General features: G+C 41.7%; 6 protein-coding genes and 2 long non-coding RNA genes across 9 annotated transcripts; 3 read left to right on the top strand and 5 right to left on the bottom strand.

Moving 5' to 3' along the window:
* Positions 1-2,828: 2,828 nt before the first annotated feature.
* Positions 2,829-22,846, bottom strand: LOC117507715 (protein SSUH2 homolog). The gene is given in 13 exon segments (XM_034167530.1): positions 2,829-3,473; positions 3,660-3,767; positions 4,113-4,169; positions 4,171-4,260; positions 4,365-4,450; positions 6,418-6,496; positions 6,571-6,633; positions 7,639-7,763; positions 9,895-9,955; positions 11,339-11,468; positions 11,597-11,681; positions 13,619-13,714; positions 22,762-22,846. Coding segments are annotated over 13 exon segments (1,185 nt in total). The 5' UTR covers positions 22,832-22,846; the 3' UTR covers positions 2,829-3,338.
* Positions 22,847-36,420: 13,574 nt separating this feature from the next.
* dynlrb1 (dynein, light chain, roadblock-type 1) lies at positions 36,421-45,535 on the top strand. Its single transcript, XM_034165915.1, has 4 exons — positions 36,421-36,533; positions 36,746-36,821; positions 41,055-41,222; positions 44,220-45,535. The coding sequence occupies exons 1-4, from the start codon at positions 36,531-36,533 to the stop codon at positions 44,261-44,263; spliced, it is 291 nt and encodes a 96-aa protein (XP_034021806.1). The 5' UTR covers positions 36,421-36,530; the 3' UTR covers positions 44,264-45,535.
* Positions 44,445-46,396, bottom strand: LOC117506413. The gene is made up of 3 exons (XR_004559460.1): positions 45,372-46,396; positions 45,320-45,324; positions 44,445-45,266 (listed from the first exon to the last, which is right to left on the bottom strand). It is a non-coding gene; the product is annotated as an uncharacterized LOC117506413 (long non-coding RNA).
* A 655-nt stretch (positions 46,397-47,051) lies between these two features.
* Positions 47,052-58,130, top strand: LOC117506411 (microtubule-associated proteins 1A/1B light chain 3A). Its single transcript, XM_034165914.1, has 4 exons — positions 47,052-47,223; positions 50,687-50,742; positions 54,489-54,595; positions 55,913-58,130. Exons 1-4 carry the CDS (start codon positions 47,184-47,186, stop codon positions 56,073-56,075), a joined length of 366 nt encoding a protein of 121 aa, XP_034021805.1. The 5' UTR covers positions 47,052-47,183; the 3' UTR covers positions 56,076-58,130.
* A 2,575-nt stretch (positions 58,131-60,705) lies between these two features.
* On the bottom strand, positions 60,706-72,639 carry eif6 (eukaryotic translation initiation factor 6). 2 transcript variants are annotated; one of them, XM_034165911.1, is made up of 7 exons: positions 72,558-72,639; positions 72,194-72,332; positions 66,252-66,337; positions 65,954-66,129; positions 65,694-65,870; positions 62,380-62,564; positions 60,706-61,671 (listed from the first exon to the last, which is right to left on the bottom strand). In XM_034165911.1, exons 2-7 carry the CDS (start codon positions 72,298-72,300, stop codon positions 61,662-61,664), a joined length of 741 nt encoding a protein of 246 aa, XP_034021802.1. In that variant the 5' UTR covers positions 72,301-72,332; positions 72,558-72,639; the 3' UTR covers positions 60,706-61,661. The 2 variants fall into 2 exon arrangements, with proteins under 2 accessions (XP_034021802.1, XP_034021801.1); XM_034165910.1 differs by lacking the exon at positions 72,558-72,639 and having other exon boundaries at positions 72,194-72,351.
* Positions 72,640-98,067: 25,428 nt separating this feature from the next.
* LOC117506409 lies at positions 98,068-108,229 on the top strand. The gene is made up of 3 exons (XR_004559459.1): positions 98,068-98,224; positions 102,869-102,988; positions 104,011-108,229. It is a non-coding gene; the product is annotated as an uncharacterized LOC117506409 (long non-coding RNA).
* Positions 108,230-133,472: 25,243 nt separating this feature from the next.
* On the bottom strand, positions 133,473-373,283 carry mmp24 (matrix metallopeptidase 24). Its single transcript, XM_034165909.1, has 10 exons — positions 373,097-373,283; positions 284,466-284,614; positions 265,858-265,974; positions 232,057-232,156; positions 231,048-231,252; positions 212,981-213,142; positions 205,571-205,788; positions 157,118-157,256; positions 144,130-144,396; positions 133,473-133,848 (listed from the first exon to the last, which is right to left on the bottom strand). The coding sequence occupies exons 1-10, from the start codon at positions 373,244-373,246 to the stop codon at positions 133,484-133,486; spliced, it is 1,872 nt and encodes a 623-aa protein (XP_034021800.1). The 5' UTR covers positions 373,247-373,283; the 3' UTR covers positions 133,473-133,483.
* A 57,220-nt stretch (positions 373,284-430,503) lies between these two features.
* Positions 430,504-475,902, bottom strand: fam83c (family with sequence similarity 83 member C). The gene is made up of 6 exons (XM_034165908.1): positions 475,898-475,902; positions 473,993-474,540; positions 449,703-449,870; positions 444,488-444,612; positions 434,381-434,611; positions 430,504-431,490 (listed from the first exon to the last, which is right to left on the bottom strand). The coding sequence occupies exons 2-6, from the start codon at positions 474,494-474,496 to the stop codon at positions 430,695-430,697; spliced, it is 1,824 nt and encodes a 607-aa protein (XP_034021799.1). The 5' UTR covers positions 474,497-474,540; positions 475,898-475,902; the 3' UTR covers positions 430,504-430,694.
* Positions 475,903-499,005: the final 23,103 nt, after the last annotated feature.

The following is a 499,005-nucleotide window of genomic DNA, read 5'->3' as shown; positions in this document are numbered from 1 at the left end:
ACAAAGTATTCGCAATACCTGATGGTCATATTTTGGCCTCAGGTAAAAAGCTATAGCTCTCTCCACACACACACACACATATATATATATATATGTGTGTGTGTGTATATACCACCACAAAAGGTTTCAGTGCAAATAATCAAACAGCAGAGTGTGACTGTAATCAAACTTTATTAATTTCTTTTATATTAATTTATTGACTAAATTACAAGTTATTTATTGAAATACTGCCAATAACAGTGTTTGTATTGAAGTTAATGAAGAAATACTTACAAACAGTAAATATAGAAAAGTTTACAAAATGATTTTGGAGCCCATGCAGAAGTGGTCAAAATGCAAAAGCCCCCCCCCACACACACACACACACACACACACACACACACACACGCGAGACATTAATTCACTCCTTGAATACAGGATTGGTCAATAAAATGTTACCACTTCTTTATTTCGTACAATTAGAGAGTGTACTACAACAACCCACAGACCATTGAGGCCCTGAAGTCCAACATCTGTCAGGAAATTTGGAGAATCCCTCTTGAGATGTGTGGCAATGTCATCACAAATTTCAATGTGCGTGTTGCAGCTGTAATCCAAAGAAGAGGAGCATGGATTGAAGGTCATCAATTATTGAACTGTGAGGAAAACAAGAGACAAAGTGGGAAACCTTTGGTATCAAATGTTAATTTGATGCTTCTGTTACAAGTCTGTAAATAAAATTTTCAAATAAGTTCTCATTTCAAAAACTTGTGTACGATCAAAAAGTGGTAACATTTTATTGGCCCACCCTGTATTTCAGGAACATTAGATATACATAAACATTAAAATAGTCCTGTCAAGTGCTTTGGGGCACTTCTTGTTTCAATAAATTGAAATGAATATGTTATTATTACAAAAGCTGACAGTGGATTTCTAATTACATCGTAACCTGAGCTGATTATAAAGGATATGCCTGTATACATGTATGCACCAACATATACTTCCAGTATACTTCACTGTCTCCTTGTGCAAGACAGAATTAACATGAAAATTCCTCACTGTGTCACTGACGTCAGTCCAGTTGGACCTTCAGGTTAGAGCAGGGAACCTACACTGACATCCCCAAATACCCAGTGTCAGGTTTCAAAGTTAGAAAGGACATTGAATAAAACCATATTTCATCAAAAGTGGTGAAACATTTGGTCCATCTTGGAATAGAATAATTTCTGAGTAGATCCAGATGAGAATGGAGCCAGAAAATTTAAAAATTGTGTTTCACATTGCAAGATGGATGGTTTTAATAAAGAACACATTTTTACTAACATCTATGAAAATATTAGCCCCATCTACAACAGATACATTAACAGTTTGCATTTTTATATTAATAGCAAAATAGTGCAATTTACAGAAACCCATTTTTGACAAAATTCTCTGGAACATTTGGTGTGTAACTGCAAACAGAAAAACATATGTTGAGGTGATCCACAAACAGGGGTGGAGCCAGGAAACTACAAACATTTAAAAGTACTTATGTCTTTTTAAATGTCATTTAATTGCCTTGAGTATCTTCTCCTTAAATATACACCATTCTGAGTTTATATATAGTCAAAAGTACAATATACCTTATTTATTATTACTGTGATTATTTTAATCACTTTTATGGCATGTTTGCACTTAGCACTCATAGCTGTCCAACAAACACTGTGAATATCTTACACTTAAAAAAAAAAAAAAAAAAATCACGCTTTGTAAGTGTTTCACAAGAAATTCTCACCAAAAAAAAAAAAGAAATCTTCATGTAAGCACTCTAACGACATGCAAGTTAGGTGAACTGGGAATCTTATAATTATCCAGGTCTCCCTTGTAAAAGAGATCTTGATCTCAGTGGGACTAACCTGATTATATAAAGGTTAAATGATCCTGTAAATATTACAATAAAATATGACTGTAACACTTTATATTAAAGACTTTGGAACAACAGTTGTTAAATTAGTAATAAGGCCCTAATAAGATGTTTATTAAATGTTAAAACTGTATACAAGTGTTCATAACAGCATAATAAACATGTTTATTAGACATTCATAAGCTGCTATACGAAACCTGTTAACAGCTCACAGACTGAATGAATGAAGCTTATAGACTTGAGAATGTTATTAAAAACCTTGAGTTCCTTATATCTTTGTGTGCAACTGATCCTGTCAGATCTCAGAAGTGAACTAGTTTCTGATTAGTACTTGACTGAGAGACCACTTTGGAAGACCAGTGGTTGTGTGTGTTTCCCAAAAGAGAAAAAGATTTACATCTAGAAGAGCATCTGGCATAAAAGTTGTGCCAAATCCAAATTCAGAGCTGTGCAGGATCCGCTGTGGTTACCCTGAACATTTTGGGCTGCCGAGAGACAAAACTAACCAACAAAGGCCTTCTTAGCAGTTTAATTATGCACATATTAACATTCAATTCATTTTATTAGTAAACAGAGTGGGTCGTGGCCTTAACTTTATCTAAACTGTGTGTCTTTTAGTGAAGCTTAGGGCAAGTGGCCAGCGATCAACTTAGTATTTCTTCTGTTTTTCTTGTTGCTTAATGCTGACAAATTACACTGTATTTGTTGTCTTTCTGCCGCCTGATTGTTTTTTTTCTCTCTCTGTTTGAGGTGTGGCTCCATGGGAGTGGGTGTCTTTTTCTGCAGGCCTCCCGCCCTGTACACCAGCATGGACTCCCAAAATGTCCTGTATATTTGCATTGTCAAATGTGTTGGTAGCATGGCCCAAGCAGAGGGTCGCCCCTTTGAGTCTGGTCTGCTTGAAGTTTCTTCCTCAAATTATCAGAGGGAGTTTTTCCTTACCACTGTCACCTGTGTGCTTGCTCTAGGGGTTGGTAAGGTTAGACCTTACTTGTGTGATGCGCCTTGATGCAACATTGTTGTGATTTGGCGCTATATAAATTAAATAAATTGAATTAAATTCAACTGCACCTTTTTCAGCTACCAGACGTAGAGTAAGTGCAATGCTATATCATCTGACAGTAAACATGTTTATGATGCTATTACTAACATATCATCTTTAAACAGATAATGTTAACAAGCCATATATAAGGACTTAGAAAGGTGTTATTACCAGTTAATTACCAGTATGGACATCCAAACACCCTTTATTCCCAATAATAAGAAAACTGCTAAAATAACACAACACATTTGTGGTATATTCCAAAGGAGTTGTTCAGGACATCAAGGCTCATAATTTCACTTTGATAGTATATAATATATATATTTGTAGCCACCTGTTAAAGAAATTATGTAAGTTGTAGTCATACTGTACATGAACACTCTGCGGTGTTGCCACGAAATCCAAACGCGCTACTTATAAAATAGAACATGCAGTTGGATAATGGGCTGCGTAGACTTCATTCTCCATTCCATACACGTAGAAGTTATAATCTCGTCCACTGTACGAGTAATGAGCGTCAGTCATGGGCACCAGCTCGATCACCTGACGCTGTGGACACAAATAAGACAATAAAACAGTGTGTGCTCAGTAATAAATCACGACTGGATGGACTTTCTTCAGCAGACTATGGGATGGGAACACTGACATCTAGTGTCAACAGTGGCGCAAATACCTCTCTAAGTCAACCGGTATGATGTGTTTTTTTGTTGTTTTGTTGCAGTGTGTGTTTTATACCTGGGATACGATGCGACTGGTGGAGCTGTAGTTGTTAATGTGTTCGTTAATCAGCTTTGCAGAAATGTCACAGATCTCCTGATCGGGAAATCCCTTGATCGGGTAGACCTAGGTTGAGGTGGACAAAGAAAAGATCATTCCACTAACACGCAGGGTCTGTGTGCCGCATACTGTACAAGATGAAGACCAAATGTTTTTAATGTAAGAATGAACCCTCAAATAAAAATGAAACAGCACTGATTCCAGAAATGTATAAACAGGGCAGATAGGGGAATTGCTGGATTCCTGAATGTGGCGTGTTCTGTTTGGTCGACTGCTGAGCCACATTAAAAACTAAATATTAACCACACTAAGTTAGCATGTGTGCAGTCACTAACCCACTGATCGGAATGAACCACTATTAGCGTGACTACATATGCCAGCTGCGTCTGCCAGATCCGTTTTGGTGTTTACCAGCTGGCCCTCATTGATGAAGAAAGGGTCTCCTTTCACCGTCTTAAATTTCTCATTCCGGGAAATCATGCTGGCGGTCCGGAATGTAGTCAGACATATGGGTTCCTCCTGCAAAAAACAGACCCCGCTGTAGATATTTAAAAGGCTCCTTGATGTATAACAGCGTTATAACCTAATTAAAATTTGACAACAGCCTGAAGGAACTGATGATAAATAGTTTAAGACAGGGCGGCTTTGGCACGTACCACGTCACAGTGAGCTGGATGAAATGCAGCAGATTCTGGCTGCCTTGACAACCGCTGCATATCCTGATGCCTGTGCCTTGACAAGAAGAACATCTGGACAAAACAGAGAGAACAGGCAATGTTTGGAATGCCTCTTTGTGTTTTCTCAGACTAAAGCAGCTCTCACACCAAGTTCTCCCTAACAGGAACGCAATTCGGCAAAAGTATGGTCTGAATGAACCACTACTTGCGTGACTACATATACTAGCTGCAATTCATGCAAATCATATGTTTCCCCCCTCGCTGGAGGGTAATGCTTTCTTACTCTGGCAACATAAGGGAACAGGACTTTTCAGTATTTATTTGTGAATGGACAGTTTGTATCATTTCAGCAACTCTGCACTGATGTTGGCATTGCACGTACAAACCTTTTTCGGTATTTACAGGTCTGTGAATTTGTTAGGAAGCAATTTACTCAATTTCTAACTCTGCCTCTGCAACCAGACTCTGACACATTATTAACATTGTTTTAAATCTTTTAAGGGAATGATGTCAGTTCTTTATAATGCATTGTTATCATTCAGTGATACGTCTCGACATAATGGGAACAGGACCTAGGAGATCTATCAGAGGAGAAATGGGCAAAAATTCTCAATAGGGTCCATACTTTGTCAGTTTGTGCCAGACACGGCCTTTTGCAATGTAAAATAGTGCATTGGGTTCATTGGTCCAAGGACAGACTATCGAAAAGATTTCCTCACACATACCCTAACTGTGATGGTTGTAAAATAACATGTGGTACCTATTTTCATTTATTTGGAGCTGTTTAAAATTAATGTCCTTCTGGACATGTGTGTTTAAGACACTTTTGTACACTTTTAGGCTACCTTTGGACCCATGCCCAGTAGTGGCTCTTTTTGGTGTAATCCCAGACTCATATAATTTAAATAAATACCAGCAGGACTTTCTGGCCTACTGTACACTTCTTGCTCGTGGTTAGATTCTACTAAACTGGAAAAAAGCAACACCCCAACACACTCGCAGTGGATTAAAAACATTTTATATTTCATGAGAATTGAAAAGATCAGACATACCCTCGGGCAAAAAAACATTTTTGGATATCTGGCAACCCTTTCTGAAATATGCGGAAGAAAAGCTTGATTTGACTTTATAAACTGTGTATGAAACACTGTCTATTTGTACTTTTGCTTTGTTATTTTCTGTATTGTGTTATCTTAGTTTTAGGGTGAATCTGATTTGTTTTGCACTGTTTACTTTGTATTGTAAAATCATAAAACGTTCATAAATAAAGTTTTCAAAAAAAAAAAGTATGGAAATGTTTGTTTTACGAAGCTCAGCTGAACTCCCAACCACCTCGGTTGACATGCACTCGGCTCAGGGCTGGTGCTCCTTGGTTTTACTCTAGGTGAGCTCTGGCTGCAACTCCGTACTCATGTCAGAATTCTTTGGGGGAAACTCTTTCCATGCTTGGCAACGAAATTTGAAGCCAACTTGTGCCACATCCCACTCTTCCTGGTGGATCCTGAGGCATTCCCAAGCCATCTTGGAAATATAATCCCTCCAGCGTGTCCAGGCTCTTCCACAGGGCCTCCTCCTCCTCCTAGTTGGATGCCCGAACCACCTCAGCTGGCTGCTTTAAAAACGGAGACGCAGCCGCTTAATTCCGAGTGCCTCCAGGATAGTCGAGCTTCTCATCCTGTCCCGGAGTGTAAGCCCAGATACCCGATGGAGGAATTCCATTTCCACTGCTTATATCCATGTCATCATTCCTTTGGTCATTACCCAAAGTTCATGACCATAACATAATTATTTAAAGTTTTTTCATTACAGAGTGACTGCAGCTCAGTTGGTAAAGCTGGTTTGGTAACGAAAGGGTCAAACCTCGAGTGCAGCTGAGTCGAGCACGACAACAAACATCTAACTTTTCAACCTTTAGGAATATTTATGCCTTTGACCCAACACAAATGTGGGGCAGAAACGAACAGAAAGAACATGATCATATTCAGCACAGAAGAAAAAAGATGACAGAAAGCAGAAAAGAAACCAGCGTGTGCACTCACAGCCTGGAACCCGGCCTTGGCACGTGAAGCAGCGGCCATGGTCTCTCCGGCCACGACCGTGGCAGAGACCGCAAATTCTCTGCAAAAAATGGTATGAGTTAAATAGTTATTAGAAAACTTCATGATCAGTCCCGTGAAAGTTTTTAAACTCACTCTGCCGTGACCACCACAGTTTTGACAGCGCGTTCGCCCTCTGCCGTCACACTGGTGACACCTCTGAAACATGAAGATGTGTATGTCAGTTTGATAAGGAAATACAGTAGAGGAGGAAATTAGAGCAGTATCACAAATGTTGCAACAGGTGTGCTGAGAAATTCCATGGTTGATGTTTAGAAAAACCATCTCAATCAATCAATCAATCAATTTTATTTATATAGCGCCAAATCACAACAAACAGTTGCCCCAAGGCGCTTTATATTGTAAGGCAAGGCCATACAACAATTATGTAAAAACCCCAACGGTCAAAACTACCCCCTGTGAGCAAGCACTTGGCGACAGTGGGAAGGAAAAACTCCCTTTTAACAGGAAGAAACCTCCAGCAGAACCAGGTTCAGGGAGGGGCAGTCCTCTGCTGGGACTGGTTGGGGCTGAGGGAGGAGAACCAGGAAAAAGACAAACCTTATAAGTAAGAAGAATAATTTTAAATTCTATTCTAGAATTAACAGGAAGCCAATGAAGAGAGGCCAATATGGGTGAGATATGCTCTCTCCTTCTTGTCCCCGTCAGTACTCTAGCTGCAGCATTTTGAATTAACTGAAGGCTTTTCAGGGAACTTTTAGGACAACCTGATAATAATGAATTACAATAGTCCAGCCTAGAGGAAATAAATGCATGAATTAGTTTTTCAGCATCACTCAGACAAGACCTTTCTAATTTTAGAGATATTGCGTAAATGCAAAAAAGCAGTCTTACATATTTGTTTAATATGCACTTTGAATGACATATCCTGATCAAAAATGACTCCAAGATTTCTCACAGTATTACTAGAGGTCAGGGTAATGCCATCCAGAGTAAGGATCTGGTTAGACACCATGTTTCTAAGATTTGTGGGGCCAAGCACAATAACCTCAGTTTTATTTGAGTTTAAAAGCAGGAAATTAGAGGTCATCCATGTCCTTATGTCTGTAAGACAATCCTGCAGTTTAGCTAATTGGTGTGTGTCCTCTGGCTTCATGGAGTATTTCAAACACGTTATGGACTTTATTAAGTGATGAGCAGTACCTTTACGACAGAAGAATGCGGCACGCGGGCCTTCGCTGCCACATCAGCGAATTGCTGTGGTATCATCACCGGGATGTCCCATGGTGGTGGGCTCGGACCATACTGAGGACCATCAACCTGCTGTCCTATTTAAAGACAGAACCTTTAAAGGGCTCACATTAGGACAAATCAGGTTAATCTAAATTTTACATTTAAATATGGCTGAGGTTTCATGTTAAACATCATTAAAGTCCCATAAAGCTGTGACTGAACATGTAGTAACTCTGACGCTATTAGTAAACGTTAGGCCTGAAACAGACTGTTTTGCATTTCTGTCACGCATGTGACAGAAGTCTATATGTGGACTACTGATTTTTCAGGAATAAATGCTCACTTAGCCTGTCTGTTCTCTGGGTGACACACCCAGATGGACTGTTTGAAACAGACAGGATAATGCTTCCACTCTGAAAGTAAAGTGGGTGTGGCAAATGGCACCTCCTTTCTATTTAAAGCAACAGGAACAGGTCATTTCATAGAAATATGAAAAATGGATGTTGAAGGGGAAGAACCATTTTTGGCCAAAAACATTAATATAGTTTTAAAACACTTGACTCCAGATTAATTAGGATCCCATATACTGAGTACTAAATTGTCTGGCGATGTATAATTGTGCGTGTTGGGTTGGTGAATGTTTTGCAGGTGATTTACCAAGAATAAATGTGCAAACAACAGTGGGTGGTAACATGATGTAGACAGCAGTATGTACGAAATGAGGATTTTGCATGTTAATGACCACACACGCAAACTCAAATTCAATCAGCCACTTGCACCTATGTGCAAAATAAGAGAAATAGACACACTGTAACTGAAACGGTCATTTTTCAAATAAAAAATATGCTCTTGTTTGCCTGCTCTTTCATGGGGAGGGTGAGGTGTGTGGCACAAGCCCATTTTCAGCATCACTGCTATGGAAGCCCCCTCAACAAATAAAGATTATTTTGATTTTATCCATTTAATTTAACCTGCTGAAAATAGACCCTGTGTCCATTCTTTGTGTCTGTAGTAGGAATTTGCAGATCAATCTGTCTAAGCTACAGGTCAGATGGACCAAGAATTAAAAAAATAACATTCTGATTAATTGCAGGTTGGTCACAGATAGAAGAAAGAAGCATACTACAGTGGGCCACAGTGGGGTTATATGTATGCTGGCAACTGGTGCGATTGTGTGCTGTAGCTAGACGAAATGCAGACAGCTCCAGAAGTATGTCTCGCTGCAGAGAGTGACTTCTCATCAGCACAGTATTTATGTATGTGTGACTCGGGCTTCAACAGCCCACTGAAAATTAGAATAATTGTAATGATGACACAGTGGGTGTGGGGTGGGTAATTCATTTTTAGCAAAAGGTTAGGATGATATTCTGATCCGTGCATCACTAATGTGAATGTGTAGCTCCCTTTTGTTATAAATAAAATAAAATTAATAAATAAAATAAAATTCTTAATTTATAAATAAAATTCATTTTTAATCATGGTGTTTTCTGCATAAAATAAGATTATTGAATGAAAATAAAGAAATGCATACCCCAAACAGCTCACAGGAAATTATTCTGAATCAGACTTATGTGTACCTGCAATCCTGCAACAGCGACCAATTTCATTTCAAATGTGCAACATACAGAATTATTAGCCCTTAAGTTTCCTTTGGGCTTGATAAATCATATTGTGTTTGCTAAATTAACCTATTTGCATGTTCTCCTCCCAGTATTTTTAGCACTCCAGCAGACATACCAGAAATTGCATATTCATTAAGGCAAACATATTAATTGAACACATGCTATTTTACTCATTGAAAAGGCACAGTCCTTAGTGTGCAGGGTTAGTAGGTCAGGTTGCACATTTGTTTATGGGTGATATGAAATTTGCACATGGAGTTTATACACAGAAACCTTTAATTATTCAGGCCCCTGGTGACTTATATTAGCTTAGTATTGAGTGGTCTATTCTGAATGCAGACATGCATACAGGAAAGAAACTGAAACTAAAGTATCGATCTCATTACACCGGTATCGATCAATACCAACATTGGTATCAACATTAGGACTGATCTGCCCACCACCACTGGTGATACTGAAGTGGAAATGCCGAGTCAAAATGCATTACTTTAACATCGCTGCATAAACATCAGTGACCAGTGTGATTGAGGATTATAATTTCATTCCAGGATACAGTATATGATTTCAGCATTCGAAATCTTCACCTAGCAAAGTTATAATTTACCATTGTAGGGTTCGAAATGCCAGGCACTGGTTCTGGTCTCAGTGAAGGTCTCCAATCGGTACTAAAGAAGACAGAAAATTATAAATCACATCTGAGGCCAAACAATTATCTTGTTTCTTTTTATTATAATTATTCCAAAAATATATCAGTGACACAGAAAGAATAGTACGTTACCATCAGTCCCTGACATGAGCAGACAAATTTGACCTTTGATATTTAAAACTTGCAAAGTGCAATAAGTTGGATAAATATGTTGTTGTTGTTCATTCGGCTGCTCCCGCGTTTTTTTGTTCGGGGTCACCACAGTGGATACAGCCAGAGCCGCATTGGTAATTGGCACAAGTTTTACGCTGGATGCCCTTCCTGACGCAACTCCAGTTTTACCTGGAGAAACACACACAGCCGCTGGTGTTCCAAAGAGGTCTCCCATCCAAGTACTAACCAGATCCTGCTCTGCTTAGCTTCTGAAATCTGATGGGATCAGGCTGACACAGAGCAGACCGGCTGCTATAAGTTGGATAAAGATATATTTGACAAAAAAAAACCCCGCCTTGAAAATAAATTTTCACCCATTATCTACTCATTCATTCACATAAAGTGTCCAAAAACAGTTCCAAACTGGATGTTAGACATTCAGCCTGGTTATGAAGTGGTGGGTTGTGAACTAGTTGTTTTTGATCCGCTTCCCTTCTGGGACACTTTACTTATAACCCAGTTCTTGTTTGTTTGTTTGTCAATCCATCAAAACCACAAAATATGTCACTGCAAAATCAAACTTTTATATGTAACAGATTGGTGCACTGGTGCCCCCCAAGCAACAAAAACCTTCAGTATTATAATAATTCCCCTAACACATAACTGTATAGTTGCCAACTACTTCCTCTGAGGTAAAATTCAAATTAGAGAAAAAAAAATAATCCCAAAAAGCAGTAATTCTGTCTTGACATAGATCGTAAATGTGTTAAAGGCACACAGACAATGCAGTGACTATTATCTCCATTAACTGTCAGACGAAGCCTCTCAGAATACTTCCCCCTCATTGAAAACCATCAACCACATTTTCAGTTACTTGAATTCAGCAGAAACAAAACAGGAAAGGCAAAACCACTGCCCATCCGGTCCCTAGTGAGGTGACACACTCTTGACACACTCTGGAACAGCAGCGAACATGAAGAGCCAAGATGGTGCAGGTTTAACTTGCACCCGATTGCCCCAGTCGCTGGTTTTACTGAAATCACCTGTCAAGGGGATCAGCAGCCAGAAAACCCTACACCGCCTTGGAGCTTGATGCCCATCGCTGGTCTAGAATGAGGCCGCAGAGTCTCAACTCTTAAAGCCGTTTACCTGTTTGTTCTCTGTTCTTTATGCTTAAACTAGTGCACAACCACACCACACAGTCCAGGTCCACTAACCCGACTGAACGGATCCGTCTGTGTGTTCGTACCCGGTACACAGTGATGGGTTTGAGGTCAGTGAAGGTCAGCTCCCTGGCAGGTTTGGAACTGTACTTCCATTTGGATTCTGCAAACTTGATCAGAGCCTCTCTGGCCACAGCCTCTGACACTGTGTGAACTCTGGAGTGGGTGACAGCAAACACAGAAATGTAAACCTGTTTCTAGGCATTTATCTTAAATCACAAGACATTTTTAGATGCAGCTAAGAAAGAGGTATAGAAATACGTTGAATTACTGATGTTTATTACCTGACATTGGGCACTGAGGTATTCTTGTCATGCTCACGCTGAGGCTGATGGGTGGATGGAGGTGGGTATAACGGGCTTTCATGCTCTAAAGCAACATATCAAAACAAGCAGGTTGTTTTTGTCATTTTACAGTAAAAAATCTCAAGCAGACCAGACTCAGCGGAGTGACGATCTGCTGCAGCCTTCACTGTGCAATTACTCCACACTACATCACAGCAGATCCAAGATATCAGGAATAGCACTTCATCTCTCACAAGAGTTCAGAGGGTGCCCATCTTGACCATTTCTAGGGCAAACCAGGGAGGATTCAAATGCCCAAACGCCTGTTCCTCTGTTCTACAGGACCAATTACTATGTGGGAGCTACTGGGGCCCACTTTTAAAATAAAATTGGAGATGGTAAATTATTTCCTTTGTACCAGTAGCAGCACTCGGGATGTCGCTTCACAGCAGCACAACGGATTCTGGGGGAAACTTAATGATAAATATCTGATGATTTGTTGTGTTACTTGAGAACATTTCATGCTGGTTCTTGTGGTGAGCTTGTTAAAGTTATGTCGCTATGACTATGATGTCAAAATGAGGGCGCAACATTCAGCATCATGAGCAGAAACTGTAACTCACAGCTTGACTTTGACTTCTTGTTTGGCTGACAGGAATGGTGGTGTTGGGAAGGTGTAGTGACACGGACCCACAACAGGGGGCGTTAATGAACGGACAATGGATAAGCCAAAAAGTAACAATTTAATGTTGTGAATTGCACAACGGAATACAGACAATAACAATAGAGGAGTACAGTCAATCATATACAAGGTGACGTGTGGGCAGGCTCGAGGATAGAAGACGTCTGTCCAGAGAAGAGCCGGATCACACACGGCTTCCACCGCCAGCGGACCTGAAGAACACCGGAGCCGCCAAGTCCCGAGTCCCAGGTGGCCACCGTCTCCAGCTGTCAGACCAGGTACTGCTGGCAGAAACAGAAACAGTTAATGGTGGGTGTGTGAAGACACACCCAGTAATCTTCCCTTGATCAGTTCCTCCAGGAGGGAGAACCTCCACCTCCAGAAACAGAGTCACCCGTGCAGCTCCTGTCAGTCACTTCCCTGGAAGGAGTGAGAGGCGAAGACGTCGCGCTCACACTTTCTGCCAGTCCAGCTTCAGACTGTAGCCACAGGAAAACGGCTGCACACAGAACAACGTTTAGTCACAGACAAGTACTGCAGAGAAAGTTACCTTGAGTGGTAGCTGATTTCTCGGCGAGGAGGTGGAGTTGCAGTCCGGCCTTTATGGTGATGAGTTGGATGAGTGACAGCTGGTGCTGATAAGTGACAGCTGTCACTCCCAGCGGCTCCGACGCCCTCTCATGCTTGAAGCCCGCACTCCAAGCAGGGCGCCATCTGGTGGTGGTGGGCCAGCAGTACCTCCTCTTCAGCGGCCCACACAACAGGTGGTGAACAAAAAGCACTTATGAGCTTTTTGTCACTGTGAAGGACTGTAACACATTTTAAGAACATGTGTTTTTTTTAAATATGTTTTTAGTATAGAACTATAGTAACTACAACTAGAACTAGAGCTATATGTATACTTGTTGAGTTATTTTGTAATATTTATGATTAAATGTGCCAATAAGTCCATCAAAATAGTGTTAGTAAAAAAAAAAAATTCTACCTCTATTTGGGGCACCCCCGGATGTGACAGACTGAGTCTGTTCTTCTATAATGGGATTGTGAAGCCTGAACATTGGCGGTCCAGGTAAACTGATGTTAAGTGCATTCATTGTGGATATTGGTGGTTTCTTGGTGGAGATTGTCAAGGTTTCTGAGGAAACGTCCCTTAAAAGCAGACGGCACAACACCGAAGTTGAAGTGAAGTCAGTTTACTCTTCATGGTCGGTTTTAATTCAAAGTATAAACGGCCAAAGTCAGGGTCTAAAATTACTGAGACATCGTTTTGGGCTGATTTGGTAACCTCCATCCTCGGACAGCTGGTAACAGGACTGAGAGAACACTAATACTATACTCACCTCCTTCTTTGTGGTCTTGGTAGCCATGTATAGTATCTAACCATCCAGGAGGTGGCGCTGTTGGTCCCTGCTCTGGTATGTTTGGATCAGGAGCACCTAAAAAGCAGAGACAGAGAATAAAACTCTACAATCTTTTATTTACTCCCTTTTCTTTTTGTGTCTCCCTGAAATAAAAAAAAAACTAAAGTAACACCACCTGAAGATGACAGACATTTTACTGACATACATTTTCTTTTCCATTCTTTTATGTCCTTTCCCTCATTGTTTAAAGATACACAACTTGTTTCAAATTGATCTGTGAGAATTTATTTTCAAGAAGAAGGCTCTGAGGATCACTGCGCCTGTGATTCCACAGCGTGAAGCAGATGAGACTCTATGACCTCCCCTGGACGGGACGCCGGTCCATCACAGGTCAGTTCCCCGTGACCGATACCCATTTCCAGCTGGATGGAGGTGTGCTGTCCAAGGACACAGACAGGAAGCCTGAAATCGATCCTCGTTCTTTATATTGGAAGTCCAACTCCTGCTCTGTCGATTCCGACTACTCAAACTCAGACTGACCTCATACGTGTGTAGCTTCTAATCAAATACCTTCCTTTCCTTCTCACCCTCATCGCGGTCCAGTATTGACAGGAGGGCACTGAGGACGTTTGGTGCAAGTCCCTTCAGCTTCTCCCTTACTTCACTTGCAGTCGCCAAACCATGTTGATTTTGGCACAGGTTTTACACCAGATGCCCTTCCTCCATAATACATGGAGAACAGCAAGGGGTGGCCTTGAACCGAGAATCTTCACACTAGAAACAAGCCCACTAGCCGTTTGTCCACCACTCCTGCTGAAAAGTAGGTTGTTACTATAAAAAAGTCAAGTTACACTGATGACAATTATGACTTTGGAAGAACATGGGCCAAGCAGGTTTTCGGTACCACTTAAGGTGACAACACTTAGAATCCAGCCTCATTGTACCATGGCCTACACATAAATGTATCATAACCATCCCAGGGTGGTAGTAGTAGCCAGCTAGGGGTCAATGAAGAATTACACAGAGGTCAAAATGTAAAAATGCTCCAATCATCTTAAAAACTATACCACAAAAATTACCACATTGTAACAATACCAAAAAGATATAGTTTGGACTATCTGTGTCTGAATGTTATGGGGTAACAACAGTAAAAATGATGACAAACGTCAATTTCAGTTTGTACAGGGGTCAAAAGTTAAAGTTGCTCCAATTTCAGTAAAAAAAAAAATAGGCAAATTATTATTTATTGTTTGGGTTAATAGGGTTTTAAAAATAAATAGTTTACACCATCTGTCATGCTTAGTTATCATGTTGCAGGGTAACATATGTCACATGTCACAGAATCCAATGGAGGTCGACCTTGTTTGACCTTTACTTTGTAGACCAAACATTCAACACAGTCAAAACTATTTCATGTATTAATCCTTTTATTTCAACCAATAATTTGCATATTTTTTTACTTTTAATTTTTTGGAGCAACTTTAACTTTTGACCCCTGTACAAACAAACTGTCCTTTTGTTGGGATGGTGTAGTGACACGGACCCATACCAGGGGGCGTTAATGAACGGACAATGGATAAGCCAAAAAGTAACAATTTAATGTTGTGAAACGCACAACGAAATACACACAATGACAGAGAATGTGGATCGTCAATCATACACAAGGTGACGTGTGGGCAGGCTCGAAGATAGAAGACATCTGGCAAGAGAAGAGCCGGATCCCACACAGCTTCCACCGCCAATGGATCTGAAGAACACCGGAGCTGCCAAGCCCTGCGCCCCAGGTGGCCACTGTCTTCAGCAGTCAGACCCGGTACTGCTGGCAGAAACAGAAACAGTTAATGGTGGGTGTGTGAATACACACCCAGCTATCTTTCAGTGCTTAATTCCTCCAGGAGGGAAAAACTTCCACCTCCAGTAACACACTCGTACAGCTCCTGGAAAACCACTTATCTGGTTGGGGTGTGAGGCGAAGCCGTCGCAGTCCACACCAAACGGCAATGCAGCAGATAAGGACACGTCGCAGGAAAACGGCTGTAAATGAGATCAGACTTTTGTTTGTTAAGGATGCAGCAGAGAGCTGAGTGGTAGCTGATTTCTCGGCGGGGAGGTGGAGTTGCAGTCCGGCTTTTATGGAGGATGTGGTTGATGAGTGACAGCTGGTGTTGATGATGAGTGACAGCTGTCACTCCCAGTAGTTCCGACGCCCTCTCGTGCTTGAAGCCCGCACTCCAAGCAGGGCGCCATCTGGTGGTGATGGGCCAGCAGTACCTCCTCTTCAGCAGCCCACACAACAGGACCCCCCCTCAATGGGCGCCTCCTGGCGCCCGACCAGGCTTGTCCGGGTGACGGTTGTAGAAATCGACCAGGAGGGCCGGGTCCAAGATGAAGCTCCTCTTCACCCAGGAGCGTTCTTCGGGTCCATACCCCTCCCAGTCCACCAGATACTGGAACCCCCGACCCTTTTGACGGACGTCCAGGAGCCGACGCACGGTCCATGCCGGCTCCCCGTCGATGATCTGGGCAGGAGGCGGTGCAGGTCCGAGGGTGCAGAGTGGTGAGGTGTGATGAGGTTTGAGACGTGACACATGAAAAACCGGGTGGATCCGCAGTGAAGCTGGCAGCTTTAGCTTCACTGCGGCCGGACTGAGGACCTTGAGGATGGGAAATGGTCCAATAAACCGGTCCTTGAGTTTTTGTGACTCCACTTGAAGCGGGATGTCCTTGGTCGACAACCACACCTCCTGCCCGGGCTGGTATGCAGGGGCCGGGGAACGCCTGCAATCTGCATGGGCCTTGGCCCTCGTCCGGGTCTTCAACAGGGCAGAACGGGCGGTCCGCCACACCCGGCGGCACCTCCTGAGGTGGGCCTGGACCGAGGGCACACCGACCTCTCCCTCCACGAGCGGGAACAATGGGGGCTGGTACCCCAAACACACCTCAAACGGGGAGAGGCTGGTGGCAGACAAAACTTGGCTGTTGTGGGCGTACTCGATCCAGGCCAGATGGTTGCTCCAGGCCGTCGGGTGCGCGGAGGTCACGCAGCGGAGGGCCTGCTCCAGCTCCTGGTTAGCCCGCTCTGCCTGTCCGTTTGTCTGAGGGTGGTACCCGGATGAGAGACTCACGGTGGCCCCCAGTTCCCTGCAGAAACTCCTCCAGACTTGGGAAGAGAACTGAGGACCACGATCCGAGACGATGTCCGATGGCATCCCTTACAGACGCACGACGTGGTGGACCAGGAGGTCTGCCGTCTCCTGGGCCGTCGGGAGCTTCGGGAGGGCCACGAAGTGGGCCGCCTTGGAGAACCCATCCACTATCCTGAGGATGGTGGTGTTGCCCTGGGACGGCGGGAGGCCCGTGATGAAGTCCAGGCCGATGTGGGACCAGGGGCGATGAGGCAACGGTAGAGGCTGGAGGAGGCCCGAAGTCCTTTTGTGGTCAGCCTTGCCCCTGGCACAGGTGGTACAGGCCTGGACGTAATCCCGGACGTCGGCTTCCATAGACGCCCACCAGAAACGCTGCTGGACCACTGCCACGGTTCTGCGCACCCCTGGATGACAGGAGAGCTTGGAACCGTGACAGAAGTCCAAAACCGCAGCTCTGGCCTCTGGTGGGACGTACAGTTTGTTCCTCGGGCCGGTCCCCGGGTCCGGGTTCCGTGCCAGGGCCTCCCGGACGGTCTTCTCCACGTCCCAGGTGATGGTGGCCACGACAGTGGACTCGGGGATGATGGTCTCTGTTGGGTCCGACAACTCGGCTTTGGCTTCCTCTTCGTGCACACGGGACAGGGCATCCGATCGTTGGTTCTTGGTCCCGGGGCGGTATGCGATCTGGAAGTCAAAGCGCCCGAAGAACAGTGACCAGCGGGCTTGCCTGGGGTTCAGCCGCTTGGCGGTCCGGATGTACTCCAGGTTCCGATGGTCCGTGAAAACCGTGAAGGGCACCGTCGCTCCCTCCAACAGGTGTCTCCACTCCTCAAGAGCCTCCTTCACCGCCAGGAGTTCTCGATTGCCGACGTCATAATTCCTTTCAGCCGGGGTCAACCTGTGGGAAAAATAGGCACAAGGGTGGAGAACCTTATCGGACTCCCTGCTCTGGGACAGCACGGCTCCTATCCCTGAGTCAGAGGCATACACTTCAACTATGAACTGGCGATTAGGATCAGGCTGCACCAGAACTGGCGGAGTCGAGAACCGGCGTTTCAACTCCCTAAACGCGGCTTCGCACAGATCCGACCAGGTGAAGGGGACTTTAGTGGAGGTCAGGGCAGTCAGGGGGCTAACTACCTGACTGTAACCCTTAATGAACCTCCGGTAGAAATTTGCAAAGCCGAGGAACTGTTGCAGTTTTCTACGGCTTGTTGGTTGGGGCCAATCTCTCACCGCCGCAACCTTGGCCGGGTCAGGGGCAACGGAGTTGGAGGAGATGATGAACCCCAGGAAGGACAAAGAAGTACGGTGGAACTCACACTTCTCGCCCTTCACAAACAGCCGGTTCTCCAACAACCGCTGCAGGACCTGACGTACATGCTGGACATGAGTCTCAGGGTCCGGAGAAAAGATGAGTATATCGTCTAGATATACGAAGACAAACCGATGCAGGAAGTCCCGCAAGACGTCATTAACCAATGCTTGGAACATCGCGGGGGCGTTTGTGAGGCCGAACGGCGTAACCAGGTACTCAAAGTGACCTAAGGGGGTGTTAAATGCCGTCTTCCACTCGTCTCCCTTCCGGATCCGAACCAGGTGGTATGCATTCCTAAGATCGAGTTTGGTGAATATATGGGCTCCATGCAGGGGCGTGAACACCGAATCCAAAAGAGGTAATGGGTATCGATTGCGAACCGTAATCTCGTTCAGCCCTCTGTAATCGATGCATGGACGGAGTCCGCCGTCCTTCTTACCCACAAAAAAGAAACCCGCACCCATCGGGAAGGTGGAGTTCCGGATCAACCCGGCAGCTAAGGAGTCCCGGATGTAGGTCTCCGTTGATTCTCGTTCCGGACGTGAGAGGTTGTACAGCCTGCTGGACGGGTACTCAGCGCCCGGGATCAAATCAATGGCGCAATCGTACGGTCGGTGCGGGGGAAGAGTGAGTGCCAGATGTTTGCTGAAGACGTCAGCAAGATCGTGGTACTCCTCTGGCACCGCCGTCAGATTGGGGGGGACTTTGACCTCCTCATTAGCTGTCACACCGGGTGGAACTGAGGATCCTAAACATTCCCGGTGGCAGGTTTCGCTCCACTGCGTCACAACCCCAGACGGCCAATCAATCCGGGGATTGTGCTTCACCATCCATGGAAACCCTAAAATCACTCGGGAGGTAGAAGGTGTTACATAAAACACAATCTCCTCCCTGTGATTCCCAGACACAACCAATGGCACGGGCTGTGTCTGATGTGTGATTAATGGAAGAAGGGTGTCATCTAGTGCCCGTACCTTCAAAGGTGAAGGCAGAGCCACCAGAGGGAGCCCTACTTCCTTTGCCCATCTGCTGTCCAGCAGATTCCCTTCCGACCCCGTGTCTACTAGTGCTGGGGCATGAAGGGTTAAATCCTCACTTAGGATCGTGACTGGGATTCGTGCGGATCTACGGGGCTTCCCCGCGTGCGTGTTATGGCCCACCCTTAGCCCAGTATCTAAGGATGGGCGTTGTAGTTTTGACCGTTTGGGGCAGTTCCTCTGTATATGATCACTAGAGCCACAGAAAAAACACTCCCGCGGGCCAGCCTCCTTTGTCTGTCATTTGATTTCACTTTGGCCCCGCTCGTGTCCATAGCTTCGTCAGCAGGGGGAGCTGTTGCCACACGGAGACCTCTGGCTGTGGAGCGTGGGGACGACGGCACCCTTTCGGAACCGGAAGGAAGAGGGACGGCTCGTGCCCGGCCACGCCCCCGCCCTGCTCCCGACGGTGTTCCTCTAAGCGGTTGTCTAAGCGTATAACCAGGTCGACAAGCCCGTCAAAATCCTGCGGTTCCTCCTTAGCCAGCAGATGCTCCTTCAGGACCAGAGACAGTCCGTTTATGAAGGCGGCGCGGAGTGCAACGTTATTCCAGCCAGCCCTCGCTGCCGCGATGCGGAAGACGACTGCATACTCTGCTGCACTCCGGCGCCCCTGTCTCATTGACAGTAGCACGCTCGAAGCGGTCTCGCCTCTGTTGGGATGATCAAAAACCTGTTTGAACTCCCTTACAAACCCAGCGTATGACATTAGGAGCCGTGAGTTCTGCTCCCAGAGCGCCGTAGCCCAGGCGCGTGCCTCTCCTCGAAGCAAACTGATGACATAAGCCACCCGGCTAGCGTCTAATGCGTACATGACGGGACGCTGTGCAAAGACGAGCGAACACTGCATTAGGAAGTCCGCGCACGTCTCGACACAACCTCCGTACGGCTCCGGAGTGCTTATGTATGCTTCAGGGGACGGTGGGGGGGTCATTGAACGACCAGTGGAACGTCTGTGTCGGGCATGGGACCAGCAGGAGGAGGTGCTGCAGCAGCGCTCTGATCGCGCACCTCCACCCTGGCGGTAAGAGCCTCCATCCTCCGATTGAGAATAACGTTCTGCTCGGTTACCAAATCCAACCGAGCAGAGAAAGCGGTTAGAATATGCTGCAGCTCACCCAACACGCCTCCTGCTGGCGCCTGTGCACCTTGCTCTTCCATTGGCTGTTCAAGCTCTGGTTGATGCCCCTTGGGATCCATGACGCTGGCTGAGAAATCCTGTTGGGATGGTGTAGTGACACGGACCCACAACAGGGGGCGTTAATGAACGGACAATGGATAAGCCAAAAAGTAACAATTTAATGTTGTGAATCGCACAACGAAATACACACAATGACAGAGAATGTGGATCGTCAATCATACACAAGGTGACGTGTGGGCAGGCTCGAAGATAGAAGACGTCTGGCAAGAGAAGAGCCGGATCCCACACAGCTTCCACCGCCAACGGATCTGAAGAACACCGGAGCCGCCAAGCCCTGCGCCCCAGGTGGCCACTGTCTTCAGCAGTCAGACCCGGTACTGCTGGCAGAAACAGAAACAGTTAATGGTGGGTGTGTGAATACACACCCAGCAATCTTTCAGTGCTTAATTCCTCCAGGAGGGAAAAACCTCCACCTCCAGTAACACACTCGTACAGCTCCTGGAAAACCACTTATCTGGTTGGGGTGTGAGGCGAAGCCGTCGCAGTCCACACCAAACGCCAATACAGCAGATAAGTACACGTCGCAGGAAAACGGCTGTAAATGAGATCAGACTTTTGTTTGTTAAGGATGCAGCAGAGAAGTTACCTGAGTGGTAGCTGATTTCTCGGCGGGGAGATGGAGTTGCAGTCCGGCTTTTATGGAGGATGTGGTTGATGAGTGACAGCTGGTGTTGATGATGAGTGACAGCTGTCACTCCCAGTAGTTCCGACACCCTCTCGTGCTTGAAGCCCGCACTCCAAGCAGGGCGCCATCTGGTGGTGGTGGGCCAGCAGTACCTCCTCTTCAGCGGCCCATACAATCTTTGCAGTTTTTCCCCATAACTCCAGAACATTCAGTCATAGACTGTCCAAACTATACCTTTTTGGAATAATTATGATTGGACACATACTGTGGTATAATTTTTAACATAATTGGAGCATTTTTACATTTTGACCTCTGTGTAATTCATCAATGACCATGATGAATTCATGGTACACTGAGGCTGGATTCTAAGTGCCGTTCTGCCAACTTAGGTGGTACCGATTAGGTCAAAATTGATGACTGGCTCAGACTAGAATTATGCACTTTCTCAGGGTGTGCTCTAGTTTCCTAATGCAAAAGCACATGATCAGTCACGTTTGTGTGCTATCAGTGGGGAGAGAAAGGCCTCCGTTGCACCCTGTGGTCTGTTTACTTTAATACCTGACTCAATGGGTGTGTATTTACTGAAGTCCACAGGATAAGTTTGAAAACAGGCTTTGCTAAAACTGCTGCAATGTATTACACAGCTGTTCGGTGCTGTATAAGAAAGTGAACCACATCAGAGGTTTTAGCCTTCATAACACTGGCCGCCCCTTCCAGAAGGCCATTGTGCTCTTCTGGAATTGGAATGATGTCTCGGCTGCCTTGCAACCGTGCAAATTATTTTCTCTGAAATGGTTTGGGGTTTAGATAAGACTTCAGGTGTAAGAGTTGGAAAACTACTTCTGGAACTGTACAATGGTTTTGCACGCTTGTAGAATTCTTGCATAGAAGCAGAATTCTGATAGATTACATCTTTGTAGAACACAGACACATTCTTGCAGATGTGGGGATGAAGATAGTGGCCTGACTCGCATGCAACACGCCGATCTGAACGTGCACTCATCACGTTTAGGATGTGTGTATCATGCCCGTCTCTTTGGTGTCACCGACCGAACGGTCCCCTCTAAAAATTGGTCCGCCCTGCCTTCACTGTGCCTTCACTGCGCATGTGTCTGAGACTGACTGAGTCTGACGCTCTACACCCAAAGCAATCAAAGGGAATAACGTGATTATTAACCATCAGATGACAAAGTAAAACCTCTTAAATTATTCTAAAGTCAGTTTTAAGCAGAAGCGAGGCCGTTGTAAGCAGAAACAAGGCGATAATCTGTGAATCGCTTCTGATGCTCCGAAATGATGTAGGCACAGCAGCAGCAGCACGGCAGTCTCAGACGTGCTGCTGTGGCGCTCTGATCGCTTCCTGTCTTTTATGATGCAATAATGCTGAATTTATGTGGAAATGATTGTTGTACAAAAGCTTCAGATATCTGTCGCTGAGACAGATGATGACTGGAGTCCAGTTTGAAGCAGAAACGAGGTGATAATCGGTGAATCGCTGCCGACGCTCAGAAATGACACGTGCGCAGTGAAGGCAGGGCGGACAGATTTTTAGAGGGGACCATTTGGTTGACGATACTGGCATGAAAAGTGCACAAGTCATAGAAAACTCCAGAACTCTCACTCTTTTGATAACTTAACTGTAGACTTAACTCCTGAAATGTCCTAAGAATAACCCAAAAACTCCAAAAGTGAAATTAAAAGTGAAACAACACAAACATAAACAATGACCAAAGAAGAGAAAAATCAAGGGAATTGATCAAGTCTCAGACCTGCTGGAAAAAAATCATCATCTTACCTGAAAGAAACCAAATGATGAACAAAACCGGGCAGAAGAAAAGCGCACAAAAAAACAGGGGAACAAACATGAACGGAACAGTCGACAAATCCGCAAGGAGCATAACAGCAGAGAGAGTTCACCACTCAGACACACGTGTAAATGCTGACAGAGGTGACAGAGAGCACAAGGTGACAGAGAAGAAGCTGAGGAGGCGTGGCATTTCTGGCATGATGCAATAAAAGATCAAAGAAAAAAGGGAGCCAAGAAGAATTAACAAATCAATAAATGAGCAGAAGAACATACATGCAAGACAGAAAAGCACTAAAACTCACAGAACACGGGCGGTTCCAAACTGTTTGAGTTCAACAGTTATGACCATGCATTTGACCTTGCAAGGTCATAGGTCATGACACCAACAGAAAGGTAACACAACTTTCTCTTAGCTGCAGGTTTTTTAAATAGTCTAAATATCCCAATATAGAAGCACTGGACCTCAAAAAAGCATAAAGAACTAGAAGCACTCAGAGAGTGCAAACCTCTGCCAAGGCCATGGGGTCACTGACGCCATAACATCTACACGCCGTGGAATCATTGAACCTAAAAAAGTCTAACAATGATGTTTGCTCAGTAGTAAAAAAAAGTTTCATCTGCTGTGACTGGATAGCATGTATCCTTAGCGCTTGGCATCACAGTTTATTGCAACTTGCACCTTTCCTAGAAGCTACTGTCATCTGAGCACTGATATTGATATTGAATGTGCTTATAGACAAAAACAAATAAGAGACAAAATTCAATTTATTATTCAACTAAACTGCAAATATATGAATTTTTTAACATTTATGAAACACTTCTCCAAACAAGACCATAAGGTCACTGACCCTAAAGAGATTCCCTCCTTGGCACAGTGATCTATTTCTTTTTGTCTCTTTCTCTAAAATTGTATAAAATAATCATTAGATTATTAATATATAAACAAAAATAAATTTAAGAAATATTACAATTTGAAAACAAATGCACCCGAACGTGATGACTGCTGCAACTGCTTAATGCTTACTTTTAACACTGAAAATGCCATAGACATGCTAACGCGTTAGCATCGAGCTCCTGTTCGTGATCCGGATCACCACTAAAATTTAATCACTTGTTCCTCTTGTCATTTCCAACCACTCCACAAAATTTCATCAAAATCCGTTCAAAACTTTTTGAGTTATCCCGCTGACAAACAGACAGACAAACAAACAAATGCAACCGAAACCATAACCTCCTTGGCGAAGGTAACAAATCATACTGATCTGTGGCCCATATTTATGGAAAGAGAACAATAAACAAAAGCAAGAGCCAAAAAACAAACAATGAATGACCTTCAAACAGTGAAGGAGCAGGAGGTCACAATGAGCTTTTTTTTTTAAACAAACACCCCCAAGAGTATTTTAAAAACATGAACGGCAAACTTAAGTTGAACTTTTAAAAATAAATTTTCCTCACTTTCTTGGAGAAATTCATTCATTCATTCATTTTCTGCACCTTATATGGATCCAGGGTGCAGTGGCACAGCAGAGCAAGCAGCTCATCCCACACTTCCCTATCCTCAGCCAAGCCCTGTAACTCTTCCCAGGGGATCCCAAGGCTTTCCCAAGCAAGATTGGAAATATAATCTCTCCAGTGTGTCCTGGGTCTTCCCTGGGGTCTCCTCCCAGCATGTCTGGAAGACCTCCCTAGGGAGGCAACCAGGGAGCATCCTCACCAGATGCCCAAAACACCTCAGCTGTGTCCTTTTGACGTGAAGCAACTCTACTCTGAGTCTTTCACAGATATTCAAACTTCTCACCTGTCCCAGAGTATAAACCCAGATACCTAACAGAGGAACTTGATTTCTACCACTTGTATCCACGACCTTTTTCTTTCAGTCATTACAAAGACGTTCTTGACCATAGGTGAGGAAAATTCCATTTACCAGAATTGTCTGGTAAATGGAAAGCCTTGCCTTCTGGCTCAGCTCTTTCTTCACCACGATGGTCTAGTAAACCATCCGCAGGACCTCAGATGCAGCTCAGATCCGTCCATTGATATTTCACTCCATCTTACCCCCACTTGTGAACAAGTGGGGGTAAGATGTAAAGTATCTCAGGGTAACACCCTGAGATACTTTAACTCCTTCAAATAGGGCAGTAACTCTCCCTGACCTAAAGGGGCATTCCACCCTTTTCAAATAGAGGACCATGGTCTCTGATTTGGAGGTGTGGATTCTCCTCCCAGCTGCTTCACACTCTGCCTCAGACCCTCCCAGTGCGGTACAGAGGCTACAGCTACAGTATGCATGTATGTTGCATGGCAACACCCTGACATCTGTGTGTGAGTGTGTTTGTGTGAATGGGTGAATGTGAGGCATAACTCTAGAACGCTTTGAGCATCTGATGCAGATGGAAAAGCGCTATATAAAATGTAGTCCAATCCATTATATGTGAGTTTTACTATGTATATATTTTTTTCTTAATAAATGTAAGATATTTTTCTTAAATAGACAGAACAGCTCCATTACAACAAAAAGTGACTCCTCCATGTATGTTTAATTATTACCACCGTTTTCCTTCTGCCAGCAGATAAAAATGCTATGGCGTCAAGAGCTTTGCTGTACACAATACCTTTGGCTGAGAGCTAAAAATATCAGCGAGGTGTTTCCCTAAAAAGAGCTGGCCTGAGATGGACGGAGTGTGAGAACAGCATGAACAAAGAAAGGGCGGACATAAAAAAAAGAAAAGTGGAAACAATGGGGGAAAAGAGTTAACTTGATTACTGAAGTGTGTGTGTGAGGGGGGGTCAAGCCACTTAGGACATGTTCACCTCTGTGAGGGAAACACACATAGCCCCACCTCTTTAACCTTATAAAGAATGACATGTTGTTGTTAACAGTGTAATTTCAGATATTTGTTTTTCGTCTTGATGGATCATTAATGGGATTTATTTATGTTGTGCGAAGAGTGCTGAAGACACGACGGATGGCTATAGTGAGCACTGATCATGAATAAAGGGAGTACTGTGATGCTAATAAAATAATTGCAGAAAGGACTTTCAGCTTTTAAAATAACTTATTTTTTCTAATTGCTGGTGGTGGGACAAAGCACTGGCATCCTCTGGCTCAGGCTGAGGGAATGCACTCGGAGCAGACAAGCACCAAGGGACTTCTTTAAAAAGCTGCATTTATTCAAAAATAATTTCCACGATAAGGAATTAAAGTATTTCCAGACCTCATCGTTATCCAAAACAAGGGCATCTTACTGGACAACAGTTGTGGTCAGGCTGTGATGTTTAATCCCACTAGAAGACTCAGTGTGCTGCTTTAATGTTCTACCTTCTGCTGCTAAATTGATTAGCTCCTTACACCACTTATGTGCATGTTCCACATCTTCTCCATTTTTATTTATTTATTTATATTTATTTTTTTGCAGAAACATTACAGCACCACAGACAGGGCTGGCATATGTCCTACAGCGATTTTTGCATTTGGTAGATGTGTGTACAATCTGTACTCCTCCCAGTAAGTGTATATATTTACTTATGTATATCCCAGGTCACCAAACTGTGCAATACTTTTAACTTGTTCTTCTCGTTTTGGATTCTGGTTACAAAGTATACTGTGCTTCTCTATATTTCATTCTTTTGATTTGCCATGTCTCAGTATTTACAATGGCTTCTGTTTGCACATTTTACTTTGCGCTACTGTTGTACAGTTAATTAATACTGTTACCATTGCTGCTACTATACGAGGTCTGTGATGAAAAAAGCGGTCCTTTTTATTTTTTTCAAAAAATAAATGGATTTGATTCATATGTTTTTACGTCAGACATGCTTGAACCCTCGTGCGCATGCGTGAGTTCTATCACGCGTGTTGGTGACGTCATTCGCCTGTGGGCAGGCCTTGAGTGAGTGCTCCACCCCGCCCGTCGGAATCTCTTTGTCTGAATAGCCGCTGCGGACGGCGCGCGTTGCTTTATCAACATTTTTTCTGGACCTGTGAGGGATATCCGAGTGGACACTATTCGAGAAATTAAGATGGTTTTCGGTGAAAGGTTTAACGGCTGATGAGAGATTATGGGGTGTTTCTGTCGCTGTAAGGACTTCCCACAGAGCAGGACGTCGTGCAGCGCTTCCATGCGCCGTCATCGGCCTGTTTCGACCTGAAAACATCCTAATTTAAGGCTTAATTCACCCAGGACGTCGTGAGAGAACAGAGAAGATTCAGAAGAGGACTGAGGACTTTATGCGGACATTCCACTGTTTAAGGACATTTTTTAATGAAAGACGTGCGCGCAAGTTCGCCGAGTCGTCACCTGTGTGTGCCGCAACAGGAAAAACACCTCCGTGTTGAAAACCATTTGTAAAATTCAGGCGGGTTTTGATGGCTTTCAACAAGTGAGTAACTGAGAAATTGTTTAACAGCTTGGGCATGTTCCAACTTGCCCGTTAAGGTTTCCAACGGAGGTGTTTTTCCTGTCGCGACCCCCCGTGGTCGGGTCCGGCCCAACATGCGACTCTGCCCGCACGTTCTTTCGTTACAAAATGTCCGTTAACAATGGAATGTCCGAATAAACTCCTCATGCCGACTTCTTCTGAAAGTTCTCTGTTCTCTGACGACTTACTGGGTCAACAGAGCCTGAAATGTGGAAGTTTTCAACTTGAAACGGTGAGACGCTGCCGCCTCGAAGCACAGATCGCCGTCAGGCACCGTGGGCCGTCCTTAAAGCGACACTACAAGACCAAAATCTCTCATCAGCCGAAAACCAGCTGAATTTATCGAATGGTGTCCACTCAGTTGTGCCTTACAGTTTTTTAAAAAAATTTTATCAAACAAAGCAGCAGTCTCTGAGCCATTCCTAAACAATGAAAAAACGACGAGAGGGTGGGCGACTCCTCACTCAAAGACTGCCCACAGGCGAATGACGTAACCGACAGGCGTGAAAAAACTCTCGCATGCCCACGAGGGTTCAAGCATGTCTGATGTAATCACACGTGATTCAAATCCATATGGTTTTTTTTAAAAAATAATAAGGTCCGTTACTTTTATCACAGACCTGTATCTTACACAATGTTAACTTGCCTTGCCTTAATATGTGAACATTATTAGGGGTTATGTATTAACAATACAAAATATATATACACAAATGAGTATTAATTCATTGTGCACATGAAGAACACCCAAAATGTATTCATTTTAATAACTTTACATATCAATAAGAATTTCATAACTTTTTTCAAGGCACCAATTGATCTCCATACATATCCGTAAATTTTCCCACATATATGTCTCCATAGAATTTCAAGATTATTATTATTATTATTAATATTACAGCGATATTATCCAGAGAAACACTTTAGTGACTTCAAAGATTTTTTTTCTCATTAAAAAAGGCCGTACAGATTCGGTTCCACCCTTCTCGTTTGATCCGGATCATACGTCATGCACAAGTTTTGCTCACGCGCGCACAAACTAAAGCGGCGCATAAAGTTTAACCTTTAGATAATATGTTTCAAAAAGTGCTGTTATTAAACTTACCGAGGCCGTCGTCTTTCCAATCCATCTCCTCACAAACATCCGAAATAACCACAACCAGTACATCCACTTACTACCAACTTCAACATCCGTTTCGGATTTTCAAAATAAGAGCGGTGCAACTTTGGCCCTCCTAGAGTTCATGACAAAAGTCACATGAATTCAAACGTTTTCCCCAGATATCCGTGTAATTAAATATCTAATAACATAATAATGCCTATATTAAAATTACAGTTATATAAACAGGCACATTCTACAAATATTTGTAAAAAATATTCACCCATGGAATGATTTTTAAAGAAAATAAGAAAAATATATATTTTTTGTTATTACTACTCTTATTTTGCCCCTATCGTAGGTATAAATAAAGAAAATTGAGTTATTTGTTCTTATTCGTGCTCAGTTTCTTCCCTCTTAAAACCTAATTAATTAACCAGGACACCTGTTCTTGATTGGATAAACAAACAATATTAGCCAGTATTTTTCATTTAAATGATGTTTTAAGTCAATAAAGTACTTATAGAAATATGTATCTTCTACAAGTAGCAATCTATAGGCCAAGACCACATCTTAAAAGCTTCTTCTTTCTGTCTAATACAACCCCTGGCAAAAATTATGGAATCACCAGCCTCAGAGGATGTTCATTCAGTTGTTTAATTTTGTAGAAAAAAGGCAGATCACATACATGACAAAAAATTAAAGTCATTTCAAATGGCAACTTTCTGGCTTTAAGAAACACTATAAGAAATCAGGAAAAAAAATTGTGGCAGTCAGTAACAGTTACTTTTTTAGACCAAGCAGAGGGAAAAAAATATGGAATCACTCAATTCTGAGGAAAAAATTATGGAATCATGAAAAACAAAAGAACGCTCCAACACATCACTAGTATTTTGTTGCACCACCTCTGGCTTTTATAACAGCTTGCAGTCTCTGAGGCATGGACTTAATGAGTGACAAACAGTACTCTTCATCAATCTGGCTCCAACTTTCTCTGATTGCTGTTGCCAGATCAGCTTTGCAGGTTGGAGCCTTGTCATGGACCATTTTCTTCAACTTCTACCAAAGATTTTCAATTGGATTAAGATCCGGACTATTTGCAGGCCATGACATTGACCCTATCTGTCCTTTTGCAAGGAATGTTTTCACAGTTTTTGTTCTATGGCAAGATGCATTATCATCTTGAAAAATGATTTCATCATCCCCAAACATCCTTTCAATTGATGGGATAAGAAAAGTGTCCAAAATATCAACATAAACTTGTGCATTTATTGATGATGTAATGACAGCCATCTCCCCAGTGCCTTTACCTGACATGCAGCCCCATATCATCAGTGACTGTGGAAATTTACATGTTCTCTTCAGGCAGTCATCTTTATAAATCTCATTGGAACGGCACCAAACAAAAGTTCCAGCATCATCACCTTGCCCAATGCAGATTCGAGATTCATCACTGAATATGACTTTCATCCAATCATCCACAGTCCACGATTGCTTTTCCTTAGCCCATTGTAACCTTGTTTTTTTCTGTTTAGGTGTCACAGACGTTGACTCCAGTTTCCTCCCATTCGTTCCTCATTTGTTTTGTTGTGCATTTTCGATTTTTGAGACATATTGCTTTTTCTGTCTTGACGCTTTGATGTCTTCCTTGGTCTACCAGTATGTTTGCCTTTAACAACCTTCCCATGTTGTTTGTATTTGGTCCAGAGTTTAGACACAGCTGACTGTGAACAACCAACATCTTTTGCAACATTGCGTGATGATTTACCCTCTTTTAAGAGTTTGATAATCCTCTCCTTTGTTTCAACTGACATCTCTCGTGTTGGAGCCATGATTCATGTTAGTCCACTTGGTGCAACAGCTCTCTAAGGTTTGATCACTCCTTTTTAGATGCAGACTAACGAGCAGATCTGATTTGATGCAGGTGTTAGTTTTGGGGATGAAAATGTACATGGTGATTCCATAATTTATTCCTCAGAATTGAGTGAGTCCATATTTTTTTTCCCTCTGCTTGGTCTAAAAAAGTAACCGTTACTGACTGCCACATTGTTTTTTCTTGATTTCTTATAGTGTTTCTTAAAGCCAGAAACTTGCCATTTGAAATGACTTTAGTTTTGTGTCATGTCTGTGATCTGCTTTTTTTCTACAAAATTAAACAACTGAATGAACATCCTCCGAGGCCGGTGATTCCATAATTTTTGCCAGGGGTTGTACAAACCCAAGTATGTCGATATTGTATGTCGAAAGCAAACGGCAGTTAAAATGGTTTAAATGTTGTCTCCTCGTTCTTGTTTTTATTTGAAATCGATATTCTCGGGCCTCTTCTCCTTTCTGCCTGTTTGTTGCTGACTTGACACTATTGGACACGCCCGCGTCACTGTTTCGGTTGTCGATCATTTGGAAAGAAAATAGACTTCCATCATGTCAAGGAAAGGCAAAGTAAAAGTAAACCAACAGGTTGCTTTTATTAACACGTTTAGTTTTTGTTTAAATTTTATTTCAATACATACGTACAACAAAGAGTTTGATGTGGGCGGGGCAGAGTGGCCGTCATAACTTGGTAAAATAAAAAAAAATAAATCACCTTTTTACTGGCCATATAATTAATAATTAAGTCAAGTTAATTTATGTATCTTGGTGATTCTCGACTTTGCATACATACATAAATAATTATTTGTTTTACCGGAATGTCGTGATGAAGAAAGAGCTGAGCCAGAAGGCAAAACTTTCAATTTACCAGTTCAGTTTACGTTCCTATCCTAACCCATGGTAATGAGGTTTGACCAAAAGAACAAGGTTGTGGATACAAGCAGTGGAAACAAGATTCCTCCGTCCACTCTGGGACAGGGTGAGAAGCTCAAATATCCAGGTGGGATTCTGAGTAGAGTCGCGGCTTCTTTGCGTCAAAAGGAACCAACTGTGGCGGGTCGGGCATCTGGTGAAGACGGTCTTTGGTTGTCTGCCTCGGGAGGTCTTCCAGTCACGTCCAACTGGGAGGAGACCCGTGGAAGGCCCAGGACACACTGTAGGGATTATTTCCCATCTGGTTTGGGAAGACCTTGGGATCCCCGGGAACAGTTAGAGGACTTGATTGAGGATAGTAAAGTGTGGAATGAGCTGCTATATAACATATATATATATATATATATATATATATATATATATATATATATATATATATATATATATATATATATATATATATATATATATATATATATATATATATATATATATATTATTAGCGGAAATTAACTGTCTTTTAAAGATATTTTTTCATAATATGAGACATGCAAGATAACAACAAAAGTCCCACCTTGTCTATCATAGCAATGATTCTTTAATCACAGTATTTTTTAATGTCATAATAAGATTCATAATTAATAAGATTAATCTCTAACTTTCAGATGTCTCAGGTTAAAAGAGGCTGTTTAAAATGGTTCCTTAACTGTTTTGGGTGTGCTTGCTCAAATAACTAAAAAATGTGTTTATGCGTGCTGATTTGATAAATTTAGCCAGGGTCACATGCTTCCAGGATCTGCTTGATACAGATGATAGAACTGATCCAGACAGAAAACAGCACCAACAACAAACGACCCTCAAACTGCCCTCACGCTAAAAACTGGCAAATTACATTTTTCCTGTATGTGCTCTCACAGAAATGGCAGGACTTGGGATGGGTATTGATAAGATTTTATCAATATCGATGCCATTATCGATTCTGCTTATCAATCCGATTCCTTATTGATTCCCTTATCGATACCTCGTGAATTTTGTACTAAAAGTAGGCTTTACAGGTTTTCTATGTATTTCATTGAGTCTTAAAGTAAATAAATATGAAATTGGTCACTGTATCCTTGATCTCTGGACATAAATAAAAATAAACAAAACAGTGTTTCCCTTTGAAGTTATTAATTCCGACTGGACTCTATCGTTCTAACTTGACTCGTCAGAGAGTCGCGCAACGTTTGGAGCTGTGTGAACAGAACGGAGGACGATTCTCGTTTCTTTCTCGCAACAAGACAGGAGTCCCAGTTTGTAACTTTAATCCGCACAAAAGTGACTCACGATTGACATATTCAGGGATGAAAGTGGTGAAAAACAAAAAAAAGCTGAAACCCAAAATTACCCCCCAACACCACCCGCTCAAAAATGTTTGAATTCTAGAAGCTCTGAAATGCAATCTGGGACTATTCCAGACGATAAACTGGAGTGAGTGCAGCATCCATTTAGTGAGAAAAAAAATCAGACTTTCCTTATTCAAATTCATTCCATTAGTATTCTGCTCTTACTAGGATGCAGCAGTTTTCTAGCTGGCAGATAGTTCTGGAGGAAATCACTGAAGAAATTAACAAATTGAAAACAAGGTTTGACCAAAACAAACTGTCATTAAACTTAAATAAGACAGGGATGAAGTGGAGGTGTAAGAGTCACTAGGTGTTCACAGGAAACATTTATTTATTTCTGTATGTATGTATGTATTTATTTATGTATGTTCATTGTTAGTTGCTTTTATATTTTCTGTTGTGTTTCTATTCAGGTTCTTTTTGTCTCTTTCTCTAAAATTATATACAATAAGTATATATTGTATATAATAATCATTAGATTATTAATATATAAACAAAAATAAATTTAAGAAATATTACAATTTGAAAACAAATGCACCCGAACGTGATGACAGCTGCAAGAGCTTAATGCTAACTTTTAACATTGAAAATGCCATAGACATGCTAACGCGTTAGCATCGCTCCCGTTTTTAAGTTATAAAATACATCTATCAACTGTTTCAGAAGACCATAACAGGTCGGTTTAAGATAGAAATGGTAAATAATACACACAGACGTATGCTCTTTAGGGTTTTAGCGGGGGAGAATTAAGCGAAAGAAAGAAAGAATAAACGAAGCAATAGATCGATGCATTGCTTCAATTTGCGAACCACTGCTTCGATTGGTTCAAGGTTCAAAGCAATGCCGCGCTGCAGAAAAGTTTATTACAGACCCGCTGCAGTGTCTGTAATCAATGTAGAGAAATGATCATTTTCCTGACAAACACCCCCCAAAACAACGGCCACTCTGAAGGACCGATAACAGAATCGTTAAGCACAAAGATGTCGGTGGATCGAATCATTTCTTAATGATACCCGAAAGGAACCGGTTCTTGATACCCATCCCTAGGCAGGACTGTTACACTTAGTGATCTGGTGGTACATCCACCAGATCTGTTTATTCAGATTCAAAAAATGTGCACAAGTGAATGGGTTAGTTCATCACTGGCAGATTGTGTCAACAATAACTCAAAAACAATAAATGGTTTCATGTTGTAATTCACCATCTTAAAAGAATGCATAATAAGGGTGAAGTGATAAGATGGTAGTTCATTTTGATGCACCAGATCAATCAAAAAAATTCACTTTGTTTTGTTTATGTATAATACCGTAAACCTGTCTGCCGTCTAAGAAAACACTTCCACCTTCTAGAAGGTTCACTGATGTGCTTCCATATCCAAATTATGAAATTCAGATTTAAAGGCCACAGCCATAACAGAGTCTGCATGTAGATGTTGTTAACGTACATATACGAGTACTCAAGTGTGAATTGTGTTTTGTATATTTGCATGCACTGTTTGAGGATGTCAGTGTAATTTGTAACTGTAAGACTGTAAAGTGTAATTATCTCTGTTTAATCCAGTAGATGGCAGGTGCAGCCCCTGAACTGCTTAGCATTATTATGATTCAAGAATTCAAGGAACTTTATTTGTTGTGCCAACTCACATTTAAATGTTAATGGTACGAAATTAGTACTCAGGTCGCGGTTATTTTTAAAAAACCTTCTAAAATCTATTGATATAAATATAAACTATTAAAATAAAATAAAAGCCGAAATTAGCTATGTTTAATACCAAATATAAGTGTGAACAGCAAGTAGACTATAATATTGCCCTGGGAATTAAGTGAAAACCAACATTGCATGTATATTGCACACGGGAGATTATTGCACATGGGCAATTAAAGTGTTTTTAGTGCAGTCTGTATGTGATAGTATAAGTTCTATGGAGCACGGCTCGAGTTCACCAGTCTGACAGCCTCAGGGAAGAAGCTGTTTCTGAGCCTGGTAGTTCTACTCTGAATGCTCCTGAGCTGCCTGCCTGAGGGGAGGGGCTGAAACAGATTGTGTGCAGTATGGGAGGAGTCCCTCAGAATGCAGAGAACCCTTCCCCTGTGCCGCGATGAGTAGAGATCTGTGGTGGTGGGAAGGCTGCTCCCTACAGTCCTCTGTGCAGCCTTTACCAGCCTCTGCAGAGCTCCCCTCTCAGCAGCCATGCAGCTGCCGTGCCACACAGTGATGCAGGTGCAGAGGATGCTCTCCACTGCACAATGATAGAAGCCCCTCAGAACGGAGCTCCCAAGTCCATCTCTCCAGCATTTTCAGATTTATTTCAACTTGGTCCAGAAATTATTGAATAATCTTACTCTCACCCTGGCTGGTGTGGCTGTTTCAGTTTATTTATTTTATTTGATATTTTCATGGCGAAGCGCTGCGTAAAAGCAGGTGGGTTCAGATCAGTCTTTAATACGTATCTTTAATGTGATGTGAGCGCCTGAAGCTCTTACTTTCACTCCTGATTATTTCCCATCTTTAACTTCATAATGGAATGAATTAAGGATCAGACTAGTATCTCGTGTTGTGGTAGACATAATGTGTTGGACAAACTGATGGTATTCAAGGGTGCAATTTAAAACTAGAAATTGGGGGGGACAAAGTGCGAGGCCCGCAGGGCTGAAGCCCATAGGTGGGGGTCTGGGGGCCACTTTAGTTGGCTTCTGGGGGCCTAATGCGGCCCCCAGAAGCCAACGGTTTCTAGATAAGTTCAGGTGCATTCTGAGCATCCAGAACAGTAATTTTAATGTTTTGAGAATACCATAAAGTGGACACCATTTGACTTATGCAATTTGAAACTGTGGATATAAGTACTTTATTGTGAGAATAGCCAGCATTGATTTTATTAACATCCTGGTGTAAATAAGGTATCACCACATGTGTAGAACTCAAAAAGAATGATAGGTTGAGTTTTCATTAAAAAAAAACAACTGCAGTGTGGTAAAATGTATTCATAAATATGAAAGAACACACTCGTAATAATTATTAACTATTGCATACTGTATTTTTTCTCAAGATTTGTTTTTGCATAAGTTTAAAAAACAACAGATCATAAGTTTAGGATAAATTACTGATCATGAATTTAATTTTAGAAGTGGCACTAATGACAACACTCATACTGAACATAATTTCGCTTGCATAGACTGATTTTGGAGATCAAGCAATAATTGCAGATGGGCTTTCTGAGGTCCCAGATAGCTTTTCTGATTTCCTTTTCTAACGTTCAGAATTTAGTAAATTAGCATATGGTCCATTGATACTTATGTGTAGACACTAGTCCCTAGAGGCAACTATTTTTGGTTTCAAATCTGGGCAAATGCAGTCCCAGAAAATTCCAAATGTGACAAACAAGAAACAGGTGTAAACAAGTCAATGCTGCTAAAAATGCAAACTTGCAGAAACAGAGATACTATTCTGACATGGTTTTGCACATAAGACTGACATGGTTTGCACATAAGACTGGCATAGCATGTTTCAAGTACACACATATATGTCAGAAGGTGGAGGGGACATACCATATTCTGTCCCCCCTGGTTGAAAAGGTGGGGGGGGGGACATGTCCCCCCTATCCCCCACCAAATTGCACCCATGATGGTATTATTTTCTGTCTTGCTTCATAACATCTGGACTGGGACTAAAAAATTAATTCAGGTCTATTATATAAATAGTCTGATCCTCTTCTGTATTTGTTTTAACAAATATTGCCTGTACAAATGTGGGACTGAGATTGAATAAATGTAACAGCACAGTAATAGCACAGAAAATGCAGATTTATCATGAAACTCTCTTGAAAACATATGTATGTATTTTCCTTTATTAAAAAAAAAGTTTTAATAGATTAGATTAGAGTATTTCCTCACTTGAACAAAATTGTAAATGTTTAAAGTATATATGTGGTTACACATTTATATACATACATCCATATGTGGAACCAACTTATAGAGACCCCAGCCTCGAAGAAGAAAATGCTTCTTACGTCATTGATCACGTGGTTTCCCGGGTTCGGACCACGGTTCATGATCAGCTGGAAGTGATACAAGCTTTGTATTGTCACCGTCGAAGTAACGTTACTGTATATAGGTAAAATGGTAAGTTGTGTTGCATTTCGTGTTTTTAATACGTATGTGTACATTACCCGCGTGAACGTGTTGTCATATTAAAGGCGTATGTTTTGTGGCTTTTTTAACCACAAAATGCTAACCGGCTAGCTGGGCGTTGTCATGTTAGCTGGACATCGTTAGCCGTTTGTTGACGTTCTGTTGCCAAGCTGTTTTATGTTTTTTATGTTGCTGTTTTGCAGACTGAAGTAGAGGAAACTCTGAAGAGAATTCAGAGCCAGAAGGGAGTGCAAGGAATCATCATTATCAACTCAGAAGGTAAAAACATAAAGGCACTGACGAGTGCCGTTTGATTGGTTCTGGTTTACCCAAAGGGACTTGAAATAATTCACTCGTGTACGCAAATCTTTGTTGTAGTTCTGTTGCTCTCTTACCATACCTGCAGAATTGTAAACTAAATAATAATAAACAAAAACTGACTGGGAGGGGCCAAAAGATTCAATTTATCTCCACCACACCTGGAGGAATAAGCTCCTATTGTGTTTAGGCTTTGATCCGGACATGAGTCAAGAAGGACAGCCAGGAACTTGCTGAACATCCGCTGTCGCAGACTGAATGGTCCCCCATACAGAGCATTACCCCCTGCCTTCACTGTGCATGCGTCATTTCGGAGCGTCTGCAGCAATTCACAGATTATCGCCTCATTTCTGCTTAAAACTACACTCCAGTCATCATCTATCTCAGCGACAGATCTCTGAAGCTTTTATACAACAACCATTTTCATCACATAAATTCACAACAATAATTCACAATAAAAGACGGGGTACCGATCAGAGCGCAACACTAGTGCATCTGAGACTGACTCTTGATTCTGACTCGCATCAGATAACAAAGTAAAACCTTTTAAATCATTCTAAAGTCTTTTTTAAGCAGAAACAAGGTGATAATCTGTTAATCATCATCATCATGTTGATCATGCGCAGTGAAGGCAGGAGAACCGATCAGACTGAGACACCAGATTCGCACATGTGCAAACTAGTGTAGAGTATCGCTCAGACTGGGCCAAGAAGGACATCCAGGAAGTTGCTGAACATCCGGGTCACCAGGACAAAGGCACAAACGCTAGGAGCAGTTGTGATAATTTCTTGACTTTGATCTTTTTTTTTCATATCTTTGTTGATCATCAGGTTCCAGGCATAATGCTTGTTTCAAGCAAATATGAATAAATGTCAAAACGTGCTGCTGCTGATTGACACCAATAACTGACAAAATGTTCCAATGTCCTGCTACTAAAGAGATTTTTCTTACCAGGCAGTGCACGCCAGAAAAACTGAATATAAACAATAACCATGATGCCCATCACAACTGTACTTATGTAAATTACAATGAAACTGCTAATTTATCCAGCTACGGTAGTCAAAACTATATTCCTCAAAGCCCCCCTCAAAAATGCATGAGGCATTGTTTGAACATGAACATGAAGCTGGAGGCATTTTGAGATTTTTCTGTACCATACATAGGTACTTGCGTACAACAAGAGGTGGTGCACTATTTGTTTTTTCCGTGAATTTCCGTAGGTTCGTAGACCAACGTATTTCTGGGTCTGGCTCTTTTGTAACCCATGATGTGTTCAGAAGAAAAAAAACATCAAATACATCTAAATAAGTTTGGGTAATCACAAATATAGTAGTAATAAATACATACTGTGAAACACAACAGTACCTGCTGAGTTTTACTTTAGAATATTGTTATATTCAAACTCGCAGCTTAAAGCAGATAACCCGTAAGTTGGAGAGGAAATGGCGTCTCACTAATTTAGAAGCTCTTCACTTAGCCTGGAAAAAGTCTGTTGCTCTATAAAAAAGCCCTCCGTAAAGCTAGGACATCTTACTACTCATCACTAATTGAAGAAAATAAGAACAACCCCAGGTTTCTTTTCAGCACTGTAGCCAGGCTGACAAAGAGTCAGAGCTCTATTGAGCCGAGTATTCCTTTAACTTTAACTAGTAATGACTTCATGACTTTCTTTGCTAATAAAATTCTAACTATTACAGAAAAAATTACTCATAACCATCCCAAAGACATATCGTTCTCTTTGGCTGCTTTCAGTGATGCCGGTATTTGGTTAGACTCTTTCTCTTCGATTGTTCTGTCTGAGTTATTTTCATTAGTTACTTCCTCCAAACCATCAACATGTCTATTAGACTCCATTCCTACCAGGCTGCTCAAGGAAGCCCTACCATTAATTAATGCTTCGATCTTAAATATGATCAATCTATCTTTATTAGTTGGCTATGTACCACAGGCTTTTAAGGTGGCAGTAATTAAACCATTACTTAAAAAGCCATCACTTGACCCAGCTATCTTAGCTAATTATAGGCCAATCTCCAACCTTCCTTTTCTCTCAAAAATTCTTGAAAGGGTAGTTGTAAAACAGCTAACTGATCATCTGCAGAGGAATGGTCTATTTGAAGAGTTTCAGTCAGGTTTTAGAATCCATCATAGTACAGAAACAGCATTAGTGAAGGTTACAAATGATCTTCTTATGGCCTCAGACAGTGGACTCATCTCTGTGCTTGTTCTGTTAGACCTCAGTGCTGCTTTTGATACTGTTGACCATAAAATTTTATTACAGAGATTAGAGCATGCCATAGGTATTAAAGGCACTGCGCTGCGGTGGTTTGAATCATATTTATCTAATAGATTACAATTGTTCATGTAAATGGGGAATCTTCTTCACAGACTAAGGTTAATTATGGAGTTCCACAAGGTTCTGTGCTAGGACCAATTTTATTCACTTTATACATGTTTCCCTTAGGCAGTATTATTAGACAGCATTGCTTAAATTTTCATTGTTACGCAGATGATACCCAGCTTTATCTATCCATGAAGCCAGAGGACACACACCAATTAGCTAAACTGCAGGATTGTCTTACAGACATAAAGACATGGACGACCTCTAATTTCCTGCTTTTAAACTCAGATAAAACTGAAGTTATTGTACTTGGCCCCACAAATCTTAAAAACATGGTGTCTAACCAGATCCTTACTCTGGATGGCATTACCCTGACCTCTAGTAATACTGTGAGAAATCTTGGAGTCATTTTTGATCAGGATATGTCATTCAGTGCGCATATTAAACAAATATGTAGGACTGCTTTTTTGCATTTGCGCAATATCTCTAAAATTAGAAAGGTCTTGTCTCAGAGTGATGCTGAAAAACTAATTCGTGCATTTATTTCCTCTAGGCTGGACTATTGTAATTCATTATCAGGTTGTCCTAAAAGTTCCCTGAAAAGCCTTCAGTTAATTCAAAATGCTGCAGCTAGAGTACTGACAGGGACTAGAAGGAGAGAGCATATTTCCCTCATATTGGCCTCTCTTCATTGGCTTCCTGTTAATTCTTGAATAGAATTTAAAATTCTTCTTCTTACTTATAAGGTTTTGAATAATCAGGTCCCATCTTATCTTAGGGACCTAATAGTACCATATCACCCCAATAGAGCACTTCGCTCTCAGACTGCAGGCTTACTTGTAGTTCCTAGGGTTTGTAAGACTAGAATGGGAGGCAGATCCTTTAGCTTTCAGGCTTCTCTCCTGTGGAACCAGCTCCCAATTCAGATCAGGGAGACAGACCCCCTCTCTACTTTTAAGATTAGGCTTAAAACTTTCCTTTTTGCTAAAGCTTATAGTTAGGGCTGGATCAGGTGACCCTGAACCATCCCTTAGTTATGCTGCTATAGACTTAGACTGCTGGGGGGTTCCCATGATGCACTGAGTGTTTCTTTGTCTTTTTGGTCTGTATGCACCACTCTGCATTTAATCATTAGTGATTGATCTCTGCTCCCCTCCACAGCATGTCTTTTTCCTGGTTCTCTCCCTCAGCCCCAACCAGTCCCAGCAGAAGACTGCCTCTCCCTGAGCCTGGTTCTGCTGGAGGTTTCTTCCTGTTAAAAGGGAGTTTTTCCTTCCCACTGTCGCCAAGTGCTTGCTCACAGGGGGTTGTTTTGACAGTTGGGGTTTTTCCGTAATTATTGTATGGCCTTGCCTTACAATATAAAGCGCCTTGGGGCAGCTGTTTGTTGTGATTTGGCGCTATATAAATAAAATTGATTTGATTTGATTTATGCTGTCTGATGCTGCAACAGTTTCACACAGGTTCATGTGTGAACGAAGTCATTATTTCCTTTTGATTCTTCCAAATTCTACAAGTTCCACATGATGGTCAGTAAACATCTGATAACACATATGAGATTTCTGCTGTGGGACTATCACATTCCTGAAATTTGCACTGTTCCATGATAACAGACTTGGTGGTGGCACATGTGGAATTAACGGTAACCAAACAATACAGTATCTGTGCATCTATAATTATCACATTTCTCACTTTGAGTCATGATGATTCAAGTTTGCATTTCAAAAATTTAACAGTAAAGTTTTAGTTGTCATGACTGCAGTATTTGGTGCACACTGCATGGAGATAAAACTGCAGTATTTGGTCCACACTGTGTGGAGATAAATATATCTGATTGTCTGTCATTGTCTTTTCAGGAATCCCCATCAAGTCAAGTCTGGACACCTCGACCACGGTGCAGTACGCCTCATTGCTTCAGCAGCTGGTGATGAAAGCAAGAAGTACTTTAAGAGACATCGACCCCCAGAACGACCTCACCTTCCTCCGTATCCGCTCAAAGAAGAACGAGATCATGATTGCACCAGGTGAGAGGACAGAAACCTGAGTACTGCTGAAACATGATGCTGAGAACTTACTGTAGCTCCAAAGAGGAGGTGGACAAGAATTTCTCAACAGCCACCATATTTTAATATTTTTTTAAAGGCTTGTTCATGTGCAGCAGCACCGACCACTTCAGAGAACATTTCCACATGAACCTCAACTCCTTTCTAATCACAAACCCTAACCCTTTTTTCTCTTCACAGTTTAAAAAAAACACTGCAAATTTAATTCACTGTAAACAGACAGGTTGAGGACTATGCAAGACCTGAGTTATAGATAATCCACATCTCTTAAGTGTTGCACTGTGAGTAATGACTAATCTGTTCATTGTCCAGCAAAATGTTGAATTGTGACTAAATGTAAAAATGAACTAATTATCCAGCCCTTCAAGCTGTCATCAGTGACGTTCCTGGAGGTGCAGATGGCAGCTTTTCTACATTGATTTCCTCAAAAGATGAATTGATAAATCCACTGTGCATCCTGTTGAGACATGGATCAGAACTCCAGTAAAATTGGCTCGATAAAGGTGTTTTTGATTGATCAGTGTGATCAATTAAACTTGATTCACTTAAAAAAAAAAAGTGTGTCCCCTCTCAGTTTGTGGGGTGAAGCAAGCAGACAGTATTTACTGCTGGTGTGATGAGCACAGAGTGCTGGGTATTTTTTAAGAAAATACACAAACGCACTGCTTCACCTTAAGGGAGCTATTCCACAGAGCACTGTTCCATCCTCTTTAATTCCAAATAGCAAATCGGGGCGCGTTTTGAATCTTCATAGTAATTTCTTGATCTATCTTTGTCACTCTTGTAGTAGTTATGGCCGTCATTGGCACTGGAATGGAAATTGGGATACAATTTTTGAACTGTTCAAAAATGTCATCCCAATTCTCAAAATACTTTATAGTACATGGTAACTTCGGGGTATTTGTAGTCTTAACGTCTTCAGTCATGTTCAGACTTCTTTAAACGGGGTATTCTGAGTGACTACAACTTGAAACTTGTTTGATTGTGCTCCATCAGGGTAGAAATTACAAGCTGAAGCTCTGTTTATTATGGGTTTGGTTCAGAGTTTATCAGCTCCAGCTTCTTTCTGTACTTTTCAGTTGGGTTGCCAGGTCTGCACTCTTTAGGAGGCAAGCCAGATTTAACAGTTTCATCTTGTTTTTGTACTTTTTGGGATTCTGGGTGATTGTAGTAGCACTCTGTATAGCATGTAAATACATAATAAGTCTCTTTGATTATTAATAGTCAGAGTCAATCTTGCTGTTTCACAGTGCGGAGCCAGTAATAGAGATTTATAAACAGCCAGTGCCTCTTCAGGTCTGTTCTGCTGCTCTCACAGACTGTGTGCAGGGGTGGAGCCAGAAGGGTGAGGAGCAGGAATATGACAGACATCTTAAAGGCCCATTTTAGATTTTTTTTTTCTTTTTTTTTCACATAACTAGCATTCTTCAATTTGGGGGAAAAAATTTAATAATTTATTTATTGATTTACTATTTGTAATATTTATGAATGAAGTAACGCAGTTTGAACCATGTTGATATTTGGTAATTATAAGATTAAATCTAATTTACAAATAAGCATAGATGGTGTCCAAATTGAAAATTTAGCTGAAAACAAATTTTTAGGAGTAATAATAGACAGTAAATTAACATGGAAAGCCCACATCAGACACATAAAAACGAAAATTTCAAAAAGCCTCTCTATTATGAATAAGGTAAAGCAATTTCTTGATCATAACGCACTCTGTACATTATATTGCTCCTTAGTTCTCCCATACTTAACATATTGTGTTGAAGTGTGGGGTAACAATTATCAATGTTCAATACAACCACTATTTATATTACAAAAACGAGCAATAAGGATCATACATAAAGCTGGATTTTTAGAACATAGCAGTAATCTTTTTATGCAATCAAAATGACTTAAATTTCATGATCTTGTAAGTATTATACATTACAGATTCTATTCAAGGTATTTAATAAGTCACTGCCAAGTAACATTCAAAAGTTCTTCTCAGTCAAAGAGTGTGCTCATAATCTTAGAGGTTTTGCTAAATTGACATTATTAAAAGTTAGAACCACCCGAAAACTTTTTTGTGTGTCTATGTGGAGCAAAGTTATGGAATGGTTTGGACGTCAAACTCAAGCAATGCCAAAATATTCATGAATTCAAGTCACATTATAAACAGAGGGTCTGGAATCGGTATAGAATGATTGAGACTCAACAATAAAAGCCATTTTACATTCATGGCTCATGGCTCTGTATCACAATTGTTGGTTTGTGCATTATATGTTTGTTTCCTTCATATGTTTGGTTCTTTATCGTAATTGGTATTGTTGCTCTCTTATCATTGTTGGTATGTCTTTTATATGTTTGTTTCCTTACCGTAACTGGTATTGTTGTTTTCTTAGCATTGTTGGTATGTGCATCATATGTTTTTCTTTGCCGTAACTGGTATCGTTGATCTCTTACCATTGTTGGTATGTGCTTCATTGCTTGTTTATCATATTGGTATTGTTTTCTTGCCGCTGTTGGTATCTATTGTGGGAAGTTACAAGTATTTAAACGTATTATTTTCTTAATTTTCTATTTAATTGACGGGAAGCAGCTATGTACTTTATGTTAAATTTGAATAAAGGGGTGGGATTAAATATGTTTTCTTCCTCCCACTTCTTTTTGAGCGGATATAATGACCTGAGTTAATAGTAAATTTAATTTGTTTAATTTATTGTTAAATTGTTTTTCTGTTTTTCTGCATTTCTTATCCTCTGCTCAAATAAAATAGATGATGATGATGTTGACCAGAAATTTAAAAATGAAGATATTGTGATGTATGTATGTTTTTTAATTTCTTCTTATTCAGCTGGTAACTACAGAACACGCATGGGCCTGAACACAGAAAATTATTATAACCAAATCAGTAAAAGTGTATTAACTTATTTAATCTATGTGGGATTCTTTTCCTGTTTTCCTCCACAGACAAGGACTTTTTCATGATTGTCATCCAGAACCCATCAGAATGAAGCTGAAGCACCAGCGTCTGGCTCATGACCGTTGGTCTTGTGTTTAAACAGCCACACAAACATTCTCATATAGCTTGAGCAGTTCTAAGGTCACGCCTCATGACTGTGAGATCTCTGAACCAAACTGTACTTCAACAATATGTGGGCAAAGAATTTTTATTTTTGTTTTTTAACACATTCCTTTTTGGTTGTCATTTTGTGCATATTTGTTGAATGTGTGGCTTGGATTAGGCGTAAGACTTGCTCACCTGCTGGAGCAGCCAACGGAGCTGGACCAGAGAGTGACAGCAACACATTGGGGGAGGTGTAGCTCTGTCACTCGGTTGTATGAAGACAGCTTTAAAGAATTTTCATCACGTACAGTAATAAACAACTGCAAAAATCACAAGATGTGAAAGCTGACACCAGTTTCATTGATGACCGTTTACACTTAAATATACATAAATTCAATCAATCAACATTTATTCATCATCAGTTAACCCTGTTAATCCATTAAGGCTGCTTAAAGGAGGACTCCAGGATTTTACAACGTAGGCTCTAGTTTTCAATGTTTTGGGGCTCAAAATTTCATTCAGTAATTGACATGGGGGGCTTGTTATGCAACTCGCAAACCCTCATTGGCAGTTGACTTGTAATGGCTTGGTAGAGAACAGCACCAGGGGAGGACAGCTAGGCTAAGGTAAGCATCTAACTCTGCAATTGGCCTTTCTAAAACATCTCTTATTTACATTTGGTCTGCAGGGATCCTTCTGTGCTTCCAGACTTGAAATAACATTTTCACAAGAAGCAGAAACTGGTTTAACCTGGTTTGGCTGCAACAGTTTGCATTTAAAATCAAAATTGCACCGATTATTTGTTTAATCCCAAATTAAAACATGACCCCAAAAAATCTAAACAACAACAAAAAAGAGCCTAGGTCGTAAGATTCCCAGAGATGATCTTGCAGAGTTGATGACAAAGTAAAGCTACATTAAAGTAGACTTTATTCAGTTCAACTTTATGACTCTTTTGACACACTCGCTTTGACTTTAATGCACAGCCACAGTGTAACTGAACCCATTCTATGATCAGCTAAGTGACAGAGCAACAGCCTCAGGATTTTGCTTACTTTATTTTTTCAGTATCACTTTAATCTCAATTTGTCAATTATTAAATTATTTGTTTTGTTATGATATTGAAATACAGTATTTTGTTGGTGAGCACAGAACTACACTATCAAACATTTCTCTGTTGCCATGTTGGTTTATCTGTAACAGTTAAAAGTAAAATTGGCAGTTAGTGTTGTAATATCATTTCTGTCATTAAAAAATAGTACTCCATTCATGGGACACTGATTGTTGTTCTTGGAATCTTGATCTGATACCCAAATAGTAAATTAATTAAATGAAATTGAAAAGTGTTGTGTTGGAGACTTCTGCTGGTTCAAGGTTACAAAACAGACTGGAAGATGAGGATGTGCCACTTACTACTCAAAAATATACAAGAAACTACATAATTTGAAGTTTGTTCGCATGACTGGGTCTTTTTGTGCAGTTATGTGTCACACAGACTCCCCCAAAATTTGCTTAGTATCTAAAAGAGGTTGGATTTGGGCTGCAGAATTTCTTCATTTTCTCCAAATAAAAGTGACAAATGTCAAGAGAAGTACTCTGTTTACATTTTTCCTGCAAATTAATGTGCTGTTGTGTTTTTGTGCCAGAAAGTGGACATGTTTTCTGTCTTCTAGCAACAAGAGCAGCCATATTTGTTTTTTGTTATTGGGGATTCCCACACAACATTCCCTTCCTGTCTGCACAGGGAACAGTTGCTCTGTTTGAATATATCACTGACAAAACCAGGAGTAGACTCGAACCCAATACTGGGTTCTTTAGTTCTCATAACATACATTTAGTTAAATGAAGCTGGCATGTTCACTGAAGTAATGGTGTGTCTGTGTTTTGATTCTTCACATTAAATGAATTCAATGTTTTAAAGGTCGACATAGGAACAGCATCTGTGTGCTTCTGTGTTGGTGGCCTCAGGGGTTTCCATGACAACAGGTTGCTCTGCATTTCTTGACTAGGATGGGACATGAAGCCATCACCAACTCAGGGTTTTTTTGTTTTGTTTTGTTTTGTTTTTTTGGTATCCCAATTTTATGCGATTCTGCTTTGGTATAGGAAGTGCTTATAACAGATTTCCATTATGACAGATGGTAGATCAACAAGTATGTTTAAAGGCATCTTTTAAAACAGGAACTTTCCAAGATAAAAGAAAAAGCAGATCTGGATCAGTCAACTCCCCTGATCAAAGAGGACATTTCTCCATAAAACATTTATTCCACTTTTAAATATCCTAAATTCAGTGTGTGTAAATGTGCGGAATAAGAACATGGTGCTTGAAAGGGGTGTTAATTTTGTTCAAATTAATGTCATGAAGTTTTGATTAAACAGGGGGCGGGATATTAAAATCATTAAAAGTAGCCCATAATGATGACGTGACACGTGCCTAAAAACATTTTCAGGTAAAACCACCTGTCAGGGGTTCAGACATCCGTCTGCAGCCCTGGTCAATATGATTAGCACCCCTGAATTTCAAGTATATACCTCAGAACATCTTCAAAAATAAAAGAAACGATACATTTTATATAGTCCAGATATGTATTGAACGTGTCAAAGGTCAGTGCAGAGAAACAAAACGATAACGGAGGTGTGTATGCGCGCGCGCACGCACGGCTCCTTTAAATCCAGGCGGATGACGTCAGCGCTTCGGTTTATTTGCTTTGTTTGTCCGGAGAGGTTTTGGCTTGAGACTGACCGGAGGAGAGACGACGACAAGCGGACAACTGCAGTCTTTTCATCGTCTGTCCACATCCACGTTTCGTTGAGACCGCCGCACTGTTATTTAACTCGGCCGTTACTGTGTGATAAGGCCGCCAGAGATGCCGTCCGACAGACCCTTCAAACAAAGGAGGCCATTCGGTAAGAAAATCGGCTGTCTGGAAACCGCTTTGCTAGCTGGTGTCACAGCCAATTCCGTGACCGGCTGAACGATTTCGCGCATGTAATATTGTTATTACGTACTGATATCAATAGAATATTTTAATCCGTTAGATAAAGCAGCCTGTATCTGTCAAGTCACTGAATTTGTGAGGTCACGGAATTTGATCTAACATGCTAGGCCTGTTAGCCACCTAGCTTACCGTTGACAGTTGTAAAAGCGTTTTTAAACTTATTTTACTGAATTCGTGGCTAACGTTAGGGGAGAGCGCTCAGGTTAATAAAACGCCCTTGTACATAAATGATGAAAATTTGGTTTATTTATAGCCAATACAGTACGTATACAAACACATTAAAAAAACTTCCGAAACAAGTTTTTGTTTACACTGTTGGTTCAGAATTTAAATATCGTAGAATGTAAAACCATCTGGGCTGTAAGACAAACATCCGTGGCTGCAGTTGTTATAAAACCATCTGGGTCGTTTTTTTACTAACCAGGCCTGTGATTAGCAGCGTTTACCTAACAGGATACGTTAGCCACACTGCTAACATTGTGCGCTCACATAAGAAAACAACATGTGCTGACACATTATCCCAGTACACGTGCTCAGTTAAGGATGTTATTTGATGCCAGAAGAAAGGAGCAGCCCTCAGTCTGTTCGTTGCGTCATCGGACCAAACGCACAAATCACAGAACAGGAAAACGTATGAAACTTCATCTGTGTGGTTTATTTGGTTATAAAATCCCCAGTAATTGGTGCACTCTGGAGATCATGTTGCTTTGGGAGGAGCTGGCTTTGTGCCTGTTTATGCAGCTGGTCACGTGTTTGACTCCTGTTTGTGTCACACTGACACAGATTAACGTTTTTAAACGGACTTAAAACAAGTGATCATTTAGTTAATTACAAAGGTATTACCTCTGGAATAACTTGAGTATCTTTGTTTTCACACATTTATTATGCATTTTGGAAATAAAATACGGCTGTGAAGTCAGCAGATTAGTAAATGATTTTTACAATATATGTAAATAAATGCAATGCAGAAGCAGCGTTTATGGTGGGTATGGGTACATCTGACCATTTTTGTCTTTGAAAGTCCAAAATCCAGAGACAGTTTTTGTAATCAGTCAAAAATGCTCTGTTAAAGAGTTTAAAGTGAGTTTTCTGTTGAATAGCGCTGCTTAAAAGCAGCTTACTGCCACTCCCTAATACAACCCCAATTCCAATGAAGTTGGGATGTTGTGTGAAATGTAAATAAAAACAGAATACAATGATTTGCAAATCCTCTTCAACCTATGTTCAACTGAATACACCACAAAGACAAGATATTTAACGTTCAAACTGATAAACTTTGTTTTTGTGCAAATATTTGCTCATTTTGAAATGAATGCCTGCAACACATTTCAGAAAAGCTGGGACAGTGGTATGTTTACCAGTGTTACATCACCTTTCCTTCTAACAACACTCAGTAAGCATTTGGGAACTGAGGATACAATTGTTGAAGCTTTGTAGGTAGAATTCTTTCCCATTCTTGCTTGATGTACGACTTCAGTTGTTCAACAGTCTGGGGTCTCCGTTGTCGTATTTTGCGCTTCATAATGCTCCACACATTTGGGAACTGAGGACACGAATTGTGAGTGTCATGATTGCATATAAAAGGAGCATCCCCAAAAGGCTCAACCGTTCACAGGCAAAGATGGGGCAAGGATCACCATTTTGTGAACAAATGCATGAAAAAATAGTCCAAAACTTTAAGAACAATGTTTATCAATGTTCAATTTTAAGGAATTTAGGGATTCCATCATCCACAGTCCATAATATAATCAGAAGATTCAGCGAATCTAGAGAACTTTCTACACATAAGCGGCAAGGCCAAAAACCAACATTGAATGCCCGTGACCTTCGATCTCTCAGGCGGCACTGCTTTAAAAACCAACATCATTGTGTAAAGGATCTTACTGCGTGGGCTCAGGAACACTTCAGAAAACCATTGTCAGTTAACACAGTTCATCGCTACATCTACAAGTGCAAGTTAAAACTCCACCATGCAAAGCGAAAGCCATACATCAACAAGATCCAGAAACACTGCCGCCTTCTCTGGGCCCGAGCTCATTTGAAATGAACAGACACAAAGTGGAAAAGTGTGCTGTGGTGTGATGAGTCCATATTTCAAATTGGTTTTGGAAATCATGGACGTTGTGTCCTCCAGACAAAAGAGGAAAAAGACCATCCAGATTGTTACCAGCACAAAGTTCAAAAGCCAGCATCTGTTATGGTATGGGGGTGTGTTAGTGCCCATGACATGGGCAACTTACACATCTGTGATGGCACCATCAATGCTGAAAGGTACATCCAGGTTTTGGAGCAACACATGCTGCCATCCAAGCAACGTCTTTTTCAGGGACGTCCCTGCTTATTTCAGCAAGACAATGCCAAGCCACATTCTGCACATGTTACAACAGTGTGGCTTCGTAGTAAAAGAGTGCTGGTACCAGACTAGCCTGCCTGCAGTCCAGACCTGTCACCCATTGAAAATGTGTGGTGCATTATGAAGTGCAAAATACGACAACGGAGACCCCGGACTGTTTAACAACTGAAGTTGTACATCAAGCAAGAATGGGAAAGAATTCACACCCACAAAGCTTAAACAATTAGTTTCCTCAGTTCCCAAACGCTTATTGAGTGTTGTTAGAAGGAAAGGTGATGTAACAGTGGTAAACATACCACTGTCCCAGCTTTTTTTGAAACGTGTTGCAGGCATCCATTTCAAGATGAGCAAATATTTGCACAAAAACAATAAAGTTTATCAGTTTGAACATTAAATATCTTGTCTCTGTGGTGTATTCAAATGAATATAGGTTGAAGAGGATTTGCAAATCACTGTATTCTGTTTTTATTTACATTTTACACAACGTCTGGCCTGTTGAGTCATCACAGGTAAAAGGGCCACAGGTGCACGTGCACACCACCGTGGTAGGAGTTGACAATGACAGGTCTGGAATCTATGCTTAAGAGGTAACCATTGAAATAGGTATAGTATTCACAACCTGTTATCATATGGAAAAACCAGATTAGAATCCTGGATTATGCAATGTCTTTCAGATTTGGTCAATTGTAAATGACACATGTCCTTCAGCCATTAGATATGAGCTTTCTACATAGTCAGGGGGTGAAAAGATCACAATAAAACTAAAATTTCAACACTGGCAGTTTAGAATAAAAAGGTTTCAAAAACACTACAGGAAGCAGTGCAATGTTCCATCAGCAAATTATATGCAAAGTTATGGAAGAGTTGAGCCAGTGAAACATTAAAATGTTTGTCATGTATTTACAGTTAAAACAAAAAAGACATTTTTAAATGAGGACTTGGAAATAAGTAAATGCAGATAGGAAATGTATTTGAATAAGTTCTTTCATTTATGGATTGTGCATTTTGTTTCCCACAGCTGACCGGTGCAAAGAGGTCCAGCAGATCCGTGAGCAGCACCCCAACAAGATCCCTGTAAGCAGTCTGACTTTGTTCAAATGTCTTAAGTACATGTCACCACATTCATACGTCATACTGACAACATGGTCATCTTCCAAAAAAAAAAAATGCATTTCATACAAATTGCATTCACAACTTTTTTGATTAAATTTAGTTTAGTCCACAATTTTATTAGAAAAAGGGATTGGGCCATTCCGATCCAATATTGACATTGGGTTCCAATACTAATGTAATTGATGGATTGGTTATTTCAGACACAGCCTCTGATCCAGGAGCCGTCTGTGTGTGTGGTGAAACGTCTTGCTGGCTGCTCTGCTCGGCTGGCTACAGAGTGCAGGGGAGGTTTCCTGGACGGAGGTGTGTCTACTCTCAATGAGATGTGGAGTAATGCGACACACCTCTGTTCAGGAAATCCATTCTGCAGTTTGTAGCCAGCCAGCAGGCGAGCATTGAGGAGCACAGACAGTTGCTGACCAACTTTTCATTACAACCGAGAGGAAGGATATGATGATTTACCCAGACTGACTCCAAATATGAGTAAATTAAGTACTTTCATTTATTTATTGGTGGATTTGGTGGCATTTTGGAATTGCACTGTCTTTAAAAACGGTACATATACTCGAGGTGGGTGTGCCACCCGGTGTTCAAGAGATGAAACTTCAGCCACTGACCCAACAATTGTTCCATTTACATGTGTACATAAACATGAAAATTTAGTAAGGTATCTCTTACTATCTCTTACTCTCTACTATACATTCCAAATTCCAAAGGTAGAACTCTACTAGTGTATACTAAGGTACATCTAAATATCTTAAAAAAAAATAAAATAAAAAAAAAAAGTAGAACTACTTAAGTGCCTGGTCTTGAGAACCAGGGATGGTAGGTATGTATACCATTAATGTGTATCATTAATCAGATGTATTTCATTCTTTTGCATCTGCAAAAGAATGAAATATAGAGATAAATATAAATATATTTATAGATGTCTTTTCTCTATAAAGTCTATGCTTTTTTTTTTTTAAGACCTGCCATTTCTCATCAATATCAATAGGGGTGGGCGGTATAAACGATATACTCAGTTCACGGTATAAATTTGGCTGACTGTAAAGATTTAGACTCCACCGACCAATCGTGGTAATGCTTGATGATGTCGTATCTTCCTCAGTGACTCTGAACGACTGGAAAAGGCTGCAGTCAGAAGCTGTATATTAATAGGCCTACTATAACCGGAATTCTGATTAATAATTTCCGCAATGTTTTTTGGGTTTTTTTTGTGAATTTTATGGTCATATTTGCTGCATGTATTTGCAGAAAGCTGCAGTAAACAGTCTCACATTTCTTCATTCAACTGAGCTGAGAGCTCCGTCTCAAGGCAGGAGAGTGGAGAGGGAAAAAAAAAAACACCTTCCGTTTTATCAGTGGGTGGAACCCCATGACATGAGCCAATCAGCATCATCAGCCCATGTGGCGGCGTCTCTGGGGTCTTTATGGAAAAAACGCCACCAAAACCAGACAAACTATCACTGCCTACTGCTGGACAGAAGCAGGAATGGCAAAATGAGATTATTCCAATGCAAAAAAAAAATGTATGTCTAACAAGTCAGAGAATCAGGCTCTCAAAATTAATTAAATCCATTTATGTTTTTGTTGTTTTTTATTTATTTTAATCAATTTAGCTTTGCAAAGGGACTATATGACCCATTCAGAAACACTTCCATTATAACTTAGACTTACCAGTCCCAGCAGGAGACTGCCCCTCCCTGAGCCTGGTTCTGCTGGATGTTTCTTCCTGTTAAAAGGGAGTTTTTCCTTCCCACTGTCGCCAAGTGCTTGCTCACAGGGGGTCGTTTTGACCGTTGGGGTTTTTCCGTAAATATTGTATGGCTTTGCCTTACAATATAAAGCGCCTTGGGGCAACTGTTTGTTGTGATTTGGCGCTATATAAATAAAATTGATTTCATTTGATTTTTGACTTACGTTTATATTGTGATATATACCGTTACCATGAAGGGATTCTGTTTATATCGTGGTATGAATTTTAAGTCATATCGCCCAGTCCTAATACAAGTACATGTACCATTTTGAGGAAGGAACACATTTCAAAACATTCAAGTTGATTTTTAGACTAACCCCTATGTTTTGATTTTGTTTCTGGCTGTCATCAGCATCTGTTCCTCTGCATGAGAGGAGGGCGGGGGGTCAGCGTGCTGTGTGTTTGAGCGTGGATCTGTAAAGGCCACACAGAGTGGACACCAGCCTGCAGAAACTAGCAACCTAAAAGCCAAAATGTATTGAACCACGTTTGTGTTTAATGACTGCACATTTAAGAAGACAACAGCACTTGAACAAAAAAACTATTGCAAAAGGTTTCTTTTATTTAGCCTTATAGATTTTAATTGGTATTGAATTATTTTAAAGCTCTGGAAAAGCCGTCCCCTTAAAATGTTTGTATCCTTAAGTGTTTAAATAATGTTAAAGCCTTTATAATATGATGCTGCATTCGTAAAGAGTAGCAACAGTAAGTGAGTGAAATCTAATCTTGCTAAGTAGGAGAACAATTTGCTATTTTCTTAGCCAGCTTCACCTTGTTTTACCTTTAAATCCTAGGACGCAGTTGCAAAAGTTTCTATAAAAAGGTGGATAGTGAACAACTTATGATTTGGCTGTACACACAAAAAAAGAACTGAAACAGCAAATGAGGTAGTTTAGTTATACTAAAATTTGAATGGCAGTAGCTTTTTGAAGTTAATTGAATGCTGGACTGTGGAGAAAAATGGTTTGTTCACTATTGTTTTGGGGAATTTTAATAGAATAAATGATATAATGTTGGTGTGTTTATGAAGCCTACTTCCCATTTTCATTGCTTCATCCTAGTTGTAACTTGCCAAAACAATGCAATTTACTGCTTTTCATAGAGATAAAATTAATATGGAACAGAGTTGAGTTCAGTATATTGGTCCGACCTGCCACAATATTTTCCGTTACTCATGTGGCCCCTTGGCAAAACTAATTGCCCACCCCTGGCACAGAGGCTGGCAGGTGACATCACAAAGACTCGTCAGTGATGTAAAATAGTTAAGAACTTACTGGTGGTAAAACACAAATCCGCTCGCTAATAAATTGTGGAGACCACCTAAAAATATACGCAATTTTACACAAAATTATTTTTGTCGCTATCAGATGTGGTCACATTTCTACTTTAATAAGCTTAGAAATATGAAATGTTGACTAGCTAAAAAAAAACAAAACTGTTATACACATTTAATGCATGTGAAACATTTGTACAGCACTGTTCATTTTCCTTTTCAGCTGATTGACATCTGAATGTTTCTGTGGTTAATGTGAAAGTGCACATCAAAGCCCTGACAGTTACACTTAGCCAATGAAAACCAAGAATCAGGAAGTTCACTTGCTGCCATCAATTTAATATTACTTTTGAACATTCTGTCCACCACTTGCACAACATTTTGTTTTTGCTATAGAAATAAATTTACAACAACCGGGTGTCTTTGGTATGAGTTGTCTTTGGAGGGTCCTTGGGTACCACTAGAATCGGTTACTCCAGGAAACTCAAAAGCACCACTACGACCCAGTTGTAGCAGATGACTTTACTTGTTCGACCTGGGTGGTTGCTATCCAGGACTGAAGGTGGTTCCATGTTGTTATGGATGCAGCGCACCACCAGTGCATGCTCCCAGACTTTACTTTTCCAAAGCAAATCCATGTTGATTTTGCAGCATGTTGTTTTGTGGCTGCTGCAGGTGATCATTGAGAGATATAAGGGGGAGAAGCAGCTGCCCGTCTTGGACAAGACCAAGTTCCTAGTACCAGACCACGTGAACATGAGTGAGCTGGTCAAGATCATCAGGTAAACATGCCAAAGCTGCCCTTTGCAAGAACACGCACAGTGTAGTATTTTTCAATTGTTTAGATAAAAATTGTGTTTGCATAAAAGCACAGACATGCATACTAAAGAAAGTCAGACTGCAGGAACGCCCGCAGTCAGCCATATATGGATGTAGGTATAACATTGAAAAGCCTGGTGAGGGTTGATGATGCAATAGACCAATGTTACAAACTGAATGTGCATGCTCAGCATGAAATCTCGCGCGACTAAGTGCAAGTCTGCCTTCCTCTATCGGCTTGGAGGGGGCAAGGCCTTATTCCAACATTGCAACAGTATAGTGTGAAGCATGTGTTATAGGAAAAATGGGCAAAACAACCATTTTTGTGTCATTTAAGGGACTTTATCCAACCTTCTTTGGGCAAGTTATGGACAGTTTCCATAGTGTTACCCGTAGATTCAGCCATGGCCATGTAGCCTACACAGAGTACGCAGGTCCGAGAACTGCTCACGGCTTAGCTCCCCTGGGTGTTCCATGCAAGTGACTTCCGGAGTTCTTATCACACAAGTGCCAAACAATGCAACGACGATCTATTTTTCAGTGTAGAATGGGAGTGTCCATTCTTGTGTTAACCGGCCTAGTGCGCAGCTCTACCAGCAGGGCAGATGTTTTTTAGTCCTTGAACACAATACCTTGTTCTTATTTCAAGCACTGGCTTGAAATGAATACAACAGGTGGCCGCACCTTAAAAATATTGGTATCCATATTTTGGAGCGTGAAAAGCAAGTTGTGTTGAGCAGTGCCGTCATGTGGTAGGATGTGGGTCAGTAAGTGTATAGACCGGCCAACCTTGTTTAAAATGTGCTTGTTTGGGGGAAATTATGACTTATTTGTCCAGGTTCAGCATAGCTAACATTCTTTATTCCACTTGTAACTACTTACCCACTTTGTCATTTCAGTGGAGATACCAGTCTGATAAGTATCACTCATCTGTAACCGTGATTACACGAAACACAAAATTTAGGTGGATATAAATAATAAAGTTGAAGAATGAGGTCATTAAAATCACGGGACAGAGTAACACTGCAGTTATTCAGATGTCTGTGCAACCAAAATATCTCAAAGTGAAAGTAGGTCAATTATAATGCAACATTATTTAAAATAAAAGTAATTCAGTTTTAGTCTTTTTGTAGCTAAATGTGATTTATATTCACATGACAGCGTCTTGGCCACCAACAGACTGTTTTCTGATTCGGGTGGATGGTCCATATGAAAATTTGTCATCTTAACCAACAACAGGTCATTTAATACACCTCCGGTTCTCTCTTCCCTTCCTCCAGGCGCCGCCTGCAGCTGAACCCCACGCAGGCCTTCTTCCTGCTGGTCAACCAGCACAGCATGGTGTCAGTGTCCACACCCATCTCTGAGATCTACGAGCAGGAGAGGGATGAGGACGGCTTCCTTTACATGGTCTACGCCTCACAGGAGACCTTTGGGTGCTAGAAAGGGGGGAGGAGAGGGAGGGAGGGCAGAACATCTCCGGGTGCTGGAGGGGGAGGAGCCTAAAGGAAAGAACCAACTAGGAACCACCAAACGCCACCACCATCCTCTCCACTTTACTTTCGTAGGCCTACAGAGCAGCACCCACAGTTAGTCGGTTGGTCAGTCAGTGTAACACTAACTACAACCACCAGAGGGCACCCTTGTTGTCTTTCTTGCTCAGAATCATAACTAAGATGATTCTGAGCGTCCATTGTTCTCTTGTGTCCTTTAGTTCTCAGCGAGTTCTTATGTTTAGAAAACAAACTAACGAGTTTGGGTTTCTTTACCCCCCCAGTGTATAAATAAGTGTTGGCTGAGCCAATACGGAACCTGGGCAGTCACATTCAGGCCCGTCAGATTTGATGAGGTATTTTGCAGTCAATGTGTGTTGCGCTCATAATTCACTATCAGTCTGTATCATCATCGCCATTATTACAATAGTAAAGGCACTGCTGCTCATAGTTTGGCTAGTAAGCAACAGGGTGCAATATTTATCAGCGGTTTATTTAAACCAAACTGCATTTAGTTATTTCCACATCTAAGATCTGAACCACAATTTGGCTACAAAAATTCTCTGTAGCTTCTAAAACAGAATTTAAATTAGCATTAGCTACCAACTTTCAGGCAGGTTCACATCAACATTCACCTTTCACACTGAAGTCTGGCTTTCTGCCTCGCAAACACAAGCCACCTGTATCACCTGAAAGCAAGAGGGTTTTTTTTTTTTTTTTGCATATATTCCCACAATGCTTTACTGCTATTCCAATGATGTTTGATTGCAAATGAAAGCTGCCAAACGCAGTGGGTTCTGCACATCACATCAGCTTAAAACTTTCCACCGATTCATCCTCAACTAGAAACTGAGCAAATTTTTAAAAGTTTCAAATGCAACAACTAATGTTGAATTAATGAATCTGGTTGAAAACTATGTTGGACAGTTTAAGGACAACATGAAGACATACTTAGCACTGTGAATCATATGGAACACCATCTGCACTGCATTTACACTGACCCACAGCAGCCTGGGATTAGCATTAGCCATGCAAGTTTAGCATCTTTAACAGTTTTGTTACACAGCACTCTGCCTGTGTCAGTGGAGCGTCGTGGGAATAAACGTATTTGCTTTTTTAAGGTTTTGTTTGGTGTTCCATCTCATTCTGCAGTCTTCCTAAACAAACTCCAGCCACATCACCCACCCACCCATTCACGGTTCAAACAACCAATCAGGTGCAGTAGATTAAAGGGCCTATCTGGTAGGTTTCAGACAGCCATACGCAGAAATGCGGCATTAACAGCCACGGATATAGATCTAGATTTGCTTCACGTTCTTTGATTTGTCAGGAAGTTGTTGTGATTAATGCGGCTTTGCTCTGGAAATTTAAAGTTAAACCAGTTGTCAGTACAGCGGGTTAAGAACAGCCGCAGGAGGGCGTCCTCTCCACATAATGATCAGATGACATTTCATTTGGTCAGCAGGTTTTACGGAGCAGTAAATTGCTGTTTAAAAATCAGCCCGCTTTCTGATAGTATGTCATTTATTCCAGCTGACGTCTTAACGTCGTAAGAGCAAAGTCTCTTGATCCCAGCGTGATAGAGCTTGTAAAGATTGCAGCGTGTCACAGTAGCATAGATATAAAATTTGTCAAAAGAGTGAGCTTTGTTTGCACATAAATTAATATAAGGAGTTGGCATTGATTTTATTTTATTTTTTTTGTAACCTGCTCTGCAGAAGTATGATCAGCCATCTCCGACTTTACAGACAGAAAAGCTTGTGATGTACTACAAACTCTGCATGTTTTTTTAATGTGTTGATTTTACATATTGTTTTACTTAGATGTTTTCCAAACCAAAAACTGAAAATGAGTATGTGTCTCTTTGATCATGTAATCACTGTATTATAGCCTTTGTTTTCCTTTAGGCTTTGTCGTTATTTGGAGGGGTGTATATAGAAGCGTTGCTATGACATTATTCAAAGCATTTGCCAATAAAAGTTAAAAGTTGCCTTTAAAAAAAAAAGTTTTCATTCAGACAAAAAACTTCCACCACTGAACGTTAGTGGAGGTGTCACCAACCGAATGGTCCCCCCTAAAAATCGGTCCGCCCTGCTTGCCTTCACTGTGCATGCATCATTAGCCGCGGTTCACGGGTTATCGCCTCGTTTCTGCTTCAAATTGCATACCAGTCATGTGTCTGTGACAAGATATGAAGCTTTTCTACAACAATCAATTCCACATACACTCAACAAAAATATAAATGCAACACTTTTGGTTTTGCTCCCATTTTGTATGAGATGAACTCAAAGATCTAAAACTTTTTCCACACACAATATCACCATTTCCCTCAAATATTGTTCACAAACCAGTCTAAATCTGTGATAGTGAGCACTACTTCTTTGCTGAGATAATCCATCCCACCTCACAGGTGTGCCATACCAAGATGCTGATTAGACACCATGATTAGTGCACAGGTGTGCCTTAGACTGTCCACAATAAAAGGCCACTCTGAAAGGTGCAGTTTTATCACAGCACAATGCCACAGATGTCGCAAGATTTGAGGGAGCGTGCAATTGGCATGCTGACAGCAGGAATGTCAACCAGAGCTGTTGCTCGTATATTGAATGTTCATTTCTCTACCATAAGCCGTCTACAAAGGTGTTTCAGAGAATTTGGCAGTACATCCAACCAGCCTCACAACCGCAGACCACGTGTAACCACACCAGCCCAGGACCTTAACATTCAGCATGTTCACCTCCAAGATCGTCTGAGACCAGCCACTCGGACAGCTGCTGAAACAATCGGTTTGCATAACCAAAGAATTTCTGCAAACTGTCAGAATCCGTCTCAGGGAAGCTCATCTGCATGCTCGTCGTCCTCATCGGGGTCTCGACCTGACTCCAGTTCATCGTCGTAACCAACTTGAGTGGGCAAATGCTCACATTCGCTGGCGTTTGGCACGTTGGAGAGGTGTTCTCTTCACGGATGAATCCCGGTTCACACTGTTCAGGGCAGATGGCAGACAGCGTGTGTGGCGTCGTGTGGGTGTGAGCGGTTTTCTGATGTCAATGTTGTGGGTCGAGTGGCCCATGGTGGCGGTGGGGTTATGGTATGGGCAGGCGTCTGTTATGGACGAAGAACACAGGTGCATTTTATTGACGGCATTTTGAATGCACAGAGATACCGTGACGAGATCCTGAGGCCCATTGTTGTGCCATACATCCAAGAACATCACCTCATGTTGCAGCAGGATAATGCACAGCCCCATGTTGCAAGGATCTGTACACAATTCTTGGAAGCTGAAAATGTCCCAGTTCTTGCATGGCCGGCATACTCACTGGACATGTCACCCATTGAGCATGTTTGGGATGCTCTGGACCGGCGTATACGACAACGTGTACCAGTTCCTGCCAATATCCAGCAACTTCGCACTGCCATTGAAGAGGAGTGGACCAACATTCCACAGGCCACAATTGACAACCTGATCAACTCTATGTGAAGATGTGTTGCACTGCATGAGGCAAATGGTGGTCACACCAGATACTGACTGGTATCCCCCCCAATAAAACAAAACTGCACCTTTCAGAGTGGCCTTGTATTGTGGACAGTCTAAGGCACACCTGTGCACTAATCATGGTGTCTAATCAGCATCTTGATATGGCACACCTGTGAGGTGGGATGTATTATCTCAGCAAAGGAGAAGTGCTCACTATCAGATTTAGACTGGTTTGTGAACAATATTTGAGGGAAATGGTGATATTGTGTATGTGTTAAAAGTTTTAGATCTTTGAGTTCATCTCATACAAAATGGGAGCAAAACCAAAAGTGTCGCGTTTATATTTTTGTTGATTGTAAATTCAGCATTATTTCATCATAAAAGACTGAGGACGCAGTCAGAGCACAGCAGCCAAACAAGCTGCTGCTGCATTCACTGCACCTCCATCATTTCAAAGCATCACAGTATCGCCTTGTTTCTGCTTAAAACTTACTTTAGAATGATTTTTAAGAGGTTTTACCTTGTCATCTGATTGGTAATAACCCCATTAATCCATTTGATCGCTTTGGGTGAAGAGACAGTCTCAAGATGAGCTGCTGAGCTCCGAAATGACGCATGTGCAGTGGAAGCAGGGCGGACCAATTTTTAGGGCAGGACCATTCGGTCTGCGACATCGGGTACCTGATGTTGCACAAATTTATTTGAGCATTGTATGCAACTTTTTGTGAGCCAACTGTGTACTTTTTGTGTACATTTATCATACAGCTTCTTTGAGCAGGGGTGGTGGTCAAGTGGTTAGTGCGCTTGGTTGCAGTGCCAAAGTGTCCCAGTTCAAACCCCACCCGTCACATTTCTCCATGTAAGGTGGGGCTGTGTCAGGAAGGGCATCTGGCGTAAAACTTGTGCCAATTCAACATGCAGAGCCACCTCGGATCTGCTGTGGCGAGCCTGACTGAAAACACAAGGGAGCAGCCGAACAAATTCTCTGGAACAAAACCCCAGCTGACAGCGTGTGGAGCTCAATCAGAACCACGTTAAGAGGAGGATTCATTTTATTTTACAGGAACTGTCCACAAAGAAATATCTGCCACATTCACTACTATCAGTGACAAGTTAAACCTTTTTTTTTTTTTTTTTTTTGCACACCACGTCAGCACATTCACATAATCGCAGTTTATTCAGAAACATTCTGACATGGTCTGAGGCAGTGTCACGCCCACTCATTAACCCCTCGTTACAGAGTCTGACATTTAACAGACGTTTTCACACCAGAACCCCGTTTCAAGGCTAGAAGAAGAGCAGAATCATTCTCTGACAAAACACACACACACACACAAAACCTTTCTGGAAGTAAATCTCAGCACAAACGGGATATCACTTTTTTCTGTGCACCTTATTTTCTACAAGTTATGATCGGAGCAAAAGTTTTCCTTCACAGTGGAAAAAAAAAAAGATGTGAATTTTGACAAACCGTTGGTGCTGAGAGAAGCTGACATCATGTCTGTAAACTTTAGGTTTTTTTTTTTGTTGTACAGATCATTTATTTTGAGCCTTTACTGTAACTAGTCTGTTGAAGGCCAACGTGTAAAACTGCAGACTTAAAACTGGTTCCAGTGACGCTGCAGGTGATTCCACTGATGAACACAAAGGGGGAGGGGCAATCAGCTGATGGTGTTTTGGAGAAGTGAGAACTCCAGATCTCTGGAACTAGCCTGAGGCCAGTGCTCTTCAAAGTTGAGCATTTCATCCTGAATTTTGACACTAATTTTGCAGCCAAACTTTCACAGTACTGCTCTTTTTTATTATTATTCCCTAATGACTAAAAAATGCCTTCTTAATTTTGTGCATCAGTTCATGAAGGTCTGCAGCAAACCTCTGTGTATGTCAGTTCTGGATCATCTCCAGCCGACCCGCTCAGACCCACTCACTGCCACAGACGGCGGTCTGTGGGTTGAGGGTGGCACCTGTGACTCCTCAGTGGAAGTGTGGAAGGAGGCGTGGGGAGGTTATGGGTGAGACAAGGAGAACCGCTGCAGAACCCCTCAGCACAGAGAAGACTTACGCCAAACTGAGAAGAGGAGAGCAGACGGTCAGAGTTGGACAACCTGATGGATATCTGAGCAAAGAAAACATGAATACATTTCTACTCATAGGAGGAAAAAGTGGGAGGAGCTATTATTATTCCCAATATGCATACCACCCCCCATCCCCCCCAAATTGAGTCTGCATAAATGCACCCACACCAATACAATACAGCAATATCTCCACCTGGTGGACATTTACCATGAATGCAGGTTTAGTAGAATTTCACCAAAAGCTCCAGTTCAATAAGAATAAAAGTTCCAGCTTTAATTTGAGGGTATGAATATTTAAAGTGGTGACTCCAGAAACAACTGTGGACTCACAAGACCTCTACATGTGGGGAAATCTCACGTGGACACGTTTCATGCAGATTCTTCAGCAAATGCACATTTATAGTGAGAAGACAAACCACCAGGTTTGTTCACCAATTCTGACTGAAACGTCCCAGTGGATCCAGTGGAAAATAAGCCAGACTAATGAAATAAACCTGGATGTTTGGAAATCCTGTTTTATGGAATGGACCCCAGTTGACATTCGCACAACAGCATTAAAAGCGTTCATAAGGTTTCGTAATAAATATCACTGATGTCAAAAGCTGTCAAAGCATCACAAGCATGTATTTGTCTCTTAAAGTGCAGATCCACTGTAACAAGGTCAACCGAGCACCATCATGGTTTTGTAGCGCGTGTGTCACCTGTCAATCAGCGAGTCCCTCATGCTGGTGGCAATGGCGGAAGGCTGCGCCATGTCGCTCAGCCTGAAGACGCTCTCAATGACGGACAGCTCCGTGCTGGTGGTGTCCAGGCCGCAGAACGCACACCAGTCATTCACCACCATCCCCGCCGCGATGACCTCGCTGCCCCGGTTCACAGTCCCAGCCTGAACACAAAGTAAGCTTTAGCACCACAAAATAACATGCATTAATTATATCAAACACACTCTGACTTTGGACGCATCTGTTTGATGATTTCTTTGGATTATCAAAAAATGAATTTTTCATAAAATTGTGCAAAATAAATAAATAAATAAAAAATAAAAAAAAAAAAAAAACAGTTGATAAACAGGTCTCGTCAAATGTATGGATGTGAACATACAAGTCACACTGGACTATAAAGGACAGATGAGAGGTGAACAGTGGCTTTACACAAGAAGCCTTCAGCTTGTGGTGTGTGCCACAAGGATGCTAAAATTCCATAAGCAACATGCATTGAACAACATTTTTTCTGTTATTTGATGCAGATGTACACAGACTGCTGAAACACAGTGAGTCTACAATAAAAGTGGGTCCATTCAAATTTTTTCCCCTCATCAGCTCTCTAATTTTGTTTTTTTCTGCATTATTGTAGTGTAATTTTACAACAGTTTCTTTTGTTTAGTGCACTGATTCCCATAAAACCACTATATAGTTTTTTTTTTTTTAATTATTATTGTTATTAGTGTAATTACAAATGTAGTATTTTTTGGTATACTTTAAGTCACACTGGAGTATAACTCGCAGAACTTCACAAACTAGTAAAGAAGAGCGGTCTGAGAGCACAATGTTCCCCGCTGGGGAGTGCTGATTCAGTACTAGGGCTGCATATATCGATTATTTTAATAAATCGAGCATTCTATCGTTTATTCTGGCAATTAATCGGATAAAAAGTACTTTTGTGTTTTTAAACATCAACAGTCCAGGGCTCTCCCTAAGCAATGGCACAATGTCTCTGCGCCATCACACAGATTGTCAAATTTAGTGTATCCCTTTCTGTTTTCCTGGGTAATTATTTAATTTGTAATAACTTAAGTTTTTTTTTTTTTTTTTTAAATAAAAGTTGGTGGACTGGGTCGCTGCATGAAATTTTTTTTTTTAATCCCTTTTTGTCTGCGAATCAGCAGATGCATTTCAGCTGGAGGTTTGGGTGGTAAAAGATGGTTTGTGAAGCGTTGTGTGTTGCCCAAAAAAGTGAAAATTAAAAAGTGAAGCACTCAGTGCAAGTCTGAGGAAAACACAGAAGAAAGAGAGGATCTTCTTTCAGAGTCTGTTTGTCAGTGTGGCCGGGGACGGAGCTGTGACTCGTCTGGTGTGAGGGGTGTGCCGAGAGCCCCTCACACCAGGCAGAGAGAGACAGCAGCTTGCCGCGGGCGAAGAGCCACTCCCCACGTAGAGCAGAGAGCAGCCAGCGGACAAAACTGTTTCTTTTAAAAGAGAAACACACTGCTTTGCTTTAAATATGCAGTAAGCTTTTGAGATGATCAGCATGGACCCTCTTTCTCCTAAAAGGCTTTATTTCACCTCGTGTGTCGGGCTGGAAAGATGTAGCTTTTGTGCTAAAAGGATCAGCGCTTACATGGCCTACATGCATGCTCAAGTCTTCTTGTTTTTTTCTGTGGACATTATAGCGCCACACACAGGCCTGACTTATGTACTACAACGTTAAATTAAGTTTTGAGGCCTCAAACATTATTTGTAATCGAATTATTCGAGTTACTTGACTAATCGTTTCAGCCCTATTCAGTCCAAGTGCTTTCTACATTCTGATAATATTTCCAGGTATCTGATAGTTGATTTCAGAATGCAGACACCAACTAGTGAAACTGGCAGTGTCTATGCTAATCTTGTGCAATATTACAATATGCGTGTAACCTATAACAAGGAATTGTACCTCTCCCAAAATTCCTACAAAATGTGAGAGGGCTTGATCTCAGAATGCAGGCACCCTTTGAGGGAGACAAACAGCGCCATGACATAATCCCCCTTTTGGGCCTTGGGCCAGCAGGAGATAACAACTGACATATGTGGAAAATTACGGAAATACCTTCAGTGAGCTGAAAAATAGCTAGCCGGTCAATGTTTCCTACGTCGTCTATACATCACTGACATAAATATGAGTTCTGGGTGTTACTCATGAATCTCAACATCTAGCTGGTTTCACTGGACATTGTCCAGACTGGTGCCACCAGGTTTGGGGCAAATCTGCAATATGTCAGCACTAGTAAAACCACTTGGAGGTCCTGAGGAACTAGTCCCAGACAGCTGTCGAGCCAGGAGGAGTGAGGATAGAATGTGAAAACGGTAGTATTTTATGTTACTGTGTGTCTTCTATTCTTTTTACTTATGTTTTAATTCATTTTGTTCTGCTTTTGAAAATGATAGTAGAGAAGCTTGAATCTTCGACTGGACTGGGTTGCTTGACGCGAGGACGTTTCGCTTAAAATCGCAGAAGCTTCCTCAGCTAAAATTCTTGCTCTGGTGGTCTGACTTCTGTCTTGAATCTTGTAGAGAAGAATAATCAAGAAGTCACAAAAGCTGGAGTTTTAATCCTATCCAGACCTCTCCTACCGAGAGGCAGACTGCTATAGGCTAGTGACTAAACAATAACTCTAATTAGCACCTATTGTGCTCTAGTTAGCACCCTCCTAATGACAGGGCAGCCGTCCCTCCTAATGATGGGACGGACCCTCTATGATGGCTCCCTTGACGACTCTGCTGATGACGTGAATGACTCATTACCATGAACAAAAGACTGAAACTGCTTTGACCTGAGTACCCCATTGTAAACAGGGGATAAAGAGGGTCCGTCCCATCATTAGGAGGGACAGCTGCCCTGTCATTAGGAGGGTGCTAACTAGAGCACAATAGGTGCTAATTAGAGCTATTGTTTAGTCAGTAGCCTATAGCAGTCTGCCTCTCGGTAGGAGGGGTCTGGTCAGGTTTAAAACTCCAGCTTTTGTGACTTCTTGATTATTCTTCTCTACAAGAGTCAAGACAGAAGTCAGACCACCAGAGCAAGAATTTTAGCTGAGGAAGCTTCTGCGATTTGAAGCGAAACGTCCTCGCATCAAGCAACCCAGTCCAGTCGAAGATTCAAGCTTCTCTACTATGGAAACCACCTGGACAACTGAGAGTCTACACAAAAACATTTTTTAAATGATGTTTGTGAAGCACATTGAGGCGACCTCCTCACGATTATAAGTTCATAAATTTGAATTCTGAATTTTCGATAAACACTAAACTCCATCACTCACCACAAGAGGAACTTGCAGCAGAGCCGACAGTTCGTCCTGGTCTTCTATTGAGGTTTTGGGGTGGACCAGACCTCCCTGGTTGCTGAAAGCACAGTAGGAGCCGACCAGAACCTGACCTGCTACCGTCTGACGGAAAACCTCCACCTTCAGAGTGTCTGCGAGGATTTCTTCTGTTTCCTGAGAGGGGGAGACAGCGAGCACATCAACAAAACGTAAGCCAATGTTTCCCAATCTTAATCCCAATAACACGAGTGGCTCACCCTGTCCAGGTCAGGGTGGACCAGTGCGACATAGTCGTTGCAGGCGATGACGTTTCCAAGAGCAGAGAGCCTCTCCTCAACTCTCTGGATCCTCACGGCATCTGGCAGGCAGTTTCTGATATGCTGCAGCTCCTGGTCTGTCGTGCTGCTTGGCAGCAGGAGGCCGTGACGGTTACCTGGCGACAGAGTGACAAAGGACAGGATCAAGAGGACAAAAGTCTGCAAACTCCCTGCCCAGAGATTCCCAATAAACGTTTTTTTTAATGTTGTTGGTAATAAAATATTGCGTGTAACTCACCCACACACATTCTTCCGATGATGCGACAGCTCGCTATAGAAGCGTGAACCACGGGGATGGTTTCTGACAGTTCACCCTCAAACACACTGCGACCAAAACACAAGCAACACGACTAGGTTTTGGTCAACCAAGATATTTAATGAGGTCACTCAGTCATGTGAAAAACTGCAAATTTGTGTGTGGTGATGGGATTAACACTATATATATGAATAAACCAAATAAATAAATTAGTAGATGCCTCATACGACAGTCATGATTGAAATTCTGTGTTAATTAATTACACCACTGCTTCCCAAAGTGTGACTAATTTGTTTCATTATTTCTAATAACATTGTAAACACAATCAAAGCTTTCAGTAGGTTTATTACAAAACTGAAAATTCGAAGCCCTTTTTAAATGTTTTTTTTGTTGTTTGTTTTAATGACTTCTCACTGGCCACCTGCAGTACCGTCATGGCCCACCAGAGGTCTGCAATTAACCATAATTTTCATATTCAATAAATGTGTTGATTATTTTCTTGCTTAATCAATTAGTTGTTTGAATCATAAAAAGTCAATAAAGTGATATTCAGGTTAGTTATTACCAGAGAGGAGAAGAGAAACCACAAAAATACTTGTTCCAAAAATCAACAAACAAAAACTCAAAAGGACTAAACACATTTGAAAATACTTTTAATTTAGTATCTGATTAATCATTGCAGCTCAACAGGCGAGTCATTAAAAGGAAACTTTTAGTTTCAGACCTGTCAGATATTTGCACATATATATTTATTTCAAGACTGAAAAAAACAAGTACAACCTTTCCAGAGAGGATTTTTTTTGTACCAAGATAACTGTAAATTATACAGACTAAGATTAGTGCAATCTACCCATATATGATATCTACTAAAAACAACTGATGGTAAGTGTGCACACAGAGTATACAACTGCTATTGTGTTTTTGCATTCTCAAATAGTGATGGACCATAAGTATTTCCGTAGAGGACAGTTTTTGACAGACGGAGAGTTACACCCCAATATTAACAACTTCTTCTTTGTCTTTCGGCTGTTCCTGTTAGGGGTCGCCACAGCAGATTAATCATTTCCATCTCACCCTCTCCACTGTATCTTCATCTGTCACACCAACTACCTGCATGTCCTCTCTTAGCACATCCATGAACCTCCTCTTTGGCCTCCATCTTCTCCTCCTGCCTGGTGGCTCCATCCCCAGGATCCTTCTCCCTATATACCCTGGATCCCTCCTCTGCACAAGTCCAAACCATCTCAATCTCGCCTCTCTGACTTCCGTCCCACCTGAGCTATCCCTCTGATATGTTCATTCATAATCTTGTCCATTCTTGTCACTCCCAAAGAGAATCTTAACATCTTCTCTGCCACCTCCAGCTCTGCCTCCTGTCTTTTTGTTAGTGCCACCGTCTCTAAGCCGTACAACTTAGCTGGTCTCACTACTGTCTTGTAAACTTTCCCCTTCACTCTTGCTGATGATCTTCGGTCACAAATCACTCCTGCCACCTTTCTCGACCCACTCCACCCTGCCTGCACTCTCTTCTTCACCTCTCTACCACACTCTCCATTACTTTGAACAGCTGACCCCAAATACTTAAACTCATCTACTTTCACCACTTCTACTCCTTGTAACTGCACTATTCCACTGGGCTCCCTCCCATTCACACACAAGTACTCAGTCTTGTTTCTACTGACTTTCATTCCCCTTCTCTCCAAAGCATATCTCCACCTCTCCAGACTAGACTCAACTTGCTCTCTACTCTCACTACAGATCACATCATCTGCAAACATCATAGTCCATGGGGACTCCTGTCTGATCTCGTCTGTCAACCTGTCCATCACCCCTGCAAACAAGAAAGGACTCAGAGCTGATCCTTGGTGTAATCCCACCTCCACCTTGAATGAGTCTGTCATTCCGATTGCGCATCTCATCGCTGTCACACGATTCTTGTACATGTCCTGCACTACCTTAACATACTTCTCTGCCACTCCAAACTTCCTCATACAATACCACAGCTCTTCTCTTGGCACCCTATCATAAGCTTTTTCTAAGTCCACAAACACACAATGTAACTCTTTCTGGCCTTCTCTGTACTTCAACAGAATTCTCAGAGCAAACATTGCATCTGTAGTGCTCTTTCTCAGCATGAAACCATATTGCTGCTCACAGATCTTCACCTGTTTTCTAAGCCTAGCTTCTACTACTCTTTCCCATAACGTCATGCTGTGGCTGATCAACTTTATGCCTCTGTAGTTACTGCAGCTCTGCACATCACCCTTGTTCTTGAAAATAGGAACCAGCACACTTCGTCTCCACTCCTCAGGCATCCTCTCACTTTCCAAGATTTTATTAAACAATCTGGTTAGAAACTCTACTACCATCTCTCCTAGACATTTCCATGCCTCCACTGGAATGTCATCTGGACCAACTGCCTTTCCACTCTTCATCCTCTTTATAGCAGCCCTCACTTCTTCCTTACTAATCTCTTGTACTTCCTGATTTACTCTCACCACATCATCAAGCCTTTTCTCTCGCTCATTTTCTTTATTCATCAGCTCTTCAAAATATTCCCTCCACCTTCTCAGCACACACTCACTTGTCAGCACATTACCATGTGCATCTTTTACCACCCTAACCTGCTGCCCTTTGTCTGGCCAAGCGGTACAAGTCCTTTTCTCCTTCCTTACTATTCAACTTCTTGTACAGCTTGCAATATGCCTTTTCCTTCGCTTTTGCCACTTCTCTTTTCGCCTTACACCGCATCTCCTTGTACTCCTGTCTACTTTCTTCATCTCTCAGACTATCCCAAAACTTTTTCACCAACCTCTTTCTCCTTATGCTTTCCTGGACCTCTTCATTCTACCACCAAGTCTCCTTGTCTTCCTTCCACTGTCCAGATGTCACACCCAGTACTGTCCTAGCTGTCTCCCTCACCACATCTGCAGTACTTTTCCAGTTGTCCAAAACTGTTTCCCCTCCAACCAGTGCTTCTCTCACCTGCTCGCTAAATTTCACACAACATTCTTCCTCCTTCAGCTTCCACCATCTGATCCTTTTTTGAGCTCTCACTCTCTTCTTCTTCTTTACCTCTAAAGTCATCCTACAAACAACCATCCTATGCTGTCTAACGACACTCTCTCCTGCCACCACCTTGCAGTCTGATTTCTTTTAGCTTGCATCTCCTATAAAGAATGTAGTCCACCTGTGTGCACCTTCCTCCACTCATATGTTACCCTGTACTCCTCCCTTTTCTTAAAGTAGGTATTCACAACAGCCATTTCCATCCTTTTTGCAAAATCAACTACCATCTGAGGTACACATACTTTTGTGGCATCACCGGCAGTGCTTACCTCTTTCAAACAAACAATTATTCACCTAACACTGATGCCTGACTCTGAAATGCACTATTTCCAGAGAGGGCATTTTTGACCGACAAAGTCATTTTATTTTTGAATGCCTGTTTCAAGTCATTTCCCCACTGGGCAATGATCCTGGGAGTTAGATTGTTATACAGTAGGCTTTGATAGGGAAATTAGTCCATTTAGTGTTTACCTACAAAATACATAGTAGTTCTGGCTAGGGCAGTCACAATTATTACAATATTCACCAATCGCGATTATTTTTCATATTTGCGAATATTTTTAATAATCGCGATTACTGTGAATTACTTATTTTATCCACAAAGTTGCATAAAATGACTCAGAATCTAACATCATCGTGCAGCAGCAGCCACATGCAGCCTCTCTGCCTCATTCACTCTGTTTCTCTCTTGTCTTGGTCGGATGGTTAGCGAGGCTCAGATAATAACATGGAGCGTGAGGAGGTTTTGGTTCCAAAGCCACGTACCACGGCACCGCTGTGGATGCATTTCAGTTTTAAGTAGGGCTGCCACGACTAGTCGACTAGTCACGACAGCGTTGACGATTGAAATCATTAACAACTAATTTACGTAGTAGTTGGCGAGTCAGTTATTTTATTTAAGTCTTTGTTTTTCCTCTCAATTCATAGTTTTACGCAGCTGTTCTGCCGTCATTTGGACATTTAAATTTTGAATAAGACGGCGGATTGAAACAGTGGTTGTCTTATTCAAAGCTGTTTAAAATGGGTAGCTTACCGAAGGAGCTGTGTGTATGTGCGTGCGCGCGCGGAGTCAACTCGCTACGGACTGCGAGGGAGGGAGCGAGATTCCTGAACGGAGGCACGAGACATTCCGTTCTGCTGTGAACCAGTGCACTTAAAAGACAGCGAGCGCGGAGTAGAGAGAGGATTTTAACCCGAGTGAGCATGTTAAAAAAAAAAAAAAAAACACACACCTTGGGGCTGCCTTTACTCTCTGTACTTCCTCTACACGTGTGGTTCTGATGGCACCGACCTGTTCACACCATGTGCGCGTCATATACTGAATTTATGAGATCACGAGATGAAATAAATAGTCAAATATCCTTAAAACATCCTTAAAAAAATGAGAATATATAAATGAACTGAGCAAAAATTACACATACACGGGTTAAAAAAAACCTGCTGTGGAGAAGCTGTGCAGTGATGTTCAGAGGCACAGATCACAAAAAGCTGAACTTTAACAGCGGTTTATTTTCCAGGTATTTGTTCAATCTTGAACTTAAAGTAGTGTTCAAGCACAAAACGTGACCGATGAGGGAAAAAAGGATGACTTCATCACACTAAAATGAACTGGAGTCAGAATAAAAATACAAGCTGCTGATTTCTGTTATTTTTCAAAGTTATTAAGCTGTAGCTATATGTTTTAATTATTTCAAAGTGAGTTGCCTCTTATTGTATTCTGATTTATTTATACAAAAAAAAAAAAAAAACATGGGGAGTGTAATCAGCCTGCATTGTTCTGTTAAGTTTATATCAGTTTTCCTGAACATATCCAGGTGTTTTTCCTTCTTTATAAGAGTTTGGTGTTTGCGTTTGCTCCACAAAGTTTTAAAACACAATAAAATGTTCACACTGTTCTTTATAGCAGTTCTGTAATTTCAGAAATTCAACAGAAACAACCATAAATCATAAGAAGTTGGGACTGTATGTAAAATGAAGATAAAAATAAAAATGTTGCACTATTCCCAGTTTCTCCACTCACAAAAGCCAAACTTTCTTCCAGAGTTGTGCAATTATACTATGATAGTAGAATACAAAGAAGGGGAAAAAAGAAAAAATAGACAATATAATCGTCAATTGCAATTATTTGCCTGACAATTAATCGTCTCCAGAAATTCCTAATCGTGACAGCCCTAGTTCTGGCAGCCCAACAAAATTAGACATGATGGAAATGACAGCTCTTTTGGTAAAAACCGGTATAATCAGAATTCTGCTTATAATTAAATGAGGATATCAAAACAAATTAATGTATGGCAAACTAAACTTTGTTGGACATTTCCACCTTGTTATTAAACCAAACTTTATCTTTAAAATGGACTAAATGAAAGACTTATTGTAAATACAAAATCACCACTTTTACTCCCAGTTGTCTTGAGACAAATCAGGGGATGGACACGTTAACATTTCCGAATCTGTCAATGTATCACGGACTTCATACAAAGAGTAGGGTGCTCTGTGCTGTAAATCCATCCGGAGGAGGCAGTTCTCAAAACACCAAGGGTGCAACAAAGAGACCAGAGAGGTAATCTATGACTTGAAATTTGATTTGGAAAAATATATGGGGGGAGAGATCAATTCCTTTATTTTTGTTGTTCCATAAATTATTAAAAAACGACAGTCGGTGTGTGACTCGTGTCAAACGTGTCATACATCACGTGATCAAACATAAAAGGTAGCAATCGGGTGACGTCAGACAGAGAAACTTCAGGGCTAATTTTTAGCCTTGATGGTACAAACTAACAGACATTAATTAAGATCCGGTCTCCTGACTGGAGCCGGTGACGGTGAAGTGCGAGTTTGTCTCCTGGTCTTCTGACCTGTAGAAGTTCTCGGATCCGCCGACGGCCACCAGGCAGTAAGTGTTGGACAGTTTGGCGAAACAGCCGATCTCGTTGTTTTTCTCAAACGCCGCTCTCACAGCCATGGCTAAGAATATTACCAAGGTCACCGCTTGTTCTGCAACACCACAGAGCCATTAAAAAGTTAAGGATAATAAAAACAACGAACTTTACAGCAAAAACCGAGGTTAGCCGCTGAGCTAGCGATGCTTTACGTGTGTAGAAGTAACGAATAAAAGACTTCAGACGAGTTACCACCGGATATGTTAAAGTTCAGGCCTCGTTAAAATAACATAGAATATACAACTCTCAGATTAAGTGGGTAAAATGATTAAAAACTTACCTTGGTGTTATTCCTGGCCTCCAAACTTACTGACCCACGTGTTAACTTCCGCAACGATGTTGACGTCATGACGTAGCCTACGTCAATACGTAAAAGACGGGGGGCGATGACAACTCTTCCCCCATAAAAAAAATAAATAAATAAATAAATAAATAATAGTAAAATAAAATAAAATTATCCCCTCCCTTATCTTTTCCGTTTACTAAATTAGTTTGTCTAAATTTTCCTTTTGTATGTTTTGGCAATATCTGTTTTCCGGTTTGTCAAAAGCTTTTTTTCTTTCATGACTGTTTTGTACATATTTTTATATATTCTTCTTTGTCTTCTAAACTTTTTCTGAGAAGTACGGTCGCATTATGTTTTTATTAAGTTGTGACTTTTGTATCTCTAAATTACCCATTAAGCTGCACAAATTTCATCAGGAGGTTCTACTATAGTGCAATTTGGTCTACAAAGTGTTTTTTAAGACAGCTCCACAAGGAATGTTTAATATGATAAAAGAAATGCTGCCCTATAACACAGTAGTTCCACAGTTATCTCTTATTGGGATTGATGGACTAAAAATCATACAATGTGATTTTATGATTTATTTATTTTTTTAGAGTCTGTCTCTCACAGTTGAAGTGTACCTACAATATAAATTACAGACCTCTCCATTCTTTGCAGGGAAAAACTTGCAAAATTGACAGTGGCTCAAATACTTGTTGTATCTTCCAGTAATTTCACATAAATTTGTTGTACTTACTGAAAAAAAATGGATTGATTTCTGTTTAATACTAACAATTTCTGTAATTGTGTGTTTAACTTATTTACTGTTTCTGTACTCTGGCAAAATAATTCCCTTCTGGATAAATAAAGTTGATCTTTATTTTTATGATTTTTCTATTGGGTATCAAAGATACTCTCTTTAGAGCCGCTGCTTCTTCACATCAAAAGGAGCCAGTGGAGGTGAGTCGGGCATCTGGTGAGGATGCCCCCTAGTCATCTCCATAGGGAGGTCTTCTAGGCTCAACCAACTGGCAGGAGGCCTCGGGAAAGACACAGTACATGCTGGAGGAGCTCAGTAGATCTATTGTGCCTTAATTGAGCGAGTGGCGACATGACGAGTTGAAAAAAATCAGTCACGTGACTCGTGGTGCCATCTTGGGTTGAAAATAGCGTTTGCTGTTAATCTGTCTGCAAGTAAATCCAGCTATTTTATTTATTTATTCGCTGAAAATGCTGGGTTGTTGTGCATTTGGAGGCACAAATAGACACAGCAAGGGCTTCAAGATGTACAGATTCCCTTCAGATCTGAATAGAAGAAAAATTTGGGGAAAATAAAGTCAGCTGTGTGGGATGGAAGCGACTTCATCATCAAAGCTCTGAGAGGTAAATTTATTGTTCAGTCCCATGTACAGTAAAACTCACCTAAACCATCATCGTATAAACCAGATATTCACAGTCACTGTACAAAAAAAGTCACAAAGTTTTTGTACTGTTTTCCATGTAATAAACATTGTATATAATGGATTTTGTACAACAAATTTTTGGTCACATCAGATAAAATGCCCCGTCTGATCGCAATGTATTTCCATTAAACCTGTCACGATTTGAGGAAAGTGGGACCGGAGTCATTTCCCTGATTAAAAGCTCGACCGTTTATTTTTTTCAAACTGTGTTTTGACTGGGACCTGAAGCCTGATGTGCACCTGTTAAATCAGACACAAACATCTGTGATTTAACACTTTTCTGCTTTCAGTCCTTCGTCTCCCATCATATTATAACAGTTTTTACAGTGTGCGCTGATTAAAATGGTTCAGAAAAGTCTGCAACGTTGCAGCACAAAGTCGATAAAAGAGGAAAATGTACAACTTACCTTTGATTTGGAGGTGATGATTGTAGAAAGAAAAGCATGTTGAGGGTCAAATTAGTCCAGAATAAAGCATAATCCAGAGACGGAGAACTTTAAAACTGTCACGCACGTCATTGTATGACACAGAGTTACAGCTGTGCAGCTGCATATATCAGGCTTTAAATTAATTAAATAAATCGTCATGAATTGTAAATTTATGTAAATTTGCTATCTTAACTATTTTTATATTTATTTTGATAGCACCTGTACCTGGATGTGTTGCTGTATGTGGTTAAATGATTAAAAAAAAAAATCTTGAAAACATTAAAGGTTCATTCAGTAGTTCAGCGCAGTTGGAACCAAAATGGTACCATGTTCTGAGTTGATGCCACTCTCTCAATTAAGGTGCACTAAGTAGACCTAGGTTCAAATCCTGCTCATGCTACCTAGTCCATGAGCCAGTCATCAATTTTGACCTAATCGGTACCACTGAAGGTGACTAAACGACACTTAGAATCCAGTCTCAGTGTACCATGGCCTACACAAAAATGTATGATAGCCATCCCGGGGTAGTAGCTGTAGCCAGGTAGGGATCAATGAAGAATTACACAGAGGTCAAAATTTTAAAATGCTCCAATCATGTTGAAAACTATATCATATTATTTGTCTGATCATAACAATTCCAAAAAAGTGTAGTTTGTACTATCTATGATGGAATGTTCTGGGGTTATGGGGAAAAACAGCAAAAATGGTGACAAAGGTCAATTTCAGTTTGTACAGGGGTCAAAAGTTAAAGTCGCTCCAATTTCAGTAAAAAAAAAGATGCCAATTATTGGTTGAAATAAAAGGATTAATAAATGGAATAGTTTTGACTGTGTTGACTGTTTGGTCTCCAAAGTAAAGGTCAAAAAGGTCGATGTTCACTGGATTCTATGACAGGTGACATATGTTACTCCGTAACATGTACCCTGTTACCCTGTAACAGCTCTAGTTATATATATATATATATATATAATGTCTTAGCTTTCTTATGTCTTATTATTTATTATTATACGAGGTCTATTAGAAAAGTATTCAACCTTATTATTTTTTTCAAAAACCATATGGCTTTGATTCATATGTTTTTACGTCAGCCAAACTTGAACCTTAGTGCGCATGCGTGGGTTTTTCCACGCATGTCGGTTGCGTCATTCGCCTGTGAGCACGCCTTGTGGGAGGAGTGGTCCACCCCTCTCGTCGTTGTTTCATTGCAAGGAAATGGCGGAATGATTTGGGCTTTTTTTCCATCAGAATTTTTTCAGAAACTGTTAGAGACTGGAAACCATTCAAAAAATTTATCTGGCTTTCGGTGAAAATTTTACGGGCTTCACAGAGAATAAGGACTGTTACTACAGCCCCACAATGGCGCACGGCACGCCGTGCTCCGAGCCGCCATCGAGAGGCAGAAAACACCACATCATTTCTAAACGGATGGCTGTGTGGAGCCGGGACCGTCGTGAGCAATTTCTCTGGTTATCACAAGAGCTGGACATCAGCCATTTTCCGGCAGATTTCACTTTTAACAAGAGATTGTTGTGTGGGCCGCTGAAGAGGAGGTACTGCTGGCCCACCACCACCAGATGGCGCCCTGCTTGGAGTGCGGGCTTCAAGCACGAGAGGGCGTCGGAACTACTGGGAGTGACAGCTGTCACACATCATCAACACCAGCTGTCACTCATCAGCCACATCCTCCATAAAAGCCGGACTGCAACTCCACCTCCCCGCCGAGAAATCAGCTACCACTCAGGTAACCTTCTCTGCTATGATTGTCTGTGACTAAACGTTGTTCTGTGTGCAGCTGTTTTCCTGTGGCTACAGTCTGAAGCTGGATTGGCGGATAGTGTGAGCGCGACGTCTTCACCTCTCACTCCTTCCAGGGAAGTGACTGACAGGAGCTGCACGGGTGATTCTGTGTCTGGAGGTGGAGGTTTTCCCTCCTGGAGGAATTAAGCACTGAAAGATTGTTGGGTGTGTATTCACACACCCACCATTAACTGTTTCTGTTTCTGCCAACAGTACCGGGTCTGACTGCTGAAGACAGTGGTCACCTGGGGCGCAGGACTTGGCGGCTCCGGTGTTCTTCAGATCCGTTGGCGGTGGAAACTGTGTGGGATCCGGCTCTTCTCTGGTCAGATGTCTTCTATCTTCGAGCCTGCCCACACATCACCTTGTGTATGATTGACCATCCTCAGCCTTTGTTATTGTCTGTATTTCGTTGTGCTATTCACAACATTAAATTGTTACTTTTTGTCTTATCCATTGTCCGTTCATTAACGCCCCCTGTTGTGGGTCCGTGTCACTACACTTTCACAACAGGGTTTCTCGGCCAGCGTCATGGATCCCGAGGGGCGTCAACCATCACTTGAACAGCCAATGGAAGAGCGAGGTGCACAGGCGTCAGCAGGAGGCGTGTTAGGTGAGCTGCAGCAAATCTTAACCGCTTTCACTGCTCGGTTGGACTTAGTCACCTAGCGGAATGTGATTCTCAATTGGAGGATGGAGGCTGTCACCGCCCAGGTGGAAGCGCAGGCTCAGGGTGCTGCTGCAGCACCTCCTCCTGCTGACCGGAGGCCTGAAACAGACATTCCGCTGGTCGTTCAACGAACCCCCCCACCGTCCCCTGAAGCATACATAAGCCCCCCGAAGCCATACGGAGGCTGTGTCGAGACGTGCGCAGACTTCTTAATGCAGTGCTTGCTTGTCTTTTCACAGCGTCCCGTCATGTACGCGTCAGACGCTAGCCGGGTGGCTTACGTTATAAATTTGCTTCGAGGAGAGGCACGCGCCTGGGCTACGGCACTCTGGGAGCAGAATTCACGGCTCCTAACATCATACGCTGGGTTTGTGAGGGAGTTCAGACAAGTGTTCGACCACCCTCATAGAGGCGAGACCGCTTCAAGCGTGCTGCTGTCGATAAGACAGGGTGCCGGAGCGCAGCTAAGTATGCAGTCGACTTCTGCATCGTAGCAGCGCGAGCCGGCTGGAATGCTGTTGCGCTCCGCGCCGCCTTTGTAAACAGACTGTCTCTGGTCCTTAAGGAGCACCTGGTGGCGAAGGACGAGCCGCGGGATTTAGACGGGCTTATCGACCTGGTTATACGGTTGGACAACCGATTAACAGAACGCCGATGGGAGCGAGACGAAGGGCGTGGTCAGGCACAAGCCATCCCTCTTCCTCCCGGGTCTGAAAGGGAGCCGTCTTCCCCCCCGCTCCACAGCCAGGGCACTCCACGTGACGACAGCGCCCCCTGCTGCCGTTGCTATGGAAACGAGCAGGGCCAAAAGGCGATCAGATCAGAGACAAAGGAGGCTGGTTCGTGGGGAGTGTTTTCTCTGCAGCTCAACTGAGCACACGCAGAAAAACTGCCACAAACGGTCAAAACAGCAGCACTCGTCCTTAGAAACTGGGCTAAGGGTGGGTCATAATACCCACACGGGGAAACCCCGTAAATCTGCACGAATCCCAGTCACAATCCTAAATGAGGATTTAACCCTTCACTCCACAGCACTAGTAGACACGGGGTCGGAAGGGAATCTGCTGGACAGCAGATGGGCAAAGGAAGTAGGGCTCCCTCTGGTGGCTCTGCCTTCACCTTTGAAGGTACGGGCACTAGATTGCACCTTTCTTCCATTAATCACACACCAGACACAGCCCGTGACATTGGTTGTGTCTGGGAATCACAGGGAGGAGATTGTGTTTTATGTAACACCTTCTACCTCCCGAGTGATTTTAGGGTTTCCATGGATGGTGAAGCACAATCCCCGGATTGATTGGCCGTCTGGGGTTGTGACGCAGTGGAGCGAAACCTGCCACCGGGAATGTTTAGGATCCTCGGTTCCACCCGGTGTGACAGCTAATGAGGAGGTCAAAGTCCCCCCCAATCTGACGGCGGTGCCAGAGGAGTACCACGATCTTGCTGACGTCTTCAGCAAAGATCTGGCACTCACTCTTCCCCCGCACCGACCGTACGATTGCGCCATCGATTTGATCCCGGGTGCTGAGTACCCGTCCAGCAGGCTGTACAACCTCTCACGTCCGGAACGAGAATCAATGGAGACCTATATCCGGGACTCCTTAGCTGCCGGGTTGATCCGGAACTCCACCTCCCCGATGGGCGCGGGTTTCTTTTTTGTGGGTAAGAAGGATGGCGGACTCCGTCCATGCATCGATTACAGAGGGCTGAACGAGATTACGGTTCGCAATTGATACCCATTACCTCTGTTGGATTTGGTGTTCACGCCCCTGCATGGAGCCCAAATATTCACCAAACTCGATCTTAGGAATGCGTACCACCTGTTCGGATCCGGAAGGGAGACGAGTGGAAGACGGCATTTAACACCCCCTTAGGTCACTTTGAGTACCTGGTCATCCCGTTCGGCCTCACAAACGCCCCTGCGACGTTCCAAGCATTGGTTAATGACGTCTTGCGGGACTTCCTGCATCAGTTTGTCTTCGTATATCTAGACGATATACTCATCTTCTCTCCGGACCCTGAGACTCATGTCCAGCATGTACGTCAGGTCCTGCAGCGGTTGTTGGAGAACCGGCTGTTTGTGAAGGGCGAGAAGTGCGAGTTCCACCGTACTTCTTTGTCCTTCCTGGGGTTCATCATCTCCGCCAACTCCGTTGCCCCTGACCCTCCAAGGTTGCGGCGGTGAGAGATTGGCCCCAACCAACAAGCCGTAGGAAACTGCAACAGTTCCTTGGCTTTGCAAATTTCTACCAGAGGTTCATTAAGGGTTACAGTCAGGTAGTTAGCCCCCTGACTGCCCTGACCTCCACTAAAGTCCCCTTCACCTGGTCAAATCGGTGCGAAGCCGCGTTTAGGGAGTTGAAACGCCGGTTCTCGACTGCACCAGTTCTGGTGCAGCCTGATCCTAATCGCCAGTTCATAGTTAAAGTGGATGCCTCTGACTCAGGGATAGGAGCCACGCTGTCCCAGAGCAGGGAGTCCGATAAGGTTCTCCACCCTTGTGCCTATTTTTCCCTCAGGTTGACCCCGGCTGAAAGGAATTATGACGTCGGCAATCGGGAACTCCTGGCGGTGAAGGAGGCTCTTGAGGAGTGGAGACACCTGTTGGAGGGAGCGACGGTGCCCTTCACGGTTTTCACGGACCATCGGAACCTGGAGTACATCCGGACCGCCAAGCGGCTGAACCCCAGGCAAGCCCGCTGGTCACTGTTCTTCGGGCACTTTGACTTCCAGATCACATACCGCCCCGGGATCAAGAACCAATGATCGGATGCCCTGTCCCTGGTGCACGAAGAGGAAGCCAAGGCCGAGTTGTCGGACCCAACAGAGACCATCATCCCCGAGTCCACTGTCGTGGCCACCCTCACCTGGGACGTGGAGAAGACCGTCCGGGAGGCCCTGACACGGAACCCGGACCTGGGGACCGGCCCGAGGAACAAACTGTACGTCCCACCAGAGGCCAGAGCTGCGGTTTTGGACTTCTGTCACGGTTCCAAGCTCTCCTGTCATCCAGGGGTGCGCAGAACCGTGGCAGTGGTCCAGCAGCGCTTCTGGTGGGCGTCTATGGAAGCCGACGTCTGGGATTACGTCCAGGCCCCACCTGCGCCAGGGGCAAGGCTGACCATTAAAGGACTTCGGGCCTCCTCCAGCCTCTACCGGTGCCTCATCGCCCCTGGTCCCACATCGGCCTGGACTTCATCACGGGCCTCCCACCGTCCCAGGGTAACACCACCATCCTCACGATAGTGGACCGGTTCTCCAAGGCGGCCCACTTCGTGGCCCTCCCGAAGCTCCCGATGGCCCAGCAGACGGCAGACCTCCTGGTCCACCACGTCGTGCGTCTGCATGGGATACCATCGGACATCGTCTCGGATTGTGGCCCTCAGTTCTCTTCCCAAGTCTGGAGCAGTTTCTGCAGGGAACTGGGGGCCTCTGTGAGCCTCTCGTCCGGGTACCACCCTCAGACAAACGGACAGGCAGAGCGGGCTAACCAGGAGCTGGAGCAGGCCCTCCGCTGCGTGAACTCCGCGCACCCGACGGCCTGGAGCAACCATCTGGCCTGGATGGAGTACGCCCACAACAGCCAAGTTTCGTCTGCCACCGGCCTCTCCCCGTTTGAGGTGTGTTTGGGGTACCAGCCCCCATTGTTCCCGCTCATGGAAGGAGAGGTCGGTGTGCCCTTGGTCCAGGCCCACCTCAGGAGGTGCCGCCGGGTGTGGCGGACCGCCGGTTCTGCCCTGTTGAAGGCCCGGACGAGGGCCAAGGCCCATGCAGATCGCCGGCATTCCCCGGCCCCTGCATACCAGCCCGGGCAGGAGGTGTGGTTGTCGACCAAGGACATCCCACTTCAAGTGGAGTCACAAAAACTCAAGGACCGGTTTATTGGACCATTTCCCATTCTCAAGGTCCTCAGTCCGGCCGCAGTGAAGCTAAAGCTGCCAGCTTCACTGCGGATCCACCCGGTTTTTCATGTGTCACATCTCAAACCTCATCACACCTCACCACTCTGCACACCTGGACCTGCACCGCCTCCTGCCCGGATCATCAACGGGGAGCCGGCATGGACCATGCGTCGGCTCCTGGACGTCCGTCGAAAGGGTCGGGGGTTCCAGTATCTGGTGGACTGGGAGGGGTATGGACCCGAAGAACGCTCCTGGGTGAAGAGGAGCTTCATCCTGGACCCGGCCCTCCTGGCCGATTTCTACAACCGTCACCCGGACAAGCCTGGTTGGGCACCAGGAGGCGCCCGTTGAGGGGGGGGGGGGGGTCCTGTTGTGTGGGCCGCTGAAGAGGAGGTAGTGCTGGCCCAACACCACCAGATGGCGCCCTGCTTGGAGTGCGGGCTTCAAGCACGAGAGGGCGTCGGAACTACTGGGAGTGACAGCTGTCACACATCATCAACACCAGCTGTCACTCATCAACCACATCCTCCATAAAAGCCGGACTGCAACTCCACCTCCCCGCCGAGAAATCAGCTACCACTCAGGTAACCTTCTCTGCGGTGATTTTCTGTGACTAAACATTGTTCTGTGTGCAGCCGTTTTCCTGTGGCTACAGTCTGAAGCTGGACTGGCGGATAGTGTGAGCGCGACGTCTTCGCCTCTCACTCCTTCCAGGGAAGTGACTGACAGGAGCTGCACGGGTGATTCTGTGTCTGGAGGTGGAGGTTTTCCCTCCTGGAGGAATTAAGCACTGAAAGATTGCTGGGTGTGTATTCACACACCCACCATTAACTGTTTCTGTTTCTGCCAGCAGTACTGGGTCTGACTGCTGAAGACAGTGGCCACCTGGGGCGCAGGACTTGGCGGCTCCAGTGTTCTTCAGATCCGTTGGCGGTGGAAACTGTGTGGGATCCGGCTCTTCTCTGGTCAGACGTCTTCTATCTTCGAGCCTGCCCACACATCACCTTGTGTATGATTGACCATCCTCAGCCTCTGTTATTGTCTGTATTTCGTTGTGCGATTCACAACATTAAATTGTTACTTTTTGGCTTATCCATTGGCCATTCATTAACGCCCCCTGTTGTGGGTCCATGTCACTACACTTTCACAACAGAGATTTTGTCATGGAAAGCCGCGCGGAGGCTTCGCGTGTCAGGACCGATTCGCTGATCGAGCGAGACAAAGGAACACCTCCGTTTCGGAGTGCCAGAGGACAAGTTGGGACATGCCTATCTCGGCTTTCATTGCTTACCAGCCCAGTGAGTATAAGAGAAATTGTGGAGAGCTGGGCATGTCCCAACTTGTCCCCTGGCACTCCGAAACGGAGGTGTTCCTTTGTCTCGCTCGATCAGCAAATCGGTCCTGACGCGCGAAGCCTCTGCGCGGCTTTCCATGACAAAATCTCTTGTTAAAAGTGAAATCTGCCGGAAAATGGCTGAAGTCCAGCTCTTGTGATAACCAGAGAAATTGCTCACGACGGTCCCAGCTCCACACAGCCATCCGTTTAGAAATGATGTGGTGTTTTCTGCCTCTTGATGGCGGCTCAGAGCGCGGAGCGCCGTGCGCCATTGTGGGGCGTCCTTAAAGCTGTAGTAACAGTCCTTATTCTCTGTGAAGCCCGTAAAATTTTCACCGAAAGCCAGATACATTTTTTGAATGGTTTCCTGCTGCTTGTCTCTAACAGTTTCTGAAAAAATTCTGATGGAAAAAAAGCCCAAATCATTCCACCATTTCCTCGCAATGAAACAACGACGAGAGGGGTGGACCACTCCTCCCACAAGGCTTGCTCACAGGCAAATGACACAACTGACAGGCGTGGAAAAAGTCACGCATGCGCACGAAGGTTCAAGCTTGGTTGACGTAAAAACATATGAATCAAATCCATATGGTTTTTGAAAAAAAATAATAAGGTTGGATACTTTTCGAATAGACCTCGTATATACCTTTTTTCTTGAGCCGCTTGGGTGGGTAGGGAGAGTTCCCATGGGATAAAAAAGCTTTTCAACCTACCATCCCTGGTTCTCAAGACCAGGCACCTAAGTGGCTCTACTCTACTCTTTTCTACTCTTCTAGTTTACTCTTCCTTTTTAGATATTTAAGTATACCATAGTATACTAGCATAGTTCCACCTTAAAACTGGCATATAATATGTAAGATATACCTTACTGAATTTTCATGACAACTAATCATGACAGATGGTGCAAACTATTCCTTATTAGAACCCTATTAACCCAAACAATAATTTGCATTTTTTTTTTCTTTTACTGAAATTGGAGCAACTTGTACAAACTGAAATCGATCTTTTGTCACCATCTTTGCTGTTTTTACCCCACAACTCCAGAACATTCCATCATAGATAGTCCAAACTATACTTTTTGGGGGGGAATTGTTATGATCAGACAAATAATGTGATATAGTTTTCAATGTGATTGTAGCATTTTTAAATTTTGACCTCTGTGTAATTCTTCATTGACCCCTACCTGGCTACAGCTACCACCCTGGGATGGCTATCATACATTTTTGTGTACGCCATGGTACACTGAGGCTGGATTCTAAGTGTTGTTTCATCACCTTAAGTGGTACCGAAAACCTACTTGGCCCATGGACTAACCTGTTAACCTGCATTGTCTGAATCCACCAGCTCTAAATAGATGCCAGCTTCAGCTGGGGAAGTAACCTGTGCTGGACTGGTGCCCCATCCAGGGAGAGTCGTGGACTCTCGTCCGCTTCACGTTGTGGAATCTGGAGATAAACACGGGTCTTCTCACACTATAAATCAAATCAAATCATTTTTATTTATATAGCGCCAAATCACAACAAACAGTTGCCCCAAGGCGCTTTATATTGTAAGGCAAAGCCATACAATAATTACGGAAAAACCCCAACGGTCAAAACGACCCCCTGTGAGCAAGCACTTGGCGACAGTGGGAAGGAAAAACTCCCTTTTAACAGGAAGAAACCTCCAGCAGAACCAGGCTCGGGGAGGGGCAGTCTTCTGCTGGGACTGGTTGGGGCTGAGGGTGAGAACCAGGAAAAAGAGCAGAGATCAATCACTAATGATTAAATGCAGAGTGGTGCATACAGAGCAAAAAGAGAAAGAAACAGTGCATCATGGAAACCCCCCAGCAGTATAAGTCTATAGCAGCATAACTAAGGGATGGTTCAGGGTCACCTGATCCAGCCCTAACTATAAGCTTTAGCAAAAAGGAAGGTTTTAAGCCTAATCTTAAAAGTAGAGAGGGTGTCTGTCTCCCTGATCTGAATTGGGAGCTGGTTCCACAGGAGAGGAGCCTGAAAGCTGAAGGCTCTGCCTCCCATTCTACTCTTACAAACCCTAGGAACTACAAGTAAGCCTGCAGTCTGAGAGTGAAGCACTCTATTGGGGTGATATGGTACTATGAGGTCCCTAAGATAAGATGGGACCTGATTATTCAAAACCTTATAAGTAAGAAGAAGAATTTTAAATTCTATTCTAGAATTAACAGGAAGCCAATGAAGAGAGGCCAATATGGGTGAAATATGCTCTCTCCTTCTAGTCCCCGTCAGTACTCTAGCTGCAGCATTTTGAATTAACTGAAGGCTTTTCAGGGAACTTTTAGGACAACCTGATAATAATGAATTACAATAGTCCAGCGTAGAGGAAATAAATGCATGAATTAGTTTTTCAGCATCACTCTGAGACAAGACCTTTCTTATTTTAGAGATATTGCACAAATGCAAAAAAGCAGTCCTACATATTTGCTTAAGATGCGCATTGAAGGACATATCCTGATCAAAAATGACTCCAATGACTAAACCCCTCAAACAGAAGAAAAGGTCCCTGCAAGTGCGGACCACAAACTTTAACCCATGCATAGTATTTTTCCTTTAAATCACATGCTTCATTAATGTCTTGCATAGAACTAAGCAAAGAGACAACAAAAAGTGTAATTATTTTATTTCTTTTCCTTGCATGTTTTCAGGTATTTTCATGTTTATTCAACTAGACAAAATGAGCTCATCGCGACTGTGTCCCCTGAAGTCCATAAAACAAAGAGCTTGTGTGTGTGTGTGTGTGTGTGTGTGTGCGTGCGCGCGTGCGCCGTAGTAACTGCGTAGCAACCGACAGCTCCTCCCCTGTCCTCGTGCACGTCGTGCAGCGCAGAGTTCAGGCTCTGAGTCAATCAGATCCTCAGCTGCCTGTGACGCCCTGTTTGTTGACATTTTCAGTTGGCTCCCTGACTGATGTCACACAGAGGGGAGGGACATAGTAGAGAAGCTTGAATCTTCGACTGGACTGGGTTGCTTGACACGAGGACGTTTCGCTTCAAATCGCAGAAGCTTCCTCAGCTAAAATTCTTGCTCTGGTAGTCTGACTTCTGTTTTGACTCTTGCAGAGATTCTACAAGAGTCTACAAGCTTCTCTACTATGGAAACCACCTGGACAACTGAGAGCCTACACAGAAACAGAGGGGGAGGGACAAAGATCATTCAAGGTGAAGGACGAGGAGTCACTCGTGCGTGTTTATAGAGAATAAAAAAGAGATTAAAAACAGTTTGGATAATGTATTATCTTGTAGAATATTAGAAAATTTAAAGGACAAACAAAAGGCAAGAACTTGAAAGTTTGATTTATTTTAAAACAGCAACAAATATGGCACTGATGACAATAATAATAATCGTAATCATAATAAATGATGATTAACACTTAAAGGGATCATGTGCAAAATTGGATTTGGTTTCCATGTTACAGTTAAATGTTATAAGCTGAACATCCACAACTTTATCCCAATATGCAACATATGTTTGGTATAGTTCCAGTCTATGGCGTGCTGTTCACAAAGCCGTTTCATCATAAGCTATGAATTTATATAGATAGAATAGCGTGTTACCCGTGGGGAAACATGGGCTATAGATTGGGTTGTGTTTTTTAAACACGTAAAGTGACATTTTTCCAGGGTGGTAATAAATTATGCAAAGTTTCTGTAATGAGTTGGAATGGTGTGTGAATCCAGAATGTTTTTAGAACCTCAGAACTTTTAGAACCTCAGACCTCAACAGTTTTTAAAGGCGGAACTCAACTCTTATTTTTATTTAGGCAGCTAGTGGTTAGCACTGTTGTCTCATAGCAAGAAGGTCATGGGATCGATTCCCACCTGTGGCCTTTCTGTGTTGGGTTTGCATGTTCTCCCCATCTTTGTGTGGATTTCCTCCAGGTGCGCCACAATAAGGACATGCATGTTAGGTGAATTAGAAACTTTCCAACTGTCCAGGTCTCCCTTGCAAAAGAGATCTTGATCTTAATGGGACTAACCTGGATAAATAAAGGTAAATTTCCTGTTAATTGTGCAATTTTAATCTTAATTTACTGTCTTAATGAATTTATAAATTGTCTAGGTTGTTGTTATCATATACACGCTATTATCATTATTATTATATTATTACTTCTATTTTGTCATTTGATTTTTAAATGGACCACCATGGAAATAGTGTTTTCACTTTCTTGTGTCATCCATGTATTTACAATTACATTATGTACTTATGTTAAACAATAAATAAAATCATGCACGCACGCTTGCACTCAGTCACACTGTTAATATAAAGATGATTTACTGCTCCCTGCTGGAATGGCGTGGGAGTCCAGAATGTAGTTAGCAACGGCCATTGTTCAGTGTTGTTAACAAATGTCCATAGCTTCTCCAAAAATATTAGTCCTATCAATGTTCCATTTTGGCGGCGTTCATCCTTGACCCAAAATACATAAGCATACCAAATGGAAAATGTCAGCTCTCCACATGTTCTCCATGATCAAAGTTGAATGCACGCATGCACAGAGAGGTTTTTGTCTTTTCTGCATTTTGCTGCAAGCAGGTGCTTCGAATTTTAGACATACAGAAATAGAGACGGTGGCAGAAGACATCAAATGTGTCATGTCATGACTGACACTTTTCAGTCATGGCAACAGCAACATAACACTTAACTAAACTGACTAAACCAATTCAACTACAAAAACACAATAAATCAGTAATACTAACAACACTGTTAAAGGACATGTCGCACTGAAATCATAACAATTTAGATTTAGGCTGTTAGTGACCATCCAATGATCCACTGGGATTATTTTGTGCACTTCCGTGACCGGTTTCAAGGTATACGGCATTCGCAGCAAACAGCTACAGAGACTTCCGAAAACAAAGTACTCGTGAGTACTCGAATGTTTCCAGCAGGTGGCATCATTACTAGAAGAGTCCCAGCATGTGCTTCAATGGAATGTAGCTGCTAACATTAAGAGCTGAGGCACAGATGAATTCCAAAGTTGACACAAGTGTGATGTTGTGTTATGACGACTTGTTTTTAAGTGATAACTGTTTATTTTGATGCAGTCACGGTAAAAGGAGCAGCTGTGAGAAGGTTTTGTGCACCTGCGTCAATTAGTCATAAGCACAGCCTGTTAAAAATGCTAATAAGTGTTGTATAGAACTGTGAAAAATCTAAGAAATATGAATATTTGTGTCATCACAGAGACATTTCATGTCAACAGCTATTTTAACCCGCATGTCGGCTGTTTTTTAAGGGATTATTCAACATTAATTCTCTTTTAAAAAGTTCCTTACAGAGATTGACAGTTTTAGGACATTTGAGAGTCTACATGCTTAATATTGATTATATATTGTTCAAATTCAGCCAGATGTCCATCTAAATTGGGAGTTAAAACAGCTGCTGCACGCGCGCGCACACACACACACACACACACACACACACCACATCCACAGACTCTTTCAAAGAAAAAAAAATACTTTCATTGAAAGCTTCATTGTAAAGAACACAAAGAAAAGATGAAAAAAATTAACATTCCACTCACCCAGTGTAAAGATTTCCAAATTAGTCCACAGCAAAAAGAAACCCTCACACACATGTTAAAATCTCTGTTGATTAATGATCTAATTATGGATCATTATTTGGATATGATTGGGTTATGTGAAACCTGGCTCAAACCCACAGCTGTCCTTTCTTTGAATGAGGCCTTCCAATAGATGCCATTAATACAGGTAACAGGTGGAGGACAGAAGAGCTTCTTAAGAAGTTACAGGTCTGTGAGAGCCAGAAATCTTGCTTTGTTTGTGGGTGACCATATACTTATTTTCCACCATAATTTACAAATAAATTCTTTTAAAATCCTACAATGTGATTTCCTGGATTTTTTTCTCCTTTTGTCTCTCATAGTTGAAGTGTACCTATGATGAAAATTACAGACCTCTCTCATCTTTCTAAGTAGATGAACTTGCACAATCAGGGACTGACTAAATACTTTTTTACCCCACTGTATAAATCTAGGTTTACCTTATTAGCTGTTACGGGTCATAAATATAATTCATTTGAGCATCTGATCCTCCGCTCTGCCTATGATGCTACGTATTGTCAGGGTCAGAAGTATGGAAATCAGTCATGTTACTTTGTCACTGTAGATAGGCCTCCCGGTCGCCCCCCCCCCCCCCAAAAAAAGTGCACACCGGAGGGTACCTTCCTCTGAGCGTGCGTAATGAATTGGGTGCGCTCCTAGAAAGCTCGTGTATTTAGGCTACACCGTTGTAAGAGACTGACTAAGAGTAAAGAGTGATGACAGTATTTTTTAATTATTATTTGAACGTATAGACCCTCAATCAAGTGATCTCCTGCATACCACAAAACCAAACCAACAACTGGTCTGAGAAACGACACGAGACAGTAGATTAACCCCACATACAGCCCTCCATCACAAGCGCAAACACAGCGCAATTGGGCATGACAGTCACACAATGGGTCAAAGATAAACCTTTCATGTAGATATACAGTGGTCCCTCATTTATCGCGGGAGTTACGTTCTAAAAATAGTCCGCAATAGGCGAAATCTGCAAAGTACTCAGCGTTATTATTTACAATTATTATAGATGTTTTAAGGCTGTAAAACCCCTCACTACACACTTTATACACTTTTCTCAATCAGGCATTAACATTTTCTCACTTTTCTCTTGTGTGTAAGCTCTCAAAGTTCAAACCTTAGTAGAAAAATAAGACCAACCTGTTTTCAGGCCCAAACATTTGTTTGAGAAATAAAAATAGAACGTTTTCCTATAAATAATTATGATGGCTTTTAGAACTAACAAATTTAATTTTAACGATCAACCTACGAGGTTGGACACATAAGAAAATATTAATAGTGACTGACCAGTATTTCACAGTTCCTCTGATCGCGCCGCTCCGCTGTCGCGCCTTTTTCCACTCACACCTCGCTGCAGGTGTCTTTTTCCGAGTGAAGAACACAGTTATGGGTACTTGTTGGCGCTCTTTTTTCTTCTGGCAAAGAAGATTCTTATAAATAGACACGCAGAACACAATGCGCGTACTCTCCCTTCACGTTGCCGCAACAGGTGTCCCATCATCCCAACACCGGCCTGCTTGATGAGGACGCAGAGCACAATGCGCTGTAAAAAAAAAAAAAAAAAGCATGCAAAATTGGACTAAAAAAATCGGCGAAACTGCGAGGCGCTATATTTTCCAGTATTTCTTTTTCTTTCGTTTTTATTTTTATTTTTGATAACTCTCACATCCAAGGGGGCGAGGTAGATGACGTGAGGGGGCGTCGCCCCCAAACGCCCCCTCGTGGCGCCGGGTCCGACATTCATATAAATAAGCCCACTGATCCCCTCTACAAATCATTTATGGAACTTGTGGATGCATTGGGATTCCAGCAATGCATTTAGGGTTCAACGCACATTAGTGGAAATACCCTTGATTTGGTTCTCGTGCGTGGCCTTGCTGTCACGAATATCGAAATTTTGCCTCTTGCCTCTGTGGTCTCTGATCACTCACTTGTTAGGTTTATATTTACATTGCCATGTTTTGTGGAGCAACAACCTTCCTATTACTGCAGCGATGCATTAAACCCTCATCTATGACTGAACTCGAAACTAGACTGCCTGAAATTTTAACTTCAAGTTTAGAGAATGCTCAATCAGTAGACAGCCTTGCAGATAGCTTAAATTCAATGCTCAAAACTACACTTGATAAGATTGCGCCTCCTCTTTTAAGGCCACGCCCTCCCAAGGCACAGTCACCTTGGTTCAGTGGTTACTTGCGTGACCTTAGGCAGAAGGCTAGAGGTTTGGAACGGAAATGGTATAGTTCCAAAATAAAGGTGTTCCACCTTGCATGGCTGGATTCTATTTTAGATTATAAGCATGTACTACTGGCTACAAAGTGGACCTAATATTCTGATTTGATCAATAAAAACAAGCATAACTCAAAGTTTTTCTTTGGCACGGTAGCATTTTTCATTCATGGACAGCCACCTGTTAGTCGTTCTCCCTTTTCAGCACAGGACTTATTGGATTTTTTTTTTTTTTTGAGAAGAAAATAGAAGACAGTTATGTTGAGCATATCTCAACATGCCTTGGTCCAGCCACTGCACCCTGCTATGGAAGTGGGTCCTTCCATTGAGGTGTTACCTAGATTTACAGAATTTAATAGTATTTCATTAGGTGCACTGACAAAACTTGTGACGTCTACAAAAAAGCACAACCTGTTTATTTGATCCCATACAAACAAAACTGTTTAAGGACCTGTGGCCCATTCTTTGGCTGACTGTGCTGCAAATTGTTAATCTCTCACTAACTTCTGGATCTGTTTCTAAATGCTTTAAATCTGCAGTGATTAAACCATTACTTAAGAAATTTAATCTTGACCCTAGTGTATTCAAAAATTATAGGCCAGTATCAAATTTATCATTTTGTTCTAAAATTCTGGAAAAAGTGGTTTCACGGCAGATTGTGGACCAGCTTGCTGAGAATAATCTTTTTGAGCCACTGCAGTCTGCTTTTAGTAAATGTCACTCCACAGAGACGGCTCTCAATAAAGTAGTGAATGAACTTTTGCGATCAATGGACCCAGACACCACTACGGTTTTAGTGCTGTTAGATCTTAGTGCTGCGTTTGATACCGTGGATCATCATATTTTACTCGATAGGATGGAGAATTATTTGCATGGTTGACATCATGCCTGTCCAATCGTTCTCATTGTGTTTTGTACAATAACACTACTTCTAATCATAATGATATGAGGTTTGGGGTTCCACAGGGATCTGTTCTGGGCCCCCTGCTTTTTTCCCTGTATGTAACACGTCTTGGGTATATACTGTGGCGTTTTGGGATTGCCTTTCATTGATATGCTGATGATACTCAACTCTACATGCCGATAACTGCCGGTAATCTTATTCATATAAAATCCCTAGAGGATTGCCTTACTTCAGTGAGAAGCTGGATGTCTAGTAATTTCCTGCTTTTGAACTCTGATAAGACTGAAATGATGGTTCTTGGTCCAGCAAGACATCGGCATTGGTTTGACCAGCTAGTGCTTAGTTTAGGTTTGTGTGTTATACATCATACGGACAAAGTGAAGAACCTTGGGGTAATTTTTGATCCTACGTTGTCCTTTGACCTCCACATTAAAGACATCATGAGGAGTGCTTTCTTCCATCTGCGAAATATAGTGAAGACCCATCCTATCCTGTCTATGGCTGACGCTGAGACCCTGATACATGCATTTGTTTCCTCTAGATTGGATTATTGCAATGTTATAATTTTCTGGGTTGCTGCAGTCCAGAATCAGGGGTCTGTAATTGGTTCAAAACACTGCTGCCAGACTCTTGACTTGAAGCAGAAGGTTTGATCACATTACTCCCATTTTGGCATCTCTTCACTGGCTGCTTATCTCTGAGAGATCAGATTTTAAGGTCATAAAGTTGTTCACAGACTAGTGCAGCAGATAAGAGAATATTTAGAGGGGAGTTGAGTTAACACGGTTCTAAAAAGGAATAGTTTGGACCATGTATCATCCTTATCACGTTACGGAGTAACATATGTCACATGTCATAGAATCCAATAGACGTAGACCTTGTTTGACCTTTACTTTGGAGACCAAGCATTCAAAACTGTCAACAATATTACATTTATTAATCCTATTAGCTAAACCAATAATTTGCATCACTTTTTTACCAAAATTGGAGCAACTTTAACTTTTGACCCCTGTACAAAATGACACTGACCTTTGTCACCTTTCTTGCTGTTTTTATCCCATAACTCCATAGAATTCAGTCACAGATAGTCCAAACTATACCTTTTTGGAATCTTTATGATCAGACAAATAATGTGGAATATTTTTTTCAATATGATTGGAGCATCTTTTAATTTTGACCTCTGTGTAATTCTTCAATTGACCCCTACCTGACCACCGATTGAAAAGTCAAGTGTTCAGTTGTTTTTTTCAAAAGAGGGGTGTCTAAGGTTTATTTCTGCCGAATTTGATGCTTTTATCACCATGTGCATGATTATTTCACTTATCTGCTGCACTAGACTGGCACCACCCTACTTGGCAGATCTACTTAAGCCCTACGTACTGGCTCAGGCTCTGCACTCACAGGACGCAGCATTGCTCTGTGTCCCTAGGGTAAAGAAAAAGTCTGTGGGACATAGAGCTTTTTCTTATTGTGTCCTGGTCCTGTGGAATGATCTACCTATTTTCGTGAGGCAGTCAGACTCGTGGAGACTATTAAGTCGCGTCTGAAGACGCATTTGGTTGCTATTTTGTATGATTAATACATTGTTTACTATGCTTTTATTATTTTATTCATTTATTTTATCTTTTAACTTTTTGAATCATGTTTTTAACCTTTTCATCATGCTCTTTGATTTTTTGATTTAATTTGTTTTGGTTTTTATTGTTGAGTTGTTTTATGTGAAGGGCCTTGAGATGACACAGTTGTGATTAGGCACTCTATAAGTTTAATACATTGAAACTGAATTGAAATTGTCACGCACGCACGTTATCGCAAATGCGATCACCAGCCATGGAAGGGTCCACTCGTCCTCATGGAGCCACAGCCAGAGATCATTTTCAAGTTCTACTGGGCCAGAGAATAATGTCCAGGTCCACTCGCGCCCGGGTTCTGATTGCACACGCACAATGTCCGATTGCAGCTCTGCCTTCAACTCAACTTCTGATCGTGTGGCACATTAGATAGTCTGTTAGCGCCTGAATATAGCGTCGTCTGAGTTTTTCCAATACGAGACATACATATGCGTGTCCAGACATGTCTATGATCACAGCAGCATGCAGGTGCCACACAAACAGCAGCTTCGTGACACTTTAAGTTCCAAAAACCGACAGACTGAAAAAGTTAAGAGTTTCAGGGTGAAGTGTGTCATCTCCTCTGTAAATACGAACAAGTCCTTTTTCAAGAAAAGCTCAGAAGCTTCATTATCAGAAATAACCGCATTCGTTTCCCTCTATCTGTCTCTGTCTGGGATGTTTCTGTTATGCTCTGATCTATGTCACATGCAGAGAAATGCAGAGAATTGCCGAGTGAAACGTATTCCGGAAATGCACCTGTGACCTTGCTTTTGGGGGGAAAGGAATAAAAACATCAGAAACCACTAATTATGAGCACATGTTCGCATGGAGACTCATGAGTACTTTGATGTTGTGTTGCTAACTGGGACGTTTAAACACTTGCGCATGTCCATTATACTAACTAACTTTATTGATCCCTTGGTAAACTCCCTCAGGGAAACTGAGGTTCCAGCAGCATTGTATAGCAGCAGACAGGGTAAGAATCACTGCAATAACAACATTTAAAACCTCAAAACCCTGACCTCCCATAGTGCATTGCAGCACAACATCCATTGTTTACTGGCGAGCTGAAATTGGTAATTTTTCCAAAAATACTTGTCTTATCAACTTTTCGCTTTTTCAGTGTTCATCCTTGACCCAAAATACAAAAGCATACCAAACGGCAAATGTTTCTGCATGATCAAAGCCACACACACACACTCAGAGTCCACTTCGCTAGCTGAAACCGTGAGACTGGAACTATCACACACACACACACACACAAGGATTTATGAGTCTTTGAAATGTCAGCCTCAAACTACTACTGGCTACAAAGTGGACCTAATATTCTGATTTGATCAATAAAAACAAGCATAACTCAAAGTTTTTCTTTGGCACGGTAGCATTTTTCATTCATGGACAGCCACCTGTTAGTCGTTCTCCCTTTTCAGCACAGGACTTATTGGATTTTTTTTTTTTTTGAGAAGAAAATAGAAGACAGTTATGTTGAGCATATCTCAACATGCCTTGGTCCAGCCACTGCACCCTGCTATGGAAGTGGGTCCTTCCATTGAGGTGTTACCTAGATTTACAGAATTTAATAGTATTTCATTAGGTGCACTGACAAAACTTGTGACGTCTACAAAAAAGCACAACCTGTTTATTTGATCCCATACAAACAAAACTGTTTAAGGACCTGTGGCCCATTCTTTGGCTGACTGTGCTGCAAATTGTTAATCTCTCACTAACTTCTGGATCTGTTTCTAAATGCTTTAAATCTGCAGTGATTAAACCATTACTTAAGAAATTTAATCTTGACCCTAGTGTATTCAAAAATTATAGGCCAGTATCAAATTTATCATTTTGTTCTAAAATTCTGGAAAAAGTGGTTTCACGGCAGATTGTGGACCAGCTTGCTGAGAATAATCTTTTTGAGCCACTGCAGTCTGCTTTTAGTAAATGTCACTCCACAGAGACGGCTCTCAATAAAGTAGTGAATGAACTTTTGCGATCAATGGACCCAGACACCACTACGGTTTTAGTGCTGTTAGATCTTAGTGCTGCGTTTGATACCGTGGATCATCATATTTTACTCGATAGGATGGAGAATTATTTGCATGGTTGACATCATGCCTGTCCAATCGTTCTCATTGTGTTTTGTACAATAACACTACTTCTAATCATAATGATATGAGGTTTGGGGTTCCACAGGGATCTGTTCTGGGCCCCCTGCTTTTTTCCCTGTATGTAACACGTCTTGGGTATATACTGTGGCGTTTTGGGATTGCCTTTCATTGATATGCTGATGATACTCAACTCTACATGCCGATAACTGCCGGTAATCTTATTCATATAAAATCCCTAGAGGATTGCCTTACTTCAGTGAGAAGCTGGATGTCTAGTAATTTCCTGCTTTTGAACTCTGATAAGACTGAAATGATGGTTCTTGGTCCAGCAAGACATCGGCATTGGTTTGACCAGCTAGTGCTTAGTTTAGGTTTGTGTGTTATACATCATACGGACAAAGTGAAGAACCTTGGGGTAATTTTTGATCCTACGTTGTCCTTTGACCTCCACATTAAAGACATCATGAGGAGTGCTTTCTTCCATCTGCGAAATATAGTGAAGACCCATCCTATCCTGTCTATGGCTGACGCTGAGACCCTGATACATGCATTTGTTTCCTCTAGATTGGATTATTGCAATGTTATAATTTTCTGGGTTGCTGCAGTCCAGAATCAGGGGTCTGTAATTGGTTCAAAACACTGCTGCCAGACTCTTGACTTGAAGCAGAAGGTTTGATCACATTACTCCCATTTTGGCATCTCTTCACTGGCTGCTTATCTCTGAGAGATCAGATTTTAAGGTCATAAAGTTGTTCACAGACTAGTGCAGCAGATAAGAGAATATTTAGAGGGGAGTTGAGTTAACACGGTTCTAAAAAGGAATAGTTTGGACCATGTATCATCCTTATCACGTTACGGAGTAACATATGTCACATGTCATAGAATCCAATAGACGTAGACCTTGTTTGACCTTTACTTTGGAGACCAAGCATTCAAAACTGTCAACAATATTACATTTATTAATCCTATTAGCTAAACCAATAATTTGCATCACTTTTTTACCAAAATTGGAGCAACTTTAACTTTTGACCCCTGTACAAAATGACACTGACCTTTGTCACCTTTCTTGCTGTTTTTATCCCATAACTCCATAGAATTCAGTCACAGATAGTCCAAACTATACCTTTTTGGAATCTTTATGATCAGACAAATAATGTGGAATATTTTTTTCAATATGATTGGAGCATCTTTTAATTTTGACCTCTGTGTAATTCTTCAATTGACCCCTACCTGACCACCGATTGAAAAGTCAAGTGTTCAGTTGTTTTTTTCAAAAGAGGGGTGTCTAAGGTTTATTTCTGCCGAATTTGATGCTTTTATCACCATGTGCATGATTATTTCACTTATCTGCTGCACTAGACTGGCACCACCCTACTTGGCAGATCTACTTAAGCCCTACGTACTGGCTCAGGCTCTGCACTCACAGGACGCAGCATTGCTCTGTGTCCCTAGGGTAAAGAAAAAGTCTGTGGGACATAGAGCTTTTTCTTATTGTGTCCTGGTCCTGTGGAATGATCTACCTATTTTCGTGAGGCAGTCAGACTCGTGGAGACTATTAAGTCGCGTCTGAAGACGCATTTGGTTGCTATTTTGTATGATTAATACATTGTTTACTATGCTTTTATTATTTTATTCATTTATTTTATCTTTTAACTTTTTGAATCATGTTTTTAACCTTTTCATCATGCTCTTTGATTTTTTGATTTAATTTGTTTTGGTTTTTATTGTTGAGTTGTTTTATGTGAAGGGCCTTGAGATGACACAGTTGTGATTAGGCACTCTATAAGTTTAATACATTGAAACTGAATTGAAATTGTCACGCACGCACGTTATCGCAAATGCGATCACCAGCCATGGAAGGGTCCACTCGTCCTCATGGAGCCACAGCCAGAGATCATTTTCAAGTTCTACTGGGCCAGAGAATAATGTCCAGGTCCACTCGCGCCCGGGTTCTGATTGCACACGCACAATGTCCGATTGCAGCTCTGCCTTCAACTCAACTTCTGATCGTGTGGCACATTAGATAGTCTGTTAGCGCCTGAATATAGCGTCGTCTGAGTTTTTCCAATACGAGACATACATATGCGTGTCCAGACATGTCTATGATCACAGCAGCATGCAGGTGCCACACAAACAGCAGCTTCGTGACACTTTAAGTTCCAAAAACCGACAGACTGAAAAAGTTAAGAGTTTCAGGGTGAAGTGTGTCATCTCCTCTGTAAATACGAACAAGTCCTTTTTCAAGAAAAGCTCAGAAGCTTCATTATCAGAAATAACCGCATTCGTTTCCCTCTATCTGTCTCTGTCTGGGATGTTTCTGTTATGCTCTGATCTATGTCACATGCAGAGAAATGCAGAGAATTGCCGAGTGAAACGTATTCCGGAAATGCACCTGTGACCTTGCTTTTGGGGGGAAAGGAATAAAAACATCAGAAACCACTAATTATGAGCACATGTTCGCATGGAGACTCATGAGTACTTTGATGTTGTGTTGCTAACTGGGACGTTTAAACACTTGCGCATGTCCATTATACTAACTAACTTTATTGATCCCTTGGTAAACTCCCTCAGGGAAACTGAGGTTCCAGCAGCATTGTATAGCAGCAGACAGGGTAAGAATCACTGCAATAACAACATTTAAAACCTCAAAACCCTGACCTCCCATAGTGCATTGCAGCACAACATCCATTGTTTACTGGCGAGCTGAAATTGGTAATTTTTCCAAAAATACTTGTCTTATCAACTTTTCGCTTTTTCAGTGTTCATCCTTGACCCAAAATACAAAAGCATACCAAACGGCAAATGTTTCTGCATGATCAAAGCCACACACACACACTCAGAGTCCACTTCGCTAGCTGAAACCGTGAGACTGGAACTATCACACACACACACACACACAAGGATTTATGAGTCTTTGAAATGTCAGCCTCAAACTTCTTGTGTTTAGACTAAAGACTTTTCAGAATCAAATGAGTAGTTGCATTTAAAGCAGACATTTCCCCATTAGTGTGTTTTGTGTTAGTAATATTGATCTTGGCACTTATCTCTAAATTACAACATGCTTTTCATTGGCTGCACAAGTGAAGGTCAGCAGTGTGTTTGCACGATCAAAGTTCAATAAAATAGAATCTTCAATGTTGGGCTCCTCTGCAAAGTGCGACGCAAACCTCTGTAACATGCACATCAGCAGAGGAGATGCATGACGCATATGTCGAAATGTTTTGAATATCTGTGACATGTGGAGCAAATCTCCGTATCTCAGTATCAACTTCAAAAGTTGGTTTGTATGTTGTTGTATACTGTATGTTGTTGTATGTTGTATTTTTAGCTACAAACTTTAATATATGTTCTAAAATCACCTGGGAATTTATATTAGTTTGTTGCGCGGGTGTATAATACGACCCCTTTAATCTACGTATTAAGCCCCGCCTCTTCCCAATAAATAGAGGACCGATGTTGTACGTCCGTCACAGAGTGCTTCATCACACTCGAAAACGATCTTTGGCGTGAATGGCCGCTTGAACACGTCCGCGTGGATTCTCTGCCTGGTAACACTGAAGTCTAATCGGAATCGGCGTCCGGGAGAGAGTGTTACGGCGCCATCGCGTTCCTTTGGGATCGACTGCAGTGGGTAAAATAAATTTTTGTTCCTGAACTCAGCACGTGTGTGTGTGTGTGTGTGTGCGTGCGTGTGTGCGCGCGCGGGCGGAGTCTATCGGTGCTGTAAACAACAGTATGTAAACGAAGTTTCAGTGTCGTCACGTGGCCAAAATGTTCCACAAACAATCCGACAAAGACGTTTAAAAACTTTTTTTTAATCACACATTTGCTTTTTAAATTATGTACGTAAGTTTAAAGGAGCATTTCTTCGACATAGGCCTAAATACAAAAAAAGTCAAAGTAAAGTCTTATTATTATTATTATTATTATAACAATTTGTAAAGTGAATGTAACATAAAGTAGAAGGGCACTCAGAGTTTTTTATTTTGATGGCATATTATTATTAACTTCTGCCAGCTGTTTCTGGAGGATTGTCTGAAAATGTGGACTTAAATGTCGATTTGCTGGAACTATCATAAAGACGTTTTTGTTTTTTTTTACTCTTGAGTTGATGAACTTCGTTGTTGGTTTTGAGTGACAGAACAGAATTCTGGGGAATCAAACCATGCAGATGGTTTGTGGTTGAAGTTGGTCTAACTGCAGCTTTGCAATCTCCACGACGCACCCACTTCAAGAGAAACTAACGGTAGAACTAAAACACTGGGGAGAGGTGATGGTCTAGTGGCTAAAGGCCCGGTCCCACTGGGGTTTAGGAAGATTTGCGTATGAATTGCGCACAAAATTGGCTCATATTCGCCAAACATCCGCAATATCCGTGAAACATACTTGTATGAGTCGGCCGACACCCACACACGTCCGCAATTATTGGCAGAGGCACGTTTTTCCGTTGCCAGGGTCTTTGAGCTGCACAAAATTTTGGTTGCGGATGACATCCACCTTACATACTCGGTACATACTCAATACATACTGACGCTATGCGCTGTATATACGCCGTTAGCTGATATCCGCAAATGACGGGGATTTGAGGCTTGGCAGCGGACTAGGACAGAGTGTAAAATGGATATATAGCGTGCCTATCATGTCCACATCACAAACTAAAATAAGTTGTAGTGAATGCATACAGATTGGCCACGAATAAAGCATTTGGATTTGCGGACAATCTGCGAATGCATTATAAACACGTCACGTAAACCCAAAGTACTATATGAGGCAGAAAGGGACATACCTGCCAGTCAGTGCCGGTCCAACTGTGGAGATCCCCAAAGATGTAATAGCTGCTACAATCCAACAACATACTGTAAATCCCCAGCTGCAGAGAAGTCAGCTGTGGACCTCGGTTCTCTGTCAGGAGTTTTAACACCAACAAAAGGAAGAGTTGCTGTTTAGCCTCTCTTGTTTTGAAAAAAAAAAAGAAAAAAACACCTTCCCGAGCAGCCCCCCCTAAACTCATGAACAGTTAACCCTTGCATGACAACATGAACATCAACTCTGTGATCAACTTGTCCGAGTCCAATTATTGCTCCAGAGGCTGTGGAGTTGGTGTGAATAGTGATGCTGAAAGGTGCTTCTTTTATGACTGCAATGCAGATGCCACGCACGCACAACACGTGTACGATGCATTAACAATACATTCGTAATAATGCCGTGATAATCCCAATGCGTCTGATCCGTTTCCTCAATACATGCGTTATACAACCGTGATTGTTCGTCATATATTCGCTATACATGTAATTCATCCTGGGACATTTGTCATTTTTGGCCAATTTTGTTGCGGATGACAAGAACGCCCGTAATTTCTATACTCAATTCATGCGCAATTAATCCTGTCCTCAGTGGGACCAGGCCTTAAGGTGTTTGGCTTGAGACCAGAAGATCCTTGGTTCAAATCCCAGCCTGACTGGAAAATCACTAAGGGCCCTTGGGCAAGGTCTTTCATCCCCTATTGCTCCTGGTGTGTAGTGAGTGCCTTGTATGGTAGCTCGGGGTGAATGTGAGGCATTATTTGTAAAGCGCTTTGAGCGTCTGATGCAGATGGAAAAGCTCTATATAAATGCAGTCGATTTACTGCTCTTCCAGGGTGTGAAGTTGTCCGAGGGGCTAACCCTGACCTGGACCGGGTTCGTAACCCGGGCCGAGTTCTCCTGGGGGCTGAGTTCTCTTGTTACACAGAATAGGGGTGGTTGGGGTTACAGGGTTAGTGTTTTAAAACCTTTATTAAACCAGGAAAGTCCCACTGAGATTAAAAACCTCTTTTGCAAGGGAGTCCTTGCCAAGAGGCATCAAAAGTCACACAACAATTACAGTTAAATTCACACAATTAAAATGACATACTAATTAAGAAAAAAAGATAGAATTTTAGGAAGTCATCTTAAGTGCTCTCAGTCTGATTGAGGGAAGATTGAGGGTTAGAGTTCTAAATAGGGCTTGGTGTGACAAAGTTAGTGTTAGGGGGTTAGGGCTGTGAGTAGGGGATCGGGTTTAGGATTGAAGGTTAGGGCTTAGAATGGAGTTTAGGGTTACACAATTAATGTTGGGGAGTGAGGGATATGATTAGGGGTTCGGGTTTAGGATTGAAGGTTAGGTGTCAGAATAGGGCTTGGGAAAGCAAATCGGATGCCAAAAATTAAACATGTTTAATTTTTGTTTGCGTCCTGTGTTCGACGCAGAAATTAAGTGGTTTCAGCGCAAGTCAGAGCAACAGGACAGTACTCGACGTGACTGGAAGCCACACCATCACAAGACAACGTTACCCGACGCCAATGTATGATTCCTGCTGTGTTCCGTTGTTCCTGCAGTATAAATCACGCAGGATTATTTTTATACCGTGTACACAATGCAGTAAAACTACACGCTCAAAAAAGACCACAGAAAAACAAATGCTGATTGCAGCTGCTGCTCCTCGCTCTTCTTCTCTCACAAAAGTGTTTAAATAAAATCCATAAAAGTCCTGCTCACAGACTGATTGCCAGAGACAGGACATGTCCACATACAGTAAAAAGTCCGGACATCTCCAGTCCATTCACAGACAATTCGTTCACGTGCGCACATGTGAACAATTAAAAGAAAGGAGAAAAAAAAACTGTCTGGCTGCAGGCAGTTAGTTCCTTGTTCTCCCCTCAAACTGTCTCATCACTGTTTTAAAAAAAAAAAAAAAAAAAAAAAAAAAAAGGACAAGTCCTGCTCACAGACTGATTGCCAGAGACAGGACATGTCCACATCAACTGTAACTCCAGACATTTCCACATTTACTGACGGTTCATTCACGCGCACGCACACATCTCGCAGTCAAAGGAGGAAAGATAAACTACTATAACAGAACTCAGAGCGCAGACCTGCAGCTCAGCAGCTCAGCACAAGAACAAATATAAACTAGAAGAGAAATCAGAGTGCACAGTCTGTCTGCAGCCAAACTGTGCAGTCTGACTTCTCTGTGCAGAGAACCCGCAGGCTGCGTCCTCACCTCCTCTCTGCCCCCTGCGTCATCATGACGTCACAGGAAGCAACTCGAAGCAGGTCTGGTGTGGTTATGACAGAGTTTGAGGGAAGAGCAGCAGCAGTGGGAGCAACGGCAGTTTTTTTTTTTTGTGTGTGTGTGTGTGTTCACGTGCGTGCAAACGAATTGTCACAGCAACTTGCTCCGTGTGTGAGAGTCATAAAACGCAGGGAAGACGAAGACAACACACTGGAAATTGTTTTTTCCTTATTTATTCCTTTATTGGTTCATTCTACTGGTGCTTATAGTTGATAAAACTTGGATAAAGTTACTTGCACCAGTGCTAGTGCAATATAAAATTACGTGCACCACTCGAATAATATGTGCACAAAACTAGCACATGCACATACTATTTTGAGCACTGTCATGTTTCTTTTTATTCTTTTCTAACCTCAGAATTAGTGCATTATTCAACATTAAAAGATATGTTATATTTTACCTTTGTACAAATGACAGAATTGACATTAATGGAGTTATTCTATTGGTATTAATGTTATTTATAAATTAAAACCACAAGTCAGCATGACTTTATTTTTCAAGACCTCCGCCTGACCGGAGCATTATGATTGGCAGAGCGCTGGGCTTTGTGGCTGCTCTCAGAGTGCCTCTGTGCTGGAAGCTGTGTAGTAAACAAGAGCTTCCAGCAGGGGGCAGGATGTTCAAAGACAAAAGTGTGGTCTCATTGTTTGGGTCTGTTGTCACTTTTAATTCTAGTAGAAGCCATTGCGGCGTTAAAACTCAATTTCAGTTTATTAGTAGTTGCAAATGTACCAGAGACAATATTGGAATTTATCGGTTATCTGTAACTTTCGATACATTTTTGGGTGGCTTATCGTTTTATCTTTATCAAAGGTAACTTTTCAGTTATCCGATTATCTGTTAATCGAAGTTAATTTTTTGGTTATCTGTGCCCACCACTGGATATAACTAACACATTTTAACATAAATAATATTAATTAAACTTTTATACATATTTAGTCTCTCATCTAGTCTCACCTCTTGTTTAGTGCGAGCAATGAGTCTGGGTCTTTGACGTGCACAGGCAGCTGAGGCAGGGATGCACTGTGGAGAGGAGCAAACGAAATGTTTTCTTTTTCACCTTCTTCTTTTGTTGGTTAATACTGTTATTTTTTTGTGCCCCCCCCCCCCCCCCCCCCCCTAGAACTCGGGTGCCCCCCATTTGAAAACCAAGTTGTTCTAAGACATTATTTTTTTCCTCAGTTGTAACGATGGGAGGTGAGCAAAGCAGTGAGAGGAAAACTGAGGAGAAACATGAGGCGACTGTGGAGATCCATCAGGACTGTAGCGACGGTCAGAGCTCGGTGCCGGCGGCTGCTGAGGGTACACGCTGAACCTCCACACTATATATTTAGTGTACCTGTAATGCTTCATATAATAAATACACTCACACTAACGGTTCTCATTTCATCACAGTAAAGCTACAGTCGCAAAATGTTCATGTTGGTCAGCTGAAATTAGCCGCTCTGACACCTGCCGAGTTTGGCACCATTTGGCACGCTAACTGGCTGAGCCAAAATTCAACACACCTTGGCTGATTTCCCAGAGCAGCACGTGTGTATGTGTGTGTGATTTTATTTTGTAAGTTGAATGTAAATGCATAATATAATTGTAAATAAATTAAAAATACATGGATGAGACAAGAAAGTGAAAACACTTATTTCCACTGTGGTCCATTTAAATAGAAATGTTAATAAAATAAATAATAATAATGATAATAGTGCCTGTATATGATAACAAGAACCTAAACAATTAATAACTACAATAAGACAGTAAATTAACATTAAAAATTGTGTAATTACCAGGAAATAAAAGAGTTGAGTTCTTCTTCAAACTGTTGAGGTCTAAGGTTCCAAAAACTATTCTGGACTCGCACCATTCCAGCTCATTACAGACACTTTGCATAATTTATTGCCACCCTTGACAAATGTCAACTACCTGTTTTATAAACACGACCCAATCTAGACCCCGTGGATCCCCACGGAGAACACACTAGCTACATTTATTTGTGAACTTTCACATCTGTTTGGGGTTGTGATATACACCATCAAATAATATAAAGTGGCGAGGACCAGTGGACCCTTCCCATTTCTGGTTCTACAGCGCTAACATTAGCATTCTACGTATCTGTTCAGAATGTTTGGTACAAATTCAGCAATACGTTTATTGTGTTTGAGTGTTTCTCTTTTCTTCTTAAAAAAAACCCTTTATGATGACACAAAGTGAAATCTTACTTCAGAGTGGAGCTCGAATTCCAATGTTACGGCACAAAACCTAAAATGTCAAAACTCACTTTCTATCATCTATAACTTGCTTTAAGAAAACATTTGTATCTTCTCACATAGAAAACCCTGGAGAGTTGCCCCAGCGTGTGATCGGAAACAGGAAGGTGGACGACATGCGTTTCATGATCGTGTGCACCAACTGGTACTGAAGCTGCCGACGGTGAACGTGAAGTGAACAAGATGCAGGTCCAACACTGCTCCAATCCGGCACACAGTCGATGAGCGGTGCTGTCTTTGATGCTGCTGGACCATTGCATGTTTTCCACCTCGACAAGTGGAAACACAAATCTTCTGCGTTGAATGAAGCAGTGAAACGTTGTCGCTGCGGTATGATTTATGCGCTTGACATTTTTGAGCTGTGAAATTCAGGTGTTGTTGAAATTGCTGCAAAGGATGAAAACATGTAAATGTTTTTTTTAAACAAGTGAGCTTTTGTATGAAATTCCTAATAATCTTACCATAATGATTGTAGCATAATGTGTGTTCTTGAGCTCATGGCAAAACTCTATTGTACTTGTATTAATGGTAATTGTCCACCAGGTGGAGCTATTGATCCATTACAAGAATCTTGTTTGGAACCTGTTGCTTATAGTAGCAAGATGTGGCAATCAACCAGATCTAGGCTTTGGTGCTCACCAGGTCTAGGCGTTCATAGTCACCACAGCTAGGCTTTAGTGGGCACAAGAATTAGACTGTGGTGACCACCAACCCTCAGCTTTGATGACTACTAGACCTAGGCTTTTGGGGGCCACCAGACCTAGGCCGTGGTGGCTAGCAGACCAAGACTTGGTAAACCTAGGGTTGAAGACGAAAAAACTGATTATCTTTTTTTCGTGCTACATAATGTCAACCACACCCGCTCATATTTTCCATCATCAGGTGATAAGATTATTTCCTGCAACAAGCTCAGACATGTCCAGTAGGTAGCAGATAGGCCAATGGTATGTTATATAAGTACAACAAAGTTAGGTTTTGCATTGATCTGGTGCATTAAATTTGTACAACATTGAATAAATTTATCCTCATTATATGCCCTTTTAATTTGGTGACTTGTGGGGATGACAGCATGTGTTTTTGAGTTATTACGTTAACAACCTGATGATGGTGAATTGTTACCGATCACTCACCATATTTTACAGGGTATATGCCTAAGATTAGCCAAAGCATAGCAGCAATAATAATAACTTTCTCATTGTGTGTGTAAAATACAGTTGTGCCTCTTCATAAACTGATGTTACTGAACAGGGGGTTGAACATATTGACGAGGTGCTTAAATCCCTGAAGAAGCATTTCGTTTATCTGCACGCATCTGCTGGCTTTATGAGTCATGTTATCACACAGACGCTCCGTCACTTTATGACCCTGCAAAATTTCTTTTAATAACAGAGATATTTAAGATACGCTTCGTCCACATTCCGTAATCCTCAGCGAAACAAGCGTAAGAAAGTGGTGTTAGAAAATATACACCTGGAGTTACACACTTTGAACAGTAAAAGTGAAAAGTTAAAAACATGTTCAAAGAGAGCGATGCCCTCTGGTGGTTCAGTTATGGCGAATGCTGAGAATAAATTCAGTTTAAAAAAGGAAGACTGTTGGGGAAAATGTCAGTATAATAAATGCATTAAAACTTATTTACATTTAACAATAGCAGACTTTAAAGCTACAGTGTAAAGCTAAGATGTAGTATCATCTAGTGGTGAGGTTGCAGGTTGCATTATGTCATCATCACAATTTTGTTTCTTCTTCATGTTTTCACTTTTTTGCAGTTGGGATTAATGCTACTTTACCTTCTCTTCAGATAAGCAATATGTATAATCCTCTATCTCACAAAAACGAGGGTACGCAAACTTGTTGGCTTTTTGCTAGCAAGGGGTAGCGTGTATAGGTGGCATCACTGATTTCTTTCTTCTTTACTTCAGTATTCTAGGCTACTGTATCAACATGGCAGCCCCCAAAGAAGGGGCCCAACCCCATGGAGATTATATGAAGGGTTCTTTCTGCAGTAAGCTTTTAAAAACACATCAATTCATTGTTGCAGGTCGTTACACCAATGAACAAATGATTATGAATGCTATATCCCATTTATGCTAATAAGTGCCCCTAAAATCCTACACGCTGTAGCTTTAACTCACAGTGAGGCTCAACTGTGTTCAGAATCTGTACAAATTAAATATATGAATTTATACATAATATGGAAATTTATATATATATGTGTGTGTGTGTGTGGGTGTGCATTTCATTTTTATATGTAACATTTCATTTTCACATTATGTTAAATACATTCAATAATTTGTACAGTCTACAAATTACTGAATGCATTAATTTATAATAAAAATTAAATGTAATGAGTATATACATAAATTTCTACATTGAATGATTTGTAAAAATCCAGAGATCCATGAATAAACACAGTTAACTTTTGTTAGTTAATTGGCATTAATGTATTAACCTTGATACCTGGCATCCACAGACTGGGGCGTCTTTTTTTTTTATATATAACTTAATTCCCACTGTAGCTGTCTGTGCACGTTAAATGATGTCCTTTAATGTGTCCTTGTTGTCAAGTGTTAGTAAGATTTTTATTGTCATTTTATTTTAAACACGTGAAGGTTGTTGTGACAGAATTCATCCAATCAACGAGCAGGAACATGTTAAACAATGAAGTTTTTACTTTTATTGACATCTCATTTTTAACAAGACATTGTGTTTCTATAGAACGTGTGTGGGACAGTAAAAACAAACATTCCAGTTGTCATTTTAAACAAATCTTTGTGTCATTACACTTAAAACTGGAATTAGTGAAAACCTTTAAGTTACCAACATAAACATGCCTATTAAATAAGCATTTTTAATTATTGAAAAAAAGAAAACCGTACAAGTGTGGGGGGAAAAAAACAACTTGCATTTGAATTAAAGGCAAAAACAAAAATTCAAAAAGGTTTGTTGTCTTATTTACATAAACTGATATTTGACTCGTGGGAATCAACAACAAAATGGCACGCAGAAAGACGTGAGCCAAGGTCAAATTTTTTTCTTTTGTAGTCAACCCATTTATTCAAAAAACCCAAAACCAAACAAAAACGTAATCCGTATTTACAGAAAATCTTTTTTTTAATAAGAAAAACAAACCAAATCTCTCTTAAAGCTATAGCTGATTAAAATCTCTCTACAAGTAGCTGTGAGATTATCCAAACAGCAAATCTTATTTCAAAAAGTCTGCCCAGACTTCATTTGATATGTTTTATTCACTGACATACAGTATGTATACATTTATTTATTTTTAAGAAAAGAGAATGTTATAAATTAAAGGCAACAACAGGCAACTTAAAGGAAGACTTAGCCTCATGAAGCCACACGCCAAACTCGATAGCGTCTGCCGGGGGGGGCATCCTCAATATGGAAAATCTGAAAAATGTGTATTTATGAAAACACGAGTTTCATGTGTCAGGTGGGAATTCCAAAGGTGGCGTTTGGTTGGAATACAAACCAGTAGACGTTACATTGAATAAAAAATGGTTTAACATCTGTAAATTTGGAAAGTTTCTTAAATAAATGTTGATCATGAACTTGGCTGAGTTTAGTGAAATAACTGCAGGTAAATATACTTTATTTTGGGCCCTATCTTGACAATCTATGGCACACGGTCTAAAGTGCATAGCAACAAGTGCAGCCAGGGCGTGTCCAGCAACACTTTACTATTTACACGGGTTGCAATCTGAGCACAAAGTACGACGCAACACAAAAAGGGGCCATATTTTGTGTGATAGATGAAATAAACCAATCAGCCTGCCATCTGTTACACTGCTTTTATGATGATTGCTCCACCAGGCATGTTGCTATTTACACAGAGGACTCAGAATTGAGAGGTTTTCTGGCTATGAAATGAATCTTTGCAGAAGGGGACCATTTACTGGAGCAAAAATTGTCCACCACGGCTCCCTGAGGTGATGCATTTGAACACCTCATCAACACAACACTTCCTCCTCACTCTCTGATCAGCACAGATGGCTAAGTCCTGATTCACGGGGATCATTCAAACTCCGTGATAAATTTAAACCAGATTTTTGCACTGATGGCGCAATGGCTTTTGCCACATGATAGCAATGACCGGGCCCTGAACTTGTTAATGCAATTATACTCTGTCATTAGTTGGAAACTACCAATGACACTTGTAACCAGTGTCAGGTAGGGCCAGTTAGCCTTCATATAGCCATGGTAGTTTGCGTTTTTATAGTGGATTTTAATAATGCAACTTCACAAAGTATGTGTGACACTGGTTTAAAAAATGGAGATTATTTCTATATGCAATAAAGATAGACTTGAAGATCTTTGTGCACAACTACAACCCCTGGCAAAAATTATGGAATCACCGGCCTCGGAGGATGTTCATTCAGTTTAATTTTGTAGAAAAAAAGCAGATCACAGACATGACACAAAACTAAAGTCATTTCAAATGGCAACTTTCTGGCTTTAAGAAACACTATAAGAAATCAAGAAAAAAAGATTGTGGCAGTCAGTAACGGTTACTTTTTTAGACCAAGCAGAGGAAAAAAATATGGAATCACTCAATTCTGAGGAAAAAATTATGGAATCACCCTGTAAATTTTCATCCCCAAAACTAACACCTGCATCATATGAGATCTGCTCGTTAGTCTGCATCTAAAAAGGAGTGATCACACCTTGGAGAGCTGTTGCACCAAGTGGACTGACATGAATCATGGCTCCAACACGAGAGATGTCAATTGAAACAAAGGAGAGGATTATCAAACTCTTAAAAGAGGGTAAATCATCACGCAATGTTGCAAAAGATGTTGGTTGTTCACAGTCAGCTGTGTCTAAACTCTGGACCAAATACAAACAACATGGGAAGGTTGTTAAAGGCAAACATACTAGTAGACCAAGGAAGACATCAAAGCGTCAAGACAGAAAACTTAAAGCAATATGTCTCAAAAATCGAAAAATGCACAACAAAGCAAATGAACGAATGGGAGGAAACTGGAGTCAACGTCTGTGACCGAACTGTAAGAAACCGCCTAAAGGAAATGGGATTTACATACAGAAAAGCTAAACAAAAGCCATCATTAACACCTAGACAGAAAAAAAACAAGGTTACAATGGACTAAGGAAAAGCAATCGTGGACTGTGGATGACTGGATGAAAGTCATATTCAGTGATGAATCTCGAATCTGCATTGGGCAAGGTGATGATGCTGGAACTTTTGTTTGGTGCCGTTCCAATGAGATTTATAAAGATGACTGCCTGAAGAGAACATGTAAATTTCCACAGTCATTGATGATATGGGGCTGCATGTCAGGTAAAGGCACTGGGGAGATGGCTGTCATTACATCATCAATAAATGCACAAGTTTATGTTGATATTTTGGACAATTGAAAGGATGTTTCGGGATGATTAAGTCATTTTTCAAGATGATAATGCATCTTGCCATAGAGCAAAAACTGTGAAAACATTCCTTGCAAAAAGACACATAGGATCAATGTCATGGCATAGGGTCAATGTCAATGAGCAGATCTGATTTGATGCAGGTGTTAGTTTGGGGGATGAAAATTTACAGGGTGATTCCATAATTTATTCCTCAGAATTGAGTGATTCCACATTTTTTTCCTCTGCTTGGTCTGAAAAAGTAACCGTTACTGTCACAATCTTTTTTTCTTGATTTCTTATAGTGTTTCTTAAAGCCAGAAAGTTGCCATTTGAAATGACTTTAGTTTTGTGTCATGTCTGTGATCTGCTTTTTTTCTACAAAATTAAACAACTGAATGAACATCCTCTGAGGCCAGTGATTCCATAATTTTTGCCAGGGGTTGTAAAAGGAAAATGGTCTCAGGCTGGCGTTCCCCCCGTGTCTTGTTTTGGAGTGGCTGTATCTGATCACTAAGTCTACCTTTAAAGGCAACTCACTGTTGTCCAAAGCCACCAGGATGTCACCAGACCTGGGATCAAATGGCTCAGGAATCTTCAAGGTAAAGCTCCCAAAAAGATTTTTAAAGAGATCAGCTTTGAATCTTCAAAGCGCAAAAGCTGAACTATCAAACAGCCAAATGTCTCATTGTTTCCTTGTGATTCTTTGAAATCACTTGCTGCGCACACGCAGCAGAAGGTGATATACACAGAAAGCAAACATCGGGGCACTGTTGCCGCCAAATGGGTGAGGCAGAAGAATTCAACAGAACCCATGTCACCATTCTGACGCCGGTTCATCCCAGGCCTGAAAGTAACAGCCAGAAACGAGGTAGAACCTCAGAGGACCCTTCACCCTCAGTGGCCGCAATAAACCCACATGATGACCAAGTTCCAAACAGAAAAGTAAAAAAAAAAAATTCACGTACATATTTTGTGTTTACATGTATTCAGTAAGTAATATGAATAAGCGACAATGCAATTACTACAGTATCTTTTCTTCAAGTACCCTTCTACTTACTTCCACAAACAGACATCTGCTGAAATACATGGAACCAATCAGGAAATACTCGTATACATATATACACAAACTTTATGACAGATCTTCCAGAGGGATAAAAGGAAGGCATGTAATTTAAAAAGAGGAAACTCTTTTTGAGCCGTCCAGGCCTGTACAATTTTTAAATTAATTATTTAGTACAACATATATTTGAAATACTCTCAAACATTATTTTCAAGTATTCTTGAAAGAACGTCTCAGGCGAAGTTGGGTTTTAGTTAGTTTGAGAACAGGACTTGGCGTATAGTTGGTAATCGGTTGATGGAGTTAAAAAGTGGAAGGATAAAACAGTTTCCTTTAAAGTCCATTAAATGTCTGATTCGAAAATTTTCAACTAATTTCTGTAATTTTTGAGCTTCCTTCCAATTCAGAACAGTTGTTTACGTGTATAGATGTTTTTATTTATTTTTAAAATTTTTAGAAGCAGTCTATTAAGCAATCAAGTACAGTCACTTGCCCAGTTCCGGATCACTGCTGTAGTTTTTGTGCCGCCGTTTCTCGTAATCAGCACGAATAAACTAATACTTGGTACCAATGGAAAGATTGATGTTTTGTCTACAAACGACCACAAGCTCGACCGGATCCAGCCGTCCTTGTGATCAGCAGAGGAATCAAAACATCCTGGTGTCTGCGGTGTGCGCGCTTTTTCTCACTCACTCATTCCTGCAAGTTTTAAAGTAACAATCTCTAAAACGTAGCAAAGGTGAGTTAGCCATTCTGTGTTTTTGGTTCTAGAGTGGGAAAATACTTACTTACTTGGGTAGAAAATGTCAGTGTGTTATGTCTTGCTGTTTAATTGCTGCGCGCATTTATCTCCGACGCGAAAATTTGCCAGTTGCGGATCACTGAAGCAGCAGCCTCGTGTCTGTAGTTGTGAGTCTTGTGGACTTTGGGGGTCATCTCAACATCACTAATGGACATGAATGTGGGGGCTTTTATTTTTTAATTCGGGAGAAATCTCACCTCCACACTTCATTTTTTGCTCGTAAAAATGTATAGCTGCGCTTTTTGAAACAAAGTAAATTCTCATTTAATAAGTATTATTTCTATCATTTTGTGTTCAAAACACATTCTCGGGTACAGTGTGTATCATTCTGCATTAGAAGGGCTCCAGCCAGATGCCAGGAATGCCCCCAAAGTGACACAGAGTGTCGTGATCCGTAACTGGCAAACGTGATCCGTTTCTGGCAAATGTTTGCGCCACACATAATGTGGCTTCACACTTTAAGTAGAAGCGCTACTCCACCCAGACTTTTTCAGCTAAATAACATCCAAATACCCAATACAACAATACACAATTAAAGGACATTCAGTTGCATTATGGCTCCGTATAGCGGGACTTTAAAAAAGGTGATTCGGAACTGAGCAACCGTCTGTATCAGAATCATTGGGACACTGATAACAGCTTTTCCTGCTGAAACTAATTACTACATTTGATTAATTGCAGTCTTGTAGCAAATATTCTACAACCCACCGACACACCTTCTTCGGAATTGTACAACAAAAACAATACAAAAAGAGAAATCCATTATCACGTGCAGTACTATCAGAATATAGTATTTGGCTGCAAACACGTAGTATTTGAGCTAGCTACATGCTAGCTAGCTAGTCTACAGTGGTGGGCACAGTTAGGGTTGCCAACTCTCTGAAAAATAAATAAGGGACACCTCACTGGCAGGGCTGACCGGCCCATGGAAATATAGATTGGAATGGACATGCCTCTATTAGCGTCACTCAGGACAGGAAGGTGCCATTACTAAGGGTGGAAATGTGCAGCTCATCAATAATAAACTGACCGCTTTTTTTGCACTAGCGTCACTATTTCTTAATGGATTTTAATAAATGTAGGCTTGTTTCAAAGCCCTTCGAAAGCTCTTTCCAATGCACCTATGCATGTGTGGGTAAAAAAAAAAAAAAACTTTTATGTAAAATGCAGAAATTTGGGGAAATTACAACAAACTGTGCTGCTTTTCTCGCTCTATTGTCGCTATTTGTTAACAGATTTTAATAAAAGTAGGCTTGTTTTAAAGCCCTTTCATTGCTCTTTCTAATGAACCCATACATGTCTAGGTAGAAAAAAAACGTTTTATGTAAAGTGTGGAAATTTGTGGAAAATATTCCATTCTGTTCATTTACTGTGATTTTTTTTTCCTGTCATCATAATTCTCGATGGATTTTTATAAATGAAGCCTTGTAAGTTGTATTCATGCTAATTAAAAGGTCTAACGAACCCATACATGCCTGGATAAAAAAAATCCTTATGTATTAAAATATTAATCTGAAGTATGCCTTGCCATTGTGCTCATTTACCTTGCTGCTTTTTCCACTGTAATATTACTGCTAGTCTTTTAATGACAACAACATATATATGATTTTTACTAACATTTTATTACAAGTAGATATAAAGCCATTCAGAATTTATGACTTTTGATCCTCAGTCAGGGTAAAAAGTACCTCCTCCATCCCCTCCAACCACACTGTTCAAATTTAAATGCCTCCTGTGACCACCATGTACATATCATATTAAACAACAGCTGCAAGTATATATATAGACATAAATATATTTAAACATTTTTGTTTCCGCATGTGAACGCAGCTTAATGAAAAGAACTTATAGCGTTGAGTTATAGTCTCAGTATATTGACATTAAATTGCGGCATAACAACTTTAAAATAGACATTTGTTTTACATAATTACATTAAGGCTATTGTACAGTTAATTTTAGTATTGGAGAATGTGTTTTTGTGGTTCGTGCAGTTGATAATGAAGCACTGGCTGCCTTTTTTCTCCTCATATCGCTTCTGTTTAACAGGATCAAGGTCTCTCTCCACCCTCAGTAATGGCCGCCGTGCAGCACGCCGCTAGTCACGTGACGTCCATTCCAGGTCTCTATTTCCATGGACCGGCCAACTGACCATTGCCTTCACCCTTCCCAGTGTGTGTGTGAAACGATTTTTAACCATTTGACTATTGACTTGACCCTGAATTTAAGTAGATGCACACATGCATTTGTTATGATATGAACATGCGGAAAACAAATTATTATTTAGCAATTTATTTTTAGTGCAAAATAAATTTTCATTTACAATTTCAATATGAGCATCCTGTCCTGCTTCAAAGTATAAAAAAATATGTCTTTAAAAATAAATCTTTCTCTGTCGTGTTATTGTTATAAAAGTGTATAAATTAACAAAAAAATATAATCCAAAACAATGTAACAGTGAAAGTCTGAAAAAGTAAACAATACTTACAATACTTATAGCTGTTGTCGCGCACCTTTTCCCATTTGCCCATGTATTTTTGCTTTCTTTTTTGTTTTGTTTTTTTCGAGGAGGAGTAACGACGTTACAGACATTGCTGTTCGTAGGCGTATCTGCAATACCAGTGTCGGTGTCTGTGTCGGTATCAGACATGCTGCTATGGTCGTCCGACGACCATCGTCGGCTCATGATTCTCGTCCGGGATCTTTTTGCGAGCAGATGTCCCTCGACCAATGAGATAAGAGTGATTCTGTATCGTCAACTCGTGTCTGTCAGCTCATTGGTGAAGAGCAGGAGAGAGGCTGGGATCAAATTTACCATAAGTTTTCCATAATCTGTAAAATGTCAATTCCATTGACATTTTACAGACTTTTTGATTCTCACAGAAATACGGGACAAACTGCGTCCCGTTTCAGGTCAATACGGAACGCACACTTTTATTTCCAAATAAGGGACGATTCCATTTTTCAAGGGACGGTTGGCAACCCTAGGCACAGTTCTGCTAACTGCTAATTAGCAAAGCTAATGTTTTCATTATCGGATTAGCTTTTCAGATAACTTTGAAAACCATCAGCTGACCAGTTAGCTTCTGATAAATTTAGGTCCGATAATTTTTAGACCACTAACATATTTTTGCAGGCACAGCGAATAAAGCTTAAGAGGTATAAAACATATGTGAAGTCTGAAGTCAAAGATTTTAGTACTTACCTGTTAAATGTTTCCTACCAGATGGATAGCTCTAGCCTCTGTAGGCAGAGGAGCTGGTTACAGGAGAGAAAGGGAGAGAGTGTAAAAATTCATTTCTCTTCACACCATAATGACTAATGGCTAATCACACGTCATCAACAGGCATACAGTTTTAACTTATGATTAAAATTTAACCAAACTAAGTCCAGACAAGTTATTTAAATTAGCGTCACGCCTGTGTTTTATAAAGTGGAAATATCAGCTACAACCCCAATTCCAATGAAATTTGGATGTTGTTTAAAATGTAAATAAAAACAATACAATGATATGAAAATCCTCTTCAACCTATATTCAGTTGAATACACCACAAAGACAAGATATTTAATATTCAAACTGATAGACTTTCTTGTTTTTGTGCAAATATTTGGTCATTTTGAAATGGATGCCTGCAACACGCTTCAAAAAAGTTGGGACGGGGCAACAAAAGACTGGGAAAGTTGAATGCTCAAAGAACACCTAATTGGAAAAAGGACAGTGTCATGATTGGGTATAAAAGGAGCATCCCCAAAAGGCTCAACCATTCACCATTCACAGTTTACGAACAATACTTCTCAACATTCAATTGCAAAGAATTTAGGGATTCCATCATCTACAGTCCGTAATATAATCAGAACATTCAGAGAATCTGGAGAACTTTCTGCATGTAAGCAGCAAGGCCAAAAACCAACATTGAATGCTCGTGACATTCCATTACTCAGGTGGCACTGCATTAAAAACCAACATCATTGTGTAAAGGATCTTACCGCGTGGGCTGAGGAACACTTCAGAAAACCATTGTCAGTTAACACAGTTCGTCACTACATCTACATCTAAAAGTGCAAGTCGAAACTCTAACATGCAAAGCGAAAGTAATACATCAACAACATCCAGAAACACCGCCGCCTTCTCTGAGCCCGAGCTCATTTGAAATGGACAGACGCAAAGTGGAAAAGTGTGCTGTGGTCTGATGAGTCCACGTTTCAAATTGTTTTTGGAAATCATGGACATTGTGTCCTCTGGACGAAAGAGGAAAAAGACCATCAGATTGTTACCAGTGCAAAGTTCAAAAAGCCAGCATCTGTGATGGTATGGGGGTGTGTTAGTGCCCATGGCATGGGCAACTTACACATCTGTGATGGTGCCATCAATGCTGAAAGGTACATCCAGGTTTTGGAGCAACACATGCTGCCATCCAAGCAGCGTCTTTTTCAGGGACGTCCCTGCTTATTTCAGCAAGACAATACCAAGACACATTCTGCACATGTTAAACAGCGTGGCTTCATAGTAAAAAAGTACGGGTACTAGACTGGCATGCCTGCAGTCCAGACCTGACGCCCATTGAAAATGTGTGGCGCATTATGAAGCGCAAAATACATAACAATGGAGACCCCGGACTGTTGAACAACTGAAGTCGTACATCAAGCAAGAATGGGAAAGAATCCACCTACAAAGCTTCAACAATTAGTGTCCTCAGTTCCCAAATGCTTACTGAGTGTTGCTAGAAGGAAAGGTGATGTAACACAGTGGTAAACGTCCCAGCTTTTTTGAAATGTGTTGCAGGCATCATTTCAACATGAGCAAATATTTGCACAAAAACAATAAAGTCTATCAGTTTGAACAATAAATATCTTGTCTTTGTGGTATTCAATTGAATATAGGTTGAAGAGGGTTTGCAAATTATTGTATTCTGTTTTTATTTACATTTTACACAACGTCCCAACTTCATTGGAATTGGGGTTGTGTATGTTTTAGTTTTAAAGTAATGCACTAATTTTGAAGGTGTTTGGACCACACATGCTGCAGTGCATTATGGGTAAAGTTTCACGACAGGAGAAATGCATTGAGACGCTCTCATCAGGGTGCACTTTAACTGCTGCAGATGGACAACCAGCCCAGTCTCACATTTTTTTTTGTGCTCGTGTCACGAAATGAGTGAAATTTTCGTGGCAGGGTTTTTTTTAACTCACTATTACTAACCCTACTCCCACCCCCAACCCCAACCTTAACCATAACCTAACCCTACTCCTTCCACCCACCCTAACCATAACTACCCCGACTGCCCTGCTTCACTTTTAATTTCGTGCAGCCATCACGAAATGAATTAGAATTAATTTGTGCTGCCATGACGAAAATGAGGCGCTTTTTGTCACAATATCACAAACCAATAGATTAATGTATATTTCTTGCTCCTGAATCACAACTTGCCGTAAGATCAGGTTGGGACAACAACATTAAACTCTTTGTATATTGTGCCTGAAACTCTCATGACTATATTCTCTGGGTTTATACATGTTATTGTGTTTGTTTTATGTAAACATGCCAGAAGCTCAGGTTTATTTAACACTCGGAGGTCCAAGCTTTTCTGTTCTACCTGTAAAGCCCATGGAGAGTCAAATGACCCTGGCTAGCTGACTTGGCTAGCCACATTCTTGTGTTTGCATATTTGCTGTCTGTGTGTTCTGAGACTTCCTTGTTTACATAACAGAAGTAGCTCTCCACAGGGGATCTTGGAGTCACTTGCCTGCTTAGCTGAAAGGGCTGCGTATGAAGCAGGAGTTGTGTGCAAAACGTGTAAAATTACACTGCCTAGTACACCTATTGCTACAACTATTTGTGCACCACAGCGGCTGAAAGATCTGTTGTTCTGGATGTCCCAGCTGGACAACATGTACTGTGTTTGGATAGACATGGACTAACAACTGCCCACTGTGACGCATGTGTGTCTGCTTGCTGTCATCATGTGGACATAATGACATAATAACAGTGAGGGGACTATTAGTCATTGCGAGTGACTGTAACCTGTACCTATTGTATATATTTTGGTTTTCTGGTGTGTTTTTTGGTACATTTTGGTACATTTCAATAAAATCCAGAAAACAAAGTTTTCTTTTGGTGTGTTTTTTGGTACATTTCAATACAATTCAGAAAACAAAGTTTTCTTTTGGTGTGTTTTTTGGTACATTTCAATACAATTCAGAAAACAAAATTTCATCTCTCCCCCAGGGTAAAGTTATTTATCCACCTAAGCACAAATCAGCAGCCCTTTCAGACAGCAAATATGCAAACACAAGAATGTGGCTAGCCACGTCAGCCCCTCCCCTGAGGTGTTCTGAGACTTCCTTGTTTACATAACAGAAGTAGCTCTCCACAGGGGATCTTGGAGTCATTTGACTATCTGTGGACTTTAGAGGTAGATTGGTCATTTGACCAGACCTCGGCCTTCTGAGTGTTAAAGTTTTCAGTGTCTCTACTGCCATCTACTGGCCAGTAGATGGTAGTACTGGTCAGTTGCTGCGGTCTAAACAGCACAAAGAATCCACATGACGACAGTTGTAAATGAACGTTATACAACCAAAATACATTTTTATGCTTTTCATCACATTAATAAGAGGCTGCAGCAACTCTCTGGTGTGCAAAGGATTATGGGATATGGCCAATACTGCCATGAACACTGCCACCTACTGGCCAGTAGATGGCAGTAGAGACCCTGATAACTTTTAATAGACCTGAACTTCTGGCATGTTTACATAAAACAAATACAATAACAACATCTATACGTCTATAAACCCAGAGAATATGTTCACGAGAGTTTTAGGCACAATATACAAAGAGTTTCATACTGTTGTGCGTGTGCAGCGGTTAAACTGTGCAAACGATGGAATTGGATTAGAATGGAAATAACCCTGTTGTGTCTGATGATTTGCGGACGTTCATGCTGGATTACGGTCACAAATATCCATTTTACAGGCTGGGGGTATCAGATTGTCTCAATGCATTTCTCCTGTTGTGAAATGTTACACATAATGCACTGCAGCACGTGTGGTCCAAACACTAAAACCTTCAAAATTAGTGCATTACTTTAAAACTAAAACATATAGCTGACATTTCTGCTTTATAAAATGCCAGACGTGACGTTAATTTAAAGAACTTGTCTGGAATTAGTTTGGTTACAATTTTAACCATAAGTTAAAATTGTATGCCTGTTGATGACTTGCGTGTTATGCTGGTGAGTCATTATGGTGTAAAGAGAAATTGTCTTTATTTTTTTCTCCTTCTCTTCTGTCACTAGGTCTCTTTTGCTGAGAGAAAGATAATATGACACACAAGTGCTGGCTTATTGTTGTGTCAGTAACTGCTAGTGTACTGAAATCAATACTGAATGTTATCGGTTTAGCTTTTATCTGTAACTTCCGCTAATTTTTGTTTAGGGGCTTATCAGTTTAGCTTTATAAAAGATAACTTTTCAGGTAGCGGATTAACTGTTATCAAAGCTAACTTTTTGGTTAGGTGTGCCCACCACTGCTAGTCTAGCTGGCTTTGCAAACCATTGTACCAACTAAGCTAGTATAGTAAGATTGCTAGCTGCCGGGAACTTTCCACTAGTCCTAGGTTCCACTACTCCTGGTTAGGCTTAGGAGTTAGGGTTAAGGGTTAGGGTGAACTTTAAGTTCAGTCTGGGGTTGTAATATACACCATCAAATAATATAAAGAGGTTAGGACCAGTGGACCCTAGGGCTAGTCGACTCTAGGACTAGTCGACCCTCACCCTAGCTAACTTGTATTTGTACTATTCATACTTTCTTACAACTGTTTGTAAACTCCACCAATATCTTTTTGGCAGAGCTTATACTCAACGGGAGGCAAATTGTGTAACAGTGGATTGTGTAAAATGGGGAACCCGCTATGATAAACGCCTCTGCTTTGAAAGCCGTGTAATTTACCTCAAAAGACAGGCGGCTGTGACTGACTGATGGTTTGAAATCACAGATGAAGGATCTGTAATTATGAATTCTACAAAATAAAAGCACTTCCCAGATATATCATTTATGTCCACTGTGAATACAGAAGGCAAAGCAGAAAAACAAAAACACAACAAATGGTTGCCAGCTTGAATATTCAAACTATTTGCTTTACCACTGCAGTGCCCTGAAGCAAGGCACTTATTCTCCACTTGCATCAGTGCAGCAAAAAGGATGTTAATAATTTTATATTGCAGCGTCTCTTGCAAATTTAAACCTACAATAAATAGCTCATAGTAAAACTGAGATTAGCGAAAATGATGACATTGCTATCATTTACGTTATGAACATAAAAAATTAAATGAAATAAAAAAAATAATAGATGATCACCAGTGTGCATGAAATGAATATGGACATTAACTTTTCTTCTGTCTGCAAGATTTTTAGCAGAATGACTGACAAACAAATGCACGGATTCTATCAAAGAACAAATATCATTGTAAGAGTCACAAAAGCTGAAAATAATTTCATCACCTTGCAGTAGGATGTTTCCTGCCTTGTTACAGCTATACATGCTAAGCACATCTTTCATTATTGGTTAGTGTTAATTTTTAAGCTAACTAATTCATTTGTTCTTTGTGTTAAAACATTACAAAAAAATTCCCAGCGCACATTCTCAAAAGTCCATCTTTTGGTGGTTTGTTCAACCAACAGTTAATCTGTTGCTTTATCCTAAACTATACAAATATAAAAGTTTTATATTTAAGGTCCGAGCTAAAGTTTTAGGGACATTAGTTTTTGGGTGATAATTCCAACAAACTAACATTAACAAACAACATGGATGAAGATGTAACTTCCATAAAAATTGCATAAATAAATAAAATTCACAGACTGACAAATTTTAGAAGGTGAAGTGAGAGAACGCTTGAAAATTTTGAGATCAACTACGAAAAATGTTCACGCTCAAGTTTTTGCCTGTTGATAATTAACAATTTGTACATGACAATTCCTTTTTTTCCTGGAGTACAGAGATAACACGTTGAGGCCCCGCCCATCATCACCTAAATTTAAGTTACAGCATCATAAAACACCTGCAACACGTCGCCACAAGCCTGGAACTCTACTATTTACAAAGTGACAGAGAGTCAAGCAGACGCCACATGGTTATCTGCTCTAAGGAGTACACTACGGCAGAAGGCTCAAGTGGTACCCGTCAAGTAAAAATGCAACTTATAAACGAACATTAAGTGTTGACCAGTTTTCTTCTGCAAAACTGAGAAACAAAGTCAATAAATTAACTTATAATACCTGTCCTGACCCAAGAAAAGTATGTATCAAAAATGATACATACAGCGTTACAGGCTTAATATTTAATATAGCAGTATTGAGTGTAGAAATCCTAATAACATCACAAAATATTAGATGTGATACAAGTAATCAGTCCTGCCAATTTCTTTCACCAGTAATGCGATGGCATAAGTCAGGAATTCACAACTGTGCAACTCTAAATAAATATTAAGCAGATTTACAAGTTAAGACATTGAGTCATGTCTAATTAACCATCTAGTGACCAAGTTATTTTCACGACTAATATGACTGAGTTGGGTTATTTATGACCCCATTGATTTGATCCTATATATAGAGTTAGCAAATTACAATACCATCTGAAGCTATTATGTCAAAAATCTCACAGATCTTTCTGGGTCATACGTGACCCCGCAAAATTTTGGATTATACTTTCCACACGGATTGGCCGATCCTTGAAAAACTCTGAACAAATGCAGGAGAAATAGATTGAGAAATTCATGGTAGGAAAGTTTTTCCAATTAAAATTAGAGAGAATGTGCACAAAAACATATGCCCAGGGTCATAAATCACCCCACTTGGTCGCTTGAGGGTTAATTTCTCTCACTGGGTGCTGACATTTCTGCCTTCTAGCCCTCTCTCATGTGAGTCAAAAAGCCTTCGGTGAGTTGAGGTATACAAACTCTAAATGAGCAGGTAATCGTCTGCATGACAACAAGGTTGCTGCAGTCACAGGAATATCACAGAGTTTTAAAAATGTTCAAAAAATGTTGCTAAACCACCAACTATTCACACGTTCCCTGGAAGGCTGTTCAAACTGTTGATGATTGTTGGTAGAAAAAGTAGGAGATAATTTTTTGTCTTAAAAAAACAGCAAAACTATGACATCGTGCTTGTAATTGCAAGTAATCATAAACTGTTGCACGGTCAGTGATTACTTCTTTCCACAACATTGTGATATCTTGAATTAACCATAAGTAATTATTGCATTTTTTTATTTAAATATTTTTGTACGTGAGAAAGTTGTTAGAAGCTGATGTTTCAGATGTAGTACAGCCGATTGCACACAATAACCACTCAATGAGTTATAGGCCACAGGAATTAAACGTGAGAATGGGTGAAATTAATGTTTCATGATTGTTATTGCACATGCACAAAACGCTACTTGTGCATTTGTCACACACTTTTCCAAAAAGCTAAAATGCGTCTGCTAACATCTCAAAATTGTCTTCTTCTGAAGAGTGCACCATGCTTTTCATGATCCATTTCATAGTAGGTATGTCTGGATTACTGCACATTCTACCCACTCTTTTATGTAAGAGTACTCTTGGTCTTCACCAGTTAAATGCAACTAGTCATGTTTTGTGGATTTAGGGAATAACCCTGTTGTGTCTGATGATTTGCGGACGTTCATGCTGGATTTACAGTCGCAAATTTTAAAAAGGAGTTTTACCAGCAACACGTTAGCCGAGCCTGTAAAACGGGTATTTGCGACCATAATTCAGCATGAACGTCTGCAAATCATCAGACACACAGGGTTATTTCTATTCTATTCCAATTCCATCGTTTGCACGGTTTATTTTTCTTTAAGGATTTTGGTCGGCGAATCATAAAAGGGTGTGGTCGGCTCCTCAAGGTTTACTGTAGCAACAGCGTCTTCATGCCAAACTGGAAATTCTGTGAGCAGACCCACAGATTTCTCCATCTCGTCAGCTGCACTGAGTTAAATCCACGGTAAATCCATCAATCAATCCAGTTAAATCCATTAAATCCATGCATTTTAGCATCATCGTCACTGCATTATTTTCTGTCACTCTCAGCTGAGAGCACCATTATTGACACCAACGTAGCAAAGCCGTCAGGGTGTGGAGTTATACATCAAATGTGAAACGGTCGAATATTTTGCCACCGTCTACTCGATATTTTTTGGTCTGAAATCTCACACGATTAACCAATCAGATTTGCGGAACAAATGTAATTGGATTTAATACAATTTAACCCGATGTTACAAATTTTAAATGATGTTTAAAACTTTCCTGATTGCTCACAGTGTTTTAAAATGCTATTTTGACCACAGATGACCCATTTTCAGGTTCCGATCGGGTATCCTATTTTTTTTTTTTTATGTTTTTGCATCCAATTAGGTATCAAAAGTCAGCAATGGGAGACTACCCTTAGCCAAGACCTCATCATTCATTTTGCTAAATCTGGGCATCATAACCATCTTAAAATTAGGAGTACTATCAATTTATGACTATAAACCAATGGCTTTTTGGTTGTATGAAAATGATGCACTTTAACAGCCCTTGCTCGTTGTCTGATCAACTGGTCCAACTTTTAATTTAAATTTACTAAAGCTATAATTAGTTAGTAAACATAACCAATCACTTGTTTTTGGCCTTTTAAGGCTCCTCAGACTCCCTGGAGTCACATCAGTGTGATATCAAGGCACAGGAGTCAAATATAGCCAGTATTTCCACCGCAGACACAAAGAAGCTTGTCCCAGAGAGGCAAATTTCTTCAGCAAGACATTCATGTTTCCACAAACCTTCTGGCCCTCACTCGCTACACTGTATAAAAGGCTTCATGGTGTAAAGGGGCAGAATGTGTTCTTCTGGGTTCATTGTACACTCTTGAGGGACAAAGATGTATTTTCCACACAGTCAAAATAGTGCCGTAGGATACTGAACGGCATCGATTTTTGCAGAATGCTGCGTGTGCCGAAATGTTCTTGACAACAACGAGCAATTGCATGGATGTGCACTGAGAACACATTCAATTACAGCAGGACAGCGAACTGTGTGAATAAGCTATGTTTTTAAACAGAAACTACAGAGTCAGGAGCCTTGAACATGATGTGGGAAGACACACTGCACCAAACTGTTATTAATGTGTGTGTTTGTGTGTGGACCCCAACATAGCTAAAACCCTTGACAGCCTTTAAAGTACAATAATAATTAAAAAACAGCCAAAGTGTTCCATTAATGAGTCTTAAATGTGTCTAAATGCTTCCCTTTTTTAAAATTAGCGAAACAGAATTGCAACTACCAGCTCTCATAAGCAGATACTCTGGATAATCAGTGGCTCAATTAGTATGCCACGGCGGGGGTTCCCAGTCCAGGCTAAGTGGTCATAAAGGGGAGAATTAAAACCCCTTTGAGAACCTCAGTGACCTCTGACTGAGCCATCATGTGGTTTTACAGAAGCTGCTGTTGTTTGAGCGTTCTGACACAAACCTAAAATACCAGCTGTTCTAAATATCAGAACATCTTGGACCATTGTGTCAGTAAAGACTTTCTTAAAATTGTTGCCAAAAGATGAATCACTGGTAAGAGTCCAAGTCTCATAACCATACAGTGAGACAGGAAGCACCAGGACACCAAACTCCTCATGACTCCACAAGCTCTTATCAGGGGTCTCTTGATCTCAAAGGCTGAGGACCCAAGAACATGAATATCACTGCTGAAATAAGTAAAATCTCTTGACAAGACACAGAAAGCCTTGATGTTAGTCTTGATCGAGGAAAATCACTAAACTAAGACGCTCCACCTCACAAGTGGTTGCAATTGGGGCCTTCATTGGTTCCGCAAAGACCACAGCATTGTCCACGAAATCAAGGTCAGTCAAACTTTCTTTGCCAACAAAGGGACCCAAGTCACTGGATTCCATGACTCCACTCAACACACAGTCCAGACCAGCACTGAACAAAGTAGTACTCAGAGCACATCCCTGATGAACACCACAATTCAAAAGGAATACCTCACAGACTTCAAGTGCCTCGGTCAACTATGATGTTCAACAACTTATTAGTGATCTCATGAATTGTCAGGATGTCCCACAGAGCATCTCAATCAATGAAAATCAACACAGACGGCAAAGAAGCACTGCTGATATTCGTGTTTTGTGTTCAGTGAGTACTTGCAGAGCTAGGATGTGGTCAGTGGTTGACTTCTGGGGTGTGGAAATCGACTGCTCTCTTTTGCTGAGCAGCATCTAGCTGTCTCTGAATCCTGTTGAGAATGACCACTGCAAGAACCTTTCCCAGCACAGGAGGCAGTGTAATATCCTAGTAGTTGTTGCAGTCGAGAAGATCACCCTGTCCTTTCCAAATAGGTAAACATGTCCTGTATTCCAGTCTGTTGAGATGATACCTGTATTCCAAATGGAAACAACTGGGTGAAACACCAAGAGAGCAGAATTTCAAGCCCAATTCCACAGATCCCTGCAGCTTTTCACACCCTCAGCTGTTTCATCACTGCTGCAATCTCACTAAGCTTCTGTGGATTCCAGCTAACCCACAGATGAGCCACTAGAAACCTGGTACCAAAGAATTCCAACATCCTGGCGGAAGGATGAGTTTTTTTTACAACTTCTCAAAGTAGCAGGTGCACGTTCCCATTCAATTGAATGGGAAACTGTGTCCAAATCTTTTAACTGGTAGGCGGATTGTTAATCGATGGTATACTTCCCCAAACACGCCACTTCACATTATAATATTACAGGTGAACCCCGTTAATTCGCACATGCGTAAGTCTCAATTTGGTTTTATTCACGGCCGATTTGGGGACCCCGAAAATTTTGACTATTGCATCATATAGTGTGCATTTTCAGCTAATTTTGTGGACCCCAACTTGCGCGAGTTGATGGGGCTCACCTGTGAATTGGCCACAGTCTCTCCCTTTGTTCAGATCTGGTACAAAATGTAATTTTTATTCAAGATTACTAATCAAGATCCACCCAAATTCAAAATGTTTAGTTTTTAACAGTGGTGGGCACAGTTATGCTAATCCGCTAACCACTAATTATTGAAAATAATGTTTTCATTATCAGATTAGCTTTTCAGATAACTTTGAAAACCATCATCGGACCAATTATCTTCCGATAAGTTTTGGTCCGATGCAGATGTAATTTTTTGAAGTAAATGCGCAGTTCTATCCTTTACAAACAGAGAAGAGCTGGTTCCAGAATAAACTGCTCTATCCTCTGCAGGCAAAGGAGAACTGGTCTTGGAAAAGAAAAAACTAATTTCTTTTGACCTCATACTAATATGCTGGCAATAGCACCCAAGTCATCCAGAGGCATAGAGTTTTAACTTATGGTTAGAATTTTAACAAAACTAATTTCAGATAAGTTATTTAAATTAACGTCACATCTGAAGTTTTATAAAGTGAAAATATCAGATATATGTTTAGTTTTAAAGTAATGCACTAATTTTGAAGGTTTTAGTGTGGACATGGTGTGTACGCAGTGCATTATGAGTAAAAGTTCAAGACACGAGAAATGCATTTGAGATGCTCTGATCAGGCTCCACACGGACAACAGCATTAAACTCTTTGTATATTGTGCCTAAAACTCTCGTGAATATATTCTCTGGGTTTATAGATGTTGTTATTGTGTTTGTTTTATGTAAAAACGCCACAAGAAGCCCAGGTTGCTTCTCCAAAAGCCGGAATTGTGATTCATGCCGTGTGATATGTCAAAATGCATAGAACACTGCCATCTACTGGTGACCAGTTATACCACAGTGTTGTCAACCGCAGGATTTTAAAATTATCTGTAGGTTTCCAAAACCTGAGAGTGCCCACACGTGGAGATAAAAACAAATCATAGATCTGACAGGTTTAGTTGTACAGTGTGTGGTGTCCGCCACACGGTAAAAACAACACACACAAACAGATTTCACACACGAACATTTCCAGATGAGACACCTCACTTTCTGATTGGCTGCATGTCACATTTAGCTCCTCATGTCCTTCTGAGCAGATCAAAGCACTCTTACAAACCACACACCGCAGGAATATCTGATAAGATTATATATATACGAGGTCTGTCAATAAAGTATAGGTCCTTTTATTTTTTTCAAAAACTATATGGATTTCATTCATATGTTTTTACGTCAGACATGCTTGAACCCTCATGCGCATGCGTGGGTTTTTCCACGCCTGTCGGTGACGTCATTCGCCTGTGAGCACTCCTTGTGGGAGGAGTCGTCCAGCCCCTCGTCGGAATTCCTTTGTCTGAGAAGTTGCTGAGAGACTGGCGCTTTGTTTGATCAAAATTTTTTCTAAACCTGTGAGTCACATCGAAGTGGACACAGTTCGAAAAAGTAAGCTGGTTTTCAGTGAAAATTTTAACAGCTGATGAGAGATTTTGAGGTGATACTGTCGCTTTCCCACAGTGCGAGATGTCGCGCAGTGCTCTCCGGCGCCGTCGTCAGCCTGTATCAAGCTGAAAACCTCCACATTTCAGGCTCTGTTGATCCAGGACGTCATGAGAGAACAGAGAAGTTTCAGAAGAAGTCGGTTTCAGCATTTTATCCAGATATTCCACTGTTAAAGGAGATTTTTTTTAATGCAAGACGTGCGGACGGATTGCAGCGTCGGCTCGCAGCCGCCGCGACGCTCCGCCACAGGAAAAACACCTTTGTTGGAAGCCTTAAGGACAAGCTGGAACATGTCCAGCTGTTAAACAATTTCTCATATACTCACTCCACTGAAAGCCATCAAAAGCCGCCTGGATTTTACAAATGGTTATCAACACGGAGGTGTTTTTCGTGTGCCGCCGCACCACGTCGGCTGCGTCCCGACGCGCGAACCCGTCCACACATCTTTCATTAAAAAAATCTCCTTTAACAGTGGAATATCCGGATAAAATGCCGAAACCGACTTCTTCTGAAACTTCTCTGTTCTCTCACGACGTCCTGGATCAACAGAGCCTGAAATGTGGAGGTTTTCAGCTTGAAACAGGCTGATGACGGCGCCTGAGAGCGCTGCGCGACGTCTCGCACCGTGGGAAGTCCTTAAAGCGACAGTATCACCTCAAAATCTCTCATCAGCCATTAAAATTTTCACTGAAAACCAGCTTAATTTTTCGAACCGTGTCCACTTCGATGTGTCTCACAGGTTTAGAAAAAATTTTGATCAAACAAAGCGGCAGTCTCTCAGCAACTTCTCAGACAAAGGAATTCCGACGAGGGGCTGGACGACTCCTCCCACAAGGAGTGTTCACAGGCGGATGACGTCACCAACAGGCGTGGAAAAACTCACGCATGCGCACGAGGGTTCAAGCATGTCTGACGTAAAAACATATGAATGAAATCCATATAGTTTTTGAAAAAAATAAAAAGGACCTATACTTTATTGACAGCCCTCGTGTATATATATATATATATATATATATATATATATATATATATATATATTTATTTAGCATCATCCCGATTGTTGGAGCATTCTTAAGATTGTCGGAAGGGGAAGATCGGGTCCGATATCGGCCTAATTATCTTGCCATGTGAACCAGGTTTGATGATATGACACCTCACGGAGCAACCGACTGATCTGTTATAACACCACACCGAACCTGTTTTCACTATTATTTGATTTCTTTGTGCGACTGACATCGTTATTCAAGCATTCAAAAAGCGATTCCTATCGCCACACAATTCCAACACACGAGAACGTTTTTTGACAGTTCTTGTTATTGAAAGAAACTTTGTCTCCCTAACCAGATAGAGTTGTGATGTCATCACTCGTGCACTTAGGCACTGTCTAGCGGGATCTTGAGAATTTCTTTCTTCCTTTTATACAAATGAAAAAAATGACATATTTTACAAAAGCACATTTATTTGTAAACACTAACACATTACATTGATTCACCTATGTTGGTTTTTACATAGAATGAATGAATCAACTAATCAGTATGAGCGGAGGCTTAGGTTACCCATAATCCCCTTTGGGGATCTGTGTGTTAATGTTCAAATCTTATTTTAAAATGAACAGATATGTGTTATATATCACTTTGTACATTTTAAGAGGTTACATTAATGTAGTTATTCTATCTGGAATAATTTTCTTTTAAAGCAAATCCATAATTCAAACCTGCTTTCAATTTCAAGACCTCTGCCTCATCGCGGCACCACGAATTCTTGTCAGGGTAAATGACGGGCTTGTCTTTTTGTGCGCTGCCCCATGGTTCATTGGCTGTTTGGGTTTGTGATCGCCATTGGTTCTATCAGAAGCTTTGGCGGTGTTTAAACTCAAAATCAGCTTCTTAGTAGTTGAGAGCGTATGGGAGGCAAAATTTTAAGTTATCGGTTATCTGTAGCTTCCGACAGGTTTTTAGGCAGTTTATCGGTTCAGTGTTAAAAAATATAACTTTTCAGTTAGCTGATTACCAGTTATCAAGCCAACGTTTTGGTTAGCTGTGCCCACCAATGGTTTTTAAATTTCCTTGCATTTCTCCTTTATCTGGATCGTACCCAAAATCTAGCCCACGTTCAGTATTATCTTTCGTTAAAAGGGTTTGTACCGCTGACTGCTGATGTTTTATGTGGAGTTGTACCAATATTCAGTTCATAAATAAACAGGATTATCTTCCAGTCTATATATTTATTTATTATTTAAAATGTTTGGGCTCTACCTCTTTATTTGGCAGCAACCAATAGAATTGGTTGCTGCCAAATAAAGATAGATTCAAATAGAATCTATTCCACGCTCTGTGCAGACTTTTCAAAATCAACTGTATGAGCATGCACTGTGTTCAAAATTAAAAACAAAAAAGCCTGGCTGTTTCTGTGGATCTGCCAAAAAATATTTTACTTTGTTTTCCAGATCAGCAGTGAACAGAAGCAGCCACAAACAAAATGTCCTTAAGTCGCAGCAAGTAATTAACACTGCTCCTTCTCCTTATAATTAACAAAACAAAATGTGTTCAAATGTAACGAGGTGTGTTTTTGTGTTGATAATCCCACTTTAGGTTTAATGCCAAAAACTAAAGTGACACTTTGGCACATTTGAGGAAGAACTAAAGCTTGTTAAATGTTTCGGTCACAATAAAAGCACTTGAAACCTGCCACAGTCTCACATGTGCGACACCGACTGAACACGGACGCCCAACCTGGTGTATAACGCAAGATGAATACAAAGTGCAACAATAACCAAGAATGAGATGTTGCAGAGCTACAGACAGACACTGGAAGAGATAAACGCACACACAATAAATAAATAAATAAATAAATACATGGATGAGGAGACTTACAGGAGGACAATAAGAGCAGGATTAAAGCAGGGATGTCGAGGGCAAGTCACCCGTGTTACAGCGCTGTGAACAGAAGTACTTCATTAAGCTCAGTCGATGTTGTTGCGCAGCCAGAATACTAACACAACCACCCCCCGACCCCTCTCTCTTTTTCCTCACATCTCTTCACCTTGTCACTTTCCTCCTTTTCTGCAGTTGCTGCTTTTTCATATTTCTGTCATTCCAAATCTCCCTTTTTGAAAAAAAAGAGAGTGAAAAGTACAGAAGCTTGTTCTATGCATTCCAGACAAGTTTAGAATTGAAGTAGTTGAGCTGTGGCTGTGCAGTTTGTTAAACGCACTCTGTCTGCTGAGACAGCGATAAGGCCGATGAAACAACATTCTCTCTTTATATGCTGACAACGTGCTGTTGTACCTCCACAACATTCATTAGTCCCACATGCGTAAGTCAAAATATTATCCAAAATGTTTTGCCCATCAACCACAAAGAGTGGACGGCAAGAAAGAGCCTCAAAAGAAAAGCCACAATGGCTCCTACTGGCTGGTTAAAGTACAGGTTTTTAACTCCACCTCCACCTTGCAAATTAAGTGCCACAGAGGACATATATAAAACTTTAAGGGCCCCTCCACACATAACACGAAAGACACAGAAACCGGAAGAATATCCGTAAACCAAACACAAAGCCACGAACCATCATGCGCGTGCATGAACACAGTGCGAGCAGCTGGGACGTGTTGCACCACATCGCGCCGCTGATGTGGAGAAAAATAAAAATGGGTTGATATAAATAATAAATAAAAGGGGACGCAATACAGAACCCTGTGGATAAATAACCCTGTGGTTAAATAAAAAATAAATGCCACTCACGGGATTCGAACCTGCAATTTACAAAAACTCTGATTACCAGACAGAAACATTATCACTGCTTTATAACAGGAGTGAAAAATCAACAAGTAGATGAATATATTTTCGTTAAAAAGAGAAAAAGGCGCCATGATAACTGAACAAATGGAATTTGTTATGGCGTATTTCTGCTGATACGTGACTGAAAGTGGCACATTTGTCACACTGTTGGCTTGTCACCTGCGGCGCATCGCCCACAGGACACGCATGTCCTGTCACACAGACATGACATTCAGATCACTTGCTGTGTGTCCACATGAACTGACGGTCCATTTCAGCTGGGACAGCCTGTCAATGTGCGCGCTCTCCAGCCTGTCGCAAAAGCGATATATGTTTTTATGTATTTCCACATGAGGACAGCAAGCACACAAACGCTTGGACAGTTATGGTTGTGAGGTCATGTCTGTCAAAACACGGTACGTGTTCTGCAGCTGTGACATCCAGAACCAGAGGCACGAAACACGCACACGTGTTGTGGGGAGAGCTGACACTCTGACGCGCCATGTGTACTTGGCAATGCCACAGTTGTGGGGGCACTTAGACAAATTTCACATGCAGCTCGAAAGTGATCGCCTGCTCACTATTTTCGTGCTGACAGTGCAAATGGCCACACATTTCCTAAGTGATCCGTGAGCAGTATTAGATGTTTGTGTGTGTCACCTGCTGCGAGATGGATCAAATGGGCTCTCAAAGGGCACACTCTGTCTTCCTGCTGCTTGTGTGCGTGAATGGTTGTAGTGACAGGTGTACGAGGCGTTAGAGGCAGCTCCGATTTTTTACGACTGGCATGCAATTCCTCCTTTGTGCACTAGTCGGCTTCAATCGTGTTATATGTGAAGGGGGCCTAAAGTACACGCCCACTGAAATCATTCTTTAAAATTTCTTATTTTATGAAGCTGAAACTGGTGCACGCTTCCCAAAACCAATGTTTCTGAACATTTCCTTTTGTAAACATAAAAGGGGCAGTGACTGCCCTATTTACCTTGTAGCCGCAGGAAAACATTAGCTGTGACTGTGACTAATACCTGTGTTATTAATTTGCACGTGTGTCAACTCAACTGAGCAAATATTTCACATTTGGATTTTTCCTTTTAGTTTTGTAATCTATTAAACATTAAAGCTACAGTGTGTAGGATTTAAGGGTGTTTACTAACAGACACGGGATATAGTATATTCATAAACATCTGTTCATTAGAGTAGAGAAGCTTGAATCTTCGACTGGACTGGGTTGCTTGACACGAGGACGTTTCGCTTCAAATCGCAGAAGCTTCCTCAGCTAAAATTCTTGCTCTGGTAGTCTGACTTCTGTCTTGACTCTTGTAGAGAAGAGTCAAGACAGAAGTCAGACTACCAGACTACAAGGGTCAAGACAGAAGTCAGACTACCAGAGCAAGAATTTTAGCTGAGGAAGCTTCTGCGATTTGAAGCGAAACGTCCTCGCTTCAAGCAACCCAGTCCAGTCGAAGATTCAAGCTTCTCTACTATGGAAACCATCTGGACAACTGAGAGCCTACACAGAAACATTGTTCATCAGAGTATAATTTACCTGCAAGAACAAATCAGTATTTTTTGATGAGCTTAGAACGAGTCCTTCATATATACATGGGAGCGAGCCCCCTCATAGAGGCAGCTGTGTTATACCACCATCTTGATACAGTAACCCAAAAAGGACATAATTACTGCCTCTCGCATTTTGCAGAAGTAAAAGAAGACGTTGCTCCTCTGTACACTGTCTACCGGTTGCTAGTGCAGGCTAACAAGTTTGAGAACCCTCATTTTTTTTTGAAAAGGCGGATCATACGTATCTACTTATCACAAGAGAAAGTAAGGAAGCATGAAAAAAAGAGCAAAAAATGTGAATGGAATCAATATTGTGCCCAGAGACAGCATAATGCCATCTTTAACCTCACCACTAGGTGGCACTAAATCCTACAACCTGTAGCTTTAAACTGCGCTGCAGGTATAATTTCTATGTTAATAATCAATGTTATTTCATTTCATGAAATAAAGCATCATATTTTAAGTAAAACACCCAAATTCACTCACATGTATTGACTGTGCAGAAACAAAAACTGTACTGGTTGTACTTTGGCTTCATTTTTGCACAGTGTGACAGAAAGTAACTGCACCAGCTGTCTCCAATTACAGTCGATGGTTTGGCCACACAGAAAAAACAAAACAACAACAACAAACCAATTTCCTGGTGTATTTAATATAAAGGTGAAATAATCTTGCTCGTCCAAAGGTCTGTCTATCTGATGCGAATTTTAAGTCTATAAATGTTAATGGTGATGTGTGTGTGGAGTGTTTGGTGAAAAAATTAAAAAAGAGAGAGAAAAAGGTCCTTTTTGACAAGTTTATGCTTCTATCAAACCGGAGACAAAATAAATAAATAAATAAATAATAATAACAAAAATTCCAAAGACAGATCCTTGGTTTTTCATTTGTTATGGCCTTACTACCTACATTTTAACTTCAAGTTTTATACTTTTGAACCACATTTTTTTTTAAAGTTACGTTTTCTCTGACTTAGCTGAAGGCCGTCACTGACACAAGCTGTTGGTCAAACACACTTAAAGGTGGTGTCTGGCTTATTATTCGAGCATTGCCTGCTCCAAACCTTTTCTTTTTTTGTCACTGAGAAGAAGAGTCGTGTAATACAGGTCCTAGAAAAGGTTCAAAGTTCACAGTCGCTCTTTTGACCCCCATTTGCTTCCCTACGTCATCCACAGAAGCTGTGCTTCGGCTGGATCCGTTCTGTTCTCGCGGTTGTTAGCCGTGTTTGCTTGTCCACATCTGCCGAGGAACAGCTTCCAAGACGCAATTCGTCCTCATTTACGATGACACACAAGTCTCTTGTACGCACACAGAGACACACTTTTAGCTAAAGTCTACATCTACTTCAGCGGAGCATTTTCGATATGCGCCCTCCTCATAATGTTTTTACTAGCTAGCACAGTTAGCATCCTTTGACATTATCTTTACATTGTTCTGGGACAGCACAGCTAGCCTTCACATCCATTAGCCAACAAAAGCATTTACTTTTTTTTTGTTGTTTTTTAGCTCTTCAAAATAAGTGTTCCGTGTCATACCCACTCCTGGACGGGGTATTTGTAGTAGGGCTGCGTTATGGCGTTCTGCTGCACGCCTTTGTTTTTGAACTGAAAGATGGTATAAACTAGGACCAGGATGCAAAGCGACAGGATGCAGGGGATCACCACAGCGATGGCGTTGACCGTGGTCGGCACGTCGTTGATAGTCACCATGATGTCCACGTCATCGAGGGGCAGCTGGCGGTCACCTCGGTTGCCGTTAACGCCCCCGTGTTCCATGTCAGACTGGTCACAGCCCATCCAGTCGCGCAAGATGGACTTTGGATAGCCAGGTTCCACAGTCAGCTTCTGGTTGTCGAATTTCCAGTACTCCTTGCCTTTGTAGAAGTAGGTGTAGTCTGAGGATTTGGGGGGGGTGGGGGGTGAGAGAAGGACGAGGAAGTAAAAGAACAGAGGAAGGTCAAGTCTAGATCAACAGTTGTATGTCGTATTTTCCAGAGTATAAGTTGCACCTTTTTCTGTATTATCATTCTGCATTCTTGTATTGTACTTCTTACTATTTATTATTTGGGTTTATTTTGCTTCATCCTTTGATTCTTGTGAAAGTCCTATATAAATAGTTACTATAATTATTATTATGAATAACAAATGCATGATTTTTCGCTATATACACTCACCGGCCACTTTATTAGGTACACCTTGCTAGTATAGAACTGCCTTAATTCTTCATGGCACAGATTCAACAAGGTGTTGGAAACATTCCTCAGAGATGTTGGTCCATACTGACATGATGGCATCACACAGTCACCCATTCAACCAATCTGTCCATCATCCTCTGTCCTTTGACAGCAACAAGGCATTTTTTTCCACACAGCTGCCGCTTACTGGATATCTTCTCTTTTTTGGACCATTCTCTGTAAAGCCTAGAGATGGTTGTGAGTGAAAATTCCAGTAGATCAGCAGTTTCTGAAATACTGAGACCAGCCCGTCTGACACCAACAACCACGCCACGTTCTAAGTCACTTAAATCCCATTTCTTCCTCATTCTGATGCTCTGTTTGAACTTTAGCAAGTCATCTTCACCACATCTAGATTCCTAAATGCATTGAGCTGCTGCCATGTGATTGGCTGATTAGCTATTTGTGCTAACAAGCAATAGACCGTTGTTACATTTTCAGTGTGCATGCACAGCGGTTGCGGGACAAAGGGTGAACTCCCAAATCCGTTGCCTGGCGTGGGGGGCCATGCATTAAATGTATATTCATGCAAAACATCTCCAAGGAGCGACTCTCCGTGCCGGCTAAGGAGGACCTGATGTCCTCTTCAGCATGGATACATGACGGGTCGGGCTGGACCTGTCACATTAGCATTTATTCCTGTTTGCAGGGATTTGTTTCGGATGGAAATAACAGGTTTTGACAGAAACATTAAGATGTATGTCGGATTCGAGTCATGTCTGGACAGGAATATGAGGCTCGATGTGAAATTTAATGCTCCCCAGACCCCTTATATGGACACTTTGGTTTACGATAAATTCAGAGGTTGTCTGAGAGCTGCTGGGGACAGACGAGGACAAGCCAAGTGACCCAGAGACCTCAGAGCGCAGGAGTCTACATGTACACATTAAAAGGCACTGCCCCCCGTGCCCCATGGCGTTTTACATGAGTGACCTGCGGAGTACTCAGTGCGCATGCGCGAAACAATGTAGCAACGGTCTATTGAACAAGTGTACCCAGTGGTGGGCACAGCTAACCAAAACGTTAGCTTCGATAACCATTAATCCGATAACTGAAAAGTTATCTTTTATGACGCTAAACTGATAAACTTCTAAAAAATTATCTTTATTACAGATATCTGATAACTTTTAGTATTGATTCAGATGCAGCCACAGCAGATTACACTGTTGGCTTCTGATAAACCAGTTTCACTTTCACTTTTTGCTGTTGGGTAAATTCAAGGATCACAAACACATAAGAATGCACAAAAATGAATGAATAAAAAAAATAAAACCCCAAACACTGTCCCCATCTTTCAAAAGCAGTAAAACACAGTATTAAAAGTTACAGTTTATCTCGGTATTATATACACCATCATTTACGAACTGAAAAGCTGCTGCTTTTTTCACACACTTTGAACCTTGCGGCTTAAACAACCAAAATACGTCCATTAATGCATTGATGGGCAGAGTAAAATACACGTAGTAAATATAAATTCTTACCTGTTAGTTTCAGTGGGATTCATCTGAATAAATAATCCACATAAAGCGTCCATTTATTAAAAAAAAATCCAAAACAGTGTCTAAATGGTGATAAAAAGTCCCTCTGTACACGCAGCTGCGCCGTGAGTGCTCCTCTCCTCCACCGAGTCTCGGTGATTAAATTACAGCCACAAAGAAATTAAATAAAATAATATTAAAATTAGTCTGTTTTGTTCTTGTGTCGAGCGGACTCACTCACTGTAACGTCCAAAGTGAACCTGAACCACACTACCCACAATGCTCCCTGCATCAACTGGCCAATCACATTTTGCGCTTAATGATGACATCATCAGCAAGCGACAAGCAGCCAGCCTGCTACAAACACAAAATGTTTGATTTTAGGGTTTACAAAAATTTCTGACCGTTAAACTTTGCTCACTTTACCAGCAAAAAAATGTTATCGAACTGAAAGTTATCGGAACTAAATTTATCAGAAGATAATTGGTCTGATGATGGTTTTAAAACTTATCAGAAAAGCTAATCCGCTAGCAAAAACATTAACTTCGATAATTATCTGTTATCGGATTAGCTGAACTGTGCCCACCACTGGGTGTACCTAATAAAGTGGCTGGTGATCATAAGCCGAATGTTGCACCATCAAACTTTGGTGTTCTAGCTAATTATTTAAAACCAGCTGTCAAGAATTTGGAAGTGATATTCAATAGCTGCTTGAGGTTCGAACAACAGATAAACTCTGGCTAAAGTAAAGTTCTTCCTCAGTAGATGTGACCTTGAGAGGCCCATTCATGCTTTCATCAGCTCCAGACTTGATTACTGTCATGTGCTTTACACTGGTGTTAACCAGTCGTCTCTTTCACGCCTCCAACTGGTGCAAATGCTGCTGCTCGTCTTTAAACGAACACGTCCCTAAGTGAGCATATTACGCCTGTACTTTACTCACTCCACTGGCTTCCAGTTTATTTTAGAATTGCTTTGAAGATTTTAATATTTGTTTTTAAGGCTATTAATGGCCTTGCATCCTCTTACCTGTCTGAAATTTTAACTCCGCACAATTACAGGAGGACATTAGGGGCATCTGGGCAGCTTTACTTAGATGTTCTGAGGACAAAATAGTTCGTGTGATCGTGTTTGTGCGGCAGCAGACTGTGGAACAAGTTACCTCCTGATTTACACACTATTCCTGACTGAGCACTTTATAAATCAAAGGTCAAGACTTATCTATTTAAACTGGCTTTTAATAAATAGTGGTGCTGTGATGTGTTTTGTTTATATGTGTCATTTTAACTCTATTGTATGTTTGTTTCATTTTTGTGAATTCTTGATCTTTGATTTTACTGTAGAACACCTTGGACACTGTCTGGCTGCTGTAAAGGGCTACAGAAACAAATGTTGATTGATGATTAAATTTGCAAATCCTCTCAAATCAGAAAAATTCCATGACTTGTACGCTGGAAAATACTGTAGTTATTAACATTGTTACATACACAGTTACAACCTGCTACACAAAATAACAATAATAAACTGTGCAGAGTTGGACACGCACTGATGATGTGCACTTGAGGTCAAAAAGCTAGGAACCAAAACATCTAAAAACTCCTCAGTGTTCTCTAAATTCTCCAAATGTTGCATTCAGGAGAACAGTTATACGTACAACACCAACGACTACTTTTCTTCAAACTTTTTCCTTCATTTTAAATCTTCCCATGCTCAGTGTCCTCACTTCTCCCTCTCTTCCAGATATCCCTGTGGAGAAGAATCTCATTAGAGGCAATAACGCTTCGACTGTGACACAGCGGTTATAGGCTGCTACAGTCTTTGTCCCGGCGGTGCTTGTTTTAAAAATTTTTTTCATTGAAGGGTAATATTAGGTGATGCCTGTGAGACAGCTACTGTAGCTGGCAGATTAATGGAGTCGCACAACAGCGCGCACACACCTGCACGCCCGTACGCATGCACAGTTAAACCCACAGTGTGCTGGAAAATCCTAAGTGGTTTGCTCTCTGAGGCGGTCACCTGTAAAGCACATTTTGAACCCACCAACACCTCGACAAAGAGCTTTGAACTTCATAATCTACACAAAGAGATCAAGTTAGAACTTCACTACTTTTTGCTTGTCTGTTTTTCGCAAAGGTTTCCAATTTAACTCCATCATCACAACCAGACCACAAACATTTGTTCAGTATTTGATGCTGCATTTTATGTTTTGCTTCTCTTCATCTTTCTCCCGCTAGGGGTCGCCACGGCAGATTGACCGTTTCCATCTCACCCTGTCCTCTGTATCTTCCTCCCTCAGCACATCCATAAACCTCCTCTTTGGTCTCCCTCTTCTCCTCCTGCCTGGTGGCTCCATCCTCAGCATCCTTCTCCCTATATACCCTGGGTCCCTCCTCTGCACATGTCCAAACCATCTCAATCTCACCTCTGTCTCCAAGCTGTCCTACCTGAGCTGTCCCTCTGATATGTTCATTCCTAATCTTGTCCATTCTCATCACTCCAAAAGAGAATCTCAACATCTTCAGCTCTGCCACCTCCAGCTCTGCCTCCTGTCTTCTTGTTAGAGCCACCGTCATCTGCAAACATCATCGTCCATATACTCCTGCCTGATCTCATCAGTCAACCTGTCCATCACCACTGCATACAAGAAAGGACTCAGAGCTGATCTTTGATGTAATCCCACCTTGAATGAGTCTTTCATTTCTACTGTGCATCGCACTGCTGTCACATTATCCTGTACAAGTCCTGCACTACCATCACATACTTCTCTGCCACTCCGGATTGCCTCATACAATACCACAGCTCTTCTCTTGGCACCCTGTCATAAGCTTTCTCTAAACCCACAAACACACAATGTAACTCCTTCTGCCTTCTCTATACTCTTCCATTAGTATTCTCAGAGCAAACATTACATCAGTAGTGCTTTTTCCTGGCCTGAAACCATATTGCTGCTCACAGATCTTCACCTGTTTTCTAAGCCTAGCTTCTACTACTCTTTCCCATAACTTCATGCTGTGGCTGATCAACTTTATGCCTCTGTAGTTACTGCAGCTCTGCACATCACACTTGTTATTAAAAACAGGAACAAGCAGCCTTTTCCACTTCTCAGGCATCCTCTCACTTTCCAAGATTTTATTAAACAATCTGGTTAGAAACTCTACTGCCATCTCTCCAAGACATTTCCATGCCTCCACAGGACTGTCATCTGGACTCACTGCCTTTTCACTCTTCATCCTTTTCATACCTGCCTTCACTTTATCCTTACTTATCCCTTGTACTTCCGGACTTAGTCTCACCACATCATCCAGCCTTTTCTCTCTCTTATTTTCTTCATTCATCAGATCCTCAAAATATTCCCTCCACCTTCTCAACACACTCCCCCTGCTTGTCAGCACATTACCATCTGCATATTTACCACCCTAACCTGCTGCACATCCTTTCCAGCTCTGTCCCTTTGAACAATTGGAACTGAATTGGCTCCACCCCACAGGATGTTGAATTGGAATTTGAACTGGAATTACAGGAAGTGGAATTAAATTCATTGCAATTCAGAGAAATTCCTTATAGCCAAGTAATGGGAAGAATTTGTCACATTTAACAAAGGTATTGGCTTAAAATACTTTGCAAACACTAAAAAAAAAATTTCCTCCATTTTGAATAATGTGTAATATGCTTTTTATTCAAAAATGAACAAATGACAGAAAACTGTGATAAATGCACACACACTGACACTCATCTTCAACTGCTTATCCAAGATAAAGGTCGCAGGGTGCTGGAGCCTATCCCAGCAATCACAGGGCGTGAGGGAGGGTACACCCTGGATAGGACACCAGTCCATTGCAGTGTCACATATTAACAGACAAACACATTCACACCTGCACACACACCTACGGACAATTTAATGTTTCCAATCCACCTAACCTGCATGTCTCTGGATTTGGGAGGACGCCGGAGCACCCGGAGGGAACTCACACAAACATGTGGAGAACATGCAAACTCCACACAGAAAGGCCACAGGTGGGAATCGATCTCATGACCTTCTCGCTGTGAGGTAACAGTGCTAACCACTAATCCACTGCACTGCCTGTGGTAAATGCAATAATCATTTATTACACTTCTTAATTTATAAGGTAACATTGCTGCTGCATCTAATTGTCATAAGTTCCTCAAAGGTTTCATCATTGAGATGACATTTTTCTGGTTGGAATATCTTCTCTGTAACACTAAAGTTCCTCTCAAGAGATGCAGAGGATATAGGTATGGCCATATATTTGCAGGCAAGTGCAGCTAGGTTTGAAAAACCTGGTTTTCTTTCCAAAACACCAAAGGATCAGCAAGGCAGTGTCAACTGGCAGAGCAGCTGATTGGCTTTCCATGTAGGAAGAGAGTCTGGGGTGTTTCCTTGTCTGGGTACTGATGTCAAACGTGGCACTGACTTTTGGGGAAGTGGATTTGATTTTTTGCAGAGAGGAGATTTTTAAGTTCCCCTCTTTTAAACTCAAACTCCTGTCTACAAGAGCGCTTTGCTTTCAAGAGATATTCCAAAGTGGAGTAATAAGGTTTGGACTTAGGAAAGTGAGAAACTCATGTAGGTTTAAGTAGTTTGGCGATTATCTGGAGAGAGAGAGACAGAGAGAGAAGGTCCTCATGCACAAGGAAACAAGTTACAGTATGTTTCAAGAAGTGAATAATTTTTAATACATTAGTTTTTTTATTATGATCACAACAGTGATACCAATGCCATAGCCATGACTATCAAAATAAAAGTCAAATAACAAATCTCTTAACTTACTTGTAGACACTGTTTGAAATTTGAAGCTGCCTTGATGGAGCCACAGACTGGAATACTGCAGTACTTGCAGATGGCTCCCGGTGTCCTTGTGGGAATTAGCTCACCAAATGATCTAGTACAGGTGGCCTTTTAGGTCAATTATCCTTATCCATGTTGCCGTTATCACAAACTTTGGAATTTTTTTTCTGGTAACTAGCTCTGACCATCAAGAGGCTTTCAAACAAATGTCCTGAAATGGCTTGGCAACCATTTTGAATACTTGGATAAAGTAAAGCATCTGGGAAATTAAGTATATTTACACCATTTTCCATACTTTGAAAGTTATAATATATCAAATTAAATTATCTATTTTATAGATGATGCTTTTATTCTTAACTGTCAACGAGAAACATAATTAAAATATAATGTGTACATGAATTTCATGTACACATTATACCCCTCTAAATCTGAGGCCATGGTTCTCAGCAGGAAACCGATGCCTACTCTGGGTAGGGAATGCGGTCTTGCCCCAAGTGAAGGAGTTCAAGTACCTCGGGGTCTTGTTCACGAGTGAGGGGACAATGGAGCGTGAGATTGGCCGGAGAATCAGTGGAGCAGGGGCGGTATTACATTCGTACTGTTGTGGCAAAAAGGGAGCTGAGCCAAAAGCTGAAGCTCTCGATCTACTAGTCAATCTTCATTCCTCCTCTCACCTATGGTCATGAGGTTCAAGACCGAAAGAACGAGGTTGCGGACACAAGCGGATGAAATGGGCTTCTTTAGGAGGGTGGCTGGTGTCACCCTTAGAGATAGGGTGAGAAGCTCGGTCATCCGTGGGGAGCTCGAAGTAGAGTTGCTGCACCTTCACGTTGAAAGGACCCAGCTGAGGTGGTTTGGGCATCTGGTAAGGATGCCTCCTGGGCACCTCCCTAGGGAGGTGTTCTAAGTATGTGCATCTGGGAGGAGAACCTGGGGAAGACCCAGGGCTAGGTGGAGAGATTATATCTCCACACTGGCCTGGGAATGCCTCCGGATCCACCAGTCGGAGGGGGTCAGTGTGGCCCAGGAAAGAAAGTCTGAGCTCCCCTGCTGGAGCTGTTGCCCCTGCGACCCGATCCCAGATAAGTTGTTGAAGATGAGTGAGTGTGAAGGTCATAGCAATAATATTTGTATGAAAAATGCAAAACAGTCATGAAAGGAATATATACTGTAATGCATGATTCTGGAATATACCAAAATCATCAACTGGAATTTCATGGACTTTAAATTCTACTTCCTTCAATTAGAATTTGAATGGCCATTCTACTTCCTTACTTCAAAGTCAAAAACGGAGGAACAAAGGAGACAATATTTCCTTCCATAAATAAGTGGTTTTGGTTATTCTTGTCACTTTGTTTGTGATATTTGGATGATAAACAGCTGTATGTTTCCTGCCGTACCTGTGTCGCCCGATGACACGGACCATTAACTCTTTACTTATGTCTAGTTGATATTTTCCACTGCAAGACCAATGTCTAGTTAAAATACTTGTCTTTAGTGATTAAAATTGTTCGACAAGACTGGGGATTTTTTAAAATTTGCACCTTAAAATAATGAGATTAGAATGACCCGCGCTGTGCCGCTCACCGTCACACCCACACATAGAGATGTATACACACACCACTGACTTCATGAATGAAACTCGGTCAATAAAGGATAATTGTGTAAAAATATAATATGTATATAAATGTACTGCAATGGTTTTAGGAGCTGCGCTGCACTGAACAGCAGCTGCAGCAGGATGCCTCAGCTCAGTAGCTGGAACAGCGCAGATCCGTGTAACTTTCAACACTAATATTTGGGAATGTGTGTGTGTGTCAGAGTAAGTTTAATACTTTCCTGACATAATTTAATGTAATTTAATTTTACTGGCTCAATATCCAGGTCAAAATGGCATTTTTTAACACGTATTTTGCGAGCATTTTTCTGAGTGTGTCCAGTCGCGGCTCTCCATTGAAAATGCATTAACATCCGGGTACTTCATCAATATTTTGACTGGTTAGGAGACGTCGTTTCGCTGTTCATGAAGGGACCTTTTCGTTTCAAAGAAAAAAATATATATATACAGATAACAGGGTTCTAGCAAGGATAAAATTTTAGCGTAGTGGTAATGTCGAGGGAGCGAAGCGACCGGGGTGGGGGGATGCGGAAGGGGGGAAGCTTTTGAAAATTCAAGTTAAAAATTGGCCATTCTAGGGGTACCCAAAGGGGAAAAGCCAGGTACGACAGCCCAAGTCCCTTCATCATGTCCAGAAGGCTGGGGAAGTTTGTTGAGTGGGCAATCTCATTCTGGGTTACCAGTACATGGCCCTCAGTGAGGCAGTCGGAGTCCGTGGACATTTTTAAGTCAAGACTTAAAACCTATTTTTATTCTCTTTCTTATGAGTAGTTTTTATTTTGTTATGTTTTATTCTTTTACTTCTGTTTTTAATTAGGTATTTGAATTTTTTATTTTTATTTATTTATTTTAATTTATACTTATATTTATACCTGTAATCTGAATACGTCTTTTTTCTGTAACTGTAGCGGAATACAGTTACCTTTTTTTGTATCCTAATTACGTAACGCCGTTACATGTATTCCGCTACTCCTCAAGCCTGTTGGTATGAGGTCACAGACTTTTCTTGAACTTGAACTTTTCTTGACTTTTCTTGAAAAGGAACGGAGGGCAGAGTTTACATAGAAATAAACTGACAGGTGTTATGATGTAAGCCGACAACGAGCTTCCCCTCATTGAAAGACCAGCAGCTGCCACTGGTCCAAACTATACCTTTTTAAAATCTTTATGATCAGACAAATAGCATGGTATAGTTTTTAATATGGCTGGAACATTTTCAAATTTTGGCCCCTGTATAATCCTGCACTGACCCCTATCTGGTTATTGCTGCCACCCTGGGACAGTCACTGAGGCTGGATTCTAAGTGTTGTTTAGTTCCCTGAAATGGAACTGAAAACCTGCTTGCCCCATCGACTCCTGAATGCACCCAGACACACAGGGACAAGACCTGATAAGATCTTAATGATACCAACACCAATCAATTCTTATCGGTCTGATTCTTTACTGATACCTTTATTGATTCATGATCAATTTTCTGTGTGTGTTGGGGGGGCTGCTGGCAGTTGACCTATCAGCACAGCTGTTTTATTATCACACGGTCTGGACAAAGAACATCTATAACACATCAACGTGTTAAATAAATCCCAGTGTTCCTCAAGGATCACAAGTTGCTGCTGAGTCAGGGTGCAAAGCTTTCATGACAAACGTTACTGCACGGTGACGCGTTCTACCTCCAGATGATTTAACAGACAGAAAAAAATGCACAGCTTGACAAAAGAAGGGGAAAAAAAGGCGAAAGGGGACTGTTTGGAAGTTCAGCGTTTATTCCGTCACCTCCAAACTTCCAACAGGATGTTTGCCCGTCAAACACGAGGGCGACACCCAAGCGCCTGTGTCACAGCTCCTCATCTCACTCACACACACACACACACACACACACACACACACACACACACACACACACACACACACACACACACACACACACACACACACACACACACACACACACACATCAGCAATATTCAAAGAGATCGTCCCCTTAGAACAATTACTTCCATACACTGTCACGCGACACAATAAATTCATGGCACACTTACATCCCTCCCTGCTGATGAAGGCCCCCTGAGGTCCCTCTGGGATTCCCTTCCACACAGTGATGGGTTTGGGGTATCCTGGATCCGCCGTGCGCTTTTCCTCATTGTAGCGCCAGTACTGGTCCCCTTTGAAGAAGTACGTCTTGCCGACTGGTTCCCAGCGGAGCGCCGTGTTGATGCCGTCTTTGGGGAGGCAGCTGCCCAGCTCCATCAGGCTGTGAGGGTAACCCGGCTCGGCCGTGACCTCCTTAAACACCCAGTACTTATCACCTGCAGGAAGAGGCAAACGGCTTCAATGGACACATGGGCAATTCTCAACTTCTGTTTTAAAGTGTTGCAGGGTTTACACTGTGAAACTTTTCAACAACCTATACTGTATTTTCCGGAGTATAAGCTGAGGTTTTATTTTTATTTTTTACTAGTTTGAGAGGTCCTGTGACATATACAGAAACACACACTCACACACATTTAATAATAATGATGATCACTACTAATATACGGCTTTCCTAGCAATCAAAGCACTAAGCAAAATAAATTCAAATAATAAAAGAATTAAAAAAGAAAACAGTAAAAATGTTAGACTTATATGCCAGAAAATACTGTATGAAATTTGCAGCTGCATCAATTCCCTTAATTAAATTTTTTTTGATGAATGGTACCATGTCCATCCATCCATCTATCCATTTTCTTCCGCTTTATCCAGAGTCGGGTCGCGGGGGCAGCAGCTCAAGCAAAGCCGCCCAGACCTCCCGATCCACACACACCTCCACCAGCTCCTCCGGGGGAACCCCGAGGTGTTCCCAGGCCAGCCGAGAGACGTAGTCCCTCCAGCGTGTCCTGGGTCTTTTCCCGGGGCCTCCTCCCGATGGGACGTGCCCGGACAACCTCTCCAGCGAGGCGTCCAGGGGGCATCCAGAAAAGATGCCCGACGTGGAGGAGCAGCAGCTCGACTCCAAGCTCCTCCCAAGTGACCGAGCTCCTCACCCTATCAAAATGGTAAATGGTAAATGGACTGCATTTATATAGCACTTTTCCATCTGCATCAGACACTCAAAGCGCTTTACAATTATGCCTCACATTCACCCCGATGTCAGGGTGCTGCCATACAAGGTGCTCACTACACACCGGGAGCAATAGGGGATTAAAGGCCTTGCCCAAGGGCCCTTAGTGATTTTCCAGTCAGGTGGGGATTTGAACCCATGATCTTATGGACTCAAGCCCAACACCTTAACCACTAGACCATCACCTCCCCTATCTATATCTCTAAAGGAGTGCCCAGAGGAGTTTTTGCCTCTGCGACCACACGGGCTGCAGCACGCGTGGCCTGCCAGTAACTGTCAGCTGCCTCCGGGGTCCCACTTACCAACAAAGACAAGTAGGACTCCTTCTTCACCTTGACAGCATCCCTTACTTCCAGCGTCCACCACTGGGTTCGGGGATTGCCGCCGCGACAGGCACCAGAGACCATGTGATCACAGCTATGATCGGCCGCATTGGCAATGGAGGTGAAGAACATGGTCCACTCGGACCCCATGTCTCCAACCTCCCCCAGGATCTGGGAGAAGCTCTCCTGGAAGTGGGAGTTGATGACCTCGCTGACACAGGGTTCTGCCAGTCATTCCCAGCAGACCCTTATGATATGTTTGGGCCTGCTAGGTCTGACCGGCTTCCTCCCCTCCCAGCAGATCCAACTCACCACCAGGTGGTGATTGGTCGACAGCTCAGCACCTCTCTTCACCCGAGTGTCCGAGACACGTGGCCGAAGGTCAGATGATACGACTACAAAGTCGATCACTGACCTCCGGCTCAGGGTGTCCTGGTGCCACGTGCACTTATGGACACCCATGTGCTCGAACATGGTGTTCGTGATGGACAGTTTGTCCATCACGGAAATGCAAATGTTCTCAGATCGGGGAAGCCTCCCTGATCTGAACCCGAGTGGTGTTCAGTTGTTGGACGTCTGTTCCTCATGTCAGGATTCAGAATATATATAGTTTTTAGGGCTACATATTATAGTTTGGGAGTTTATCACACGTGGTACAACACTGTATGGTTTTACATAAATGGCTATTTTGGGGGTAATTTTCAGTTCAACTTTTAAAAAAATGGCACCAGTTTGTTCCCCATTCAAAAGGAGTTTATTGTCATATGCACATAGGAACATGTTCCCTGCACAATGAAATGTGTTTACTGCATATTACCCATTCTAATTGCCAGTTAGGAGCAGAGGTTGCCTTTTTGGCGCCCGGGGACCAGCTCCAGATGTACATCCCTGCCCTAGGTCACGAGCAGGGCTGAGCAAACCTTGACCGGCCTCATGACAAACAAACACCAACACACACATAACACACACAACACACATAAGCCGGCCTGGTACATGAACACATATAAAAGCACACACAAGGGAAGAATTGGGAAAAGAAAAACCTCCATTGCTGCTCCATTGTGTGTTGAACTCACACAGCAGCACTGGAGAAAAAAACCCATAGCACAGGAAAACAGTAAACAAATCACAGCAGACAACAGATGACAGCTGAGACTTGAATGTGTCCAGTGTTCAGACAGACAGCCCTTGGCGCCATCGATAGGCCTTATCTGTCCATCCTGGGGGGGGATCCCAGTCCTGAATCAGTCCACCAGAGTCTCAAGGTCCCACAGTCAACATCTCACGATTGGGAGGAGGGAGAAGACAAAGAGGCGGGGGAGACGAGGAGCGAGGCATCAGGAGTGTTCCTCGGGGGGAGGATTTTATCCCAGTGGCCTTGAAGTGCAGCTGGTGTTTGGAAACCAAATAGATATCCAGATTAACAGATGCCTGAAAGATTCCACCATGTGAAACTTCAGTGTGGCTCCCAAATACATCTGAATAGAGGAGAGGAGATGTGGTCATTACTGACGATCAAAGCGGTTTTCCAGTGCAGCCATTCTCCCCGAGATGGATTCCAACGTGCCGACTGAGCTGACACTACCCTTCCAATCAAATCAATCATGTGGGGCAGCCTGGACGGGCCAATTAATGCCTCCTCCACCTTCTTAATTTTCCGGTAAACCAGTGCTATGGCCGCTCCACACAGCAGAAACCCGGTCACCACAGTTCCAAATAAGTAAACATCTTCAACGTCCTCCACAGACAATGTGTACAGGCACATGACTTGTCACCTCCGCCAGCTGTCCATCACGTAACCCGCCACATGTGTCCCGGCAGGACAGGTCAGGTCCTCCGCTCCCGAGTGTCTTTTAGAAAAAATAGTGTCAATTGCGTTCAGAGACCACTTGATCAGATCCATTTTGCCGTTTTCCAGAGGAGCAGGGCTGGCAGCCTCACAGACAAACACGCTACAGTAGCAGGAAAGTTGGGGAGGGAGGAGGAAAGAAAAATGCAACCGTCCCGACCGAGAGCAAGAAGGCAAAAAATAAATAAATAAATAAATAAATAAATAAATAAATATATATATATATATATATATATATATATATATTTATATATATATACACACACACACACACACACACACACACACACACACACACACACACACACACACACACACACACACACACACACACACACACACACACTCTGATTACAAGCAAACAGATCACAGGTGAGGATGGTTATCTCAGACAGCTCTTTGGTCTTGGATAGGTTGGAGTGTGATTGATTGAGTGTGTTAACAGGTGTCTTTTATACAGGTAACAAGTTCAAACAGGTGCAATTAATACAGGTAAAGAGTGCAGAATAGGAGGGCTTCTTAAAAAAAACTAACAGGTCTGTGAATGATAGAATTCTTGCTGGTTGGTAGGTGATCAAATAGTTATTTCATGCAATAAAATGCATAGTATCCATCCATCCATTTTCTTCAGCTTATCCTACATTGGGTCGCGGGGGCAGCAGCTCAAGCAAAGCCGCCCAGACCTCCCGATCCACACACACCTCCCCCAGCTCCTCCGAGGGAACCCCGAGGCGTTCCCAAGCCAGCTGAGAGACGTAGTCCCTCCAGCATGATCTGGGTCTTCCCCGGGCCTCCTCCCGATGGGACGTGCCCGGAACACCTCTCCGAGGCGTCAAGGTGGCATCTGGAAAAGATGCCCGAGCCACCTCAGCTGGCTCCTTTCGACAGAGGAGCAGCGGCTCGACTCCAAGCTCCTCCCGAGTGACAGAGCTCCTCACCCTATCTCTAAGGGAGTGCTCAGTCACCCTGCGGAGGAAACTCATCTCGGCCGGTTGTACTCGCGATCAGTGGTGGGCACACTTCCGATAATCCGATAACAGATAATTATCGAAGATAATGTTTTCATTATCGGATTATCTTTTTAGATAAATTTAAAAACCATCATCGGAGTAATTATCTTCCGATGAATTACCGTCCAATAACTTTTACACCGATAACGTACTAAACTAAGCTGAAGAGTGAAAAACATTTTTAAAACTGTTAAAGCTGTTGAGACCTACCTGTTAAAAGTTTCCTAATAGGCATGTTGTTCTATCCTCTGTAAGCAAAGAACTGGTGACCAAAAAAAAAGTCATTTCCTTTAACACCATACTAATATAATCGCAATGTCACCAAGGCATACATGTTTAACTTATGGTTCAAATTTTAACCACTCATTTTAGACAAGTTATTTAAAATTACTGTCATGTCTGAAGTTTATAAAGTGAAAATATCAGACATATGTTTTTGTTTTAAAGTAATGTGCTAATTTTTAAGGTTTTGTGAGCACATGCTGTGCCAGGCAGCAATGCATTATGGGTAGCATAAGGTAATCTCAGATGTTCACGACAGGACAAATGCATTTCAGACACTCTGTTCAGGGTCCACAGATAACAGCATTAACCTCTAGTGCCTAAAACTCTCGTGAGTATATTCTCTGGGTTTATAGACGTTAGTGTATTTGCGTTTGTTAAATTCCACGCATCTTAAATGTAGCAGACACGGATTATCTGGAATTTTGTTTGACATTTTTTCAAGGCCGCTACTGCCATCTACTGGCCAGGAGTGTTCATGGCAGTATTAAACATCTGGGTTATTAAACGTCAAAGATATATGTTATATTTTAACTTTGTACAAATGACAGAATTGATATTAATGGAGTTATTCTATCAGTATTTTCAAAAAAACATAAGTTAGTATGACTTTATTTTTCAAGACCTCTGCCTGACTGTGTTGAAATTGATAGGGAGCTGGCCTTATGGCTGCTCTAAGTGTGCCTCTGTTGTGTGAGCGCTGTTGTAAACAAGAGCTTCCAGCAGGGGCAGAATGTTGAAAGAAAAATGATTATGATTAGTAAAGAGTTGATTTCGTGGGTGCTCTCAGGATTTGACTGTGCTGCTTCCTACAGGAGGCAGCATGGTCAAACATTCTTGCTTATTCTTTAGGTCTTTTACCGCTTTTGATGCTTTCAAAAGCAATCGTGTTAAAAATCAATTTCAGCTCTTTAGTAACTGCAAATGTCCCATAGACAACACCGGAATTTATCGGTTATCGGTTATCTGTAACTTCCGATACATTTTTGGGTGGTTTATCTTTATCAAAGATAACTTTTCAGTTATCTTATTATCTGTTATCAAAGTTAATTTTTTGGTTATCTGTGCCCACCACTGCTCGCGATCTTGTTCTTTCGGTCATGAGCCAAATCCCATGACCATAGGTGTGGGTCGGAACGTAGATCGATCGGTAAATCGAGAGCTTTGCCCCCCTGCTCAGCTCTCTCTTCACCACGACAGTCCGATACAGCGACTGCATCACTGCAGATGCTGCACTGATCCGTCTATCGATCTCACGCTCCATCCGTCCCTCACTTGTGAACAAGACCCCAAGATACTTAAACTCCTCCACCTGAGGCAAGGACACCCCACCGACCTGAAGAGGGCAAGGCACCTTTTTCCAGTCGAGAACCATGGCCTCAGATTTGTAGGTGCTGATCTTCATCCCGGACGATTCACACTCGGCTGCAAACCGCCCCAGTGCACACTGAAGGTCCTGGTTTGACAAAGCCAACAGGACCACATCATCCGCAAACAGCAGGGATGAGATTCTGTGGTTCCCAAACCAGACCCCCTCTACACCCTGGCTGCACCTAGAAATTCTGTCCATAAAGGTAATGAACAGAACCAGTGACTATGGGCAGCCCTGGCGGAGGCCAACGTGCACTGGAAACAGGTTTGACTTACTACCGGCAATGTGAACCAAGCTCCTGCTACAGTCGTACAGGGACTGGATAGCCCTTAGCAAAGGACCCTGGACCCCGTACTCCCGGAGCACCCCCCACAGGGCGCCTCGAGGGACACGGTCAAACGCCTTCTCCAGATCCACAAAGCACATGTGGACTGGTTGGCCGAACTCCCATGAACCCTCGAGCACCCGATGCAGAGTGTAGAGCTGGTCCAGTGTGCCACGACCAGGACGAAAATCACACTGCTCCTCCTGAATCCGAGGTTCGACTGTAGGATTCTCCTCTCCAGCACCCTGGAATAGACCTTACCGGGGAGGCTGAGGAGTGTGATCCCCCTGTAGTTGGAACACACCCTCCGGCCCAGAGGGACCACCACCCCGGTCTGCCAATCCAGGGGTACTGTCCCCGACCGCCACGCGATGTTGTAGAGACGTGTCAACCGGTACAGTCCCACAACATCCAGAGATTTAAGGTACTCAGGACAGATTTCGTCCACCCCAGGAGCCTTGCCAACAAGGAGCTTTCTAACTACCTCGGTGACTTCGGCCTGGGTGATGGACGAGTCCGCCTCTGAGTCCCCCGTCTCTGCTTCCTCTTTGGAGGACGTGACGATGGGATTGAAGAGATCCTCGAAGTATTCCTTCCACCGCCCAACAACGTCCCCAGTCAGGGTCAACAGCTCCCCGCCCACACTATAGACAGTGTTGGCGGAGAGCTGCTTCCGCCTCCTGAGGCGTCGAACGGTTTGCCAGAATTTCTTTGAGGCCGACCGATAATCCTCCTCCATGGCCTCTCCGAACTCCTCCCAGACCCTAGTTTTTGCCTCTGCGACCACACAGGCTGCAGCACGCTTGGCCTGCCGGTATCAATCAAAAAGTTGATTGATTGATTGATTGACCTGTCAGCTGCCTCCGGGGTCCCACCTGCCAACAACGACAAGTAGGACTCCTTCTCCTAATTATTTAAAAATTATACAATGTGATTTTCTGAACTTTATTTATTTTTTTAGATTCTGTCTCTCACAGTTGATGTGTACCTACGATAAAAATTACGGACCTCAACATTCTTTGTAGGTGGGAAAACTTGCCAAACTGACAGTGGATCAAATACTTATTTGCCTCACTGAATATGTATATTGTACACACACACACACACACACATATGGGCTATATACACGTGATTCAAATCCATCAGGTTTTTGAAAAAAATAAAAAGGTCGGATACTTTTCTAACAGAACTCGTATATATGTATATATATATATATATATATATATATATATATTTGGAGCGCCTTGGGGCAACTGTTTGTTGTGATTTGGCGCTATATAAGAAAAAAGTTGATTGATTGATTGATATATATATATATATGTGTGAGTGTGTGTGTATTGTGTAGGTCTTAGATAAAGGTTAAGGGATCTCTGCGGCCTTTAATTGGACTAAGCTTTTGAAGATGAGTGAGTGATTGTGAGGTTAGAGGATATGTGTGGAAAAAATGTGAGCAAATCCTTTAAACCACCCAATTTGTTAATCGAACTCAAAAAACTATAAAGCAAGAACAGAATTACCATCATAAACCTAAATCATTATACAATCACATTAGCTTTTATTGCAAGAGTGGGAAAAAATGTTATGTTGCATAACTGTGAGTTCAGTAATGACTGCTTCATAGCGTCGCTAAACATCTGATACTTATCACTGGAAAGACACATGCAAGCAAACATTGAATACAGTTGGTTAATTCACACAGTTACTCTATAAACGCTCTTGCAGCCGATTACATTAGAAATAATGGGTGCAAACAAAGATTTACAGAAGAGTCTAAATCTTGATGTGGCTTTCTTCAGAGACTTTTATAGGTTTCGAGCAGGCACATAAAATAGTTTGATGCAATAAACAATAAGCACATATCAGTGGGAAGATCATTAAAGAAAATTGTGGCCTTTAGCCGACAGTTTTATTCTTAAAATGGATTCAAAAAAACAGAAATACACATATCACTACTGTTTCCAGCTTGAGGCAAAATTGAAGTTATCCTACAACCTCAACACAGTGAACTACACACAATGCCCCTGGTACTGTTCATATATGATAAAGTTCATTTCTTTTATATTTTGTATAATACAAGGATATTATGATCATTTGCATTCTTCTATAGTTTTAAATTAAATAGCTACACTGATTTTTGACTGATTTGTAGTACTGCTCAATTTTTCACAAAAGTGACAAAATTTCCTTTATTACGAATTACCTTTAATAATATGGTATATTGCAACATTAGCGCTAATTTATCTCGGGGGGGGGGGGGGGGGGGTGTGTGTGTTATGTATAGTAAGTTCACTCCATGAGACCTTCCAGATGACTTAGGAGGAAGAGCATGTCATTATACATCCACACTAGTAGGTGGCACCAAGTACCTGTGAGTGTGCCCCTCAAGACTACTATATGGCTATTTTGACATGTGCATAAATAAATTGCTGTTGTGCCCCTATTCAACTGTTAAGCTCTGATGTAATGCATCACATGATAAATCTGTTTCTGGGTCCAAACAATAAAATGTCGACAATTGTAGTGGAACCTCAACATACAAGTTTTTTGAAGCTGTCGCTCGGTCCATATTTTTGTTTGGAATACGAGTGGAAATCTGAGTTACAGGTCGCGCTTCAGATAGAAGAAGGGGAGAAGCTTCTAGTGCAGACCTTAAGGCAGCGGATTTTGCTGCACTTGTTGCAAAAGAAGGTTATGTCCTGCAACAAGTGTTATGTCCTGTAACAAGTGTAAAGTGTGTATGATCCTTTTAAGGATCTACAGTTTAAGTTTAGTTTGTGTTTACAGTGTGCGCAAACCTCCGTCCCTCCCTTCTCCACCTCCACCTCCGTTAACCACATTCGCCTGTTTCTAAGGTAAGAACACTTCATAAAACTTTTTTCTTTTACTTTATATATTTTATTATGCACAGGTAAAATATACGTCTGTTAATAAATTTTTTTTTTTTTTCCATAATTTAGAGTGATGTGGGGATGTTTTACAAGGCTGGAACGAATTAAAATTATTTTAGTTATTTTCAATGGGGGAAATTCGTTTGAAATATGAGCAGACTGGCAGATTCACGGAACAAATTAAACTCGTAAATCAAGGTTCCACTGTACTACTAAAATGTAATTTTTTTATGCTTTTCATCACGTTAATAAGAGACTGCATCCATGAGACCCTGAAAACTTGCTAAAACAAATATTCCAAATGATCCATGTCGGCTACGTTTACTCTGCGTGGAATTTAATAAACGCAAACCAAATTTCAGACATCTTATATATATATTACTCTGGAACAAAGAGGACAAACAGTGTTGTAAAGGACAATAAACAGGATGTTAAGAGCAAACTTCACTTTCCCCCAAACGACATGAACAGGAAGCGATCGCAGCTCACAGCAACTCCCATTGAAAGTAACGCAGAAATAACCTGAGCTTCTGGCATTTTTACATAAAACAAATGCAATAACAACTTCTAAAAACCAGTTAATATATCAAGGAGCGTTTTAGGCACAATATACAAAGACTTTTATGTTGCGATGTTAATGCTGTTGTCCGTGTGCAATGGTTTAAGTGCAGCCTGATCAGAGCGTCTCAGTGCAGTTCTCAATGTTAATGACTGCGCGCCTTTTTTTGTTTGGACCCGGAAGTTGAAAATCACGATGCGTTACATCACACTTAACAAACGGATAATTTTATTTCAACATTGGACCCACATTGTTCTATCTTCGCTGCTCAAACTCCAACAAGAGATAATTTATCTTAGGCAAAGGCTATTCACCCAACCGTTGGGCAGATAAGTCATACATTGAACATTACACGCCCAACCCTTGGGCAGATTAATATAATGTCTTACCTTATTCGCCCAACTGTTGGGCAGATAAGTCATACATTGAATATTACACGCACAACCATTGGGCAGATAAATATGATGTCTTACCTTATTCGCCCAACCGTGATCGTGTATTCGACACGTTTTGTGCTTCTATACTATGTGTTTTACACCACTTTTAAGGCTCTATTGCAGCATATGTTTGACACATTTAACGGCTTGTCTTATATTCAGACCAATACAGCAGCTTGCTTGTCATATATGTTTTAAATAAAAGTATGTCCTGCAAAAAAAAAAGGTGTTCCAAAAACACATGAGTTTTAGTTAGTTAGTTTTGCAGTTAAGTTCAAATAAGACCACGTACTGTAGTACAATACATTTCTTTAAAGTGATTTTGCTATTATTCAAGAAGGAACTAAGCTAGCCAGGCCAACCAGCCTAGCACAACTGATGCATGGCTCACCAAATGGGCTGTTAGCTAACTAACCAGCACATAACTTGGTTGTAGCTACAACAAAAAACAACTTCAAACAGCTACTGGTATCCTCTGAAATAGTGTTCACTTGTTAATGCAAAGCTGAAATATTGTTGGGCATATTTGAAATTAGTTTTTTTTTCCACTATATTATTTTTTTGCTCCACGCTAACAACATGATAGCAACAGAAACTCATTACACCACCAAGTTCGCAGTGCTGCTCATTTGTGCAAATCACATTGCTGTTTCCCAGCGTGACTGCTAACCATTTCTGCAGACGGTCTGTGACCGCGTGTCTGAATGTGTCATTGTGCATCTGTGTGTGTCGACGGGTGCACCGTGTCCCCGAGTGTCGCTGTGTTTGTGTTTTGCTGAGAACTCAGAGATAGAGAGAAAAAAGTTATTAATATCTGTTCCTGGCCAGCTGAGATAGCAGGACGCGGCGTCAGACAAATGTGTGTGTCACTGTGTGTGTGTGTGTGTGTGTGTGTGTGTGAGTGTCTGACTTTACAGTCAGCAGACTGGGGATGACGGAGGTTTCACAAATTCTATTACTGTAGACTGGGGGCTCCCTGCTGCCTTGCCATTCTCTATTTCACACTTTATTAAATATATTTTTAGGAGCAGGAGGGAATGCGGAGAGCAGGACAGATTGTAATAAGGCTGGAGCCAGATGGCAGAACCTGATTTCAGCACCTCTCCATGAATCTGTAGAGTTTTTTGTCCTATGAGGGGGGGAAAAATGGCTGAATTTGCAGCAGCTTTACAATAATTGATGTGCTTGTAAATTTTTTTTTAAAATTGCAAATGTTGACATAAAGTGATAATTATAAGCCAAATATGTGACAGCTTGTTCATGAGATAGTTTCACTCCTATAGGCGGTGCCACCAGTTACAACATTATCGACTCAAACATTAACTGTTGCTCGTGATGGGAGACCAACTTTGGATTTCCAGAAAAAAAAAAAAAAAAAATTCACATTACATCCCGTGGCGGCTCCAGATTTTTTTCTTGGTGGTTTCTTTCCCCTTATACATATTGCATGCCACATACATGCACGTACAGACCCTACATGTATTGTGTATTTATTTTGCAAACTCACTCTCACTCACTCATCTTCAACCACTTACTCCAATTAAGGGTCGCGGGGTGCTGGAGCCTGTCCCAGCAGTCATAGAGTGTAAGGCAGGGTACACACTGGACAGGATGCCAGTGTGTCGCAGGGCCACATATAAACAGACAAACACATTCATACCTGCACACACACCTGTGGACAATTTAAAGTTTCCAATCCACCTAACCTGCATGTCTTTGGATGTAGGAGGAAGCCGGAGCACCCGGAGAGACCCACATAAACACGGGGACAACACGCAAGCTCCACAAAGGCCACAAGTGGGAATCAAACCCATGACCTTCTGGCTGTGAGGCAACAGTGCCAACCACTAAGCCACTGTGCTGCCTTTATTGCAAACTGTTTTTCTTTTTAATTTCACTTTTGATACTCTGTGTGCTTCTTACCCTGTGTGCTGCTATACAATACTGCAGGAACCTCAATTTCTCTGAGGGAGTCTTCCCAATGGATCAGTAAAGTTCTATCTAATCTAATCTAATCTACGATGACTGCAGCCCTGAAGTTTAAAGTTCAAAAACAGCACAATGGTTGTTCGTTAACTTGTTTGATTTTGTTTCAACACCAGAGAGCGCAAATGCAATATTTGTTAACATCTGTTTGAAAATACTTATTGCCGTTATGATAGACTCCGAGACCTCCACAGGAGTCGGGTGGAACAGACACACATGCCTTTTCAATTGTGACCACTAGATGGTACCGTATTGTCAACAACTTTCTCCTCAAACATCTCCCTACTTGTGCAAGAACAATCGACAAACACATTTGAATCCAGACACTCTTTTTTGTGGGTGAAGTTAAAAAGAGGAGCTGGTCAATTCAGACTGCCATAATCTGGCACAGTTTGTGATCTCTACCTTCTGATATGAACTCCGAAAACATGTTTTGAAACATTTCAAAGCAGTGTTTGGAGCTCGTCTCAACTAATGTGCAGTGCTGACGAGTTTTGACACCATTTCCAGTCCTGCGTTCTATCTACTCCTTAATTCTGGTTTTACCTTTTCAGTTCTGTTGTATATTTCATCCCATATTGTCACAAAACAGTGGGCATCACGTTTCTCCCTGCAGTTGCTTGTTTGCTGGGAAGCAATGCAGACTACCTGTGAATTCATCCACTGCATACACAAACACATCCACGGTATACTACACAGGCAAAACAAAGATGCTCTTTCAACAGATTTGACACATAAAACTTCACCAGCTGCAACAGTGTCCTTATCATATATTCCTCTAATGTGGTAAGTTTCAAGATCATTTTGTGTTACTGTCTACACAAGCTGACTGGGATGCAGACATGTTTTTGAATACTACAAAAAAGGTGTGGACCACATCCCAGGATGTCCCTTCATACCTTTGAAGAAGACAAATTTTCCGTCAGATCTCTCATATGCAGCGTCAATCCGAGGCGGCAGGCCCTTCCAGAACTGATCGATCTGCATTGGGTAGCCCTCCTGCACCTTGTTGTTCCGCAGACGCCAAAACCATCGGTCCTGGATGATGAGTCATGAGACAGAAAAGCTTCAGAAGTGGGGAACAGCTTTAATAAATACTGTCACCGTATTTTAAATCATGCTTCTCACTCATGAAGAATGGACATCTAATGTCCAGCATGACAGGAGGTCTTCCTCTGTTCAAAAGCTGGGGACAAAGTCAAAATGGTCTTGCACCACTCATATCTGAACCCCGTTGAAGTTAGTCTGACACAGGCTCCGAGAATCCAGTAAAATTTGCTGTTGATTGATGAGGATTGTAGATCATTTTTTATAAACTTTCAGTGACATTTCTGGAAAGTGTGTTTAATTTCTCAAAACCTAACCCGTAAACCATAACAAGGATTAGATAAGGATCCCGATCTGTTGCAGTGAAATGAATATTAAAAAATAAAGATTATTCCAGGTGCTGCGAATACCAGCACAAAATTCCACAATTCTTTGGCCTTGGTTTCAGAAGCTAAGAGCAGCCATCAATGAATACATTGTTTTCTCAAAATAATTACATATTTTTCTCTCATTATCTCAATCAAATAAAACTTTGTTTTTCTGAGATAACAGAAGATATTTTCCTGATATTTTGAGAGATTAAACTGCATTTCCAGAGATAATGGATAATCTTCTCGTAATCTCAACAAAACTGGGATTTCCTGGGATAACATCTCAGGAAAATAAAAGTTTGGTTCACCAAAATAATGGAATGTTTTTCTTGTTCTTTTGGCTGCTCCCGTTAGGGGTCAGTCGTTTCCATTTCCCCCTGTCCTCTGTATCTTCCTCTGTCCCACCAGTCACCTGCATGTCCTCCCTCACCACATCCAAAAACCTCGTCTCTGGCCTCCCTCTCCTCCTCCTGCCTGGTGGTTCCATCCTCAGCATCTTTCTCTGTATATACCCTGGGTCCCCCCTCTGCACATGTCCAAACCATCTCAATCTTACCTCTCTGACTTTGGCTCCAAACCGTCTCACCTGTGCTGTCCTTCTGATATGTTTATTCCTAATCCTGTCCATTCTCGTCACTCCCAAAGAGAATCATAACATCTTCAGCTCTGCCTCTTGTCTTTTTGTAAGTCCCACTGTGTCTAAGCCGTACAACATAGCTGGTCTCACTACTGTCTTGTAAACTTTCCCCTTCACTCTTCACTCTCTTCATTCTTCTTCACAAATCACTCCTGCCACCTTTCTCCACCCACTCCACCCTGTCTGCACTCTCTTCTTCACCTCTCTACCACACTCTCCCTAACTTTGGACAGTTGACCCCAAGTATTTAAACTCATCTACTTCATGGGTTAAAGCAATAAATTTTCATGTGACTGAAATTTTTCCTGGCAAAAATCAATGCCAGCAATTCCCTAAAATGTGGCATAGTGGGCGCATACACTTTTTTCTCAATAAATACAATAAACCCATTATACAGTATACAAATCTATTCTAAATAGCCTCTAAGGAGAGAGAGACAAAGCATAAAAAGAATGCAAAACCTACACATAAAGGTACATAAAAGGGTGGTGGAGGCAGGGTGTAGTTTTGATTCTGGGGGGTCTGGGGGTGCTCCCCCAGAACATTTTTAAAAGAGCAAGTCAAATTTTGTGTATTCTCGTGAATTTTAATGGGTATGAAGCCCTCTGAAACAAAGAAAACTCACTTCAAACTGTGAAGTAAAAACACAGTATTGATTATGGGGGGTCTGGGGGATCTCCCCCAGAAATTTTTTTAAAAGAGCAAGTCAAATTTTGTATATTCTGGTGAATTTTAATGGGTATGAAGACCTCTGAAACAAAGAGAACTCAAATCAAACTGTCAAGTAAAAACACATTATTCTAAATAGGTAGGAACACAATTAACAAAGAACACCAAAAGTGCATATAATGCATATGTTTCTGTAACACTTTTAAAGTCAGTGAAAAGGAAGGGTAATTCTTTGTCCTCTGTAGTATTTTGATCTGTTCTAATCCGGTAAATGCGCCAAAAGGGTGCTGTGTCGCTGGCTGTACAGTCAATAAAACACAAAATTAGGGCCTAAAGCAATTGACTCTGTTGTTCTGCTGTGACCAAAGTAACACTGTGACCCGTTTTGAAAATGCATGCGCACTGAGAAACTCGAAACTGGCTTATTCACATTTAATAGGTAAAATGCTCTCACTGATAAAACAAACGTAGCGTACCACAAGTTAAACTTCATCAAAGCCATTTAAAGCTATCAATCATGACTAGGGATGGGTATTGATAAGCTTTTTTTTCGATATCGATACCACTATCGATTCCGCTTATCGATCCAATTCCTTACCGATACCTCTTGTGAATTTTCTGTCTACTAAAAGTAGGCTTTACAGGTTTTATACAACCCCAATTCTAATGAAGTTGGGATGTTGTGTAAAATGTAAATAAAAACAGAATAATAACAGAAAAACAGAACAATACTCAATAAATGTATGGGAACTGAGGACACTCATGATTGGGTATAAAAGGAGCATGATCCTAAAAGGCTCAGTGTTCATAAGCAAAGATGGGATGAGGATCACCACTTTGTGAACAACTGCATGAAAAAGTAGTCCAACAGTTTAAGAACATTGTTTCTCAGCGTTCAATTGCAAGGAATTTAGGGATTCCATCATCTACAGTCCATAATATAATCAGAAAATTCAGAGAATCTGGAGAACTTTCTACAAGTAAGTGGCAAGGCCGAAAACCAACACTGAATGCCCGTGACCTTCAATCCCTGAGGCGGCACTGCTTTAAAAACCAACATCATTATGTAAAGGATCTTACTGCGTGGGCTCAGAACACTTCAAAAAACCATTGTCAGTCTCTACATCAACAAGTGCAAGTTAAAACTCTACTATGCAAAGTGAAAGCCATACATCAACAACATCCAGAAAACGCCGCCGCCTTCTCTGTGCCCGAGCTCATTTGAAATGGACAGACACAAAGTGGAAAAGTGTGCTGTGGTCTGATGAATCCACATTTCAGGTTGTTTTTGGAAATCATGGATGTTGTGTCCTCTGGACAAAAGAGGAAAAAGACCATCCGGATTGTTACCAGTGCAAATTTCAATAGCCAGCATCTGTGATGGTATTGGGGTGTGTCAGTGCCCATGGCATGGGGAACTTACACATCTGTGATGGCACCATCAATGCTGAAAGGTACATCCAGGTTTTGGAGAAACACATGCTGCCATCCAAGCAACATCTTTTTCAGGGACGTCCCTGCTTATTTCAGCAAGACAATACCAACCCACATTCTGCACGTGTTACAACAGCGTGGCTTCATAGTAAAAGAGTGCGGGTACCAGACTGGCCTGTCTACAGTCCAGACCTGTCGCCTATTGAAAATGTGTGGCACATAATGAAGCGCAAAATACAACAACAGAAACCCCGGACTGTTGAACAACTGAAGTCGTACATCAAGCAAAAATGGGAAAGAATTCCACCTATAAAGATTCAACAATTACTATGCTCAGTTTCCAAATGCTTATTGAGTGTTGTTAGAAGGAAAGGTGATGTAACACCTGTAAACATACCACTGTCCCAGCTTTTTTGAAACGTGTTGCAGGCATCCATTTCAAAATGAGCAAATATTTGCACAAAAACAATGAAGTTTATTAGTTTGAACATTAAATAGCTTGTCTTTGTGGTGTATTCAATTGAATATAGGTTGAAGAGGATTTGCAAATCGTATTCTGTTTTTGTTTACATTTTACACAACGTCCCAACTTCACTGGAATTGGGGTTGTATGTCAACAACATTTTATTGAGTCTTAAAGCAAATAAATGTGAAATTCGTCACTGGATTCTTAAACTCTGGACATAATAAACTCTACATGGTAGATCCTTGATCTCTGGACATAAATAGAAATAAACAAAATCTGTAGTTTTTGTCAAAAGCATTTCCTTTCAGACATTATTAACATGATGTTTTCCCATACATCTGAGCTGAGCTCTTGCAGCTGGCTGTGCTGCACATCAGGATGTAATTCATAAAGATGCAGGACGTCTCATTTTGGGAGGAAAAAAACATTTTAGTTGATTGTGCCTGTATTACAGCGTTTGGAAAGAGGTGTCATTTTATTTTAAGTGGCAATTCGTTTTGAAGTTATTAATTCCAACCAGACTCTGTCTCGGCACACAGCCGCGCAGCATTTAGAGCTGTACCAACGGAACCGAGGACGATTCTCGTTTCTTGACTGCAACAAGACAAGAGTCCTAGTTAATGACTTTAATCCATACAAAAGTCACTCATGATTGACATTTTAATGGCTTTGAGAGGGGTTAAGAAACGGACTTGCTGCTTCTGAAGAGCAGCGAATCAAAGAACCACAGAGCCAGCGGATCGAAGCACTGCTTCACTGGTTCACGCTTCAGAGTCGTGCTGCAGAAGCGGTTGATTACAGACCCACTGCAGGGTCTGTAATCAATGTAGAGACATCATCATTTTCCCGACAATCACCCTCAAAAACAACGGCTGCTTTGAAGGACTGATAAGGGAATTGTTAAGCAAAAAGGCTATTGATGTTGGTGGATCGAATGAATTCTTAACGATATTCGAAAAGAACCGATTCTCGATATGCAACCCTAATCGTGACTCACCTTTTTGTGGATTAAAGTCGCTAATCGTTATCGTTAATCGACGTATCGTTATCTTTGGCTGCTTTCAGTGATGCCTGTATTTGGTTAGACTCTTTCTCTCCGATTGTTCTGTCTGAGTTATTTTCATTAGTTACTTCATCCAAACCATCAACATGTTTATTAGACCCCATTCCTACCAGGCTGCTCAAGGAAGCCCTACCATTATTTAATGCTTCGATCTTAAATATGATCAATCTATCTTTGTTAGTTGGCTATGTACCACAGGCTTTTAAGGTGGCAGTAATTAAACCATTACTTAAAAAGCCATCACTTGACCCAGCTATCTTAGCTAATTATAGGCCAATCTCCAACCTTCCTTTTCTCTCAAAAATTCTTGAAAGGGTAGTTGTAAAACAGCTAACTGATCATCTGCAGAGGAATGGTCTATTTGAAGAGTTTCAGTCAGGTTTTAGAATTCATCATAGTACAGAAACAGCATTAGTGAAGGTTACAAATGATCTTCTTATGGCCTCGGACAGTGGACTCATCTCTGTGCTTGTTCTGTTGGACCTCAGTGCTGCTTTTGATACTGTTGACCATAAAATTTTATTACAGAGATTAGAGCATGCCATAGGTATTAAAGGCACTGCGCTGCGGTGGTTTGAATCATATTTGTCTAATAGATTACAATTTGTTCATGTAAATGGGGCTATCTTCTTCACAGACTAAAGTTAATTATGGAGTTCCACAAGGTTCTGTGCTAGGACCAATTTTATTCACTTTATACATGCTTCCCTTAGGCAGTATTATTAGACGGTATTGCTTAAATTTTCATTGTTACGCAGATGATACCCAGCTTTATCTATCCATGAAGCCAGAGGACACACACCAATTAGCTAAACTGCAGGATTGTCTTACAGACATAAAGACATGGATGACCTCTAATTTCCTGCTTTTAAACTCAGATAAAACTGAAGTTATTGTACTTGGCCCCACAAATCTTAGAAACATGGTGTCTAACCAGATCCTTACTGTGGATGGCATTACCCTGACCTCTAGTAATACTGTGAGAAATCTTGGAGTCATTTTTGATCAGGATATGTCGTTCAAAGCGCATATTAAACAAATATGTAGGACTGCTTTTTTGCATTTACGCAATATCTCTAAAATCAGAAAGGTCTTGTCTCAGAGTGATGCTGAAAAACTAAATCATGCATTTATTTCCTCTAGGCTGGACTATTGTAATTCATTATTATCAGGTTGTCCTAAAAGTTCCCTAAAAAGCCTTCAGTTAATTCAAAATGCTGCAGCTAGAGTACTGACGGGGACTAGAAGGAGAGAGCATATCTCACCCATATTGGCCTCTCTTCATTGGCTTCCTGTTAATTCTAGAATAGAATTTAAAATTCTTCTTCTTACTTATAAGGTTTTGAATAATCAGGTCCCATCTTATCTTAGGGACCTCGTAGTACCATATCACCCCAATAGAGCGCTTCGCTCTCAGACTGCAGGCTTACTTGTAGTTCCTAGGGTTTGTAAGAGTAGAATGGGAGGCAGAGCCTTCAGCTTTCAGGCTCCTCTCCTGTGGAACCAGCTCCCAATTCAGATCAGGGAGACAGACACCCTCTCTACTTTTAAGATTAGGCTTAAAACTTTCCTTTTTGCTAAAGCTTATAGTTAGGGCTGGATCAGGTGACCCTGAACCATCCCTTAGTTATGCTGCTATAGACGTAGACTGCTGGGGGGTTCCCATGATGCACTGTTTCTTTCTCTTTTTGCTCTGTATGCACCACTCTGCATTTAATCATTAGTGATCGATCTCTGCTCCCCTCCACAGCATGTCTTTTTCCTGGTTCTCTCCCTCAGCCCCAACCAGTCCCAGCAGAAGACTGCCCCTCCCTGAGCCTGGTTCTGCTGGAGGTTTCTTCCTGTTAAAAGGGAGTTTTTCCTTCCCACTGTAGCCAAGTGCTTGCTCACAGGGGGTCGTTTTGACCGTTGGGGTTTTACATAATTATTGTATGGCCTTGCCTTACAATATAAAGCGCCTTGGGGCAACTGTTTGTTGTGATTTGGCGCTATATAAAAAAATTGATTGATTGATTGATAATCAGGACTCTTGGTGTGATCAAGAAACAAGGCTCGCCCGCCGTGTCCCACCAAAGTTTTTATTCGTTCCTCATTCACGTGGCTTTTCCGAGGTGCAGCCAAATCTCAGACACAAACTGTATTCTTAATATCTGCCACTTTGTCAGTTCATCAACTTAAGTTAAAAATAATGTCTGCTGAGGGAGACTCTGCAGCAGGTGTTGAGTCGACTGCAGGCGGTGAGGAGGCAGAGCGTGCCTGTAACAACACGGCTGGTGTGACTGAGGCCGCAGTGTCGCATGACATCACCCGTGACGTGGCCGTGATGCACACAGAAGCAGAGTCTGAGCAGGCTGAGCGTGGTTCAGTGGGTGGATGAGACGAGGCGGCCGTGGAGTGTGCAGCGGCAGAAACAGCCAATTCCACTGAGAGAGCTGAGCCAGGAAACATTTATGAAGCAGACCTGTGAGGTGCCGTCAGTGTGACAATCTCTGCGTGCACTGAGGCAGAGTGGGCGGACGCTGATGAAGGAGCTGATCCAGGTGACTCTGCAGGAGTGATTGCAGCCGAGCGTGCTGACATAGAACTGGCCGGGGCAGCAGAGGAGATGGAAGAATCCTCAAAAGGGTAGGTGGGTGTGGCTGCCAGCGAGTAGTCGGGCAAAACAGGTGCATTGGAGTTCATCAGCGAAGCAACCACTAAAGCAGGAGCCTGTGATTTCAGCAGAAGCGCACTGAGTTTCCGAGGCGAAGGGACCAGAGTTTCGTGGAGCGGACGTGCAGCGGTGCTTGCGACCGGGATGAGCTGCTCTGCTGGATCAGGAAGCATGACTTTGGACACCACTTGGATCCTCCGCGGAGCCGGCTTTGGAGGCACCTGGGACGAAATCGGCCTCAGAGGCGGCACTTCTGGAACGGGAGGCAGGAGGTAAGCGGCCGGCTTCTGTGCCACTGTGTGTTGGGCAGGAGTGATGTCGGCGTCAGAAAGCATGATTGTGTGTGGTTCATCACAGCAGTTGGCGGTAATATCAGACTCGAATAACACGTCTATGGGATCCTCAATGCAGGGAAGAACCCAGCCCTGCTTAAACTGCATTTTTATGTTCATTGTTCAGGAAAACCAGTTAGCAGCTCAGGCTTGGCTCAGAAAATCCAGTCAAGTGCCGAGAAGATTCGCTTTTTGCTCCACTGACTGGAACAGTCCTGATATTCAAAGAACAAGTCTTGAATTTTAAAAAGAGATGTAGCGTGTCCTGAAGTGCTGTCTGCTCTGACTCAGAAAAATCATCTTCTTCCAAATCAACTCAATCTGATTCATCATCATCAGAAGGCAGATACGCCTCAGGATGCCTCATCCAATCTGGCAGTGACTTTCCACAAAAAACATCATACAGGCTCAGAAGCTCTGGGAAAAAGTCAAACAGCCATGGCTGGGAATTTACAAGATCCCAGGCTTGCTCCAAGTAATCAAACTTCTCTCTAGGAGCATAGCAGTCACGAAAACAAATGAAAAAAAAGAGAGGTCATCAAAAATCTCTTTTACCACTTTAATATCTGGGAGCTCAGCAACAGTGTCCGTGGCAGTGGTGAAGTCTGCGGAGTCCATGTTGTGGCCAGTTTGCACTGTCATGACGGGTGGGTGCCAGGCACCCGAAGCAGCTGGACCCGCAATGCAGACTCCCAGATCAGGTTTATGTGTAAAAGAAGTAGTCATCTTTATTACAGGTTCGGTACAATGGTGATCAATCAGCGGAGCGGAGGTAAAGACAAGGTCAGGCAAAAACGCAGTCATGTTCAGGCAGGGTTCGGAGGCACAAGGAAACACTGACATCAGGGATGAGGCAAAAGGCGTAGTCAAAAACAGAGCAGAATTAAAAAAAAACACGGCAAGGCAAAACAGGACTGAAAACAAGAGCTAGGATGTGTACATACGACGACAAACTGGCTGTGAGACTGTGATGGTTTAAATAAGCAGCAAACAAATTAGGGTGATGTGAAGCAGGTGTGTGAAAGTCTCTGGAAGGGGGCGTGACCAGGGGAGCCAAAGGCTGTGCAGAGTACAAGATAGTGAAGGAAGGAAAGCACAGAGTGGAGTGAAATAACAGACAAAGACACGTGAGTTGGAGCAAGAGTGGGAGTGAATGAAAACACAAAGCAGACATAAACAAGGTGGGAAACAAAGACATGGGGCAGGTGCCGTGATGTGAACTGGGTGGGTGTGAGGCTGGGTGTGAGGAATAAACTAACACCGAATGTGGAACTACAAAACAAGAACCGAAATCAAACATGAGCATGAGAACAAAAGCAACTAGAACTGATCAGGAAATCAGTACAAAAGCAAAATTAAACAGGAACAGACTAATAAACAGAAATCAAAACCCGATATAAAAGTACAACAGAAAACAACAGCCAACATATATAGAAGAAAGCTAAATGATAAACAATGAAAACACAAACCTGCTGAACAGAACTAGAACAGAACTGGACAATGGCTAAAGTATGAAAAGTAACAAAGTGATGAGAAAAACATAACAGAATAACTCATGATGAAGATAATTACTGATAAATCAAAGCTGAAGCAGACGGAAAACAACAAAAAGGGGAAAAAAAGGGCTCAGCGCCCTGATCTGGCCAAATCCCTGACACCTCCCAAAATGAGATGTCTTGGCTGACGTGGAGTAGCCCAAGACTGTATGGCAGCAGACCTGCAGACTCCAGCAGCAAGCTGAGTTCAGCTCAGACGTGTGGAGTGACATCCATGCCGTTAATGTCTGAAAGGAAATGCTTTTGACAAAAACGACAGTTTTTTCTATGTCTAGAGAGCAAGGATCCACCATGTAGAGTTTATTTATGTCCAGAGATCAAGGATCCAGTGACCATATTTATTTACTTTAAGACTCAATAAAATGTTGTTGACACAGAAAACCTGTAAAGCCAACTTTTAGAACACAGAAAATTCACAGGAGGTATAGATAAAGGAATCGATAAGGAATCAGATTGATAAGCGGAATCGATAGTAGTATCAATATCGATAAAATGCAATAAGCTGCTATTTATGATCCGACTCGTCAACGAATTGCAAAAATAACTGACTGGAAAATCACTAAGGGTCCTTGGGCAAGGCCTTTAATCCTTTGAGCATCTGATTCAGATAGAAAAGCGCTATATAAATGCAGTCCATTTACCATTTACCATTAACCAATCTGGTTAGAAACTCCACTGCCATCTAGACATTTTCATGCCTCCACTGGAATGTCATCTGGACCAACTGCCTTTCCGCTTTTCATCCTCTTCATAGCAGCCCTCACTTCATCCTTACTAATCTCTTGTACTTCCTGATTTACTCTCACCACATCATCCAGCCTTTTCTCTTTCTTATTTTCTTCTTTCAGCTACTCAAAATATTCCCCCCACCTTTTAAACACACTCTCCCTGCTTGTCAATACATTACCATGTGCATCTTTCACCACCCTAACCCCTGCAAATCATTACCTGCTATGTCCTTTTGTCTGACCAGTGGGTACAAGTCCTTTTCTCCTTCTTTACTATTCAACATCTTGTGCAGATGCCTAAATGCCTTTTCCTTATCTTTGGCCACTTCTCTTTTCATCTTACGCCACATCTCCTTGTACTCCTGTCTACTTTCTTCATCTCTCCAACCATCACAATTATTTTTTTGCCAAACTCTTTCTCCTTATGCTTTCCTGGACATCTTCATTCCACCACCAAGGCTCCTCATCTTCCTTCCACTGTCCAGATGTCACCGCCAGTACCTTCCTAGCTGTGTCCCTCACCACATCTGCAGTCCATTTTCAGTTGTCCAAAATTTCTTCCCCTCCATCCAGTGCCTCTCTCACCTGCTCACATTTGATCCTTTGTTGAGCTCTCACTCTCCTCTTATGCTGTCTCGCTACACTCTTTCCTGCCACCACCTTACAATCTCCAATTTCTTTTAGCTTGCATCTCCTATGAAGAATGTAGTCCCCTGTGTGCATCTTCCTCCACTCTTATATGTTACCCTGTGCTCCTCCCTTTTCCTAAAACAGGTGTTCACCACAGCCATTTCCTTCCTTTTTGCAAAACCAACTACCATCTGTCCTTCCACATTCCTGTCCTTGATTCCATATCTACCCATTACTTCCTCATCACCTCTGTTCCCTTCACCAACATGTCCATTGAAGTCTGCTCCTATCGCCACTCTTTCATGCTTGGGCACACTCTCCACCACCTCATCTAACACACTCCAGAAATCTTCTTTCTCCATGTCACAACCTACCTGTGGGGCATATGCACAGATGTTATTCATCATCACCTCTTCAATTTTCAACTTCACACTCATCACCCTGTCAGACACTCTCTTAACCTCCAACACACTCTTAACATACTCTTCCTTTAAAATGACCCCAACACCATTTCTCTTCCTATCCTCCCCATGATACAACTTGAACCCACCACCTGCTCCTGCTCTTACTTCCCTTCCACTTGGTCTCGTTCTACACCGGATGCCCTTCCTGATGCAGCCCTCACTTATCCGGGCTTGGGACCGGCACTCAGAATGTACTGGCTGCACAACCCATGTGGCTGAGTTGGAATATTTCTTTCGTTATATCAAGAAAAAAAAAAAAACTATTCCAGATATAGCAGAATGTTTTCCACATTATCTCAAGAAAATAAAATGGACCAACTGCCTAAAAAGTTTTTTACTTTTGCAATGATGTTTGAAATGATCAGAATTATTTATGATTTAAAAACATAGTCAGAAGTAACAAAACCAATCTACTGGATACAAATTACATGAATGATGTATGTATCTGTGTGGATAATTCATGTCACGTTTCACGTGTTGTGATCAAAGGGTTGGGTGGGCTGCACAAGATTTTTGGAATTCTAAGTGGGACATGGTGTTCTTACGGGCTTGGGAATGGCTGCACATCTTCACTTCTGTTTTCTCAAGATCATGAAAAATTTATTCCATTATCTAAATTTATTCCATTATCTAAAAATTTTTTTTCAAGATGGCACTGCCGATGCAGCTGCTTGTTATGTCAGCTCTGCCCTTCTTTTCCTACTTTCTGTTGTGTGTTGGGGGGGGCGTGGCTGGCTGTTTTGGTGTTCTTTTCTTTTCTTTGCTCTCCAGGTGGCATGAGGGCTGATTTGTCTGTGGAGAAAGTGCTGGCTGAAGAGTCCTCACCCTTATTAGCGTCATGTGGAACACCTGTGGCAGGGGCTCACGTGCGGCCTTGAAGACTTGCAGCTGAAGCGGATAATTGGATGGCGTTCTGCATATAAGTCATGTGTGATTTGAGCAGAGCTGCCGGGAACTCAACCTTGTGACGTTTGTTTGTGAGACGCTGAGGACCGCGCCTGGGTTTGACATATCGAGCCCGTGAAGCAGGGAAGGGTGAGGACACATGCTGTCAGCACACGCTAAAGGTAATTAAGTGATTAAGTAATTGTTGATAGTATCTTGGTGCTTGGTTACACAGTAAATTGAGATTGTGAGGAGAATTGTGCAGCTTGCTTCTCACTGCGGTGGCGTGCAGGATAAGTGATCCTCCACTTGTTGTGAGGGGCTGCTCATTTGCATAAAGTTAAAAAAGAAACATTGACCTGAGTGTGTTGCTGATAGCGTGTGTTATGTGAAAGATAGAGTTGTACCTGCTGACTCACCTCACCTTTTCTTTGCTCCACAGAGAATCGGTTCGTCGTGTCCACCTGGGGGGTGTTTGTCGGTGGTAGTGGGTCCAGGAGCGCCGGGCTTTAATCCTTGCGGGCGCTGGAGAACGTGCCACTTATTACTCCACCAGAGGGATGCTTTTTATGTTTTACATTTGTAAGCACAGGTGAAAAAATAAATTGTTTCTGTTGGGAACCGCCTTCTGGTTATTTTTACCGCTGGGTTCTGTCAGACGCAGGTCCGCTCCTCAACCCGCGTCGACACATAACAGTAGTTCCCGGCCATTCCATAATGGACCCAGCGGCAGAGGCGGTTCCTTTTGCTGAAAAGGTGCAAGAACACTTGGAGAAGATATGGGAGCAATTACAGCATCTCGCAAGTCGAATTGAACAGACAGACGCCCGTGTTGCGGAGCTTGCAGCGCGGGCCGTTCCGCTTCCTGCAGCTCCAGCTGTGGCATCATCGATACCGGGGCAGATAACTCCGTCACCCAGGGATTCGGTGTTCGAACCGGTTATTTGTCATCCGGAGCCTTATGCGGGAGACGCTGAAGCTTGTGCTTCGTTTCTGATGCAATGTTCTCTGGTCTTTACTCAGCGACCGGCTTCCTTCTCTTCCGATGGATGTCGTGTTTCCTATGTAACAAATCTGCTCCGAGGCGACGCCTTAGCTTGGGTCACTGCGTTGTGGAGTAACAACTCGCCATTGTTAGGGTCCTTTAAGGATTTCTCCCGGGAGTTTCGATTGGTTTTTGATCATCCGGTGAAAACGAATACCGGTGCTCAACGGTTGCTGAATCTCAGGCAGGGGAGGCGGAGTGCGGCGGACTTTCGGATTTTTTCTGCTCAATCCGGTTGGAATGCCGTAGCTTTACGGGGCGTGTTTGTAGACGGGTTAAATGAGGCACTAAAAGACGAGCTGTCCGTGATGATCCAAACGATTTAGATGAGCTAATATCGTTGGTGATTTGTTTGGATGATCGGATGAGGGAGTGTGGACGCGAGAGAGGACGCCCATCAGAGCGGGTTTTTTTGTCTCGGGGCTTTCCCCGACACAGGTCTGGGCCGCCTCTTCTTCGCCCCACTGAGGCTCCTCCGACGGGACCTCCAGCTCCTCCTGTTGACGAGCCCATGCAGCTCGGACGAGTAGAGATGTCTGTATCACCCCGACACGTAAGCGTCAAGAGAAATAACGGCGACGTAACTCCAAGTGTTCTGGGACGGGAAAAATAACACACACAAAAAAAAAAAAAATGTTTCGGCACAGGTAAATGTTTTGTTTTCTTTGATTAGGGGCTATGTGTGTTTGGGGCGTTAGGGGTGTATCTGGTGGAGTGATTGATGGGCTCACTTAATTGTCACTTTTGTACGTGGTTTTAGGTATTTTCTGTTTGGGTTGTTGGGTCGTTTTATTTTGTTGTTTTTTATTTCTCTACATCCCTAACCCCAACCTCACTTGCCCCAAGACCGTTCGTCTTGTGGGTTGTGGGGTGGTGCAGGTTGGTCACGCTGAGCGTTCTCAGAAGACCTCTGCACCTAGGGGGGGGGGGTGTTAGAGGCGTTTCTTTGGTTTGGTTAGGGCCCGGTTCCACTCCAGCCTCGGTGAGCCTTTGTACCGTTCGTCATTGGTGTTGCCGGGGTGTGGTGCAGCGGAGACTTACCTCAGTCGGAGGGGTGGGCCGATCTGTTGCCGTTTGCCATTTCGGTAGTTCCACCCCTCCCGAGAGGCTGGGGTATGGTCGAGTTGTGGCACTGGACGCATTTCCGGTTCTCTGCTGCGCCTTGGGGTTGGAGCTGGGTTAGTTTTTTCTTGTTCTCTTCTCCGGCTTACTAGTTTGAGCTGTTTGCCAAAATTGAGCCGCCGGGGGGCTCTGGGAAGGACCTGGGGTCTTTCGGGGTGCTGGGGAGGGTAACGGGATTTATGGTCGTTTATATCCCCCCGGGGTTGTTTTGAGTTGTCCTCCGGGGGTTGATTTTTGATTTCGCTTTGTTTTCCTTCCGGGTTCCACCTCCAGGGTTGATGGGACGGTCCTCTGGGGGGGAGTTGGCTTGGGACCAACCAGCCATGTGTGACCGAGTCTGGGGTTCCGGGGTTGTGGGGTGGGTACCTCCTGGGGTTGATGGTACGGTCCCCTGGGGGGGGCGCCGTGTTACTCCATGTGCACCTGGGGACCTTTGTTGGGCTTATGGTTTTGGCTGTTCCTCCTGGAACTGGCAATGAAGGCCTTCTGGGGGGGGGGGGGGGTTGGGCTCTGCAGGTCATTCTGGGGGGGGTTGTTTATTCTTTTCCTTTCATGCATTTATGTTTGTATTGTGTTTGTGGGACTGTGTTGGGGTTTTGCGTTTGGGAGTTTTTCTTTTCTTCCCGGGGTTCGATGGGACGGTCCCCTGGGGAGGTTGTTGGGTGGGTTTTTAGGTTTTGTCTTTTTTTTTTTTCTTTTTTTTTTCTCTGTGTGTGTTGGGGAATGTTTTGGGGCTTTTGTTGATGCCAGCCGGCGTTCCTGCTGCGGTGCCTGTCCTGCTTTCTGACGTGGACCCTGGAGGGAGGTGCTGTTCTCGGGCCTGGTTGGTTCGGTCGCCGGGAGGCTTCCCGTTGATGGGGGGGGTACTGTTGTGTGTTGGGGGGGCGTGGCTGGCTGTTTTGGTGTTCTTTTCTTTTCTTTGCTCTCCAGGTGGCATGAGGGCTGATTTGTCTGTGGAGAAAGTGCTGGCTGAAGAGTCCTCACCCTTATTAGCGTCATGTGGAACACCTGTGGCAGGGGCTCACGTGCGGCCTTGAAGACTTGCAGCTGAAGCGGATAATTGGATGGCGTTCTGCATATAAGTCATGTGTGATTTGAGCAGAGCTGCCGGGAACTCAACCTTGTGACGTTTGTTTGTGAGACGCTGAGGACCGCGCCTGGGTTTGACATATCGAGCCCGTGAAGCAGGGAAGGGTGAGGACACATGCTGTCAGCACACGCTAAAGGTAATTAAGTGATTAAGTAATTGTTGATAGTATCTTGGTGCTTGGTTACACAGTAAATTGAGATTGTGAGGAGAATTGTGCAGCTTGCTTCTCACTGCGGTGGCGTGCAGGATAAGTGATCCTCCACTTGTTGTGAGGGGCTGCTCATTTGCATAAAGTTAAAAAAGAAACATTGACCTGAGTGTGTTGCTGATAGCGTGTGTTATGTGAAAGATAGAGTTGTACCTGCTGACTCACCTCACCTTTTCTTTGCTCCACAGAGAATCGGTTCGTCGTGTCCACCTGGGGGGTGTTTGTCGGTGGTAGTGGGTCCAGGAGCGCCGGGCTTTAATCCTTGCGGGCGCTGGAGAACGTGCCACTTATTACTCCACCAGAGGGACGCTTTTTATGTTTTACATTTGTAAGCACAGGTGAAAAAATAAATTGTTTCTGTTGGGAACCGCCTTCTGGTTATTTTTACCGCTGGGTTCTGTCAGACGCAGGTCCGCTCCTCAACCCGCGTCGACACATAACACTTTCGCTATTTTTAATACTTTGTAATAGTGCTTTATCATTTTTATTTGCAGTAGGAGGTACCCTGTGCAAGTGTGCACATGGGAAACCCACTTTTGTAACTTGTGAATAGTTTTCTGCTTCTTTCAGCATTATTTGAGGCAGCACGGGGAAATCCCTTTGTCTGCGGCTCCGGACGTCCCATTACTTATAGCCGGGATCAGGTGCTTGGACTAAGAGACTCTATGTACAGTGGGCCTGGTCCCCACTATGCTGAGCACCTGGACATACCTGCAGACATACGGAGGAGACGGAGAGGCTGCAGGGGTGGACGGATGAAGCGGAAAAGGACTTATATTCCGTCTGTGGTCATGGGGAATGTAAGGTCTCTCCGCAACAAGACCGAGGAGCTAGCAGTGCTAACCCGTTTCCAGAGGCTGTATAAGGGCTGCAGTCTCATGTGCTTCACGGAGACGTGGTTGGATGAACATGTACCGGACTCTGCTATCAACATGAAAGGATTCACACTCACCCGCGCGGACAGGACGTTGGCGGAGAGCGGGAAGAAAAGAGGAGGGGGGGCTCGCTGTTTATGTGAGTGAGAGATGGTGCAGCTCATGTTCACATGAAGGATCAGATCTGCCCCTCGGACGTGGAGCTACTGAGGCCGTACTATCTCCCACGGGAATTTGGAAGTGTGATTACACTCTGCGGGTATATTCCTCCCTCTGCAGACACCACCACTGCCTGTGAGCGGATCCACAGTACAGTCACGTGGCTGCAGACACAACACCCCCGTGCCCTCCTCCTCATCACAGGGGACTTTAACCACGCTTCCCTCTCCGCCACCCTCGCCACGTTCACCCAGTATGTCATGTGTAAAACCAGGGACAATAGAATACTGGACCATTTTTAACGCTAATGTGGAGGACGCTTACACCTCCACCCCTTCCCCCACTCGGACCACAACCTTGTCTACTTGCTCCCCCAATTTCCCCCCCATAGGGTGAGAAGAGAGCCAGTGCAGAAAAGGTTAGTGAAAGTTTGGACTGAAGAGGCCACTGAGAGGCTGAGGGACTGTTTCAGAACCACAGAGTGGGGCATGTTTCAAAACTCTTATGGTGAAGACATCAACGGCCTGACCCAGTGTGTCACTGACTACATGAACTTCTCTGTGGAGAGCACCGTGTCCACCCGGAGGGTATGGTGCTTTCCCAACAACCACCCCTGGGTGACCCCCGAGCTGAAGGTTCTGATGAACCAGAACAAGAGGGCTTTCAACTCGGGAGACAGAGAGGAGCAGTGCAGAGTCCAACAGGAACTCCAGTGGAAGATCCGGGCAGCCAAGAAGGAGTATGGAAGGAAGATTGAGGAGCAACTGGCCCAGATCAATGTCAGGGATGTTTGGAGAGGCCTCAAGATTGCCTCCGGATTTGGGCAGGGTGCCAGCAGGACTGCAGGTGGAGATTCTTGGTTTGCAGAGGAGTTAAACAGTTACTTTAACCGTTTTGGCTCCTCCACACCTGCCCCCCTGCCTGCTCCTGGCTCCTGTTGCAGCGAGTGCTCACCCACCTGGAGACTGGCGGGAGCGCTGTGAGAGTCATGTTCTTTGATTTCTCCAGTGCTTTCAACACCATCAGACCGGTGCTGCTGCGGGGGAACCCGGAGGATGCAGGTGTGGATGGACATCTCGTTGCCTGGACCATCGACTACCTCACTGACCGCCTGCAGTACGTGCGGCTGCGCGGCTGTCAGTCTGAGGTGGTAAGATGCAGCACCGGGGCCCCCCAGGGCACCGTCCTCTCGCCTTTCCTCTTCACCTTTCCTCTTCACCTTTTACACCTCGGACTTCACCTACAACATGGACAGCTGCCATCTCCAGAAGTTCTCTGATGACTCATTTTCTTATTATTATTGCTTATCCTTTCACATGCTGTTTGATGCACATTTTCCTCTACTCACACCCATCTTGTGTGTTTTTTAAGAGCTGACTTTACATGTGAATTTCTCCACTGTGAGATCAATAAAGTCTTATCTTATCTTATCTTAAAGAAAACAATCACCAGAACAAACATGTTAACTGATGGTTGCTCTCAGGTGTTGTACTTGGTTCAGGTCATTCAATTTATGACATTTGAAAGTTCTCTTTGGATCCAAGCAGAGAATCAATGAGGATGGTTTGTGCTCAAAAATAATAACAAAAAAATACAAATAGGATGTGTTTCACTGTATCATGAAAAGAAAACATGCAGTATTCATTTGGATATGTAGTATACCGTGATTTAAATGCACTAATCATCACACATTCTAATTCGTCCAGTAGAGTCTCAGAGGAATCCGTGTGATTTTCCAGTGTGTAAAAAATGTCAGCTTTCTCTGTTCATCATTTATTTATATGTAACTGAATACATAAGCAGTTTGAGCATCATTGATCTTTGGAATCTGCTGCCAGAAGGGATGCCTTTGGTCAGCGGTTTTTATTCATCTGTATTTTCAAAATAAGCAAACTGAGATCTTGAAATACATATCAGATTGATCTCTGCATTAAAAATTCTGCTTGCAGAGAAGCCCAACATATTGTAGCGGTTGGAACTTTAATCAAAATCAAAGTTTTGCACAATCTGTCCCGAGTGGTGTGAGAATCAAAGGTGCTGGAATTATTTTTTAATGATATTTGGCCAACTTTGATCTGCGGTGACGCTTAAGCTGTAGAACAAACACAAACAGACAAGAGAGGAGGGGAAAAATGACGAAATAAGAGAAGAGACAGTCTGGTCACAGGGAAGAATCAGAAGAGGGGAAAAAACAAGAAAACACAATGAAGAATAGAAAACTCAAGAGATGTTGCACTCACTCACTCATCTTCAACCGCTTACTGCAATCAAGGGTCACGGGGGGACTGGAGCCTATTCTGGCGGACATAGGGCGTGAGGCAGGGTACACCCTGGAGAGGACGCCAGTCTACCACAGGGCCACATAGAGACAAACAAACACATTCACACCCGCATGCACACCTACAGACAATTTAAAACTATCAATCCACCTAACCAGCATGTGTTTGGATGTGGGAGGAAGCTGGAGCAGCCGGACAGAACCCACAAAAAGATGAGGACAACATGCAAACTCCCCCCCGCAACCCCTTTGTGAATTAAGATGTGGATCCATATCGGACCTGCTGTGCTGACTCTGAGTATAGTGGGAGAATTAATTCATTTACTGTACAGGTGAATATAATAGTGCAGGGGTGGTGGCCAAGTGGTTAGTGTGCTTGGTCTAAGTGTGGAGGGTTGCCGGTTCACACCCCACCCCTGCAACATTTCTCCATGTAAGGTGGAGTTGTGTCAGGAAGGAATCTAAGGCCAATGAAGTTGGGACGTTGTGTAAAATGTAAATAAAAACAGAATACAATGATTTGAAAATCGTCTTCAACCTATATTCAACTGAATACACCACAAAGACAAGATATTTTGTTATATGGCTGGGGGGGCCTGGCTGCCTTTTGTTTCTGTTTTCTGTCCTGTCTTTTGTTTTTCCTTCCAGGTGGCTTGCGTTTAGGACTGTGTGGCTGAGTTATCAGGACCTCACCCTGATCACCTGAGGCTCGTCAGGACTCACAGCTGTGGTGCATCTACACGGATTGGAACATGGTGGCATTTAAGTCTGGAGTACACAGTGTGTATTTGCCAGAGACTCGACCTTGTGACCAAACGGGTGAGATCGTCGTCTCGAGAGCCATCTCATCATCAGTGGATGCAGAGAACGTCCAGGTTTGATGCATGGTCTGTGAAAGAGGAGGGGGTGAGGTCTCACGCTCGTCAGCACACTTCCTGAGGTACGTTAGATTTTGTGACTAACATTTATACAGTCAGTAAATGTGGTGTCCCTCACACCTTATTATATTGAGCTGTATGTAGTCGTTTAATCAGCTTCCACTGCAGTGGAGTTTTGTGAACAGGGTGTTCTATGCCTGCAGGGTGGGAAGCTGATTAGTAATTAAGCCAGGAAGTGTTTGCTGTTTGTACACCTTTGAGTGGTCTCTCTGTGTGTAGAGTGTGGACTCACATGATGATTTCTTCTTTCACAGACTCGGTTTGTCGCGGCCACCTGGGGGGTGTCGGAGGGGGCCTGGGGTCTGAACTGGTTCTGGCTCTGGACCGTTTTGTGCTGCTGGGAGCACACCGCAAATCCGCCACGCCAGACCGCGCACTTATTTGTTTGTATTTTTTCACATCACTGTTATGTTTATTAAACCCTGTTATCCTGGGTGCTCTATCGTGCTCTGCTTATTTTATACTGGGTCCTTCAAACGCTGGTCGGTTCTCCGGGCTGCGTCCAACACATAACAATATTTAATGTTCAAACTGATAAACTTTATTGTTTTTGTCCAAATATTTCTCATTTTGAAATGGATGTCTGCAACACATTTCAAAAAAGCATTTTGTGCTTCATTATCAATCAATCAATCAATCAATTTTATTTATATAGCGCCAAATCACAACAAACAGTTGCCCCAAGGCGCTTTATATTGTAAGGCAAGGCCATACAATAATTATGTAAAAACCCCAACGGTCAAAACGACCCCCTGTGAGCAAGCACTTGGCGACAGTGGGAAGGAAAAACTCCCTTTTAACAGGAAGAAACCTCCAGCAGAACCAGGCTCAGGGAGGGGCAGTCTTCTGCTGGGACTGGTTGGGGCTGAGTGAGAGAACCAGGAAAAAGACATGCTGTGGAGGGGAGCAGAGATCAATCACTAATGATTAAATGCAGAGTGGTGCATACAGAGCAAAAAGAGAAAGAAAGAAAGAAACACTCATTGCATCATGTGAACCCCCCAGCAGTCTACGTCTATAGCAGCATAACTAAGGGATGGTTCAGGGTCACCTGATCCAGCCCTAACTATAAGCTTTAGCAAAAAGGAAAGTTTTAAGCCTAATCTTAAAAGTAGAGAGGGTGTCTGTCTCCCTGATCCGAATTGGGAGCTGCTTCCACAGGAGAGGAGCCTGAAAGCTGAAGGCTCTGCCTCCCATTCTACTCTTACAAACCCTAGGAACTACAAGTAAGCCTGCAGTCTGAGAGCGAAGCGCTCTATTGGGGTGATATGGTACTATGAGGTCCCTAAGATAAGATGGGACCTGATTATTCAAAACCTTATAAGTAAGAAGAAGAATTTTAAATTCTATTGTAGAATTAACAGGAAGCCAATGAAGAGAGGCCAATATGGGTGAGATATGCTCTCTCCTTCTAGTCCCCGTTAGTACTCTAGCTGCAGCATTTTGAATTAACTGAAGGCTTTTCAGGGAACTTTTAGGACAACCTGATAATAATGAATTACAATAGTCCAGCCTAGAGGAAATAAATGCATGAATTAGTTTTTCAGCATCACTCTGAGACAAGACCTTTCTAATTTTAGAGATATTGCGTAAATGCAAAAAAGCAGTCCTACATATTTGTTTAATATGCGCTTTGAATGACATGTCCTGATCAAAAATGACTCCAAGATTTCTCACAGTATTACTAGAGGTCAGGGTAATGCCATCCAGAGTAAGGATCTGGTTAGACACCATGTTTCTAAGATTTGTGGGACCAAGTACAATAACTTCAGTTTTATCTGAGTTTAAAAGCAGGAAATTAGAGGTCATCCATGTCTTTATGTCTGTAAGACAATCCTGCAGTTTAGCTAATTGGTGTGTGTCCTCTGGCTTCATGGATAGATAAAGCTGGGTATCATCTGCGTAACAATGAAAATTTAAGCAATGCCGTCTAATAATACTGCCTAAGGGAAGCATGTATAAAGTGAATAAAATTGGTCCTAGCACAGAACCTTGTGGAACTCCATAATTAACCTTAGTCTGTGAAGAAGATTCCCCATTTACATGAACAAATTGTAATCTATTAGATAAATATGATTCAAACCACCGCAGCGCAGTGCCTTTAATACCTATGGCATGCTCTAATCTCTGTAATAAAATTTTATGGTCAACAGTATCAAAAGCAGCACTGAGGTCTAACAGAACAAGCACAGAGATGAGTCCACTGTCTGAGGCCATAAGAAGATAATTTGTAACCTTCACTAATGCTGTTTCTGTACTATGATGAATTCTAAAACCTGACTGAAACTCTTCAAATAGACCATTCCTCTGCAGATGATCAGTTAGCTGTTTTACAACTACCCTTTCAAGAATTTTTGAGAGAAAAGGAAGGTTGGAGATTGGCCTATAATTAGCTAAGATAGCTGGGTCAAGTGATGGCTTTTTAAGTAATGGTTTAATTACTGCCACCTTAAAAGCCTGTGGTACATAGCCAACTAATAAAGATAGATTGATCATATTTAAGATCGAAGCATTAAATAATGGTAGGGCTTCCTTGAGCAGCCTGGTAGGAATGGGGTCTAATAGACATGTTGATGGTTTGGATGAAGTAATTAATGAAAATAACTCAGACAGAACAATCTGAGAGAAAGAGTCTAACCAAATACCGGCATCACTGAAAGCAGCCAAAGATAACGATACATCTTTGGGATGGTTATGAGTAATTTTTTCTCTAATAGTTAAAATTTTATTAGCAAAGAAAGTCATGAAGTCATTACTAGTTAAAGTTAAAGGAATACTCGGCTCAATAGAGCTCTGACTCTTTGTCAGCCTGGCTACAGTGCTGAAAAGAAACCTGGGGTTGTTCTTATTTTCTTCAATTAGTGATGAGTAGTAAGATGTCCTAGCTTTACGGAGGGCTTTTTTATAGAGCAACAGACTCTTTTTCCAGGCTAAGTGAAGATTTTCTAAATTAGTGAGACGCCACTGCCTCTCCAACTTACGGGTTATCTGCTTTAAGCTGCGAGTTTGTGAGTTATACCACGGAGTCAGGCACTTCTGATTTAAAGCTCTCTTTTTCAGAGGAGCTACAGCATCCAAAGTTGTCTTCAATGAGGATGTAAAACTATTGACGAGATACTCTATCACACTTACAGAGTTTAGGTAGCTACTCTGCACTGTGTTGGTATATGGCATTAGAGAACATAAAGAGGGAATCATATCCTTAAACCTAGTTACAGCGCTTTCTGAAAGACTTCTAGTGTAATGAAACTTATTCCCCACTGCTGGGTAGTCCATCAGAGTAAATGTAAATGTTATTAAGAAATGATCAGACAGAAGGGAGTTTTCAGGGAATACTGTTAAGTCTTCAATTTCCATACCATAAGTCAGAACAATATCTAAGATATGATTAAAGTGGTGGGTGGACTCATTTACATTTTGAGCAAAGCCAATTGAGTCTAATAATAGATTAAATGCAGTGTTGAGGCTGTCATTCTCAGCATCTGTGTGTTGTGTGGGCCGCTGAAGAGGAGGTACTGCTGGCCCACCACCACCAGAGGGCACCCTGCCTGGAGTGCGGGCTCCAGGCACCAGAGGGCGCTGCCGCCTCACAGGAGCAGCCGGGGTGACAGCTGACACTCATCACCTATGACAGCTGTCACCACTCATCTGATCAGCATCGGTATATCAGCAAGACGTCATCTCCACCTCTTTGCCGAGATATCGTTCTACCTGGAAGGTAACGTACCTCAGCTGACTGTTTGACAGTATTCTTTTGTGACCTTGTGCGTTGTATTGTGGACTACTTTTCCAACGAGAGGTGGAGGTAGCTTTCCTGTCGTACGGATTCCTGGGTGCAAACGCGCCCTCATTTAATTGCTTTTTGTTCCTCGCCAGCAGTACCAGGTCCGACACGCGGAGGCAGTGGCCACCTGGGAGTTCGGGACTTGGCGGCTCCAGTATCCCCGGGGTCTGGTGGCGGAGGAAATCGTGTGGTTCCGGTTCTGCTTTGGACAGGCGTCTCCTATCTTCGATCCTGCCCACACAACACCTTTGTGAATTGACTCTTGTCTATTGTTGTAATCTGTTGTATTTGTTGTGCACATTCACAACAGTAAAGTGTTGTTATTTGACCTACTCCATTGTCCGTTCATTTGCGCCCCCTGTTGTGGGTCCGTGTACCTACACTTTCCCAACACTGTGTGGATGTTAAAATCGCCCACTATAATTATCTTATCTGAGCTAAGCACTAAGAAAATTCACAGAGAAACTCACAGTAACGACCAGGTGGACAATAGATAATAATAAATAAAACTGGTTTTTGGGACTTCCAATTTGGATGGACAAGACTAAGAGTCAAGCTTTCAAATGAATTAAAGCTCTGGGTTTTTGATTAATTAATAAGCTGGAATGGAAGATTGCTGCTAATCCTCCGCCTCGGCCCGTGCTACGAGCGTTCTGGCAGTTAGTGTGACTCGGGGGTGTTGACTCATTTAAACTAACATATTCATCCTGCTGTAACCAGGTTTCTGTAAGGCAGAATAAATCAATATGTTGATCAATTATTATATCATTTACTAACAGGGACTTAGAAGAGAGAGACCTAATGTTTAATAGACCACATTTAACTGTTTTAGTCTGTGGTGCAGTTGAAGGTGCTATATTATTTTTTCTTTTTGAATTTTTATGCTTAAAAAGATTTTTACTGGTTACTGGTGGTCTGGGAGCAGGCACCGTCTCTACGGGGATGGGGTAATGAGGGGATGGCAGGGGGAGAAAAGCTGCAGAGAGGTGTGTAAGACTACAACTCTGCTTCCTGGTCCCAACCCTGGATAGTCACGGTTTGGAGGATTTAAGAAAATTGGCCAGATTTCTAGAAATGAGAGCTGCTCCATCCAAAGTGGGATGGATGCCGTCTCTCCTAACAAGACCAGGTTTTCCCCAGAAGCTTTGCCAATTATCTATGAAGCCCACCTCATTTTTTGGACACCACTCAGACAGCCAGCAATTCAAGGAGAACATGCGGCTAAACATGTCACTCCCGGTCCGATTGGGAAGGGGCCCAGAGAAAACTACAGAGTCCGACATTGTTTTTGCAAAGTTACACACCGATTCAATGTTAATTTTAGTGACCTCCGATTGGCGTAACCGGGTGTCATTACTGCCGACGTGAATTACAATCTTACCAAATTTACGCTTAGCCTTAGCCAGCAGTTTCAAATTTCCTTCAATGTCACCTGCTCTGGCCCCCGGAAGACAACTGACTATGGTTGCTGGTGTCGCTAACTTCACATTTCTCAAAACAGAGTCGCCAATAACCAGAGTTTGATCCTCAGTGGGTGTGTCGCCAAGTGGGAAAAACGGTTAGAAATGTGAACGGGTTGGCGGTGTATACAGGGCTTCTGTTTAGGGCTACGCTTCCTCCTCACAGTCACCCAGTCGGCCTGCTTTCCCGGCTGCTCAGGATCTGCTGGAAGGGAACTAACGGCAGCTAAGCTACCTTGGTCCGCACCGACTACAGGGGCCTGGCTAGCTGTAGAATTTTCCACGGTGCGGAGCCGAGTCTCCAATTCGCCCAGCCTGGCCTCCAAAGCTACGAATAAGCTACACTTATTACAAGTACCATTACTGCTAAAGGAGGCCGAGGAATAACTAAACATTTCACACCCAGAGCAGAAAAGTGCGGGCGAGACAGGAGAAGCCACCATGCTAAAGTGGCTAAGAGCTAGTAGCTGCGCTAAGCTAGCGGATTCCTAAAAACACACAAAGTGAATAATGTGTAAATAATTTAGAGGTGATTCAGCAGAGGGAGTGCTTTAGTTAAGGCACGTGAAGATTACACTGTGAAATAAATCGTTATCTAGTTAACTAGATCAATCTAACTGCGCAGATTAAACAGCTAACAGATACAGCAAAACACCGCTGTGCTCCGGAACAGGAAGTGATACAATACCGCAGTGAGAGCCAACCACCAGTAGAGGCAAGTTCAAGGTTCAAAGCAAAGCCACGCTGCAGAATCGGTTGATTACATGGAAGAAACGAAATATTTGCGGTAAAACAAAGTTATTTAGCAACTAATCCATGGCTAAATTAGTTGACAACTATTTTAATAATCAACTTTAATCAAGACCTTAGACCTTAGTTGTTTCAGCTCTAGTCTTATTTCAGCCTAATCACCTCTCCTCTTTCTGTCAGATCCCGTTTGGGATGTGTGTGTGTATGTGTGTGTGTGTGTGTGTGTGTGTGGCAGCGTGCCACCTGTGCGCCTGGACTAAACCATTGTACAATTGTGCAGGGGTGGGAAGGGCCCTCAGAGATCTTTCAATATTATTATTAGAGCAGAATTATGTTTCACGACATTTATACATTCATTGTAATTATATTCTTTTACAACATGAATGTATGGACATTAATAACATGCAACACAAAAATGTATTTAACTTCAATTATCAAAAATACTGCCACCAATTTAGCAGTTTCAGTTTGACTCAGTCCGGACTATGGGGCCATTATTGTAGTAAAAGTATTTGCAAATGTGTATTTTGATCTGTGTTTGTGTAAACAGATCCACATCCGCGTATCCGCGTATACCAATCTGTGTGTGCGTATTTTGATCTGTGTTTGTGTGTTTAAACATCCACAAATGCAAAAAAATATATTTGCGTGACTTGTCTGTGTGCCTCCACTAGAGGGCGGAAGCACCAATGACATCACTCATCGCTGTCCTTTTAAGCCTGGCTGGTCCCTTGAAGAGATCAAAATACACATTTACAAATACTTTTCCTACAATAATGGCCCCATAAATGTCCAAAAGACAAATGTTGGGCTGGAAAAGACAAGACAATTTTCCACATCAACGATGCAACAGTGTGTCTTTTTTGCTGGACACACAGCATAAACGACGCACTGCTTTGTTTCTGCCCCTGAGACCATCCACCAATCACAGACAGGGACTCACACAGTGTAATTTACATGCAGTATCTATAAATGAGTGGTTACACTGGTATACAAATATTTAGAAGTCTGCTTCAGCAATAAAATGTGCTATTTATTATGGATTTTGGCATGTTGAATTCAAATATGACAATAACAATGGCTAAATGGCTACTGTTTCTAAGATATCCAAGGCTTTACATTTTGTATCTACATAATTATATAGTGTTAACAGTAGAGTTTTCATGAAAAATCATAATGTAACACCAGGCTTAAAACGAGGGCGATGATTGATGTCATTAGTGCTTGCACCCTCTGGTGGAGACACACAGACAAGTCTCCACACACACACACACACACACACACACACACACACACACACACACACACACACACACACACACACACACACACACACACACACACTCACAAATTGCTGCACGCATTTACAGATCTGTAGCAAAAGTCACGTGTAAGAACACATCCAATCGAGTGGCCCACTTTACACAGACACACGGATACAAACTCACAAATCAAAATACGCACACACAGATTGCTATATGCATTTGTGCATCTGTTTACACACACACACAGATCAAAATACGCATTTGCAAATACTTTTGCTACAATAATGGCCCCATACTTTAGCGGGGAAAATTAAGATAAAGCGAAATAAAACAAAGAACCAACGAAGCAGTAGATCGAAGCATTGCTTCACTGGTTCAAGGTTCAAAGCAAAGCCACGCTGCAGAATCGGTTGATTACATGGAAGAAATGAAACATTTGCGGTAAAACAAAGTTATTTAGCAACTAATCCATGGCTAAATTAGTTGACAACTATTTTAATAATCAACTTTAATCAAGACCTTAGACCTTAGTTGTTTCAGCTCTAGTCTTATTTCAGCCTAATCACCTCTCCTCTTTCTGTCAGATCTCATTTGGGATGTGTGTGTGTATGTGTGTGTGTGTGTGTGTGTGTGTGTGGGTGGGTGGCAGCGTGCCACCTGTGCGCCTGGACTAAACCATTGTACAACTGTGCAGGGGTGGGAAGGGCCCTCAGAGATCTTTCAATATTATTATTAGAGCAGAATTATGTTTCACGACATTTATACATTCATTGTAATTATATTCTTTTACAACATGAATGTATGGACATTAATAACATGCAACACAAAAATGTATTTAATGCCAGTTTTTTGTGGGCCCCCCATGCTCTGGGCCCTGGATACATAGTACCCTTTACCCCTCAGTCCGACCCCCCTGTGCAGTGCTGACTGAGGGATCGAAGGTCACGAGCATTCAATGTTGTTTTTCAGCCTTGCCGCTTACGTGTAGAAAGTTCTCCAGATTCTCTGAATCTTCTGATTATTTTATGGACTGTAGATGATGGAATCCCTAAATTCCTTGCAACTGAATGTTGAGAAACATTGTTCTTAAGCCGCGTTCACACTGGGCGCGATGCAAGCGATATCGGTGACAGGTTGCCATGTAATCCCTATGGAAGGACGCATTGTGGCGCCAGGCCACGCAACGCAATGGACGCGAATGAAGTGATGCGAATGAAGCGATTTTGAGCAATTGGCGTGTTTGTGGTGCGATATTGTGTCGCATCGCGTTGCCCTCCTCCCCAAGTTGAAAAATCTGAACTTTTTCGTGTTGTCACGCCACGATGACCAATCAGGGACTGGATATGTAGTGACGTGGAGATGTCTGGAGTTTGAATGAGTTGGATGTGAACATGTCCTGTCTCTGGTAGCCAGCCTGTGAGCAGGACTTATGTCCCTTTTGTCCTTTGTTTCACAATTATGACAGAGTTTTTGGGGGAAGAGCGAGCAGCACCCCCGCAGCAGCAGCAGCAGACAGTTTTTTTCTTCATGTGCGAGTGCAAGCGAATTGTCCGTGAAGATTATTTTATTTATTAACTACACAGATGTATAATAAAAAAAATGGTGACTGGTTTATAAACACAATTATGACAGAGAGCGAGCAGCAGCACCGCAGCAGCGGCAGCGGACAGTTTTTTTTTAATTTACATGTGCGCGCGTGAATGGGACAGGAGGTCCTCAAACTGGGTCCTGCAGAGGCGGAAGGGCCGCTGAAAGCGGCCGTCATCCAGACGCAGTTCCTGCAGCAAATAATGATGCTCCCCAAATTTGGAACGTCTCACGAGGATGTTGTGAACCCAGGGACGGCACCGCTGACGACGTTTGTCAGCTTTCCACAACAATTAAGAGCACAGCAACTCGCTCTGTGTGATCAACGTCCACCATGTTAACCTGACTGACAACCGGAGCTGGCGAGCGGAATGGAAGCTCCTCCTATTTGATGATGCACTGGGGCGAATTTTCGCAGCAAAAGCAGAGCAACACACCGGGCAATGTTGTTGCGATGGTGTTGTGCCTGGTGTGAACGCAGCTTTAAACTGTTGGACTATTTTTTTCACGCAGTTGTTTACAAAGTGATGATCCTCGCCCCATCTTTGCTTGTGAATGGCTGAGACTTTTGGAGATGCTCTTTTTATACCAAATCATGACACTCACAATTAGTGTCCTCAGTTCCCAAACACGTATTGATTGTTATTATAAGGAAAGGTGATGTAACACAGTGGTAAACATACCACTGTCCCAGCTTTTTTGAAACGTGTTGCAGGCATCCATTTCAAAATGAGCAAATATTTCCACAAAAACAAAAAGCATAGAACAACAGAGGCTGAGAGTAAATACAAGACATATAAAAACAAGTTGACCAATATTATGCAATCTTGCAAAAGGCAGTATTACAGATTGTGATTTGCTGGGAAAAAAAAAACATCAAAGGTACATGGAAGTTTTAAATTAAATCATCAAAAATAAAAAAGTTGTCAAAGACTATCCATCATACTTTTACTCAAATACTGATACAGTGGTTAAAGAAAATAAAGCTACAGTAGATCATTTTAATAATTATTTTGCCAGTGTGGGGAAAAATGTAGCAAATGCAATTGTATCTTATAATATGAGGTCTTGGGATAACAGGACAATGAGGACTAACCTTTCAGATTCCATATTTATCAGAGAAACTGATGAATATGAAATAACTGACATAGTACACATAAACTAAAAGGCAAAAAAATTCAACTGATCACAATAATTTTGATATGCTTTGATAAATATATAATCAATAGTGTATTAAACCTTTTAACTTACATCTGCAACTTGTCATTAATGACTGGCAGACAAACTACAGGCCAATCTCACTGCTACTTCAATGTTCAAAAATTCTGGAAAACATATTCACTAAGAGGCTGGACGATTTTATATCCAAACATCACTTACTAAATGAGCAGAAATATGGATTGAGGAAAAATTGTACTACTTCACTGGCAGCAGTTGATTTTGTGGAGCATATCACAAATGCAACTGAAAACAAATACAGGTAGGGTTTTTTTTTTTTTTTTGACTTACAGAGAGCATTTGATACTATAGATCATACCGTATTACTGGATAAATTATGGAAGTATGGCATCAGAGGATTATACATGATTGGATAGCCAACGACTTGTGCAATAGGTATCAGTGTGTTCACTTGGGTGGAATGAATTCAGACCTTTTGTGGTGCACTTGTGGGGTGCCCCAGGACTCAGTCCTTGGGCCTTTGCTGTTTCTTTTATATATTAATATCATATGCTTAGTTTCCAAGTCTGTGAGTTGTATTTTATTTGCTGATGAAATGACTGTGTTTTGTAGTGGGGATCATTTGGGACAGGTTCTGGACACGATGGAAAGGGAACTACAGACGTTTAAGGAATGGTTTGATTCTAACAACTGTCATGAGCTGGGTAGCGTGGCACAGAAGGAGGCTGAACACAAATGCAGACTCAAAATACTGAGGTTTACGTTAAAGGCTTTATGTCAAAAATCAGGCTGGGGTTCGGTACACAAAAAGGCAGTCCGAGAAACAGCGGCACAGGCAGGGCTCAGGCAGAGGCGTAGTCAACAACAAGCATGGTTCAAAAATACCAGGAGACACAATACATGGGCAGAGGCAGGAGCAAGATCAAAAAACAAAGCACAGTCAAAAAAGGCAAGGCATATACAGAGCAAAAACAAAGGCTGGAACGTGGACAAAAAATCACAACGAACTAGCAGGGAGTGGAGAAAGTGAGGAGCTTAAATAACAGGTGCAAGTAATTAGGGAAACAAGACACAGGTGTCAGGGAAGGTTCTGGAAGGGGTGTGGTCAGATGAGACAGAGGTGGGACAGGAGTCAAGAGAGTGCAAGAAGACAGAGCAGACAGAATTACAATGAAGGGAGAGAAGCAGATGCAAGATAGTGCAGGAAGACAAATGCAAAGTGAACAGGACCTGACAAGATGGTAAAACTAACCACAGTGATCAAAATAAAACACCAAGACAAAAGATGAACAAAACCCAAGTCCCAATACACAAGAAATAAAGAAAACCTGACATGAAGGAACAAAGAATTAAACCATGAAACAAATGTAAGACTAAAAGACTAAGACCAAACCAGAATGGAACTATGTGGAACCATAAACAGATAATTCAACATAAGACAAAAGAAAAGCAAACAGGAAATAAAACTAATGAATATACAAAGGTAGGGATGAAACTACACACGACTAAAGATAAACAGGAAATAATTGAAACAGAACATAAAACCACTGTCAAAAGTATTACACACAGGAACAAGATAATCAGAACCAAAGTATGATGAGACTAGATTAATAACTAAAATAAAATGACCAAATAAAAACAATAAGGGACAAAACATGACTGGGCCAGACTGGGGCCGAAACCTGACAACAACTTGTCGCTTCACTTTGGTAAAACAAAGTATATCATATTTGGTAATAAGCCCAGGAATTTAGGTAGAAATTTACGTATACGCAATGTTGAAAATGAACTCGTTAATTAAACTAAATTTCTTGGGGTCTTTATTGACGATAACTTAAGTTGTAAAACACATATAAGATATATTAAATCTAAAATGTCAAAGATCATTGGCATTTTGTATAAAGCACAAGACGCCCTCTCCCAGCACTCATTTAGTTTCTTTATATCATTCATTACTTGTTCCGTACATGACCTACTGTATCGAAGTTTGGGGAACCACCTACAAAACAAATACAAATCCCATATTTTTACTTCAAAAGCAAGCTATAAGAATTATTAGTAAGAAACCTTATCGTGAGCCAACAAATCCTTTGTTTGTTCATTTGCACATTTTGGCATTTTGGGACTTGATTGATTACATCATAATACAAATTATGTTCAAAGTGAAAAATAGACTTTTGCCACAATACGACCAGGACCTGTTTAAAATGAGGGACTCCAGTTACAATTTACGAGGAAGGTGTTAAAGGTGTTAATAATTGGAATAATTGCCCAGATAATATAAAATCACTCAGTAGTTTGACTGGTTTTAAAAGGTTCTATAAAAATTATTTGATTACTTGCTATGGCATGTTAAAATAGCATGTTGATTCTGTCGTGATTGTGTTCTGATTCTGTTGTGCACTGCTGCTTGCATGTTTATGTATTTTTTTAATTCAAATTCATGGATCAACGAATACTCTGTAGTAGTTATCATGGGTATATGTATAATTTTATATACATATGTATAATTTTTGATTTTGGTTAAAGGGGTAGGCATTTACAAGCTTTTTCTTCTGCCTACACCCTTTTGGGCACATGGGTGCATTGTTGGACTATTTCTCTCTTTCGTTGTAAGTTTTTATTGTTCTGGACCTGTGTGTGCCGAATAAATTAATTCATTCATTCATTCACATACGGTGTAAAACATGTACCAATTCAAAATGCAGATCCACCTTAAATCAACTGTGGCGACCCCGAGTGAAAAAAAAGGGAGCAGCTGAAGTGACATCGTTGGCGGAGGTAAAAAAAAAAAAAAAAAGTAAAACTGCATTAAAACTGGACTGAATCACCAACAAATAACAGCTCTATTCAGTGGCAGTGTTGCTGACTAAACGGTCCCCCCTAAAAATCGGTCCGCCCTGCCTTCACTGCGCATGCGTCATCAGCCGCGGTTCATGGATTATCACCTCATTTCTGCTTCAAACTGCACTCCAGTCATCATCTATCTCAGTGGCAGATATCTGAAGCTTTTGTACAACAATCATTTACTCATAAATTCAGCATTATTTCATGATAAAAGACGGAGGAAGAGATCAGAGCGCCGCTGCTTGCTGATGCGTTCACTGCATGTCGGTCATTTCAAAGCGTCATAGATGATCAGCTCGTTTCTGCTTAAAACGGCTAGTTTCTGCTTACAACTAACTTTAGAATGATATAAGAGGTTTTAACTTGTCATCTGATAGTTAATAATCCCATTAATCCATTTGATCACTTTGGGTGAAGAGACTCTGTCTCAGACGAGCGGCTGAGCTCCGAAATATCGCATGTGCAGTGGAGGCAGGGCGGACCAATTTTTAGGGCAGGACTGTTCAGGCTGTGACAGTGGATATAGAGAGAGGGTTTCAATCCCCCCAAGTGTTATAAAATATGGGAAACGTCTTACAATAACAAACGCTGACTGATGAAGGCTGCTGCGTGCAGAGCTAGTTCTTGCAGTGCTCAGCTCATTTGACTGTCAGTGTCCTCAGAGGGACACTGTTTGAAATAAAATAAACAAATAAAAACTGTGCATTGAAAACAACAACTATTAATATTTTTTGCAATTTCTGAAATCTTATAAATTAATCAAAACTATTGATGGATTAAACAAAAATGAAAATAGGTGTGAAGTCCAGCTCCAGGAGAATGAAAAGGAAAGATGAAGAAGGAGGAAGAAATCAATCTCAGCTCATTATCGTTTGGCTTTGTGAATCTAGGACACAGCCGAGTATCGTCTCCACGGAATGCCCAGAACACTGTATACACACACAAAACACGCAGGTGCAGATTCACACACACGCGCACACACACACACACAAAACATAAACTTTCTCTCCAGCTGAAATCGTCAGACATCATCGTCTGGCTATGAACTCTTTTCTGTCTGAACCCAAAGCAGGAAAAAAACAGAGAGAAAGAAAATCAATGCTTCACATCTCAAAGAAGCGAGACTTCCTCATAGAGGAAACATCTCATAACAAGCGTCCCACCAGCCCTCGCTGCTCCATATGTCCCCACGTCACCCTGTACTCCAGTTCTGCCTCATTTTTTCTGATCAAAAATTATTAAAGATACAAAGAGATTAAATTTTTTGTGACCTTCTCTCCATTTTCAGTGCCCATAAGCAACTGAACAAACTAAATATAAGGATTTAGATTTTTTTCATACAAATAGCCACTTTCACAGTCAGTTTTCTTGAGACAAGTTGGGGGGTTACGTGAACATTTTCCAGTCGCTGAATATATTCTTGGATGTCATGTACAGTGGGGGAAATAAGTATTTGATACACTGTCAATTTTGCAGATGTTTCCACCTACAAAGAATGGAGAGGTCTGTAATTTTTATCATAGGTACACTTCAACTGTAAGAGACAGAATGTAAAAAAAAAAAAAAATCCAGAAAATCACATTGTATGATTTTTAAATAATTAATTTGCATTTTATTGCATGAAATAAGTATTTGATCCCCTAGAAAAACAGACCTAAACAGTTGGTACAGAAACATTTGTTTGCCATTACAGAGGTCAGACGTTTCCTGTAGTTTTCACACACTGCAACAGGGATTTTGGTCCACTCCTCCATACAGATCTTCTCCAGATCTTTCAGGTTTGGAGTTTCAGCTCCCTCCAAAGATTTTCTATTGAGTTCAGGTCTGCAGACTGGCTAGGCCACTCCAGGACCTTGAAATGCTTCCTACGGAGCCCCTCCTTAGTTGCCCTGGCTGTGTGTTTGGGGTCATTGTCATGCTGGAGGACCCAGCCACGATCCATCTTCAATGCTCTGACTGAGGGAAGGAGGTTGTTTGCCAAAATCTCGCAATACATGACCCCATCCATCCTCCCTTCAATACGGTGCAGTCGTCCTGTCCCCTTTGCAGAAGAGCACCCCCAGAGTATGATGTTTCCACCCCCATGCTTCACTGTTGGGATGGTTTTCTTGGGGTTGTTCTCATCCTCAGAACATGGTAAGTGATGTTGATTCCAAAAAGCTCTATTCTGGTCTCAGCTGACCACATGACTTTCTCCCATGCCTCCTCTGGATCATCCAGATGATCACTGGTGAACTTCAAACGGGCCTGGACATGTGCTGGCTTGAGCAGGTGGACCTTGCTGCCCTGTAGGATTTTAAACCATGACAGCATCATGTGTTACTAATGTAATCTTTGTGACTGTGGTCACAGCTCTCTTCAGGTCACTGACCAGGTCTTCCTGTGTAGTTCTAAGCTTTCTCAGTATCATCCTTACCCCACAAGGCGAGATCTTGCATGGAATCCCAGACCGAGAGAAATTGACAGTCATCTTGTGTTTCTTCCACTTTCTAATAAACGATCATAACAGTTGTTGTCTTCTCACCAAGCTGCTTGCCTGTTGTCCTGTAGCCCATCCCAGCCTTGTGCAGGTCTACAGGTTTGTCCTTGATGTCCTTAGACAGCTTTGCCATGGTGGACAACTTGTGGACAGACAAGTTCAAACAGTGCAATTAATACAGGTAAAGAGTGCAGAATAGAATAGGGCTTCTTAAAAAAACTAACAGGCCTGTGAGAGCCAGAATTCTTGTTGGTTGGTAGGGGATCAAATACTTAATGATGTACCATTTGCGAGGAACACTGATATTTGAGAGAAGAAAGATTCAAAATACTGTTAAAAGTCATTGTATTTCTGTAAAAGGTGTTTTAATCTGGAATAATTGTTCTGATAGTATTAACTCATCTGGTACATTGTAGGTGTTAAAAGACTTTATAAAAACAATGTAATTTCTTACTATAGTATGCTATATTTTGTTTTTATGGTTATTTTTTTATTTACTTTTTCATATTACTGATTGTTCTGTTCTGTTCAGTTACATTATTTTTCTGATTGTTACCTTATTTTGAATGCATTTAAATCATGGGTTAAAGCAATAAATTTTCATCTGACTGAAATTTTTTCCTGGCAAAAATCAATGCCAGCAATTCCCTAAAATGTGGCGTAGTGGGGGCACACACTCTTTTTTCTCAATAAATACAATAAACACATTATACAGTATACAAATATATTCTAAAAAGAGGGAGAGAGACAAAGCATAAAAAGAATGCAAAACCTGAACATAAAGGTACATAAAAGGGTGGTGGGGGGCAGGGTATAGTCTTGATTCTGGGGGTCTGTGGGTGCTCCCCCAGAACATTTTTTAAAAAGCAAGTCAAATTTGGTGTATTATGGTGAATTTTAATAGGTATGAAGCCCTCTCAAACAAAGAAAACTCACTTCAAACTGTGAAGTAAAAACACAGTATTGATTATGGGGGTCTGGGGGATCTCCCCCAGAAATCTTTTAAAAGAACAAGTCAAATTTTGTATATTCTGGTGAATTTTAATAGGCATGAAGTCCTCTGAAACAGAAAACTCACTTCAAACTGTCAAGTAAAAATTCTTTGTCTTCTGTAGTATTTTGATCTGTTCTAATTCAGTGAATGCACCAAATGGGTGCTGTGTCACTGGCTGTACAGTCAATAAGATACAAAATTAGGGCCTAAAGCAACTGACAACGTTGTTCTGCTGTGCACAAAGTAACACTGTCACCAGTTTTGAAAACGCATGCGCACTGAGAAACTCAAAACTGGCGTATTCAAATTTAATCAGTAAAATGCTCTCACTCGTAAAACAAACTAGGGCTGCAACTAATGATTATTTTAGTAATCGAGTAATCATTTTTTTGTTGGTTTTTTACTTACATGTGAGTTTTGCCATTATTTCTTGAAGTGAGTTATTATTAAAAGGCCTTTGTCACGCAACATCAACGTTTGAGTTTGTAATTAACTTATGTTATATTCTCGTCAAAAACATACCTGGAGTAGTGTTTTGTTTTATTTTGCACATACATACATCACCGACACACCACAGAGATTTCCATCAGGTTTCACCTGATTATGAGCATTTTTAGATGCCTACAGCAACTATCTCAACCACTGACATCATATTACAGCAAGAGTTCACGAAAGTATTTTAAAGGCCTGACTAAAGTGTAATATGTGATCTTTAATAAGTTATTTTCATGAAAAAAGACACAAATGTGCAGTTTACTGCATTTTATTTTTTTTCTTGTGTAAAAACACAGCTTAGATGTGGTTTGACCGAAACAAATTGCCATTAAACTTAAATAAAACAGAGATGAAATGGAGTCACAAGGTGTTCACAGGAAACAGTTATTAATTTCTATATTTATTTATTTATGTTCATTGTTAGTTGGTTTTACCTTTTCTGTTTTGTTTTGTTTTATCAGGTTCTTTTTGTCTGTTTCTCAAAAATTGTACTGTACAAATATTAGTTATTATTACTTTTGTTGTTATTATTATTTTTAATATATAAATAAAAAGAAATAAAAAATATTACAATTCGTAATACATTTGACTCTTTTACGACAACAAACTCTAAGCCACTAATTATTTATTATACAGAAAACAAATGCACACAGACTGTGCTGAGATGCGAACAGCTTAATGCTAACTTTAACATTGAAAACACCATTGACATGCTAACACGTTAGCATCAGTCTGGTTTTTAAGTTATAAAATACATCTATCAACTGTTTCAGAAGACCATAACAGGTCAGATGAACATAAAAAGATAAATATTACTCACAGACATGTGCTCTTTAGGGTTTTAGAGGGGAAAATTAAGATAAAGCGAAACCATCGAAACAGTGAGTCGGATCAATGCTTCATTGGTTCAAAGCAAAGCCACACCCCGCTCTACTTGGGGAGTGTCTGCCAATGTTCCCACGAAGACAGGGAGGAGAAAGAACATGGCTCATGGCAAGCAGTAAACAGAGCGGAGAAGAGTGAAAATTCACACAGTCCCTTCCTCCGCAGTCCACGTTGACACTGTTGCTGCTTTGATTAGCGCAGAATGGGATGTTGCTTTGACAGTGAGAGTATTATATTTCAGCCCCAAAACATGCATGACACCACGTGCCCGCACGTATATGTGGTTAAATTTTCCAAATGATGGAAATCCGTCGTGGTGACGGAGAACTTTAACCCATGCCTCTACTGTGACCTGGACAAGCAGCAGAATAGAATGAATGAATGAATGACCCCTACATGGTAGTAGCTGCTGCCACTCTCAGATGACTATTATAGAAAACCTGAGGTTAATTTGAGGGTGAATCATAGAAATTTGTGGTTTTTCTGAGAGGCACTGGCAAATGACATACTGCATTTGCATTGATAAATGACACAAGCTGTGTTTTCCAGAAGTAGACGTGCAGTGAAACAAAAAGATAAGAGCTACACCATGAAGGCTGAAGAAAGGTTTCTGGGTGTCTGCAACCAAAATTTGAACAAATCAATCTTCCTTCTCAGGCTCTCCCATTTTACTTCTGTCATTTTTAAAAATGGATTTTTGCAATTTGGGCATTGGTTCTGCACCAGCAGCCCTCTGATGGGTTTTTTGTAGCAGGGACATTTGTGAGTATGTGGCTGATGGAGAAGGACAATCAAAGAGAATCGAGCCAACAGACAGAGAGGCAGACAGGTGTGAAGGCAGACAGAGATGGAGACGTCAGACAGCTATCTGTCAAAGTGGAGACAGATAAGGACATGTGATCAGACAGACCAACGACGGACGCACAGACACAAGTAAAAAGGATGATGGATGATCAGACATCAAAACAAATTTTTTCTCTTTTAATCTCTTCCAACATTGTGTATCTCTGTCCCTCACACACTCAAATAGACATGTTTAATATTTCAAAGACAGAGCTACTGTTTGATAAACACAGACAGCTAGGTGTGTTTACTGCATCTACTGCTTGCTACTTTGAAAACCCTGAGTTTTGTGAAATAGAGGATTGCTTATCAGAAGAGAATTCAAGCGAGCACAAAATCCTCATCACCAAAGAAACAAAAATGTGAAGGGAAACAAAATCGTGACCAGAATCGCATAATGCAATCTGCACCTTCACCACTAGATGACACTACATCCTACGAATGCAGCTTTAACGAAACCTTTGAAACATTTTTGAAACCTTCTCCATACTTTAAGAAATCTCAAAAGAGTCCAGGAGGGTGTCCATGATCAGGTTAGGTAATATCTGGGATCATGCATGCATTGGTGCAGTGCCTCGCCTTGGGTCCTGGGTGGCAACCTACCAGGCAGGTGTCCAGGATAAGCCAGGATATTCTGTCATTTTGCTGTGGTGTTGTTTTAACCACTGTTGGATTTTCAAGATGTTTGACAAGTGCGTTTTCCATGATGAACTTTGACATGTTTGGTCATCCCCTGCAGTTCCATGGAGCTCATAGTGCTGTCATACATAACATCACAGAGAGGGTTTTGAGAAGCATCAAGGTTGTGTTAAAGTTAAACTAGAGTTTGGCTACAGTTGTTGAAAAAGTCACATGATAAAAGTCAGGTCAGCCTTAGTCATCCAAGTGTCTGCTTGTTCACATTTGTGGGCAACTGTGATCTTCCCACACTGGTTTGTCATGGTTAGAGATCGTGTCCTATCAAGATATGTATCCATGAAATGAATTTGTCAGTTTAAAGTCAGCTGGGAACCTACTGTACACCACTACAGAGTGGGAATGTTTTTTTTTTTACATTCCTAACTTTTAAACCATTTATTATCCAAAATAAGGAAAGTCTTCCCTCAGCTGATGTTGGGTTTCAGATATTTTTCTGACACGTCTTTCTTCCCTTCTCAGGAAGGTCAAGAAAATTTCATATGTCCACCAGCAGAACTGCAGGCAGTGATGACTTGCCAAGACAACAATAGTATGGTTTTCTTTTGTTCACGTGAATAAGCCTGCTTGGTTATCAATAAAGACACACATACTCTGTAGGAGTATAACTCTATTTTTCAAAACAGTGTACTTTACAGCTGTGATCGATCTGACTGGAACCTCTGACTGAAACCACAAAGCAGTGAAGACACTGGTAGAAAGAAGCTGATTTATTATACAAAAACACTGGGCAGAGAAGTACATAAGTACCAATAACCCATCCAAAAAGGACTTCCTTTGACGACAGGTTGACTCAAGGTGAAGGTCTTTCTGGAGGGGAAGAGCAAGGTGGTCATCCAAGAAACAGGCACAGAGGTCGGTATACAAAAAGGCAGTGCTGTCATGCAATGAAATCTAAAGTCCGGTAAGCAACATGGTCATACAAAGAGACCTAAAACACGAGTGCAAAACAAAACGCAAGAAAGCAAGGACCTATAACAATCCGGCATCAGAAATGATGGGACTTGTAAAGACGCCAGTCAATTAGAGAGACAGGTGAAAACACGAGTGCATGAGGAACGAACCACAACAGAGACTCATGTGGAATTACAAAAAAGTCCAGATGATTGCAATAAGAGAATGTGACAGAGGCAGAGGGAAAAAACAACAAATAAAACAACAGCGGCAGTGCACCAATGTGAAGGTAAGACTGCAGAGAAACCTTCCCACTGCCCTCTGCGTTGAGAAGAAACATAGCAGAGAGTGTGCCACATACAATACTGTGGGGAGAAGAACAGAAGTGCAAACTAGGAAGCAAAACAAAGATGAGTACACGAGGAGAACTAACCAAAAGCAGGAAGTAAGAACTATGATTAGAAGGAAGGTTGCACACCAGCACAACCCATGACAAGAGTGAAGATGTCTCTTTGATGATTGGTGAAACATCTTGAAGACCAAGAAGCTCAGTAGTTTTTTACTCAAATTCTAGACATTTATATTTGGAAGATTTTTAGCAGAATTAGCCTATGCCTATTGGTCTCTTAGCTCCCCCTTGAAATGGAAGATGGCTATCCTGTGTTGGTGAGTTCGTACATGAGTGATGAGCCCAATCTCAGCTGCACAAATCTTTCCAAAATGAGGAAGCTCAATGTGATAGTGAGAGGAGACCTAGGCAGAGAAGGGTTTGTTCTTTTCTCCTCACGCTCTTTTATTCTACTTACTTCTTCCTCAACAGTTCAAACTAATCCAGTCATTGATGAATGAAGGATCTATCTGGATGAGTGTTTTCCATCTGTTAACGTCTATGTTGCCGCTCTTAAGGACATCCTCAGAATGCTTCTTCTGTCCTCTTGAATGTTTTTTCTTCCTTGAGCTGACCAGAAAATTCCTGTTTCTGAAGTCAGCTGCCAACAATTTGGAGACTGTGTCCCATCCACTGAAGATAACTCCTGTTGGTGATTGCATTGTTGCTGGTAGACTTGGCTTCATCAGGAACACAGAGTTTGGTCAACACAAAGATATTATGATGACCGTATTGCCAAAAACCACCCAGTCATTAAGGTGTCTCCTCAGGTCTTCGGGACAGCAGCAAGACAACTGCATTGTACAAAAGTACGTTATTTTCAGCTTTCAGGTCACAGTTGTGAAATATTTATCCACATAGTGGATGCCAGCAGAAGTAGAGAGTAAACTCCCAGGATAGCCAAAGTCATTAAAAGGTGGAACAAGTGATTTTTGTGCCACTAGTTGTCAAATTAGTTCCAACCTTTCAGGAAAAAAACAAGATTTCCCTCCTCGGCCACCCTTCCTCAGCCCTTTTTTCTTCCCCTACCCGTCCCCTCAACTGAACAGAAGAACAGCATTTGGAAAAATTTTTAACAAAACGAATGGAAGTTCATGGGGGGAAAAGCCATAGCGCATTCCTGCTCAGAGGCATTTTTAACTTCTGAATGCAGTTTTTAGAGGAATTTCTGGTAAGACGCTACTATCTGCTGTCTTGAAAACAAAAACTAGCAAGGAAAGTACTGCTGTCTCTGTATAAACTCGAGGAGCGGCAACGGTTTCACAGGGCGAGACTCATGCACAAAACACGCACTCACAGGAACCTGATGCAATGAACTGCCATCCTCCCTTACATAATCAATGTCAGAAATGCCAAGTTAACAACAACACATACACACACACACACACACACACACACACACACACACACACACACACACACACACACACACACACACACACACACACACACACACACACACACATTCTTTGCACACAATGCTATTATGCTACAAAATATTTACACATAAAATAGTTGTTGGTTGCTGTTTAAATGAGTGTTTACTCTGCTTTGCAAATCAACAGAAGGTTATTGTACATTATTCAGGCTGGAGCTGGATTTGTTCAGGTTGATGGAGAGAGGAACCTTTTCTCGTTTGCAAAGTGTAATGAACAGAGCATCAATTGAAGATCTTCTTCATTGATGGACATAATGCTGTATCATCACCATGTTCAAAGTTACGGTATGTTTGAAGGTTGGCCTTAAGATGACTGAGCCAAAAGAGCAGAAAATCTGTTCTCAATGGTATTAATGTCACCACCAGATGAAAATTTGCATTTGAAAGTGTGCATGATGGCTAAAAAAAGTAGGTAGTGAAGAGTGTTGGAGCAACATTCTTGTTTGACTCCACAGTTGTAAGATAAGGTCACCGATGGCGGCGACAATCATGGGACAGATGGCGCCATATGCTATTTGGCGGATGCTTTGATGGACATATCGGACACATGCTTTTAGCATTGGACACCAAACCCTTAATGTTGTCAGTGTCCTAATGACTGAACATACACACACAGAGCCACCATATCTCACCCAAATCCACCCCTTTTAAAGTTCAATTAAACTTAATCTAACTCCCCAGTGTCATTCTAATTCATACAGCAACCCAGTGCTGGATGAGTCACCGTTTGTCAGGGCTACAACCCATTAATTATAGATGCGGTCACCCTGTTCTCCAGAGGAGCTCTCATACAGCCTAAGTGTCGATAATGCAATTATTGTTGTTCATTTCCAGCAGAATATTGTCAGCTTCAATTTGCATATTTGTTTTTAAATTTTTGTTTTAGTTACAAAACTCTTTTCTGCATTTTACTTGAAATGGCATGAGTCTGCACGACTATCTGCTGACATCTTTGCAGTCACGGCTGCTGCTGTTTACTCCTCACATAATCTGATCTATAAGATTCAATTGTTTCCACAGTGGGAAAGAAACCGTATTATCATCCCCTGATCCCATTCTGTGCAATCCTAAAAGTGTGCTGTGGGGAGTCACAAAGTTCAACACTTGATGGCAGCGATAAACCATGATTTCAAGCTATACCAGCATAAAAAGAGAGAGACCCATTGGAGCGAATACCTCTGCCAAAGTCCAAAGTACCCCATCTTAACGATGCATTCACACACTTCATCAACACCAAGCAACGACAAGGTCCTCCAGACTCTGCTAGCTAAGCCAACATCAGTTGGGCAACATTGATGTTCGTCATGGTCCCAGAAAAAATTTAAAAGACATGTCACACCAAAATCATAACAATTAAGATTTAGGTTGTTAGTGACCATATGGTGATCCACCGGGATTACTTTGTGCACTTCCGTGACCGGTTTCAAATTATACGACATTCGCAACAAACAGCTATGGAGACGTCCGAAAACAAAGTACTCGTGAGTACTCGGGTGTATCTGACCAGTGACGGGCCACAAGTGCCCCAGTGTGCGCTTCAATGGAATGCAACTGCTAATGTTAAGAACAGAGGCACAGATTAATTTCAAAGTTTCTGTTTCTTTCTCTTTTTGCTCTGTATGCACCACTCTGCATTTAATCATTAGTGATCGATCTCTGCTCCCCTCCACAGCATATCTTTTTCCTGGTTCTCTCCCTCAGCCCCAACCAGTCCCAGCAGAAGACTGCCCCTCCCTGAGCCTGGTTCTGCTGGAGGTTTCTTCCTGTTAAAAGGGAGTTTTTCCTTCCCACTGTAGCCAAGTGCTTGCTCACAGGGGGTCGTTTTGACCGTTGGGGTTTTACATCATTATTGTATGGCCTTGCCTTACAATATAAAGCGCCTTGGGGCAACTGTTTGTTGTGATTTGGCGCTATATAAAAAAAAAATTGATTGATTGATTGAAAGTTGATATAAGTGTGATGTCGTGTTATGATGACTCAATTTTAAGTGATAACTGTTCATTCTGATGCAGTCATGGTAAAAGCTGTGGCTCCAAGAAGGTTGATGTGCACCTGCAGTCATGAGTCATAAACGCAGCTTATCAATAACCATCTCTGCTCCAGGTTCAGCTTTGTGCACGATTAATTGTGACTGTTATCAATAAGATCTAAAAAATACATCTGCTGCCGGGGGAGAACGAGCGTCTTGTCAGCTGCACAGCATGTACGCGCACACACACACACACACACACACACACACACACACACACACACACACACACACACACACACACACACACACACACACAGAGAGCTTCGCAGCACACATACACAGCTCCAAGTTGACACTCAAAGTAAAATAAATAAATAAATAATTTAGCCACAAAATACAAACGGGGTAAAATCCTGAACATGCCAGACTCATCGTTGTGTTATGGATTAATTTCCAAATGTAAACACGATCAAAAAAGCACACGCACATGTGTGAAATCTCCGACTGCAGCTCTGCCTCTCTCTCGCTCTCGATCGTGGCATGTAAAATAACGTCTATGAACTCCTGGAAATAATGTATTCTGACTTTTTCCAATCTACCAAATCCATCTCTGTGTCCAGGCAGTCTGTTAAAAACAGTGTCAACTGTCCCACGTCCATGTACTTCAGTAACGAATAGCGTGTCACCACACTTTAGGCTCGAAAATCCTACACTCTGAAAAAGTTGAGTTTCAGGTTGAAGCGGGTCATCTCATCTCAGTAAATCCAAGCCATCACTTTCGAACAGCAGCTTAGAAGCTTCATTTTCAGACAGAGCAGGTTCGTTTCCCTCTGTCTGTCAGTCATTGGGATGCTTCTGTTTTGCTAATAAGGACTTCACACACTGAAAAATGCAGCGGATTCCCGAGTGAAATGTTTTCCGGAAATATACCTGCTAACGCTCAGAGTGAGAGGAATAAAATACATCAGTGATCAATAATTATTAGCACATGTGTGCGGAGACACTTACAATCATGAGTACTTTTATGATGTCTTAGTAACTGGGACGTTAAAAAACGTGAGACATGTCGTTTAAACATGCTTAAAATCTTTGTCATTAATGCTAAAATGGTGGCGACAGCTGAGCTCCACTACCACTACATCACCTCCGTTAGTATACCGTTTCTGCTCCGTTCACCTGCGCAGACATAGCACATCCTCTGAATCCCTTGGGCATTCAGAAATATGTAGAAATATAAAGAAATGCAAACAAATAAAGCCTGTTGTTGTGTGTTGGGGGGCGGGGTTGGATATTGTGTTGGTGTTTGTGTGTTTGTTTTCCTTTCCAGGTGGTTTGGGACTGTTCTCTGGGTAAATTGTGCTGCAGAAGAGTCTCTCACCTCTGATACAAGGATTTGCTGCACCTGTGGCATTCACGTGCAGCGCTTACTCAGGACAATCTGCTGCACCTGTGGCATTCACGTGCAGAGTAAGGACTTTCAGCTGGTGTCAATAGAGAAATGAGGAGCTGCATTTAAGCCAGCGGTGATGAGTGCTGGCTGCCGGAGAATTCAACTTTTCACAGCTCAAAACAACGTTGTGTCGACCGTTTGGGGACGCTGAGGGTCGCTCCAGAGCCTGACCGTACGTCTGTGAAGGAGGACGAGGGTGAGAGGCAAATGCTGTCAGCACACGTCAGAGGTGACTTTCTTTGAATGTTTATCTATGAAAATAATATGGCAATTGTGCGTAGTTAAATTTAAATACTAAAAGTCAGTGTCTTGTTTGCTCCTCGCGGCGGTGGCGTGCGGAGTGATAATCCTCCACCGGCTGCGAACAGCTGTTCTTTTAAATAACGCTGAGATCAAACTGAACGTGTTGCTGATAAGTAAGCCTCTAATAGTTTTCTGATATTTATATTGAAGGATATCACCTTTGTTTCCTCCTCACAGAGTATAGTCCGGGAAAGGCCACCTGGGGGGGGGTGTCGGCGGAGATCCTGAGTCCTGAACGTTCGGGCTCCGGTCAGTCCAGGCGCAGAGAGAGCGCGCCACCTGTTTAGCCACCACCAGATGTATTTTATTTTGACGTTTATGTACAGCACGATAGGGTGATCAATAAACTTGTTTCTTTGGAACTGCTTCTAGTTATTTTAGGCTGGGTTCAGTCGGGCCTTGGATCGCCCTTTTAACTTGCGCCACCACATAATACCTGTGATGCAGTTGCAGAGTTATGTCAAGTTTATACAGGCTACATCACGTGACGTCACAGTCGACCATCAGCTCCGCCAAGCTACGCTATTGCTCTACCAATGTGCCCACCTACTGACGGTGAAATCTGAATTACGTAGAAAGTCAGTGGACCGTCACCAAACTTTGAGCTCTGATAGTACAACCCCTGGCAAAAATTATGGAATCACCGGCCTCGGAGGATGTTCATTCAGTTGTTTAATTTTGTAGAAAAAAAGCAGATCACAGACATGACACAAAACTAAAGTCATTTCAAATGGCAACTTTCTGGCTTTAAGAAACACTATAAGAAATCAAGAAAAAAAGATTGTGGCAGTCAGTAACGGTTACTTTTATAGACCAAGCAGAGGAAAAAAATATGGAATCACTCAATTCTGAGGAAAAAATTATGGAATCACCCTGTAAATTTTCATCCCCCAAATTAACACCTGCATCAAATCAGATCTGCTCATTGACATTGACCCTATGCCATGACATTGACCCTATGTGTCTTTTTGCAAGGAATGTTTTTGCAGTTTTTGCTCTATGGCAAGATGCATTATCATCTTGAAAAATGATTTCATCATCCCCAAACATCCTTTCAATTGTCCAAAATATCAACATAAACTTGTGCATTTATTGATGATGTAATGACAGCCATCTCCCCAGTGCCTTTACCTGACATGCAGCCCCATATCATCAATGACTGTGGAAATTTACATGTTCTCTTCAGGCAGTCATCTTTATAAATCTCATTGTAAAGGCACCAAACAAAAGTTCCAGCATCATCACCTTGCCCAATGCAGATTTGAGATTCATCACTGAATATGACTTTCATCCAGTCCACAATTGCTTTTCCTTAGCCCATTGTAACCTTGTTTTTTTCTGTTTAGGTGTTAATGATGCCTTTCATTTAGCTTTTCTGTATGTAAATCCCATTTCCTTTAGGCGGTTTCTTACAGTTCGGTCACAGACGTTGACTCCAGTTTCCTCCCATTCGTTCCTCATTTGTTTTGTTGTACATTTTTCAATTTTTGAGACATATTGCTTTAAGTTTTCTGTCTTGACGCTTTGATGTCTTCCTTGGTCTACCAGTATGTTTGCCTTTAACAACCTTCCCATGTTGTTTGTATTTGGTCCAGAGTTTAGACACAGCTGACTGTGAACAACCAACATCTTTTGCAACATTGCGTGATGATTTACTCTCTTTTAAGAGTTTGATAATCCTCTCCTTTGTTTCAATTGACATCTCTCGTGTTGGAGCCATGATTCATGTCAGTCCACTTGGTGCAACAGCTCTCCAAGCTGTGTTCACTCCTTTTTAGATGCAGACTAACGAGCAGATCTGATATGATGCAGGTGTTAGTTTTGGGGATGAAAATTTACAGGGTGATTCCATAATTTTTTCCTCAGAATTGAGTGATTCCATATTTTTTTCCTCTGCTTGGTCTAAAAAAGTAACCGTTACTGACTGCCACAATCTTTTTTTCTTGATTTCTTATAGTGTTTCTTAAAGCCAGAAAGTTGCCATTTGAAATGACTTTAGTTTTGTGTCATGCCTGTGATCTGCTTTTTTTCTACAAAATTAAACAACTGAATGAACATCCTCCGAGGCCGGTGATTCCATAATTTTTGCCAGGGGTTGTACCATGTTGCCCTTCACTGAGCCTTTCACCTGCATCAAAATCAGATAATTTGGACCCATGGAGTGAGCTTTTTCCAGCCCGCATCAACCTCTTCACATCATAGTGCCAATGAGCCCTAAAATAGAAGGAAATCTGTTGCAAAATTTTTTGAAAATCTGCCCCCAAAATGTGTTTTTATTCCATGTTAGGACCCAAACATTTTTGACAGGATGAGACAAAACACATTTGAGCAACATGATCTATTCTGTATACTAAAAAACACATTTTCTAGTTTCCTGGCTCCATCTTTTTGGTAGATTTACAAAAAAAAAAAAAAAAAAATCAAATACATTTTTTTTTTTGGGTGGGGGGACAGTTAGCCCTTTAAAAATCAGCAATTCACTGCTGTACAAAGTGGCACATTCAGACAGTGAGTGTAAAAATGCAAGCTTTTTGTCCAACAGATAATGTTCAGTGAAAAAAGGTAAAACCTTCGCCAACATTTAAATAATTGCAATTTGTTACTCCAAAATTTAACAGTTATTCTCAGTTTAATAAATCACGTTCTCAAACTGAGATCCAACACTCTTGAATAAAAAGATAAGTTTCACACTACTTGGTACTAATCTTGTTTGAACTGGGTGGGACAACCAGAACAGCAACGAGAAGGACAGCTAGGGTAAGCTAATACAAGCAAATACAATAAAATGTTGTATAAAGCAGTACCACCATTTATTAGTTATTCTCAGAATATATGTATAAACTCAAAGAGATATTAAAAAACAAATACCATTTGAGAAAAAAGTAAGATTAGGTGTAATTAATTACAATGTTTTTTTAAGCTTGTCTAACTCCGTTTTTCAGTTTTTGTTTTTTTTTAATAATTGTCTCAGAAGAATTTTAAAGTCTGCTCACCTTGAAGACAAACATCTCCCGCCTGAAGAAGGCCACAGTGTTAAAGCTGCCATCGCAGATGTTTGGTTTTCCGTTGCCAGGCAGAGCAGGCCGGTCGCCTGTTGGTGGGCGTGCTGGACGGGAATGACCATCGTGCTTCCTTTCGGAGGTGGAATGTGTCCGTCGAGAAGGCAGAGTAGGTAATGGCCTGGTGGGTTCCAGCATGGCTGTGGGGATACCTGGTAAGCAAAAACACCTTTTTTCTTATTTTGAAAAATACAGAGGTTTGATTTATGAGTCATACAGTCGTGTGGTGGCTGAAGACAAAATGTCCAAAACCTGACTCATCATACCGCTGACTGATTTCATTTTTTTTACTGGAAGATTAGATTTCTGAAAGAGTACGGTGAAACATAAATGATGTTTCATTGACTGGTGCAATGATTTCTGGAGGTGTATTCACATTAGTGTGGTTTTGTGCTGACTGCACTGCAGTGCTCGCTCAAATCAACACATCTGCTTTTTTTCTGTCACTCCCGTACAGACAGACAGCTTCATAACTGAATGCAACATCTCAGCATCTCATTTATGTCTGATCCATACTTTTCACCTGTCTTATAATTGTTATCTCTGATGCTCTTCTTGATTCTTTCTGCACACGACACTCCTGATATCCTTTTCCAAATGTTCCATCCATTATTGTGTCCAAATCCAATACTGATATTAATACTAATTCTGAACACCATAGTTTTGAACCATGGACTTCCTTGTTGTGAAGCAGGTGCAAAATGAAACAATAATGTGCGTAGGTAACAAACCTACCTTCACTATGCTTGCCAGTATGGTGGCATATTGGGAGTGCACCTACAGCAGTGTTCAGAATAATAGTAGTGCTATGTGACTAAAAAGAGTAATCCAAGTTTTGAGTATATTTCTTATTGTTACATGGGAAACAAGGTACCAGTAGATTCAGTAGATTCTCAGAAATCCAACAAGACCAAGCATTCATGATATGCATACTCTTAAGGCTATGAAATTGGGCTATTAGTAAAAAAAAAGTAGAAAAGGGGGTGTTCACAATAATAGTAGTGTGGCATTCAGTCAGTGAGTTCGTCAATTTTGTGGAACAAACAGGTGTGAATCAGGTGTCCCCTATTTAAGGATGAAGCCAGCACCTGTTGAACATGCTTTTCTCTTTGAAAGCCTGAGGAAAATGGGACGTTCAAGACGTTGTTCAGAAGAACAGCGTAGTATGATTAAAAAGTTGATTGGAGAGGGGAAAACTTATACGCAGGTGCAAAAAATTATAGGCTGTTCATCTACAATGATCTCCAATGCTTTAAAATGGACAAAAAAAAACCAGAGATGCGTGGAAGAAAACGGAAAACAACTATCAAAATGGATAGAAGAATAACCAGAATGGCAAAGGCTCACCCATTGATCAGCTCCAGGGTGATCAAAGACAGTCTGGAGTTACCTGTAAATGCTGTGACAGTTAGTAGATTCCTGTGTGAAGCTAATTTATTTGCAAGAATCCCACGCAAAGTCGCTCTGTTAAATAAAAGACGTGCAGAAGAGGTTACAATTTGCCAAAGAACACATCAACTGGCCTAAAGAGAAATGGAGGAATATTTTGTGGACTGATGAGAGTAAAATTGTTTTTTGGGTCCAAGGGCCGCAGACAGTTTGTGAGACCCCAAACTCTGAATTCAAGCATTATTAACAACCCAGTTAGCAACACAACATCAAAGTACTCATGATTGTAAGTCTCCCTGCTCACATGCGCTCATAACACTGTGTAACAAATTTTTATTTTTGTTTTGTTCCTGGGTACACAGTGTGTTTTCCTAACCTGTTATGCCTTAAATAAATAGAAAATAGCTGTTATTCCACAGAAACTTTACTTCTGTGATCAGGACAATGATATTTTGAAATTTGTCTGTTTTCAAGAATATTCTCGATTCGCCTTCACTACTACTGAGTAGTCTTCTAGAATATTCTTTAACTGCTTTTTAAACTGTTGAAAAATTTGAACAAAGGGCAACGAAAACCTCAATTCGTCTGTGTCTCGTTTTGCTGTCGTTCTCGACGTTTTTTAATCGTTTGTGTAGTTTTTGTAACGTTATTGTTTAATTTGACTTCGTTGGAGCAGCTGAATGTTTTCATACAGCGCAGAAGCTGGTTTCTGAGCGCTGAGGCTGCTGCTGCTTCATGTACTGTTGGAAATTACAGGACAAACTCAGCCTGCTTGGTTGGATTTTTTATCTTTGTGTGTGTGTGGGGGGGGGGGGGGTAGCTTCAATGGGCTCAGGCACCTTACATAGGCCAGAATTAATCTTTTGTGTGGATAGAATTAATTATTTTGCCACAAGCAACTGTTGAATTTGAAACAACAAAAAAATTGTGTAATTTCCGACGGCATCAGCGGCAGCAGGAGCTGCTGTGTGCGCTTATTATTTTGTATTAAATATAACAATATGAGTCTAGGAATAACAGTCCAGTCCTTCTGTACATGTGGTAACAGGTAGATGAATCAAAATGATTATATAAAGAGCTGTTCTGGAAGGAAGAATCCACGTTGTCGATCAGTGATCAGCTGGTGGAAATAACTGCACATGTGAGTCAATGTGCGCGTTCACACACACTGATTAATTTACTGCTCTGATATATTCAATCATCTTTACACTTATATTTATATTTATTCTCCCTTTTGACAGTTTTCTGTTATAAATCAATATATATGGCTTAGAACATAATACAGTGATACAGCAGTGACCACATCACACTTTTTTTTTAATTGGAGGAAGACGGAGCGCAGCGTGTCGACAGACAGTGTGGCTTCTGATGATGATGGAGATGATCCCTCTTTTTTTCTGGACGAGGAACTAGAGCAGGTGGTCCACCGATGTGCGCACAGATCTCCACAGATTCTCTTTGTAGTTTCTCCAGGACTCAGGTGCTATGAGCTCCGTCCCAGCGCCGAGTCCTGGAATGCAGAGATGCAGACACACACTGCTCCAGCTGTGGCTCCAGGTGCGTTTTGTTAAAGCGTCGAGATTGTGAGCTCCGGTTTTGTTAAGTTCCTCTTTCATCCCTTCTGCGCTCTTGCTTCGCAGACTGTTCAGTGATAAAAGCTCTTTTGTCCACCTTTTCCCAATGAATTGTGACGTTTTTTACTTTTTCCCTTCGTTCAGGAATCGTCGTGTGCCGTGTGACTGGGCCATAAGAGCAAAACAGAAACATCCCAGACAGAGACAGACGGAGCAAAACAAATGCAGTTCTGTCCGATAACGAAGCTTCAGAGCTTTTTTTTGTTAAAGCGGTAGCGCGGATTTACAGAGGAAATTCAGGTTCAGGTGCAGATTTGGGTGACTTTATTTGTACCCGTAGGTAGATTTGACTTGCAGCAAACAGAAAAGGGTGTCCATGTTAGTCAGGCACAATAATAACAACAACGAAAACACTGAAAACACTAATGAAGAACATATGCAAATGAAAGACGTGCGGAGGATTTCGCGCGTCGGCACGGAGCCACTCATTACGCGCAACAAAAAAAACACCTCCGTGTTGGAAACCATTCAGAAGATTCAGACAGCTTTCGATGGCTTTTCAGTCGAGTGAGTATCCGAGAAATTGTGTAACAGCTGGACATACCACAACATGTCCTGTGAGACTTCCAACACGGAGGTGTTTTTTTTGTTGCGCGCAATGAGCGGCTCCGTGCCGACGTGGAAAATCCTCCGCACATCTTTCATTACAAAATCTCCTGTAACAGTGGAATGTGCCGCAAATGTGCTATGTCCAGCTCTCTTGCCATTTCTGTGGTAGTCACATGATGTCCCGGATCAACACAGCGTTCAGTTTAGAAATGATCTGGTCGTTCCAGCCTGTCGATGGCCGCTCGGTGCGCCGCGCACCCTCCGCCGCTGTGGGCCGTCTTTAAAAAGGGTTTAACACTCCTTAATCCATGTGACGCCGACAGAATCTTCATCGAAATCCATCTGAATCTTTCGAATGGTTTCCAACTGGCTGTCTCTAACAGTTTCTGAAAAAATTTTCATGGAGCAAAGCGGCAGTCTCTCAGCCATTTCACTGACAATAAAAATCCGACGAGGGGGGTGGACCAGTGCTCACTCAAAGCCTGCCCACAGGCGAATGACGCAACCGACAGGCATGAAAAAACTCACACATGCGCACGAAGGTTCAGGCTTGGCTGATGCAATCACACGTGATTCAAATCCATATAGTTTTTGAAAAAAATAAAAAGGTCCGTTACTTTTTGGACAGACCACGTACTATCAGTTATCAAGTTGTTCACCAATGAATATGGCTTTATACACCCTTCAGAAATGGTTTTCTGAAGGGTGTATAAAGCCATATTCATTGGTAAAACAACTTGATAACGATTTTATCATATACCTATAAATGATAAGTGCACGCAGAACACAATGCGTGTGCTCTCCCTTCGCTCAATGCCTCCGGGGGCACAGATGTGGGACCCGCAATGAATCCAAGTCATGGCCATGGAGCTCTGCGGCTGCGGTTACTGAGACCATGCAGCAGGCGCTGTGCATCAAAACAGCGAGCATAGTCTCTGGACCTGGTGCTGGAGTTGGATGCAGCTAAGTACAGCAGACAGGGGGGCGGTGTGAGTGGCCCACTGCGGCGCTTACCGAGCCTGCAGACTCAGTAAGCACATTGGAGGCAGTGAGAGCAATCGCGGTGATGCTGACCGGTGCCGCGACCAGCCCGCCTGATAAGGACGCAGAACACAATGCACAAAATCTGCAAAACTGCGAGGCCACGAAAGGGAGTTATGTTCTAAAAATAACCCGTGATAGGCGAAATCCGTGAAGTAGTCAGCATTTTTTTTACAATTATTATAGATGTTTTATTTTAAGGCTGTAAAACCCCTCATTACACACTTTTCTCAAACAGGCATTACCATTTTCTCACTTTTCTCTCCTGTATAAACACTCAAAGTTCAAACTTTAGTAGAAAAAAAATAGAATGTTTTCCTATAAATAATTATGATGGCTTTTAGAACTAACAAATTTAATTTTAACGATCAACCTACGAGGTTGGACACGTAAGAAATTATTAATAGTGACTCACCAGTATTTCACAGTTCCTCTGACCGCGCCTCTTCGTCGTGGCGCCGCTCCGCTGTCCGGATTGGCTGATTACTCGGGTGGTATGAAAAATATTACCCATCCGCGAAAAGGGTGTATTGCTATTTATTCTTTAGTGTTTTATCCAATCATATTGGCGTATCATTTATAGGTATATGATAATCTGCCATACCATCAGTGATTACTACCTGTGGCGTTATTACAATGATACTGTGACCATATACACTACTTAGAAACTATCTCATTGTTATTGTTGCATGCAACATGTAATAAAAACTCATTTTGCTTTCTTTTTTGCATGAACCGGAATAATTCAAATCAAATTGTTCCTATATTTTCAGTTTCCACTTTCCACTTGCATAGCTGTCAGTCACAGTTTGAAATCAAACCCTTCACTGAGGAAAGACGGAGACATGAGCAAAAAGGCTATGAACTCTGAGAGGATAATAAAGTAGACTTTGTTATCCACACTGGAAAAATACTTTACAGCGCACTGGTCTGACCTATATATTTCCCTTCAGCATTGACTGAAAATGTCACCCGTGTTTATGACCTTTAACGATAAAGTTGTTTTTTGTTCCAGAGGTGCAGATAATCTTCCTCCATCAAACGTTGGGAACGACAGACTCGGGTAATAAATAATAAAAGAATTCAATGAATAACATTTACCATATTGGCTGTCTGGCTTTTTGTGAGGAGCATCTAAAGAAATATAAATGTTTATACGTGCTGTGGAAACAGATTTTTTTCCATTATGCTCCTGTGTATTTTGTTTTTTCTGCTCCTGTGTGCCTTTGTATAGCAAATGGTTTTTTCACTACCATACAACAAAGGCTGCCACAATTATTTTAAGGCAGAAAGACAACGTGTCAGGACATGTGTCTGCTGCTGACAGCCCACTGATTTTCTTTGTTCACTGAAAAGAAAAAACACAGCTTTAACGCGATGGATCGTCCCTGAAATGAAAAAAGTGTCCTCAGTTGGAACACAAACAAAATAATAACAGGCTGTCACATATAGTTTTCATTTTCACTTTCCACAGGGATATATATATATATATAAAATCATTCTTCTTATTCTGCATCACAGGTATAATATTTATATGTGGGGAGTTGTGGATTTAACTTTTTTAAAGTTCTGGTTTTGTGAAACGTCAAACTTTGTGGGGAACTCAAATTTCACAGCAGATGACTTTCAGTTAAATCAGAAATTGTAGAACGTGACATCAGATTTATTGTTTTGCACCAACCTGAACATTATGGGCCCTATCTTGATTATCTACGGTGCATCCGGAAAATATTCACAGCGCTTCACTTTTACCACATTTTGTTATGTTACAGACTACTTTTTTTGTTTTGTTTTTTGAGGATGCACAAGCAAATTTTGTTGTGGTGGTTTAGTGTGCAATGACAATAAAGCAATAAAGGTGATTCTGATTCTGTGATTCTGATGAAAATGGAAGAAATTCATTTTTTCACTCAAAATTCTACTCACAACACATCATAATAAACACCATAAAAAGTTTTTCAAATTTTTGTAAATTCATTTAAAAAAACAAAAGAAAAATCACAGGGGTGGTGGCCACATGATTAGTGCACTTGGCTTCAGCTTGGAAGGCTCCTGGTTCAAACCCCACAGCTGCCACATTTCTCCATGTAATGTGGAGTTGCATCAGAAAGGGCCTCTGGTGTAAAACCTGTGCCAATTCAACATGCAGATCCACCTTGGATTTGCTGTGGCGACCTCGAGTGCAAAACAAGGGAGCAGCCGAACTTAAAAAAAAAAGAAATCACAGACTTGGGAGAGCATTGCCCAACAAATCAATGCATTGTTCCCTCTCCTTGTGCGCATAAATGACAAGTGTGTGAAGTGCCCGTATATGTTGCAATCCAAAGCGAGAGCAGAGACTGGATACCTATTTGGAGTGTTTATGATCAGGCAAATAATGTGGTATAATTTTCAATATGATTGGAGCATTTGAAAATTTTGATCCCTGTGCACCAGGGCCATAGCTACACCCCCTGGGATGGCCATCATATATTTTTGTGTAGATCATGTACACCAAGGCTGGATTGCAAGTGTCATTTGGACACCTTAAGCGGTACTCGCTCAGTACCTGCTGCAGGTACCAGTCCATGGTACCTGCTCGGCTCATGGACTGTGTGCATGCATACACCAATGTCCGATTGTGAATATAAGGAAACCTTTGTCCGTGCTTTAAAAAATGACAGAAACAAGCAATGAATCTTTTCTGCAGATGTCAGACAAATGTTTGTTTGATAAATAAACAGACTCATACCGTAGATTTTTTGGATGCCCTGCAGGTCGTCCAGAGGCAGTTTGAAGTTGTGCGTGTCCATGTACTGGTAGAAAGGCGCCATAATGGCGCTGGGATCGTTGGAGTGCTCCAAACCCAATGCGTGTCCTAGCTCATGGACCGCCACTAAGAACAAATCGTTACCTGTGGAGACGGAGGAAAGAAAGGATAGAATACACCGGAGAACAGTACAGAAAGAAAGAGTGGAAACAAGAGCAAAGGAACAGGAAAAGGTTAAAGAAAAACAAGAGCAAGAGAGGGGCGTGATGAAGGGAAGGGAAAGAAACAAAGAATTTAAATAAAAAGGGATGTGGAGAACAATTTAGAAAAAAGATTTGAAAGTGTGAAGATCAATCAATCAATCAATCAATTTCTTTATATAGCGCCAAATCACAACAAACAGTTGCCCCAAGGCGCTTTATATTGTAAGGCAAGGCCATACAATAATTATGTAAAACCCCAACGGTCAAAACGACCCCCTGTGAGCAAGCACTTGGCTACAGTGGGAAGGAAAAACTCCCTTTTAACAGGAAGAAACCTCCAGCAGAACCAGGCTCAGGGAGGGGCAGTCTTCTGCTGGGACTGGTTGGGGCTGAGTGAGAGAACCAGGAAAAAGACATGCTGTGGAGGGGAGCAGAGATCAATCACTAATGATTAAATGCAGAGTGGTGCATACAGAGCAAAAAGAGAAAGAAACAGTGCATCATGGGAACCCCCCAGCAGTCTACGTCTATAGCAGCATAACTAAGGGATGGTTCAGGGTCACCTGATCCAGCCCTAACTATAAGCTTTAGCAAAAAGGAAAGTTTTAAGCCTAATCTTAAAAGTAGAGAGGGTGTCTGTCTCCCTGATCCGAATTGGGAGCTGGTTCCACAGGAGAGGAGCCTGAAAGCTGAAGGCTCTGCCTCCCATTCTACTCTTACAAACCCTAGGAACTACAAGTAAGCCTGCAGTCTGAGAGCGAAGCGCTCTATTGGGGTGATATGGTACTACGAGGTCCCTAAGATAAGATGGAACCTGATTATTCAAAACCTTATAAGTAAGAAGAAGAATTTTAAATTCTATTCTAGAATTAACAGGAAGCCAATGAAGAGAGGCCAATATGGGTGAGATATGCTCTCTCCTTCTAGTCCCCGTCAGTACTCTAGCTGCAGCATTTTGAATTAACTGAAGGCTTTTTAGGGAACTTTTAGGACAACCTGATAATAATTAATTACAATAGTCCAGCCTACAGGAAATAAATGCATGAATTAGTTTTTCAGCATCACTCTGAGACAAGACCTTTCTGATTTTAGAGATATTGCGTAAATGCAAAAAAGCAGTCCTACATATTTGTTTAATATGCGCTTTGAATGACATATCCTGATCAAAAATGACTCCAAGATTTCTCACAGTATTACTAGAGGTCAGGGTAATGCCATCCAGAGTAAGGATCTGGTTAGACACCATGTTTCTAAGATTTGTGGGGCCAAGTACAATAACTTCAGTTTTATCTGAGTTTAAAAGCAGGAAATTAGAGGTCATCCATGTCTTTATGTCTGTAAGACAATCCTGCAGTTTAGCTAATTGGTGTGTGTCCTCTGGCTTCATGGATAGATAAAGCTGGGTATCATCTGCGTAACAATGAAAATTTAAGCAATACCGTCTAATAATACTGCCTAAGGGAAGCATGTATAAAGTGAATAAAATTGGTCCTAGCACAGAACCTTGTGGAACTCCATAATTAACTTTAGTCTGTGAAGAAGATTCCCCATTTACATGAACAAATTGTAATCTATTAGACAAATATGATTCAAACCACCGCAGCGCAGTGCCTTTAATACCTATGGCATGCTCTAATCTCTGTAATAAAATTTTATGGTCAACAGTATCAAAAGCAGCACTGAGGTCTAACAGAACAAGCACAGAGATGAGTCCACTGTCCGAGGCCATAAGAAGATCATTTGTAACCTTCACTAATGCTGTTTCTGTACTATGATGAATTCTAAAACCTGACTGAAACTCTTCAAATAGACCATTCCTCTGCAGATGATCAGTTAGCTGTTTTACAACTACCCTTTCAAGAATTTTTGAGAGAAAAGGAAGGTTGGAGATTGGCCTATAATTAGCTAAGATAGCTGGGTCAAGTGATGGCTTTTTAAGTAATGGTTTAATTACTGCCACCTTAAAAGCCTGTGGTACATAGCCAACTAACAAAGATAGATTGATCATATTTAAGATCGAAGCATTAAATAATGGTAGGGCTTCCTTGAGCAGCCTGGTAGGAATGGGGTCTAATAGACATGTTAATGGTTTGGATGAAGTAACTAATGAAAATAACTCAGACAGAACAATCGGAGAGAAAGAGTCTAACCAAATACCGGCATCACTGAAAGCAGCCAAAGATAACGATACGTCTTTGGGATGGTTATGAGTAATTTTTTTTTCTAATAGTTAAAATTTTGTTAGCAAAGAAAGTCATGAAGTCATTACTAGTTAAAGTTAATGGAATACTCAGCTCAATAGAGCTCTGACTCTTTGTCAGCCTGGCTACAGTGCTGAAAAGAAACCTGGGGTTGTTCTTATTTTCTTCAATTAGTGATGAGTAGAAAGATGTCCTAGCTTTACGGAGGGCTTTTTATAGAGCAACAGACTCTTTTCCAGGCTAAGTGAAGATCTTCTAAATTAGTGAGACGCCATTTCCTCTCCAACTTACGGGTTATCTGCTTTAAGCTACGAGTTTGTGAGTTATACCACGGAGTCAGACACTTCTGATTTAAAGCTCTCTTTTTCAGAGGAGCTACAGCATCCAAAGTTGTCTTCAATGAGGATGTAAAACTATTGACGAGATACTCTATCTCCCTTACAGAGTTTAGGTAGCTACTCTGCACTGTGTTGGTATATGGCATTAGAGAACATAAAGAAGGAATCATATCCTTAAACCTAGTTACAGCACTTTCTGAAAGACTTCTAGTGTAATGAAACTTATTCCCCACTGCTGGGTAGTCCATCAGAGTAAATGTAAATGTTATTAAGAAATGATCAGACAGAAGGGAGTTTTCAGGGAATACTGTTAAGTCTTCTATTTCCATACCATAAGTCAGAACAAGATCTAAGATATGATTAAAGTGGTGGGTGGACTCATTTACTTTTTGAGCAAAGCCAATAGAGTCTAATAATAGATTAAATGCAGTGTTGAGGCTGTCATTCTCAGCATCTGTGTGGATGTTAAAATCGCCCACTATAATTATCTTATCTGAGCTAAGCACTAAGTCAGACAAAAGGTCTGAAAATTCACAGAGAAACTCACAGTAACGACCAGGTGGACGATAGATAATAACAAATAAAACTGGTTTTTGGGACTTCCAATTTGGATGGACAAGACTAAGAGACAAGCTTTCAAATGAATTAAAGCATTGTCTGGGTTTTTGATTAATTAATAAGCTGGAATGGAAGATTGCTGCTAATCCTCCACCCCGGCCCGTGCTACGAGCATTCTGACAGTTAGTGTGACTCGGGGGTGTTGACTCATTTAAACTAACATATTCATCCTGCTGTAACCAGGTTTCTGTAAGGCAGAATAAATCAATATGTTGATCAATTATTATATCATTTACCAACAGGGACTTAGAAGAGAGAGACCTAATGTTTAATAGACCACATTTAACTGTTTTAGTCTGTGGTGCAGTTGAAGGTGCTATATTATTTTTTCTTTTTGAATTTTTATGCTTAAATAGATTTTTGCTGGTTATTGGTAGTCTGGGAGCAGGCACCGTCTCTACAGGGATGGGGTAATGAGGGGATGGCAGGGGGAGAGAAGCTGCAGAGAGGTGTGTAAGACTACAACTCTGCTTCCTGGTCCCAACCCTGGATAGTCACGGTTTGGAGGATTTAAGAAAATTGGCCAGATTTCTAGAAATGAGAGCTGCTCCATCCAAAGTGGGATGGATGCCGTCTCTCCTAACAAGACCAGGTTTTCCCCAGAAGCTTTGCCAATTATCTATGAAGCCCACCTCATTTTTTGGACACCACTCAGACAGCCAGCAATTCAAGGAGAACATGCGGCTAAACATGTCACTCCCGGTCCGATTGGGAAGGGGCCCAGAGAAAACTACAGAGTCCGACATTGTTTTTGCAAAGTTACACACCGATTTAATGTTAATTTTAGTGACCTCTGATTGGCGTAACCGGGTGTCATTACTGCCGACGTGAATTACAATCTTACCAAATTTACGCTTAGCCTTAGCCAGCAGTTTCAAATTTCCTTCAATGTCGCCTGCTCTGGCCCCCGGAAGACAATTGACTATGGTTGCTGGTGTCGCTAACTTCACATTTCTCAAAACAGAGTCGCCAATAACCAGAGTTTGATCCTCGGCGGGTGTGTCGTCAAGTGGGGAAAAACGGTTAGAGATGTGAACGGGTTGGCGGTGTACACGGGGCTTCTGTTTAGGACTACGCTTCCTCCTCACAGTCACCCAGTCGGCCTGCTTTCCCGGCTGCTCGGGATCTGCCAGGGGGAAACTAACGGCGGCTAAGCTACCTTGGTCCGCACCGACTACAGGGGCCTGGCTAGCTGTAGAATTTTCCATGGTGCGGAGCCGAGTCTCCAATTCGCCCAGCCTGGCCTCCAAAGCTACGAATAAGCTACACTTATTACAAGTACCGTTACTGCTAAAGGAGGCCGAGGAATAACTAAACATTTCACACCCAGAGCAGAAAAGTGCGGGAGAGCCAGGAGAAGCCGCCATGCTAAATCGGCTAAGAGCTAGTAGCTACGCTAAGCTAGCGGATTCCTAAAAACACGCAAAGTGAATAATGTGTAAATAATTTAGAGGTGATTCAGCAGAAGGAGTGCTTTAGATAAGGCACGTAAAGATTACACTGGGAAACAAATCGTAATCTAGATAACTAGATCAATCTAACTGCGCAGATTAAACAGCTAACAGATACAGAAAAACACCGCTGTGCTCCGGAACAGGAAGTGATACAATACCGCAGTGAGAGCCAACCACCAGTAGAGGCAAGCAAGAGGATGTATCAGAAAAGATAAATTAAAGGGATGCAAAGCAAGTAAAAGAAGAGGTAGAAGACAAAGGAAGGTCAGAAGGATAAAGAGAATAAATGAAGACAAGTGAGATGAAAAAGAAACCAAACAGAAACACGTCAGTGGAGCCTCGATAAAAACGGGAACACCATTACATTCAGGTGAATAGCCATTAAAAGACCATAAAGATGATTTCATAACACAGCTGGTGCAATAAAACAGACAAAAAGAAACAAATCTGCCTCTAACTTGAAAGAGAAAAAACCCTCCCCACTGAAAATTCAACAATCAATCAATCAATTTTATTTATATAGCACCAAATCACAACAAACAGTTGCCCCAAGGTGCTTTATATTGTAAGGCAAGGCCATACAATAATTACGTAAAAACCCCAACGGTCAAAATGACCCCCTGTGAGCAAGCACTTGGCGACAGTGGGAAGGAAAAACTCCCTTTTAACAGGAAGAAACCTCCAGCAGAACCAGGCCCAGGGAGGGGCAGTCTTCTGCTGGGACTGGTTGGGGCTGAGGGAGAGAACCAGGAAAAAGACATGCTGTGGAGGGGAGCAGAGATCAATCACTAATGATTAAATGCAGAGTGGTGCATACAGAGCAAAAAGAGAAAGAAACACTCAGTGCATTATGGGAACCCCCCAGGAGTCTAGGTCTATAGCAGCATAACTAAGGGATGGTTCAGGGTCACCTGATCCAGTCCTAACTATAAGCTTTAGCAAAAAGGAAAGTTTTAAGCCTAATCTTAAAAGTAGAGAGGGTGTCTGTCTCCCTGATCCGAATTGGGAGCTGGCTCCACAGGAGAGGAGCCTGAAAGCTGAAGGCTCTGCCTCCCATTCTACTCTTGCAAACCCTAGGAACTACAAGTAAGCCTGCAGTCTGAGAGTGAAGCGCTCTATTGGGGTGATATGGTACTATGAGGTCCCTAAGATAAGATGGGACCTGATTATTCAAAACCTTATAAGTAAGAAGAAGAATTTTAAATTCTATTCTAGAATTAACAGGAAGCCAATGAAGAGAGGCCAATATGGGTGAGATATGCTCTGTCCTTCTAGTCCCCGTTAGTACTCTAGCTGCAGCATTTTGAATTAACTGAAGGCTTTTCAGGGAACTTTTAGGACAACCTGATAATAATGAATTACAATAGTCCAGCCTAGAGGAAATAAATGCATGAATTAGTTTTTCAGCATCACTCTGAGACAAGACCTTTCTAATTTCAGAGATATTGCGTAAATGCAAAAAAGCAGTCCTACACATTTGTTTAATATGCGCTTTGAATGACATATCCTGATCAAAAATGAATCCAAGATTTCTCACAGTATTACTAGAGGTCAGGGTAATGCCATCCAGAGTAAGGATCTGGTTAGACACCATGTTTCTAAGATTTGTGGGGCCAAGTACAATAACTTCAGTTTTATCTGAGTTTAAAAGCAGGAAATTAGAGGTCATCCATGTCTTTATGTCTGTAAGACAATCCTGCAGTTTAGCTAATTGGTGTGTGTCCTCTGGCTTCATGGATAGATACAGCTGGGTATCATCTGCGTAACAATGAAAATTTAAGCAATGCTGTCTAATAATACTGCCTAAGGGAAGCATGTATAAAGTGAATAAAATTTGTCCTAGCACAGAACCTTGTGGAACTCCATAATTAACTTTAGTCTGTGAAGAAGATTTCCCATTTACATGAACAAATTGTAATGTATTAGATAAATATGATTCAAACCACCGCAGCGCAGTGCCTTTAATACCTATGGCATGCTCTAATCTCTGTAATAAAATTTTATGGTCAACAGTATCAAAAGCAGCACTGAGGTCTAACAGAACAAGCACAGAGATGAGTCCACTGTCTGAGGTCATAAGAAGATCATTTGTAACCTTCACTAATGCTGTTTCTGTACTATGATGAATTCTAAAACCTGACTGAAACTCTTCAAATAGACCATTACTCTGCAGATGATCAGTTAGCTGTTTTACAACTACCCTTTCAAGAATTTTTGAGAGAAAAGGAAGGTTGGAGATTGGCCTATAATTAGCTAAGATAGCTCGGTCAAGTGTTGGCTTTTTAAGTAATGGTTTAATTACTGCCACCTTAAAAGCCTGTGGTACATAGCCAACTAATAAAGATAGATTGATCATATTTAAGATCGAAGCATTAAATAATGGTAGGGCTTCCTTGAGCAGCCTGGTAGGAATGGGGTCTAATAGACATGTTGATGGTTTGGATGAAGTAACTAATGAAAATAACTCAGACAGAACAATCTGAGAGAAAGAGTCTAACCAAATACCGGCATCACTGAAAGCAGCCAAAGATAACGATACGTCTTTGGGATGGTTATGAGTAATTTTTTCTCTAATAGTTAAAATTTTATTAGCAAAGAAAGTCATGAAGTCAATTTGGATGGACAAGACTAAGAGTCAAGCTTTCAAATGAATTAAAGCTCTGTCTGGGTTTTTGATTAATTAATAAGCTGGAATGGAAGATTGCTGCTAATCCTCCGCCTCGGCCCGTGCTACGAGCATTCTGGCAGTTAGTGTGACTCGGGGGTGTTGACTCATTTAAACTAACATATTCATCCTGCTGTAACCAGGTTTCTGTAAGGCAGAATAAATCAATATGTTGATCAGTTATTATATCATTTACTAACAGGGACTTAGAAGAGAGAGACCTAATGTTTAATAGACCACATTTAACTGTTTTAGTCTGTGGTGCAGTTGAAGGTGCTATATTATTTTTTTCTTTTTGAATTTTTATGCTTAAATAGATTATTATGGTTATTGGTGGTCTGGGAGCAGGCACCGTCTCTACGGGGATGGGGTAATGAGGGGATGGCAGGGGAGAGAAGCTGCAGAGAGGTGTGTAAGACTACAACTCTGCTTCCTGGTCCCAACCCTGGATAGTCACGGTTTGGAGGATTTAAGAAAATTGGCCAGATTTCTAGAAATGAGAGCTGCTCCATCCAAAGTGGGATGGATGCTGTCTCTCCTAACAAGACCAGGTTTTCCCCAGAAACTTTGCCAAGACAAGACCAAAGACGCTGCATAATGAAGCTAACGGCGGTCTGTGATTTTTCTTTTTCTGTTTTATTTTTTTCCTTTCGATGGTGCGTGATGGTGTTGACTCATTAGCAGTGTGCAGATTTTATATCAACAGATGAATATGGTGCACTCGCACTGACGATTAGCTCAGTGTTTGTCGACAGAGAGTGAAGCATTGATTAAGTCAGTCAGGCAACACTGATGTGTATTTTTTTTCAACATACTTAAAATCTTTGACGTTCATGCTAAAATACTGGCAAGATTTGAGCTCAGCTACCGCTACATCACCCCTGCTAGTACGCTGTCACTGCTTCGTTCCTCTCCGCTGGCCTCCACTGACCAATGTCAAAGGCTTGACTGGAAGCACCACCTCCTCTGGATTGCTTGGGAATGAAGAAATATGTTGAAATATGAAGAAATGTGAAGGAATATGTAGAACTTGTCTCGACGATGCACCAGTAACAAGTGACACAATTGCAGAGTTACGTCGAGTTTATACAGGCCATATCACCTGATGTCACAAAACATTACTGCGCTGTTCAGTGTGCTTCCAATGCACCCGCCGTCCGATGGCAAAACCTGCACTATGTCCCACAGTAAGTCAGAGGACATCGCTCTCCACTGAGCTATGTCAACCTGAGTTAAAGACAAGGAATTTGGAGCCCTGTGGAATGAGCCTTCTCCTACTTGCCAGACTGCATTGGGTTCTTCCCTGCTCTCTAGCATTCATGTTCATTTTTAGACTCCATGTTCCTGACTTTTGCTATTGTTTTTGGATTTTTGTTTTTCCTCTAGTTACAGTGTTTTCGATCCCATGTTATCTTGCTGCTATTCCAGATTCCAGTCTTTTGCCAGCCGTTTGGACTCTGTGTTAGGAGAATTCCTGTTTTTTTTTTTTACTAATTTTGTGTTTTGGACAATTCTACTGCTTGATCCCCTGAAAGACTGCTGCTATTGATGAACTCTTGCTTTTGAACTCAGCCTCACTTTGGATTAATCCCCCCTAGTGAAACTGAGGCTAATTTGGTCTGAGTTTTGTGTACTGGAACCAAGCCAGTGTAATCAAACATTCCTGCCTGCCGTTTTACTGCTGTCACAGAGCAACTAATTTTGTTAAAACCATCCTACGCATTGGGGTCCTTCACTAGATCATTGCAATAATTAATGAATTTATTTTGGTGAGTTGACCACAACTCAACTTTCATGGCATAAATGTCAACTTCACATCATGCAATCCCTCAGTATACACTGCTGTGGGAATGTGCCCTGTTTTGGAGCTAGCCTCAAGTGGCCAGTCAAGGAACTGCAACTTTTTGTTTTTCCGGGAGGGCTTCATGTCAGACCATTGAAGGTTACCGCTTGGTTAAAACATGTGAATATATGGTTTTCTTGAAGCAAAAGGAAGCAAAGGTGGGGTGTACTCATAATGTCGGAAAACCACAGAGGTTTTAACAAAATTCTTAAAGCTTTTTCAATTTTAAAATGCCCAGTAGAAGCTTAAAAATAGAAAAGTTGCAGAATGGAATGTCTGGTATTCCTGTGGGGTTTGTTTAAAATGAGGCTTTCTGTCATAATCCTCAGAGTTTTGCTCCTGTGCGGCTGTCAGAGGCTTAATGGCGTCTTAAAAGTTTGAATATAAAGCTTAAATTAATATACGAGATCTTTTAGAAAACTATCCTACCTTTTTATTTTTTAAAAAAACTATATGGATTTGAATGACGTGCGATTACACCAATCATGCTTGAACCCTCGTGCGCATGCGTGAGTTTTTTCATGTGTGTCGGTGACGTCATTTCCCTGTGGGCAGGCCTTGAGTGAGATGTGGTCCCGCCCTCTCGGCTGAATTCCTTTGTTTCACACGCTGCTCGAGACGGCGCGCGTTGCTTTATCCAAATTTTTTCTGGACCTGTGAGGAATATCCGAGTGGACACTATTCGAGAAATTAAGCTGGTTTTCGGTGAAAGGTTTAAAGGCTCATGAAAGATTATGGGGTGCTTCTGTCGCTGTAAGGACTTCCCACGCAGCGGGATGTCGTGCAGTGCTTCCAGGCGCCGTCATCAGCCTGTTTCGACCTGAAAACATCCTAATTTAAGGCTTAATTCACCCAGGACGTCGTGAGAGAACAGAGAAGATTCAGAAGAGGCCGGCATGAGCACTTTATGCAGACATTCCACTGTTTAAGGACATTTTTTTAATGAAAGACGTGCGGGCAAATTCGCCGAGTCGTTTCTGTGACGACTCGGCGAACGACTTGGCTTTCAACAAGTGAGTAACTGAGAAATTGTTTAACAGCTTGGGCATGTTCCAACTTGCCCGTTAAGGTTTCCAACGGAGGTTTTTTTCCTGTTGCGACCCCCCGTGGTCGGGTCCGGCCCGACATGCGACTCTGCCCGCACGTTCTTTCATTACAAAATGTCCGTTAACAATGGAATGTCCGAATAAACTCCTCATGCCGACTTCTTCTGAAAGTTCTCTGTTCTCTGACCACTTCCTGGGTCAACAGAACCTGAAATGTGGAAGTTTTCAACTTGAAACGGCGAGACGCTGCCACCTCGAAGCGCAGATCGCCGTCAGGCGCCGTGGGCCGTCCTTAAAGCGACACTACCAGACCAAAATCTCTCATCAGCCGTTAAAATTTTTACCGAAAACCAGCTGAATTTATCGAATGGTGTCCACTCAGTTGTGCCTTACAGTTTTGAAAAAATTTTGATCAAACAAAGCAGCAGTCTCTGAGCCATTCCTAAACAATGAAAAAATCGACGAGAGGGTGGGCCACTCCTCACTCAAAGCCTGCCCACAGGCGAATGACGTAACCGACAGGCGTGAAAAAACTCTTGCATGCCCATGAGGGTTCAAGCATGTCTGATGTAATCACACGTGATTCAAATCCATATGGTTTTTGAAAAAAATAATAAGGTCGGATACTTTTCTAATAGACCTCGTATTTCATCAGCTTGCTAATTTGTTTGACTCTGTTTGAACCTAATTACAGAGCGTAATTATCTCCTTTCTTTGCTCAGGCCATCCTGTTTGAAGACTGTCGCCTCAGCGGTCAGCAGTTGACTTACAGACTCATGCTGCACTTACAGACGGAGCGAGGAGGTGAATTTATTCTGTTTCATCTCCTTCGTGTTGACTCTAAAACACCAGCCAGGAGGAGGGATTATCTTCACAAAGCTCGCTAACATGGATTTTATCAACATTTGTGAAGAAAATTTGAGGAAAATAAACCTTTTGTGCATAGAAGTTGTTTTCGCTCCCCCACTCCTTTATTATTTTAGTGTAAAAGATCTAAGACGACTTCTGTACAGACAAAAGGTTTATTTTACTTTCCTTGCAGTTGGACTACTGTAATAGCTTGTTCACCTGTCTCAATAAGAAGGAGCTGAAACACTTACAATAACTTCTGACCACACTAAGAGAACCCTCATCACTCCCATTTTGGAGTCTCTTCATTGGCTTCCGGTCGCCTTCAGAAAAAACTTTAAAATACTAGTTTTGACATTCAGAGCCCTTCATGGACAGGCTCCTGAATATATTGCTGACCTGATCCAGCCCTACACTTTTGCACGCAGTTTGAGATCTTCTGGACATAACCTGCTGTTGGTTCCCAAGACCTGCTTCAAAACCTGAGGTGACAGATCTTTTAAAGCCGCAGTGCCTTGTCTCTGGAATGAAGTGCCCTTGTCCTTGTGCTCTCTGGATTGTGTAGAGACTAGACATGGGCCGATAACCGGTTTCACGGTATACCGCAGTATGAAAAAGCCATGGAATCAAAACCACTAAAATTTTCCATGATACCGTCCCTACGGTATGAGCGGGTTATGAGAATTCTTGACAGGCAGAGTGGAGGTAGCCGCTGCCGCCCTTTGTAAACAGTTGTACAAAAATGCCTGAAGCATTTCCTGCATTTTAATGTAAATAGTTGTATATAACTTTGTTGTTTGCTACATTTGTACATATCTTTTTGAAATGTTCAATTTATATTTGCATTCTAATTTATAAAAATGGTTTGTTAAACATGTTTGTGGTTTTCATAGTAAAAAAAAGTTTTTTTAAATTTGGATTTTATGTTTTTGTGTGCATTTAGGTTCTCTGTGTTAGAACAGTATGTCAGAATGAAAGAAAAACTGTAACACAGGTGAGGTTGTACTGAAAAAAAAATGACACCAAATAAGGCAAAGTACGCAGTTTTTTGTGGACCTCAGACCTTGATGAATGATAGAATGATAGAGAATGATGCAATTCATGTTTCCCAGTAAACGTGACCACATCATTCTCAATTATCGCAATCATACATTTTTTTAATTTAGTGTTTTGAAAATCTTTGATTTTGAAGCTTGTGCGTACCAGCAGCAGCAGAAAACCAGGTTTTAGGAGGAGGTGAAAATGAGGACAGTCTGTCTGAGTGACGTCCTTCTACAGCTGATATCATGAATTAGTTTTCACAGCTTTGGAGAACTTTGGCGTCTCACTATCTTGTCTCTAATCTTTCAATTACCGGTGTGTGTGAAGGGATTTTACAGATAAAAAAACTTCTGTGAGTCTGTGCACGAGCACACACACACACACACACACACACACACACACACACACACACACACACACACACACACACACACACACACACACACACACACACACACACACACACACACACACACAGTCTGTATTGATAGGTGATTATATGTCCAGACAGCGAACAAAAAGACAAGTAACAAATTAAAGGTAACGTGAATAAACGGTAAAGTCAGACTGTGAAACTGTCTCGGTCTCATCAGAGTGAACGCAAAACACTTTACAGATTGAAGTTGAGATGTTCTGGTGACTTAAGGAGGTGGAACCCGTAGGTTTCTGAAAAGCTGGCATGAAGCTAAAATGGAGCGGTTCCGAAGTTATCGTTATCATAGTATTATTGAATACTTCACTTTTTAACACAGCGCTCCCAAGTGGTCAAAATCCACAATAACACCTCCAAGGTTAAATTTATAAGCACTGGTGCTCCCCAGGGATGCATGTTGTCACCTCTTTTATATTCCTTGTACACAAATGACTGCACATCACAAACTGACACTGTGAAAATGTTTAAATTTGCAGATGACACTACACTAGTGGGTCTAATTTCTGGTGAGGACGATAGTGCCTATAGAAATGAGGTCCACTCACTCATACAGTGGTGTCACATTCATAATCTAGAGTTAAATGTAGCGAAAACCAAGGAGTTAGTGGTTGACTTTCGCAGACAAAAGAAGGCATCCCTGCCATTGCACATTAACGGACTGGAGGTGGAACGTGTAAACAGTTTTAAATTCCTGGGCACTACGATAGATTCCTCCCTGAAATGGGATGAGAACCTTACTTGCATCACCAAAAAAGCACACCAAAGACTCTTCTTCCTACGCCAGCTGAGGAGGTTTGAGGTAGCCAGTAAGGGGATGCTGCTGTTTTACCAAGCAGCTATTGAAAGTGTGCTGACATTTTCCATCACTGTCTGGTATGGCAACTCCACTGATCAACAAAGGATGCAGATGGATAGGATAGTCCTCACAGCCTCAAAGATCACTGGCTGTGAGCTCCCTCCCATCTCTACTATTTACGAAACACGTATCTGTCGGAAAGGGTTGAAGATCCTACTAGATCAGTCACATCCAGCTAACTCCCTTTTCAACATCCTCCCATCAGGTAAAAGGTTGAGAGCCATAACCACTAAAACATCACGCTTTCTCAACAGCACCTACTGCAGAGCCATTAACCCTTTATCTACGGCAATGGCGCCCACGCCATATTTTCCATATGCGTATTTTTTTTCCGTAACTCCGCCATAATGATTTAAAGTGCATTGTTAAGCTAACACCAAGGGCTTTCCAATGATATATGGTGTATTACGGTACACGTAAGCCTGTGACGTCATAACGCAGAGGAAAAACACGGAAGTTTCACACTAGTGCGCCGCTGATTCTCATTACCGTACGTTCTCATGTAAGCCCTCAATCTGAAAATTTCAACACTGACAGCAAGCCAAGAACCCGTGCTTTCCAACAGTATGCTATATGTTGCATATATTACGGTAAAGTGCATTTGGTGACTTTTGAAACGAGGGAAAAGTATGAAAAAGAGCGCAAAAGTGACAGAAAAGTACAGAGACAGACAGCAAACATAAATGTAGTAATTTCTGAGGAAAAGGCAGGGTGTTAGTGTCATTTGTGAAGGTGTGTGTGCGTGTTTGTGTGGTTGTGATGGCTCCATCAGCCACAAGCCACTGCCCGGTGCCAACAAGCAGTGGAAACCCACCTTGCCAGCGATCCACAAAGGGGTGGCGTTCTTGCAAGGTTTGTAAGAGGTCAACCTGCTGGATGTGCAAACTTTGTAAAATTGGCCTCTGACTTCAGCCAGACAGAAACTGTTACAAACAGTACCACACTGACTGATGTAGTTTAGATCTAATTTTGATTCTTGGTTATATATTTGTATATAGTTTGACACTTTATTGTGTTATTCATATTGTATAATTTTGCACAAAATGAGTGATCAAATGAGTGATTTATTGCACATTTTAATAATACAGATAATTGTTGTGTGGGCAGCTGAAGAGGAGGTACTGCTGGCCCACCACCACCAGAGGGCGCCCTGCTTGGAGTGCGGGCTCCAAGCACGAGAGGGCGCCAGACCCAGAAGAAGTGACAGCTGTCACTCATCCTCTGCACCAGCTGTCACTCGTTCATCATCACCACCATAAAAGCCGGACTGCAACTCCACCTCCCCGCCGAGAAATCGACTACCATTACCGAGGTAATTTCTCTGCTGACTAACACTTTGTGTGTAATAACTTGAACTTCTATTGCAGCCGTTTTCCTGGAGTGTTGCCTTATCTGGAGGATTGGCGTTTGGTGTGACAGCGACGGCTTCGCCTCACACCCCATCTCAGATAAGTGGTTGACCAGGAGCTGCACGAGTGTGTGTGATTTGGAGGTGGAGGTGCTCCCTCCTAACTGTTCGGACTGAGAATTACTGAGTGTGCAGATTCACACTCACTCATCATATTTCTGCTTTCTGCCAGCAGTACCAGGGTCGACAGCCGAAGACAGAGGCCACCTGGGGATTCGGGACTTGGCGGCTCCGGTGTTCTTCAGACCGTTGGTGGTGGAAGCCGTGTGGGACGCGGCTTCTCTCTCGTCGGGGGTCTCCTATCTTCGAGCCTGCCCACACGTCACCTGGATTTACATTAACTGTGCAAATTACTGTACGTTTCGTTGTGTATTATCACAACATTAAATTGTTACCTTTTTGGCTTATTCATTGTCCGTTCATTTGCGCCCCCTGTTGTGGGTCCGTGCTACGACACCTTCCCAACAGATAATAATTGATATATTTATATATAGTTTTGCACTTTGCTTGTTGTTATTCATATTGTTTGGTTCTGCACTTTAAAATTGGTTACTTTTTGCATATTTTCGCCTTGTAAAATATTTACTTTTGCACTGTTTCTGCACTGTTTCTGAGTTCTAGATTCACAAAATTAATTATTTTGATTGTAAACACTTACAGCTTCCTGTTAACAATGTGAAATCCAAACTTCCTTTACATAACAATCATTTTTCACTAAAAAACTGAAAAAAAATCAAGTTCATTTTTGTGTTTTTTCTCATTTTAAATGCTAAAACTTACAAATAATGTGTATAAATAGTTAATCAGGTGTAATATAATTGAAATTCAGGTACTCTTGGAAAAGGGTACCAAAGCACACAAACATAGAACATTATTTCTTAATTTTATTGCTATAATAAAAAATTATAACCAATCGTCCATTTATAGCCTCAGTAGGTAAAGGGTTAAGCACCTAAATAGTTCTCCTACCCTGCACCAGCACCTTATGAAAGTAGGTTTTTATGACTATGACTGAGCTCATATACATTGTATTTCTTTTTATCTTTTTATATATTTATTTATTTAGCATTTTAGTGCAATATGTCCATTTTGTATCTGCTGCGTATTGTACTACTGCACTTAGCACTTTAACAAGCCACTGCTGAGAGACTATGTTTGCACTTGACACTTTAACCTGACTCAGGTTAAGGGGGTCTATTTTTTTTTTTTTTATTCTTCAGATATAATGTGTGTGATTTTATGTGGAGTATTGTGTGTATGCTTATGCTTTTTATGTCTCTTGTTTAGCACACTGAAACAAATCCCTAGCAACTTGCATTGGTTGCATGGCAATAAAGTATTGAATCTTGAATCTTGTAGCGCCCAACTCCACTTCACTCCTCGCCATCCCCCAAAAGGGTAAAGAGATCGAATGTGAGCAAGAATCGCACAATTAATAAAGCCAAAACACACTGCAACGCCCCCCAAGAAAACTGTTAACCAGGTGTTCCTTTAAGATTAATCTTCCATTGGGTGTTTGATTAACACATATTTTTGTGGACTCGTGGTGGTTTTTACAACTTGTGGTGTAGGTGCACTTAAAAATTATGACCAACACATGGCTCAAGTACCATGAAGATAATGTCACCAAGCTGCTAACATGCTAACGGTGCTAAAATGCAAATTAAATAATATTAAAATTTGATTTCATGGAAATACTGCAGCACAGGCTTCTTCGATTGTCTGTTTGTACCATTAACCGGACAGCAAGACAGTTAATCTCAGACATTTGTAATAAAATGCTCACAAACGAAAAACATGGTCCAGTCCTCGACAACTAGCAGAATCACTGCTCGTGGGGCCTTCAACCTGCTGGCATACTAGCTGCAATTCAGTGACCACACCCCCTAATTATTAATAACTTTATGGCTTAAAATAGCTTAAAACAATAACAAAAATTCAGCCCATTAAAAAAAAAAAAAAATCTGCACAGTTGTCATGAGCGGGGAATCTAACTACAGATCAAAACTTCTTTTTGTACCAGGATATAATATGTTTATATCTGCTGGCAATGTTAAGATTTTAACATGTGGTTCTACGGGGAGTGACTCACTTTTGAAGCCAGCCTCAAGGGGCAGTTGTGAATCTCACGCTGTCTCGCGGTCTGTGACTCACACGAGAGGTATGTTCAGTAGAGTTTTGGTTCAGTGCACCGTGCAAACACACCTCAACTTGTCATCATCATAAACATTTGTGACCTCACTGAATCGGCGCCATCCACTTCCTCGCTAGCCATTGTTTATATGGGTTTGACACACCTGAACTCTGCTGTCACCGTGGTGCATTGTGGGAAGCGCAGGGAGATTATGGGAAATATTAAAGTACTGAATATTTGGCACTTCCATGCTGTCTTAATTTTTCACTGCAGGATGTTGGGTTTTGGGTAGATTGTGTAACTTTAGACACTTTAAGTTGTTTTTTAACATTCATTTACAATCAGCAGTTTTCCAAGTGGGGCAAATTTTTTTTAGCGCACATTAAGCTTTTAAATCTATAATTATAAATCCGCCTTGATGCATACACAAGGAGAAATTTTGAATATTTTCTGGGAACGGTGATGCAGGAATAAGCTTTGCACGTGTGTCGTAGTGTCGTTTGAATTTAGAGCTGCTCTGTCAAACCTAATTCTCTTTTCTGCTAATCTTTCAAACCAGCTTCCTCGCTCTGGCTGTGTGTGTGTGTGTGTGTGTGTGTGTGTGTGTGTGTGTGTGTGTGTGTGTGTCTCTCTCGCTCTCTCTCTTTCTCCCCTACTTTCAACACATTAGTTATTCAAGAAAAAGGAATCTGGCGCAAGTCATTTGTCAAATGGAGATAGAAGTAGGAAAAAAAACAGCAAGTGAAAGACATTTTTCCCCTCCATTTTTCACGCAGTGACTAAACGTGGACGATATCTGTCCCTTTGAAGAATTTCATTCACAAAGCTTAATTGCATAAAGTCATAACTTAATCGTTTTTTGATATTTTGAATCATAAATGTGAAGCATGGCGAGCTTTAAAACATCAAAACTAAAGCAGTGGCATCGTAAAGTGGCGCAGAAGGAAAAATGCACCTCACCGTCATGGTTGGCGTTTCCCAGCGTCCACGGCTCATCTGAGTCAAAGTGTGTGTCTCCGCCGATGCCGGGGCCTGGAAAGTAGGCGTGGGCCAGGAAACCACCCTCCCCATCAAATGGAGAGCTGTCACCATGGAAACCAGAGGCAAAGAAGATCATGATGTCGGCCTCTTTGCCCTCGTTTTTGATCTCTGAGTATGGCACTTCCTGGAAGGAAAATTGGAAAAGTGGAAATGTATCAATGCACGGGAATGTTGTGAAGGGACAGTTTGCTTGTCGTCATTAGAAAATGTTGTTAAAACAGGACAAATCTGACCAGATTCACGGTGAGTAAAGCCCCGTTCTCACTTTCATGGGCATGCATCCCGGAAGCTCACAGTTTAAAACCTTGTCCTTACCTTGGAAAACCTTAGAAGGTCCCAGAGGGTGTCTTGATTTAACTGCAGTTGAATTTTGCTCAAGATGCTTTTTTTTCCCAACACAGCTGTCAATATATCAAAGCAGGTAACTCATCGGGTAAGGAACTGGATGACCAACATGTACACCTGGAGCCAATTCCCGGATATGCTACCTGTGTTTTCCCATCCTTGTCTGGGGAAGTAACCTTCAATTGAGCGGTGTTTGTTCCAGAGAGAGGTGTAGACTCATCTGCCTCACTCAATGGAACCCGGCAATAACCACTGGCACCAACAGGCCAATGTTTCTTCTCGACTTCATTTAATATACTTCAGTAATCCTTTGCATTTCCATGGAGCCTGGAATGTTGATGTACCACAACATCACCGGGAGGTTTGTGGAAGTGCCACAGCTGTGCTAATGGTATTCTACAGGCGTGCTGCTGTTATTTCTGCACGTTTCATGGTACAAATAAGACAGGTTACATCATCCCGCCGAGTGCTATAGATCACATTCATGAGCACCCGTGATCTTAACGTGGCGGTGTGACACAGCAAACCTCCTCATGTCCAAGAAAGTCAGAAAGGGGCTCAATAATGTAGAATTTTCTCTGACCTCGAAGGAGAGCGGCGTGACGGTCTGCCACACAATGAAAGCTTGGCGGATCGCTCTCTGGGTGTCCTTCTCTCCCACTTTTGGGGTGAAATTAGATATGCTGTCGGACATCAAAGACATGTTACTTACACTTAAAAACTCAATACAATTTGTAGAACAATAAGATGAGCTTTGGTTACATTCACCAACACCAACTTTTTAAAGGGGCTAAACCATTTTAATCTTAGCATAACAGATTCATGTGGAACTTTCCAAATATTATGTCAAGATTAATTTATTAAGTAAAGTTTATTTATGCAGCACATTTGGAGAACAGAGAGCAGGTGGATGAGTGGCTAAGGGGCTGGCCTGCCAATATGTAGGCCTGGGTTTGAATCCCACTCATTCTGTGTCTGTGTCCTTGAACAAGACAAGTTTAGGTTTCAAGTAGGAAGTGTAACAGAAACCCTGAAACGCTCACATCACCTGCTAGTTGGCGACAAAAGCTGCTCAGAGGTGCTGCAACATCTTGACTGTTTATTCATTTAAGGAGTTAACTTTTGGTGAAAATAAGAAGGGCTGACGGCCAAAAATCAACTTACGGTTGTATCTCTTGTCCTTATGGGCAATTTACTTGTACGATTATGAAATCAGTTTCTTTTTAATTAATTCCGTATTGCTTCACATGTTGATTTGGCACGAGTTTTAAGATGCCTTTCCTGATGCAACGTTAGATGTTCATGGAGAATATGTGATCTTGAATTAGGGATCTACCGCATGGAGGCAAGCGCACTAACTGCTTGCACCACCATGCCCGTTTGAAAGGCCCAGTCCAAAAGTAACCTGAGGTTAATATAGCTGGAGGACATTTGGACCCAATTTAAAATCCAACAGACCAGATCACAGCCAGAATGATGGAAAACACAGGCACACAGGGACAGCGGCGTAATGTGCCGTGGCGCGCTGCTCATTAGTAAGCAGAGGAAATTAAAAAGGGCAGCAACAGGTCTGGCATTACATTGACTGTAACTCCAAATTAACTCATCAACTTTATCAAATATCACACAGAAAGAAAGAACAGCTTATCAGATATGAAGGAGACATTAATTTATCTAAATGCCACCAGATGCCAAGAATTCTGATATTCTCCACCTGAAGCCACAGTGACAATTTTGTGCGCACGCCAAAGGCTGCAGACACAGCGAAGGGAAAAGTGTGTGTGACATTTACATAATTAATCTTTTTTCATACTCCATCTCTTGCTCTTTATCTGCCGGGTTTGACAAAGTGGATCAGCCGCTCCTCGATCAACATTCTGTGAGTGAGTGATCTGATCCGATAGGATGGCTTCGTCAGACTGAGTCCACCTAAAGGCTGTCACAGCGCATTTCACAACAACATTTCCCTTTTGATCATCACGACATATCTGGTGTCTCTGAGAGATGTCTGCAAAGAGCTTATGGAGTCATGAGGTTGTGAGGTGTTTGATGATGTCGATATCTCTGCAGGAGATTCCAGGTCCAAGTCTTTGGGGTTCTGGTGTTTCTCGTCTGGCTTCATGGTTATGAAACTTGGACGCTAACCAGCGTCCTAAGGCAACAACTGGGTGTCTAGAATGATAGGTCTGTCTCAAGGTTCAATAGCTAACTGGTCTAATGCACACTGTGTAAATCCATTTGGGGCACCATTTCCATCCAGAAGCTAAATAGTGTGAGCAGAGAAGGACTCGATTAATGGTCTACATTAATTGAAGGTCTGCTGTGAGCATTCTGTCGAAGCATCGACAAATCAGAGTGTCGTCCGCCGTGCTCTTTTAACAGGAGTGCTGCAGTATCAACCTGACTCGTGGGAAGGTGTGCAGAGGTTTTGTGTAGAGGTAATGGTTGTGCATGGACAGGGTGAGTGCGCTCGTGGGCTTGTGAATTTGACCTACGTGGCTGATGCATGTAGTGATTTTTAAAGGCTGTTTGCCTGCACACTTTCTTGCGCTCTCCCACAGCTGGAGTGAGGGATATCTGTCTATTACACAGTTTGGTTTTCATTTCAAACCATGTTTAATGTCCAGACTCCCTGGAATAGCTCCTATTTGTCCACACTGCTCAAGCTGCAGGCAGGAACAAACTAGAATTACTAACCCACGTGCGTGGCAAGCAGGTTATTGTAATTGCTCCTGTGTGTTAGAACAAAATAACTAAAAAAAACAGCTGGACTGATTTTAAGCAAATTTGGTGAGAATATTTCTTGACTTAGCGCTTCCTTATGTTTAGGTTTTGGAACAGACTGGACAAAGATTAAGTGAAATATAGCCTAAAAACTTGTTTACCACAATGTCTCCATCAACAATGCGGCCAGAGATTTGTTTAAAAGCTCATATTGATCAGCATTTGTCATTGCTATAACTGACTTCTAATAAAGTCAAAATATGAAGTCATATAATCATAAAAAAGAAACACCCGACACATCGCAAATGCATCTCTCTGATGCTTTTAGTTAAAGTTATTTTTCCAATAGTTATGACATTTGAGTTTTCTGTTCTAATCAGTTTCATGTTCCTGTTATTTCAAATCAAATCAAATCAATTTTATTTATATAGCGCCAAATCACAACAAACAGTTGCCCCAAGGCGCTTTATATTGTCTCTTATTGTCGCTTTATATTTCTCTTAGAAGACAACATTCAAATTTTATTGGAATTTTCTTTCTGGTGGAAGGGCTATAGAGAAAGTCGAAAAATCTTAAATTTCTAGGTCCCCAAAGCTATTTTTTCCTCTGAGCAAATTTCTTGAGAGCCATCGCTGGACTTTTTTTTAAATTAAATTGTATTTTTTTAAATTAATGCCTGAAAATGAAATATCACGGCACACCAGTAATTTCCCAACTTCATTTTCACTGATAATCTGTGATGAAAGCAGTTTTGGTAATTTGCAAAATGTCAGTGTGCAGTTGAGGACGTCACCTGTAGGGGGCACTGAAAATCTAATATTTGAGGGATTTCTGGGCTGTGGTCTTATGCCGCGTTCACACCACACGACATGCAACACCACAAATTCACGTCTCTCGCCTGACGATGGACGCACCACCATCGCCCGGTGTGTCGCTCTGCTTTCACTGCAAAAATTTGCCCCAATGCGTCATCAAATAGGAGGAGCTTCCATTCCGTTCACTGTCAAGTCGACATGGCGGACCTTGATCACACGGAGCAAGTCGCTGTGCTCTATTTGTTGTGGAAAGCTGACAAATGTCACCAGCGGTGCCATCCCTGGGTTCACAACATCCTCATGAGATGTTCCCAATTTTGGGAGTTTCATTATTTGCTGCAGGAGCTGCGTCTGGATGACGGCCGCTTTCAGCAGTACTTCCGCCTCTCCAGGAGCCAGTTTGAGGACCTCCTGTCCCGTTCGTGCGCACACATGTGAAAAAAAAAATGGCTGCTACGATGCTGCTGCTCACTCTCCCCTCAAACTCTGTCATAATTGTGTTATAAACCAGTCACCATTTGTTTTATTATACATCTGTGTAGTTAATAAAATAATCTTCACGGACGATTCGTTCGCACGCGCACGTGAAAAAAAAAACTGGTTGCTGCCGCTGCTGCAGTGCTGCTGCTCAGGGGCGTAGCACCAAATTCTGCGCCCTAAGTACTAGCCATATTGAAGAGCCCCCCCACACTGTTATGTTCTTTTTTAATAACCCAAACACCAAATTTCTAATGCGTAGTCAAACCAGGTCTTTACCTTTTTATGTTGATCTGACCTGCTATGGTCTTCTGAAACAGTTGATAGATGTTTTTTATAACTTAAAAACGGAATCGATGCTAACGCGTTAGCATGTCTATGACGTTTTCAATGTTGAAGTTAGCATTAAGCTGTTGCAGCTGCCGGCACATTTGTTTTCTGTATAATAATCAGATCAAAGCACTGCTTCTGCGAATCACTGCTTTGATTGGTTCAAGGTTCAAAGCAAAGCTGCGCTGCAGAAACAGTTGATTTATATGGCAGAAATGAAACATTTGTGGTAAAACAAAGTTATTTAACAACTAACTGATGACTAAATTAGTTGACAACTATTTTAATAATTGATTAAATTGATTCGTTATGTCAGCACTACTAAACACCTCCTCTTTCTGTCAGATCCCGTTTGGGATGTGTGTGTGTATGGCAGAGTGCCACCTGTGCGCCTGGACTAAACCACAGTACAACTGTGCAGGGGTGGAAGGGCCCTCAGAGATCTATCAATATTGCTGTTAGAGCAGAATTATGTTTTGCAACATTTATACATTCATTCTAATTATTTTCTTTTACAACATGAATTGTATGGACATTAATAACATGCAACACAAAAATGTATTTAATGCCAGTTTTTTGTGTCCCCCCCCCCCAATGCTCTAGGTCCTGGGTACATAGTACCCTTTACCCCCCAGTCTGACGCCCCTGCTGCTGCTCGCTCTCCCCTCAAACTCTGTCATAATTATGTTTATAAACCAGTCACCATTTGTTTTATTATACATCTGTGTAGTTAATAAATAAAATAATCTTCACGGATGATTCGCTCGCGCGCGCACGTGAAAAAAAAACTGGCTTTTGCCGCTGCTGTGGTGCTGCTGCTCGCTGTCCCCTCAAACACTGTCATAATTGTGAAATAAAGGACAAAAGGGACATAAGTCCTGCTCACAGGGTGGCTGCCAGAGACAGGACCTGTCCACATCAAGTATAAACTCCAGACATCTCCACGTCACTACATATCCAGTCCCTGATTTGTCATTGCGACACGACAAGATGAAAAAGTTCAGATTTTTCAACTTGGGGAAGAGGGCAATCGCGCCGCAATCGCGCCACATACGCGCCAATCGCTCAAAATCACTTCATTTGCATCTCTTCATTCACGTCCATTGCGTTGCATTATGTGGCTTGAACTTTTGTGGCGCCACAGTGCGTCCTTCCATCGAGATTACATGGCAACCTGTCGCCGCTGTCGCTCGCGTATCGTCCGGTGTGAACACGGCATTAACATCCTAGGCTAGCTTATGCATGACATGATTCCATTAGCAAGTCATGTGCGGTCTGATTTTAATGAACTGCTATTAACAAACAAAACTCAACATGGTTTAGTGGCCTCATACTTGGCTGATTTACTTACACCATATGTATCAGCCCAGCCTCTGTGTGCTCAAGACAAAGGACTGCTGTGTGTTCTGAAGGCGAAAAAAAAAAGTCAACTGGTCACAGAGCCTTGTCTTAGCATGCATCTTGTTTGTACCCAGTGTGGGTAAAAATTGCTGTTCCCCCATCTCTGCAGGCACAGCCTCCTGGGCCAGGGTCATTTCTCGCCTCCTTATTGTTGTTCATGGAACACACTATGTTTTCCAGGTTTAGGACTAAACATTTGATCATGGCCCAGACTAGCAGAAGGCCATGTTTGTAATAAGAATTTGTTTTTACTATACCAAGGGTCCTTAACATGGCTCTCGGAGTGGGTAAGGGAGAAGGCTCTGTGGGTACGTGTGCATGCCGTACTCACTGGGGTCTCCTCCAGGTGCACCTGTTTTCTGCTTAGACTGTAAGTAAATCTCTTTCTGCATCGTATATCTCAATCCTGGTGGTCCTTGCTCACCGGTCTCATTTTCTGCTAAGATCAATTCAAAAAAATTCCACAACACCCAGTTTGTGTAAGTCTTAGTTAAAGACTCGCTTGTTTTCTTTATCATTTAATTGATCTGACATATCAGTGTTATTCTGCACACTGCTGTTCTTAATTTTTATCGTTTTTTGTTGTTTTTTAATTTTAACAGTTTTACTGTTGGTTGGGGTAGCCACAGGACTGGTCTGTTAATTTGGACCTTGCCCTTGTGAAGCATTTGAGCTGAGAATGTGATCTTTTTTCTTGTATTTGATCTGGTATTAGATTTTGATTTCTAGTAGCAACATGTACTTCCCCCAAGTGGAAATACAGAACTGTAAATGTATACAACCATGCAACCATCTCCGACTGCATCAATGTATATCCATTACGGAGTCAGTTTTCTGGGGTCATTAAAGTATCGGTCCAAACCTTCATGATGGGTCTATACGTTTAGTTAAGCACTCAAAAATGGTAGCAACAGCAGTGAGACTTTTTTTCCTGCACTGGGTGATGCATGTTCATGCAGCTCCAGGAGACAAATGAGGCAGAAAGGTCATTAAACAGTAATTGCCAGAGAGGAGGCGACTCGCCATCCATATCTATTTTTTTCTCTTTGGGCGAGGGGAAGACATATTATTACATGTTTTATCAGTCACTTCATATACTGTGAGTAATGCTAGCGGTGTCTGTCAAACCTTCAGTGTAATTTTCTGACAAAAGAGAGAAAATGAGCACAAAAAAGACAGAGAGAAGGAGGAAGAGGGTGTTGGAGGACAGATGAAGTGATTGTCAAGTGCAAACACCAGGGATAGAAAGAAAAGCCCGGACAAAAGAGTCAGAGCTGAAGAAAAAGCCATGAGATAAGACAGAAAAGTGAGCGGCTGAGTTCATTTCACACAATCTGCTTCTCAGCAGGGGGCAAATGCTTTGTTCCCATCTGGAAAACACGCTACGGAAACAAACATCACAGAATGGGTCAGAATTCTGTCTTCAAGAGAGCACAACAACTGCAAATGACTGAGGCCATCTGCAGAAAGAAGTCTGAATGCTGGCTGCACTTTCCGTGCTTTATTACGGGACGTAGGCTCCCGTGTCGTACTGTGATGTGCGTACTTCTTCTCGGTAGTGATGGCGTAAACAGAAAACATGATAGAAATGATCAAAACAAGACACAGACTGCAGACTCTGAATGCAAAAAAGATAAAAAGTTTTGGTTATTTCACCACTGCAGCCAGTTTTTGAGGACGACGAGCTCTGAGAGGAAAACAGAATTTAGATGTATAAACAACATTCCAGGCATGTGCTTCAGCATTATGGATTAAAGGCACATTTTGAAATATAGATTTTTGTAGCAGTAATGCAAGCGAGAGTGCTTTAAACAACAAAAGGTGTTAAGTCTACAACTAATGTCTTCATATAACCACTAGGGGGCTGACATATCCAGATCAAAGTTTCCAGTGTGAAATTTGAATGTTTTTATATTTCCATGGAAGATTAGCCAAGTTTGGGAGCACATACTGGCACCACGTGGTGCCGCATACACCTCAACACAGAACTGGCTTGGGTCCTGGATGGCAACCACTTAGGCAGACAAGTGATCTAACCCCTACAGGTTGGACTGTTTCTAAGCACAATTAGGAGGGGTTGAATGCAGAGAACAAAATTGGTTGGATGAAATGCAGAATGACAACAAAGGCCTTCTTCTTCCCACAGTAGCAGATGGGAACTGAACTCGTACCGAAACAACCAGCAGCCAGCATAGAACCTTAGGAACTGGGCTAATGCGCTCAATGTTCTTTTGTGTTTGTTAAACGTACACACTACCATTTTGAACAAACTCAGCATGAATTGGCCATTTGTTGTAAACATCATAGTGTTGCTCTTAAAATTCAAGTCACAATCATCAACCATCAACACACAGTTTTCAGTGAATATTCTAAGTTTGCACTTTTTGCCCTTTCTTCGTACCAAAAGCTGTGATTTTAATTTGAACAAATTCAGGGAATTTTTAGGGCGTTCCACTGCTGATTAATGTGGCACATGTGCTCAGCGAGTCTGTGGGGCCGCCGTCACTTGTTGATGTAGTTGCATATAATTGGCAGGAAAGGCGGACGTTGTGGGATTGAAGGGGATTACTCAAGAGAATGCTAATGCGTTTGGACTGCGTCTGCTGTTTTAGCTAATCTCAAAGGGCCACACTGTCTCTTAAAGTGAAGCAAAATTAAATTTCAGCCGTTTTACATATGAGACTTGATTGACGGGTTGTTGTTCTGCTGTATAAAGACTGTAAGCATGGGCCGAAAGACAAATTCAAGCTTAAGTCAGGGGGAAAGCAGCGTTTAGGCAGAAATAAAAACAAATAATAATAATTCCACTCAGTCATACTGCCAGGCCTAACTGTGAATTTTAGTCAAGGTGGTAGTGGCTTAAAGGTCAGGAAAAGTGTATCACACTTACAACAGGGAAGACACAGATTTCTGTGGTGTGGAAAACCCATTTCCCATGTTACCGTATACTGACATGGAAAAGTGTCTTCACCATCAGCATCTGATGCTGGTGGTTATCACAAAGTGACGATTTGGGGATGAGACCAGCATGCTATAAGCTACTGTGCCTGAAGAGGAAGAGAGGGAAGATGTAAAACCAAAGCATTGCCTGCTCTAATGCAGGGCGCCCTGGGCAAACACTGATTGGTTTACCATTGACAAATAATAGTTTTCTGAAGAAGGCTTCAATTCAGATCAATTTATTTCATTTATATAGCTCCAAATCACAACAAAGCTGCCTCAAGGTACTCCACACAAGTAAGGTCTAACCTTACCAACCCCTAGAGCAGAGGTCTCCAACTGATTCCAGAAAGGGCCATGGTTAATCAGTGAAATCACCTGGTGCAGTGGGTGGTTGCAAAGAAAAGCTGCACCCTCTTGGCCCTTTCTGGAATCAGTTTCAGACCTCTGCCCTAGAGCAAGAACACAGGCGACAGAGTTGAGGAAAAACTCCCTCTGTTGATTTGAGGAAGAAACCTCGAGCAGACCAGACTCAAAGGGGTGGCCCTCTGCTTGGGCCATGCTACCGACACAACTGACAAAAACAAATATACAGGAAATGTAACAAAGTACAGTTCAGTGATTTTGCCCTTTGACCATTTGAGACCAAAAATCAATACACTTCTTGGGGTCACAATGTCAAACACACAGACCAACTCTGGTGACATTAGGAAAGAAGTTACAGATCGCTCACATGCTCCACTGACCCTGATTGTTGAACTTATGACCCCGAAATCAATTGGTTTCTTGGCATCACTTGGTGTTTCTTGGAATGCAAAAGATGGAGAACCACAACCTCCTTTTTTGGTCAGGTTCAAAACGTCTCAGTCGCTCCTCTTATGAACGATAAAGTCACACAGAAGTCATGTGATGAAGTCATACACAGTCAAAAACACCATTACGTACATAATGTATATGTACTTGTACATTTATATTGTGGTGTGCAGAGTGCACAGGGCAGGCATCAGCCCTCTGCCTTTATACTGACATTACGCACCACGTGAGCAGCAAAGGGGAGCTGGACACACTCCAAATGCAAAGCACCACAGATCATCAAAATACGTAAGCCCAGTACATGAAATCTACAATAAGAACAACCACTTTATTTTTTTTTATTTCAGTGTGAAGTTTAGATTTCCTGTTGTCACAACTCAATGTCCCCAGAAGTGACAAAAGCCTTTTCAGTGAATGTGTGTGTGTGTGTGTGTGTTTTCCAGGCCGACAGATAGGTGCAGTGAGCTGATTTGAGTAAATGGTGTGGAACGTTTCAGCACTGATGCTGGCCAAATGACCTGTGGCCAAAACACACAGATGGTGTGTGTGTGTGTTTTACATAGTCTAGCACTTCAGCTGTACAGAGACAGCAGTTAAAATAACCAGTAAAATAACAAAATATGGAGCAGAAAATTAAAAACCTTCAGCCGGGATGGAGAATCTGATCATTGAGTTTCCAATGTCAAAATAACATCCAGTGTATTATTTGTGGCTGTTTATAACAAAGAATCAGAAGGAAGATGAATGTAAGAAGAACGGTGCAGGAAGGAGACAATCAAGAAAGGGTGCGGCGAGAAGATGAGAGGAAGACAGAGAAGAGAATCGATAAGATGATTAAAATGAAACGTGTTCTGACTGGATCATAATTATGACTACTCTTTTGTTTTGGCTGTTTCATAAAGGATATAATTCATGATAGAAGTTAATGTTTTGTTCAATATTCATTAGTATTTGATACTTTCAAACAAGAGCAAAGGAAAGTGTGGGATATGCCCCTGCATGCATTTTAAACTGCTGTTTGGTTTCAAAGTATAGGTGATAATGAAATCTTGGGATTATTTCTATAATGAAGGACTACAGCATTAAAGGTGTCATGTGCTCTTTTTGTATGCCAAAAAGTTGCTGCTTTACAACTGGCATATGGTGGACCGACACACATTTTCAAAAGGATACTTCCTTTTGCTACCCTCAGTACACCACCAAGAAATGGTTCAATCATACAAGGCATTGCCTAATTAAGTGGCTGAAATTAAAATGAAAATGTGCCAGTGGTAGCCATATCAGATGATAGATGAGCCCATTTTTTGAAAGGAATCTAACTCTGGCCTCTGACAATTCACCACTAAAAAATGGTTTCAATCAGACAGGGCATTCTTCAGTTACTATGCAGAAATGAATAGTTTACAGACAAATACCCGGACGAGATGAAAACATAATGGACACTGACTTAAATGAACAGTGGCATAACATCAACTTCAATGAACAGGGCCCTAACATCAACTTCAATGAACAGGGGCCTAACATCATTTTTTTTTAAATTTCAATTTAATTTCATTTATATAGCGCCAAATCACAAGAGAGTTGCCTCAAGGCACTTCACACAAGTAAGGTCTAACCTTACCAACTCCCAGAGTAACAGTGGGAAGGAAAAACTCCCTCTGAGGAGAAACCTCAAGCAGACCAGACTCAAAGGGGTGACCCTCTGCTTGGGCCATGCTACAAACATAAATTACAGAACAATTCACAAAACAAATATACAGGAAATGCTGTTGGTGCACAGGACAGGAGGGTCACCAGCATAAATACAACTCCCATATCTGGATGGAGCTGCACCTTAAACAGAGAGAAAAAACAGAATCAGGCATCAGAAAGACAAGAAATACTGTGTAATTTGTCAGCATTAAACAACAAGAAAACAAAAGAAATACTAAGGTGATCACCGGCCACTAGCCCTAAGCTTCACTAAAAGACCCAGAATTTAGGTAAAATTGAGGCCGCGGCATGCTCCGTTTCCTAATAAAATTAATTAAAAGAGTAAAAAGCGTAAAACAATACTATACCAGTATGCTAGCCATACGAAACGGAAAATAAGTGAGTCTTAAGTCTGGACTTGAAAGTCTCCACAGAATCTGACTGTTTTATTGACGCAGGGAGATCATTCCACAGAACAGGGGCATGATAAGAGAAAGTTCTATGACCCGCAGACTTCTTATTCACCCTAGGGACACAAAGTAGTCCTGCACCATGAGAACGCAAAGCCGGGGCCGGTACATAAGGTTTAATTAGGTCAGCTAGGTAGGGAGGTGCCAGTTTGTGAACAATTTTATAGACTAGTAGCAGAACCTTAAAATGTGATCTCACTGGGACAGAAAGCTAGTGAAGGGATGCCAAAATGGGTGTAATGTGGTCAAACTTTCTGCTTAGTGTCAAAGGTCTGGCTGCAGCATTTTGAACCTACTGGAGAGCCCTAATGCTAACGATAGACTGTGGTAAACCAGAAAATAGAACATTGCAGTACTCCAATCTAGAAGAGATAAACGCATGGATCAGGGTCTCAGCATCAGCCATAGACAGGATGAGACGAATGTTCGCTATATTTCGCAGGTAGAAGAAAGTAGTCCTCGTAATATTTCTAATGTGGAGGTCAAAGGACAATGTAGGATCAAAAATTACCCCAAGGGTCCTCACTTTGTCAGTGTGATGTATGACACACGAGCCTAGGCTAAGTGTTAACTGGTCAAATTGATGCCGATTTGGACCAAGAACCATCATTTCAGTCTTATCAGAGTTTAAAAGGAGGAAGTTTCTAGACATCCAACTTCTCACTGATGCAAGACAATCTTTTAAGGATTTTATATGAACAAGATTACCAGCAGTTATCGGCATGTATAACTGAGTATCATCAGCATAGCAGTGAAAGGTAATCCCAAAATGCCGCAATATGTGCCCAAGGTGTGCTACATAAAGTGAGAAAAGCAGGTCAACTTCATTGAACAGGGGCCTAACATCAACTTCAATGAACAGGGGCCTAACATCAACTTCAATGAACAGGGGTATAACATCAACTTCATTGAACAGGGGCCTAACATCAACTTCAAAGAACAGGGGCATAATATCAACTTCATTGAACAGGCGCCTAACATCGACTTCATTGAACAGGGTCCTAACATCAACTTCATTGAACAGGGGCCTAACATCGACTTCAATGAACAGGGGCCTAACATCGACTTCAATGAACAGGGGCCTAACATCGACTTCATTGAACAGGGGCCTAACATCGACTTCATTGAACAGGGGCCTAACATCGACTTCATTGAACAGGGGCCTAACATTGACTTCATTGAACAGGGGCCTAACATCGACTTCAATGAACAGGGGCCTAACATCAACTTCATTGAACAGGGGCCTAACATCGACTTCAATGAACAGCGGCATAACATCAACTTCACTGAACAGGGGCATAACATCGACTTCATTGAACAAGGGCCTAACATCGACTTCACTGAGCAGTTAACTATTTGATCTTTGTCAAGACTCAACCTCAAACATTAAATATAAAAGCTTAAGATTAAAAGTACTTCAGTAACAAAAGTAGGTTTCCTCACATATTGTATAATTCAATGAAGACATTATTTCTTTCAAGATTTTTTTTCATGATTTGATCTGATTGAGAGCCAAAATGATCAAGCTGAAGTAATTTTGGAGCCAAAGGTAGAAGACCTTTTTATACTAATCCTTGGCTTATGCTGATAACTTGGATTCTAAGGTTTTGTTTCTTTGCATTTTTCATCATTGTGTTGTTGTAAAGACTTGCCAGTTGTTCTTTCCAGCTTTCATCTGCTGCCACTGGCAAACTTAAACACCATGTACAGAAAGGAGGAGCCAAATGTGCATGTTTCTCTCTGCCAATATGCAGCCTGTTCACCTTCAAGATTCTTCAACATCCTCCTCTTGGAATCACACATTAGACTGAACAGCAGGGAATTTTGGTGCCATAGTGGGTCCTTGAGGTGTGGTGTGTTGCCTACCTATGCTAACCATGTTCTGAGTTATACGCATCATTGCTCTGCCTTGAGTGAACCTCAGGAGAGGTAAAGGCTTCAGATGTAAACCATCAAGATCTGCAGTGGAGTCTCATATCTGGTTTGGTAGTTATTTCACATCATCCTCCTGCCAAACGATGTGCTTATACACCTTTGGACATCACTGGCTAGGCCAAGAGGCGCATCCAGGAGCATCCCAGGATTTCCATATCCACTGCACAGGTTTACACGCTGGAGAGGATAGTCCAGCACCATCAGGAGGTAAACACAACATGGAATAAAGACAAGCCCAACCGAATGCTGACAAGGGCATGTCAAAAGAATGGATGGTTATGTAAGGATCTTCTGTTTGGAAAACTGGTTATAGGAACAAGATCCTCTGGAAACCCTGCTGAGACAGGTCCAAAAGTGGCATGAAACAATCTCTCTTCAGCATTGCATCACAATGACTGGAGAGCATAAGTTGGCTACTGGTCACAGAGGGTAGATGAGAAGAGAAGGACCTTGGACATGATCTGGAGGCAAGCAAGGAAATGGAATAGCATCCATCACTTTTCAGGCATCTTCTTTAATTTACAGCAGCTGTAGCAGAGACTGCCAAGTCAAGGAGGACCTGGCTTGCTTATGACGCCAACAACCATCCCACCCACTGCCAAAAAAAAAAAAAAAAAGATGTGCTGTCAGGCGGATCCCATAGTCTTCCTAGATGTACAGCTACTGTAGAAGATCCGCAACAGTCAGAGAAGGAAGAGCATTTTAGACGTACTTCCTTTTGATTTTTGATCTTCTTTCAATTGAATTACATCCAAACTTTGCTTCCTGCTTTGCTTTGTTGGCAGGAAAGTTAAGAACAGTGCTGCCAAAGCATCAACATAAAAGTCCAGCATCTTTCTCTCGATTGTCTCTGTCTGCTTCTTTTTGCTCTTATCTCCCATTTCCACCCTCCTCTCGCTCCTTTTTTGACAGCTTTAGCTTAAAACTGTTTCTAACCTTCCAGTCCTGAGACATCAAAAGATGTTTTCATTTAGGAATACAGAGTTCCTGCAGCTATCTAGTGATAAGTGATGTTTCACAGTTTCAGGAAGATGAGAAAATTCTTTAAATGCATTTTTTTTTTTTTTTTTTGCAATATCAAGTCAACACATTATTCCATAACTGCCAGGACTTTACAAAAAAGACTGCAGACAAAGAATCACCACCAGTGTTCTGGTTCAATTTCAGTTAATGCATCATACATTCAGACAGTTCTTCATGACTTGACTCAATTCAGTTTATTACATTACAATCACATCGACTGTAACAACTATATGACAGTGCCTTCTAACTCGGGAGAAGGCGCTTCCAAGTATTGTTCCACATAGGATTCAATATCAGTTACTTGAATGGAGAAGTCTGGCTTCACGGCCGAGAAGTCAACCATCGACCGCATTCTAACTCTGCGACTACTCAGTGAATACCAGTGTGAATATCAGCAGCGCTTCATTGTAGCTTATGTTGATTTTTGCAAATGTTGAATTCAGTTATCCTGGTCAATGCTTGTATGGACTGAGTGTTTGGTAGGGTGAAAAAAAAACAGCAGCTTACATGGTTTTGGTGGCAAGGGAAAATGTACTGACCTTGACTTTTGGATAACACTGTGATCTTTGAAGAATGAATGGATCTTCTGATTGCAGCACTTGAGAACCTGAGTGAGGAATCAGCATGTCTGGGTTTGAGACTGATCTGGATCAAGACTAAGGTCTAAGCCAGGGGTGGCCAAGTTCGGTCCTCGAGAGCCACCTTCCTGACACTCTTAGTTGTCTCCCTGCTCCAACACACCTGAATCCAATGAAAGGCTCATTAAAAGTCTGCTAAGGAGTCTTTCATTGGATTCAGGTGTGTTGGAGCAGGGAGACAACTAAGAGTGTCAGGAAGGTGGCTCTCGAAGACCGAACTTGGCCACCCCTGGTCTAAGCTGATAATGACTACCGGGACTCAACCATCATAAATCTATCTTTATGTGGTAAAAAGTTTTGAACTTAAAGAGACATTCACTTATCTTGGGAGTGACATTCATGTCTCTGGGTCTTCAGCTTTTGAGATCAAGAAAAGCATTGGCAGAGCTTACGGTGCCATGAGGTCACTGGACAGAGGTGTTTGGTGATGCCATTATATTTTTGCAGAAGAACGAAGGTCCATGTTTTTAGGGTCCTGGTTCGTCCTGTCTTACTGTATGGTTGTGAGACCTGGACACTATCCAGTTACCGAAGGTGACAACTAGATGTTTATTGCATTAGGTCTCTTAGGAGGATTCCTGTGTACTGCTGGAATGACCATGTGTCAAATGAGAGGTTTCATCTTTGCAATTTTTGTTCATGTGATGCATTTTTCTGTGCATGATCCAACACCTACGTAGGTGCCTTAGTGCTCAATGCAATTTAATTTATTCAATTTACGAGTATAAGGCGCCAACTCATGACAGCGTTGCCTCAAGGCTCATTACACAAAACAATTCAAAAACAGTTCAAAATGAGTTGCTGAGAACCCCAGTGGTTGGAGAAGGTCAAGGTAGATGATTACTTTCATGAGGTGGGGGTGTAAGGTTTGTCCGCCTGGGTGGTTGCCATTCAGGACCCAAGGCAGTTCCGGGGTGTCGTGGATGCGGCAATGCATGACACCAGCGCATGCTCTGATGCTGACTGACTTGTACTTGATACTTCCAAAAAAGATACGGCTTTTCAACTGGATTCTACAATATAACAACCACAATGACATGCTCAATTTTCAATTTTAATTTTCAATTTATTTTCATTTATATAGTTCCAAATCACAACAGAGTTGCCTCAAAGTGCTTCACACAGGTAAGGTCTAACCTTACCAACCCCCAGAGCAACAGTGGTAAGGAAAAACTCTAATTAAGTGGCTGAAATTAAAATGAAAATGTGCCAATGGTGGCCATATCAGATGATAGATGAGCCCATTTTTGAAAGGAACCTTCCTCTGGCCTCTGACAATTCACCACTAAAAAATGGTTTCAATCAGACAGGGCATTCCTCAGTTACTGTGCAGAAATGAATAGTTTACAGACAAATACCCAGACGAGATGAAAACATAACGGACACTGAATTAAATGAACAGCGGCATAACATCAACTTCACCTCACAAGGACCAAACATTAAGTTCAATGAACAGGGGACTAACATCGTTTTTTTTAAAAATTTTCAATTTAATTTCATTTATATAGTTCCAAATCACAACAGAGTTGCCTCAAGGTGCTTCACACAAGTAAGGTCTAACCTTACCAACCCCCAGAGTAACAGTGGTAAGGAAAAACTCCCTCTGAGGAATAAACCTCATGCAGACCAGACTCAAAGGGGTGACCCTCTGCTTGGGCCATGCTACAAACATAAATTACAGAACAATTCACAGAACAATTCACGGACGAATACACAAGAAATGCTATTGGCGCACAGGACAGGAGGATCACCAACACAAATACAACTCAAATCTCTGGATGGAACTGCACCTTAAACAGAAAGAAAAAACAGAATCAGGCATCAGAAAGACAAAAAAATACTGTATAATTTGTCAGCATTAAACAACAAGAAAAACAGAGAAATACTAAGGTGATCGCCGGCCACTAGCCCTAAACTTCACTAAAAGACCCAAAATTTAGGTAAAGTTGAGGCCGCGGCCCGCTCCAATTACTAATAAATGAATTAAAAGAGTAAAAACCGTAAAACGGAACTGTACCAGTATGCTAGCCTTATGAAGGGGAAAATAAGTGCGTCTTAAGTCTGGACTTGAAAGTCTCCACAGAATCTGACTGTTTTATTGACGCAGGGAGATCATTCCACAGAACAGGGGCACGATAAGAGAAAGCTCTGTGACCCGTAGACTTCTTATTCACCTTAGGGACACAAAGTAGTACCCTGAGAACGTAAAGCCCGGGCCGGTACGTAAGGTTTAATTAGGTCAGCTAGGTAGGGAGGTGCCTCCATGAATAATTTATAGGTTAGTAGCAGAACCTTAAAATCTGATCTCACTGGGACAGGAAGCCAGTGAAGGGATGCCAAAATAGGTGTAATGTGGTCAAACTTTCTGCTTCGTGTCAAAAGTCTGGCTGCAGCATTTTGAACCAATTGGAGACCCCTAATGCTAGACTGCGGTAAGCCAGAAAATAGAACATTGCAGTAGTGCAATCTAGAAGAGATAAATGCATGGATCAGGGTCTCAGCATCAGCCACAGACAGGATGGGACGAATTTTCGCTATATTTCGCAGGTGGAAGAAAGCAGTCCTAGTAATATTTCTAATGTGGAGGCCAAAGGACAATGAAGAATCAAAAATGACCCCAAGGTTCCTCACTTTGTCAGTGTGATGTATGACATACGAGCTGAGGCTGAACGTTAACTGGTCAAATTGATGCCGATGTGTCATTGGACCAAGAACCATCATTTCAGTCTTATCAGAGTTTAAAAGTAGGAGGTTTCTAGACATCCAACTTCTCACTGCTGCAAGGTAATCTTCTAAGGATTTTATGTGAACGAGATTACCAGCAGTTATCGGCATGTATAACTGAGTATCATCTGCATAGCAGTGAAAGGTAATCCCAAAACGCCGCAATATGTGCCCAAGGGGTGCTATATAAAGGGAGAAAAGCAGGGGGCCTAAGACAGACCCCTGTGGAACCCCAAATTTCATGTCACTAAGGTTAGAGGTAGTGTTACTGTACAACAGTAACACTACCAGTAACACTAACAGTAACACAGTGAGAACGACTGGTCAAGTATGATGTCAGCCATGCAAGGGCACTCCCAGTAATCCCAAAATGATTTTCCAGCCTATCAAATAGAATATAATGATCCACTGTATCAAATGCAGAACTGAGATCTAACAGCAACAGAACCGTAGTGGTGTCCGAATCCATTGTAAGCAGAAGATCATTCACCACTTTAGTGAGAGCCTAGGATCAAATAAACAGGTTGTGCTTTTTGTTGACATTATGAGTTTTGTCAGCATGCTTAGTGAGATACTGTCAATTCTGTAAATCTAGGTAATACCTCAGTAGTGGTGCCCACATCAATAGCAGGGTGTAGTGGCTGGATTAAGACATGCTGGGATATGTTTAACCTGATGTCTTCTATTTTCTTCCCAAAGTAATCCAGGAAATCTTGTGCTGTAAAAGGAGAGGGAACTACAGGTGGTTGTCCATACAAAAGTGTTGCCACCGTGTCGAAAAAGAACTTTGAGTTATGCTTGTTTTTGTTGATCAAATCAGAGTAGTGTAGCCAATAATGCATGCTTACAGTCTAAGATAGCATCACGCCACGCAAGGTGAAATACTTCTAATTTTGAACTACGCCATTTCCGTTCTAGACCTCTTGCTTCATGCTTGAGGTCACACAGATAATCATTGAACCAAGGTGACTGTGATTTGGGGGAGTGCGGTTTTAACACAGGTGGTGCAATCACGTCGAGTGTAGTTTTGAGCACTGATTTTAAACTATCCACAAGTCTGTCTACTGACTGGGTATTTGTCAAATGTGAAGCTAAGACATCAGGCAGGTCTAGCTTCGAGTTCAGTCTTAGTTGAGGAGTTGATGCATCGCCGTAATGATATATAAGGTTGTTGTTCCACTAAACACGGCAGCGAAACTGTAAACTTAATAAGTGAGTGATCAGACACCACTGATGTAAGAGGCATGTCAATATTCGTGACAGCAATACCACGTGCAGAGAACCAGATCCAGGGTATTTCCACTAATGTGCGTCGAATCCCGAATGCATTGCCGAAATCCTAATGCATCCACAATTTCCATAAATGATTTGCAGAGGGGATCGGAAGGCTTATTTATATGAATGTTAAAGTCACCAATGATCACTACACTAGTTGACAAGTTAGAGATGAACGCACCAAATTTATCTAAGAATTCAGAATATGGGCCAGGAGGCCTATATACAGTGACAAAGTAATACGACTGATTTTTATTCTTCTGACCTTGGCAATGTGTAATATCCTGAGCAGAGCGGAGAATCAGATGCTCAAACGAGTGATATTTGTAACCCCCAACAGCTAATAAGCTAAACCTCGATTTATAAATAAGCGCAACACCCCTGCCTTGCTTCGCATCACGAAAGACCATCACGAGCTGACCTCTAATGAGCTACAGGGGTCAGTAAAGAATGACACAGTGGTCAAAATTTTAAAATGCTCCAATCATGTTGAAAACTATACCACATTATTTTTCTGATCATAACGATTCCAAAAAGGTATAGTTTGGACTATCTATGACTGAATGTTCTGGAGTTATGGGGGAAAAAAGGCAAAAATGGTGACAAAGATCAGTAAAAAGTTAAAATTGCTCCAATTTTGGTAAAACGTGATGCAAATTATTGGTTGAAATAAAATGATTAATAAATGGAATAGTTTTAACTGTGATGAATGCTTGATGTCCAAAGTAAAGGTCAAACAAGGTTGACATCCATTGGATTCTATGACATATGTTACCCCGTAACATGATAACTAAGCATGACAGATGGTGCAAACTATTCCTTTTTAAAATGCTATTAACTCAACCAATAATTTGCATATTTTTTTACCAAAATTGGAGCAACGTTAATTTTTGACCCCTGTACAAACTGACACTGACCTTTGTCACCATTTGTGACGTTTTTACCCCATAACTCCATGGAATTCAGCCATAGATAGTCCAAATTGTACCTTTTTGGAATCGTTATGATCAGACAAATAATGTATAGTTTTTCAACATGATTGGAGCATTTTTACATTTTGACCCCTGTGTAATTCTTTATTGACCCCTGTAGCTCATTAGAGGTCAGCTCCAGGATGGCTTCATATCTGAAAAAAAAATATTAGTTCATTTATAATACGAGGTCTGTCAATAAAGTAACGGTCCTTTTAATTTTTTTCAAAAACTATATGGATTTCATTCATATGTTTTTACGTCAGACATGCTTGAACCCTCGTGCGCATGCATGAGTTTTTCCACGCCTGTCGGTGACGTCATTCGCCTGTGAGTACTCCTTGTGGGAGGAGTCATCCAGCCCCTCGTCGGAATTCCTTTGTCTGAGAAGTTGCTGAGAGACTGGCGCGTTGTTTGATCAAAATTTTTTCTAAACCTGTGAGACACATCGAAGTGGACACGGTTCGAAAAATTAAGCTGGTTTTCAGTGAAAATTTTAACGGCTGATGAGAGATTTTGAGGTGATTCTGTCGCTTTAAGGACTTCCCACGGTGCGAGACGTCGCTCAGCGCTCTCAGCCGCCGTCGTCAGCCTGTTCAAGCTGAAAACCTCCACATTTCAGGCTCTATTGATCCAGGACGTCGTGAGAGAACAGAGAAGTTTCAGAAGAAGTCGGTTTCAGCATTTTATCCGGATATTCCACTGTTAAAGGAGATTTTTTTAATGAAAGACGTGCGGACGGGTCCGCGCGTCGGGACGCAGCCGCCGCGACGCTCCGCCACAGGAAAAACACCTCTGTTGAAAGCCTTAAGGACAAGTTGGAACATGTCCTGCCTGTTAAACAATTTCTCATATACTCACTCCACTGAAAGCCATCAAAAGCCGCCTGGATTTTACAAATGGTTATCAACACGGAGGTGTTTTTCCTGTGCCGCCGCACCGCGTCGGCTGCGTCCCGACGCGTGGATCCGTCCGCACGTCTTTCATTAAAAAATCTCCTTTAACAGTGGAATATCCGGATAAAATGCTGAAACTGACTTCTTCTGAAACTTCTCTTTTCTCTCACGACGTCCTGGATCAATAGAGCCTGAAATGTGGAGGTTTTCAGCTTGAACAGGCTGACGACGGCGGCTGAGAGCGCTGTGTGACGTCTCGCACCGTGGGAAGTCCTTAAAGCGACAGAATCACCTCAAAATCTCTCATCAGCCGTTAAAATTTTCACTGAAAACCAGCTTAATTTTTCGAACCGTGTCCACTTCGATGTGTCTCACAGGTTTACAAAAAATTTTGATCAAACAACGCGCCAGTCTCTCAGCAACTTCTCAGACAAAGGAATTCCGACGAGGGGCTGGACGACTCCTCCCACAAGGAGTGCTCACAGGCGAATGACGTCACTGACAGGCGTGGAAAAACTCACGCATGCGCACAAGGGTTCAAGCATGTCTGACATAAAAACATATGAATGAAATCCATATAGTTTTTGAAAAAAATAAAAAGGACCCTTACTTTATTGACAGCCCTCGTATGTGTGCCAAATTCCATACTTTTATCACAAAATAAACAATTTTTATGGAATTTTAGCTAAGCTGCACCACTACCACCTGACAATGAACTATCATCCAAGAAAGGTCAACAAAAAGACACAGCCTTCAATACCTCAAAGCCAACATCCTACAGAACAACTGACACCATATTTGCGACTCTCAAAGTTCACAATTTACCAGTAAATTTATGCACCAACCCTCACATAAGCAGTCATTGTTTGCGGCCATTTGTTTCATCTCTTAATAAAAACATCATTACTATGACTAAGTTTCTGCTGCAGTATAAAGGAAATCACTGCGGTGTGGAACATTTCTGGTGAACACAAACTGGTGTTATTAATGCTATTGCTCATTATTATCACTTTACCGGGGCGTTGCTAGGCCGGTATCATAGATTTACGTCGACGGTATCTGGCTATACCCGCCCGCTGTGCATAAACAAATGATGTCATAGCGCGCGTGCAGCCCAAGAACTGTCCGCAGAGGGGGAAAAAAAAAAAAACTGTCCGCAGAGGAAAAGATGAAAAGGCAAGAAGTGTGTTTTGGTCCCAATATGGATATTCCAGATGATTTTCTCATGGATAGTACGACAATGAACAGCAGCTAAAGCAGCCAGCTTGATTCGGACGCACTGCTGAATTTGAACAGCAGCGCCAGGCAGCAGAAGTTAAGTGAGCCAACTTTTTATGTACGCGTTACGTGTTGTAATAATGCAAATAACATGCTGTTGTCGTGCGGTATGCATTTTTCTGAGTCCCTCCATCCATCCCATCGCCCGCAATGACAGCTATTCACCCTCGTCTAACTCGGGCAAATAGCTGTCATTTTGGGCCACTGGGCATGGACGTCAGGCCTCTTGAAAATGCATACCACCCTCCAAAAGCATGTTATTGTATTATTACCTCCTGTAATTCATAGAAGGCATGGTTGGCTTGAGAGAAATTTAGGCCACCAAGAAGGAAAAGAATTGCATTACAAACAGATTAGAGAAGTAAGTGCAGCATGCACTGTGCTGAATGTGACAGCTGATAGGAGGTGAAAGATAAAGAGGAAAGATGAAAAGACTGAAATACGGTAAGCGGTAACATGATAGGAGTGTGATCTCACACTCTGGGTATTATGTAACGCCACTGAGTGGGTAGCTGTAATGTCAGGAGCTTTGATGCCTCCAGTGTCCCGCGGGAGCCGCATAATTTACATTAGACCCCTAAAGCTCCAAGTATCACGGAGTGGTAGAAAAGATAGAGCAATAAAAGAAGGAGTGACAGAGAGAGAACGAGGGGATTCGGGCTTCGCATTTCTGAATCAAAACAAATCTGCTATTACAAAGAAGTGCAGTCATGGAAAACAAACAAAACTGGCAACACACACAAAAAAAAAATCAATACAGTTATGAAGAAGAAATTAGGAAACAGAACTTTGCTGGGAATGATAAAAGTCCACTGAAAATACATGAATGAGGTGCGCTATGCACAAGTTGTTTTTTGTTTTCAGTATATTTCAAACACGTCGCTGCTAATTTAAAGATAATTTAGTTAGATGAACAATATTAATCTGACCTCATACACTCTTAAAAAAAAGAAAAGAAAAGAATGCACTGCTTAACTTAAAAAATGAAGGTGACAATTTGCTGGAAATTTTTTAAGAATTCCAATGGAACTAACCAAGTTACATCAATCAATCAATCAATTTTTTTTTTATATAGCGCCAAATCACAACAAACAGTTGCCCCAAGGCGCTTTATATTGTAAGGCAAGGCCATACAATAATGATGTAAAACCCCAACGGTCAAAACGACCCCCTGTGAGCAAGCACTTGGCTACAGTGGGAAGGAAAAACTCCCTTTTAACAGGAAGAAACCTCCAGCAGAACCAGGCTCAGGGAGGGGCAGTCTTCTGCTGGGACTGGTTGGGGCTGAGGGAGAGAACCAGGAAAAAGACATGCTGTGGAGGGGAGCAGAGATCGATCACTAATGATTAAATGCAGAGTGGTGCATACAGAGCAAAAAGAGAAAGAAACAGTGCATCATGGGAACCCCCCAGCAGTCTACGTCTATAGCAGCATAACTAAGGGATGGTTCAGGGTCACCTGATCCAGCCCTAACTATAAGCTTTAGCGAAAAGGAAAGTTTTAAGCCTAATCTTAAAAGTAGAGAGGGTGTCTGTCTCCCTGATCTGAATTGGGAGCTGGTTCCACAGGAGAGGAGCCTGAAAGCTGAAGGCTCTGCCTCCCATTCTACTCTTACAAACCCTAGGAACTACAAGTAAGCCTGCAGTCTGAGAGCGAAGCGCTCTATTGGGGTGATATGGTACTACGAGGTCCCTAAGATAAGATGGGACCTGATTATTCAAAACCTTATAAGTAAGAAGAAGAATTTTAAATTCTATTCTAGAATTAACAGGAAGCCAATGAAGAGAGGCCAATATGGGTGAGATATGCTCTCTCCTTGTAGTCCCCGTCAGCACTCTAGCTGCAGCATTTTGAATTAACTGAAGGCTTTTTAGGGAACTTTTAGGACAACCTGATAATAATGAATTACAATAGTCCAGCCTAGAGGAAATAAATGCATGAATTAGTTTTTCAGCATCACTCTGAGACAAGACCTTTCTGATTTTAGAGATATTGCGTAAATGCAAAAAAGCAGTCCTACATATTTGTTTAATATGCGCTTTGAATGACATATCCTGATCAAAAATGACTCCAAGATTTCTCACAGTATTACTAGAGGTCAGGGTAATGCCATCCAGAGTAAGGATCTGGTTAGACACCATGTTTCTAAGATTTGTGGGGCCAAGTACAATAACTTCAGTTTTATCTGAGTTTAAAAGCAGGAAATTAGAGGTCATCCATGTCTTTATGTCTGTAAGACAATCCTGCAGTTTAGCTAATTGGTGTGTGTCCTCTGGCTTCATGGATAGATAAAGCTGGGTATCATCTGCGTAACAATGAAAATTTAAGCAATACCGTCTAATAATACTGCCTAAGGGAAGCATATATAAAGTGAATAAAATTGGTCCTAGCACAGAACCTTGTGGAACTCCATAATTAACTTTAGTCTGTGAAGAAGATTCCCCATTTACATGAACAAATTGTAATCTATTAGACAAATATGATTCAAACCACCGCAGCGCAGTGCCTTTAATACCTATGGCATGCTCTAATCTCTGTAATAAAATTTTATGGTCAACAGTATCAAAAGCAGCACTGAGGTCTAACAGAACAAGCACAGAGATGAGTCCACTGTCCGAGGCCATAAGAAGATCATTTGTAACCTTCACTAATGCTGTTTCTGTACTATGATGAATTCTAAAACCTGACTGAAACTCTTCAAATAGACCATTCCTCTGCAGATGATCAGTTAGCTGTTTTACAACTACCCTTTCAAGAATTTTTGAGAGAAAAGGAAGGTTGGAGATTGGCCTATAATTAGCTAAGATAGCTGGGTCAAGTGATGGCTTTTTAAGTAATGGTTTAATTACTGCCACCTTAAAAGCCTGTGGTACATAGCCAACTAACAAAGATAGATTGATCATATTTAAGATCGAAGCATTAAATAATGGTAGGGCTTCCTTGAGCAGCCTGGTAGGAATGGGGTCTAATAAACATGTTGATGGTTTGGATGAAGTAACTAATGAAAATAACTCAGACAGAACAATCGGAGAGAAAGAGTCTAACCAAATACCGGCATCACTGAAAGCAGCCAAAGATAACGATACGTCTTTGGGATGGTTATGAGTAATTTTTTCTCTAATAGTTAAAATTTTGTTAGCAAAGAAAGTCATGAAGTCATTACTAGTTAAAGTTAATGGAATACTCAGCTCAATAGAGCTCTGACTCTTTGTCAGCCTGGCTACAGTGCTGAAAAGAAACCTGGGGTTGTTCTTATTTTCTTCAATTAGTGATGAGTAGAAAGATGTCCTAGCTTTACGGAAGGGCTTTTTTATAGAGCAACAGACTCTTTTTCCAGGCTAAGTGAAGATCTTCTAAATTAGTGAGACGCCATTTCCTCTCCAACTTACGGGTTATCTGCTTTAAGCTACGAGTTTGAGAGTTATACCATGGAGTCAGACACTTCTGATTTAAAGCTCTCTTTTTCAGAGGAGCTACAGCATCCAAAGTTGTCTTCAATGAGGATGTAAAACTATTGACGAGATACTCTATCTCCCTTACAGAGTTTAGGTAGCTACTCTGCACTGTGTTGTTATATGGCATTATCAATCAATCAATCAATTTTTTTTTTATATAGCGCCAAATCACAACAAACAGTTGCCCCAAGGCGCTTTATATTGTAAGGCAAGGCCATACAATAATGATGTAAAACCCCAACGGTCAAAACGACCCCCTGTGAGCAAGCACTTGGCTACAGTGGGAAGGAAAAACTCCCTTTTAACAGGAAGAAACCTCCAGCAGAACCAGGCTCAGGGAGGGGCAGTCTTCTGCTGGGACTGGTTGGGGCTGAGGGAGAGAACCAGGAAAAAGACATGCTGTGGAGGGGAGCAGAGATCGATCACTAATGATTAAATGCAGAGTGGTGCATACAGAGCAAAAAGAGAAAGAAACAGTGCATCATGGGAACCCCCCAGCAGTCTACGTCTATAGCAGCATAACTAAGGGATGGTTCAGGGTCACCTGATCCAGCCCTAACTATAAGCTTTAGCAAAAAGGAAAGTTTTAAGCCTAATCTTAAAAGTAGAGAGGGTGTCTGTCTCCCTGATCTGAATTGGGAGCTGGTTCCACATTAGAGAACATAAAGAAGGAATCATATCCTTAAACCTAGTTACAGCGCTTTCTGAAAGACTTCTAGTGTAATGAAACTTATTCCCTACTGCTGGGTAGTCCATCAGAGTAAATGTTATTAAAAATGATCAGACAGAAGGGAGTTTTCAGGGAATACTGTTAAGTCTTCTATTTCCATACCATAAGTCAGAACAAGATCTAAGATATGATTAAAGTGGTGGGTGGACTCATTTACTTTTTGAGCAAAGCCAATAGAGTCTAATAATAGATTAAATGCAGTGTTGAGGCTGTCATTCTCAGCATCTGTGTGGATGTTAAAATCGCCCACTATAATTATCTTATCTGAGCTAAGCACTAAGTCAGACAAAAGGTCTGAAAATTCACAGAGAAACTCACAGTAACGACCAGGTGGACGATAGATAATAACAAATAAAACTGGTTTTTGGGACTTCCAATTTGGATGGACAAGACTAAGAGACAAGCTTTCAAATGAATTAAAGCTCTGTCTGGGTTTTGATTAATTAATAAGCTGGAATGGAAGATTGCTGCTAATCCTCCGCCCCGGCCCGTGCTACGAGCGTTCTGACAGTTAGTGTGACTCGGGGGTGTTGACTCATTTAAACTAACATATTCATCCTGCTGTAACCAGGTTTCTGTTAGGCAGAATAAATCAATATGTTGATCAATTATTATATCATTTACCAACAGGGACTTAGAAGAGAGAGACCTAATGTTTAATAGACCACATTTAACTGTTTTAGTCTGTGGTGCAGTTGAAGGTGCTATATTATTTTTCTTTTTGAATTTTTATGCTTAAATAGATTTTTGCTGGTTATTGGTAGTCTGGGAGCAGGCACCGTCTCTACGGGATGGGGTAATGAGGGGATGGCAGGGGGAGAGAAGCTGCAGAGAGGTGTGTAAGACTACAACTCTGCTTCCTGGTCCCAACCCTGGATAGTCACGGTTTGGAGGATTTAAGAAAATTAGCCAGATTTCTAGAAATGAGAGCTGCTCCATCCAAAGTGGGATGGATGCCGTCTCTCCTAACAAGACCAGGTTTTCCCCAGAAGCTTTGCCAATTATCTATGAAGCCCACCTCATTTTTTGGACACCACTCAGACAGCCAGCAATTCAAGGAGAACATGCGGCTAAACATGTCACTCCCGGTCTGATTGGGGAGGGGCCCAGAGAAAACTACATAAAGGTTAGATTAAGTTATTGTGAAACTCCTCCTCCTGTTTGTCTAAAGTAGGAGCAACATTGATTTTTCACATTTAACTTAACTACATGTGGCAACAGACATGAGCACAACTCTACACAGGAGCTCTCTTTTGCCCTGGCATCCTGCCGTGCAAGACCTCAGGGCTGCCAGAACAAAACAATGGGAGGGGAACCCCTGCATACATACATACATATATATATATATATATATATATATATATATATATATATATATATATATATATATATATATATATATATATATATACGAGGGCTGTCAATAAAGTTACGGTCCTTTTAATGAAAGACGTGCGGACGGGTCCGCGCGTCGGGACGTAGCCGACGCGACGCTCCGCCACAGGAAAAACACCTCTGTTGAAAGCCTTAAGGACAAGTTGGAACATGTCCTGCCTGTTAAACAATTTCTCATATACTCACTCCACTGAAAGCCATCAAAAGCCGCCTGGATTTTACAAATGGTTATCAACACGGAGGTGTTTTTCCTGTGCCGCCGCACCACGTCGGCTGCGTCTCGACGCGCGGATCCATCCGCACGTCTTTCATTAAAAAAATCTCCTTTAACAGTGGAATATCCGGATAAAATGCTGAAACCGACTTCTTCTGAAACTTCTCTGTTCTCTCACGACGTCCTGGATCAATAGAGCCTGAAATGTGGAGGTTTTCAGCTTGAACAGGCTGACGACGGCAGCTGAGAGTGCTGAGCGACGTCTCGCACTGTGGGAAGTCCTTAAAGCGACAGAATCACCTCAAAATCTCTCATCAGCCGTTAAAATTTTCACTGAAAACCAGCTTAATTTTTCGAACCGTGTCCACTTCGATGTGTCTCACAGGTTTAGAAAAAATTTTGATCAAACAACGCGCCAGTCTCTCAGCAACTTCTCAGACAAAGGAATTCCGACGAGGGGCTGGACGACTCCTCCCACAAGGAGTGCTCACAGGCGAATGACATCACCGACAGGCGTGGAAAAACTCACACATGCGCACGAGGGTTCAAGCATGTCTGACGTAAAAACATATGAATGAAATCCATATAGTTTTTGAAAAAAATAAAAAGGACTGTTACTTTATTGACAGCCCTCGTATATACGTGGTCTATTAGATAATAAACCGACCCTTTTATTTATTTTTTTAACTATATGGATTTGAATGACGTGCGATTACACCAATCATGCTTGAACCCTCATGCACATGCGTGAGTTTTTCACGCGTGTCGGTGACGTCATTTCCCTGTGGGCAGGCCTTGAGTGAGATGTGGTCCCGCCCTCTCGGTTGAATTCCTTTGTTTCACATGCTGCTCGAGACGGTGCGCGTTGCTTTATCAAATTTTTTCTGGACCTGTGAGGAATATCCGAGTGGACACTATTCGAGAAATTAAGCTGGTTTTCGGTGAAAAGTTTAACGGCTGATGAGAGATTATGGGGTGTTTCTGTCGGCGTAAGGACTTCCCACGGAGCGGGACATCCTGCAGCGCTTCCAGGCGCCGTCGTCCGCCTGTTTCGACCTGAAAACATCCTAATTTAAGGCTTAATTCACCCAGGACGTCGTGAGAGAACAGAGAAGATTCAGAAGAGGCCGGCATGAGGACTTTATGCGGACATTCCACTGTTTAAGGACAGGCATGGAAAAACTCATGCATGCGGACGAGGGTTCAAGCATGTCTGACGTAAGAACATATGAATGAAATCCATATAGTTTTTGAAAAAAAATAAAAAGGACCTATACTTTACGGACAGCCCTCGTATATATATATATATATATATGAGGTCTGTGAGAAAACTATCCGACCTTTTTATTTTATGCAAAAAATATATGGATTTGATTCATATGTTTTTACGTCAGCCAAGCTTGAACCTTCCTGCGCATGCGTGAGTTTTTTCACGCCTGTCGGTTGCGAGCACTGGTCCACCCCTCTCGTCGTTTTTTCATTGCGAGGAAATGGCGGAATGATTTGGGCTTTGTTCCATCAGAATTTTTTCAGAAACTGTTAACAGACAGGCAGCTGGAAACCATTCGGAAAATTCATTTGGCTTTCGGTGAAAATTTTATGGGTTTCACAGAGATTAAAGAGTGTTACTACCGCTTTAAGGACGGCCCACAATGGCACACGGCGCGGCGCGCCGATGGAACTGATGGAACACAGCCCAAGCCATTTCCTCGCAATGAAAAAACGATGCGAGGGGTGGACCAGTACTCACTCAAAGCCTGCCCACAGGCGAATGACGCAACCAACAGGCGTGAAAAAACTCACGCATGCGCATGAAGGTTCAAGCTTGGCTGATGTAAAAACATATGAATCAAATCCATATATTTTTTTCAGAAAATAAAAAGGTCAGATACTTTTCTAACAGACCTTGTATATATACACTCAACAAAAATATAAACGCAACACTTTTGGTTTTGCTCCCATTTTGTATGAGATGAACTCAAAGATCTAAAACTTTTTCCACATACACAATATCACCATTTCCCTCAAATATTGTTCACAAACCAGTCTAAATCTGTGATAGTGAGCACTTCTCCTTTGCTGAGATAATCCATCCCACCTCACAGGTGTGCCATATCAAGATGCTGATTAGACACCACGATTAGTGCACAGGTGTGCCTTAGACTGCCCACAATAAAAGGCCACTCTGAAAGGTGCAGTTTTGTTTTATTGGGGGGGGATACCAGTCAGTATCTGGTGTGACCACCATTTGCCTCATGCAGTGCAACACATCTCCTTCACATAGAGTTGATCAGGTTGTCAATTGTGGCCTGTGGAATGTTGGTCCGCTCCTCTTCAATGGCTGTGCAAAGTTGCTGGATATTGGCAGGAACTGGTACACGCTGTCGTATACGCCGGTCCAGAGCATCCCAAACATGCTCAATGGGTGACATGTCCGGTAAGTATGCCGGCCATGCAAGAACTGGGACATTTTCAGCTTCCAAGAACTGTGTACAGATCCTTGCAACATGGGGCTGTGCATTATCCTGCTGCAACATGAGGTGATGTTCTTGGATGTATGGCACAACAATGAGCCTCAGGATCTCGTCACGGTATCTCTGTGCATTCAAAATGCCATCAATAAAATGCACCTGTGTTCTTCGTCCATAACAGACGCCTGCCCATACCATAACCCCACCGCCACCATGGGCCACTCGATCCACAACACTGACATCAGAAAACCGCTCACCCACACGACGCCACACACGCTGTCTGCCATCTGCCCTGGACAGTGTGAACCGGGATTCATCAGTGAAGAGAACACCTCTCCAACGTGCCAAAAGCCAGCGAATGTGAGCATTTGCCCACTCAAGTCAGTTACGACAACGAACTGGAGTCAGGTCGAGACCCCAATGAGGACGACGAGCATGCAGATGAGCTTCCCTGAGACGGTTTCTGACAGTTTGTGCAGAAATTCTTTGGTTATGCAAACCGATTGTTTCAGCAGCTGTCCGAGTGGCTGGTCTCAGACGATCTTGGAGGTGAACATGCTGGATGTGGAGGTCCTGGGCTGGTGTGGTTACATGTGGTCTGCGGTTGTGAGGCTGGTTGGATGTACTGCCAAATTCTCTGAAACGCCTTTGGAGATGGCTTATGGTAGAGAAATGAACATTCAATACACGAGCAACAGCTCTGGTTGACATTCCTGCTGTCAGCATGCCAATTGCACGGTCCCTCAAATCTTGCGACATCTGTGGCATTGTGCTGTGTGATAAAACTGCACCTTTCAGAGTGGCCTTTTATTGTGGGCAGTCTAAGGCACACCTGTGCACTAATCATGGTGTCTAATCAGCATCTTGATATGGCACACCTGTGAGGTGGGATGGATTATCTCAGCAAAGGAGAAGTGCTCACTATCACAGATTTAGACTGGTTTGTGAACAATATTTGAGGGAAATGGTGATATTGTGTATGTGGAAAAAGTTTTAGATCTTTGAGTTCAGCTCATACAAAATGGGAGCAAAACCAAAAGTGTTGCGTTTATATTTTTGAGTGTATATATATATATATATATATATATATATGTATATATATATATATATATATATATATATGAGGTCTATTAGAAAAGAATGACAGTTTTCTAAAAAAAAAAAAAAAAACTATATGGATTTGAATCACGTGCGATTACACCAGACATGCTTGAACCCTCGTGCGCATGCGTGAGTTTTTTCACGCGTCAGTGACGTCATCCGCCTGTGGGCAGGCTTTGAGTGAGCACTGGTCTAGCCCTCTCGGCTGAAATCCTTTGTCTGAGACGCTGCTCGGCGCGCGTTGCTTTATCAAAATTTTTTCAGGGCCTGTGAGGGATATCCGAGTGGACACTATTCAAGAAATTCTGCTGGTTTTCAGTGAAAAGTTTAACAGCTGATGAGAGGTTGTGGAGTTTCTTTCGCTTTAAGGACAGCTCACAAAGCGGATCGGCGCGGCGCGGTCGGAGGTGGCGTCCGTCTGGCTGTTTCGAGCTGAAAACTTCCTAATTTAAGGCTCTGTTCACCCAGGACGTCGTCAGAGAACAGAGAAGTTTCAGAAGAAGTCGGCATGAGGAGTTTATGCGGACATTCCACTGTTAAAGGAGATTTTGTAATGAAAGAATGTGCGGGCAAATTCGCCGAGTTGGTTCCGTGACGAAGCCGCAAATCCGTCTGCGCCGCGATAGGAAAAACACCTCCGTGTTGAAAACCATTTGTAAAATTGAGGCGGCTTTTGATGGCTTTCAACAAGTGAGTATCTGAGAAATTGTTTAACAGCTGGGCATGTTCCAACTTGTCCGTTAAGGTTTCCAACGGAGGTGTTTTTCCTGTCGCAACCCCCCGTGGTCGGGTCCGGCCCGACATGCGAATCTGCCCGCACATTCTTTCATTACAAATTCTCCTTTAACAGTGGAATGTCCGCATAAACTCCTCATGCCGACTTCTTCTGAAACTTCTCTGTTCTCTGACGACGACCTGGGTGAACAGAGCCTGAAATGTGGAAGTTTTCAGCTTGAAACAGCGAGACGCCGCCGCCTCAGAGCGCAGATCGCCATCAGGCGCCGTGGGCCGGCCTTAAAGCGACACTTACAGACTAAAATCTCTCATCAGCCGTTAAAATTTTTACTGAAAACCAGCTGAATTTATCGAATGGTGTCCACTCAGTTGTGCCTTACAGTTTTTGAAAAAAATTTTTATCAAACAAAGCAGTAGTCTCTGAGCCATTCCTAAACAATGAAAAAATCAACGAGAGGGTGGGCCACTCCTCACTCAAAGACTGCCCACAGGCGAATGACATAACCGACAGGTGTGAAAAAACTCTTGCATGCCCACGAGGGTTCAAGCATGTCTGATGTTATCACACGTGATTCAAATCCATATGGTTTTTGAAAAAAATAATAAGGTCGGATACATTTCTAACAGACCTTGTATATATATATATATATATATATATATATATATATATATATATCACAATGTAAAACTGAAGTTAGACTTGTCATAAATAATGGTCCTGTTTCAGCCCACTAGTTCTCTTTCTTCCACAGCTCTAAAGCTCACTGAACTTTAATTTGAGACAGGGAGAGGAGATGAGTGGGAGACAGGCAGGGCGAGAGACCTCGAGAACTAAGGACAGAGAGAGAGAGAGAGAGAGAGAGAAGATGAAAATTGGGCAGAAGCAACAAAGCAATCTGGGACGCATTCAAGATCTCGTGGGACGCTCTAATCTTCATTAGACCTACATTACAAGGCTGAGCTGCCTGTTGGACAGCAGCGCGCACGGTGGAGGGTTTTACTGTGTGAAGACAGCAGAATTCAATAGAAACAGAAGGAAACAGGAGGAAAGAAGAGACGAGTGATTGATGCAGGAATACATGATGCATTCAGGGTCTCGTGGGACAGAGGTAATTTACATTAGGCTTAGCCAAGTTCAGAGTCAGAGAGAGAAAGAAAGAAAGAACCTAACAACTGGACAGGGAGGAAAAGAAGAGGGGAGGGAAGGAAAGAGAGAGGAAAAACAAAATGAAATAAAGAAGCGAAGGTGCACGTAGGAGACAACAAAACTCACGAGCACATAGAGGGGTAAAATATGTAAACAGCTCAATGATATAAAAGCTCCGATTTACTCATCAGATAGTGTTGCTCATCATTTTCCCATGATACCCGGTGAAAAAGCTGCTGAAATTTAAGGCCTTTTGCATATGAATTGTGTGACTGTTTTACGGTGTACCGTTAATTGATACAGGTGCAGTGTGACATGAAACATTTTCCCGGAAAGACGTTTCTCCAGAAAAACAACACTGCTGTCTAGATGTCAGAATATCAAAGCAGAAGAAAGCAGCAAAGGGAATTCAATAACGCTACAGTAGTGCATTTTTAGGATGATCACAAAGTGTAAAAGATAATATTTAAATTTCAACACATGGAAGTCATCAGCATAAGACTTTATAACATTCAACAAACAAATAATCAGATTTGTTGATGTTTGTTTTTAAGTGCTATAGCCTAATGATGCTAAAATTAGGCTTCCACATGCTAAATTTTACCTGCTAAATGCTAACACAATCTAACACTGACATTACAAATATGCTGTGTTATGTGTGTAGCATATATATTACACATCTTTAATAACAATATTCAAAACAAAAGGTAAATATGCAGACATGTTGTAGATACCTGTAGGAGATCTTCTTCTCTCTCCATTTCTGTCCCGTTAGGGCATAACGTTTATTTCTTTGCCGCCGGCTGGTGTGAGGATGGTCGGGCACACCACAGCGAGGCTTCCTCATCCACCTGGACAAAAAAAATGACATTTAAAAATGTTATCCTGTACATCCAGACAAAAACAGACTTATCTGACATTCAAGCCTTCTTCAACAACAACAAAACATTTACATCAAGAAATCCTTTAAGAAAAATAAGTTAATTACAAGCATATAAATAATACATCAGAAATAGTAAGACAAATGCATTACTTACACACATACTAGTTATCTATAAAATAAGCATGTACAGGAACAACATATCATACAAGCACAATTATGGCAGGTTGTCATGCAGTAAAAAGTGGTTTGACCTAAGGGGTCTGAGTTGGTTCATCAGTGAGCAGTTCACTGTGGAGCCAAACCTTTAAGTGTTTTAAAGATGATGATGATAAGATCAGGATCAAAAATTACTCAAAGGTTTCTGATTCAAAGGTGTCTTTTAGCATCTCCACCTGAAAATGTCCCCTTTCAGTCTGTTGAGCATACACCTGTATGATGCTGTTTCCACAACTGCATCTAGTCGTTCTTCCATATCCAGAATCTTGGTTGTTCTTTGAAGCTGTAATGATACCAGCCATAATAACTGAAAAAGTAGACTTTGACAAATTTATCACTTGGGACTCATCCCCGAACAAACAAAGATGTGGACTCAAAGGAATCCTAGAGCCATACCATCCGCTTAGAATGTCGAGCACTTCAGTTCAGAATAGTCCAATTCGAGGTCATTCCCAAATACAATGAAGAAACGTTCCGGGTGCTGTCTGACATTTCCAGCATAAATTAACAGGCATCAGTTTCATTCTATGTAACCTTACTGATGTATGATAATACCGATGAAGTATTTTGTACTGAGCGACTTTCCCTTTTGCTTCCTTTACATATTTACCACATTCTGCTCGAGTAGTCAACCATCTGTCTTGTTCAATTTCTTCTCCAAAATCCTTCTCCCGGAGCCTTTTCATATTAGTACCGTCAGTGCTCATAAAACTACTAGAAATTTGACAAAACAGTGAGGCTGTGTGACACTCCTGCGGCAGACCTAAATACCTAAGACCACCATTACGAGCAATTTTATAGCTGGAAATCACACAATTTCTTATTTGTAAATATCTCCACAACTGGTCTTTGCCCTTAAGCTCATAATGTTCAGACAGATTTTCATATGACATAAAAACACCCTTTTTGTAAAGATTCCCAATAGTGTGTACACCACTCGAATGCCACCACCTCCAGTATACCATTGACCTTCCTATATGAATGGCAGAGGACGAAAATGGCGGTGGCGCGTTATCCGAGTCAACGGCGGATTCAAGCGAAGACTCTCCAACTTTGAAGGAAATCAGGGAGGCTATCCTGGGCATGAAAGCAGATATGGCAGAAACCATAAGAGCGGAACTTGCTGTATTTACTAAAGATTTGAACCAAACGCTGATAGATCAAGCAGCCACTTTGGAAACACACGGCAAAGCCATAGCCAGTGCCGAGGAGTGCATTGCGGATTTCGAGGCGTGTGGCGTGGTGACAAGAGAAACGCTACTCAAGCTGATGAAAGAGCAAAGAAAACTACAAGACAAAGTAATCAGTCTCGAGTCTCGTTCAAGAGGATCCAATATTTGCATATACGGAATCCCGGAAGACACCGAAACCGGCTCTATGGTGACTTTTGTGAATAATCTCCTCACCAAGGAGTTACCATTACCTGAAGGCACCTCACTTCAAATCCAGCGTGCACACAGGTCATCGGCACGTAAACCTGAGTCAGGCTCACCTCTGTGATCAATAATAGTCAATTTTTTGCAGTTTGAGGTGAAGGAAATGGTTTTAAGACTGGCATGGAAGACAAAGGTAATGCTGAATAATAAACAGATCTACTTTGACCATGATTGTGCGTTGGAGGTGATGGAGAAACGCAGATCATATGGAGACATTAAGCGAGTACGCAAGGAAAAGGGTATCCGTTTCCAAACACCTTTTACGCGGATACGCATTCACTGGAGTGATGGGCCAAGAACGTATGACGCGGAGGATGCTATGCGGGAGTTGCAGGCCCGAGGGCTGGAGGTGACAGTGGGCAGGACGAAGACGCCTCCAGACGCAGACATCGAGGAGAGAATCAACGCCGCATTCCCATGGCAACAAGTACGCCCAGGAGGCCGTGAATCAACTGTCGAGAGGAAAGTGAAAGAGAGACTTCAAGAGTTTCGCAGAGGAGAGAGAGATTTGTCGACGAGGAAATGAAAGACGGTACAGTTTTATAAGAAAGAAAAAAATGTGTATATATATATATATATATATAGGTATGAGTGTTTTGTTAGCTGTCTTTTGCAAATTGTTAAACGTGGCCAGTTGGGCGTCAGCGGAAGCAGCGCAGTTTGTTGGACTTATTGTGGGGGATGTATATGCGGGTCGGACATTCTGCCACAAGGGGGAGCCCTGACCATAGGGAGGGACCTTTCTCCCCACTTTCCAGCAAAGACATCCAGGTATCCAGGGATCCTGAGGAAAAGGAAGATTTTCTGATTTTATTTAATTTTATGTTGTTTGGTGTTCTTAATGTTCTTGATAGTTCAGTTTACAGTGGGTATTATGTGTATTGTAGTCATGAAACTCATACCGACAAGTTCAGGGTGTCACATAAAGGGTATATTCTCATCAAGATTTTACCACACACACATGCTAAATTTTTTAACTCTTAACGTAAATGGGCTTTTGAGCCCCAATAAGCAAATTAAAATACTGAGTAAACAGAAGGGGGAGAAAATTGATGTTGCATTTTTGCAAGACACTCACATGGCCGGATTAGAGCATGAGAGACTTAAAAAGCAAGGTTATAAACATGTTTTCTTCTCATCCAATGGATTAAAACATACAAGAGGAGTAGCAATATTAATAACAGGAAGAGTCATTTTTGAACATATTTCAACAATCAAGGATAAAGAGGGGAGGTATGTAATGGTAATAGGGAAATTAGATGGAGAATTATTTACACTATACAATATACATGTCCCCCCCGGCTCCAAATCAGAGCAATATATTCAAATAATAGAAAAAGCAGTGACTGAGGCAAAGGGGCTACTTGTTTGTGCAGGAGACCTTAATATGGCATTGAGACCGAGCACCGACTCATGAGCCTCTCAAACTCAAAAAATGACTAAAAAGATAAATTTAATGTTGGAAGAAATGGGCATTGTTGATATCTGGAGAAATTTGCATCCTGCTGATAGGAATTATACATTCTATTCATCCCCACATTCCTGTTATTCAAGAATCGATTATTTTTTTACATTTAAAACAGATATGGATAGAATACAGAGTTGCTCAATTGGGGCCATGGACATCTCTGATCACTCCCCTTTATATTTGTCTGTTTCCATGAATGAGAGTAGAAAAGAGACTTATTGGACACTAAATAATAGTATACGGAATAATAACATATGCGAGCAGCTATCGGCAGAAATATCAGAATATCTACAAATAAATGACAATGGTGAAACTTTGGTGCACATATTATGCGATGCTTGTAAAGCAGTTATGAGAGGAAGGATTATAGCAAATTCTACATATATTAAAAGACAAAGAACTGAAAAACTTAAGACATTACAATCTGAGTTGTTATTGCTAGAGACTAAACATAAGGGGACATTAGATGAACATACACAATTAGAGATAAAAAAGAAAAGAAATCAAATAGAGGAATTATACGACCAAGAAATCCAGAAGAAAATCTTATTTACTAAACAGAATTATTATGAAGGAGGCACTAAATATATGAAACAATTAGCTTACAAACTTAGAAAACAAACATCTGAAAACATAATTAGTAAGATAAATGACCCTATAACAAAAGAAATATATCACCAAATAGATCAAATTAGAAATTGCTTCAAAGATTATTACAAAATGTTATACTCCCAACCACCCGTTGGCACCGATCAAAATATATGGAGAAATTAAATGGAGAAAATATGGAGAAATTACTGAATTCACTCACATTACTCTCGGTCACAGAAGAGGAAAATAAAAAATTGATTTCGGAAATCACAAAGGAAGAAATACAATCTGCTATAGGTAGACTTAAATCCAATAAGAGTCCAGGCACCGATGGATTCACAGCAGAGTGGTACAAAAAATTAAGCACTGCTTTAACTCCAATTTTGTTGAAAACGTATAAACTGGGATCTTGAAGGAGGAGAGATTCCTCCCTCATGGAACGAGGCAATCATTTCTTTAATACCTAAAGAGGGCAAGGACAAAACTGAATGCTCAAACTATAGGCCTATAAGTGTATTAAATATAGACTATAAAATATTCACATCTATTTTAGCCAGAAGGATGGAAAGGATCTTGCCCAGAATAATACATTTTGACCAAACTGGATTTGTTAAGGCACGGCAAACTCATGACAATGTGAGGAGATCTTTACAAATTAGACATATACATTTAAACAAAACAGAGGCAATTTTATTGAGCTTAGATGTGGAGAAAGCTTTCGACTCAGTGAGGTGGCATTTCCTGTTTAAAGTTATGGAAACGTTCAAATTCGATGAAGTGATTATTAGGACATTAAAAGCATTATATAGCAAACCCGTTGCAAGATTAAAAATAAATGGTGCTCTTTCTGATCCCTTTGAGCTTGAAAGATCTACAAGACAGGGATGTGGGCTCAGTCCACTTTTGTTTTCAATATTTATTGAACCTCTGGCTCAAAATATAAGAGAAAATAAAAAAAAATAAAAGGTATTCAAATGACAGCAGGAGAACAAAAATTGGCTCTGTTTGCAGATGATGTCATGGTTTATCTATCAAATCCCACAGAGACTTTTCCAGAATTAATTGCAACCCTGAGAGATTATGGGTGTTATTCTGGATACAAATTGAATGAACAAAAATCTCAAGTCTTGTGTTTTAATTATTGCCCTTCCGTCCATATGAGTCAAGCATTTAAATTTGACTGGAACAAAAAATTTATTAAATATTTAGGTATCAATTTACCGACTGATTTGTCTAACCTTGAAGAATTAAATTATGATCCTTTAAAAAAAAATTATTCAGGAAGTTGCAAGATGGAATTTGATTCCATATTTGAATATTACTTCAAGAGTGGATACTGTAAAAATGAACATCCTTCCGAGAATGTTATATTTATTTCAGTCAATTCCAATTACAAGACCAGAAGTATACTTTATAGAATGGGACAAAATTATTTCCAGATTTGTTTGGGCTGGTAAAAAAAACCCAGAGTAAAGTTTAAAACACTGCAACTGTCTAAAGAGCAAGGGGGGCTTGCTTTACCTTGCCTCATTGATTATTATAAAGCAGCACAACTGCGACCATTAGTCTGCTGGTGTAACCCAAGTTACAATTCAAAATGGAAGGAGATAGATCAGGGTTTAATGGCACAATGTTCAATTAGTACACTTATTGGAGGTCCCTTGATGAAAAATGTAGTATTAGATATAAGTAACCCCAAAAAATACGACATTTATGAGAAATTAGAATTTTTTAAATGGTTTGCTTACGATTCAGATTTCATACCAGGGAAAGTAGATTCAGGATTTAAAACCTGGTGCAGTAAGGGCCTTACTACATATTATACTTTGTTCGAGAAAGGTGTGATAATGAGCTTCCAGGATCTAAAAGAAAAGTTCGGACTAATAAATCAAGACCACTTCAGGTATTTACAAATTAGGGACTTTACTAAAAAAAATTCATTCATAATCAATTTTTGAGAAAGGGGACATTTCTGATATCCTGTCGAGTGCATATAACCATGCCCCAATCTAAAAAATTATCTCCAAATTGTATATGGTGATTCAAAATTTACAAGGTAATAACTCCACACATTTAAAAGATAGGTGGGAAAAAGAGGGCAATTTTTCTTTAACGTTGGACAGTTGGGAGAGAATATGTCAGCAACAATGGTCCGTTACCAGTGCCCCTTCATGGAGAGAATTTTCTTGGAAAAATGCAATTCGTTATTTCCGTACACCAGCCCAACAGTCGAAATATTCAGAACAGATCGAATGGTGGAGGCAATGTGGTCAAACGTTGGCAGACCATTTTCATATATTCTGGAATTGTTCTTCTGTTACTCCATTTTGGGATGAAATGCATATTGTTTTGGAAACACTTTTTAAAAAGAAAATTCATAGGAAATTTGAAATACTATAACTTGGAGATTTGTTAGAATTAAAACTTACGAAAGCAGAACTCTATTTGATGAAAGTGTTATTGGTAGCAGGGAAAAAATGTATAACCAGGCACTGGCTTCAGAAAGAAATACCAACTATTAATGAGTGGATTAACATTATACATCAGATTTTCACTATGGAACGGTTGACATTTATGGTGAAACTCCAGACGGACGTTTCTGAAGAATTTTGGAAAAAATGGCTATCCTTTGTCAATCAATCAATCAATCAATTTTATTTATATAGCGCCAAATCACAACAAACAGTTGCCCCAAGGTGCTTTATATTGTAAGGCAAGGCCATACAATAATTATGTAAAACCCCAACGGTCATAACGACCCCCTGTGAGCAAGCATTCGGCTACAGTGGGAAGGAAAAACTCCCTTTTAACAGGAAGAAACCTTTGTAATAGTAATTAGACCTGACTTTGTCTGATTTGTACTAAACCCCACTGCGTTCGTGTTCTGTTTATTTGTATACAATTGAAAAAACAATAAAATGTGAATAACAAAAAAAAACTCCTTGATGTTCGTCGAAAGGGCCGGGGGTATCAATACCTGGTAGACTGGGAGGGATATGGCCCAGAAGAACGCTCCTGGGTGAAGAGGAGCTTCATACTGGATCCCGCCTTCCTGGCAGACTTCTACCAGGAGCATCCGGACAAGCCGGGTCGGGCGCCAGGAGGCACCCATTGGGGGGGAGGGGGTCCTGTTGTGTGAGCCGCTGAAGAGGAGGTACTGCTGGCCCACCACCAGATGGCGCCCTGCCATGTTGGCAGAGTTTTGAGCCTCCAGAGGGGGCACTGGTTGTTTTTGGTACCACCAGGTGTGCACCGTTAGACTGTCATCAGCTGTCTGTCATCATCCATCACTACATCCATAAAAGCCTGGGAGAGACACCATAACTCTGCCACGTTATCAGCTTACCACACAGGTAAACCAACTCAGCCGTTTTGTGCCGTACGCACATTCATTGTTACTGAAGTCTTTGCAGTTGTGACTTATACTTGCAGCTTGTAGCCGAGTTTGTGGAAGTTGGAGGAGTTGGCGTCTCCACTCCTCACTTCTGACTTACTAAGTATAACTTCTAACACTGCATATCCTCCAGTTTTTCCTCTGCACTGTGGGAGTTTCTGGATTTATTCCTCCAAGAGGATAACTGTGAGTTGCTGACTGTTTGCTGGGTGAACACTCACCCACCCTAACCTGTTTTTGCTCCTGCCAGCAGTACCGGTCCGACAGCCTCGAGCGGTGGCCACCTGGGGGTACCAGGACTTGGCGGATCTGGTGTGTTGCAGGCCTCCGGCTGGTGGTGGAACTTTGTGGGTCCCGGCTCTTCTCTGGATAGGCGTCTCCTACCCTCGGGCCTGCCCACGTGTCACCATTTATTATTAATTGGACTCTGCATATTTTGGACTCTGTTTGCACCTTTTGCATAATAAATTATTTATTGGTATTCCTACTGACCGCTCATTTACGCCCCCTAATGTGGGTCCGTGCATTCACTTTCTCAACAGTTATTCCATAATGATGAACATTTTTGAACATGGGGGTAACAACTTGTAGATTTTATGAACCTTGACTCAGACATCTCTTGCATGACTAAGAATGGAATCTGCTGTATTTTCTGGGTTTTGTGATAAAACATCAACAGGATTATAGTCATCCAAACAACTCCACCCATTTTGTTCAAATGTTTAGACAGTTTGGTCATTTCAAATAATATGCAGTGTAATCTAGGATTAGGTAGGACCAGTCCTCCCATGTCTTTGGGAATATACATTTTGTTTAACCCTCTTCAGGACTTTTGGGGTCCACTGGACCCCATGGCAATTGCTTTCTCCATAGAGTGCTCACTAAAGTCCTGAATAGAGTTAAATTTACTCTTAGTCCTTTCCCCTCCCACAAAAAATGCTTCACTATGCCTTTGTATTTTTTAAAAATTATACTGGATATTTTATTGGTAGCATTGCAGCGACATAGTTGAACTGGGGAGCAATTACCATTTTTGTGATGTTAATTTTACCCCACAAGGTAAGTTTGATTTTTTGCTATTTATCCAAATGCATTTTTTTTTATCTTTTCTGAGAGGGCTAAAATTTAATTGAGATATACCTTCCAAATCCTGGCTAATCCTGGCTTAATTTGATTCCAAGCTACTTCATTCCTACTGGGGTCCATTTGAAATTAAACTTCACAACTATGTTCGAAGAGCAAGCTTTTGAAATTGGCATGGACTCTGATTTATTCCAAATATTTGTATAACCTGATAGCTTTGAAAAAGATTCAATAGTCTTCACTGAATACAGCAGAGGACAACCACCAAGATATCATCTGCATAAACAATAATTTGTGCTCCTTCCTACCCTCTTTGTTCCCTTGAACACGTGGATTATTTCTAATAGCAATAGCTGGTACTTCCAAAAAAATTATAATTCAATTCATTTTCAATTTATTTCATTTATATAGCGCCAAATCACAACAAAGTTGCCTCAAGGAGCTTCACACAAGTAAGGTCTAACCTTACCAACCCCCAGAGCAGACACACAGGTGACAGTGAATTCCCTCTGATGATTTGAGGAAGAAACCTCAAACAGACCAGACTCAAAGGGGTGACCCTCTGCTTGGGCCATGCTACAGACACAAATTACAAAACAATTCATATAACGAATATACAGGAAATTTTGCCGGTGCACAGGACAGGAGGGTTGCAGAAGAAGACACCACACCCATCTCTGGATGGAGCCGCACTTCAAACAGAGAAAAAAAAAAATAGAATCAGGCATCAGAAAGACAACAAATACAGTATAATTTGTCAGCATTAAGCAACAAGAAAAACAAAAGAAATACTAAGGTGATCGCCAGCCACAAGCCCTAAGCTTCACTAAAAGACCCAGAATTTAGATAAAGTTGAGGCCGTGGTCCGCTCTATTTCCTAATAAAATAAATTTAAAAGGGTAAAAAGCATAGTAACATACTATGCCAGTATGCTGGCCATACGAAAGGGAAAATAAGTGCGTCTTAAGTCTGGACTTGAAAGTCTCTACAGAATCTGACTGTTTTATTGATGAAGGGAGATCATTCCACAGAACAGGGGCACGATAAGAGAAAGCTCTATGACCCGCAGACTTTTTATTCACCTTAGGGACATAAAGTAGTCCTGCACCCTGACTACGCAAACCCTGGGCTGGTACGTAAGGTTTAATTGGTCCGCTAAGTTGGGAGGTGCCAGTCCATGAACAATTTTATAGGCTAGTAGCAGAACCTTAAAATCTGATCTCACAGGAACTGGAAGCCAGTGAAGGGATGCCAAAATGGGTGTAATGTGGTCAAACTTTCTGCTTTGTGTCAAAAGTCTGGTAGCAGCATTTTCAACCAGTTGGAGATCCCTAATGCTGGACTGCAGTAAACCAGAAAATAGAACATTACAGTAGTCCAATCTTGAAAAGTGACTGAGTATCATCAGCATAGGAGTGAAAGGTAATCCCAAAACGCCACAAAGTGTGCCAAAGGGGTGCTATATAAAGGGAGAAAAGCAGTGGGCCTAACACAGACCCCTGTGGAACCCCAAGTTTCATGTCACTAAAGTTAGAGGTAGTGTTATTGTACAAAACACAGTGAGAACGACTGGTCAGGTATGATGTTAACCACGAAAGGGCACTCCCAGTAATCCCAAAATGATTCTCCAGCCTATTGAGTAGAATATGATGATCCACGGTATCAAATGCAGCACTAAGATGTAACAGCACCAGAGCTGTAGTGGTGTCCGAATCCATTGCAAGCAAATCATTCACCACTTCAGTGAGAGCTGTCTCTATGGAATGATATTTTCTAAAAGCAGACTGCAGTGGCTCGAAAAGATTATTCTCAGTAAGGTGGTCCACGAGCTGCTGTAAAACCATCTTTTCCAGAATTTTAGAGCAACATGATAGATTTGATATCTGACTATAGTTTTTCAATACTCTAGGGTCAAGATTAGATTTCTGAAGCTGTTTAATCACTGCATTTGAAACATTTAGGAACATCATTTGAAACAATTATGAACAGATCCAGAAGTTAGTGAGAGATTAATAATTTTCAGTACAGTCGGCCCAAAACTGGGCCACAGGTCCTTAAACAGTTTTGTTGGTATAGGACCAAATAGGCAGGTTGTGCTTTTTGTAGATGCTACGAGTTTCGTCAGCACACCTAGTGAGATACTATCAAATTCTGTAAATCTATGTAATACCTCAGTAATCGCGCCCACCTCAATAGCAGGGTGTAGTGGCTGGGTTAAAGCATGCTGGGATATGTTTCACCTAATGTATTTGATTTTCTTCTCAAAGTAATCCAAGAAATCTCGTGTTGTAAAAGGAGAGAGAGACTTACAGGTGGTTGTCCATAAATAAGTGTTGCCACTGTGTCAAACAAGAACTTTGAGTTATGTTTGTATCTGCTGATCAAATCATAGTAATAAGTCCGCTTTGTAGCCAGTAATGCATGCATATAGTCTAAGACAGCATCACGCCATGTGAAGTGGAATACTTCTAATTTTGAACTACGCCATTTCAGTTCTAGACCTCTAGCCTTATGCTTGAGGTCACGCAAGTAATCACTGAACCAAGGTGACTGTGTTTTTTTTTTTTTGGGGGGGGGGGGGGGGTTAATAAAGGTGGTGCAATCACGTTGAGTGTAGTTTTGAGCGCTGAGTTATAAACTATCCATAAGACTGTCTACTGAATGGGCATTTTCCAAATGTGAAGCTAAGATATCAGGCAGTCTAGCTTCGAGTTCAGTCTTAGTTGATGAGTTGATGCGTCGCCGCCGTGATAAATAAGATTGTTGTTCCACTAAACATGGCAGCAAAACTGTAAACCTAATAATTGAGTGATCAGAGACCACCGATGCAAGCGACATGATGTCAATATTCGTGACAACAGTACCACTTGCAAATATGCCACTTTCAGTCATGTATCAGCAGAAATATGCCGTACCAAACACTGTTTGGTCAATTATCACAACCCAGTGATATCCACTAATTATACAGCTGGTTTTTATTTTATTTTCCTCCACATCAGCGGCGCAATGTGGTGCACCTCGTCCCATGGAACACAGTGCGAGCAGCTGCAGCAGCTTGCACTGTGTTCCTGCTCGAAGGACAACATCGCGTGCAGGAACCGTCACACCGGCATCGTGCACGCCTGCCTGTTGGTGCGATGTTTCGGGATGCTCTCATGCGAGCTCTATACGGCCATGAGTCACCCTGAGTTGTACGTATTCGCACTATGTGTGAAGGGGCCCTCAGATTCACACAAGAGTAAAACAATGAGCTAAAATTCACAGCAGTTACACGCAGGGTTGGGAGGGTTACTTTAAAAATGCATTCCGATACAGTTACTAGTTACCTGTTGAAAAATGTAATCAGTAACGTAATCCAAGTACCATAATATTAAAGTAATGTAATTTGATTACTTTCAATTACTTCTGGATTACTCCAATATCAAATATGCTAATACAGACAAAAGAAACTAAATAGAAATAGTCTTGACCACATAGTACAGTTTATTAAGCAAAAATAAAACTGTTTCTTTTACATGGCATGCTCTGTTTTACTTCACATTATGAATTAAGAGCACCCACAGTATTGTTTTAAACACACCCAGTGTTAAATTTTCAACAAAAAATGCCAAACATATGAAGGATAATGAAAACTCAGGCATGTGCGGATGAATTTGTAATTAAAAGTGGCTTGCAGAACAATATACAAAACAAAAAAAAGTCTACTACTTGTTCAGTAAATTCGCAGCATAATGAAAACCGTTAAGTAAATACTGTCAGTAAGGAAGCGTGATCGCCATTTTAATTCCGGGCAAGTTAGTGATTTGCGTGCATAGAAGTTCAAGAAACAGGTGGAATATGCTGGAAAGCTGTGCATGTTGGCAAAGCCACAAACGGAGGAATAAGGGAGACAATATTTCCCTCCATAAATAAGTGGTTTTGGTTCTTGTTGTCATTTTGTCCGTGATATTTGGATGATAAACAGCTGTATGTCTCCTGCCATACCTGTGTCGCCTGATGACATGGACCATTAACTCTTCACATGTCTAGTTGATATTTTCCACTGCTAGACCAATGTCTAGTTAAAATACTTGTCGTTAGTGATTAAAATTGTTCGACAAGACTGGGGATTTTTTTTTAATTTGCACCTTAAAATAATGAGATTATAATGACCCGCGCTGTGCCGCTCACAGTCACACCCACACATAGAGATGTGTACACACACCACTGACTTCATGAATGAAACTCGGTCAATAAAGGATAATTGTGTAAAAATATAATATGTATATAAATGTACTGTAATGGTTTTAGGAGCCACGCTGCACTGAACAGCAGCTGCAGCAGGACGCCTCAGCTCAACAGCTGGAACAGCGCAGATCCGTGTAACTTTTAATACTAATATTTGGGAATGTGTGTGTCAGAGTAAGTTTAATACTTTCCTGACATAATTTAATGTAATTTAATTTTACTGGCTCAATATCCAGGTCAAAATGGCATTTTAACACGTATTTTGCGAGCATTATTCTGAGTGTGTCCAGTCGCGGATCTCCATTGAAAATGCATTAACATCCGGGTACTTCATCAATATTTTGCACGGTTAGGAGACGTCATGTCCCTGTTCATGAAGGGACGTTTTCGTTTCAAAGAAAAAAAAATATTATATACAGATAACATAAAATGCATTAACATCCGGGTACTTCGTCAATATTTTGCCCGGTTTGGAGACGTCATGTCGTTGGTCATGAAGGGATGGTTTCGTTTCAAAGAAAAAAATTATTATATACAGATAACAGGGTTCTAGCAAGGATAAAATTTTAGCGTAGTGGTAATGTGGAGTGAGCAAAGCGACTGGGGGGGGGGGGGGGGGGGGGGGGTTGCGGAAGAGGGGAAGCTTTTGAAAATTCAAGCTAAAAAGTTTGTTGAGTGGGCAATCTCATTCTGGGTTAGCCAGTACATTGCCCTCAGTGAAGCAGTCGGAGTCCGTGGACATTTTTAAGTCAAGACTTAAAACCTATTTTTATTCTCTTTCTTATGAGTAGTTTTTATTTTGTTATGTTTTATTCTTTTACTTCTGTTTTTAATTAGGCATTTGAATTTTTTATTTTTATTTCAAACTCGCAGCTTAAAGCAGATAACCCATATGTTGGAGAGGAAGTGGCGTCTCACTAATTTAGAAGATCTTCATTTAGCCTGGAAAAAGAGTCTGTTGCTCTATAAAAAAAAAGCCCTCCGTAAAGCTAGGACATCTTACTACTCATCACTAATTGAAGAAAATAAGAACAACCACAAGTTTCTTTTCAGCACTGTAGCCAGGCTGACAAAGAGTCAGAGCTCTATTGAACCGAGTATTCCTTTAACTTTAACTAGTAATGACTTCATGACTTTCTTTGCTAATACAATTTTAACTATTAGAGAAAAAATTACTCATAACCATCCCAAAGACGTATCGTTATCTTTGGCTGCTTTCAGTGATGCCGGTATTTGGTTAGACTCTTTCTCTCCGATTGTTCTGTCTGAGTTATTATCATTAGTTACTTCCTCCAAACCATCAACATGTCTATTAGACCCCATTCCTACCAGGCTGCTCAAGGAAGCCCTATCATTAATTAATGCTTCGATCTTAAATATGATCAATCTATCTTTATTAGTTGGCTATGTACCACAGGCTTTTAAGGTGGCAGTAATTAAACCATTACTTAAAAAGCCATCACTTGACCCAGCTATCTTAGCTAATTATAGGCCAATCTCCAACCTTCCTTTTCTCTCAAAAATTCTTGAAAGGGTACTTGTAAAACAGCTAACTGATCATCTGCAGAGGAATGGTCTATTTGAAGAGTTTCAGTCAGGTTTTAGAATTCATCATAGTACAGAAACAGCATTAGTGAAGGTTACAAATGATCTTCTTATGGCCTCAGACAGTGGACTCATCTCTGTGCTTGTTCTGTTAGACCTCAGTGCTGCTTTTGATACTGTTGACCATAAAATTTTATTACAGAGATTAGAGCATGCTAGAGCATGCCATAGGTATTAAAGGCACTGCGCTGCGGTGGTTTGAATCATATTTATCTAATAGATTACAATTTGTTCATGTAAATGGGGAATCTTCTTCACAGACTAAGGTTAATTATGGAGTTCCACAAGGTTCTGTGCTAGGACCAATTTTATTCACTTTATACATGCTTCCCTTAGGTAGTATTATTAGACAGCATTGCTTAAATTTTCATTGTTACGCAGATGATACCCAGCTTTATCTATCCATGAAGCCAGAGGACACACACCAATTAGCTAAACTGCAGGATTGTCTTACAGATATAAAGACATGGACGACCTCTAATTTCCTGCTTTTAAACTCAGATAAAACTGACTTGGCCCCACAACTCTTAGAAACATGGTGTCTAACCAGATCCTTACTCTGGATGGCATTACCCTGACCTCTAGTAATACTGTGAGAAATCTTGGAGTCATTTTTGATCAGGATATGTCATTCAATGCACATATTAAACAAATATGTAGGACTGCTTTTTTGCATTTGAGCAATATCTCTAAAATTAGAAAGGTCTTGTCTCAGAGTGATGCTGAAAAACTAATTCATGCATTTATTTCCTCTAGGCTGGACTACTGTAATTCATTATTATCAGGCTGTTCTAAAAGTTCCCTGAAAAGCCTTCAGTTAATTCAAAATGCTGCAGCTAGAGTACTGACAGGGACTAGAAGGAGAGAGCATATCTCACCCATATTGGCCTCTCTTCATTGGCTTCCTGTTAATTCTAGAATAGAATTTAAAATTCTTCTTCTTACTTATAAGGTTTTGAATAATCAGGTCCTATCTTATCTTAGGGAGCTCATAGTACCATATCACCCCAATAGAGCGCTTCGCTCTCAGACTGCAGGCTTACCTGTAGTTGCTAGGGTTTGTAAGAGTAGAATGGGAGGCAGAGCCTTCAGCTTTCAGGCTCCTCTCCTCTGGAACCAGCTCCCAATTCAGATCAGAGAGACAGACACCCTCTCTACTTTTAAGATTAGGCTTAAAACTTTCCTTTTTGCTAAAGCTTATAGTTAGGGCTGGATCAGGTGACCCTGAACCGTCCCTTAGTTATGCTGCTATAGACTTAGACTGCTGGGGGGTTCCCATGATGCACTGAGTGTTTCTTTCTCTTTTTGCTCTGTATGTACCACTCTGCATTTAATCATTAGTGATTGATCTCTGCTCCCCTCCACAGCATGTCTTTTTCCTGGTTCTCTCCCTCAGCCCCAACCAGTCCCAGCAGAAGACTGCCCCTCCCTGAGCCTGGTTCTGCTGGAGGTTTCTTCCTGTTAAAAGGGAGTTTTTCCTTCCCACTGTCGCCAAGTGCTTGCTCATAGGGGGTTGTTTTGACCATTGGGTTTTTCCGTAATTATTGTATGGCCTTGCCTTACAATATAAAGCGCCTTGGGGCAACTGTTTGTTGTGATTTGGCGCTATATAAATAAAATTGATTTGATTTATATATTTTAATTTTTTTATGTTGAACTGCTCTGTGTGACGCACCTTGAGACGGCTTTTGTTGTAATTTGGTGCTTTAGAAGCTGATTAAATTGAAATTGAACAACATTTTATTGAGTCTTAAAGTAAATAAATATGAAATTGGTTAATAAATCCTTAAACTCTGGACATAATAAACTCTACATGGTGGATCCTTGATCTCTGGACATAAACAGAAATAAAATCTGTTAGTTTTTGTCAAAAGCATTTCCTTTTAGACATTATTATTGGCATGAATGTATTTCCATATATTTGTGCTGCAGGTCAGGTTTATAAAGAATGCAAGACGTCTCATTTTGGGAGGAAAAAATGTAGTTTATTGTCTGTATTGCAACGTTTGTAAGAGGTGTCATTTTATTTAAAGCGGCGATTCATTTTGAAGTTATTCATTCCGAGCGGACTCTGTCTCAACAGAGAGCCACGCAGCATTTGAAGCTGTGACAAAACGGAGGCCGATTCTCGTTTCTCGACTGCAACAAGACCAGATTCCCAGTTAGTGACTTTAATCCACACAAAATTGACTCATGATATTTTAATGGCTTTCAGAGGGGTTAAGAAGTGGACTTAGTGCTTCTGAAGAGCAGCGAATCAAAGAGCCATGAGCCAATGAATCGAAACATTGCTTCGATTCACGCTTCAAACTGGAGTCATGCTGCAGAAACGGTTGATTACAGACGCTGTACTGAAAATCGTAAAGGTCCAAAATAAGCGTAATGGTCCAAAATTATAGCGTAACGAGCTGTAATGCAAGTTTGCGCTAGCTAGAACCCTGGATAATATCATAAAATGCATTATAATTGTAATCCTGCGAAGTAATCCCCATTTTTACTAAATATACCTGTAATCTGAATACGTCTTTTTTTCTGTAACTGTAGTGGAATACAGTTACCTTTTTTTGTATCCTAATTACGTAACGCCGTTACATGTATTCCGTTACTCCCCAAGCCTGGTTACATGCACGCTAACCGCTAGCGATTCACAACAGGAGAACTGAAGTTAAATAATATTCACAGCTGATGGACTTAAAAAACAAAAGAGTGTTACACAGAAATAAAAGAAACAAATACAACGTGTAGAGATTGGAAGAGCGTCACAACGGCAAACAGTCCGTCGGAAGCAAGATGCCAGATCTGTGAACCATAAAAAGTAAAGGACTACGTGCTCACCCCTTTTCCTCTGGTAAGAGCAAAAAATAGTGAAATTATGCCATTTGCCATCACTGCAGCCTGGGGTTCTTTATATAATGTCCTCACCCATTTAACAAAGCCCAGTTCAAAACCAAATTATGTCAAGGCAAAAACCAGAAATTCTCATTCCACCTGATCAAAGGCCTTTTCAGCATCTAGAGAAATGGCAAAGATAGGAACCTTCTTTATTTGACTTAACCACATGGAACAAGAAAAAAGCAAAATCCAACTGGAAACGTTTGGGATGGGCCATCGCAGGTGCTATAAAAACAAAGAATTAAAGCATTTCTGTCCATGGAATGTAGCAGGTAACTTCTCCTTTAAGACCCACTTCAGTCGGCTTAGCGAGCTGCTCTCCTGTCCACAGCTTGATTCACCTGTTTGTGGCTCTTTTCTTCACAGTTATGATCTCCTCACTCAGTTTGTTCCTTCCTGATCTGCAGCCTGGCGTCTCTCATGAATAAATCTCTCTGCTGCTGAAGCTGTTGTGATGCTCTAATTGTTCCCGTTCCACCTGAAGCGTAAGGTCGCTGGAAACGCCAGCGTATATATCTGATGTACAAAGGTACGATGGGCCCGTTCAATTTCAAATCCGTGGTCGATATCGATGCCGAGTCCCTCCGCCAAAATCTTTTTTACGCAGTTTTGCAGCGTCTCATTTGTTCCATATACTTCTTTCAGTCCGACCAGCTTTATGTTGTTTCCTTTACTGTGATTCTGCAAAATTTGTATCCGGTTCCACATGTCCTCCATTTGTTTAGCTTGGCTTCCTCCGTCACTCACTAACCTCTCTGAAGTGTCCTCGAGCCGGGCCTCATCTAGCTTCCCTTACATAGCTCCCACTGCTGTTTTAAACCCTGTACTCGATTCTTTATTCTTAGACACGTCCGTAGCAACACTCTGCAGTGTAGTATTCATTTTAGCAGTTTATCGATCCCAACCACTGATTGGGACATGCTTGGGGGAGGAGAATCTCCCACCTTCTCGTCTTCTTCTCGCGCAGGACTCCTCCGGGTAGCAACGCAGCCTGTAGTTTAAAAGTACTTTGACATTGACATTATGTTGTATTTTAACTTTAATACTGTCCTCAGGAAGATTTTATCTTTCATTGAGATACCAAAGTAATGTTTATTGATAACATAAGAACTCTTAATTTACCTTATTATCACATTTTAGTTGTGTAAGAGCGGAGACACGTTAAAAAGCCGCCACCTTGTTCGTCGTCCCCACATGACTCCTCCCAACTGATACACCTTTAATGTGAATTAACGTTGACATGCTGTCTATCACAAAGGTATCATGGGTATTGTTTACAGTCACACATACGCATTGACATACCAACACTGAAACATGCCTGTGTGATAACTCTGTCTTCCAACTTCACATTCTCAGTGGGGTTTTTTTCTTTGCAAGCTCAGATTCTTTAAAATAACTGCGGGTTTAGATAAGTTTTCCAACAACATGCTGTACTTTTCTGAAAGTCAAGAAGCCAGACCATAGGAACTGCATATATTCTAAGATCCAAAATCGGTTTAAGGCCTACTTTTGGTATTTATTGCATGCATGGATACCACCCTACTCACTCTATGGTTGTATGGTCCAGTATTCCCGTTACAGGAATTCCGTAGAAGCGCTGCATGGCAGCAACTGCGGACTGCATGGCTTTCTCCTGTCGCAGGTCGGACGCACGGACGTCATGAGGCAGCAGGTAGCCGTAGTTCTTCAGCCACATCTGCAGGAGAAGAAAGAAGTAAAGAGAAGTCTGTTCCAAACAGCGCTGTAAGAATACCCCGTACAAATCCTCAAATGTGAGCGGGATCATCTGTACTCCAATGTTAAAGTGAAGTGGATGAATTATGCATCAGTTTGGTTTGACATAATCTATCAAATTTGATCAAATCTACCTAAGCTTGTGTTCTGGAAATTGTTGGATGAATGAAATTCTAGTAAAAGTATTTGTAGATAATTCAAAAATGTGTCACAGTTTGTTCTGTATTATCTCTCTGAGGATGAAAACAAACATGCTGAAAAATTTAATCTTTGTAAAATATGTTTTTACTTTGTGTGATTGAAATGTGTTTTTTCCAGGTAATGTCATACGTCTCATGTGTCACCATGAAAACCTGCTGAATGTTCAGAGGACAATTCAGCTCAAGAGACAGTAGCCTATTTAAAATAAAAAAAATTAAAGCAATTCCTAACACTTTGCCGTATGTTAAATTTGGTCTGATTTTCTTTTAAACGGTGTCGCTCATACACAGCACGAGTAGAATGTGAAAACAAGAAATCCAGTTTGATTTATTGCTGATGTAAACAACCTAATGTTCTTTTTGGTGGTGTTGGTGGTGGTGGGGGGTTGTAGTGCAAAAAAACAAAACAAAACAATTGTTTACTTTTTGTAGTGGAAACAACTATACGGAGGATCAACAAGTTAAACGACCAAAGCAACACACCACATGGCCAAAATGTAGCTGGTGTTCCATCATCATGCAAGCGATACTTCTCAGTATCACTTGTGAGTCCCTAAGTAACTACTCAATTGGCGAAGTTATTTCAATGTACCTAAGAATCTTTCGTAAAGACTGAGTGCCAAAGACACCTAGATGTTGCTATTTGTCACTGGTTAGTATCCAAGTCTCACAACTGTACAGTAAAACAGCACCAAGACCATAAAGACCTGGAACTTCATCCATCTGCAAACATATCGGCATTGTCAGTCCAAATACCTCATGCCTCCATAACCTCTTCCAGTGTAATGTATTTTCACTCAGAACTCATCACATATTTATGCTTGGTCTGTGCACCTTTGCATCACCATGTGATGAGTTAGGTAGCCTCTTAGTGATTTGCAGGAAAACACATTTTTTTGACAGGAGTGTCATTTCTCTCTGACAACACACAGAACTATGTGCTTCACTTCCACGTCACCAGGAAACATTTATCTATATTTTGTTCATGGATACAGTCATGGTTAGGAATAGAATATCTAGGATGGAGCTAAGAACTAACTCGTCCTGAGAATTCTAAGCACACCTGTTAATAACCTGTTAAGAATTCTATGCACACTTGTTAATAATCAGCTCTGTCACTTTTTAACTCACATCACATCATCTATTGGATTATTTCCAAAAGCTTTATATGCAATCCACAGCAGAAGACCAGTGCCATGTCTCCACATTCCTTCAGAGGATCTCAAGTTTTCCAAGCCACTGAAAGAATCACAGAATTCAAAAACTTCAGACATCATCTTCATCATTAAATCCAAGGATGGCCGGGTAAGAAAGACGCTGCACAAATGGCTTCTTCATGGATTTGACCCACAATGAGGCAAAATCCAGATCATTCCATTTTCCACTGACTGTTTTGTAATGCTGTTAACTGCTGGACCTAATTCTCTCTGTTATTCACCCTCTCATCTTTTGTCCTCAGAATCAGAATAATCCAAGCAGAACAGCTGTCAGGAGATATAGCTGTCAGCATTGTACATATGCTGTTCGTTTCTATTGTGCATTAAATATCATTTGTTTTTGCCCAAATCTACTCTGTCTCAGTTTGGCTCATGGTTAGACATCTGGGGTTTTTCCCATTGCACCACATAGTGATGCAAAGGGGCTACCCAATTTGTCACATATTGACTTTTGGTCCAAATGAATCTCTTACATCAAAATGTAAGTTGGGTGAGATAATGTACGGTCCAATGGGTGTCTTTCTCTCAAAGGTTGAGGAACCACAGACATTAATGTCACTACTGAGATAAATGAACATTTCTACAAGTTTAACACTGTAGCCACATAAAGATACCCTCCTGATAGCTGAGCCCAGTGACTCATCTTAGTGTTTATCCAGGACAATCTCAAACCCACATACGGATTGCTCATTCGCCTTTTCTACTGCTGCAATCAGGGTATCCATTGATTCCCTCAGAGAGAGAGATTGAAAACCATCCTCAATATAAATTAAGTCTCTCTGTTGGAATGCTTTCTTGTTATGGCATAGCCATATAATGTAGCTAACTCTAAGTGCAGTCTTTGAAACAATGGCCATCATGGTTCTTGTCTTTCCACTTGGAACTCCAAGAGCAGTATTGCATTTGCTCACTGATGCATTATAGATGTCTCTGCTCTCAGTTTCATTTGGAAAGTTGTGAGTGTTCCATTCTCACATTCAGCTATAAGGTCTTCGTACTTGCATGTCTTCCTTGAAGTTTTATTCCACTGCAATAGTAAGTTTGAAGGTGATAACGTGTGGTATTTCCCGACATGTGTACAAGGGGTTTGTATTGTTCCTTGGGAGGCGCAGTGACTCTGACTATATAGTAAATATAATAATATAACACTATATTAATAATACAAATATAGAAATATGTAATACATATATAATAATATATCCAATATGAATAATATAATATTAATAATGTAACAATGTAATTTTTCTTCAAATTATCACTGAGTTCCAAATACATGGCTAACACAAATTAAGATAATATTCACACACACAATTCCTTTGTCATTTAACAGAATATTCTGTCCATATTTTTACTGCTGTAGGTCTGCATTTTAGTCATGAATAGTGCTTAGTGTGGTCTCTAATTTAGTTACATGCAGTTTACCCAGGACTGCATGAAATAAATATATTTCTGCAGGAACTGGTTCAAACAATATAAATAAATACACTGATTTTATCTCCAACAAGGGGATTCCAAGATCACTGATGTATGTTTTCCTGTTTCTTGGCAGTATTAAAATAAATAGATTTAAAAAAGACGAACATTCATGAATGAAATTTAACGGCCTTGGATCAAGGAAGAGTTAATTAGATGTTGATGCAGATGCAGTTTAGTTTGTAATTACGGAATAACCCTGTTGTGTCTGATATTTTGCGGACGTTCATGCTGGTTTTTATGGTTGCAAATTGAGTTATACGGGTGTTTGCTACTGTAACCCACCATGAACATCTGCAAATCATCAGACACAACAAGGTTATTCCCATTCTAATCCAATTCCATCGTTTGCACAGTTTATTTTTCTTTAAGTAATTCGGTCGGCGAATTGTCATGAAAGGATGTGGTCGGCTTGTCACAGCTTACTGTCACAACAGCATCTTCATGCCAAACTAGACATTCTGTGAGCAGACCCACAGATTTCTCCATCTCGTCAGCTGCACTGAGTTAAATCCACAGTAAAGCCATTAATCAATCCAGTTAAATCCATTAAATTCACGCATTTCAAGATCATCGTCGCTGCACGATGCCTGCACAGTAGTGCGGTCAGGGGGTGGAGTAACACATCAAATGTGAAATGGCTTTAATATTTTGCCACCGTCCACGCGATATTTTATGGTCTTTAATCTCACACAATTAACCAATCAGATTCGTGGAAAAAAATAGAATTGTATTAGAATTCCTATTTTTATGCCTCTCACTAGTTTTCATTGGACAAACTGCCACTGCCTGCACTTCAACTTGGTTTTGCACATAAAAACCTTTTTTTGGACCTTGACTGACTTTAATATTGGGCACTTTCTCATATTAGGTATAGGGTTCTTTTAAGGAGTCACCATTTTTAGGAAAAAATCAGTTGAGAATTTGCTCTTTGCATTTTGTGAAGCTCAGAACTTACAAAAGGAATCAAATGCAAATATCACACTAAGGCACTGAAATAAAGTCCAAAAATTCCAAAGTTTACTCAGTAGGTTAAGGTTAAACACAAAACAAACAAGGCCAACAAGCAGGAGGCAAAAAGGCAGAGTACACAGAAGGTGAAAAAGTCAAAAACAAAACACATACGAAGCATGAGGCTCACAGTGGGTGAAGCAAGGATCAAAACAAACAGGCAGAGGTGATACAGTACGAAGCTTGAGATCTGTCAAAATAATCTTGCCTCCTGTGTTGCCACTGTAGTTGGTTGAATCCATTATATTTCAGTGGTAGTACATCTGTTGTGATGAAATATGTGATTAAAAAACTGGTCCAACAGGTCTGTTTATGCATGACAAATATGAAATATCAAAAAGGTAACACGTTTCCGATGGAGGTTGGCCTCTGCCAGGGTTGCACCGTGTCACCAATCCTGTTTATGATATTCATGGACAGGATATCGAGGCATAGTCGGGGAGAGGAGGATTCCCAGTTTGGTGGGCACAGGGTCTCATCACTACTTTTTGTAGATGATGTGGTCCTGTTGGCTTCATCAGCCTGTAACCTCCAACAATCACTGGATCGGGTCATAGCTGAGTGTAATCAGCTGGGATGAGGATCATTCCCCCTAATCTGAGGCCATGGGTCTCAAGCAGGAAACCAATAGATTGCCTATTTTGGGTAGGAAGTGTGGTCTTGCCCCAAGTGAAGGAGTTCAAGTACCTCGGGGTCTTGTTCACAAGGGAGGGGACAATAGAGTGTGAGACTGGCCGGAGAATCAGTGCAGCAGGGGCAGTCTTGCATTCGCTCTACTGTACTGTTGTGACTAAAAGGGAGCTGAGCCAAAAGGTGAAGCTCTCAATCTACTTGTCAATCTTCGTTCCTACTCTCACCTATGGTCATGAGGGTTGGGTCATGAATGAAAGAACTAGATCGCGGGTACAAGCGGCCGAAATGGGCTTTCTTAGGAGGGTGACTGTCAGTGTTAATTTTACACTGGTGATTTTGTTGTGTACCATGGAAAAAAAAGCCATGACTGGGGAGGGGGAGTGCTCGGGGTATGGTTTAGGTTCGAGTGTCAAATTAGGCAGCGATGGGTAACTGCATCACAAAAATCTTCTATATTTCATGACGTATCACGAAAAACAAAGAGACAAAGAAACAAAGAAACAAAAAAAAAAAAGACTGGACTGTGGACAACAGGTCCTGGGTACAACTGCCAGAAAACTGACCAATTGCAGTAGGAAAAGCAAACTGGAACTCATAAACATAACAACTCATAAACAAACATCGATGACACCAGTGCTTTAACTTTTTAGTGTTTGACTTTTGCCACGTGTGCTCGCCGTTATGCAAAACACGTGCATCACAATGAAAATGTGTTGGCAAGTTGTGTCTAAACAGGTGAAAAGTGCTTATGGTTTTGCCAAAAGAGTGACTGATTCAATCAGTAGGTTCAAGCAACTAAGTATTTGGTTCAGACAACAGGGTTTAGTGTTTTAGCAACTGAGAAAAACTGTAAAATAATGGAAACAAATTCTCCGTGCTCTCACTACGATGTTGCAAAATAGTTCCATGGATACATCAATTCCCAGAGATTAAAAACAAAAAAAAGTCTTCTTGATGAGTTTAATTATTCAAATGATTCCAGTTCATCCATGAATTGTGTCAGCTCTAAAAATAGAGCCTTATTCCAGCGGTGGAGTTTCTCTTTGATGTGGAAAAACAGGACGAGAGGAAGACAACTGTGATGAACTGGAAGTGAGGAAAAGAGAGATGACGGAGAGATTTATAGAACATGTCAGAGAGGAAAATGAGAGCAAAAGATGAAAGACTCAGGAAAGACACGTTTCTCCTCAGTCAAAGAAAATCTGATTCACGCTGATCCAAAAATCGATTCCAAATACACAAGTTTCCCGCGATGAGACTTTGTAGAGCATATTTTGTACTTTGCAGCACATCTGCCTCTTTAGTATGACATAACGTCTCCAAAACCTCCTGAGACAGAGTGAGAGAGGAAATGAAGACGGGATGAGAGGTGGAGTGGCAAAAAACAAACCAAAAAAAAAAAAAAACTGTGTACAAGAAAAAAAGGAGGAGATGCTGGAGATGGGAAACAAGAGTGGATGAAAGAGGTGAAGTGACAGATAAAGAGAAAGGTGGGGCTGAAAGGGAGAGATGGAGGACAGAGGAAAAGGACGGTGAGAGAGAGAGAGAGAGAGAGAGAGAGAGAGAGAGAGAGAGAGAGAGAGAGAGAGAGAGAGAGGGTGACTTGGTCTCTACAGAAGGTCATTAATATTTCAAAGTGTGTGCCAGCCAGTCCAGGCCAAGAAAGCAGCACTCAGCTCCAACATCAGTGTCGGCCTAACCACCATGACGGACACATAGAGGATACCAGCGCCGCTGAGACACTTCTCCTGGAGAGAAAAATATTCCCCATCTGCACTCAGCCTCCTGCTGATACATGTGGAAATGAATGACTGTTCACTAAATAAATAAATAAATAAATAAATAAACCAGAGGAAACAGGAAGAACAACTATGAGAGAGCGCAGTGTACCTCCATTAGACCCTCAAATGTCTCATCACACAAAGGGCCCTATCTTGGCAATCAGGAGCTTGGTCTGAAATGCAAAAGTGTATATTTGTGGAGTGTCCAAACACCCATACGCTGTGTAAATTCTCAGCGCAAAACAGGGTGTCTGGATTTAGCCACATCATTAGTCATGGGCATGTCATGGGGACAGCGGTGGTGGCCAAACAGTTAAATTAGCCTGTTTCCAGACCGAATGATTCCTGATTCATGTCCAACCATGCCCATTCTACGTGTAATGTGGTTGCATGAGTAAGGTCATCCAAGTTTCTTCCTTGTTTGTCCCTTGTTTGGGGAGGTGATGGTGTAGTGGTTAAGCGTTGGTCTTGAGATCAGAAAATCGTCGGTTCAAACCCCACCAGACTGAAAAACCACTAACAGGGCTATTCCATGAGGTGAGTTCTACTACGACTGCCCACGATCCAAAAAACTGCAAAAACGAGATGAAACCGTTTAATCTGGTTTGCCTCCTAACTGGCTGATTTATAAAGTGCAGACCTGGCAGCCCACCTGAAAATGAAAGAAATGAGGTGCACCCTTGGCCAGACATGATTGAGCTGTTCAACTCTGAACAAAAACCGCAACAAAGCTGTGAATAGCTCAAAGGTACCACATACTCTAAACAGTTCAAATACCAGATCCCATTTCAAATCCAGTGCCAATGATGGCTGCAACTACCATGTATACCAAGTTTGTTCAAGATTGACAAAGATGGATCAAGAACTTACTGTAATGCTTCAAGACATGTTCCGATTTGCTATTCGGGATGAAACGGGAAGGAATGGAGCTCTATGGTATAGGTCCATTAATGGTACTGCTTTCTGTACTGGAGAAATTAAGGAAAAATTTAAAGCTCTCCCTCTTGTTAGAAGCCTTGTGTGTCGAGCTGAAGGCAGGTCTTTTTGTCACTTGTTTCTTGTCACATCTCTCAATGTCAAGTTTAGCAGCTGATTCCTGCTTCTGGTAGACCATGAAATTTAAGTTGCACCGTCAAAGGATTTGTTACGAGTGAACAGGTATATACGTGTTAGTGAGCTTCATGTCTATAATCTTGGTGTTTGAACAACTAACATCTAGCCAACAATACGTGTACCCAAATCAGTTCTACACAGTGAGCTATACTAGCACACGTTAAAATACCGTACTATCAGAGCAGTGTCTGGTATTTCCACTTATGGATGTTGTGTTAAATCCGAACCAACATTAAATAAAATTTAACAACAAAATCCTTCTTGCAAACTACAAAATTCGAAGCACATACACACTTCAGGTTCTATTTATCGTTAGCAGGTATCCTGGATAGTAATGATGAATAGAACCTAAGGTGTTTGCATGTACTAGAGATAAACACACACACAGAAGCTACTGACTAATGCAGTGTTCTGGTCTTTGGAGAGCTGACTGCTGAGTGCTCTCTGCGTGCACTCTGCTGATGGCTGGACCAGCTGCTGCTGGCTCAGGGGAAGCAGTTTGAATTCAAAATAATTCACCAGGTGCTATTACACAACAATTACTACAGTACCATCAAAGCTCCGAGCAAACCACACGTGTGCACACAACTAACTTGCACATAAATAATAACAAGCAATCATCATATGTGAACATGTGAGTTGAATCATTCTCTCTGAACTGGCAGAAATAAAGTTGTAGACAATTCAAAGTTTTTGTCAAGAGTTCTGCTGCTTCTTTCACCAAAACATCAAATCTAGACTTGCATCTCAGATGTACCTTCTACAAAATTATAACTGAACTTTCAGGTCTTTTTTTTTTTAAGCAAACCCTCGTCTGTACCATTTCATCATGAAGCTATAAAACTGGGGATACAAAATGCAAAACATGCACTATGCATAATTTTTCCAATCACAGCCACAACCACAGAAGCCTGCAACTTCTAGGTTGTCTGTGTGTCTTGGTGGCTTTCCTCACTCTTCTCCTTCTTGCACAGTCACACAGTTTTTGAGAACTGTCTACTCCATACAGATTTACCATAGAGCGCTATACTGTTTGTATTTATACGTAACTGATGTAAATAAAGTCCAAGACATATTCAGTGACTTGGAAATGTTCATGTATCCATCCCCTGAAATACTGGCAATAAAACTGATTATTTAAAGGTGTTATAAAAATGTGTTCCATTACGTATGCAACCCATCATCTTGGCTTTTATATTTTTAATTAATTTATATCAAGATGTAGAGATTTGCTTTGAGTTTGAGTTTAATGAAGACAATTTTAGACATTTTTATACTGAGAAGAGTGATTTCATTTTTGTATTTGAAATGGGATATACAAATTAAAATGTGTGGAATTTAATCATATTTTAGATCTTGTTCTGACTTATGGTATGGAAATAGAAGACTTAACAGTATTCCCTGAAAACTCCCTTTTGTCTGATCATTTTTTAATAACATTTACATTTACCCTGATGGACTACCCTGCAGTGGGGAATAAGTTTCATTACACTAGAAGTCTTTCAGAAAGCGCTGTAACTAGGTTTAAGGATATGATTCCTTCTTTATGTTCTCTAATGTCATATACCAACACAGAGCAGAGTAGCTACCTAAACTCTGTAAGGGAGTTAGAGTATCTTGTCAATAGTTTTACATCCTCATTGAAGACAACTTTGGATGCTGTAGCTCCTCTGAAAAAGAGAGCTTTAAATCAGAAGTGTCTGACTCCGTGGTATAACTCACAAACTCGTAGCTTAAAGCAGATAACCCGTAAGTTGGAGAGGAAATGGCGTCTCACTAATTTAGAAGATCTTCACTTAGCCTGGAAAAAGAGTTTGTTGCTCTATAAGAAAGCCCTTCGTGAAGCTAGGACATCTTTCTACTCATCACTAATTGAAGAAAATAAGAACAACCCCAGGTTTCTTTTCAGCACTGTAGCCAGGCTGACAAAGAGTCAGAGCTCTATTGAGCTGAGTATTCCATTAACTTTAACTAGTAATGACTTCATGACTTTCTTTGCTAACAAAATTTTGACTATTAGAGAAAAAAATACTCATAACCATCCCAAAGATGTATCGTTATCTTTGGCTGCTTTCAGTGATGCCGGTATTTGGTTAGACTCTTTCTCTCCGATTGTTCTGTCTGAGTTATTTTCATTAGTTACTTCATCCAAACCATCAACATGCTTATTAGACCCCATTCCTGCCAGGCTGCTCAAGGAAGTCCTACCATTATTTAATGCTTCAATCTTAAATATGATCAATCTATCTTTGTTAGTTGGTTATGTACCACAGGCCTTTAAGGTGGCAGTAATTAAACCATTACTTAAAAAGCCATCACTTGACCCAGCTATCTTAGCTAATTATAGGCCAATCTCCAACCTTCCTTTTCTCTCAAAGATTCTTGAGAGGGTAGTTGTAAAACAGCTAACTGATCACCTGCAGAGGAATGGTCTATTTGAAGAGTTTCAGTCAGGTTTTAGAATTCATCATAGTACAGAAACAGCATTAGTGAAGGTTACAAATGATCTTCTTATGGCTTCGGACAGTGGACTTATCTCTGTGCTTGTTCTGTTGGACCTCAGTGCTGCTTTTGATACTGTTGACCATAAAATTTTATTACAGAGATTAGAGCATGTCATAGGTATTAAAGGCATTGCGCTGCGGTGGTTTGAATCATATTTGTCTAATAGATTACAGTTTGTTCATGTAAATGGGGAATCTTCTTCACAGACTAAAGTTAATTATGGAGTTCCACAAGGTTCTGTGCTAGGACCAATTTTATTCACTTTATACATGCTTCCCTTGGGCAGTATTATTAGACGGTATTGCTTAAATTTTCATTGTTACGCAGATGATACCCAGCTTTATCTATCCATGAAGCCAGAGGATACGCACCAATTAGCTAAACTGCAGGATTGTCTTACAGACATAAAGACATGGATGACCTCTAATTTCCTGCTTTTAAACTCAGATAAAACTGAAGTTATTGTACTTGGCCCCACAAATCTTAGAAGCATGGTGTCTAACCAGATCGTTACTCTGGATGGCATTTCCCTGATCTCTAGTAATACTGTGAGAAATCTTGGAGTTATTTTTGATCAGGATATGTCATTCAAAGCGCATATTAAACAAATATGTAGGACTGCCTTTTTGCATTTACGCAATATCTCTAAAATCAGAAAGGTCTTGTCTCAGAGTGATGCTGAAAAACTAATTCATGCATTTGTTTCCTCTAGGCTGGACTATTGTAATTCATTATTATCAGGTTGTCCTAAAAGTTCCCTAAAAAGCCTTCAGTTGGTTCAGAATGCTGCAGCTAGAGTACTGACGGGGACTAGCAGGAGAGAGCATATCTCACCCGTGTTGGCCTCCCTTCATTGGCTTCCTGTTAATGCTAGAATAGAATTTAAAATTCTTCTTCTTACTTATAAGGTTTTGAATAATCAGGTCCCATCTTATCTTAGGGACCTCATAGTACCATATTACCCCATTAGAGCGCTTCGCTCTCAGACTGCGGGCTTACTTGTAGTTCCTAGGGTTTGTAAGAGTAGAATGGGAGGCAGAGCCTTCAGCTTTCAGGCTCCTCTCCTGTGGAACCAGCTCCCAATTCAGATCAGGGAGACAGATACCCTCTCTACTTTTAAGATTAGGCTTAAAACTTTCCTTTTCGCTAAGGCTTATAGTTAGGGCTGGATCGGGTGACCCTGGACCATCCCTTGGTTATGTTGCTTTAGACGTAGACTGTGTTTCATAATTATTGTATGGCCTTGCCTTGCAATGTGGAGCGCCTTGGGGCAACTGTTTGTTGTGATTTGGCGCTATACAAGAAAAAAGTTGATTGATTGATTGAATACTTTTGCAAGGCACTGTAGTTTTAGAATGTTCCAGATCTCTGCTGTGTAGTTCTCAGCAGGCAATACTGCTGCACTGCACTTTAAAAAAAATGACTACACATTGTTGTAAAATCTTTTTTATATATTACATAACTTTGGTAACCTGAGGACTCTGGTAAACCCATTTCTAACACCAAAACAATCCACCCACATTAATAAAAATGCATATTCATTAAAGTTATGAAAAAGTTCTAATTCATATATATATATATATATATATATATATATATATATATATATATATATATATATATATATATATTTTTTTTATTATATTTTTGACGCAGTGTTCAAGACAAATCTGTGTCACACAATCAGAAAGCTGAGAGTGTTCTGAACATTTTGTTGAGCAACACATGAGCATGATACTAAAAGAAAGTACCTCAAAGGGGGGACTACTGCAAGTATGATAAAAATCAAGAAAATGCCCTTGGACACCAGAAGGTTAACTAAATTCTAACTTTCCATCATGGTCACAGACAGTCATCAATTTCAGTTTCAATTTATTTTCATTCATATAGCACCAAATCACAACAAAGTTGCCTCAAGGCGCTTCACACAAGTAAGGTCTAACCTTACCATCATGGGCGAGAGGTGGGGTATACTCTGGACAATCCATTATTACCACTGCTATCCAACAAAGAAGGGTGAGGTAATGTCAACTGTCTGTCTATGTACACAATAACTCATGAAACAGGGGGACAGTGAAGAATTTATGAAATTTTGAGCAAGCACACTATCCACCAGCTTTTGCAAAAAACATTTGTTTGACCATGGATTTCTAGACATCCAGACCAAGGATATTATGAATTACAGCTAGCCAAGCTGGAATACCATGTTCCAACTGACAAGAAGTTCATGTGAAAGTGTACCTGGACAACTTCTATTTCAGGTGAGCGAAGCCAACACAGAACAATAAATTGTGGTGTTCGGGATCCATCTTGGAGTTTTGGGTGCATTGAAAAACCCAGATATGGGGTTGAGGAGTGTTTTATTTTACAGGCACGGCACAGTTCAGTCCCCAACAAATTTGTTATTGAGTCAACGTAATTTCGTATCATGTCATCCAGTGTGATTCCAGCAGAGTGACATCAAGCTTTTTTAATCAACAGAATACTTCTAAAAGGTCTACTTTGTAACTTTTATCTTTGTTGCGCTATTGTCAACTAAATGCACCAGTCCCCCGATGATGCTTGGGGACGCATGGCATCCACATTTATGATTTTAAAGGGACTGAGGACAACTAGATTCAAAGAAGAGGCAAAGTGTAGGGCATAGACGTCCTACCTCAAGAGGATTTTAATGCCCAAACAAAACATAGACAAAGACCGAAATAAATCACATCAAAACTTAAAAGGCAAAACAAAGTGGTGCAACAGGATGTCAAAAATAATTTGATTTATATTTTCAACACTGTTGTAATGTTGTCAGAGCTGGTAGCTCACTGGAATAGGGGTTGCTCTAAAAATATGTCAACCTATGTTCAATTCCCGGTCAAGCTATCTGACCGTGTCCTTGCAGAAGACGTTTCATCCGCATCATCCCAGTCCACCCGACTGTAAATGTGTGCTGGACATGGCCAGTGAAGGACCCTGTGAAGTAGTGGTGTCCCGTCCCATATGGGGCAAGTCGCAGACTCTCATCTGTGCATAAGCACCAGTACAGTTGGACCCTAAGACACCTTCTTTAACATTGACATATTGTATTGAAGGCTGAATGTGAAATCAATTTATGCTGAGTCATGTACTATATTTCAGAACCTTTAGAACCCCGCTGCAGCCCACCAAATGTCAATCACTTTAAAACAAAACATACTGCATAAAACATTTTAAGATTTCTACTACTGATAACTTTACAAAATGTCTTGTCCAAAGAACATCAAATTATCGCAGTGGTTGAGATTACGTCCATTTCACCTCATTAAAGCTCAACAAAAAACAAAGACATTAGCCACATCATTCTGCAGAACTTGCTTTGAAGAAGACGTGGAAAACTACAGACCCATTTAAAGGAGAAAGTGCTAACGAACGTGGTCTAATGAGGATGTACAGCGAGCATATTTTTGTCTCTGTGTATTGAAAAACCTCCAAAACAAGTTGCGTCCCCGTGTACCGTCTGCGAGCTTTCCTGCCAAGCTGTCTGACTGCATCTATGTCCACCGGCTTGGCTGTCCACCTGATTGGCTGTGTCTCTCTCTGTCTGTCTCTGATGCCTCAAACCTGTGCGTCAGCCTGCCACCGTGTCTCCTCTGCCTGTCTGCTGTGATAAAAATAGACCTCGCCTCCCACTGCTAAACTATTTACTGAGTCTAAGCTTGAGTGCAACGGGTGCAACCCATCAGGCACTTCCCCGACTGTGCATTTAGACTGAGAAGTTGAATATTTATTCATCTGGATATTCCTTTGAATCTTATGTATAAAAGGCAGATGCACGTATATGAATATGGGTGTGCACGTCCGCCTATAATGTATAATGAAATATGTGCAATTTGTGTGTATGTGTGGCCTGTAATTTTCAACATAGGTACACTTCAATTATGAGAGACAAAATAAGAAAAACAAATCCAGAAAATCACATTGTAGGATTTTTAAATAATTTATTTGTAAATTATGGTGGAAAATAAGTATTTGGTCACCCACAAACAAGCAAGAGTTCTGGCTCTCACAGACCTGGAACTTCTTCTTTAAAAAGCTTTTCTGTCCTCCACCTATTACCTGCATTAATGGCATCTGTTTGAACTCGTTATCTGTATAAAAGACACCTATCCACAGCCTCAAACACTCAGACTCCAAACTCAACCATGGCCAAGACCAAAGAGCTGTCGAAGGACACCAAGAAGAAAATTGTAGACGTGCACCAGGCTGGGAAGAGTGAATCGACAATGGTCAAGCAGGTTGGTGTGAATAAATCAACTGTGGGAGCAATTGTAAGAAAATGGAAGACATACAAGACCATTGATAATCTCCCTTGATCTGGGGCACCACGCAAGATCTCATCCCGTGGGGTCAAAATGATCATGAAAATGGTGAACAAAAATCCCAGAACTACACAGAGGGACCTGATGAATAACCTGCAGAGAGCTGGGGCCAAAGTAACAAAGGCTACACACTACGCAGAGACGGAATCAAATCCTGCAGTGCCAGCCTGCTTAAGCCAGTACATGTCCAGGCCCGTATGACATTTGCCAGAGAGCATGTGGACGATCCAGAAGAGGATTGGGAGAATATCATGTGGTCAGATGAAACCAAAATAAAACATTTTGGTAAAAACGCAACTTGTCGTGTTTGGAGGAAGAAGAATGCTGAGTTGCATCTCAAGAACACCATATCTACTGTGAAGCATGGGGGTGGAACATCATGCTTTGGGGATGTTTTTCTGCAAAGGGGACAGGACAACTGATCCGTATTAAGGGAAGAATGAACGGGGCCATGTATCATGAGATTTTAAGCCAAAACCTCCTTCCTTCAGTGAAAGCATTGAAGATGCAACGTGGATGGGTCTTCCAGCATGACAATGATCCCAAACACACCGCTCAGGCAATGAAGGAGTGGCTCCGTAAAAGCAGGTCAAGGTCCTGGAGTAGCCAAGCCAGTCTCCAGACCTCAACCCCATATAAAATTTGTTGAGGGAGCTGAAAGTCCATGTTGCCAAGGGACAGTCCAAAAAACATCACTGCTCTAGAGGAGATCTGCATGGAGGAATGGGCCAAAATACCAGCTACAGTGTGTGCAAGCCTGGTGAAGACACAGGAAACGTTTGACCTCTGTCATTGCCAACAAAGATTATGTTACAGAGCATTGAGTTGAACTTTTTTATTGACCAAATACTTGTTTTCCACCATAATTTACAAATAAATTCTTTAAAAATCCTACAATGTGATTTTCTGGATTTTTTTTTCTAATTTTGTCTCTCTCATCTTTCTAAGTAGGAGAACTTGCACAATCAGGGACTGACTAAATACTTTTTTACCCCACTGTGTGTGTGTGTATATATATATATATATAAAGTAATGTAATATGGTGTGTAATACATTATGACATGTAATATGTGTTATGTTGTGTAATATATAATATGTTATGTAATACTGTAAGTGGAGTAATAAGTAGTAGGTAATGTAATGTGTGTGGAGAAAATACTAATGGACCGTCCTTTCTTCCTTCCTTGCCGCAATGCCCAAATACTTTACAAACTTTAGCACTGAATCTAATACATCAAAGTATTGTTCGGTCAAGAACAAAGACCAATAAGAAGGATTACAGTTGCCATGAGTTACATACTATGAAGTGAACGATGGCTTGAATTAAAGACAAAATATTGGTTGCCTCGCAATCGCACTTTAAATGTCTACAAAATCTCACACCCAGGTGATACCAAATACAATAACCCAGGGTGGTTCCATGATATGGAGGATGCCAGTTTCTATGTTTTGTGATGATTTTAATGTTCTTTCTTTTTTCTTTTTACAATGTGTTCTTTTATTGTTCTATGATACTGTAGTGCCATTTGTTGTGCTCAGTGGAAGGCACTATAAAAGCAAACATTTTATCATCGTCATCATTATTATTACAGAAAAGAAAAACGAAGGCTTGTAGCTCAAGAAAAGCGCACTCGTACCATCTTCAAATGCATTTGCTAGTGATTAACAAATGTCATCATGACTAATTCATTATATTACCAGATGCAATTTCCTACTGCCCACAACACAGAAATGGCCTTTGCTGCCCACACAGCGTCACTGAAATCAAAAGAATCGCTATGTTCACAACAAATGAAAGAGGAATTAAATGAAGAACTGATCTTGTTGAAAATCTCCAGAGTAAGAAAAACCTGCACCCATGTACCAGAGGGAGAAGGTGAGAGTTCACCAATATGAGCTCAGAAGTGTTTTGGACACACACACATCAATAAATGCACCTGGTGTTTGTTATACGATCACAGCTCAGCTGGAAGAGCAGATTGTGCTTCAACACCAGAGTCAAGGATTCAACCTGGATACTCGTGTTTGTGCAAGATACCAAAATGCTCCTAGTACGCAATCTTGAATTTGCATGGCATCGATAGTTGGGTTTCCATTACACATTTGTGCAAAAGTGATATTTTCAGAATGTCTGTAAGAAATAGTTGCGAGATGACAGCGTTTCCATTACGTGATGGAACGCCACTGCTGGGTTTTGTCCTCTTGCGACTTTGTCGTTAAGTCTCGCCAAATTATTTGTATTCTGTTGTTTTGTTTTTTAAATCGAATATTGTTATAACGTCAACTGAGTATTTTTGAATGTCATGTGACTCCTTCTGTATGTCATGTGACCATTCCGATTGCAGTTTTTGGAAAGAAGGCATAAAAAAGTGACACAAGGTTTTTTTTTTTTTTTAAAAATACACATTTCCAAGTCAAGTGTATTTTCAGTTTGCTGTTTCAAACTGCACAATTTAGAGGATAATGGACCACCCACCAACCCAACGTGACTGTAAGTCACTTTGGATAAAAGTGTCTGTTAAATGTGGATGAATCCTCCAGGGATCAGGCAGCCTCCATCATCCAAGTCCTCACAAATGTCACAAAAAAAGAAGCTCTCCCACAGAAGAAACATGACCACAGACTGCAGAGTGATTAATGTGTAAAAATCACTGAAACGCAACCTAAGACCTAACATCTGCCAATGCGGTTTTATGTTTGTACAGAAAATAAAAAGACGTCAAAATCATTTTGTTGGGGAGGATGTTCTTGTCGTCTGGGACGGAGGAGGCACGCTTGCGTTTGGCAGTTTATTTTCATCATCTCTTCACTCCTTCTTTCCAACTTTATTAGACAAACCAGGCCACATTCACTGATGCAATCAGACGTATCAGATGGTATAAATCCAGAGTTTCCCTTCCTGAATGAATATCATAGAGCTTCGGGGGAAACGATGGAGTGGGAAGGTCAAGAATTTACAGATGAAAGCAACCAAAACGCGATCTTCAGTGCAAACTCGCACTGTTGGAGGAGTCAAACACACATTCTGGTTTCAACCCTCCTCGTCTCCATCAAGGCGGCAAGATGACAACAACAGCTCTTCGCCGCAGGGACGCGTTTGTCACAAATGTTCAGAAAAGTCTTCACTCTCACATGTTCTCACACTGGCACAGTGTCCATTGTGGTTGCTCCTCCTGTCAGCTGAGTGCTGCAGCTCGAGGCCCATCTGAAGAAGCGCAGACTAGGATTTTGTTTGAATGGTGGTTTGATTTCTAACTCGCTGATATCTTGCTCGGAGCAGCAGGAGGCACCGGGACCAGCCTCGCCCGTCAGTCTAACATGCACGTACGTCACGGGGACAAACGCTTGATTTAATTATTACAAAGTACCTTTAAAGATACAGGAAGAACCTGATGTTTTAATTCTGTGTGTAACGATAAACTCATGATGCAACAAGATTCATGGGTCTGAGTTCGCCACACGATTTTCCTGTGATTGTTTTTTTTTATTTATTTTTTTTTTAAAGAAAAATAAGTTAATGAGTTGCAGACAAATTACAGTGGCATGCAAAAGTATTGGGCCCCTTGGTATTTCACACATTTTAATTTGTTTATGGCATTTCACATACAAAAAGTAAATCAGGCTTCTCAATATAAAAATTTCTAAAATTATCCTTAAACTCAAACTGAAAGTAAGTTTCAACAACTTGATGTAAATTAATTAAAAATATAAAAGCCAAGATGATGGGTTGCATAAGTAATAAGCCCCTTTGGTATAATACCTGTAAATAATCAGTTTAATTGCCAGTTTTCTTCAGACAAGTCAGGGGATGGATACTTGAACATTTCCAAGTCACTGAATATGTCTTGAACTTTATTTACATCACTTATGAAGAAATACAAACAGTATGGTATTCAATGGTAAATCTGTGTGGAGGAGACAGTTCTCAAAAACTGAGTGACTGTGCAAGAAGGAGACGAGTGAGGAAAGCCACCAAGACATCCAGACAACCCAGAAGAAGTTACAGGCTTCTCGGCCTGTGATTGGAGAAATTGTGCATTGTGCATATTTTGCATTTTGTATCCCCAGTTGTGGTGTAGAGGAGGATTTTATTAAAAAGAAGACCTAAAACTCCAGCTACAATTTGCCAGAAGGTACATCTGAGATGTAAGCCTAGATTTGATGTTTTGGTAAAAGAAAACCCTCATCTGTACCACTTTATCATGAAGCGGTATAACTGGGGATACAAAATTCAAAACATGCACTATGCACAATTTCTCCAATCACAGCAACAGAAGCCTGTAACTTCTTCTGGGTTGTCTGGATGTCTTGGTGGCTTTCCTCACTCTTCTCCTTCTTGCACAGTCACTCAGTTTTTGAAAACCGTCTACGCCATATAGATTTACCACAGAGTGCCATATTGTTTGTATTTCTTCATAATGGATTCAAATAAAGTTCAAGACATATTCAGTGACTTGGAAATGTTCATGTATCCATCCCCTGACTTGTCTGAAGAAAACTGGCAATTAAACTGATTATTTACAGGTATTATACCAAAGGGGCTGATTACTTATGCAACCCATCATCTTGGCTTTTATATTTTTACTTAATTTATATCAACTTGTAGAGATTTACTTTCAGTTTGAGTCTAAGGAAGATAATTTTATTAATTTTTATATCAAGAAGCCTGATTTACTTTTGTATCTGAAATGACATAAACAACTTAAAATGCATGAAATACCAAGGGGCTGAATACTTTTGCAAGCCACTGTATATAACTATTACTTTATTTCTATAAAATGTGCAAAACAACACCCATCCTCTTCTTAAAAGTGCAACTGACATATTTAACATTAAAAATGATAAAATAAATTGGATTTTTTTTCAAACAAATCCCACATCAAAAAAATAAATATATGCTGCCACACCACTGACTTTTATATATATATATATATATATATATATATATATATATATATATATATATATATATATATATATATATATATATATATATATATATATATGTATATATTTATCCAAGAGAATTACTCAACACCAGTGCTTACAAAAAAAACAAAACAAAACAAACAAACAAACACATTTACAGACCACAAAATCAACGCAAAAAAAAAAAAAAAAACAACACAAAACAAAGCAAAATTACAGGAAAGAAAGAACAAGAAAACAATGAACATGGTGCCCAAAAGGTGTAGGCAGAAGGAATGCTTATCAATGCCTACATCCACTCGTACAGTCAAATCAACCCAAGCTAAGTGCCAGTTCATACACGTTCATTTCCAACAAAGTCTGAACAGTAGTAGCTCATAACTACATCTGAGGGAAGTGAGTACTTCACAACACCTCCTACAGCATTTTGTTCTCATTCTAGTTTTGTTCTTTCTAGATTCATCATACAACACAACTCAACGTTTTCCATCAGATACATATATCCGGTGAACACCATTTCTTTGTATAAATATTTAAAATGGTTGTTATTTGGACATCGTTTGAGTTTCTCAGGTAGCTTATTCCATTTTTTTTGGGCCACAAATGGAGACACAGAAGCATTTCCTGGTCGTCCTAGCACCAGCAATTTTAAAATGATACAAACCCCTTAAATTATATATTCCTTCTCTTTGCATAAAATATCCTTGAATTCTAAATGGTACTTTGGTCCACATGTTTATTAATCTCTACTACTGCATCGAACAAAGCCAGTGCTGTGGACCTTTTTGCTCTAAACCCATACTGACTATCATTAAGCAAGTTGTGTCGTTGAATAAATTTATCCAATCTGTTATTGTAAATTGTTATTTTAAATGTCTGATGGTTCAAACTACATTATTTTATTCTTAAATATTACAAAGTCAAAGATGGACAACATGACCAATTGAGAATATGTGACATTTTGACTCACTGAGTGCACTGTTGAGAAATGTTGGTTTCTCAGAATACAAAGTTGGAGAACCACGCCATGCTTTTTCTGGGTCAGGCTCAAACATCTCAGTCGTCCCTCCAATGTACGTCCGCCTTTGACTGGCCTGTTGCCTAGCAAAAGTAATTGCAGCATCCCCCCATCCCTCCACACACATACACAGCCCTAACTGTAATATTGGGTCTGGCATAATGCATTTGTGCTGTGCACCACTGCATCCTTGGGTCCTAGACCCCAACCACCAAGGCAGACCACCTAGGTCCATCTCCACCTCTAGAAAGTAATCATCTATCTGCTGCAGCCAGATGAAATGTGAGCATGCCCTTGGCCTTTTCCAGCTGCTGGGGTCCCAACCACGGCGACACCTGAGCGCTGGATCGAGCACAGAGAAACACACCACACTGCCAAAATGTCACAGGTGCTGTTTCCTCACAGTGCAGGTGGTACTCCAAACCTATGACTGTTTGTTTTACACAAAATCATTCCAACGGTAATACGTATATAACGGACTGGTATAAGTCAAAGTTTACAATTACAATTAGATCTGATGTTGTGGTGGACGAATGTTATGAGCAGCATGAACCAGAAAATGCTACACGGGTTCCTCATAGCCACGGCTCTAACTGTGAAAGGACATCAATCAGTCTCGTGCAAACCTTCACATAGGCTGATCTGTGAGAATTTCTCACACCTGTTGCAGAGATCCACTGCAAACTCTCATCAGCTCACCTACTCATCTGTGACACTGTACTGTTACTGATTTCATGTGTTCATAAGAGAAAATCATTATATCTTCAATAATAAAACTCCATCAAATTTACTGCTTTTACATTTATATATATATATATATATATATATATATATATATATATATATATATATTGAAGTAAGACATTTACAGATCAGTCTCAAGCGCCACAGTTTCAACTGCAGATCAAAAACTGATAGTTGTTCCACATGTTGACGTTAGTCTTTCCACCTATTCTGCAGTCAAATTGAAAATAAAATAGTTTTTCTGCCGGCCTATGACTGCTCAGACGGTGGCTCATTTACCGTCTCTCTCTCTCTCTCTCTCTTTCTCTCTCTCTCTCTGTGTGCTAAAAGGTTTCATTTTGCCAAACCGTTCTGTGAGAGCAGGCGTCAGAGGGTGTCACCGTTAATGTCAGGTTAAGAGCGAGCTGTCAAACTCTGACTTTTTGGATTTTCTCAGCTAACACATATTACAGTAACATTTTTTTCATATATTTGGGAGCAGAATTTGAGTGTGATCTACAAGAACGCTGACTATGAATTGTATTAATAGAAACACTGCAGAGGTAGCAGGTTCAGTTCCCACTGGAGGGGGATGCAAGCTTCAGATGTTTGTAGTTGTGTAGCTGTGAGGCTCTTTGGGTAAAAGCCTCTGCCAAATGACTCGCTGTCAGGTGAAGATCGAAAGCATCACCATTTCAGGAACCAAAAGTAACAGCCTTGTTTTTTTTTTAGCTTCATGACAATACATTTTGGAGTATGTCCCACGGGTTTTTAAAGAGTTTCATAAACCCATGAGCTTACGGAATGAAAATTTTCTTTGAATTGTAAATGAAGTGGCAAGTCTCAGAGGGGTGGGTTGTAGAATGGTGACTTAGAGCTCCAGGATGCTCGAGCACGAAATAAAACAGAAATTGTGGACGGTGAAAAATTACACTTAAAAAAAAAAGAACATATTCCACAGCTTTTTATATTTATTTCAAATTCTACCAATTGAAATAAACCAAAAACAAATCTAATAAATGGGAAAAATATTCTCAAGACATGGCAAGGTAAAACCTTACAACTGACATGGCGGGATGGGGTCTACCCTCTCTGAGAGATTATTACTGGCCAGCACAACTGAACCCTATCATATGTTGGTGTAACGAGTTTATTTCATGTATTCAATTTATTTTATTTATATAGCACCAAATCACAGCAAAGCTGCCTCAAAGTGCTTCACACAAGTAAGGTCTAACCTTACCAACCCCCAGAGCAAGCACACAGGAGACAGTGGTAAGGAAAAAAATCCCTCTGAGAATTTTGAAGAAGAAACCTCAAGCAGTCCAGACTCAAAGGGGTGGCCCACTGCTTAGGTCATACTCATAAAAAACCCATCATCTGATGCACAGTGGAAGAGTATTGAGGAGCTGGTGTCCCCCATTCTGATACAAGCAATACTAGCTGATAGCAACTTACAAGGCTTTATAAATAAAATGGAGAACCCATGGGTAAAGTTGATCCTGAAGATTTGGAAAACTAGTAACAAAACACAAACTGGAAGAAGAAATTACAATTTTTAAATGGTGTGCATATGACACACATTTCCATCCTAACAAGTTAGACACTTGATTCAAAATATGGACAGATAATGGGATAACAACTCTAATTATGATAATGAAAGACGGAATGCTAATACAGTTTAAGATGCTCAAAGAGAAATTTTCATGAGAAAAACAAGATTTTTATCTCTACCTATAGATACAGAATTTTGTTAAAGATAAAATGTCTAATAGAAAAATGTAAAAAGTTTATTGAGTTGCTCATCAAAGCATACAATTCAAATAAGGGTAAGGGCCTTATAGCAGGGTTATATATAGAGGACTCCTGAACCTAAAAACTAATACGACATTATATGCTAAATCTAAATGTGAGACTAAAAGAGGAATAATCATATCAGAGGATGAGTGGGCAATGATTTGGGAAGAACAATGGAAATGTACCAGCTCACAAAAACAGTGGGAGTTCAATTGGAAAATTATTATTAGAAATCACATTATGATAACTCCCAAAGCTGGAGAAAATGTGGGAATACAACAACAAATCATCATCACATATTGTGGGATCATTTTGTTATTAAGGTCTTCTGGAAAAGTGTGCACAGCACAAGATGTTTTCAGATGTCAACTGCCCCTGGGAAGACTTCTTTTTTGGACTAATAGCCTGAGGATGGCCACAAAGAGACAAATATCTATTCAACATTCTGCTGGTGGCTCCCACAAGGAAGTGGTTACCACAAGAAAAGCCCAACTTTACATACGTGGATGATATCACAATGGACATTAACAAAATGGAGAAGATAACTGCATACGTCAACAAGAACAATCAGAGATTTCTGACGTCCACAATCCAGATCCGGATCACCTCCAAAATTCAGTGGTGAGAATCCGTTATGTAGTTTTGACAGAATCCTTCAAAACGTATATAAAGTGAAATCTTGATCCAGAATCTGGATCCGGATCACCTCCAAAATTTAACGGAGTCTTCCATGTCCTAATATGCATCTGTGGTGAAAATTTGGTGAGAATTCGTGAAGTAGCTTTGATGTAATCCATCAAAGTGTATATAAAATGAAACTTGATCCAGAATCCGGATCCGGTTCCAGATCACCACCAACATTTAATGGAGTCTTCCATGGCCTAATATCTATCTTGTTGAAAATTTCATCAAAAAAGTGTGTAGTAGTTTTGACGTAATCCTGCTAACAGTAATCCTACAAAGCCTATATAAACTGGCACTTGATCCATAATCTGGATCTGGACCCCTCCAAAACTTAATAGGTTCTTCCATGGCCTCATATCTCTATGTTGTGAAAACCTCGCCAAATCTGTGCAGTAGTTTTGACATAATCCTGCTAACAGAAAGACAGACAAATAAATAAATAAGCGCCGATGATTTTATTACGCCTTGGCGGACATAATTACAAAAAGGATTTATCTGTTACATGCTGGGAAAATGGATTTCTTACGCGACACCTCATAGACCAGATTTCAGTTTTGTAAACCTGGGATGAAACATTATATTTCAGGGAGGGGGGAAAAAACTATGTTCACTTGTTTATTGCTTTACTTTATTTATATTTGTTTTGATTTGGTGCCCTGACACTTGCACGACTTTGATCCGAACACGTGCCAGCCAGTGGGATCGTCCCTGGGACGATCCCACTGGCTGTGTTCCTAGCTGGATGTCATGCTTTGTTCCACCAGCTGCCATGGGCTGAGCGCAGGACGCTGCGTATATAAAATAATTATTTTGTGACCGGTGACTGCGCTGGTATTTGCAACGAATGTTGAGAACACGGCGAAAAAAAGCAACCGCCTGGTGCACAGGTACAAGAGCGTCATCACAAACTTGCATTTGCAGTTTGAGAAATAAGCCTGCAACACTGAACAAGAAAAATACAAAAATCTCCATCAAGGTTCAACAAGCACTCCAGCTATATTAACCCTAAACCGGAGGTGGGTGGTATAAATGGTACACAGAGTACATATGGGTTTTGCCTTTAATGTTCTAACCAGTAGAGCAGATGGTGTCGTTGTCAGCCTGCACTAATGAATCAACTGGAAAACAGGAGAGCAACACCTGGTGGTATTTTGATTTGCCCCCAGTCTGTGAGACTACCACCATGGGAGCAAATTTCACTCATTGCTTTTGGCCTGTTATGTTAATTGCTTATTGAAATGGCACAAGCTGTAACAACAACTCGCTCACATAAGAACACAGTGGGTGTCTTAAGAGAGCTATGCTGTGAATGGCATGAGCAGCCATCTTCTAACAAAACACAGCTATGAATCAGAGAAATGTTTTTTGATTATTTCACGGTGGTTACATTCTAAATGCTACGATGCCTGCCTGTGTCCTTGGACAAGACACTTAATCTACATTGTCTCAATCCACTGAGGAGTAAATGGGAACTGGCCTTGGCTGGGGAAGCAACCTGAATCAGACTGGTGTCCTGTCCAAGTGCAGTCGTACACTCTCACCCTCTTGACGCTATAGAATCTAGGGATAAGCACCGTCACCAACAGGCCTCGGGCCTATGAAGGACGTCTACATTCTAGTATAAATAAAAATGCACAAGCTTCTTCCTCCTGTTTTTCTGTGGCTGCATGGATGCATTTAAGCAGGGCTGCCTAATGTGGGCTTGCTAAGCTCAGAAAGTGATTGGACCACAGATAACAAAAACCTGGTCTGAAGTCCAGTGCCAAGTTTTTCTGCTATAGGGCAAAACACTCAGATGCAACTTGGATAATGGAGTCACATCTATTTGCACACACAATGAAACTGAATTTACAACAGCCATCAAAGAAAACAAAAAGCACACACTTATGAAAAATACAAAACTTTGCCTTACTGCTTCACCTCAGGGTCCCTGAGTGGCTGCTCCTTGACGTGTTGATGCAGATCCATTAATATGCTGGAAAACCTCTCAATTCTCTCTACCGCACATAGGAAAATTTGACAAAGAATACACTGCCTTGTCAGTATCCTTTTTTTTAGCAGATCAATGCACTTCCAACAGCAGTGACAATTTTCCCTCAGCAGCGCCTGGCTAATGTGCTTTATTTTGTAATTATTTTTAGTCTTTGTTTACTGTTACTTTCACATGTGTTATCTCAATGTTTGCCATCATGGAGGAGGAATTGACGGTCCCACTGCTGAAAAAAATTTCTCGCTGTAAGGAGTGTTCCCTGAAGTGGAAAACGTAAGAGAGGAGCCAGCGACTCTCGCAGAGAAGTATGACTATGAACAATTGGACAGAACGGTAATGGCAGGTGATGACAGCAGATGGCTGCATTTGCAATCTCAATGGGAGAGCTGTAACAAGGACACGGGACTGGAAACAGCTACCAGCCATTCGTGTCGGCAGTGTTACGGCTCATTGACTGTGGACAGACAAATGAAAAAATCAAGCAATACAAACGTGACAATGGCTATTGAATGTTTACTGACTCTCATGTGGAACAATTTTGTGTACATACAAAACTGTGCGAAAGTGGAAGTAAAATCACAGAAGTACGAACATTGGGATGCGGTTGTGTCTCAGGGTATGCATTTATTATTACTTTGTTTGTCGTTATTCAATCTTATTTAGACACATTTCATGTTTGTTTGTTTTTTATCCACTGTGGGTTACAAAGGATCCAGAGCCAGAACTAAGTTTCAAAGAGCAAACAAACACAAAGACACACACAAACACACATTTATGTAGCAAACAACAGCGCAGGTGGGCTTGACGGCCTCATAGCATGACCTCATGTCTGCAGTGTCATGTAACAGTCCACACGCATGACTGCACGCAGTCCGACTGACCTCAGTGGTCCCTGGACACAAGCTGGAAGACACATTGATCAATGACTGCCAGGATATTGATGATCTAAGGCCAGTTACACACACACACACACACACACACACACACACACACACACACACACACACACACACACACACACACACACACACACACACACACACACACACACACACACACACACACATAATCAATTGTGAAATACCATGTGTGAAAGGAGTTGATAAAGGAAAAATTAATGATAGGAAAGCAAAAGTAAGACTATAACATTGCGCACAGTTTTCCTTCTCCATTTGTAGCAAAACATTTTCACTAACTCCCACCACAGACCTTCTCATTGGTTTTTGAGTTACTAAAATTAAACAAACACATTTGACTGAAAACAAATCCCCTTGGTAGAAGTAAATACTAGGGATAGGACAACTAGTCGTAATAGTCGACTACAACATCCGACCAGTTGACTAAATTTTCTTAGACGACTAGTCAAAAGCCATTTATTAAGTTCAATTAACCCTTAAAAGAACAGACCTGCTGGAGCTGCCTCCGCTCCCTTCACTCAGTGAAGAAGGTGTGTGTGAACCTGGGTAGCTTAAAGGGTCGTCTATGCCTAAATGAATGCGGGTATTGTCTTCATGATAATGATGTTTTTTGCATTTGTGATTTTGTGCTTATATTTGCTCAAATAAATGTCACATTTGAGTTTCACAATGAAGTTTCAAAATTGGCTTAAATCATTCAATGTCAAATGTAGTCACTGACTAGTCGACTAATGAGAATCATTAGTCGTTCCAACCCTAGTAAATGCCACACTTGTCATGTATAAGAGAAAGTCACCTCTGTACCAACCCACACTGTCTGGCAAATGCCACGACAACTCACCGAAGGCGCTGATTTATTACAGCATCACTTCAAGGTAAAAACATTTCAGGATGCAACAAAAGGCTCAACCGCAGCAGCGGAGCAATGGACAAATGGAAGAATAGATTCACCAACAGGTCGATGAAGATCTGACAGATAAATGGAGGAGGACTAAAAGATTGAAGCAGGCGTTCTGAGATGTTAGTGCTGTTGGTGCTCACCTTCAGGTTGATGTGTGTTTATATTTAAATATCAGCAGTGTTACATGATCCCACGTAATCTGTTAATAATCCTAAATCGAAATTACCTATATAAACTCATTTAGAATTAAGTAGGTGGATATGATGGAGAATTTTTGTTAAAATGATGTAGGAGGTGTAACCATAGATAAGAAAGAATTAGCACATATATTAGCCATGCAAACACTCAATTAGATTGTCCTCCACACATGCCCACAACAGGAGCAATTTTCTTCACAGTTGCCACATAGCCAATAAGATTGTATCGGGCAGCATGTGTAATCAGCGTAAGAATTCCCGGCGTATCCACAGATATCCGTGTTTGTGCCAGACTGATATCCTGCTGCAATTATGGCGATTGACACAAGGTTTATATTTCATGTTTTGTGTGGTCAGCTTCAGTTCATTTGTTAATATATGAATCTATTCCTGCATTTAAGGCCTGCAACACATTTCAAAAGAAACTGGGATGGGGCCAATTTAGGGCTACTACTAAAGTTAAAAATAAAAAATGATGTTATTTCAAACAGGTGGTGTCAACAAGTGATTGCAATCACAAAGTGTTAGACAAGCAGCATGAATGGCTAAGTCTTTGAGGAGCAAATGTGGGCAGAGGATCAACCAATGGGTGAGAAAATTATGTTCACCGAAGGCAGACTGATAAAGATTGGCATTAAACAATATAAGAAATCTGGAAGAATTTCAATGTGTAAAGGGGAAAAGCATAAGGTGAACATCTGTGAGTTCCACAGCACTGCATCAAGGGCAGTCATTCATCAATAGCTGACATAACCACACTGGGCAAGGGATTATTTTGAGAAGCATATTATCCTCATCCAGAAGCTGTCAACTTCCTTGGGCTGGGGGGCATCTGGGATGCACCATCACGCAGTGGAAACGTATTTTATGGTCAGAAGAATCAGCATTTTAGATATTTTTGGAAGAAATGTACTCAGGACTAAAGATGAAAAGGATCATCCAGAAAGCTATTTGCAACAAGTCCCAAAGCCATAATCTGTCATGGTATGGGGGTTGTGTCAGTGCTCTTGGCAGAGGCAATTTATACATCTGCGATGGCAGCTTTAATTCAGAAAATTACACTGAGACTTTACAACAATATATGCTGGTTGTTTTCTGCAATGGGTTTATCAAAATTAAAAGTTCACATATTAAACAATCTCATAATAACACACTTATTTGCACATCAAAAATAATTAGATTAGGTTCTTTTTATGAATCAAGGAGAAAATAAAAAGGGGGATTGGGGATCCATCATGTCAATTAAATGGCTTCAGATGGAAAAGCGCTATAGAAATACACGTACTTCCTACATGGTCCATTTACCATGTAGGAAAGAAAGGCATAAGAAATATGATGAAAGCACGGTCTGGAACCAAGATCAACCAAGAGGGAACTGCACTTTTTAGGTGGATGTATGGGCAATAATACATTATTTTCATGCACTTTGAAGTATTCATGTTTGCAAACACCAGCAGAAACACGTTGGCATTTATTGTTTACAACACAGTTAGCCTACTTGGTCCAGGTCAAGTCTGGAAACATGTGCCGGTGTCGCTGATCGAACGGTCCCCCCTAAAAATCGGTCCGCCCTGCCTTCACTGCGAATACGTCATCTGCCACGGTTCACTGATTATCACATCGTTTCTGCTTAAAACTGCACTCCAGTCATCATCTGTCTCAGTGACAGACAGAGGTGGGATGAAGTCACCAAGTCACTCTCAAGTCATAAATCAGCAAGTCCTAAGTCAAGTCTCAAGTCATAATGACCACCAATTGTTTGCAAGATGACTTGAGACTTGACTTGAGACTTGCAGATTCATGACTTGAGAGTGACTTCATCCCACTTCTGGTGACAGACATCTGAAAGTTTTGTACAACAATCATTTTCACATAAACTCAGCATTTTTTTCATCATAAAAGACAGAGGAAGCAATCAGCGCACCACAGCTACATGGGCTGCTAACTGTTGTGTGCACTGTGCATCCGTCATTTTAAAGCATCAGCAAATACCGCCTGTTTCAGTCGTGGGCACAGCTAACCAAAAAGTTAGCCTCAATAACCACTAATCCCCTAACTGAAAAGTTAACTTTTATACCGCTAAACCGATCAACTCCTAAAAACATTTGCAACAGTTACAGCTAACCGCTAACTTTTAGGATTGACTTGGCCAGTGGTGGGCACAGTTCTGATAATCCAATAACCGATAATTATCGAAGATAATGTTTTCATTATCGGCTTCTTTTCAGATAACTTTGAAAACCATAATCGGACCAATTATCTTCTGAAAATTTTTGTCTGATCATTTTTAGACCTTTAACGTGGTAAACAAAGCTGAACAGCTATAAACACTTATAATATTTAAAATCAGTTGAACACCTACCTGTTAAATGTTTTGTAGCAGATGTGTAGTTCTACCCTCTGCAAACAGAGGAGAACTGCTTCTAGAAGAAACTGCTCTTTTCTCTGCGGGCAAAGGAGAACTGGTCACAAAAATAAATAAATAAATAAAAAACTAATTTCTTTTAACCCCATACTGATACGACGGCAATATCACCCAAGTCATCCAGAGGCATACATTTTTAACTTATGGTTCACATTTTAACCAAACTAATATCAGACAAGTTATTTAATGTCATGTCTGAAGTTTTATAAAGTGAAAATATCAGATATATGTTTTAGTTTTAAAGTAATGCGCTGATTTTTAAGGTTTTAGTGTGGACATACTGTGTCCAGGTGCATTATGGGTAGGATAGGGTAATCTCAGTACGTTCACGGCATGAGAAATGCATTTCAGACACTCTGTTCAGGCTCCACAGACAACAGCATTAAACTCCAGTGCCTAAAACTCTCGTGAATATATTCTCTGGGTTTATAGACGTTGTTATTGTGTTTGCATTTATTAAATTCCACGCATCTTAAACACAGCAACACAGATTATATGAAATTTTGTTTTGGCAAGTTTTCAAGGTCTCTACTGCCATCTACTGGCCAGTAGTGTTCATGGCAGTATTTGCCCTGAAGTTGGGCTGATATTTTCAATCACTGTACTCGGTTCTAACTCAAACTGTACCATAGAACTGCATGGTGTAAAAGTTCAGAGCGCATGATTTATGTTCTCACACACATTGTATGTTCAAAAACCACACGTCGGACTTGTGTTTCCAGAAGCAAAACGTAAACAGAAGCTTTTTTTCAAACTTAATTTACAAAAACTCTCGATGGGAGACATAAAAAAAAAAAAAACATTACAAGACAGGTCTGTGGTGTTTGCACAGGCACAGTGCGAGAGGTTGGACACTTGTAGTGCTTCAGCAGCAGGATACCCTCACGACGGCCGACCAGAATATCAAACAGGTTTGATTTTCATCTGACCATACGATAGCCGATCTAGGAGGTGGTCGTGAGATGTTAAATGCAGCTCGCTACTCCATGTATATTAAACAATGCAGGACGCGCGATTAACCTGAAACTCGATGCAATCCAAAAAATTCTCGCACGAATGAAAAATCAGCTGAAAAATCAAATCAAATCAAAATAACTATTTATCCGTTAGGAACTTCCTTTGCAGACAGAGCGCCAGCACAAGCAGAAACACACATTTCATGCATAATAAAATTCCATAAAAATCAACACTTCATCAACACTTAATAAATATAATTACACAAGCCAATAAAAGCCAAGCACAGCCTGCTCAAAAAACTAGTCACATTAGCTGCTGTTCATCAGGCGGATCGAGGTGGGCAGAAAACTGGAGGTGGCCCTCTTAGTCCTAAAAGGCAGGGACCTGAACCTACGACCTGATGGTAAAAAGGTGTAGTGCTGGTACAGAGTGTGAGTGGGGTCTGTGGAGGTCTGTGTGGCTTTCCTCACGACTCTGTGGTTATAGATGGAGGTAAGTGAGTCCTGCTGCTGTCCAGTGATTTTGCTACTGATCTTGATGACTTTATTGAGAGTGTTACGATGGGTAAGACTGAGTGAACCAAACCAGGCTGTGATATTATTGAACGTGAGGATGGATTCTATGAAGCATTTATAAAAAACTGCAAGAATTGAGTGGTGAACCTGTAATTTGCGAAGTTTACGAAGGAAAAAAAGACGCTGTTGACATTTTGAGAAGATTTGTTCTGTATTGAGTTGGAATGTGAGTTTGTTATTAATTATTGTACCTAAATATTTGTATGAGTGGACCTTTTCTATTGCTTCGTTAACTGTAAGTGTGGGAGTGGTGGAGTGTCCATGATGGAAAAGGACAACCATTTCCTTGGTCTTGCATACATTTAAATCCAGACAATTATCTCTGCACCACAGTGAAAAAGTATTCAGTTCAGCCTGTAAAAGTCCATCTGTGTTGGTGGAGTCCATGATAACAGTGTCATCAGAATATTTGATATATGTTATTCCAGGGGTTAGTGCTCCTGCAGTCATTAGTGTACAGACTGAAGAGAAGTGGAGAGATGACTGAGCCCTGGGGTGAACCTGTGGATATTGTCCTGATCGAGCTGAGATGACCATTTACCCTGACCCTCTGTTCCCTCCTTGAGAGGAAGGAGAGAACCCAAAGGATGAGGTGAGGGTTAGTGTTCATCTCGAGCAGCTTACGTCCCATGAGATGTGGTTGCAGGGTGTTGAATGCACTTGAGAAGTCCACAAAGACCAGACTGACATTGGACTTGGGCTTTTCCAGGTGAGTGATGGCACCATGCAGCAGGGTCAGCACTGCATCATCCACCCCTCTTTGTGGCCGGTATGCAAACTAGAGTGGGTCAGAATGCACACCAACATCGACCTGCAGCTGGGTCATGACGAGCCTCTCAAAGCTCTTCATGACCAGTGACGTCAGTGCTACAGGCCGATAGTCATTGCTGATAGTGGGGTTGCTCTTCTTTGCCACTGGACAGATGATGGAGGACTTCCAGAAGGAGGGGATGGAATGTTCTGCCAAGGAGCGGTTGAACAGTGTGCAGAGGACATCGGCCAACTGACCACTGCAGGTTTTAAGGAGCCGCCCGCAGATCTGATCTGGTCCAGGGGCCTTGTCCGGTTTTACCTGCCTCAGGGTGTGCTCCACATCACCAGGCAGTAGCTGCAGGTCAGGAGTAGTCTTGGCCATGGAGGAAAGCTGTGCAAAGAGCTCCTTCCTCTCCTGTGTGTAGTCCCCCTGATCAAATCTACAGTAGAAGTCGTAGGGCCAAAACTCGCACTGGCACCAGTAGATCATGGCAGTGTTCTATTTATTTTGACATCGGTTATATCAGACGGTTATCTAATGACAACTTGGCTTTTTTTTTTTTTTACAAATAAAAAAATGGCATATTTTACAAAAGCACATTTATCTGTTAACACCAACACACGACACACCTCACATTAACGTGTTGGTTCACATAGAATGAATGAGTCAACCAATCAGTGTTAGCGGAGGCACATTTTACCCAGAATGCTATCTGTGTTGTTACAAATCTGTCTGTGTTTGTTACAAAAATTCAGAATTAGTGCATTATTCAACATTAAAAGATATATGTTATATCTTAACTTTGCACAAATGACAGAACTGACATTAATGGAGTTATTCTATCAGTATTCATTTTATTTATACACCAACCCATAACTTAGCATTGCTTTATTTTCCAAGACCTTCACCTGACGGCAGCGCTGTGATTGAGTAGTTCAGCTTTGTGGTTCCTCTCAGCTTACTTCTGTGCTGGAAGCCATGTAATAAACTGGAGGTTCCAGCAGGGGGCAGGATGCTCAAAGACAGAAGTGCTGACTCGTTGGGCTCTGTGGTTGCCTTTGATGCTTCCAGAGGCGATTGTGGTGTTAGAACTCAAAATCAGCTTGTTAGTAGTTTCAAGTGTACCGGACACAATACTGAAATTTATCAGTTATCTGTAACTTCCGATACATTTTTGGGTGGTTTATCATTTTAGCTTTATCAAAGACAACTTTTCAGTTATCTGATTATGTTATCAAATTTAATTTTTTGGTTATCTGTGCCCACCACTGGACTTGGCACACTATTGGCGACTGATAAACCAATGTCTTCTTTTAGTGCCGCAGAGGCTTCTGAGTAAATTCAATGGAGCACTTGTGTCTTTAAACACCCAGTCGACTACTGCCAAGATGTCTCACTTACCTTTCACGGTGGCAGTGTAGATCAAACGCAAGTCACTTTCACTCATGGTTTCATTTATAAACACACTAATTAAAACACATTAACAGCAACTCTGTCATTTTTACAAAGTGAAAATATTGCACTTTTAAAGTAATGAAAGAAAGAAGAAAGAAGGTTTTAACATTAAACCAACACAAGTGCCAAAAGGCATTCTGGTAAATCACTCGTCTTATTAGTGCAGCAGATAACTGAAACAATCATGCAAATGGTGATACAAGCACCAAAATTGGCACAAATACTCCTTAAATATTACTCTTTTGAACAAACCGACTGGCCACTTGAATTTTCAATAGGCGGCCAGGTAGGGGTCAATTGAAGAATTACACAGGGGTCAAAATTAAAAATGCTCAAATCATTTTGAAAGCTACACCACATTATTTGTGTGATTGTAAAGATTCCAAAAAGGTATAGTTTGGACTATCTATGACTGAATGATCGGGAGTTATGGGGTAAAAACAGCAAAAATGGTGACAAAGGTCAGTTTCAGTTTGTACAGGGGTCAAAAGTTAAAGTTCCTTCAATTCAAAACAAAAAGTGATGCAAATTATTGGTTGAGCTAATAGGATTAATAAAGTTGAATAGTTTTGATTGTGTTGAATGTTTGCTCTCCAAAGTAAAGGTCAAACAAGGTCAACGTCCATTGGATTCTTTGACATGTGACATATGTTACCCCGTAAAATGATAACTAAGCATGATACATGGTCCAAACTATTCCTTTTTAAAACCCTGTTAACTAATAATTTGCATAATGTTTTACCAAAATTGGAGCAACTTTAACTTTTGACCAATGTACGAACTGAAACTGACCTTTGTCACCATTTTTGCTGTTTTTACCCCATAACTCCAGAACATTCAGTCATAGATAGTCCAAACTATACCTTTTTGGAATCTTTACGATCAGACAAATAATGTGGTGTAGTTTTCAAAATAATTTGAGCATTTATAATTTTGACCCCTGTGTAATTCTTCAACTGACCCCTACCTGGCCGCCTATTGAAAGTTCAAGTGGCCAGTCGGTTTGTTCAAAAGAGTAATATCTAAGGAGTATTTGTGCCAATTTTGGTGCTTGTATCACCATTTGCATGATTTTGCTCTAAATATTCTCTTAGCTGCTGCACTATATCACTCCCCCTCCGTCAAAATGCATAAGACAGTGCCATCTACTGGATGGGAGTGTGAAAAGCTGCCAACATGCTGAGTCACACTTCACAAACAGAATTTTCAGTTTTGCAAATGCCTTTGTTTGTTTGTTTTTTTACAAATTGAAAAAAATTACATACTTACGAAATACACATCTATCTGTAAAAACCAACTGTTAATTCTTCCCCCAGTTCTTTCTGTAATACTGCCCCTTACAAAGCACAAACTCAAACTATTCCGCACTTTTAAATTTAATCAAAGTCACAGCAAAAATAATCAGGACTGGGCCCTGCAAAAACAAGATCCGCATTTACAGAACCCCGGGCGGCGGACCTTATTTCACAAAATCCTTCTCTTATTGGCCCCCATGGGCATTCAAGGGAGGTCCATCCCCCTGCCCCAGTCCCTCGCAGTAACAGGAGACATATGATTTATAATTGTCACCTAACTCTCTTTATCCTAAGTGGTACAAAGCGGTTTAATCCAGTTCTACATGTACATACCAAGAAAGAACAAAGGAAAGTGAGAATAAGAATGAAACTAAAAATATAACCCTAAATATAATAACTACCTTAATACCAAAAGAAATACAGAAAACAAGTAAAGAAAACCATAATTAAACACAGAAATACGAGGTCTATTAGAAAAGTATCCGACCTTATTATTTTTTTCAAAAACCATATGGATTTGAATCACGTGTGATTACATCAGACATGCTTGAACCCTCGTGGGCATGTGAGAGTTTTTTCACGCCTGTCAGTTACGTCATTCGCCTATGGGCAGTCTTTGAGTGAGGAGTGGCCCAGCCTCTCGTCGATTTTTTCATTGTTTAGGAATGGCTCAGAGACTGCTGCTTTGTTTGATAAAAACTTTTTCAAAGCTGTAAGGCACAACTGAGTGGACACCATTCGATAAATTCAGCTGGTTTTCAGTAAAAATTTTAACGGCTGATGAGAGATTTTGGTCTGGTAGTGTCGCTTTAAGGACGGCCCACGGTGCCTGACGGCGATCTGCGCTTCGAGGCGGCAGCGTCTCGCCGTTTCAAGTTGAAAACTTCCACATTTCAGGCTCTGTTGACCCAGGAAGTTGTCAGAGAACAGAGAACTTTCAGAAGAAGTCGGCATGAGGAGTTTATTCGGACATTCCATTGTTAACGGACATTTTGTGTTGTGTGTTGGGGGGTTTGGCTGGACATTTTGGTGCTGTTTTCTTTTCTTTGCTCTCCAGGTGGTATGCAAACTGTTTTTTTCTGTGGAGAAGGTGCTGGCGGAAGAGTCCTTCACCCTCATCAGAACTATTGGCTGCACCTGTGGAGGATGTTCACGTGCAGGCCTAACAACTTGCAGCACCTGTGGATTATGCTCACGTGCAGTCTTAAAGACTTTCAGCTGAAGCAGATAATGAGATGGCGTTCTGCATTTAAGCCATGAGTGATTTGAGCAGAATTGCCGGGAACTCGACCTTGTGACGTTCGGTTGTGAGACGCTGAGGACCGCGCCAGGGTTTGACACATCGTACCTGTGAAGGAGGACGGGTGAGGGACACATGCTGTCAGCACACATCAGAGGTGATTATCATCTGAATAATCGTTAATAGTAATTTGGCATTTTGTTACGCAGTATATTTGAACATTGATGAGAATTGTGCAATTTGCTTCTCACTGCCGTGGCGTATGGATTGATGATCCTCCACCTGTTGTGAGAAGCTGCTCATTTACATAAAGCTTAAATTCAGACCTGAATGTGTTGCTGATAGTGTGCGCCTCTGAAGGATATTTGTTGTAGCTCTGTCAGTTTGTCATATCCACCTGGGGGGTGTTCGGCGGTGAATCTGAGTCCAGAAGTGCCGGGCTTTGATCCATTTGGGCGCTGGAGAGCGCGCCGTCCTTCACCTTGCCAAGACAGCTGAATATTTATGTTGTACACGAATTATTGCACATGAGGGGGAATAAATTTGTTTCTTGGAACCGCTTTCTGGTTATTTAGCGCTGGGCCATTGTCAGATGCTGGTTCGGTTCTCTGACCCGCGTCAGCATATAACATTTTGTAATGAAAGAACGTGCGGGCAGAGTCGCATGTCGGGCCGGACCCGACCGCGGGGGGTCGCGACAGGAAAAACACCTCCGTTGGAAACCTTAACGGGCAAGTTGGAACATGCCCAAGCTGTTAAACAATTTCTCAGTTACTCACTTGTTGAAAGCCATCAAAAGCCGCCTGAATTTTACAAATGGTTTTCAACACGGAGGTGTTTTTCCTGTCGCGGCGCACACAGATTTGCCGAGTCGTCATGGAAATGACTCGGCGAATTTGCGCGCACGTCTTTCATTAAAAAATGTCCTTAAACGGTGGAATGTCCGCATAAAGTCCTCATGCCGGCCTCTTCTGAATCTTCTCTGTTCTCTCACAACGTCCTGGGTGAATTAAGCCTTAAATTAGGATGTTTTCAGGTCAAAACAGGCCGACGACGGCGTCTGGAAGCGCTGCACGACGCCGCGCTCCATGGGAAGTCCTTACACCGACAGAAACACTCCATAATCTCTCAACAGCCGTTAAACTTTTCACCGAAAACCAGCTTAATTTCTCGAATAGTATCCACTCGGATATTCCTCACAGGTCCAGAAAAAATTTTGATAAAGCAACGCGCGCCGTCTCGAGCAGCGTGTGAAACAAAGGAATTCAGCCGAGAAGGCGGGACCACATCTCACTCAAGGCCTGCCCACAGGGAAATGACGTCACCGACACGCGTGAAAAAACTCACGCATGCGCACGGGGGTTCAAGCATGATTGGTGGAATCGCACGTCATTCAAATCCATATAGTTAAAAAAAAATAAAAGGGTCGGTTTATTGTCTAATAGACCTCGTATATCTAACACAACACACAAGTTACAAATCGGAGATTTGTGTTTGTGGATCACAAAACACGTGTACAAATCAAGGACTATTTATAGCTCACCCTCTGTGCATTTGCAGGTATTAATGAGACAAATTTAACTCCACAAATGTCTTTTCACTTAAAGACATAAAGGTTAAAGTAAAGGTTTGCATGTACACACTGTCTTTTAAAGCAGACACACTATCAATCATAATGCATTGCAGCAATGCATTATGGGAGTTCAGAGTTTGTTTTTTTATTATTATTGTAGTACATGTTATTTTAGGAGCATAGTTAGTGTTATAGATTTGTTGTGTTTTTATAGTTCAAGGAATGTAGTAAGTTTGTTGAAGAGTTACCTTGTGCCATGAGTGAAAACGATTTTGGGATTTACCCTCTTCTGCCACTGTCTGAGCTGCTGTATACTGAAAATAAATTATGGTTTTTGGGGGGAGGGGGGTTCCCCAGCTGCCCCGGCAGTTGGCCCTCCTCCTTCTGCTGGGGGAAAGCGGAGAGCAGAGTTCCTTATGGCAGCCTGGCTATTGCAGAAAACACAACAGACAGGAATTGATGTTTGGTTTTAGGGTTTACAAACATTCCGGTCTTACTCACTATGCTAGCAAAGAAACATTAGCGGATTGAAAGTTAGTGGAACTAAATTTAGTGGAAGCTAATTAATCCGCTGATGGTTTTCAAAATTATCTGAAAAGATAATCTGCTCATGCTAATTAGCGGTTAGTGGATTAGCGGAACTGTGCCCACCACTGGCCTCTTTTCTGCCTGAAACGGCCTTGTTTCTGCTTAAAACTGACTTTAGAATGATTTAAGAGATTTTACCTTGTCATCCAATGGTTAATAATCCCATTAATCCATTTCATCACTTTGGGTGAAGAGACTCTTTCTCAGACGAGCTGTTGATGTGCCAAAATGACGCATGTGCAGTGGAGGCAGGACAGACCCATTTTAGGGGCAGACAGTTTGGTCTGCGACACCGGTGCTGTGCTCAGCAGTGTCGCCACGTGACAAACTAGCGTTAAATCCTAAATTGCAACTATCCAGGCAAACAAAAGGTCCATTCCCACATTCCGACAGAAACCATCTATCTGCTGTAACCAGGAGATGTGGCTGTCTTCTTGGTCTATTCCTCTCTGGGGACTCTCCACTATGTCAACTGCATGCTGGCTCATGCACAGAGACGTGCACCACATGACACAAATGTCATAGCTGACGTTCCCTCCCTAAATGAGAGATATGCCTCATTTGAGATGCCTTAAGTTGTATTCGTTCATTTCACACAGTCATTCCAACAATAGAGAGACTTGTCTATCTAAAAGGCCAACACTTTCACACATACAGAAATACTTCTCATGGCAGAGTCCAGGAAGACCTTGAAAGGCTGGATCTCAGAGCTGATCAAGGATAATAACAAACCCAGACACTTTGACTCCTCACTCAGCTTCTCAAGTGCTGCAATCAGGGAATCCATTGATTCTGGAAAGATCACAGCATGGTCCACAAAGTCAAGGTTAATAAAACTTTTCCTCACCAAACAAAGGCACAAACACAAGGTCTGTACAAGAAAGGTAGGAGCCAGATTACCTGGTATCAATATATAATTATAGTATAGCACAATATGCTAAAATACCCTCGACCGTATGAGCACAAAAATAGGCAACAGGATGTGACCTTTTGACCTCTTAAAATAGGTCAAGGTTAGCCAGCTTTGAACTTGTCCAAGGTCTGTGTCCCACGTATGCTCCCTGTGAATTTGAAGACCCTGGCAGTAATAAAACTGGACTTATGTTGAGCATAGACAGACGGACAGACGGATGGACGCAAGGCCTTCATAATACCCGATGGTCATATTTTGGCCTGGGGTAAAAAGGAGAATTGAGCACACATGGCTTTTGTTTTTCAATATTTAGAGGTTTAGTTGTACAGCAACTGGACAAGAAGATAGCCAGCTGCAGTAAAGGGTTACATACATATCTACTACCTGGATTACTGCACCTTCTTCCAATTAATCAATTTGTGTAGTTATTAAGTGTTTGCTGCCCTAAAAAAGACAAACAAAAGTTAGTTGTTAGCATATGCAACGTAGTATAGCACAGAATGACATAAGGGATCGGAAATGTTTGATTTTTTTTAATTCACTAAAGTGTTCTTTCCATTTGAAAAGTATTGTGGTTGTGGTGTAAATGACTGCAATTTGAGTGACGCAGTCCAAAAATGAGGGTGAGGATATGCACTGTTCACTGTGGTTCGATAGGAACTCCATGGTAAGTGGAAGTACCAATTTGAAATAATTACCCCAGTATTGTAGAGTACACAATTCTGCTGGCAATACTTTGGCAAGGCTGAAGATTATCTGTCATGGGTCACATTGTGTACTAGGGGAGCTAAGACCACTACCTTTGCACCCCCCCCCCCCCCCAGGACTAAACCAAACCAACTTTTAGATTCCTTAGACGACCCCAAAACACAATCAGGATATTCCAAAAAATAAAACTGGCCTCAAGCCAGTTATCCAAGAAGGCCGCCAAAATAGGGTTTTTCACTAAAACACCTTTAAACAACATATAAACAACTTAAATATCACAGAGATTCAATGGGAAGACCATTGCAGGTCACAGCAAACTCATTTGTGCCTAAACTAAATTCATTCATGGGTTTGAGATTCAAAATGGCATCCAAAATGGCTGCCAATAGACCCTTATCATTAAAATACATAGTAGGAACAAACAATAGAGTTAATAATGACAGAAATCATTGGTGTTTTAGTGAAAAAACCCTATTTTGGTGGCCATCGTGCACGCCATCTTGGATAACTGGCTTGAGGCCAGTTTTTATTTTTGGGAACATCCTGATTGTGTTTTGGGGTCATCTAAGGAACCTAAAACAGTTGGTTTGGTTTAGTCCTGGGGGGGTGGGTGCAAAAGTAGTGGTCGTAGCTCCTCTAGTATGTTCTGAGCGTTCTAATGTTTCTCTGTGGTTTGTACTCCAACTATGAGCCCCTCTACATTATTAGTCCACAAGTGACATTTCCTCTGTGTTGTTTTTCTTTCTGCTTTTATTTTGATGGACCTGCTCCAAGTGCATATCACAGGTTTTACTTCCTGGGCCCTCTGGATCATGTGCATGCATATTTCCAGATTAATTTAATTATACACCATATCACAATTCCCTCTCTCCAGTGCCAGATTGTCTCATTCATGAACTAGCTTTCTCACACTCTGTCTCCACTGTTTTGATCTCCACTGACTCACCTCCATTGCTGGACTGTTCTTTCTGACTTTACCCTGCAATCCACTGGACCTACGACATGGTATGTTTGATTCTGGTTTATGGACTTTATGGACTAATGCTATTCGATTCTCCTTTCACTACTGCCCCAGGGATTAAAGCAAAAAAAAAAAAACTTTTTTCCACACCCAAATCATAATCGTAATCATAAGTCAACATATTTTTATTTGGCTCATCAATTAAACTTAGTCCAAAACTATAGTAAAACTTAGGCCCGGGGTAATACTGATTTAAACATTTTAGCTGTTAAAATTATTATTTTTATTTGTAGTAGTAGTAGTAGTAGTAGTAGTAGTATTATAAGTAGTACTATGAAAAATATCTTCAAAAATGGACCTTTAATCAAGGGGTGCTGTGGAGGTCACATTTCCCCCACAACACCCTCTTTCTGTCTGGATACGCCCCTGGGTTGCAGACTGAGCAGGAACAATTAAGAATTTGTGTATTTATTTTTTCAATTTTCAATTTCAATTTATTTTCATTTATATAGCGCAAAATCACAACAGAGTTGCCTCAAAGCGCTTCACACAGGTAAGGTCTAACCTTACCAACTCCCAGAGCAACAGTGGTAAGGAAAAACTCCGTTTGAGGACGAAACCTCAAGCAGACCAGACTCAAAGGGGTGACCCTCTGCTTGGGCCATGCTACAAACATAAATTACAGAACAATTCACAGAACAATTCACGGACGAATATACAAGAAATGCTATTGGCGCACAGGACAGGAGGATTGCCAACACGAATACAACTCCCATCTCTGGATGAAGCTGCACCTTAAACAGAGAGAAAAACAGAATCAGGCATCAGAAAGACAAAAAAATACTGTATAATTTGCCAGCATTAAACAACAAGAAAAAGAGAGAAATACTAAGGTGATCGCCGGCCACTAGCCCTAAACTTCACTAAAAGACCCAGAATTTAGGTAAAGTTGAGGCCACATCCCGCTCCAATTACTAATAAATGAATTAAAAGAGTAAAAAGCGTAAAACAAAACTGTACCAGTATGCTAGCCATATGAAAGGGAAAATAAGTGCGTCTTAAGTCTAGACTTGAAAGTCTCCACAGAATCTGACTGTTTTATTGACGCAGGGAGATCATTCCACAGAACAGGGGCATGATAAGAGAAAGCTCTGTGACCCGCAGACTTCTTATTCACCTTAGGGACACAAAGTAGTCCTGCACCCTGAGAACGTAAAGCCTGGGCCGGTACGTAAGGTTTAATTAGGTCAGCTAGGTAGGGAGGTGCCAGTCCATGAATAATTTTATAGGTTAGTAGCAGAACCTTAAAATCTGATCTCACTGGGTCAGGAAGCCAGTGAAGGGATGCCAAAATGGGTGTAATGTGGTCGAACTTTCTGCTTCGTGTCAAAAGTCTGGCTGCAGCATTTTGAACCAACTGGAGACCCCTAATGCTAGACTGTGGTAAACCAGAAAATAGAACATTGCAGTAGTCCAATCTAGAAGAGATAAATGCATGGATCAGGGTCTCAGCATCAGCCATAGACAGGATGGGACGAATCTTCACTATATTTCACAGGTGGAAGAAAGCACTAGTAATGTTTCTAATGTGGAGGCCAAAGGACAACGAAGGATCAAAAATTACTCCAAGGTTCCTCACTTTGCCATATTTAATGCCATAGGTATTAAAGGCACTGCGCTGCGGTGGTTTGAATCATATTTGTCTAATAGATTACAATTTGTTCATGTAAATGGGGAATCTTCTTCACAGACTAAGGTTAATTATGGAGTTCCACAAGGCTCTGTGCTAGGACCAATTTTATTCACTTTATACATGCTTCCCTTAGGCAGTATTATTAGACGGTATTGCTTAAATTTTCATTGTTACGCAGATGATACCCAGCTTCATCTATCCATGAAGCCAGGAGACACACACCAATTAGCTAAACTGCAGGATTGTCTTACAGACATAAAGACATGGATGGCCTCTAATTTCCTGCTTTTAAACTCAGATAAAACTGAAGTTATTGTACTTGGCCCCACAAATCTTAGAAACATGGTGTCTAACCAGATCCTTACTCTGGATGGCATTACCCTGACCTCTAGTAATACTGTGAGAAATCTTGGAGTCATTTTTGATCAGGATATGTCATTCAAAGCGCATATTAAACAAATATGTAGGACTGCTTTTTTGCATTTACGCAATATCTCTAAAATTAGAAAGGTCTTGTCTCAGAGTGATGCTGAAAAACTAATTCATGCATTTATTTCCTCTAGGCTGGACTATTGTAATTCATTATTATCAGGTTGTCCTAAAAGTTCCCTGAAAAGCCTTCAGTTAATTCAAAATGCTGCAGCTAGAGTACTAACGGGGACTAGAAGGAGAGAGCATATCTCACCCATATTGGCCTCTCTTCATTGGCTTCCTGTTAATTCTAGAATAGAATTTAAAATTCTTCTTCTTACTTATAAGGTTTTGAATAATCAGGTCCCATCTTATCTTAGGGACCTCGTAGTACCATATCACCCCAATAGAGCGCTTCGCTCTCAGACTGCAGGCTTACTTGTAGTTCCTAGGGTTTGTAAGAGTAGAATAGGAGGCAGAGCCTTCAGCTTTCAGGCTCCTCTCCTGTGGAACCAGCTCCCAATTCAGATCAGGGAGACAGACACCCTCTCTACTTTTAAGATTAGGCTTAAAACTTTCCTTTTTGCTAAAGCTTATAGTTAGGGCTGGATCAGGTGACCCTGAACCATCCCTTAGTTATGCTGCTATAGACGTAGACTGCTGGGGGGTTCCCATGATGCACTGTTTCTTTCTCTTTTTGCTCTGTATGCACCACTCTGCATTTAATCATTAGTGATCGATTTCTGCTCCCCTCCACAGCATGTCTTTTTCCTGGTTCTCTCCCTCAGCCCCAACCAGTCCCAGCAGAAGACTGCCCCTCCCTGAGCCTGGTTCTGCTGGAGGTTTCTTCCTGTTAAAAGGGAGTTTTTCCTTCCCACTGTAGCCAAGTGCTTGCTCACAGGGGGTCGTTTTGACTGTTGGGGTTTTACGTAATTATTGTATGCCCTTGCCTTACAATATAAAGCACCTTGGGGCAACTGTTTGTTGTGATTTGGCACTATATAAAAAAAAAAAATTGATTGATTGATTGATTGACTTTGTCAGTGTGATATATGACACACGAGCCGAGGCTGAGCGTTAACTGGTCAAATTGATGCTGATGTGTCACTGGACCAAGAACCATCATTTCAGTCTTATCAGAGTTTAAAAGTAGGAAGTTTCTAGACATCCAACTTCTCACTGCTGCAAGGCAATCTTCTAAGGATTTTATGTGAACAAGATTACCAGCAGTTATCAGCATGTATAACTGAGTATCATCTGCATAGCAGTGAAAGGTAATCCCAAAATGCCGCAATATGTGCCCAAGTGGTGCTATATAAAGGGAGAAAAGCAGGGGGCCTAAGACAGGCCCCTGTGGAACCCCAAATTTCATGTCACTAAGGTTAGAGGTAGTGTTACTGTACAAAACACATTGAGAACTGGTCAAGTATGACGTCAGCCATGCAAGGGCACTCCCACTAATCCCAAAATGATTTTCCAGCCTATCAAGTAGAATATGATGATCCACTGTATCAAATGCAGCACTGAGATCTAACAGCAACAGAACCGTAGTGGTGTCTGAATCCATTGTAAGCAGAAGATCATTCACCACTTTAGTGAGAGCCGTCTCTGTGGAATGATATTTTCTAAAAGCAGACTGCAGTGGCTCAAGAGATTATTGTCAGTAAGATAGTCTACGAGCTGCCGTGACACCACTTTTTCCAGAATTTTAGAGAAAAATTATAGATTTGATATCGGCCGATAGTTTGTCAATACACTAGGGTCAAGATTAGGTTTCTTAAGTAATGCTTTAATCACTGCAGATTTGAAACATTTAGGAACAGATCCAGAAGTTAAAGAAAGATTAATAATTTCCAGCACAGTCGGCCCAAGAGTGGGCCACAGGTCCTTAAACAGTTTTGTTGGTATAGGATCAAATAAACAGGTTGTGCTTTTTGTTGACATTACGAGTTTTGTCAGCATGCCAAGTGATGGCCTAAGAATGGCCTAAGAATACGCGAAATAAGTGCACAGTGAAAAGGCAGTTAAACCTCGCAGGGACGGTGGAGTCCCCTAATGTAGGACATTAGTTAAATTCCACGGGAGGGCGAGCTCCCCTGGCCTAAGAATACGCGTACGGTTATTAAAAGTGTTTCTATGTATTTGTGTAAATAAAATAACTGTGTGTGAGTGTAATAAAGGTGACTGAGTGAGAGTGTGGAGTCACTTCGACTCCCCTCTATGAAAATCTCACAGGAAAGTAAGTAGTAAGTTTTGAGAAGAAGCAAAGGCAAGGCCTTCCCGTGCCCTCCGGGGTGGCGAAAGGGAACGCACTTCTCAGAATAGTTGATTACTACCCTGTGATTGTAACAACACCAGTGGATTAGGACCCTGTAGGGGCAAAACCATCACTGGTCTAAAACGTTCTGAAAACACAAAATGGGAAAATCTAACAGTAAAAATGAGAGACCTAAGTCCCGGGACGATCTAAAAACAAAAGATTGGATATACATGAATAAAATTGATCCAAATTCAACAAAACACTTAGATAAGTGGATAAAAGATCATGGATTTGATGGACGCCTGCAGAAAGAGTCATTAACTAAACTAAAGAACAGTATTGAGAAGAAGTGTGGAACAAGTAAAAAAAAAAAGAAAAAGAAGGTCAAGGTGAAATTGTAGCATGGGAAAGAGAAGTTGAGAAACGAAAGAAGGGCCTTAGAGAAGCAAAGGAAAGACAGAAAGAAACAGTAAATGATAAGAAGGAGCAGGGGAACGTGATGTTTCACAGACAAGAAGATAATGAGACAGGGCCTGCGGCTCCAAAAGTAGAAATAGTAGTAAAATTGGATACTACAAAACACAGTCAGCCAGAAGCTGAAATACAGGAGAATAAACTCTATCCAGATTTACCACAGGGACAACCCCCATCATATGTAGACCCTACACAACACGTCATGAGAACACGATCCAAAACACCAAAAGATGAAGAAAAACAACCTGGACCATCAGCCCCACCGGCTGATCAGGAACCAGGTGGATCAGGAGTCTATCCAATGATTCATGTGGCAAATCCACATACGTCAGGACCAAGAACTATTCTTGTGTACCGAACTTGGACACAAGCAGACGTTAAGGCAGCTGTGGAAGGTATAACTCCCCCACGAGAAGATGTAGCCCAGTACATTATTGACATAACCGCTTTGGTTAAATCCTACAGTCTTAGAGGGGATGAAGTTCAACAAGTCATAATGGCAACTGTGACAAAGGATTGGGCTGATGTAAAAGGAGATTGGGATCCTGCAGAGGCAGACCACACTCCATTAGCCCATGATAGTCAGGAATTGGAAGATCGATTGGCCGCACTATTGCTGAGAATTAAGCAGAAATACCAGCAGAAGTCAAATTACACAGAAATAAATCGCACAAAACAGAAAGATGATGAACCATTCGAAGACTATCGACATCGAATGGAAAAAGTTTTTAAAGTGCACAGTGGTCTTCTACCACTGAAAAATGATAGCGTGTATGAACAACAATTGAAAAATGCACTCCATGCCAACTCCAGATCAGATATCCGAGCATGGGTAGACAAACACATGATAACGCTCCCAACAGCTGGGTTACAAGAGTATGTAGACCATGCCATACACGCAGAAAGAAATCTGAATACAAAAAAGGCAGCCCCAAAAAGGAAACAGGTGACTACCTTCTATACTGATGAGTCTGAATGGCAGGAAGGCCAAGTTTTTTTTCAAGGCAGAAAATTCGGACCACCTCGTGGGCGGGGCCGTTTTAGAGGCCCACCCCGAGGACGTTTTCAATCAAACCCACAGAGGCAATGGAAGCAGGACAGGCAAGGAAATTGGCAGGGCCAAGGCCAGTCAGTTCCTCCAAAGCCCTGGGCTGGAAGGTCAAATGAGTGTTGGGTTTGCGGCAAATTAGGACATTTCGCCAGGGACTGCCCACAAAGAACACAGAATCCGCAATGACTAACCGCCCGACAAGCAACATCAACGGGACCTTTAGTCCCTGAGGCAGATCTAAACCTTCAAGATCTGCTGATGAGTGATGTACCTAAACCGGAAGTAACTTTAATGATGAATGGGAAGCATGTTGTTTTCCTATGCGATTCAGGCGCATGTAAAACAACATGTTGTTCATGGCCGGTAGGGTTACAGCCCAGTGATGAAACATTTTGGGTAAGAGCAGCCAATGGGAAGACATGTGCTGTCCCTGTTTCCCAACCCGTGTGGATTCGGGACCCAGAAGGGAAGTCATGTTGCATCTCTGTATTGATGATGCCCCAATGTCCGGTTAATCTTCTCGGACGAGATGGCCTAACTGCATTGGGACTGTCTCTAGTGTCGGACAATGGACTGTTGCGAGTAAAACGACAACATCAGCTGCAGGTCTTTACTTTAGGCTCAAATTACGCCCTAAACTGCTACTATTATTATTTTCTGAAGCTACGAGATGCTAGCCCCACCTCTTTTGGTGCATCTGTTCTGTCGTTTGCTAAAACATTGTTGTCTCATCCTGAACAAACACATGAACCAGAAGATCTCCATGTCACATTGTGGTCCAAGGGTACTCCAGGACCGGATGGTAACTATGAGAGCCTCTTGGAGGAAGTAACCCCAACATCTGCAGTAGCAGACTGTATTTACCATGATGGGAAAAATAGAGCTGCAATTGCGGTCTCTCATGTTCCTCCAGAAATTCAGAGATTACATAGGACTGGGACTCCCTTCCATGTGTCCCTCTTTAAACCATATCTCGTGACTTGGCAAAGCCTAGGGTTTATGGTCAATGAGGGCATAAATGCAACCGATTGGGTTGAATCCCATCCAGGGAGTGGAAAATTTTTCAGTCCTTCCACCGGTCTATTCCGTGTACTCCTTCTCCATAGAACGGATTTGGAAGCAGGGAGTAGTGTTGACCATTGCGATAATCCTCAACAGACAGCATGATCATATTTATTGAATCCAGAGGATGAGCAGAGGTTGGTGGAAGTTCCACCTACCCTCTGGTCCCAAGGACCCTCTGATGTAGGGCTAGTAAAAGGAGCCCTACCAGTGCAAATTAGACCAAAAATGGAATATCGCCCATGTGTCCGGCAGTACCCTTTGAAACCCGATGCGACGGAAGGGATCCGACCGGTAATACAAGATCTGTTGAAGGCAGGAGTCTTGATCCCCTGCCCCGATTCACCATGTAACACACCTATCTTTCCGGTAAAAAAGGCTCCTCCCTCCGTAGGTTGGAGAATGGTGCAAGACCTTCAAGCTGTCAACAATGCTGTTGTTCAAAGAGCTCCTTGTGTCCCGGATCCGTACACGTTGTTAAATTCGTTGCGACCAGATGCTAAAGTATTTTCTGTCATTGATATTAGTAATGCTTTCTTTTCTGTCCCGGTTGATCCAGACAGCCAGTTCTGGTTCGCTTTCACATACGCAGGACAAAGGTATACATACACACAATTGCCACAAGGATATGCTGAAAGCCCAACCATTTATTCGCAAGTAATGTCAGCTAGCATGGCCAAATTGGTACCACCAGGTGGTAGCCAGATTTTCTTGTACGTAGACGACATTCTGATAGCCTCTCATGACAAAGATACCTGCATCACAGACACTTTGGCCACCTTACATCACCTGGCCAGGGAAGGACATAAGGTCAGCAAGAACAAATTACAGTTGTGGTCCCCGACAGTAAAGTATTTGGGACATGAATTGAGTGCACAAGGACGCACTATTGTTCAAGACAGGAAGACGGCCATTCTCCAGGCACCCAAGCCATTGACAAAAAAGCAGATGATGTCCTTTTTAGGCATCACTGGCTACTGCCGTAGCTGGATTCCAGATTATGCGCAAATTACGTCTCCTCTCTTGAAATTAATGTATGACGAAAGTATATCCATGTCAACAGCATTGAAGTGGACCCCAGAGGCGGAAGCGGCATTTGTGCAAATCAAACAAAGTCTGGTGTCTAGCTCGGCTCTAGCCCTACCAAATTATGACAAACCATTTGTTCAAACTGTCGATTGCAAAGGTCATTTTATGACTTCTGTATTGACGCAGCAATATGGAGAAAGGCTTCGCCCGGTTGCCTACTATTCTTCCAAATTAGACAGTGTTGCTTGTGCACTTCCTCCGTGCGTACGTGCAGTAATAGCAGCCTCTATGGCTATAGAGAGTTCTGCCGGAGTTGTGCTTTTCCATTCATTAATACTAAAAGTACCCCATGCAGTGTCAGCATTGCTGCTACAAACAAATATGACATTTCTGTCTCCAGCACGTCATCTTTCTTGTATGGCTACGCTCCTATCTCAACCCCATTTGACTATTGAACGCTGCACAACATTAAATCCTGCCACACTCTTGCCCATCCCAGTGGATGGAGAACCACATGACTGTGTGGAGGAAGCCCAACGAGTGTCTAAATGTAGACCTGATTTAAAAGATACATCTCTTTCAGAGGGCACAGTGGTATTTGTGGACGGCTCCTCAAAGAAAAATCATCTAGGAGAAACGATGACTGGGTACGCGGTAGTGACACATGATAGTGTCCTACAAGCTGTCAAGCTACCTGCTAACATGTCGGCACAAGCGGCCGAACTGGTAGCTCTCACCGTAGCCTGCCAAATTTTCAGAGATCAATCTGTCACAATCTATACTGATAGCCAATACGCATTTTCCACGGTGCATGTGTTCGCTCAACAGTGGAAAAATCATGGAATGGTCACTTCAACAGGGAAGCCTGTCACACATGCCATTCTGCTCACCAAATTATTAGAAGCAGTCCAGCTACCCAGTCAATTGGCTATTTGTAAATGTGCAGCGCATACAAAAGGGATTGATCTTATTTCCCAAGGTAATGCGTTCGCTGATGAATCTGCAAAAGCTGCTGCTGAAGGCCATCTTCATGTGGTTGCTGATCCTAACACACTTACAATTGATAAAGCAACTGAAGTAACACCTGATCTCTTGGTAGAAATGCAAAATCAAAGCCCGGACAGTGAGAGGAAATTATGGGAAAAACATGGAGCCGTCAAAAACAAGGACGGTCTCTACATGTGACCCCTTAACAAACCTGTGTTGCCCAAAAATTTGTATAAATGGGCAGCTATTTCGAGCCATGGTGTTTCCCATGTCTCGACGGGGGGGATGATTAAACAAATCGAAACAGTGTATACAACATTTGGATTTAATAATTTTTCAAAACAATTTTGTAAAGCATGCATGATATGTGCAAAACACAACGTGCAAGGGAATTTGAGACCTCTACGAGGAAAGTTCCCTGAACCACAATATCCATTTCAGACCATACACATGGATTATATTCAACTGAACAAAAGTGAAGGGAAAGAATTTTGTTTGGTCATTATTGATGCATTTTCAAAATGGGTCGAGATCTTCCCCACAAAGCATGCAGATGCATTAACAGTGGCAAAAGCACTGTGCAAAGACATAGTACCTAGGTATGGTATACCAGAAAAAAGATATAGTGACAATGGACCGCATTTTGTAAACCACGTTGTGAGAAACATTGGACAACTGTTTTGCATAAACCTAAAAAAACACTGTGCATATCACCCGCAAAGCGCAGGACTAGTGGAAAGAATGAATGGGACAATTAAAAATAGGCTAAAGAAGGCGATGGAAGAAACAAACAGACCATGGACACAGTGCGTGGACTTAGTCAAAATGTATATAAACATCACAAGTACAGCAGGATTAACACCATATGAGACCCTTTTTGGCCGACCATACAGATTACCTCAGTTCAGAAATCCATGGGAAATACCAGAAGAAGCAAACCTAGCTGATTATATGAGAAAGATGCTGGAAAAGCAAAAGGACAGGACCTCAAACATTGATGATCCCATCTCTCCACAGGACGACCCTAAAGTGGTACCTGGAGACTGGGTACTGATAAGAAGCATCAAGAGGAAACACTGGCACTCACCTAAGTGGGAAGGTCCATTCCAAGTACTGCTCACTACACCCACAGCTTTAAAAATAGGAGAAAGACAAACATGGATACATTTAACACATGGTAAGAAAGTGATCTCTGTAAACCCAGTGTAAGTACGGAAAGTGAGCAAGTCTGATAATAGTGTGTGGCTCTGGTGTTAAGATCCAGGGCAGACACGAAAATCAGCAGAAGAAATTACAAGCCACTGACCAGAAACTTAGGACACTGACTTTAGGGAGATCCTGACTATGTCGCGCCATACACCATTATGGATGAAAACAGCACTGTGCTGCTGGGCATTAGTGTTAGGAGCCATAACAGTCACTATATGGGGAATGCACGTGTGGACACCATTAATGAAAAAGGGAATTGACTTTGGGGAAGTAGAGAACATCACAACCAGAACAGACGAAACTACAAGTGGAAATTCAATCCGCCGCGTTAAACAATATGTGGTTACCTCAAAGGGAGTAACCTGCTACAATCATGGGAGGCAGATACTATGCGGACTAAATCCTTGTGAAGACCAGGAAACATCCTACCAATGGTTTTATGCCTGTTACACCACGCCCAGGATTTATTATGTTGTACAGATACCCTTTTTGGCCCTCAGACAAGATAGCTGGATTGGTGATCCTGGACAATGGCTGGCTTATGATTTCTACATGACTACGGGTTTTCCCCGTGCCAGTCATTGGTGGGGAAATACCTTTCTGACGAATGGCTACCCGTCCGCCTGGCCACAAAATTCCTATGGGTGGACAGACGAAGCGTATAGTTGGAAAAATATCATATCAAACCTAACAGTCAGCGGCCGAACCAAAACAGTGACATTCACAATAAACTCGTTAAAGTTCCCGATAAGCAGACCAATCGAACGGATATGTCACACGTTTGCACTGTGTGCATACAAAGCGGGGTATGATCCTTGCTGGAAGATTGTGCTATGCCCAAAGACACCAAATACAAATGCCTCAAGAGACACCACGAATCAAACAATACTGGGTGACCTTCTCCCCGGACCGGGGTCTGTAAGAGCCAAGCAGGCCCGCTTGCATAAAGGGCCTCTGTCAGCAGATGATTGTTTTTTGGTAACTACGGGAATTAGCGGACAAAATAACAATTGGCTCCTGATGGCGGAGCAAGCAGTAAAATCCACAAAACAGGATTGCGTAGTATGTATGGGGCCCCGACCAATTTTACAGGTGATTCCAGCAGCGATATCGGACGACTGCCTTTTGGTGGTAATGAAAAATACAACAATACACCGAAACCACAATTGCTCAGTATGGGATCACATTTACCCCGTTGCGGCTGCGGTAAAAAACAAACCAATATTCTCAGAAAAGGTAGCTTTGGGAAATTTCTCCTGTATCAAACTGCCAGGAACAGGGAAACCACTGGGAAATCTGAACGAGACTAAGTGGTGTAGTCGAATAATACAGATAAACGGTTCATTTATACCAGTCAGCCGAAGTGACGTGTGGTGGTGGTGTGGAGATAATAGAATTTTTGACAGATTGCCTAGGAATGTGTCAGGCTACTGTGCTTTAGTGTCCCTACTCCTCCCAGTAAAAGCCATTCCCATTTTAGCCAAGGACTTGTTGACGCACCTAAAGTCTGCGGTGCCTGAAAATTGGCATAGAGTAAAAAGAGATTGGAAAGGAGAGGGAGATCCAACATATATTGACGCAATAGGAGTCCCCAGAGGAGTGCCTGATGAGTACAAACTGGCTGATCAGATAGCAGCTGGATTTGAATCCTCCATCTGTTGGTGGTGTTCAATTAATAAGAACGTAGACAGAATAAACTACATCCACTACAACGTGCAGAAATTGGGAAATTGGACAGAGGAAGGTCTTAAAGCGGTACATTCCCAACTGGCAGCCACCTCACTGATGGCCTTCCAGAACCGCATAGCCCTGGACATGCTGCTCACTGAGAAAGGAGGAGTCTGTGCAATGTTTGGAGAACAGTGTTGCACATTCATACCGAACAACACAGCAGCCGATGGAAGCCTGACCCAGGCCATTGAGGGCCTGCGGACACTGAACAAGAAGATGAAGGATCACAGCGGCGTTAATGCCGAATTCTGGGACTCGTGGCTGGACGTGTTTGGGAAGTATCGCACTTTGGTCTCCTCTGCGCTTATATCTATAGCAGTTTTTGCTGCAATTCTGACCTTGTGTGGATGCTGTTGTATTCCTTGTCTACGTGGTCTAGTCAATAGAATGATAACCACTGCTATCTCACCAGCCAGACAAGATTCAGCTCAGGCATACCCCCTTCTGGGTAACCATCCAGAAGATGACGATAATGAGACTGATGAAGAAGACAACTACGACCACTATCTTCCAGATCTGTTCCCTGATCCAGGTGATTATGGTGAACCTGACGATGACCTCAACACCAACGATAAGACCTCCCGAGTGTAAATGTATTCTTACCATTGTTTAATGACCCTGCAGCTGAAAATCTGAATAAGTGGTTGCTTAGTAACAATTGTTTACTTTTAGGTGAAGATGTAATACTGTTGGAATGCATGATAAACAGAGGGGAAATGTTGGAGTTATTCTGTAGATACACTGTTTTATTTTATCATGCATGTTTTGTGTTCTCTGCTCTGGTAGAAAGTAGTTCTCTCTGCTCTGATAAAGTGTATTGTACTGATGTGATGGGTGAAGGTTACTTAAGATATGTGACATGACGTGTTTCTGCAAGTTGTGGTATCTCTGTGTGCACGCTAAGCTCTTTTTCAGGACATGTGAAGATGACCCAGGCAGGATGCAGCCGTAAGCGGAGCAGTGAGATAAAGAATAGAGAATTGAATGTTCCAACCACAGTGTGATTATGATACATTAGTCCTTGTGTCAGAAGAAGTGTGATTAATCGTTAGGTGTCTTAAACACATCTTAATCGAGCCCAAGATTAAAAAGGTTCTGAACGTCCTGAATGTATTGTGCAATCAGCAGAGTTGCGGCAACAGCTCACACGCTATCACTCTTCCCCTTAGGAGCTGTACTGCCCATGTATGTAGGGAAGTCCTAAATAAAAAGAGCGGGAGCGCAGGCCAGACTTTAGTGTAGCTTTGGTGTACAGCCTGACTGCACTCCTCGCGAGCTTAAAATTGAATTCTATCTCTCACTTGTTTTATTGCCTGGTTGTCTCTTCCTCTTATCAAAGATACAGTATTCTAAACCCGACACTGTCAAATTCTGTAAATCTAGTTAATACCTCAGTAGTGGCGCCCACATCAATAGCAGTTTGTAGTGGCTGGATTAAGGCATGCCGGGATATGTTTAACCTGATGTCTTCTATTTTCTTCCCAAAGTAATCCAGGAAATCTTGTGCTGTAAAAGGAGAGCGAACTACAGGTGGTTGTCCATGCAAAAATGTTGCCACCGTGTCGAACAAGAACTTTGAGTTATGCTTGTTTTTGTTGATCAAATCAGAGTAGTAAATCCGCTTTGTAGCCAATAATGCATGCTTATAGTCTAAGATAGCATCACGCCACGCAAGGTGAAATACTTCTAATTTTGAACGATGCCATTTCCGTTCTAGACCTCTTGCTTTATGCTTGAGGTCACGCAGATAATCACTGAACCAAGGTGACTGTGATTTGGGGGAGCGCGGTTTTAACACAGGTGGTGCAATCATGTCGAGTGTAGTTTTGAGCACTAAGTTTAAACTATCCACAAGTCTGTCTACTGACTGGGTATTTGTCAAATGTGAAGCTAAGACATCAGGCAGTTTAGCTTCGAGTTCAGTCTTAGTTGAGGGAGGAGTTGATGCATCGCCATAATGATATATAAGGTTGTTGTTCCACTAAACACGGCAGCGAAACTGTAAACTTAATAAGTGAGTGATCAGACACCACTGATGTAAGAGGCATGATGTCAATATTCGTGACAGCAATACCACGTGTGAGAACCAGATCCAGGGTATTTCCACTAATGTGTGTCGAATCCCGAATGCATTGCCGAAATCCTAATGCATCCACAATTTCCATAAATGATTTGCAGAGGGGATCAGAAGGCTTATTTATATGAATGTTAAAGTCACCAATGATCAGAATGTTATCTACACTAGTTGACAAGTTAGAGATGAACGCACCAGGAGGCCTATATACAGTGACAAAGTAATACGACTGATTTTTATTCTTCTGACCTTGGCAATGTGTAATATCCTGAGCAGAGCGGAGAATCAGATGCTCAAACGAGTGATATTTGTAACCCCCAACAGTTAATAAGCTAAACCTAGATTTATAAATAAGAGCAACACCCCTGCCTTGCTTCGCATCACGAGGCACGTGACTAAATGTATATGCTGGTGGGCAGGCCTCATTTAAGGGGAGGACAGCTGTAGGTTTAAGCCAGGTTTCACATAGCCCAATCATATCTAAGTGATGATCAATAATTAGATCATTGATCAACAATGATTTTGAGGACAGTGATCTTATGTTAATGAGACCCAGACTAAGGACCTCAGTGGGGTTGACAGTTGAACTGTTTGGGTTTAGAAGTGGTTCCAGAGTAGCATATATAAGATGCCTAGAAGTAGGTTTAGGTTTAAGACATTCCACGCGCGTTGTAGGTAGCAGACACGAAATCTTTGCTATTGTTGTATTGTACAGCCGGCGTTTCTAAGCTGATGCTAATGGGCTCGCTAGCTGGCCCAACACTAACCTCATCTGGAGTGCCCGTAACATCTAACTCCACTGCGCTAAGAAGCTGCTCTAACTTACAGACACGGCTCTCTAAGAGAGCCACCCTATCTTCCAACATCACGCAGGATTTACGGAGAGTGTAAAGTAGAATTAGTAGTGTACTTTGTGCACTAAGAAATTCAAGAATGTAGCCAAGCAAACACGAGCTAACCAATAATGGATAAGCTAACCACTCCTAAGGCTCACACAGACGCAAATAAATTTATTAAAATTCACAGCAGTTACACTGAAAAACTAACAGAAGTATTAAACAGGTAAAAAAGCAAAAGCTATAAAATAAACTAAACACTTAATTAACTAACAGGAGTGCTCCAAAAAAGTGCTGATGTCCACGTCTTCTGCCATTTCTGTGGAAGTCAGATGACGTCCCGGATCAACAAAGCCTTCACTTTGGAAATGATCTGGTTGTTTCAGTGGGGTTCCAGCCTGTCGATCGGCGCTCGGAGTGCGCTGCGCTCTCAGCCACTGTGGGCGGTCTCTAAACCGGCTGGAGCACTCCTTAATCTGTGTAATCCCCATAAAATCATCCCTGAAAGCCATCTGAATTTTCCGAATGGTGTCCACCTGGAGGTCTCTCACAGTTTCTGGAAAAATTTGATGCAGCAAAGCTCCAAATCATTCAGACATTTTATTCGCAATAAAAATCCGACGAGAGGGGTGGACCAGTGCTCACACAAAGCCTGCTCACAGGCGAATGACACAACCGACAGGCATGAAAAAACTTACGCATGCACACGAAGGTTCAAGCTTGGCTGATGCAATCACACGTGATTCAAATCTATATGGTTTTCGCAAAAAATAAAAAGGTCGGATAGTTTTCTAACAGACCTCGTAAAACTCAACATTAATACTATACAGTATTTTGTCTTGTATACTTCATCTTACTCACACAGTTAGCTAATCCACCGATGAAGACTGGAACGCATGCACTCTCCCGCTGCATTTGTGAAAGAATGCAACAACAAATGACTTTATAACTATTATTTGAAAGCATAAGTAGGAATCTTAAAAAAGTAACATGCCTCAATAAAAATAAATGTGACTGCTAAATTTTGATCATGTATGAAGATGAGAGTGCTACAGCAGGATGATCTGCACCAGCCGCAGGCACATTGTGTCATAAAATTTACATCTCCGTGTGCAATAGTGTCGTCTTCTTGTGTTGCAACAGTGATAATGCAATCACTGCTTTAGAGCCTTTCTGCACAGCACCCTGGGAGCTTATTGGAAAGTGAAAAGCTTTCTCTCCAGACAAACTCTGCCCACATTATAATCATTTTTCATTGGCACTCCACATGCACATCTGTCGCATTTTGCATGGCTGTAGCTCAAAAGACAAGCTGGACATTTCTTCTGAGCTGCAGCCGACTCCAAGGATGCAGTGTGGAACATTACCTTTCTGGCACACATACACAGGGCCTTTGGATTTTTCATTTTCATAAGTAATGAAAATCATCTCATGAAGCTGACTAAAGTATAAAAACTTTTCCTGAATCCTTGCCAAAATGTAACAGGTTCTCTTCCCAATGCTCAGACCCGACAACAATTTTCTTAAAAAGACATTCAAATGTTTTTGCGTAATCCTGGTGACTAACAAACCGAGCGACGGACATGGGTGAAGACGACACCTGCTTGTAGGGGTAATAAAACAGAAAGGAATAAAGTGGGTGTTTGCTGTCGAAAAACTCAGAGTTGGCAGCTTATTTTGGACAGAGAGCAGGAGGTATCTGAATAATTTGTGATAAGCTGCACCCACGCTGACTCCAGACTGACTCACTGGGGAATTCTAAACCTTGCTTTACCAACCGAGCTAAATTCAGAGTGATGCACTAAGGCTCAGACAGTAGCTCTGTCCTCCAATGACATATTCTATTTTTTTTTTCTCGATATTCCAGTGAGCAGGTAGCTTGGTGGAATAAAGAGTTGTAGACCTGGGTTTGATTCCTGGTCACAATACTCAACACAAGAGACTTCATCTGCATTGTCCCGGTCCAAACAGCTGTTAATGAGAACCGGCCTGGCCTGAGGAAGTAACCTGTGTCAGACTGGTGTCCCGTCCAGGGGCGGACATAGACTCTAACCCTCTGCACACGATGGAATCCAGAGATAAAGCCCTGGCACCACTGTGTATCAAGGCCTGCATAGGGTTTACCCATAGACTGCATATATCCTGGACAAAGCCTGTGTGACATCACCTATAAGATATCAATCAATCAATTTTTTTATATAGCGCCAAATCACAACAAACAGTTGCCCCAAGGTGCTTTATATTGTAAGGCAAGGCCATACAATAATTATGTAAAACCCCAACGGTCAAAACGACCCCCCTGTGAGCAAGCACTTGCTACAGTGGGAAGGAAAAAAACTCCCTTTTAACAGGAAAGAAAGAAACCTCCAGCAGAACCAGGCCCAGGGAGGGGCAGTCTTCTGCTGGGACTGGTTGGGGCTGAGGGAGAGAACCAGGAAAAAAGACATGCTGTGGAGGGGAGCAGAGATCGATCACTAATGATTAAATGCAGAGTGGTGCTACAGAGCAAAAAGAGAAAGAAAACAGTGCATCATGGGAACCCCCCAGCAGTCTACGTCTATAGCAGATAACTAAGGGATGGTTCAGGGTCACCTGATCCAGCCCTAACTATAAGCTTTAGCAAAAAGGAAAGTTTTAAGCCTAATCTTAAAAGTAGAGAGGGTGTCTGTCTCCCTGATCTGAATTGGGAGCTGGTTCCACAGGAGAGGAGCCTGAAAGCTGAAGGCTCTGCCTCCCATTCTACTCTTACAAACCCTAGGAACTACAAGTAAGCCTGCAGTCTGAGAGCGAAGCGCTCTATTGGGGTGATATGGTACTACGAGGTCCCTAAGATAAGATGGGACCTGATTATTCAAAACCTTATAAGTAAGAAGAAGAATTTTAAATTCTATTCTAGAATTAACAGGAAGCCAATGAAGAGAGGCCAATATGGGTGAGATAAGCTCTCTCCTTCTAGTCCCCGTCAGTACTCTAGCTGCAGCATTTTGAATTAACTGAAGGCTTTTTAGGGAACTTTTAGGACAACCTGATAATAATGAATTACAATAGTCCAGCCTAGAGGAAATAAATGCATGAATTAGTTTTCAGCATCACTCTGAGACAAGACCTTTCTGATTTTAGAGATATTGCGTAAATGCAAAAAAGCAGTCCTACATATTTGTTTAATATGCGCTTTGAATGACATATCCTGATCAAAATGACTCCAAGATTCTCACAGTATTACTAGAGGTCAGGGTAATGCCATCCAGAGTAAGGATCTGGTTAGACACCATGTTTCTAAGATTTGTGGGGCCAAGTACAATAACTTCAGTTTTATCTGAGTTTAAAAGCAGGAAATTAGAGGTCATCCATGTCTTTATGTCTGTAAGACAATCCTGCAGTTTAGCTAATTGGTGTGTGTCCTCTGGCTTCATGGATAGATAAAGCTGGGTATCATCTGCGTAACAATGAAAATTTAAGCAATACCGTCTAATAATACTGCCTAAAGGAAGCATGTATAAAGTGAATAAAATTGGTCCTAGCACAGAACCTTGAGGAACTCCATAATTAACTTTAGTCTGTGAAGAAGATTCCCCATTTACATGAACAAATTGTAATCTATTAGACAAATATGATTCAAACCACCGCAGCGCAGTGCCTTTAATACCTATGGCATGCTCTAATCTCTGTAATAAAATTTTATGGTCAACAGTATCAAAAGCAGCACTGAGGTCTAACAGAACAAGCACAGAGATGAGTCCACTGTCCGAGGCCATAAGAAGATCATTTGTAACCTTCACTAATGCTGTTTCTGTACTATGATGAATTCTAAAACCTGACTGAAACTCTTCAAATAGACCATTCCTCTGCAGATGATCAGTTAGCTGTTTTACAACTACCCTTTCAAGAATTTTTGAGAGAAAAGGAAGGTTGGAGATTGGCCTATAATTAGCTAAGATAGCTGGGTCAAGTGATGGCTTTTTAAGTAATGGTTTAATTACTGCCACCTTAAAAGCCTGTGGTACATAGCCAACTAACAAAGATAGATTGATCATATTTAAGATCGAAGCATTAAATAATGGTAGGGCTTCCTTGAGCAGCCTGGCAGGAATGGGGTCTAATAAACATGTTGATGGTTTGGATGAAGTAACTAATGAAAATAACTCAGACAGAACAATCGGAGAGAAAGAGTCTAACCAAATACCGGCATCACTGAAAGCAGCCAAAGATAACGATACGTCTTTGGGATGGTTATGAGTAATTTTTTCTCTAATAGTTAAAATTTTGTTAGCAAAGAAAGTCATGAAGTCATTACTAGTTAAAGTTAATGGAATACTCAGCTCAATAGAGCTCTGACTCTTTGTCAGCCTGGCTACAGTGCTGAAAAGAAACCTGGGGTTGTTCTTATTTTCTTCAATTAGTGATGAGTAGAAAGATGTCCTAGCTTTATGGAGGGCTTTTTTATAGAGCAACAGACTCTTTTTCCAGGCTAAGTGAAGATCTTCTAAATTAGTGAGACGCCATTTCCTCTCCAACTTACGGGTTATCTGCTTTAAGCTACGAGTTTGTGAGTTATACCACGGAGTCAGACACTTCTGATTTAAAGCTCTCTTTTTCAGAGGAGCTACAGCATCCAAAGTTGTCTTCAATGAGGATGTAAAACTATTGACGAGATACTCTATCTCCCTTACAGAGTTTAGGTAGCTACTCTGCACTGTGTTGGTATATGGCATTAGAGAACATAAAGAAGGAATCATATCCTTAAACCTAGTTACAGCGCTTTCTGAAAGACTTCTAGTGTAATGAAACTTATTCCCCACTGCTGGGTAGTCCATCAGAGTAAATGTAAATGTTATTAAGAAATGATCAGACAGAAGGGAGTTTTCAGGGAATACTGTTAAGTCTTCTATTTCCATACCATAAGTCAGAACAAGATCTATGATATGATTAAAGTGGTGGGTGGACTCATTTACTTTTTGAGCAAAGCCAATAGAGTCTAATAATAGATTAAATGCAGTGTTGAGGCTGTCAATCTCAGCATCTGTGGGATGTTAAAATCGCCACTATAATTATCTTATCTGGCTAAGCACTAAGTCAGACAAAAGGTCTGAAAATTCACAGAGAAACTCACAGTAACGACCAGGTGGACGATAGATAATAACAAATAAAACTGGTTTTTGGGACTTCCAATTGGATGGACAAGACTAAGAGACAAGCTTTCAAATGAATTAAAGCTCTGTCTGGGTTTTTGATTAATTATAAGCTGGGATGGAAGATTGCTGCTAATCCTCCGCCCCGGCCCGTGCTACGAGCATTCTGACAGTTAGTGTGACTCGGGGGTGTTGACTCATTTAAACTAACATATTCATCCTGCTGTAACCAGGTTTCTGTTAGGCAGAATAAATCAATATGTTGATCAATTATATCATTTACCAACAGGGACTTAGAAGAGAGAGACCTAATGTTTAATAGACCACATTTAACTGTTTTAGTCTGTGGTGCAGTTGAAGGTGCTATATTATTTTTCCTTTTTGAATTTTTATGCTTAAATAGATTTTTGCTGGTTATTGGTGGTCTGGGAGCAGGCACCGTCTCTACGGGGATGGGGTAATGAGGGGATGGCAGGGGGAGAGAAGCTGCAGAGAGGTGTGTAAGACTACAACTCTGCTTCCTGGTCCCAACCCTGGATAGTCACGGTTTGGAGGATTTAAGAAAATTGGCCAGATTTCTAGAAATGAGAGCTGCTCCATCCAAAGTGGGATGGATGCCGTCTCTCCTAACAAGACCAGGTTTTCCCCAGAAGCTTTGCCAATTATCTATGAAGCCCACCTCATTTTTTTTGGACACCACTCAGACAGACAGCAATTCAAGGAGAACATGCGGCTAAACATGTCACTCCCGGTCCGATTGGGGAGGGGCCCAGAGAAAACTTTTGCAAAGTTACACACCGATTTAATGTTAATTTTAGTGACCTCCGATTGGCGTAACCGGGTGTCAATACTGCCGACGTGAATTACAATCTTACCAAATTTACGCTTAGCCTTAGCCAGCAGTTTCAAATTTCCTTCAATGTCGCCTGCTCTGGCCCCCGGAAGACAATTGACTATGGTTGCTGGTGTCGCTAACTTCACATTTCTCAAAACAGAGTCGCCAATAACCAGAGTTTGATCCTCGGCGGGTGTGTCCTCGAGTGGGGAAAAACGGTTAGAGATGTGAACGGGTTGGCGGTGTACACGGGGCTTCTGTTTAGGGCTACGCTTTCTCCTCACAGTCACCCAGTCGGCCTGCTTTCCCGGCTGCTCGGGATCTGCCAGGGGGTAACTAACGGCGGCTAAGCTACCTTGGTCCGCACCGACTACAGGGGCCTGGCTAGCTGTAGAATTTTCCACGGTGCGGAGCCGAGTCTCCAATTCGCCCAGCCTGGCCTCCAAAGCTACGAATAAGCTACACTTATTACAAGTACCATTACTGCTAAAGGAGGCCGAGGAATAACTAAACATTTCACACCCAGAGCAGAAAAGTGCGGGAGAGACAGGAGAAGCCGCCATGCTAAATCGGCTAAGAGCTAGTAGCTACGCTAAGCTAGCGGATTCCTAAAAACACGCAAAGTGAATAATGTGTAAATAATTTAGAGGTGATTCAGCAGAAGGAGTGCTTTAGTTAAGGCACATAAAGATTACACTGGGAAACAAATCGTAATCTAGATAACTAGATCAATCTAACTGCACAGATTAAACAGCTAACAGATATAGAAAAACACCGCTGTGCTCCGGAACAGGAAGTGATACAATACCGCAGTGAGAGCCAACCACCAGACATGAAGCCCATGTCTGATTCTGGCTACCTCATGATTAACTCATTTATGCATTTACAGTGCATCCAGAAAGTATTCACAGCTCTTCACTTTTCCCACATTTGTTATGTTAAAGCCTTAATCCAAAACAGATGAAATTCATTTTCCCCTCAAAAGTTCTACTCACAACACCCCATAATGACAACATGAAGTTTTTTCAAATGTATTAAATAAATAAATACATAAATAAATAAATAAGAAAACACATGCACATATGAGGTTTATTAGAAAACTAACCGGCAGTTTTATAAAAAAAAAAAAAAAAAACTATATGGATTTGAATCACGTGCGATTACACCAGACATGCTTGAACCCTCGTGCGCATGCGTGAGTTTTTTCACGCGTGTCGGTGACATCATTCGCCTGTGGGCAGGCTTTGAGTGAGCACTGGTCCAGCTCTCTCGGCTGAAATCCTTTGTCTGAGACGCTGCTAGAGACGTCGCGCGTTGCTTTATCAAAATTTTTTCAGGACTTGTGAAGGATATCTGAGTCGACACTATTCGAGAAATTCAGCTGGTTCTCGGTGAAAAGTTTAACGGCTGATGAGAGATTGTGGAGTTTCTTTCGCTTTGAGGACACCTCACAAAGCGGATTGGCGCGGCGGCTGGAGGTGGCGTCCGATCTGGCTGTTTCGAGCTGAAAACATCCTAATTTAAGGCTCTGTTCACCCAGGTCGTCGTCAGAGAACAGAGAAGTTTCAGAAGAAGTCGGCATGAGGAGTTTATGCGGATATTCCACTGTTAAAGGAGATTTGTAATGAAAAAACGTGCGGGGCAAATTCGCCAAGTCGGTTTCCGTGACGACGCCGCAAATCCGTCTGCGGCGCGACAGGAAAAACACCTCCGTGTTGAAAAACCATTTGTAAAATTCAGCGGCTTTTGATGGCTTTCAACAAGTGAGTATCTGAGAAATTGTTTAACAGCTGGGCATGTTCTAACTTGTCCGTTAAGGTTTCCAATGGAGGTGTTTTCCTGTCGCGACCCCCCCGCGGTCGGGTCCGGCCTGACATGCGAATTTGCCCCACACGTTTCTTTCATTACAAAATCTCCTTTAACAGTGGAATGTCCGCATAAACTTCTCATGCCGACTTCTTCTGAAACTTCTCTGTTCTCTGACGACGACCTGGGTGAACAGAGCCTGAAATGTGGAAGTTTTCAGCTTGAAACAGCGAGACGACGACGCCTCGGAGCGCAGATCGCCGTCAGGCGCCGTGGGCCGTCCTTAAAGCGACACTTGCAGACCAAAATCTCTCATCAGCCGTTAAAATGTTTACCGAAAACCAGCTGAATTTATCAAATGGTGTCCATTCAGTTGTGCCTTACAGTTTTGAAAAAATTTTGATCAAACAAAGCAGCAGTCTCTGAGCCATTCCTAAACAATGAAAAAAATCGACAAGAGGGTGGACCACTCCTCACTCAAAGACTGTCCACAGGTGAATGACGTAACCGACAGGCGTGAAAAAAACTCTCACATGCCCACGAGGGTTCAAGCATGTCTGATGTAATCACACGTGATTCAAATCCATATGGTTTTTTGAAAAAAAATAATAAGGTCGGATACTTTTCTAGTAGACCCTCGTACATATTCACACCCTTAATACTTTGTCAATACTTGTTGATGCACCTTTGGCAGCAATAACAGCCTCAAGTCTTCTTGAATATGATGCCACAAGCTTGGTGCGCCTATCTTTGGGCAGTTTTACTCATTCCTCTTTGCAGCACCTCTCAAGCTCCATCATGTTGGATGGGGAGCGTCGGTGCACAGCCATTTTCAGATCTCTCCAGAGATGTTCAATTGGATTGATTGGTAGATTGCAGCAGAGATGGTTGTCCTTCTGGAATATTCTTGTTTCTCCATATCCTCCTGACTACCAGGACATATATAAATAGGGTGTCCCAAAAAAATATACAACATTTAAAACACTCGGTTTGACCCTTAAATGATACAAACTTAATCACTTATGTTTCTTTTTTACTTGCAGAGACCCTCGAGTTTATGTTGATGCCAAGCAAGACTCAGGAAGATTAACCATACTACAGCAAACAAAATTTATTGACTTTTGGCACCAGACCAAGAGTGTCAAACAGGTGCAGCGACTTTATGGCTAGACTGACAAAATGCAGGGCCAATATGAAACATTGGTATGAAAAACTTCAACCTTTCAGCTTTCTATCCGGCCATAAATTTATTTCCTAGACATATGCTTTGACCATTTTCTTTGCTGATAAAATGTTGCTGGAGCTCTGACAGAGTGACCATTGGGTTCTTGGTCACCTCCCTAACTAAGGTCCTTCTACACCGATCGCTCAGTTTAGACGGGCAGTCAGCTCTCGGAAGAATCCTGGTGGATGCAAACCTCGGTTCGGGTGTTTATTAAATCATATTTGGGGGGCCTGCATGGCCGTGCTCATAACGGTTTTGTTTGATGTGGATATTAAAAGTTATGAGCCACTTATTTTCTCAGTAATCGTACATCAATGACGCCTAACAGATCAGGCTACCCATAGCTGCTAAAAGTGCAAAAGGAACTAGCATACATTAACTAAGAAAGTTTCACTTAGTGTGAATATTGCAGTAAGAACATCTTAAATCATCTGTTAGGACTTTTCAGCACATATCAACCCAGATTAGTTAAGGTGTTTGTAATTGTTAATGTCTACCTTATGCTATATATCATTGATTCCAACGCTCTGCTTAGGTAATATAAGGTTAAGGTTCAATCAGCTGCACATTTTTTTAATCGGTGTTATCTGCATGAGTGGGTCACTGTGCCCCTGTTAAAAGCAGCTGGAAACCATTCATAAGATTCAGACAGCTTTCGGTGGCTTTTCAGTCGAGTGAGTATCCGAGAAATTGTTTAACAGCTGGGCATGTTCCAACTTGTCCTGTGAGACTTCCAACATGGAGGTGCTGTTTTTCCCGCCCCTTGAGCGGCTGCGTCGCGACGTGTGAATCCGTCCGCACGTCTTTCATTACAAAATCTCCTTTAACAGTGGAATGTGACGATAAAGTGCTGATCCCGACCTCTTCTGAAACTTCTCTGCTAGTCACACGACGTCCTGCATCAACAGAGCCTTAAATTTGGAAGTGATCTGCTCGTTCCAGCCTGTCAATGGCCGCTCGGGGCGCAGTGCGCCCTCCGCCGCCATGGGCCGTTTTTAATCCAGTTTTAACGGTCCTTAATCGGTGTGATACCGTTAGACTCTTCACCGAAAGCCATCTGAATCTTCCAAATGGTTTCCATCTGGCTGTCTGGCAAAGTTTCTGAAAAAAGTTTCATGGAACAAAGCGGCAGTTGCTCCGCCATTCCTAAACAATAGTAGAGAAGCTTGAATCTTCGACTGGACTGGGTTGCTTGACACGAGGACGTTTCGCTTCAAATCGCAGAAGCTTCCTCAGCTAAAATTCTTGCTCTGGAAGTCTGACTTCTGTCTGACTCTTGTAGAGAAGAATAAAACAGAAGCCAACAAAAGCTGGAGTTTTAAACCTAACCAGACCCCTCAGAGGCATTCTTTGTGAAACGTTGTACAACATTGTACAACAACTCGATTCAATTAGATTCCGATTCTTGGGGTGACGATTCGATTCAGAATCAATTTTCAATTCAAAGAGCTCTGAGAAATAGTTATATTACTTAAAAAATGTTTATGTTTCAGAAAATGCAGCTTTACAAGGTTAATCAAGTGATTCTAGATGTAAATCTACTTATCTGCTTTGCTCATTCAGAGTTGGCTGGCAGTTGGCTGCTCCGCTTGTTTTAGCTCCGGGTGATGGCGTAGCATGTGGGCTTGTGGATTTGAAGTGTTTCCGAAGTACTTGACTTTCATTTTGCACACTGCATAAGTCATGTCAAGCTCCTTCTTACGCAGCAAATAATAAAATCCAAAATGCGCCCAAACATTTGCCTTCAGCAAAGACGCTGCTGGCTGAATTAGCTTTTTGTCTGCCATGCTAAGCTACAGCCACTGAACTCTGCAGCTCACGAGTGTTTGAAGCACGCCGTGGTCCAGCTAGTGAACCACACAGAGATGCTGTACGTTAGTTCGCACACTCTCGATGGAGCAACGGTAGAAGACAATCAGCAGCTCCCTCTTCAAGGTAATCCTCCTGAGGGTCCTCAGTAAGTGGACCCGCTGTTGGGTCCTCTTCATGACCGCTAAGGTGTTGGAGCGCCACTGGCGGTCTGCATCCATGTGCACACCCAGTAATCTGAAGCTGGACACCCTTTCCACACGCTCCCCGTCTATGCAGATGGGCTGCAGATCAGTCTTCCTCCTCCTGAAGTCCACAATCAGCTCCTTTGTCTTTCAGGTGTTGAGGATCAAACTGAAAGCTGGATCAAAGTGAAAGCGATTCTTTAGGGAGTAAAAACAGTGGCAAATTAATACTCAGGAACTCGGTTCCCAATGATCAAGTTCAGGTGGGGAAAAAAAAAAATTCACGGAGGCTTTGTGATCCCAAGGACACGGGGCGGCTTCTCTTGCCTTGAAGCCTTTATGTCCCTGCTGGGTGCGACTCACATCAAAGAGCAAATGTGGAGACGAGCACAGATCTATGAAACACTCAGTCACTCTAGAAGTCTTCCTTATTTCTACTCCAGGAACAAATTCTTGCCTTCTTTGTTCCTTTTTCTCATTTTCCAGTCAAAATTCATCTCCTCTTTGGCCTCTCTAATTTGGACTCGTTTGCATCACAATGCAGCCATCCCTGCTCTGTTCTCATCACACATTTCCATTTCTCTTTGATTTCTGTCTCTCTGCTCTCTTCTCAGCTCCACTTTATGTTATTAGTATCCACTACCGCTTCCTTATTCTCTCCTCCTGCAGTAACACAATATCTGTCAGTTTTACTCTTTGCAGTGCCTTTTTTATTTATTTAATAAACCTAATCGTAAAACCAGTGACATTACATTAAAAAGTGCTGCACCTGAGTCAGCAGCAGAATTCACTATACAGCAAAAATCCACAAACATAAATCAAGTGATGCGCAAAATAAAAATAAAGTGCAGATCTGACAGTTTTCTTAATTACGCCAAATTCACTGATGCGCTGTTAAATTTTGTTGATCATATAGTAGGTGATGGAGAATTTCAAGTTGATTATTCAGTAGCAGCAGACATGTCAACTCATCGGTCCTCTTTTTGTACACAGTGATTACACTGGACGGGGACTGGAGCCGTTCCCAATGTACATTCAGTGGGGAATCGCGTACATTCCGGAGAGACACTGCGGCTCAGGTGTTTTTAGCGAGGAGACACACAGCAAGTTTTAAAGAAAACAAAAAAGAGTAAAAGGATCGCTCTGAGCGTCACCGCGCTTTGAGAAACAACTGTTTTTTTTCCAACTCGGAGCTGATGAACAGCGCAGGAAAAGCTGGCAGCTCGCTGAAAGTGGGTGAAGTGGGCAGTAACCAAAGAGGTTATATATGAGTGCTAGAGTCCGCACTCCCAATGTTGGCCACTAAATGCGAACGTCTCTTCATGGACAGCTACATGACACCTCCGAAACGGGCAAAATATTGATGAAGTTCCTGGATGTTAATGCATTTTCAATGGGGATTCGCAACTGAACACACTCAGAAAAACGCTCGCAAAATACGTTTTAAAATCCCATTCTGACCTGGATATCAAACCAGTAAAATTAATTAACATTAAATTATGGCAGGAAAGTATTAAACTTACTCTGACACCCACACATTCCCAAATATTAGTGCTGAAAGTTACACGGATCTGCGCTGTTAAGCTGCGCTGCTGGGATGAACCGAGTTGCAGCTGTGTTCAGCACAGTGTGTGTAAGTGTCGTCCGTGTCCTCAGACGACACAGGCACCGGCAGGAAACATACACCTGTTTATCAACCAAATGTCACGGACAAAGTGACAAGAATAACCAAAACCACTTACTTATGGAAGGAAATATTGTCTCCCTTCTTCCTCTGTTTGTGGCTTTGCCAACATGCGCAGCTTTCCGGCATATTCCACCTGTTTCTTGACTGGACTAATTGAACTTCTATGCATGCTGCCTCCTGACTTGCCCGGAATTAAAATAGTGACCATACCTCCTTGCCGGGACAGGGATCAGTGCGAGTGCGGAATCTAGTAATCATATATAACCTCTTTAGCAGTAAACTAATGCTGACCTCCCCCTGTTCATGGGCTGGTTTTGGTGCTGCGATTGTCCCACAAATACAAAAATAACAGTAACGCACAGTGACTTAAAGAAGTAACATTTACGTTAGGTTCCCCTTTACTGAAAAAGCGGTCAGATTAGCGTTAACGCATTACTTAGGGCCCCTTCACACATAGTACGAATGTGATCAAACTGCACATGAAGCAGGAATCATATGCAAAATGTGTAAAATCGGAGCTGCCTCCAACGCCTTATACACCTGTTGCTACAACTATTTGCGCACACCAGCGGCTGAAAGACAGAGTGTGCGCTGTGAGAGCCCATCAAACCCTCTTGCGGCACATGTCTGCCAAATTCCAGGTGACACACAAACCTCTAACACTGCTCGCATGGCACTTAGAAAATGTGCGGCCATTTGCGCTATTAGCACAAAAACAGTCAGCAGACGATCACTTTTGAGCTGGATGTGAAATCTGTCTAAGTGCCCCACGACTGTGAAGTTGCCAAGTACACATGTCGCGTGCCAGAGTGTCGGCTCCCCCCACAACCCATGTGTGCATGTGTTTCGCACGCTCCCCCCACTCCCCCCCAACACATGGTGTGCGTGTGGTTCGCTTCCCCCACCCCACAGGCAAGGGGTGTCATTAAGCTGTCATTAATTCATTTTCTATTAGGGCCACAGCTATTGATTATTTTAGTAATCAAGTATTATGTTGATTATTCTGGTTATTAATCAAGTAATCAGATAAAAAGCACTTTTGTGTTTTTAAACATCATCAATAGTCCAGGGCTCTCCCTAAGCAATGGCATAATGTCTCTGCAGCAAAATCTTAGTAAATCAGAAGAGACACACACATCCAAGACAGTTGACTCCACTTTCTGCAATGTGCCAATGTACACCGTGGAAGAAAATTACTGGCAAGAACAACAACAAAACAAAAATGACAAAAACGTTGAATAAGAAACTATGGGAGTTTATTCACATTTACGATATCATGCAGTTTCAGACTGATAAATATGTCAGAAGAGCTGTTATGAGATCTACCATCAATCCAGAGATGGCTTAGCACTAATCCGCACTCTGGTGGACAAAGGTCTTCAAGGGTCCATTCGGTCCCGTAAAGACCAAACTGTGTTCACATTTTGGGTCAGGACTTATTATTCTCAGACATCGTTTAAGTTTGTCCATGTCAGGAATGCTGGATGAGACTGGTCCCTCCATGTCAGTTTCCACAGGTTGACTTGAACTGGATGGAATATTTGGACCCATGAATTCCTCTCATCCCAATTAAGGATGCTGCGTCAGGATTCATCTGGAAAACCTATGCGCCAGAGTGCACAGGCAGCACCCACTACATCTCATCTTAATCATAATCAATAGTGTTTTTGCAAATGCAGTTTGTCTCCAGCCTGCTGTGTGCAGACATTACAACATCCTCATCAAATGCACAATGACGACTCCTCTTATTTACAGCAGCAAGTTGCACTGAGTGTGCTGTAAAGAGTGCGTGGGTGAGAGAGGAACACAATGGACCAAGCCGAGTGAAGTGAAAACCAGATGAATAATGAGGGAGAGAACGGAATGCTCACTAAACGGCATAGATGTCGATCAAAAACCAAACAAACAAGCCCTGAAAGCTCCTAAAGAGGCCACGGGTGATGATTGTACAAATAGAAGAAATATGAAGTACTCCAGCGCTCAAGTCCAGAGACTAAGGCTACTAGTAACTGTGACTTCACACCTGCCTCCACAATGTTCACGCCTCCACACACGTGGCATTGATAAGGACAGCGCTGAAGGCTCATTTAGCCCATTTCTTCAATGTAATATTGTGTTTACAAAACTATCTCCATTAAGTTCCTCTCCCTTGGGAAAAATGAGACAAAAAACAGGCAAAGCAGCCCTGAGTGGTTTGGAACCTAATTTTCATCTATAAAACAATCAAACCCTCTGCTATCACCGGAAGCTACACGTTAAGTGCCGTAAACGCTTAGCAACATCCCAATCATGCCATCGTGCTGCAAGGTACGTGCAAGGTACATTTAATTTGAGGAGGTGTATCTGCCAGGAGCCTCCAAAAAGAAGATTTTAAAAAAAGTGGAATGCAAAAAAAAAAACCTCACAAACATCTCAAATAGCTTTCAGAAGTTATACAAGTTGTGCAATCGGTGTAAAATTTGCTTTGGCAAATATTGTCTCTATCCACAGGTATAAGATTACAGGGATCAGATCAAGTCCGGAAGAATGTATCCACCATACCACGGAGACTGGTTCTGGATGGCAACCAACCATGTGGACAACCAGTCAACTCATCACCACATCTCGAAACTAACCATCTATCTGCCACAGCCAGGTGTCATGTGACCATCACACTGGTCTTCTCCATCCATTGGGTTCTCAGCGCTGATGTACCTTCCTGCTGGATCATGCACAGACAAATGTGCCAAATGGCCAAAATGTAAGTGACGCTCCTCATCTTCTCTTTAAGTAACTGCTTGTTGAACACAAAGTAATTCCACTTGTCCCCAAATACACCCTAGGATCACATTAGCTATAGACAACAGCAGCAAAGCAATGACTTGCCATTCATTTTCAGTCAGAGTGGGCATTTTGCAGCGGTAAAAGACAACGGTCGCTCTGCCGACAGCTATGCTGGGCCAAAAGAGATAAGACGTCTATTTTGTGCAAATGTTGAGCGATGCAACACGCCGACTGCCAATCTGAATGAATACGCAACATGACGTCAGCTGGTTGTTCCCGCGAACAAAACAATCCAAGATGGCGGATTACTCGCCGAAAGGGCCATATCTCTGTATAAATCTGTTTCTCATATATTTTGCAAACATTAGTGAGAAATAAACACTTCTAAATCTAAAAACACTGTTTTTGTAATCAGATGACACATGTGAAGTGATTTACAAGACATCTTACAGAGAGATGTTAGCGTGCACGCCCTGAAAACGCCCTCAAGCAACAAAACCATAACTGCTTATCACCATAATCTGTAGCTAACGCTGATAGGGTTAGGTCTGGTTAGTGTCCAAGTCTCACAATCATAGAGTGAGACTTGGACCTCCATTCTCCTGCAAAGCCATCAGCATCACCAAACACCTCTCATAGGCTGATCGACCCATGATGGATGAACATAATAATAATCTAATTCTTCACAGTGAAGAACTGATAAAACAAAATCCTGTATATTTTTTAACGGTGATCCCAAATGTGTCAAGTTTCCAATGACTGCGAGGTCTTTAACTGCTGCACTTTTCCCTCAAATTACATCCTCAATCAACTTTAAAACAATTTTAGAAATATAATAATACGTGATGTTTGGGTTTTTAGAGTTTGGTCAGAAAAAGTCACTTTAAAATCTGAGTCAATGAGTTGGGATTGGAGGACAAGAAGCATAAATATCTCTGGTTAACACAGGGGTTATACTTCATTGATTATTACAGATTTTATCCGTCCCTTTACCACATTCAGGACAGTAATCCGGCATGGCCACAACCTCCTATTTAGCACCACAAAAGCTGTTTAGCACCTTCAGCCCACATAACAGTTGTCTTTACCTGCCAGCCAGAAGTATTTTTTTCCACAACACACAAAAAGACGAGCAGAACTCGACCACCGAAATTTGAACTATTGTGTAAACAGGTAAACAGACAAAGGAGCATGAACCAGTGAGTCAGACAAAGAAGAGAACAAAACACCTCCTCTCAGTCTCTCTGCGTTCTCTAACCCACACCAGCCTCACAGGCAGTGAAAAACTAAAATCTATCTTCACGTGTTCACAGTCTCCTGATTCACTCTGGAGCTGATGATTGTGCAGATCCTGCAGAAGCTATAACGAGTTTATCTCACTACATGTCCATTATCTCAATGCCACTGACTCAGACACAGGAAAAACTCACCTCATTAGAACCAAAGGGAGAAAAAAAACAAACGTGAACCAGAATGGCCATGTGTGAACACACCTGACTGAGATCATCAACTGTGGGTGGAGCAGGGAGAGATGGGAAATGTGTAGAGCACGAGGTTCCTGAGGACCAGGATTAGGAAACCGGTAAAGTTTTTGGAGTGTGGCACATAAATTAGAGTTCTGGAAGACTTATCAAATTTAAAAAAAATCCAGATGTTTGACACAATATCGGAAGGAGAACCAAATCAGAATTTTTTTTTCCCTTTTCTTTTTTTTTTTTTTTGCTTCCGGAACTGGCCACCACTTCAGGAAGGGTGTCCTTCTGGAATTAAAACGAGGCTCTAAGATGATGTCTCAGCTGCCGAACAAGCTTGCAAATCAAATTCTCTGAAGTGTTTTAAAATGCAGGCTCCATTTTGCAAAAACGCACAAAATGTCTTAAAATTTGAGCAATACTTCCAGAGCAGTCCAAATGTTTCGACCGTTGTGAACACAGTTGCATTTCTGCTCTCCTTTTGTTCACCACTGGGGGCAGAATATAATATTTTGTTTGTAACAACTATGGATTAGGAGGAGTGAAACATAACAGCTGATGGCGCAAACATTGTTGCCAGCAGACAGAAGAAACCCCATCGCACAGCTCTCGACTGTCCGGGTAGAAAACACGCCGTCACACAGATTACGATTATCTGGGTAGAAAACATGCCATCGCGCAGCTTTTGAGTGCCCAGATCAAAAACGCACTGTCACACAGCTTTCAATTACACGGGTAGAAAACACACTGTTGCATAGCTCTCGATTGCCCAGATCAAAAACACGCCGTCGAACAGCTCTTGATTGCCCAGGTAGAAAACATGCCATCACATAGCTTTCGATTTCCCAAATCAAAAACACGCCGTCGCACAGCCCTTGATTGCTCAGGTAGAAAACACGCCCTCGCACAGCTTTCGATTACACGGGTAGAAAACACGCCGTCGCACAGCTCTCGACTACCTGGGTAGAAAACATGCCATCGCACAACTCTTGACTGCCCAAGTAGAAAACATGCCATCACATAGCTTTCGATTTCCCAGATCGAAAACGTGCTGCCGCACAGCCCTTGATTGCTCAGGTAGAAAACACGCCCTCGCACAGCTTTCGATTACACAGGTAGAAAACACACTGTTGAATAGTTTTCGATTGCCAAAATCAAAAACACATCGTTGCACAGCTCTCGATTGCCTGGGTAGAAAACACGCCGCCGCACAGCTCACGATTGCCTGGGTAGAAAACACACCGTTGCACAGCTCTTGATTGCCCAGGTAGAAAACATGCCATCACATAGCTTTCAATTTCCCAGATCGAAAACACGCCGCCGCACAGCTCTTGATTGCTCGGGTAGAAAACAGGCCGTCGCACAGCTCTCGATTGCCCAGGTAGAAAACATGCCATCACATAGCTTTCGATTTCCCAGATTGAAAACATGCCGTTGCACAGATCTCGATTGCCTGGGTAGAAAACACGCCGTCGCACAGCTCTCGATTGCCCAGGTAGAAAACATGCCATCACATACCTTTCAATTTCCCAAATCAAAAACACGCCGTCGCACAGCTCTTGATTGCCCAGGTAGAAAACATGCCATCACATAGCTTTCGATTTCCCAGATTGAAAACATGCCGTCACACAGCTCTCGATTGCCTGGGTAGAAAACACGCCGTCGCACAGCTCTCGATTGCCCAGGTAGAAAACATGCCATCACATAGCTTTCGATTTCCCAGATCGAAAACACGCCGCCGCACAGCTCTTGATTGCTCGAGTAGAAAACAGGCCGTCGCACAGGTCTCGATTGCCCAGGTAGAAAACATGCCATCACATAGCTTTCGATTTCCCAGATCGAAAACACGCCGCCGCACAGCTCTAGATTGCTTGGGTAGAAAACACGCCTTCGCACAACTTTCAATTACTCGGGTAGAAAACATGCCGTCACATAGCTTTCGATTACCCAGGTAGAAAACACACCATCGCATAGCTTTCGATTGCCCAGATCAAAAACAAGCCATCGCACAGCTCTCGATTGCCTGAGCAGAAAACATGCCATCACATAGCTTTCGATTTCCCAGATCAAAAACACGCCATCGCACAGCACACGACTGCCCAGAAAGACAACACGCCATCGCACAGCTCTTGACTGCTTGGGTAGAAAACACGCCCTTGCACAACTTTCAGTTACCTGGGTAGAAAACATGCCATCACATAGCTTTTGATTGCCCAGATTGAAAACATGCTGTCGCACAGCACGATTGCCCAGACAGAAAGAATCCCCTCGCATAACTCTCAATTGCCCGGGTAGAAAACATGCCCTCGCACAACTTTCAGTTACCTGGGTAGAAAACATGCCGTCACATAGCTTTCGATTGCCCGGATCAAAAACACGCTGTCGCACAGCTCTCAACTGCCCAGGTAGAAAAACGCAGTTGCCCAGCTCCCAATTGCTCAGCAGGAACTAATGGAACCGCACAGTTCTTGATCACCCAGAAGGAAATACCACCACACTGCTCTCAAGCACACGGGAGAGTCCAGGGGAATCTTCGCTGGTTCAAAGTCCACGCCAGAGGCACCCATGCAGGCACAAGTAGAACCGGACCGTGTCAGACTTGAGGAGCCAGTTGTTGATAGATTCTCATTTTAATACCACCACTGTTGAGTTTGTTTGCTTGTTTGTGTTTATATGTAGGAAATAAGCATAAGATAATTTTGCAATTCCAAGAAAGTCTCACCGAGGTTGACCTGTGTGTGACCCCTCACTTTGCCACACTTTTCTCTTCCTCGCTGAAATGAAGTTGGTGTCTTGTTCTCATAGTGTCTAGCTCATCAGCGCCTCGATACGGGGATGTGTATGTGTTGTTGTAGTTGTTATAGTGTCATATAGCAGGTCGTGTTTCTTGTGAGACCCAAAACCCCGTTCACACAACTCCTGGTCAGTGTCTCAGAAGTTGCAAGGCTGTTTTTCTTCTAAGAGACCCCTGGTGGAGGAGAGCGAGGCCGCCCCCATTATCCCCAAAACAAGCCATCTAACCATAATTACTCCCAAATTGTAAGATTGAGGTAAAAATGTTTCAAAGTTCTCAGTTACCGTGTAGATTAAATTTATTTGTTAAATGTTACTATTTGTTGCAAGAAATATTTTCAGCTCTGTGGGACCATCATATTCCTGAAATTGTCATCTCCTCCATAATGACAGACTTTAAATGAACACAGGTGAAAGTAAAAGCAAACAAACACTAAAAATAATTACAAAATAAAGCGAAAACCGTCACCGTTCTAACGCTACAGGAAGCCTTTGTGCCATTTGTGCAATTGTGAGCAGAATGCCACATCGACTTTCATCCCCCTGTGATATTTTCTTGTGCTATGATTTTAACCGTCATTTTGTGCCCAGTTTAGCAACCAGTGAGTGGCCAATTTCACCTCCATTTGAAGGCTGGCGAGTACATTACAAAATAAGACTCCCAGTCGGGGACTGATGGAGCCACGCCTGACTCACTTGGCTGTGGCTTGAAATTACACAAGTCTATGGGAACAGGCAGCAGCAACTACGATAGACTTTGTATAAAACTCGAGTTCTTGTGACTCAGAATCAGCCTTGGCTACAGGGAAGGTGGACTCGACTATATCACTGACACACACCGTGTGACACAAGGCGAGTGCAAAATTAATTAAATGGAATTTGATGTTGTGTATTTTTTCATCTTCAACTGACCAGCAATAGGAAATTATGGTGCGCGTCACATTAAAGAATTAAGTTTTATACCAGTTTTCATCAAATTTATTGCTGATTTCCCATAAAAGTTACTTTAAAGTCGATAAATGACAATAATGATCCACAGTCACACTAAAATGTATGTAGAAAAGCACAAAGACCCTTTTCCCCTGGAGGGCAGTGAAAAGCCAAGAATACAAATTAAACAAATAAAGAACTGAATTAATCTTCACCCCTTTCTTGCTGATTACTTTAACTACTTTCACAGTCTCACTTACATTTATCCACAAGATATTTTTTGTCTTGTCAGACACTGAGATTTTACCCCAGGAAGTACCCTTCAGTGTACCACCCACCCCAAGTGTAGGGACGTCCGTCCATCTCAGGTTCCTTCCCCAGCCATGGGTGGCACCCATTTACAGCTGGGTGGACTGGGACAGGTAGCCTGGAACACGGACCTCAACTGGAACCACGGTCTACATACTGGTAGTCCAGCTCCTCATCACACAGAGCCAAAAATAACATTCTGCATTTCAAAGATCGCTGTAAATCCCTGCAGCTGAGAAGACATAAAAGACTTTAAGTTACAGTGCCCTCTCACAATGAAAAATATCAAAGCTTATTTGAAACTTCAACACACATCACAAAGCAAAGCAAATAAACAACATTTTATCAAAGGATCAAACCATGTTTTTGTGCATCTTAGCAGAAAACATGCACAGATACGACCCTCTGAAACCAAAGTAGAGAAGCTTGAATCTTCGACTGGACTGGGTTGCTTGACGTGAGGACGTTTCGCTTCAAATCACAGAAGCTTCCTCAGCTAAAATTCTTGCTCTGGTAGTCTGACTTCTGTCTTGACTCTTGTAGAGAAGAATAAACCAGAAGCCAACAAAAGCTGGAGTTTTTTAACTTAACCAGACCCCACCTACCGAGAGACTGACTGCTATAGGCTAGTGACTAAACAATAGCTCTAATTAGCACCTATTGTGCGCTAGTTAGCACTCTCCTAATTACAGGATGGAAGCCTCCCCTGATGGCTCCCTTGACGACTCTCTCCTGATGAGGTGAATGACTCATTACCATGAACAAAAGACTGAAACTGCTTTGACCTGAGTACCACATTGTAAATGAGTCATTCATGTCATCAGGAGAGAGTCGTCAAGGGAGCCATCGGGGGAGGCTTCCGTCCTGTCATTAGGAGAGTGCTAACTAGAGCACAATAGGTGCTAATTAGAGCTATTGTTTAGCCACTAGCCTATAGCAGTCAGTCTCTCGGTAGGTGGGGTCTGGTTAGGTTAAAAAACTCCAGCTTTTGTTGGCTTCTGGTTTATTCTTCTCTACAAGAGTCAAGACAGAAGTCAGACTACCAGAGCAAGAATTTTAGCTGAGGAAGCTTCTGTGATTTGAAGCGAAACGTCCTCACGTCAAGCAACCCAGTCCAGTCGAAGATTCAAGCTTCTCTACTATGGAAACCACCTGGACAACTGAGAGCCTACACAGAAACCTCTGAAACCAAACTTAGAATAATATCTCCACCGCAGAGTTGTGATGTAAAGCCAGCAGCGTGTGCACGCACCATCTGAAACACAAAAGGACAAAGTGCACGTCTGCCATCAGACACAGGTTGGAAGGAGAAAAACACGGCACAAACAAAGTCACTCATTTGCATGAAAAAAAAGAAGCAACTGTCTCGTCACTATTATCCTACAAGTTACATGACCGTATCAGCACATATCTGACGGCACACACAACCGGGCCGACAGTGAACCATTTCCAGATTAAATCTGGAATCAATAAGAACGATGCATTAAATAATTAGTCTTAATGAAGATTAAGAGCAACCGTCGCCATCCTTTTGTCTGAAAGACATTTTCAGCATCGCCACGTCTTTGTGGTGGAGTGTTGATGGAAGAAACCCGGGTTCCATTTAGGACATTAGAGAAAACAATTAGCTGCTTCCTGCAGTGGCAACACTGCAAACACAATGAAAACTGAAGGCTGCAAAAATGTGAGACTCAATGCAGTCTGATTGGCCCACCACGACTTCACAGCAGAAGCTATTAAAAAGACATTACAATGACATGATTTAAACATGTTTTAAACAAAACACAGATCAAACAACATGAAAACTAAAGAATATATTTTAATATTATCACTCATGAAGTTATTTTTAGGAGATGAAAACTTTATCGCTTAATAGATTCCTGTATTTTCTCTTGAACACAATTATTCCACTTTGCATGAAAGTGTTTATAGATCTGTTTATTTCTATAATATGGGCAGGAGCTGGAGTGCCCCAGGTGGAAAACAAATAAAACAACAACATAACATTTATGATGTTTTTGACACTGCAACATGCCCAACTGGTGCAAGACCACAATAGGGAGTCTGAGGGCAAGAGCGCTCTGGAGCAGGTTTTCATCCAGAATGTCTCTGTACTTTGCTGCGTTCATCTTTCCCTCAATCATGATTAGGGTTGGGTATCGAGAACCGGTTCTTTTCGGGTATCGTTGAGAAATGACTGGATCCACAGACATCAATAGCCTTTTTGCTTAACGATTCCCTTATCAGTCACTCAGAGCGGCCGTGGTTTTTGGGGGTGTTTCTTGGGAAAATGATCATGTCTCTACGTTGATTACAGAACCCCTGCAGGGTCTGTAATGAACTGTTTCTGCAGCACAGCTCTTCTTTGAAGCTTGAAGCAATGAAGCATTGATACAACCCGCTGCTTCATTGGTTCTTTGTTTTATTTCGCTTTATCGTAATTTTCCCCACTAAAACCCCAAAAAGCATATGTGTGTGAGTAATATTTATCTGTTTTTATGTTAAACCAACCTGTTATGGTCTTCTGAAACAGTTGATAGATGTATTTTATAACTTAAAAACCAGTGGTGGGCACACTTCCGATAATCCGATAACAGATAATTATCGAAGATAATGTTTTCTTTATCGGATTATCTTTTTAGATAACTTTAAAAACCATTATCGGACCAATTATCTTCCAATTAATCTTTGTCTGATAACTTTTAAATCGATAAACAAAATAAACAAAGCTGAACAGCGACAAGCATTTTTAAAATTAGTTTAGCACTCACCTGTTAAAAATTTTGTAACTATAACCTTTGCTAACAGAAGAGAGCCGCTTGTATAAAAGCCATCTCAATCCTCTGCAAACAAAAGAGAAACAGCCCCAAAAGAAAAAAAAATTATTTTAACACCATACCAATAGGCTGCCGATATCACCTAAGTCATCCAGAGGCATACGTTTTTAATTTATGGTTCAAATTTTAACCAAGCAAATTTTGGACAAGTTATTTAAAATTACTGTCATGTCTGAAGTTTTATTAAGTGAAAATATCAGATATATGTTTTAGTTTTAATGTGCTAATTTTTAAGGTTTTGTGAGCACATCCTGTGACCCGCAATGCATTTTGGGTAGGATGATGTAATCTCAGTACATCACGACAGGACAAATGCATTTCAGACACTCTGTTCAGGCTCCACAGACAACAGCATTAAACTCTAGTGCCTAAAACTCTCTTGAATATATTCTCTGCGTTTATAGATGTTGGTTTTATTTGCGTTTGTTAAATTCCACGCATTTTAAATGTAGCAGACAGGGATTACTGTATCTGGAATTTTGTTTTCAAGGCCTCTACTGCCATCTACTGGTCAGTAGTGTTCACTAAGCGTGTGGGAACCAGTAGATAGCAGTGTTCTATTTATTTTGACCCCAGTTATGTCAGATGATGGTCAAATCAACTTTTTGGCTTTGCAAATGGCTTTTTTTGTGTGCAATGAATGTATACATTATACAAGTTTCACTTTTTTAATGGAATTACAACCTTATTTCTTTTTCAAATTCTCCCATTTTTTGCATCCAGCCTTATTTCCTTTAGAAATTTCCTTGACAAATAATATGTCTATTAGGACGTCAGGTTATGTGTTACACATATACATGTGTGTATATATTTTCCAACTTATTCCCATTGATGAAACTTTTCATTTTCTGCCTGAAAGCTTATTAGATGAGTGTGTTCAGGGCTCCGTTTGTTTACAAAATACACACACGTTACAGACCTTGAAATCCAACAGCAGGGATTGATATTATCCAAAGATTTATGAACATACAAATTAACGTGCTTACACTTTATGATTTTCTCTGTTGTGAGATATAAAAGTGTCTTATCGTAGCGTTCGTGTGTATATGCATTATAACGCAGTGCACGAGCGACGTTACGATATTCTTCAGAACGACAACATACGCAACATGCAACCAGCAGCAGACACGCTGCTGTCATAGACAACTGCCTGTAAAGTTTTTTGGCAAGTTATAACTTTCTAAACAGTGTAATTTGTAATGAAAGTCGCTTCATTTGTGCGGCTCTTTTGGCGCCATGTTTGTTTTTTCAGAGACAGCAGTAAGCTCCGCCAACCCCTCCAAACGGAGGGATTTGTAGCCCTTCGCCTTCCCCTCCGCCTCGCTCCAAAAAGAGGCACTTTTACCCAGAATCATTTGCGATCTGTCTGTTTGTTACAAAACCTCAGAATTAGTGCATTATTCAACATTAAAAGATATATGTTATATTTTAACTTTGTACAAATGACATAATTGACATTAATGGAGTTATTCTATCGGTATTAATGTTATTTATAATCAAAACCATAAGTCAGCATGACTTTATTTTTCAAGACCTGCGCCTGACCGGAGCGTCGTAATTGATAGAGAGTTGGCTTTATGGCTGCTCTCGGAGCGTGTCTGTGCTGGGAGCTCTGTAGTAAACAAGAGCTTCCAGCAGGGGCAGAATGTTGAAAGAAAAGTGTGGTCTCATTGTTGTGGTCTGTTTTTATTTTTATTATTATAAGCTATTAAATTTGTTCTACTACTAGTTGTAGATGTGTCAGAAGTAATATTGGAATTTATCGGTTATCTGTAACTTCCGATACATTTTTGGGTGGTTTATTGTTTTATCTTTATCAAAGATAACTTTTCAGTTATCTGATTATCTGTTATCGAAGTTAATTTTTTGGTTATCTGTGCCCATCACTGTTAAAAACGGGACCGATGCTAATGCGTTAGTATGTCTATGGCGTTTTCAATGTTAAAGTTAGCAATAAGCTGTTCGCATTTCAGCACATTTGTGTGCATTTGTTTTCTGTATAATAATTAATGGCTCAGCATTTGTTGTCATAAAAGAGTCAAATGTATTACAAATTGTAATATTATTTACATTTATTTTTGTTTATATATTAATAATAATAATAATACCAACAACAATAATAGTAATAATAACTAATAATGCTACAATAAAATTTTAAAGAAAGAGACAAAAAATAACTTGATTAAAAACACAACAGAAAATATAAAACAACTAACAATGAATATAAATAAATAAATAAGTAAATAAATAAATATAGAAATAAATAACTGTTTCCTGTGAACACCGAGTGACTCTTACACCTCCACTTCATCCCTGTTTTAGTCAAGTTTAATGACAATTTGTTTCCGTCAAACCATATTTTCAATTTTTTTAATTTCTTCAGTGATTTCCTCCAGAACTATCTGCTAAGCTAGAAAACTGCTGCATCCTAGTAAGAGCAGAACGCTATTGGAATGAATTTGAATAAGGAAAGTTGGGGGTTTTTTTCTCACCAAAATGGATGCTGAAAGAAACGAGAATCGTCCTCCGTTCTGTTCACACACCTCCAAACGCTGCGCGGCTCTCTGACGAGTCAAGTTAGAACGATAGAGTCCAGTCAGAATTAATAAATTCAAAGCGAAACGCCGTTTAAATCAAATGACACCTCTTTCCAAATGTTGCAATGCAAACTGCAATCGATCAAAATGTATTTTTCCTCCCAAAATGAGACGTCCTGCGCTGACATGCAGCAGCCGGCTGAGCTCAGCTCAGAGGTATGGAGAGACATTCATGCCAAAATGTCTGAAAGGAAATGCTTTTGACAAAAACTACAGATTTTGTTTATTTTTAATTTATGTCCAGAGATCAAGGATCCAGTAACCAATTTCATATTTATTTACTTTAAGACTCAATAAAAATGTTGTTGATATAGAAAACCTGTAAAGCCTACTTTTAGTACACAGAAAATTCACAAGAGGAATCGATAAGGAATCGGATCGATAATGGCATCGAAATCGATAAAATCAATACCCTTATCAATACCCATCCTTTAAATTAAATTAAAATTTAAAGTTATCGGTTATCCGTAGCTTCTGAAAAGTTTTTAGGCAGTTTATCGGTATAGCGTTAAAAAAGATAACTTTTCAGTTAGCTGTTTACCAGTTATCGATTAGCTCGGTTAGATCGGTAGATCGGTTAGCTGTACCCATGCCTGGCATTCACAGCAGAGTTCAATCTCTGTCTCATCAGACCAGAGAATTTTGTTTCTCATGGTCTGAAAATCCTTCAGGCGGTTCTGGTAAACTTCAGGTGGGCCGCCATGTGCCTTTTACTAAGGAGTGGCTTCTGTTTGGCCACTCTACCATACAGGTCTGATTGGTGGGTTGCTGCAGAGATGGTTGTCCTTCTGGAAGGTTCTCTCTCCACAGAGGAATGCTGGAGCTCTGACAGAGTGACTATCGGGTTCTTCTTCACCTCCCTGATTAAGGCCCTTCTCCCCCAATCGCTCGGTTTAGATGGACGGCCACCTCTAGGAAGAGTCCTGGTGGATCCAAACTTCTTCCATTTACAGATGATGGAGGCCACTGTGCTCATTGGGACATTCAAAGCAGCAGATATGTTTCTGTACCCTTCCCCAGATTTGTACTTGAGACAATCCTGTCTCAGAGGTCTCCAGACAATTCCTTGAACTTCATGCTTGGTTTGTGCTCTGACATGCACTGTCAACTGTGGGACCTTATATGTCGACAGGTGTGTGTCTTTCCAAATCATGTCCAATCAAGTGAATTTACCCCAGGTGGACTCCAATTTAGCTGTAGAAACATCTCAAGGATGATCAGTGGAAACAGGATGCACCTGAGCTCAGTTTTGAGCTCCATGGCAAAGGCTGTGAATACTTATGTACGCGTGATTTCTCAGCATTTTATTTACAATAAACACTGTTGCCACAGTTACTTTGAAAAAGTAATCCAATTACTGATTACTCCTTGAAAAAGTAACTTAGTTACTTTACTGATTACTCAGTTGTAAAAGTAACTAAGTTAGATTACTAGTTACTTTTTAGTTACTTTCCCCGGCTGTCAACAACCCTCTGCCACCTCAACATGACAATGATACTTGTTTAGCCAAAACTCACTTTATACTTGTAGTCACCCTTTCTTGACTTCAATGAAAATAAATACTTGTTTTATAAAAAGTAAAATAGAGACCTCTTTCTTGATCTCATATTTTACTGTTGACAGCACTGTAACAGTAAAACTTGCAATTTCTAGCCTACATTGTTTATAAATGTAACTATTAAATTCTTTCTAACATTTTTCTAACATTTAAATTCTCTCTAAACATTTTACTTGTCGAAATTATTATTATTATTATAAGTAGTATTAGTAGTTGTAGTAAAAAAAGGCTTCAAAACTGGACCTTTAATCTAGGGGTGTTGTGGGGGGGGGCACATCCTTGCCCCACGCCCCCATTCCATCTGGATTCACCCCTGCTTTGGTGGTTGAGCACAAAGAATGGATAACATTTATTTATGCGGAAAACATGACCAGATTTACAGGTAAGAAAGTTTTATTGCGTTTTCACATCATGTGGTCCTCAGAAAGAGAGTTTAGGTGCATTTGAGTGGAAAATAGTGTTATTGTTGACGCGTCGCGGAGGATCAGCTGTTTTTAACAACCAGATATGGAGCGGCTCAGCTCAGAATTCTAAATAAAGGAGGAAAAAACATAAAAATGTCTTTGTAAAGCTCAGTGCAGGTGTGCTGTTGTCACCGTGCTTTAAGAGGTGAGGACGAGCTGCTGCAGAAAACCGTGGATGAAAAGCTCACACCTCGCTTAAAGTGGGCAGTTCAGCCGAACCCCAACCCCCTGCCCACAGACCAAGTTTAATGCTGCTATCGATCCACAATGCAAAAATAATAGTAATGCACAGTGACTTGGGGAAGCAATTTTAATCTGATTACTGATTTGGAAAGATTAACGTGTTAGATTACTCGTTATTAAAAAAAGTGGTCAGATTAGAGTAACGCGTGACCGGCATCACTGACAATAAATTTGCAAAAATCTAAAAAAATTATATATATATACATATATATATATATATATATATATATATATCACATTGTCATTATGGGGTGTTGTGTGTAGAATTTTGAGGGGAAAAAAAAAAGAATTTCATCCCATTTGGAAAAATGCTGTAACATAACAAAATGTGGACAAATTGAAGCACTGTGAATACTTTCTAGATGCACCGTATATGCAATCATAGTTTTGATTAGACACAGATTTTGTCCCCCAATCAAAGCATGCAGGTGGAAGCAGGGGTGGAGGTGGGAGCACATGAGCAAATAAAGTGGCAGCCACCAGCACTGACAGGCAGAGGGGGATCTGGAAAATTGTTTCATCTCAAATAGCCCACCCAATTTAGAGGGAGTGATTTAGAAGGTCATGTACACAATGTCATTTAGTTGGTGTCATGATCTGGCCTTTTAGGGCCAGTTGTTATAGTTCTGGATGCTTTTCCACTTCCGTGCTCTGAGCCATCAGTGTTTTATTCATGTCATGTCTTCTTGGTCATGCTCAGTTTATCATTGGTTTTGTTTATCTTCTGGGTATCTCATTTTGCCATTTGTGCTGTTCTGCCTTAGTTTATGTAGTTGTTTATCATATTCTTTCACTCTTGGTCCCTTAAGTTACTTTAGTATTAGTTTAGTTCTGTTTATCACATTTATTGTATTATGCTTTAGTCACAGGTTTTGGTTGTTATTTATCTTCAGTGTTTTGTATCTGATTATGTTCCATTTGTTATTTATTGCACTCTCTGTTTATCAGGTATTTTGCTTTATTTATTTCATTATTCTGCACTCTCTGGTTTTGTCGTTCTGTTCATTTATTTTCACTGTAGTTATAGTTTATGTTGCCATCTTATTATCGGTTATTGCATTTACTTTTATACTTTAATCAGTATTAGTTCTGTTTTAGTTTCGATTATAATCACTGATCTTCTCGTTTCCCGCTTTTTAGATTAGTGACGTTATTTCCTAGTCTTTCCCCTTTTGTTTTGTTCACGTAAATTATTGTTTGTTGAGCAAGTCACGTTTTGCACCGCAGGTTTTTCTGTCACTTATTTATCTGGCCCCAGTTTGCTTTGCTTTTGTCTCACTGCCCTCTCTTGCACTTATCAATGCCTTCCCCGGTCACGTCCACTTCCAGAGCCTTTCACAAACCTGCACCTCATTACACTCTGAATAACATGCTCCCTATTTAAGCCCTCACAGTCCCACATTTTGTGTCAGTTTCCAGCCTTCGTACCTTGCTCTGTTTTGCCCTGTTTTTGCCTGCCTGTATACTGACTTTGCCTTGTTTTTTACCTCGAGTTTGCCTAGCCTCTGATAGCCCATACACTGTGTTTTTTTTACCTGTGCCTGTTTACTGAACTACATCTCACCCTCTTGCCTGTCTGCTACCTCTGCCTCGCTGCTGGACCACATGTGTACCAACCCCCTGCTTGTTGTGCTCATTAAACTTTTTTTTTTTAACTCTATCAGCTGTTTGAGTTTGCACTTGTATCCAGACAGTTTGTGCCACACCTGATAGTTGGAGGTATGCTGTAATTTTATGAATGAGGCATGTTAGTGTGTATGTCGCAAGTTGTCTGCCAGAACTAGGTCAAAAGTTTGCTTGGTTCCAAGAAACTTAGACTTTATATGGTTTGCCGGTAATAAGACAGCGTGAACATTGAATTTCAATGATAGGGCTAAACCAACAGGGGGTTAAATCAAAGTAATCTGTGCTGAAGGCATCAGTAGTATACCATAAATCAATTACAATGTCCACACCTTAGGGGGCAGGGGGAATCAATACACATAATAACACACAAGTGACTATTGTTATTCTCTATTATCTAAATCAGCTATAATGTAAATCACACATTAATACATGCAATAGCATTTGTTTGTGCTCAGACTTTGTTTTACCCACACTGTGCTTTCTATAGTGAAGGAATCACAATTTTGTTGAAATCATGAATATTGTTTATTATTAGCATAACTGAAACAATCAGTCAACTGACATAAGAAATAACCAAATAATTATTTTAAATTAATTACTCAAAAAAGTCCTCAAATATTAGCATTAATTCAATTTATGTATTTGTTTTTACTATTTTAGAGTTTGGACTACTGGGAGACCAAAGAAGGAAGTGGAAATCCTTTGTGGAAAATTGGCTTTTTTTTCCCCAGATTTTCTGTTTATCACTAAACAATTATTTGATCATTCATAAAAACTACTGAAGGACAATTAAAAACGGCCATTACTTGCAGCCTTATACTTAAGGCATATATATATATATATATATATATACACACACACACACACACATAGTACATCTGTAACATTTTCTAACGAGATCATGAATTTTGACACATTAGCATGGCGCCCCAATAGCGCCAGGATTTCGATTTCACAGGGAAAACCAGGCTCGGTGAAGACATCTTGTCCTTTTATGTGGCGGCAGGCAGTTAGCAGCCGTGCTGTTCACAGTTGCAGGCGCTTCCTTTGTCTGAATGAAAGTGTCACTATCAAGACAAACATCACTAAATAACATGCCACAGCTCCCACGAGTGAACATCTCCTGCACTCCTGACCTATATCTCCAAACGAGGAGTTATGCACACTCAGCAACAGCAAACAAAGCACCGCATGTCTGCGCTGCATCTTGTTTTTGTGCAGGCGACGTTCTGCTTATACCTGTTGAAGCGTGCAGCTTTTGACAGTATGCAATTAATTTGCATTGCATGATGGCGCCAACAATGAAGTTGCTCTGCACATCTGTCTGCATTTGTGCTACTGTTTTCCAAAGCTGACCTGGAGACAATAACTGGCCATCATGTTCCAAAAAGACAAAAAAAAAGAAAAAAATAAGAAAAAAACCCACTTGCCTCTGTCCGTCTTTTTCATTCTCTCTCTCTCTCTTTCTGTCTCTCAGCCATTTCCATAAATTATGGAGGAAGGCTATATTTGGACTCGGTGAAGAGAAAGAAGGGGGGAAATCGGGAGGTGCTTTGTTCACTTCAACACACATGAAAGCAGTACATTCACTCAGCTTCACTTTAATGCTGAGGGAGGAGTGACGAAATACACTGAGCGCGCTGTAGACACCAACACATTTTGTTCAGTGTGCTGTTGCATTGACATTTTTTTGCATTTTTATTTTATTAACAACTGGAATTTTGCATTCCACCCATGGTGGTGCATTTAAAGCAGCCATACGAGGTCATGTCGGCTCAGAGGTGAAGGTGTTTGGCACAAATTCCCTGCATCTAAACAACCATGCAGAAAAAAAACCCAGATTATTCACATTGGAAGTGAAGAGAGACACCGTCCCTCACTAAGAGACACTGAGACACTAAGAAATAAATGAGATATGAGGTCACAATGACTAAGTAGTAACGATGAGATAGAATTATGATAATACGTCATGTTTAGTGATAATTATGATACTATGTCATATTTAAAAGATATGAAGTCATAATTATGAGATACTAAGCCCTAATTACGAGATATTAATTTAGAATTATCAGATACCAAGATCCAGCTACAAAATATTAATTTAGAATAATCAAGAGCTAAGACCTAATTACCAGATAACAAGCAAGAATTATGAAATTCTTTATTATTACAAGACATTAAGTCATAAAGACTTTGCGTGTCTGAAATGCGATTTAGGAGCTCGACTTTACAGTTTATTCGCTCAATTATTTAGCGTGTAGTTATTATAGATTAACAGCACATTATAAAAACTCTAACAACGATGTAAAAGAGTGTTTTTTGGGCGGGGGGGGGTTCCACACCACCTCCGTGTTAAAAGGATGGAACTGATGTGAAAGGAGTCAAGGAGTCAAGGAGTGAGGGACGGAGGAGTGGTTGTTGATTTGGGAGTTAGGAAGCACTTCTCTGTAAACGAGGCTGTTCGTGTTCAGCGTCTTTACCTCCACAATGAACGTCTTCTCTTCTCCGCACACCGAAACCACCCAGAACAAAATGGGAAAGTAGCAGGTTTTCCAGCACCACCGCGGGAGCCCCGCCGTCCTCCTCCGCCTCACGCCGCCTCCTCCTCCGCCTCCTCCCCCCGTCGCCATGGCCGAGTCCCCGATATCCCCCCCGCCGCCTTCCGCCGGTGATTTCCAGGCTCCTGCTCCTCTTGTTTTACCGGAGGAAAGAGTCCGAGCAGCGCTACTTCATCAACCGCCGTCCGCTCGGAGTCTGAAAGACCGAAAGACAGAAAAAACATCAGACACCTGACAGCAAGTCAGTGCGCACGCGCAGCAGAGCCGAGGAAGAGCTGAGGGAAAGGGGGGGAGAGAGAGAAAAGGAGAGAAGAGAGAGAGGGGGGAGAGAAGAGAGAGGGGGAGGAGAGAAGAGAGGGGGGAGAGAGAGAGGGGGGAGAGAGAGTGAGGGGGGAGAGAGAGAAAAGGAGAGAAGAGAGAGAGGGGGGAGAGAAGAGAGAGGGAGAGAGGGGGAGGAGAGAAGAGAGGGGGGAGAGAGAGAGGGGGGGAGAGAGAGTGAGGGGGGAGAGAGAGAAAAGGAGAGAAGAGAGAGAGGGGGGAGAGAAGAGAGAGGGGGAGGAGAGAAGAGAGGGGGGAGAGAGAGTGAGGGGGGAGAGAGAGAAAAGGAGAGAAGAGAGAGAGGGGGGGAGAGAAGAGAGGGGGAGAGAGGGGGAGGAGAGAAGAGAGGGGGGAGAGAGAGAGGGGGGAGAGAGAGTGAGGGGGGGAGAGAGAGAAAAGGAGAGAAGAGAGAGAGGGGGGAGAGAAGAGAGAGGGGGAGGAGAGAAGAGAGGGGGGAGAGAGAGAAAAGGAGAGAAGAGAGAGAGGGGGAGAGAAGAGAGAGGGAGAGAGGGGGAGGAGAGAAGAGAGGGGGGAGAGAGAGAGGGGGAGAGAGAGTGAGGGGGGAGAGAGAGAAAAGGAGAGAAGAGAGAGAGGGGGGGAGAGAAGAGAGAGGGGGAGGAGAGAAGAGAGGGGGGAGAGAGAGAGGGGGGGGAGAGAGAGAAAAGGAGAGAAGAGAGAGGGGGGGAGAGAAGAGAGAGGGAGAGAGAGGGGGAGGAGAGAAGAGAGGGGGGAGAGAGAGAGGGGGGAGAGAGAGTGAGGGGGGAGAGAGAGAAAAGGAGAGGAGAGAGAGAGGGGGGAGAGAAGAGAGAGGGACAGAGAGGGTGAGGAGAGAAGGGAGGGGGGAGGAGAGAGAGAGGGGGAGACAGAGAAAAGGAGAGGAGAGAGAGAGGGGGGGTGAGAAGGGAGAGACGAGAGGGGGAGGAGAGAGAGGGAGAGAGGGGGAGGAGAGAAGAGAGGGGGAGAGGGAGGGGGAGGAGAGAGAGAGAGGGGGGGAGAGAGAGGAGGGAGAGAAGAGAGAGGTGGAGAGGGAGGGGGGGAGAGAAAGGGGGGGAGGAGAGAGAAGAGAGAGGGGGAGGAGAGGGAGAGGGGGGAGGAAAGAGAGAGAGGAGGGAGAGAAGAGAGAGAGAGGAGGGAGGGGGGAGACAGAGAAGAGAAGAGAGAGGGGGAGAGAAGAAGAGAGAGAGTGGGAGAGAGAGGGGGGGAGGAGAGAGAAGAGAGAGAGGGGGGAGGAGAGAGAGAGAGAAGAGAGAGCGGTGGAGGGAGAGAGAGAGGGAGAGAGGGGGGAGAGAGAGAGAAGGGGGAGAGAAGAGAGAGGAGAGAGAGAAAAGGAGAGAAGAGAGAGGGACAGAGAGGGTGAGGAGAGAAGGGAGGGGGGAGGAGAGAGAGAGGGGGGAGACAGAGAAAAGGAGAGGAGAGAGAGAGGGGGGGGAGACAGAGAAAAGGAGAGGAGAGAGAGAGGGGGGGGGTGAGAAGGGAGAGAAGAGAGGGGGAGGAGAGAGAGGGAGAGAGGGGGAGGAGAGAAGAGAGGGGGGAGAGGGAGGGGGAGGAGAGGGAGAGAGGGGGGAGGAAAGAGAGAGAGAGGGGGAGAGAGGAGGGAGGGGGGAGACAGAGAAGAGGAGAGAAGAGAGAGGGGGAGAGAAGAAGAGAGAGAGTGGGGAGAGAGAGAGAGGGGGGGGAGGAGAGGGAGAGAGGGGGGAGGAGAGGGAGAGAAGAGAGAGAGAGGGGGGGAGTAGAGTGAGAGGGGGGAGTAGAGAGAGAGAGAAGAGAGAGGAGGTGGAGGGAGAGAGAGAGAGGGAGAGAAGGGGGAGGAGAGGGGGGAGATAAGAGAGAGGGGGAGGAGAGGAGGGGGGAGAGACAGAAGGGAGAGAAGAGAGAGGGGGGAGAGAGGAGGGAGGAGAGAAGAGAAGAGGAGAGAAGAAGAGAGAGAGGGGGGAGGAGAGGAGAGAGTGGGGAGAAGAGAGAGAGGGGGAGAGAGAGAGAGGGAGAGGGGGGAGAGAGAGAAGAGAGAGGGGGAGAGAAGAAGAGAGAGGGAGGGGGAGGAGAGAGAGAGAAGAGTGAGAGGGGGGAGGAGAGAGAGAGAAGAGAGAGGGGGAGGGAGAGAGAAGAGAGGGGGAGAGAGATGGGGAGGGACAGCAAGAAAGGGGGGAGAGAGGGGTGATTGGTAGGGGGGAGAAAGAGGGAGAGAAGAGGGGTGAGAGAGGGGGAGAGAGAGGAGAGCAAGAGAGGGGGTGAGAGAGAAAGAGAAGATGGAGAGAGAGGGGGAGGGAGAGAGAGGGGGTGAGAAGAAAGAGAGGGGGAGGGGAGAGAAAGAGAGGGGGAGAGAGTGGAAAGAGAAAGGGGGAGAGAGGGGGAAGGAGAGAGAGAGGGGGGAGCGAGAGAGGAAAGCAAGAATGGGGGAGGGAGAGAAAGAGAAGAGGGAGAGAGCGGGGAGAGAAGACAGAGAGAGACAGGGGAGAGAGAGAAGAGAGAGAGGGGGGAGAAAAGAGAGGGGGGAGAGGGAAGAAGGAGAGAGAGGAGAACAAGAGAGGAAAGCAAGAAAGGGGGAGGGAGAGAGAGGGGGACAGAGAGAAGGGGGGAGGGAGAGAAAGAGAGGGAGAGAGAGTGGAGAGAGGGAAGAAGGAGAGAAAGAGGAGAGCAAGAGAGGGGGAGAGAGGGGATTGGGAGGGAGAGAAAGAAAGAGGGAGAGAAGAGAGAGGGGTGAGACAGGGGGAGGGAGAGAAAGAGAAGAGGGAGAGAGTGGGAGGGAGAGAAAGAGAGGGGGAGAGAGAGTGGAAAGAGAGAGAGAAGAGGGGGGAGAGAGAGAGAAGAGAGAAGGGAGGGAGAGAAAGAGAGTGGAGAGAGAGGAGAGCAAGAAAGGGGGGAGAGAGGGGGGATTGGGAGGGAGAGAAAGAAAGAGGGAGAGAGAGGAGAGCAAGAGATGGGGGAGAGAGAGAAAGAGAAGACAGAGAGAGAAGAAGAGGGAGAGTGGAGAGAGAGGGGGAAGAAGGAGAGAGAGAGGGAGGGAGGGAGCGAGAGAGAGAGAGCGAGAAGAGAGAGAGGGACAGGGGAGAGAGAGGGGGAGGGAGAGAAAGAGAAGAGGGAGAGAGAGGGGGAGTGAGAGAAAGAGAAGACAGAGAGAGAAGAGGAGGGAGAGTGGAGAGAGAGAGGGAGGGAGGGAGCGAGAGAGAGAGAGAAGAGAGAGAGGGACAGGGGAGAGAGAGGGGGAGAGAGGAAAAGAGAGGAGAGCAACGGGAGAGAGAGGGAGAAGTATAAAACCTCAGCAATATATTTGACCTTTCAGCATCCTGAGCAAACCTAAAAGCCCCAAACAAACAGGCCAAAAACAACCAAAACCAAGACAAATGGTTTGACAACTAATGTAAAAATTTCAGAAAGAAGTTAAGAAACATATCAAACCAAAAACACAGAGGTCCAGACAACCGGAACACACACCTTCAACATCAGCAAACATTAAAACAGGATAAAAACAGTCAGGAAAAAAACACTATTGAAGAGTCCATAAAAACAAATAAATTCTGGAAAAATGGGAACAGCCTAAATAAACAACACCATGACCATCTCCCCATACAAAATTAACCACTTCACCAGAAAGAGAAAAACAACACATACAAGACAAACTACAAAGCTTAGAGTCAGCCATAAAAGATTATGAGAGCCCACTAGATTAGGACAAAATAAAATCAACTGAAACCAAGAAGGCCTGTGGTGTTAACAACATCCTGAATGAAACAATCAAATTCACAGATACCAAGTTCCAATTGGCCACATTAAAGCTCTTTAACATTGTTTTTAGCCCCGGGATGTTCCCCAATATTTGGAACCAAGGACCGATAACGCTGCTCTACAAAAGCGGCGACAAACTTGACCCTAATAACTACCGTGGAGTCTGTGTCAACAGCAACCTCAGGAAAATCTTCTGCATGATAATCAACCACAGACTCCTACACTTCCTTACTGAAAAGAAGTCAATTTGGCACAAGGGTCACAAACTGTACAAACTGTTGGAAAGTGGAGTTGGAGGAAAAACACATATCATAAACTCAATGTACACAAACAACAAGTGCACCGTGAAAATTGGCAAAAAACACGCAGACTCCTTCCCCCAAAGCAGGTGGTCAGACAGGGATGCAGTTTGAGTCCAACCCTCTTCAACACACTGAGAAAGGTCAATTTCAGTTTGTACAGGGGTCAAAAGCTAAAGTTGCTCCAATTTTGGTAAAAAGTGATGCAAATTACTGGTTGAGCTAATAGGATTAATAAATGGAATGGTTTTGACTGTGTTGCGTGTTTGGCTTGCAAAGTAAAGTTTAAGCAATATCGGCATCCATTGGATTCTATTACATGTGACATATGCTACCCTATAACATAACTAAGCATGACACATGATGCAAACTATTCCTTTTTAAAACCATATTCACTCAACTAATAATTTGCATCACTTTTTACCAAAATTGGAGCAACTTTAACTTTTGACCCCTGTGTAATTCTTCAACTGACCCCTTCTTGGCCGCCTATTGAAAGTTCATGTGGCCACTCGGCATTTTTAAAAGAGTAATGTCTAAGGAGTATGTGTGCCAAATTTGGTGCTTGCATCACCATTTGAAGCATTTTTTTTTCAGTTATCTGCTGTACTATCTAGCAGAAAGTACAATCACATTACACCCATTTTAGCATCCCTTCACTGGCTTCCTGTCCCAGTGAGATCAGATTGTAAGGTTCTACTACTAACCTATAAAATTATTCATGGACTGGCACCTCCCTACCTAGCTGACCTAATTAAACCTTACGTACCGGCCCGGGCTTTACGTTCTCAGGGTGCAGGACTACTTTGTGTCTTAGGGTGAATAAGAAGTCTGCGGGTCACAGAGCTTTCTCTTATCGTGCCCCTGTTCTGTGGAATGATCTCCCTGCGTCAATAAAACAGTCAGATTCTGTGGAAACTTTCAAGTCCAGACTTAAGACACACTTTTTTTCCCTTTCATATGGCTAGCATACTGGTACAGTTTTGTTTTATGCTTTTTACTCTTTTAATTAATTTTATTAGTAAACGGAGCATGTCGCGGCCTCAACTTTACCTAAATTCTGGGTCTTTTAGTGAAGCTTAGGGCTAGTGGCTGGCGATCACCTTAGTATTTCTTCTGTTTTTCTTGTTGATTAATGCTGGCAAATTATACTGTATTTCTTGTCTTTATGACGCCTGATTCTGTTTTTTCTCTCTGTTTAAGGTGCAGCTCCATCCAGAGATGGGAGTTGTATTTGTGTTGGCGATCCTCCTGTCCTGTGCACCAACAGCATTTCTTGTATATTCATCCGTGAATTGTTCTGTAATTTATGTCTGTAGCATGGCCCAAGCAGAGGGTCACCCCTTTGAGTCTGGTCTGCTTGAGGTTTCTTCCTCAGAGGGAGTTTTTCCTTACCACTATTGCTCTTGTTGTGGGCTGGGGTGTTTGGCTGGCTTGGTTTTTGTTTTCTGTTTCTCCCACCAGGTGGTATGCATTCAGGACTGAGTGGCTGAGCATTAGGACCTCACCCTGAATACCTGAGGCTTGTTTTCACATGCAGGTCATCAGGACTCACAGCTGTGGTGTATTTTGTCTTAATCAGAGATTGCTGCATTTAAACCTTGAATGCACAGTGTGTGATGGCCAGAGACTCGACCTTGTGAGCAGACATGTGAGATCGACGTCAGGAGAACAATCTCACCATCACGGATGCAGAGACCGCTCCAGGTTTGACGCCACAGTCTGTGAGGGAGGACTGGGTGAGGTCTCACGCTCTTCAGCACACTTCCTGAGGTAATTCGGTTTTTGGTGACTTTTATGAAGTAATGACCGTGGATTTGGTGTCCCTCACACCTTGTGTTAGTGAGCTGTCACGTTATGCTAATTGTCTAATCAGCTTCTGCTGCAGTGGAGATTTGAACTGAGTTGTTCCGTGCCTGCAGGGTAAGAAGCTGATGTATAGATTTAAGCCAGGAAGTGTTTGCTGATTGCGTGCACCTTTGAGTTGTGTCTCTCTGTGTGGAGTTGGACTCACCTCATGTTTTCTTTCTTCACAGACTTGGTTTGTCGCGGCCACCTGGGGGGTGTCGGCGGGGTCCCTGGGTCCGAACTGCTGTGGCTCCGGACCGTTTGCGCTGTTGAGAGCACGCTGTGTTTCCACCTCACCAGACCGCAGACTTTTTGGTTGTTTAGCACTGCACACTGTTATGTTTCGGACGCGGTCGGAGCACCGACCCAGCGTTTGAAAGGACCCAGCATAAAATAAGCAGAGCACGGTTCAAAAGATAACAGAATTTAATAAACATAACAGTAGTCTCTGGCCATTTAACAATGGACCAGCGGAAGCAGAGACAGTATTTTTGCCGGGAAGGCTGCAGCAGATGTTGGAGTTGATCCGGGATCAGTTACGGGTGCTCTCCACCTGGGTTGTACGCGTTGGTGCGCGCATGGCGGAGTTTACTGCTTGGGTCGTGTCGCACCCCGCTGTTACGGCTGTAGCCCCGTCTCCTCCCGTGCAGCGGGCTCCGACGCCTGTTGTAGCAGCCCCGGTGATATTTAGTTTGCACTTTAAGCTGTTTGTTATAACCTGCTGTCATTTACAGCAGTGTGAATGGGTTTTTACTCTGTTACCACAGGGATTTTCTTATTTGGCACTTTGGCTCCCTCTGTTGGTGACAGAGTCACATTACCGTTCAGGTTCAAAGGATGGAAAACAATGTTTTTCCATTCTTTGCACTTGACGATGTAGGCCAATGTTAGTTTTTTTTTTATTGGTCTATTATCTGTTTCTTGTTTTAGTATGTGGTGTTTTTTTATCAGGGGTTAATTTGTTGTTTTTGTGGGTTTTAAAGCACTGTCTGTGGTCTGGTGGAGCTGAAAATGCAGGCTGTCTGGAGCATAGTTTGACCCAAGTGACTTTATGTTTGTCTGTTGGTCTTTTTTATTTCTTTTGGTTTCACCTCCCAGGGTTTGATGGGACGGTCCTCTGGGGGGGGGTGATGGGGGGGGGGTAATTGGGTTGTTTTTTCTTTTTTTTTGTTTTTGTTGTTCCCTCTCTTCTCCTCTGGCTCCAGCCGTGTGAGCCGTACGTTGTCGGCGTTGCTGGAGTGGTGCAGTTTGGTTATGCTGGGCGTTTCCCAGGTAACCTCTGCACCCGGGAGGGGGGGGGGTTTGGGGTATTTTTTTTAAATTTTCTTTACTTCCCTGTCTTCTCCTCTGGCCCCAGCCATGTGAGCCGTATGTTGTCGGCGTTGCTGGAGTGGTGCAGTTTGGTTGTGCTGGGCGTTTCCCAGATAACCTCTGCATCCAGGGGGGGGGGGGGGGGTTCGGGGTGTTGTTTTTTTGTTGATTCCCTGTTCCACCTCCGGCTTCAGCGCGCCTTTGAGCCGTATGCCATCGGCGTAGCTGAGGTTTGGGGCAGTGGAATATACCCGCAGCTGGTGGCTGGTTTAAAAGTCGGAGGGGTGGCGCCGTCTTGTGCCGTACGCCATTACCGCTGTTCCACTCCTCCCGGTTGACTTTTGGGGTATAGTCGTGGTTGGTGACACTGGACGTACTTCCAGTTTCCACTGCGCTGAGGGGGTGGGGACGGGGTTGTTGTTTTGTTTGTATGTTTTTTTTTTCCCCCCAGTTTCCGCCCTCAGGGTGTGACTGTGGTGTCCTCTGGGGGGGGAAAGGGCGGTGGGTCCATCTAGCCGTAGACGGCCGGGGCTGGGTCTGTTAGTCATGAGGGGGGGCGTCTCCTGGAGTTTGATGGAACGGTCCTATGGGAGGCGCTGTGAGTCCCCGTGGGTGACTTTGGATCCCAGAGGGACCTCGGCTGTGGTTATTACTCCTGGAGCTGGCGGGATGTCCTCTGGGGGGTGTTGGTCCCTACATGTCGTCCGGGGGGGGGGGTGTTGGAGTTTTTTTTTGCAAGCTTAAGTTTGGGTTGTGTTTTTTCTTTTCTCCTCTTCCCGGGGTTTGATGGGACGGTCCTCTGGGGAGGGGGAGTTGGTATGGTTGTTTGTGTTTGTCTTTTTTTTGTTTTATGACTAAGCAGACTTTAACACATAGTCGGAAGAAGGCTGAGTGCACAGGTTCAAGAGCTCCTGGCCAAAATTATGCAAAGTGAACAACAAAAGCAAGAGTCGACAGGAATGAACGCAAAGGTGGAGACTCTAACAGGTTTGCTAAATGAAACAGAGGGCAAGACCATTAAAGTCACCAAAGGATGTCTCTGCACTGGAGTGTCAGCTGCGGAGCAGTCTGCTGCAGACAGGCTCAGGGTGGGAAAGGATGAGCTCCAGGATGAGAGTGATGGTCTCAGCACGGAGTTCCCTGTTGACAGAGAAGAGGCGGTTGGAAGCGTGCGTTATTCAGCTGAGAGAAGAGCTGGAGAAGCTCAACATTGAGATGATCAATGACTGCATGAAGAAATTAACGTTGCAGGTGGAGCAGCTGATGATGGAGCTGTCGTCAGAGCACAGTAATGCACAGCTCCTGGAGACGGGCCTTTCCCAGCTGGATCGTCAGCACAAGGAGCTGAAACTGAAGCTGCAGGAGGTGTTTTTTGTTCCCAGCCAACATTCCAGCCATGGTCCCTGGAGGGGGGCTTTGTTTTTTCTGGCCCAGGTCCGTGTGGTCGCCGGGAGGCTTCCTGTGAGGGTGGGGTACTGTTGTGGGCTGGGGTGTTTGGCTGGCTTGGTTTTTGTTTTCTGTTTCTCCCACCAGGTGGTATGCATTCAGGACTGAGTGGCTGAGCATTAGGACCTCACCCTGAACACCTGAGGCTTGTTTTGACATGCAGGTCATCAGGACTCACAGCTGTGGTGTATTTTGTCTTAATCAGAGATTGCTGCATTTAAACCTTGAATGCACAGTGTGTGATGGCCAGAGACTCGACCTTGTGAGCAGACGTGTGAGATCGACGTCAGGAGAACAATCTCACCATCACGGACGCAGAGACCGCTCCAGGTTTGACGCCACAGTCTGTGAGGGAGGATTGGGTGAGGTCTCACGCTCTTCAGCACACTTCCTGAGGTAATTCGGTTTTTGGTGACTTTTATGAAGTAATGACAGTGGATTTGGTGTCCCTCACACCTTGTGTTAGTGAGCTGTCACGTTATGCTAATTGTCTAATCAGCTTCTGCTGCAGTGGAGATTTGAACTGAGTTGTTCCGTGCCTGCAGGGTAAGAAGCTGATGTATAGATTTAAGCCAGGAAGTGTTTGCTGATTGCGTGCACCTTTGAGTTGTGTCTCTCTGTGTGGAGTTGGACTCACCTCATGTTTTCTTTCTTCACAGACTTGGTTTGTCGCGGCCACCTGGGGGGTGTCGGCGGGGTCCTTGGGTCCGAACTGCTGTGGCTCCGGACCATTTGCGCTGTTGAGAGCGCGCCGTGTTTCCACCTCACCAGACCGCGGACTTTTTGGTTGTTTAGCACTGCACACTGTTATGTTTATTAAATTCTGTTATCTTTTGAACCGTGCTCTGCTTATTTTATGCTGGGTCCTTTCAAATGCTGGGTCGGTGCTCCGACCGCGTCCGAAACATAACAGCTCTGGGGGTTAGTAAGGTTAGACCTTACCTGTGTGAAGCGCCTTGAGGCAACTCTGTTGTGATTTGGCGCTATATAAATGAAAAAAGTAAATAATAATAAATAAAAAATATCTAGTGGACACAGGAATCAAATGCCTGCTTTTGGCAGATGACCTGGTGTTGCTGTCTCCAACCAAAGAAGGGCTACAACAACAATAACCGACAGTGAATCTAGCTAAGACAAAAATTCTGATATTCCAAAGAGGACCCAGCCTCCAGTCACACAAATATAATTTCTTACTGGATAAGATGGTCCTAGAACACACACAAAAAAACTACACCTACCTCAAAATAAACATCAGCACCACAGGCAACTTCAACAAAGCTGTAAATTACCTGAGAGACAAGGCAAGAAGGGCTTTTTATGCCATCAAAAAGAACATTAAAGTAGACATCCCAATTCAAAACTGACTCAAAATATGGGACGCCATCATAGAACCCATTTCTCTTTATGGTTGTAAGGTCAGGGCCCGCTCGCCAACCAAGATTTTGCAAAATGGGCCAAACACCAAACTGAAACTGCATGCAGAATTCTGTAAATCAATCCTCCTTGTCCAACGGAAAACACCGAACAATGTATGCAGAGCAGAATTAGGATGATACCCACTAATTATTAAAGTTCAAAAGAGACCAATTACATTTTATGACCACCTTAAAAATAGCGACCCCAGTACGCTCCATAACAAAGCTCTGATCCACAGAGAGACCATAGAGAGATGCTCCCTCAGCCAGCTGGTTCTGGGACTCTCTACACAAATGCAAGCAGAGCCATAAACCCTGTTAGACTAAACCAAATTATAAGAAAACCAAAAGAAAACTATGTGACACATTGGAACAAAAAATCAACCAAAAAACCAGAGTAAACTGGAAAGCTATTTGGCCCTAAACAGACAGTACTCCGTGTCACAATACCTGAGCACTCTGTGACCAACCCAAAGCTCAGGAAATCCTTGACCATGTACAGACTTGGTGAGCACAGCCTTGCCATGGAGAACGGCCGCTACAGACAGACCTGGCTTCCCAGAGAATCAGAATTGCCATTATTGTCATTGTAATTTGCATTAGAATGAGATTTGAGTGCAACTCCAAAAAGGTGCTTTCCGTGGTGCGAGTAATTTTTAGCCAAATAAAAGATAGTAAAATTTAACGGCAAATTATTCAGAGTATATGTACAACTAATATAAACATAAGGTAAAATAAAATAAAATAAAATGAAATGTGGACTAAGTAATGTAAAACGAGAATTATATTATATACAACTGTGGAATCATATTGCACATGGTTTACAGATATTGCAAAATATGTGCTGAGAGACCAGTCTTTCAAAGCACTTCATGACTACAGGCGTAAGTGCAACAGGCCTGTAGTCATTTATGCTCTCCACTGCTGACTTCTTTGGGACTGGAATGATGGTGGAGGATTTGAGGCAGCGTGAAATGGTGGCCTGCGACAGGGACAGGTTGAAGATGCAGGTGAAAACTCCAGCCAGTTGGTCAGCACACGCTTTCAGTACCTTCGGTTCACCGCCTTCAGCACACGTCTCACTTCATGTTCCTGAAGTGTTAGCGTACTAGTGCTGGAGGGTGGTGGGTGTGGAGTCGCTGCTGGTCTGTCTGCTTCGAAGCGGGCAAAGAAGTGGTTCAGCTCCTCTGCCAGCGAGGCGTCAGACCTAGCATTTCCTGGGTTGCTGCTTCTGTAGTTGGTTATATGATTTATTCCCTGCCACATCCTTCTGGGGTCATTTAGAGCGAAGTGGTCCTCTATCTTTTCCTTGTAGGCAGCCTTGGCATCTCTGATGCCTCTTTTCAGATCAGACCTGGCTGCGCTGTACAGGGCCCTGTGTCCTGATTTAAAGGTGGACAACACGAGGTGGAGACCGAGCTGCACTTCCTAACCACCTGCCTGCTGTACCAAGACATCAGAGACATGTACTTCCCACAGATCACAAACACCCAAAAAGACTTCCAGAGCATGACCAGTATTAAAAAAAACTTCTGTATCTATCAAAGCTCTCGATTTACCGATCGATCTACGTTCCGATCCTCACCTATGGTCATGAGATTTGGCTCATGACCGAAAGAACGAGATCGCGAGTACAAGCTGCCGAGATGAGTTTCCTCTGCAGGGTGGCTGGGCGCTCCCTTAGAGATAGGGTGAGGAGCTCAGTCACTCGGGAGGAGCTCGGATTCGAGCCGCTGCTCCTCCACGTTGAAAGGAGCCAGTTGAGGTGGCTCGGGCATCTTTTCTGGATGCCCCCTGGACGCCTCTCTGGAGAGGTGTTCCGGGCACGTCCCATCGGGAGGAGGCCCTGGGGAAGACCCAGGACACGCTGGAGGGACTACGTCTCTCGGCTGGCTTGGGAACGCCTTGGGGTTCCCCCGGAGGAGCTGGGGGAGGTGTGTGTGGATCGGGAGGTCTGGGCGGCTTTGCTTGAGCTGCTGCCCCCGCGACCCGACTCCGGATAAAGCGGAAGAAAATGGATGGATGGACTTCTGTATCTGTTGGCTGAAGCACAACAATGTCCAAACACAGCAGCAAGGTTTGTGAGCTGCTGCAACACAAAAAGAAGGAGCAACGGACATAAACCACCGTAAACCCAAAACAGGAGATTGAACTGCTATGTCACTTTATTTATTTTATGTATAATTCTCAAGGTCGACGCTACATCACCAGGCAAAGTGACCAATCCAAAGGCAAGAATTCGTGCTTCTGTGACTGTCCGCTCAGTGACAACATGCTTGGTCTGTATGATGTTTTATTGAAATCAGACGTTTTTTTTAATTGTCTCTAACTTGCTTCTAACAGCCAGCTGACAGCTATCATTGCTTCGAACTGTGAGATTTATACACTAAAATGACCTGAAATTAACCATTGTACATTAAATCTACTTTATTTGACGACTCTGACCCATTTGAAAAGTGACCAAATTACATGTATTTGCATGAGGTCTGCAATGTTTTCACAGAGGAAACTCACCTCTCGAGGTAAACTGCCTGGATACCGAGCTTGAAAATATAATACATTTTATAGGATAGTATATTTTTACACCGAAAGCACAATTTTTACTATTATTTCAATCCCACACTTTTTCACATTTATTTGCTGTAGAATATTAACTGTATGTACATCTTCTTCATTTTTATTTTATTTGTTTCTCTATGCAACAACTCAGCCACATGGGGTGTGCAGCCAGTACATTCTGAGTGCCGGTCCCAAGCCCTGATAAATGAGGAGGGTTGCGTCAGGAAGGGCATCCGGCGTAAAAGAAGCCAACCCAACTATGCAGACGAAGAATTGAATTTCCATACCGGATCGGTGGAGGCCCAGGTTAACAATGTCCGCCACCGGTGCTGTTGCCCAACAGGGTGCCGGTGGAAATTGGGCTACTGCTGGGCGAAGATGATGAAGAAGAGGAGGACAACGTTTCCATAAACAGCGGGAGAAGAAGAAAACGAGAAGGGTGGAAATGAGAGTGGGGAGTTTGAATGTTGGTAGTATGACTGGTAAAGGTAGAGAGCTGGCTGATATGATGGAGAGGAGAAAGGTAGACATATTGTGTGTCCAAGAGACCAAGTGGAAGGGAAGTAAGAGCAGGAGCATCGGTGGTGGGTACAAATTGTTGTACATGAGGACATGAAGAGAAATGGTGTTGGGGTCATTTTAAAGGAAGAGTATGTTAAAAGTGTGTTGGAGGTTAAGCGAGTGTCTGACAGGGTGATGACTGTGAAGTTGGAAATTGAAGGGGTGATGATGAATATCATCAGTGCATATGCCCCACAGGTAGGTTGTGAGATGAAGGAGAAAGAAGATTTCTGGAGTTTGTTAGATGAGGTGGTGGAGAGTGTGCCCAAGCATGAAAGAGTGGTGATAGGGGCAGACTTCAATGGGCATGTTGGTGAAGGTAACAGAGGTGATGAGGAAGTAATGGGTAGATATGGTATCAAGGATAGGAATGGGGAAGGACAGATGGTAGTTGATTTTGCAAAAAGGATGGAAATGGCTGTGGTGAATACCTACTTTAAGAAAAGGGAGGCGCACAGGGTAACATATAAGAGTGGAGGAAGGTGCACACAGGTGGACCACATTCTTTATAGGAGACACAAGCTAAAAGAAATCAGAGACTGTAAGGTGGTGGCAGGAGAGAGTGTCGTTAGACAGCATAGGATGGTTGTTTGTAGGATGACTTTAGAGGTGAAGAAGAAGAGAGTGAGAGCTCAACAAAGGATCAGATGGTGGAAGCTGAAGGAGGAAGACTGTTGTGTGAAATTTAGCGAGCAGGTGAGAGAAGCACTGGTTGGAGGGAAAGCAATTTTGGACAACTCGAAAAGTACTGCAGATGTGGTGAGGGAGACAGCTAGGACAGTACTGGGTGTGACAGCTGGACAGTGGAAGGAAGACAAGGAGACTTGGTGGTGGAATGAAGAGGTCCAGGAAAGCATAAGGAAAAAGAGGTTGGCGAAAAAGGTTTGGGATAGTCAGAGAGATGAAGAAAGTAGACAGGAGTATAAGTGTAACGGAGGCCAGCAGGTGTCGCTGTGCAGATGTAGTTAGTAAACCTCACTCCCAACAGCTCAAAAGGATTCTCTGGTCACAAGGCCAGAGCCCTGGGTTTTAGCCTTCTGGTTAGAGAGTCCGACTCCCATGCCGGAGCTCGTGAGTTCACGTCTCGAGGGGAGCGAATGGGCGGAGTCATAACAACACAATGCAGAGTGCAGCCGCTACATAAGGAGATGTGACGTAAGGCGAAAAGAGAAGTGGCAAAAGCGAAGGAAAAGGCATATTGCGAGCTGTACAAGAGGTTGAATAGTAAGGAAGGAGAAAAGGACTTGTACTGATTGGCCAGACAAAGGGACAGAGCTGAAAAGGATGTGCAGCAAGTTAGGGTGGTAAAAGATGCACATGGTAATGTGCTGACAAGTGAGGAGTGTGTGCGAGAAGGTGGAGGGAATATTTTGAAGAGCTGATGAATGAAGAAAATGAGCGAGAGAAAAGGCTGGATGATGTGGTGAGAGTAAATCAGGAAGTACAAGAGATTAGTAAGGAAGAAGTGAGGGCTGCTATGAAGAGGATGAAGAGTGGAAAGGCAGTTGGTCCAGATGACATTCCAATGGAGGCATGGAAATGTCAAGGAGAGATGGCAGTAGAGTTTCTAACCAGATTGTTTAATAAAATCTTGGACAGTGAGAGGATGCCTGAGGAGTGGAGACGAAGTGTGCTGGTTCATATTTTCAAAAACAAGGGTGATGTGCAGAGCTGCAGTAACTACAGAGGCATAAAGTTGACAAGACAGTAGTGAGACCAGCTATGTTGTATGGGTTAGAGACAATGGCACTAACAAAAAGACAGGAGGCAGGGCTGGAGGTGGCAGAGCTGAAGATGTTGAGATTCTCTTTGGGAGTGACGAGAATGAACAAGATTAGGAATGAACATATCAGAGGGACAGCTCAGGTGGGACGGTTTGGAGACAAAGTCAGAGAGGCGAGATTGAGATGGTTTGGACATGTGCAGAGGAGGGACCCAGGGTATATAGGGAGAAGGATGCTGAGGATGGAGCCACCAGGCAGGAGGAGAAGAGGGAGACCAAAGAGGAGGTTTATGGATGTGCTGAGGGAGGACATGCAGGTGGTTGGTGTGACAGAGGAAGATACAGAGGACAGGGTGAGATGGAAGCGATTGATCTGCTGTGGCGACCCCTAACGGGAACAGCCGAAACACAAAGAAGAAGTTTCTCTATGCAACACTTGCTTTGACAATATAAATGTATGTTTCCCATGTCAATAAATCTCCACTGAAATTGAAATTGAGAGAAGAACAGAGAAAGGGGGAGAGAGGTAGAGACAGACAGAGAGATGGGTGGAGGGAGAGAGAGATTCTAAAATCTGATAAGATTGAAATTATGGTTCTTGGACCAGCGTGGTATTGGCTTCAATTTGATCAGCTAGCAATTAGCTTAGGTTCGTGTGTTATACATCATACAGATAAAATGAGGAATCTTGGGGTAATTTTTGATCCTACGCTGTCTTTTGACCTCCACGTTAGAGATATTATGAGGACTGCTTTCTTCCATTTGCGAAATATAGTGAAGATTTGTCACATCCTGTCTGTGGCTGATGCTGAGACTTTGATTCATGCATTTGTCTCTTCTAGATTGGACTATTGTAATGCTCTATTTTCTGGTTTACCGCAGTCCAGTATTAGGGGTCTCCAACTGGTTCAAAATGCTGCTGCCAGACTTTTGACACAAAGCAGAAAGTTTCACCATATTACGCCCATTTTGGCATTCCTACACTGGCTTCCAGTTGCTGCAATATCAGATTTTAAGGTACTGTTATTAGTTTATAAAATTGTTCATGGACGTGTGCCTCCCTGTCTGGCTGACCTGGTAAAGCCCTATGTACCAGCTCGGGCCCTGTGTTCGCAGGGTGCAGGACTTTTATGTGTTCCCAGGGTGAATAAAAAGTCTGCCGGTCACAGAGCTTTCTCCTACCGTGCCCCAGCTCTGTGGAACGATCTCCTGGCACACATACAACAGTCAGATAATGTGGAGACTTTTAAATCATGTTTAAAGACTAATTTGTTTCCTTTGTTTTATCATTAGTTTTATTGTGTTATGTGTTTTTATTCTTGTGTTCTTTTATTGTTTTGACTTTTTTATTGTGTTTTTAAATTTTTTATTCAGTTTTCTCTGTTTTTATTATGCTGTGTGAAGCGCCTTGAGGCCATCTCATCGCGAATTGGCGCTATATAAATTAATAAATTTGAATTTGAGAGAGAGAGAGAAGATGGCTGTCCACTTCAGTTTTGAAATGAAAATACAAATTTAAACTATTTTGAAATAAAACAGGGTAGCACGGTGGATTAGTGGTTAGCACTGTTGCCTCGCAGAAGGTCGTGGCTTCAATTCCCGTGGCCTTTCTGTGTGGAGTCTGCATGTTCTCCCCGTGTTTGCGTGGGTTTCCTCTGGGTGCTCCGGTTTGCTCCCACATCCAAAGACATGCGAGATAGGTGGATTGAAATCTTTAAAAATTGTCCATAGGTGTGTGTGTGGGTGTGTCTGTGTTTGTTTGTTTGTCTATCTGTTTGTGGCCCTGCGACAGACTGGCGTTCTGTCCTGGGTGTACCCCGCCTTGCACACTATGACTGCTGGGATAGGCTCTAGCCCCCCGAGACCCATAACTGGACTAAGCGGTAGAAGATGAATGAATGAATGAATGAAATAAAATGAGATAAGCTTTAGAATCTTTCTGGAAACCATAACAAAAAGATAATCACCAACAGTCTATAAAGACACGGAAGGGAAAAACATGATCGCAAAGAAGAAGCTACGACAAGTTAATGCTGCTAACCAACAAGCTGCTGAGTGGAAAAATCAACAACAAAATAAAGAAAGCTGGAAATATTAGTGTCTTCATAATAACAGAATAATTGTCAGTCTGAGTCTGCTGAAATAGTAAAATCCACATTTGTACACAGAAACTGTGCCAAAAATCAATATAACTGGCTGGCTAACTGCTATCTACTGCTAACTATCCTAGCAACAGCAAAGGACATCATGGCTGATCCAGCAACCCCTATCAATTAAATATAATACTAATAATAATAATAAAAACCATCACTGTATTAATGCTACCAATTAGTTAAAAAAAATTAAGGAAAAAAAAAAAACCCATGTTGACGACGCAATACATTCTAGGTCAATTTTTCCTATATGTGGTCAGGAAATTTGCAACACGACACACAATGGACATTAGAAATTAGCTTAAAGGTGGGGAAAAAAAGATTCTACGATTAGATGTCAGTACCAAACAAGGTTTCCCTCCTTGGTCACTCCTCCCCACACACCCCACGAAACCAGAAGTAGTATGTTGTTTCTAATCTGAGCACATTCTTGGCCAGAAGTATTTTTAGCTCCTGATGTTTATTTTTTTTAAACCACAAATGTGACCTAGTGCACAGTTTTACGACACAACTTGCACGTCTGGTGCGTTTTGTGGTGATGTAACACAACAGGCTTGTACCATGCGATGTGTGCCAACAAAAACAACAGTAGCATAACCATAGACACTGGAGTACAGCTTCAGCATAATGGGCCTTTCACATTGAACGCTTCAGCGCGACACGTCAACGCTTTCCAACGCGTCATGACGTCAGATGCTTCGCTTCGGAAGCGGCAAGGAGGGTGGAGATTGTTACGTCACACTCTGGCTGTTACCACAACCTGAAAAAAGTTCAGCAATCGCCATCTTGAATTTGCGTCACCTGAACCACAAAAAAAAAAAAAAAAAAAGCTTTAAAAACAGTAGTAGAATGATTCTTCAATCACCCTGAACACCATGAAGTCCAGGCGAAAAAACATCTCTGCTCTTCAAAATAGGAGAAAAGTATCTTCAGCAACACCACCAGAGGTCAAAGCTGCAGAAGAGACCTTCATCTAGTCCCGAGAATCCAGCATAACATCACCTGCTTCTAAATAAAAGGCTCTTTGAACAGCAACTATTTTATTATTTTTAAAAAAGCTGTTTCATTTTATATTTTAACAATAAATAAACAGATCATTAAAAATGTCCACGAATCAAAGTCAAAAGACATTTGCACAGGTAGAAGCTCTCCACTTATTGTGCTCAAATTCATATTTTAGAAATGACTCTGTCCTGATAACAACATTAAAGGCAATTACATATTTTTGTGAAATTACAAGTTGAAATGACCATTAAAAAAATTCATCATGAGGTTTATGTCACAGAAATCCTACTTTACAATCACACTGCAGTGATTGGTAAATTATTTCCTGTTGCATTTATAATAAACATTTGTATTTATTTACAGTGTCTGTTTTTCTGGTTGAAATGAGATATAAACAATCTACCAGACTTAAAAAAAATGTACAAGTTTCCATGTTATTTTATTTGTCTAAAAATAAATGTCAAAGGTTCCTTATGTTAAACAAGAAATGATCTAATGTGAAATAACAGGTGGTTTTAATTTACAGATGAAAGGTTTCTAAAGAACCATTTGTTGATTTATTTAGCTATTTTAATTACAAGTGTTCTAAACTTTTTTTTTAACAGTAATCAGAAATTTTAAGGTAACAAAAAAAAAAAAAAAAAAAAAAAAAAAATACAAAACAAAACAACAAACAAAAAATTTCCAAATTTCTGCCACGAGTCTTCCGTGTTTTGGCCCGACCGTGTTTTGGCCCGACGCGTCGTTCCTATTGGACAGCGCGAAGGTACGTCACAGCTCAGAGCGTCGAAAGTTGGATTGGGTTGAACTTTGACCGTGTCAGCCTGCTGACAAGCGTCAATGCGCGCTCCCGTCAGAGGCGTAGCTTTAGCTCGGCTTTTGACGCAGCGCTTCTGACGCCTCTAAAGAGCAATGCGTCTCATTGAAAATAATGCTTTTTAGACCGATTCCTGATGCCTCTGACACTTCCGATGCTTTTCAGTGTGAAAGGCCCACAACATTTCCAGAAAATGTTGCGGTGAGGTCACGACATGTACGACAAAATTACAGGCTCCAAGGAAATGTAAGGAATGTCCAAGGTCGCGATGGTAGAAAAGAAAATTCTTAACATGTTAAAAACTCAGTCACGGTTTACATCATTCTGCAAAAACAAGAAGAACGGCCTTAATTATCATGCAGTGAACACGTAAGAAAAAGGGGGGAAAAGTTTAAAGAACTCCATAACATACCATGCACATATGCAAATGTGAACCTGCAGCCCAGACGTTAAACACGCAGTACTTACCCACAGTCCTTTGGGTTGACTGGCAGGCAGCGTGTGAATAAACACCATCTGAGGAGAGGATGGGGCCAACAGCAGTGCACGTACCGTATCTCTGCTCTCACATCTCATTAATATCTGTCATCGTTTTCTGAGATGTTCTCTCGTCGGCGAGTCAGCTGTCCACCTTCACAACACTTCATTCTCACTCTGCGTCTGTTATCATCTGTCAGCTCCATGACTGGTGGTTGGCTCTCACTGCGGTATTGTATCACTTCCTGTTCCGGAGCACAGCGGTGTTTTTCTGTATCTGTTAGCTGTTTAATCTGCGCAGTTAGATTGATCTAGTTATCTAGATTACGATTTGTTTCCCAGTGTAATCTTTACGTGCCTTAACTAAAGCACTCATTCTGCTGAATCACCTCTAAATTATTTACACATTATTCACTTTGCGTGTTTTTAGGAATCCGCTAGCTTAGCGTAGCTACTAGCTCTTAGCCGATTTAGCATGGCGGCTTCTCCTGTCTCTCCCGCACTTTTCTGCTCTGGGTGTGAAATGTTTAGTTATTCCTCGGCCTCCTTTAGCAGTAACGGTACTTGTAATAAGTGTAGCTTATTCGTAGCTTTGGAGGCCAGGCTGGGCGAATTGGAGACTCGGCTCCGCACCGTGGAAAATTCTACAGCTAGCCAGGCCCCTGTAGTCGGTGCGGACCAAGGTAGCTTAGCCGCCGTTAGTTCCCCCCTGGCAGATCCGAGCAGCCGGGGAAAGCAGGCTGACTGGGTGACTGTGAGGAGGAAGCGTAGCCCTAAACAGAAGCCCCGTGTACACCGCCAACCCGTTCACATTTCTAACCGTTTTTCCCCACTCGACGACACACCCGCCGAGGATCAAACTCTGGTTATTGGCGACTCTGTTTTGAGAAATGTGAAGTTAGCGACACCAGCAACCATAGTCAATTGTCTTCCGGGGGCCAGAGCAGGCGACATTGAAGGAAATTTGAAACTGCTGGTTAAGGCTAAGCGTAAATTTGGCAAGATTGTAATTCACGTGTGCAGTAATGACACCCGGTTACGCCAATCGGAGGTCACTAAAATTAACATTAATCGGTGTGTAACTTTGCAAAAACAATGTCGGACTCTGTAGTTTTCTCTGGGCCCCTCCCCAATCAGACCGGGAGTGACATGTTTAGCCGCATGTTCTCCTTGAATTGCTGGCTGTCTGAGTGGTGTCCAAAAAATGAGGTGGGCTTCATAGATAATTGGCAAAGCTTCTGGGGAAAACCTGGTCTTGTTAGGAGAGACGGCATCCATCCCACTTTGGATGGAGCAGCTCTCATTTCTAGAAATCTGGCTAATTTTCTTAAATCCTCCAAACCGTGACTATCCAGGGTTGGGACCAGGAAGCAGAGTTGTAGTCTTACACACCTCTCTGCAGCTTCTCTCCCCCTGCCATCCCCTCATTACCCCATCCCCGTAGAGACGGTGCCTGCTCCCAGACTACCAATAACCAGCAAAATCTATTTAAGCATAAAAATTCAAAAAGAAAAAATAATATAGCACCTTCAACTGCACCACAGACTAAACAGTTAAATGTGGTCTATTAAACATTAGGTCTCTCTCTTCTAAGTCCCTGTTGGTAAATGATATAATAATTGATCAACATATTGATTTATTCTGCCTAACAGAAACCTGGTTACAGCAGGATGAATATGTTAGTTTAAATGAGTCAACACCCCCGAGTCACACTAACTGTCAGAATGCTCGTAGCACGGGCCGGGGCGGTGGATTAGCAGCAATCTTCCATTCCAGCTTATTAATTAATCAAAAACCCAGACAGAGCTTTAATTCATTTGAAAGCTTGTCTCTTAGTCTTGTCCATCCAAATTGGAAGTCCCAAAAACCAGTTTTATTTGTTATTATCTATCGTCCACCTGGTCGTTACTGTGAGTTTCTCTGTGAATTTTCAGACCTTTTGTCTGACTTAGTGCTTAGCTCAGATAAGATAATTATAGTGGGCGATTTTAACATCCACACAGATGCTGAGAATGACAGCCTCAACACTGCATTTAATCTATTATTAGACTCTATTGGCTTTGCTCAAAAAGTAAATGAGTCCACCCACCACTTTAATCATATCTTAGATCTTGTTCTGACTTATGGTATGGAAATAGAAGACTTAACAGTATTCCCTGAAAACTCCCTTCTGTCTGATAATTTTTTAATAACATTTACATTTACTCTGATGGACTACCCTGCAGTGGGGAATAAGTTTCATTACACTAGAAGTCTTTCAGAAAGCGCTGTAACTAGGTTTAAGGATATGATTCCTTCTTTATGTTCTCTAATGCCATATAACAACACAGTGCAGAGTAGCTACCTAAACTCTGTAAGGGAGATAGAGTATCTCGTCAATAGTTTTACATCCTCATTGAAGACAACTTTGGATGCTGTAGCTCCTCTGAAAAAGAGAGCTTTAAATCAGAAGTGTCTGACTCCATGGTATAACTCTCAAACTCGTAGCTTAAAGCAGATAACCCGTAAGTTGGAGAGGAAATGGCGTCTCACTAATTTAGAAGATCTTCACTTAGCCTGGAAAAAGAGTCTGTTGCTCTATAAAAAAGCCCTCCGTAAAGCTAGGACATCTTTCTACTCATCACTAATTGAAGAAAATAAGAACAACCCCAGGTTTCTTTTCAGCACTGTAGCCAGGCTGACAAAGAGTCAGAGCTCTATTGAGCTGAGTATTCCATTATCTTTAACTAGTAATGAGTTCATGACTTTCTTTGCTAACAAAATTTTAACTATTAGAGAAAAAATTACTCATAACCATCCCAAAGACGTATCGTTATCTTTGGCTGCTTTCAGTGATGCCGGTATTTGGTTAGACTCTTTCTCTCCGATTGTTCTGTCTGAGTTATTTTCATTAGTTACTTCATCCAAACCATCAACATGTTTATTAGACCCCATTCCTACCAGGCTGCTCAAGGAAGCCCTACCATTATTTAATGCTTCGATCTTAAATATGATCAATCTATCTTTGTTAGTTGGCTATGTACCACAGGCTTTTAAGGTGGCAGTAATTAAACCATTACTTAAAAAGCCATCACTTGACCCAGCTATCTTAGCTAATTATAGGCCAATCTCCAACCTTCCTTTTCTCTCAAAAATTCTTGAAAGGGTAGTTGTAAAACAGCTAACTGATCATCTGCAGAGGAATGGTCTATTTGAAGAGTTTCAGTCAGGTTTTAGAATTCATCATAGTACAGAAACAGCATTAGTGAAGGTTACAAATGATCTTCTTATGGCCTCGGACAGTGGACTCATCTCTGTGCTTGTTCTGTTAGACCTCAGTGCTGCTTTTGATACTGTTGACCATAAAATTTTATTACAGAGATTAGAGCATGCCATAGGTATTAAAGGCACTGCACTGCGGTGGTTTGAATCATATTTGTCTAATAGATTACAATTTGTTCATGTAAATGGGGAATCTTCTTCACAGACTAAAGTTAATTATGGAGTTCCACAAGGTTCTGTGCTAGGACCAATTTTATTCACTTTATATATGCTTCCCTTAGGCAGTATTATTAGACGGTATTGCTTAAATTTTCATTGTTACGCAGATGATACCCAGCTTTATCTATCCATGAAGCCAGAGGACACACACCAATTAGCTAAACTGCAGGATTGTCTTACAGACATAAAGACATGGATGACCTCTAATTTCCTGCTTTTAAACTCAGATAAAACTGAAGTTATTGTACTTGGCCCCACAAATCTTAGAAACATGGTGTCTAACCAGATCCTTACTCTGGATGGCATTACCCTGACCTCTAGTAATACTGTGAGAAATCTTGGAGTCATTTTTGATCAGGATATGTCATTCAAAGCGCATATTAAACAAATATGTAGGACTGCTTTTTTGCATTTACGCAATATCTCTACAATCAGAAAGGTCTTGTCTCAGAGTGATGCTGAAAAACTAATTCATGCATTTATTTCCTCTAGGCTGGACTATTGTAATTCATTATTATCAGGTTGTCCTAAAAGTTCCCTAAAAAGCCTTCAGTTAATTCAAAATGCTGCAGCTAGAGTGCTGACGGGGACTAGAAGGAGAGAGCATATCTCACCCATATTGGCCTCTCTTCATTGGCTTCCTGTTAATTCTAGAATAGAATTTAAAATTCTTCTTCTTACTTATAAGGTTTTGAATAATCAGGTCCCATCTTATCTTAGGGACCTCGTAGTACCATATCACCCCAATAGAGCGCTTCACTCTCAGACTGCAGGCTTACTTGTAGTTCCTAGGGTTTGTAAGAGTAGAATGGGAGGCAGAGCCTTCAGCTTTCAGGCTCCTCTCCTGTGGAACCAGCTCCCAATTCAGATCAGGGAGACAGACGCCCTCTCTACTTTTAAGATTAGGCTTAAAATTTTCCTTTTTGCTAAAGCTTATAGTTAGGGCTGGATCAGGTGACCCTGAACCATCCCTTAGTTATGCTGCTATAGACGTAGACTGCTGGGGGGTTCCCATGATGCACTGTTTCTTTCTCTTTTTGCTCTGTATGCACCACTCTGCATTTAATCATTAGTGATCGATCTCTGCTCCCCTCCACAGCATGTCTTTTTCCTGGTTCTCTCCCTCAGCCCCAACCAGTCCCAGCAGAAGACTGCCCCTCCCTGAGCCTGGTTCTGCTGGAGGTTTCTTCCTGTTTAAAGGGAGTTTTTCCTTCCCACTGTAGCCAAGTGCTTGCTCACAGGGGGTCGTTTTGACCGTTGGGGTTTTACATCATTATTGTATGGCCTTGCCTTACAATATAAAGCGCCTTGGGGCAACTGTTTGTTGTGATTTGGCGCTATATAAAAAAAAAATTGATTGATTGATTGATTGAAGCAGCTGGCTGGCTACTTTCTCACACTTTGTGGCTCCTCTTTGTCCTCTCAGATCACCGTCTCATCCTTCGTTCCACTCTGTATTCTTCCATCCTTCATCCCTCCATCCTCTCCTCATTAAGTCCTCTCACACTTTCTCACTCTTTCCTGATTTTCTAGCAAATTCACACACCGCCCTCATCCTCCTGTTCAGCTATAACACCTTATCATTTCTGGGTTGTGACCCACTTTTTAACGAGATGACATGTAATCTGTTCCACAGCCTTCATACACCGTCCACTCACCGGCCACTTTATTAGGTACACCTGTTCAATTGCTCACTCATCTCCAGCTGCTTACTCCAATTAAGGGTCGCTGGGGTGGACTGGAGTCTATCCCAGCAGTAACAGGGCATGAGGCAGGGTACACCCTGGACAGGACGGCAGTGTTACAGTTAGGGGTCCAGATGGAACCGGACCGGTACTTGGCGATGAACTTAAACGCAGGGAGCACAGAACAGACCTGGTTGTAAATGAAAATTTTTATTTACAGTAAACTTGAACAAGGCTGTGCTGGTTAGACAGCCTGCTGAGCCAAACAGGGCCCAGATTTAAGCAGTGGAACATCTGGGTGCTGCAGGATCACACGGATAGACTGGGGAGTCTGAGGACAAACTGGTATCCTAGGGCCAGGTGGACACACAAAGCCAAGGACGGGAACCAGGAGAGCAGAGGAGAAGAGAGGTGAGCGACTGCACTCGCAACACTGAAGCCTTCAACACCAGACAGTTCACTGAAGGCTCAAAACAAGAATGTTCACAGTTCTGGGAATATTGTTCACAGTTTAGGAAATAAGGTTTGCTTTCCAGGAATCGTCCACAGTCCATGAGTCATCTTCAGAGGTCAGATGTCAAGTGCTGCTTGTCTTATGTCGCAGTTCCAAACAAGCAGGACCCGACTCCAGAAACAACCTGGAGAGTTCTTAGTGGTTCATACAGTTCTTGGAGATAGTTCGCTTTAATACGGGAATTAGAGAGCTGGCCAGATCACCTTGAATATAGCTGCGGGAAGCTTCGTCATCAAAGCGCATGGGAGCGGCTGGAAAGATGAGGCCAAGGTCATGGAATCTCATGCAGAGAATCTGGCTTCATGGCATGGCAAGGAGATCAACCACTCGGTGGAAAACACATCAAGAATCCAGCACTGATGAGCTGGAGCCTGGGATTAAGTAGCCCGCTGTTCATCAGCCGCTCATGCAAGGCAGGGGTGTTGCGGTGATGAGTGGTAATGCGGTAATGTGCAGCAACTGTGATTTGGCTCTGAGTGCACCATCTGGGGGGACAACTCACAAACTACACAAGGTTAAAAAAGGAAAAAGGCAACAAAAAGACAGAGCATGACAGCCCGTTTGTTGCAGGGCCACATATAGACACACAAACACATTCACACCCACATGCACACCTACGGACAATTTAAAGTTTCCAGTCCATCTAACCTGCATACGTTTGGATGTGGGAGGAAGCCGGAGGACGTGGAGGGAACCCACACAAACACAGAGAGAACATCCAAACTCCATGTCTGTCTTACTGTGAGCTAACAGTGCTAAGCACTGATGGCCCTGTCACACCTTGACGGTTTAGCCAGCGTATGCTGACTGTATAAAAAACACTGGTGTTCGATAATGTCTGTGTTAATTCCTTATTTTATGTTAGCTCAAGGGTTCAACATAAGAGTTAAGTTTCACTCCATCATGCATGCACAAGTTTCAGATAAAGGGAGGGCTCCCCCTGTCTGTGGGGAACCAGTAAGATTAAGATTGTTAGACTAAAACACACCCACTGTACCAGCCACATTGTATTGTATAAAAGTGTTGTGCCAGCCATGTTCAATGTCTTTCACAAAATGAAGTCCGTCTGTGGAGACCCACGCCAGGTTTACAACGTGACTTTCAATTAATTCAAACTGCGGAATATAGCGATCTGGTTCTTTGTAAAGGGCAGTATATTACATAAAGAACTGGGGGAAATTACACTGGCGTATGTCTAATATGTTGTGGGTAAGTTTTTTATAAGTTACATGCTGATGTACGTCGTAATACGCTGAGCAGCTCGGAAAATTTTGGGCATGCTGAAAATTTTCAACGCATACCAGCGTATGACTCATACGTCCCCCACACGCGGGACATAAGTTGTAGGTAAGTTGACACGTTTCTTGTAATTTACTCATAAGTCGAAATATGTCCATCAATGCCGGCCATTGATTGGCTGAAAGCTGCAGTCCTCGTGCAAACAGAGTGTTTCAGTCACACACACCATCGTGCTGCCCCTGTTCAATCAGTTAACACAAATAGCTAATCAGCCAATCACATGGCAGCAACTCAACGCATTTAGAGATCTAGATGATGTGAAGGCAACTTGCTGAAGTTCATACAGAGCTTCATAATGGGGAAGAAAAGGGATTTAAATGACTTTGAACATGGCGTGGTTGTTGGTCCTAGACGGCCTAGTCAGAGTATTTCAGAAACTAGAGGTGGGCGGATCGATCCTAATATCGATAATATCGATACCAACGCTGGTATTAAGTCTACTCTGTCTGTAAGAGCAGCGTTGCGTTGTGTCACACAACACGGAGCAGCGCATCCTCCCCCCTCTGGTCTTTTGTTGTTGCGCCATGACGTGGCTCAGTGGCGCCAGCCAATTTTGTTGTGGTGTGTTAATTTTGTTGTATTGTGGTTTGTCAGCCCTCTACCTCAGGAGATTTTAAGTTGTGTTGAGTGATTTTTTTTTTTTTTTTTAACAAAAATGTTGATTGTGATAAAGTATTTTGTTGTCACGTACAATGTTTGGCGAAATTCTATCCTAGCTCTTTTGGATCCTTCGGATCTATGAAGCTTAAATATGAAAAAGTATCGGTATTGATATCGGTGATACTGGACCTGTATTTACTTGGTATTGAATTAATGCCAAAATTCCCGTTATCACCCACCTCTATCAGAAACTGCTGATCTACTGGGATTTTACACACACACACACACACACACATATATATATATATATGATTAAAAATTAATAATTCAAAGAAAATGATGTAAGGCCATGTTAAAATCCTTTATTGAAGCCAATCACACATATCAATGAGTCTTGAACAGAACGTCCAATGCACTGAAAATAAAGAGGCATGTTTGACAGTATTTAAAGTACAGAGTGAATCAGACCAGCAGTATTCTGACTAAATCACTTTAACATACGCAAGTTCAGTGAAAATGATGTTCTCATCAGGAAAATACATTTCACTTTTCAAATGGATATAAATGTGACTCACCGACATTTCAGGTCCTCTTTTGAACACACTTTTAAAGGGTCACAGTTTAGGAGTTTGGCCGATCTGCTGTTCACAGTACTTTGTCTGAAGAGATACAAAGAAACCTGATTTTGAAAAGACGACCATCAGCGCTTCATCAGCTCCGTTCAACATGATCTCAGGAATCCTGGTGATACTGAAATCAAGGTCGGGCTGGCAATAAATGCTTTTCAGACTTGTGCTATATACTGTGCAGTGTGCACCCCTTTTCATATTCAAGGAATAGGGAATTAAAGTTTGAAAATATAAAGTTGTGATTAGAAACTGAAAGTTTTAGCATTAGTTTTCTAACTATTTGAATTGATTCAGGAAAAAAAAAAAACATTCCCATAAAATTGTAGCTTACAACATTTGGAAGTAGAGGAATGTGTACTACTATCAATATGACAAACACTATAGTTGAGACCAGATACTTTTGCTGCAAAATTAATTTATCCTAAAATGAGGAGTGAATTTAGCACCGCGGTCTGAATGAATAGGTTCTTCTGCAGTTTTTGTTTTTCTGGCAGTGCCTTCGTACCAAATGAACCACATAGTCGGCAGTGGAACGGGAAGTCTGGTCGATATTCGACTGAATTTGGTGTAAACATGGCCAGTATGGCTCAGTGATGAGGTGCAAGCTGCTGCGCCATGTGTCTGCATGTAAATTAGCTGCACTCGTAGGTATTCAAGATGGCGACGAACCATCTGCAAGAAAAAAAAAAAAAATCGCTTGGTCCTCAACACCCTGGAAAAGGCTGAATAAGGAGAAGGATTCTCAGGGCCCGTGATTGACAGGGGCCCAGAATACAATTATAATACTGACAAAATAATGGGGGGGGGGGGGGGGGGGGGGGAGTTCTTTTCATGGGGCCAAACATGTTTAGGGTCAGGATGAGAAATGAATAATTCTAAGGAAATGATGTAAGGCCATGTTAAAATCCTTTATTGAAGCCAGTCACATATATCAATGAGTCTTGAACAGAACATCCAATGCAATGAAAATAAAGAGGCATGATTTCTTTTCATGGGGCCCAAAATCCCTGGCGGCGCCCCTGCTCAGGCCCCTGTGTGCTGGATCACACATAGAGAAACGAGTCAGTGTCACATCATGACTGTGGATTATAATCCACTGTGTGTTTAATTTCACATCGGATCAGGTGGATTAAAATAATCCAAGTCTGAGAGCCAGACCACCCAGTTTGTTCATTTTATAATGTGGAGTTTAAATGCTGGAAACAGTTTTATCCAGGAATGAACTGTTACTGCATGTTATTTTAATTCATTGTTTCAATTAAGTGAAAGTTTCACTTTTTAATTACAAATGTGGACAAAACAGCTGTTTTCAACCTAATTTTTCAAAGCATCTTACATGCACATTCTGTCAGGAAGGTCACTTTATGTTACCTTCATTATCTCCTCCATCTGAACATTAATCAAATACAAAAGCAAATTCAAATTTATTAATTCATATAGCGCCAAAATTGCGACGGGGTCGCCTCAAGGTGTTTCACAGGACATTATTTAAAAAGCAGAAGATTAAAAACACAATTAAAGAATAAAAACATAAATAAGTAAAAAGAATAAAAGAAGACACGTAGTAACATAAAATTCTAGTGATAAAACAGGAAAAAAGGTGTCTTCAGTTTAGATTTAAAACTCTTCACGGAGTCTGATTGACGGATACTGCCGAGAATGTTGTTTAAAAAATTGGAATTTTAGGTTTTAAGCGTGAAATTTGAACAAAATGCATTATAATGTACTTTGACCTAACAAAAATCCTACACACTTTCCCTTTGGAAGTGCAGCAAAATCTAAAAGTGTCCCAGTAAGCGGATGTGATAAGTGAGTCTCACTGTGAGCCGGCCTACTGCACTCTGTCTTTATTTTCCAAAAACAACCACAAAAATAAAATAAATAAAAAAATATCAGTGGATCTGACTGCTGTTTGTCCTGATGCTCAATTAAACAATTACAGTTATTTTGTTTTTCTTAAATTGCTTTACAAATAAATTTGCAAGAATCCTCCAGAAATGAAACAGTTCTGCCCTAAAGTCTCTTTCAGCCACTAGATGGCGGTGCGAAAGTACATGGGGAGATGTTTTTCTTCAGTTTTCAGCTATGCTTTTTGTAATTCTTTATGTAGCTCAAATTCACGTACTAAAAACGGAGGAAAATATATTTGGTGGAACATGGTCTGCTGGTCTGGACCGGGAGTTGGGTCGGGTTGGATGTCTTTGGTACTAAATTTCTCCAAAGTATTGTTGGGTACCGCTGGAATGACTTTGTCTCAAACGAGGGGTCACTAAGAGACTAGGATGAGGAGGATCACTTGCATTGTGAGGGAGCATTAGCTTTGACATTTTGGACATGTGGCTCGTTTGTATATGCTTGATCCAACACGCAGGTGTCGGAGTGTTGAAGCTGGAGAAGACCAAGGGGACGCGCATGTTTCACCTGCCTGCAGCATGTAGACGGTTATTTTACAGATAGCAAATGTACTATTTCAAGCTTGGCATTGCCAGTTCCTTCAAATATGATGACTCAGCAGTTATGGCAGATACTTGAAATGGGTTGACACTGGATGGGGCACACTTGCAGTCCAATGTGCAGTATATTTGTTTACCATTACCATAGAAGTAGTACCAATCCTTCATCAAAACAGAATGTTTGCACACAGAACAAACAGAAATGCACATTTCATTCATGATGAATCAGCATTTTTCAGTGTATGCTAAAAAGGCACATTTCCTGCTGTTCATTTATTGTCTGAAAATTTCATCAGTCTACAGAGACCATGCTGATGAATATGCTATTGACCACCCAGTTATTGCCAACATGAAATGCATGTTAAAATAATATCGCTTCATAATCTAACATTGGCTTTAAAGTCTTATTTCCAACACAGATATGGGAATCCCTCCATCTTAATATTACACTCACACTAACCTGGCCAGTTTTGTCACTGTTTGCCAACTAACATATAAAATAAAATCTTTGTTAATATCACTGGATTTTATTTTCTTTGCATTTCAGATTAAAAGTGTACAGCCACTGGGGTTTTAAGATTTAAGTCATAAAAATATTTTTCTTTGGTGCTGCTATAATTTTATTTATTAGGCTTCAAACAAGGGATGCATAATATGACATTGCCAACAAGATCAAAATTCACATTGTCTGGAAAAAAATTGCAATTATTACCCCTGAAGGGAAACATTTCGAACAAACAGGCAGCCTTGAACTATGTTTGGTAGCAACCATAAAGATGACATACATCACGTTGGCTTCCCCTGACTTGCAATGAATGAATGCTGGGAAGCACATGGCAACAGCCAATCAGAGTAGAGATGCATGGTGATATCAGCTGGCTGCTTGTGTGACCAAAATAAACCAAGGAGGAGGAAAATGTCCCAAAACAACTGTATTTCTTTATAAATCTAATACAGTTCTCATTTACGTAAATGTTAGTGAGAAATAAACACATCCAAATATAACTACTCTGGTTTTGAAAAAAGATAATACATGTGAAGTGATTTACACAACATTTTACATCTTATTTATGTTTGGGGAAAAGGACTAAAGAAAATTCAGATCTGTGAAACCGTAGAGAACAGTTGATATGGCTGTAAAAAATTACTCAGAGCAGTTGTAAAAACTTTAATTTCATTTTCAATCAGGACAAGAATATGTTATGAAATCAGACAGATGAATATAGTATACAAATCTGACAACTTCAATATGGAAAAACACATTATGAACACACTGGATCAAAAGCTTGTTATTAAAAATTCTGACCCGCTTATTTCCTCAGTAATCATGGATTAACAACCTAACTCATGAAGTCACCATCCAACAACAGCTACAGATGCAAACACTGCTAGCAATCAAAATTACATCACAGACTAGTTTCAGTCAATACAACACATCTTACATGATCCATTCTGAAAATTAACCACACAAGAAGCCATATTACACCCCCAATTCCAATGAAGTTGGGACATTGTGTGAAATGTAAATAACAGAATATAATGATTTGCAAATCCTCTTCAACCTATATTCAATTGAATACACCACAAAGACAAGATATTTAATGTTCAAACTGATAAACTTTATTGTTTTTGTGCAAATATTTGCTCATTTTGAAATGGATGCCTGCAACACGTTTCAAAAAAGCTGGGACAGTGGTATGTTTACCACTGTGTTACATCACCTTTCCTCAATAAGCGTTAGGGAACTCAGGACACTAATTATGAGCGTGATAATTGGGTATAAAAGGAGCATCCCCAAAAGGCTCAACCATTCACAAGCAAACATGGGGCGAGGATCAAGTTGTGAACAACTGCACGAGAAAAAAAAAAAAAAAAAATAGTCCAACAGTTTAAGAATAATGTTTCTCAACATTCAATTACAAGGAATTTAGGGATTTTATGATCTACAGTCCATAATATAATCAGAGGATTCAAAGAATCTGGAGAACTTTCTACATGTAAGCGGCAAGGGCGAAAACCAACATTGAACGCCCGTGACCTTCGATCTCTCAGGCTGCACTGCTTTAAAAACTGACATCAATGTGTAAAGGATCCTACTGCGTGGGCTCAGGAACACTTCAAAAAAACCATTGTCAGTTGACACAGTTCGTCGCAACATCTTCAAGTGCAAGTTAAAACTCTACCATGCAAAGCAAAAGCCATACATTAACAACACCCAGAAACGCCGCCACCTTCTCTGGGCCCGAGCTCATTTGAAATGGACAGACGCAAAGTGGAAAAGTGTACTGTGGTCTGTTGAGTCCACATTTAAAATTGTTTTTAGAAATCATGGACGTCATGTCCTCCGGACAAAAGAGGAAAAAGACCATTCAGATTGTTACCAGCACAAAGTTCAAAAGCCAGCATCTGTGATGATATGGGGGTGTGTTAGTGCCCATGGCATGGACAACTTACACATCTGTGATGGCACCATCAATGCTGAAAGATACATCCTGGTTTTGGAGCAACATATGCTGCCATCCAAGCAACGTCTTTTTCAGGGACGTCTCTGCTTATTTCAGCAAGACAATACCAAGACACATTCTGCATGTGTTACAACAGCGTGGCATCATAGGAAAAAGAGTGCGGGTACTAGACTGGCCTGCCTACAGTCCAGACATGTCACCCATTGAAAATGTGTGGCGCATTATGAAGCACAAAATACGACAACGGAGACCCTGGACTGTTGACAACTGAAGTTGTACATCAAGCAAGAATGGGAAAGAATTCCACCTACAAAGCTTCAACAATTAGTGTCCTCAGTTCCCAAACGCTTATTGAGTGTTATTAGAAGGAAAGGCGATGTAACACAGTGGTAAACATACTACTGTCCCAGCTTTTTTGAAACATCAAACATGTTGTAGGCATCCATTTCAAAATGAGCAAATATTTCCACAAAAACAATAAAGTTTATCAGTTTGACCATTAAATATCTTGTCTTTGTGGTGTATTCAATTGAATATAGGTTGAAGAGGATTTGCAAATCATTGTATTCTGTTTTTATTTACATTTTACACAATGCCCCAACTTCACTGGAATTGGGGTTGTATTATTTTCTTTTTCATTGTAACCAACAGGTATTTTTGCTCATAAGATAAAGTAGACTAAAAATCTAGATGTTAATAACTAATTGTTGATTAAATAATTAAAATAATTGTTGATTCAATATGTGATGTTATTCTACCACGCTGTGATATACTGTTAAATATGGTTCTTTTTTTATTTCAGTTTGTGGTCATGTGAGGATAGATACTGGTCACATACTGAATCTAAGTACAAACTGAGGTTCACTTCTCAGGTTAAGCATTTTTATTTGTTTCGTTCAATAGTTCACGTTATCAGGAGTCCAGTTTTTATTCAGTATTAAACTCTTGACTATGTTTAGAATTATTCCTTTGTAACATTCATGCTTTCTTCTGATTTTTTTCTTTGTCTTTTTGACGTCACAGTGGTCTTAAACTATTGGCTGGGTGAATGTATCATGTTGATTGATTCGAGCTCGCAGGTTGTTCTGAACATCCATAAAATATGTCCTGAGAGACGTGATCTGGGGATAATTGGAGAACACATGATCAGTAAAATCCTTAATTAGTTTAGCAGGTTTACATGGATCAATACAATATACTTTGCATTGTGTCTCATCATTTTTGATGTAACATACTGGTCGAAACGCAGCGACATAGTTGAAAAGACACACCGTTGATTTGCCTAAATTATAGCTCGAAGTCGTGCTCATCTTATAAGTCTTGTATTTCTCCAGCAAAGAGTCTAGATCCAACAAATACCAACGAATTTTATTTTCTATCGTAGCAATGTTGAGTCAATTGGGCCGTCTTGACTCTTCAGCCGTGCTTGATGGATTAGCATCTGGACATGGAAAGAAGCTCCGTTAACCCAGATCTTGAAGCTGCGGGTGCTCATCTGGCCGTCGAGCTTCATGGAGTTCTTGAGGATGGTGAGTTTGGAACTCAGCTCTGCTTCCAGGCGGTTTAGATTCTGCAACAAATTTCGTTCATCGTTCAGGAACATGCAGTGACGGTTCAGGTACTCTGTGATTGTGTCTCGGACACCTGAGGCTTTCTCTTCACCAAATACACGCTGGAGCAAGCTGTAAGTGTTGGTTTGAGTGGACCCAGAGAGGGTGAGGTCCAGGATCAGGGAGATGACCAGTGCTCCAAGTCCAACCGCATTTGGGAAAGTAGTCAGTGGGCCAAGAACAGCTCCCAACCGGCCGACGTAACCAGGAACATTGGCCAGGAGAGCAGAGTAGTCACGCAGCACGGCGTTGGTGTTTGATCCAGAATACACCATCAGAGACTCGTCAATGCCGACATCCGGCAGGACGCATGTTCCGATAGCTGCTTGATAATACTCAAGCGTAAATCTTTCATAATCTTCTTGCGAGTATCCAAGGTTCATGTTTCCTCTCTTTGAGGCTCAGAAATAGGACATGAAAACAAACATGGTGGACCAACAGACTGAACGGAGGATACAGCATAAAGAGACCAGAATGATCCGCTGCTTATGAAGTGGACTAAATGTACCAGGAACCAATCAGGGCACTGGAGAGAGAGAGAAAAAACAAACAAACAAACAAAAAAAAAAACAAGTGTGTTTGCTGACTAATGTCGCTAACCCTAAAGTATGTCCAAGGTTCAGAAGTACAAAGAAACATCTACCCCCAACTCCCTCTTATCTAACCAATCAATGCACATACAAGGACACTTGAGCCTGATCCCGGGGTTACAATCCAAGAATATGGATGGGGAAAATGTTGACGGTGTTACGTGGAAGAGGTCGCCTTGGACCGCAGTGGCTTTTGACAAATTTATGACAGGCAGCAAATGCTGCAGTGATGGCTCGGGTGACCCACTCAGTATGCAGGAGACAGTGCCACCTTTTATTGTGAAAATTCATCATCTGCAAAACTTTCCATTGTCTGGTCACCTTATGTAGTAATACCAGAACTAGACAGCAACACAACACAAAGATCATGGACACAGTGGATCAAATGCTTGTTATCAACCCTCTCAAGGCAGGCGCTGCAGATTTGCAACAGCAAAATCTGATTTTTCCTGTTACTGAAAATTAATTTGAGCCTGAGAGGGTTAATACTATATACACACACCACCTCACGTACAGTAGTGTTCAGAATAATAGTAGTGCTATGTGACTAAAAAGATTAATCCAGGTGTTGAGTATATTTCTTATTGTTACATGGGAAACAAGGTACCAGTAGATTCAGTAGATTCTCACAAATCCAACAAGACCAAGCATTCATGATGTGCACACTCTTAAGGCTATGAAACTGGGCTATTAGTAAAAAAAAAAAAGAAAAGGGGGTGTTCACAATAATAGTAGCATCTGCTGTTGACGCTACAAACTCAAAACTATTATGTTCAAACTGCTTTTTTAGCAATCCTGTGAATCACTAAACTAGTATTTAGTTGTATAACCACAGTTTTTCATGATTTCTTCACATCTGCGAGGCATTAATTTTGTTGGTTGGGAACCAAGATTTTGCTCGTGTAGTAGTGTGCTTGGGGTCATTGTCTTGTTGAAACACCCATTTCAAGGGCATGTCCTCTTCAGCATAAGGCAACATGACCTCTTCAAGTATTTTGACATATCCAAACTGATCCATGATACCTGGTATGTGATATATAGACCCAACACCATAGTAGGAGAAACATGCCCATATCATAATGCTTGCACCACCATGCTTCACTGTCTTCACTGAATTGAATTCAGTGTTTTGGGGTCATCTCACAAACTGTCTGTGGGCCTTGGACCCAAAAAGAACAATTTTACTCTCATCAGTCCACTAAATATTCCTCCATTTCTCTTTAGGCCAGTTGATGTGTTCTTTGGCAAATTATAACCTCTTCTGCACATCTTATTTAACAGAGGGACTTTGCGGGGATGCTTGCAAATAAATTAGCTTCACACAGGCGTCTTCTAACTGTCACAGCACTTACAGGTAAGTAAGTAAGTAAGTAAGCTTTATTTATATAGCACTTTTCACAGACCAAGGTCACAAAGTGCTTCACACGATATAAATAGACAATAAAAACAACACATACAAATATAGAACAATAAAATAAAATGACACTAAAATGCCAGTTTAAAAAAATGTGTCTTTAGTTGCTGTCTAAAAACATCCACAGAGTCTAGTGAGCGAAGAGAACAGGGAAGCTCATTCCAGAGGCGAGGTGCCACAGCTTTAAAAGATCTGTCCCCTCGAGTTTTAAAACAAGTTCGGGGAACCATCAGCAGGTTCTGATTGGAAGACCTCAAACTCCTGCTGGAAACATAAGGCTGGATCAGGTCCTTAATGTATTCCGGTGCCTGTCCATGTAGAGCTCTAAAGGTCAGCACGAGGATTTTGTAATTTATCCTGTAAAAAACAGGGAGCCAATGTAAAGACTTGAGGACAGGAGTAATATGCATTCTCCTGTGGGCGCGGGTAAGAAGTCGTGCAGCAGAATTTTGCACTACCTGCAGGCGGGCCAGCTCTTTCTTACTGAGGCATGTAAAGAGACTGTTACAATAATCAAGTCGTGAAGAAACAAATGCATGCACAATCATCTCTAGCTCATTAAAAGCCACCATTTTGCGTAATTTGGAAATGTTTTGAATTTGGAAAAAACAGTTCTTAATGAGCTGCCTGGTGTGATGTTCCAAAGACATCCCTCCATCCAAAATGACACCCAGGTTACGCAGGCTGCCTTTAACAGAGCTGCTCAGATTACCAAGGTGATTCTTAATGACAGACATAGCACTATCTGCAGCTACAATCAATGTCTCAGTCTTATTAGAATTCAACTGCAGGCTGTTTTCAGTAAGCCATTCTGTAATTTTAGTGAGACAACTAATGAGAGAACAAATTTTCTGTGCTTCAGTTGTCTTAAAAGAACAGTACAGCTGCAAGTCATCGGCATACAAATGGTAGGACACATCACAGAACTGCTGGATCAGCTTACCAAGAGGAAGGATATACAGCAGGAACAAAATCGGACCCAGGACTGAGCCCTGCGGGACACCCCACAAAAGATCAGCAGATTCAGACATCACATTGTTCACAGAAACACTAAACGTTCTACCAACCAAGTAAGAGCTAAACCACTCTAATACAGGACCTGACATGTAACTCCAAACTGTCTTTGATCATCCTGGAGCTGATCAATGGGTGAGCCTTTGCCATTCTGGTTATTCTTCTATCCATTTTGATGGTTGTTTTCCATTTTCTTACATGCGTCTCTGTTTTATTTGTCAATTTTAAAGCATTGGAGATCATTGTAGATGAACAGCCTATAATTTTTTGCACCTGCGTATACGTTTTCCCCTCTCCAATCAACTTTTTAATCAAACTACTCTGTTCTTCTGAACAATGTCGAACGTCCCATTTTCCTCAGGCTTTCAAAGAGAAAAGCATGTTCAACAGGTGCTGGCTTCATCCTTAAATAGGGGACACCTGATTCACACCTGTTTGTTCCACAAAATTGACAAACTCACTGACTGAATGCCACACTACTATTATTGTGAACACACCCCTTTTCTACTTCTTTTTTTTTTACTAATAGCCCAATTTCATAACCTTAAGAGTGTGCATATCATGAATGCTTGGTCTTGTTGGATTTGTGAGAATCTACTGAATCTACTGGTACCTTGTTTCCCATGTAACAATAAGAAATATACTCAAAACCTGGATTAATCTTTTTAGTCACATAGCACTATTATTCTGAACAATACTGTATGTGTGTCCGTTCACAGCCCGTATTTGGGTAAACAGGTGAAGCGTGGGTGAGACCTCCTGCGATCTGGGCAGGAAATGAAGCTCGAACAACAACAACCCTTACCAAAAAATAGTACTGATAAGTATATAAAAAGTAAACTGGTCACTGCACTTATTATCATCTTCTAACCAACAGACATTCAAGATAAACTGCATTAAAAAAGCCAGATGTTAATGATTTCAAATCATTTTTGATTGAATATATGATGCTATTTATCTCAGTCCAAGGGATTCTCCTTTGCTGCACAAAGAGTAATTAACTGCACCATGTTGTGATATATTGTTAAATATGTTTTTTTCATTGATGAAGGTACTTCCTTTTTATATAACGCCCATGTGTTGCATATCAAAATGTTCAGATCTCTACTTTCAGATTATGTGACACATATTTGTCTTGAACACTGAATAGAGAAATAATTTAGCTCTAAACCCGAAAATAGTAAAAAACATCATAAAATAATCAAAAATATAGTAGATGTAGTAAATAAAGTAGAATTTTTTTTTTAGACATTAACCAATGTATAAATAAATGCCAAGAAATAAAATATATGCCATGCTGCACAGCAGCTCCACCTGCTGGGAATGACCTGGCAGAGAACTGAGGACATTCAAAAGAGCATATTCGCAAATTACACCAGTTCCAGCTTGATGTGTCGTGTCTTAGATACACCCATAAATATGTAGTGATGCAAACTGGGAAGGCTGTAGCACAAAAATTTATTTATTTATTTTTTGCACCTTTTTTAGGGTAGGGGAGAAGGTAGTGAATATTCCCTGATCCTGAAAAAAAAAAGAAAAAAAAAAAATCCCTCCACTTGTTTTCCATGATATTTTTTTTTTCATCTGTGAGACTAAATAAAAATTATAAGTGTTTTCAGATCAGCAGGAGTGATCTTTAACTTTTTTGTAAGCACTTACTACAGGTGTCACTGGCTGCTGAGGAGCAGAACTTCCACATGACTTCGTTAAAATCTGCTGATCCCACCGAGATCCTTAGTTTGGGTCTCATTAACATCAGGTCATTGTCTCTGAAGTCATTGCTGGTGAATGACTTAATTGTGGATCATCGCCTGGATATGCTTGGATTATGTGAAACCTGGCTTAAATCCACAGCTGTCCTTCCTCTGAATGAGGCCTGCTCACCGGCGTACATTTTTAGTCACGTTTCACGTGATGTGAGGAAAGGCGGGGCTGTTACTTTTATTTATAAATCCAGGTTTACTTTATTAACTGTGGGGAGTCATAAATATAATTCATTTGAGCATCTGATTCTCCGATATGCCCATGATGCTAAGTACTCTCAAAGTCATAAAACTGGAAATCAGTTATGTTATACTGTCACTGTCTATAGGCCTCCTGGCCCATATTCTGATTTTTTAGATGAATTTGGCACGTTCATCTCTAGTCTTTCAACTAGTGTAGACAACATTTTGATTATTGGTGACTTTAACATTCATATAAATAAGCCCTTCTGATCCCCTCTGTAAATCATTTATGGAAATCATGGATGCACTAGGATTTCGGCAGTTCATTCATGGTTCAACGCATATCAGTGGTAATACTCTGGATTTGGTTCTTGCGCGTGGCCTTGCTGTCACAAATATCGACATCCTGCCTCTTGCATCAGCGGTCTCTGACCACTCGCTTATTAGGTTTACAATTATGCTGCCGCGTTTAGTGGAGCAACAACCTTGCCTATCATTGCGGCGACGAATTAAACCTTCAACTTTGAACTCGAAGCGAGACTACCTGAAATCCTAACTTCAAGCTTGATGAAATTTCAGTCGGTAGACAGTCTTGCGGATAGCCTGAATTTAGTGCTAAAAACCACACTTGATAAGACTGCGCCTCCTCTATTAAAGCCACGCCTTCCCAAAGCACAGATACCTTGGTTCAACAGTTATTTGCGTGACCTTAAGCAGAAGGCTAGAGGGTTGGAACGGAAATGGCGTAGTTCCAAACTAGAGGTGTTTCACCTTGCGTGGCATGAAGCTATTTTAGATTATAAGCATGCTTTATTGGCTATGAAGCAGGCGTATTATTCTGAATTGATCAACAAAAACAAGCATAACTCAAAGTTCTTGTTTGATACGGTGGCATTTCTTATTCATGGACAGCCACCTGTTGGTCGTTCTCCTTTTTCAGCACAGGACTTTCTGGACTATTTCAAAAAAAAAAAAAAAAAAAAAAAAATAGAAGATATTAGGTTGAGCACATCTCAGCATACTTTGGTCCAGTCATTGTATTCAGCTACTGAGCTGGGGACTACCACTGAGGACCTACCTAGATTCACGGAATTTAACAGTATCGCACAAGGTGTGCTGACGAAACTCGTGATGTCTACTAGAAGCACAACTTGTTTATTTGATCCTATACCAACAAAATTGTTTAAGGATCTTTGGCCCATTCTTGGGCTGACTGTGCTGGAAATTGTTAACCTTTCTTTAAACTCTGGATCTGTTCCAAATTGTTTTAAATCTGCCGTGGTTAAACCACTACTCAAGAAATCTAATCTTGATCCTGGTGTATTGAAAAATTATAGGCCGATATCAAATCTATCATTCTGCTCTAAAATTCTGGAAAAGGTGGTTTCACGGCAGCTTGTGGACTATCTTTCTGAGAATGACCTTTTTGAGCCACTGCAATCTGCTTTTAGAAGACATCACTCCACAGAAACAGCACTTATTAAAGTAGTTAATGATCTTCTGCGAGCAATGGACTCGGATACTACTACAGCATTGGTGTTGTTGGATCTCAGTGCTGCGTTTGACACAGTTGATCATCATATTCTACTTGATAGGCTAGAAAACTGTTTCGGGATTACTGGAACTGCTCTTGCGTGGCTGACATCTTATCTGTCTGGCCGTTCCCACTGTGTTTTGTGCAATGACACTACCTCTGACTTTAAGGGCATGAAGTTCGGGGTTCCGCAGGGATCCGTGTTGGGTCCCCTGCTTTTTTCCCTGTATATGGCACCCCTTGGGAACATTTTGCGGCATTTCTGGGTTGCATTTCATTGTTATGCTGATGATACTCAGTTGTATATGCCGATAGCTGCTGGAAATCCTGTCCACATAAAATCTTTACAGGACTGTCTCGCAGCAGTGAGAAGTTAGATGTCTAGCAGCTTTCTACTTTTGAACTCTGATAAGACTGAAATGATGGTTCTTGGTCCAGCAAGACATCGGCATCAATTTGATCAGCTGGCGCTTAGCCTAGGTTCATGTGTTATACATCATACTGACAAAGTGAGGAACCTTGGGGTAATTTTTGATCCTACATTGTCCTTTGACCTCCACATTAGGGAAATTACGAGGACTGCTTTCTTTCATCTGAGAAATATAGCGAAGATTCGCCCCATCCTGTCTATGGCTGATGCTGAGACTCTGATTCATGCGTTTGTCTCTTCTAGATTGGATTATTGTAATGCTTTATCTTCTGGCCTGCCGCAGTCTAGCATTCGAGGACTTCAGTTGGTACAGAATGCTGCTGCCAGACTTTTGACACAAAGTAGAAGGTTTGACCACATTACTCCCATTCTGGCATCCCTTCATTGGCTACCGGTTTCTGCCAGATCGGATTTTAAAGTTTTATTGTTGGTTTATAAAATTGTTCATGGACTGGCACCTTCCTACCTGGCGGACTTGGTTAAGCCCTACGTACCTGCGAGGCCCTTGCGTTCGCAGGGCGCAGGGCTTCTGTGTGTTCTGAGGATGAACAAAAAGTCTGTGGGGTATAGAGCCTTCTCCTACCGTGGTCCAGCTCTTTGGAACGATCTACCTGCTGTTATTCGGCAGTCTGACACGGTGGAGATTTTTAAATCAAGACTGAAGACCCACTTTTTTTTAGACTGTCTTATCATTCATTTTTTAATCTGTTTGTGTTTGTTTTGTAATTTCTTTTTATTCTACTGTGTTTTATCTTTTTATTGTGCTTTTCTTGCTTTTAATTTTGATTGTAGATTAATTTGTGTTGTTGTGAATTATGTGAAGCACCTTGGGGCGACTTTGTCGTGAGTTTCCGCTATATAAATTAATAAATTGAAATTGAATTGGGTGTCATGGATTACAAAAGCCACGGCTCGGATCAGATACAGTTTTTAAAGTCACGGATTGGGATATTTTTCGGCATTGGGGGGTGGTGGGGACAGACAAATACGACTATGCTTTCCATTAAAAAACAAAACAAAAACAAAAATAGAACTTATTCAGCAGTACAACAGACTTTTCTCGAAGAGCAGAGCTGTAGTATATTGTTAGAATGATCTGGGATCATCATTGATCGATTAGGTCACCCTAAGGGAGCGCATCGGTATTTGATTTGTTGGGTCTGTTTTTCTGTGTAGTATGTGAGCGGCAGAATAAAAGTCTCATGCAAAGTGTTCACCCGAAAATATGCCTCACCGTTTAATTTTATAGTGTAACAAGTACACAACATGGTGTCAGAAAAGGTTTTTTTCTTCATCCACATGAGACACGAGACACCACTGTGGTAAGAAGAAAGTTAAGTTTTACGTTTATATCGAGTGACCGAACGTCAACATTAGCATGGAGTTGACTGCAATAGAGACCATTGCAGTCAAGGCACCAGCCACAAAAGAGGAGTTAGTGGACGCCTACCCCTCCGTCTTCAGTGGTCTGGGACAGTTTCCCAGGGTGCATCACATTCACACAGACCCACATGTGACCCCCCCCCCCCCCAGTAGTCCACGGCTGCAGGAAAATCCCCATCATTGTCATGGACAGGCTGAAAACCACGCTGGAAGAACTCGTTGAAAGAGATGTCATTGCACCTATGACAGAGCCCACAGAATGGGTAAATAGCCTTGTCATTACAGAGAAGAAAAACGGGTCGCTCAGGGTGTGCTTGGACCCTTGTGACCTGAATGAGGCGATCAAGAGACAGCACTTCTCAATACCTACCCCAGAAGAAGTACTCCACAGGCTGTCAGGGAAAACCATCTTCTCCATCTTAGATGAAAAGGATGGATACTGGCAAGTGAGACTGGACAAGCCCTCCTCGATGCTCTGCACATTCAGCACACCGTGGGGCAGGTTTCACTTTAAGAGACTTCCTTTTGGCATTAAGTCTGCCAGCGAGGTTTTCCAACAGAAAAACTGAGAGACATTTGGCAACATCGAAGGAGTGCACATAATTGCAGATGACATGATCATCGCCGCTGCGTCTGAGGAAGAGCATGATGCCATTCTGCAGAAAGTCATGGACACTGCACAAAGAAACAATATCAAATTCAACAAAGAGAAAATTCAATACAAGGTGGACTCGGTCTGATACATGGGACATGTCACCTCGAAGGGTGTGAAGCCGGACGAGTCCAAGGTGTTAGCCATCATAAACATGCCACAGCCTGAGGACAAGAAAGGACTACAGAGGCTACTGGGAATGACAAGGTATCTCTGCCAATATATCCCAAACGAAGCCATGATCACAAGCCCACTCAGAGAGCTGCTGCGAAAAGATGCTGCCTGGCACTGGAGCCATGAGCACACTGCTGCACCAGACAAGCTCAAGACCGCCCTCATGCAGGCCTCAGTATTCCAGTTCTTTGACCAGAGCAAGCCACTCACCATACAGTGCAACGCATCAAAAGACGGACTCGGCGCCTGTCTGCTGCAGGAAGGGAGGCCACTGTCTTATGCTTCACGAGCACTCAGAGTCTGAAAAGAATTATGCTCAGATAGAGAAAGAGCTGCTGGCAATAGCTTTCGCAACCAAGCGTTTTCACCAGTATGTCTATGGCAACACAGTGACTGTACAATCAGACCATAAGCCACTAGAAGTCATTTTCAAAAAGCATCTGAGCAAGGCACCAGCATGACTTCAGCGCATGCTATTGCAGCTCCAACGGTATGACCTGAGAATAACCTACACTGCAGGCAAGGACATGCACGTTGCTGATACCCTGTCCCGCGCTGTTGTCACTGACTGCAAGGATGACGCTTAAGAGGATCTGTTCGAGGAGAGAGTAGTGCATGCAATGGAAGCCACAGATGCACTCGATGCAGACACTCTCTCAAAGCTCAAGGGGGCCACTGCAACAGACAACGTACTGCAACAGGCGATGGAGCTACACAACAAAGGCTGGCCGAGACGACGGAGCAGTGTTTCCATCAATCTACACCAGTACTGGCCTATGCGAAACTCCATCAGCATCAGGGATGGCATACTGATGACTGGTGACAGGATTGTGATTCCACAGAGTGTGAAGCAACTGATGCTTGACAGACTGCACCTCGCACACCAGGGGATACAGCGGATGAAAGCACAGGCAAGAAAAGTGATATACTGGCCAGGTATGACGCATGACATTGAACACATGGTGGAAAGCTGCGGCCCATGCCAACAACTCCAGCCACAGAATCACAAAGAACCTCTGATTCCACACGTGGTACCTGAGCTGCCATGGCTGAAGATTGGGGCTGACATCTTTGAGCTACACGGACAGTCATACCTCCTGATGGTGGATTACATGTCAAAATACCCAGAGGTGCTCCACTTACCTGACAAAACCGACTACGCAGTCATACGCAAGATATAGGCCGTCTTTGCCAGACATGGAATCCCAAAAGAGCTGGTAAGCGATCATGTTCCTTTCGCCAGCTCTGAAATGAGACAGTTTGCGTCGTCATGGGGCATAAAGCTTGTCCACTCCAGCCCTGGATATCCACAATCAAACGGCCTTGCAGAGAGAATGGTAAAGACAGTAAAGCATGCTCTTATAAAGGCAACACAGACTGGCACAGACCCGCACTTAGCTCTCCTGTCACTACGAAACACTCCAGTGACTGGCACAGAGTTTTCACCAGCACAAGTCCTGATGGGAAGAGTACTGCAAAGCACCTTGCCAAGCTCCACAGCTGTCCTGCAACCAGCTGTCCCGCATGGATTTCACTCTAGGCTGAAACACCTACAAGCCAGGCAAGAGCACTACTACTACAACCACAACACAAAGACTCTGCCAGTTTGCTCCTGGTACCACAGTTCACATGGCAACATGTCGTGGCTGGGAACCAGCTACTGTCCTAAGCAAAAGATTGGAACCACGTGCATACAACGTACAGACTCCCAGTGGTGTCACATTCCGGAGAAACAGACGTCATCTGAGAATCCACCCCAGTCTACACAGAGAAGACGACGATGACATGCTGGATCAACCCATTGCTTCACAGAGAGAGGACAGTGCATCACAGGCCCTGCAAGACCAGCGCACTCCTGCCTGTGAACCAGACAACCCCACTCCAGCTGCTCCCACCTACAGCACCAGAAGTGGGAGACTTGTGAAGATGCCTACAAAGTTCAGGGACTATGAGTTAACATAATACTTAGGGCCACCTTACAGAATCATCAAGTTCTGACTTTGTTTACATTTACGTGTTTCAGTTCAATGAGTTAATTTTTACTTCCACATCTTTATAATCAAGAGTGACTGAAGTTAAAAAAAAAGAGGGAAAGAGACAGAAGAAGAAGAAGAAAAAAAACATTTTAAGACTTCACTTATGTGATTCAAAGGTTGTTTTTACAGTATAAGGATATCATTTAAAATGCCTAATGCAGGAGTTATTTCTTGTTGTGATGTTAAAGTTAAAGATGACCCTCATGCTTAAAAAGGGAGGATGTAGTATATTGTTAGAATGATCTGGGATCATCATTGATCGATTAGTTCACCCTAAGGGAGCGCATCGATATTTGATTTGTTGGGTCTGTTTTTCTGTGTAGTATGTGAGCGGCAGAATAAAAGTCTCATGCAAAGTGTTCACCCGAAAATATGCCTCACCGTTTAATTTTATAGTGTAACAAGTACACAACAAGAGCCTTTGATTTTTGTTTGTTTTAAACAGGCTACATGAGCGCGCAGCTGCTTTTCTTCCACTCACACTATGATTTTTACAAACACACGGTGTGTGGAAACAAGATGTTACTCCGCTAGTGTTTCCCAATGCGTTTCAGTGCAGAGCCCCCGCTAATAGACGCTACAGCCTCTCCCAGGTAGAGAAACAGGAGCATGTGATATTCTCCAGCCTCTGGGATTGGCTGTGAATCAAAGATTGTCTAGAGGAGAGACGGAAACAAAAGTTAAAACCTTGTATTTCAGGTAGTGGTCAAACAGTCTCTGTGACATTCCATCCCTGATTTATTAGTAGAAAAGTTAGGAAAAACAGACTATGATGCATCATCCCACTTTCAAAAATTGTATTAATCTGGACAAAAATTGGAATCTCACTTAGACCAACTTCCACTATTCGTCGCTGTTCCCACTTTGTCCTGACTAATCTGTTACACTGACTGATTCTTCTGTCGCTCAGTTCCTCAAAGTACATTTTGATACCTAAGTACAAGAAGGAAATATTGCTGATGACGTGAAATGACCTGCAGAACTGGTCCTCACGTCTTCCAGTCAGACTCACCCACCTGGTATTTGCTGGCCGGCAGCTTCCTGCGTGCCACACATTCCACATTGCACCTGGTGGCAGTACCGCTCCGTGGAAAACAGGAGTCCCTCAGCCGCTGCTGTCGGGCTGCATCAGGTGCACATTAGTATTAGAAATGCTGAAAAAGTGTCACCTTTACATGCTTTGGGAGTGACTAAAGATTAAAGGTGCACATGTACCCATGTTGAAAATGTCACCGCATCATATATTAATACTTTCTGTGTAGGTTCTCAGTTGTCCAGGTGGTTTCTATAGTAGAGAAGCTTGAATCTTCGACTGGACTGGGTTGCTTGACGCGAGGATGTTTCGCTTCAAATCGGAGAAGCTTCCTGAGCTAAAATTCTTGCTCTGGTAGTCTGACTTTTGTCTTGACTCTTGAAGCGAAACGTCCTCGCGTCAAGCAACCCAGTCCAGTCGAAGATTCAAGCTTCTCTACTACTTTCTGGATCATTATTGTTAGTATTGCTTCAGCAGTTGGTGTGATCACGGCCTAACAAGTCCAGCAAATTTCAGCTAAGTGCCTCTGCTGTTGGCCTGGCTACAACGTGGTGTGCAGGCAGGTGCAAGTAGGCTGGATAGGTTGCTTGCGGAGGAGGAAGAGGAGTGGGAACCAGATTTCTTTTGAGGACCACAATGGAAATATGTTACTGCTTTTTTGTGTTGTCCTCTGCAGTTTTATATACTGTGCCGTTTTTTTTTGTATTTTTTTAATAAATCAAATAAAAAAAAAAAGCACAACCCGAAGCGCTGCTCAACATCGCAGTGCAGAGAAGTGGCCATACCATTGCATAGAGGAATGCTTCCTGAAACCCATCCAGTGGAAGATTGTATACTGATCATTCCTGAGAAGTGAGAAGGCGATCTGTATCTAATGCTACTCCTTCACCAGCAGAGGAGAAGAGAGTGGCTCCAGAAGGGACAATAATACTGATGAGACGCAGCGGACCTTGACTCCCCTGGACATCATTCTGTAAGTCGGCAAGTGTGCTGCCACCACACAAAACAATGCTTTTCTTCCCTTTTTCTTCTCCTATGAAGAGTCACGCAAGGCTTTTTTTTTTTTTAATTATTGTAATTTACAGGGCTTTGCCTTCCATGCCTACAGTCTGGTGTATTGCCACAGCCTCTTTTCATGTAATAGCAGCCCACAGCCATTCTGAGCACTTTGCTTGCCAACGCTGGATGCTGGGATGTGGATGGAACCATTTTTATTCATAGATATTTTTAAAATATTGAAGAGCCGCAAATCACAATCATCACATTCCCCAGAACCACAGAGGCCAATACACTTGTGTGAACTAATCCTGTCAGGGGCAATGACCAGAGGGTTATCACCTTTAGAACGGTCAGTCACACAGCGAAGCTGCAAGTAGAGAAGTCTCTCTCATTGCAACTGGAACAATGAGACGACCCTCAAAACACCCAGCATGTGCTTAAGCCTGAGCTTCATGACGAGGTAACTGCACCTTCCGAAGGACATGGCCTTGAACATGGAGATAGAACGTTCTACGTGCGGACAGTCACCTCAGTATCCCAACCAATCACCAGTCTCATGGTACATTACTCTAGGTGCTTTTTGACCGTTTTGTCCTTTCAAAGAACAGGATTCTAAATGATTTACACATATTTCTGTCCATAATTAAATGTTCGAGGGTTCAGCTGTAAAGAAGCTGAGCACGCCAGCGCAACAGACACGACCAATCAAAGACCATCGAGGTCTGACGGTCAGCAGAAAATAGTTGAGTGAAGGACAGATGCGCAGCGGCCTCAGTCGCAGAGTGCATCTCAGGAGGACTTTCTGAAATGGTTCACAATCAGCCAACGCTGCACATCTGTGGGGGAGAAATATTACGCACACATCTGTAACAAAATATATGATCAGAAAACTTTGACAAAAAGGAGAGCAGGTGAAACGTAATCAACAGTTTGACTTCTGCAACGCATTTATACACCATCAAACAGCAGGCGTCGCTAGCAGGGCTGCTCATAAAGAGTTCATTCTGGAGTCCTTTTATCATGCTGACGGTCACTGTAGACCACGACAGACTGAAATACGAGCAGGGAAGTTAGTGTTACCGCATCTGGCCTACAAACCGGTGACAGACACACAAACCAATGTCAGAACATGCACCATCAGCGCTTATACAACTTCAGTTTAAAGAATTTGAACACAATCACAAAGAGGCTTCAACACCAAATACAGCAGCATTCAAACACACACTATTCTGTCTTAGCTGTAACATTTATAAAGCTCCGTAAACGCTGTAAAAACACATTTGTACACCACAATACAAAAAATAAAAACATCAACGGGGCGGTAGTAGTTAAAGCGTTAGGCTTCAGACCAGAGGATCCTCTGTTCAAATCCCAGCCTGACTGGAAAATCACTAAGAGCCCTTGGGCAAGGTCCTTAATCCCCTAGTTGCTCCCGGTGTTAGTGGGCACCTCGTCTGGCAGCACCCTGACATTGGGGTGAATGTGAGACATTACTGTCAAGAGCTTTGAGCGCCTGATGCAGATGGAAAAAGCGCCACATAAATGCAGTCCATTTACCATCAAAGCCAAAATAATGAAACCCTTAAGCATGGGCACCTTTTAGTATCACATTAAAGTGGATTTTCTCAAAAAGAAAGGAAGACATGACATTTCAGCTAGTTTGACATACAGTCTGTGGAGACTTAAAAATTTCTCTGAGTTAACTCTCCCTCTTGGACCCCATTCACTGTGTACTTCATGCCATCATCTCCCAAGTGGCTACAACTGTGCAAAACCCTTTGTGTGGTTGCGTGGGTTCATGACGTGTTGCAATTTACAATGAAACAGCCATTTAAAAAAAAAAAAAAAACTCCAAGAACATAGTAACAGATTGCATGTGCGATAACTTCCTGTGTGGAAACACAGTTGTGTAGAACCCATTCAATATGTACTTTGCTCCACTATCGCGCTTGTGGCTACATGGATACAAAATCCTTCCTGTGGGGTTGTGAGGCAGCACGATTGTTAATTATTAGAATGTAACTGCTGTGAAACAACAATTTATTCTCACAGACAACCACACCTGCTCCTAATCAATCACCAATCAGCATATGATAACCATTCAGCAGGTGGCAGACAAGCCAATGGGTTACACATAAGGACAAGGTTCAGATTTTCTTCAGTTTCAAACAGGAAGTCCAACATTAAATGAGTTACAAGATGATAACATTTGTTGTTGGGATGAGTTCTTACCCATCTATTTATTCAATCCATTTCACAGGTATGTGCCGAGGCTTTCTAGAGGTCTTGGGGAAAAAAAACAAACAAGCAAACAAAAAAACTCAAATGCATAGTTTCAAAATTATTTTTTGATTAAAACCAGTTTATCAAACAAGCTTTCAAGTTAAAAAGTCAAATAAAACAAGGTAACATGTACACCCTGCTGCAGCAAATAATGAAATATAAAAACCAACCAGTTCATTGAGACCCCCCAAAAAGGAGGGATCCTGACAGCCATGTGCTATTTACAGGCATTCAATTTGTGAATGAATGATTGTAAACTGTCGGTTGATTCCATTAACCCCCCCCCCCCAAAAAGAAAAGAACAAAAACAAAGCCAACAGAGTACAGGCTGGCATAAACACTAAACAAGAACACACAAAACGGTTATTGTCTGTCACTGCTCAGGTACAAAACTCGTGTTGCTGTTAAAAAGCCCTTTGAAGCAGAGCTATTAAAAAAAAAAAAAAAAAAAAAAAAAAGCACAAACAATGACAATCATTTATATTAACTGTATCAAATCTGTTTCAAATAGTTTATGTACAAATCTGAAAAGAAAAAAAAAAAAATCAGCTTAATTCTTCCAAGACAAACTGAACCTATTCTAACTTTTAGAAAGACAGTTTCAGCTTAATGTTACTCAAAGGTCATTCAGTGGCCTCATAAAAGTTTACAGTGTAGGGCTTTAAGAATTTACAATCAGCAGGAATGTTGCAGCGCTGCACCTCTTCCAGTTTATACAAAGGTGTGTTTCCCGCATCTGACATGAACACATACACATAACAAGCAGCAGCACATGCCAGTGGAAAAGATTATTAAAACAGAAAAGTATGAAAGCATACAACCCCTGGCAAAAATTATGTAATCACCGGCCTCGGAGGATGTTCATTCAGTTGTTTAATTTTGTAGAAAAAAAAAAAGCATATCACAGACATGACACAAAACTAAAGTCATTTCAAATGGCAACTTTCTGGCTTTAAGAAACACTATAAGAAATCAGGAAAAAAAAAATTGTGGCAGTCAGTAACGGTTACTTTTTTAGACCAAGCAGAGGGAAAAAAAATATGGAATCACTCAATTCTGAGGAAAAAAAATTATGGAATCATGAAAAACAAAAGAACGCTCCAACACATCACTAGTATTTTGTTGCACCACCTCTGGCTTTTATAACAGCTTGCAGTCTCTGAGGCATGGACTTAATGAGTGACAAACAGTACTCTTCATCAATCTGGCTCCAACTTTCTCTGATTGCTGTTGCCAGATCAGCTTTGCAGGTTGGAGCCTTGTCATGGAGCATTTCCTTCAACTTCCAAAGATTTTCAATTGGATTAAGACTATTTGCAGGTCATGACGTCAACCCTATGTGTCTTTTTGCAAGGAATGTTTTCAGTTTTTGCTCTATGGCAAGATGCATTATCATCTTGAAAAATGATATCATCCCCAAACATCCTTTCAATTGATGGGATAAGAAAAGTGTCCAAAATATCAACGTAAATTTGTGCATTTATTGATGATGTAATGACAGCCATCTCCCCAGTGCCTGTACCTGACATGCAGCCCCATATCATCAATGACTGTGAAAATTTACATGTTCTCTTCAGGCAGTCATCTTTATAAATCTCATTGGAACGGCACCAAACAAAAGTTCCAGCATCATCACCTTGCCCAATGCAGATTCGAGATTCATCACTGAATATGGACTTTCATCCAGTCATCCACAGTCCACGATTGCTTTTCCTTAGCCCATTGTAACCTTGTTTTTTTCTGTTTAGGTGTTAATGATGGCTTTCATTTAGCTTTTCTGTATGTAAATCCCATTTCCTTTAGGCGGTTTCTTACAGTTCGGTCACAGATGTTGACTCCAGTTTCCTCCCATTCGTTCCTCATTTTTGTTGTGCATTTTTGATTTTTGAGACATATTGCTTTAAGTTTTCTGTCTTGACGCTTTGATGTCTTCCTTGGTCTACCAGTATGTTTGCCTTTAACAACCTTCCCATGTTGTTTGTATTTGGTGCAGAGTTTAGACACAGCTGACTGTGAACAACCAACATCTTTTGCAACACTGCGTGATGATTTACCCTCTTTTAAGAGTTTGATAATCCTCTCCTTTGTTTCAATTGACATCTCTCGTGTTGGAGCCATGATTCATGTCAGTCCAGTTGGTGCAACAGCTCTCCAAGGTGTGATCACTCCTTTTTAGATGCAGACTAACGAGCAGATCTGATTTGATGCAGGTGTTAGTTTTGGGGATGAAAATTTACAGGGTGATTCCATAATTTCTTCCTCAGAATTGAGTGAGTCCATATTTTTTTCCCTCTGCTTGGTCTAAAAAAGTAACCATTACTGACTGCCACAATTATTTTTCCTGATTTCTTATAGTGTTTCTTAAAGCCAGAAAGTTGCCATTTGAAATGACTTTAGTTTTGTGTCATGTCTGTGATCTGCTTTTTTTTTTCTACAAAATTAAACAACTGAATGAACATCCTCCGAGGCCGGTGATTCCATAATTTTTGCCAGGGGTTGTATACAAATAATGAAAGCGTTTCACTTTAGTGCATGTGTATGAGTTATGGCAAGTTTGGACACTGAACTACAAGGGTCAAAGTGATCGTGTATAAACTTATTCAAGATTCCGGTCCAGAGAGACACGAAAGCAATAAGCTGAAATGCTGTTTACTTATTGTGAAAAAAAAGGAAAAAAAAGTGCCAAGGGCCCTGTGGGTTACCATCTCAATTAAAATGGCCATTCTCTACATAAAAATGGCCACCATTTCCAAACTAACAAATCTACGCAAATAATTTTTGGACGGGAACAATGTCAATGACCAATATTGTGCCATTGTTAAATTAAAAGAAAAATTATCAGACAGTTTTTGAGAAAATTGGGTCCAAATACCCAAATTGGCTGTTTTCACCATAAAATGGCCACCATTTCCAAATGAACGAATCTATAATTTTTTGCCGTGAAATATCCTATGCCCTCGTAGTCAGTAGGATATGTCAACAACCCATATTATGCCCTTGACAAATAAGAAAAAGTTTTGAGAAAATTGCCTTTAAGTGCTCAAAATGGCTATTTTCAGCATAAAAAATTGCATCCATTTCTAAAACAAAGGAATCTATGAATATGATTTTTAGACAGGAACAATGTCAATGACCCATATTACGCTCTTGCCAAATTAGTGAAAAAGTTATCAAACAATTTTTGAGATATTGCAATAAACGGAAGCCAATGACACAGATGCTGCACCATGACATGAGTGCAACCTCTTTTTATCCAGGTCACAAGGGTCAGACAGCACCCACGTGCAAACTCAGCCAACACTTCGTTCCAGACAACATGTGTGTCCAATATGAAAGAGCCACAATGTCAGCGACAGTGGAGACTGTAACCTCCTTTTCTACACCTTTTCACAGACGGCTCACTCGCAAAACTGTTTCATAGAGAACATGTAATCTCGTATAAAAGTGATACCTGGAAACGCTGAGTCATCAGAAAGGCCGTGATAGGTGCACGCACGGAACAAAACCCAGTCTATTGTCGCACTTCTGGAGAAACAATGTTGTAAACGGCAAGACAGTAGCACAAGTTTAAAAAAACAACAAACAAAACACACACCTACAAACAGTTTTCTTTTTCCTTGCTCAAGTCCTGTCCATCCACCAAATTTCCTGCCACCCAATACCTTTCTGAGTATTCCTTATAAACAGACCGACACTAACAAAAAACATTTATCCCTTAAAACAAGTATAAAATTTACAAATAAATCTGGAAAAACGCTTTTTTAAATTTACAAAACACCTTTTCAAAATCAGAGGTCTGAGATGTGAGTATGCTAAACCACAAATCCGTTCCAACTGAAAACATCTGGAGTGAATAGGACCAATTTTATTCACTTTATACATGCTTCCCTTAGGCAGTATTATTAGACGGTATTGCTTAAATTTTCATTGTTACGCAGATGATACCCAGCTTTATCTATCCATGAAGCCAGAGGACACACACCAATTAGCTAAACTGCAGGATTGTCTTACAGACATAAAGACATGGATGACCTCTAATTTCCTGCTTTTAAACTCAGATAAAACTGAAGTTATTGTACTTGGCCCCACAAATCTTAGAAACATGGTGTCTGACCAGATCCTTACTCTGGATGGCATTACCCTGAGCTCTAGTAATACTGTGAGAAATCTTGGAGTCATTTTTGATCAGGATGTGTCATTCAAAGCGCATATTAAACAAATATGTAAGACTGCTTTTTTGCATTTACGCAATATCTCTAAAATTAGAAAGGTCTTGTCTCAGAGTGATGCTGAAAAACTAATTCATGCATTTATTTCCTCTAGGCTGGACTATTGTAATTCATTATTATCAGGTTGTCCTAAAGGTTCCCTGAAAAGCCTTCAGTTAATTCAAAATGCTGCAGCTAGAGTACTGACGGGGACTAGAAGGAGAGAGCATATCTCACCCATATTGGCCTCTCTTCATTGGCTTCCTGTTAATTCTAGAATAGAATTTAAAATTCTTTTTCTTACTTATAAGGTTTTGAATAATCAGGTCCCATCTTATCTTAGGGACCTCATAGTACCATATCACCCCAATAGAGCGCTTCGCTCTCAGACTGCAGGCTTACTTGTAGTTCCTAGGGTTTGTAAGAGTAGAATGGGAGGCAGAGCCTTCAGCTTTCAGGCTCCTCTCCTGTGGAACCAGCTCCCAATTCGGATCAGGGAGACAGACACCCTCTCTACTTTTAAGATTAGGCTTAAAACTTTCCTTTATGCTAAAGCTTATAGTTAGGGCTGGATCGGGTGACCCTGAACCATCCCTTAGTTATGCTGCTATAGACTTAGACTGCTGGGGGGTTCCCATGATGCACTGAGTGTTTCTTTCTCTTTTTGCTCTGTATGCACCACTCTGCATTTAATCATTAGTGATTGATCTCTGCTCCCCTCCACTGCATGTCTTTTTCCTGGTTCTCTCCCTCAGCCCCAACCAATCCCAGCAGAAGACTGCCCCTCCCTGAGCCTGGTTCTGCTGGAGGTTTCTTCCTGTTAAAAGGGAGTTTTTCCTTCCCACTGTCGCCAAGTGCTTGCTCACAGGGGGTCGTTTTGACCATTGGGGTTTTTACGTAATTATTGTATGGCCTTGCCTTACAATATAAAGCGCCTTGGGGCAACTATTTGTTGTGATTTGGCGCTATATAAATAAAACTGATTGATTGATTGATTGAGCACATTTCACCCACCAGATGATGGCGCTGTAACTACCCAAAACACTTGTGTGGCTCTGCTCCTGACTGACTGCTGTTCAAGTTTGACAAAACCCACTTGTCCTCTTCCTTTGTGCGTACACATTTTAAACAGACAACAAAAAGTTAGCAAACAAATGCACTTTTTGCCGTATCAATTATTTTACACGCCAAAGAATTTATCTGCATTTCCCATGTAGTGCTGATACGTAAACTTGCCCCGCCCTCACGCAGAGCTGATTGTATCTCACACAGCGCCCCCCCTGGGGGCACGCATGGCACTTGAGCCACAGCATATACTTTCCGAGGTCAAAGGGCACTGCATTAAATGATTATTTTCGTCACTGCGTGTGAAACGTTACAGCAGGGGATCTGGATTATTCCCAAATGTAAACCTCTGAAAAAAGTCTGGAATGTACTGATGGATGTGCTCCCCCCCAAAAAAAGTAATTGCAGTAATCCGTGCAATTTATTGTATTAGAAAAATTTATCTAAACAGAGTACTTTTTTCAAATGACTTTTGTCATACATAAGGTGCAGTGACACTTGCATGACTTTGATCCACACACTTGCACACACTCTGCCGTGCAGGAGAGTAAACCCATCGCAAACCGTTGTAAACGCTTTGTGTATGTGCGCAAAGAAAATTTTGAAATGTTCAAAATCTCCATCACGCATTAATTACGTGAACATTGTGCAACCAATTCAAAAACACTGCATCTGAGTGCGAGTGACTGCGTCAGCGCACTGCATCACAGCGCAGCTCGTCTGATCAATTATAGCGATATGTTAAATCTATCATAAACATACTTTTACAGCTGCTCATAAGAGGGAATGAACATGTAACTGTTTTACCAAGCCATTACAGTATAAACATTACAAATAATTACCTTTTAGACTATTACAAATAAGTTCTCCACCTCATGAAGCGCACGACAGACAGAGAGAGAGAGAGACAAAGACAGAGAGAGAGACAGAGAGGCTCCAGATGAAATGGTCCTCTGTGATTTTGGAAGCGCTTAAGAGGTGTTTTCAACAGCCAACTGAGAGAAAATGATCAATCCATTACAAAATAATTATTTGATATACACAGCACCCGATGCACAAAATCCAGCTGGGAATACAGCGGAAGGGAAGTGCGCAGCTTAAAGTTGTGCAAGTGTCAGGCCACGTTTACACAGTACAAAGTGTCTAATATTTAAAAAAAAATAATTTTCACCACTTGGCAAAACCATTTCAAGTCTTTACAGTTCTTACAGTTAAAGAGGTGAAGGAGCCTTGATGCCATCAATAGTAGAGACCCAAGTTGAGACATGTGCATACATCATTTAGCAGAGGATAACACAACCCTTCTAGAATAATATGACCCCAGTGAACAACTTGGGGTCAAAATCTCTATCCGGGACAAACAGCCCAAAAAAGACCACGTCCTTTTTCGTCCCGAGCGTTACTTCAAATACAGCTGTATTTTCTACACTGTAGCAGGTACAGATTTTCCAAAGTAATCAAAATGTTCAGAATGACGAGTACATGTTTTGGAGAGTCATAGAAAAGTGTAAAATGTATATTTTCATATTTTAAGGAAAATGGTTAAAATAAGTGGGTCAACTTGTTACCGTACATCAACAGAAAAGAAACATTGGCCAAATACAATGAAATTGTATTTTCAGTCATACTGTTATCAATGGAACATTGATTTAAAGTGAAAAATACTGATAATATTGATAATATATAGAAAACCCTGTCAAAAACAAAACTTGTTTCTTTAGCAGACAGCAGTATCTAGAGATCTTAAATGTTTTAAAGATTATCAGGGAAATTTCCCCAACAGCCAAAAGCCTAGAAAATTACTAAATATGTGGTGATTCCGGACTGCATGTAGGTCATTTGACCTGATGTTTTCCAGCAATTTTCTCTTATAATCTCAAAATGAGAAATTTTACACTCTTCTATGACCCTTCTAAACATGTATTGGTCATTCTGAGTACCTTGGAATCCGCAGTTGAGAAAATACAGCTGTATTTGAAGTAACACTTGAGATGAAAAAGGGCATGGTCATTTTTGGGCTGTTTGTCCCGGATAGAGATTTTGGCACATATCCCAAGTTGTTCACAGAGGTACTATTATTCTAGAACAGTAGAGTTATCCTCTCCTAAATGATGTGCATACATGTCTAAGCTAGGTCCTAGACTACAAGCATGGTGGATGTATGCAACCTATTTTTTTCCGCAAACATAGTCAGCGCTGGGAAATAAAGGGCAGGGTTCCGGGTCAGCGCTGTCAGGCAACACAGTGGAGAGATACACAGATTTAAGCCACCACAGTCCATGCGCACACCACGATGATGTGTGGCCGACGTCCTCCGACTGACAAGAAGAGGCCAGAACTGAGGTGAGTCCAGACTGAGCCGTCCCAGGTTAATTGCTGCTCTTGAGCTCGAAGCGGCTGTACACCTGCTTTTTCTTGTTGTATTGGTTGACCAGGTCCAGCTTGCTGTGGCCAAGTGTCATTCGTTTCTGGTCCTGCCGACTGATAAAAACTCCCGGACTGGGCGGCGGTGGAGGGCTCTGCTGGCTCTCCGGCTCTGTTTGAGAGAGGTCTGGCCCTCCCCAAGGTGTGGAGCTGAGGGGGGATGGAGACCTCCGGGTCATGTATGGGTCTTTCTCTTTGGTGGTTGGGGTCAAGAAGCGGTCCGTCAGTTTACTGAAGATCTGATTTGATGGAGTCCTGTGCTTGGGGGCGACTTTACTGTCACTGACAGGTGAGGTGGACCGGTTCTTGAGGGTTATGTTTGAGTCGGGGGTGCCGGCGTTGAGCCCGCTGCTGTGGAACATTCCCGGCTTGTGTTCGTACAAACCCAGTGCCTGGAATTTTGAAGCAGTTCCCCCTAAATTTGAACGCATGATGTCTGCTGGATTGGGCTTGTTCCACTCGATGCCCTTTGGCTGACCGTAGGTCGCAGATGGATGTTCTGGACCCACGCTGTGATTGGCTGCACTGTTGGCACTCTGAGGCACCGCGGTTTGTCCTCGCTCACGTTCTCCGCCTCGCCTGTCTGGGCTGAGATGAGCGTTGTTGTTGGGCTCCTTTAAATCGTGACCTTGAGTGACCTTGTAGACAGTATTTGAGGCCATTCCAGGCGCAGCCTTCACACTGGACACACTGTTACTTGATTGGCTGCTGGAGTTTTCCGAACTAGTCCTATCCCTCTGCCTGTGAGGCAAAAACAACAAACTTCAGTCAGTATATTAAACGGTGCTGAAGTTACAGTCAAAGGATTTGATTCAGTCTCAACTTGGATACAAATATTGGACCTGATGTGGATGTTTTCTGAGGTGGATCATAAGACACTGAGGTGTTAGGACACTGGAATAACAAGTATGAGAAGTCAATCCTATACAAACTCTGAGCTCCGTTGGCAGGGGTGCCACAAGGGATTTGGGGCCCCATGAAAAGAAATCTTACTGGGCCACCCCCTGTATTACTTTGTCAGTATTATAATTGTATTAGGGGCTTCTCTGGGCCCCTAGAAGACTTCTCCTTATTCTCCCCTTTTTGGCACCCCTGCCCATTGGTCCTGGTGCCTATCCCAAGATACAGTAGGAGATGAGAGTCTACGATTCCCCGTGGATGGAACACCAGACCATTGTAGATTAATTCCCAGGCAAGGCCAGTACCCATTTACAGCTGGGTGGACTGAGACAATGCTGAGTAAGTGTTTTGTTCAAAGACCCTTACACACACACACACGCACCTGGAATCAAATACCAGTCTGTGTACTGGTGGTCTAATTCCACTGCTACAGAGCCACCTGCTGTGTGTTGTATAGTGTGGGTTGACCCACATCACTCATTTGTACAAGAACATGTCTGAAATAAAGTGATGTGGGCACAGAACCAAAAAATTAACTTTGATAATCAGATAACTGAAAAGTTATCTTTGAAAAGATAAAACGATAAACCACCCAAAAATGTATCGGAAGTTACAGATTACCAATAAATTCCAGTATTGTCTCTGGTATATTTACAACTACTAACAAACTGAATTTGAGTTTTAACACCACGATCGCTGGTAGCATCAAAAGCGACAGACCCAAACAATGAGCCCGCACTTATGTCTTTGAACATCTTGCCCCCTGCTGGAAGCTCTTGTTTACTACATGGCTTCCAGCACAGAAGCAAGCTGAGAGCAGCCACAAAGCCCAATCACAATGCTCCAGTCATGCTGACTTACGGTTTGGTATATAAATAAAATGAATACTGATAGAATAACTCCATTAATGTCAATTCTGTCATTTGTGCAAAGTTAAAATATTACATATATCTTTTAATGTTGAATAATGCACTAATTCTGAAATTTTGTAACAAACACAGACAGATCACAAAGGATTCTGGGTAAAATGTGCATCATCTGCTAAGCACTGATTGGTTCAGTCATTCATTATGTAAACCAACACGTTAATGTGACGTGTCGTGTGTTGGTGTTTACAGATAAATGTGCTTTTGTAAAATATTCAAATTTTTTATTTGTAAAAACAGGCATTTTTAACGGAGCCCTGGAAGTGTCGCCGCAAAATGTTTTGCATGTGGAGAGAATGTGCGCACGTTTTATGATGTTGTGCGCACGTTTTATTATATTGGGCACACGTTTTACTATATTGTAAAATGTGGACTCATTGTCTTGACACAAATGTTGGCTATTCGCCCTATTGACATTTCAAATCCCGCAAAACCTCGGAGAGGTCGCCGCACTGCGAGATCTCAGTAACATTGAGAACTGCATTGAGACGCTCTGATCACGCTGCACTTTAACCGTCCACTGCACACAGACAACACCATTAACATCGCAACATAAAACTATTTTTATATTGTGCCTAAAACTCTCATGAATATATTCTCTGGGTTTATAGACGCTGTTACTGTGTTTATTTTATGTAAATGTGAGAATCACAGGCTGTCTCTCCGTTATTTTCAATGGGAGCTGCTGTGCGCTACCATCGCTTCCTGTTCATGTCTTTCTGGGGGAAAGTGAAGTTTGCTCTTTAACGTGTTGATTGTTGTTCTTTACTACACTGTTTGTCCTCTTTGTTTGAGACTAATATATATGTCTGAAATTCAGTTTGCGTTTATTAAATTCCATGCAGATTAAACGTAACAGACACATATTGTTATAATTGTTTTAGCAAGTTTTCAGGGTATTATGCAGCAGTCTCTGATTAACGTGATGAAAAGCATAAAAAAAATACATTTTTGTAGTATAATATTCATTTACAACTGTCATTGTGTTGACTGCAGCAACTCTCTGGCACGCAAAGGATTATGGGATACGTCAATAGTGCGAATGAACACTACTGGCCAGTAGATAATCCATGTCTGCTACATTTAAGATGCGTGGAATTTAATAAACGCAGACACAATAACAATGTCTATAAACCCAGAGAATATATTCACGAGAGTTTTAGGCACTAGAGTTTAATGCTGTTGTCCGTAGAGCCTGATCAGAGTGTTTCAAATGCATTTCTCTCATGTAATGAACGTACCGAGATTACCCTATCCTACCCATAATGCGCTGCTGGGCACAGCATATATCCACACTAAAACCTTAAAAATTAGCGCATTACTTTAAAACTAAAACATACATCTGATATTTTCACTTTAGAAAACTTCAGACATGACATTAATTTAAATAACTTGTCCGAAATTAGTTTGGTTAAAAGTTGAACCATAAGTTAAAAATGTATGCCTCTGGATGACTTGCTGTTTTGCAGAGGGTAGAACTACACATCAGCTACGAAACATTTAAGAGGTAGGTGCTCAACTGATTTTAAGTTTTATAAATATTTGTAGCTGTTCAGCTTTATTTACCACATTATAGGTCTAAAAATTATCAGACAAAAAATTTATCACAAGATAATTAGTCCGATAATGTTTTTTAAAGTTATCTAAAAAGATAATCTGATAATAAAAATATTATCTTCGATAATTATCGTATTATCGGAACTGTGCCCACCACTGTGCACTGATACTTCAAACTTTAAAATGTAAAATAAGAGGTAAAGTGGTAACTCTTTGGTAAGAATAAACTCATGACTGTAGTTTTGTACCTGTCAGACAGTAAATCCAGACTCAGACCGGGACCTGCCCCCACGACAGCAGGCATCATGTGTTGGTATGATGGGTAGTACGGCGTTCCGTCTTCATCTGGGTTGTGGAAACACTCTATGATCTGTGAGTCTGCGTACAGGCAGCGGAACTCCCGGTCGAAGCTGTCAGTGATTCCACCTGAGAAATGCATCACCATGTTGCTATGCACCTGAGCAGACAACCAGGTGAAGCTACGGGAGGAGAAAAGAAACTATGTTAGACCAAAAACCTGAGATGAGATGTTCCAGGATTACTTATGCTAGCTAAAGGATATTCACATGGTTGATATTTTTACCTGTTAATACTCATTATAGTAAAATAGATTGAAAATTCAACCTATATTCTAAGAGACAACTGTATATATGTTCCTCTCTTGTCCAAACACTTCAGAAATGTATACTTTAACATACGGGGAGTGACACACACTATTGATGTCCCAATGGAACTTACTGCCCAATACAGCGCCCAATCACAAAGTCACCCAATGGTGCTTCAGATGGTAAGGTCTAGGAGATGTAAAATATGTTTTTTCTTTTTGATTTTAGGAAGAAACCTCATGCAGACTGGACAGAGGGGTATCAAGCCAAAACACAGAAGAGTGTAGAACTGTGTGTCAGCAGCAACAGAACTGCTAATGTATACACAGCAGTTTTCTAAAGAAAATCCTTACAAATGCTTTCTTTTACTTCAAGATTAATTTCTGATTACTGTACATTTTGAAGTCAAAATATTTCTTACAATAAATAACTAACTAACTAAATAAAAAAGATTTGTTAGAAATTATTGATGTTTGTAAATTAAAACCATAACTTATCTGTTGTTGTTTCAGATTTGATGATTTCTTGATTAACATTATAAGGAATCTTGGGCATTTATTTTTAGACAAATAAAATAGCATGAAAAGTAATGTGTACATTTTAAGCCTGTTAGATTCATTCATGTCTGCATTTCAACTAGGACTAAAAGACACCATAAATAAATATTTAATATAAACACAACAGGAAATGATGTAACAATGACTGCAGTGTGTTTGTTCATCAGGATTTCTTAACGTGACATGAACCTCATGATGAAATCATTTTTTAATTTAGTCATTTCAACATTTAATTACATCCTCACTGACTATGTGATTACTTTTAATGTTGCCATCAGGACAGAGTCATTATTAAAATATGAATTTGACTATGCTAGTGACTGTGAATGCCTTGGAGCCTGCACAATGGGGTGGGGTTCGCTGCAGATAGTGTCTCTGTGCATAGTTCAACTATACAGCACACTTTGCACAAAGAGATGCTGTATGATGCTGTAGTGCAGAGGAAGCCTTTTCTGCGTACACGCCACAAACAGAGCCGCTTGAGGTATGCTAAGGCACATTTGGACAAGCCAACTTCATTTTGGAATAAGGTGCTGTGGACTGATGAAACTAAAATTGAGTTATTTGGACATAACAAGGGGCGGCATGCATGACTGAAAAGGAACACAGCATTCCAAGGAAAATGCTTACTACCTACAGTAAAATTTGGAGGTGGTTCCATCATGCTGTGGGGCTGTGTGGCCAGTGCAGGTACTGGGAATCTTGTTAAAGTTGAGGGTCACATGGTAGAGGTGAGCGATACCGGGAATTTTGGTATTGATCCGATATCGAGTAAATACAGGCCCAGTATCGCAGATATCGATACCGATACTTTTTCATATTTAAGCTTCATAGATCCAAAGGATCCAAAAGACCTAGGAAAGAATTTCACCAAACATTGTACGTGACAACAAAATACATTATTATCACAATCAACATTTGTTTAAAAAAAATATCACTCAACACAACTTAAAACAAAATCCCCTGAGGTAGAGGCCTAACAAACCACAATACAAGGGTGCACTGCTCTGTGTTGTGTGACATGGCGCAGCGCTGCTCTTACAGACAGAGTAGACTTTGATGAATCTGCGTGCGCAGCAGTCAGTGCGTGCGGGAGAGAAAAAAGCTTGAGTATCAATCTTTTTACATGAGGATCGTTCAATATCAATACCAGCGTTGGTACTGATATTATGATCGATCCGCCCACCTCTATCACATAGATTCCAGTTAAAATCAGCAGATTCTTGAGAACAATGCTCATGAATCAGTGACAAAGTTAAAGGGCCAGGGCTAGATCTTTCAACAAGACAACCACCCTAAACACTGCTCAAAATCTACTAAGGCATTCATGCAGAGGAACAAGTACAACATTGTGGAATGGCCATCTCAGTCTCCAGACCTGAATATTATTGAAAATCTGTGGTATGATTTTAAGCGGGCTGTCCATGCTCGGAAACCAACAAACCTGAGATGTTTTGTAAAGAAGAAAGGTCCAAAATACCTTCAACCAGAATCCAGACTGTCATTGTAAGCTATAGGAAGCATTTACAGGCTGTTATTTCTGCAAAAGGAGGATCTACTAAATATTGATGTATTCTTTTCCTGTTGGGGTTCCCAAATTTATGCACCTGCCTAATTTTGTTTAAAGAATTATTGCACACTTTCTGTAAATCCTATAAACTTCATTACACTTCTCAAATATCACTGTGTTTGTCTGCTATATGATATATTTAACTGAAATTGCTGATCCAAACAACCCATGATTTATAAAGGAAAATCATGGAAATCATCAGGGGTGCCCAACAATCTTATCAGCTGCACTGATGCAATGGATTTCCATCAATCTACATCTGATTAAACTGTACTTCACCCTGGATGGAGTGATAATTTCCTGGACAACGATGAGTCACTCCAATGACTCATCAGCTCATTGGCTACCGACAAAGCGGGTACACGTCCGCTGAAATGGAGCGCTAAAGCAAAGACATCTGGCTGGTATGGACCCGAATGTCTGCTGCTTCAGTACAGATGTGTTAAACTTTGTGAGGATGGAAACACCCCAGTTGATGGATGCTGAAAGGAGGTGGGCGTGGCATGCAGTCAGTCAACCAGGACAGTTTCGTGGTGTGGTTGTTGGGGTGACACATGGCAGACCTGACTGAATCGGATTCTATCAAACAGTAACACTGTGTAGCAAGTTACGCTTCTCTCTGACTCACAATCAGGAGCTACCATTAACTCCTAAATGCTGAGTCAATCCTTATTTGTTTCCCAAATAAAACAATCAGAGCCACACCGACTCGGGTCATTTAACAGTTGATTTCTGAAAGCCTTTCAAGATAACACAGAGAGGAACAAGAGCCGTGGCGATGAGACGACATTTGCCTTGACTAAGCACTTGACATGTTCCCAGACCTCGCCCTGACATTCCAGAAGGAGCAGTACGGTTTGATGCCTGGCGTGCCTGAACCCCGCCCATCTAGTTAGTGCACAGTGAAACAGCACATAATCCATGAAGGAAAACGCACTTCTCCAACCAAGTCCGAGATAGATCAGAGTGTGTGACAGACAGACAACACCTGTAAGATGAATCAACCTGATCAGACAGACTGTGAAATAAAAAAAAAAAAAAAAAAAGTGAAACGGGCAATGCCCCATGAAAACAAGAGTTCATTATTTATTTATTTATTTTTTAATAAAATTGTGCAACAGGGCTGTAGATGTATCTAGACAGATCACAGTATCTACCAAAGATGTTTTGTTTTCCAACAAAACAGGAAAAAAGGTTCAAACCATCCCAATGGGAACATCGTAATGTGCAACAATGGTAAACATGGTTGTTTGGGGCTTAGCTGCTTTTCTGAAGATCATAGTGCAAATATGTGTTACCACAAACGGTGGCGGCCTTCAGGACCGTTCAGATAAAGCACTCGCTATAATCACACCATTAAGCAGAAGGTCTCACTGCGACACACGGCGGGTAAAAGTCTCCAGAGTTTTATAGCCTTCCAGTGTCACCGGCACATTACATAACACATGCAGGTGGGACTGAAGCACTAACAGCAAAACAGCACAGTTTGAAGTTTAGGAAAAGTAGGCAGCAAGAGATTTAAAACAAAATAAGGCAACTTTTCTGAATGTTTTTCTGTTTTTAACTGATCAAATGTTCCAGTGGACGTGATGAACCAACCCGTCATGTGTCTGCTTTCTGCTTGGAAACGTTCAACTGCAGTGACAAAATGCAGCACCAAATTAATTTTAGCAGCTGAGGAGAATAAGTGACATTTTTGTGATTACAGGTAAAGTTTCCTGAGAATAAATTTGAATAATTTTAATCAACTGCTGGCAAATGCTGCTTTGGTACATTCTGATAACGTGTCAAGGTATGTGACAGTTAATTTCAGAATACAGACACCAACTCATTTAAGTGGTAGTGTCCTGGTTTGTTCATCAAGGCCCATAACGCTGGTCAAATAGGCCCAACTCCAGCAATATCATAATATGTGTATTACCAACAGAGAACAACGATGTACCAAGTATGAAATTCCTCCTAAAAATGTGAGGAGATGGATGGACAGACAGACATTGCCAGGACATAATCCCCCTTCTGGCCTTCAGCAGATAAAAAACTTCTAAGTGTAAATGTACAGTGTCACCATTTCAGAGCCGAGCGGGTCACCGGGCTGTTCACCAAGAACAATGCAAGCCAGATATCCAATTACTGGATGAGACCAACTCACCGATTCTGATGTACCAGCAAAGGATTTTTAATCAGGTTAAGTCCTGAGAGTGCGGTGGGAGTCTGTCTGGACGGCAACCACTCGATACATCAGATCTTTTCCATATTAGGATTTTAATGTTTATACAAAACCATAAATGTGTACATGATATCAACTGGTTATTCTTCACAATCATGTACTGCAGTGATGAGTCTGGCGTTTAACCCTCTGAGTGTCGAAATCAGCCGACAGGTTTGAAAACCATGTTTACTTTTCAAAACAAACAAACAAAACACTTCCCTCAGGAAAAACAACTAAATAAGTAAATCAACGTTTAAAGGCACCGTTTACTCATCCTGTCTGCTGTTAATCGGTGAAATCACCTGGTGGAGTTGCTGGTTACCAAGAAACCTGCACCCTCTTTGCCCTTTCTGGAGTCAGGTTGACACTTATGCCAACTGGAAAATATATTGTAGACATAGACCCTTTGCATTTATTTTTTGTAATTAAAAATAATAAATTAAGGGCATTCAACTTTCACTTCCTCTTCTTTTATAATTTAAAACTGTTAAAGTTCTACCAAATTATAGCTGTGATTGTGTTGTATGTGCAGAGGTGCAGGATTTGCAGGTGCAGTAAAAAAAAAAAAAAAAAAAAAAAGGCCACAGCAATGAACCCCCCCAAAAAAGCGCTTTCTAGGCCGTCCAGCACTCCATTTTCTATGTCTTCGTGGACAGCTGCAGATGGAAGTGACAACACAAACTCTATTCATGAGTTCTAATCAAATAATCTGCACTGGAAAACCAGAGATGGAGTAATTAAGTGATTGAGGTAAAAGAAAAAAAAGAAAGAAAAAAGCATTACACCGAGCTAACGAACTTGAACGAAAAAATACATATGTGGTGGCCGTCACAGACTGTGACTTAACTTATGCCTAATCCAACTGAACAAACTCTGCAGATCACACAGACTAATAGGTCACCAAACTGGGTGTTATCATCTGTTAGTGCAAATACATTCTGGGACAGACACCCAATGCACTGTGCTACTTAAAGAAATTATATAACAGCTGAGTGGATTCTTGTCACTTGATTGGTGCTTTGTATGTCACATGACATGGATTAATTCATCCCATTTGTGTTGCACTGCATTCAGAGTGCGGCTTGGTTCCATTTAGTCACTCATTTCTGACGTGACTTTTTTTTCCCGCTTCACTGAGGAAGTACACAGCGCGACCGAGTCGGTTGCATGTGTGTGCACGTGCATGGGACAGCGACATGATGATTTGATTGAGTTAACTGACGCTGCTACACACACAAAATCCACTCTGCTGTAAGCCATCTGGGTGCATGAAAAGCTGCTAACATGAAACGCTGATGTGATTTTTGGTTGGACTGAGAAACTATAAAAAGTCCTTTTTTTTTTTTTTTATGGAAGTCCGAAATCAGCTCACAGCATCACTGGACTACACGTCACAGTGGAACACCAAAATGTAAGTCCCTTTTCTGTTGTTTATAAATTAATAAAATATAAAATGACAAGGATTTATTTTAGCAGTTATATAAGACAAATAATGAATGTTTTACATTCTTTCAATGGTACGAATATTTCATGATGTGAAAGCTGGAACAAACCATTCAACGAGGCGAAGTTGAATGGTTTGTTCCAGCTTTCACCTCATGAAATATTCGTACCATTGAACTCATAAACATTCATTCTTTGTATACTGGAAAACACCATTATCACCGTTGTTGTGTTCGCGTGCGCACATGTAAACAAAGGAAAACTCTGTCATTGTGTTATAAACCAGCCACCATTTTGTTTTATTATACATCTGTGTAGTTAATAAAATTATCTTCACAGAGCGCATGTGGGGGAAAAAACAAAAACAAAACAAACAAACAAAAAAAAAACTGGCTGCCGCTGTGGTTCCTTTATGGAACGCGGGAGAGTGATATTTTTTGGCCATGATAATTTGTGCACACATTTTCCTTTAATTGAGCCCACGAATTAATAAAATGTGCGCATGTTTTCCTTTCGTTTAAAATGAACTCCATTATACGACCTAAACTGTCATCCTCACGATGGGGAGACGCTTCACCCTCAGCATCCTTTTTAATGTGCTTAAACTCCAGATGATGCCATGCTGGGTAGCTAGAGTTCTCTGTATGTCCTTGTGCACCCAAACCATGATGATAATCCCTGACCAGATCCATTTCTAATGGGGAAATGTATTACACCGTCTCCTGGTTTGTTGGCTAATAGCCAACATTTATGTGTCAAGACAATATTGAGTGCACGTTTTACAAATTGTGGCCACGTTTAAGTAGATTGTGCCCTTGTTTCACTCAAACGATGCTTAAAACGTGCGCACATTCTCTCCACATGCAAAACATTTTGCGATGACACTTCCAGGGCTCCGTAGTTCCTCGCTCTCTCCCCTCAAACTCTGTCATAATTGTGTTATAAACCAGTCACCATTTGTTTTATTATACATCTGTGTAGTTAATAAATAAAATCTTCACAGACGATTCGTTCACGCGTGCACGTGAGAAAAAATAAAAACATCTGCCGATGCTGCTGCTCTCCCCTCAAACTCTGTCTGACACATCAGAGGAGGATATTTAAGGTTGATATAAGACTGACTTTTGGTTGTGCAAGTAACTTTTTTTTGGTGCAAGTAATTTTTTTTGTTACTAGCACCAGTGCAAGTAGGTTAAAAAAAAATGTATTTCAACCCCTGTCAAAGTCACTTAATTTAATGTTATCTGTCACTCCGGGAAGTTACCCTGCTGATTAGGGCTGCATGTGTGTGTATGTTAGTGGGAAGGGATGAGATTAATGTACATAAGATGTTTAAATAAAAATACAAATCAGAGTTCCTTCAAGTTAAACATACAGGGCCAGAGCTTTTTAAGATTTAAGGCATAAAAAGAATTTCCACTGGCACCCCTATAATTTTATTAGCATTTAAGAGGGGATTCAGAATATGACATTACCAGGACGATCAAAATTCATATTGTGTAGAATTTTTTTTTTTTTTTTTATAAAAAGTTCCCCATGAAGGTAAATTTTCAACAGAACAGACGACCTTGAACTACTGATGGCAGCGGTGGTTGAGGTCAACAGTGATGTCAAAGATCATATGGGGCTTCCCCAGACTAATGTGCCTAAATTGACAGAGCGGTGCCAACTCAGAACATGGCGCCATTTTTGGTTCCAACTGCGCTGTACTACTGAATAAACCCTTTAAGTTTTCAACATTTTTTAAAAATCATTTAATACAGCAACACATCCAGATACAGGTGCAATCAAAATAAATCTAAAAATAGTTGAGCTATCAAATTTACAATTTCTGATGATTTATTTAATTAATTTAAAGCCTAATTTATGCAGCTGCACAGCTGTAACTCCGTGTCATGCAATGACGTGTGTGACAGTTTTAAAGTTCTCCTTCTCTGGATTATGCTTTATTCTGGATTAATTTGACCCTCAACAAGCTTTTCTTTCTACAATCATCACCTTCAAATCAAAGGTAAGCTGAACAATTTCCTCTTTTACTGACTTTGTGCTGTAAAGTAGCAGACTTTTCTGATCATTTATCACTGTGCACACTGCAACAACTATTATAATATGATGGCAGACAAAGGACAAAGTATGTAAATGATTAGTTACAGTCAGGAGGCAGCAAACATCTACTGGAATCCATTTAATGACTGGGTCAAAGTTTCCTCAAATTTTTTTTCTGCCAAATGTATTTGATCCATTATCAAAATGTAATTAGCATGCGCACTGCAAAAAACTATTATAATATGATGACAGATGAAACAGTGAAAGCAGCAAAGTGTCAAATCACAGCCTTTTGAGGTGTCTGATTTAAAAGTTGCAGGTCGGGGCTGCTGCTACGAGTCTGAACACAGCGTGAAAAAATAAACGGTCAGGCTTTTAATGAGGGAAATAACTCTGGTCCCACATGTGAGGGGTTTAATGGAAATGCACTGCGATCGGATGGGGCATTTTATCCGACGTGAACAAAAATATGTTGTACAAAATCTGTTATATACGGTGCTTGTTACATGGAAAACAATACAAAAAAAAAACAAACTTTGGGACTTTTTTTTTTTTTTGTCCGATGACTGCAAAATCTGGTTTACACGATGACGTTTTAGGTGAGTTTTACTGTACGTGGGACTGAACAATAAATTTACCTAGAAAGCTTTGACGATGATGTTGGCTTCCATCCCACACAGCTAACATTATTTTCCCAAATTTTTCTTTTGGTCAGATCTGAAGGGAATCTGCACATCTTGAAGGCCTTGTTGTGTCTGTTTGTGCCTTCAAATGCACAACAACCCTACATTTTTCAACAAATAAATAAATAAAATAGCTGGATTTACATGCAGACAGATTAACAGCAAATGCTATGTTGAACCCAAGATGGCACCATGAGTCACGTGACCAGTTTTTTTTTTTTTTTTTTTTTTTTATAAACTCGTCATGTCACCACTTTTAATTTAGGCACACTACCCCAGACTTGTGCAAAGCATTGTGGGAAGAACACGGTGGCAGCCAATCAGAGTAGAGAGGTACAACGACATATACTGGCTCATCTTACGCTGGCTCCTCCTCCAACATTGCGGAAAACGCTCTGAAACGGCAGCGTTTGTGTGTAAAATTAAGATGTTTCTCATATATTATGTAAAAACTAGGAAGAAATAAACACTTCTAAAAACAAAAAAAAAAAGCTGATAACACCTCTGGAATGATTTACAAGACACTTCACAGACGTCAGCGTCATGCATCGCATCAAAGTAACTTCCAGTCTTTTCAAAGGCTCATACATGCACACACGCAAGCACACACACCTTCCTGCAGACAGCGTTAAAAAGAAAAGAAAATATTCATTACGGAATTCCCCTCAAATAAATATGTTCTCTTGATTAAAATGAGCTGTAATTTTACTAGATGTTTCAAAAATAAATAGACATTATAATGCTAGGATTTCAGGAGAAAGATAATTTTGTCAGTTTAGTGAAATGTGGGTGGTCCTCTAGCTTTAAGGAAAGATAGATTCAAGAGTTTTTGTTATGTCAATTGGAAATAAATATAATACCCACATTACAAACACGTGTGTGCATGGACTGTCACCCATTCTCAATTTCATATTTGGTTTAAATGATGTCACTGCATGAAAAACAAAACAAAAACAAACAAAACAAAACAAACACACACACACAAAAAAAAACACAGTTGAGACCTAAAGCCAATAAGGCTCAGTTAAAAATGTCGGTATTATGCGCACGCGCACACACAGTCTGCACTGCCCCACCGATGTCTTTCATTTTGTCTGTAGCTCACGCATCATAGGAGTGTAGGTACGTTAGCGGCGGTACACACAGACATAGTGAACGTGCTGCTTTCTGGGGTGCTGACTAACATTAAAGCTGTGAAGAAGGAGAGCAGACTGCATGCTTGTATGTGCATTTTAACCTCACCTGTATGACCCAGCAATGACCTCCTCACAGTCAATGATCATAAACTTCTCCAGGACCTGACCGGTGAACTTCTTTCCGCTCTTTGTGCAGTAAGTGTCACCGCACACACTGCGAATGCGCATGTACTGCAAAGACACAAATTACTTCACAGTTAGTCACAACAAGAAATTTATACAAGTACAGTCTTAAATGGTACAGCAAGCATCACAACTGTACCCTCTGTTGAACAGCAAGCACCCCTCCTGCCACCCCTACCGCTTCTTCGAAAAAAAGAAGCTAGTTCAATATGCATGGCACCTTGTTTCCATGGAAACGGAGCTGGTTTGAGAACCAACGTTTTTTGGTTCAAACTGATTTTTAAGCAGCTCTGGTCGAACAAAGTTGATTCAAACAAAACAGACAACAGATCGAAAAAACAGCTCTGCTGCTTGATACAAACAACTACATTTACCAGTTTTAACAACAGCTGCAGCACACACAAAATGAGCAACTCCGCTCGTTAGCAATCACACTACCAGTATGACAGACTGCCATTTACAATCAAAGCACCAACTTACTCTACGAACACGGCTGTAAACATAAACCGTGACCCTGCCACCTTCAGCTCGCAGGATATGAAAGCTAACAAATAAAATGCACTCTGAAGTGGACGAGCTTGCAATCACAATCTTTGTTTCTCATTAAATGTGTCTTTCTTTCTGTGCTTATTTTTTTTAAACCTTACATAGAGTATGGAAAATACTGACAGATTATTTGTATAAAAACATGGTTATTTCTCAGGTGGGATGTACCGAACAGACCAGACAATAATTTGTCTTGACACAAATACAACACTTGTTCATTCAAAATAAATAAAATCAAATAATAATTTGAGTGTTCTGTAAGAGGATGATGATACAATGACGAAGTTTTTGCTAACAAGACAAGGAGCGAAAGTATTTGTCAACTGGAACAAAGTGAGCTAATCACATTATATCACTGACTTTACCCCCTCCCCACCGTCAGTTAAGAAACCAACCACTCTAGTTAACTAACCGACTAGTCTAACTGAAATCATTAACAGTGTGTTCCTATGATGTGTTATTATCAGAATGATGCATGAGTGTATCCGTAATGTATCCACTACATTATGGAACCATGTTGGGTTGTGAATGGCAACCACCATTATAAAATCCTGGTTCTCACTGATTTACTCTCTCCACATCATCCAGGCTTTTCTGCCTCTCATTTTCTTCATTCATCTGATACTCAAAATACTTTCTCCACCTTCTCACACTCTCCTCGCATGTCAGCACTTTCCAGCACTATCCCTTTGTCTGGCCAATCGGTACACGTCCTTTCCTCCTTCCTTACTGTTCAACTTGTTGTACAGCTCACTATATGCCTTTTCATCTTATTCTGCATCTCTTTTTACCCCTGTCAACTTTATTCATCTCTGACTATCCCAATTCTTTTTGAGCAACCTCTTTCTCGTTATGTTTTCCAGAACATCTTTATTCCACCACCAAGTCTCCTAGTCTTCCTTCCACTGTCCAGATGTCACACTCAGTACCTATCTAGCTGTCTCCCTCATCACAGCTGCAGTACTTTTCCAGTTGTCCAAAATTGCTTCCCCTCCATCCAGTGCCTCTTTCACCTGCTCACTGAATTTCACACAAGAATCTTCCTCACTTCAGCTTCCACCATCTGATCTTTTGTTGAGCTCTCACTCTCCTTCTCTTCTTCACCTCTAAGGTCATCCTACGCTGTCTAACTATACTCTCTTGTGCCACCACATTACAGTCTCCAATTTATTTTAGCTTGCATCTCCTGCAAAGAATGTAGGCTAGTCCACCTGTGTGTGCCTTCCTCCACTCTTATGTCACCCTCTGCTCCTCCTTTTTCCTAAAGTAGGTGTTCACCACAGCCATTTCCAGCATTTTTGCAAAATCAACTACAACCCTAATTCCAATGAAGTTGGGACATTGTGTAAAATGTAAATAAAAACAGAATACACTGATTTGAAAATCCTCTTCAACCGATATTCAATTGAATACACCACAAAGACAAGATATTTAATGTTCAAACTGATAAACTTTTTTGTTATGGTGCAAATATTTTCGCATTTTGAAATAGATGCCTGCAATGCGTTTCAAAAAATTTGGGACGGGGCAACAAAATACTGGGAAAGTTGATGAATGCTCAAAAACACCTGTTTGGAACATTCCACAGGTGAACAACTTACACATCTATGATGGCACCATCAATGCTGAAAGGTTCATCCAGGTTTTGGAGCAACACATGCTGCCATCCAAGCAACATCTTTTTCAGGGATGTCCCTGCTTATTTCAGCAAGACAATGCCAAGCCACATTCTGCATGCGTTACAACAGCATGGCTTCGTAGTAAAAGAGTGCGGGACTAGATTGGCCTGCCTGCAGTCCAGACCTGTCGCCTATTGAAAATGTGTGGCGCATTATGAACCGCAAAATACGACAACGGAGACCCTGGACTGTTGAACAACTGAAGTCATACATCAAGCAAGAATGGGAAAGAATTCCACCTACAAAGCTTCAACAATTAGTGTCCTCAGTTTCCAAACGTTTGAGTGTTGTTAGAAGGAAAGGTGATGTAACACAGTGGTAAACATACCACCGTCACAGCTTTTTTGAAACGTGTCGCAGGCGTCCATTTCAAAATTAGCAAATATTTGCACAAAAACAATAAAGTTTATCAGTTTGAACATTAAATATCTTGTCTTTGTGGTGTATTCAATTGAATATAGGTTGAAGAGGATTTGCAAATCATATTCTGTTTTTATTTACATTTTACACAGCATCCCAACTTCACTGGAATTGGGGTTGTACCATCTGCCCTTCCACATTCCTGTACTTGATACTATATTTACCCATTATTTTTTCGTCACCTCTGTTAGCTTTACCAACATGCCCATAGACGCCCGCTCCAATCACCATTTTCTTGTGTTTGGTTACCACCTCATCTCACTCACTGCATAAGTTTTCTTTCTCCTTCATCTCACAACCTAACTGTGGAGCTTACACTGATGATATTCAACATCACCCCTCCAATTTCCAACTTCACACTCACCCTGTCAGATTCTCACTTAATGTCCAATTCACTGACATCCAGTCATCGCTTTAGGTTACTGGTTAACGTCCAAGTCTCACAGTCATATAGTAAGACAGGAAACACCAGGATACTAAGAACTTGGGCCTTCATTGTCCTGAAAAGATTTCAGCATTGTTAAGGTGCCTACACTGCCAAAGAATGGCAATATCTTTAATGGCAATGTCAGGTCTATGAGTTGAGAGTCAAACACGGTGGGCAAATACTTATGTTTGTACGATTTCTACGTCTTTACCTTGAATACAGCTGGAGATTGGGTCGACAATGCATTTTCTGAAATCTATAATAATTTCCTTAGTTTTTAACATATTTAAAATCGAGGACGCTATCATTACACCATCTCTGACGAATTCAGAGAGGGCACAGCCATGACTGGATTTGTGGCCTCGATGGAGAGACAATAAGACTGTGTCATCTGAGAACTTGACAAGATAGCCATTTTGTTGAGTGGATCTGCAGCTGTCTGTATAAATGATAAAAAGCAGGGGAGAAAGGACACAACCCTGAGGAGAACCTGTATTTAAAGATATAACAGAGGTCATGTGTTCATAAAAACCTGCTGCAGTTTGTTAGTTAAAATAAATAAATAACATAAGAACATTATGTATATACTGCAGTGTTCACACCACATTCCAAAGAAAGAGAGAGAAAATTAAGGTAAAATTAAGGCAATAATTTGCATGAACATTGCTGAGTGGAATGGAGGCAAAATAAAGAAGCTACAATAACTTAAATAATTCAGCTAACTAATAACACCAAAACCCTAACCCTAGAAAAATCTGAGATGTCAGATGCATTCTGGTGCACTTTCTGCTCTATTTACCAAGCAATAAAAACTAATAAATAAATAAATAAATAAAGATAATAATAATAATTTGTTGGGCAAGGTTTTCCACTCCAGTCTTCACACAATTGGTATTGTGCTACTGGCCTTTAATAATAAATAAATAAATATATTGTGGTTCAGAAAACTACACTGTAAAAGAAATGACAATTCAAAGGACTCAAAAATAATAATGATTCTCAGTATCAATTCAAATGGAACAATAGGAGTATTAATAGCACAAACTTGTTCGATCTTCACCCACTTATGAGTTTTTCTAGTTTTGAGCTCCACATTAGAGATATTAGTAGGACTGCTTTCGTCCACCTGCGAAATATAGCGAAGATTCATCCCATCCTGTCTATGGCTGATGCTGAGACAAAAATAACCCAGAAATGTTCACCACGTGAGTAAAAACACAGATTTCTGGTCATTTCCGGAAAACTTTTTGTCACTGCTGGTAGTAGCCGCCTTGCCCATCAGTGTGAGCTCCATTCCAAGGCTGGCATGTCCTCTTTGGAAGCAAGGCGGCTCACGCACTGGATGACTTTGGTATATAAGGCACTTGTTGGGCTGGTTCTGACTTATTTGTCCACTTTTCTGTGGAGAACTATAAGCTGCTATGCCTTATGTTCAAATGACACTTTTTTGGTTCCCCATGTTCAAACGGAAAATGGAAAGAAAGCTTTTAGTTTTGCTTCCCCCTTTTCTTGGAATGGCCTCCAAATGGAACTGAAACTGCCTGGGCTGGTTTCACTGACAGCTTTCTGATAACTATTAGAAAACAGACAACGGAAATCTTTTGGACAATGTGTGTTTTAAACCCTGTCTTCGATCATGAGTTTCTGTGTTAGAGTTTGCATTGTTATTTAAAATAATTGTGTCCATAGGTTAGCTGGTTGTGTTCTATTTTATGGCAGATGTGTTGTTTTTATTATTGCTTTGCGCTGTTGCCTTCTTGGCCTGATCCCCCCTGCAAAAAAGTCTTGATCTCAGTGGGTTTAATGAAGGTTAAATGGGGGGAGGGACAAACCTGTTTCTGTGATATCTCAATGTCATTTTGAGGTGTCAGTGAATCTCTTAACTTAGAGATGTCATCTGACAGGGGCCTTTCAAGAATCACTCATCACCAAGCTTCTTATCCTGTAAAAAGTATCATTTGTTTTGTGAATTCCTTGTAACCTAAGTGAATATGGCAGTTGGGTTAGGGGTTTGTTCTTCTGAGATATGCCAGGAAAACAAAAACTCCAAAGCACTTGCTACTTACGCTCAGGTGCGAGTTCTGGATATCAAGTGTGGCGCACATGTCAGTGAAGTAGCTTAGGTTCTTCTCATCAAGCAGGATATAGACAGGAACCCTGCGCTTATTGGAGGCCTCCATAAGGTCACACAGCAGGTCCACGTCGGTAAACACGTCCATCACGATGGCTATAACCTGCAGCACGAGAGAGACATTTAACCATGCATGAAGATTTAATTACTGTGGGCTTCATTGGAGCACAGCACTGAAACTGCCAGGGGTACATGTTTGAGTGCCAGGGCCCTGAGGCGCTGTACTGCCAAAGTACAAACAACTTGGAAAGCAAAGGCAGGCATGACAATAAGACACTAAACAGGTTCTTGGGTATGCAGCCACCCCAAAAACAAAAAAACAAAACACCTAATCAACTCTTTCCTGTCCCAAGGCCTACATTTCAAAGAGGTGTTCCTGGAACCTGCTCATGACCTTTTAAGATATCCTGCTATACAGAAAAGAGATGCCAAAACCATTTGGAAGCGTTCACATTGCCACCTTGGATTGTATCCAAACATAAATTGCAGTAGGTATAATTGACTCATCTTAATATACCATAATAGTTGAGCAGTTGAGACATGTCCCAGTTTTTTTTTTAAACATCCCAGTTAGTAAGACAACATAAAAGTACTCATGACTGTAAGTCTCTCCACACACGTGCAAATGATTAGTGATCACAGATGTATTTTAGTCCTCTCACTCTGAGCGTTTGCAGGTGCATTTCAGGAAAATGTCTAACTTGGCAATTCTTGGCATTTTTTCGGAGTGTGGTGTACAATTTAGAATGAGCAGAAACATCCTGATGACTGTCACAAACCTGTTCCGTCTGAAAATGAAACTTCTGAGCTTTCGTTCAAAAGTGATGGCTCAGATTTACAGACAGGATACCACACGCTTCACCACGAAACACTTAACTTTTTCAGAGTGTCAGATTTTGGAACATAAAGTGTGGTGATGCGAAATTTGTGTGGATGCTGAAGCTGTTAACATGGACGTGGGGACATAGCTGTTTTTAACAAACTGGCTGGACATGGAGATGGATTTGTTACATTGGAAAAAGTCAGAATACATTATTTCCAGGAGTTAATGGACTTTATTTAAACATGCCACAATCATGAAAGAACTAAAGGCGGAGCTGCAGTCAGCGATTGCGCCTGCTTCTTTGATCGTGCTGAGTTTACATTTGGAAAAACTATCTAATACGGTGAGTCTGGTATGTTCAGGATTTTATCCCTTTTGTGTGTGTGTGTACGTACACGAGGTCTGTTAGAAAAGTATCCGACCTTTTTATTTTTTCAAAAACCTGATGGATTTGAATCACGTGTGCTTGCATGAGCCAACCTTGAACCTTCGTGCGCATGCGTGAATTTTTTCATGCCTGCCGATTGCGTCATTTGCTGGTAAGCAGCCTTTGTGTGAGGATGGGTGTAGTCTCTGGTCTGATTTTCTTTGCAAGGAAATGGCGGAACGACCGGAGCAGCGCAACTGCATCAAATTTTGCCAGAAACTGGGCGACAGCCAGGTGGAAACCATTCGGAAGATTCAGACGGCTTTCAGTGGCTTTTCAGTCATGTGACTATCCGAGAAATTGTGGAAGAGGTGGGCATGTCACAACATGTCCTGTGACGCTTCAACACGAAGGTGCTTTTGCTCCGCCATCAGCTTCGTGCCAAAGCCATCGGCATGAATTTCGCTGCAACTCTTTTCATGGCCAAATCTTCTGTCACAGTGGAATGTGCCGAAAAAGTGCTGATGTCCACCTCTTCCGCAATTTCTCAGATAGTCACACATCGGTCCCGCTGCTCCAGTTGTTCCGCCATTTTCCTTGCAAAGAAAATCCGACGAGAGACAACACCCATCCTCATACAAAGGCTGCTTACCAGCAAATGACGCAATCGACAGGCGTGAAAAAATTCACGCATGTGCACGAAGGTTCAAGGTTGGATTCAAATTCATCAGGTTTTTGAAAAAAATTAAAAGGTCGGATACTTTTCGAACAGACCTCGTATTAAAAAAAAAAAAAAAAAAAAAAAATCAGTGGAACTAACAAGCTTCTTTTTTACTTTGAGAGAGTGTGAATTTGGAGCTGGAATGTGTGTGTGAGTGTGCTGCTCAGCACACATTGTTTTAATTCGCTCCTTGCAGCTGCATGAATGAGTGTCCACTACATTTTTTTTCCCCCTTAGATTTTATAGATAACGACACAATTAATCATGCACAAAGCTGAGCCTCGAGCAGAGATTCTTACTGACCGCAGGTGCACTACATCTTCTGACAGCTGCTGCTTTTACTGTGACTGCATCAAAACAAACGGTTTTCACTTAAAAACGAGTCATCATAACATCACACTTATGTCAACTGTGGAATTAACCTGTGCCTCAGTTAATTAACGTTAACAGCTACATTCCACTGAAGCACACGCTGGAACACTTCTAATAGCTATGTCACTTGTCGGAAACACCCAAGTGCTTTGTTTTCGGCCGTCTCCGTAGCCGTTTGTTGTAAATGCCGTATACTTTGAAACCGGTCACGGAAGTGCGCAAAGTAATCCCGGTGGATCATCGGATGGTCACTAATAGACTAAATCTAAATTGTGGTGCGACATGTCTTTTAAGTATCAAGTCAAGTCTGGGAGCAAATATTGGTGCCGGGCATCACTGCACTCACCACAACACCAAGTCTCCTCAGCTCCTGGATGACAACCACCCAGGCAGACAACCAGCCCATCCTAAATGCTTGCAAGTAACCATTTATCTGCTGCAGCTAGGTCAAACGTGGGCGTGTCCTTGGCCTTCTCCAGCCTGGGATCTTCACCACTGAGGCACCTCTATGCTGGATCATGCACAGAGAAATGTGGCAGATGGCCAGACTGTCAATGCTGATGTTCCCTCACCATGCAATCATCTCCATATCTACAACCCCAATTCCAATGTTGGGACGTTGTGTAAAATGGAAATAAAAACAGAATACAATGTTTTGCGAATCCTCTAAAACCTATGTTCAATTGAATACACCACAAAGACAAGATATTTAATGTTCAAACTGAAACGTTTTTTTTTTTTTTTGAGTGCAAATATTTGCTCATTTTGAAATGGATGCCTGCAACACATTTCAAAAAAGCTGGGACAGTGGTATGTTTACCACTGTGTTACATCACCTTTCCTTCTTACAACACTCAATAAGCATTTGGGAACTGAGGACACTAATTGTTGAAGCTTTGTAGGAGGAATTCTTTCCCATTCTTGCTTGATGTACAACTTCAGTTGTTCAACAGTCCAGGGTCTCCATTGTCGTAGTTTGCGCTTCATAATGTGCCACACATTTCAATGGGTGACAGGTCTGGACTGTAGGCAGGCCAGTCTAGTACCAGCACTCTTTCACTACAAAGCCAAGTTGTTGTAACATGTGCAGAATGTGGCTTGGCATTGTCTTGCTGAAATAAGCAGGGATGTCCCTGAAAAAGACGTTGCTTGGATGGTAGCATGTGTTGCTCCAAGACCTAGAAGTACCTTTCAGCATTGATTGTGCCATCACAGATGTGTAAGTTGTCCATGCCATGGGAACTAACACCCCCCCGTACCATCACAGATGCTGGCTTTTGAACTTTGTACTGGTAACAATCTGGATGGTTGTTTTCCTGTTTTGTCCGGAGGACACGACATCCATGATTTCCAAAAACAATTTGAAATGTGGACTCAGACCACAGAACACTTTCCCACTTTGCGTCTGTCCATTTCAAATAAGCCCAGGCCCAGAGAAGGTGGCGGCGTTTCTGGATGTTGTTGATGTATGACTTTCACTTTGCTTGGTAGAGTTTTAACTTGCACTTGTACAGTGGGGTAAAAAAGTATTTAGTCCCCGATTGTGGAAGTTCTCCTACTTAGAAAGATGACAGAGGTCTGCAATTTCAACTGTGAGAGATAAAATGAGAGAGAGAAAAAAAAAAAAGAAAATCCAGGAAAACACATTGTAGGATTTTTAAAGAGTTTATTTGTATGTGTAAATTATGATGGAAATACGTATTTGGTCACCCACAAAGAAGCAAGATTTCTGGCTCTCTCAGACTTCTAACTTCTTTAAGAAGCTCTTCTGTCCTCCACCTGTTACCTGTATTAATGGCATCTGTTGGAACTCGTTATCTGTATAAAAGACACATATCCACAGCCTCAAACAGTCAGACTCCAAACTCAATTATGGCCAAGACTAAAGAGCTGATCTGTGTTAAGGGAATAATGAACGTGGCCATGTATCATGAGATTTTAAGCCAAAGCCTCCTTCCTTCAGTGAGAGCATTGAAGATGCAACATGGCTGGGTCTTCCAGCATGACAATGATCCCAAACACACCGCTAGGGCAACAAAAAAGTGGCTCCGTAAAAAGCATTTCAAGGTCCTGGAGTGGCCAAGTCAGTCTCCAGACGCAACCTCATAGAAAATTTGTGGAGGGAGTTGAAATTTGTGTTGCTCAGCAACAGCCCCAAAACATCACTGCTATACAGGAGATCTGCATGGAGGAATGGGCCAAAATACCAGCTGCAGTGTGTGCAAACCTGGTGAAGACTTACAGGAAATGTTTGACCTCTGGTCACTGCAACAAGTATGTTACGAAGTATTAAGTTGAACTTTTGTTGTTACTGACCAAATACTTATTTTCCACGATAATTTACAAATAAATTCTTTATAAATCCTACAATGTGATTTCCTGGAACTTTTTTTCCTCATTTTGTCTCTCATAGTTGAAGTGTACCTATGTTGAAAATTACAGATCTCTCTCATCTTTCTAAGTAGGAGAACTTGCACAAACTGTTAACTGACAATGGTTTTCTGAAGTGTTCGTGAGCCCACGCGGTAAGATGCTTTACACAATGATGTCGGTTTTTAACGCAGTGCTGCCTGAGGGATCGAAGGCCACGGGCATTCAATGTTGGTTTTCGGCCTTGCCACTTACATGTAGAAAGTTCTCCAGATTCTCTGAATCTTCTGATTATTTTATGGACTGTAGATGATGGAATCCCTAGATTCCTTGCAATTGAACATCAGGAAACATTGTTCTTAAACTGTTGAACTATTTTTTTCACACAGTTGTTCACAAAGTGGTGATCCTCACCCCATCTTTGCTTGTGAGCGGTTGAGACTTTTGGGGATGCTCCTTTTATATCCAATCATGACACTCACAATTAGTGTCCTCATTTCCCAAACGCTTACTGAGTGTTGTTAGAAGGAAAGGTGATGTAACACAGTGGTAAACATACCACTGTCCCAGCTTTTTTGAAACGTGTTGCAGGCATCCATTTCAAAATGAGCAAATATTTGCACAAAAACAATAAACAATAATGTATTGTCTACCAGATGGTAAACATTTGTACTCCTGATGGAGGATGTGGGACTGATCACAGAGTATTTTCTGTGGTGCTTGCCTATACACCTTATTCAGGAAATCAGGGTGGGCAGCTCCATTTTGCCAAGCAACTTCTGGTTTCCTACTGCGTCTGATGATTAGCGACGTGGGAACACAGTACGCTAGAAGTGTCCAAACATGAGCAGCATTAATTGTTCAGTTTGTGGGTGCACAACAACTGGAAGAAGAGGAAACAATCACTTTCAGAACGAGGTTTTGAACATGGAAAGGAGAGATCTGAGTGCTGTGGACCAGCATTTCACTTGTTCCCTCCTCCATCAAAAGACAAGGATCTCCGGTGCTGGCTAAAGGCGCTGAATTTGAAAAATCCACCCAATGTCTGTTCTTTTTATTTTATGGAGAAAAACCCACACCACTGGAACCTTACCCAGAGAAATGGTTGGGCTACAACGCTCTGTTGAAGAAGCCACAGCTTGTGAGACAAACAGGTAAGCTGTGTTTGTAGCATTAGCTGCTATCTAATTTACTCATTTTTTGGCATTTGATACAACCGAGAACTGCATGAAATAACACCATACGTATATTAACATTGCGTAATCTTGGCATTACGGTGATACTACCTGTCAGGTAGTATTTTAACTTGATTGTGCTTTTCATAGCCAAATCGTTCACACCGAGTTGTTTATTGTTTATTTATTTGGATCCCCATTAGCTACAGCTGAGCTGCAGCTATTATTCCTGGGGTCCACACAAATCAACAAACACAATATACATAAAACAAAAATGCATTCAAAAATATATAAAATGAGAAATTTAAAAAAAAAAAAAGGGGGGGGGGGGGGGAACCAAAACAAGTTCCGATCAAATTAATCTTCACATCTCATCAATTCATATATACAAAAAACTTATCTATAAATGATCAAAAATTAAACCCAGTTTGCTTATTATGTCCATAAATGTCGTTTTAGAAGTACCTTAAAAGAACATTCATTTGAAATGAGTTTGATGCATTCCGGTAATGAATTCTATCACTTCATACCCCTAAATATGACAGTGTTCTTTATGGCATTAGTCCTGGCTACAGGTAGCATAAAGTTTTCCACCACAGCATGTCTGGTTATGTATGCATGATTTTCTGAACTGAAAGAGAAATTCCTAAACAAAAAATACACGGTAACTTAGTGACAATAATCTTTCTGGTAAAAATGATCAGTGAATATACAAGTCTATCTTTAACTAACATCCAGTTTAAATTTTTATGCATTGTAATCATATTTCTCCTATAACTGCAGTTGAGTGCTATACGAACAGCCTTATTTTGAATAATCTGTAATTTATGTATCATTTCCCCAGATGCATTTGACCAAACTGTTGGGCAATAATCGAAGTATACAAATAATAATGCTTTAATAGCATAATTCAAAGTTGAACAACTTAAAAACCTTGCATGTCTTCTCATAATCAATAAACCCCTGCCCATTTTTACAGAAATATCATTTGTATGTTTTTCCATGATAATTTTGAGTCTACCATTACACCCAGCAGCTTAGTCTCATGTACTTGATTTATTCTCATATTATTAATTTTAATGTTTAATACGGGATTTTTCAAAATAACATGACTGGAACCAATAATCATGCAGTTAGTCTTTACTGTGTTTAACACTAGCTTATTGGACATTACCCAGTCAATGACCTTGTGCAATTCCATATTTAAAACAGCTTCCAAGTCACTGTGTGAGCGTGCTGATGTATAAATGGTTGAATTGCTGCATACATTACTATACTAACTTTATCAAAGATATATGGTAAATCATTCATGAAAATTGTAAATAATAGTGGACCGAGGCAAGTCCCTTGTGGCACACCACATACTACACTCCTGGTGCCAGAAAAGCTGCCATTAAAAGACACTGAGTCCTGTTCGATAGATAATTATAAAACCAAGTAAGAGCTGATTGCTCAAAACTATAACCAGCAAGTTTTCCAATAACAACTCATGGTCAATGATATTGAAGGCAGCAGAGAAATCGAGAAACACAGTGCCGACTATATTCTTTTTATCAATCTCTCTGAGCCAATCATCTGACATCTGAGTCAACGCCGTGGCAGTGGAGTGACTCTCTCTCATGCTGGAAGTCTGATTAAATTATTTGACAAAAAATAGTTACTGATTTGCTCAAATACAATAGACTCCATGATTTTTTCCTAACACAGGTAGAATACTTATTGGTCAACTGTTTAAAGTCGAGAACGGAATTTTCTTATTTTTCAGTAGCGGAATAATTTTAGCCTTTTTCCACGCATGCAGACATATATTATAAGCAAAACAGAGGTTTATTATATGAGCAAGAACAGGAGTGATCCAATCGGCTGCTAGTCTGAGAAGCCTACTGTCAAGACCGTCAACACAAAGTAGTTAAAAATAATCGAAGGCCACTTTTTCATGTTATCTTCCCACTCTGTTATGACCTGTGGGTGAGCTAGAGTAGTTCCCTTTGAGCTTTTCAAAAGGTTTTTGTTTCTACCCATGGAATGACTTCCATTGTTCTATATTGAGAACATCGCTCAGCGGAAGTCCAAAGACAAAACGGAAATGCCTCTGTTGTAAAAGTGGGTGGGGCTGAATTGACTGCTCATAGATGGGCTGAAGGGGAAGGGTCCCAGTCCTCCCCATAACCTTCATGGCAGTCTGCACCAGACAGTGCACTGCACCCCATGTTCATGCCCGATCAAGTCTACGTCAACACAGTGTTACTTTTAATTTTTTATTTTTCAACAGTGCACTCACCCATACAACACAATGGAGAATATCACTGAAAGTTTAAAGAGTTTAGCCCTATTCAGACAACAAAGTCATATGGGAATGTGAAGTGGTATTTATTATGACCGGACAGCACGGAATAAGAAAATTAAATATGAATATGTGAGAGATGGGTGGGGCTACTCAAACAGTCAAGATGCATGGTGGTCACTCCTCAAAAAAGACAATACACCAAAACACACACACAAAAATACACAATGCCAAAATACCCTTGGCCATATGATCATTGTCTTCTTTATAATTTGCAGTTGTTTAATTGATGTCCCAGTGCAAAGTAACACCAACCAACCTTAGCTTTCTCCAATCACAGCCACATAAGCCGATAACTTCTTCTGGGTTGTCTGGGTGGCTTTCCTCACTCTTCTCCTTGCACAGTCACTCAGTTTTTGAGAACTGTCTACTCCACACAGATTCACCATACTGTTTGTATTTCTTTGTAACTGATGTAAATAAAGTCCAAGACATATTCAGTGGCAGCTTCACCATCAGAGAGCTTCATCCACAACAACCACAAAAGACTCCAAGCTGTCAATGATGTTAAAGGGGGGAACACATAGTATTAAGAACAGGGGTATGTAAACTTTTGATCAGGGCCATTTGGGTAGTTTCTGCTGTTATTATGACTTAAAGATTGGAGAATTGACAATAAATGGCTTCACCCAACTACTAACCATGAGTGAAAAAAAGTTTGTGTTCTCATTCATATTCTCTGAAAAATGGGGGGAAATCAGAAACTCTGCCAGGGTATGCAAATGTTTGAGCACAGCTATATATGGTTTGGTGCATTAAGAACAGGACTTTAAAACAGCAGGGGTTCACGTGCATGCAAACTAAAGTCTGCAGCTTGCATCACTAATGAGCACGTTCCGACATGTCTGCTCCCACGGGCACACAAGCGAGTGCATGCTGAAATAAATATTTTCTGAACTCTGCTCATACACACATAAAAATGTCTGGAAGAAAACGTGTATACTTGGGAGAACATCTCAGATGATTTTTCGGAAGTTCTTTTCACCCCTGTGGACATTACTAAATTATTTTAACGCTGTAATGCAATGTCCAAAACTAATGTGTGCAGAAATTTCACGGTGCATGTGCACCTCCAAAATGATGGTTTCCCACCACTACAAACAAACATCAAGGCAACCTGAACAGTAATAAAGATCAGAGCAGTTATCTTCTGATGGTTATGCCTGTTCCTGGAGAGGATTATGGTTTACTGAATAGAGGTACTGTGGTGTTAATTTGGCTCATGTACTCCGTGAAAAAGAAAAGGGGATCAATGTTACCATGGAAACATCTTGGACAAACCTGCAGCATATTCCACATCTGTGCAGTCCACCATAAAGTCCAGAATATTTTAAAACCCAGTTATACATTTCTTCTATCTAAGAGACTGTTGATGTGGGGGACAATTCCGAGGAACGTGCAGGGCTCAGGGGTCGTATCCAACTGAGAAAACAAAGCCGGACTTCATTCTTCTACTTACATTAAAGTGAATGTACAGTACAGTGCCACCAAATGTTCCAGTGCTGAACTGCAGTCTGCCTGCAGGGAATTCATTAAAGACTGCTGTCTTTTTGAAATTGCACAAAAATTTATTTGAAATGTGTATCTCTTTTTTTATAAAGATTTATTTCCATACTACTGATTTTATATATATATATATATATATATATATATATATATATATATATACACACATATACATACACACACACACACACTTTAACGTTGCTGAATCTTCAGTACCATAGTTTTATTGGTATCCGACTAGAATAATTTCAGAAAACCTGTGAAATAAGCATTTCTTTGTAAAACCTTCAATGAAAATGTATGCATATTTATTATCCCCCCCACTTGATTCAAATTAGGGTATTTTAACTTATTCTTATTGTAATGGCTTGCACATACAAACAAACATCTGATTCTACCCTAAATGTATCATTTAATAAATGGTGCATTTGTGATTACAAGATTAAACAAATTCACTCATGGAAAACAAGGGAATTATGTATGAGACCTAAATTATATGCTGGTGCAACATTTAATTTTATGTAAAAATAGTTACAGTAAAATTAATAACCAAATGCTATTTTCCATGAGCTACAAACACTGACAGTCAGCCTTCAATCGCATAAAATATTAGATTTAACCCTTAACATAAACTTGAGCTAAATGACAACTTCAGCCTTTTTTTTTTTAAACAGATGGATTTTATTATAAAATAATAAACAGCTCTGCCTTTTCACAGTCAAACTAATGTCTTCAAAATGATTAGATTGTAATATATTAATAATCCTTCACATTTTACTGTTTTATCTTTGGGATACAACAGTTCTAAGTTCTGTGTAGTAAAAACATTGTAACAAGACTAAATTAGATTAATATTCATTCATGTGGGCACTTCGCATACAGTGCATCCAACTATACGGAACGTTACACGTACATTAACAGTAACTGAACTCCATTAGTCACTGAACCTACAAATCTGCACTTAATGGAGTTTAGTGTTCTCTGTAGTGCAAATTTGATAAATACATTTTTTTTATTTCTATTGCAAAAATTTGCACTTTTTAAAATTGGCTCAGCTGCATGTTGGGTTGACGTTCTCTGAAAATTAGAAGATTTGGCACAATCAGCATTTAACAGCCTTTTCCTGTGGTGAAGCGGCACAGGATGCACACCAGAACATTCCTCAAGAATCTCTCTCTCTCTCTCTCTCAAAAAAAAAAAAAAAAAACATCTCTCTGTGGGTGAATGAATATCATCTGTGCACGTATTACTCCAACATACAATGAGGAGGATCTTTGGGTTTCTGTCAAATAAACTAACTGAGGGCTTCCATTGTTAGGGAATGTCAGCAAGGACATCACAAACGTGACACTTTTGCACATCACCATCCAGTCATTTGATCTCATCAGCCCGACTCTGCAAAAACAGACTGAAGTTCTTGTGACAAGAAACCAATTTCTTCATCTTGATGCATCTTCTCACCGTGGACACAAGTATTACATAACCACACATTCAAAATAAATCTATTTATAGATGCAAGAAGGAAATGTGTCCAAAGAGATGACTCATATCAACGTGATCGTCCAATAAGCTAACAGTATTCATAAATCACACAAATCAGGAAAGTCACATGTGCTTCTGTGAGAAATCGCGTTTATACATCATTAGAAACCTTGGCGAGCTGGCACAAAGTCGGCGATTCAGGAGCTGAGCTTAAAGTGTCCTGATCTGTGACTTGCATGCCGTTTGCTCAAGGAGCACCAACGTCTGCCTCGGGCGCCCAACGGAGTTACAAGCGGATCAAATAAGACAGCAGGAAGGGTGGCGGCAGCTCAGACCTGCTGCATTTGTTTGTCAAAAAGGCAAGTGGAAACCGGTGGAGAAATGCACACACTCAGGTTTGACTGAAGGAAAACAAGAAGTCCCAGCTGACAGTGCAACCTCGTGATTTCTGCAGGGAAACACCATCATGAACGACTGCGACAAACCATTATTTCCTTAATGGATTACTGACACGATTAACTTTCTGAACGACTGCACCAGCTACAAAACAAGAAAAAGTAGATAAGAAATTATAATATTTTTTCAAAGTTTAAAGACCGATCTTTATTTGTCTGAAATCCAAAAGACAACATTCAGGTTTTTGAAATCAGTTTTAAAAAAGTTTCTCAAATGAGTTTAAACAATAATTCCATAGTTTTAAGAGATGGGACATACATGGTTCATAAAAGTGGTTTTGAACCCATTTTCAGAATGTTCATAACTATATACAGTAGTGTTCAGAATAATAGTAGTGCTATGTGACTAAAAAGATTAATCCAGGTTTTGAGTATATTTCTTATTGTTACATGGGAAACAAGGTACCAGTAGATTCAGTAAGAGCCGTGGTGGGATTGGAGTTTGTGTTCGCTGTGCGTGGATTAACTCGACACTCTGCAGCGCTCTCAGATGTCTTCAAGTCTCACAATGTGGTTTGTGCTCGTCAACAACCAGTCAATATTTTAGTTTGAGGCTGTACGATTTTTTTAAACTCTGTCAGTTTGCGACGAGCCCGTGAGAGGCCCCAGCCGGGACCGGAGTTCGGCAGAGGTTGCTATTAGCCTGTGGCTTGTTGGAGGCCTCCAACCAGGGCCAAAGCTCGACATCAGCCCGCAGTTCATGGGAAGTTCCAGCAAGGACCACTTTGTCGGTGGGCGACAACGCCCCGCAGCTTGTTGAAGGCCCCTGCCAGGACGGTGACCCGTCGAGGGCCCCAGCCAGGACCGGAGTTGACGGAGGTCGCCATTAGCTTAGCCTAGCCTGCAGAAGCAGGCCTTCAGCTTAAGCCAGAGGAGGGAGAAGCAAGATGGCTACCAAGGAACCATACAGTTTCGCAGATACTGTGCATGCACCTCACAAACTGTTGAAATCCATTAAAAATCCAACAATCCCTAACAGAATATGGATTTTGGGGGTTATCTTAGCAATTTTTCTGTTTTTTTTTTTTAATCAATGCGGGGTCGGTTTACAGCCAGAAACTCATACCGGCCTTCTTTATGTACAAGAAGTCATTATCTCCTGCATTCAGCTTTGCTTGACTATGGACCTGAAAAGATTCCGTCGAAGCCAGCCAAGTCAAAACCTGTAAGTGCTTCTACAAACTTGCTTTACTTGGCTGTTATAGTACTGCTGGCGGGGGATGTTGAGATCAACCCTGGACCGGAGTCACAACTGTCTAGGCTTGATCTCGGTGTGCAGTTAGCCAAAAATTTACAGCCATTTCAAGCATTCCACTTTCCAGCAGTGCAGTTCCCACTGGCTGCTTCGCGGGTGCCGAGACTGTTGCCGGAACTGCCGTTCCTGTTAGATTCGCTTTGATGGCGCAGATTGGGTGTGCGCCAGTTTTACAGCGCGTGTGGTTACCACGACCGATGTTGGGAGCCTTGCTGGGTCAGGGGGAGATCATCTATGCCCCGGCTCTCCCTGTGTCAGTGGGGACGATGTATCCCGAAGGGCCTGTGCTGGGAGTCCACCCCTCTGCTTTACGAAGGAGTGGTGTTGCTCCTTTGTGTGCAAAGTGTGCATGTCCTGCACTGCCTGTGGAAGGACCTTCACTGGTGGGACGGATCTCGTTTGTCGCTTCGAGTGACAGCACAGTGGACGTGAGCCTTGTGGAGTCCGTTCCAGAGAGCTACACACAAGCAGTAACAGCGCTCTCAATGAAGACAGACCTCGGACAAGTGCATAGTCTTTCGAACTGTACTAATATAGCAACAATTGCTGGACCTCAACCAGACCCCATAACATCTACGTGCAGAAATCCAGTATTCAAGAAGCATAGGCGTTCAAAATTGTTTACTACTCTGAACCACGCCCGGATTATGTGGGATCCAAGTTATAAGAAAACTGGTGTGCTCGGAGGTCACTTAAATGTGTGCAGTATGGTATCAAAACGCAAACAATTAGAATATTTAATGTGTGATTCAAATCTTGATTTTTTTGGTTTATCAGAAACACGGCTTACTAGTGCCTCGCCAGATTCAGCGGTACCGATACCAGGCTATAATATTTTTAGAAAAGACAGATCAAGGAAAAGGGGGTGGGGTACTGCTGTATGTCAGGAGTAAATGTAATCAAATGGTATGGCCCAATAAGATTATACTAGAATGCACTGGAGTAAACATTTCTCTTTCTGTGGAAATGTCACTGACTGTAATCTGTCTCTACCGTAAACCGTCTTCCACAAACGAGTTTTATGATCAATTGCGGGATTTACTTAAAACATGTGATCATAAAAAAGAAATCATCATATTAGGAGACTTCAATGTAAATTGGGATGACAAAAAAGACAGGAAAAATCTGAAAAATTACTGATCAATTTAATTTTACACAATTAATTGAGAATCCGACCAGAATTACAAATTGTTCAGAATCCCGAACTGACTTGCTTTTCTCAAATAAGCCTGAAAGGATCACTAAAACATATAATTTACTGACTGGTCTCTCAGACCATAATGTTATTCTTTGTACAAGAAAATTAACTAAGCAACGTTTTGAGCATTCATACTCCAATCATGTTAGGAAACAAATGTCTATAGTTATACCAAAGAATCAACAACAAAACTTGGGAAAAGCATTAAAGGATCTCACTTGGGAAAGTGTAACCTCATGTGACAATACTGAAATATGCTCTGATATATTTCTTAACAAATTCAAAATGTATGTAGTTCTTTTACAAAAAACATGAATTATAGGAAAAAAAAAATCTTATTCTGTCCCATGGGTAGATTCAAATTGTATAAATTTAATGAAAAAAAAAGAAAAAAGAAAAAGAGAGACCAGTTATTGAAAAACTCAAAATCCAGGTTGACAGACAGACAGAAATATACTTCAATGCGAAATAGAGTAATATCAGAAATGCGAAGAGCAAAAGCAAATATTTTATCACAATAATGCAAAACGCAAATGGAAAACAAATATGGCAGAATATTAAACTTTTAGTGAGGCAGAAAAAGAAAGATGCAAATGATTTGGAATTGAAAATTAATAACCAGCTTGTGAATGATCCTACGATCTTAGCAAAAGAGCTGAATTTATCATTTCTACGCTCTGTTGAAGAGATGGCAGCAAGCTTCAAATCGCCTGAAATAACCTACAATATTCCAGTACACAGTCAAACGTTTAATATAGAACTAATATCAGAGGTTGAAACTTTAATTATAAATGCCATGAAGGAGTCCAAAGCTAAAGACCATCATGGCTTTGATGTTGGATTCCTAAAAACACATAAAATGGCTCTAGTACATCCAGTTACGCATTTAATAAATTTGTCAGTTGAGCATTCCATTGTACCACAGATATGGAAGACGGCCACAGTTACCCCAATTTTTAAGGGGGGGGGGGACAAAAATAATATTAATAACTACAGACCAATTAGCATACTGTCAGTCTTTTCTAAAGTCCTTGAAAAGTGGGTTGCCAAGCAAATGATTCAACATCTACAAAGTGGCCAAACTACTCTGCATCCCATGCAATTTGGTTTTCGTACCTACCATTCAACTGAGACTGCCATAACAATGTTCATGGAAAAAGTGAAAAGTCTTTTGGATAAAAACAATTGTGTAGGAGCAGTTTTCTTAGATTTGCGTAAAGCATTTAATCGAGTGAATCATAATATTTTATTATTAAAGTTGCAATCTTTTAATTTTTCTGAGCATGCCATAAAATGGATGGCTTCTTATTTATCAAATAGAAAACAAGCCACCATGGTAAATGGTATTAAATCCCCCTACTTAGATTGTGCACTAGGAGTCCCCCAAGGATCTATCTTGGGGCCCTTTTTATTTTCATTATTCATTAATGACCTACCAAGTGTTTGTGAAGATGTGGACATACAACTTTACGCTGATGATGCAGTAATCTACACAAGTGCAAGATCACCTGAGGCAGCAGCTCAAACTCTTACATCAGCCCTAGAGTATATTTCAAATTGGCTTAACGGATCATGTCTGAAATTAAACATACAGAAAACTGTATGTATTTTTCAAAAAAGGCTTCCAAAATAGAGTGCTCCAATGTGTACATCGGAGATGATGAACTGTCCATCCATCCATCCATTTTCTTCCGCTTTATCCGGAGTCGGGTTGCGGGGGCAGCAGCTCAAGCAAAGCCGCCCAGACCTCCCGATCCATACACACCTCCCCCAGCTTCTCCGGGGGAACCCCAAGGCGTTCCCAAGCCAGCCGAGAGATGTAGTCTCTCCAGCGTGTCCTGGGTCTTCCCCGGGGCCTCCTCCCAGTGGGACGTGCCCGGAACACCTCTCCAGCGAGGCGTCCAGGGGGCATCCGGAAAAGATGCCCGAGCCACCTCAACTGACTCCTTTCGATGTGGAGGTGCAGTGGCTCGACTCCGAGCTCCTCCTGAGTGACCGAGCTCCTCACCCTATCTCTAAGGGAGCGCCCAGCCTCCCTAAGGAGGAAACTCATCTCGGCCGCTTGTACTCGCGATCTCGTTCTTTCGGTCATGAGCCAAATCTCATGACCATAGGTGAGGATCAGAACGTAGGTCGATGGGTAAATCGAGAGCTTTGCCCCCCTACTCAGCTCTCTCTTTACCACGACGGTCCGATACAGCAACCGCATCACTGCAGATGCTGCACTGATCCGTCTATCGATCTCACGCTCCATCCGTCCCTCACTCATGAACAAGACCCCGAGATACTTAAACTCCTCCACTTGAGGCAAGGACACTCCACCGACCTGAAGAGGGCAAAACACCTTTTTCCGGTCGAGAACCATGGCCTTGGATTTGGAGGTGCTGATTTTCATCCCGGACGCTTCACACTCGGCTGCAAACTGCCCCAGTGCACGCTGAAGGTCCTGATTTGACGAAGCCAACAGAACCACATCGTCCGCAAACAGCAGAAACGAGATTCTGTGGTTCCCAAACCAGACCCCCTCTACACCCTGGCTGCGCCTAGAAATTCTGTCCATAAAAATAATGAACAGAACCGGTGACAAAGGGCAGCCCTGGCGGAGGCCAACATGCACTGGAAACAGGTTTGACTTACTACCGGCAATGCGAACCAAGCTCCTGCTGCGGTCGTACAGGGACTGGATAGCCCTTAGCAAAGGACCCCGGACCCCGTACTCCTGGAGCACTCCCCACAGGGTGCCCCGAGGGACACGGTCGAACGCCTTCTCCAGATCCACAAAACACATGTGGACTGGTTGGGCGAACTCCCATGAACCCTCGAGCAACCGATGGAGCGTATAGAGCTGGTCCAGTGTGCCGCGACCAGGACGAAAACCACACTGCTCCTCCTGAATCCGAGGTTCGACCATCGGTCGAATTCTCCTCTCCAGTACTCTGGAATAGACCTTACTGGGGAGGCTGAGGAGTGTGATCCCCCTATAGTTGGAACACATCCTCCGGTCCCCCTTCTTAAACAGAGGGACCACCACCCCGGTCTGCCAATCCAGAGGCACTGTCCCCGATCGCCACGCGATGTTGCAGAGGCGTGTCAGCCAAGACAGCCCCACAACATCCAGAGACTTAAGGTACTCAGGACGGATTTCATCCACCCCAGGAGCCTTGCCACTGAGGAGCTTTCTAACCACCTCGGTGACTTCGACCTGGGTAATGGATGAGTCCGCCTCTGAGTCCCCAGTGTCTGCTTCCTCTTTGGAAGACGTGACGATGGGATTGAGGAGATCCTCGAAGTACTCCTTCCACCGCCCAACAACATCCCCAGTCAGGGTCAACAGCTCCCCACCCGCACCATAAACAGTGCTGGTGGAGAGCTGCTTCCGCCTCCCGAGGCGTCGGACGGTTTGCCAGAATCTCTTCGAGGCCGACCGATAGTCCTCCTCCATAGCCTCCCTGAACTCCTCCCAGACCCGAGTTTTCACCTCTGTGACCGCACGGGCTGCAGCACGCTTGGCCTGCCGGTACCTGTCAGCTGCCTCTGGGGTCCCACCTACCAAAAAGATAAGTAGGACTCCTTCAGCTTGACGGCATCCCTTACTTCCGGTGTCCACCACAGGGTTCGGGGATTGCCGCCGCGACAGGCACCAGAGACCTTGCGACCACAGCTACGAGCAGCCGCATCGACAATGGAGGTGGAGAACATGGTCCACTCAGACTCCATGTCTCCAACCTCCCCCGGGATCTGGGAGAAGCTCTCCTGGAGTTGGGAGTTGAAGACCTCGCTGACAGAGGGTTCCGCCAGTCGTTCCCAGCAGACCCTTATGATACGTTTGGGCCTGCCAGGTCTGACCGGCTTCCTACCCTCCCAGCGGATCCAACTCACCACCAGGTGGTGATCAGTCGACAGCTCTGCCCCTCTCTTCACTCGAGTGTCCGAGACATGTGGCCGAAGGTCAGATGATACGACTACAAAGTCGATCACCGACCTCCGGCTCAGGGTGTCCTGGTGCCACGTGCACTTATGAACACCCTTGTGCTCAAACATGGTGTTCGTGATGGACAAACTGTGACTAGCACAGAAGTCCAACAACTGAACACCACTCACTGAACTGCAGTTAGTTAAAGAATTCAAATATTTGGGAGTGTTGCTGGACTCGACACTCTCCTTTAAAAATCATATTAAAATGATAACTAAAATAATCAAATACAATGTGTTTAACTTCAACCAAATAAGGAGGTCAATGACAGATCAAGCGGCTATGATGTTCTTGCACTGTATGATTTTTTTCTCATGTAGGTTACTGCATAACCAGCTGGTCTCTCACAGGTGTGACAATTTTAAAACCGATTGAAAGGCTTTATAAAAGAGCACTGAACATTTTAGATAAAAGACCATTAAATGGCTCCAGGACAATCAAAGACAGTTTGGAGTTACCTGTAAGTGCTGTGACAGTTAGAAGACGCCTGTGTGAAGCTAATTTATTTGCAAGAATCCCCCGCAAAGTCCCTCTGTTAAATAAAAGACGTGCAGAAGAAGGTTACAATTTGCCAAAGAACACGTCAACTGGCCTAAAGAGAAATGGGGGAATATTTTGTGGACTGATGAAAGTAAAATTGTTCTTTTTGGGTCCAAGGGCCATAGACAGTTTGTGAGACAACCCCCAAACTCTGAATTCAAGCCACAGTTCACAGTGAAGACAGTGAAGCATGGTGGTGCAAGCATCATGATATGGGCATGTTTCTCCTACTATGGTGTTGGGTCTATATATCACATACCAGGTATCATAGGTACCAGGTAACAAGCAAAATCTTGGTTCCAACCCAACAAAATTGGTTTGGCCTTGCAGATGTGAAGAAATCACGAAAAACTGTGGTTATACAACTAAATATTAGTTTAGTGATTCACAGGATTTCTAAAATAGCAGTTTGAACATAATAGTTTTGAGTTTGTAGCGTCAACAGCAGATGCTACTATTATTGTGAACACCCCCTTTTCTACTGTTTTTTTTTTTTTTTTTTTACTAATAACCCAATTTCATAGCCTTAAGAGTGTGCATATCATGAATGCTTGGTCTTGTTGGATTTGTGAGAATCTACAGGTACCTTGTTTCCCATGTAACAATAAGAAATATACTCAAAACCTGGATTAATCTTTTAGTCACATAACACTACTATTATTCTGAACACTACTGTAGAAAAGTCTATTCCAACTGTTAAATTTTATGAGATTACATCTCCTACAAACAAATTGGTTAGGCCCATTTCAAAAAAAGATAAATAGTCATGTTTATCCCAATTTAAAGCTACGTGTCATCACTGTAGCACTACAGTACAAAACCACTTTATCAAAAACAAAATCAAAACTTGGGTTGGGTATCAAGAACCGGTTCTTTTTGGGTAATCGTTAAGAAATGATTCAATCCACCGATATCAATAGCCTTTTTTCTTAACGATTCCCTTATCGGCCCTTCAGAGCAGCCATTGTTTTTGAGGGTGATTGTCGGGAAAATGATCATTCCTCTACGTTGATTACAGACCCTGTAGCGGCTCTGTAATCAACCGTTTCTGCAGCGCGACAGCACTTTGAAGCGTGAACCATTGAAGCAATGCTTCGATCCACTAGCTCGTTGGTTCTTTGATTCACTGCTCTTTGGAAACGGCAAGTTCGCATCTTAACCCCTCTCAAAGCCATTAAAATACTGTCAGTCACTTTGTGTGGATTACCGTCACTAAATGGGACTCATGTCTTGTTGCAGTCGAGAAACGAGAATCGTCCTCTGTTCCGTCGGCACAGCTCCAAACGTTGCACCGCTCTCTGCCGAGACAGAGTCCGGTCGGAATAATACCTTCAAAATGAATTGCCACCTCTTACAAACATAAGACAGACAAGAAACTACAATCGACTAAAACATTTTTTCCTCCCAAAATGAGACGTGCTGCGTTCTTTATAAATTACATCCTGATGTGCTGTAAGAGCTCAGTTCAGATGTATTGGAAGACATTCATGCCAATAATGTCTGAAAGGAAATGCTTTTGACAATAACTACAGATTGTTTATTTCTATTTATGTCCAGAGATCAAGGATACACCATGTAGAGATTATTATGTCCAAAGTTTAAGGATCCAGTGACAAATTTCATATTTATTTACTTTAAGACTCAATCAAATGTTGTTCAATTTCAATTCAATTAGCTTATAAAGCGCCAAATCACAACAAACGCCAGCTCAAGGCGCCTCACACAGAACCGTTCCAACATAAAAAAAAAAAAAAAAATTCAAATACATAATCAAAAACAGAAGTAAAAGAATAAAACAGATAAAAAATAAAAACTACTCATAAGAAAGAGAATAAAATAGGCTTTCAGTCTTGACTTAAAAATGTTCACGGACTCCGACTGCCTCATGGTCACAGGAAGACCATTCCACAGAGCGGGTGAACGATAAGAAAAAGCTCTTTGACCCGCTGACATAGAAAACCTGTAAAGCCTACTTTTAGTACACAAAAAAATTCACAAGAGGTATCGATAAGGGAACTGATAAGGAATCGGATCGATAATGGCATCGATAAAATCTTATCGATACCCATCCCTATTCAAAACACATTTGGGAATATTGAACACAGACTCATTTCAGTAGATAAAAAATCTTTTTGTTTGGTGAATCATTTTTTTTTATTCTCGACTTTGTCGCTCCGACTGACAGGAATGGATGTACAGCTCAGTGACACTGGGCTCATCCTTCTGAAAGATGTGGCCTGAAATCATTTTTTCGCTCTCAAAGCAACAAAAGTGGCTGTCTGAAGTTGTCTAGCTTGATTCCAATAGGGGATTTCAAACTTATTTTAAGGACACTTGGAAAAATCCCTGGAAGTTGTTCCTGTTTTTAGTATTTTAATCTGCTTCTGTTTGGTACTTTGATTTTCCTGTTTTGTACTGATACTGTGCATTATATATGTCTGTAAATAACTGTTGTTTGTTACATTCCATGTTTGACTGAAACAGGTCTCTCGAGAATGAGACTTAAGTAGAAAAGTCTTTTTTTTTTTAATAAATGGGACGATTGTTTACATTAATGGTGAGCAGTCACAGAATAGTGAAATGTACGGCATAAATAGCTGCTGTATTATTAAACTTGTCCAACACGTTGTCAGTGATGTTATTGTGACTTCTTTGGCCGAGCGCTCACTGTAGCCATCCACAGGAGCCCTGGAGGCCCCTGGAAATATAAAAACCTAGTGAGACCATAAAAGTCTTTGACCTACTTTCTATTATTGGCTGACTATTACTGATTGTTTGCAAGACACAAACCACACAGGGTTGATCTTTTGAAGTTACAAAAAAAAAAAAAAAAAAAAAAAAAAAGCACAACAATGGCACAGACTGTCTGATGCTGTAACATACAGATATTACAAATACGAGGTCTGTTAGAAAAGTATCACACTTTTTTTTTTGCAAAAACCTGATGGATTTGAATCACGAGTGCTTGCGTGAGCAAACCTTGAACCTTCGTGTGCTGAGTGAACTTTTTCACGCCTGTCGATTGCGTCATTTGCTGGTAAGCAGCCTTTGTGTGAGGACATGTGTTGCGCTCTCGGCGGATTTTCATTGCAAGGAAAATGGCAAGAACGACTGGAGTAGCGCTGCATCAAATTTTGCCAGAAACTGAGCGACAGCCAGGTGGAAAACCATTCGGAAGATTCAGATGGCTTTCGGTGGCGTTTCAGTCATGTGACTATCCGAGAAATTGTGGAAGAGGTGGGCATCATTTTTCGGAGTCCAGCATGTCCTGTGAGACTTCAACACGGAGGTGCTTTTGCTCCGCCGTCAGCTTCGGCACAAATTTCACCGCCACTCTTTTCATGGCCAAATCTTCTGTCACAGTGGAATGTGCCAAAAAAGTGGTGATGTCCACCTCTTCCGCAATTTCTCGGATAGTCACACGACGGTCCCACATCACCACAGCGTTCACTTTGGAAATGATCAGGCCATCTTTAAACCGGTTGTACCGCTCCTTAATCTGTGTGATGCCCATAGGATCGTCACCAAAAGCTGTCTGAATCTTCCGAATGGTTTCCACCTGGCTGTCGCTCAGTTTCTGGCTAAATTTGATGCGGTGCTGTTCCAGTCGTTATGCCATTTTCCTTGCAATGAAAATCCGCCAAGAGCGCAACACATGTCCTCACACAAAGGCTGCTTACCAGCAAATGATGCAATCGACAGGCGTGAAAAAGTTCACGCATGCGCACGAAGGTTCAAGGTTGGCTCATGCAAGCACACGTGATTCAAATCCATCAGGTTTTTTCAGGTCCAATACTTTTATAACAGACCTCGTATTACAGTCACTTTGCATCATGAAATTTCCAGGAGCCTCCCACAGTTACCATCTATTGTTTCTGAACAATCTATCAAGTTGAAGTTTCCTTTTTTTTATAACCCTGATCACATTAAATTAAAGATAGCCATCAAGGCTCATTTCATCTTTGATTGGTTGTTTCCTTTGATGAAATACTGTTTTGAAAAATTACTTTTGGAAGTCAGTCTATAGGGCAGCTGTCCCAGAAATGTAATGTAATTACATTACAAATTACAGTAATGTAATTTTGTTATTGACATTTATTTTTAAGATTGGAGTTTTGTTCTTAGATTTTTGGGAACATCCTGTATAAATAGTCATTACAAATATTACTATTAATAAGAAATGTGTGATTTTTTTTTTTTTTTTTAGCATACAAGTCACACCAGAGTACAAGTCACAGAACCTTAAAAATTAGTAAAAATAAATAAATAAAAAAATACCCTGGAAAATATAATGTAATGTGCCTATATATATATATATATATATATATATATATATATATATAGTTACCGTTGGACACAATCCAATTGAATTTTAGCATTCAAACAGGTAACTTCCTTAGACTTACAACAGAAAGTGCTTTCTGAATAAAATTTTGGTGTTTGTATAAGATAAATGGACTGCATACATATAGCATAGCACTTTTCCATCTACATCAGATGCTCAAAGCTTACATATGCCTCAAATTCACCCCGATGTCAAGGTGCTGCCATACAAGCTACTCACTGTACACAAGAGCAATTAGGGGATTAAGGAACTTGCTCAAGGGCCCTTAGGGATCCTCTGGTCTCAAGCCCAACGCTTAAGACAGACTAGACCATCACCTATGGTCTTTTCAGTATAAAAGAGTGTTTTTTTTTTTCCCCAAGATGTCAGTGGCTCCTGGAAATACTAACTTAAAAAAGGTTGGGGGCCCCTCATCAAGAATTTATGAATGGGGGTCTGTACACACAAACCTACAAATCAAATAAGCTTTTTTCTTACAGAATGATTCATTTTTAATGGCTTATGTGATGTCAGATTAGCTTTTAGGACAAAACTTTAAAACATGTTTGTGAAATGTTGGGGATGTCATGAGATCTAAAATTAAACTTTGTTAAGTTTGTTAAATATCTTTATGTCAAATTGTTAATAGTCTTCATAAAAGTTTGACTGTTTAATCAATCTGCTGATGATAGACGTGTTGATAATTGCAATAGTCAACAGTTTGTTTATACATTTCAATAAGGTTGAGAAAAAAAAAACCCCCACAAGTACCAAAATTAACTTCACAGCAAACCTCAGCAAAATAAGTTGTTTGAAAAATTGTATTTATCAATCCATGCCCACTTTTTCTAAATAGCCGAGCAATAATATTTGCCAACTTTTGCACCACGTTTTCATGTAATATAAAGAAAAACGCTTGCCAGTTTTATTTTTAATGAGTGTAAATTAAATATATTTGGGACTGTTGGACCGAGTGGATTATTTATATGAAGTATTATTATTAGTAAAACTTTTAAATGAACATTTTATGACATATTTGGGATTGAATAATGCGGGAAGTAATAGATAAATAGCTCTGTTGAGATGTTCAAAAAGCAACTAAAGACTCTACTTTTTAAACAGGCTTTTCATGGCTAATAATCTTTAGTACTGAGTGTTTTACTGTATATTTTTATTGTTTTACCTTGTAAAGCGCTTTGTGACCCCTGTCTGTGAAAAGCGCTATATAAATAAAGTTTACTTACTTAATCTTAATTTATTTGCTTTTAAATTTTAGTGAAGCTAATTCTTTTAAAACTCTTCCCCCCCCTGCAGTCTCACCTTCTTGGCTTTGTTGATCAGGGACCTGATGAGGTCTTTGACGTTGTGAGATTTGTCTCTCTGGAAGTAGATCTGGGTCTCCGAGGGGCCGCACCTCCCCTGGGACTCCGGCCAGCCGAGCTCCAGCAGCGGCGGCTCCTCGTCGGACATCATGGGGAAGTAAGTCCCGGAGGTCAGCTCGGACACGTCGTCTCCATCCCCGAAGTCCCGGTCGTTGGGTCCGGTTCCGTCCGAGCCGCCGGTCTTGGCGGCGTACTGGCTGATGTAGCGGATCTCCAGCGTGGACAGAAAGTTGAGCTCCCGTTCCTCGTGCAGCACTCGCCGGTACTCCTTCTCTCCGTGCTCCAGCAGCGCGTCGGTGGCCAGCCGCGCCACCTCGTTGTGGCTCAGCTCCAGCGTGGAGACCTGCCGCCACGGGTTCTTCACCTCCTCCAGCCGGGTGGCCAGCTTCCCCAGCAGCTTCCTGCCGTTCATGGCCGGCCGCAGACCCTCCGAGCTGATCATAGCACCTCCGCAGCCCGCCGCTACTTCACCCGAACCCTCCGCCGCTTCTAAACTATTTCTCACTTAATATGTGTTACAGCGACGCGGTGACGCAATGAATTATAGAACATGCGCTCCAGAGCCATCGATTAATAATGGGTTATTAATCAACTACAAACACGCGGGCATCAGAAACTTTCACATCCGATATATTTAAAGCCACTTTTAACTCAACAACGAGCCTGAACAAGTAATGATCTTCTTTTGACAAGTCAGCAGCACTAGTTTGTCCTCCGCGACTGGTGACAGTGTCACAAAGCCTGTGAAGTCCCAGGAGTCTTCAGCGGATAAATACAATCCTTCTCTGTTTGCGCCTCACCTGTGCTACCTGCGATCCCATTGGTCTTTATCCCTCAGAGACTCCACCCTGTCTCTTCTTCTCCTCAAGGAGAACCATAATAATACAACAAAATAACTTCCTGTTGTAAATGTCAAATTAAAAGAAAATTGTAAGGAAGTACAATCTGAGCTGGTTAGTGAGAAGTCATGGGTGAAGTTTTTTTATGAACTTTATACCAGAAGCAGGTTGTATCCAGAGGAAGGTCCCATTAAAGTCTCCATCAGAATTTTTTTTTTTTTTTTTTTAAAGAAGGGATTATTCACCTTTGTAAAAGACAGTAACTGTCTCAATCATTTCTTTTCAGTTGCTTTGAAAAGACTTCACAAAGCGCAACATACCTCATAATTGAGATGTTCATTCAGTTTATTGGTGTGTTTATTTTTCATCTCCTTCAGATGATTAAAATACATCTGAGATGCCTTACACAAAATGTGTAATCACCAACAATAACAGGAAAACAATAATAATGGGCAGCACTGTGGCTTAGTGGTTAGCACTGTTGCCTCACAGCGGGAAGATAATGAGATCAATTCCCACCTGTGGCCTTTCTGTGTGGAGTTTGCACGTTCTCCCCATGTTTGCGTGGGTTCCCTCCGGGTGCTCCGGCTTCCTCCCACATCCAAAGACATGCAGGTCAGGTGGATTGGAAACTTTAAATTGCCCGTAGGTGGGCGACAGACTGGCGTCCTGTCCAGGGTGTACCCTGCCTCACGCCCTGTGACGGCTGGGATAGGCTCCAGCCCCCATGACCCTTAATTGGAGTAAGCAGTTGAAGATGAGTGAATAATAACAATTTTGTAGAAAAATTTCTGAAGAATTGCTACAAAGTGCTTCACAACATCATTATAACAAAGAAAGAATCGAATAAAAAAAAAAAATCAGTGAAATGTTGGTGTTGACCAAGATGCAGAATATGATTTTCTTTTTTAATTAAGTTAAACATTCCTTTATATAATGAGGTGGGTTATTTTTTCAGACTGGACATGAATAGGACGAGCTGCTTGGTCTGCTGTCACCATGACCCTGGACCTCAATAAGTGGCAGAAAATGGATGAGTGAATATTTTTTTCAAATGTTTTTATGTATTGAGTTTTACTTTATTTTAACCTGTTGCTGTGTAGATTCAAATTTGTTGATGTAAAGCACTTTAAAATCAATTTTTCCTGAACGTGCTATGTAAGTAGTTATTATTATTATGATTATGATGATGATATTATTAATAATATTATCATCATAATAATAATGTCTCGTGCCCTATGACTGCTGGGATAGGCTCCAGCCCCAATTAACCTTTAATTGGAATAAAAGGGTATAGAAAATGTCATAATAATAATAATAATAATAATAATTTCATTTCATTTATTTATTTATACAGGAAAAGGTTAAAAAGCACAATTGCACATTACCCTAGGCCTGACTCAGTAAACACTGTTTTACAGCAGGTCCTGTTTTACACACAAACCTACACACAAACAAACATTTCATTCAATCATTTGGACAATAGACCTAACAGGTACAGCACACATTCATAAAGTGATCAGTCAAGTAGGAAAGGTAGGTCAGTGGTTACACAAGTAACTATTCATTAAATCGTCTCTGTAAGTTTTTTTAAATAGTATCTCTGAGCTGATTGATCTAGTGCCCAGAGGGATATCATTCCACACCTTAGTGTAGATGTAGAAGAATGATCTTTGTCCATAGTGTTTTTATAAGAAGGGACTTGGAGCTGTTCCGCCGATGTTGATCTGGTGCTCCTTGAGAGTTTGTAGTTGGAACTAGAGCCAACAGAGCTGGTGGGAGGTTGAAGTTTTTTAACTGAAAATAAATCTAATAGCAATACTGCTTATATACACTCAACAAAAATATAAACGCACACTTTTGGTTTTGCTCCCATTTTGTATGAGATGAACTCAAGATCTAAACCTTTTTCCACATACACAATATCACCATTTCCCTCAAATATTGTTCACAAACCAGTCTAAATCTGTGATAGTGAGCACTTCTCCTTTGCTGAGATAATCCATCCCACCTCACAGGTGTGCCATATCAAGATGCTGATTAGTCACCATGATTAGTGCACAGGTGTGCCTTAGACTGCCCCACAATAAGAGGCCACTCTGAAAGGTGCAGTTTTATCACACAGCACAATGCCACAGATGTTGCAAGATTTGAGGGAGCGTGCAATGGCATGCTGACAGCAGGAATGTCAACCAGAGCTGTTGCTCGTGTATTGAATGTTCATTTCTCTACCATAAGCCGTCTCCAAAGGCATTTCAGAGAATTTGGCAAGTACATCCAACCAGCCTCACAACCGCAGACCACGTGTAACCACACCAGCCCAGGACCTCCACATCCAGCATGTTCACCTCCAAGATCGTCTGAGACCAGCCACTCGGACAGCTGCTGAAACAAATCGTTTTGCATAACCAAAGAATTTCTGCACAAACTGTCAGGAAAACAGTCCCAGGGAAGCTCATCTGCATGCTCGTCTTCCTCATCGGGGTCTCGACCTGACTCCAATTCGTCGTCGTAACCGACTTGAGTGGGCAAATGCTCACATTCGCTGGCGTTTGGCACATTGGAGAGGTGTTCTCTTCACGGATGAATCCCGGTTCACACTGTTCAGGGCAGATGGCAGACAGCGTGTGTGGCGTCGTGTGGGTGAGCGGTTTTCTGATGTCAATGCTGTGGATCGAGTGGCCCATGGTGGAGGTGGGGTTATGGTATGGGCAGGTGTCTGTTATGGACAAAGAACACAGGTGCATTTTATTGATGGCATTTTGAATGCACAGAGATACCGTGACGAGATCCTGAGGCCCATTGTTGTGCCATACATCCAAGAACATCACCTCAGGTTGCAGCAGGATAATGCACAGCCCCATGTTGCAAGGATCTGTACACAATTCTTGGAAGCTGAAAATGTCCCAGTTCTTGCATGGCCGGCATACTCACCGGACATGTCACCCATTGAGCATGTTTGGGATCCTCTGGACCGGCGTATACGACAGCATGTACCAGTTCCTGCCAATATCCAGCAACTTCGCACAGCCATTGAAGAGGAGTGGACCAACATTCCACAGGCCACAACTGACAACCTGATCAACTCTATGCGAAGGAGATGTGTTGCACTGCATGAGGCAAATGGTGGTCAGACCAGATACTGACTGGTATCCCCCCCCCCAATAAAACAAAACTGCACCTTTCAGAGTGGCCTTTTATTGTGGACAGTCTAACGCACACCTGTGCACTAATCATGGTGTCTAATCAGCATCTTGATATGGCACACCTGTGAGGTGGGATGGATTATCTCAGCAAAGGAGAAGTGCTCACTATCACAGATTTAGACTGGTTTGTGAACAATATTTGAGGGAAATGGTGATATTGTGTATGTGGAAAAAGTTTTAGATCTTTGAGTTCATCTCATACAAAATGGGAGCAAAACCAAAACTGTTGCGTTTATATTTTTCTTGAGTGTAGTTGTTGAAAGTCAGAGCATTTGATCTGGACAGGGCTATACAATGGTGGGTCCAGCCTGGATGTTGACAGTGTATTTTGAAAGCTCTGTTGTACAGTCGAGCCACAGGATCAAGAACATCATTTGTGGTGAGAGACCATATAGGCAGACAGTAGGAAAGAGAGGAGAGGACTACGGCATGGAGGTACGTGTGAGAAACAGAGGTTGTCAAATATGGTCTGATTTTGTTGTAGACATACAGTTTTTGTTGCAGTTTCTTGGTCAGAGAGTTGACATGTTCTTTGTAATTAAGATGTGAATCCAAGAGCACACCAAGATATTTATAAGTTGTTATGTGCAGTTTGTAATCAGAGAACATGATTGTGTTGCATATTTGAAGTTGCTTCCTAGGGGAATGAAAATACATACATTCTGTCTTTTTCATGTTAATACTAAGATGGTGATCCGTTAGCCAATTTTGGAGTGTTTTGAGATCAGATGACAATTTAGTATTTACAAGACTGGGGTTTGAATCGGAGTAAAAGAGTACAGTGTCATCTGCATACAATAAAACGTTAGAATAGTTGCATATAAGTGGAAGGTCATTAATATAGAGAAGAAACAGTAATGGACCAAGAGTACTCCCTTGTGGCACTCCGATATTGTATTTAAGAGGACAAGATTTAGTTTGACCGATTTCGACTATTTGAGACCTGCCACTCAGATAGGATGTAATCATGTCAAGCACACTTAGGGACAGCTTAAAGGACTGAAGTTTACTTAATAAAATGAGATGATTTACTGTATCAATGCTTTACGTAAATCTATAAAAACTGCACGTGTAACCTGTCCTTTGTTTAAAGCAGAACGTATGTGTTCAGTGAACAGTAGAAGAGCAGACATAGTGGAACGTTTGGACCGAAAGCCATACTGAAAGTCACTAAGCAGGTGGTTTTTCTCCAGGAAGCTGATAAGTTTATTATACAGAGTTTTTTCTAGTAATTTTGATATTGTTGAAAGTATAGCTATTGGTCTGTAATTTGAAATGCATGTAGGGCTGTCTGATTTAAATATGGGAATGATCAGGGCAGTTTTCCAGGAAGATGGAAACACAGACAGTCTAATAAATAAATTGATCAGGTGGTGAAACAAAGGTACAAAGCTTTCAGAGTGTGTCTTCAAGAAGTTCATTGTTAAGCCAGTGACATCCCGTGTGTGAGAGTTGTTTAAGGATTGAAAAGTGGCAGATATCTCTTGTTTGGGAGACTTCTGTAAAGGAGAACAAAGGTTGAAGACATGTCTGTACTGGTGTAATATCAGGAGATGTGAGGACAGAGGATAACTCATTTACAGAAGATATAAAGTAATCATTAAAAGCACTTGCAATCTTTTCGTGTTCCGTTACGACATTACCATCGATATTAATTTTAATTTTGTTTAAGTTGTTCTTTTTGTTGTTTCCTGTTATGTTGTTGAGTACTTGCCATAACGTTTTTGGATTTGAGCCATCTTGGACAATTAGGTTTTGAAAATATGTCATTTTGGATTTGTGTAATTCGGCCGTGCATTTATTTCTAATTTGCTTGAATTGATATCCCTCTCTGGCGTTTTGGTTTTTCTATATTGTTTTAAGGATGTAGCTTTTTGTTTAAGAAGTTTAATTATTTGGAGTTAATCCAAGGTAGTTTATTTTGCCGTTGTTTTATCGTTCGGGACAGTGTATATTTTATAATTACAGTTTCAATTTTCTCATGAAAATTGACTAAAATTTGATCAGGGTTTGTAAGTTGCATTTCATTTGACCAATCAATATTATCTATTTCTTCATTTATTCATGGTAAGTTAGAGTTTGGTACTTTGGTCACAGTCAGATGACTAGCATGACCTTTTGTGTTCTTGGCTTTTTTCCTAATTACATATGTAAGGAAATGATCAGAAATAGCAGTTTCTTATTACCAGAGAGAGCAAATTTGGAAGGTTGAGAAGTAAAAATGAGATCAAGCACAGAGCTGCGTGTTTTTCCAATTCTAGTTGGGTTTTTGATTAACTGAGTAAGTCCAAGTTTGATTGCAAGAGCTTTTAATGGTTTAGATGAGCTGTCATTCCAGTCCTGATTTAGGTTTCCGAGTACGATCAATTCCTTTGTATTCACTAATTTTAATATATTAGAGAGTTGAGACACATATAGGTTCGGAGGTTTATACGTTACTATAACTGTAATTTTATAACTTGCTGCAGTGACTCTGAGGCAGTTTCAATTTTTGATATGGAGTGCGCATAATTTTGACTTACATAAAGCACTACTCCACCTCCACATTTACCAATACGGTCTTTCCGATATAAACTATAATTTTCAATGGAGAGAAAAGAATCAGGAATTTCTGGTGTTAGCCAGGATTCACTGATTGCCAATACATGGGCTTTGGTTTGTGCTAGTATGATTTTCAGTTCATCTATTTTTGGTGCAAGGCTGCGTATATTTAGATGACAGATTTTGAGACCTTTGATTCTGCTAAGCTGAAATAAAGTTTTTGGATTTTTCTTAGAATGACAGGCTCGTTTACCCTTTTTTGGTTTAGGACCTGATTCTGTACTATGAAAAAGGGGAAGTACAGGAGCAGAGTCCATTTTTATGAGGGGGGCACAGTGGTGCAACAGAGTGTAAAAAAGTTGACATAGTAGCTTAAAAAGTACATAAAAAATGGGATAAATGCATTTCAGTCAGGACCTGGGTTAATTTCAACATTTCCAATAAATAACAAGAAATAACAGTAGTCTAGAAGCAGTTGTATTGCTTACCACCGACTTTGACATATGCTTAGATTATATGACTTACTATGTTTAAAGTCAGTCACCCACTACTGGAATAGAATAGTGAGTGCGGAAAGGGATACTGCTGGGGGAGAACAGGTTAGTCTAGGGTTGCCAACCGTCCCTTGAAAAACGGAATTGTCCCTTGTTTGGAAATAAAAGTGTGCGTTCCGTATTGACCTGAAACGGGACGCAGTTTGTCCCGTATTTCTGTGAGAATCAAAAAGTCTGTAAAATGTCAATGGAATTGACTGGCGCTTTATATGGAAACTTACGGTAAATTTGATCCCAGCCTCTCTCCTGCTTTTCACCAATGAGCTGACAGACACGAGTTGACAATACAGAATCACTCTTATCTCATTGGTCGAGGGACATCTGCTCGCAAGAAGATACCAACGTCATGAGCCGACAACGGTCGCTGGACTACAATAACAAAGCAGCATGGCTGATATCGATACAGACACCGACACTGGCACTGCAGATATGCCTACGGACAGCAATGTCTGTAACGTCGTTACTACTCCTCCTAAAAAAACAAAAAAAAAACAAAAAAGAATGCAAAAATACAGGGGAGAATGAGAAAAGGAAAATGGCTGTTTGGAAAAGGTGCGCGACAACAGTATTGTTTACTTTTCAGACTTTATTTTTTGCACTTTGTATTACACTAAATGTGTAAATGTGCACTGTTACATTGTTTTGCACTGTTACATTGTTTTGGATGATGCAAATTTTCTATTGTTTTTTTTTGTTAATTTATACAATTTTAAGTTAAGCAATAGCACTACAGAGATTTATTTTTAAAGAAGACAGAATGCTCATATTGAAATTGTGAGTGAAAATTTATTTTGCACTAAAAGTAAATTGCTAAATAATAATTTGTTTTCCACATGTTCATATCAGAACAAATGCATGTATGCATCTACCTAAATTCAGGGTCAAGTCAACAGTCAAATGGTTAAAAATCGTTTCACACAGACGCTGGGAAGGGTGAAGGCAATGGTCAGTCGGCCGGTCGGCCCTGGCGGTGAGGTGTCCCTTATTTATTTTTCAAAGAGTTGGCAACCCTAGGTTAGTCCGAGTGCAACCCGTTGTCCTTCGCTGTAAGCTCTGGGCCATTGTAGTAATTGAAAAGACTGGTAGACTAGTGGGCACGGTGGTGGTGAGGGCCGCTGGACTGCTGGGCACGTAGCCTTCGACCCCGTTGAGGGCCGTCTCTCCGGTGCTAGCTGTTAGCGGTGCTAATTCTCCTGTTAGCTCCGCTGGTGGTGGGGGCCGCTGGACTACTGGGCATATAGCCTTCAGCGCGACCCCGTCGAGGGCCGCCACTCCGATGCTAGCTGTTAGCGGTGCTAGTTCTCCTGTTAGCTCCGCTGGTGGTGAGGGCCGCTGGACTGCTGGGCACGTAGCCTTCGGCGCGACCCCGTCGTGGGCCGCCTCTCCGATGCTAGCTGTTGGCAGTGCTAACCCTCCTGTTAGCTCCGCTGGAGGTGGGGGCCGCAGGACTGCTGGGCACATAGCCTTCAGCGCGACCCCGTCGAGGGCCGCCTCTCCGGAGCTAGCTGTTAGCGGTGCTAACATTCCTGTTAGCTCCGTATCGCTGACTGGACTGGGGGACCGGTGTAAGTTCCCAGATTATTAATAATAATAATAATAATAATAATAATAGTAATAATAACTGCATTTTGATATTTTCATCAATTTTCTCAAAAACAATATCTTAAAGGTATAGTGCCACAGTTTTTTTTTTTTTTTTTTAAGATTTAAGTCATAATAAGAATTTTCTTTGGCACCACTAAAATTTTATTCCTAAGCATTTAGATAAGGAATTTAAAATATGATATAGCCAATATAATCAAAATTCATGCTGTCTGAAAACAATTTAGAATTTCAACCTCTGTGAGCAGGGGTGGTGGCCAAGTGGTTAATGCGCTTGGTTTCAGTTCAGAAGGTTCCGGGTTCAAATCCCACCCCTGCCACATTTCTCCATGTAATGTGGAGTTGCGTCAGGAAGGGCATCCGGCGTAAAACTTGTGCCAATTCAACATGCAGATCCACCTTGGATTTGCTGTGGCAACCCCAAGTGCAAACAAGGGAGCAGCCGAAGGGACTTTACTTTTTAGATGCTATGACCAACATTTGGTAGATTTGAAAGTGACTTACAAGAACTCTTATGGATGTCTTTGTAAGATGGGTCACAGGTAATCTCAAAAGCGTGCATACACACGTTTCTTCCTGTTGTTAGTATACACAGTGATGAAGGAATAGACAATATTCACTATGGATTTTGGTAGAAACTAAATTTTTTTAGTTTTGTGAAATTTGAAAGGCCTTATAGCTTAAGGAACCAGTCTGTCTGTAAACGACAATCAAGTGATGTTTTATAAAAGTCTAGATTATAATCAGGATCTGTTACAAAGAAGTTGTATCCGCTTCAAAAGTAACTTATTTCACAATGTACTAAAACCAAATATACACAATAAGAACAATTATGCAACTCCTGCAAAGTAGTATTCACAGTTTAAACAAAAAAATCGGCTGTTGTTTCTGTTTCGGCACTGAACATTTTAACCTGGTTGTTTTACATTCTGGTTCCACTGTCAACACTTTAACACCCAGCAGGTTTTACTACACTATTCACACCGGCGTGAGCCAGGAAAGCCGGAGCAGTGCAAATATTCCCCAGCCGGATTTAAATGCACAACAATGGGCTATATGCAGAGCACACCAGCGCCAGAGGAAAGGCCTCGCGTATTTTTAGCAAGTCTGCAAAGAAAACAACATTTCTACTTGTGTGTTTTGTTGGCTTTTTGTCACAAAATCACTCAGATACTGCGTGGAACCATTTACCACACACTTGGTGAGAAGGTTGTGTCTGTCCTGGAGTGAAAACCACTAAATTTAGAGGCCGACGCAGAATGTTGTACATCAGCTTGTTGCTAAGTAACCAGTTCCTGTGTGTGTTTCACAATAAAACCTTTTGTGTGTTTGTGTGCAACAGAGATTAGTGGGCCTTTACTGCAAAGCTACAATTAAAACTACACTGTTAGACATGTTTAAACCATCGACTTGGTGAAACTTCTTTAAAACCAGACCTCGGCGTTGGATGGATGCTCTGAAACACTTCCTGTCAAAAATACTTTTATTATGAAGAAAAGTGACAAGGTTGGCTGAAGGAATGGCACTCACAAAACCTTTATATGGTTTATCTTTAGCTAGTGTTGTAGTACTCAAATCTGGTCTTGAGCTCGAGACCAGTTTGTCACTTACTCTGCCTTTTTTTGGAATTGAAAACAATTGGACTTGATCAAGAATTATTATTATTGTTAATGAATTAATAGTTTCCCCTTGTTTGTCAATAGGGGTCACCACAGCAGATCCCAGGTGGATCTACATGTTGGCTTGGCACAAGTTTTATATCTTCCCACCCTGGATATCTTAGGACAACTTTCCCCCACCCTGGAAATCTTCCCTCCAACCCCTGCAAGGCAACATTCCTACAGAGCAGCATTGATCAAAGCAAGCCCAAACCTTGATAAGGCCCAATCAGGATACAGCAACCTTTAAACTGTATATTTCATGGATGTATTATGGTCCCAGATGAAGCACAGTTTGATTAACGGTGAATGATATTGGTATTCTTTCTGTATATATCTATAGCTATCTACAACAGTAATATTTCCTATTCTGAAGTATCTTTAAATCCCCCTTCTAAATATACTCTACAAATATATGGACCTGATTGACAACCTGAAATATGATCGAGCATCTGTCCATGATGGGGTGAAGGATAAATGGAGCGTGTACACGTAGCGGCTCCAGGCTCCCGGCTATTTATGTCTGTTTTAGTGTTTTTCATGTTTTTGTTTGTGTTTTCACCCGCACTCGAGGCCTTGATACAGTACGGAAGGTCTGAATTGTCGGAATTGGGGAAAAATTATGGACTTTTTGCATCTCCAAACTTTATTTCATTCCACCTGAACTGCAGCGGACCACGAAGGCTCTCACCATCCCTCCTCTGTGGCCTAGGAGACGGAGGAGACACCTTAAACAAAAGCGGGGCAAGCGGAGCAGGCTGCGTGCTAGGCTACGCGCTAACCCACATAGACCGGCTTTGCCCAGTCTCCTCCTTGCCAACGTCAGGTCACTCATCAACAAACTGGACGAAATTAGACTGAGGATCGTCTCAAGTAAGACCGACAGCTGTGTGACGATCTTCACGGAGACCTGGCTGGACAACAACATCCCCGACGCAGCGGTGGAATTAGCGGGGTGCTCCTTGTTCCGGGCCGACAGGACTGCAGCCTCAGACAAGACCAGAGGCGGAGGTTTGGCACTGTACATCCGCAACTCGTGGTGTACAGCTACGAACCTAATTGGAACCTTCTGCTCCCCCGACCTGGAATATTTGACAGTGAAGTGCCGATCGTTCAAACTGGTTAGATAACTCAGCTCTGTCATGATCATAGCAGTCTATATACCACCGCGAGCTAATGCTAAGTTAGCGCTGGAGGAGCTGTACGGCCTGATCAGCGGCCAAATGAACGTGAATCCAGAGGTGGCTGTGATCGTGGCTGGGGACTTTAACCATGTGGAGCTGAAAGCTATTCTCCCCAGTTTCCACAAATCCATAAACTTTCCGACCAGAGACAACAACACACTGGACCAGGTATACTGTAACATACCAGGAGCATACAAGGCTGCAGCAGCTCCTCACTTTGGTATGTCAGTTCATATATCTGTGAAACTGATACCCGCCTACAGACCTCTGATCTGCCGGACCAAACCCACCACCAGAACCGTTCAGGTTTGGACCGAGGAGGCTTCCTCAGCCCTTCAGGACTGCTCTGAGTACACAGACTGGGGAGTATTCAAAGAGGACGCAAACCTGGAGGAATACATGTCAGCTGTGTTGTCCTATATCCACTTCTGCACTGATGCTGTCCTCCCCACAAAAACAATCATGGTTTTTCCCAATCAGAAGCCATGGGTGGACGGCACAGTGTGGGTACTGCTAAAAGCCAGAGATGCAGCCTACAGAGCCGGAGACAAACTGGACTATAGCAGGGCCCGCAAAGAACTAAAAAAGGGCATCCAGCTGGTGAAGCACAGATACAAGCAATGCATCGAGGACCACTTCAAGGACAATAACACATGCAACATGTGGAAAGGTATCCAGACCATCAAGGACTACAAGCGCGGTGACCAGCAGGTCAGCCATGACCCCACTCTGCCTGACACCTTAAACAACGTCTTTGCATGCTTTGACTCTCCAAGCAGCAGAGGGGCTGTGCACCTTCCTCAGCCAGAGGTGCAGCATCAGCCTCTCACCCTGGAGCTGCACCAGGTGACCTCCACCCTGAGGAGAATTAACATCAACAAGGCTGCAGGCCCAGATAAGGTGTCAGGTCGGACCATGAAGTCGTGTGCGGACTAACTGGCAGAGGTTTTCCTGGACATCTTCAACCTGTCGCTGCAGCTTTCCATGGTCCCTGTCTGCCTGAAGTCCTCCATCATCGTGCCTGTGCCCAAAACAACAACCATCACCTGCCTCAACGACTACCGTCCTGTTGCCCTGACCCCAGTCATCATGAAGTGCTTCGAGCGGATCCTCCTGAAATACATCAAGGACGCTATCCCTGCAGGCCTGGACAGCCTGCAGTTCACCTACAGGGAGAACCATTCGACGGAGGATGCTGTCTCGTTAGCACTTCACACAGCCCTGACTCACCTGCAGCATCCGAACACCTACATCAGGATGCTGTTTGTGGACTTCAGTTCGGCTTTCAACACTGTTCTTCCAGATGTGTTGGCCCTGAAGCTCCACAACCTGGGTCTGTCACCATCGCTCTGCTACTGGATCAGTGACTTCCTCACCAACAGGCCCCAGGTGGTGAGGATAGGGAAGTTCACCTCTGCACCACTGATCCTCAACACCGGAACGCCACAGGGTTGTGTGCTCAGCCCTGCCCTTTTCACCCTCTTCACCCAGGACTGCTCTGCCATTCACCCTTCAAACATGGTCGTGAAGTTCGCGGATGACACCACCGTGGTGGGTCTCATATCTAACAACGATGAGACCCACTACAGAGAAGAGGTCCAGAACATCACACAATGGTGTTCCAGGAATAACCTCATCCTGAACACCAGTAAGACAAAGGAGGTCATCGTGGACTACAGGAGGTCCAGGAAGACTGAGCATGGTCCTCTCTGCATACACGGAGAGGCAGTGGAGCGTGTAGACAGCACTAAGTTCCTGGGCATCCACATCTCCTCTGACCTCAACTGGACTGTGAACACTTCACACCTGGTAAAGAAAGCCCAACAACAGCTCTTCTTCCTCAGCAAGCTGAAGCGGTCTGGACTCTCCTCTCAGGTGTTAGTGAACTTTTACAGAGCCACCATTGAGAGCATCCTGTGTCTCAGTGTGACGGTGTGGTATGGCAGCTGCACGTCACAAAACAAAAGGACTTAGCCCGGGTGGTGAGAACAGCACAGGGGATTGTGGGCCGCCGTCTACCAGATCTGGACTCTGTTTACATTGCCCGAGTCCAGAAGAGGGCCAGACATATGGCTGCCGATCTCACCCACCCGGGCAATGCACTGTTTGTACCACTTCCATCAGGGAAGCGGTATAGGAACATTAAAGCCACCACGAAAAGACTCAGGGACAGCTTCTTCCCTAGAACTGTGAAAGCCATAGCCCCCCTGTAGTGAACCACTGCATCCCACCCCCCTACAGAACTCAACATGAACCCTCCCCCCTTAAACACACAAACCTACCCCTATCACACACAGACTCACATCTACATGTCTACCACGAACCACACACACACACACACACACACACACACACACACACACACACACACACACACACACACACACACACACACACACACACACACACACACACACACACACACACACATCCCTAACAATCAAACTCAATCAAGACTCGCACTAAGCTGCACTTTATCTTTTATCTTCATCTCCTCATTGTCACCTCCTCTCTCCCCTGTACACTCATTCTCATGTAGATACATACACACACCACCTGTAAATATTTATTTTATTTTAAGTGTGTTTCTTTACCTTTTTTTTTAAACCGTTATTATTTAAGTGTTTTATTTATGTGTGTGCTGATTTATTTATTATGTGCCTTGCCGGGAGTGTGCAAAATTTCGTTATGCCTGCATAATGACAATAAAGATCTTGATTGATTGATTGATTGATAAGATATCGTGACCTGGTTATCTTTCCCCCACCCCAATATCAAGAATTCTGTACTATATAATGGCAAATTCATCCCACTATAAACTTGGAATATAATACATGACCAGGGAAGAAACTGTATATTAGAATTGAGAGAATTCACATAAAAGAGGGGTCAGTCACTTCAGAATGGAGAACCTTACTTCTATAGCTAACCTTTTTGCATCCACAAGTAGATATGTGGTCAAGATGGAAATAGGCTTTTATCAGATTGCCTACAATCAGTCCAGGACAAGACCACATCCCTGTGACATACACTTTCAATCACCTATGTATAAATCTGGGTAGGATGAAATGGGTGATAATGCTACAGCAGATTTGCTTTGCGGGGGGGGGTATCCAGGTCAGAATGTCTTACCCCCCACCCCATCCTTACATGAGAAGGTCAGATAATACATGACCAGGGAAGAAACTGTACATCAGATTTGCGAGAATTTACACAAAAAGGGGTCAGTCACTTCAGAATGGAGGAGCTTGCTTCTATAGCCAACCTTTGTGCATCCACAAGTAGATATGTGGTCAAGAAAAAACATTTTCTATCAAATGACTTACAATCAGTCAAGGGCAAGACCGCATCACTGAGACATATAATGTCAATGTTGTTTCCACTGTGTCAGCCATGTATAAATCTAGATAGGATGAAATGTGTGATAATACTGGACCAGCAGGGGGTAAGATATCCAGGGTGGGGTAAGATATCCGAGGACAACTTACCCCCTAGGATATCTTCACCTAGGGAAGATATCCAGGGGGGAAGATATACTGTTAGACCTGATTCCCTTCCTGATGCAACTCCACAGTACATGCAAAATGGGCAGTGGTGGTCTTGAACCCGAAACCTTTTACACTGGAAACAAGCGCACTTAACCACTTCTCCATCACCCCTAAGAATAAGAATAATTTTTGTTATGTAATTAACACAGTCTAGTGTGAGACATCAAAAGAGCTCAATATCGGCCTCAGAGACTTTTACAACTTATTCAGATTTGGTAGACTTTTTTTGGGGGGGGGGTATTTTGACCTCACACATTGTTCAGGTTGACCCCAAATGATGATGATGATGAGAAGGAGGAGGAGAAGAATGAAGGAGGAAGCAAGGAGAAGAAGGAAGAGGAGATGAAGAAACAGATAAAGGAAGAAGGAGATGAAGGAAGGACAAGAAGAAGCAGCAGAAGAAGAATGAGAAGAAGAAGGAAGGAGAAGAAGAAGAAAAAGAAGGAAACAGGAGGATGAAGAAGGAAGGAGGAAGAAGAAGAAGAAAGAGGAAGAAGATGAACCTTTATTGTACATACATACAACATGGATTTAACGCATCCTACTTACAGTTAGACACAATCCAAGCACTTGGAGCAGTGGACAGTGGAGACCAACATCCAGATGTAGAGATACTGCCTTGGTCAGTGTCAGAGAAAGGAGCAGACCCCAAATAACCATGTATTTGATTGTGGGAGGAAACCACACAGACACAAGGAGAACATACAAACTCCACACAGAAAGGGTGGGACGGGATCCCATGGCCTTCTTGCTGTGAGGCTCCAGTGCTTGACCCAACCACTCCAAAATCCCAACGTCTTGGTCTTGACTCAGACTTGACCCTTTAAGATCTTTATATTGACTTAAACGCAACCCTTTAAGGTCTTGGTCTTGACTCAGACTCAACATAGTTGGTCTTGTCCCCATCCTTACCTTTAGCTGCTTCTGAACTTTACGAAGCCTGGAGCTAGTTTAGCTAATGATGTGCTAGGTATTGTAGCACTTCTGTTTAAATTGCAGCATGGTGGCTTAGTGATCAGCATTGTTACCTCATAGCAAGAAGGTCATGGTTTCGATTCCCACCTGTGGCCTTTCTGTGTGGAGTTTGCATGTTCTCCCTGTGTTTGTGTGGGTTCCCTCCGGGTGCTCCGGTTTCTTCCCACATTTAAAGACATGCAGGTTAGATGAATTGGAAACTTTATAATTGTCCAGGTCTCCCTTGCAAAAGAGATCTTGTTCTCAATGGGACTAACCTGGTTAAATAAAGATTAAATTAAAACAAATCAGTGGTGCACAGTTGAATCAGAACAATGAGTTGTCCTAACTGGCTGTTATTTGGTTCTAGATCTGTGGTGGTGGAAACCTTTTGGTGGTGTGGAAGATTATCTCTTGGTCAGTTCCTGGATGGGATGGTGGAAGGAAATGTCATTGCATGCCAACAAACACAAGGTCCTTAACAGTTCCTGAGTCTGGTCTAACGGCTGGGAATTCCTAGGACGCTGATCGTGTTGTGTTCAGCCTTCCTGTTGGACCTCCATGGATACCATAGCAGCCACAGGGCACACAAGATTCCCACCATATTTCACCCCAATAGGCAATCCACTACCTGATCCGTTACTGCATTAATTTGGAAAAATAATTAGTTTCTTCAGACTGTAGTTAAGGACCCTGGCTAACACGTGCACTTCAGTGAGTTCTTTTCAAGTTATTATGGATGAGAAATCCTTCATTCTTTTATATGTTTTGGTGTCATTTGCAGGTCACTGGACTCTACCACAAGCTATTGTTCAACATGAGGAGAGAGAGAGAGAGCGAGAGAGAGAGAAACAGAATAGGAATTGTTTGTTATATGACACAGCAAATCTTTGCTATTAGCGTATCTTAAGACAAAAATAAACAGACTTCTTTGAAGAAACAAGTGTTGAAATTCTGTAGAATCCCTGCAAGGTGTAACGACTCACAATCATCATTATGTGGTTTTCGAGTGAAGTAATATTACTATCAAATCTGGGCAGTGTTTTTGTCATTTTACAGGCAACATCAGAGTAAAGGCCCCCTGAGGGGAACTCAGGCTGGCGTGGAGCGGCAGGCTGCACTTTACACCATTCAGCGTTTTGTCATTACCTATAATGTGCCACGGCAGAGTGGAACATGCACGCAACATCACTGGAAGACTTCCAGTTTGTGTTTCTCTCAACTGTGTGGATTTGCATTTACGACATGAAAATTGCAAGATCTTTCAGGAATTTAACTATTCTAAGATCGCCAAAGCTTCGCCAACTGTCAGCAAGACAAACTACTAGTGTCAATTTTTTTAAAGTGCTTTTTTTGCTCAGATACTCCAGGAAATAACAAACAAATCTGAGTAAAGAGAATGCCACTAAACCACAACTCTTTCAAAGATTTTGTACTCGTGTGCTGTGGGAAGCATCACATTGCATTATGGGTAATGGCAAAACGCCATATTGATTAAAAGAAAATGCAGGCTCAACTTAGTTAATGAAAACTGTAACACTTTTACACATTACTTGGCTCATGATAACATTACGTAATTTGTACATACCTCTTTCCATATCACCGCTAAGGCTATTCGCTGTCAAACTCTTGGAACGCACTAAATCGCTTATGAAAATTGTGAAAAAGCCAGCTTTTATTAAATGTGCCCAGATCTTGATTAAAAACTCAAGGTGATCTGGCTTTTTCGGTGGCTGTGCCTAAACTTTGGAACAGTTTGCCTTTGCTCATCAGAGCTGCTCCATCTCTAGAGTCTTTTAAATCTGTTCTTAAGACTCATTTTTATGCTTTGGGTTTTAATACAATTTAAGCTGTGTGTGTCTAGGTCTTATGTGTTTTTGTACATTTTGGAATTTTAATGCTCTGTTTTTTGTGGTATGGTTTTTGATATTGTTTTTACTGTGAAGCACTTTGGGCAGCTGCTGTTGTTGTAAATGTGCTATATAAATAAAATTGACATTGACATTGACACTGACAAGGCACAGTCCTGGCGGAGGCCAACACCCACCTGAAATGAGTCTGACTTACTACCGAGAACTTGAAAACAGCTCTCACTTTGTGAGTACAGAGATTGGATGGTCCTGAGAAGGGATCCCCTCCCTCCATACTCCCGCACCATCACCCACAGTATGGAGTGTGAGATTGGCCGGAGATTCGGCGCAGCAGGAGCGGTGTTGCATTCGCTCTGTCGTACTGTTTTGACGAAAAGGGAGCTGACCCAAAAGGCGAAGCTCTCGATCTACTGGTCAATCTTCATTCCTACTTTCACCTATGGTCATGAGTGTTGGGTCATGACCGAAAGAACTAGGTCGCAGGTACAAGTGGCTGAAATGAGCTTCCTCAGGAGGGTGGCTGGTGTCTCCCTTAGAGATAGGGTGAGAAGTTTGGTCATCCGTGGGAGGCTCGGAGTAGAGTCACTGCTCCTTCACGTTGAAAGGAGCCAGTTGAGGTGGTTCAGGCATCTGGTAAGGATGCCTCCTGGGCACCTCCCAAGGGAGGTGTTCCAGGCATGTCCAACTGGGAGGAGACCCTGGGGAAGACCCAGGACTAGGTGGAGAGATTATATCTCCACACTGGCCTGGAAACATCTCGGAATCCCCAAGTCAGAGGTGGTCAATGTGGCATGGAAAGGGAAGTCTGGGGTCCCCTGCTGGAGCTGTTGCCCCCGCGACCTGAACCCAGAAAAGCGGTTGAAGATGAGACATCCAAAATGTCCTTGTAACTAGCTGATCTTAACCTGTTTTTCAAAATGGTCGATGCACATCCAAAATGTCCTTGTATTTCACGACTATCTGATCTTTTAATACCTGTCTAATTGATAAAACCATCTGACCTTTTATAGCTGTCTAATTGATAAAACCAAAGTATTCACATCTATTTGGATAGCATGATGGAACACTCTGATTTGTTGAGTGATATGCAGACATTCACCATAAGATTTTTACATACCGCCTTGAACGCAACGTGAGCATGACACCCGCTTATATCCGCCTACCTCACTTCACTTTGCAGTCAATCACATAGCCACTGATTCACGACAGGTTAAGAGCCGTCCACATGGGGCCGGTCTAGCCTCAGGAATAAAAGTTAGCGTAGGGACAAAATCTAGGCTCTTTATTCAGATGTTGCATGTGGCCTGTTCGAAGACCCCGGCGCTGCAAGATGAATCTCTGTAATCACTGTAGGCACCTTTCAGTACAACATCTAAACTTTGAAGTCTGTTTCCTGTCCAGTTCTTTTTGAGGTCACTCACCACATAAAATAACCTAACAGGCTGAACTCTCCTTTCCAGCACCCTAGTAGACATTACCAAGGAGGCTGAGTACTGTGATGCCTCTGTAATTGATACACACTCTCTGGCCCCCCTTTTTAAATATGGGGGTCACCAACCCAGTTAGTCATTCATTAGGCACTCTCCCAGACCACCCTGCAATGTTGACGAGATGTCTCATCCAAGACAATCCCTTCCGACCCAGAGCTTTCAGTATTTCTGGACAGATCTGATCAACCCCTGGGGGTTTGCCACAGTGGAGTTGTTTGACTACCTCAGTGACTTCCACCAGAGAAATTGATGATGATCCCCCTTCAGTTTCCAGCTCTGCCTCAACCATAGAGGGAGCTCCAGTCTGATGTATGAGTTCCTCAAAGTGTTCCTTCCAGCACCCGTTTACCTCCTCAATTGAGGTCAACAGAGTCCCATCTTTACTCTGGACAGCTTGGATGGTTCCCTATTTTCCTACTCCTTTGTGTCCAACTTTGCATCCAGTTTAAGCGTCCACTCGATAGCAACTCAGACTTGGACATGACCCAAACTTATTTATACTGCTGTGTGCCGTCAAGATATGAACCAAAATGTTCTTATATTTACACTTTATAATTCTGTTTTACAGTCTAGTTTTCTGGAAAAACACCCCCACCCCCCATTTGGCACCCCATATTGAGCAGTGTTTCTTGTAACAATGTCTGAGATAAAAATGATTTGAAGGGGAAGGTTTCATCATCCCTCTACATCCCCAGAGCAATATGACAAAATTAACAGATAAATGGAATATGAATCTGATGCTGAGCTGTCCTAAATATTCAGTGGTAATAGAGAGTGTCACGGTCAAAGGGTCACATCACCCTCACAATGTCAGATGTTAATAGAAACATTAAAGAAAATAAAGCACAGGGGAAGGCTGAACTGTAGGTTAAGTTTTCATACAGCAGGTCACGTGTAAGTGGGGGAGGAAAAGTACTCAAAGTGATGTCATGATCCTAAGTCAGTTGTTAATCTACTGTACAGTTTTCTGTCAGTCCAAATACAGATAAATACGCTGCTGTGAAACAATGGGGGGGAAAAAAAGCAGAAAACCATTATTAGACTTCTTTTCTGAATATAGGCCTTTTATTTTTTAAATAGTCAAGGGTTGGTAATGTGTCGATGAAAAATTCAAACAATCAGTGTCACCTGCGATTCTCTTTAAACCAGTGTGGCAGCAAACACAAGTGAGACGTGCGAGAGGATTTCCAGTAAGGAAATGGACCTCTGTGGACACAGCACATGCACGCACAGAGACATAACAACAATAACAATGGAAGTCCTCACATGTGAAGATGGTGTTCCTTTTTAAAACCAGTTGTATTCACAATGTGGTGAGACTGTTCACTAAATGCATGGATCAGGGTCTCAGCATCAGCCATAGACAGGATGGGACGAATCTTCGCTATATTTCGCAGGTGGAAGAAAGCAGTCCTAGTAATATTTCTAATGTGGAGGTCAAAGGACAACATAAGATCAAAAATTACCCCAGGGTTCCTCACTTTGTCAGTGTGATGTATGGCACGTGAGCCTAGGCTAGCCTAGGTCAAACTGATCAAACTGTTCAAATTGATGCTGATGTCTCACTAGTTTTCATTAGTAATTATTTTATTTTCTTGCAAGTTTTTGTTTTCAGTTCAGTTTCATGGGGTATGTGCAATGCCATGGACTGGCCATGTGAGGACTTTTGACTGTTGCACCGTTCAGTAGAAGAAATAGACAATGCTGGACTTTAGTCCAGGTTTTTTGCTTGTTTACGGCACAAACGGTTCCTGGAGACAGATAATATGTACATTGAGGAAAGTAAGTATTTGAACACTCTGCAATTTTGCATGTTCTCCCACATAGAAATCATGGAGGGGTCTGAAATTTTCATCTTAGGTGCATGTCCACTGTGAAAGACATAATCTAAAAAAAAAAAAAATAATAAAAAAAAAATCCGGAAATCACAATGTATGATTTTTTCATAATTTATTTGTATGTTACTGCTGCAAATAAGTATTTGAACACCTGTGAAAATCAATGTTAATATTTGGTACAGTAGCCTTTGTTTGCAGTTACAGAGGTCAAACGTTTCCTGTAGTTCTTGACCAAGTTTTCACACACTGCAGCAGGGATTTTGGTCCACTCCTCCATACAGATCTTCTCTAGATCTTTCAGGTTTGGAGTTTCAGCTCCCTCCAAAGATTTTCTATTGAGTTCAGGTCTGGAGACTGGCCAGGCCACTCCAGGACCTTGAAATACTTCTTACAGAGCCCCTCCTTAGTTGCCCTGGCTGTGTGTTTGGGGTCACTGTCATGCTGGAAGACCCAACCATGACCCATCTTCAATGCTCTTACTGAGGGAAGGAGGTTGTTTGCCAGAATCTCGCAATACATGACCCCATCCATCCTCCCTTCAATACGGTGCAGTCAACCTGTCCCCTTTGCAGAAGAGCACCCCCAGAGTATGATGTTTCCACCCCCATGCTTCATGGTTGGAATGGTTTTCTTGGGGTTGTTCTCATCCTCTAAACATGGTAAGTGGAGTTGATTCCAAAAAGCTAGATGGGCACTGGTGAACTTCAAACGGGCCTGGACATGTGCTGGCTTGAGCAGGGGGACCTTGCTGCCCTGCAGGATTTTAAACCATGACAGCATCATGTGTTACTAATGTAATCTTTGTAACTGTGGTCCCAGCTCTCTTCAGGTCATTGACCAGGTCCTATTGTGTAGTTCTGAACTTTCTCAGAATCATCCTTACCCCATAAAGTGAGATTTCAATTTTCAATTTATTTTCATTTATATAGCACCAAATCACAACAGAGTTGCCTCAAAGGGCTTCACACAGGTAAGGTCTAACTTTACCAACCCCCAGAGCAACAGTGGTAAGGAAAAACTCCCTCTGAGGAAGAAACCTCAAGCAGACCAGACTCAAAGGGGTGACCCTCTGCTTGGGACATGCTACAAACATAAATTACAGAACAATTCACAGAACAAATATATAAGAAATACTATTGGCGCACAGGACAGGAGGATCACCAACACGAATACAACTCCCATCTCTGGATGGAGCTGCACCTTAAACAGAGAGAAAAAATAGAATCAGGCATCAGAAAGACAAAAAAAAAAATACTGTATAATTTGCCAGCATTAAACAACAAGAAAAACAGAAGAAATACTAAGGTGATCGCCGGCCACTAGCCCTAAACTTCACTAAAAGACCCAGAATTTAGCTAAAGTTGAGGCCGCGGCCTGCTCCAATTACTAATAAATGAATTAAAAGAGTAAAAAGCGTAAAACAAAACTGTACCAGTATGCTAGCCATATGAAAGGGAAAATAAGTGCGTCTTAAGTCTGGACTTGAAAGTCTCCACAGAATCTGACTGTTTTATTGATGCAGGGAGATCATTCCACAGAACAGGGGCACGATAAGAGAAAGCTCTGTGACCCGCAGACTTCTTATTCACCTTAGGGACACAAAGTAGTTCTGCACCCTGAGAATGTAAAGCCCGGGCCGGTACGTAAGGTTTAATTAGGTCAGCTAGGTAGGGAGGTGCCAGTCCATGAATAATTTTATAGGTTAGTAGCAGAACCTTAAAATCTGATCACACTGGGACAGGAAGCCAGTGAAGGGATGCTAAAATGGGTGTAATGTGGTCAAACTTTCTGCTTCATGTCAAAAGTCTGGCTGCAGCATTTTGAACCAATTGGAGACCCCTAATGCTAGACTGCGGTAAACCAGAAAATAGAACATTGCAGTAGTCCAATCTAGAAGAGATAAATGCATGGATCAGGGTCTCAGCATCAGCCATAGACAGGATGGGACGAATCTTCACTATATTTCGCAGGTGGAAGAAAGCAGTCCTAGTAATATTTCTAATGTGGAGGCCAAAGGACAACAAAGGATCAAAAATTACCCCAAGGTTCCTTACTTTGTCAGTGTGATGTATGACACATGAGCCGAGGCTGAGCGTTAACTGGTCAAGTTGATGCCGATGTCTCACTGGACCAAGAACCATTATTTCAGTCTTATCAGAGTTTAAAAGTAGGAAGTTTCTAGACATCCAACTTCTCACTGCTGCAAGGCAATCTTCTAAGGATTTTATGTGAACGAGATTACCAGCAGTTATCGGCATGTATAACTGAGTATCATCTGCATAGCAGTGAAAGGTAATCCCAATACGCCGCAATATGTGCCCAAGGGGAGCTATATAAAGGGAGAAAAGCAGGGGGCCTAAGACAGACCCCTGTGGAACCCCAAATTTCATGTCACTAAGGTTAGAGGTAGTGTTACTGTACAAAACACAGTGAGAACGACTGGTCAAGTATGATGTCAGCCATGCAAGGGCACTCCCAGTAATCCCAAAGTGATTTTCCAGCCTATCAAGTAGAATATGATGATCCACTGTATCAAATGCAGCACTGAGATCTAACAGCAACAGAACCGTAGTGGTGTCCGAATCCATTGTAAGCAGAAGATCATTCACCACTTAAGTGAGAACCGTCTCTGTGGAATGATATTTTCTAAAAGCAGACTGCAGTGGCTCAAAGAGATTATTCTCAGTAAGATAGTCTACGAGCTGCCGTGACACCACTTTTTCCAGAATTTTAGAGAAAAATGATAGATTTGATATCGGCCGATAGTTTGTCAATACGCTAGGGTCAAGATTGGGTTTCTTAAGTAATGGTTTAATCACTGCAGATTTGAAACTTTTAGGAACAGATCCAGAAGTTAAAGAAAGATTAATAATTTCCAGCACAGTCGGCCCAAGAGTGGGCCACAGGGCCTTAAACAGTTTTGTTGGTATAGGATCAAATAAACAGGTTGTGCTTTTTGTTGACATTACGAGTTTTGTCAGCATGCCTAGTGAGATACTGTCAAATTCTGTAAATCTAGGTAATACCTCAGTAGTGGCGCCCACATCAATAGCAGGGTGTAGTGGCTGGATTAAGGCATGCTGGGATATGTTTAACCTGATGTCTTCTATTTTCTTCCCAAAGTAATCCAGGAAATATTGTGCTGTAAAAGGAGAGCGAACTACAGGTGGTTGTCCATGCAAAAGTGTTGCCACTGTGTTGAACAAGAACTTTGAGTTATGCTTGTTTTTGTTGATCAAATCAGAGTAGTAAGTCCGCTTTGTAGCCAATAATGCATGCTTATAGTCTAAGATAGCATCACGCCACGCAAGGTGAAATACTTCTAATTTTGAATGACGCTATTTCCGTTCTAGACCTCTTGCTTTATGCTTGAGGTCACGCAGATAATCTTTGAACCAAGGTGACTGTGATTTGGGGGAGCGCGGTTTTAACACAGGTTGTGCAATCATGTCGAGTGTAGTTTTTAGCACTGAGTTTAAACTATCCACAAGTCTGTCTACTGACTGGGTATTTGTCAAATGTGAAGCTAAGACATCAGGCAGTCTAGCTTCGAGTTCAGTCTTAGTTGAGGAGTTGATACATCGCCGTAATGATATATAAGGTTGTTGTTCCACTAAACACGGCAGCAAAACTGTAAACCTAATAAGTGAGTGATCAGACACCACT

This window comes from Thalassophryne amazonica, chromosome 3 (genome assembly GCF_902500255.1).
Source record: "Thalassophryne amazonica chromosome 3, fThaAma1.1, whole genome shotgun sequence".
NCBI lineage: Eukaryota > Metazoa > Chordata > Actinopteri > Batrachoidiformes > Batrachoididae > Thalassophryne > Thalassophryne amazonica.
Note: the sequence above shows the minus strand (reverse complement) of the source record. Positions and strands in the feature narration are given on the sequence as shown.

Bases quoted from the DNA above. Each gene is read 5' to 3' on its own strand.
- eif6 (XM_034165911.1), bottom strand. From the start codon at position 72,300: ATGGCTGTGAGAGCGGCGTTTGAGAAAAACAACGAGATCGGCTGTTTC. The intron at 65,871-65,953 runs GTGAGCCACTCG...TCCCCCTCTCAG, and splicing joins TCCACCCTGACCTGGACAGG to GAAACAGAAGAAATCCTCGC. The intron at 62,565-65,693 runs GTGAGTGATGGA...CTTTGTGTTCAG, and splicing joins TGCTGCAAGTTCCTCTTGTG to GCTGGGACTGTGAACCGGGG.
- mmp24 (XM_034165909.1), bottom strand. From the start codon at position 373,246: ATGGCGACGGGGGGAGGAGGCGGAGGAGGAGGCGGCGTGAGGCGGAGG. The intron at 232,157-265,857 runs GTATCTACAACA...GATGTCCGACAG, and splicing joins GAGAAGAAGATCTCCTACAG to CATATCTAATTTCACCCCAA. The intron at 144,397-157,117 runs GTATGAAGGGAC...CTCTTCCTGCAG, and splicing joins AAAATTTGTCTTCTTCAAAG to GTGATAAGTACTGGGTGTTT.
- dynlrb1 (XM_034165915.1), top strand. The intron at 36,822-41,054 runs GTAAAAACATAA...TTGTCTTTTCAG, and splicing joins CATCATTATCAACTCAGAAG to GAATCCCCATCAAGTCAAGT. The intron at 41,223-44,219 runs GTGAGAGGACAG...TTTCCTCCACAG, and splicing joins CGAGATCATGATTGCACCAG to ACAAGGACTTTTTCATGATT.
- LOC117506411 (XM_034165914.1), top strand. From the start codon at position 47,184: ATGCCGTCCGACAGACCCTTCAAACAAAGGAGGCCATTCG. The intron at 47,224-50,686 runs GTAAGAAAATCG...TGTTTCCCACAG, and splicing joins CAAACAAAGGAGGCCATTCG to CTGACCGGTGCAAAGAGGTC. The intron at 54,596-55,912 runs GTAAACATGCCA...CCCTTCCTCCAG, and splicing joins GAGCTGGTCAAGATCATCAG to GCGCCGCCTGCAGCTGAACC.
- fam83c (XM_034165908.1), bottom strand. From the start codon at position 474,496: ATGATCAGCTCGGAGGGTCTGCGGCCGGCCATGAACGGCAGGAAGCTG. The intron at 449,871-473,992 runs GTGAGACTGCAG...CTCGTGCTGCAG, and splicing joins TGATCAACAAAGCCAAGAAG to GTTATAGCCATCGTGATGGA. The intron at 444,613-449,702 runs GTAAGTAGCAAG...GTGTCTTTGCAG, and splicing joins TCCAGAACTCGCACCTGAGC to TACATGCGCATTCGCAGTGT.